Here is a 457462-nt window from a genome sequence, read left to right on the forward strand (position 1 = left end):
GGCCGTCCTGGGTGGGGCGGCCGCGGGGAGGGCAGGCAGGTTTCCCACGCGGCGGCAGCCAGGCCCGCTCTGCCTCGGAGCCAGCCTTCTCCCGGTGTGCCCTGCCTCTTCCCTCCCCATCCACCCGCTTCGCCTCCAAAGATATGTTTTTGGAAGTTCAACAGCAGCCCCTGGTGGAACTCTGCTGCCGGTTCAGCCTGAGCACAATTGTTCCAGAAACTCCAGCCAGCCGGCCGGTCGGTGAAGGAAAAGGGGTCCAGTGTGGAGGACCCATGGGGGCTGTCCCCCCAGGTCAGAGGGCAGGGCCAGCCGCACAGACAGATGCTGGGCGGGGCGGGGGGATCATTCTCGCCAGTCTCAGTGGCTGGAGGTTTTGTTGTTGTTCGTTTTTTGTATTTTATTGATTTCAGAAGCATCATTGATAGAGAGAATCATGGATTAGCCGCCTCCTGCACGCCCCCCACTGGGGATGGAGCCCACAACCTGGGCCTGTGCCCTGACAGGGAATCGAATCCTGACCTCCTGGTCCATGGGATGATGCTCAGTCAATTGAGCCACGCAGGCCGGGCTGTGTGTGTGTGTGTGTGTGTGTGTGTATACACAGAAATCATAAACCCCTGTCTCCAACGTCCCTTCGCTTTGTGCATGAAGACCCATCACAAACTGCTCGCGAGCAATGCTCACCAGGACCCACTGCGCCAAAACGCACGCGCCGCAGTCACCGATTCCATGCAGAGGGTAGCGCCTGCTGTCTGACCCCACGGAACCGGCAACAGCTTCGCCGGGAGGCCGCCCTCCTGTTCTCCCGTGAGCGTGGCTGGCCCCTCCCTGCGGGGTGCGCGGCCTCGGTGACCACTGGGAGGCCGTGTGGCCCTGCACCAGGCCGGGCAACTGCGAGGAGAAGCGGGAATCCGGCCCCATCCTGTGGCCTATGCCTGGGGATGGCCCCTTCTCCTAGCACCAGGCACAGGCCACAGGGAGGGAGTGGGGAGGGGTGGGGAGGGAGGGGGCACTGGGCATGGAGAACTGGGCGTGGCTGGGAAACACCAGGGGGCGGGGCGCAGAGCCTCGGGGGCAAGGCTGTTAAAAGAGCCCAAACCAACCCGGCCAGTGTGGCTCGCTGGCTAGAGCGTGGGCCTGTGCGCCGAAGGGTCTCAGGTTCGATTCCCAGTCAAGGGCATGTGCCTGGGTTGCAAAGTCCATCCCTGGCCCCGTCAGGGCAGGATGGGGAGGCAGCCGATTGCTGTGTCTCCTGTGTGTCCCTCTCTCCCCCTCCCTCCACTCTCTTTAAAATCAGTGGGAAAATGTCCTCTAGTGAGGATTTTTTTTAAATATTTTATTCTAAATTTAAAAAAAAATCTGCTTACAGTCTTTGCTTCTACGAAGTTGCGCCTCCTTCGCGGAGACAGAGCTGTCCCTCCTGTCGTTTAACTCTCGCTCCACGTCGACTAATTCCCCCGAAGACTTCACAGCAGGGACGTCTCAGAAGCCGGTGCCAGCGCCGCTGCTCAACCTGCGCCCGTGAGGGAGTCGGGGGGGGGGGGGGGGAGTCGCTGCCAAGCTGCCTCCTGGTCCGGGACAGCCAAGGGCGGTGTCACGCCTGCCGCCCTCTGTGCGGTCAGCCCGGCCCCGCACTGGCTCACAGGGTCCCGGCAGCGCCGCTGACACCCGGGGTCCGACTTGGGGGCGCGTTTGTGGGGCTCACTTCGCCGGCGGGCTTTTAGAAACCGATGACCCTGCTACACACACGTGCCCTGGAGAGATGGACACGGAGATCGGGGGCTACGGCGCGGGCCCCAGGCGCCCACTGGACGGTCTCGCACGGACAGCCGAGGCTGTGGAGGCTCACAGCATGAGCCGCCCCCTGTGGACGGCGGAGCCAGCCAGGCGACGACCAGTCCATCACCCGGCGGGACAGTGGCTCCTGGACCGTGTCTGTGGCATCGCTGGCCCCAGTGAAGCGGAAATCATCCCGAAGGACCAGCCGGGTGGCTCAGTGGGTGATGAACTCGGCGTCGACCTATGAACCAGAGGTCATGGTTCAATTCCGGTCCAGGGCACAGGCCTGGGTTTCGGGCTCCATCCCCAGGTGGGGCGTGCAGGAGGCAGCCGGTCCATGATTCTCTCTCATCATGGATGTTTCTATCTTTCTCTCCCTCTCCCTTCCTCTCTGAAATCAATAAACATATTTTTTTAAAAAAAGAAAAGAAAAGAGAAGACTGAGATGGCGCTAACAGCCCTGCTGCCGGGTGGCTGGGCGGCGCTGGCCGGTGGAGGAGTCAGGGAGGAAGGAGGCCCAGAGAGAGCAGCGCCTTTCTGTGCAGAGAACCCCAGGAAACCCGGACGTCGCCCCAATTCTACTCACGCCAACAACAGAGCTCCAAAGAAGAGCAAGCCAGGAAAGCAATGGTTTCCACTGATACCAACAGCAATCCGATGGAAACTAATAGGAAAAAATAGCCCACTCTTAATAGGATTAAAAAGAGGGGGAAGCGTGCAAAAGAAAAGTAGGCAAATAAGCAATTAAGAGAAATATGCAAATAGCCAATTAACATAGGAACAGATGTTCAAACTCAATAATAAACAGAAAACTATAAATTAAAACAAGAGGCCGTTTCCCCTTTCTGAGCCTGGAAATATAAAAACATGGAGTAACGTGTGCACACTGAGATAAAATAAAACGTAATGCCTTGCCCGGCCGGCGTGGCTCAGTGGCTGAGCTTTGACCTATGAACCAGGAGGTCACAGTTCGATTCCTGGTCAGGGCACATGCCCAGGTTGTGGGCTTGATCCCCAGTGTGGGGCGCACAAGAGGCAGCTGATCCATGATTCTCTCTCATCATGGATGTTTCTCTCTCTCTCTACCTCTCCCTTCCTCTCTGAAATCAATAAACACATATTTTTAAAAAGCATAACCTTCCACATTGCCACGTGTCTGTTACGCTGCCCTCCCCATGAGACAGGCCAGTGAGCCCGGACGAGTGGAACAGGGAAACTGAGGCAGAGAGCAGAACGAACTGGCAGAACAATTGACAGCCAACGCAGAGGTCCCCTCCTGGAGGGAATACCCAGGCCTCAGCTGCATGTCAGCTCCAGACGCAGAAAAGCAGCAAAACCAGGTGGGCGGCTCCAGGGCCGCTGCGATGACCGCCCTCTGCCCAACACTGACCCGTCGGTGGAGACCTGACCCTGGAGGCGCCCACCTGGAAACTGATGAGTATTCTGCGGGGACCCTCCCCCGAGGAACCCCCAAGATTCCCGCCTGCAAGAGGGAAACAAAAGCCTCAAGACAACGGACCTCTGGGGAGCGGCCCCGCCATTCCCTTCCCCCCACAGCCATGCAGCTCCTAACCTCTAAGGGACCCCACGAGACTGGCAACCTGGGGAGCAATGGGTGGCAGCAGCTCATCGCAGGCTCACCCCTGAACCTGACCCCAAGACCCCTCTTCTCTGACTCCCAGAGAGCGAGGGCGGCCCAGCCCGGCTCTCCTGTTGCTTCTTCTATGCGAGGACCTTTCTCGTTTTACGTCTCAGCTTTAATAAACGCTCCCCATGGTCACCTGGACTCGTGTTGTGAAATCTTTCCGCACGAAGTCAAGAACCCGCACACGCCCTGCCGGCCCCAGGCAGACCCGCCAGGCCAGGCCCCGTCCGGTGACACCAGCAGAGGCAAGGAAGCACATGGCGCCATGCTTCTCGCTGGGGTAAATGTCGTCGTAAGGCGCACAGTAGGCCAGCGACTCCTCCTGCTGAGTTGTTTTCTGTTCAGAATCAGCTCCGGGATCAGCCCTCCTGCCTTTCCATGAACGGTGGCATTGAGAGAGGAAGCGATTCTTAAGAGAAAGGCGGCCGGTAGCCTAGAACCCTGAGTGTGAGTCCCTGCCTGAGCGGGTGTCTCCATTCACTCACCAGCCGTGGGAAGAGAGGTGTACAAGGCAGTGCCCACGGGCCTGACTATCGATCGGGAAGCCGTCCGCCAGGCTCTGCCCGTGCTGGGGCGGATTATCTGCATGAAATTATCTTCAGGAAAACAAACAATAAAAGGAAAATGTAAAGCTTGTTGCATTATTAGCATAAAATTAAACTCCTTGAATGCATAACGTTCCATACCCAAAGCATGAACGGATTTTATCCTTAGAGTTCAAAGACCTCCTAATTAATATGCAAAACGGCCTCATTTTACAAGCAAGTGTGTTGGGGTTTTTTCTTCTCAGAAAGAGACAGTTCTTTGCTGCAAGAAAGTGCTATGAGGTTTAGAAACATGAACTCATCTATAATAATAAAAGGGTAATATGAATATGCTTATTAGACCGGACAGCCGGCTGTCCTTAAAGACGAAGCCGTGGTGGCGGAGGCCGAGGCAGAGGTGGTTGGGGTGATCAGGCAGGCAGGCAAGAATTTAGGGGCGATCAGACAGGCAGGCAGAATGGTTAGGGGTGATCAGGCACACAAGCAAGCGGTTAGGAGCCAGCGGTCCTGCATTGCGAGAGGGATTTCTGACTGCCAGTTTAGGCCCAATCCCCTAAACTGGCAGTCGGACATCCCCCAAAGGGTGAGAGGGACTCCCCCACCCCACCCCCGTGCATGAATTTCGTGCACCAGGCCTCTAGTATTGATGTAAAAGCCAACACGTCCACATAGCCCAAAACAATAATGAGTAGGCACTGTGAGAATGTGTCTGTTTCTTCAGGCTGTGTACAGCTACGAGCTGTATGTTTAGCCAAACAACACCTAGCTTAGGGAGGTTAAGTTTACAAAATGTAAAGAGAAAGCACGCACAGTCCTTCTCTAGAAAGGTTTACCTACTTGTATAATCATTTTTTTAACTATTAAAAGGAAAGAAAATCCAACAGGAAGAGAAACGCTGGACCTGGTCGTATAAATTTAAGCTGTATGCCTCCAAACTTAATTTTAAAAGCAGGCTCCTACCCAGCCGTGTCTCAGACCTATGAACCAGGAGGTCACGGTTCGATTCCCAGTCAAGGGCCTGGGTTGTGGGCTCGATCCCAGTAGGGGGCGTGCAGAAGGCAGCTGATCAGTGATTCCCTCTCATCGTTGATGTTTCTACCTCTCTCTGCCTCTCCCTTCCTCTCTGACATCAATACAAATGTATTTTTGAGAAAGATGTATCTAGTGCAGGTCCACCAACCCTTTCCATAATTCTAAAATCCGAACATTCTCAAAACCAAAATATGGGTGGCGGTTTTCGGGGTTTTTTTTTAATCACTTACTTGGAGACAAAGGCAATCTGATCTGAACTCATCTGGCATTAAAGTTTAATGTGAAAAATGAGAGACCATTTATACTCTTTATCTTAATGTGAATATTCATCCATTTCACAGCAAAATAATGATGTTTGATTACAGGATGCTGCCCCCCATGGGGGTGGGGGGAACTGTAGTATCACAGTGTTTTCTCTTTATTACCTTTCTGAAACTCTAAGAACTCAAAGAGAAACCCTCTAGGACACCTCTGGGCCCCGGAGTTTTAAATGAGAGAGTGTGACCCGCAGCCAAGTGTAGGGCGCGGCGGGGAACAGAGGCGAGAGACCCTCCGGGGCCTCCCAGGAGTCCTGGCCGGAAAGAATGAGGACTCGAGGAACAGCGGCCACACTGACGGCGGGGAAATGAGTGGAAGAATCGCCGGGAATTAGACGTGGCAGCTCCCCAGAGGCAGGAGGGGGGGGGGGGGGGGCGGAGGAAGGTCCACGGTGAGCCTGGGAGCACGGGGATGGTTCTGGTGACAGCGCGACAGCGGAACTGGGATGGATGGGAAAGGGCGGTGTCTGCTTAGTGGTGATGGAGTCTGCTCCACGGCACTGGCCACGGGGGCTGGCGGAACCCCTGGGCGTGGCCTCGGGTGGAGCATGAGAACAGGTTGAGTTGGGACCGGCCAGGACCGGAGCCGTAAGGCGAGGCCCAGTGACAGGCAGATCCGCGGCGGGGATGGCGGTGGGGCTGGGGGCGGGGATGGCGGCGGGGAAGCAGCAGCTCTTTGCAGCACCGACGGTCCAGCGCTGAGGCCAGCGGGTGGGCTGACACCTCCAAAAGCACAGCTGGGGTTCACCTCGGAGGGAGCCCCATTCCAGAACCCCCTCCTGGCCTCACTTCGGGGTGTCACTTGCCAACACTGAGCTGAGAAAACGCCAGCTTAGGGCTCTGGAAAGATGCCCCAAAGCAAGGGAGTTCACTTTAAAAAAAGTAAAAAATCAATATATGTCCTCGGGCCATGTTTACCCTCCTGCGCCAGCGGAACGTAACCTTCTAGCACGACCTATCGCTGCGGCCCGTCCGACTCGAGAGAAGCCGCGCGGGCCAGCGAACCGCCACTTGTCAAGCTGCTGAGTGTTCGGAAGCGGTGCTTTCTTCCGTTCCCGTGGCGTTTGCTGTTCTGCGGGCGGAGCCTGGGAGGACGGGCCCGGGGCTGCAGCAGCTGCGACCTGCCAGGCACACGCCTCATCCCTAACGGTGACCCTGCAGGCGGGACGTGTCCTGAGAGACGACGGCAACCTTTGTCCACTCCATCGGGCCACACGTGGTCTCCCGTCCTTCCGGATGCTCCCGGAGGGCGCGCGGGGGTGAGACGCACGTGTCAGCCAGTGGACTTGGAGGAAAGCAAATTGCCCTCCCCGTGGGGTGGGCCTCGTCCAATCAGGCGTGACCAGAACCAGAGGCCCATCTCCTGCAAACGAGAGCATTCTGCCAGCGCAGAGCCCTCCGGCCTCCCGGGCAGCCCCGTCCCCGTCCCCGTCTCCGTCTCCAGCCTCCTGCCCACTCTGAAGTCTGGGATGTGCCGGCCTCCATCACCACTAACGCCAGTTCCTTAGCGGGAATAAATGCACATCCTGTCGGCTGCTTCTCTGGGAAACCTAGGCTGCACCAGAGGGGGGAGGAGTAAAGCTACACCCCTTCAGTGACCTAAGGAGCTGAGACCTACGATCCTGATTGTTGGGGAAAAAGCAAAGGGCAAAACACTTTTTATCTCAAAGGACTATCTAGTCCAGTGATGGTGAACCTATGACACGCGTGTCAGAGGAGACACGCGAACTCATTTTTTTGGTTGATTTCTCTTTGTTAAATGGCATTTAAATATATAAAATAAATATCAAAAATATGTCTTTGTTTTACTATGGTTGCAAATATCAAAAAAAATTCTATATGTGACACGGCACCAGAGTTAAGTTAGGGTTTTTCAAAATGCTGACACGCCGAGCTCAGAAGGTTCGCCAGCACTGGTCTAGCCCTAGGTTGGCTAGCAAGTGCCGCGACGGTCTGGGCCCCACAGAAGCCACCGTAACTCAATCCCACGCGCTCTGGTTGGTGTTTAACCTCACGACGGAGGCAACGCAGCAAAGGAGTCCATGTGATGTGTCCTCACCGTGCACCTGGGAGCATCAGACGGAACGAGGTAAACGGGGGAAACCATGAGCAAATGCTGACAATGTGAACGTTCGAGAAGGAAGCGACGAAACACACTTATTTTCAAACATCGTTTCATCACAGGAACATTGCCGGCGGCAAACACACCCTCCCTGTGAGCTCAGGGCTCGTTTACATCGTCTGCTCATCGCCGTCTGGCAAAGAAGGTCCCATCCCCGAAACCCAGCCTTTACTGTCACAAATTAGCGCGCACAGCCCGGCCGGCGGGGCTCAGTGGTTGAGTGTCGACCGGTGAACCAGGAGGTCAGGGTTCGGTTCCCGGGCAGGGCACAGGCCGGGTTTGCGGGCTTGATCCCCAGTGAGGGGCGTGCAGGAGGCAGCCGATCGATGATTCTCTTTCATTGTGGATGTTTTTTTCTCTCTCTCTCTCCCTCTCTGAAACCAATGAAAACATTATTACAAAAAAAAAAACAAAAAAAACCCAGCAGCATGGGTGTGTTTACTGTGTAATATTCCACGAACAGAATCGGCTTTTGTTCCTGAAGACAGGATGGTACCTCCCATTTTGCCTCACAGACACTTTAAAACCATTCCTTTATGAGTTCTTCCAGTTGTCCACCCCCAAAATCCAATGCAAATCCAACAACAGAAATGAACAAACGCAGCTGTTTAACAACAAAAAAAACCCGTCTCCCGTTTCACTTCACCAGCCCGAGGACGCACTCGGGGAACAGCGCCTCCAGTCCCGCGGTTTCAAACTCCTTCCGCAGCTCGTCCAGCGATGAAAGCTCTTTGACTTCAAATGCCAGGAACCTGCGTGGCACGGGAGAAACCGGGGTAAGCCGGACGCCGGAGGGAAGCCCCGGCCGGTGGCGCGGGCGCCGCGATGGCGCTGCCATACCTGGCGTGTCCCGGCGGCGCCCTGGCCTCCCACAGCACGCTGGCCATCCTCTCTCGGCACTTCTTCCCACTCGAGTCCACGTCGACCTTGGAGGTTTTCTGAAGCACCAGGTACTCCTGAGGGGCAAGCAGGAAGTTATCCGCAGGCGTCCTGCGCTCTGGGTCCCAAATTTTCTTTTTTGTTTAAAAAATATAGAGGAAGAGAGAGAGATAGAAGCATCAGTGATCGGAGAGAACCATGGATCGGCTGCCTCCTGCACGCCCCCCACTGGGGATCAAGCCCGCCACCCGGGCCTGTGCCCTGACTGGGAACCGAACCGTGACCTCCTGGTTCATAGATCAACGCTCAACCCCTGAGCCCCGCCGGCCGGGCACCGGGCTCACGTCCGCAAGTAGCCAGGCACCTGCAGGCTCAGCTTCCTGCCTGTCTCCGTGGGAGTCGGGCGGTGGGAGAGTGCGCGTTTTTGCTCGCTGGGTGGTGTGACGGGCCGGCCGGGGACCAGAAGGTCAGAGGGAGGCCATCTTGGGCTTCATCCTGGCCTGGGCAGCCGGCCTGCGGGGCCCTGGGCTGGTTCCCCACGCCCTCTGGGCCTCAGGAGCAGCCCCTGCTGTACGGGGTGATCTCCGGGCTCAGTGAGTCCGCACAGGCCACGCGCTGACGGCAGGAGCCACGGGCGCTGCTGCTGCTGCTGCTCCAGCGTCTGCGTGGCGTCCCCGTGCACAGCGCCCACCTCTGCACGCGGGCGGCGTCTGTGATGAGCTGCACCCGCTCCGAGCTGGGTGACCAGCACCTGCGACGCTCAGTCCTCACCTGCGACCTGTGACGACCCAGCAGGCATGTTGACATTGGACGGCATTTCAGGGACAGGTGGTAAACAAGGAAGAACTCCTGCCCCGGCCGGTGTGGCTCAGGTCAAGGGCATGTCCCTCGGTTGCAGGTTCATCCCTGGCCGTTCGGGGCAGGTGCAGGAGACAACCAATCCATGTGCCTCTCTCACACTGGCCTCTCTCTCTCTCTCTCTCTCTCTCTCTCTCTCTCTCTCTTTCTCTCTATCTTGCTCGCTCTCAAAGTCAATGGGAAAAATACCCTCGGGTGAGGATTTTAAAAAAAGGAACTCCTTTAAAAGTGCAATTTATCTGCAGCAGCCAAGCTCCAGCCACATGAATAAACACTTGTTAATGAACTGATGGTCCCGTCTCACATCCGAAAAGCAGCCGCCTCCCCGGGCGCCGCGGCGCCTTCCGAAGCCGGAACCTCTGGGGAAGCACGAGCCAGGAGCGTGCCCTGCGTGCCTCCTGCCGCCGGGTCTGCCCGGAAGGCTCGGCATTCTCCATAAACCGCCTTCACGGCGTGTTCCTAGGTCAGACCCCAGTCCAGGGCCTGCATGAAACTGGAATGACTCGTCGTCGCTACGTGCTACGCCCTGGCACGGAGCTGGGTAACCAGACGCCAGACAAGCTTGGTGGCGAGAGCCCTCGTAGGAAAGGCTCGCAGTCAGTCCCCAGATCTTTAGGATGACAGGCTGCTCATTCGATTGCAATGAGCAACCCACCTGGACGCACAAAGCCTAACGGTGGCCTGCGGCTCCCCGGAGAGGTGAGCTGTGACAGGCACTTCCCTCGCCGGGTCCCATGGGAAACAGATCAGACGAGTCCAGGAAAGAGAACCTGAAAACTCGGAAGGCGGGAAGCTGACAGCCTAAGGCTCCCCCTACTCACAGGACCTCGAGGTTGGGAGGTCGGGCTCCTCCTTCCAGGTGCTACGGGAGCAAACCAAAGTGTGAGCTGGCCCGGCCCGCGTGGCTCGGTGGTTGAGCGTCCACCTATGAGCCAGGAGGTCCCGGTTGGATTCCCGGTCAGGGCACAGGCCCGGGTTGTGGGCTCCATCCCCAGTGGGGGGCGTGCAGGAGGCAGCCGGTCCATGATGCTCTCTCATCATGGATGTTTCTGTCTCCCTTCCTCTCTGAAATCATTAAAACTATAAATATATATTTTTTTAAAAAAACCACTGGTGGCACCTTGACGCGGTCCCTGTGCCCTTGCAGAAGGAGCAGGATGACTCTGCCCATGAACATGAGCCTCCCCGTCAGCCCGAGGGCGGAGGCCCACTGCCGCACCGTCCGCACGTATCTGGTCTTCGCTCTCATGTGGTCCAAGTGCAGGAGGGTCATCCACGGCCCCTCGGCCTCCGTGGCGCTCGCCGCAGGGCACGTGCCAGGGCCAGCTCCCGACCCCGGCGCGGCGAGGAGGTGCCGGAGGTTCTGCTGGACCCAGACGACCAGCTGGTGGACCATCGGTTCCGGCAGGAAGCCCTGTGCCTGCTCCAGCAGCTTGTCCCTCACGGCCGCGCACTGGGCCCTGGTCAGGCGCTCGGAGCTGACGGAGACGCCCGGCAGGCACGCGGGGTAGCCGGCCGGTAAGTGGAACACCAGCTCCAGGGGGGTGTCCGCCCCCGACGGGCCTTCGGCTTTGGTGAGGACTCTGCACATGGCGCCCTGGGTCCCTGGAAGGCACCGAAGACACCCGTTAGCCGCACGGCACCCATCGCAACGCAACACCGGCCGGGGAGCACCTGTTTCCCGTGTCGGTGCTTTTCAGGTGAAAACTGGGTTCTGTTCGGAGGAGACACATGGAAGTGGGGTCACACCCGTCTCTGTCCGTCCCCCTCTCCCTGCCCGGCCTCTTAGGGAGCGCAACGCAGGGCCCACACGCTTCGGAGCCGGCGGCCGCCTGTCCAGCTGAGCCCCCGTCATCTCCTCTGTAGGACGAAGCTTAGGGGCATCTAAAGTTTCGGGCACCCAGCAGGTGACCCCTGAAACCTGGCACCTGGGCGGCCTGGACGGCGACAGGAGGGCCGAGATCAGACTCAGTCTCCCTACAGACCGCCCGGTGCGCGCGGCTCACGTAACTGTGCCCAGGAGTGATGGTTACTAACCACGTACGCCGCCGCTGTAAAGAGGCCAAAATGCACGGACGCCCCCAGACATCCCCAGCACCAACCAGCCCGGCTGAGCTGATGCCAACCCTTGGGTGGCAGCCTGGGCCACCTCCTACCCGAAGGGCCCGCGTCACGGTGCCCTCCTGGCTCCGGGCAGCCAGGGGCCAGGAGGAACCGGTGGCGTCAGAATGTCCCAGCAGCCCCTGGCCAGGCTGCCGGGCCCATGGTGGCCAGCAGCCCAGCGGCAGTGAACGAGTCCTCACCTCACCCTCCGCCCCAGCTGGGACCACCCCACGGCCCCTTTCAATCCCTGGATTGTTCTCTTCTCCCAGCAACACAATGTCCTGAGCGGCTACACTGCATGCCTTTATAATTCAATTACCCACTGATGGGAGAACACAGAATTAAATTAATTAGGAGGCCTGGCTTCAGAGTCACGCTTAATTAAACAGCAGACAGAGGGCCACGGTGTTCCGGAAGTCAAGAAGCGGCGTCTCCTTCTACACTTACTTTCTCGGGTTTTCTCGGACCCCTCGGCCGAGGCTTTGGCTCAGCCAGGCAGTCACAACCAGCGCTGCCCCTGGGCCTGTTTCAGGGGTGGTTGAAATCACGGGTTCCCTTTTCCGTCATATTCCCAACTGAGCCAGAGGATCCCTGCCGGCCAGAAGGCAGGACCCGGGGAAATCCAATGGTCTCTGAGCCCGGCTGGCGTGCGCAGCGGTTGAGCATCCGACCCAGGAACTAAGGGGGTGGGTTCGAGTCCAGGTCAGGGCACGTACCTGGGCGCAGGCTCAATCCCCAGTGGGGGGTGTGCAGGAGGCAGCCGATCCATGATGTTTCTCTCTCATTGATGTTTCCATCTCTCTCTCCCTCTCCCTTCCTCTCGCTCTTAAGACCAATAAAAACATATTTAAAAAAAAGAAATGCTGATAGGCTGCCTCCGGTAAGTGACTGCCATGGAGACAGGGAGTGAGGATGAACTGGGGGTGCCGCCCATCAGAACAGGGGTGACCAGGACACACGGGAGGGACCAAGCCTTGCGTATGGACTGTAAACGACTGTGTGTGGAAGATGCAGGCAGGCTCGCTCTGCAGAGAAGCAGGTCTGTGACACCGACGGGTCCCCGTGCCTGGGACACGGGTGCCGGTGAGCCCGAGTGGTGGGGGACAAAGGAACCGTGAGAGGAGCCAAGCACAGGCCCCGTGGAGGCGGGAAGCGGCGGCTCCTCACCACCCGGCACATCCTGCATGGCCTTGGGGTCAGCCGTGTGCGGCCGGGAAGCCAACTGGCCTAGGAGCTGCCACAGAAAAGCAGGTCGAATCCACGGAAAACGTCCGCGATGCGTCTGCCAGTGCAGCGAGAACCGGCGTTCCTGCAGCCTGCTCCCTTTCCGCACCCTTTCCTGCCGCAGAGGCCGCGGGCGGGACCGAGGAAGTCTCGCTGCCACCACACCGGCCGCCAGAACTTTCTAGGCCGTAAGCTCAGAGGACGCGGTGTGTGCACCCAGGGAACCAACACGTGTGGGCTGAACAAGGCACGCGCCCCGGAGCCCACGACGGAGCCTACCTTTCCGGGGACTAGACAAAGCAATCAACTTGGAAACGTAACAGGGAGAGCTCAGGGCGAGCCCTGCCCGAATTCAAAAACTAAGCAAACAGCCCTGGCCGGGTGGCTCAGTGGATAGAGCGTCAGCCTGCGGACTGAAGGGTTCCGGGTTTGATTCCGGTCAAGGGCACGTACCTCATACCTCAGTTGCAGGCTCCTGCCCGGCCTGGGCCCTGGCCGGGGCGCATGCAGGAGGCAACCCATCGATGTGTTTCTCTCGGTCTTTCCCTCTCTCTTCCACTCTCCCTGAAAATCAATGGGAAAAATATTATCGGGTGAGAATTAACAAAGAAAAAGAAAATTAAGCAAACATTTATTGACCACCTACTGTGTGCAGGTGATTACAAAGCCAGAGTCCCTGCCCTCAAGCTCCGGGAGACGACCACACGCCATACAGAGCGCACGGGCAATGCGACTGGGGGCGCCGATTCAGACAAGGGCACGCGCCCCCAGCCCAGCCCCGCGGGGCGATGTGATGTTTAAGGGGGCAACTCGAGAATGAGTTATTCACCGCGAGTTTTTTGCGTTTCTGATGGTTCTAGGATGTAAATATATATTGTGACACATTTATGCATTTCAGCTCTCTATGGTATGTTTCGAAACTTTGTTATATTTTCATAGCACTTCCTATTATTACTTTTTTAACGAGTTCATGGCCCTCTAGGCTTCCTCCACGTGGACAGTTCACTTTCTGAATGAGAAGTCTGGGGGGAGGGGCAGCAGGCCGTTGCGAAGCTCAGCGGGGCGGGGCCGTGAAAGGCTGGGAGCCCGGGACCAGGGCTCAGGTCGGCCCCTTGGTAAGGCGGGAGCTGGAGTAAGTGCGGGGAGCGCCCTCCAGGAGGGACCCCTCGGCCCCGCGAGCACCGGGGCTGGGCGCTCCCCGAGTTTGGGGAGCAGAGCGGGCGCGTGAGACGCAGGTGGCCGGACCCGCCGGAGGGGGCGCCCGAGCCCGGCCTCCGATTCCCCACTCGCAGCCGGGGAGCGACCCTGGCCGCTCCGGCGTGACCCCCGCTCCCGCTGCCCCACGGCTCCCGTCCCCGGCGGGGCCCCCTCCGCGCGCGCGCAGTCACCTGAGCGGCTGAGCACCTCCCACTCGCCGGGGCCGCAGAAGATCGCCGCCAGCGCCTCCAGCTCCTCTTGCGCTGGCGCCGCCAACCCCTCCTCCGGCCCCGCCATCCCCTCCGCCAGCTCCTCCTGCGCCGGCCCCGCCCTCCCCCCGCCGGCCCCGCCCTCCCCTCCGCCGGCCCCGCCCTCCCCTCCGCCGACCCCGCCTTCCCCTCCGCCAGCTCCTCCTGCGCTGGCCCCGCCCTCCCCTCCGCCGGCCCCGCCTTCCCCTCCGCCGGCCCCGCCTTCCCCTCCGCCAGCTCCTCCTGCGCTGGCCCCGCCCTCCCCTCCGCCGGCCCCGCCCTCCCCTCCGCCGACCCCGCCCTCCCCTCCCTCCCCTCCGCCGGCCCCGCCCTCCCCTCCGCCGGCCCCGCCCTCCCCTCCGCCGGCCCCGCCTTCCCCTCCGCCGGCCCCGCCCTCCCCTCCGCCGGCCCCGCCTTCCCCTCCGCCGGCCCCGCCCTCCCCTCCGCCGGCCCCGCCTTCCCCTCCGCCGGCCCCGCCCTCCCCTCCGCCGGCCCCGCCTTCCCCTCCGCCGGCCCCGCCCTCCCCTCCACCGCCCCTTCCGCCCCGCCCCTTCCGCCCCGCGCAGCCAGCCCGTGACCACCGGGGGGCGCACGCCTTCGCCGCGTGGCGGGCGGGACGGGCCCGAGGTCCGCCCCACCCGCTCCTGCGCCCGGAGGCCGCGTCTGGTCTGGGCGGGACGTCCCTGGAGGCCCGGACCTTGCGCGCTCGCGGCCTCGGTGGGGCGGGGGCCCTGCGCGAGGGAACTCGGTCGCGAGGGGCGGGAGCGGGAGGTGCAGGCGGCGGCCGCGTGGGGCTCACTCGAGCTGCGCGTGGGGGGACGGGACCCCGCGTCCTCCCTCCCAGCCGCCGGGGCTGCAGCGGACCCTCCAGTGTCCCCGCGGAGGGCGGGCTGGGCCTCGGGCTGGCACCCGGGGGTCCCTGCGGCGCCCGGCCCATGGGCAGCTCCCCCTGGACAGCCCCCCCCGACCTCGCCCGGGGACCCCTCGGCCTTGGGGGGCATCACGGGTGTGAGCGCAGCCGCCGCCGGCCTCCCATCATCGACTGAAATCCAAGCGACGAGTCGGGGGCTGGGGTCAGGAAGGACGTGGACGTGGTGGTCCCGGAACCGGCGCTTCGAACTGGCGCTTCGGGTGGGGATGGGAGCGCCCCGACCCCCCCTCCAGCTCGGCCTCACGCAGGTTAGGGACCCGCCCTGGCGCCTCCCTCTGCCACCTGCTCGGCCAGGACCTTTGGTTTGTTTTTCGTTTGTTTCGTTGTAATTGATTTTTAGAGAAACTTCCGTGAGAGCCTGCCATCCGTCCTCCTCCTGCAGGCCCCCTGCCGCCCTGGGATGGAGCCCCCCACGACACACACAGACACACAGACAGACACAGACAGACACACACACAGACACAGACAGAGACACACACAGACAGACACACACACAGAGACACACACACAGACACACACACAGACACACACACAGACACAGAGACACACACAGACACACACAGACACACACAGACACACAGACAGACACAGACAGACACACACACAGACACACAGACAGACACAGAGACACAGACAGACACACACACAGACACACAGACACACACACAGACAGACACACAGACACACACACAGACACACAGACAGACACACACACAGACACACAGACAGACACAGAGACACACACACAGAGACACACACAGAGACACAGACAGACACACAGAGACACACACACAGACACACACACAGAGACACAGACACACACACAGAGACACAGACACACACACAGAGACACAGACACGCACCCACATACAGACACATACACAGACACACACAGAGACACAGACACACACACAGAGACACACACAGAGAGACACAGACACACACACAGAGACACAGACACGCACCCACATACAGACACATACACAGACACACACAGAGACACAGACACACACACACACACACATACAGACACACACAGACACGCGCGCACACAGACACGCACACACGCACGTGTCCTGACGGGAGTGGAATCAGCAAGCTTTTCAGGGGCCCAACCAACTGAGCCACACCTGCCCCGCAAAACCTTTTGGGTTTGTTTGTTTTGTTGTTTTAGAGTTTATTTTTTTTAAAAAAAGAAAACGTTTTGAGAGGTAAGCGGGGGAGTTTAGACGGCTGCACGGTCACCCTGTCACTGGCCCGCACAGGTCAGCACAGCGGCCGCTGTGAAGCTGAATCCGTGTTCCCGCCCTGAGAGGGACCGAGGGAGGGGGAGGCTGCGTCCAGAGCAGGGGGACTCGCCGGAGGCCTGGAGACGCCCCGGCCGCTGGGGCTTCCGCGACCGAGCCCCTGGGAGCCCCTGGGAGCCCCGGTGCCATCTTGGAGAGGTGTATTCACTCGCGGAGCCCTCTGGGGCCCTTGGTTTCTAAGCGCCTTTGAGTCATTTCCATCAGCAGCAGTGACGTGGGTTCGAATTAGCTGCTGAGGAGCCGGGTGAACAAAAGAATACGTTTTCCATTTAAGATATCACAAGGTGCCCTGGCTGGCATGGCTCCGTGGCTAAAGCGTCGGCCGCCCACCCAAGGGTCTCTGTTCGATTCCCCATCAGGGCACAGGCCCGGGTCGCGGGCTCGATCCCAGGGAGGGGCGAGCAGGTGGCAACTGATCCATGATTCTCGCTCATCATTGATGCCTCTCTCTCCCCCTCTCCCTTCCTCTCTGAAATCAATAAAAACATGTTGTTTTTTAAAAGAAGCATTATCCCCTGACCAGAACTGAACCCAGGACCCTCCAGTCCAGGGGCAGGTGCTCTATCCACTGAGCCACACTGGCCAGGGCAACTTTGTGCATGTTTCAGGGACCCCCTCGCAAGTGAGGGAACCACAGTGAGCTCTGGTGAGGACCAGGGGTGGGCTGAAGGTGAGGCATCGGGGAGACAGCGGGGTCTCTGGTTGGTTCACCTGTGCCCGCTCCCCGCGGCTGGGCTGCTATTTTAATTGAGGCTCAGCCTCTCCTTGCCAGGCCTCGCGCAGCTTCCCGTGTCCCCGGCGCGGTCTCCGCGTGACTCAGGCTCCCTGCTCTCCAAAGGGCAAGCCACTTCCCACTCTGCTTCGATCGCTGCTGCTCTCATCACTGGACGTTCTGGGACAGTCCGGCCGGGCGAGGACCAGGCCACCTGAGAAGCCAGGAGCCTCGGCCAAGCCTGGCAGACAGCACCCGAGACCACGTGAGGTCCAGGGCGAGGAGACGAAAGATGGGGCTGCCAAGGTTTTACTTAATCCGCCAGGCCTGTGACTAGAGAGCACCATTCCTCCTGATGGAGGGCTGAAGCGAGGCCGGTGCGGTGCCAGGCTGGGCTGAGGGGAGGGCAGGGGGGAGGAAAGGGGGAGGGGAGGGGAGGGCAGGAGGGAGAAAGGGGGAGGGGAGGGAAAGGGGGAGGGCAGGGGAGGGGAGGGCAGGGGGGAGGAAAGGGAGAGGGGAGGGAAGGGGGAGGGGAGGGGGAGGGGAGGGCAGGGGGGAGGGGAGGGGAGGGCAGGAGGCTGACAAGCTCTAAAGGACCTTGAAGGGTAAACACTGACTTTGGGATCAGGGACTAGGACATTACCTTGATTTGAGTAAAGTCGCTTTTACCCATCGTCTGTTTATTAAATGCTATTAAGATGTGCAGCCTGCAGACTCAGACTTTTGCCCTAAATAACTGACTTTTCTCCCACAAAATACAAAGCTTTGCACCATGTCCGCGCCCTAACACAGGAAACCCACAGCTTTCGTGGGGCGGGGGGAGGTGGGGGGGGGGGGCGGGTATGTCCTTCGTGAGAACATTAAGTGAATTCCCGGGCAGAGTCGTGCCCTCCGTGTAGCGGGCAGATTCCTGCTGGGAGCTCCCGGGCGCTTTCACGCGGCCCACGTCCCAGTAAAGACCACAAGCGTTTCAGACACCGAGGGGCCCAGAGACCTCGCCCATCCTCCGCGGCGAGCACCCGGGGCCCAGGACAGAGACCTGCACGCAGTCAGCGCTGACCCAGCGGGGTGACGCTGGCCTGTCAGCACCAGCTCACCGGTTCGAAAGGAAAGCACAGGTTCTGCTGGGATCGAGGAGAAGGCGTGGTCTCAAATGCTAGATTTATTCTGAAAGACTCCCAAACGCTTTCTGATCATTAAATATTAACGACACACATTCTCTGTGACTCTCGTCCTGGCTACTGCACTGACTGCGGTTTTCAAGTAGCTTTTGCAGATGAGATCTGCATCTGCAATCATGACAGTGCTCATTATTGCCCCAAATTTCATCTCATCCTCAACGAGAAGCCAGCTGAGCAGGGAATGAAAACACAGCACATCCTGTGCATGTCCTTAGGCTCCATTAACCACGACATAGCCAACCCTCCACGCACAGAAGGAATTACATAAACACAGAAAGATTGACAGGCAGGAGAGAGACGAGCTGCAGCCAGAGGTCCTGGAGCTGCGTCTCTGAGTCAGAAACACCCCTCGCTGGGTTTGGCCTTAAACGTGGAGCCTGGTGTGAAAACTGCCCTGTTCTCCACCACGATCCACAACACGTCCCGGCCCCGGGAGGGGTGGCTGCGGCCTGGCACGGACAGGACCGGCTCAGCTCCGCGGGCCTTGTACTCGGGGAAACCCCGGGTGAGCCATTTGCTGGCAAGTGTGTTTTGAAAAGAAATGGGGCGTCAGTAAGTTGGCAGATGAAAGAGCAGGGCTCCCCCAGGCTGCCGGGCACCCCCCCCCCCGCCCCCGCGACCACAGCCAGCTCACCCGGGTCCCAGGGAGACGCGCAGGAACGCCCACAGCGGCTCCCCCACCCCCTGAGCCGGGTCGGACGCTCTGATCGCTAAACCGGTTTAAGGACAAAGAGAAGCTACAGATGTGGCCCAATAAAACCACAACATGTGCTTTGCTTCGTGTTGTAAACGGGTGAGTAAATGCTACATGCCTTCCTACCGCCTCTTCACACAGTGCAGTTCGTCTGATCGCTGTTTAAACTTCTGCGATGCTTTCTTTTTTAAAAAAATGTTTTTATTGATCAAAGAGGAAGGGAGAGGGAGAGAAACATCAATGATGAGAGAATCACTGATAAGCTGACTCCTGCGCACCCCACACTGGGGATCGAGCCCCCAACCCGGGCCTGTGCCCTGACCGGGAATGGAACTGTGACCTCCTGGTTCCTAGGTCGACGCTCAACCACTGAGCCACACTGGCCGGGCTGAACATTTATTTTAATCGTGTCTTTTGGGACGTGTTTTTTTCCCTTAAAAAAGGAAACAACAAACATGAATAGTGCAACACCCGCACACACACACACCGATCTCCACGCAGACTGTTTCTGAGCGTGGGACGGGGAGGGCAGCATGGAGCGGAGGGGCGGTGGGCGAGAACTGCTCTCAGCAAGTGCACGGCTTCAGGCCGCCGTGGAAAGCAAACCCAACCGCACCCTCGAGGCAGGAGCTGAGGGTTCGGCACGGATACCCGACCCCGCACCGAGTTTGGAACAAATGCAAACGATACTGAGGTAGAAGCTTCGAGACACAAGAACGCAAACTCTGGAAACTCACGCTCACCATCACTACATTCTCCCCAAGAAGCCCGACCACCTCAGGCAGAGCGGACGCAGCCATGTGCTTTAGCTGATGTTCGTTCATGCTCAACGTTTTGTAAGAACTTTTCGTTTTTCTCGACGACCACACGTTCACAGAGCAGGCTGCGACGCATCGTGTTCCACAGAAATAGAGTTGCTTAAAAATGTGTGCCAAGCTGCTTTTTATTTTCTATAAACATTTTAACAGGAGTTAACTTCGAATGCCCAATAGAATCGTTGGAATTAATCCATGTTGTCAAAATACTTCACATGTAAAATTCTAGCAGGAAAGTCCGTCACTTCGGCCATGAAGCGCCCGTTTAGTCACTGTCGTGCTCTGTCTTTGTAGCTTCGGGGGTGGCGACCGTCGCCGCACAGCAAGGCCTGAAGCAGCAGCGAGCAGCGTCCCCTCCCTCCAGGCCTCCTGCCCGCAGACACCGCAGCGTCCGTGTCATCGGATGTGACTCCGGCGCTGTCACAGGCGGCGTCAGTAACCGCTGCCGAGAGGGGCTCCCAGAGAGTAGTTCGAAGCACTTACGTCCTAATGCGCCAGCCCTGGCGCTGCCCCGCGGGCGAACGGGGTTCTCAGCTGGAGAGAGCAGCTGGGGCGACGGGGCCGCCGGTGGAGACCTGCGCTTCGTGCGCCCGCCCGCGGGTGACAACCTGCGTCTGGAAACTGCAGGGACATTCAGAGTCAAAAATATGTATTTCAAGTTTTAGTTCTTTCTAAAGGAACTCATTTCCAACACAGTTCTCTCATATAAGTGTTTTCCTTAAAAAAAAAAAAAAAAAAAAGGCCAGTTTCCTTGCCAAAGAGCAAGAAAAGAATAAGAGAAACCGCTGTTTCCGCTCCCCCGTACTTACTGCCTGGGACTTGGTAACACGCATTCCTGTCACACGAGCAGCTTTAAAGACAAGCACCTAGAGTTCGCCTTCCTTTACGTCTTTCAAAAATAAGCCAGACAACCTCATGTTATCATGTGGTTATGACTGAGATTTCAATTACCTTCTTCAAACGTTCACACACTTGAGCCCAAGCCAGCCCAGCCCAGCCCAGCCCAACCCAACCCCAAGCCTCCCCCTCTCCAGCCGCCTCCCTCCGCCACAGACACATGAAAAGGAGGCCGATGGAGGAAGGGACTGGAGCTTTGGGTTTGGGTTCGATTAAATGCGAGTATTCGCCCCCGTGACGTTGAGTTTCTGCAGCTCTCAGGTAGGAACACGCGTGACAGGCAAGTCCTGGAGGAGAACCCAGAAAGGCCACGAGAGGGGCCATCGTCCTTCTATGTCTGGGCTGCCAGAACCAAAGCAAACTCATCCTGAGACAAACACGGCAGGAAGCCACGGCCCAGCCCTGGCCAGGCCTTGCCCGCTTGGTCAGGAGGGAGCGGGAGGAGCCTCTGGGTCCCTGCCCTCAGGAGAGGGGCGTCCAGGGCCCGCCCATTCCGTGCCCAGGCTGCATACGGACTTTTCATCACGTCGGTCACATCAGAACGAGGCCCGCTTTGGCGGGGGACACACGTCACCTCGGACATCGGCACGGCTGCTCTGGGGTTCTGAACGCTGGGCTCGTGCCAATAAAAACAGTCTGGTTTTCATAGAGACACACAGGGGAGCCGAGAGACAGCAGGGCGGGAGCTGCTTCTCGGGGTGCCTCCCGCGGGTTTCGGGGCGCCTGGCCGAGCATCTGGGAGGAGGCATTCACAGCAAAGGAGCTCGGTAAGACCTGCCTTACACCCACTGCGCAACGGAAAAGGCAGTGATTTGATAAAATGCTAAAGATAGAAATGAAGTGACGTCGAGGAACCTACACATGCAGAAGGGACTTCCCACGCCTGAACTCACCCACGGCCCGAAGGAGTAGACGGCTCCGTCGTGAGTCAGGGTCGCGTCCACAGGAAGCAGGAGGAACAGCCTCCAAAGGGGGACACGGCCGCTCAGGAACCGCCGCGCAGCCGCAGCGGGCAGGGCGCGGGCAAACGCTGAGCCGCACACGCTCACAGGCAGCTCCCCTCCCCCCGCAGGACCGTGACGGGAAAGCAAGCGGGTGGCGGCCGCCAGCCTCGCGGGGGAAATGCGAGGCAGGTCTCGGAGCCCTGGAAAGACCCACACTCTATGTGTAACCTTTTATTTAAACCTTCACGCTTCGTCCATGCTTAGGATGCACAAGAAAATCAAGAAAGAAATCTTGGGATTAAAAACAAAATTTTAGTTTCTCTTTCCTACAGGTAAAAATTTAGAGAGAGAGAGAGAGAGAGAGAGAGAGAGCGAGGCTGAAACCCTGGATAACGTGTGACTGATACGGAAGCGGGAGAGCATGCCAGGAGCGCACCCGCCGGCCCCGCTGTCCACCTCAGTCCAGCTTCCCGTTCCGAAGGCTGCTGCTGGCTTTCTCGCGCCTCATGAGCGCGATGACTTTGAGGCAGCCCTTGGAGATCTTGACCATCCATATGACGTTCATCACGTCCAGCACCACGCACGAGAGGGCCCAGGAGCACTGCGTCAGCAGCCCCAGCCGGGCGTAGGCCTCGGTGCCCACCACGGAGAGCATGAAGCTGTAGAAGGAAGGGATGGGCAGGATCCGCACCACGAAGAAGGCCAGCGTCATGAGGAGGCCGTTGAGGACGTTGGCCGTGGAAAACTTGGAATACTGCAAGGCTTCCAGGAACCACCTGGAAAACGTAAGAACATCACATTGTCCTGGATGGTGTGGCCCAGTGGACAGAGCGTCTGCCTGCGGACTGAAGGGTCCTGGGTTCGATTCCCAGGCAGGGCCCATGCCTCGGTTGTGGGCTCGATTCCCAGTGGGGGGCGTGCAGGAGGCAGCCAATCCATGATTCTCTCTCATCACTGATGTTTCTCCCTCTCCCTTCCTCTCTGAAATCAATAAAAATACATTAAAAAAAGAAAAAAAAGTAAGAAATGTCTTTTAAAAATAAAATGCATTGCTTTGCATCCCTGGGGAGTAACCGTTTTAATTTCAGTTCTTACGGTTCAGTGAACACACCCCTAAGATGTACATGAAGAGGCCAGGGCAGATGTAGAAACAATGACAGGTGCGTGTGCGTGCCCACGGGGTAGTACACGTCCAGCTGTCTGTGGGGAGGGTGCGGGACACAGCTGCCCGGCGGCCGTGAGCGCGCCCGGGCCTGGGCCATGGTCTCTAACTCCCTTCTCCCACGAAAGGGACCAGGGGGCCGGGGGAGTCGCTGGCCCTGGGGCTGGGACACAGAGCTCACAACACAACACGCCCTATAGATGTGCCGTCTTTTAACAAACGTGTCTTTTATCAAAAAACAAAAGGATGAGGTTGTGTCAAAGGGACATAAAGACCAACTAAAATCGCCCCCAAAGGCAGAAACGGTAACAATTCAACCGCCAGTAGATCGTGTCGCACTGGCTTGTTCCTGGGGCTCACTGTGGGGGGGCAGGCGTGCAGCTATTTACAAACGGAGAAACGCTTTGTGAGTGTTTTTGGCTTTTGTGTGTGTTTGTTTTTTTAATATATTTTTATTGATTCCAGAGAGGAAGGAGAGGGAGAGAGAGAGAAACATCCACGATGGGGGGAAAAATCACTGATTAGCTGCCTCCTGCCCGCCTCCCACTGGGAATGGAGCCCGCAACCCGGGCCTGTGCCCTGACTGGGAATCGAACTGTGTCAATCAATGTTCAACCCCTGAGCCGCCGGCCAGGCTCTGTGGGTTTCTTTAATTTTCCAGCCTAATTTGTTGGTATTAGCTCAGCGGTTCTCAACCTGTGGGTCGCGAGCCTTTGGCGGTCGAACGACCCTTTCACAGGGGTCGCCTAAGACCATCCTGCACATCAGATCTTTACATGACGATTCATAACAGTAGCAACATGACAGTTATGAAGGAGCAACGAAAATAATTTTATGGTTGGGCCACGACATGAGGAGCTGTATTTAAAGGGCCAGAAGGTTGAGAACCGCTGTATTAGCTGCTCTAATTCCCATTTGGGAAGGGGTGAGGCTCACTTGCAGGGAGAGAAAGAAGGAAAGTGAGGGACAAGGACCAAGGACGGGAGAGGAAACAGGCCCAGAGCTGGGGGCCTGGGGGCTGGGCGCCCCGGGCGGGGGCTGGCCAGGGGCTGTGGGCTGGACACTGTGAGCCGATGAGCCAATGAATGGGTGGGGAGAGCTGCACTGAGGGGGGAGGGGGGGAGAGCTGCACTGAGGGGCGGGGAGCAGCCCCTGTGAGCCGCCAATGGGTCGGGGGAGCCGCACCGAGGGGGGAGGGGGCGGCCGCTGTGAGCACAAGCGGGACCTTTGTTGGGACCCTGGAGAGCGTCCAGCAGGACTCTGAGGCTGGGCTGTGCCTGGGCCGGACCCAGAGGAGCATTAACACCGGCGGCGCGGGAGCGGGGCCTGCGCAGAACAGGTCTCCGCCAGCCGTGTTGGTTGAAACACAGACAAACAAGCACCAGAGCAAAGGAGACGAGCTGCAGGCGGAGACCCTCCGTCCGGCGGGGGGCGTGGGGGGGGTGCAGGCAGGGGGGGTGCCTGTCGCTCTGATGAGCAGGAAGAGGGGCCGAGCCCAGAAAGGCAGCCCCGCCCGGAGGGGCTGTCCTGGCGGGAACACCCAGGGCTGCGTCCTGAGCAATGAGCCAGGAGGCCCCCGGGCCGGGCCGGACGCGCTGGGTGAGAAGAGGCCTGGGAGGGAAGAAGTGGCAGAAGGAGAGGGCGGCGCTGCCCGCCCGGCTCTGTCCCGAGGCGCCCACGGGCTGTGCCTGAGCGCGGGAGCCGCGGGGGCTGAGCAGGCGCACGCATTAGTCTGTGTCCCGATGGCAGGGGGAAGAGAGAGGGAGGACCCACAGCCGGCGGGAGACGTGCTCCCATAGAGACCAGGCAGGAAGGCCGTGACGGGCTGGGAGGCTCGGGCTCTGTCCCCGACGGAGGCCGCGGGACTTCCCTGTGCCCACGGGACTTCCCTGTGAAAGTGGGCGGTGCGCGGCGATAATCACGCCCGTCCACACGCTCGTTTCACCCCGAGCTCTGGGGCCCGGGAAACGAATCCCCCGGCTGCAAATCCAAGCACAGCCTCACAACCACCGTGCGGTCAGTCACCTACCGCTGGTTCACGCAGGGGCTGGAGAGCTCGGCGAGCAGGCGGAAGTTGGCGATGTACTGCAGCGGGCCGTCTTTCTGGGTGAGGAACACGAGACGCGGTCAGGCGTGACGTTCTCGCAGTCTCCCGCACAGAGACGCACTGGCTAGCCCGCAGCGGACGTCACACCCACCTCCGCGCCGGGCCTGCTAACGGATTCTCTTCCTGATGGGCCTTAGCGGTCACCAGGGGCCGAAATATTGTAAAAGACAAAAGTGGCCCGGCCGACACGCCTCAGGGGTTGAGCGTTGACCTATGAACCAGGAGGTCACGGCTCGATTCCCGGTCAGGGCCCAGGCCCGGGTTGTGGGCTCCATCCCCAGTGTGGGGCGTGCAGGCAGCAGCCGATCCATGATTCTCTCTCATCACTGATGTGCCTCTCTCCCTCTCCCATCCTCTCTGACATCAGTAAGAATATAATCACATAAAGTCACGGCTCACTCTGGCCAACGTGGTGCAGCCACGTCCCTTTGAGAGCTCTGCGGAGGAGACTCCTAGTTGCCAGGGTGAGGGGTGGATTAACCTACATGCATCTAGGAAGATAGGCAAACACCAAGAGCTGCACAGTCCCGAAGGTTTTCAGTGAAAATTCAAGAAATTGGGGCCATCTGCCTTCCTCGGAATGTGTGAATCCACGCCCGTGCCCTGCAGACCCCGCGTGAAGGTGTGGCTTTGTGCACGGACGAGCTGACACATCGCGGGCAGGACCCCGAAGCGGCTGGCGTTGGTCTGCAGGGCCTGAGGGTCGGGGGTTTGCCTGGGTGCCCCCGGGCGCCTCCCGCCCGCCAGTGGCCAGGCAGCCTGCACTCACCAGCACTAAGAAGAAGGCGTACAGCGAGGCACAGTGGTGAATCAGGAAGTACTTGTCGCCGATCACGTCCCAGTGCAGAACGATGATCAGCAGGTCTGCGAGGAGGAGAGAAGGCGAAGGTCGCACAGGACAGCGCTGCCCAGTGCGTGTACAGGTCACGCCCGCGCACGGAGCCACACGCTCTGCTCCCGCCTCCGCGGCTCCCACACCGCTGTGCCCACACCTGGGGCTGCCCAGCATGAGGACCCCGAGTGTGCACACTGTTAAAGCCTGAGTGAGCCCTGGCCGGTGTGGCTCAGTGGGCAGAGCCTCGGCCTGTGGACTGAAGGGTCCCGGGTTCTCGTCCAGTCAGGGGCTTCGACGGCCAGGGCACGAGCCAGCTCCCGCTGGCCTCAGGGTCCGGGGCCACTCCAGCCCCGCCCGGCACAGGAAGTGGGACCAGGAAGATCCAGAAGGGAAGGAGCCAGGATCCTCCCTGGTGGCAGCGCTCGTAGCCCGACTTTTGCAAATGTTCCCCTCACCCCACACCACGGCCGAGGGCGCCCACTTCGGGCCCCGTGCAGGCGACTCGGAGGACAAAACTGCAGGAATTCTCTAACCCCACCCGGGAGCTCTGCAGGCCACAGAGGGACCCTGACTAACCCGACGCACCCAGGTCTCGGGGGGCCCCTCCCGCAGCTCTGCTCCCCTCGGGGCCGATAGGAAACGCTCTCCGCTGTGTGGGTCCTAAAGCTGCTTCTCAGATCAGCCATCGGCCCGAAGCACAGACCACAGACGCCGGGCACAGCCCCACGAGGAGCTCCTAAAGGACGGGAGGGACACGGCACGTACCAGAGACGAGGTAGCCGGAAGCAATAGCCACGTTCACCTTCGCCAGCAGCGAGTCGCCCCTAAGACAGTTTTGGAAGAAAGTTCCTTTTTAGCGCACGGGCTACAGACGACACGGCTTCTTCCTACTGGGACAGAAACACGATCAAGGTGCTCCCCACAGTCTCGACCGGTAACTTCCTCTGCACGGTGGTGTTAGCGTGATAACACCCGGCCTGCATGAGTAGTCATGATTTCTCCTACGATCAGCTCCGTTTCAGGAAAACAGTTTTACCAAAGACAGCTTTCATACGTGTGTCCTCGTGCGAGTTGTTTGAGAAAGGGTTCGAATGGGACTCGGACCCTGATTATGATGATGTTGGGTCCTTACTGTGAATCAGAGACTCAGACAGCCTCAGGAAATGGTCTCGCCCGCCGCCTGGAGGCAGCCCGTCAGCTCCCTCCCTGACAGCCATCAGCTCCTGGTGGGAACAGGACGGGGCCCTCCTCTTAGCGAGACCCTACGCGCCCCGTTAATGCTCCTCACTCCCATCAGCAAGCACCAGGGGCCAGTCCTCCGCCCTCTGGTTTGTAACGTGAATGGCGACATGCACACAGCGAAGTGAGGAACCGCGAAGCCAGCGTGGGAAAGACTGGGCAGCGCCGACGTCCGGCCGCACACAGGACCCAGGGAAGCCAGGCCGGGCGCATGGCAGCGAAGAAAACGCAGACACGCCAGCCGTTATGACGGCGGAAGTCTGATGAGGACAAAAGCTGGTCATGAATCGATTCTTTGTTATGAGATTCGCTTCCCAAAGGCCTGGTGCTGTGGACAAGCGTGTTTATAAAATAAAAAATATGAAAAGAAAAAGCACTGGACATTGTTGCGGCAGATTCCACGGGAACCTGGTCAGGGAACTGATTCACTGAACGGACTTGCTTCCGAGAACACCTTCCCAGGGAAAGTGTGGGTGGTGGGGTGACTCTGATGGGCGTCATTTCGTATCGATGAATTTTTTTAAAAGCCGAGCCCTGGCTGGTGCGCTCAGTGGTTAGAGTGCTGGGTGACCCGCACACCACAGGGTCCTGGGCACGGACCTGGTTGCAGGTTCAGTCCCGGGCCCTGGTCGGGGAGGTGCAGGAGGCAACCAATCCATGTGTCTCTCTCATTGATGTTTCCCACTCTCCCCCCTCTTCCCTTCCTTTCACTCTCTCTCAAATCAACGGGGAAAGACCCTCGGGTGAGGATTAACAAACATGAAAAACAAAACCCAGAGAGAGAGAAGTCGAAGGAGTTGCCCCGGTGGCCGCAGCCCGTGCAGTGCTCTCTCAGAACACGCCTGCGCCCTCACCCTGCGCGGGAGGGACGTGCATCTCCCAGGGGAGCCGCCTGCCAATGGCCGCCAGCGCCGGGCACGTCCCCATCAGGCGGCACAGCCTCGCTGTGGAACCGCCTCCCCGCAGGGACGGCCGGTCCTCCTGGCGCAGCTGTGGTGTCGGGTGAGGGGTCAGACGTCACTCTGAGGACTGTCCTGCCTCAGAGACGACTCGCGGCTGCTCAGCGCAGTGGCTCCGACGCGGCTCTGCTCCCTGGCGCAGACCGCACCGCGCACACGCTCCCCGCCCTCCGTGGGGAGAGCCCGGCGACGCACAGGCCAGCTCCCCTCTTGCTGAAGCCAGACCGAGCCCAGCCCCGAGGCGCTTTCCGTGTCAGTGTCAGCGACGCGGACTGACCGTCAACCCCGAACCACGGCACCGCGGCGGGAGGAGACTTACCAGAGTGGGTCCGCGATGGCAGCCTCGTCGAACAAGGACACGGACAGGCTCAGAGCCCCGACCACCAGGGAATGGCAGGTGGAGACCACCCTGAAACGAAAGGAACGGACCACGTGAGGAGCCGTCCCACGGCGGCAGCGGCGCGAGGCTGGCAGCACGTGGACGCGGGCGAAGAGGCGTCGGGACCAGCTGGGCCTGATTCACAGTTTCCTCCTGGACGTTCGCGAGTCACCTGCTGGAGAGGCTCTGACACAGGAGCGGAGCCGGGTGCCCCCAGTGCCAAGGGGGTGGTTCCCCGAGTGCCGATGGGGGGGTGCCTCCAATGCCGAGGGGGGGTGCCCCCAGTGCCGAGGGAGGTGCCCCCAGTGCCGAGGGGGGTGCCCCCAGTGCCGATGGGGGGGTGCCTCCAATGCCGAGGGGGGGTGCCCCCAGTGCCGAGGGAGGTGCCCCCAGTGCCGAGGGGGGTGCCCCCAGTGCCGAGGGGGGTGCCCCCAGTGCCGATGGGGGGGTGCCTCCAATGCCGAGGGGCGGTGCCCCCAGTGCCGAGGGGGGTGCCCCCAGTGCCAAGGGGGTGGTTCCCCCAGTGCCGATGGGCGGTGCCCCCAGTGCCGAGGGGGCGGTGCCCCCAGTGCTGATGGGGGGTGCCCCCAGGGCCGAGGGGGCCGCCCGCCCTGCGTGTCCGGGTTCCGGACTCCTTCCTGCCCCAATAGTTGGAATGACTCCAAGTCCACTGGCGACAACGCGGATCCTGAATCAGAATTCGCACGGCCCCAGGGGCACATCGGATTCCTGGGCCGTGTCTGTGGGAACCTGTCACCGATAGGAAAGCGCTTCTGGGCAGAAAACCGGCCCCGAGAACTTACACAGAAAACCTGTGTTTGAAGGAAACAAACACCCACGTGAGAGCTCACAGCTCCAGGTCTCCTTCGATGGAAGGAATCAGGTCTCGATGGAAAACTCAGTGTCCAGGAGCGAGTCTCGCTGAGAATGGAGCGACTCAACCCACAGCCACGCTCCAGGGCGTGCGAACAAGGAATGACGATTGTTTTATTCTCCGTCAGAATAAAGGGCGGAAGGAACAGCACAGTCTTCTCTTTCGAGGTTCACGGCGGGCAACGGCTTTCTCTCCACCCGGCCCCACATCCGTAAAGGTGAGTGAGACAGACCAGCCAACACACGCCTAGATGTTAGAAAAGACCATTGTAGCCTGAGAAACCAGTATACCAGACCTCGCAGAGAACGTGGTCCTGAACAGACACGTCACGCGGAACCCAATTGCGCGGCCAGTGCTCCAAGGGTCACACCCACGTAAGACAGCGACGAGGAAGCCTGCGTGAGAAATGCCAAAGGGGCATTCTGAAGCGAGATCCACCAGCCCCGCCCGTCTGGGGACTGGCGCCCTGCGCCCCGTATTCCCCGTGGACACAGCAGGATGAAAGGGCTAAGATGCTAACGTCCGAGAAGCCCTCGTCTAAACAAGCATCGTGCAGCCAAAACCAAAATAAAAAACAACCGCGCGGCCAGCTTTCTGCCGCCGTGTGAAAATTCTGTGAAGAGGAAAAAACGAACATCAAGAAAGTGTCTTTCAGACAAATTGTAACATTTTGTCCCCGAGGCCAGGCGGCGGGCCCGGCTCCGCTGAGCAGCCTGTGCGGGGGAGGAACTGGCAGGCACGTCCCGAGAAAGTTCAGCGTCGCCGGGCCGGTGCTCCCGCCGCGCAGGGCAGGGCCCGCGGACAGCCTGGGCCGCTGCGTGTGGGTCCACAGCCCGTGTGCGCAGACGCTGCTGCGGGTCAGACTTCACAGTTAACGCTTTAGGGCAAAGCAAGACGGAGGCTCCTCCGTGTCTACACAGAAACACCAAAATGCCGCCCGGTAAGACATTTCCATTTTCTCCGGAAGAGGGTAAAATGCGTGGCGTTGAGGAGACGGCGCTCTGCTTTCCAGGAGACAGTGACCGTGTTAGAACAGCAGCTGGCGCTCCTGCCGGGATCGCCCACCAGCCCTGTGGGTGCTGGAAGAACCCGTGCGGCTCAGACAGAAGGGCTCGGCCCTGCAGAAGCCGGTTACCATCAGGAGCACGGAACACAGGAGGCCTGTCTCCCCCAGGAGCCGCGTGGACGGACGAGGACAGACATGGCAGCTCTCGGCATGTTTTCAGAAAAAGCCACAACTGAGTACGGCCATGCCCCTTGCACTAATTAAACGCGCTCTCTCCGCGAGAATGGCCTGGCGTTTCTCCCGCCTGCCCCTCGGTGGACGGCCCAGACCCGGCTCCTCGGAGACTACCCCGATCTGCAGGGAGGGGCAGGGCGTGGTCACCGGTCTGCGTCCAGACAGGACGCTGGATGTCAGGACGTGCGTGTGTGCGCTTTACTCAAAACACAGCCATTTTTTCTCCTCCTCTGCACTCTCTGCCTCCCAGCGTTAAGCCGTGTAAACCCAGCTCAGGTGGGGACGGACTGACCGAGAGCGGGAGCAGGGGGCGCGCGGGAGCAGGGAGCACGGGAGCAGGGAGCGCGCACCTGAACAGCACGCTGAGCCGCGTCATTATCCCGACTCCTCTTTCCCGCAGAAACCGAGGGGCGGGCGGTGCCCAGAAGGGCCAGGGTCACGCTGACTAGAGAAGTGCTGTCAGTTGCGTCACATGTTCATCCATCTCTGCTCTCCTGGCCTGCGCCTCCCCTAGCTCTTGGGCTAGCAGCTCTCCAAGCTTCCTGGCCTGTGGCTCCTCTAACCGTGGAGAAAGGGAACGAAAACAGAAACACAGCCGCGCTCTCCCCGGTCCGTCTTCCTGTCAGTAGAGTTTGGAAACGGCTACTACCTCCTGGTTCCCGCCGCTGAACACATCCTCGCTGTCCTTCAGACAGTCAGTCATTTTTCCAAAAGCCCCCGGGGAAGAGTTCTCACCCGGGGGGGAGAGCTGCAGCATGTGGGAGCCAGACCACCTCTGTGTGTTTGTGCGATAACTACGGCCGTTTCAGAGACCTGCTGGCTGTTTTACAGTTAGCGTTCACGTCAACTGAACAACAACAGAAAGCGTCCGTCACACACACAACCTCCCAACTAATAAAACTGACACAACTTTCTATCTTCTTAGATGTCTGTTCACTTTCCACTTATTTTTGTTTAAAAAAAATACCTAAAAGCAGCTTTTACTTTAGAATTATATAACAACAGGGTAGATGCTGGAGGGCTCTGGGTCGCAACGAAGAGTTCACCGAGGGAGACAGCCTGTTCCCCGGCCGGCGGTCAGCTGCTACGGGCAGAGCGGCCAGGACTATATATAGGCTCCGTCGGCCGGCTCGTGTTTGCTGCTGCTCGCGTCTCGCTGCCAGGACTTGGGCTGGTTATCGTAAACATTTCAGAGAGGAATGCAAGACCGTCCTCTCCACCGCCAGCTGCCAGCGGCTCCCCCGCACGAACCCGGGAAGCTGATGCGTTTTCCTACCACCTTTCAGCGTCAGAAATGGTTCAATCTTCCTTGTATGAGAGCTAGCAACTTGTCTTCTCTCTTCGTCCTACAGTCACAATTTTGAGCTTAGATTTTCTTAGATCCGAAACGAAAGACTATTGTTTCATTGGTTTTCAGAGGGACAGGAAGGGAAAGGGAGAGAGAGAGAAAGAGAGAGACATCGATGGGAGAGAGAGAAACGCCGGTGGGCTGCCTCGCCCACACACCCCAACCAGGGATCAAACCTGCCACCTGGGCGTGTGCCCCGACTGGGAATCGAACTGGCGACCTGGTGGATGCATGGATGATGCTCAACCAACTGAGACCCACACAGGCCGGGGCTAAGTGAAAGGCTTTTTAGAAACATTTTAAATAATTTTATTTCACAAAACTAGCTTTCGGAAGAAAGCCCCTGACGGTTCGTAAGCGTTACCTTGAGTTCCATTCGATCTTCTTCTCGGAGCTGAGGCTGTTGAAGCCTGGAGACACCCTCCTGGAAAACCAGTAGCTGACGAAGTGGAAGAGGAGCTGGAAGGCGCACAGGCTGGTGAGGACGGTGCCCAGGACCAGCGCGTCGCCCGCGTCCATGGCTCCCCCGCCTGCGGAGGGAAGCGAGGGCTCTCAGTGGCTTTCGGCAGTTCACGGGGAACCTACATTAACGCTTTAATTTTAAAAGCGTGTGACTGCCCTTTTAGCCATTTATTTTAATTTGGCGCAAGTGTAGGGCTACAAAGAAACGGTAAGAATTTGAAGCTTTTGCCAGCGATCGGGCATATAACCTTATGCTTATATTTAAAATAAAAGAGGGGCAGCCCCGTGTTTCAAAGAACTCAACAATCCTTCCTACAATCTTTCCCTGTCAGGAGACAAATGTAACCTGGCGACATGAAAAAACATCCAAGTCTTGGAGTTTACCATTAAAAGGGCATTTCAAGGGCTATCACTACAGTATTCTTTTAGTGATATTTTCAATTCAACTTGGGACAAATCACCTGATTTCTCTACGCCTCAATTTCCTCGTTTATAAAATGAGAGTTGGTTAGATGATTTCTAAGAAACCATTAAACCCCCAAGAATCATAACTGAACCAACATTATCTACCACAGCAAAACAACAAAGTAACTGCATAATCAAAACTAATTTTACAGTAGGACAAACAACATTGAAAACAAAATATAAATCCTAAGAAGAAGACGACCATCTGGGAAATTAACCAGACCACTGCTGCTGCTTAAATTAGTATTGAACTTTAAAAAAAACAAAAGCCTGCAATCACACATATCCCCGGACCAAAAGCCCTCCGCGCACAGCTTTTCATCACTAAAATAAAGGGGTTTTCGTGAAAGAGCTTCGGGTTTTAAGGGGAGGGTTAGGGGAAAGAACGCAGGAAGCACTTTCAAAGTATGTTTTCTGTCTCATCGAGCTGACCTATTTTGGCTCCTAAAAATCTTAGGAACATTTAGACAAAAAAAAAAAAAAGGAGATGGGAGCATTTGCTCGCGTCCTGCAAACCAGCCCCCACCCCCACCCCCCACCCCCGGGAGAGAGGGCTGACCCAACAGTGAAAAGGGAATGAATCACCAGAAGCCAGCTCAGCCTCGCCTCGTCCCCTTCCAACCAGGGCGTCGGAGCAGCATCAGTCCCCCCCCCCCGCCCCCGGGTCCCTAATGAACCCCCTCCTCTCTCTAGTGTGCGCTCAGCAAAAGGCTGACACTACAATCCTCTCTGCAATTCACCGACGTGACTGCTCATCCACCTTTTTTAAAAAAATGTGTGTGTTGTGTATTAGAAGTTTCATTGGTGGTCTTTCAGTTGAATATTAACCCAATGGCACATAAAAGTAGGTTTTGTGGATACATCACACATCGCTATGATTGTCTCAGTGAGACAGAAAAGGGAGAATGTTTTTCTCAGATCCAAGCAAACAGGGGCCATGTGGGCAGGTAAGTGAAGAAATGACGCCAGGAACCGGGAGAGACTGCAACGTCCGGCTTCACCGTGATCCGATGAGTAACATGAATAACCTTAGACAGGAGGGAGGTCTGCCCGGGGGTCCGTGCCCTCCCGCTGGCCCTGGAGGGTGGCCGGGCACTGGCCACGCGGGCGCTTTGGTTACGATGCAGCGGGTACAAAGAGCATCCGTCTCACGCATGTTGGCGGTTATACCATAGAGCACGCCGGGAACCAGGCGGCAGATCCTCTTGGGGAGCTGTTCGCGCGCTGACCCGTCTTTCAAACACGCCATTAAGAAGTCATCGCTCCTTAAAAAGCTGCTTTGGATTAAGAGTGCGTCCTACTGGGCACTGGTGTTTCCCGCAGGCACTCCCGCTCACTGGGGGGTGGGTGTGTGTTGCGTCCCCTTTGCAAACATGCTTCATGGAAACGGACAGCGCCACAGCCACGCGCCGGCTGCCACGGAAGGCGGGACAGACACGGCGAACGAAACCCTCCTCCCAGCTTTGCCTCCGAGTTGGCAGCTGCCGGCTCCCCGGTGCTGCCGGCTGAGCACCCGCCCGGGAGGTTAGATTCCCCGGGAAAGCCAGGCTCCTTGGAGGACGCCATCGCCCTGTCCGTTCACTGAGTCGGGGGAACATCAAGAAACGTCAAGATGGATACAACCAGACGATGCTCATGACTCGGAGAGACGGAGGCCGTTGGGAGTTTGGTCGTTGTTAAGCCCCGGCGCGCACAGCAAAGGCAGGGAAGTGAGGCCGCATTCACACACCGTGGCTCACAGCACAGTTGCACATTTTATTTACTTGATAAACGTTGCTTCCTAGCTTCTCACCCCACAGAAAACTTGCATAAAAGCGTCTTTGTTTTCAAACCCTCTGAGCTCCAAGGACAGCCGCTGGGTGCCGGACAGACCGGGCGCCGGGAGCCGGGAGACCACAGCCACCGGAAGTCACACGCACAGAACCGGACGCGCTCATGGGGAAGGGGTCAGACGCCTGCAGGATCCGAGAGTCCATCGCTAAGAAAGTGAACATTTCAAACACAGCGCCTGCCCCGCGCCTCAGGAGGTGCCCTCCCTGCAAATGAGGGCCCTGGACTGAGGCCCAGTGGGACCCGGCGACCGGGCACCTGTCACCTGGGGGCCCGGGGAGGGAAGGGGTTCTGCGGCCACCCTCCCCAACGCCCGTGGCCCTGTCCTCGCTGGAGGGGCACAGAGGAGCCTCTTGGCTGGGACAGGCCTGGCTTCCCGCCAACACTGCAAAATCAAGGAAAACCTGGACAGGGCAAGGCTTTCCCAAATGTGTTTTGTTCTTTTTTTTAAGGAATCACTGGGACGCCTGCCAAGCAGCCCAGGAAGCCAGAACCTAAGGAGTCAGAGGCCTTCTCGCCTCCACACCGTCCGTCCGAGAAGCCCCAGGACGCAGGGACGTGTCTGAGGAACGCCCTGCCGGCCGCCTCTTCTCTCTCGTCTGCCTGCTCCCCACACGAACCAGAGGCAGTGGCAAGAGGGACCGAGGGACTGAGAACAACTGAGCACGTCTCTGTGTCCTGTCGACTTTGCAGGACAAATTCCACTCTGCTGGAGAGGGACCTGGAGTCAGATCCTGGTCCCAGGCCTCAGAGCGGCGTGGGCTCAGGAGGCCCACGTGCAGCTGGTCCCGTGATCAGTGAGATAGATGGTCAGGTGCCCCGGGCACAGCTGTCAGCGGCATAAATCTCAGAGCGGCCGTGAACGTCTGCAACAGGACAGCGCCCCTGCCACCACCTCAGGTGCGGTCCCAGGGGTCGGGGTGGCCCTGCGCCTGCTGATGGATAGTCCCCAGGAAGCGAGGCTGGGAGGGTTCTGGGCCCAGGTGGGCCCGAAAGACCTTCAGCACCTGCCTCTCGCTCCTGGGGCACTGCCCAGGAGACCGCCAACTGTCTGGTCTACCGGAGGACTCGAGGCCACACGGAGAGCCGGCTGCCCAGCTGACAGGTGACACTGCCAGCTCCCAGCGCTGCTGACAGGCCTCAGGACTGTCTGGCCAGCTGACTGGCCAGCTGGAGGCAGCTCGAGGGAGCCCAGGACCAGCTGAGCAACTGCCTGCCACCCACAGAGGCAGGAGGAAGAATTGGCCATTGTCCTGAGCCACTGGGTTTTGGGGGCGGTTTGTTATTGAGCAAGAGATCAAAACAGCCATCAGCAGAGGACAGCGCTTGCTATCACACCCTTTCCTCGCCGAGAAACGCGCCCCTCTCCAGGCAGCCAGTCTCGGACGGACGGACAGTCTGAGCCAGGGGACCGCTCCTCCCTGCCTGACCTGTGGCCTGAGGCCCGCAGCTCGCCTCCACCTGGGACCTGATGGGGAGTCGGCGGCTCTGACGTGGCTCCTCGCCTGACCTCCTCGCAGGCCGCAGCCACTGACTGCCCCACACTGTCTGCCTGCACAGGCACTGCCCAGGCGGGCTTCCGACCGCACGGTCTGCCCACGCACTTGGGACCCCTGCCCGATTCGGTGCCGGGCTGGACACCATCGCGGAGCCGGACACTCTAAACGCAGGCGTGCTCCCGGGAACCGCTGCGCAGACCTTCGAGGCGACGCGGCTCCAGTGCCCTCGCGCCTGGTGCCTGCTGTAGCCTCGTGCTCCAGCTCGGGGCAACGGCTCCGCAGGGCCTGAGCGTGGCCTCGGACGTGGCGACACGGGTCGGCCGGACCGTGTTCCCGAGGCAAGACACCGACAGATGCGATCACAGGCGCGCGGCCCCACATGGCTCGGTCTCCCCGGCTTCCTGACGTTGGGGCGAGCTGCCCAACTGGAAGGTCCCACGTCCTGCTCACACGTCTACCACCTATTAGCACGTCCGCTCTGACCTTCCACCTGGGACCCACGTGCGGCCAAGTCCCTGTTCTCTGCGTGGACCAAGGGCGAGGGCTTTCTGATTTTGTTTTTTCTTTATTCAAAAAAATATTTCTATTGATGTCAGAGAGGAAGGGAGAGGGAGAGAGAGACATCAATGATGAGAGGGGAACGTCCTAGATCAGCTGCCTCCTGCACGCCCCCTACTGATCGAGCCTGCAACCCGGGCCTGTGCCCCGACCGGGAATCGAACCGTGACCTCCTGGTTCATAGGTCGACGCTCAGCCCCTGAGCCAGGCCGGGCGGCAGGTTTCTGTTTGTAAAGGACAACATTCTGTCATTGTTATAGTTCTAACGCAGCAACACCCCTAAAGCACCCCCATGTCTCGGCGGGTGCACTGCGAGCCCAGGCTCACAGAGAGGCTCTGGAGGCACGTCCCCCCGCCCCCCACCCCCCGGAGGCATCAGGAACGGCACTGGGTGCTGCTGTCATCCGTCAGGCATCCCGTTAGGTCCTTGTGAAGCTATTTCTGGATTAAACCCGTGAACCTGATCCTCGGCCCAGTCCACTTTTCGCTGAGAGGCGGACACCTGGCCAGCACTGGGGAGCAGGTGGGAAGCGGCCGAAGAAGCAAGGGCACAGGTTCCCTGGCTCGACACAGGGTGGAGGTTGGGGGGGGAGATGCAGCCACTGCACAGGCAGTGCCTTCTTTTTTAAAAATATATTTTTATTGATTTCAGAGAGGGAGGGAGAGAGAAAAACATCAATGATGAGAGACAGTCATGGATCGGCTGCCTCCTGCACGCCCCATACTAGGGACCAAGCCCACAACCCGGGCCTGTGCCCTGACCAGGAATCAAACCCGGGACCCTTCAGTCCGCAGGCCGACGCTCTATCCACTGAGCCACACCAACTAGAGCTGGGCAGTGCCTTCTTGATGACAATCCAGGGGCAGTTCTCTCGCCTCCTAGAATCAGGACTGCGGCTTCTCCTCCTGGTCTCGGTCCCCTCGAGGCCCGTGTGGCCGCCGGCCTCCTCCCGCTGGGACGGGCAGGTTGTGGCCAGCGCGTCGGAGGCAGCGGCGCACACTAGCCGACCCCGCCGCCTCCTGCTTCCCTTGGACGCACCGTCCCCTTCCTCCCCTGCACTCCCTCCGGCCTCAGCCTCCCCTGCACACCGTCCCCTTCCTCCCCTGCACTCCCTCCGGCCTCAGCCTCCCCTGCACACCGTCCCCTTCCTCCCCTGCACTCACTCCGGCCTCAGCCTCCCCTGCACACCGTCCCCTTCCTCCCCTGCACTCACTCCGGCCTCAGCCTCCCCTGCACACCGTCCCCTTCCTCCCCTGCACTCCCTCCGGCCTCAGTCTCCCCTGCACACCGTCCCCTTCCTCCCCTGCACTCCCTCCGGCCTCAGCCTCCCCTGCACACCGTCCCCTTCCTCCCCTGCACTCCCTCCGGCCTCAGCCTCCTCTGCACACCGTCCCCTTCCTCCCCTGCACTCACTCCGGCCTCAGTCCCCTCTGCACACCGTCCCCTTCCTCCCCTGCACTCCCTCCGGCCTCAGCCTCCCCTGCACACCGTCCCCTTCCTCCCCTGCACTCCCTCCGGCCTCAGTCTCCCCTGCACACCGTCCCCTTCCTCCCCTGCACTCCCTCCGGCCTCAGTCTCCCCTGCACACCGTCCCGGGTTGGTTCTGGAGCAAGGCCGGGCGTGAGTCACCCTGAAGCCCCTGCTCCGGACGGGTCCCCGACACGAGCGGGGCTGCACGCGGCCCACGCTGACATCCCTCTGGTGCCTCGCGCTGTGCTTACAGCTGAATACACATTTGGGGAATTAAATGGCCAAAGATGCAAATGTTAATAGCGCTATGTTCCACCCTAAAACCGGTTTGGCTCAGTGGATAGAGCGTCGGCCTGCGGACTCAAGGGTCCCGGGTTCGATTCCAGTCAAGGGCATGTACCTTGGTTGCGGGCACATCTCCAGTAGGGGGTGTGCAGGAGGCAGCTGATCAATGTTTCTCTCTCATCGATGTTTCTAACTCTCTATCCCTCTCCCTTCCTCTCTGTAAAAAGTCAATAAAATATATTTTTTTAAAAAATAGCGCTATGTTCCCCGAACAGTAACACAAGCAGCCGCGCTTTTCTCTTTTACCCTCCAAGCAAGGATGCGTGGCCGGGGGCTCCTGTGGCTTCCGAGGAAGCGGTGACAAGGACGTGATCAAATATACGGGCACGGCCACCCTACCACAGGCATGAGGGCGTCGACATGCACAAGACCATACGGGAGAGGGCCCCTCGCTCCCGATACTGTCTGTGGGGGGAGGGGGGAGCAGGCAGCGAGATGCTAAATGTTTACAGCACCTCACGGGGCACGTCTTGGCGCCTAGAGAGAAAGATGGGAAGGGCTCTGCCCGCGAGGCTGGTGCCCCGTTGTGTCTGGTGCCCCGTTGTGTCTGGGGGTGAGAACTGGGGAGGAGGCCATGGGGCAGGAGCAGGCATGGACCCTCGGGCCGCGAGGACGGGCTGCTCGCAATGTGTCCCATAGTGAGCAAGTCTCCCCTTTGTGATTAAAAAAACACTAAAGGGAAGTTTGACAGACGTGAGGCTATCAAGCCTGTCAGGTCCTCAAACCACCTAAAGCCCTGCCTGCTCGGCCGCGGAGCTGGGACCCCCGATCACGCTGCCCGGACCGGGGCCCCCCAGCCTCCCTGCTCCCTGGTCCTCCTGGGGTCAGCAGACAGGGACTGCGGAGCAGATCCGCTCGCTACACGCGTGCGGGGTTTTAACACGTGAAGCGACCCGTCAGTCCCCGGTGCCTGACACCGCACTTTCCGTCCGGAAGACAAAACGGGCTGGGCGCTGAGCGTGTTAGCCACGGACCGGCCAGGGCTGCTCCGTCGGAGCACAGCTGTGTCTCTAAGTCCTCAGAATAGCATGTGACAAACGACAAGGCACCACGGTTCACGCTGTCTCACTGCCTCACACGGCTGAGAGCGAGACACACTGGCTGAGGGGACGGGTTCGGAGAACGGGGTCCCTAACGTGTAACACTTGGCAAAGACCATTGATTCATCATTTTTTTCTAAATTTTTCATCAAATGAAAAGTTCTTCTCCCTCCTATTCCACCAAGTAAATCCGTACCAAACAGGGAGATGTTTTCTGTGCCTTCAGATTATACTTTGTAAAGGTTTTTAAAGTCTATTTGGAGAAAGCAAATTAAATTAACTTGACAAGACAGTTCCTCCACGTCCAGCCGGCGTGGCTCAGTGGCTGAGCATCGACCTATGAACCAGGAGGAGGTCATGGTTCAATTCCCGGTCAGGGAACAGGCCCGGGTTGTGGGCTCCATCCCCAGTAGGGGGCGTGCAGGAGGCAGCCGATCCATGATTCTCTCTCACCATTGATGTTTCTATCTCTCTCCCTCTCCCGTCCTCTCTGAAATCAACAGAAACATATTTTAAATAAAAAAATAAAATTGAGATCAAACCCAGTGGGTAAACCCACCATGTCGTTACGTCCAGGGCGGCCAGAGCAGGACACAGTGGACACCACCGAGCCCGGCCAGGCACCAGGCCAGCCTCCCGAGGACTAGACAGGCGGGCACCGCACGTCCGGGGCTCAGGGCGACAGCAGAGAAGCGGCTGGAAGGATGAGACAGATCCCAGCCCCCGAGGAAGGCAAAGGTCAAACTCCGAAAACAGCAACTCAGCTGAGAAGTCGAGGCAGGGGGTCAGGGGAGGCGCCCACGAGGTCGCATGTGGGCAGGAGCCGGGGTAACCAAGCAACCAGTGGGCCTGGCACCTCTCTTCCTGCGGCTGCCCTGGCCCGCTGCTGAGCGGCTCCGCGGGAGCCGGGCTGACGGTGATAACGGGAAACCCGAAGCCTGCGGGGACGCGGCCATTGATCCGGTCCAGCTGCAGAGGCTGCGAGGCGCTCGCTCGGCAAGGCCGGCGCCGCCTCACCCGTTTCTCCAAAAAGCTTTTTTGGCAGCCCCGAAGCCAGGAGTGACGGCTCCATTTGCTGTCAGTCCTGGACGAGAGCCTGAGGCAGTCCGGTCGCCGCCCTCTCAGGAGCCGCGATGAGGACCTTCCCCAGTCCGGTGAGCCCGTAGCCAGCTTCCCACGCGTCTGGTCAGCGAAAGGCCTTTGGAAGCTGCACTCTGCCTCAGCTTCCCATGAACTCCTCCTAGCGAGACGGGGGCCTGGCCGCCCCCGCCCTGCTCCGGCCCGCGGTCCGGCCGACAGCCTCGCTCAGCGCCGGGTGGGCGGCTCTGCTGTCTGACCGGCTGCTCTGGGACCTGCTCTCCGGCGAGAGGTGCTCCCTGCACACGGCCCCTTGGCTTCGAAGTGGGGAGAACGGGCGGGAAGTCCCCTTTCCCATCCGCCTGGCCAGCGGCCTTTCAGGACTGTGAGTCCTGCCCCCCGACACAAGATGAGACCCACCGATGGGTGGGTACAGGCAGCTCCCCATGCTCCCCCGCGCCCCCAGCGGCTCCCCACAACCCCTGCTCCCATCTCCTGGGCACACGGCTTCGGAGACTGGGCTGTGACCGCCGGCCGGTGGTGAGCTTTTCCGAGCCCGGAACAGAAACGGACCAGGGTGCGACCGGAGGCAGGCGCGGCCTGTTCGCAGGCGCAGGCGCTGTGTGCGCCCTGGTCTCTGCATCGAAACGCACTGCGCTGTGTTGTTCTCCAAAGCCGCCTGCCCCGCTGGTCCCCTGCGCACAGCACACCCTTCCCCGCGGCCCGGGCTCCGACCCGCTCCAGCGTCACCCAGGCCTGGCCTCTCCCAGGGACTCAGAGCCGCCCCCACGGCCTGCTCCCAGCACAGACCAAGGCTCTGGGAACACGCTTGGGCCCCTCCCAGGTCCTGGAAGGGTGAGCACACCGCCCCCCAACCAGCACCTCGGGCAGGACCGGCCTCGTGGGAGCTGCCTTCGCCCCCGTCCAGAACAAACACGGCGAAGCCGCTCGGAAATGCCTCTGGCCTTACAAAACTCCCTCCGGATGCGACGCCCCCGGGGCCACACCTGGTGCCTGATGCCCCGGTGGCCACTCCTGGTCCACAGTCCTGTCTCCTCTCGCGGGGAGATGGGCAAGAGCGTGGGCACAGCCAGGTGGCCGGGCGCCGGCGGCCTCGCTCTCCCAGGGCCAGCACGGCTGTCCAGCACGGCTTCGCCCCCCGCCCCGCCCTCCCTTGTCCAATGCCACGGTCCCCACCCAGACCCCGAATGCATCCTCCGCCCGGACAGAAGGACGAGCGTTCCGCGTCCCCTGTAGCCTTCTCCACTGACTTTCCTCGGCGGCTGAGAGTCCAGTGAAATGAATCCCGTCTGGGGGGGGGGGGGGGGACAGTCATCTGAGAAGAGGGGGCGGAGACGCTGAGGTCTGAGGTTTCTTAGGGAGCCAGCTGCTCGGCTCCTGCCCTCCAGGGGAGGGGGTTTGGGGGTGCGGGTGGGGGGGCAACACTGGGCTCCTCTGGAGACTGAGCGGGGCAGGGGGGGCAGGGCTAGGGCTGCGGGGCAGCTGGGCGAGGCCTGAAGGGCAGGGCGCACAGGGTGCCAGCTCCACGCAGCCGGGGCTCCTGCCACCCGGCACCTGGTCACTGGGAGGCCGCCCTCCGTCCCCTCCCAGGTCCCGCTTGCTCCTCCCCACGCTTCGCTGGGCCCCCACGCTCTGGTCCAGTTCTGGGGCAGCCTGCTCCGAGGCCTCGGCTCACCTTGGGAACAGGGGGATCCCTCGCCGATGGAGATCCCAGAAACGAGGAGAGAGCAGTCAGCCCTCCATCCACACCCGGGGTCAGAGGCCCCGCTTCTCCGGAGTTTGCTATAAAGTCTCGGCCCCGTGACCACGGCCACTCCTGGGCAGCTGGCCGGCTTTTGTTAAAAAGAGCCACCATTCGGCCCTGGCCAGTTTGGCTCAGTGGACAGAGCATCAGACTGTGGACTGAAGGGTCCCGGGTTCGATTCCGGTCAAAGGCTTGGACTTCGGTTGCAGGCTCCTTCCTGGCCGGGGCCCTGCTCAGGGCGTGTGCAGGAGGCAACCAATAGATGTGCCTCTCACGTGGATGTTTCTCTCTCTTTCCCTCTCCTCCACTCTCTAAAAATATCCTCAGGTGAGGATTCAGAGAAAGAGCCCCACTGGCTGGGCGAGGACAGCAGCGGGGAGGAGGAGAAGCACCTGTGACTGACGAGCAGGGGGAGCCGCCTCCAGGCGGGGGAGCAGGGGGAGCAGGTGGCAGGGCAGGAGGGGCGCGGGGAGGAGAGGTGGCCGAGGGCTGCTGGGCGGAACCGGCACAGCACAGAGCGCCCCTGCGCCGCCCGGATGCCAACGCACTGGCCGCTCTGGTCTCTGAGGGACAGGCATACACTCCCCGTTGGCAGGAGGACAAGACAAACCGGGAGTTCTCTACTGGGCACAGCGCCCCTGAAGGAGAAGTGGGGTTCCCTCCTCCCAGCCAGCTGCTGGGGGGCGGGGAGCTCGCTCTGACCCTTGCCCGCTGCTGTGTCACTTACGCACGCCCAGGACCCAGGGTCCCAGCTCCGTGTGGGGCCGGGGAGCCGGTGAAGTGGCAGCGCCCCCCTCCCCAGCGCTCCGCACCCACACACTTCCACAGGCAAAGTGTGCCCATGGGCGCGGGTGTGCTCGGCCAGGACCACGGCGCACCCGACCCTTCCGTGAACTTGGGTGGTCCCGGTCCCTGGGCCGCGGGAAAGGCGGGTGTCCGATCCCATTTCCCAGCTGGGTAAACCGAGGCCCTCGCTCGGCGGAACCGACCTGCCCGGGGCGCAATGGCAGCGCAGTAAACAGAACCCAAACAGAACCCGTGTCAGCCCCTCTGCACCAGGCTCTTCAGACTCTAAACGGGACCCACCTCCGCGTCGCCAGAGTCCAAGCAGTTTCTTGTGTTATAATTGGGGGGCGGGGGGGGGGGCTGGAGGGGACACGCACCCACTTGACGCGCCTGCGCCAGCTCTCCCTGATGAGACCCAGAGCGCGAGCGGGACGCGGGGACGCGGGGGGGGGGGGGGGGCGGAGAGGGGGGACCCACCTGCGGGGCCCGCGGGCCACGATGCTGCGCACCTGCCGGACCCGCTGCCCCGCGCTCAGGACGCCCGGTCTCCGAAGCCCTGACCCCCCCCCCCCGTCCCCCCGCAAACTCGTCACCTGTGCCACGTCCGGAGCCCCTCCGAGTGCGCGCGGCCGCGCGAGGCGCCTGGTGCTCGGCCGGCCCGGAGGCTGGCCCCCGCCTGGGCCGAGAGACGCGGGCGGGCGGGGCGGGCGGGCGGGGCGGGAGTCCCGGGCAGCGGCCTGGAGTGCGGGTCGGGTTCCCGCAGCGCCGCTCCTTAAAGGCGCCGCGGCCGCGCGCCCCGCTCCTCGCGGCTCCGACCCGGCCCGAGTGGGCGGGGCCGACCTTCGCGGCTGGGACCCAGGCCGAGCGGGGCTGCGAGCCGCCGCACCCACGCGGGGAGGAGGACCGGGCGGGCGGCGCCAGGCTGTCCGAAGAGTCACCGACCCTGCCCGGGCCGCCTGCAGCGGGCAGTACCTGGGCGCCACGTCGCCAAAATCCCGCTCAGGTTAGGAGTTTACATTCGCCTTCAGTGCCCAGATTCTGCCCAGACGAAGCGCAGGGTTTCGTCATCACAAAGCAGAGAGCAGCCAGTCATTGATACAACTTGGGGCTCTGGCCTGGGGCCCAGGTGGTGTGGACCCGGCGGGGGGCGGGGGGCAGGGGCGCAGGCGCCACCCCCGCGGTCTCTCCTCGAGGCAGACACCCTGGAGCGCACTGTCCCCCAGTCCCGGGGGCGGTGGGCATTGGGGTGCCAGCTCGGAATTCCAAGCTGCCGGGGCAGGAAGTTTGCCATTCAAGTCGCTCTCCTGACCTGCGAAATGCGAAATGCGCGCTCAGACGCTCCAGCGTCTGGCTCAACAGATGGGGTTGCTCTGAATAAAGCAAAACAAGGAAGAGGCGCTCAGGCTGCGCCGGCACATTACAAACCCTGCTTTGCAGGAGGCTAGGTCTGCTGGTTAATGAACCGTCAACAGCGGCCGGAGCAGGACAGCGCGTCCTAGGAAATGTCTACGGATGCGGCTGATCGTTTTACCTCCACACAGACCTGCCCACAAACACACCCGCTTTCACTAACGGCCTCGCTGGGCCCAGGTTCTTCCTCTGTGAAGTGGGGGCGCGGATGCAGTTACTCTGCAGACCCAGGGAGATGGCCAGCGCGAGGCCCTGTTCTCCCGGAGCTTCTCGGGCGGCAGGGCACCGTGTCCTTGGACCAAGACCTGTCCCGGCCCTGGCCGGTTTGGGTCAGTGGATAAAGCATCTCTAGACTCTGAAATCAATAATAATTTTTTTTAAATTAAAAACACACACACACCTGTCCCATCAGAGGTGTTCACAGTGGTCTGGCCCGCACCTGCCTGAGGCGCTCGGGAAGCCGCTGCATCGCCCTCCGCCTGTGACCCGCACGGAGGGGTCAGCCCTGACCTCGGGACTCCGCCTCCTCCAGACTCGCCCTGCGCTTCTCCGGCGGGACAGCTGTTCTGCTCTCCCGGATTGCACCGTCCTTATCTGTGCTCTGCACATCCTCCCACACCCACCGCAGCGGGCAAGGCCAAACGCACCCACAGAAGCCCAGCCAGCTCTCCCCCCGCTCCGCCCCTCCGGCTGGGCCGCTGGAAACGCATCGCCGGGTCCTGCGATTACAGAGCACCGGCGTGCGTGCACCAAGGAACGGGGGCAGGCCTGCCAGGCCGGGAAGGAACTCGGGAAATAGGCGTTGAATCTTGAAACTTGTAAAGTCATCGGAACTCAATGACCTCAGGAAGTAGAAGAATATATCCACTGCCTTCCCCCTCGAGACTGTAAGGCAGCTTAGTTTCTTTCAAAGTATCCCTTTCAATATTCACGTTTTTACATCTTTAATTATTCTTAACTTCCTTCTTACCGATACTCCCCGATTTAAATGGGGATATCACAGTGAACTGCACTTGAAAAATGTGTTTTTGTTCTTGAAAACAGTTCAAAGAAACAGGTCACAGAAAATGAAATTACTCATCCACACTTAAAAAGAGGGGGAAAAAATACAAAAATTCTTTTGAGGCAAGTTCCTCTGATAAACGTGTGTTCCCACAAATTCCTGAACTTCTCAGCAGAGCCGGTGGTTGGGACCCAGAGACCCAGCGCCGCCTCTTCCTGGAACAGCAGGACAGTGAGAGCGGCCGTGCTCCGGGGCTGCCTCGGTTCTCGTCTTCGTGACGATGGCACCGAAATGGCCTGGGCGTGTTGGTAGGAAAGGGCAGTTTGGTAAAAAATGTGTAACCCCAAGCAGTAGCTTCAGTGTAGCAAGCATGTTTGAGTATTTAAAAGTACTGTCATTTGCTTTTCAGAGTTTTCCAAATAAGAAACTATATTAACAGTGGTTTATCTCTGGGCGGGTAAGATTCTATGTCTTTTGGGTTCTTTTTGCTTATCTTATGTGATTTTTTCCTATAATATATTATAAACTAGAGGCCCGGTGCACAAAATTCATGCACAGGGGTTGAGGGGGGGGGGTGGTGTCCCTCAGTCCAGCATGCGCCCTTTCCAATCCGAGACCTCTGGCTCCTAACCACTCATCTGCCTGCCTGCCTGATCGCCCCAAACCACCTCTGCCTGCCTGCCTGATGCCTCTAACTGCTCTCCCCTGCCAGCCTGGTCACCCCTAACCTCTCTACCTGCCTGCCTGATCGCCCCTAACCACTCCCCAGCTGGCCTGGTTGCCCCTAACAGCCTCTGCCTGCCTGCCTGCCTGGTCACCCCTAACTGCTCTCCCCTGCCAGCCCGGTCACCGCCTCTGCCTCAGCACCCACCACTGTGGCTTTGTCCGAAAGGGTGTCTGGTCTAATTAGCATATTACCCTCTTATTAGCATAGATTATTTAAAAGTTATGATTAATCTAAGTCATTATAAAGTAATGTAAATTATTAAAATATAGATGATTTTCATTTTTACACTTGACCTTAGCCAAAAGGCTGAGAAGCAATAAATTTTTAGTTTTAATTAAAAGAATACATATAAGTGAAAAATTCAAATGGGCATATGAACTATCCTAAAAATAGCTAAAAAGAAAAAAATAGATGGCATTTTTTTCATATACAAACATCTTATCTCCCTTCTATGTCCCAATCGAACTGGTCCCCCGAAGCCACTAGGCTATAGCCATGCAGTCGAGGTACTATCCTCACCTGCTGTGACGCCAGGCCCTCCGCTCGGCAGTGCCTGCCGCCCACTCTCTGGGAGGTGGGCCGCATCAAGAATGACACCTTTCTGTATACAGAAGACGCGCATGCTGCCTTCGGATCTCCCACCTGAAGCCCTAGTTGTTTGCACTTCAGTAAAAATAAAACATTTTTGACCCTGGCCGGTCTGGCTCAGTACGTACAGCGTCAAGCCTGCAGACTGAAGGGTCCCGGGTTGATTCCAGTCAAGGGCACATACTCCCGGTTGCAGGCTCCCGGCCCCAGTCAGGCGCATTTGAGAGGCTACCAATTGATCATCGATGTTTCTCTCTCTGTGTCTCTCCCGCTCCCTTCTACTCTCTCTAAAAATCAATGGGAAAAATATCCTTGGGTGAGGATTAAAAAATAAAAATAAAACATTTTTGCCCTCCAATAGGTAACAAGTTTTGAAAAATTACCATCTCTTTTCAAAATAATTGTTATATTTGGCAATATGCAATACACAGAAATGAACAATGCATACGTGACAAACAGCAGGCCATTCTGAGCGCCTGATGCAGCCCCGCCATGTCCAGCTCTGTGCCGCCCAGGGCCAGCATCGGCCCTTTTCCAGCGTCCCTGGTGGGCACTCCACCCGCCCGCCAGCCACAGTCCCAGTTATCAGATCGACTGCTCAGGTATTGCGGTGCCTGGGTTCAAGTGACCCCTCCCTTCTCCCCTCACGTAGGCTGTGCACCACCTCACACCGTCGCAAGAAGGGTGAGTCCAGAACCGTGAGGCATTTTGAAAGAGCGATCCCATTCCCATCACTTTCATTACGGCCTGTCATATTATTGTTATAACTGTTCTATCTTAGTATTATTGTTGTTGCTCTCCCACTGTGCCTAATTTATAAATTAAACTTTACCATACGCTTGTACATACAGGAAAACACATCGCATTTACAGGGTTCGGCACTATCTGTGGTTTCAGGTATCTGCTGGGGTTTAATATACCCCCGCCCTGGATAAAGGGGGGCTGCTATAGAACCAAAGTCCAAAACCAGGCCTCCTAAGTAATCCAGGGTGTCGTAGGTCTGCCCTTCTTTGGCGTGTAATGACCGTGACCACATTAAAACCAGGCTTTACATTGGGAAATCCACATAAAAATTCAGGAGTGAACTGACAGCCCTGTGATGGCGCCATCACCCTGAGCCCAGAACTCACCCTTCCACTACTTCCCAGAGGACAGCGATCTCCGAGAATTCCCCGCTTCCCCAACTTCGCCCGAGATGACAGAGTCCTGAGGAGCTGACTGGCTGCCCCCCCCAGCCCCCCTCGCTCTGCGTCCCCCTCGCCTCCCTCCACGGGGTGAGTCCCTGCTGCTTCCACTCCTGGAAGTGCCGCCGCCTGACCAGTTCTTTCAAGGAAACGCAGCTGGAGGCCTCGTCCCGCCCCGCCCCGCCCTCCGCCCCAGTTTCCCAGGGAGCTGTGTCTGGGATCCCTGCACCTGACCCGCGGGGGGTGCTCCGCTTTAACTCTGACCTCCACCTTGTGCAACTGGCCTGTGTTCCACCCACTCCAGCTGGCGGCCTCGCCCGTTTGCCGGGACTGAGCCTGCCCCCTTTCTCCAGCCCACGGAGGTGCAGCTGAGGTCAAGGCCACTTCCACTGGAACACTCTTTCTTGAGTTCCAATGCCGGAACCCGACCACTCCAGTGTGTTCCCAGGTTCCTGAAATGCAATCAGACTGAACTCACAGCCTCCGCGCACCCTCTTCCTCCCCTTCCTCCGTTATGGGGTCACCCAGCCCCCCACCCGGCAGCCTCCATCCCCTACACGCCTCCGGCCCCCTTCGCCCTCGGCGCCCAGTGGAGACGGAATCTTGCCGATCCCACTCCCAGAGGCCGTTCCTCCTCCCCCGCCCCGTTCACTCCCCGGTTCAGGCCCACGGACCTCCTTCAGCCTCCGAAGTCTCTCCAGCACATTCAGTCCTGACACACAACCTGCAGGATATAACCGCCTTCCACCTCCCCCGTCTCGGCACCGCGTGTCTCGCATGCCACCGCCCCGGTCAGCGGTCAGCACCCTGGTCAGCGCTCATCAGTCAGCGCTCATCAGCCACCGCCCTGGTCAGCGCTCATCGGCCAGCGCTCATCAGTCAGCGCTCATCGGTCAGCGCTCATCGGCCACCGCCCCGGTCAGCGCTCATCGGTCAGCGCCCATCGGCCACCGCCCCGGTCAGCGCCCATCGGCCAGCGCCCCGGTCAGCGCCCATCGGCCAGCGCCCATCGGCCAGCGCCCCGGTCAGCGCTCAGGAGAGGGTCTGAGGAGAGACTCCGAGGCCTGGGCCTCACGCTCCTCCTGGTCCCTGACGGCCTCCCTCCAGCCTCACGGTGCTGAGGGGCCTCCTAACCTGCGGCACCTGCCCCTCCTCCGCCGCCCGGCACATGGCACACGCATGCCTTCGGCTCAGACTCCCCTTCCCGCCGTTCCCACGCCCCCTCTCACACTCTGCTCTCCGGAGCCAGCTGGGCCCCGCCCCTCCCGCTCCTGCTCCAGCTGCTCCCAGCCCGGATGTCTTTTCCCGTCAAAAGGCCCCTAATGCCCTAACTGGTGTGGCTCAGTGGATAGAGCGTCGGCCTGCAGACTGAAGGGTCCCGGGTTCGATTCCGGTCAAGGGCATGCACCTGGGTTGCGGGCACATCCCCAGTAGGGGGTGTACAGGAGGCAGCTGATCGATGTTTGTTTCTAACTCTATCCCTCTCCCTTCTTCTCTGTAAAAAATCAATAAAATGTATTTAAAAAAAAAAAGCGCCCCTGGTTGTAAGGCCCCGTTCTCCCTATGAGTGACAGGTTTCTCTCCTTTGAAGCTGAGTTTGCAGCTTGCTTTGTGCAAGTCTTTTATTTCTCCTACTAAAAAGCTCGCATCAGGCCCTGGCCGGTGTGGTTCAGTGGATAGAGCATCGCCCGCGGACTCAACCCCGGTCAAGGGCACATGCCCAGGTTGTGGACTCGATCCCCAGTAGGGGGCGTGCAGGAGGTAGCCGATCCATGATTCTCTCTCATCATTGATGTTTCTATCTCTCTCTCCCTCGCCCTTCTTCTCTGAAATCAATAAAAATCTTTTAAAAATAAAATAAGAACGTAAGTAGCCACCATGATCTTATCTGAGGGAGAGGAGCGTCCCAGAGGCTTAGGGAAACCAACCAGCCCCCAAGCGACACACCAGCCAGGGGCTCAGCCGCGATGCGCCTTCCCAGCGTGGGGGGGGGGGCGTGGGGGGGCGTGGGGGGCGTGGGGGGGCGTGGGGAGCCCCCGGGAAAACCAACCAGCCCCCAAACGACACACCAGCCAGGGGCTCAGCCGCGATGCGCCTTCCCAGCGTAGGGGGGGCGTGGGGGGGCGTGGGGAGCGTGGGGGGCGTGGGGAGCGTGGGGAGCCCCCGGGAACCGGAAACACTCCGAACTCAATATGCATTTGTGGGAACAGGAACAGAAGTCGAGGCCACTGAGCAGGCAGGGATGTGAGAGCACATGGTGCCAAGGCAAACAGTGGCGCCTGCCCCGAGGCCGGAGAGGAGAATGAAGGGTTTGGCAAGAGAAGGAGATCAAAGGGTAGGAAGTGGTGGCGGGCCGGCCTCGCTGAGATCAAGAGCCGGAGTGAGGCGACCTGCCACTGCGCGGCCTGAGCCTTCTCGCGTGAAGCAGGGATGATGACCGGCCGCGAGGCTGCAGGGAGGGCCCAGCGGCCTGGGCGGCGTCCGGTACGGGTGGCGGCGTGAGCCATGCGCTGCGATGCCTGTTGTGACACAAACACACTGGGCCTGGCTGAGTCCCCCTGACGGAGGCCCTGGGCTCTCACCGGGGCTGCCAGTCCGACGCAGTAGATTGATCTGCATGAAAACAGCCAATCCCAGCCCCTAGCTGGTGCGGCTCAATGGACAGAGGGTCGGCCTGCGGACTGAAGGGTCCCGGGTTCAATTCCGGTCAAGGACACGGACCTTGGTTGCAGGCTCCTCCCCGGCCCAGGGCCCTCATCGGGGCGTGTACAGGAGGCAACCAATCGATGTGCTGCTCTCACGTGGGTGCTTCTCTGTCTCTCCCTCTCCCTCCCACTCTTTCTCTAAGAATCAGTGGGAAAAACCCTCGGGTGAGGATCAACAAAACAAGGAAAACAGCCAGTCCCCGGACCAGAGAAGCAGGTCTCGGACGGTGTGAGGTGAAGGGTTCCGTTGACCACACGTTTCTGTGTCCCCACTCTGCACTAACACTGTAGCACACGCCTAACCCTGCGGCACACGCCTAACCCTGTGGCACACGCCTGACCCTGCGGCACACGCCTGACCCTGCGGCACACGCCTGACCCTGCGGCACACGCCTGACCCTGCGGCACACGGCTGACCCTGCGGCACACGGCTGACTCTGCGGCACACACCCTGCGGCACACGCCTGACCCTGCGGCACACACCCTGCGGCACACGCCTGACCCTGCGGCACACACCCTGCGGCACACGCCTGACCCTGCGGCACACGCCAGACCCTACGGCACACGGCTGACCCTGCGGCACACGGCTGACTCTGCGGCACACACCCTGCGGCACACGCCTGACCCTGCGGCACACACCCTGCGGCACACGCCTGACCCTGCGGCACACACCCTGCGGCACACGCACATGCATGCCAGTCGCCGAGACACTCTCTCCTTTCCTGAGGACCTTCCTTATCTACACGCCTCCTCTCTCTGGAGCCTCACCCCCTCGGGCTGACGCTTGCCCTGCCCTGTGGACGTGACCGTGGTCCCCCCCCTCCCCTGCTCCCCCTGCCCTTGGACCACTTCCTTTCCTGGCCACTGCCTCTGGGGAACCCGATGATCCTTGTCTGATCCAAACTCACCCTCAGGACCCCACCCGGTTCCAGCACCCGCCTCCCGAAAGCCGGTTCTAGAACTCTCCTCGGAGGACAGAGCCTGCAGCGTTATGAGCAGACGGTGTGCCTGAGAGCAGGGTCGGCGAGAAACGGGCGGTGAGAGAGCCGGCTGCACATGAGCAGTTCTCCTGCAGGCGTTGGGGGGGGGGGGGGGGAGAGAGGAGAGAGGGAAGGGACAGGAGGCAGAGCACCTGGATAGCACACCTCCATACTGTTAAATTTATAAAATATTTTTATTGATTTCAGAGAGGAAGGGGGAGAGAGAGAGAAAGATCAATGATGAGAGAGGGTCATGGATCGGCTGCCTCCTGCACGCCCCACACTGGGGATGGAGCCCACAACCCGGGCCTGTGCCCTGACCGGGAATGACCTGTGACCTCCTGGATCAGAGGTCGACGCTCAGCCCCTGAGCCCCGCCAGGCAAGCCCTCCATACTGTTTAAATGGTACAGCTGCCCTCATGTCATCCAAAGCTTCAGCCAGCCTACTGCTCCCCAACCCTCCCACATACACCCCGAGGGTGAGGGTGAGGCTGTACATACGAGAGGAGGCCAGGGATCTGGAGTCGGGAAGATCAACCGGAAGTGGGGGGTCAGGCAGCAGAGGGGAGACAGCACCCCCGAACGAGGACGCAGCCAGAGCCCGAGCCCCCCGCGCAGCGCCCAGGAATGCCCAGCTCTGCTGCGACACCGGCGGGACCCTGAGGAGGCGGCCGTGGCTGCGGTTGTGAAATGGGGCTTGGGAAACAGACTCCTCTGGTTAAACACAAGCGCGTGATCCCACCCACACCTGCGTCACGGTGCTCCCGGCTCCTGCCTTCGACGGCACCAGCTCCCAAGGCGCTCACCTCGCCCGCGGCCACCTCTCCCCGCAGGCCCCCGGGGGCGCCTCGGCCCTGTGGGCCGGCGGCCGCTGCAGCCTGTCGGCGAGTGGAGGGGCCCGGCTGGGTCCCAGGAAAACTTCAGGCACAAACGCAGCGCTGGCCGCCCGCTGTCCACGCGACAGCCTCTGCCTGAACGCCTCTCCCTGTCTGAACACTGGAGCGGCTTCCACTGGCCCGGGACAACGTGAAATTCCTTAGCGAGAGGACAGGCTGCGCCCACAGCCTCCTCTCCAGCGTGTCTGGCTCCTCGCTCAGTTTTCAGCATCACTTCACTCCTTTAAGTTCCTGGTTCTCTCTTCCTCCCAGGCGTTCGCATGGGCCGGTGTGGCTCAGTGGTTGAGCATCGACCTCTGAACCAGGAGGTCAGGGTTCGATTCCGGGTCAGGGCACAGGCCCGGGCTGCGGGCTCGATCCCCAGGGTGGGGCGTGCAGGAGGCAGCCGGTCCATGATGCTCTCATCACTGATGTCTCTCTCTCCCTCCCCCTTCCTCTCAGAAATCAATAAAAGCCTCTGTCGGGAAGTCGCTCAACAGCGTTTCGCACGCTGCTGCTGCGGGCAGAGAAGAGGCAGGAAACGCAGGATGCCCAGACCTGCTCCTGCGCGTTCCCTCCGCCCTGGCTCCCGTCCTCCGCTCCCTGCCCGACTCTCGCACACGGTGCCCTTGGCCTTGGGCCGTCCTGCCCATAGGGGGTGTGCTCCAGGCTCCCGTGCCAGGCCGGGGACTTCCTCACCGGGTCGCCCTCACGCCTGCAGTGAGGTCAGGCAAGATGGCCCCTCCTTACTGACTCCCCCCCCCCCACCCCCGCCACGGCGGACGGAATTGAGACCGAAAGAGGTCGAGTGACTCGGAGGGAACAGCGAAGGGCGGGCTGGGACCAAAGTCTGACCTCAGAGCTCGGGGTCCCGTGTGGCTTCGGGACCCTGTCCCGTCTGCCTCTGCGCACGGTTCCGTCCAGGCCCACCCGGTCCTCCTGCCAGGCTCCTGGGCCTCCTGGCAGGCGGCCAAACCGAGGGGCCCTAACACCAGAGATGCTGAGCCCTCACCCTCTGGAGTCCGCCCCTAAGAGTGAAGGCTCACCGCTCAGGTGGGCGGAGGCACTGCCTACAGAGAGAGGGGAGGCCCAAGGTGGCACCTCCTGGGCGAGAGGCGGCTGAGTCCTTCTGCAGGGAGGAGCGAGGCCACCCCGGAAAGGCAGGAGGGCAGGAGGGGAGGGAGGGAGGGAGGGAGGAGGGACGGAGGGAGGAGGGACGGAGGAGGGACGGAGGGAGGGAGGAGGGAGGAGAATGGGGCAAGGGGCATCGGGCCCAGGGGAGGGTCTCCTACGAGGCCTGAGCCTGAAGGGCCCTCTGGTTGGCTTCTCGCGCCCTTGCAGATGGTTCTGGAGAGCCAGGCGGTGGTGGCTGCCGGGAAGGCTGCCTGCGGCGGAGGGGGAGGGGGGGAGCAGCCTCCCAGCCCCTGGAGCCGCAAGCTGTCAGGAAGGGTCTGCTTGCATTGGTAGGAACAATCCAGGCGGCAGGAACTCAGCCGCTCAGACACCCAGGCACCCTTGGGTGGCGTAGATAGGGGACCCAGTGTCTGCTGGACGGTGTCATCCTACGCACGGCCTGTGTCCCTCAGCCCCTGGCCCTGCAGGGCTGGGGCCACACCGCCTCCTGCACTGAGGGTCCCCCTGTGCCCGGCTGCAGGGTCAGGGCCGGGGGACCAGCCGTCAGCATCTGAGACGGAGCTTTGCTCTGCGCCCCAGAAGCCTTCGGTCCCACGAAGCAGCCGCTGGCATAGGGGCGGCCGGGCCAGGCGTGGAAGAGCACCCCGGCCCGGGAGGAAGGAGCGGCCAGGGCCGTGCTGAGCCGGCTGGGCGGGCGGGGGAGGTTTCATTGATCTCCTCTGACTTTAATGGGGAGCCTGGAGCTTTACGGGCTCGGGATAAAGACACGAGGAGAGTCGGCGGGGAACGCCTCAGGAAAGAGAGGCCACACTGGAGGGGGAGCTGACCACAGAAGGCCGTGTGGGTTCCCAGCACCTTTTCGGGCAGGGACGCTGCGATCCTCCCACGTGTCTGAGGCGGACGCCCATACGCCCGTTCCCTGGGAAAATGTGAACCCAGCGTTTCAAAGAGGTGCCTTTCCCAGGTCGGCCTTTGGCTCTCTCCCATTCGGTCGGGGTCAGCACAGGGCCCACGGGGGTCAGAGGCGGAGACGGGACTGCTAAGGGCGGCTGCGTCGCCTGAGACTTCTGGCAGAAATGTCTGTTGGGAAGTTAACAAATGGAGGAAGGAAGCCCGGCCGGCGGGGCTCCGTGGCTGAGCATCGACCTAGGAACCAGGAGGTCAGGGTTCGATTCCCGATCAGGGCACAGGCCCTGTTTGTGGGCCGATCCCCAGTGGGGGGCGTGCAGGAGGCAGCGGGTCCATGACTCTCTCTCATCCCTGACGTTTCTATCCCCCTCCCTCTCCCTTCCTCTCTGACATCAATAAGAATATATTTTAAAATAGAAACAAACCAACTGAGGACCACCGACGGACAGAGGGCACCCACGTTGGCGAAAGAGGAGCCGGGTGTTACGGAGACGCTGAGAGGACGGTCCGCTGCCCGAGGGCACCCACCTGCCCTTACACACGACTCCCCGGGGCGTCGACACTGACCTGGCAGGGGCACATCCGCGCGCTCCATCAGCCTCACCCCTCCTTCTCGCTGTGCTTTCCGCCCGAGGTACCTTCTTCCCTGAGTAACATCCCCGGGTCCTCGAAGCCACGTGAGGGCCGCAACGTCCACGGGGCGTCCGGTCACAGCGCCCGCGGGGCAGGGTCAGCGCGGCAGAGCCTGGGCCTCCTCACCTGCGGGGGGGGTGGGGGGGGCAGGAGAGGTCGCTGAGAAAGGGCACCGACGCCTCCCGGGAGGCGGGGGCTGCCGCGCACGTGGGTGCCACGGGTTTGCCGGGGGCTTGCGTCACACGAAGCCAAGGGGGATGTCTGGGCATCCTGTCCTGGCCACAATGTGTGCGCTTCTTTCTCTTTTTTTAATTACACTTTTATTGACTTCCTGGCTCTTAAGTCAGTGCCCAACCACTGAGCCACCAGCCAGGCCACAATCCGTGTGAGTCTGTGGAGGACAGGGAGCTCTGTGGCCGCAGGAGAGGATTTGAGAGCCAGAATGAAAAGGGGCAGAGGCGCCATGAGGAAGAAACGCGGACTGGACCGCGCTGCGGGCGGGGCTTGGGGGAGGGCGGGCTGCGGGAGCAGAAGTCAAGCCCACAGCTTCCCGAGCCGGGCCGTGCTGGGCAGACGTGGAACTGCTCCTGATGCGTTCTAGGGCAGCGATGGCGAACCCTTTGAGCTCGTCGTGTCAGCATTTTGAAAAACCCTAACTTAACTCTGGTGCTGTGTCACATAGAGAAATTTTTTTATATTTGCAACCATAGTAAAACAAAGACATATTTTTGATATTTATTTTATATATTTAAATGCCATTTAACAAAAAAAATCAACCAAAAAATGAGCTCACGTGTCACCTCTGAACCGCGTGTCACCTCTGAACCGCGTGTCACAGGTTCGCCATCACTGCTCTAGGTCTGAAGGGAAATGCAGCCACCGCCGTCACAGGGGCGGCCGCGGCGGGGCTGGCGTTAGGAACCAGGGTGACGGGGAATGGCATGTGCCACGATCGGCTGGGAATGTGCTTTAAGATGAGACTTTAACGTCTTGTCGAGTTCGAAGCTGATGAGGCAGGTGTGGCTCACAGGCCTGAGGCCAGGGCTTCGGGGACACGTCTGGAAGGGTGGGTCCGAGGCCACGGACACAGTGAGCAAGTTGGTGCCGGGCAATGTCCCCGTCGTTTATTGTGAGGAGGGCCTCAGTCAAGAGCAGCCGAGCCCTGGCCGGCGGCTCGGTTGGTGGGAGCACCGTCCCGTGCACCAAAAGGCTGCGGGCTCGAGTCCCCGTTGGGGCACATACCTAGGTTGTGGGCTCGATCCCTGTGTCCAGGAGGCAACCGACTGATGATGTGTGTGTGTCTCTCTCTCCTTCCCTCTCTCTAGAGTCGGTGCAGCATGTCCTTGGGTGAGGACAGAAAAAGAGCAGCATACATGTCTGTAGAGACACACAGACACATGGCTGCCTGTACATCTAATCTGGTGCCCTTGTCAAACGCACTTGGAGAAGAAGCCAGAAAACAGAAAAGCTTTCTTGACCGGCGTGTGAAAAAGCCACTTTTCCAAAACCCTTTTCCTCCCGCTTGGCTTTAGCTTCATAAGCAAGAAGTCAGCCCAGCGCCGCTCGCCCCGTCTCGCCCCTCCGACGGCGCAGGCAGGAGGGACAGGAGCCGGGCTGGGACCTGCCTCCCGTTCCTGGCCTGTGACACGCCCTCCCTGACCCCCCATGTCCTCGTTCACAGGGTGTGGTCTCTATGAGGCCGCCTCTCGGCTGCCGTCAGAACTGGGTCACGCACGGCTGTCCCAGGGGCCTGCGTAGAGCGAGCTCCCAGTAAACGCCGACGCAGCATCGAACAACCGCCTGGCCTGCGGGGTAGCGTCCCAGAGTCCCGGGAAGGGGCTCGCCCGGGAAAAGGCCGCGACTTAAACATCTACTAGCACATCTGACCAGAAGAGAAGTCTTGGCAGCCACTAGGGTGACCGTCTGTCCCCGCCTGCCCGGCCCTGCAGACCCCCAGGCAGCCAGCGGACCCAGGGCCGCGACCTCCCTCCCAGCTCGCCCCTACCGTGTCCTGGGCCAGCTCAGCGCCGATCACGGAGGCCTCCCTGGCGCTCAGAGAAGAGCCTGGGTCGTCTTCACCTGCCCCTGGCTGCCCTTGTGAAGATGGAAGGCGGCCGGGCTCCGGCGGGAAGGGGCCAGCGGCCAGGGTCCCCAGCGGCCCAGCCTCCGGGGCAGCCCATGCAGGCGGGTGGGTGCTTCCTCCAGGGGCCCTGCAGGAGCGTGCGGCTCCCACAGGCAGGCTCATTGTTAAGTCACTGCTGGGTGGTCGCTGTGGCTGCCTCGCCCTGCACCCAGGGCTGGCCCAGTGCGCCAGCCCAGGGTGCGCCAGGGGTGCCGGTGGGCCTGGGCGGAAACGGGTCGTCCCTATCACTTCAGTCCCCACGGACCTCCAGGTCGCCATTATCCTCCTGGTCCTGAGCTCTGTGGGTCCTTGTAAACCGCCCCCCATCTGACCCACTCCCAGCCCTCACCACCCTTCAAACCCTCTCACGGCACCCTCAGGACCTCCGTTCACCTCGCTCCTCCCTGCAGGCCTCCACTTTCTTGTCAGGAACACTGAACATTCTGCTCCAGCCTCAATCCACACAACCCAGGACTGCTCACAGGCCTGCTGCGCCACCCTGCTGCGTCTCTGCATCTACTGGCACCTCCTAGTGCCTGGTCACCCCCGTCATCCAGCTGCAAGCCGATTCCCCTACACAGGCAATGGCGGTGGCAAGGGGACGGGGCAATGGGGAGCGCAAGGCCTCAAGCCTAGTGATCTGTAACATGCCTGGCATGGGTACTGCCTGGGTTGGTTTACAAAGCCACCTCGCACACACGCCCTCCACAGCCATTCACACTCTCATCTGCCTACCCACCAGTCACCTCCCTCCCACCCTCCTCCAGCTTCCTCCTCTCCACGAGGATGCCCCTCTGCTCAGCACCCGCCCTCCAGCACAGGTCCAGGTAAGACAGGTGAGCGGTCTGTCATCCTCCACCCGACCCCAGCCAGCTCCAGGCCACAGTCCGTGACGCACGGGTGGTATCAGCAATGCCAGAAGGGCAGAAAGAAAGGCTGCTGTGGGGCTGCTGGGAAAGGTCTCCGCCCTTCAGAAGAGAACCAGTGACAAGACAACCCCCTTTTTGGCTCTGGAGACGGCCTTCTCTGGATGTAGTTTCTGAGGCCGCTAACATCTCCCTTGAAGGAAGAGGGGAGAGGGCTTCAGTTGGAGCCATTGCTGGGTGGGCAGATGGAAGAAAACTACATCCCGTGTAATATACTGTTATGTTGGTTTTCATCCTGTGCCAGGGGCCCTACCTCTGCGCTTCCAGCCATGTGTGTGTAAGCCCAGGGCAGTGGTCGGCAAACTGCGGCCCCTTGAGTGTGGCTCTTCCACAAAATGCCACATGCGGGCGCGCATGTACAGTGCGATTGAAACTTCGTGGCCACACTCAAGGGCCAAAGAGCCGAATGTGGCTCGAGAGCCGCAGTTTGCCGACCACTGGCCCAGGGGATTCTGATTCCATCAAAACCTAAGAGGCACTAGCTTGAAAGCCCACAACTATAAACGTTCTCCACCTCTAACTCATCTTAGGAAAATCATTTAAATGTTATAGAATCCACCTCTTTGTCTGTGAAGAGGGGAATGCTTGCCCAATGGCCTTATGGGAGGATGTAGGGGTGAGGATTAACGATGAAGACTGAATATGGGCGTTCCGGAAAACGATACTCCCTATCTCACCTCCAGGTTTATAGGAGACGAAGGGCCAGTGACACGTGGGGTGAAGGGGCTCCTGCAATCTCAGTCTTTTTCTATTGCTGCCTGTGGCTTAAGCACAGTGGGGTGGGGGAGGGGCCGGCTGGCTTCGTGTGAAGATTAACTGAATATTAATTGTAGGTCGATGCCTTCTCTCTCGGGCTACCGGGAGCCACTGAGCTTCCACTCGTCTCAGGATGGTGGCATTACTTGAATTGATTACCCTCAGTTACCATGGTCACATGGTTTGTTACCAAGTTAACGGTTACCAGGTTACCGGGTCACTGGTTACCGGCTACCAGATTACTGGTTACCAGTTACCTGGTTACCAGCTTGCCAGATTACTGGTTACCAGGTAACCTCATTACTGGTTACCAGATTACTGGTTACTTGATACCAAGTTTAACGGGTTTTAGCAGGTTACTGGTTACCAGTTACCTGGTTACTGGTTAACAGGTTAACGGTTACCATGTTACTGGTTACCGGGTTACCTCGTTACCTGTTACCAGATCACAGGTTACTAGTTACCTGTGGAAACGCCTAGAAAAGTTAAAAGCAATCGTGCTGAGAAAAACGAGATTTAGACTGCTGACCCTGAGAAGGCACAGAGCCATGCCAAGGACTCCTTGAGGTTCATTTGGGCCCAAATTCGACTTCAGAGTCTAGCGGCCACTGTTTGCAAAGGCCCCCACGCAGGATGCACACGGGAGGGGAAGCCGGACTGGGCGGCCAGCCTCTACACTGTGTCCTGCTGAGCCCACCTTCTGCAGGAGGGCCCGGAACCAGAACCGTGCTTCCACCAATGGGCTGAGACCTGCCCCAGCCCATCAGAGCCAAACAACTGTATCTGCATTTGCATCTTTACTGAGCAGACCAATCAGAGCAGCGCCATAACCACTATGATCCCAACGAATCGGGACAGTGCTAACTTGACTAATCACGCTGTACAAATGTGAGTTCCTCATTTGCATAAAGATGGACCAATCAGGAACCGGGGCAGCACTTTCTCTGTGAAAGGCGGCCTCCCCTTTGCCTCCGGGAGCACACTATGGTTGCCATTGGAGGCCGTTTCCGGTTTGCAAGCTGTTTACCTGCATAAGGTCTCTCCTTTTTACTGCACCCAGGCTGGGGCCTCCTGTTAGCACTGGGGTGGTGTCAGGATGAGAGCCCCGAGTCCTTTGTACCAAATGCCTTTCACTGGCGAACACTCCCAGGAAATGCCTGCGCGTGCAGCAGCAGCACTTCCCCTGGCATTTAGAAAAGAAAAACAGAAGCGCGTGTGCCACTGGGGCTCACGTGGTTCACTACGCTGGTACGGCTGGGAGTTCCCAGGCCTTCGGGCACGCAGGTGGCCTGACCTCACCACGGGCGGAAATGCAACTTCAGCGCTTAACTTCCGGAATGTGAGCTTCCGCTCCGGCGGTGGCCAGGCCGCAGCCACAGTCCAGAGGCCGGACTTCCGCCTCCGGCCCGGAACCCCGCCCAGCATGACGTTGCACAGGCCAGTTTGAGTCTCCTCAGCGCCCGTAGTTCCTGAACTTTGACCGCTCCTCTGGGCTGGCCGGAGGGCAGTACGCATGCGTAGTTCCGTTGAATGGGGTGCGTCCTTATCCTCGCGGCGGCCGCAGGAGCGGCGGCAGTGGTCCTGGCCCTGCGGCTGTGGCTCGTGCTTCATTCCCGGGTTGTTGTTCCCCGGGAATCTGTCAGTCTTATGGCGGTGGCCGGGTCCGGTAAGTACGGGGCGGGACCACAAAACCCAGAGTGCACTGCGACGCCGTCCCTGGGTCTCCTTCGCGCTTTGTGCGCACAGCATACTGGGAGTTGTAGTTTCGTTGCGTCACCGGAACCAGCTCCCAGCCAGGCAATAAGCAGCTGGGCTGACGCTTCCGCGCTGCGACTTTAATGACAAATGAGTACCTCGCACCGGTCAGTAATTAAGCCTCTCCGCAGCGTGTAGCCTTCTAATAAATAATTAGTGAACAGAGAGGACGCCGAAGCCTTTTGATGCTGACCTGCAATTTCCCTGAGGAATAAACTGCTGGTTTGCGTGATTAATCTAGGCATTTGGTGTTTCCATTAGGAATCATGATAGATGAGACGCGGTGAATTGTCATTTTTATAAACATACCAACCCCACGAGGAGGGAACAGTTGCGTAGCACCCGTGGGGCAGCCGTCACAGCCACCGGCCGTCCTGCCCGGGGACGCATGTAAATGGGCCCCGGCCCCGCCAGGCGCTGACGATTCTGAATGACAGCTCCGCAGAGAGGCACCTCACACACTGTGCATTTAGGAGTAGAATCTGCGAGAGCTGGTTTTATTTTCATACACTTGTTCTCCGCCCCGTGACAGTCGTATTCAGACCACAAAGGCTCCGGTTCCTGTTTCCAGTGGTTCCTCCTGCTATTGAGAGCGCCCAGGCTGTCACGTTAGTGTCCCACTGTCCAACGGGCGCGTCCCTCGCGGCCTCTCACCCCAAGGCCTCCCCCCTTTGCAGGCGGGCACACCACCGAGCTGCTGCGGCTGCTGGGGCACCTGTCGGCCGCTTACTCTCCCAGACACTACGTCATCGCCGACACGGACGAGATCAGCGCCCGGAAGATACATGCTTTTGAACTCGGTCGCGCCGATAGGGACCCCAGTGGCATGGTAAGTGATCAGGTCTCTTTCTAAGGCAGTTTCAAACGGCACATGGAGTTTAGTTTTTTAACAATCAGGGCACGGCAGTTACGGTGCAGGTGGGGGAGGAGGAGGAGGGGCAAAGGGTGACATGCCGACTCTCGCCTGAGCTGCCAGAATAATGGAGCTGCCCTCCTGTCCGTGCGGAGGGGCAGGACGGCCGCGACCACCCCTGCAGGACGGGGATCCAGGCCTGACGTTCAGGCGGGGAGCCCGGTCTGGGATGTGAATGTTGGAGCCGTCGGCGTGTATAAGACGGTCCTTAAAATGAGGAGGCGGGTGAGCTCACCCAGGGATCGAGTGTGAAAGCAGAAGAGCAGGCAGCCGGAGCCCCGGGCACTGCCTCTCCGGACGGGTGACCAACGGTCAGGTCAGCCGTCACCTCCGAGCCTGCAGGGCAGTGAGGCCCGCCGGTCGGCACCTCTTCTCCCCTGGCCTCCGGGCAGAGGCGGGCCCCTCCCTTCTCAGGTTCCTCCTGTCCGGGCCAGGAGGGCCTGGCCTCCCTTCTTCCCAGTTCAGACAAACACACACACGCGTGTTTCTTACAGCAGTTAGTCTGTCTGTGGCAGGAGGGTGTTCAGGTTTGTCTGTCACCAACCAAGACCAAAGTGGAAAGGTGGGATCCCCTGTCACCCCCAGCCCCGCTCCCTGACACACACGGCCTTGGAACTCAGCGCTGGGGATTCTGTGCGCGCATCACTGCATGGACGGGGAGGGCAGGTGGCCAGTGTCCAGGTCAGGGGTTTGGGGGGCTGGCTCCCGGGGGCGGCATGGGCCACCTGCCCTTTTAAACAGACCGTGGGTTGCTGTGTTGCAAGGAGGCTGGGGGACAAGGGGGAGACGGTGGGGGCCGTGGGAGCCCTCCCGGCAGAGCTAGCGCGGCCCCGTGGGGACGGCGCGGGGCAGTGGGCGGGTTTGCAAGGAGAGGAAATGGAATTTCCTACAGACAGACCGGGTGTGGGATGGGAAGGGGAGAGAGGGAGCAGAGCTCCCGGGCCTGTGGTCGGAGCGGCCGTGAGGACGGGGCGCCCCTGCACGCTCTCCCCATGTTCCGCGCCCCTCCCCACCGGAAAGGCCCTCGGCTCCGGGGATGCCCCCCCCCCCCCGCCCACCCCCAGGCCCTGCAGGTGAGGACCTCCCAGGGCTCTGCTCCCGGCCTCCCCGTCGTGGCCGGCATCCCCGCCGGCCGCCACCAGGGGGCGCGCGCAGCGAGCGGGAGGCCGGGCAGCCCTGGACGCGGGCGGCGTGGAGACCTCTGCGCACAGTAGGTTTACAGGTTCCGATGGAGAATGACACGGACATTAACAAACATGAAGGACACGCTCTGTTCCGTGTGCTCACCACTGAGACGCGCTTTGGCCACGTGCGCTTGCAGGCGGCCCTGGCGGGGAGGTGTGGGGCCGTCTCCACGCCTTTCCTTTCGGAGGCAGCCTGGTCCCTGCGGGGCTTCCTCTCCGGGCCGGAAAGGCTCCCTCTGCGGCCGGTCAGCTGGGAGAGGCGGGGCCCTCAGCCAGGGGCTCGGGAAGGGACAGGACCCGCCTCCACCGGCAGCACCCGCTGTCGCCACCGGGGGGCGCGCGGACCCCGCATATCGACCCGAGCGCAGGCACTTCCTCCCCCAGGCTCCTCCTCCCCCAGGCACCTCCCCACCCAGGAACCCCCTCCCCGAGGCATCCTCTCACCCAGGCACCCCTCCCCCAGGCACCCCTCACTCAGGCACCTCCCCACCCAGGCACCCCCTCCCTCAGGTACCCCTCCCCCAGGCCTCCTGTGCGGGGAGGAGTCCTGCAGGGGCTGCTGCGCTCAGGCTCCGGTTGCCTGAGGTCTGACAGAAGCACCTGGTGAGAGCGGACTGACGCGTGTCGCACTTTCCCTCTTGATAATGGAGCGCAGCACATTCAGCTTTTGGTCCAGGTAAAGCGACAACACAACCGAACAACCAGCCCGCCTCTGATCGGAAGCTCTTTCTCCTGCGTGAACATCTGAGTCAGAGCTTGGCGCCCGCGGCAGTGAGATCCTGGGGGGCGTTTCAGGGGAGCAGTGCCTCCGGCCGCCCAGTGTCCTCACGTCCCCACCTGAGCGCCCCCTCTCCCTCCAGAGGGGCAGGGGGTGAGGCTTCCCCCGGATCCGAATCCGAGTGGATGGAACCTAATGGCCGTGAATGCCCTGTCCTGCCCTTCTCACCAGGACGGTGGATGGTGGACAGACAGATGCTAGATGATGGATGGATGGATAGATAGATGGGGTGCTTCCCTGATATAGATGGATAGATGATAGAGTGCTTCATAGATAGATAGAGTGTTTCATAGATAGATGGATGGATAGATGGATGGATGGATAGATAGATAGATAGATAGGGTGCTTCACTGATATAGATGGATAGATAATTGATAGATAGATAGATAGATAGATAGATAGATAGATAGATGATAGAGTGCTTCATAGATAGATGGATGGATAGATGGATGGATGGATGGATAGATAGATAGATAGATGGGGTGCTTCACTGACATAGGTAAATAGATAGAGTGCTTCATAGATGGATGGATGGATGCATAGATGATAGATAGAACGGGTGCTTCACGGACTGTGTGGGAAGAGCAGGAATCTCTTGTGCACCCCCTGCCCCTCCTCTCTGTCCCTGGCTGTGGGGGAGCCTGGGGGAAGGCCTGGCGTGGAGGGAAGGGTGGGGAGTGACACTCACCCTCCTGCAGCGCAGCCTCCGCTGCTTCCAAATGCAAACACTCAGGCCGCGTGTGCCCTCACCATCTCCTCTCCAGGGGCAGGCTGCCCAAGGCTGAGGGAGGCATTCAACACGTACCCTTCACCCCCAGACCCGCCTGTGTGGGAGCCAGGCCCCCGCCAGGCCCAGGCCTCTCCTGCCACTCAGGCCCGCCCTCCGCCCGGGCCCTTCCGCTCAGGACAGGCTGGCCGTGAACAGCAGGACCTTGTGGAAATGGGAGTGACCTTGAGAGTGGTGCCGCCCTCTCGGGCCACCTGCTCCGGGCGGGATGGGAGCTGCTGTGTGACGAGAAGGGCGCCTGTGCGAGGGCCCAGGGCAGAGGGAGGCCTCCTGCCAACCCCGCGCACCGCCCTCCGGTCCCACCAGGAGGCCCCCCAGAGCGCCTGCGGGCCTCCTGTCTGCGCCCCAGGCCCGAGGGCCATGTCGGGAGCTGTCGCCCAGCAGAAGCTATCGAGCACCTGGAACCCTGACATGGGAAGGGGCGTTGGTTTCCCTGGTTACGGGCGTCATCATTCCCGTTTGCTGCAAATTTCAAACGTCGATATAGAGGGCGTCCCCCCAGGAATCGCACACACACTTTGGTGGTGGAGGCGGGCGTGCACTTGCGCTGCGTCTCCAGCGCCCACAGCCCTTGAGGGTGGCCTTCCCTGCGCAGAGCGTCGTCTGGCTGGGGAGAGAGTCACTGAGCGGATGTGGCCTGTGCTCCTCCTCAGGTGCCGCGGTACTTCCTCCACCGCATCCCCCGGAGCCGCGAGGTCCGGCAGTCCTGGCTGTCCACCGTGGCCACCACCCTGCACTCCGCCTGCCTCTCCTTGCCCCTCACCTACCGCGTGAGGCCGGACCTGGTACGTACGCTGCTCTCTCCCCCCGCCGTCCGCCTGCCCGCAAGGTGCTGGCCTGTGTGGGCACGGACCGCCGGAGGCAGGCAGGGCCCTCCGTGTCCAGCCGCCCGTGAACTCCACGTGTACCCTTCCCCCGGGTCCGTGGTGCTAGCGTGCGTGTCTCTAACAAGCCCAGGCCCCTGCCCGCCTGTGGCTCCCGGGCTGCGCCATGGGCTCGGCCGCCAGTGGAGAGCCAGGCTCTGTGCCTCTTCCACGGTCTGGTGTTTGCCGAGACGGTGGCCGAACGTGGTGTGCAGCCAGCAGGTCACACAGGCGAGTTCCCATGGGAACCGATGCGGAGAGCAGACATGGGCCGTGCAGTGAGGGCCTGTGCGCAGACCACCCGCCGGCCGGGGCAGGCCGGGCTCTGTGGTCTTCGGAGGAAGAGCCCTTCAGTGGGCAGCGCGGGGTAGGGGACAAGCCATCCCAGGAGAGGCAACTCCCGAGCATTCCCGTCCCGGTGCAGGCGGAGCCGCGCTGGTGCGGGAGCGGAGCCCTGCTTAGCAGAGGCAGGAGCTCTGAGCCGGCCTTGGGGTTTCCGTGCTGTCCGTTCCCTCGCCGCTGGACGGGCCCACCCCTCCCTGGGTGGGGGTCCTAGAGTCCGCGTGTAGGTTGACCGTAAACCTGGTCTCCGAGCCGTGAGACCCACAGGCCTCAGGTGGAGTCGGGTCCCATCCTGTGAAGGTACCGACGCTCCCGGCCCCCAGCGGCCGCTCCTGGTTTCCATCACCGCAGACTCCTGCTGCTTGTGTCTGTTTTTAAGTTTCACAGCGTAAGTTTATTTCTCAGCTCCAAACACATGGCCAGTGTGTGCAGCTCAGGTACTGCCCACAGCAGGGTGGGGAGCCTTCTGCCCCGGGCCAGCCAGAGGTTCACCCGTCACGCTCAGTCACACAGAACCACCGCATAGACACGAGCTGCTCTGCTTGTCAGGCGTGCAGTTAACTCACCGCAGTGCCTTGCGTGGTGGGCCCTGTGCGGCCCACAGGCCGACGGTCCCCACCCCGCCCGAAAGGATCAGTGTCGCCCTGAGAGGTTTAATGAGCTGATTTCTAAAACTCAAGAGACAAAATGAAAGGGAGCAAAAGGGTGTCCAGGTTTTAAGCTGGAAGTTTGGGGTTTATATTAGTAACTTCCCGGAGGCACAGCCCCTGTCCCCGGCAGGGCTGCGTGGAGCTCGCGACCGCAGGGCTCAGAGGGATGCGGCGACGTGAGGGCCGGTGTCTGCGGTGAACACACATCGCCTGACCTCTCGGCCCCGGGAGACTTGCAACCAGGGGAGCCTCGGGCAGCAGCAGCTCGTCCCGGGCTGACCCCCCTCGCCTGTCATCGAGGCCCCTTTCCTCTACGTTCCCAGGGAGCCTGGGCTCTCTGGTGCTTCCCCCATCGGAGCCCTTCCTGGTTTCACGGTCCCCGGCTTCCGTCAGCGTGTCCCCAAGTGAAACAACAACCACAAACAAAAGGACTGGCCTGGCTGTCGCCGCAGCCTCCTCGCGAGTCTAAAGTCTTACGAGCACCAAGGACTGTCTGTAACAAGGAGGGGTTTCTCTAAAGAAATAAGAGGGGACAGCGAGACCATGACACACTTTCATTTAAAATGAGTCAGATTAAAAAATCATCTCAAACCTGAACACGATCCCATCAGCAGCTCTGCCACTGCCGGCTTCACAGGACAGAGCCCCACCAGTGAATACAGCCCCGCCCACCGGAGTGAAGTCCACGGCCGAGGACCATCTGCTCCCGCCAGAACCAGGCCCCCACGGGGTGAAGTCCACGGCCGAGGACCATCTACTCCCGCCAGAACCGGGCCCTCCACGGGGTGAAGTCCACGGCCGAGGACCATCTACTCCCGCCAGAACCGGGCCCTCCACGGGGTGAAGTCCACGGCCGAGGACCATCTACTCCCGCCAGAACCGGGCCCTCCACGGGGTGAAGTCCACGGCCGAGGACCATCTGCTCCCACCAGAACCAAGCCCTCCACGGAGTGAAGCCCACGGCCGAGGACCATCTACTCCCGCCAGAACCAGGCCCCCACGGGGTGAAGTCCACGGCCGAGGACCATCTGCTCCCACCAGAACCAGGCCCTCCACGGGGTGAAGTCCACGGCCGAGGACCATCTGCTCCCGCCAGAACCAGGCCCCCACGGGGTGAAGTCCACGGTGAGGGCTCTGCTGACAGCAGCGGGAGACATGGATGCGTGTGAGCCCTCCGAAAACCATGTCTGCATCGTCCCACCGACCTTGCCCATCATCCTCTGTGCTTCATGGCTCACTGCTGTGCACTCAGAACCCAGCTCCCTCGCTGTGTCTGTAGTGTCTCCCGGAAGTAGGGTCTGGGCGAGGCTCTGAGTAGGCGGAGCTCACACTTTCTGGAAAATGCGCTCCCGGAGAACACTGTCCAGTTCAAGCAGGGCCGGTGCGTGGTGAGGCTGCGTCCCTGAGCCGCGCTCCGGGCTGCCGAGCTCTGGAGGAGGGAGGCCCTGTGTCTCGGTTCCCACGGGTTTTCCTAGAAAAGCGCCTCCCGCATGCCTGTGGGGTGACTTGAAAGTAAGTGAATGAACATGCGGTGAGTCACCACGAAACAAAGACGCCGCCGCCCACGGGGCTGGCCCTGCTGGGGGGGCGGGAGGGGGGCGGGGCGGGGGTGGACGGAAGAGCTGAAGAGCTGGCCAGGCCTCCCGGGCTGTGGGCGGGCGCCTGGCCGGGGCTGAGGGAACACTCAGCAGAGAGCTCTGCACACGAGAATGAAACTGACCTGATCTTCCCCCAAGTGAGAGGTGCACTCAGATGCGGCGGGTATAGCAGATGGGGGGGCGGGGGGCTCTGCCTGGGGGCCCGGCCGAGCCGGCCTCGGTGCCTCCGTCACATTCGGGCCTCGTGAAAGACGCCCATTATGTCACTGGCCCGTTCTCCACGTCTCCTTCCCAGGGTGAGCTGGGAAAGGGCCAAGTTCACGCAGTGGCCGGTCCACGTGGAGAGTGGTTACTGTCCGCACCTGGGAGACTGATTTTTTTAAATGTATTTTTATTGATTTCAGAGAGGAAGGGAGAGGGAGAGAGAGAGAGAAACATCAATGGTGAAAGAGAATCATGGACCGGCTGCCTCCTGCACGCCTCCCACTGGGGATCAATCCCGCAACCCGGGCCTGTGCCCTGATGGGGAATTGAACCGTGACCTCCTGGTTCAGAGGTCAACACTCAACCCCTGAGCCACGCCGGAAAAGGGCGTTTTCTGTGGTGAGCCACCAGCAAGCTAACCGGTTGCCCTATTTGCATAGTTCATCCCGTTTTTATCAGCCGGTTGATTGGCACGTGCTGGGAACATTAACGAGAGTCGATTAACTTCGGGGTGGTAAGCCAGAGCCCTGGTGGCACTCCCTCCGCCCGAGTTGGCGTGATGCTCTGGAGAATGGCCTGCATCTGGGGATCACCTCTGCCGCCTGCAGAGGACCCTCGGCGACGGAGAGCGGCCGCTGACCGGCGCCCACCAGCAGGCGCACCCGGTGGGGATGAGGGCCGAGCGAGGCAGCAGGAACAACTAGGCCACCGCCGCCCCGTGGCTCCAAGGAGGGCCCCCGCCTGGCGGCCATGGGCTTGCCGTGCACAGCCTGTGTGACCGGCCCTGCGCACCCAGGTCACGCCAGGATCGCGTCTCCCCGCGGGTCCCTGCGCACTCACACACTCGCCGTCCAGCAGCCTGCGTGAACGAGCGTGTCGCATATCCCATGAGATCAGTCCACGGGAGACACGGTTCTGTGCCAGTCCCACGTCCCTGGTTCCCCGCTGCCCTGACCCGGGGGACGCCCTCCATTCACACTGTGGCCCTGCTTCCCGCTCTCCGTGGCCTCCAAGCGCAGCCGAGCCGAGCTCAGGCTGTCTGCCCGGGGGGAGCGCTTTGAATGGCTTTTTGTTTCTCCACGTGGAGGACCCTCCCAAGCTTGCAAATGGATGATCCCCCCTCTCCCACTGGCGCCTCCTGGGAGGCCAGTGCGGCTCTGCCCTCAGCCCGTCTTTCGCTTTCCCTGCTGTGGCCGTGCCAGGTGGGCACGGGGCCTCTCCCTCCGGTGGTGTGGGAGGTGAGCGGGCGGAAGGGCGGCCTGCGAACAAGGCTGCTTTCAGAGGGCGGGCGTGTGGTCAGCAGGGAGCTGGGGAGGCGGCCCTGGGCGGGCGGCCGGGCTGAGGCAGAGCCGGAGAGAAGGGAAGCTTTGAGCGGCTCTGAAGTTCAAAGACCCAGCCGCCCAGGGCCGCCCAGCCTGAGGCTCGCGCCCAAGGCCCTGTAAGGGTCTGGCTCTGCTTTCACAGCCTCTGAAATCAATGCAGGGCGTTTTGTTGGCGTTTTTCAAGCCCCATTTGGTCTGAGGGTGGAAAGGAATGAAGGGGCTCCCACAGGGAGCTGGGGGGGTTCCCTGCGGCCAGAGGGATCGGGTGGCAGTGGCGTGGGAGCTCGGGAACCGGGGTGCCCGCCATGAGCCCGGGCCTCACCCTGCAGTCCTGGCACCGATGAGCGGATGAGAGCGCTGGGGCTGGGCACGGAGGGAGGTCCATGTGGGTGAGAGGTCGGGGAGCGGGGGGGGGGCGGGGGGCAGAGGCCGCCAGCTCCCAGGTGGCGGCTTTGAGGTGGTGGAAGGAACCCCCGAGGAAAGCAAGTTGTGCAACGGCCCGGTTACTTCTTTACCCCGACGGGCCCTGGGGTCCAGCTGGGGGCGCTGCTGGCGGCACGTTCTGAGTGAACACGTCTCGGCAGAGGTGACCTGTGTCTCCCTCCTGAGCAGGCGCCGTGGCCTGGTTTCTATGGAGACGAACTGACCTGTCGGCCAGCCCCCACCTGAGCCCGGGGCCCCAACACCGTTCTTTTCTACTTTATTTTAAAAAGGTTGCAGCGCAGTGTTTCCTAACAGCCTCTGGGGACCAAGCCGTCATCTTCATCGTCTGTCCATCTTTCCCGTCCCCCCAGCCTTGGGGAACGATCCTGTTTAGGCTGGGGGTCCTTTGGGGTCTGCCTTCGGGGCGTGTCTGCCCCGCCTCCTGCTGGGACTCCCCGCGGTCACGGTCACGGTCACGGTCACGGCTCCTTCTCAGTCAGCTGCAGGGAGGCGGCCCTTCTCTGCAGGGAGCACGGGGTGGGGGTCCCAGTGCCACCGGGACCCGCAGGCCGGTGGGCAAACTCCATGTCCTCCAAGACACGTGGCAAATCCTGCAAAACGACCCCCGCCCCCAGCCCCCGTGGTGACCAGGACGAGGGCGCATCTGCAGGCCACGCCGTGGCTCTCAGACCGGGGTCAGCGTCTCGCTTAGAGGGGAGGAGGTTCGGTGGGAAGCAGGTAAGAGCCTGGACTGTGTTGCCCACGTGCGAGGTAGCACACGCTCCCAGCTGCTAAGACCTCGGGACAGAGAGCCCGTGAGCCTGGGCCCGCAGCCGGACTCACCCTGAGGAAGGGGGGGGGGGGGGGCAAGGGCAGCCCAGGGCGGCCCGTCCCACTCGTTAGCAAATAGCATCCGCTCCTGGCCGCCCTGACGGCGCTCGCGGACGCCAGAACGGGCTCTGACGAAGCAGTTTTGAAGTGTTTACAGCTGACAGCCTGCGGAACAGGTTTGTTCTGTGGCCCAAGTGGGCATGTTCCCTGCAGCCAGGTGTCCAGGTGCTGTTTTCCTAAGGGTTTGCTGACCCGACAGGGATCTGCAGATGAGTCGTGTCAGCGGGGGTGGTGCCAGCTCGGGGCTCAGCCTGCTGCTGCTCCAGCCTCAGGCCATGCCCCTCGCTCAGCGGCCCTCGCTCAGAGAGCGCGAAGTCGGGAGACCTGGGCGGGCGGGCGGGTGCGGGAGCCGGGCGGCGAGGCTGTGCACACCCGTCCAGGCTTCCGGTTATGTGGTTTCACCAAGACCCCCCACACCCCCCCCCCGCCCGTTTTACATTTTTTCCTACAAGTTCCCCAGTGTTGTTCCCGTCTTTGCACCAGGCACTCGCTGTGGCGGCTGGGAGGTTGGCAGGTTGGATTTCTGAGAATGAGTCTGAGCACAAAGTGACGGAAGTTGGTGACAGTCAGCAAAACCATTGCCTCATCGTCGAGTTGCGTCATTGATGGGAGAATCTGAAAGTTAGCGATGCTGTTTGTTTAAGGAAAATGGCCTCAAGGCGACGCTACAGAAAAAGAGCACTCCTGGCTAAAGACATGGTGGGCAGCGTGTCTCCCCTGGGGACGCACGGGCAGCGTCCGCGGGAGCCTGTCCGTCCGACACTGGCGGGGACCCGGGAGGAGTGGTTCGTGCTCTCCGCGAGACTTGAGCAGACCTGGGGGCCGTGCGCTTGTTCTGGTTGCCGATGGGACACCGAGCAGAGGCGAGGAAGGGGCGTCCCTCCTGGGCGTCCTGTGGGGGCCCTGGCGTCTCCCGTCGGGGTGCCGTGAGCCGTGGGCTTGCAGATGGTCACCCAGGGGGAAGCGCCGGCCCAGCTCCCCGAGGCTGCCCTGGGGGCGCTGGCTTCTGCCCGTGCGTTTCTCCCTCGAGCGATGGGGTCGTGGGGTTTTCCTCCGATGCCGTGGATGTGGTGGCGACACTGATGGGTGTGTGAATGGGAACCGAAGGATACACACACTTCGTGAGAGTCTGGTTGTGTGTGTGAGACAGACAGACAGACAGGAAGAGAGACAGACCCGGAACAGAGGCCAGGAGACAGAATTCACCGAGTGCAGCTGCACTGAGGTGCCCTCCTGGTTGAGGACGGGGCCACCTGGTGCCCAGGGAGGGACCACGTGCTCAGGCACTCGCCTCGGAGCTGCTGCCCTTCACGCCCCCCCCCCCACTCCCCGGGACCCCAGCACTGCGCTCCCTCCCGTGGCCCCGGCGGAGGCAGGCCCTCCTGTCCAAGCCGCGTGCTGTCTAGGCCTCCTTGCCCTCGGCCTCCTGGGCTGTAGGATGTGCGGCCGCACTGACTCCCCCTCCTGTTACGGGAAAACAGGAGCCGGCTCTGACCACAGGAGAGAATCTGGTGGGTGTGACGTGGGCGAGGAAGCCCCACTGCCCCTGCCGCCTGGCGCAGAGGGCCCCCCTCCGTGGACTGGGGAACGCGGCTCCCTCCGCCCCTGCCGCCTAGTGCAGAGGGCCCCCCTCCGTGGACTGGGGGACGGGGCTCCCTCCACCCCTGCCGCCTAGTGCAGAGGGCCCCCCTCCGTGGACTGGGGGACGTGGCTCCCTCCGCCCCGGCCACCTGGCGCAGAGGGCCCCCCTCCGTGGACTGGGAGACGCGGCTCCCTCCGCCCCGGCCGCGCTCCTGGGCAGCAGACAGGCCCTCCGGAAGCTGGCACAGACCCCGTTGCATGGCCCGCAGGCCCCTCGCCTCTCTGTGTCTCCTCATCTCCGGGAGGGTGTCCACGGCCACTGGGAGGACAGTGCAGGGTGGGAGGGAGGTGGTTGTGCAAAACACCACCTTAGGTCTGTGCCTGGGGCGTAGCAGTGACCTGTCAAGGTCAGGTGCTTCCCTGGCAGCGGGCTGGAGGCTCCAAGACTGCACCTGCCCTGGGCCTGGGTCTGGGGTGGGGGCCTCAGCTTGGGCTCAGTGAGGGCTCGGCGTGGACTCGGGGGCTCAGCGTGGACTCAGGGGGGCTCGGCGTGGGCTCAGCATGGGCTCGGTGAGGGTTCGGGGGCTCGGGCTCAGGGGGGCCCAGGGGGGTTCAGCGTGGGCTTGGCAAGGACTCGGCTTGGGCTCAGGGGGACTCAGGGGGGGCTCAGCGAGGGCGAGCGCTGGGCACAGGACTCAGGCCTTCCTGAAGACGGTGCCAGGGTTGGAAGCACAATGGAAACGATGAAAGACCGAGAGGACAGGAAAAGGCACCTTGACCGTTTGCCCAGGACAGGAAAGCCAGAGTTCCGTCTCCTGCGAGCGCAGAAGCCGCAGCAGCGGGTCGGGAAGCGGAGGCCGCTGAGGGACCTTCCCGGGACGCGGGGCAGCGGCTGTGCCGCGCGGACAGAGTGAAGATGAAGCTCCGAGTCCGTCTCGTGTGACCTCCCACGGACAGCGCGGCGGCAGTCGTGATCTCCTCGCGTGCCTGGCACGGCGCCCACACGGACCCCGTGGCAGCAGCGGCCGCGGCCTGCAGGGAGCTGCGCCTGGTGTGGGGCCTGCTGGGTGTGTCCTGTCGTCTCCACGGGCAGCCCCTGCTGTTGCTGCTCGGTAGGCCCCTAACATCCCGTCCTCCTGCCACCCCCCCACAGCGCCCGACCCCACATGCCCTCCAACAGCGCTCCCTTCCTTGTGGCCTTGATCACCCAGACACTTCCCGTCCGGATCTCAGAGGCTCCGTCTCCACTCCCCCCGCCCCAGTCTCCCGGCTCCTGGTCCGCACAGGCTCCCCAGCTCCCCGGGGCTCCCACCTGCCCGAGGGCAGCCACACCCGTCCCGGACCAGGACCACTAGGACCCTCGGTAGCAAACCACCACAGCCGCTCCGCGTGCCGGACTCGGAAGGGAGGCCCGGAGGCTTCTGAGAGCGGAAGGCGAGGGGCTCAGCAGCAGGACCAGCAGGCGCGGAGGAGGGCCGGCGGTGGGCTGAGCAGCCAGAACAGGGCCCCTCCCTCCCGTGGCCGCACAGCTGGTGGGGGCAGGGCTGCCACCCCGCTGGACAGGGCCCGCTGCAGCTGGTGCTGCCCGTCCGGGCGCTGGGCTCTGCCAGGCCGGGCAGACCTGGGCCCAGCCGCACCGGCCCGGGGAAGGGGGCCCAGCGGGGTCCTCTGGGCTCGGCTGCTGCCGCACTCGCATGGGGGCATCACTCGGACCAGTTCCAGGCGGGGCGGAGGCAGCACAGCGACGTGGCCGTCCATGCGGGACAGTGAGTCTGTCAACTCCGCGGCCTCCTCGTCAGACAGAAGCACGTACAAGTCCCTCCTTCGGTGTCACCGCCTGTAACGCAAACGCCGCGCATAGAACAGCCGCTGGTCCTGGTGGGGTGCGTGGTTGGAGCGTCTGCCTGCTCACCAAAGGGTTCGATTTCTGGTCAAGGACACCTACCTGGGTTGTGGGGTCATCACCCTGTCGGGGTGCGTGCGGGAGGCAACCAGTCACCATGTCTCTCTCCCACCCTTGTCTCTCTCCCACCCACGCCCTTCCACGCGCCCCCTGTGTTCGCAGGTGCTGTGTAACGGGCCCGGGACCTGCGTGCCCATCTGCGCGGCGGCCGTCCTCCTGGGCGTGCTGGGCGTGAAGCGCGTGACCGTGGTCTACGTGGAGAGCCTCTGCCGGGTGGAGCACCTGTCGCTGACGGGGCGCATCCTGCGCCCTTTCGCCGACTACTTCCTGGTGCAGTGGCCCGCCCTGAAGAGGAAGTACCCCACGTCCGTGTACCTGGGGCGGATCGTGTGACAGGTGCCTGCTCCGGTTACACGCAGCCAACACGCTAACACGTGGGGGTGAGACTGTGCCTCTGTTATAGAGCAAGCATGTCAAACTCATGGCCCGCGGCCGCATGAGGCCCACAACCGATATAACGGTATGTAAGAAACATTTTAATAAAAATTCTTTAACTGGCCCTGGCCGGTTTGGCTCAGTGGATAGAGCGTCAGCCTGTGAACTGAAGGACCCCAGGTTCGATTCCGGTCAAGGACACGTGCCAGGGGTGGTGGGCACATCCCTAGTAGGGGGCGTGCAGGAGGCAGCCGATCAATGATTCTCTCTCATCATGAATGTTTCTCTCTCTCCCTCTTCCTTCCCCTCTGAAATCAATAAAAATATATTAAAAAAATATTCATAACTTAATTTTTATAATATCCTGTTATACATAATTATAACGAACTACAACGTTCGCTGATGACTGATGACTATCATTGTGTTGCCTTCATTTCCCTCACACGCCTTACGCGCAGGCGCACCATTTCTCCCCACTAATTCCAGCAGCGAATATTTTAGCAGCCGATAAAATATTAGCACGTCATTAGTCTTGGACTGACTTGTTTGGTGTGCACAACAGGAAATATTTTGCTTTCGGAGAACAAGAAAAATAGGTTTATTTGCGTGACGCTTATTAATTTGTGCAGCTATTCAGTGTCTGGTAAGTTAATGTTCAAGAAAAAATGTTAATTTCTATTAAAATGTTCTATTACTTTATGTTAACGGTGACTCATTTATTTCAGCCCATGTATTCAGCATGTCTCTATCGAAATAAACCTACGTTTCTATGACAGTTGAAGCTTTTGGTTTTTTGCAGCCACATCCACATAAACCTTGTTCATTTGGGCCGTGTGAGCCTGTGAGTCCGACGTGCTTGCTTTAGAGAGAAGACGTAGACGGTGCTGCTCCGCCCGCCCACTCCCGGCCTCGATCCCGTGGGGAGCCTCAGGCGGGGCTGCTTCCAGGCAGCCGATCGCGGCTCCAGCCTCAGCACAACCGGTGTCTGAGTTCAACTTCGCTTCCGGGGCACTTGGCCTCCAGCCTGAAGATCTTTTGAAATCTCTCCTGTAATTGGCGGCCTCCCGCACACCCCTACAGGGGATGGAGCCTGCAACCCGGGCCTGTGCCCTGACCTGGAATCGAACCCTGACCTCCTGGTTCCTAGGCCGGCGCTCAGCCACGGAGCCACGCGGCCGGGCTGGGTTTCTGTTGGACCAGGTGAAGAGCCTTTCCATTAAGCGTAGAAGTCAAAAGGCTCCAGGTTTGGGTGAAGTGGGGCCTTGGAGAGTCTCCCCTCTGACCCCGTCTCGCTGCTCGTGGGGACGAGCCTGCCGGTCGTGACCTCGTGTCCATCCGTGGAAACAGCCCCAGCGCCTCTCGGGGGCCTGGTGACCTGGACTGGTTCACTCAGGCTGCTGGTCTGCTCCGGGCGGCCCCAGCCCCACCGCCCGGGGATGTGACCGGTGCCTCCGCTGTCCTCGGGCCTGGGCGCCGGCCAGCTCCCTCTCAGCACAGCCGGGAGTCCCGGGGAGCCGCGCCTGGCGGGAGGGGGACCATGGGCAGGAGGGAGGGCGAACCCAGGCTGGAGGGGGACCCCGAGGAGCTCCACATGGGGCTGTCCTGCCCACGTGTGCCCCATGAGGGACGAACAGAAACGCCCTAAGCAGCCCCTCACCATCCTGCAGTGGGGCCATCCCCTGGCTTGGGGCTCCCAGACCCTGCGGCCAGCGAGCAGGGGGGGAGAGGTCTTCGGCCCCTGAAGAGACCTGGCCAGGCGCCTGGCTGGGCTGGGAGGAGAGAAACCCATCGGGGGCGGCAGCCTTCCTGTCCCCCCAGCCCAGGCTCGGCTGCAACAGGGAGACCCTCCCCGCTGCACCCCTGAATCTGACCACCGAGTCCACGCGCAGAGCCACACGCCCTTCCACCGCGTTCTGGGGAGTGTGTTACGAAGCAGCGGTGGTCCGGCCGCCACCTTCCCATGGAGTCGCCTGTGCAGCCCCGTTGGCTCAGTGTCAGGAGAGGCAGCGGCCCCTCCGCCGAGTGGCCGGAAGGAGAGATTCCGCCGGCAGCTCTGGCTCCTCCAGCCGCAGCCCCTCGTGAGAGCCGCTGGGCCCATCTCTCCCTGGGACCCGGCTTTTCCTCGGTAACGCGCGTCTGAACAGAGGCCAGGCTGACCCCAGGCGCTGGCAGGAGACGGGCGCCTTCTGTCTCACCGCCCATTCCCCCCCCCCCCCACCTCCAATCTATTCAGGGGGATAATCGGGAGTTCAATGGTCACAACAAGAACTGGGTAAGCTTTTGGCTGATCATACGAGGATCTGTCAGCAACGGGGAGGCCACCCTCCCACCCGGGGCCCTGGAGTCGCAGCCGCAGCTGCAGGGGCTGGCATAAGGCTCCTCCTCTCAACAGTGAAAAGGGAAAGACGTTTCCTTCTTCAGAGAGAAGGGGGAAAGCAGGGCTTCGTGGGGGCGCCGTCTCCACAGGCCAGGCGGCAGCAAGACGGGTCAGAGCCCCTCCAGCCGCCCCAGCCGCCGGGCCCTGGGCCTGTGGACAGTCAGTGCACCAGGCCTCCAGCCGCCCGGCCCAGTGCCTGGACGCCCCAAGCCAACAGCCGGGTCCAAACAGCCACATGCCGGCGGAGCCTAAACCGTCCTTCAAAATCTTATAGAAACTGCCTGGCTGTGTGGCTCAGTGGTTGAGCGACCCCATGCACCAGGAGGTCACGGTTCGGTTCCCGGTCAGGGCACATGCCCAGGTTGCGGGCTCCATCCCTAGTGTGGGGCGTGCAGGAGGCAGCTGATCGATGTCTCCCTCTCTCAAATCAATAAAAACATTTAAAAAATAAAACGTATAGAAGGTGTGAGGTTTGGTTCTGCTTGTACTGCTGGGGCGGGGGGGGGGGGGCAGGTGAGTCAGGACCGCTGTGGGGACCTCCGTGGGGACCTCTGTGAGGACCGCTGGGGACTGCGTGGGCTTGGGGACAGTGGGTGCTTGGGGAGCCTCACCCCAGCCCTGTCTCCCGCCCCTCCACCGCGCACGTGTGTCCGTCCCCACAGTTAGAAGCTTTAAACTGCCGGCGTGTGAGGCCCCTGCAGACGCTCACCAGCCAGAGAAGGTGAGGTCCCTCCTACAGGGAGGCCACCAGGCTTTCCCATGGGAACAAGGACAGGAACCGTGGCCACTTCTGCTCGTGTCTGACCCTGGAGAGCGGTGGGGGCTGCAGCCGGCTCCTGGCTGGGCACTTCCCGGGCTGAGCCCTCGCCCCCTCCAGCCCCACTGGCAGGTCCGAGTGTCGCCTTCCCCACGCAGCGCTGGGCTCCCGTCACTCGGTCAATATTTGAGGGGTCCAGCCTCACCCAGCCAAGAGCGTCACGGGCTCAAGGGCACTGCCTCCCCCAAGGGTACGCCCGCCCTCGGGTGCCGATAGCACAGGTCACGGGGGTGATGCGGACGGCGGTGCCACAGCTGAGGCTCCTGCAGCAGCCGGAGGCCTGTGCCCCCCTCATGGCACTGCCCTGCCCCCCAGCACAGCAGCAGGAGCAGAAACGGCAGAAACTGAGCAAAATGAAGAATTCCGCCCAGAACTGGCTGTGCTTCCTCTGCCGCATAAACACGCAGACCCGGGAGCCGGCGCGCCTCTCAGGGTGTCAGTCCTCCACCAGCGATGGCGGGGCGGGTGCTGGCCGTGCCCGGCCGCGGCATCTGGTGACCGTCCGCCTTGTGTCTTCTAGAACAAGCCTCCGTGTCAATGCCTTTGGCGTCTTTTCATGGAAAGAAACGAGCAGGCAGGGGAGAAAGCGGCCAGGTCTCTGGTGGGAGTTCCGTGCCCCCTCACTTCCCGTCGCCTCAGCTGCCGGCCCCGCAGTGACGACCCCCAGGGCCTGGCCCCCCCGGGACCTGCGAGCCCCTGGGAGCGTCCCTGCTTCACCTGATGGGCTGTCAACACTTCTCAGAGACGGTGGCAGGTCCCACCCCGGCCCGTCCGGCGGGTGCGGGAGGCCACCAGTCGCTGTGTCTCTCTGTGATGTTTTCCTCCCCACCCCCCTCATTCTCTCTAAAGAAAATCCACGGAAAAATGTCCCTGGGTGAGGATCAACACGAAGAAAACAGGGAGGAAAAACCCGGTGCTGAAGCCAGGAGTGGCTCTAGAAATGTCTCTAATGGACACCTTTCCGCTGAACTCTAAACACGGGGTGTGCACGTGGACGCCCCAATCAGGCTCTTATCCTCCGGCGGGATCTGAGTCCCGCCGCCAGGGCTCCGGCCTCCCGGCCCCGCGGCTACTGCGTGACCGAGCAGAAAGGTCGGCAAAGGGCAGCCCTCCAACCTGCATTCTTTGCATTCTGTTCCCAGCCTGGTTTTTCCCATCCCTTCCCCAGGCCAGGCTTGGGGAACGGCTGCTGGTGCCACGTGCGGGGAGGCAGTGTTGCACAGAGTCCGCCCTGCCCTCCCCGGTTTACATCCCAACTAGAAAAACGAGAACAATCCCGCTGGCTCCGCTCTCCGCTCACTGTGCTGACGCTGTCAGTCCTGCTGCAGGGAACGCCTGTCGGCCAGATGTGTCTTCGTTGCCAGTTCAAGAGAGAGGCGGCCGCTTTTCAGCACCATCTAGAGGTTCTGTCCTTCGTGGGGACAGGGCCGTGTGCTGAGAAAATGACTCCTCGGGCGAGAAAGTACCGCGTGTCCGTGGGGAGCTGGGCCTTGGCATTTCACAGGGAACCAGCCGCAAAGGAACTGGGCTGCGCCCGGATGACACCATCGTAAGTGTCCCAAGTCCCGGGTAAGCAGCAAAGTTGGAATGTGAGGCTGGAGTGCATCGTGGTGTCACCCCGCCCTCCCCGACAGCAGCCTTCACACCCCGTCCTTCCCCAGATCAAGGACCCGCGCGACTGTGGAGCCACAACTAAGCAGCCGGTGGCCGAGGGGACAGGCGGCGAGCCCGGACACTGCCTGCCCCTCTCTCCCCGAGCCTGGAGGAAGCAGTGGGACCCTCTCCCAAGGGGTGCCCAGCCCACGTCAACGTCCTGCGAAGGTCACGAACCCCATTGAGGCCTCTCCCCTCTTCCCAGCCACCCTCTCGGGACGGTTTCCCTTTAATATATATATATATTTACTGATGCCAGAGAGGAAGGGAGAGGGAGCGAGAGAGAGAAACATCAATGATGAGGGAGAATCACCGATCGGCTGCCTCCTACACGGCCCCTGCTGGGGATGGAGCCCACAATGACCAGGAATCGTTGATGCTCAACCACTGAGCCTCTCGGGCCTGTTTGTCTTGAACATGGTGAGTATGGTAGCAACCATCTCAGGTAGAAACTACAGTTTACCTTTAACCCTGCTGTTTGGCTTCTGTACTTATTTGCTTTGTTTAACAATAGACAGGTTATTTTGGTTTTCTGAATTATATAAATCACCCCATTCGATTGAATACCCTATTGATTATGTGAATATCCCCTGGGTTGTGGTCATACTGGCCTTAGAAAGCACATTTTCCCTTCCCTGGGAAGGACAGCACGGTTATCCCAAGGTCAGAGGGCTCCAGTTAACGTGTGCCTGTGGACTCAGTGTTCAGAGACCCAAAACAAAAACTGTGCTTTAGATAACAGGCTAAGTCTGACCAGGTTCCTCATGCCAGACCGGAGGGCTCTAGATAATGTGTTTCTGTCAATTCAGGGATCCAGAGACCCAAAACTGTAATTTAGACACAACATGCTGCTTCTGCTTCTGTAAACTGCTTTTTTGCAAACCAGGTTCCTCATTCCAAACCTGGGGATGTAATCAATACCTTTGTGATCTTTGCCTGTATCAGTCTTGTGTTGCGACCATCTTATTAGTATGAGATTTGGGAAAGCAGAATGGCCCCTCATAGTCCCGGATTGCAATCAATGTGACTCTTCAATTCGACTTCTGGAGGCGTCCTTCTGTGATTCGCGGGGTACATTACAACCATGGAACCTCAACTGTGGCAACTTCTTTGACCCTGAATGACAGCAGGTGAACCTCCTGGGGTGTCACTCTCTGCTTCCGGGAGGAGGGAGGCGATGGAGGGGGGAAGCAGAGACGAGGAGGAATGGAGGGTGGCGGCAGGAAGGCCAGGGTGAGAAGGGGAGACGGAGGCAGGAGGGGTGACAGGAGAGGAGGCCTCCCTTCCCAGTCCCTCCGCCCTGTGGCCCCTCCATCTGTTCCCTCCCAGCAGCCGGCCTCCGGTGCCTCCCTGGCCCCCCTCGCTGCACGGAGCGGGGTGCATTGTGCGGGGACGGCCCCACTATCTTTCCAGAACTTGTTCATCATCCAAAACTGAGGCCCTGGACCCATCGAACAATAACCCCCTGAAACCAGACTCCCGCTTTGTCTGTTGGCTTTTCATGACGAGACTGAATAGAACTCGAACATTCTAGAGGGATGACCTTTAAGTAGGTTAAGTCCGGGCGGGGCTGGAGCAGGGCTTCCAGGGGGGCAGTGAGAGGCCGGAAGCTCCTCCAGCCGCTGTTCCCACGGCCCGGGGGTCCCACGCGCCGGGGTGAGGCCGCGACACCCTCCGCAGGCGCCTGCGCACAGCGGGCCCTGCACGCGGGGCAGGAGGGAGGTAAGGATGCTGAGGTCCTGGCCGCGGGCAAAGCGCAAACTTCCTCCCTGCGCTCCGCCGCCCCTCCCGCCGCGGCGCACGGGGTCCTGGTGAGGCTGCCTCGCGTGGCTCCTCTGGCCTCACCTGGCTCCGTGGGCGCGTCCGGCCCCCAGACTCACTCCGGACCCGGGACCGACAGGCCCCAGCTGTGCGCGGGGCGGGGGCGCGGGCGGGGCGGGGGCCGGAGGCGCAGCTTTGGCGACGGGGCTCCGGCGCCCGATCGGTCCTGACCCGCTCCCTCAGCTGCACGAGGGGCAGAGTGGCTGGGGGCTGAGTACATGGGTGTCGGGGTGCACTGCAGTGCCCGCGCCCCGGGGAAACGGGGTTCTGGTCCCTCCAGATCAGAGGGGAGAGGGTGAGGGTGGCCGTGGGGGTGGAGGCGGCCGGCGAACGGGCGCCGTCTCCGTGCGAGGCGCTGCCGGGCCGCCCGGGGCCGGGTCTCCTCCATCCGGACCGAGGCGGGTCCGGAGGAGGACGCGCCCCCCGCGGGCTGTGCGGGCCCCGACCTTCAAGGCGACGGCGGGGAGTCAGACCCACGGGTGCGGGCGGGACGGGCGGGCGGGCGCGGAGGGGCCTTTCCCGGCGGCGCGGCTGCTCCCGGGCGTCCTGCCGCGGGAGGGGTCCTCGCTCCGGGGGCCTGGAGCGCGCCCTGGGGGCGGCCTGCCCGGCGCGGGGACTGGAATTCCAGGCTCGGCGGCCCGGTCGCTCCCGTTCCCCACCCCCAGCCCCCACCCCCCACACACCCTCCCGCCCCGCCGTCCTGCCCGGAGGAGGGGCGCCCGGCCGCGGTGGCGTGAGCGGGGCCGGGCCGGGGGAGCAGCGCCGCCCCTCGCCGGCGGGGCGGGAGCGGGCGGCCCATTGGTCGGCGGGCGGCGGCCCAGCCCTCGGGCGGGCGGAGGCGGGGGCCGGGCGTGCGGGGCTGCGGGCGGACGGGGCTCCGGGACCAGTCGGATCGCGCCGCCCAGGGAGCGAGCTCGGAGCGTGTGCGCGGCGGCCACTCCCGGGCCCGGAGCCGAGAGCCAGACCCGAGCAGCGCCCGCCATGACCCACTTCAACAAGGGCCCGTCCTACGGGCTCTCGGCCGAGGTCAAGAACAAGGTGCGCGGGCCGGCGGGTGGGGTCCCCGGGCCGGGCGGTGCCCCGCGCCCGGGCTTCGCGGAGCCGGACGTCGAGCGGCGGGAGTGACGGCGCCCCCTCCCGCCCCGGCGCCTCCGGGCTTTGTTCCCGCCGCGGCCGGACGGTCGGCGGGCGGGTCCGGGCCGCTGGATCCTGCGCGCGGGCCTGGGTCCCGGGCCCGCCCTCCAGCCGGGGTGCACCCCGCGCGGCCACCCGCCTGAGAGGGACCGGGGACAGCCCCCGCCGTGCGCCCCGGGCGCCGCCGACCCCGCGCCCTCCCCCCACCCCTCTGCTGAGCGCGCCGCGGGCCAAGTTGGGGGGTGCGCGGCCGCCGGGCCCTTTGTTCCCGGGGAGGGACCGCCGAGCGCCCCCCGCCCCCCCGACGCGGCCCCGGACGCGGACCGGCGGGACCTGGCTTCCCGGACCTCGCGCCTCGGGACAAAGCGCGCGCCGCTCTGCGCTGCCATCGGCGGGGACCTGAGGGCTTTTTGTGCCTTTTTCTCTTTCTTTCTTTTTTGATGAAAACTGAGAAGTTTGTGTCCCGGAGGCTGTAACGGTCTCGGGTTGCTCCGCGGCTGCTTTTGTTCGGGGCGGCCGGCGGGGTGCGCGCGCGGCGGCCGGGCGGTGGGCGCTGGCTTCGGCTCGGCCGGGCTGCGGCCTGGGGCCGGGATGGGGGCCCCCTCCCCAAATCCTCTCCTTCCTGCCGCCGCGCATTCCTGGCCCGTGACATCAGGGCTCGGGGCGCAGCCAATCGGCGCGGCGCTGCGCACAGACCGCTCATTGTCTGGCCGCGCCGCTGGCCGGAGCCACAAAGGGCCGCCGCCGGGCGGGGGCCGCCTCCGGAGCCGCGTCCGAGTGCCCGGCCGGCGGAGCGGGGCGCCCAGCGCGGGGCCGGCCCGGGGCGTCTCGTCTCCCCCGCCCGGCGGACCGAGGGGCTGGGCCGGCTCGCCCGCCGGTCCCCGCATCCGGTGGAGCTCAGCCGAGATCACGGCGGGGCCACGGCAGCCCTCGCTCTGACACAGCCTGTGCGTTGTTCCTGTTCGTGTTCCTGTGCGTCGCCCTCACTGGGAAAGTTTCCTGAACTTTTTAAAGAGCAGAAAAGTGAGGGCTTGGGTCTGACGGATCCCAATCCCCGCCCACGGCGGACCTTGCAGACAGCGCCCCGGGTTCAGGGGTGGGGGTGCACCCTGGGCCTGGGGGTGCAGTGGTTCTGGTTCTTGGCGGCAGGGGCCAGCCCGAACCCCCTCTTGTGAAGGGGAGCTGACACGCGGTCTGTGGTCTGTCCCGGGACGGCCTTTCTCCGGCGTTAACACCCAGCCCGTTTCTCTTTTGTGAAGATGAGCAGCTTCTCCTCACCCTGCAGGGAGGCTCCGCGCGGCCGCGGCTGTGCTGGTTGGTCAGACTCGGGGGTTCGGACACTGGACACTCAGTCGGGACCCGGCCTCTGCCAGCAGCCCTCCCCCACTCGCCCGAGCAGCCCGGGCTGGGTGGCCGTCGTCATCAAGACCAGGAGGGTGCGAGGCTGGGGGTTAAAGAAGAGCCACGCAGCTCAGCCGCTGAGCCTCAACCCTGAACCCCCGTGGCGGGCTCGGTCCCCAGTGTGGGGCGCGCAGGAGGCAGCCGATCCATGATCCTCTCACCATGGGTGTTTCTATCTCCCTCTCCCTTCCTCTCTGAAATCAACAAAGCATTATTTTTAAGGGTTCAAGAAGAAAGTTGGAACACGCTAAGCACCTTAACGCTAAGCAGGATTCTGAGGGCAGGCTGGGGTATTCTTCTCACCTGCTCCCCCCCCCCTCCCCGCTTTTTCTTCATGTGCTGCATAAGGTCTCTTCTCTGCGAGGGTTTTGCTTTTTCCTTAAAACCTCATTTAACTGAATGGAAAAAGCATAAGCCCCCTGGGGGGGGGGGGCGCGTGTGGACGGGCCTTGGGGTCCAGCCCACGGGATCCTCACGTGTGGACGGGCCTTGGGGTCCAGCCCACGGGGTCCTCGTCCGCTCCCTGCCACTTCTGCCTGGAGTGACGCCGGCAGGTGAGGTTGCTGATCCGAGAGGCTGAGATGGGGCTTGTAGTAAGTGCTCCATGTCTACGCCGCTCGTAAGAGAACATGCCTGTCGGGCTGTTTCTCAGACGCGTGAGCCGCCTCTGGAAGTTTCCCGGGTCTTTAAAGCCTTTGGTCTTTTCTATCGGACCTGTGAAAGCATCCGGACAGTCTTTGATCTCAGGTACTTTAAAACTTCAGGGCGAGGGGTAATCTGTAAACGTAAGATACTTGCTTGCCAAGATGATCCTACTTGGTAGAAGCCCAAAGTTACTCTTTTTTAAATAAATGGACAAGAAGATGTTTGAAAAACGGCCTAAAAGGTCGGATCTTTCAGCCTGGCTTATGATCAGTGTCTCTTTAGTAGCAGTTAAAGGGTCAATAACTAGCAATCCCCAGAGACCTGTCTAGAGCCAAGGATGGGGCAGTGTAGCAGCTGGGCAGGTAGTTCCAGGAGCCGTGGGATTAGCAAGGTCCCAGGTGGCTCACCCAGCCCTCCGGGGCGGCAGGAAGAGGGGGGCACCCTGTGTCTGAGAAGCGGGGCGAAGCCTGGAGGAAGCAGCCTTTCCTGACACGTGGCGTGAACGGGGCGTCGGTCCGGGGGTTCCTGGTGTGGCCGAGGCTGCCGGGACACAGTCTTAGCAAATGATATGGGGCACTTCTGGGGGGGGCGGTGGGAGGAGGCGCTCTGGGAGGAGCTGATGGGGATGTTCAGCCTGGAATCACAGGCACAGCCTCACAGCTCTGCCCCAGGGAATGTGGGATCGAGCTCACAGCATCTCCGTGGTTACAGCCGGGTACCCGTCCCTCAGCATCGAAAAGCCACAGGGAAGACTGCTGCCAGCCGGGAGGTCCCTGAGAAGTGGCAGAGCCCCCGGCGATGGCTCCGCAGGCCCCGGTCCCGGAGGCCCACCCGTGCCCGGGCACACGCGGTCACTCCAAGGGGGCCCTGGTTGGAGTGACCCCGCGACTCAGCGCTCAGTCACGCCCGGAGGAGTCTGCCCTGTTTTGCTGCCAGAGCCCCAGCTTCATGGTCAGATGCACCCACGGTTATCTACAGCTTCCCCCCACTTCCCGGCTCAGAAACAGGCTTCTCATTCAAGGCCTCTCCTGGTCTGTCTCCCCACCAGCCACAGGCTCTCTTGTTCGCGGACGAGGTCGTCCGTTAGGATCTGTGTTTTACACCAGAACTGGGCGCAGGCGGAAGCTCAGTGAGCATCGCTGGGTCTGATGAGCTGGCCCCTCAGGGATGGGGTTTGTCGCGCTGTGGGAGGCGTCTGCAGGGGGATGTTTTTGACGGCCGTCGTGGTTTTATAGCTTATTTTTCTTCAGCATGTTTATTAGTTAATATGACACTGAAAACGCATCACTGAGGTTCCTTCTTTCTCACTGGGGTTCTCTCTGAGGCCCCAAATGGGGGGGGGACAGCACCGCCACGTGGGGGCAGGCGGGTGAGGAAGGCGCATCGGCCCATGTGCAGAGCCCGCGGCCCTGAAGCTCAGTGGCCGGCTCGGGGCAGCCCGGACGCCCGGGACCTGCGAGGGGACTGTGTGCCTCTCCCCACTCCCTTAGGGGCCAGCAGTCGCCCCCTAGAGGCCTTGCTGGAACTGCCCCCTGCTGGGGGGGGGGGCAGGGAGGCCATTGACTTCCCAGCGTGTCCTGAGCCACCATGACAATGATCTGTGACAACAAAACAGATCACACCACTGGATGCTCTTGGGTCCCAGCCAGTCCTTCCCCTTCCCACCCAGGGAGCGGGCAGCTGCTTCTAGGGGGGGGAGAGGGGCGGGGCAGCGGACTAGGGGCTGAGGGGCAGGTGCCTGCGGCTCCAGGCCTGGCTCCAGGCTCTAGGCCCCGGCACTGGGTGTCCTCAGCCCTGGAGAAGCCCGGGCACTGACCGCTGCACCGTCAGCCTGAGCTCAGGGTGGAAACCCCGGGGCTGGTGGGCTGGGCAGGCTGACTGCGGGGCCGGAGCTGGACTTTGGGGCCGTCGTTACGCAGAAATACAAGCACATCTCTTGCATTTTCTAAAACCTGGCCCTGGGGACTCGGAGGCTGTCGGCGAGAAGGGGGAGCCTGGTGGCTGAGGATGGACCGTGGGGACTGACTGGGTCAGAACCTCGGTTCTAGCTCTGACTCTGGCCGAGGAACCTGTGTCTCACCTGTGACGTGTGTGTGTGGGGGGGTGTCACCTGCCTTCCCAGGGATGTGGGGAGACACAGGTGTGTCTGCAGGCAGCTGCCGCCTGGCACCCGGCCCGCTCTGACACGGCGCTGTCCTTCCCCTCCCCTCGCGGCGGGATGCGCGCTCCCCGGGCCCCTGTCCGGGCCCAGCCGTGGAAGCAGGTCCCTGAGCAGAGACTAACCCTGAGTCTCCCTCTGTGCGTGGGGGCATTTCTCCTGCGGGTTCTGCCCCCGCCCGGCCATGCGGGTGCGAGGGGCTGCAGAAGGCGCCCGGTGGACAGTGGACGGAGCGGGCCTGGTGCCCGACTTGGAAGAAAGTGGGGGACAATCAGTTCACACCCATGGCTCCGCTTTGGATGTGGGACTAACACCAACCGCCCCGCTTCCAACCCAGTGCAGGGCCGCGAGCCCGTCAGACGCCCACCGAGCCACCGCTGAGCTGGGACCCCCCCCCCCAGGGCACCCCTGCCCTGCCTGCCGGCCACTGCCTTCTCCTGTCTACAGAGGCCTGCGCGCTACATGTGCTGGCGCACCCCCCCCCGCCCCCCCCCCCCCCGGCCAGGCTTTGGGTTCTGAAACGTTCTCCCCCCTTCGGTGGGTTCTGCCACCTTCCAGCACTTTCTAAAGCTCAGGCGGGCGGCTGCCTCCTGGAGGGGGCGGAGCTTCTTGGTCTGAGGCGCATCGCCAGCCCCACGAGGGGCTCAGCCCAGACTAAGTGGTTCAGGGCATCTCTCTCGCTTACTGATCATCGAAACCCTTTCCTGCAAATGGAAAGTGCAGGCGGCAATGGCGCCATCTCAGCAGGGCAGCTGGGAAGCAGTCGAGGGGTCGGCTTTTGTGATGTCGGAAGGAAGAAGGAGGAAACCCTCCTGGGACTTGACCGGGGCTGGAGCTGCTAAGGCCCCGGCTCCTACACGGGACTGAGGCCAGCGCCTGGGGAGAGGGGAGGGCAGCCCGGGAGCTCCAGGCCACGGCCCTGTGCAGACCCGCCAACGGGAGGCCTGGACCGGCCCTGCCTCCGGCTGCCGCGGGCCAGGGGACCGCTGAGCGGGTCTCCGGGAGGCACCTTCCCAGGAGACTGGCAGGAAGGAGGAAGCGGCGATGCTTGTCTCCAGGTGGGAGAATGGGACAGTGTCTGAGCCGCAGGCTCCATCAAAGGTGCTCTTGTTCAGACAGGGGGTGCCCGCGCTGGGCCGGGTGCAGGGAAGGTGCTGGGGGGTGGGGGGGCCAGGGGAGGGGCAACCGGCCGAGGGAAGAGGCTCCCAGAGACAAGCTGGCAGGAGTGGGGGACCCATGGCTCAGCCCCTCTCCAGCCCCTCTCCGTGGCGAAGTGGTGCCGGATGGCGGAGGCGGGGCCGGGAGGAGCCTCGGGCTGGGGCTGCTCTGCCCTGGGCCTGGGCCGAGGCCTCTGGGGCCTGTGGCTCTGCTGGTGGCTGTCAGCAGCCCTCGCGGCCTCCCCTCTGGAGACCTGGCCCGGTGCTTCCACCCTCCGGGTCTGTGCCCAGGGAGCCCGCCAGCCAGGGCGACAGCAGCTCCGTGGGGAGAGGGAGGCCGGCCTGCCTGGCGAGTCCACCTCCCCATCTGTAAGGAGGGGCAGGGACAGTTGCCCAGGGTCTCCCAGCTCAGTCCCCACCCCTGTCTCGTTGAAGGGACCCCTCCTTGGCTCCTGAGGCTGCTGCAGTCAAACAAGATGCCCGGCCGGCCTGGCTCAGTGGTGAGCGTCGTCCTAGGAACCAGGAGGTCACAGTTCCATTCCCAGTCATTGGTCATTGCCGGCTTGGTCTCCAGGTGGGGCATGCAGGAGGCAGCTGATCCATGATTCTCTCTCTCTCTCTGAAATCAATACAAATATATTTTTTTAAAATAATGTTTTATAAAGACTCGCGCAGACCAAGGCAGCCTGGCTCTCTGGCTCACCGAGTGCGCGTGACCACTAGTTGCCCCTGAGGCTCCCGGGCAGGGTTTGCATGCACCTTGAATAACTTGTCATTAAGCCGGGATCTTTTGGACCCGGATTTTCTTAACTGCCCCACTTTCACCTTGAGGGCAGCACGTGTGCCACTCGCTTCCAAATCGTCAGCGACCAGAGAGAGCAGACCTGAATCTGAGTCGCCAGGTGCCCCTGGCTGACGTCCGGGCCCAGCGGGCGTGGCTGTCCCTCCCGGCGGCGGCAGCGGCGGCTCCGGTTACCCCTCCGCGGACTCCCGGAGCCGTGGACAGAGGGCCCTTTATCAGAAGCAAAACAAACCCGCGCCGGCTCCATCGGGGACGACTAGAGGGGAGATGAAGGCGATGGCTGCCCAGCGCACAGGCATCAGGTGCCGAGCCTCGTGACCAGGGACGCTCTGCGTCTGGCGTTTTCCTGGTCTGGTCTCACCTCCGGCGCAGGGAAACCACTCACTGGGTGCCCACCGCACCCGGCGTGGGCTCGGGCTGGGGGACGATACAGCCGGCCGCCCGCAGGAAGACACGGGCAGGTGGTCTCAGGGACGCAGGCCCGGCCCCCAGGGGCCCACACCTCCCAGGAGTCACTGGCCGGGCGGGGCTCTGAGCCTGCCGCGGGCCCTGGCGGGTGGGGGTGAGGACGGAGCGGGGTCCCTTGGGTTCCGCATGTGCCAAGGCCCCGCGCACCCACGGGCTGTGCAGTGCGTGAACCCTGAGTCGTTACCTCCTCTGGTTCTTCGGGAACAACCTGCCTGCTCCCTCCCTGTGTCAGTGTGAGCGTCACACCCCGGCAGCTGCTCTGAGCTCCGCCGTCCAGTCCGCACAGAGGGCAGGCCCCGAGGGCCGCGTCGTCCTGTCCCGCGTCAGTGACGCTGTCTGCGCGAGGCCTGGGTCCCGACCTCGAGCTGTGTAACGGCGTCTTTGCTTTCACGGTGGCCGCGCGCCGGCCTCAGGGCTTGGTGTCCATCGGTGCCCGTTTGGAGAGAGGAAGTGGTGCCCGGCCTGGTCCGAGGACGGCTGCACCTGAGGGGCGGCTGGCTGCCTGTCTCTCCGAGCAGAGACCCTGACCTCCGTCCTCAGGACCGATGCGCGTGGGTGACGGTCACCCCGCCCCCGCCGGGTCCTGGCGGAGCCGGGAACCAGATGAGCAGGAGACAGGTTCGCAGGAGCGTGACCAGACGTGTGCGTCTGTGCGGACCGGCCGCCACCAGAGCATGGGCCCCGGGACAGTCGGCCGGGAGGCTCAGGTGCCCCGTGAGCGGAGGACACGCGGGTGGGGCTCGGGCTTCGAAGGGGAGGAAGGCAGGTCACGTGGAGACAGCAGAGCAGCTGTTGGGTGCGTGAGTGCCGGGCGGGTGGACTTTGCTCACACAGGCCTCCCTGCCCCCCACCGGCCCCAGTGAACCGCAGTAGCCTTCTGGGAGGGGAGGCGGGGAGGGGGAGGCCAGAGGCTGAGGTTTTTTTTGGGGGGGGGGGGTTGGGGTATTTTTTTGGGGGGGTTAGACTTTTGTTTCTTACAAATAACCAGCTTAAAACAGTCACATCCCGGCAGCCCTGCCCCGGTGGCCCCGGGAGGACAGCGACTCCTGGGAGAACAGGCGGGTTAGGTTACTGCCTCAGGTCACACGTTAGAGTGTTTGACGTCTCCTTCAAGGCATGTGACCTGGCCGGTGGCATCCCTGTGGACGCGGGTGCGATGCAGGGGCTCCAGGGGGCAGGTCCCAGGTGGGGATGATGCTAGGCCTGACCCTCATCCTGTGCCAGGTCTCCAGGCAGCGAGGGGGGGGGGGCGGTGGCCAGTCCCTGTCTCTCTGGTCTCCCGTCATGTTTGACACGTGACTTCATTCTCTTTGGGGCAGATACCTCCCCACACCCACTTCCTCTTCGTCTCTCGCTTTCGGGGGGACTTCCTGCAGGGGCCTCCCGCAGGCTCCGTACAGGGGTGTCTGCCGGGGGGCGGGGGACAGGTGGGAGGCCCCGCTCCGGGCACCTGAGGACGGGGAAGCACCAGCAGGCAGCGTAAAGAAATGAGGCTGATGGAGGACTGGGAGGGGGCGGTGCTGACGGTCGGGCTGCAGTCGCCAGGCCTTTCACTCAGTGGGTTAGGCCGACAGCGCGTGGCCAGGAAGGACACGTGGCATCTCCCGCCGGACGCCTGGAAATGACAGCTTTTAGGTGGAAATGGTGGGTGAGCTCCACCGGCCGAAGCTTCCTTTCTACACGGACTTGCTCGAGGGCCGCGCCAGACCCCCGGAAGCCGCCTGGTGGGTGGTGGGTGAGTGCCCCGCCTGCCTGGCTGGCTGGCTGGCTCCGACCCGCTGCGCCCGGGAGGAGAGACCTCGTGAAATAGATTCCTTTTCCCAGATGGTCTCACGAGAATGTTCTTTTCATTTCCACCTTGTTTGTAAGAGAAGAGCACACGTTCCTAAATCGTGAATTCTCCGTAGCTGGCGTGGCTGCAGGAAGCTCACTTCTTTTCAAAGTATTAACAGTATTTGGGCGTAAAAGCCAAAACCCAGTCACGGGACGTGGGCGACACCTCGTGGTTCGCTCACCCGGCGTGGGCGCCTCCTGCTCCCAGCCCTGCCGATGGCGGGACCTCCGTCCTCCGTCCAGGCGCCCACGGGAGGCCCGGCTCTGCTGCCCCGGAGCCTGAGTGTCTCCGCGAGGCCAGCCTCCAGGCCGAGGCTGGGTCTGGGACACGTGGCGCCTTCGCTGACTCCGCGTGGAGTCTCTGTTCCGTGTCGTAAGGCCCTACGGGCCGTCTCTCCCTGCGTGTCGCGAGCGGGCGCGTGGGGTCGGGCGTGTTTTCCCCTCCTCGGTCCCAGCTCCTCCCCACGCTGCCCCGTTGCCCCGCTCACCCAGGGCAGTTTATCCGTCCTGAAGCGCCAGGGGTGCGCTGGGTCGGCCAGTGAGCGCGTGTCCCGCCGTGGTCCCCGCGGAGACCGGCAGCCGAGGGGTGTGAGGCCGGGGGACGGGGAGGCTCACGCCGGCCCTGTGTTCCAGATCGCGTCCAAGTACGACCCGCAGGCCGAGGAGGACCTGCGCGGCTGGATCGAGGAGGTGACCGGCATGAGCATCGGCACCAGCTTCCAGCTGGGCCTGAAGGACGGCATCATCCTCTGCGAGTGAGTCCGCCCCGGGCCGAGCCCCTGGGGGCCCACGCCTCCCCCACCCCCACCCCCACCCCGGCCAGGGCACCGCCCGGCCCCACTGCCCACCCCCACCCCGGCCAGGGCACCGCCCGGCCCCACTGGTGCCAGGGCCTACGCTGCCTACATGGGGGCTGTGGGGGCCCAGCCGCCACCTCCTGGGACCCGCAGCGAGCTGTCCTCTCCCCCCAGGCTCATCAACAAGCTCCAGCCGGGCTCCGTGAAGAAGGTCAACGAGTCCTCGCTGAACTGGCCGCAGGTAACACCCCCTCAGGGCAGGTAACACCCCCTCGGGGCAGGTAACACCCCCTCAGGGCAGGTAACACCCCCTCAGGGCAGGTAACACCCCCTCAGGGCAGGTAACACCCCCTCAGGGCAGGTAACACCCCCTCTCAGGGGTCATTTTTTTTTTTTTAAGATAAATCAAGTGGGGAGCTTGTAGGTGTTTCCTACTTTACAATTTCCTTTTTATATATTTTTTTATTCACTTCAGAGAAGAAGGGAGAGAGAGAGAGAGAAACATCAGTGATGAGAGAGAATCATGGATCAGCTGCCTCCTGCACGCCCCAACCTGGGCCTGTGCCCTGACCGGGAATCGAACCGTGACCTCCTGGTTCATAAGTTGATGTGCACCCACTGAGCCCCGCTGGCCAGGCCAGGTGGTCCCTCTTTAGGCAGCGAAACCTGATTACGTTTTCAAAATAGACATTTTAGCTGAAGTCTGTATGGTGGCTGTGTTTTGGTTTTTTGTACCATGTTGTTTTTAACGCTTCCGTGATTCCTTAGGGTTAGCTCTGTGATTATTAGATGTTTCGTCTAGAAGTTCCCTTATATTTAGTCTCTTCTCAGAGAAGACCTGACAAGTTTACACATAGCAATGCCACCTAGACTAGGGGAGAAACGGGAGGAGAGCGAGGAATTTAACGACTATCGGGCGACCACAGCACGAACTCTGTGACACACAGGAATGCGTGCGATTCAGTAAAACTGCACAGTTGAGTCTTCAGGGTGTGTTTTGATAGAGAAGAGAATAAGCATTTAGCAGCCACAGATTTATAGGTAAGTTAAAACCAAAACACGATGAATGGATTATGTGCCTTTTGACAAAGAGAACGTCAGCCCTGGAAAACACGGGCACAGAATTCTTAAAAGCACATAAGGAAGAGCATGGTTTTGCAAAACTAAAAGAAATATCCTTTAAAATTCCTAAAAAGGCCCGGCCGGTGGGCTCAGTGGTGAGCGTCGACCTGTGACCCGGGAGGTCAGGGTTCCATTCCCGGTCAGGGCACAGGCCCAGGGTGCGGGCCGGGTCCCAGGAAAAACCAGTGCATCTCCCCCTGGGAAGGGCTCTTCTGCACTCGCTCCTCTCCCGGGGGAGCCGTGCCCCGAGGGAGCGGCCAGAGCCTCGCCGAGCAGCGGCCACGAGGACGCAGAGGCCCCGGTGACAGGGTCCCTCTCGCTGCCGGTGCCATGTGACCCTCTCCTTCCAGTTGGAGAACATCGGCAACTTCATCAAAGCCATCCAGGCGTACGGCATGAAGCCCCACGACATCTTCGAGGCCAACGACCTGTTCGAGAACGGGAACATGACCCAGGTGCAGACGACGCTGGTGGCGCTGGCCGGCCTGGTACGTCCGTGCCGATGTGCAGCTTCCACTGCGCGGGGAACGGGGACGAGCTGCTTCTTCGCTCCCCCCGCCCCGGGGGTTCAGACGGGCAGGGAGGGCCTGTCCCCTCCGTAAGCCTTGGCTCTGTGGGAGGCTGCTGAGCCCGTCAGACGCTCACACGCCTGAGGTCCCAAGTGTGGGCAGCGCCGGAGCCCTTCGCCTGTGGGTAGACCTTCGGCCGAGCTCGGCCGGCGGGGCTCAGGGCCTGTGTGTGTGCTCCCGTCCAGGCTAAAACCAAAGGCTTCCACACCACCATCGACATCGGCGTGAAGTACGCCGAGAAGCAGACGCGGCGCTTCGACGAAGGGAAGCTGAAGGCCGGCCAGAGCGTCATTGGTCTGCAGGTGAGGTGGGGGGGGGGGCTTGGTCCCTGTTCAACCGCACGCACCCCCGCCAGCGAGGTGGCCACCGTCGCAGGAACACAGACCTCGTGCAGTTTGGGGGGGGCGGGTGTGGGTTACAGTCCGTGTCCACGTAAAGCCGCGAGATGCTGGTGACGGCTGAGAGGAGACCCCGGCACGTCATCCGACCACAGACGTGGCCGCGGGCGACGACCCTTCTCTACCTGCACTGCTTCTCTGAAGGGGGTGCACTTGATGAACTCCCAGGCACCATGGGCCCATGAGGCAGTCTCACCGGACCTCAAGGCCGAGACGTCTACCCGGGGCAAGCGCTTGGGGTGTCGGCTCCGCTCCTGGGGAACCCCCAGCCGGGGTGTCTTCCCTTCCGCGGGGCCCTGGAGGGTGTCTTGGGGACACCTGGCTTGGGGCCCGGGGTGGGCTTGGCCCCAGCACTGTCTGCCGCACGCCCCCTCCAGACGGTCGATGTGAGGTGGGCCCGTAGCTGCAGGCACACAGGGTACCCGGGGAGAGACTGGAAACCTGTTTCCCAGGAGTCAGCTGGTTACGTGATGGCAGGTCCATCGGAGACAGCGGTAATGTTAGCACGACAGGCGTCGGGGACGAGGCAAACACGTCTCTGGTCAGTTCATCCCTTTTTGTTAGGAGCTGCACGTGCGTGTTGGGGTGTTTCCACGCGTGTGGGTTCACAGACAGGCGCACGCCCCAGGGGGAGCTGGGAGGGGGCACCATGCTCACGGCAAACACCCGAGGGCGGGGTGTGACCGTCCCTTCCTCTCTGCTTATGCGCCTGTGTGTTTTCTGAATCTTTTCCAATGAGCAGGCTTCACTTTTGGTAAAAAAAATGTTTCCTTTAATCGGGTTTTTAAGGAAAAAAAGACCCAAGTGTAGAAACACGCCCATCCTGGCTGACTGTCGTCCCTTGGCCACGCGGCCCCCGCGGGGAAGGGAAGGGAAGTTTGTTCCTGCGGCTCTGACCTTGGCGGTGCCTGCCCTCCGGGCTCTGTCCCGTGGACGCGGGGGTGGCAGGACAGCCCTGCGGCTCTTTCCCCGTGAAAATGGGCCGTTGGGGGAAAGGTTGGAGCTGCGCTTGTTCCGCTGCAGAGAGGACCCCTGGCGGCTGCTGCCTGTTTTATGCCAAACACACCTGGGGCAAAAGCTGCTGCCCCTCCCATCCCGTCCCCGAGGCGGCCCCTGGCCTATGGGGAGGGAGGCGGCGGGGGGAGTTAATTTCTCATAATCCCGCCTCTGTGGCAGCTTTGTGTCCGTCCGTCTGTCCCTCCTGCTGCAGTTTCTGTGCAGTTAACGATGAGGCCTTTGTAGCCAGTGAGCTGTTGGAATCCTTCCTGTAAACACACCCTTCAGAGGGCGGAGGAGACTGCGCCCTGAAGGCTGCGGCGTCCGGGAACTGATGCCGTTTTATTTTGTAACTTAAAGATGGGGACCAACAAGTGCGCCAGCCAGGCGGGGATGACCGCCTACGGGACCAGGAGGCACCTGTACGACCCCAAAATGCAGACGGACAAGCCCTTTGACCAGACCACGATCAGCCTGCAGATGGGGACCAACAAAGGGGCCAGCCAGGTAAGGGGGCCGCGCCCCGCCGTCGGGCCCAGCGCAGAGCAGCCGCTGCGGGTGTGGGACACGGACAGGAGGTTCCTTCCAGGAGGAGGTTTTGCTGGGAAAGCACAAGAGTGACAGGACCCTTCTGCAGCCACACTGTACGCAGCTCCTGCTTGGTTGGCGGTTAGAACAGCCGGCCTTCCTCCCTTCCCGGGGGGAAGCTGAAAGGCTACCAACTCCAACTCCAAGCGCACTGCTCCTTCCAGAGCTCCGCCACGCACGTGTGTGTGTGTGTGTGTGTTGTTTTTTTCATTGATTTCAGAGAGAGGAAGGGGGGGAGAGAGAGAGAGGTAGAAGCATCAGTGATGAGAGAGAAGCCTACTGGGGATGGAGCCCGCACCCCGGGCCTGTGCCCTGAGCGGGAATCGAGCCGTGACCTCCGGGCTCAGAGGTTGACGCTCAGCCAGGAGCCCCGCCGGCCTGGCCCGGCCACTACTGTCCCTCCTGCCCCTGCCCATCACCTGTACCTGCTCCCGAGAGAGGGCAGCCCTAAGCCGCGGTAACGTCTGTCCTTGCCCGTCCCAGGCGGGGATGCTGGCGCCGGGCACCCGGAGAGACATCTACGACCAGAAGCTCACGCTGCAGCCCGTGGACAGCTCGACCATCTCCCTGCAGATGGGCACCAACAAGGTCGCCTCGCAGAAGGGCATGAGCGTGTACGGGCTCGGGCGGCAGGTCTACGACCCCAAGTACTGCGCCGCCCCCACCGAGCCCGTCATCCGCAACGGCAGCCAGGGCACGGGCACCAACGGCTCCGAGGTCAGCGACAGCGACTCCCAGGCCGAGTACCCCGACGAGTACCACGGCGGGTACCCCGACGACGACCCCCGCGAGTACCAGTACGGCGACCCCGGCCTCGGCCTCGATTACTAGGCGCGGAGCCGCCGCCCCGTCGCGGTCACTCGTGGGCGCCCGGCCAGCCTGGAGTGACGCTCCTCGCCCTCTGAACCCTAGTGCGCTTCCTGTCCCTGAAGGAGAGGCTGCCTCGCACCCCTCCTCCTCCGCCCGCTCTCCCTCCGCAGCTCCTTCCCGGCTGGGCAGGCCAGCCTGCAGCGACGGGACCCCTGGCGCTGGAGCGAAGGGAGCCCGAGGGGCGCGGGTTCCCCCCGACATCTCTGCATCCTCACACTCTTTACGGAACTGGTGTTCGCAAGCAATAGGAGGCTTTTCTCTTACATTAGTGTCTGGCTCCTCCGTGGGAGACTAAACCCGTGCTTAGCGCTCAGGCGCCCGCCAGCTAAACCGAGAAGACGCAGCGTGTCAGCCGCTCGCGACCGATGCCCGTGGTGTGGGTCGCGGATGGAAATGCAGGCGCGGCCCGCGCTCTGGGGACGCCCGAGTCGCTCCCACCTGCGCGGGGGTCTGACGGCGCGGGCCCTTCCTGTTGTGCCAACGTATCGGTGTAGACTTGCTCTGTTTCAACTGTATTTATTGCTGCATTTCTCAGCATAAACTTATCCCAGTGTATTTTTTATAAATAAATATTTTTTTTGAACATTCACATGAGCCAGCAGCTGGTTATGTTAAGGACCCCTCAGGGTCTGTGGTCAGTCGCTGCCTTAACATTTCTCTCCTCAACCTCCACCACGGCGCACTCGGCTTGGGAGGGGCCGGCAGGATGGGGGGGCCGGCAGGATGGGGGGCCAGCAGGATGGGGGCCTGGCAGGATGGGTGCCCGGCAGGATGGGGCGCCCAGCAGGATGGGGGCCCGGCAAGATGGGGGGCCCAGCAGGATGGGGGCCCGGCAGGATGGGGGACCTGCCATTGCACATGGGGACCCACAGCCAGGACTCAAACTGCTCCTGGGCCCCTGCTTAGTCTGGTGGCTCAGCTGCCCAATGTGCCTCACGTCCAGCTCTGGGTCATCTTAATCCTCAGGAACATGGTGGGGGTGGGGATGGGGTGGGATTCTACACTCATGCTCTCGGGTGGAGTCAAGATGACGGAGTAGATGCATAGCTCCCCTCCTCCCGCGACCACATCAGACTTACAAAAATGAGCCCCTGCCTGGGAGACCAGCCGAGCAGAATGCCTGGAACTCAGATAGAAAGAGGCCATGGGAGACCCCAGAGGGGCGGGGCCCACACCATGTGACAGCCATGTCTGGGCTGCAGGGGTCCGCCCCTTCCCGAGGAGCAGGGCTCCCAGAACAGGACACCAATTCCGGGAAGAGGAGGTCCACCCCTGGCTGGGAAGGCCCACCCCTGGCTGGGCCCCACTCTCAGGCCCAGCAAGGGGAGCGGCTGGAGCGGCACCAGGGACTCCAGCGGGGGAGCTCGGGTGCCCAAGTCCAGGGTGAGGGCTGGGACGAGGGCCGGGAACCTTCCCCAGGATGAAGCGCGGGCACCACTGCTCCTCTGTGCCACTCTCCTCCCCCGCTGCCCCGTGCAGGTGGACACAAACTCGAGCTCCCCCTTAGCCTGGCGACCACCTTTTGCCGGCCCCGGTGATTCCCTGAGGCCGCCCCATCCCTCTTGCACCCCGAGCCTCTGGCAGAAGCTCCCGCTGCAGGCTCCCTCAGAGGGAGGGCAGCAAGCCCCACACAGCGGCAGCCAGTCTTGGGGAGCACTGCAGCTCCCACCAGGCAGCCCCACCCACGCCGGGGCCCTCCCAGGACTCCAGACCCCACGCACCTGGAGGCTGGCTCAGGCCACACCAGATGCCCACCCAACCAGCCCTTCTGAAGGAACGACTCCGGGGGCCGGTCCCCACACAGTGCTCCTCTGCGACAGCTACAGCCCGCGCGGCCAGTCAGCCGGGGCGAGCCGCCACCTCAGTGCCTGCAGCGGCAAAGCCCAGCTCCAGCAGGAGGGCACGTGACACCCTACAAGGACACCCCTGGAGAACGGCCCGGGTGGCTAAGGGGGCTGCTCCACTGGCCCACAGGACACTTGTAAGACTGAGAGACACAGCACATCTGCCTACTACATGGAGGTCCACCCAAATGAGATCAGCTCATGTCCCAGATGAAGAACAGGACAAACCTCAAGGACAGAACCAAACAAAATGGAGACAAGCAACCTACCCGCTACAGAGCTCAAAACACTGGTTATGAGGCTCCTCGGTGAACATGGAAGGAGGAAGGAATTCTGAGAATTTCAACAAAGAGATGGGAAATATTAAAAAGAACCAACCAGAGCTAAAGAATGCAATAGCTGAGATGAAGAAAACACTGGAGGGAATCAACAGCAGATCAGCTGGAGCAGAGGATGGAATCAGTGACCCAGAAGACAGGGTAGCAGCTAACACCCAATCAGAGCAGCAAAGGAAAAGAGAATTTTTTTAAAGAACAGTTTGCCCTGGCCAAGTTGGCTCAGTGGATAGAGCATTGGCCTGCGGACCAAAGGGTCACAGGTTTGATTCCAGTCAAGAGCACATGCCCGGGTTGTGGGCTCAGTCCCCAGTAGGGGGCGTGCAGGAGGCAGCCGATCAATAATTCTCTCTCATCATTGATGTTTCTATCTCTCTCCCTTCCTCTCTGAAATCAATAAAAAAATATATTTTTAAAAAGGATAGTTTAAGGGACCTCTGGGACATCAAGCATAACAACGTTCACAACATAGGGGTCCCAGAGGAGAAGAGAGAGAGAAAAGGATTGAAAACCTATTTAAAAAAATAATGACTGAAACTTCCCTAACCTGGCAAAGAAAATAGACTTACAAGTCCAGGCAGCACAGAGAGTCCCAAACAACAGGAAACCAAAGAGGCTGCACCAAGACACAACGTATTTAAAATGCCGAAGGTTAGAGGCAGACAGAACCGTGAAGGGGAGCAAAAGCCAGCAGTCGGTTACCTGCGAGGGAGCTCCCATACCACTGTCAGCTGGTTTCTCCGCAGGGACTTTGCAGGCCAGAAGGGCCCGGCAGGTGGCATTCAGTGATGAACAGCAAGGCCCCACAGCCGAGGTTACCCATAAGGTCATCGTTTGGAATCGAAGGAGAGAGCATTTCCTAGATAGGAAAAAGCTAAGAGTTCATCACCACTAACAAGCATTACAAAAGATGTTAAAGGAGCTTGTTTAGGCAGAAAAAAAAAAGATCAAAATATATGAATAAGAAAATATAGGAGCGGGAAAAAAAACCTCATGACAAAGGCAAACACTTGGTAAGAGTAGGGAATCAAGCAATTAAAGCTAGTGCAAAGACTAAAGTAGAAAGATCCTGTATAAATACAATAAATAATAAGAAATAAAAAAGATCAATAAAACCAAGAGCTGGTTCTATGGAAAGATAAACAAAATTGATAAATGTTTAGCCAGACACATCAAGAAAAAAGAGACAGCCCCCACCCCCAACCCGCCGCTGAAAAATACAATCAGAAATGAAAGGAGAAGTGGCAGAAATACAAAGGATTATAAGAAACTATTACAAACAGGTATATGCCAACAAACTGGACAACCTAGAACAAATGGATCAGTTCCTAGAAATATACATACAATCTTCCAAGACTGACTCAAGAAGAAGCAGGAAACCTGAACAGACTACTAGTCATGAAACCAAATCGGTAATAAAAAACAAACCAGATGTCTTCACCGGTGAATTCCACCGAACGTTCGAGGAGCACTGTCCTCCAACTCTCCCAAAAAAAACGGAAGAGGAGGGAACGTCACAAGTTCATGTCACGAGGCCACCATCACCCTGACTCCCCAGCCAGACAGACTACACAGCAATAAAGCCACATGCCAACATCCCTGATGAACACAGATGCAAAACCCTCCACAAAATATCAGCAACCCAAATCCAGCAACACATTGATAGGATAATACACCGTGACCAAGCGGGGTTAATTCTCAAGATACAAGGTTGGTTCAATATTCAGATATCAATGAACGTGATACACCACGTAAATAAAATAAATGACGGATAAGCATTATGTGATCATTATCACTAGATGCGGAGAAAGCATGTGGCAAAACCCATCATCCATGATGATAAAAGCTCTCAGCACAGTGGGGGTAGAGGGAGCGTACGTCGCCATAATAAAGGCATCTATGACAAGCCCACATATGTGGGTCTGGTAATTTTTTATACGGGCAAAGACAACAAATGAAAACACACAAATGAGACTACCTCGAATTAAAAAGCTTTCGCATCACAAAGAAAACCATCACCGAAACAGAAGGCAACATACTGAATGGGAGGAGATATTTGCAAATGGTGTATCTGATAATGGGTCAATATCCAAGTTTATCCAGAACTCGCATAGCTCAACATAAAAACAAAAACAAACCCAAACAATGGAATTTAAAAAAGGGCCGAGGACCCGTGTAGACGCTCCTCCGAAGAGGACACACAGGTGGCCAACGGACGCGTGAAGGGACGCTCCAAGTCTGTAACCATCAGAGAGACTCCAGTCAAACCACACGCACCGCCTCACGCCTGTCAGACGGCTGCCGTCAGTAACCCGCAGACAAGTGCGGGCGAGGGCGTGGAGAACGGGACCCCACGGCTGCTGTGGGAGGCAGGCCGTGCAGCCGCGGTGGGAAACAGTGTGGAGATTCCTCAGAAAATTAAAAATAGAACTGCCATGTGACCCAGCCATTCCACTTCTGGGAATATGTCTGAAGAAAACCTAAACGCTGCTTTGAAAAGATATACGCACCCCTCTGTTCACTGTGCAAAATTCACAACAGCCGAGATACGGAGGCGACCTGGTGTCCGCGGGCAGGCGAGTGGCTACAACGGCGGAGGTGCGTGAACACGACGGATGCACTCACCGTGAAAGGAATGGAGTCTTGCCGTCCGTGACAACAGGGATGGGCCTAGAGCAGCGGTTCTCAACCTTCCTGACGCCGCGGCCCTTTCATACAGCTCCTCATGTGGTGACCCCCAACCATAAAATTATTTTCGTTGCTACTTCATCACTGTCATGTTGCTACTGTTATGAATGTCATGTAAATATCTGATATGCAGGATGGATTTAGGCGACCCCTGTGAAAGGGTCGTTCTACTGCCAAAGGGGTCGCAACCCACAGGTTAGAACCGCTGGCCTAGATGGTAACGTGAAGTGAAATAAGTCAGACACTGCACGATATCGCTTATATGCGGAATGTAAAAAGTAACATGAATGAACAAAACAGACACAAACTCAGACACAGAGAACAAGCTGTTAGTTGCACGATGGGAGGGAGCTGGGGGGGATGAGTGCAAAGGGAAGGGATTGAAAGTACAAATGGCGGTGGTGAGGCCAGTGGCTGGTGAGACCAGTGGCTGGTGAGGCCAGTGGCTGGTGAGACCAGTGGCTGGTGAGGCCAGTGGCTGGTGAGACCAGTGGCTGGTGAGGCCAGTGGCTGGTGAGGCCAGTGGCTGGTGAGACCAGTGGCTGGTGAGGCCAGTGGCTGGTGAGACCAGTGGCTGGTGAGACCAGTGGCTGGTGAGGCCAGTGGCGGATGTGAGCACAGCAGGGAGCACGGTGAGCGACCCCGCAGCAGCTGTGTGTGCCCGAGGTGCTGCGCTTACGGGGCGACCGCTTCGTAGTTACATAGGAGCCTGACCACATGCAGTACACCTGCCGCTGCGTGACACTGTACGTCACCTCTGCTTGAAAAGTAAATTCTGAGAAAGAATACGTTACCTAGGAATAAACCACACAAAACGTTCAGATGAGTACCTTTAAAATCACTTATAATGCTGTTACTTTAAGACAATCTATTCAGTTCTAATCTCTGGGTCAGGAACAGGACCTTTGATAGTAAACTGGGGTGTATGATATGAGGTGTCAGCAAATCCAGCCTTCACTCGAGACACACAGAGGGTCAAGGGGCTGAGAGGTTACGATGATGACAAAGTCCACTCGCTAACAGGCCCGGCGACACACACACTCTAACGTTTCCCGGCCACCTGCTTCCTCCCGAGGGACTGGCTCTGGGGCAGGGGCACCCGCTAGTGTTGGCTGAGGCGGGGGGGCGGGGGGGGAGGATGTGCCCGAGTGCCACGTGCCCACAAAAGCCCCGTCCACTTGCCTATCGGCACAGTGACTGTTTCCGGAACCCGCTCCGTGACCCCTTTGCAAATCCGACGGTGCATCTGCGCTGGCTGGGGAGCCCAGGGCCGCAGCCTCTGCCCCGCTCGCCCTGCGGGAGCCACCCAGTCCCTCGGGACGGTGGTACCTGCTCACCGCTCACCGAGCTGAGGGGAGGCGCCAGCGGCACGTGGAGCGTTGCACCCCGTTCGAAGCTTTCAGGGGGGAAAAGCGGCCCCACCCCCTCTGCCCTGGTCGCTGCCATGGCTCTGGGGCGGGGCTGGCCCCGACATTTGCTGGCTGTGAGCGGGGGGCTGGGCCCACCAGCCTCATCACATCTGGTGCCCCTGCCCGGCCCGCGTCACGGCGGCCGCCAAGGGAGAGGTGTGGCGCTGATGGTCACGGTCACGTGGGAGAACTGCACACGCAGCTGTGACAGCTGAGCCGCTCCAGGACGGCACATGGCGGGGCCCTGCTCTGGACGCGGCGGCAGCCTTTCCGCTGAGGTGCCGACTGCTGCCCGGAGCGCGAGTGTGACTGCGCCCCTGAGCGGGGCGTAAACGTGGTCCTAGAGGGTCTCGACCCAGCGAGTGTGAGAGGCCGGGAGGGGCGGCAAGGACCACGCGTGGAGGACAGGCTGCGAGGGGCGGCAAGGACCACGCGTGGAGGACGGGCTGGGAGGGGCCGGCGGCAAGGACCACGCGTGGAGGACGGGCTGGAGGGGCGGCAAGGACCACGCGTGGAGGACGGGCTGGGAGGGGCGGCAAGGACCACGCGTGGAGGACGGGCTGGGAGGGGCGGCAAGGACCACGCGTGGAGGACGGGCTGGGAGGGGCCGGCGGCAAGGACCACGCGTGGAGGACGGGCTGGGAGGGGCGGCAAGGACCACGCGTGGAGGACGGGCTGCGAGGGGCGGCAAGGACCACGCGTGGAGGACGGGCTGGGAGGGGCCGGCGGCAAGGACCACGCGTGGAGGACGGGCTGGGAGGGACGGCAAGGACCACGCGTGGAGGACGGGCTGGGAGGGGCGGCAAGGACCACGCGTGGAGGACGGGCTGCGAGGGGCGGCAAGGACCACGCGTGGAGGACGGGCTGGGAGGGGCCGGCGGCAAGGACCACGCGTGGAGGACGGGCTGGGAGGGGCGGCAAGGACCACGCGTGGAGGACGGGCTGCGAGGGGCGGCAAGGACCACGCGTGGAGGACGGGCTGGGAGGGGCCGGCGGCAAGGACCACGCGTGGAGGACGGGCTGGGAGGGGCGGCAAGGACCACGCGTGGAGGACGGGCTGGGAGGGGCCGGCAAGGACCACGCGTGAAGGACGGGCTGGGAGGGGCCGGCGGCAAGGACCACGCGTGGAGGACGGGCTGGAGGGGTGGCACGGACCACGCGTGGAGGACGGCTGGCCTGTGTGTTTATTGGGTGAAGGGCTGGGAGGAGGAGGCCCCTCCCGGTACCTAGCAGGTGGAGCGGACCACGGGCCGGAGTTCCGTTCCCTCTCGGTTCCTCGTGGAGCCCCCGGCGCCCTGCGGCCCCTCGCGGTGCCATCTGTTCATCCTCTTCACAAAACTCTGCAAGCAGGAGGGCGCGTGGCCAGGGTTGTGGCCTACATACGCTTGGCAGCCGTGTGCCTGGCCACATCACTTTGGGGAACTGAATCCTTAAAAAGTCCCCCCAGCCCTGGCCGGGTGGCTCAGTTGGTTGGGCATCGTCCCATGCGCTGAGGATCACAGGTTCACTCTCCTGTCGGGCACAGGCCTGGGACTGTGGGCTCGATCCCCGGGGGCGGCGGGCAGGGGCAGCCGATCGAAGTTCTGCTCTCACAGGGCGTTCCTCTCTCACATCAATGTCTCTCCCCCACTTCTTCCTGCCCTCCCTCTCCCTTCCTCTCTCTAAAAATCTTTTTTAAAAAGTGTCCCCTATTGAATTAAAATATTGGGGGGAGGGGGGTAGATTTCCAAGTGGATTTTAAGTCAGAAAAGTGGGAACCGGAACAAGAAGCGCTGCCCGCGTCCTGCCGCCTCCGGAGCACCTCCCGCGACTGCGGACACGTGACTCCGCGGCTCCGCGGGCGCCTCCTGTTTGCGTGGAGGCTGAGGACACGTCGTTACAGACGCGGAGGGGCCGCGCAGAGGGGCTGCGCCTGCTGCTCTTAGAAGCGAAGGGGCTTTAACGCCTACGTTTTATGGCGACAACGAACGAGGATTATCCGGACGCCACTGGCCCCGACAGCGGGGAGATGAGACGCCCAGCTGTCCAAAGGCCCGTCTGCAGGGATGAGCGGGGACAGCTGCCGGGGCTGCGGGTGAGCAGAGGGCCCGCGATGGCAGACCCGCCGCCACCCGGCCAGACGGAGCCTTCACTGTAGCGACGGCCCCTGACCGACTGTGGGGGTGGCGGGCGCGCGGGTGCCAAATGCTTTGGGAAAAGATCAACTGCTAAACCCCAAACGTCAGAGAGGCCAGACCGAGCCATGAGCGCCCACGGGGCTCAGGCATGAGGCGTCCCCCCTGCAGCCAGGGCCATGGGTCAGTGCTCACGTGCGGCCTCCCTCCTCTCCAGGGGTCTCAACTGGCCGGCCGAGTGGGAGCCCAGAGAACCCCCACTCCCCCCCCCCCCCCCCCCCCCCCCCCCGGCAGAGGAGACGCAGGCTGCCTGTCCCGGAGGAGGCCGAGGCTCCCCCGCCGGGAGCATGCAGGTCGCCGCAGGCGCGGTGTGTGCTCACCAATAGCTCGTGGTCCATGAAGTAGGGCTTTCCGGGCGAGCCGTCATTCGTGTGCAGGTCGGCAGCCAAGCACAGCAGCAGGGCGCCCAGCACGGTCTCGAACACGGACAGGAAACTGTGCGCCACCAGGTAGGCGAGGGCGGCGGCCAGGAGCAGCGGCACGGCCCACACCTGCAGCATGCGGTGGTAGTTGAAGGCCATCAGCCCTCCGAACACGGTCAGACACGCCACCAGCACCTGTCGGAGCAAGAGTGCGCTCACGTCCTCAGACGCCGTGGGAGCACGTCAGAAAATGTCTCAGTTACTGCAGTTTCACACGTGTGCGTGCGTGGGGGACTGTGTGCCGGGCTGTGTGTGGGAGGGGAGGCCGTGCGTGTGTGTGACTTTGTGTGTGTGACTGTGCGTGCGTGCGGGACTGCGTGTGTATGTGTGCGTGGGACTGCACGTGTGCATGTGTGACTGTGTATGTGTGTGTGTGGGGGGGGGGACTGCAGGTGCCCTGTGGCCAAGCACGCACGTCAGAACCGCTGGGACGATGAAAGGGGACGAGAACACGAAGCTGTGACAGGGAGCAGCCGTGGAGGAGGGGGAGGGGCTGTACTCCCATCCCATCGGCGCCTCGTCCGCATTTATCTGGGGCCCTGGGGCCTCACTCTCACCCCGCAGTGCGCCCCACGGTAAACTCTTCATAAGCGCCCCTTGCACGTGCGGCGACAGTCCCGACGGGCACTGCCCTTAGCACGCGGTCACTTGCGCCCGAGGACTGGGCGGAGGGCTCCCCGTGCAGCGGGGGGGGGGACGGGTCATCGGCTCTGTCCACAGGCAGAGGTTCCATCTCCCGGACGGGATGAGGCCAGGTGGCACCCAATTCTTCAACAGCCATAGCTCGGCCAGCTGGAGTCCGCGGGCCCTCGGCGCCCGCGAGGCGGACGTGACGTCGGAGCGGCACTTGGTTGAACACACACACGGTCACCGGTGTCCACGGGCGCGGGAGGCTCTGGGCAACTACGGGCTCATCATGGGAGACGAGGGAAACGGCTGCTCCCAAGTTAAATGAAAGGCACGTCTGTCTCAGAGGCGAAGCCTCGGCCCAGAGAGCGTCTGGGAACACGGTTATGAGAGAGCAGGCCGCCCGCCATCACGCCCGTTCGAGGGCCACCTCCGTCTCGGTGGCCGGCGGCTCTGAAGGCGGCACCGGCCACAGTGGTGCTTCTGCGGTGACCGCCACACGGAGCCTCTCGGCTGGCGGAGCCTAACGTATGTGCACGTCACACCCACCGGCTGGGCCCAGGCGTGTCATGGCATGTCGTAGCACGTCACTGACCACAGCTCACCAGGACAGCAATGTGGACAGACCAATGCTAGACCCTCGAACATCAGAGAGGCCAGACGGAGCCATCGGCGCCCACGGGGCCGGGCTCACACCAGGATGCGGCCCCCGCGCAGCCAGGGCCTGGGTCAGGGCTAATGTGCGGCCCCCCACGGAGGCGGACACGCTACGGGAGCAGCCACGGGCCCCACAAGGGAGCCGAGGCCTTGTTCAGTGTGGGCCCCGGGGCTGGGGATCCAACGCAAAGAGGAGGCAGGCGTCTGCCTTCGGGGGAGCCAGAGAGGCGCCCGCACGCCCAGCCCGCTGCAGGGCTGCGCGTCAGCCCCCACCCCGTGCCTGCTTATTATTCCGGGGACACGCCTCACCTTGCCTAGGAAGACGACGAAGTCCCCGAAGCAGCTAACCGACGTGAAATGACTCGAGTTCTCGGACAAGAGCCTGAGCGCGTCCTTCGCGGACGTACAGAACTCGGTCCCGTTGATGGCCGTGGCCGCGTACGCGTTCTGGAACGACAGGCGGCGGTCAGAAAGATGAGGCGCCGCGTGCCCGGTCTCAGGACAATGTGACGTCGGCTACGAGCGTCCCGAAGAAAACCAGTCACGAGGCGCCCGTAGCACATCCTGCCGCTGCGACGTCTCAGATTTCAGTTCTCACCGAGCGGCAGTCAACGGAGATACATAAGCACCTGGGGTCGGTAGGGTGGCTAGAGCATCGCACGACACGCACATCGGCCCAGCTAGTGTGGCTCGATGGTTGAGCGTCGACCTATGAACCAGGAGGTGAGGGTTGGATTCCCGCACAGGCCCGGGTTGCGGGCTCCATCCCCCGTGTGGGGCGTGCAGGAGGCAGCCGGTCCATGACTCTCTCATCACTGATGTTTCTCTCTCTCTCTCTCTCTCCCTCTCCCTTCCTCTCTGAAATCAATACAAATATATTTTTTAAAAGCATACGGGAACGAGGGCCAAGGAATGATGCTGTGACGCCCTGCAGAGTCTGAGGGCAGGAGAGGAAGTTGAGTGCCGGACACAAAGCAGCCCCCGGTGGCTGGTGAGCTGCCCCCAAGGCCGGTGGGCTGGAATCAGAGAGGCTGGGTCAGGGCGTCACCCCTTCCCGGGAGACCATGCCCCGGGAGGGAACTGAGCGCCCCGCAGACTCAGGAGTCACACCCATTCTAGTGGTCATTTTAATCTGCAATGAATGTAATTTCCATGGTGGGGGACTGGTACACATCATACTATTTCTAATATTTTGCTTTTATAAATAACTATGCAATGGACATCTTCACTTCCCGATTTTGGACCATTTGTTTAAGATAAACTTCCAGAAATGGGATCACTAAGTCAGAGAGAGAGAGAGAGAGAGAGAGAGAGAGAGAGAGAGAGAGAGAGAGAGTGCGTGTGCTGCATGTGTGCACATGTGTGTTGTGTACGTGTGCGCGTTCACGTGAGGAGGTTTCTTGGGTCATTTTTCCAGCACCTTCCCTTGTGACGACACGATCATTTCAAAAGCACCTGTTCCTACATCTCCCTTCAAACCTCCACCAGCACCGCGTGCGCGGCCGCTCCAGCGAGGGAGGAGCCGGTCGCTTTCCGGGGACCACACACGACCTGCGACACCGCGCTCTGGGCTTGGACGAAGGATGAGAGTTTCCTCTCCTGACACAGGAGCCCGTCACACGGCCCCTTAGCAACGTCCCCAGGAGGCCACCATGGGGTCCCCCACAGCCACTCAGCCCACAGCCTGCAGCCCGTGCGACGGTAACAGCGGTAACAGGTGAAGCCAGGGGCGGACCTGCCCCCCCCAGCGAACTCCCCCCTCAGCACAGCGGCGGGAGCCTGGCCCGCCCACCGGCACCTGCTGTCGGAGGGACGTTCTCAGTCAGACGGCCGGGGAGGCCCCAGGAAACACCCTCCTGGGCCGACGTAGAGGGAATCCATGCTTCGCTGGCCTGTGAAACCCCACTGGTGGCCGGTGGGAGCTGACCCGGGGGGGGGGGACCCACACCTGGCACAGGGAGGCCCAAACTCACTCGCTCGCCACTTAACGAAGCAGCTTCAATCACCCCCAGTTCCCAGAGCCTCTGACCGGGTCATCACTCCTGAGAACAGGTGTGTGTGTGGGGGGGGGGGGGGCTGCATAACCGTCCTTTTATGGACAGAAACCAGGATCAAGCACCTCCGCAGGCCCCCACCCCCACCCCCCCGTGAGCCCGAGCTCTCCCCCTGGACGTCACTGCCCATCTTCACCGGAACAGAGGCGTCTAAAGGCTGGTGGTTCCGGAGGCACCGGCTCCGCAGCCAGTCTCTGGGCTCAGATCCCAGCCCCGCAGCGGACCTGCTGGCTGCCTTGGGGGGGTGGGGGGACAATGATCTCACCCCTCAGACCTCAGCCCCCTCCCCGCAGGGAGTTACAGCACCTGCCGCCCAGGGAGCTGGGAGGATGAAAGCCGAGTCCCCATAAAACAGCCAGCAAAGCGCCCGGCGCCCAGTGTGGGAAGCGTGTCTCCGGGGGCGTCAGTCACAGACCTCGCAACACGACCTCACATACTGCTGGGAAAGGGGCAGCTCTGCCTGCACCCAGGACAGGAAGGCCCCAGTCCCCCCACAGGGCCAGGAGGGGCAGGGCTTGCTCCCAGGCCACCCCTGGCTAGCGGCCCTGGGCCAGAGCATGACCTGTGGGGAGGTGGCAGGCGGAGGGAGGCCCGTCCCCCGCGAGGAGGAGGGGTGCTAAGGCCGCTTGGGTAAGAGGCCGTAGGGCCCCTCCTGAGCCCTGACCCTGGGACCCCAGTGCCCAGCAGGTGGGAGCGGGCGCCCGAGGGGCTGCTGAGTGGCGGCAGGAAACACCCCCCCCCCCCCCCCCCAGTCTGGGGCCAGATAAGCAGGCGTCTCCATTCCTTTCTATCTAAAGCGGCAGCAGCACCTGCAGTGCGACAGCTGCTGTGGCCATTTGCCTGCCCAGGAACACGCCTCCACGCACACCATCCAGCAGCCCACGGCAAGCTTCCTTCTCAGACCCCCGCACGTGGGCGTCCCGGCTCTCGGCGCCGGCCATCCGCCGCCCGGCCAGAATAGCACTGGGGGGGGGGGGGGGGGGGACTGCGGACGCGGAGCCACTGCGTCCCCGAGAGGCGGCCGCACAGAGGCCCTGGGATGAGGCCACCGCTGTGGCACGTCCGCTACCAAAAGAGCGGTGTCCCCCTGAGCACGGTCACCCCCTTCCAGGACCCAGCCAGAGACGGCACCGCGGTCGCCTCTTCCCCTGGGAGGCCCCTGTGGCCTCGGGGAGCGGACAGGAGAGGAGCCGCTGGGACCGGCAGGTGGCGCGGGATGAGCCCAATCCTGGCACAGAGAACACCGAGCCTTTGCCACTGATGGGGGTGGGGGGGACCCCATGGGGGGCAGGGAGAGGCTTGAAGACAGATCCGCCTGAGGTGCAGCAAACAGCACGGCCCTGGAGGGTCAAATCACCCGGGTCCCCTCACACGCCCGCCCCTCGAGCCGCCTTTAGGCTCCCAGAGAACAGGGGTGGAGAGCGCAGGGCTCACGCGGTAGGAGCGGCAGCGTGAGGTGCAGGTGAGGGCAGCGCAGCCGCTGGCAGGGCCCAGGGCCCCCCCTGAGCCGGAGTGGAGTCGTCAGGACACGGAGGAAAACACCCGTGTGGAGTCCTGCATCGCCCTCTCCTGAGCTTGGTGACACCCTGAGCTTTACGGTGGGCCACAGCCTTCAGCCGCGGAGAGGACGTTCTAGGGGCTTCGGCCACTGCCTGAGAGCTGGGGAGGGCACCCTGGACCGTCCAGGCACCTTGGAGCCCCCAGGAAGTGTCCTGTGCACACCCCCCCTCGCCTCCCCCCCGCCTTCCACCGTGGGTTTCCGGCATCGGAGCGGACAGGGAGAATTCCCACGAGGCCTGGCCCTGCTCTGGAGTCCCTGCTGCTTGCATCCCCGCCCCCATCGCGCCCGAGTTCAAAGGCTGGACAGAGCATGACTAAGTGGCGGCTGGGTAGACAGATGTGTGAGGCGCACACCTATAATTTCTCCAGGGAGACACACATCTGGTATTTACGACGCAGACAGGAGTGGGGAGCGATGTAGGGTTGCACCCCCTCCTCCCCCCTGCAAGGGAATGACTGCCGGCCTCAGCCTGGGTGTCTCCAAAATGCAGCAGCTGCCGCGGCCTCCCTCCCAGGACCAGGGAGGGCAGGTGAGGCTTTAAAGCAGCGACCAGCTCCTCGATGTTCCCTCAAGAAGGCTGTCTGGGGCCCGGCTGTGTGGCTCCGTGGGGGAGCGTGGACCTGTGAGCCAGGAGGGCCCGGCCAGGGCACATGCCCCGTTTCGGCTCGATCCCCCGTCAGGGTGTGCAGGAGGCAGCCGGTCCATGTTGATGAGTTGATGTTTCTCTCTCTCAAGTCGATTGAAAAAGAAGAAGAAGAGTGCTGGGCTCTGGTGAGAAGTGGGTCTCTCTCCTTAGCACTGCCCGGTGCCTGCTGCACAAACAAGAAAAACAAAATGGGCCTCTGCTCTTTTCATCTGGTTTCCAGAGAAATCTTCCCCTAGCAACTCGCTCCAGTGCCAGGAAACTTTTCAAAAGGCCACATTCCTGGCCTCCCTTTCAGCTCACTTTCCTTCCCCACTGCCAAGCGAGGCGGACGCAGCGCTGACCACCATCACCCAGCACCGCCCGGGAGCCTGGTCTTCCTTCCGTCCTGCTTCCCAGCATTCATCCCCACTGCAGGTGCTCTCGCCGGCCATGTTCACGTCAGTTCTTTTCTTCTTCCTCCTCTGCTTTCCCAATCACTTAACCCTCAGGCTGCCCAGCTGTGCCCAATCAGAAGGCACAAACCTGACCAATCAGACTGTGCAAATTTGGATTCCTCATTTGCATAGAAATGGACCCATCAGGGACCAGGCAGGACCGTTCTCTACAAGAGCCCACCTCTCTCGTCTCCAGGTTTCCTACGGGCCTCGGTTCCCCCGTTTGCGCTGGGCCTCGGTTCCCCCGTTTGCGCTGGTCGCTGGCAGTGATGTTTTGTTGATGGCGAAGGCCTCCTGCCCCAGCACCACGATCAGACTCCAAGGCGGTGCCTGCTGGCAGCGCGGATGCTCTGCAGCTGGGTGGGCGAGCTGAGCGGCCTCCCCTTCACACAGGGAACAACGGGGTGGCCGACACTCAGCTACTTGGGATCTTGGACACCTTTGAACTCCCCAGGGGAACGGGCCTGGGTTGCTGTGAGGCGGTGAAGTGAAGGAACGCTGACAACACGGGACGGTGGGCAGAGACCCGAGCGTGGACGTGCCCGAGAGGGTGGCTTTCCAGCGTGTTTTGGCCGCAGAGCCCGCTTCAAAGGAAACCTTGGGTGGAACTCCACTCCCCACCCAGATGGGGGAGGGCTGCTGGGGGGGGGGGTGAGGGGGAGGCAGGGGAGGCTCGGGGCCAGGGCCACTCTCCTCGCTCCTCTCTCTCCCCCCACCGTCCACAGGGAGCCCTAGGCTTCCAGGGGCAGTTCCCACACTCGAGGGCAGAGGGTCATGGAGAGGCCCTGTGTTTACACACCACAGCCAGGGAGGGCCACTCCACGCAGGCCCACGAGCCACAGGCCAACGTACTTGTCTTTTTTGTTAAAAAATATATTTTTATTGATTTCAAGAGGAAGGGAGAGGGAGAGAGACACATCAGTGATGAGAGAGAATCATGGATCGGCTGCCTCCTGCACGCCCCACACTGGGGATTGAGCCCGCGACCCGGGCCTGTGCCCTGACCGGAATGGAACCTGGTTCATAGGCCGACGCACACCCACTGAGCCCGCCGGCTGGGCCATATTTGCCTACTGGTGGTCCCGCTACTGTTGTCTTTCTAGTCCGCCCCCGGCTTCTCAGCCTTGCTTTTCCTGCACGCATGTCCCTTATCCCGGTACGTTTTCGTAACACATCGCGGGTCTCTGTGGAGTAAGCGGTGTCTGGATGGTGCCCAGCTCAGAGGAGGGAGGCGGGCCTAGTCCACGGTGACAGGCAGCCCCAGGCCCGGCTCTGCCCACTCCTCTGAAAGGTGCTGGTGTCTCACTGAGTCTTATACATGCTGGCTCGCAGCAGCCCCAGTGGAAACGAAAGGCACTCCAGGTCCTTAGGAAGAGCCTTAAAGATAGGGCTTGAGCACAGGAAGACTCCCCTCTCCCCCAACAATGAGAGGCGCTGTCGTGCCACTTAGGAGCCGCAAGCACGGACGTCCAATCAGTGCTCACGTCTTTAGCGCAGGGGAGCTTGGCTAAGTGAGATTCCGTGGACGCTTAAATGAAAACAGCCTGCTCCCTCACAAAAACACAGCTTTGCACACACGTGGCAAAGGGCTATTAAAATCTCCTAGATTAGCGACAGAAACATAAAACATATGCAGATTTCCTCAGTTTGAGAGACTCCAGAGAGAAAAAAACATCAGAAATTCAAACCATCACAGTGTGCAGCTTTTCTGACTTTTACAGGAAATATTTACAGCTTGAGCGGGAAAGGCAGGGAAACATATAAAGTCAGGGAGGCAGCTCTTCCTGTTTCAGGGAAATGAGAGTCGCGGAGAAGACGCTGGAAACGAGCTGTCGCTGACAGACTGCACTCGCTGATCTCTGCCCCTTCCGCTTAGCTCTGAGAAGAGCAGCGCCTTTCTTTCCAAATTTGAAGAATGGCGCCAACGAGCTGTCCTCGTTAGGCCTGCGCGCCCAGCCCACGGCCGCCAGCAGCCCGTTCGCCCCCGCCGGAGGGAAGCCCACTCTTCACATGTTTTAAATGGTTGGGAAAACACAGATTTCTGGACACGGGAAGATTCTATGGAATTCAAACGTCAGTGCCCACAGGAACGCTTCCCTGAACACAAGCGGGCCGGCCACTTCCCTCCGTGCGTGGCTGCTCGCCCGCGACCACGGCAGAGCAGAGCAGGTGTGACCACGACTGCAGGGACCAGAAGCCGAAAACAGTTACACGACCCGGCGCTGACAGACCCTGACCTCCAGGACGACCCCTGACCGCCGAGACGAGCCCACCTGCAGCCCCGCTGCGCGTCCCGGGCCGCGTGGAGACCTACCTGGTGGAGATGGCGCAGGTGTGTGTCCAGGCAGCAGAGGCAGCAGGAGCAGCACCTGAGCAGGCACCTGGACCAGGCGCTCCGCTGCGGGACAGGAGCAGAAGCAAAGGACAGTCAGGACCCCGGAGGGGAGGCGAGGCGAGCGCAGGCTCTGCGACTGCTTCTCCCGGAGCTCACACTCCCAGGACGCCCTGCAGCGGCGCTCAGAGCGCGAGAGATCCCCTGCTGCACACGCCACGGCCACGAGTTGTTATTATTATTAGTAGTATTATTATTATTATTACTGACGACCGAGGTGTCTCCCTCGGGGGCTCACCTGTTACCCCGCTGTCGCCTTCAACGGGAAGGGAAGTGGGTTCGCTCATATGTGCTATCAAAGGTAACGCCTAGCCCAGACTTCGCGTAAAAGCCTCTCTCCCTTCACCTCCCTCCAGTGTCTTCAATGAGAGACTTTGCTTTTTCAAACCAGCTCAGCGTCATGACAAATCCACACCCCGAAGTCAGTAAAACGAAGTATGCTCTGCAGACACTAGTCCTGTGGTCGCACGAAAAAAAGATTCAAGTCTAACTTTTTTGGGAAACGAATCCGATAGTGAGACGTTCAGGGCTGCATTTTAAGAGAGAAGTTAGTCCTGTGAGATGTCTCCTGGACTTGTGTGCAAGGCGAGCGGGAATCATTACAGAATCGCCCCCGGGGCCTGACATGAGCCTGACACAGGCCTCTGGGAGGCCCAGGAGCTCCGGCCTTCGGTGGACGTGCTCTCCTCCTAACGGCGATTCACGGGCAGGAAACTTGGAGACCTCCCAGCCTGGCCGCTGTGGGTGTGCCACTCACCCAGCGAGGACCACGCAGGGCAGCCTGCAAGGCCGCGGAGCACGTCCTCCGGAGCCTGGGAAGGGACACGCTTCCCGCAGGCACATGGCTCAGAGGGGGTGCGGCCCTCGGTCCCGGGGCCTGGGGGGTGAGTGACCTTTCAGACCTCTGCCCGAGGGACCAGCCTGACTTTTTACAGTGAGGGACGGCTGCTGCCCCGGAGGGTAAGATGCTAGCAGCACAGGGAGGGGAGGCGAGGTGCCCGACCGCTCACTGACTCACGATTACACACACACACACACACGCACACACACACGCACACACAGGCACACGCACGCACGCGCACACACACACACTCGGCACAGGCCTCCCGGCACTGCCCCCCCCCCCCCCCCGGCATGTGAAATATTCGGAGCGGAAGGCAGGTGAGACCCTGTGGGCTCACAAGAAACACTTCCTCTCCCTTAAAGAATTTGGATGCGGGCCTTGTCCATAGAGCGGCCACCAGAAATAACAGTCTCCGGCCTATTTATACGGCAGGACAGACGGCCAATTACTGCACATCTGTTCCTCGCGCTGGCTGGCAGTGACCTCATCCCCCGCTCAGAGGTCCTCTCCCCTCACTTCCCTGTCTCTCTCTGAGCCTCGCATGTGCGTGGCGTTCCCATACACACACGTGGTTAAATGGGGCCATTTTCTCTTGTTAGTCTGTCTCATGTCTATTTTTTTTTAATTATTTTAGAATTTTTAAATATTTTTTATTGATTTCAGAGAGAAAGGGAGAGAGGGAGAAACATTAATGATGAGAGAGAATCACGGATCGGCTGCCTCCTGCAGGCCCCTCACTGGGGATGAGCCCACAACCCGGGCCTGTGCCCTGACCAGGAATCGAACCGTGACCTCCTGGCTCACAGATTGACGCTCAGCCACTGAGCCACCCGGCCAGGCTCTATTTTCATTATGAGATCAGCAGCAGATGGAAGAATGTTTCCTCCCCCATAAATACACATGGGGCTGCACATATATTCTGTTCAAGACTTCCTCCTCCAAGGCCCCTAAACTGAAGGATCAACTTCAAACGCAGGAGCCAGAGCCGCCAGATCCACCTGGAGGTGGAAACGCCCCTTTAATTCCAAAAATGGATGCATTCTTTCATCCCTCGAAATTCGGCCCTGAAAGTCTCACCATAGGATTTATTTCCCCTCAAAAAGGTTCAACATAACTTTTTTAACGCGGGCACATAACCAGTGCTCACAAAGCACCACTTCAACGGCGACACAAGGGGACACTGGCCAGGGCCGCGCCGCCCGCAGTTCCAGACCAGAGCCTGGGCCACCTGACCTGGAACTGCCCGACCCCTCACGGGCGCCGACCTCGGGTCGTGAGTGTGGACTTGACACACGGACAGGTCAGGTGGCTGCCTGGAAGGGCACAGAGGGTGACACTTCCCCACTCGGCCAGCACGGGTGCCCAGGCCCAGCGGCCGGAGTCAGGTTTGTGAACTCTGACCCTGGCGGAGGCTGCGGGGGGAGCAGAGCTGGGAAAGGCCCACCTGCCCTGCCTGTCGGCCAGGAACAGCCTGTGCACAGCTGTCCCCAGGAGCTTGGGTTCCACCGCCATTCACAGCCAACGGCACGGAAACGCAGCCGGGGCAGCCGCACAAAGGCCCACAGTTCTCCGCTCTGGAGCCAAGATGTGGGTCATCCTGCCCTTTTCTCTCTCTCTCTCTCTCTCTCTCTCTCTCTCTCTCTCTCTCTCTCTCACTCACACACACACACACACACACACACACACACACACCAGTGACTCCCCACGGCGCCCTTTAGGAAACGCAAAAGGCAAGAAATACTTTAGCATTAAAACACAAACAAATATTATTCTAATCTTGTAGATCTTGTAGCGTATTTTTTTCCCTTTTAAAAAAAGCATCTAAACGTCCTTTAAAAATGGTTTAAATTTTCCTCGGAAGAATTCCTCCCATTTGTTCAGCATTTAAACAAGAAGGGAAGCGCGCACTCAGAACTCCTCCCCCCCACCCCACCCCCGCCCCTGCCGTGTGGGTGGAAAAGCACAAACAGCGGATTGGGACAGTCCTCAGGGGGTGGGGTGGGGTGGGGGAGGGCCCTCCGGGCGGCCCAGTCGCCCTTGGCCTCACCTTGTCCTTCAGGGCCCTGGAAATGAACATGAGGGCGGCTCGTGGCACCCTCACCACGGTGATCAAAAGCGACCCTTTCGCCACTGTCCCTTGGTGGTAGCAGAAAAGGATGGAGAGAGACGACAGGATGGGGCGATGGGGAGGGTCCTGTTCATTCCTGGGGACAGGAGAAGAGGACAGTATTTTAAACCACTGCTGAGAGAACCACCAACTCTGGTTCAGATGGGCGATGGCACTAATGGTGCCCGGCCCGGAGTGGGTGCCCGGCCCGGAGTGGGTGCCCGGCCAGGATGCGGGTGGCCAGCAGCGATGCAGAGCATGTGGCGACGTGTCCCTACACGTCGGCTGCTGAGGGAAAAGCATTTCCTGGGCTAAGATAATTCCTGTTGGTGGCACTCAATGCCCTAAACCAGTGGTTCTCAACCTTCTGGCCCTTTAAATACAGTTCCTCATGTTGTGACCCAACCATAAAATTATTTTCGTTGCTACTTCATAACTGTAATGTTCTACTGTTATGAATCATAACGTAAGTATCTGATATGCAGGATGGTCTTAGGCAACTCCTGTGAAAAGGTCGTTCGACCGCCAAAGGGGTCGCGACCCACAGGTTGAGAACTGCTGCTAAACAAACGTAGACCAGAAAACTTTTTAAAACACTGGTGGGGCCCTGGCTAGTTTAGCTCAGTGGACAGAGCATTGGCCTGTGGACCAAAGGGTCCCAGGTTCGATTCCAGTCAAGGGCACATGCCTGGGTTGCGGGCTCCATCCCCAGTAGGGGACGTGCAGGAGGCAGCCGATCCATGATTCTCTCTCATCATTGATGTGTCTCTCTCTCTCCCTCTCCCTTCCTCTCTGCAGTCAATAAAAATACATTAAATAAATAAATAAAACACTGGTGGGTAAAAGAAACCAGGTTCCCTCTTTGCAGCAGCCACCCCTTCCACCCGCCCTTTAAGCTGCCTGGTAATCTCATCTTCACGTTCAGAAGTTCCACTGTAATCATCTGCCAGGTATAATCGCACAGGGAACGCTGCCCGCCTGGCTGGGTGGTTAGAATCACTCCGGAATCCGGGGACAGGGACCGTGGCCAGGGAGGGATGGGCACTCCCCTGGCCAGCCGGGAAGTCTGGCTTCCACACAGCCCCAGGCTCCTGACACCCAGCTGATCCGTCCCACTCCCAGGGCTCCCCGTGGAGTCATTTCCTGGACGGACTGGTCCTGACAGGGCTCCCAGCAGGCGGAGCCCAGCTGCACAGGCAGGGGAAGGAGAGCGGGGCAGAGCCGCCCCCAGCCCTGAGGGTGAGACCAAGGCCAGCGCTGGGCGGCCCTCCCTGACCCTCTGGATTCCGCCAGGCCGGTTCCCGAGCCCGAGGCCCTTCCCAGAAGCCGCTGCTCCGCCCGGGGAGGGGAGCCGCTGCCAGAGGCCTGCGGAGCCCAGGTTTTGAGGGCGCCTAGGCCTGTGAGAGGAAGGGGCGCGGCCGCGGTTTCCGGAGCTGGCAGAGGCGCGCTTTGCGGTCAGTCTTCCAGGAGGGAGAAGAGAGCGTGTTTAACTCCGCGTCCGGCCGGAGGAGGAAATGCCAGAGGGCGACAGCTGATGGGAGCGTGGGGATCTGACCAGAGAGCCAGGCCAGGGGAGTCTGACACATTGCTCCCTGTCCTCGTTTTTGTTTTTTTTAAAGAATGTTTATGTTCCCATTTAGGAGGTCTGTGTGCCTCCGGACTTCTCAGGAGGGGGCGCTGGGGGCAGAGGGCACCCCTGCTTCCCGGCCGGGAGGGGCCCGGGGCCCGGCCGCTGTGCGCAGGCTTCCTGCCATTTCCTGATCCTCAGCCATGGACGCCACGCCGAGAACGCCGCCCCGCCGTGAAATGCAGACTCAGCTCTCACAGGGCCTGATTCTCCCACGCCCTCCCGCTCAGCACAATCACACTGAAGCTTCCAGTCAGAGTCCTTTTCCAGCTTCAGTGAGATTTAACCGACGTGCAACCCTGTGGTTGAGCGTCAACCTATGGACCAGGAGGTCACGGTTGGATTCCCGGTCAGGGCACATGCCTGTGTTGCAGGCTCGATCCCCAGTGTGGGGCGTGCAGGAGGCAGCCGACCCATGATTCTCTCTCATCTCTGATGTTTCTATCTCTCTCACCCTCTCCCTTCCTTTTTGAAATCGTTAAAAAAAATTTTTAAAACAAACATACAAAACAAAAGAAACCCCAGCTACTCTTTGTGGGCAGGAAGGAGGTGCCTGCCCAGGACACGAGCCGTCCCCACTCCACTCTCCTCCCCCAGGAGCTCCCTGTTATCTGCTCGCGTGGTCTCGGAGATTAGAGGGGGCTGGCCCAGCGGGGACTGAGCTTCCTGTCAGCATCCTGGCCTGTGCCTGTCCTGGCCGGTCCTCTTTAGCCCGAGGTGTTACCATTGCCCCACGTGGAGAGTCGCCAGACAGGTCGGGTGAAGGTGCGTGGGTGTGCGCGTCCTCGGGCACCGTGAGGTCATGGGTGTGAACACTGCAGAGTCACGGGAAGCACAGGCAGGAAGCCATGCGCTCGCACACACGGGAACAGGAGCTTTAGGTCAGCCCTGCCTTCCAGCTCTCTCCCCTCCACGCAGCCTGTATTTCCCCGTCTGGCTTCCTGCGGGATTTTCTACCTTAAAGAGCTTGGACCTGTGGCGGACGGAAGGGACACCATTTCTTTTCCCACCAAATAAGCACCCAGAGTTTTAGCTTCATGTAGCTCTGGCCAGTCCCTTTGAAGGGGTCACATCCAAACTGCAAAATTCCTCTGAGTCGCACAATGTGACGACACAAGCCAGCCAGCGGGGGCAGTGGGGGCAGCGGGGGCAGCGGGGGCAGCGGGGCGGCTGGACCTACCTGTTGAAGTAGCAGGCGGCCACGGCCCCCGCCACCACCATCTGCTGGCAGGCGAGGATGAAGTCGCTGGTCCAGAGGAGGCCCAGGAGGTGGTACCCCCACAGGTAGCGGAGGCCAGAGAGAGGCTGGTACTCCACCCGTCCCCCTGCGGTGACCTGGGCCGCTCCTAAGGTTAGAGCACAGACATGCTCACGCCAGCGCCGTCCGAGCACCGACCCCCAGGCCCACCTCCGCCCCCCGCCCCCCGCCCCCGGCCTCTGGCATCCATGAAACACAAACGCCCCAGTAACGTGTCAAGTGCCCGCCCATCCTAATCTAAGAGCCCCACGGCAAAACGCAGCATTCCGATCACATTTAACTTACGGACACAGTGAACCATAATCGCAGTGGCAGGTGGTGGGCAATGAGCAGGACACACGGCGTCCACCTTCCTATTCACCCCACTTTGCGGGGGTGGACACGGGGAGGTTCGGAAGGGCCACAACCCTTTCGGACTCGAGATTAGCGGGAGGAGAACAGGAAGCCACGCCCACTGGGCGCTGAAACCCATCTTCCTCCAAACCGCCTTGTGAGACAACAGACCTCCTGTGGCCGAGCCCCCCCGAACCTGCGGGGGCCCCGGGAGAGAACCCCGAGTCACCAAAAATGTAGCCTTGGTAAAAGCGACGAGGTGCAGGCACGGAGACAGGCGGCAGTCGCTAACGGGACAAGCCGAGGCCCGCAGGCCCTCACACCCGGGCAGCCCCACGCCACCAGACGCCGCTGGATCTGAACGTCTGGGGAGCCGTCTCCGACTTGCTCTTCGCTCTGGTCACCCGGCGGCTCACAGCCTTTTCTCTAGGCCAGTGGTCGGCAAACTGCGGCTCGCGAGCCACATGCGGCTCTTTGGCCCCTTGAGTGTGGCTCTTCCTAAGCCTTAGGAGTACCCTAGTTAAATCAATAACAATGTACCTACCTATATAGTTTAAGTTTAAAAAATTTGGCTCTCAAAGGAAATTTCAATCGTTGTACTGTTGATATTTGGTTCTGTTGACTAGTGAGTTTGCCGACCACTGCTCCAGGCCGGCTTTCTCAGCTCTGCACGTACTAACGGGCACTGTGGACCATTTAACTCGTTGTTGGGGGTGGGGGCAGGCCTGTGCCTTGCAGGGTGTCCAGCAGGGTTCGAGGCCTCTACCCATCCGATGCCAGCAGCATCCTCCTGCCCCTACCCGAGTCCTGCCAGCCCCCAATGTCTCCAGACTGCCCAACGCCACCTGCGGGACAAAACCGGTGCCCGGGAACCAGGGCTGTAAGCGAACCCCGGGTTAGGGTTAGGGTTAGGCTCCTTCCCTGAAAGCCCAGGGAAGTCCCAGGCAGGCGGGCGGTCCCCAGCACGTGGCTGCCCTCTCCTGGGCGGCTGTGGCCCTGCAGTCAGGAGCCCCGCGAGCACAGGCTGTTTTGTTGCTGAGCTTTGTTACAACGTAGCAATAGAAAGTGTCGGGAAGTTCAGGGACCAGACCCAGGATGCGATGGGTCTTGGGGGACCTAAGAAAGGACTTGGCTCCAGGCTCAGCTTGGACACGTGTCAGAAGCCCCCGGGGGGCAGTGGCCACGGGCCTGGGCTGGACGGTCACCTCTCTGCCCTGAGCCTAAGGCCACCGCCCAACATCCTCTTTCTCACCCACTTGAAGGCATCTGCTTCCCAAGAATCTCGCACATCTTTCCAAGAATCTCCCGGGACCCTCCCTCCCCCTCTTCCCTGCCGTTTCTCTCGTGAAACAAAACCAGCTGCTCTCCAACCCACAGAGGAGAGAGCTTCCCGCCTCCCCAGGCCCAGCCCGGGCCCATCACCCTCACCAGGCACCTAGCTGCCGGGAGGCTCGGCCCCACAAACCGTCCCACCACACGGCACGGCCTTGACACGCGGCCCCGACACGGCACGGCCCCGACACGCGGCCCCGACACGCGGCCCCGACACGCAGCGGCCCCGACACGTGGCCCCGACACACGGCAGCCCCGACATACGGCCCCGACACGCGGCCCTGACACGCGGCGGTCCTGACACGTGGCCCTGACACACAGCGGCCCTGACACACGGCCCCGACATGCGGCGGTCCTGACACGTGGCCCTGACACGCGGCCCTGACACGCGGCGGCCCCGACACACGGCCCCGACACGCGGCCCCGACACACGGCGGCCCCGACACGCGGCCCCGACACGGCACGGCCCCGACACCCGGCCCCGACACGCGGCCCCGACACACGGCGGTCCTGACACGCAGCCCTGACACGCGGCAGCCCCGACACATGGCAGCCCCGACACGCGGCCCTGACACGGTGGCACCCACCTCACCTGCGGTGCCCAGGCTCAGCAGCACGGCCACCCAAAACGCCCAGAAGAGGAGGAGGACAGCGCACGTCCACAGCGGCTGGAGCAGCAGGAAGGGGCAGCGGCTGATGGCCTTGTTGGTGACCTGCAGAAGCTCGACTGCCAACTTCGTTCTCCTTCTCAGGATAAAAATCAGCACCAGCAGAACGGCCTGGTGAGAAAGGGGTTAAACTGTTCCAAGTGCCGCAGAGGGAGAGGCTGGGACACCCCACCCTTCCCCTGCCCCAGCCAGCAGCCCTGCTAGGACAGCTACTCCCGCTTTCGCTGTCCGGGACACGTTCTAAAAAGCGAACTGAGCACCTAGTGCGCGCTGGTCCCCGCGAGGCCCTGCCGCCCTGGCATGAGCAGGACACACTCCCGGCCCTGAGGAGCCTGTGGCCGGCTGGGGAGCAAGAGAGCATGAGAGTGAGGCCCTGGGCTGGGGACTGCCCCCCCCCCCCCCCGGCACCCGCAGCACGGAAGTAATGGGGAACACAAGGGCTGCGAAGGGCAGGGAACACGCGTGACGCAGACGGTCTAACTGCCGCAAAGCATCTCGCGCCTCCTCCGCCTTGCTCCCTGCACAGGAGCCTCACATAAGGACAGAGCCCCCTCCCCCCACACCCTGGCCCAGGGTGTCTCACAGCGGCTCTGAGCCCCTGCAGGTGGGTCTCGTGTGTGCGGGTCCCTGGTTACTTCCTCTCATGTCTGAGCGACAGACCAGCTGGGAGACCCTGAGGGGGAGGCCAGTGCCCCTCCCCGCGCAGGGAGCAGGGACGAAGCGGGCGGGGGGCAGGCGGTGGATTCCTGGGCTCTGCCATCCCCTGCTCCCCAGCAGCCCGCTCCCCAGCCTCGATCTCCCCATGACACTGGGGGCCCTGCAGGGAGGAGGGACGGCCACACCCCGACAGCCTGTCAGTGCTCCCATGTGACCAATGAGGCGACAGGCAGAGGGCACACCGTGTGGGCGGGGTCTTGAACTAGACCTGAGGCTGGTCCTGCACTTGCCGTGGGACACACTGTGTGTGTGGGGGGGGGAGGCGGGGGGTCATGCACAGCAGGCCCCGTGGATTCCCGCCCCTGGGGAGTGGCCCACACCCTCCGTGTCTGCCTGTTGCCACAGGGGGGTCTGGAAGAGGTGGCAGGTTCTCTGATGGCCAGGGCCAGAGCCCGGGGGAGGGAGCAGAGGGCGCTGCTGGGCGGCATGAGCATCGTCCTCACACGGGGAACAGTGTGCCCCGCAGCGTCCACCCTTCAGCCACCTGGAACTTGGCTCCACTGCGCTCAAGGCCAACGAAAGCACGGCAGCAGGGCGGCCTCGGAGAGGTGGCGGGAAAGGGGAGAGGGAAGACGCGTCCCTAGTGCCGGAAGGTCCGGGCGTGTCCCTGTGTGGGGACCGCAGATAAACACACAACCAGTGTCCTCTCTCACTAGGCGAAAACACAGAAGCTCTCCCTGTTCCGGCTAAAACCAGGCACTTGGATTCAGAGCTGCGGCCGGCTCACCCCCCACCACCACCTCCTGCGCCCCCCGCGCATTTCTTACCGTGAGAACCGTGGCCACCACAGCAAAGCCCAGCAAGCAGGTCACGTTGTCCCGTTCCGTGTCCAGCGCCACGCTGAGGTCAGCGCTGTAGTCGTAATACAGCCACCACAGGACGCCACAGACAACTGGGAGGCCAGGCACGGCTCAGCACCTGCCCCAGGTGCCCACGCACCTCCACCTGCACCCAGCTCGTGGGGCCACACGTCCCTGGGCTCCCTGAAGGGCTGGCAGGCCAGGGCCACCCAGACATGGCGTGGATGCGTGTCTTTGGGAGATGCAGGGGGTGAGCAGGGGAGAGACTGTGCCAACAGGACGGTGAGAGGAACAACATTCGACCCAAAGTCTAAAACCTCCCAGCGGGCTCTGCTGGTGACGAGGCCGCAGGAGCCGGGCACTGCAGACACTCTGCCACCTTCGCCACATCCACAGTGACAGGAAGGTCACAGTCCCTCTCCAGCCCTGGCGCGTGTCCCCCGGGGACCCACTGTGTACCTGGGCCGAGGGCGCCGCATGGCGGAGGGCACAGCGGTTCTCCCGGGAAGGACACTGGCTGCACCCGGGACTGGAAGCTCAGATCCCTGGACCCTGGGTGTGGCTGCTGCCCCGAGCCTCCTGCCCACCCTGCCTCTGGGGCCCCTCCCCCAGCCCAGCAATGAAGAGGGAAGCAGTGGGGCCCTTTTCCAGGATGGACACGAGATCATGACCAGCAGGCTCGTCCCCCACGTGCAGTGAGACGGGGTCAGAGGGGAGGCTCTCTAAGGCCCCACTTCACCCAAAACCTGGAGCCTTTTGACTTCTACGCTTAATGGAAAGGCTCTTCGCCTGGTCCAACAGAAACCCAGCCCGGCCGCGTGGCTCCGTGGCTGAGCGCCGGCCTCGGAACCAGGAGGTCAGGGTTCAGTTCCCGGTCAGGGCACAGGCCCGGGTTGTGGGCTCGATCCCCAGTAGGGGGCGTGCGGGAGGCAGCCGATGGATGAGTCTCCTCTTTGATGTTTCTATCTCACTCCCTCTTCCCTCTCCCTTCTTTTCTGAAATCAATTTAAAAAAATAACTTATTATTCTTTTTAAAGGAAAACCAAGTGGAAATACTCACACAGCAGCCCCACAATAACCAACGCGACCAAAGTGTGAACCAGAAGGCGGGTGGCGACGCGGAAGGTGAGCATCATGGCCAAAGACAAGGCTGGAAAGAGGCCAAACACGGAGTTCAGCGACCACCGCGGTGTGAGGGCCCAGAGGCTCCGCCCCCAGAGGGAGGGCGACACACAGAGCGAGGCTCTACATTTAATCAAGAGGCTGATTTTCATCGTCCGACACCCGTAAGTGGGAGGGACCCTGGCAGCCCCGCGCGGAGGGTCATGAGTGAAAGTGAAGACTACCGAGTGCAAGGACACACAGGCCCAGGATCGTGTTTCTTCCCGACATGATCCCGCCGAGCACGCGATGGAGGGCGTCCGCGTCGTTGATCAGGACAGATGCGAACAGGGAGTAGCACTCCGGCGTCTGGGGGACGCAGCGGCTAAACAGGGGGAAAGGCTTGCTAAAAATAAAAGGTGGGAAATGGTGGAAAGGTTTATTTAATTACTTGTCTTTTTTTTTTTTTAAGATGTTTAGAATCCTCAAACAGTGGTTCTCAACCTTCTGGCCCTTTAAATACAGTTCCTCATGTTGTGACCCAACCATGAAATTATTTTCGTTGCTCCTTCATAACTGTCATGTTGCTACTGTTATGAATCGTAATGTAAATCTCTGATATGCAGGATGGTCTTAGGCGACCCCTGTGAAAGGGTCGTTCGACCGCCAAAGGGGTCGCGACCCACAGGTTGAGAACCGCTGCTCAACAACCAAGGGAGCATAAGAGAGGCAGTAATAAGAAGAGCTTAGTACCCTGCGAGCAGAGGCCCTCAGAGAGCCTGCCGTCAATCCCTGTCGCCATGGTGACAGCTGATTGATGCCTCTGGATGGGGAATGACCAAGGGAACTCTGGGAAGCAGGCACCCAGAGATCATTGGGAAAGGCGGCCTTGCAAACTCAGAGACCTCAGTGACCCCAAAGGGTGGTCTGAACTGAAAGCATTTTAATTAAACGCCGTCCATTGTGGGTGGTCACGTCCGAGGCCAGCAGGTAACTGGTAACTTCCCTTTCCCCGGGCGCCTCAGGGCATAACCAGTGCAGCAGGCGGAGACCACAATCCCCTCCTTGTTGCTGTTATCACAGTCATTGCTGACTGTTAACCACCCTGCACCCACCCGTGTAAAGGAAGCCTGTGGCCATCGTTTAACTTTTTATCCAACCCCAGGGGTTCCACCCCTTTGCTGTCTCCCGCCCCCCTCATCATCACCAATGGGTTTCCTGTGCTGCACACGTCTCCTCCTTTGACTGCAACGTATAGAACAAGGGGAAAACGCCATTCTCCGCAGCACTGTCCCGATACACCGAGAGTCTGCTTCCCGGCAACTGCCCACAGTGTGGCTCAAATAAACTCACAAAAACTCTTTACAGGTTTGAATGCTTCTTATGTTAACAGAATTCATCCGAGCAAATGACATAGTGACTGGACGGGCACGGAGGAGGGAGACCGGACCAGAATTCACCGGAGGGAAACCTAAGCCTTTCAGATTTCAAAGGCACGCGGGACTCAAAGTCCTACATGACCTTGGACTCCAGAGGGGGAGGGCCTGCTGGGCAGGGACCGGCCCAGCCTTTTCTCACTGCTCCTGAGAGCTCTTACCTGGGCACCCACACCTTCCGGGCACCCAGCCACTGCTCTGAGAGGGCACCTGAGCCTCACGTGATCAGCGGGGGAGGAACAATGGTGGTCACAGGGAGGCAGTCAGGAAATGTGCTGTGGCCCCGCAGCCACGCTTCTCAGGTTGCCAGCCTTCACTCCTGGTGGGCTCTCCCAGGATAAACCCGACTGCCCCACCTCAGGACAGACACTGGCTTGTGCGGGAGGAGGAGATGGAGCCTCCATGTCCCCAACTCTGTCCGAGGAAAGCCCGCCAGTAGGGTTTGTCTTCACTTGGAAAGCTGGTATTGGAAGGGTCGCATTTGAGCGTGAAAGGGCTGGTCTGGTGACCCTAGGTCACATGGTACGCGCCCCCCTTCGGTGTGAGTCCAAGGGGGCCTCTGCCAGGCCACACTCCCAAGGAGCCCTGCCTCTCGCGTGGTCACAGAAACAGCGTGGGAGAGCTGAGCCTGATGGAGACGCCTGTTCACGTGGTTCTTAGGAGGACGGGGACGGGGCCGACACGGCTACAGAATGGAAAGGCTCGGGGCGAGGGGGGCCTGTGTGTACTCACTCCCTGCTATACTGTGTTCCCCGCTTTAGCCACCACGCTGGGCACAGGGCTCTTGCTTCGTAAACTGCTTTGAATGAGTAATGGGAGTATGAGGATTTCCCCACGTGGTTAAGGAGGAAACTAGAAGGTAGAGGTAGAGAATCTGTTCAAGATTACCTAAGTAGCTAAAAATAAAAACTCACACCCACACCGTGGCAGCCTGACACCAGGGCTCGGTATCCTAATAGGTTACAAATGCATCCAGGAGAGGCATGTGATGGTCAAGGGAAATAGGAAAAACATCTGTGTGACGGTGCAGAATATCACAGTGTGAATGAATATGCAAATTCTAAAAAAAACCCAGGAATGCCTGGTTGCAATAAAAAGGCAAAAGTCAGTGGATTCTACTTTGTGACAGAGGTGTTGCTCTCCAGGCGCACCCACGCTGCTGCAGAGGGTCAGCGTTCTTTCACGGCTGCGCAGGGTTGCGTGGTGTAGATGGACCACAGCTTTACCCTCTCATCTGATGATGGACTTTCCAGATCTCAGCTATTGTAAACTGAGCTGCTATGAACATGGGGGTGCATACACTTTTTCTGGTTTCTTAGGATATATTCCTAGAAGTGGGATCGCTGGGTCCCATGGGAGTTCCATTGGAAATTAAAACTCTTTAAATAAGAAAGCAGTCTATGGTGGGTAGTCATGTCCTAGGCCAGTGTCCTCCCTGACAAAGACCAACTTCCGTCTTTCCTGAGCCTGTTGTCCTTTTGCATCTAAGATAACACACCTCGGGAAAGTCAGGGTAACTAGTAACTTCCCTTTTCCCCACCCCTCAGGGCACAGCTGGTCACCAGGGCGGAGACCACAGGTTCCCTCACTGTGACTGTTAGCGTGTTAGTTGCTGACTGTAACTACCCTGCACCCACCTGTGTAGAGGCAGCCTGTGTCCATCATTTCACTTTTACCCAATCCCAGGGTTCCCCCCTTTGCCTTCTCCCGCCCCCTAATCCATCACCAATGGATTCAGTGCCCACTTGCGTCCCCTCCTTGGATTGTGATGTTTACAACAAGGTGAAACCCGCCACTCTCAGGGCACTGTCCCAATCCACTGAGATCCTGCTTCCTGGCCATTGTCAACAATTTGGCTCAAACTCACAAAAACTCTTTCCGGGTCTGAATGTTTCTTACGTTAACACGCGCATGCATCGCTCTTGCTGGCTCCAGGTGCCGTGTGAGGACCACATGCACCTTATTGCTGTTTCCTCCTGCTCGGCCTGGTTCCCACCCCGCTGTCCTTACAAACGCTACAAACAGCCCCACCTGGTTGGTCCCTGGCCTCTGGCCAACCTGCTCCCTGCAGACAGCTCCATGCTCTCTCCTTTGCCCCTCCCACAATGCCTAGAAGAGTGATAGACAGGGCCAGGCACCCAATCACCTTTGTTGACAGACAGGAGCCCTATGGGCTTTTACCTGGGAGGCACTGGGAGCCTGGGGCACAGTGAGGCTGCACCGGGATTCTGGGTGTAGTTGGCGGGACTCAAGCTGTACACACACAGGAAGGACCCTGGGAGCAGGAGATATGCAGACTGTAGGACCTGTCCCTGTCCCTGGGGGAGCCAGCACAGCAACCCGTCCTTGTACAAAACTGTGCGGAGACGGGATGAATCCCTGGGATCTAGAAAGGGCCTGTGGGGGACCTAGAGACAGAGCACAGGTGACCCCTAAGGTCAAGAGGGGCCCTCAGGGCAGGTTGTCTCTGGCAGGTGTACACAGGTGACCCCACCGCAGCCCCCCCCTGGGGCGGGGCCCGCCCTCGGGGCCCCTCGGCACCCACCAGTGTTGTTGGCGAAGAGCTGCACTTCTTCCAGGGTGTCGAGCTGCTCCTCGGGGCAGCTGGCCACGCAGAGGGCGGTGGAGCCGAGCTGGCCATCCTTGACGTCCAGGTGGCAGGAATCCATGAAGAACACATGTCTGGGAGACAGGAGACAGGAGGGGACCGCCTCAGAGCAGGTCTTCTCCTGGGGGTCAGCGTGGGCCTTAAAAAATAGCCACAAGCTACCAGATGCAGGTGTAAGGAGCAAAGCCTCACGACGAATGCCTCCGAGAAGTCAGTGCGCGCCACGCGCCACCCCCCCCCCACACACACACACACACACTCCCCCATCACAGCAGGAGCCACATTCAACTGTTAACTATCGGGCGGGGCTCAGTGGTTGAGCTGCAACCCACAAGCCGGGTCACCGGTTAGAGTCCCGGTCAGGGCCCATGCCTGGGTGGTGGGCTCGATCCCAGGTAGGGGTGCAGGAGGCAGCGATCGATGTCTCTCTTTCATCATTGATGTTTCTCTCTCTCCCTGTCCCTTCCTCTCTCTCTAAAATCAATAAAGACTTACTTTAAAAATAAATAATAATGAAGCTAGACTTGTCTCTACGGACTTTGCTAGTAGCATGCACAAATGTACATGAAACATTTTACCTAACATCCCTGTCCAGCTCCGCGTTTTCTGGGGGACAACAGCAGGAGCCGCCTGAGATGGGAAGGGGCCGCCTGGACCTCCCAGGGGGCTGGAGGCGGGCAGCGCACAGTCCGCTCTAGGAAACCCGCAGGAAGCACCTCTGCCCCGAGTCCATCTACTTCAGAGTAGCTGGACCCAGAGCCGCAGGAGGGGAGGCTGTGAACCTGAGGCCTGCCTCTCCCTGCGCCTCGGGCCACGGATGAGAGTGCAGACAGGGGCGGGGGAGGGACAGTCCCGGCGCTCCCAGTCGGGACGCGGGCGTTTCTCCATGGAAACAGCACTGGGGATGGTGTGCCCGTGCTCACATGCCACTGGACTGACACACGAGGAGGCGGAGGACGGCAACAACCAGCGTTCAGCGAGCCGTAGCTCGGGCAGTGTCTCGGGATCCTGGCCACAGCCTGGCAGGGGGGATAATGAACCAGGCTTCACCGGATGGAAACTCAGCTCAGAGAGGTGACGGGCTCTGCCCGAGGGCGCACAGCCGACAGGCAGCAGAGCCGAGTCTGATCCGAGGGCTGTTGATTCTGAAGCCGTGGCCTCAGAGTTTTAACGGGAAAACGGTCCCAGGCTCAGAATGACCAATGGACGCAAAGTGTGGCATGGAGCCCCCTGCAGGTTGGAGGCTCACGTGGACACTTACTTTTTTAGGGTCATGTCCTGCCCGGAAAGAGGGGCCCCCTCCACGGGGGAGTTCTTCCTGCCGCACACGTTGCCGAAGCTGTCGTGGCCGAAGAGGAGCCTCCCCGTGGCTCCGGCCGCCACCGCGGAGCCCGTGATGAACATCTGGGAAAGCCCAGGTGGCACATGAGAGCCTGGCCAGGGGCGCAGGGGCACCCCCCCCCCAGTGTTGACATGAATGAAACCAAACAAACTGGGGGGCATCAAGGTGCTCCCCTCACACGTTCCCCAGGTCACCCGGCTTTTATCCAAGGGCCAGGGCTCTGCCACTTCTTTCCCCGAGTTTTCAGACGTCTGTCCGTCCACCCGTCCAACCCTTCTTCTCTCCTCCCTTCCTACCTTTCCCAGGTTTCCTTCCTTCCTCCCCTCCCTTCCTCCTCTTCTCCTCGCCCCCTTTCTGCTCTTGTCTTACAAAAACTGGCCCTCAAGGGTTGAGGCGACACAGCTGATATACACCAACAATTCTGCCGGACGAGAACACCTGGCAGTTGATAGTCACTTTTATCCGATTTCACAGTGAATGTGGAATATTTGAAATTCCACCTCAAAAGTTCAGTCCCAGTGACAAGCACTGACAGGCCTAGCAGACTGTCAGATCTTCCGCGAACACAAACATGGGGCGTGGGTGTCCCAGCCGCGCACGCTGCACAGAGCACCACCCGGGACTCAGGACGCAGCGCGCCTCCGGGGACGTGCCCTGGGACACCATGCGCTTCCCACGCGCACTGTCCCAGCCAAATGCTGCAGGGGGTCCGCACCGCACTCGTTCACTTAGAAACCAGAGCAACAGCCTGCAGGGCCCAGGGTGGGCCAGGGACCGAGCCGGGGACAGAGAGGCCGCCCCGCAGAGGCAGGAGGAACAGGCCCCGTGCTGTTTTCCGTCTGCCCTTTAACAATGTGGCAGCAGCTACTAAAAGCCGGTCCGCTCAGGAAGGGCGCGGATCTGACGGAGGAAGGGCACGGGCACAGGGAAGCCTCCGGTTACTTGGCAAATGGCCTGCTCTGAGGGCCCCTCTCAGATGGCCCGTCACTGTGCAGGCTGTGCTGACCCAGCGGCCGCCGGGCCGGGAGCGCAGCGGTGCCGTCTAGGTTTGAACCACGCAGGGGCTGGGGAAGACCGTTAAGTAACACAGGAGCCCCAGGTCCAAGCTGCCCGGTGCCGGCGGGACAGGGGCCCCGGCAGAAACACCAGCCACCTGTGGGCAGCCCCAGGGCCGCGATACGGGCAACACAGACGCCCGGTTACACCTGTACGGCCCGGCCTGTCTATGTGGAACCAGTTGGGAAAGTCAACAACCAACGCTTTTCTAAGGAAAGAGGAATGGGGAAGAGGAACATGGCATCTTAGAATCTATTCCACTTCATCGCTTCTCAGCACAGGCACTCCTCGCTGGTGCTAACAGCGGGCTTTGTGGGTTAACCACCCGCCAGGCAGCAAATGCAGCCTCCATCGCCATGGACGGTTTCACCCGGCGGCCTGTGGGGGTGAGGGAGGCTCTCCCTGCTGCTCCCACAACTCTAAGGCAGTGCAGAGCCACAAGATCCCGCTTCCACGGGACACACCCAGGACCAAGCAGCACAGCCTGGGGAGGTCTGCCAGCAACCACATACCTGGAAACCGGAAAGAAACTGGGGGTGGGGGGTGGGGGGTGGGGGCAGTGATCAGCTACCGCACTAGCGGGTTCGTGGCACAGGCCTGCCTCCCTCGGCTAAGAGTCATCTATGTCCAGGCTCACCTTGGGCTGTCCTGTGTTAAAGGAACAGCAAACGCCTGAGGGACATTTTAACCTGGGGGCTGAGGTGGTACGAGCACCTCCACGAAGTGAGTGTGGAAGAGAGACGGCACGCGGGCTAAGAAACGATCCCATCTCCCCGCTCCCACCCCACAGCCTCTCCTCCTACCCCATGGCCTTGGCCCCTAACCAAGCCTTCTGTTCGGAAGCCCTGCAGGACCAGGCAGCTGTCCAGGTGAGCGACGCACCTGACCAGCGTTCCGGGATAGCGCTCATCCTGCCCTAGGCAGGTGCCTCCCATGGTGGCACCAGCTTTCACCTGGACCGACCCCCCCCCCCACACACACACACCTAGGCTCCCCCAGGAAAGGCCTAGCCGTGCGATTTACAGGTGGGGCACAGTTCTGTGGGGACCCACACACCGGTCTCCTCCCCGCCAGGCGGCCACGCTCACCAATCCCGCCCAGAAGAGGAAGAACAGGAGCAGCCAGGCCTTGTCGGTGCATTTCCTGTAAATCTGAGGCCGCCACTCTCTTCGCCGGGGGGTTCTCTCTGCAGAAACCTGCCAGGAAAAGAGGGGAGCGCGGAAGAAAGGGCGCGGTCACCTGTGGGTCCCACCTGGGGCGGCCCAAACTTGCTGGAGGACTGCGCTGAGGAATGTCCTTTGTGTGTGTGTTTGTTCTGGGAGCTCGCAAACACCTGCTCCTCGCCGCTAAGTCCCAACCTGGCGGTGCACCTGGGGGCCGCCCGAGGTCGCACCCCTAGGCCAGCCTCCCCCCGCCAGCGCCCCAGCAGAGTGGGGTCCGAGGAGCCCGCCAAGGGTCCCAGGGCTCGGCGTGCGCGCAGGGCTATATCGGTGCAGAGCGGGGCAGGTGCGCGCAGGTGGGACCCGAGTCCCCCCCTCCCCTCCCCTCCTCTCCCCTCCCCTCCCCTCCCCCGAGCGGCACTCACCGGGCTCTGGGCCCCGAGGCACCGCATCCTGCGCTCCAGGCGGGACTGGGGGCCACGCAGCGCCCGCAGCGGGCAAACCCGGGGCGAGCGGTGGGCAGAGGCGCAGCGCCCCCGGCGGCGGCCTCCGAGCGCGGGTGGCTCCACGGAACCGGCCCCTTCGGGAAGGAGAGGCGCCGCCCCCCGCCGCCCACCTGCCGCAGCGGGAAGCAGGAGGCTTTGGCCAGTCCGTCCGTCCGTCCGTCCGCCCGGAGGGCCCGGGCAGGTGCGGCGGGTCCCCCTCCGACAGGTGAGCAGCACTGGCCGGGCAGGTGCTGTGCGAACTGCTTCGCGGGCATCACAGAGCGCCCACGGCAGACAGACCGTCTCCCTGTCGGCAGTGAGGGGAGCCCAGGGGACGGAGCCGGCAAACTGGGGGGCGAGGGGCTGAACCCCGACACTCCAGGGACGCCCTCAAGGCGGGTGTCTGCGGACCCCACCAGGACCCCCACAGTCTGTCCTGAGAAACCGAAGCTACCAGTCAAACGCGGTGTAGGAAGTATGTGAAGAAGGAAACCCTGGGGTGCGGGGCTGAAGGAGGCCTCCAGGTGTGGGGGCGGGAGATGCTGGGGGCGCTGGAAGAATTCGGGGTCTGCGCCTCCCTCGCCTGGTCTGGGGACAGTCTTATCCCTCCCTTTACGACTGAGATGTTAGCGGAATTGAAGCAACAGCAGACCCCGGCTCCCGTCAGGGCACATGCTGGGGTGCGGCTCATCCCCAGAGGGGAGCGTGCAGGAGGCAGCCGATGGATGATTCTCTCTCATCATTGATGTTTCTCTCTCTCTCCCTCTCCCTTCCTGAAAGCAATAAAAGTACTTTTTATTGCTTTCAGAGAGGAAGGGGAAGGGAGAGAGAGAAACATCAATCATGAGAATCATCGATCAGCTGCCTCCTGCACGCTCCCCTCTGGGGATGAGCCGCACCCCAGCATGTGCCCTGACCGGAATCCAACCTGGAGCCCTGTAGTCCGCAGGCTGATGCTCTATCCACTGACCAAAACCAGTGAGGGCTAAAAAATATTTTTAAAATAAAAATGTTGTTGTTAATCCTCACCTGAGGATCCTTTTCCATTGATTTGTAGAGAGAGTGGAAGGGAGGGGGAGACAGAGACACATCGATTGGTTGCCTCCTGCAAGCGCCGCGGCCACTGTCCGGGATCAACCCTCAGCCAGGCACCTGCCTTGACCGGAATCGAACCCGGGACCCTGCAGTGGGCAGGCCAGCGCTCTATCCACGGAGCCACACCTGCGAGGCTCTAAAATGAATTTTTAACAAAGCATTGGCTAGTCCCAAATGGTTATTTTAAAAAAAAAGAGACCTGTCTTATACCAGACCCTAAAAAACCCCTAGAATATAAATACCCTGTTCTTGGAACACACCAAATATGTTTATATTAATAAACTCACAATCACATAGAAATAAAGCCTCATCGATTGATTGCCTTTAGAAGATTCTAGGGGCAAAGTCATTACTTCGGGAACTGGTAATAAATGAAAGGACAGGACGGAGCACAGGCCCCGCCTCCCCAGTGGACCGCACTCCTGGGAACCGCAGAACTGAGGGGGTCCCGGCGCAGCTGTGCGGAAGCAACGACAGGATTTAGGGTGTCACCGTCCTCCAAACACCACAAGGGGCACCCCGACATCAGCTCCTCCCAGTGCAGAGCACCTGCACCTGAGACCCCGGCCTGGCCGCCAGCTGAGCTACGCGGGGAGGAGACGGACAAGTCCAGTGACCCCCGGGCCGCCACCCGCGCAACCAAGCACGGAGCTCTCCCGCTAGTTCACGGAAACCAGCGGCGCCCGGGCCGCAGGGCCCCGCCTGGGCTCCTCCGCTCGCCTCGGGCAGGTAGCGCGCCCCACCTGGCCGAGCCCGCCCCTCCTCCCGCACCTGGGCGGGACGCGCGCGCTCCCACGGCCCCTTCCGAGCATGCGCAGGAAGTGAGGCGCTGGCGCAGCGCGCACGGCACTGGCGCGGCAGGCAGGGCCGTCCCGCGTGCGCGTGCGCGGCGGGGAGGGCGGGACCTCGGGAGCGTGCGCGTGCGCGGCGGGGAGGGCGGGACCTTGGGAGCGTGCGCGTGCGCGGCGGGGAGGGCGGGACCTTGGGCGCGTGCGCGGGCCGCAAAGTGCCGCTGACCCGCCAGCGACCGGCATGACGGGCTGGGCGCTCGCTGCCGCCCCCGCCTCGCTGCCGCGCCATGGAATGCCTGCGGGGCCTGCCCCGGCTCCTGCCGCGCGCGCTGCGGCTGCCCCCGCGCGTCCTGTGCGCTCCGGCCTGGGGCCTGACCCCCGCGCGCGCCGCCGGACCCCTTGGAGGGAGCTGGGCCGCGCTGTCCGGCGCACCGCGCGGGCCCCGCCTGGCAGGTACGGCCCCGCCCGCAGCCCCGGACTCCGCGGTGACCTCGGGCCCCTGGCCGGCCCTTCCTCTTCGCGGTCCCGGGGCAGAGCTCCCGCCCGAAGCGCCCGGGGCACCCGTCGTTTTTGAATCCAGCGTCGCCCTTACTCTTCGTGACAGCTGGGAAGTCAGGATCGGGCCCCGCCGCCTGAAATACTTGGATAGGTGTCCTCCTCGCGGGCGCCGTTCCGCTTGTCCCGGGAACGGGGTGGGTCGCCCTGGGGAGACTTGGGTAAGAACCGCACCGAGCAAGGGCGGACTGTGGTGTCAAGTGCGGCCGACCGCCGGCGGGTCGGTGCGGCCGGAGGAGGGACGGGAGCGGTGCGTCTTCGCCGGATGATGAAGCGCGACGATCGCCGGCATTTCCACCAACCGGAGCGCGCGGTGCTCATGTGGCCGAGCAGCCCGCGGCCTTGAAGCGCCCGGCTTCCCCATTCGCGCTGCCGGCAGTCGGCTGCGCTCCCAACGCAACCCGGCGCCTCCACCTCCTTCCCAGCCACGCTCCCCGGGTTCAGCCCGTCCGATGGTTTTTTTTTGTTATTGCTTATAATTTAATAGTCAGAGGTCTCTTTTTAAAAAATTCTCACCCTAGGACATTTTTTCCATTGATTTCTAGAGAGAGTGGCGGGGGCGGGCGGGGGGGGGGCATCGATTGGTTGCCTCTTGCTCGCACCCCTCCCAGGGCTGGGGAACCTACAGCTGGGGTCCCTCCTGCACTTGACTGGGACTTGAACCCCCGCTGCAGGCCCACCTCTGAGCACTGAGCCAAAGCAGCCAGGCCCGGCTGGTGTTTTAGGGCAAACACTGAGATGCAGAATCTCCGCCCTGGGAAATGCTGACCCTTAAAATGCGGTCTGCACTTTGCAAATGGGTAACAACAGGCCTGGGGGCTAAGAAAGGACAGCATCGTAGACTGTAGGGCGGGAGGCGGGGATCAGAGCTGAGTGTCTGCTTGGGAAGCATCGGATAATGGGAAGTGTTTTCCCACCTCCGCCCGCTCCCCTCGGGTTCATGGCTTTGAACAGTGCTTTTTGTTAGGTGCGGAATGGACCTGGTGATACCTCAGAGCTCCCGTCAGCGCAGTCCAGTCACGCGGTTTAAATTGATTTTCAAGTAGCGTTGCCTTCATTCCGGTTCCGTTGGTATTTTGCACGTAGCCACAGTAAAGTGTCTGTGGAAAAGAAGTTATTACAAGGAAGTCAAGTCCGTAGGTTCCCTAGTGCGTAGGTCAAGCAACCCACCTGATCCTGGAGTGTGGGGTCCGGGCACTTGGGACCTGCGTCCTAACATACGCCCCCCGACGCCGTGCGCATGAGGAGCCTTTTAAATTATGCAGAAAAGATGGGCCTTTCCTTTTCGTCTCAACACCGCGTTGAACATTTGTTCACCCAGCTCGGAGGTGATTAGGAAGGACGGTGGTGGGAACCCACCGTAATTCTGCCTCACCGAAGCCGTCTGAAAACCTTTCCCCGTTGAACCGAACATACGCACCTGCAAACTGCACACATGAGTGTTTTCTCCTCCAGGAAAAGATTTAAAAAATAGCAGAATAGTCTGCAGACCACGTTCCTGAGAGCTGTCTCTAGGCCACATGTGACAGCCAGTCGTGGACTGACGGAATTCTCTCATTCATTCTCCAGGTGAAACGCACCTGCTGAGAACGTCCGATGCCGCTCAGGCCACGCTCGCCAGCGTCGCCCCCGTGTTTACTGTGGTGAGTGCGTGCCAGGCGCCTGATAACTTAGAGACAGCACTTCTCCTGCGTCGTCTCATCCTGGGGTTGTGCTCAGCCAGTGGGACTTCACTGACAACTCCAGAGCCCCCGGTCAGCGTGTCCAGCAAAGGAAAAGGGAGTTTCAACCCTTCACTCAGAACCGACTTTAACCCAAACAAGGGCAGTGGGGTTTCCATGTGTATGTCAGTGTTTGTGGGATATAGTACCATATGGTGTGATACCAGAGAGTTTACTGATTTGGGAAAAAAATATTTTGTTTTTATTATCTCTCTTCAGACAAAATTTGACAAAGGAGGAAATGTGACGTCTTTTGGTGAGTATCTTCACGTTTCTTCTGCATCGTCTCTTTTTAATCACTGAATGCGTGAGTCTGACGGAAATCAAGGAATGGCAGGTGGTGCTGTGAACAGAGCACCCTTAGCGTGGATGGGTGCGTGCAGGGAGCGGTCTTTGTGCAGCGTGTCCGTCTGTCCTCATTGGGGCTGCGGTGCCTGGACTGTCCTCAGGGCCACTCGTGCTCTGCCCGGACGTTAAAGGCACAGGAACACTCTTCCCTCCGTCTCTTCTTCACTCCTGGTCCGCAGCCATGCCCCCCGTGTTCTGGGGGAGGCGGAGTCACGGGCCTCCACCAACAGTGGGGGACAGGAGACGAGGGGCCTCCACCAACAGTGGGGGACAGGAGACGAGGGGCCTCCACCAACAGTGGGGGACAGGAGACGAGGGGCCTCCACCGACAGTGGGGGACAGGAGACGAGGGGCCCCCACCGACAGTGGGGGACAGGAGACGAGGGGCCCCCACCGACAGTGGGTGACAGGAGACGAGGGGCCCCCACCGACAGTGGGGGACAGGAGACGAGGGGCCCCCACCGACAGTGGGGGACAGGAGACGAGGGGCCTCCACCGACAGTGGGGGACAGGAGACGAGGGGCCTCCACCGACAGTGGGGGACAGGAGACGAGGGGCCTCCACCGACAGTGGGGGCCAGGAGACGAGGGGCCTCCACCGACAGTGGGGGACAGGAGACGAGGGGCCTCCACCGACAGTGGGGGACAGGAGACGAGGGGCCTCCACCGACAGTGGGGGACAGGAGACGAGGGGCCTCCACTGACAGTGGGGGACAGGAGACGAGGGGCCTCCACCAACAGTGGGGGACAGGAGACGAGGGGCGGGTGGGCGCTGGGCTCTGCTGGTCACTGTTTCTAAAGTGTCACGATCCCTTCACGGTCTGACCTCGGAGGCAGGCTCGGGTCTCCCACGCACCCCTCCATGACCCCTCCTGCTGTTCCTGAGGTCCTCGGACACGTTTCGGTGTTTTTGTTCAGTAGCTCCTTCGAAGGCTGTTCTGCCTGGAGCGCTGCCACACCTGTGGTTCGACTGGACAGGTGCAGACAGTAGTGTCGCCAGTACCACCGCTTGGGACCTGCTTCCTCTTGGGGAATACATTGAGTTTTCAGGCCGAGAGTCTAGTCTGAGGACGGACTTTTTCTCGTTTTGTGTTAGTCCAAGAAGAAAGAAAATTGAACCTCTCTGTTCCCAGATTTAAAATATCGAAGGTGATAAGGGAGTGAGAAATAACAGAATGCAGGTCCTGTTAAAGGTGCCACACCCCTCTGCCAGGCGCGCGTGGTTCTATTTCCGCCCCGGGGAGCGCCTGCGCACAGAGAGGCTTCATAAAGCGGGGAAGGAGGAGGAAGAATACTAGAGTCAGACTAGCGTTAGCCTGAGTGTGTCCTTGAGGTAAAAACAGGCATTTAAAACACTCCTGCTATCTTTGGTTTCTGGTAATAACACACTATCTTGATTTGGGGGGGGGTGCTCTGATACGAAGACTAAGCTCTTTGCTGGATTAGACCAGCCACTTCTTTTTCTTGAAAACCTTTCTTTTTCAGAAAGGAAGAAAACGGACTTGTACCAAGAGTTAGGTCTTCAGGCCAGAGATCTGCGCTTCCAGCACCTCGTGAGCATCGCCACCAGAAACAACAGGATCATCCTGAGGATGGAGGTGAGCTCTCCCGGCGCCGTCAGCCCGGCTTAAAGTGACTCTGGAACAGACGCAGCTCTGAGGCGGGTAGGGAAGCATGCGGCAAAACAAAGCTAGCCGCCATTTCATTGTGTAGATGGCACGGACGTGGGTGTTCACTGTGTACTTTTTCTGTATAAACATTTTCATAATAAAATGTTGGAAAAGGTGTGAAGAAACCACCCTGTAGGCTTTATATCACTGACGCAGTGGCACAGGCTCCTTCCTGTGTTGCTCTTCTAGCACAACGGGCACCGTCCTTGTAGAACCCTCGCCTGTCACACCCTCTTTCCCCGCAGTACCTGAAAGCGGTGATCACCCCCGAGTGTCTCCTGATCCTGGATTATCGTCACTTAAACCTGGAGCAGTGGCTGTTCCGGGAGCTCCCCGCGCAGCTGGCCGGAGAGGGCCAGCTGGTCACGTACCCTCTGCCCTTTGAGTTCAGAGCCATGGAAGCACTCCTGCAGTACCGGGTAAGCCCGTCATGCAGCTGGCTGCATTGGTCCTGGTCCAAATGCTGCCGAGGAGGAAGACACGTTAGGCCAGGACAGCGCAGGCGAGGGCGAGGAGAGGAGCTGCCATGGGCGCAGCTGCCCGGCGGGAGGTGCATCTGCTGGAATGTGTGCCGTCGGTCTCACTGCGGTTCCCGCGGCAGGGGCGGGTCCCGGCGCCGTAGCCGCTGGCACGGCTGTCTCAGTGCGCACCCGCCGGGCGCCCCATGCCGCGGGCCTGGATAAGGAGCACTTCTGACTTCACACCGATTTATTTTTAAGTCAAGCTGTGTTTTAGTTTCCAAAGAGTTTTGTTCATAGGAGTTTGGACTGTACTCTGTTTACAAAGAGCAGATGCATTTACCAAATGGAAGTTCGAGTTGTAACCACGGAAGGGCGGATTTCCTTCCACTTAATCGATCCTCCCGCCTTTTGTGACAGGAGTTAGTCCCCCTCAGGGGCGAGCCTGGTAACAGCATGTGCCTGGTCCTCTGTCCCCAGCAGACGGGTGTTTGGGCCACCGGGACAGCCGTTCCTGTAGGTCGCACTCTGCAGCATTACCCACTGCCCCAGCTGTTCCAGACGGTGTCTGACCCCAGGGCTCACTGGCCCTGAGCGTTCTGAAAAGGTTGGCTTCTCACACGAGGTCATGTTGCTCTAGATCAGCAAGCTGCAGGGGAAGCTGCGCCTGCTGGAGCCCCGGATCCTCGACACGCTGGAGGCGTTAGTGGACCCCAAACACTCCTCTGTGGACAGAAGCAAACTGCACATCCTGCTGCAAAACGGCAAAAGGTGAGCAGGTGTCCGGCACTTCCCTGTCCTGGTTCTCAGTGACGTGTGTAGTGTCAGCCCAGACACACAATCCGTGGGGTCATCCTGGTCTTTAAAGTGCCAGCGAGTGCTGCTGATGGTGACTTCCTGTCAGGGCGCCGAGTGGAGGGAAGGGTGATGGGGCAGGAAGGCTGCGTCCGGCTCTGTCCAGGCCCTGCTTGGGGGCTCAGTTCTCGGTCTGCGTGTAGAAGGCAGAGCACCGCTGACACATCCCTGTGTGCGAGGGGGGGCACTGTCCTCATGGTGACACGGGTCCGTAGTCCATGGCGCCATCACGCCCATGCACCTGCCCTTCAGCCTGTCCGAGCTGGAGACGGACGTCCGGATGTTCAAGGAGGCGATCCTGGAGATCCTGGACGACGAGGAGCGGCTGGAGGAGCTCTGCCTCAGCAAGTGGAGCGACCCCGAGGTCTTGTGAGTGGCCTTCCTGCCCCGACTCCCAGGGCGAGCTCCTTCTTCTCGGGGCACTTAGCCTCCCTCGGGGGCCCTTAGCCATCCCCTCGCGGGCCCTTAGCCTTCCTCCGGGCACTGGTCCTCCCTCCGGGCACTGGGCCCTCCCTCAGGGCCCTCGGGCTCGGAGCTTGGGGCTCCTGCACTCGGTGTTCCACTGTTGTCTGTAGATCAGGGTCAGAAACTCTCACAGACGCTTTGTAATGTGCACAGAGGACGGTCTGCAGGTTTAAGCGTCACCTCTCTCCCATAAGGAAGCTGAGATGACAAGAGCTGGGCCCAGCAAGGACTAGCAGCAGAAACGGGGACATGCTGTCGCCCTTCGCTGTGTCCTGGGCGGGTCTCCTCTGCCAGGCGGCAGCGTGGCTGGTGGAGCTCGCCCCGCCTCCTGGGGGGGAAAAGCTGTGTCGCATCCTCATAACATCGCTCTGTTCGGGGCCAGGGCCTGGGGCAGGGAATCTCTGCCTTCGTCCTCGGCCTGTGGTTTTGGTTCACTGGTTTGTACTAACTTGTACCCGTCCGTCCGCGTCACACGTCTGGATGTCGCTGTCACGGGTAGTGGGGCTCCCTCCCTGTGCAGCAGGGGCCTGTGTGGGGACTTCCCTGTGTGGTGCTCGGGGTCAGGGGACGGCCCTCAGACGGCCGTGACAGACAGGGTAGGCGAGTGGGCTCGCTGGGAGCGAGCGTCATGTGCTCACGCGGGGGTTGGGTGTGTGGCGCGTGGGCGCTGCTTACGTGGCGCTTGTGATTGGAGTGAGCAGAGCAGCGCGGGCATCGACCACGCGGAGGAGATGGAGCTGCTGCTGGAGAACTGCCACCGGCTGGCCGAGGACCTGGCGCACGCGGCCCGCGAGCTGCGGGCGCTGATCGACGACTCACAGAGTGTCATCTTCCTCAACCTGGACAGGTGGGCGCGGCGGAGGGGCCGCTCAGGGAGAGGTGCGCCAGCCGCAGCCGGCCGGCCGGCCAGCGTGAGCCTGGCTCCTGGGGGCGGGCAGTGCCTGCAGGCCCCGGGGGCCCTGGCCGTGGGCCGGCTGACCCGACGCTGTCCCGCAGCCACCGCAACGTCATGATGCGGCTGAACCTGCAGCTGACCATGGGCACCTTCTCGCTCTCGCTCTTCGGCCTGATCGGAGTTGCCTTTGGAATGAATTTGGAATCGTCCCTTGAGGAGGTGAGGGTGTTGTTTCAGTGAGCCAGGGGTTGTTTTTTCATGTTTTGAAGGTCCGTTTTTAAAACAGACTTTAAAAAGGAGGTCTTCACTGTCCACTCCCCTCGGGACAGGAAATGTGCTCTCTGGCCCGTCCACAGCCAGGCAGGCTCCAGACCTTGTCTCCATGGCACAGACAGCAGGCTTCCTGCTTCTCAGACGGAGTCACGCTGGCTGTGCGGGAGGCAGGCAGCGCCCTGGCCAGTGGCACAGCGTGTGGCTCAGCCGTCACAGCTCTGAAAGTGGGCGTGATTGTTCCCACTTCACAGATGAGAACAGTGAGGCCCAGAAAACGTCAGTAACTTGTCCAGGGCAGAGCTTGAGCGTCACAGTCGCATTTGAACCCAGAGACCTGCAGTCCCTCTGCTCTGCACCTGGCATGGGAACGTGGCGTGGCGCTGGCCGGGCTCGGCTCGTCCCTGTCAGACTCCTAGGCATGAACCCGACCCTGTGCTCAGCACGCTCTGGCTCTGGTTGTGTGTCCTGGCGAGTCCAACGGGCCGTGTCTCTGGCTGCCAGCCTGCGCTGCCCATGGTCTCCATCGGGACCCCTGTTCACCTTGAAAAGTGGTCGTTAAGAGACATGAACCTGAGGCCACTCCGGCCTCCAGTGGTTCAGTAGCCCTGGATGCCCTCAAGGTCAGAACCAGACGAACCTCCCCCAGGGCCTCCGTGATCCACACGCACGCTGCTTTCTTCCAGGACCACAGGGTGTTCTGGCTGATCACCGGGATCATGTTCATGGGCAGTGGCCTGATCTGGAGGCGGCTGCTGTCCTTCCTCGGGCGGCAGCTAGAGGCTCCCGTGCCTCCGATGGTACGTAGTGCGGGTCCCAGCCGGAGGCCGAGCGGTCACAGCCATGGCTGTCACGCCACAGCCGGTGTGGGTCAGGCTGACTCCTGGACCCTGAGCAGTTATTTAATGCCTCAAAGCCACTCGGTTCCCCACCGCCAGTCACGTCAGCACCACCTGCCTCGCGGGGTTAGGGAAGCTGAGTAAGACAATGTGTGTGAAGCACTTAGGAGCTGCCCAGAACACGGAGGACTGCTTGCTGGGGGGAGGAGGGGGGACGGGGGGACGTGGGGACAAGCACCGCAGCCCAGGAGATGGCAGTGACCCTGCTGCGGCTTCATTACGAAACGGAAACGCAGGCGCCAGCGTTGTCACTGGGAGAAGAGAGGTTACTGCCCTTTCTCCCGTCCCACATGACACACTGGTCCGTGGGCGGGTCCCCTCAGCGGTGACGGGATGGCCTGCCTTGTAGGAAAGACACCACTAACACGCTGCTTCCTGCTCTGCTCAGGTGGCCTCCTTGCCTAGGAAGACACTGCGGGCAGACGGGCGGCTGGACACGAAGCCCAGCCTCAGGCCGGACGGGCTGGGGTCCAGCAGGAGCGTCCTCACGCCCCGGTGAGCGCGGCTTGCACGGCAGTCGCTGGTGAGACCGAGCCAAGCACAGAGCGACGTTGTCGTCCGAGGGAGGCCCGGCGAGCGACCGACCAGGACGTGACCGCGCTTTCCGGGCTCCGAGGAGACCAGGGGCTTCTTGGTCAGAGGCCAGGACTCTGCAGCCTGCAGAGCTGCCTTCACAGCCGGAGGCAGGCAGGGGCTGACTGAACCGCGGTGCGGCCTGGACCTGACTCCATGCGCATCGAGAAAAGGAGTGTCCAGCAGCCGCGGTGCGGAGACGGGCCCGTCCGCGAACAGCCTGCCCAGGCGGCGAGGGCTGGCCGCGCACACCAGCCTCACACTCCGCAGTCCGTGCTGGGGCCGCGGGCAGCGCCTTAGTGTCTTCCACTCGCTCCCTTCATGGCGGTGAATAAAAGGGCACGGTCCTCTCACGTCAGCTTTATGTGGATTCCAGTTCATCAAGATTTCAGCTTTCAACCCCAAACTGCTGTTTGCTTGGCTGCAACTATGCCTTTGGAAGTAGAGCTGAAAGAGTGTCCTCAGTTCCTGGCGGGGGGGGGAGGGCACCCCCAGGCTGCAGGAGGGGAGATGCCTAGCTCTGCCTTCCCCTTCGCTTTCAACCAGAGCTTGGGTCAGAGCAGTGGCTGATGGCTGTTCGCCTCAGAGCTGCCGTCCTTGACGCCCAACCTTTCCTGTTTCTGGAGGTTCAAGGCAGGGGTCCCCCTAGCCCTAACATTAGCCCTAGGCCTCGACGAACCCTACCCTACCCCTAGACTTAACCCTACCCTAACTCTAACCCTCTGCCCAGAGCTTAAGGCAGCCACCCACACACCTCTGTCTCCTCCCCCGACAGCCCAGCCTCGGGCTCACGAGGACAGAGAGGCTCCCTGGGCTCTAGGGACAGTCCGCCTCACCCCTCAGGTCCCACCTTCCCTTGGCCTGAGCCAACATTCACCCATATGCCAGCGCCCGGGGGGAGGCGACCTCGAGCCTCCCCCACCCGCTCCAGCCTTCCCAGGCCCCCATGTTTTCAGCGATTCCCGGGACCTGCTCCTCACCTACCTGGGTGGGTGTTTAAAACGCACTTCCTAGGGCACAACCCCCAATCTTCTGGGGGCCAGGGAGACCAGATCCCCAGGGCGGGCTCAGCTGACCCCTCCTGTGTCCCTCAAAACAGTCACAGGCTTCACCCTCTTCTCCACCAGCACCCCTGTGCCAGGCCGTCTCTGAGCCACTCAGCTCCTTGTGCCTTAACCATTCCCTTAACCCTCACCCCAGCCCTAAGCCTGACCATAGACTTGTCCTAGCCCTAACCATACCCCTTAACCCTAGCCCTGAGCTTAATCATAGCCTTGCCCTAGCCCTAACCATACCCCTTAACCCTAGCCCTGAGCCTAATCATAGCCTTGCCCTTGCCCTAACCATACCCCTTAACCCTAGCCCTGAGCCTAATCATAGCCTTGCCCTAGCCCTAACCATACCCCTTAACCCTAGCCCTGAGCCTAATCATAGCCTTGCCCTAGCCCTAACCATACCCCTTAACCCTAGCCCTGAGCCTAGTCATAGCCTTGCCCTAGCCCTAACCATACCCCTTAACCCTAGCCCTGAGCCTAATCATAGCCTTGCCCTAGCCCTAACCATACCCCTTAACCCTAGCCCTGAGCCTAGTCATAGCCTTGCCCTAGCCCTAACCATACCCCTTAACCCTAGCCCTGAGCCTAGTCATAGCCTTGCCCTAGCCCTAACCATACCCCTTAACCCTAGCCCTGAGCCTAATCATAGCCTTGCCCTAGCCCTAACCATACCCCTTAACCCTAGCCCTGAGCCTAGTCATAGCCTTGCCCTAGCCCTAACCATACCCCTTAACCCTAGCCCTGAGCCTAGTCATAGCCTTGCCCTAGCCCTAACCATACCCCTTAACCCTAGCCCTGAGCCTAATCATAGCCTTGCCCTAGCCCTAACCATACCCCTCATCCAAAGCAGCCCTGCAGGCAGCGCGGGCGGGCATCACAAAGGCACCCCGTGCTCTGGGCCCCGGCTCCAGAGGACACTGGGAGGCAGTGGCTCAGGCCCCTGTACGGGGCTTGGCGATCGGAATAAAGCTGCTATCCCCCGGCTGATGTGAAGAACACAGGTGAAGTTTCTTGCGCTCCACACTCTGCCGTGGCTGAAAGCCCTGTGGTCACCAGGGCCACATGCAGTCCCCGTGGGCAGAGGCTCCCTGTGCCAGGTTTGGTCCTGTTCTTGTAAAACGGGTCATAACCCTCAATTGTGACAGGAGGGTCGCCCAGAGAGCAGAGTTCCGTTTGACGGACCAGGCGTAGAATCGATTGGTGTTGCCTTCTGGTGTGCGCTTGTGGCTTTGGGGAGAGTCGTGTCCGCGGATAAAAGGGAAATAGTGCACCTACCTCGGCTGGTAAAGGGGCTTCCTGGTGGGCGATGAGCAGGGTCCGGGTGTCAGCCCAGCGCAGAGACAGCGGGGCCCCTTACACCGACATCTCCAGCGGGGACAGCCTGTGCCCACACGCACAGCGCTCAGCGGTTTTCAGGTTTGAGTTGAAATGGACTGAGCGCAAACGATTCTTTGGAAGTAGGCGCTACAGCACCAAATGCGCAGCAGCGTGAGGCAGTGAGCAAGCTGCGCCGCTCACCGAGCTCCCGTGCCAGGACCGCGGAGGCCGGCCTCTGAGGGAGCTCCACCCCCTCCCCCCGCTGCACAGGCCGCAGCCCCACAGAGCCCCCGAGAGGCTGTCCTGCTGAGGCCCCCAGAGCTGTGCAGCCTCGTTTGGGGAACTGCCATGTTTAAATCCCAGCTCAGTTTCGGGTTTACTTGTGTGACCCCGAGGAGGAGGTCTAATGGTGGAGCCCGCGTTCACCCCACTCTTCCCATCAGAGCTGGTCTGTTAGGCACCAAGCGTTCCCGCCCCTTCGCTCTGAAGAAAGTTGTCGCACAGACAAACGCTGCAAAAAACATGTAAACCAACAACTGCCAATATATGGGAATGTGTTCTGAGATCTTGAAATAAAGGTAATTTTGAGTTAAACTTATAAGTTCAGGTGTGTGTTAATGAGACCAGAACTCTAGACGGTATTTCCATTCAGAATCACGCCGTGAGCATTTAATGCGTCGGCCGCGGGTGTTAGTTTCCTGCGCGCCGGTGTCCACGTGCTGTCTTAGGGGTTAACTTAGGCAGGAGAGCGGCCGGTGCCCACGATGCCGCGTGCTTATGGCGCAGTCGGACGCACTGTTTCGTTTCCAGACAGTCTGGCTGCGCGTGTCTCCACTCCCAGGAGCCTCACCTCCTTCCATCAGGTTCTCCCGGTGTCCGCGGGGGCGGCGGGCACACGGGCAGGGCTCCAGTCTGAGTCCAGGCTGTAGACGTGAAGCGCCCCGGCCAGTCGGGCTCCCAGAGAGCTCCTTTCCGCAGCCACGACCACTTGGTTCTGGAGAGACAGAGCATTAGTCATCAGAGGACCTGGAGACATGGGCCGGGACCTCGGCTGTCTTGCCCACCTGGGGCCCAGAAGGCCCGCTCCTCACCCACGCCCGTACCCGTCCCAGCCCACCAGAGGGTCCGCTCCTCACCCACGCCCGTGCCCGTCCCAACCCACCAGAGGGCCCGCTCCTCACCCACGCCCGTGCCCATCCCAGCCCACCAGAGGGCCCGCTCCTCACCCACGCCCGTGCCTGTCCCAGCCCACCAGAGGGTCCGCTCCTCACCCACGCCCGTGCCCGTCCCAGCCCACCAGAGGCAGCAGAAACAGCTCAGGTGGGGCCTCGCCTGGTTCCGGCTCCCTGTCCTCAGTCCCGCGCTCCCCGGGCGCCGAAGGGACAGAGCTGTGAACCCACCTGTCCTCGAGGACCTCTCCCATGGGGTGTGTGTATGGTGAGGGGTGTTCCTCTCTTTCCCAAGTGAAAACAACCTGTCTGAATGAGGCCCCCCCCAAACCCCAGCCCGGGGACAGCATGCCGGAGCCCAGCCCTGGCCCCACCTTGTCCTGGGACGGCACGGTGACCAGGCCGCTCCCGAACCGCGAGCTCGCCTGCAGAGAGAGCGGTGACAGGCCCTGGGAGACGCGCCCCGCGGACAGCTCCCAGGAGGGGCAGGGCCCCCGCAGCCCCCCTCACTCCCGGTACTTACTTCCGGGGAAATCAGGACGTGCTGGGCCTGAAAGACACGGTGAGGGAGGGGGCTCAGTTCCTAGCCCACATGGGGTTTTTCGGCCAGTTCTCCCTGAGCCCCGCCTCCCCGTCTGCAGGAGCCTAAAGATGCACGTGCTCTCCGACACCAGGAATTCCCCTGAGAGGAATTCAGGCCAGAAAAAGCACATGTGGCCCAGCTGGCGTGATCGATGAACCAGGAGGGCAGGGTTCGATTCCCGGTCAGGGCACATGCCCGGGTTTCAGGCTTCATCCCCGGGGTGGGTGTGCAGAGGAGTCAGCCGATCCATGATTCTCTTTCTTCATTGATGTTTCTATCTCTCTCTCCCTCTCCCTCCCTCTCTGAAATCAATAAAAATATACTTAAAAAAAGAAAAATATGTGCGTAAAAGTGTCTATATGTGAATATTACATATAACAGTGGCTAAATGAACTACGGCTCACCTACAGATAAAATATGTGACAACCGCTAAACATAAATGAGATGCTGGGGAGGCACTGGAACATGTTGCACGTTGGCAGGTAAAGCAAACACGGGGCAGCGCTGTGTGTGGTGCGGAGCACAGTGTGGCCGGCGGGGGAGATGCGCGCAGTGTGGCCGGCGGGGGAGATGCGCACAGTGTGGCCAGCAAGGGAGATGCATGCAGTGTGGCCAGCAGGGGAGATGCATGCAGTGTGGCCAGTGGGTGGAGATGCACGCAGTGTGGCCAGCAAGGGAGATGCGCGCAGTGTGGCCAGCAAGGGAGATGCGCGCAGTGGGGCCAGCGGGTGGAGATGCGCGCAGTATGGCCGGCGGGGGAGATGCGCGCAGTGGGGCCAGCGGGTGGAGATGCGCGCAGTATGGCCGGCGGGGGAGATGCGCACAGTGTGGCCAGCAAGGGAGATGCACGCAGTGGGGCCAGCGGGTGGAGATGCGCGCAGTATGGCCGGCGGGGGAGATGCGCGCAGTGTGGCCAGCAAGGGAGATGCGCGCAGTGGGGCCAGCGGGTGGAGATGCGCGCAGTGTGGCCGGCGGGGGAGATGCGCACAGTGTGGCCAGCAAGGGAGATGCGCGCAGTATGGCCGGCGGGGGAGATGCGCACAGTGTGGCCAGCAAGGGAGATGCGCGCAGTGGGGCCAGCGGGTGGAGATGCGCGCAGTATGGCCGGCGGGGGAGATGCACGCAGTGTGGCCAGCAAGGGAGATGCGCGCAGTGGGGCCAGCGGGTGGAGATGCGCGCAGTGTGGCCGGCGGGGGAGATGCGCACAGTGTGGCCAGCAAGGGAGATGCGCGCAGTATGGCCGGCGGGGGAGATGCGCGCAGTGTGACCGGCGGGGGAGGGCTGTGCTCCTATCTGCTCTGGGCTCCCCGCAGGTGCCGGGAGCCTCCCTGCTCTCCTTTCTCCACATAAAGGGGCCTGACACCAACCCAATAGCTTTGATGCGGATTCGATGTATCATCAAGTTCTAGGGAAAAATCCTAGAAGGTTCGCAGGCCTTATCTCTGCAGAGTGGAATTCGAGGTAGATGGTCTTTCATTTTTCTTTGTACCATTTTGTGTAAATTTTTACAATAAACTTTCATTAACTTTTTCAAGTTAAAAAATAACTTTTAAATTGGAAAATAAGTGTGGCCAGGAGCTGTGGGCCCAGGAAACGAGGCGGGGGACCAGGACGCAGGGGGGGAATGGGCGCAGTGGGCGGAGCCAGAGCTCACGGGGCACCAGGTCCCAGTGGCGAGCTGCGGGGCAAGAACGAGGCGGCTGGGCCTTTAAAACGCAGCCGAGGGCTGTGTCCTGACCAGAACTCGGTTCCGATAAAGACGGTGTGTGCCAGAGTGGACGCGACCCCGCAAGGCCGCAGAGCCGCCTGGGACCCGGGTCGCGCTCTGCCCGAGAACCCTACCTTCTCCTCTGGACACGGGGACGTCCAGGACTTGCATTTGCCCGTCATGTCGCCGAAGAAGGTGTGCCTGCCGTTGTAGACATAGACACGGCCGTCCTCTCCCCCGATGAGCCCCGAGGTCATGTCCGCGATCCTCAGGGGGGCGGCCATGAGGACCTCGTCTGTGATGGTGAGACCAGCGGGAAGCGCCCACTCCCTGGCCCCCCCACTGCCCCTGCTCCTGGCCGACCGCCCGCCCGCCTCCCACAGGCGCCCAGGCCGCCTTCCCGCAGCCGAGACCCCGGCTTCCTGCTGATCATTCCACACTGACGTGTGGCTCTGACATCACCCGCCACCACCTTCACACGGGACAGCTCACTCTCACTGATGTCTCCCCCTCACCCTTCCTCTCTGGAATCAATAAAAATGCACACGTACATATAAAAAAGTACAGCTCAGCCCGGCCGGCGTGGCTCAGGGGTTGGGCATCGGCCTATGAACCAGGAGGTCAGCGTTCAGCTCCCGGTCAGGGCACAGGCCCAGGTTGTGGGTTCGATCCCCGGTGTGGGGCGTGCAGGCAGCCGATCAGTGATTCTGTCTCATCATTGGTGTTTCTATCTCTCTCTCTCCCTCTCCCTTCCTCTGAAATCAATACAAATATGTGTGTTTTTTTAAAGGGACACCTGCAGCTTTGCGCAGTGGCAGTATCGTAGCCACTGGTTTATCTGAGGCGCGATTATCGCTAATTGAAAAAGTGCAGCTCCCTCTCTCTGTACACCTGGTGCTGGTTGAACCTGACATGGCTGGGGCCGCCAGGGGTCAGGGGGGAGGGGCCGTGCTGGGAAGGAGGCTACCTAAGCCGTCACCGTCCAGGTCGCTCAAGTGCAGGGCGCCCCCGAAGCGGGAGAAGCGGCGGTCTCCGCTGAAGGTGCTGAGCAGGGCGGGCCGGGCGGCCGGGCTCAGCCGGTACATGCGGGCGACCCCGCCCTGGTGCAAGGTCATGGTCAGGAAGGCCACCTTCGACACGTCGTCTGGAACGAACCACACCGTCAGGGCCGGGCTCTCGACACGGCACAGGACGTCGAGCCCCGAGTGGACTCCTAGCCGGCGTCGGCTCCTGTCCGCGGGACCTACCGTGCGTGGGGGCGCCCACCAGCAGCACCGGCGTCCGCGCCCCGTTCACCATCACGTGGCCACTGGACAGGGAGGTGCCCAGCTTCCCCATGGCCTGTGGAGGGTCACGAGTCAAAGGCCGGCTGGGACAACGTTCCCCGCGGCGCCCGTCCTGGGGGAGGGCGCCCTACCTTGTCCCCCGAGATGGAGAACACGCTCTGGCGGCCGGGCGGGAAGTAGCCGTCCACCCGGCCCAGGCTCTGCTTCTCGTCCCGCGAGTGGAACAACTGGCCCAGACTGGAAGGGAGCACACGGGGCGCAGGGGCCCGGGGCGGGAGCTGGCCTGGTGCTCAGGTCCCCCGCCAGGTCCCCCCTGCGCACCGGGGTCCGTCTGGGTGGGAGGCCCGGTGTTGGGACCCTCCGATACCAGGCCCACCCTCTGCCCGGCTGACAGCAAGGACAGGGGTGCCCGCCAGTACGGGCTGACTTGTCCCGCAAATCCACAGCTGAAGCCCTGGCCCCCACCCCTCAGACTGTGATGGGATTTGGAGGCGGAGTCTTTAAGGAGAAGATTCAGTTAAAACGAGGCCGTCGGTGCCGGCTCCAGCCCCAGCCCTGGTCGGGGGCGTGCGGGAGGCACATGGATGTGTCTCTGCATTGCTGTCTCTCCCCCTCCCTTCCACTCTCTCTAAAAATCAGTGGGGAAATGTCCTCGGGTGAGGATGAGCAAAACAAATAAATGAGGTGGTCAGCGTGGGCGGGCCTAACGCCACGTGACTGGCGTCTGTGGGAGAGAAGGACAGCTGGACGGCAGGGAGGGAAGGCCAGGCCAGGGGCCTGTGATGGGGAGGGGGGCCTGGAGACACCAGCCCGGCAGTGCAACACCCAGAGCCGAGAGGACAAGTCCCGCGGAGCCCGGAAGCCATGGCCCTTCACAGGGGCAGCCCTGGCCCCGAGCACCACTTCTCATGGCTACGGAGAACCCGCGGCCTCGCCCAGCCTCCGCGTCTCCCCGGCTGAGCACTTAGCCGTCTCCCAAGCCCACGAGGGGAGGGGACGAGGGGCCCAGCAGCGCCCGCTCACCCGCTACTGTTCTTCCAGGTGGGGCTCCCGGCCAGCAGCAGCGTCCTGTTGTCCAGGCGGACGGCGTGGAGCGAGTAGCCCAGCCACGCGAAGTCCTCCTCGCCCCCCACCCGCCAGTCGGCCGCCTCCACCTTCAGCTGGTCTGCAAGACAGGCAGCCCCTGGCTTTACTCAGGAGGCCAAGAGGGAGGGAAGATGGGAGGGAAGGAGGCCTGGAGGGAGGGAGGCCTGGAGGGAGGGAGGCTGGGAGGGAGGGAGGCCGGGAGAGAGGGAGGCCGGGAGGGAGGAGGACAGGCGGCCCTCTGTAGGTAATGATGGACGGACGGGTTCCCCCCAGAGCTCTCGGACACCCCCACCCCTATCCCAGGCCCCAACGTTAGATGGACTCGCAGGTCCCGAAGGAAGTGCTTCTCGGGTGCCCGCAGTGTCCCTGCTCTGTCACTGGGGGACTCAGGCTAAGCCACTGGCCCTGGGGCCTGGGCCCAGAGGCCGGGCTCCCTGTCCTCGGGGACACCGCGTACCCTCCCCAAGCGCCTGTAAGGGGGCGGCTGCGGGACTGACGCGGGAGGACGTGGGGTGAGGAGGAGAGGCCCGGGACCGAGCAGGGACTACCTCCGTGGCGTCGGCCGGGGCCGGAGTAGAAGGTGGCCACCATGCCCCGCTGCTTCCCGCCGCCCGGCGCGAAGGGGGAGCCCAGCACCAGGTCGGGCGCGCCGTCTCCGTCCACGTCAGCCGCCAGGAGCCGCCAGCCCAGGTTGCAGTACGTGTCCTGGGGACGGAGGCCACGTGTCCTCACCTGGGCGGGGACGCCCAGCCCCAGGCCCCACCGGCCGAGGGGACGTACCTGGCAGGAGATGGTGACGTCGGGGGCCTGGGACAGTTTTCCTCTCTTGGAGCCGAAGTAGACGTACACCGCGCCCTGGCGAGGACAGGCCGGCCGGCAGTGAGGTCGGGAGAGTGGGAGGACCAGGCAGTCCCGTCCGTCCCACGGGCAGACTCCCGTGACGGACACGGGCCTGGGCCCCGCTGGTTCCCGGGGCGGGTGGGAGGACCGCCTGGCATTTCTCTGCCTCGAGGTTGTTGTAGCCCCAGAGCAGGCGTGGCCTTGGTTCTGCCGCCCCAGGGTCCCTCACGGGATGTGATGACCCTGCCCCCGTGTGCGAGGCCCAGCGGTTAGGACGGCAGCCTGGCCCGGCTGGGTCTGTGCCCGACGGAAGCCCCATGGCCTGGACTGTGTCACCTTCCTCCCCCCCCGCCCCCGCACCTCGGGGAGCAAAGCATTTGCTGGGGGCAGGAGGCAGGAGGCCAGGAGGCAGGAACAGGTGTGCCAGGGGCCGAGGCCTCATCAGGGACCGAAGGGGGCGCCCAGGTCACCCACCCAGACGCTGGGCCGGCTCGTCCGACCGTCTGCTGCTGCCAGCGGCTCGGCCCCCCTCCGCCCACCCCCTCCCCCACCCCCAGCCTGACCTTGTAGGTGAGCTGCTCGGAGCCCGCAGAGGGGGCGCCCACGGCCAGGTCGGGCAGCCCGTCCCTGTTGAAGTCCAGCACGGCCAGGGCGGAGCCGAAGCGGCCTGCGGGCTGGGGCAGCAAGTCCTGGGCTCAGCTCGGCTCAGGCAGCCCTGAGACAGCCGCGCGTCCCACGCACAACACGCAGCGCCCGTGACACAGGAAGATGGGGAGCCCGGGATGGAAAGGTCTGGAAACCCCGGGGCCCATGTGAACACCAACGAACCAAAAACCCACCCTTCACCCGGGACTTGCCCGAGGAGCGGGCGCCCCTGTGGGAACGCCGCCTCACCTGGGAGCCCTCCAGGACCCCGTGGGCCTCGGCCTCCAGGTCCAGGTCGATGGGGGGCAGCCCCAGGTCGTTGCCGTAAATGAGGTACACGCGCCCCACGTGCATGTGGCCGGGGCGGCTGTAGCCCGGGGCGCCCACCACCAGGTCGCCGTGCCCGTCCTGGTTGAGGTCGGCCGAGGTCATCGCCCTGTGGGGACGAGAGAGCCCGCCTGGTGTCTGCTAACAGCTACGCTGTTGCCCGGCCGGTGGGCTCAGCGATTGAGCGGCGACCTATGAACCAGGAGGTCAGGGTTTGATTCCCGGGCAGGGCACAGGCCCGGGGTGCAGGCTCGATCCCCAGTGGGGGGCGTGTAGGAGGCATCTGATCAATGATTCTCTCTCATCATGGATGTTTCTCTCTCCCTCTCCCTTCCTCTCTGAAATCATTAAAAATATATATTTTTTAAAAAATAAAAGCTACACTGTTCCCGTCACCACACCACTGTCTGCGCTTCTCCTTCTAATGCTGTCACTCCCCAAACCTGTGGCCACCTGTCCCCGCGCACAGGACCCCGGCAGCACCCGGTGCGCCCCAGCCCTGCAGGTGGGGCAACTCCGCGAGGTTGGTACACAGTCCTGACCGACGTGAAGGAGACATCTTAGCGTTACAGCCACGTAACCAAGGTAACGCTGATGATGACGAATGGACGGACAACAGGGGCCACTCACTCCATCGGTCAAACGACAGGGACAGGCACACAGAGCCAGACACACGCGCACCCACCAGCCCAGCCTCGCGTAGGGACAGGACAGGAAGTACGACGCCAGGGGGCTGGACACGTGCTTCCGCGGCCGCTGGGAGCTGCCCGTGAAGAGCGTCCGCAGGTTCCTCTCCAGGGTCTGGTACATGAAGGACATCGAGTCCTGGAACGAGAGTCGTGGCGATGGGGGAGGCCTTCTGTGAACCGGGCACAAGCAGCCCCCCCGTGGGAGGCCGACCGTCCCTGACGCGGGCCCTGCAGACACAGACGCAGACGGGAGAGGCCTGGAGTGACCAAGCGCTAGCCAGACCCTCGCGAGTTCGGGGACACAAGGGAGACCGAGGCCAAACGAGGGCCCAGGCAGCCCAGAGCAGCCGCTGGGGGCCTCTGTCCATTCCCCCTGAGCCAGCGGCCCTCCCGCGGCGGCTCGCCCTCCCGCGGCGGCTCTGGCACAGACCAGACTGGCGGCCGAGGGCCTGGGGCCTGGCACACGCGAGTGCCTCTCAGGGAGCGTCCGCCACACAGCCCGTGAGGCCGCGGGACAGGCCCGCAGGGGCCCTCTCCTCGCAGAGCGGACACCCCTCACCGAGGTCCAGGAGTCCACGCTGAAGACGGCGCCCCTCGCCGTGTAGTTTATGTTCTTCCCGGCGTCCTGGGGGAGGGAGGCAGTCAGGTTTCTGTGGGCGTCGCTTTTCTGCACTTGGGAGCTGGAGAGCGGGACAGACCAGAACCACCCTGAGCTGAAGCATGTCATCGCCTCAGTCACAGGTTCAGAGCCCATTTTGTGTTTGTTTTTTAATCCTCACCCGAGGATATTTTTCCATTGATTTGTAGGGAGAGGGGAAGACAGAAATATCAATGTGAGAGGGACACATCGATGGGTTGCCTCCTGCCCGAGGCCTGACCAGGGCCCGGGCCGGGGAGGAGCCTGCAACCAAGGTACGTGCCCTTGACCTGAATCAAACCCGGGACCCTTCTGTCCACAGGCCGACATGCTGTCCGCTAAGCCACACGGGCCATGGAGTCCCTGACAGTCCCCCCTCTCGTCCCCGTGCTGCACGAGTTTCTGCCTAAAGCTACACAGTTCCTTACAAGGCACCACCGTCCGTGTCGCGCTTCTCCGTCTCATGTCCTCGTTCCCCAAACGCACAACGATGTGGCCCCAGGAACACGGACCCTGACGAGCACCTGGGGCCCATGGTCCCACCCAACGAGGAGGAATGTGTCACCTGCACTATTCACTGCCCAGCCCTGAATGAAATGTGCAGCCTGGGCACCCAGTCCCACACCCGATCAGGCCCGGCCTCGTCCTCAGACACGGCCTCACTGGCCACTGCTCCTCAGGGTGAGGCCTGGGAGAAGGTTAAAGGTGAGGCCTGGGTCAAGGTTAAAGGTGAAGCCTGGGTCAAGGTTAAAGGTGAAGCCTGGGTCAAGGTTAAGAGTGAAGCCTGGGTCAAGGTTAAAGGTGAGGCCTGGGTCAAGGTTAAGAGTGAAGCCTGGGTCAAGGTTAAAGGTGAGGCCTGGGTCAAGGTTAAGAGTGAAGCCTGGGTCAAGGTTAAAGGTGAGGCCTGGGTCAAGGTTAAGAGTGAAGCCTGGGTCAAGGTTAAAGGTGAGGCCTGGGTCAAGGTTAAGAGTGAAGCCTGGGTCAAGGTTAAAGGTGAGGCCTGGGTCAAGGTTAAGGGTGAGGACAGCAGTAGCGGCATCACTAACACCACTCGCTCCCACGTGATGGTGACTGAGCAGCAGGCTGGCGTGTGCCTCGCTGAGCGCCTACTCGTGCCCAGCCCGTCCCGTGATTCCGCTCTGAACCCACCGGCTGGGAGGGCACACCCTCAGTGAGCATGTCGCTGGGAGCCAGGCTGGGACACTTACCCCTGGGGGCTGGTCCGCTGGCCGCCGCAGGCGATGAACAGCGGGTTCTCGGGCAGGCTGCAGTCCCTGCGGGGCAGCTCGGGGTCAGGCCTCCTCCAGGGGGAGGGGGAGCGACTGAGGAGCCTCCACAGCTACCCAGGCCCAGCCGCCCGCCCTGCCCCGCACCGCTGAGCTGCCCTGAGCCCAGGAACCCGCTCAGACCCCGTGAGGGCTAAGTCTGCTTTTTAAAATCTTTGTTGTTGTTGTGTTTCATTTCAGAGAGGAAGGGAGAGGGAGAGAGAAACATCAGTGATGAGAGAGAATCAGGGGCTGGCTGCCTCCTGCACACCCCACACTGGGGATGGAGCCCGCAACCCAGGCCTGTGCCCTGACCGGGAATCGAACTGTGACCTCCTGGGTCATAGGTCGATGCTCAGCCACGTGAGCCACGTGAACTTTATAAAACAGACACGTGCAGGCCATCCCCCTGTGGCCACATGTTCAAACCCCGCCCGTCACACTGAACTCCCTTCTGACAGCAGCAGCAGAGCCCAGGCAGGAGTGCGCACCAGGCGCCCGGCCACCAGGGCCACCTCCGCCCCTCCCTCCCAGCAGCCCCGGCGGGACCCTGCCTGCCATTCACGGAGGAGGAGGCGGAGCTCAGGGAGCGCAGGCGTGTGCTCACAGGAACCCGCGAGGGCTGTGGGACGCAGGGGCGGGGCGTGGGGGAGGACAGGCCGCTCACCGGGTCCCGTGGGCCAGCATGTGGCTGGTGAGGCGGTAGATGTTGGTGGACCAGAAGGCCATGTCGTCCAGGCCCCCGAGGAAGTAGTCCTGGAACTGCTCCACCAGGAACGGGGACTTCCGGGAGTAGGTGGGGTAGAGCTGGGGGGACATAGCGGGGAGACGGCATCGGGCGCTGCCCGGGCCCGCGGAGCCTCTCGCGGGGCGGTCCCGGGGAAGGAGGCTGTACCTTGGAGACAGCCAGCACCTCGCCGTACCTGCAACACACAGTGAGCGTGGCCGTGAGCTGTGGCCCCACAGAGAGCGAAGCAAATAACGAAGGAAGAGCTGCATCAACTATCGTGTAAGCACCCAGGGCCAGCTAAATCCACCCACCAACCCGCACTGAAGACACAGAGCCACCAGGACGGACACGGGGCCCCCCAGATGGACACAGGGTCACCAGGACGGACACAGGGCCCCCCAGACGGACACAGGGCCACCAAGACGGACACAGGGCCCCCCAGACGGACACAGAGCCACCAGGACAGACACAGGGTCACCAGGACGGACACAGGGCCCCCCAGACAGACACAGGGCCACCAGGACGGACACAGGGCCTCCCAGATGGACACAGGGTCCCCCAGACGGACACAGAGCCACCAGGATGGACACAGAGCCACCAGGATGGACACAGGGTCCCCCAGACGGACACAGAGCCACCAGGATGGACACAGAGCCACCAGGATGGACACAGGGCCCCCCAGACGGACACAGAGCCACCAGGATGGACACAGAGCCACCAGGATGGACACAGGGTCCCCCAGACGGACCCAGGCCCCCCCTGATGGACACAGGGCCCCCCAGACGGACACAGGACCATGCAGATGGACACAGCGCCCCCCAGACGGACACAGGGCCTCCAGGACAGACACAGAATCACCAAGACGTGGGCCAGGAGGCGGCGACACGCTCCTGTGTGATTCTCCGGCCGCACTTACATCTCCAAGAACTGAAGGTAGGTGCACTCGATGATGACGTGCTTGGTGATGACGTCCTTGCCGTAGAGCTTCCTGTAGATGCCCAGCAGGTCCTCGACGGGCACGTACCTGGGGGAGCGGCAGGATCAGGGCCGAGTGTGGACTCGGAAGGTGAAGGCGGTAGTAGAGGTGACGCCACCTGCGCGCCATCCCTCGCCTGCCGTGCGGGGCCACCAGAGGGCCTGCAGGGCGGTGCCTGGTCCCAGGCGCATGTCGGCGCCGCACCGGAGCCATCACCTAACACGTCTGAGCCACACCCCAGGAGGGAGGCTCCCGGGTGCACGGGTGTTTGGTTTTGTGGGTTCAGAGTCCCAGGAGCAGGGCAGCCTTTTTACTCTTTTCAGTTGAAATGGTCTCAAGATCATTGTTGTAAGACAATGGCTGCCACCCGACCCCCGGCTCCCCGGCCCGTGAGGAGGGGGGAGAACTGGGTCGGGTCACAGACACAAGCTGTTTCCCGGGGGGGACGGGCAGCGCCTCCGCTCTGTGCTGGGCGCCCCTCCGCTCCTCCCACCCCCCCGCCCCGCCCCCTGCTTTCTCCCCGAGGCCCTAGCTCTCCAGACGTCAGTGTCTGTGAGAAAGAATCTGTTGGGGCCCAGTTTCTATTTTTACAAGAACCCAGGATGGTCCTTCCAATAAAAATAGCCTAAAAGGCTAGGTTTTTGTTGAAAATAACAAAAATAATTTCTTATGTCAATCACCAGGCAAGCAAGAAAGTGAAAAATTTCCAAAGGCCCCAAACCAAGGGACACTGAGAGGCGGCAGCGCGGTGCGGACGCCCCCGTGTCCCCCCTCTCCCTGGGCGCCGCGGCCCGCGGGCCTCCGGTCACCTGAGTGACTCGCTGGTTCTGGGCGCCCTTAGTTCTGAGGCAGCTGGACCAGGGACAGGGTGGGCACTGCCGGGACATCTGCCCCACCTCCCCCCCCCCCCCCCCGCCCCGTGCCTCTTGTCTCTTTGGTCTGCAGGCGTCCTCCCCAGGCAGCCCTCCCCCCTCAGGGGCTGGGACTGGGGACAGACTCCGCCACCTCCGACAGCTTCGTAAACATTCAGAGAAAAAAGCCGTGTGACCGGGGCGTGGCTGCAGCGGCACCCGGTCAGGCCACGGGGGGGGGGGGGGGGGGCAACAGCGTTACGGGCGATGGAGGCCACGGCTTCGTGACCCAGGCTCCGCGTGCCAGGCAGGTGCCAGGCAGGGGCCAGGCAGGTGCCAGGTTTTGAAACCTGAATGCTCCTAACAACGTCCTTTCAAGCACGTGGACAGCAAAAGGGCAGGAGGAACGAAACCACCCACAGGGGATTCTAAGCCACCCCCTCGGGGACCGCGAGGCGGCCGGTTAAAAGGAAACGGTGGCTCCTTCCGGCCGCGGCACAGGGCGCCCTGCCACTCAGGGAAGGCGCCCTCTCTCCTCTTCACTGCGACCCTCAGACCCGGGAGGAGCCCGCTGTGCCGTCTGTGCCGTCTGTGCCGTCTGGTCTGCAGCTCTGCTGTCTGCGTCCACACAGCACAGGCCCGAGGCCGGTGAGCTCCGCCTCCCGGGGGACAGGGCCGCGCTCCGTAGACGCGTGTACACGGCGCCTGTCTGCCGCTCCCGCTCTCACCAGTGCCGCGCGAGGTAATTAAAGCTGAACTCGAACTGGCTCAGCACGTCTCCGCCTGCGGGAGCAAAACACGGCACGGGGGTCAGAGACCACAGGGGCAGCGCTGCCCACAGGCTCCCGCAACCCGAACTGTGAGCGCTCGACACTGTTACCCGCGTCCGCTCAGCTGTTACCCGCGTCCGCTCAGCTGTTACGCACGTCTGCTCAGCTGTTACACCGTCCGCTCAGCTGGTTACCCGCCGTCCGCTCAGCTGTTACCCGCGTCCGGCAGCTTGACCCCGTCCGCTCAGCTGTTACCCGCGTCCGCTCAGCTAGTTACCCGCGTCCGCCATCTGTTTACCCGCTCCGCTCATTTGTTACACGCGTCCGCTCAGCTGTTACCCCCGCGTTTCCCGCTCAGCTGTTACACGCGTTCCCGCTCAGCTGTTACACGCGTCCGCTTCACTGTACACACGTCTCTCGCTGTTACACGCGTCTGCTCAGCTGGTACACGCGCCGCTTCAGCTTTACACGCCTGCTCACTGTTACAACGCGTCTGCTCAGCTTTTTACCGCGTCTTCTCAGCTGTACACGCGTCGCGCTCATCTTTTACCCGCGTCCGCTCAGCTGGTCACCCGCGTCCGCTCAGCTGTTACACACGTCCGCTCAGCTGTTAACAGCCGCTCAGCTGTTACCCGCGTCCGCTCAGCTGTTACCCGCGGTCCGGCTCAGCTGTACCCGCGTCGGCTCAGCTGTTACCCGCGTCCGCGCTCAGCTGTTACCCGCGTCCCGCTCAGCTGTTACCCGCGTCCGACCTCAGCTGTTACCCGCGTTCGGCTCAGCTGTTACCCGCGTCCGCTCAGCGTTACACGCGTCCTGCCTCAGCTGTTACCCGCGTCCCGCTCAGCTGTTACCGCGTCCGCTCAGCTGTTACCCGCGTCGGCTCAGCTGTTACCCGCGTCAGCTAAGCTGTTACCCGCGTCCGCTCAGCTGTTACCGCTCCGCTAGCGTTACACACGTCCGCTCAGCTGTTACACGTCCGCTCAGCTGTTACCCGCGTCCGCTCAGCTGTTACCCGCGTCCGCTCAGCTGTTACCCGCGTCCGCTCAGCTGTTACCCGCGTCCGCTCAGCTGTTACCCGCGTCCGCTCAGCTGTTACCCGCGTCCGCTCAGCTGTTACACGCGTCCGCTCAGCTGTTACCCGCGTCCGCTCAGCTGTTACCCGCGTCCGCTCAGCTGTTACCCGCGTCCGCTCAGCTGTTACCCGCGTCCGCTCAGCTGTTACACGCGTCCGCTCAGCTGTTACACGCGTCCGCTCAGCTGTTACACGCGTCGCTCAGCTGTTACCAGCGTCCGCTCAGCTGTTACACGCGTCCGCTCAGCTGTTACCCGCGTCCGCTCAGCTGTTACCGCGTCCGCTCAGCTGTTACACGCGTCCGCTCAGCTGTTACACCGCGTCCGCCTCAGCTGTTACACGCGTCCGCTCAGCTGTTACACGCGTCCGCTCAGCTGTTACACGCGTCCGCTCAGCTGTTACACGCGTCCGCTCAGCTGTTACACGCGTCCGCCTCAGCTGTTACACGCGTCCGCTCAGCTGTTACACGCGTCCGCTCAGCTGTTACACGCGTCCGCTCAGCTGTTACACGCGTCCGCTCAGCTGTTACACGCGTCCGCTCAGCTGTTACACGCGTCCGCTCAGCTGTTACACGCGTCAGCTCAGCTGTACACGCGTCCGCTCAGCTGTTACACGCGTCCGCTCAGCTGTTACACACGTCTGCTCAGCTGTTACACGCGTCCACTCAGCTGTTACACACGTCTGCTCAGCTGTTACACGCGTCCTCTCAGCTGTTACACACGTCTGCTCAGCTGTTACACGCGTCTGCTCAGCTGTTATACGCGTCCACTCAGCTGTTACACACGTCTGCTCAGCTGTTACACGCGTCTGCTCAGCTGTTACACGCGTCCGCTCAGCTGTTACACGCGTCTGCTCAGCTGTTACACGCGTCCGCTCAGCTGTTACACGCGTCTGCTCAGCTGTTACACGCGTCCACTCAGCTGTTACACGCGTCTGCTCAGCTGTTACACGCGTCTGCTCAGCTGTTACACGCGTCTGCTCAGCTGTTACACGCGTCTGCTCAGCTGTTACACACGTCTGCTCAGCTGTTACACACGTCTGCTCAACTGTTACACACGTCTGCTCAGCTGTTACACACGTCTGCTCAGCTGTTACATGCTTTTGTTGTTTTAGGTGCAGGCATGTCTTTATGGAAGTTGATCTTTTATTTATTTATTTTTTTAAATATATATTTTATTTTTTTTACAGAGAGGAAGGGAGAGGGATAGTTAGAAATATCGATGAGAGAGAAACATCAATCAGCTGCTTCCTGCACACCCCCTACTGGGGATGTGTTCGCAACCAAGGTACATGCCCTTGACCGGAATCGAACCTGGGACCCTTCAGTCCGCAGGCTGACGCTCTATCTACTGAGCCAAACTGGTCAGGGCTATGGAAGTTGATCTTTTAAAATCTTAGCGAGTGAAGCATGAATTGAGGGGGAAAGTGACCCCGTAACCAAAGTGCTTTTCGCGCTAAGGAAAGACAGGCTGCGACGTTCCTTCAGACGCCTCCGCTCACCATCCCGGTTGGATATGTACAGGTGACTGCCTACAGAGAAGGGAGGCAGCTACCGACTAAGAGCTGGTGCGTTAGCAGACACGAGGTCATGAACGTCCATCTGATATAAAAGAAAAGTGTTTCTAAAAAAGGGGTGGGCAAACTTTTTGACTCGAGGGCCACAATGGGTTCTTAAACTGGACCGGAGGGCCGGAACTAATATAAATTCAAAGTGTTTGTGTGAACTAATATAAATTCAAAGTAAACATCATTACATAAAAGGGCACGGTCTTTTTTTTTTTTTTTTAGTTTTATTCATTTCAAACGGGCCGGATCCGGCCCGTGGGCCGTGGTTTGCCCATGGCTGTTCTAAAACTATAATGCAAGTCAATAAAATGTGATTTTTTTTTTTTTTTTCAAAAAATACACATGTACACAACTGCTCGGAAGTGCATGGCTGTTAAACGAGGTGTGCCCATGCGCTGGGTAAACCACAACATGAAAGCAGAAAGCAGTCAGTATGTGCTGCTGGCAAGATATGACAAAAACAACACACACGCACACACAGCCCGGCTGGCGTGGCTCAGTGGGTGGGCGTCCACCTATGAACCTGGAGGTCAGGGTTTTGATTCCCGGTCAGGGCACAGGCCCGGGCTGCGGGCTCCATCCCCAGTGGGGGGCGTGCAGGAGGCAGCCGATCCATGACTCTCTCTCATCATTGATGTTTCTCTCTCTTCCTCTCTGAAATCAATAAAAACGTATTTAAAAATACACTTTTAAATAGTGGCTTCATTACACATGAAATCTACCGCAGAAGAGACCTTGGCAAGTGAGAAAACTTACCAAAATCTCCAGCCGGGTGCGCCTCGGAGTAGGAGCCGTGAAAGTCCATCTGAGGAGCAGAGAACCACCGTCTCAGGCATCGCCGAGCGGCTGCTCCTTCCCCGCGGGCGGGCGGGCGGCCGCCGAGGGTGCGGGCGGGCGGCTCAGGGTCCAGGGAAGCCCTGGGCTTTCCTCCTTATTCCCATTGATCTGCTGGAGGAGTCACACTGGCCGCTGAGCTGCCAGATGAAGCTGCGGGGACGCGTGCGCCTGTACGGCAGCCACCTGTCTCCCCGAGTCCTCGCCGCCTCACAGAACCCTGTCCGCACTGACGGACGGGGCTCCGGAGGCTGAGGCCCCGGGTGAGACCACAGTGCCCCTGGGAAATGGCATTTCCACTCAGGAAGCTAAAAAGGAAAAAAAGCCCAAAATAACCGGCCGGCGAGGCTCAGGGGGTGAGCACCGACCTAGGGACCAGGAGGTCACGGTCTGATTCCCATCAGGGCACAGGCCCGGGTTGCGGGCTCATCCCCAGTGTGGGGCGTGCAGGAGGCAGCGATGCATGACTCTCTCTCATTGACGTCTCCCTCTCTCCCTCTCCCTTCCTCTCTGAAATCAGCACAAATACATTTTTTAAAAAGAGGAAACCTACTAACTGCGCTTTGGGCAGGAAGCCTATCCCGCGGTGTGAGCGCCGGACGTGTCCCTTTCCCTGGGGGGCCCCTCTGACCTCGGGCGGCGGGTCCCCGGGAAGGCTGACGGGCGGGCACTCACGGCGGCCATGGTCCTCAGGAAGCCCTGCTCGATGCCCAGGCTGTGCCAGCTGACGTCGGCCACCATGTGCGACGTGACGCCGAACAGGAAGGCCACCAGCTTCTCCGTGTCCTGCCCGCACACACACCGGCCTTGAGCCTGGGCACCTCCACGACGCCCCGTGGGGCGTCTCAGTAAGCGTGAGCTCAAGGGGGCCAATGGGGGGAGGGGGCATGTGTAATTCTTTCAACAATAAAGATTTAAATAGAAATAAAAATAAATGCGAGTTCATTTCCGTTACTGACGCTTAATGGAAAATCCATGTCTAGCCCTGGCCGGTGTGGCTCAGCGGATAGCGCACCGGCCCACAGACTGAAGGGTCCCGGGTTCGCTTCTGGTCGAGGGCACGTACCTTGGTTGCAGGTGCCCCGACTCTGGTCGGGGTGCGTGCAGGAGGCAACCGGTGATGTTTTAGTCTCTCCCTCTCCCTTCTACTCCCTAAAAACCAATGGAAAATATCCTCGGGTGAGGATTAACAACAAAAATCCGTGTCTAGTTACCAAAACCACGGAGGACCTGTGCCGTGTTTCAGGTGCTTCCCGATGAACTAGCGTCGGAGCAAAACGGCCCCGTGACCTGCCCCAAACTCGCAAAATAATTTCACGTGTGAACCAGCGCCTGCCGGTCCCGGGTGCTGTGCTTGGCGTTGAGGGCAGAGCGGGGTGGGGGCAAGGAGGCCAAGGACGAGGGCCCACCTTCTCCCAGGGCGGGGGGTAGCGCTCCCGGATGTAGTGGACGCTGGCGTTGAGGAAGGGGGTCCAGTGGGTGCTCTCGGACACCTCGTGAAAGCGCCCTGACAGACAGAGCCAGGGCTCAGGACCTGCCTGGAGAAGCAGGAGGCCCCCTCCCCCACCCCGCCCCCCGCACCGCCTCCCTCCACCTGCCCTCCAGGCCTGTGGGCGCTCCTGTGGGCCCCAAGGAAGAGGGGAAGGGCAAGGGACCCCAGCTCACGGGACCCCAGCTCACGGGAACGCAACTCTGAACTCAGCCCAGGGCAGGTGGGAGACGGGGGGGTGGGGCGGGGGGCCTCACCTCTCTGGCAGATGCCCGGGTAGAAGGCGTCGGGAAACACGGCCCCGGCCTGGTACGCGTCCCGGTGCTGGAGCAGCAGCTGAGGGCGAAGCAGAGGTCAGGGCAGGGTCCGCAGATGGAGGCGGGACCGGGTGGAGGGAAAATGAAATTCACGTGGAGGCCAGCGCGACTCCCCAGCCTGCAGAGCCCGGCTCTCGCCTGCGGACACAGCCTCACGGAGAGCCCATCCCCGAGGGAACGGCACCCCTCATCTCCATCCCCGCGGAGCGGCCTTGCCCCCGGCTCCCCGGGACTGGTGTGCAAGGCGCTCAGGCCGCAGTGACAGGCAGTGACGGAGAACAGCAGAGGGCCTGGCTGTCCGCCCGTGGCCTGCGCTGCAGAGGAAGGCTGTGCTGTGGCTGCGGGAGGGTTAACGACACCTGCTTCCCTAAAAAAAATATGTACTTTTTATTGATTTCAGAGAGGAAGGGAGAGGGAGAGAGAGAAACATCAGTGATGAGAGAGAATCCTGGACCGGCTGCCTCCTGCACGGCCCCCACTGGGGATCGAGCCCACAACCCGGGCCTGTGCCCTGACCAGGAATCGAACCCTGACCTCCTGGTTCACAGGTTGATACTCAACCACTGAGCCTCGCCAGGCGAATGGAAATTTAGGACTAAAAATGCAACCATGGCAACAAAAACGATTGCCCCAAATGGTGCACGTCAGCCCCGTGTGCCTGCCGATACGATGCAATGAGAAGAATCTAGCATCCCTTCGATGTGTTACCATGTTTCTGCCAAAATATACCTGCAGCAGAATCTAATGATAGGGAACCGGCAGGCAAAGCTGAAAGTTACTGGACTGCCCTTTTCCAAAGTCAAGGTCACTAACGACAAGGGTGGGCCTGTCCCCGGTTGGAGGGGGTCCCTGGGAACCCACACCTGAGCACAGACGGGGCCCGGGTCCTGGAACCCCGACGGGAGCCTGAGGCCCCGGAGGAGCCGGACGGAGGCCAGGGGCGCGGGCAGCAGTGTTACGTCAGCGTCGATTTCCTGAACGAGAGGATCACGCTGTGGTCACAGGACAATGGCCTCGTTTCCGGGAATCACACCACGAAGAGTTAAAGGGCAATCAGGACCACGTCGGAAAAATCAATGTGCAGAGGGAGGGCGAAAAGGCAACTACGACGTTGCCAACAACTGGGGACACCGGGCAAAGGGCACTCGGGAGTGACTTGTCTGTTCCAACTGCCACGGGTTTTACAACTTTCCAAAACGAAGAGTAAAGCAAGGAACTGGCTGAACACGTGCTGGTGCGCTCCGGGGAACAGGAGACATGTGACTCTTAAAACTTATTCTGAAGCCCTCCAGTGACATGGAAAGATGCCTGCCACCTTAAATGCAAAGAGCAAGTTATAAAATAATGTGGAGACTGTCGTCACTTTGGGGGGAAAAGTACTAATAAATGCAGGAACACGCCTGGAGACATAAAGCAAAATGTCAGCGTTGTCATCGGAGGGTTCCTTTGCTGCAGGGAGTTACCACTTTCACAATCGGGAGATGGAACCTGTTCTGGGCGGGCGGGTGGACAGCCATGAGGGAGGCGCAGTGGGCCTCACAGTCTCGCCAACGGGTGCCCGGTTTCTCCGCGTTAGGCATTGCTCCCAATTCATTTGGTCGGCACCAGTCTTTAAGGAGCAGGCGCCTCCGGATGTTTCACCAAAAGACAACCCAGAGCCAACCCAACACGGACCTGGAGCGCGCAGGCTGGCCGAGCTGTTGCAGCCCAGCCCGTGGGGATCCGCCCGTGTGCCAGCCAGCCAGCCCCCTGCCCACGCCCTCTGCAGCCTCGCACCAACTGGACCAGTGAGCCGCGTTCCACCCTCCCCCGAGAGCAGGCTGTGGGAAGGAGGAGAATCTGCAAGGGTCCACATTTGCAGATAAAAAACATAAATCAGCCCCCCGTGTTTGGAAGGGATCGGAGGGTGTCATTATAAAAGGCCTCTGTGAGTTAAAAGGGAGGGGCGAGCACGCGGGCACTCAGGGATTTCCAGTGACATGTCTGCGTGCGTTAGCACCAGTGCCGGGGGAATGTGCCTTTTAGCCCAAAATATTACTAATGGTTCATAAAGACATGAAAAGGCTCTGAAAGTTACTGGTTAAGTCTGCAAGGACCTTTGGCACCTGGAATCAGAGAAAAATCAGACGATACCTGTCTATAGTTGATGCTTCCATCCTGTAGGTGGAGAAATTCGAGAGCTCTGTGTCCTGAGAAAGAGACACACACATCGATCAAGTTCAACCACATGCTGAAAACAGATGCCCAGACTCATTTTAAAAGGCAAATATAACCCGACTGGTGTGGCTCAGTTGGTGAACGTCGGCCTATGAACCAGGAGGTCACAGTTGGATTCCCAGTCAGGGCACATGCCTGGGTTGTGGGCTTGATCCCCAGTAGGGGCTGTGCAGGAGGCAGCCGATCCATGATTCTCTCTCATCACTGATGTTTCTCTCTCCCTCTCCCTTCCTCTCTGAAATCAATAAAAACATATATTTAAAAAGAAACAGAAAACATAATTTTACTAGAGGCCCAGTGCACAGATTCGTGCACTGGTGGGGTCCCTCGGCCTGGCCTGAACCCTCTTGCAATCTGGGACCCCTCGAAGGATGTTGGACTGCCGGTTTTGGCCCAATCCCCACAGGCCAGGCTGAGGGACCCCACCAGTGCACGAATCCATGCACCGGGCCTCTAGTATGCATATAAGATCTTTGGTTAATCTCTTCCTGCCCTCCCCCGCTTCCCTCTCAGATTCATCAGTCTGTTCCATGTGTCCATGCCTGTGTGTTGAGCGTCTGCCCCCTGGTGGTCAGTGCGCATCATAGCTACCAGTCGAACGGTCGGACGGTCACTTAGGCTTTTATAGAGAGAGATGGTTGTAACTGTGAAGGTAGTGGGAAGTGAAAATGAAGTTTGTTCTCACTGGTCATTTTCAGCAGCCATAGTTACAGCCATGTACTGTTTATGTAATATAAGTTCATATAAATACCAGGGCAGTACCCCACGTCTGCATGATGATTTACGTTTCCTGCTCACCCACTCCACGCCCCGGGCTAAGCTAACCGCCGAGGCCTCAGCCCCTCCTGTGTGAAAGCAAGTGATGCCCACCTGCAGCCCATGGAGAGAGCGAGAGGAAACCAGTGCTGCGACGAGCGTGGCTGGCACCTGGCAGGAGCTCAGCAGACAGAAGTCAGCCCGTCCCAGAACCTACCTCGCCACACCCCCGAGCATAAGCCAGCGGGAGAGGCGATGCCGGCCCCACGGGGCTGAGCCGGAGGGAGCCCAGGTGTGTCCTTATCGCGGGACGACTTTACTCGGACAACCAGTCTCAGAGGCCGCCTGCACCACCCACACGCCCACAGGGGACACCACACCCGACCTCCTTAGAGTCAACATTCCTCCGAAGAGACGCTCGAGGGTGATTCATGCCTCATTTCTATTGGGAATCACCTCCAGTTTTTCTTTTTTGTTGTTGTTAATCCTCACCCGAGGATAATTTTCCATTGATTTTTAGGGAGAGTGGGAGAGGGAGGGAGAGACAGAGAGAAACATGGATGTGAGAGAAACACACCGATGGGTTGCCTCCTGAACGAGCCCCAACCAGGGCCCAGGCTGGGGAGGAGCCTGCAACTGAGGTTGGTGCCCTTGACTGGAATCGAACCCGGGACCCTTTGGTCTGCAGGCTGATGCTCTATCCACTGAGCCACACTGGCCAGGGCCACATCCAATTTTTAAATTCATACAAGAAAACAGCCACTGCTGTAGACATCGGTGCCGTAAGAGACTCGGCCGGGCACAGCCCACACAGGCAGCCGGGACCAGGACTCTGCGATTTACGGACTCAGACCCCTGGAAGAGGCGGACTCTGACGCACTGACTCACACCCATGTCCGCCCTCCACACAGCCCCTCTGTGAGGCGAGGGAACGTGAGCCGCCATCTTCATGACACCTTCCACCCTAGTCACTAAGTGAGGTTACAGCTTCCTCTTACGTAAAACATCTTCAACGTCACAGGCTAGGAGCTGCCTTCAGTTACGTCCACGTGAACATGTTTATACATACTTAACCTATCTCATGTTGTTAACGTGTATTCCCCTGTGAGGACCTTTGCTTGGCACCTGCTCGAGAAAGGCAAGCCAGGATCTGATTTTGTTGGCATTTTGGATTTCATCCATCTTGCTAATTGCTGAGCTCTGAGGATTAAAAACGTGAAAACTCCCATTGATGTTGGTTCCTCCTCGTCGGCGCACTTCCATAGTTTGAGCAATTTCACTTTCCTAGAACTGTACGATTCATTAAGGAGGCCAACTCCCTCCTGCTTTCATATAAAAATATATATTTAGTTGATTTCAGAGAGGAAGGGAGAGGGAGAGAGAGAAACGTCAACAAGGAGAGAGTCACTGACTGGCTGCCTCCCGCACGCCCCCTACTGGGGATTGAGCCTTCAACCCGGGCATGTTTCCTGACTGGGAATCGAACCCGTGACCTCCTGGTTCGTAGGTCGATGTTCAACCACTGAGCCACGCTGGCCGGGCCTGAAGCCGACCCCTTAAAGCCACCTGACCCCGGGACCCGCTCCCGTGGCCGCACACGTACCTTCCGTGGACTTGCCCGTGGGAAGCATTCCTCACACCCCGCACTGCACCCCCGCCCTCCCTCCTGGAGCCTCTGTCCCCCCAGCGCCTCACTCTCCCCGACAGGAGCTCCAGACCCCCTAGCTTCCTAGCTCTCCTCCAAGCCCACCCACAGCCCCCAAGCCTGGAGGCCTTGGCCCTGGCCTCTCGGCTCCCGGTGGGCGGCCAGCACAGCAGGACACCGTCCCCCACACAGGGCCGGACTGCCGGCCGCTCCACCTCCCTGACACACTCGGCGTCCCCCGCACCACGACCCGCCCTGCCGCACTCACCTATTTCTATGTGGGTCGAAAGGCCGCACGGCGAGCCTCCAGGACACAGGGCGCCCAGCGCGAGGAGCAGGCAGCACCAGACCCTGCAGGCAGACAGGCCCGCGGCTCAGGGCTCCCGGGGCTGGGACAGACCCCGCCCCGCCCCCCACCTGCCCCCAGTCCGGCCCGACCCTCCGCTCTCCCGTGAGCAAGTCGCTGGCACGGAAACCAAGCCTCGCTTCTAGAGAATATCCTTGGCCGGGAATTAGCTGTTTACTGTTAACTTCCCCCAACGGCAAGCACCTGCAGGGAGACCCACGTGCCCGCCCCGCCCGTGGGAGCAGCGGCTCCTGCGAGGCTCCCGGCTTCCCCTCTAACGCGGAGTTATATGGAGTCACGAGCAAAGCGGCCTCCAAGCATTTGCTTTCTCTCAAAAGCAGCCTCCCTGTCGCCCGGGGCGTCCCTGGCCCGGCCCCTCACCTTCCCAGGGCCGCCGGCCCGAGCATCCTGTCCCGGCCGAGGCTCCTCGGACTCCGCCGCCTGCGCTGGGACGGCCGGAGGACCAGCTGGGGTGGCTTCTCCCTCCGTGTTTGGCAACAGATACTGACACTCGTGTGGGTTACACAAGAGCAGCCAGTCCTGCTCTCTCCCCTGCGTTCCCAGAGCTCCCTGCTGTGGGGCCGGATTCCTGCAGCCCCAGCCAAGACGCCCGTCCCACGTGGGGCGGGGGCAGGGGACAGAGGCAGGACCCAGGCTCAGGGCTCCCAAAACCCTGGGCTCAGCACACACCTGCCCGGTGCTGTCCGGGCTGCAGCCCCTCATTGTGGGGACAGTTAGGTGAGTCTTCGTGGGGGTGACGCTGAGCTTAGAGCTGAGCAGGTTGCGCATTAAGAGCCAGAAGGGAGCCGGCCGGCCTGGCTCAGGGGTTCAGCATCGACCTATGAACCAGGAGGTCACGGTTCAGATCTGGTCAAGGGCACACACCCGGGTTGTGGGCTCCATCCCCAGTGTGGGGCGTGCAGGAGGCAGCTGATCTGTGAGTCTCTCATCATTGATGTTTCTCTCCTCTCCCCTCCGCTCTGAAATAAAAAAATATATATATAATAAATGAATGAATAAAATAAAAATTATTTTTTAAAAAGCCAGAAGGGAGACCCTCAGGGGGAGGAAAGGACGCCCGCCTCAGCGGGGCGGCTGGGAGAGGAGCCTGGAAGATGGGATATCTTCGCTCCTCAGCCGGCTGCCAAGTTTCCCTGTAACCTAACTCAGCCTCCCGGGCTCCTCCGGCCTCGGGCGCTGCTGGAGGCCGAGCCCATGGCTGGTTGTTTTGTTTGGCTGACAGGGTGTTTTACAAACATGGGCCAACTTTCTTGAAGTGGAAACATTCACATAGAAATTCAGATTTTTAGCTCTTTGGAAAAAACAAAACACACGAACAAGCACTGGCCTGGAAGGAAGGCCCCTGTGAAGGGGGGGTGGGCCGAAGCCACTCTGAGTCAGTGACAGAGGCCCCCACCCCAGCCCAGGGCCCCTCTGTTCCTTCATGCTCATTACGGTGCTGCTTCCGGCTGCCCCTGAGCTGGGGGCCAAGTCCCACCCATCACACCCCCTTGACTGGTTCTGGTTCTGGTTCTGGTTCTGACACGGGTCCTCATGACTGGTTGGGGACCTACCAGTCTAAGTGGCTAGACCCGGGCAGCCAGTATGACCTTGAATTCTGACCTGAATTTTACTTTATTTTTAATATATTTTTATTGATCTCACAGAGGAAGGGAGAGGGGGATAGAAACAGCAATGATGAGAGAGAGTGATCTCTACCCCCCTGCACGCCCCATCCTGGGGATCCAGCCTGCAACCGGGCATGTGCCCTGACCTGGATTCGAACCCGGGACCGTTCAGTCCGCAGGCCGCGGCCGCTCTATCCACTGAGCCACGCCACCCAGGGCTCGGCCCTGAATCTCCGGTGGTGGCGACGGTCACTGCTGTGAGTTCTCCCACAACCGGCCTCGGCCCCACGCCACACGCAGGGAGCCCCAGGTGAGCAACGTCCAAGGGCGCCCAGCCTGTCCGCCGGAGTCCGCGTTTGGATCCTGGCTGGTCTGTCGCCAAAGGCTGTTCCGTAACAAGGGCTGCTCCCCACCGAAGGGGCGAGCACCGGGCAGCCCGCCCCAGGCACGTCCCGGCGGCCCCGCAGCTCAGAGCCCGCGCGCGTCCCTGCGAACAGCGCGGCGGGGACCAAGGCGCGCGACGGCGGCCTGGCAGCTGGGCTCGCTCCGCGCATCCCTGGACCACGGAGATGCGGGCTGGGGACGGGAGACGGGAAACGGGAGACGGGAGGGGGAGACGGGAGGGGGAGACGGGCGACGGGAGGGGGAGACGGGAGGGGGAGACGAGAGACGGGAGGGGGAGACGGGAGGGGGAGACGGGAGACGGGAGGGGGAGACGGGAGGGGGAGACGGGCGACGGGAGGCGGGAGACGGGAGAGGCAGCGGCTCCCGGCAGCGGTCTGGGCGCCGGGGATGGTTAGGGGCACAGCACCGAGGGGAAGGGGGCGCGGCCCGCAGGGCACGCCCACCTGACCCTCCCCCGGCCGCGGGGAGGCGGCGGCGCGGCGCTCCGTCAGGTCCCGCCTGGAGCGCGAGGGGGCGCTGCTCCGCGTCCGCCACCCGCCTCCGCGCCCGGCTCTCCGCTCCGCTCCGCGCGCCCGGGCCATGGCGACCTGCGTGCGGCTGCCGCGCTGCGGGGCCCCGCGCCTCCGACCCGCGCTCCTCGGCCCCCGCGCCGGCGGCGGGGCGCCCGGGCCGGGCCCGCTCCGGACCTACGCGCCGGGCCTCCCCGCGGCGCTGCTGCGCACCGACTCCTTCGTGGGCGGCCGCTGGGTCCCCGCCGCCGCCGCCTTCCCCGTGCGCGACCCGGCCAGCGGCGCCGAGCTGGGCCGGGTGGCCGACTGCGGGGCGCCCGAGGCCCGCGCCGCCGTGCGCGCCGCCCACGACGCCTTCCGCGGCTGGAAGGGCGCCCTGGCCAAGGTGAGTGCGCCCGCACCCCGGCCTTCACCCTTCACGGGATGAGAACGCGGGGCTGCGCAGTCCGGTCCAGAGCCCGGGCCTCGCGCCGAGCCCGGTGCAGCCCGACGCCGCCGCGGGTGTCCGGGTCTCCGGGCCCTCGCAGCACCGGAGCCCGCCCCAGGCTGCGGGGAGACCCGCGGACGCCGCCCCCTGGCGTCGGGAGGGCGGGGGGAGCGCCCTGGGCGGGCCATGCCCTGGGGAAGGGGCCCAGGACCCTTTCCGCCTGAAGAGGGAAACACAGCTGAGAACTGACCTCTTAGAGTCGCTGGGGAAGTGGGGGTGCGGTGAGAGGGGAACTGGAGGAAGAAAACTGGGAGACGCATTTTCCTCCTCCTCCCCCTCCTCCTGCACCGAGTAGCACCTGCCCTTCGGCACCTGCCCTGCAGACCCCCACCGCACAGGGAGCGCAGCCCAGGTTCACCTGCCCTGAGCTGTTGAAAGACGGAGCTGTAGCCCGGCCGCGTGGCTCAGTGGTCGAGCGTGGACCTATGACCCTCCTAGGAGGTCACCGTTAGATTCCTGGCCAGGGTCGCGGGCTCGATCCCCATTGTGGGGCATGCAGTGCAGGAGGCAGCCGGTCCATGATTCTCTCTCATCACTGACATCTCTCTCGCTCGCTCTCCCTCTCCCTTCCTATCTGAAATCAATAAAAAAAATGTATTTTTTTAAAAAGGGGGCTGCACTGGAGGACGTATGCCAGGGAAACGGGCCACACAGGGCAAGTGCTGTGTGACTCCAGTGCCGGGGGCCCTGGAGTGGGACGTCACAGGGACAGAGAGGGGGCGCGGGGAGGGGCGGTGTTCAATGGGGTCAGAGCTCCTGCAGCCCCGAGGTGGGGTCTGTGCTGCTCCTCCCAGGACGGGCGCTGCGGCTCCCCAGGAAGGAGCCGTGGCTGAGGCTGTCAGAGCTGAAGATTGTCTGGTGTCTCTTACGCTTGGCGTTGCACTCTCTCTACCGTTTCATCTCTTTTCCAGGAACGGAGCGCGTTGCTTCGGAAATGGTATGACCTGATGATGCAACACAAGGACGACCTGGCCAGGATCATCACAGCCGAGAGCGTGAGTCCCAGCGGGTGCTGCCTGGGAGCTGGCGGACCCAACCTCCCCCGGGTGGCTGCACAAGGGGGTTCCCTGCCTGGTGATCAGATGTCAGCGAATCTCAGCGCCAGGCACAGACTGTTCCTCATTAAAGCCCAGCCCTGGTTTTCTGAGACGACGTGTGTGTGTGTGTGTGTGTGTGTGTGTGTGTGTGTGTGTTCTAACGTCCTCTTCAGTCGTGTGCGGGAGGTGGGTTTCGGGTGTAACTGTGAACGCTGCTGTTCCCGTCCCGTCTGTTCCGTGCGACTGTTTTGGTTGGTTTTCCTGTTGCGTCTGTGCATTTAAAGACGTACCACTGGCATCTCCGTAGCTGTCATCAGCTCCTTGCACCCCGGCCACCACTTAGAGGCGAGGTGCGAAGGAGAAAAAAAGTCAGCAGGTGCGGTTCTGTCTCTAACGTGGGAACACGCTGAAGGGCCGGTGCCGGCCGTGGCCGAGCGCACTCCGTCTCCGCCGGATCCTGCTTATTTCCCCCCCCCGCGGGGTTGGCGATGGGGCTTCCCCTGCTCGCAGCCTGGGGGAGGTCCGAGCACAGTCCTGCTGTTGTGACGCCAGGTGATGGGGTCCTTTTCTGCCCGGATTCAGGGGAAGCCGCTGAAGGAGGCGCAGGGGGAGGTTCTGTACTCCGCCCAGTTCCTGGAGTGGTTTTCGGAGGAAGCGCGCCGCATCTACGGGGACGTCATCAGCACCGCCTCCCGGGAGAAGCGGGCCCTGGTGCTCAAGCAGCCGGTCGGAGTGGCCGCCGTCATCACCCCGGTATGTGGGGGCATCGGCCCGGGGGGTCAGGTGCACACTGGGGCGGCACCCCCTCTAACGGCCTCGGCACCTCTGTCCCCAGTGGAACTTCCCCAGCGCCATGATCACCCGCAAGGTGGGGGCCGCCCTGGCCGCCGGCTGCACCGTCGTGGTCAAACCTGCCGAAGACACGCCCTTCTCAGCCCTGGCGCTGGCCGAGGTGAGCCTGCCCTGCCAACGAGGACGCTGGCCCCGGGACGAGGACGCAGGTGGGAGCCTCCGCTTGGCCCGCGCCTCTCGCTGGATGGCGTTGCTCGAACGTCTCCGCCATTCTCTTAAGTCAGATGTTGCCCTTTTTAGACAAAACAATGGTGAGGATTTCCTGACATCTGTGGGCTGCCCTAAAAATGCCATCTGCCATCGTTTTTATCAAAGGGGCAGACCTAGTCAGATGGCGACACCTGGGCGTTTGCTCCCGCCCCCTCCCTTCTCCAGGTCCGTCTGCGGCAGGTCAGGTCTGGTCATTCTGTGCGTGAAGCCCCCCGGCTTCTGTCACTCAGGGTAAAGCCCAAGCTTCCGGCAGTGCCCTCAGGCCCTGACAGATGCCACCTGCCCAGCTTCGCTCCGCCCCCCCCCCCCCCCCCCCGTCCCTCCAGAGCCCCTGACCCATCGGCCCCCGCCAATCCCCCCCCCCCCCCACGCCTCTTGGCTGAAAGGGCCTCCCGTGTTTAAAGCAGCGCCCGACTGCGGGCTGTAGCCACCCGTCCCTCAGCTCTCCTGCTGCTCCCACCAGGCCTGTCCCGGCGACTCCTCATTTTAAAGGAGTGACAACACGCATATCCCAGCGGCACCGATGAGGCGCCCGTTTCACTCCCAAATATATTCCGATCCTGTCCCCAAAGGCAGCTGAGTCTCCCCCGTTTCTTTTTAGAGGAAAACGTCAGTTTATTTCTCTTTTCTGTTTTCTCACTCGCTGCCCGTGCTTGCTGGTCCCTCCACAGCTCGCCAACCAGGCTGGGATCCCCCCCGGGGCCTACAACGTGGTGCCCTGCTCCCGGAGGAGGGCCCAGGAGGTGGGGGAGGCGCTTTGCACCGACCCGCTCGTGTCCAAGATTTCCTTCACCGGCTCCACGGCCACCGGGAAGGTACATCGTTCGTTCTCGTGTTTTCCCTTTACTACGTTTAACAATGGCCTGGCCGCCGCGTAGGAAGATGCCAGCAAGGCTCAGGCTCTCAGGCACAGGGCCTGCTTGTCTAGAACACATCCGGGTCTCAGTGCTGGAATGCAGGTTTCATTCATAACCTAGAACCAAGCTCCCAGAAACACACCGTGGGTGTTGAAATGCACGTCTCAGACTTGAATGAAAATTGTGTTTAGTATAAGGGTACTTACAGAAAATAAGGGGACTTTTTAAAAAATTGATTTCAGAGAGGAAGGGAGAGAAGAGAGAGAAACATCAATGATGAGAGAGAATCGTGGATCGGCTGCCTCCTGCACGCCCCTCAATGGGGATGGAGCCGCAACCTGGGCCTGTGCCCTGACGGGGAATCGAACCGGTGACCTCCTGGTTCATAGGTCGATGCTCAACCACTGAGCCACGCTGCTGGACACTTCCCCCCCTTTTTTTCCCTAAATATTTTTATTGATTTCAGAGAGGAAGGGAGGAGAGAGAAATAGAAACATCAGTGATGAGAGAGAATCATGGATCGGCTGCCTCCTGCACGCCCCTACTGAGGATCGAGCCTGCAACCCGGGCCTGTGCGGGACCCTTCAGTCCGCAGCCGACACTCAATCCACTGAGCCACGCCGCCGGGCACTCGCCCTTTTCTTGTGCGAAGTGTCATCACATCTCGCCCCACCCCCCCCCATCCCCGGGCGCCTGGCACCCTCGCTGTTGGGTCACTTGGAAAGGGCTGGCGGGTCCTGGTGGCGGAGGCCTCGCGCACCCACGGCCCCTTCCCCTCTGCCCCAGGCGCTGCTGCACCATGCGGCCAACTCCGTGAAGAGGGTGTCCATGGAGCTGGGCGGCCTCGCCCCGTTCATCGTGTTTGACAGCGCCAACGTGGACCAGGCCGTGGCGGGGGCCATGGCCTCGAAATTCAGGAACTCGGGACAGGTGAGTCCCGGGCGTGTCCCGGCTCTTGCGTGTCTGTGTTTTACGAAGGTCCTTCTACCTCCTGCGTCTCCTGGGAGGAAACTTGGGTTCCTTCCACGGTCCGTTCTTTCTTCTTTCACCTTCTCAGCAAACAGTAAGGCCCTCTCTTTACCAGGGGCCGGAGGCTGGGAGGCCCCGAGAGAAAGAAGGGGTCCCTGGCTTCACGGAAGTTCTTTTCATCAAACCGTCCTCTCTTCCCGCGGCGGGCACGGCGGCCGCGCGGGCCTGGTTCTGGGCTGGGTCAGCGGCCGCCGACACACAGTCCACCCGCTCGTTCTTCTCTCTCTAGACCTGTGTGTGCTCCAACCGGTTCCTGGTGCAGAGCGGGATCCACGACGCCTTCGTGAGCAAGCTGGCGGAGGCGATGCGGGCCAGCCTGCGTGTGGGGAACGGGTTTGAGGAAGGGACGACTCAAGGCCCGCTGATCAACGAGAAGGCGGTGGAAAAGGTAGCTCGTTGGTCGTCTGTTCAGTGTCCCGGTGTTGGCATCGGAAGGTTCCCCGGCAAAAGGCACTTGGATAAGGTGCCCGGCAAGTCTGTTTCGGAAACGGCAGAGACGTCGGGAAAAAACGGAATTCCTGCCAATGTGTGTGCGTCGTGGGGCGTCACCTGGCCACAGCCCTTCCGGCTGTCCTGGCGCCGCGTCCCTGTAGTCCTGCTGCGCTCCCTGCCTCTCCTCTGAGGGCGGTGGACTCCACCCCTGGCTGCCTCAGGGCCTCGCAACACAAAGTTCTTTAATTTTCCCAACCAACGCGTGAAAGGGAAGGAAGACGGGCTTTGCTGTTTTGTGGGTGTTTTTTTTTTAATATATTTTTATTGATTTCAGAGAGGAAGGGAGAGGGAGAGAGTGAACCATCAATGATGAGAGGGAATCATGGATTGGCTGCCTCCTGCATGCCCCCCCTTGCTGTGTGGGTCGATGCTCCACCGCTGAGCCACGCCATCGGATCTCAGAGGCCGGGGCCCACATGGAGTGAGGGCGGGGGAGGGACCGGGACCGGGCTGCGTGGGTTCCAGCTGAACTGAGAAATCGGGTCACAAAGCTCCACCCGCTCGAGGAGGGGTCTGTGGTGGCGAGGTGTCCTCACCAGCTCCCGGGTCTGGCCTCTCCTGTCCCAGGTGGAGACGCACGTGAGCGACGCACTGGCCAAAGGGGCCACCCTCGTGACCGGCGGGAAGCGGCACCAACTTGGGAACAACTTCTTTGAGCCCACGCTGCTCAGCAACGTCACGCGGGACATGCTCTGCGCGCGGGAGGAGACCTTCGGGCCCCTGGCCCCGGTCATCAAGTAAGACCCCCGCCCGCCAAGGTCGCGGGAAGGTCGGGAGGCCTGGCTGTGGGAGGGTGGAGGGAGGGTGCTGGGGTCCAACCTCAGCAGGTCCAGGGGTCCCCAAAGGTGTGGACGGAGTCGGTGAAGAAGGAATGACAGAGACAGCGTTCAGTTGATCAGCAGCCTAGCCAGGATCTCCAGCGAAGTTCTGGTTAGGATCTCCAGCCAGGTTCTGTGTCCATGTTCTCTTGCTAGGTTCTCCAGCCAGGTTCTCCAGGTTCTCCAGCCAGGTTCTGTAGCCATGTTCCCTCGCTAGGTTCTCCAGCCAGGTTCGGTCACCAGGTTCTAGTCAGGTTCTCTTGCCATGTTCTCTCGCTAGGTTCTGTCTCTTGGTTCTGTCTCCAGTTTCTGTCCAAGATCTTTTGCCATGTTCTCTCCAGGGAAGTTCTTCTGTCTCTAGGTTCTGTGTAGGTTCTGTGTCTAGGTTCTGTGTCCTGTTGTCTTGTTACATCTGTATTTATACCAATTGATTCCAATCCTATCAATCTCTATTCCAAAGGTTAGAGCGTTTCTTGTCTCCATTCCAGGGAGTAAAGATTATGTAGCTTAAGCATGATTGTTCGTAGTTAAAGTGATTAATTACCCACCTGGCACTTAGTTAAGGGGTTTTATTCCCTCCCTAAATTCAGGGGAAAATCCCTACCTGGGGAAACAACCTTTCTCAGAGAGGTGACCTTGGTTAAAACACATAGTGCCAAGAAGGTGAGCAAACATATTAAGAACAGTATGCCATATATGCCAGGTCCCTTGAAACAGCAAGGATGGATCGGCTCCCGGCAGGAGGGGCTCTGTTGGACACGTGGCACTGGTGGTCCTCGCAGCCGGGGTGCCTTCCCCTCTGCCCGCTCTGGGTCCCTGCAGACCTGTCTCTCTCGCCATCGCTGGGGAGATGAGTCGGGAGGAAGCCGGCGTTTCCTCCCTGAGCTCACACTCTGCTGCCCGCTCACCTGGCAGGTTCCACACGGAGGAGGAGGCGCTGGTGATCGCGAATGCGGCCGACGTGGGGTTAGCAGGTGGGTGTCTGTCCTGCCCTCAGGGCCGTGGGCGCGTCTCAAGCGGAGGCTGACGTTTCCCCCGAGACGCCAGCTGGGTCGGAGGACACTTGTCTGGTGCTCGCTGAGGGCGGGCGGGTGTGCACTCCCATCCTTCTGCCTCGCCGCGAGCTCGGGTGGGAGCGGGGGCAGGGGAGAGGCGGAACGGGTGGTTCCCGGTGGGGACTCACACACCATGAGTCCCTGTCCTCCGGGGCTGGCTGCCTGGAAATCCAAGTGCTGCTCCCGCCCCGCTGGGCCTGGGCTGAACGGAGAGGAAGTGCGGGCTGGGCAGAGGGCGTCATGACCATTTCCAAGTAAAAGGACAGTGGCCACACCGTCGCCAGGCAGGGACCGGGACCATGGGCCTGCCCTTGCACGGCCCGGAATGTGTGGGTCCCTGACTTTGCGGGGGAAGATTTCACACCCAAGGCCGGTGACTTGAGAGGACATTTATTAAGGACGGAAGGATGGGGACAGTGAGACAGGAGAAGGGCTTCAGATACATGAGGAGGGTCACAGAGTGAGCCTAGGGGAGGCTGCCTTGGTTCTTTTTAAAAACATACATTTTTGTTGATGTCAGAGAGGAAAGGAGAGGGGGAGAGAGAGAATCATGGATCGGCTGCCTCCTGCACGCCCCCTACTGGGGATTGAGCCCACAACCTGGGCCTGTGCCGATGGGAATCGAACTGTGACCTCCTGGTTCCTAGGTTGACGCTCAACCACTGAGCCACGCCAGCCGGGTAGGCCTTGGTCCTTTAGAAAGAACGTACAGGGTCTGAGAGGACGAATCGGACAGGCTCGGCTTAGGGTCTCCCTGGGAGCCGGGTGCTGCCAAGCCCGAGGGAGGAGGCTGGGTCAGTGCCCCTCAGTTTGGACAGGACGCCCCCGTGACGTCCTGCACGCTCCTTGTCCTTCCTCCCGCACAGGCTACTTCTACTCCCAGGACCCCGCCCAGATCTGGCGGGTGGCGGAGCAGCTGGAGGTGGGCATGGTGGGTGTCAACGAAGGGCTGCTCTCGGCCGTGGAGTGCCCGTTTGGTGGCGTGAAGCAGTCAGGCCTCGGACGCGAGGGCTCCAAGTACGGCATCGACGAGTACCTGGAGGTCAAGTACGTGTGCCTCGGCGGCTTGTAGGGTCCGTGTGCTTTAGGAAATAAAGGAGCTCGCCTGCGCCCGTGGCACACGCCACCTGTCAATGCACCCACAGGCGTCTGAACTACAGTAGCTTCTCTAGTCTCCTCACCCGAGGGTATTGTCCATTGAGTTTTAGAGAGTGGAAGGGGGAGAAACATTGATGTGAGAGAGACATTGATTGGTTGCCTCCCGCACGAGCCCTCACCTGGGCTGGGGATCAACCTGCAACCCAGGGGCAGGCCCTGGACCTAGAATCAAACCCTTGACCCTTTGGTCTGCTGGCGGGCACCTTAACCACCGAGCAGAACCCTAACCACTGAGCAGAACCCTAACTACCGAGCCAAACCCTAACCACTGAACCAAACCCTAACCACCGAGCCGAACCCGCTTTTAAAACTTTACCAAGTTTTTAAAGCTCATCCAGACCTCCTCATCTTAAACAGGTGGGACTCTGCCTCTCCCCTTACCTAACTAGGGACATCAGGTGCCACATGCCTGTGGCTACAGACTCCCCGCGACCCGCCACGGACTGTCTGCCTCTAGCAAAGGGCAGCAGGCAGCAAGCTGGCCCGGTGGCCCCTCCCAAGGCTGGTGACCTCTGGGCGTGACTCCGCCCCCCGCACGTGGCTCAGAGCTTAGACCAGAGGAGAGGGGCCCGGTGTTACCCGCCGTATGTGTGTGCGTGCATATGTACGTACGTGTTCACAGCCCAGCGCTAAGAACGGTTTTCATATTCCCAAATGGGGGAGGGAACAATACTGTTTCATGACACGAAAATTTTATGAAACTCAGACTTAGCGTCTGTAAATACAAGGTTATTGGAACACGGCCACAGCCCTGAACCTGCCAGAGGGGCTGTGGCTACTCTCCTGGCCGAGCCGAGTGCCTGTCACAGGGACAGTGCGGCCCCGAAGCCTGAGACACAAACTCTGGCTCTTAGAGAATGTCCTGCCCTGCCCTGGGCCCGGAGGGAGGGACTGTCCCAGCCCTGACCTCGACCCCGAGGGAGGGACTTTCCCAGCCCTGACCTAGACCCCAAGGGAGGGACCCAGCCCCTGACTGACCTCGACCCCGAGCGGGCGAGGGACTGACCTGCCTGCGATTGTCGGTTACTCGTGGCGAGCGCCCGCCTGTAACGGTATCCTCTGTGCTGTGCCCAGTGAGTTCTCCCGAGAACTCCCCGCAGTTATCACGTAACTCAAAGGAAAAGTAAACGGCAATACAAACGGCCCCAAATCCTTAAAAAAGCAGCATGTGTCTCCGACACGTAAGCCCTGCGGCTGGAGGCCTGCCCTCGTCCACTGTCCTCCTAAGAGGACGCCGGAGCCGGGCAAACGGTCTCCCACATTTGCGTATGAGGCCTTCGTGCGGTTGACGGGTGTTTCCGGAGCCCGGGATTGAAGGTAAATTATTTCCCACATTCCAGTGTCCACAAGGCCCTTATCCAGTGTGAATTCTCCGGTGTTTAATGCGGCTAGAGCTACGGCTAAAAGATTGCCTGTCTCCCCGGCCCCAGGGTCCTGTATAAATGTCGTTCGCAGGTTTACACATCCCTACAGTTCTCAGCCTTGAGGACGCACATTCCCCACTGAGCTCCCTCCCCCCTCCCCCCGCACCTCCATGCAGAGTCCTCACCTGGAGAGCTCAGCTGCTCCTTGATCCTCACCCCTGTGAGTGGCTTTTAACTACGAATTTGTGCCAAGTGTTCGTTCTCCTTCCCTGCCCACCTTTCCTGGTGGGGAGACCCGTGAGGGCAGAAGCACAGCAGCTCAGCCGGCCTCACTGGGAGCGCACTGTCCGTGCAGTAACCGGCCATCGTGGTAACGACGTGGTGCGCGTGGCCGGGGCAGCCTTTCACTGGCTCATGTCTGTGCTGCGACTTCCTCGTGCTCTGTGTTGTGGGATGAAACGGGAGTTCGTGGGAACTGTGCGGACGGTCTGTTTTTCAGCTCCTGTCTCCCGGTTTGTGCAGCTGTCATTAATAAATGTGAATTAACAACTTCCTGTTTCCGTGTTCAAGTTTGCGGTGATGGTTTTTCGTGCCAGTGCATCATCTGAGCGTGTTCTGACAGGTAGGGAGAGGACCAGAAGGTGGGGTGTTGGCATGAGGACCCCCGGGAGCTGGAGGAGGACAGTGACGAGCCACACAGGAAAGCTCTGCCTGAGGTTTTAGGGGATCAACACGTAACACCCCACTCTTCTCCCCCAGGAGCTGAGGAGGTGACAGGATTTATGCAGGTGGGACACGATGCTGGCTTTATCACCGAGAGAAACTAGATTAGGGGCTGCTGAGGAAGGTGAAGGGATTGAGAAAAAGCAAAACAAAAACAGACACAGACAACGTATGGCATCACCAGAGGGAGGGGGGAGGCAGGTGGTGGGGGCGGAAGGAGGCCCGGCTTGGGCGGCTGCGCCGGAGGCAGCGTGCAGATGTGTTGAGCTGTACACTGGAAACGTGTATCGTCTTATTAACCAATGTCACCCCAATATATTCAGTTACAAAATTAATGACTTCAGTTTTGAAATTCTTGTCAGAGATCCACGTAGAACGCAATCTAGTCCAGGTGTTGGCACACTGGCCTACAGGACAACTTGGGCTCGCTGCGTGTATTTAAAAATTTATTTTAATTAAATATAAGTAACAAAATTCACCATCCGAATCAAAATGAAAGGAGGAGAAGGAGGGGGCAGTAGCAGGTGCTATTGCTTTTTTGGTTTGTTAATACTTTTCCATGTATTTATTTACTTATATATTTTTTGTTAACCCTCAGCCGAGGGTATTTTCCATTATTTTGGAGAGAGGGAAAGAGAAATATGGATGTGAGAGAAACATCGATTGGTTGCCTCCTGCACGCGCCCCAGCCAGGGCGGAGCCTGCAACTGAGTACCTGCCTTTGAAGGACCCAGGACCCTTCAGTGGGCAGGTGGACACGCTACCCACTGGCCACTCCGGCCAGGGCAGCTGCTATTGCGTTGTAACAGCGGGATCGCCTGCGCCTGCGCACATGCCGCCCCTCCTCGCACCCACAGCCGTCCTGCAGGTCGTCCACCGGGAACTAAGATGCGTGTGCAGAGCTCACCACGCACCCGATGACCTGCATGTCTACGACATAAACCAGATGCCCCCCCCGCCCAGAACTCCCCATTTCTCCTTTAAAAGGGAGCAAGCAGGGCGCCCACAGGAAGGCCATGGACATTCAGGCTAAGAGGGAGGCCGGCTGACGGCCCGTGGGCGCGGCTCAGTGGTTGAGCATCAACCTATGAACCGAGAGGTCACGGTTCGAGTCCCGGTGCAGGCCGGGTTGTGGGCTCCATCCCCTTTCCCTCTTCCTTCCTCTTTAAAGTTAATAAAAAATTATATAAACATTTAAAAAATAAAAACAAGTTGGTGGTACAGATTCGAATCCTACCCAGCTTCCTCTAAACCACAGACCCGGCCCGCGCACTCGCAGCCGCCACCCTCGCCTCCTCCTCCTCAGGCTGCGGCTCTCAGTCTGGGGTCCCGTCACGCTCTCTGGGGTCCCGAGGACGCGTCCAGCCGGAGAGCGCGCGCCGGAGTCACAGCGCCTGTAGGGCGCTGCCGTTACCAGGGCAACGCGTGCGCACGCGCACCTGCACCTTCTGCGCACCTGCACCTGCGGGCCCAGCCGGTACCCAGCACCAGGCACTGGGCCGCGCGCTCCCTGGGGGCAAGGTCCCCCCCCCCCCCCCCCCCCCCCCCCCGCACTGTGGTAGTCCCGCTCCTCTAGCCGGAGCCTACAGACCGAGGATGGAAAGGATGCTGGGAGCAGCCCGGACCACAGCTCGCATCTCCACCGCAGAAACCCAGGAGCAAGGAGCCAGGCCGGCATTTATGCTGCTGCCTGCAATGGAGGTGCTAGAGCCCAGCTGGGGCAGAGGGCAGGGCAGGCCTCGGAGGAGTGCCGTCAGCCTGCGGGGCCCCTGCCCCAGGATAAAATGGAGATAACAGCACTCATATGGGAAGGCTGGGGGGCGGGGGGATGAAATGTCTCCTGGTACAGCTTTCCACACTTGGCTCTGGTTTATGTGGTTACTGAACTGCACAACCAAAGACAAGAAACTTCCGGTTTGAAGGTGGGAGGAACTGAGGTCTGGAAGGTCCAAGTGCACCCCATCCCGGCAAAAGGGCGCTTCAGCCGCTGAAATCAGATTCCCAGTTGCAACTCCACCAAGGAGGGAGGTCAAGTACCTGAAGCCACTGTCCTGGGAAAACTTGGGATTCAAAGTAAAAAACTCAAGGCATTGCACATTATAGGTTCTCAATTCTCGCACTGAGAACCACTGCCCATGAAAGCAGGTGTGGCTTCAGTGCCCCAGCCACTTCCTTATTTGTTGCTTAGGTTTGTCACCAACAACCCCCAAGCCTGCAGGGTTTTCTCCCACAAGCTGAAGTAGCAGGGATGCAGCCAGAAACAGGCGTTAAAATTCAATCCCCTCCCTAGCCCCCCCACACACAAAAACAAACTACAAGCAAGTACATTTCTTTATTTAAAGTATCTTTCTCTTATGGGAAAAAATGTTCCCTTAAAGCACATTTAAAGGTGCTCCTCATCTCTTGTAAAATAATTCCATTTAGCGTAGCAAAACTAAAAGGCTGTTTCTCTTTACACATTATTCTGCTCTCGAAAACCAGTCCAGAACTGCTGTAAACGGACTTTCATCCCCATCACGCCCAACTTGGCTCTCTTGGTTACACAACTACAGATATGGATTTAAAAGTTAAGGAATGTTAAGTCACGAGTTCAGGTCCAGCTCACCAGTGAGGCAAGGTCGGCTGACACAGGGCAGCTGTCGCCCGCTCCAACGCTGATGACCTGGTACCAAAGACCCAGTGCCAAGGACTCAGTGGCCTCCAGTTTGTTTCTCTTGAAGACTTACCTAAACATTCACTACTTTGGTTCCCGATTTCTACAATAAATCAACGCTAAAGGCTGGCCCAGAGGCAGTGCAATCTAGCCGCAGCTCTCAGCACTACTGACAGCTGACAGCCTTCATGTACTCTCACCAGGAGACCTCATATTCTGAACACAGATATTCCCTCGAAATAAACATTAATACTTTGTTCTGAAAACTAAGGACACAAAACACAAAATAGAATCAGTTTTTCCTTCTCTTCTGGTGGTCCAATATATTCCTTCCATACGAAACCTGACTTTCCAGATGGCAGGAATTCTATGTGCAAATCTCCAGCACAAAACTACTCAGAACATGTGACTTCTACTTGAAAAGCTCTTCACAATATGACGTCCAAGGTGCACAGAAGGCCCCAGTGATCGCTGGGAAACCGGCCACACTCCAGTTTCTCCAGCCCAAGGAGATCCAAACTCTGGGGAATGATGTGGCCGCCTCCCGCCGCCGCTCGGAAAAATATCCTATCAAAGCGATGCTTACAGGTGGCACGGATGCCAAGGTTAGAGTTCATCTGTGTATCCCACGTGTACTGGCAGTGCTTAGGTTTGCCCAAAAACTCCCAGACATCCGAGATGTTGCTGGGTAAACCACCGCATTTGGTAACCTGAAAAGACAGAAAACTCTGTAAGATTCCAGTGTTTTCCCCTAAATTAAAAAGGTGCCTTTGGAAATATTAAAAGTCTGCAAGTAACAGGATTGCTTCTATTATAGTCTAAAATATGTTTTTCTCTGGCTCTATTTTTGTTCATCAGTTTGTTTTTTATTATATATATAAATGTGGAAGATGCCATTTATATGATCCAATGATGTCAACTGCCTTCAGTTTTATTTGAAATTTACTAACAATATTAAGTCTTCCCTTTTTTCACTCACACTTGTTTTTTTACATTATTATAAATTATACGTAAAATATACCATTTAAAAATACACATTTATCAACGGCATTAAGTAAACCCACATAATTGTGCAGCCAGGCCTTTTTGGCTCATTTTTAATTAGGTTGTCTTTTTTGAAGAGTTTCTAACATTTTAATGCAGATCAGCATGTCCGGTTCATTCCAGCTTCAGAGCCAAACCTGGGACAGGCACTGCTTCAGCTTCTCCTTCTGCCGTGGCCAAGATAAAAGGTACCGGCTGCTTGGACTTTGGACTTCACACTATGCTTGTTTTTCTTGATCCTGACATATGTGGCACCCTTTGGCCTGGCTGTGGGCAGCAAATCCTTGATTTCCTCAATTTTGTGAAGCATGCAGCCAGCACAGTAAGTGGCAAGAAGCGAAGAGGATGAAAAAATAATAATCCGGTTCTTATTGTTGGCTTTTCCTTGTAAGAGTTCTTTATATATTCTGAATACGAACTGCTTGTGGGATATATGATTTGCAAGTATTCCCCCCCATTCCATAGGTCGCCTTTTCACTCCACTGATGCACACAGTTTATTTTCATGACATCCGCCTCCTCTGTTTGTTCTGTGTCGTCTGTGCTGTTGGTGCCATACCCAAGAAGTCACTGCCAATCCAGGGCCATGAAGCTTCCCTATGCTCTTGCTCTGATTTTAGGTCTTTGGTCCACGCTGAAGATCTGATATGGGACGTAAAGACCCAACTTCATATTCTTGCACGTGGTATCGGTTTCAAACACTACTTGTTGAAAAGCGGGGTTTAAAAGTCACTCAACCAGACACTCAGAAACCGCTGCCATAAACAAGTCAATCTGCGAGCAGCCGACAGAAAGGCCCGTTCTTACGGCTGTGCCCCTGCCGACACCGCGCCCAGGAGGCTGAGCCGCCTCCTTCCTGGGAAACTGCCTTCCCTGCTCAGTCGTCCTGCCCCTGGAGCTGTGGCAGGGACCTGAGCAGAACCTCTATCTCCATCCGCTCTCAGTCTGACGGGAGCTGGGCCACCGCGGCGAAGGCAGGTTCTGGGTCTATAAGGGCCCTGGAAACCTCACTGCGTCTCAACGGAACGAAGGAAAGAGAGCCATCGTTCAGACCTGGACACGTGGTGCCAGGAAAGGGGACAACCATGACGCTCCACTCTTTGTTCTCCTCACCTCGCAACTAGACCCACGATGAACGTGACTTTCCCGAGAGCCCTCGTTCCCCACTGCCCTGCGTGTCTCACACGCCCCGTCTCCCCGGCACACAGCAGGCCTCCTGGACAGGGCACGGCTGAGTCACTATTGCTGGGCTTTCACCGACAAGGGCAAGCACCCCTTTACCAGCGTTATCCACAAGGAACCGGAATCAGCTTCCACGCCAACAACCCGCCCGCAGCAGTGAACGGCTGTGTCACTCACCTCGTGATCCCTTAAATTTGTGTCCCCTGCAAATATGACGGTGGCCGACTCGGGAGCCTCCTGCATCTTCTTTAGAACCATTTTAAACTGATTCGCGCGTTCCTTCGCGTGCCCCCGGGTGCTCTCCAGGTGGGAAGTCATGAGGCACAGCTCGTTTCCCGACACGCTCGCCTGACACGGGACCAAGAGCACAGCTGGTAAGTCAGCCCCGATGCTGGCCTCTGACCCCAGAATCAGCAGATCAGCCCACTGACTGGCACACCCGCGGAAGCGAAGGGAATATTAACAAATTCTTAGGAAAGAATTCCTTTCACGTTCTTCGGAAAACATCTAACAAATCAAGGATTTTATTTTTACAAGCTTTTGTCTATGTTTGAAATTTATATAAAAACTTAACTCACAAAGTTCTTTAAGACTAATAGAAGAATCTCTAAGTGAGGAGCAAATTCTTTCTAAAGAAACAGTAAGAAGAAAAGAAAGGACAACACCATGGAACTATGAAGAAGAAACTATTCCATTTTTAAAAAGCCGTTGATTTTTAACAATTACTCACATGCACACACAAAAGGTTTCTCATCATTTGTGTATTTGGAAAAGGGATAATCTCTTGGCTTTTCAATTTCACTCTTGATTTCTTCAACATTATGGCTGTGAAATACCCGTCGTCATGACCTTCAAAAGTTTGTAGAAAAGAATTTCAGTTGAGAAGACAAGAGTGTAACAGGTTCCCCTACTGAAGATTTTATAGCAAACAAGTACAGACACTCAAATGGATCTCAATCTTAAAACTATTATTTCAAAATAGCTGAAGATGGCCAACCATGCCCCATGTTTACCTGCCCCCTCCCACAATGTCACAGAAGTACAGACGAAATATAAAAATAAACATGACTTCACATAGGTGCCAAAATAGTTAATGGTGCCAACAGGAAACAAATTTACTTCTCACTCGGAAGCCCCAGGGGAATTATGATAAATGAACAGAAAATACAGAAGGTGTAAAGCTGCAAGAAGAACAGAACAGAAGGGCAGGGAGGGAGGCTCCAACGGTTCAATAAAAACCACCAAGCAGATGGAGGAGTGGTAACTGGTTTATTGGAACAAAGGATCCAAAGAAGAAAAAGGAAGATAAGGAAGGAAAAAGGAGAAAAGAAGGAAAAGAGAATGGAAGGGAAGGAAGGGGTGGGAGGCTAGAGAGGTGGCAGGGGGGCCGGAGAGGGACAGAGAGAGGGACGAATTTTCCAGAACTGAAGGTCATAAACCTCCAGACTGAAAGTTCTTTCCAAGTGTTCAGAATGTATGAGAAAAAAACCAAAAAAACAAAAACCACCAAAGAACACCAGGATGGAAAAGAAGACCCTCAAAGCTTAGGGAGAGGGGAGGCCAGGAATTAGTATGGCTTCAAACTTATAATCAACAATGGAAACCGGGCAACACTGATCAATACCTTTCTACCCAGAAATCTATGTGTAGCCAAACAATCAACCAATTCTGGGGACGAATCACAGGGATTCAGAAACTCCCCTCCCCACACACTCTTTCTTAGAAAGTGATTTGAGAATCTGCACCAATAAAATGCGGAAGTACACCGGGGAGGAGGCAGGCACCGGTTCAGAAAACAAGAAATCCAATCCAGGAGCGAGAAAGAATCCCCAGAAGGCAGGAAAGCCGTCCCACAGACAGAGCAGGAAAGAGACGGCGGCCCAGCGGGAGCCCTCTCCTTAGCAAGTCTGGGCTAGACAGTAAGTCAGAAGCAAACCTCGTCCCGTGGACAAGGGAAAGGCAGCAGAGACAGGGGATTGAGCCAAAGTGGTAAACACAAAACAGGTGGAAAATAAAAGACCATCTTATTTAGAGTAAAAAGCTAGAAAAAAATACTTCTGAAAAAGCATAACCACGTGAAGCTAATATAGCATGTGAATTATAAGTGAAAAGTTAAGCATTTGGAAAAAAGCGTAACTACAATGCAATTATCACTTAAAATTTTTAATGACTTAATGTCCCCAAATAGCTACTCACTATCTCAAATTTTGACAATTTACATTTTCCTGAGATATCATTCATTTCAACCACTTTCTCACTTCAAAGCTTTATAAAATGTTCTCCTATAGTTCTCTCAGTATTTTGTGTCTGGCTTGTTTTGCTTAAACTTATTGTGTTTGTACTTTTTTTTTGCCTATGCTCCAATAGGCTAACTGTGATTTATTTCTTTCATTGACACATTTTTTGAAGAAAAAGACAAGGTAAATGACAGGAAAGCTGTTACCTGTAATAATCTCATAACTGCTTGCTCTCTTCTTTAGCAAGCTGTAATATGGGGGAATAACTTCCTGCAGAAATATCACATCTGGGCTGTACCTATTTAAAAACATCAGTTTATGGTGAACAGCAGGTCTGTACCATTTCATTTGCAGAACCTAGATTAGGAAATACCACAACATAAAAGCAATACAAAACTGACCATCGCAGACACCCAATATCCATGTTCATGCTGCTCTCTGGTAACTACAAAATGAGAGATCTGTGCTATTCCACACATAATACTGCAAAGACTAATTTTAAAAAACATATACGTGACACCACACGGGAAAATTAATGAGAATCATTGACAACAGGAAGCAGTAATCTGAGAGGCACCACAGTCCTGCACCCGCGGGACACTTCACGTGTGATCACCCCTTTCCGTCCTCGTCCTCTGGAAACAATGATCCCCCGGAGGGCGACGTGGCTCACCAGTGACCCCACGGGTGACGGCAGCGTGACAGACTCAGAGCTGTCTGGTAATTCTCGCAGCAGTGATTACATACATGGTCAGTAAGTCAAAGAGCACGAGAAGGCTTCTAACAAAAACCTGTGTTCCTGCCCGCCCCTCCCTCCACCCTGGGAGCGGGACCTGAATTCGTCTCAGACTTCAGCGGCTGCCTCCTGCCCCACGACCGCCCCCTCCCACAGGCGGGCGAGCACTCACAGCGCGAGGGAGGCACACACCCCTTGAGCCCGCTCCCACAGGTTGTTCAGATCCAGCCCGTCCACGTTCCAGGAGACGAGAGAGAACATGCTGCCGTCTTCCTGCTGGGGGGGTCCAGCTGAGCCGCTTCTAGAGCCGACGGGGTCAGGCGCTTCCTCATTGGTTAGGTCCACACTGGCAAGATCAGAGTGAAACACAACTTGGCAAATCGCCCACAAACAGCTGAATTTAAAAAGTGCTTCGTCACAGTTAAAGGCACTTTACAGACTCCAAAGTCCCTGCCAGCAGAGCAAAAGTCACGACTGAAGGGGTGACTTTTCCTGTCACAGACTCTTCCTGTTATCCGGACGCTTGCTCCTTACAGTTAAGAGTGAACGCAGGGCCCTTCCATGGCATGACTTTATAAACGAGGACCCCATGTCAGACCAAGACCTTTCCAAACGTATTTGGGTTCTTGTTTCTAAAAGTGCAGAACTGAGCCCTGGCCGGTGTGGCTCAGCGGGCTGGGCGTCGTGCCCTGCACCAAGGCTGCTGCTTCGACGCCAGGTCTCACACAGGTGTTTCTCTCTCCCCACCCCCTTCCTTTTTCTCTCTAAAAATCAATAAAAAATCTTTTCTCTTTTTTTTTAAAAATTAAAGGCCTATTCAGATTTTGCCAACGGTGCTACTAGATGCTACTCCAGGACCTGGCACGTTTCTCTTGGTCTCCTTTAACCCAGAATCGTCCTCCAGTCCTTGCCTCTCGTGACCTGGGCGTGGGGAAGCACACGGGCCCGGTATTTTATAGAATGTGCCTCCTTAGGGCCTGTCTGATGTTTTCGGAGGATCAGATTCGGATTATGCACTTTTTGGGAGGAACGACACGGAGGTGCTAGAGTGTCTTCCTCAGTGGGTTTCGTCCCCAGCACTGGCCATGCTGCCTCTGACCGCCTGGTCTTGGCTGGGGCGATGTCTACCCCACTGCTCCCTGCCCAGTGCCGACTCACCCCTGTGGGGAGCCTTTGGTGGGCAGGCCTTTGGGACTATGCCACCCCGTGTCTCTCCCCCACCACTGGTTTCAGCAGCCCTGGTGATTTCTGTCCGAAATCATTACCGCCCAGTGGTTCCCGCGTGTGCTTTTTTCTAAGCCCATCAGCCTCTCCATTCACATCTGCTCTAAGGGCAACCGCGCTTCCCCGATGCGTCTTTCATTCTGCAGGCGAGGCCTGGCGGTCAGAGTTCACAGGCAGGGGGTGTGTTTGGCAGAAAACCACTGGCTGCCGCGGAGAGTAAACCACAAAGAGCCCAGCGATGAGCATGGACCCAGGAACCAGAGGTCACCGGTTCACTGCGGGTCAGGGCGCAGGCCCGGGCGGTGCGCTTGACCCCCAGCGGCGTGCGGGAGGCAGCTGATCGAGGATGTTTCTCTCTCTTTGAAAATCAATAAAAACCATGAAGAACAAACTAAAAACAGTCAATACAGGCCGCAGGAGGACTTCCAAGTTACCATGTTTCCATGGAGGCGTTTGCCTCGGTCATTCGTTCGGAACCTCTCGCTGGCATGTTTCCTGAACTTGGAGTGAGGAACAGTCCAGAGGGGGCCTCCCGGACCCCCCTCCACCGGGGCTCCACCCAGCTCCGCCCGCCCCGCCGCCCACTCACCAGGACACCGGCGCTGGCGGGGGCGCGGGGCGGCGCGGGAGGGCGCCCTCCTCCGCTCGCGGCTCGAAGTAGGCGTTCAGCGCCCTCTGAAAAGACAGGCACAGGGTGGGCTCCTGCGCACGGCCCTGCACCCCCTCCCGGGCCCTGTCCCCCCCGCCCCGCGCCGCACCCTCTCCGGGCCCTGTATCCCCCCCCCCCGGCCCTGCACCCCGGGCCGGCGCGCACCTCCACTTCCCAAACCCTGTACCCCCAGGCCCTGTACCCCGCGGGTCCTGCACACACACACACACACACCCCGGGCCCTGCACCCCGGGCCGGCGCGCACCTCCACCTCCCAGGCCCTGTACCCCGCGGGTCCTGCACACACACACACACACACACACACACACACACACACACCGGGCCCTGCACCCCGGGCCGGCGCGCACCTCCACCTCCCAGGCGTTCTCCGCCAGGTAGCGCCGCGCCACATCGACATGGCAGCCGGCGACGGAGGCGAAGTCCGCACACAGCAGCCGCTTCTTTCCCGCGGGGTCCCCGTCCTCCGGCCCCGCCTCCGGGCCGGTCTCCGGGCTGCGCTTCTGCTCCATCGCCGCGGCTCCTCGCCGCCGCCCGCCGCCGCGCCCACCGCCCGGCGGGGGAAGGGGCGGCCCTCGGAGGCGGTCGGCGGCTGCGCAGTGGAGGCAGGAACGGCCGGCGCAGGGGAGGGCGTCACTGCGCATGCGCGCGCGGGCCAACGGGGCGCGGAACGTCAGTGCGCGAGCGCGGGAGGAGCCCCGCGGACGAATGGCGACCCGTGCGCGTCCTCTGCGTCCTTGTGCGTTTGCCAGCGCCTGGCTGCCCGGCGCCTCCAAGGTCCAGTGTTGCTCGGGGCCCGGAAGCCCGCGGACGTGTCACGATGAGCCTGACCCAGAACCTGCGGGAGGTGATGAAGGCCATCAGCGGGGTCCCCGGTTTTGACAAAGTTTTGGAAAAGGTATTGGAGGCGCAGCCGCGGGGGTGACGCCGGGAGAGGGGCACCGCGCTCATCTCGCCCGGTCCTGTCGCTGCGCCCGCAGCTCAGCGTAGCGATCGCGGTGCCTTAACGGAGCGCCGTTGGGCACCAGGTCAAGGGCGCAGGGGAGCTCATGTGATGGTTCGTGACTGAGTATGGTTGTCGTTCGTGGAGACCGCACTGCGCGGCTCCCGAGCCGGAAAGGACGGTTGCGCGACCCTTCCGGGCGGCCCGCGGCGCCGGAGGCGGTGGACAGCGCATTCCGGGCGCGCCCGCAGCCCGCGGGTATCGGTGCCAGGAGCTGCGGCGAGGCAGCAAACTCAGGTGCTAAGCGGAGGGTTTGCACCAAAAATGAGCTTATTGCATAACTTTATTAACTCTAGTAACTCCTTGAATTACGGAATTTCTTCGTTTGTTTTTAAAATTGTTTTAAACCATTGGTTACTAAGTAATTTTAAAAATGACCCTGTGCAAAATCTAGGGAACATCCAAATTAAACCTCTAGTGGACTAGCAGATCCCAGGGGCCAGCTGGCTTCGTTGGTGCAGAATTTCCCAGGAGACAGGAAGAGGTGCCAGGCCGCTGTGCATAACACGGAATGTTGATTTCTGAAACTAGCAAAGACTACTATTGTTTTTCCCTGTATGTTCCTTTTTCTTTAAAGTTTCCATAAGGGTTAACTTCTGTCCGAGAGAGATGGGTAAGATTGACTTTCTGAGTCGCCTTTTTTGGGGTGACTCGGGTTAGTCCAGGGCCACAGGGTGCTCACCATCCTTTCCTTCTGCATTCAGGTGACGCTGGTCTCGGCGGCTCCTGGGAAGGTGACCTGTGAGCTGAGAGTCCAGGAGGAGCACACCAACAAGCTGGGCACGCTCCACGGGGGGCTGACGGCCACCCTGGTGGACAGCATCTCCACCATGGCTCTGCTCTGCACGGAGAGGGCCCTGCCGGGCGTCAGCGTGGACATGAACATCACGTAGGTAGCCGCGCTGCACTGATTGGAGATTTGCCCAACAGTGTTCTCGGCCTTGAGTCTGGAAGTAAAGGAACTAATTTCCCGGTCCAGTGTGTACCAGTAGTAAAGGAAGGGACCTAAACATTTGAAAAAGCAGCCCTAGCAGGTTTGGCTCAGTGGAGAGAGTGTCGGACCACAGACTGAGGGGTTCTGGGTTCGATTCCTGTCTAGGGCATATACTGCCATTGCAGGCTCAATCCCTGGGCCGTGTGTGGGGGAGCCAATAGATGTGTCTCTCTCACATGGATGTTTCTCTCTGTCTCTCCCTCTCCCTTCCACTCTCTCTCTAAAAAAAGGAAAATACCCTCGGGTGAGATTAACAAGATTTTTGAAAAAGCGAACATTCGGCCCCTAACACAGATGCTGGTGGGAAAATCACCACAGACTCATGGCTTCTGTGTCAGTCCTGACGCGTGTTCAGGACACGTACAGGTTGAAGGGAAGGCAAAGGAAAAATGGAGAAACCTCGTGACAAGGTGACCACAGATAGGGTGTTTCCGAGGCGCACAGACAGGCTCTGCGGGTTTGCCTGCCCGGTGTGGGAGCAGCACCCCAAGGGCAGGCTGCCACTCCCTGGGGAGCGTGCCTGCAGGGGTCACACATTCCCAAATGTACCCCACTCAGCTCCAGCGCTAACCAGCAAGGCTGCCCCGTCCTGCCCAATGGAAGTGCGGGGCCAGGGGTGGAGTTTCCAGACAATTGCTTTTGCCTCCAAACTAACAGATGACTTTTTCCCCAGGGGACTGGCAAGGGTTAGTGTGGGAAAGCCAGTGTCACGGGACATGAGGGCGATGGAAATGCAGTTATTAGGCGTGTAAGCAATCCAAGTCTTTTTATCAGGCTAGCGCGGCGTTCCGTCCCTTTTCACTATGGAAAGACCCTAACGTGAGGGTGCAGTAAGCGGATCCAGGGTGAGAGGCACGTGTTCTTTTGAGATGAAGATTACGAGATGTTTGCCTCTCGTGCCAACGGCTCTGCCTTCAGAGTCCGGAGCAGAGGCCTGGTTCTGGGCACAACCTTCTACCGTAAGACAAGGCTGCTTTCACAGCCGTGGCGAGTTTCTGGTGAGACGGTCTTGGCCTTTCAGAGTCTATGTTGAGATAAGTTTTGGCCTGAGCTTCAAATACTGGTGACTTCCTGCCCCCCTGGCACAGCTCAGTGGTTGAGAGTCGACCTATGAACCCGGTTATGGTTCGGTTCACAGGCCTGGGTTGCAGGCTCGCTCCCCAGTGGGGGCAGTGCAGGAGGCAGCTGATCAATGATTCTCTAATCATTCACGTTTCTCTCCGTCTCCCTTCCTCTGAAATCAGCAAAAACATTTTTTTAAGGGAGTCCCTTGAACAGAAACTAGGACATAGTCTCGAAGATACACTATAGATATTTCAAAAATAAATGACAACTTGTGAGTACAGGTGGGTTAGAAGTGTCTCTTAAAATAATATGTACACACAATTCGTCACCAGGACTGTAAGGGCCTTGTATTAATTCTAGCCCTTATATAGTTATCTTAGAGTTGAGTAAATGCTTGACATCAGTATGACATGATATAGACACCAAGTGACACTTCACTTAGCAAGTTCTGCAGAAACCTTCCACCAGCTCCCAGTCCATTTGAAGTGGGAAACAATGAAAAAGAGGCGGTGGAGGCAAAGGCCCTTCCTCTCTTTATGGGAAAAGCAGCCAGTGTGGGTGAGGACCAGCCACTCACATTGAAGGACAGGCGGTTCTCTGGCACGGCTACTTTCCTCCTAGAAATAGTTCAGCACAGGCAGGCTCTTCTGCGTGCACACGGCTTTCCCTTTAAGAACTGCTGTTAACTGTATGTCAACTTGCTTCCTTTCAGGTACATGTCACCGGCGAAAATAGGCGAAGTGGTGGTGATCACAGCACAGATCCTGAAGCAAGGGAGGACGCTGGCCTTTGCCTCCGTGGACCTGACCAACAAGACGACCGGGAAGCTGGTAGCTCAGGGCAGACACACCAAGCACCTGGGGAGCTGAGGACGAAGGCCTCCCCACCCGGCGGGGGGAGTGGGACAGCTTCCTGTGCCTCCTAATAAATCAGCGCAACCAGCAGCAGCGAGAAATAGTGTTTTTAGGGGAAAGAGCAGAGACCATGTGGGATAGTGGGTGGCTCCTTTTTTTTTCTCTTAACTTATAAGCCTCTTCAGTGTTAGCTTCTAACCATATGTGTGCTACTGGGATGAAAAATTCTTAGCTCAGTGTTTTGAAAACGTAGGCAAAGAAATGAACAGGGCCACTTTGAGATAGGATTGCCTTAAAACTGACTTCTAATATTAATCTAGAGAAACAGAAATTAATGGTTAATCCTTAATGGTTAATCCTTCTCAGCTTTAAAATGCCATCTTACATTTCATTTTTTAATTTCAGTTTCAAGATTATGGAATTTCAGCCCTGGCCCGGTAGCTCATAGTTAGAGCATCGTTTCAACACGCCAAGGTTGTGGGTTCGATTCCGGTCAGGGCACATACAAGAATCAGCCAATGAATGCGTAAGTGAGTGGGACCAGTCAGTCTCTCCCTTCCTCTCTCTAAAAATAAAGATTATGGAACTTCAAAGCAGTTTGAGTGATGAGGCCTAGACTATCCCCAAGAAAGCTGGAGGCAAAGCACAGATGATACAGGAGCGTGGTGTGCTGCCCTTCCGATGGCGTGTCAGGGGGCTGGCTTATTTCCCATTGGGGACGGGCATCCGTTAGCCACTTTTCTGGTACCTAGAATAAAACCCTGCAGGTTTCCAATCTCCCAGACTGCACCGCCTCAAAAAGATCAAGTTCACAAACTGCTCAGTCCATCTTGTAGTCCCACTGCCTATGCCATGCTTAGCATTTTAGACTTAATGCTGAGACTGAGCCGAACGGCTTAGGCAGGTTACTGATCAGTAACCGGTGGGAGGGCTCTTCCTGGCCACAGAAGGCTGGCCCGTGTAGAGGGAGAAGATACGGAAATCACTCCCCACAGCCATGACGGTCAGGGCAGGTTATGGCAAAAGGCGCCCGCACCCTCCTGATGAGCAGAAACGGGACACCACCTCAGACCTCAGAACCCACATCAGCACAGCCAGCTGGCAGCCTCTGGGAAGGGTGTAAGGTCACTGGCCAGAATGCAAAAGCCACACCTCGCCAGGAAGAAACTTCACCAGATCAAAATGAGAAACTGTCCTTAAAAATTGGCCTGTACTCGCCTGGCCGGGTGGATTCCAGTCAGGGCACATGCCCTGGGGACGTGCAGAAGGCCGCCAATGATTTTCACGTCTCTCTCTCTCCCTCTCTGTCATCAATAAAAGAAAAATAAATTTTTAAAAAGTTGACCTGTATTCTTCAGCAATGCCAAGGTTGGTTACGGTTGAGGAACTGTCCCAGTCAAAGGTGACCAGAGACCTAATAGCCCAATGCAACGATCCTGGACGGCAGGGGGTTAAACACACCACCGAGGGCATCCTTAGGACAACGAGCCGAAGATGGCACATTCAGGTGTGTCACCTTCACACTCCCTGAGCTTCATCACTTTCCTGGGGGACCTATGCCTAAGCCCTGAGGAGGAAGAAACCAAGATGCACCATGAGGTGCCACCAGACTCAAAGGTTCAAGTACGTGTAAAGTTATGCAGAAAGACAACAAAAACAAATGTGGCGCCCTAACCGGTTTGGCTCAGGGGATAGAGCGTCGGCCTGCGGACTGAAGGGTCCCGGGTTCGATTCCGGTCAAGGGCATGTACCTTGGCTGCGGGCACATCCCCAGCGGGGAGTGTGCAGGAGGCAGCTGATCGGTGTTTCTCTCTCATTGTTTCTAACTCTCTATCCCTCTCCCTTCCTCTCTGTAAAAAATCAATAAAATATTTAAAAAAAAAAACCACACAAACAAATGTGGCAAATGTCAGACTACATGTGGGTAAAGGGCACACAGGAGCTTTCTGCATTACTCTTGTAACTTTTCACAATCTATTCTACATAATAAAAGCCTAATATGCAAACTGTCCCCTCGACTGACAGCTCCCTATGACATGACCGCTCCCTATGATGTGCGCTGACCACTAGGGGGCGGCACGGCGCTGGCAGTGGAGGGTGGGTGGCAATGGAGGCACTGCTGGCCCCAATGACGGCGGGACCAAGCAGGTGAGTGGGCAGCACCAGGCCACGGCCGGTGTGAGCGGGGCCGATTGCCACAGATGGCAAACCTCCCGGCTCCCAGGCCCTGAGGGAACCAGGCGGGGCCCAATGACTCAGGTAGTGGGGGCGCTCGGGGGCCCAGAGGTCAGCTGGGATCTGCCCTTCCACGCCAGACACTCGTGCTTTAACCTCGACCGCCAGCCAGGCCTAGGGACCGCACTCATGCACCGGGCCTCTAGTTCTGAAAAACTTAAAACCAATGGCTGCTGAAATGTAGAACTTGTTGAATATTAGCTAACAAGTGTAATTCATTAGAGTAAGACAGTTGGGAGCTTGGGCTTTCTGGAACCAGGCAGCTGGTTAAACCCTCCCTACTCACCATGTGAGCTTGGGCAAGCGTCCACTTGTCCACGCAGGGCTGTCAGAGACTTAAGGGCAAGAGCCTGGAACAGTGCCTGCCCATGGCAAACACTCACAGCGTTATTTCATGATTCCTATTCTTGCTGAAATTACAAACCCAGTGGCTGGCTTTCTTCTGAATTTGCTCTTTAGCTGGGGACTGTAACCCTCATGGTCATCAGTAATGCCTTCCCAGAGCCCAGGAAAAAAAGTTACCACTTCACGTGTTGTGTATTACCTGAATAGTCAGGGAACTTCACCTATTTTATTTAGGTTTTCATTTTTTCAAATTCCAACCCAAAGCTAAATACAATTGGAAACCAGTAAGCACTGTTTGTTCCAAAGGAGTAGGATCATTCAGATTTACTCCAGTAAAGTATGCAACCCTTAAGCAAAGCTTTTCTTCATTTAAAAGAAACAAAACAAAAACAAAACAAAAAGCTATACAGTAGTCTTTCCTTATGTTCATTGCACAAAATGAGTTCTGCTTCTGTAACTGACACTCAGTGGTGGCTTTTACAATTTAAGATTTCAACTTCAATAACTTTTTCCTACTCCCAAAAAACCCTTTGTAAGTTTTTCTTAAGGATGGCGTAGAAACCAGTATTTCTGCACAATTCACTGGAATTTTTTTTCTTTGTAATAAAAATCTCCTCTTTAAAACCAGAAAAGAAAACGAAAACCAAAAGGCAAGTCCTCTACCTATCCTGGCTTCTGTAGCTACGTGCGAACCGGGTTGACAGCTGCGTTAGCCACTCGAGGCTCCAGATCTGCTTTCCTGTGTCTGACTGTGTCCACACAGAACACTTTGTAACAGCAGCCTGGAAAGCGATCTGGAAATAAAACACATATTTATGAGTACCAGGAAACAAACATGGCCCAGTAAAATAGGAGGCAAGAATGCCTACAAGTGAGATGCTTTTTTCATTTAAGGTTTCTTTCCTGTGGTTGTGTTTTTTTTTAAACAACCACTTCTGGTTATTAGAATGAATCTGACAGTGCTCAGGATCAACGGTGATTAGAGCAAAGCTATGAAGTTTTTCAAATGTTATTTATACCTGTTACATTCCCTTCTCACCCTCTAAATACTGATGACAGATGCCAAAGAGGCAAAACCAGCACAAATGGAAGACCATCAACCATGGTATCACCTGGTGCTTTCAGACACATCGGCATTTCAGTGTACATAGTCCTTCACTTCACATTTTAAGATGCTGACGCAGTGCAGCAAAGATGCAAAGCATCCTCTCACACAGTCTGTGCAGAAGACATTGAATTTGTTAAGTTCTGAGATACAAATGATTAAAAAAAAAATCCAGGATGAACAAGTTTCAAAATGCATAGTGTTCTGTGCATGAGTCCATTTCCTTTAAACTCTAGAATAAAGTGGTAAGAAAACAAGAAAACATTGCCGCTGCATCTGATCGTCTCCACTTGCTGGTCAGCACTCTATTCGGGCAAGTAAGGGTGCAGGTGATCCTCTACGGTGCCAACCGCCCAGTGGGTGAGCTGTTCCTGTGGCAGGTAGAGGCAGATGCTGCATAACTTGAAGATTGTAGCTTTGTTTTTTGGAGTCTGAAAGGGAAAAGTTTTAATATTCTTAATAAATAAGACTTCAACATAAGTGCTCGATTGCCACATGAGGTCGATCTCCCCAGTTGATTAAGCACTTATGGACACGGCGACAAAGCACAGAGTGATGGTTCCTAGCCATAGACAGGGATCCTGGGAGTTCAGAGCTTTGCCACAGGAAATACAGGAAAACAGGACGTGTGACGACAAATGAACGTTGGAAGGATGTAGGCAGACTGAAAGAGAGATCAGCCATAGACTAGTTGCTGAAAGGAATCAGGGTTAAAGGCATTTTTCATGGAGACAGATTTGAAGAGAGCTTTGAGTCATGTTTGCATACAGAAAGACAGCAGACGTGGCGATAGTAGAAGCCAGGGGGGAACAGAAATGGTAAAAAATAAAAGATCTAAGAACTAGAAAAAAGCCAAAGTGTTACCAACCAGATCCATGAAACTCTAAGAACTACATTTAAAAAGTTGGATTTAACCATCTAACCTGGGGCAAGTGTGCTAGGTGCTGTCACACAGCCGCCAGATGAATCAACCAGACCTGCCTCAGAGCTCACCTTCTTGTCACTGTAGCTCCTCTACAGAGGGCAGGAGAAAACACAGGTGGCCTTCCTGATTCCTGGCGTCTGTATGTACATGAGGTTGATATTTAAAATGAAAAAATGTGCCAGGCCCTGGCTGGGTAGCTCAGTTGTCTAGAGTGTTGTCCTCATACACCAAGGTTGCGGGCACATACGAGAATCAACCAATGCAAGCATGAAGTGGGACACATAGATGTTTCCCCTCGCCCCCTCCTCTATCCCTCTCAAATCAATACACGAGAATTAAAAAAAAATAAATAAATAACTTTTTAAAAGCACCCCTGTCTGGCCTTTGCCAGGTAGCTCAGTTGGTTAGAGCATCATCCCAATACTCCCTGGTTGCAGGTTTGATCCCTGATCAGGGCACACACAGGAATCAATGAGTGCATAAGTGGAACAACAACAACAACAAAATCGTAGTTCACTTGCTCTCCCTTCCTCTTGCGCAAAAGCAATTAAAAACAAAACAAAAAACCCCACCCCAGCCAGTTCTAATATGCAGCCAAGTCTGGGGACCAATGTTCAGGGTGAGGCCCAGGAGATCGGCTTCTTGTTCTTTAAATAACTTCAAAAACAATGCAGTGATGAAGGGGCAAAACAGAATCAAGTCACTCGCACAGGAAGCAGTTTGATAATCAGCGAAGGGTTGGAAACAGCCCTGTTTGGTCCATGCTCACCTGCAAGTGCTGCCTGTCAATGAAGAGAAACACGGACTGGTTCGGATTGTTGACAACAATTCCAGTCTTGTCCTTGCGGCTCAGTACATGCAGAAACTGTTTTTCATAGTCACCGTGATGAAACTCAAATTTAGCCTAATTAAAAAGCACAAACACATGTATGTAACCATACCACAAACATGTTACACGACGTGACACAGACATACAGCTGTGCTATTGTACATGCTAGCTGACACGGCTGCTGAATTAAAACACAACTTGAAATCCAGCTCTTCAGTAACACTCGCCACACCCCACAAGCTCTCTGAGCACAGGCAGTGACCAGTCTCCCCCTCCCCCTCCCAGTGCTGGCACAGGACGGTCTGGCATCTACTGCTCAGGGGTGTGTGGTACCAACTGCATCCATGACCCCTCCTGAAGCCAACAGGCCAACCTTAACATTCAAGCCTTCCTCTGGCCATAATCGCAAACATACTGGGCAGCTGAGAACCACCTCATTCTCAAGAGACTTCACAATTCAGTGCTTTCTCAACATTCAAAGGGATGGAAGGGACTAAAAAAAAATTCATTACAAAGCATAGCCCCAAGAATTTCCTAAGTCAGACCCAGCCAGGAGTTTTCCTTCAGGTGCTCACCACACTTATTTCAGAGCAGAATACCTGAACAGGCCTAAAAGGCTCATCAGATCCCTTCCACCTGGAAAACAGGAGACAGACAATTTTTTCAATGTCGTTCCGAGGCCAAAGAATGAAATCCATCTCCTGAGTACAGCCAATCACGTCCTATCAGGTGACAGAAAGAAAAAAGGAAAAAGTCACTTTTATAGAAACATGGCTGTAAGGAGCAGAGTCACAAATTATGCGGCCCGACTATAGAAACACTGTGCAAAGGCCGACTATAGACACACTGTGCAAGGGCCGACGATAGACACACTGTGCAAAGGCCGACTATAGACACACTGTGCAAGGCCGACTACAGAAACACTGTGCAAGGGCCGACTATAGACACACTGTTCAAGGCCCGACGATAGACACACTGGACAGTGCTAGGTCCACTATATACGATTTCATTGAAGGGGCGGCAACAGGACCGAATTCTAATTCCTGTCCAGCCCAGTCCCTCAACCAGGTGCCTCCATCAAGACCTGAACTCACCAGAGCAGGTGCAGACTCCACCTACGGCTCACGTTCTTTGTCTTTTTTTTAAATCCCTGAATGTTTATTCCCACCCTTCAAAATCAGAACTACTCCCTAGCGGGTTTGGCTCAGTGGATAGAGCATCGGCCTGAAGACTGAAGGGTTCTGGGTTCGATTCTGGCCAAGGGCACATGCCCAAGTTGCGGGCTCGAGCCCCAGTAGGTGATGTGCAGGAGGCAGCCAATCAGTGATTCTCTCTCCCTCTCCCTTCCCCTCTGAAATCAATAAATATACATTAAAACAAACAAAAAAAAACACACAATCAGAACCATGTAAGCAAAGGCATCTTGGAAGATCTAATATGAAGTCATGCCTTCCTGTTACAACGGAAGGCTACTGTTGCCAGATGCTGATGGTCCTCTTGGCACAGGACAGCAGAGTCATGTCCAGAGGCCATCAACCTCTCCCAGACCAGCACACGGTCATCTCCAGTCTCCCCCGACCCTACCACTATAGGGTGGGGGTCAGGGGTCTCTTGTGCAAATACGAGGAGTAACATCCAATGAGTTGCAGAAGTTCAGAAGGTTGGCAGCAACAGCAGTATCTTCTACTTTAAGTTTCTTATTTATTAGAGACATGTTATTCCCCCGCAAAGGAAACCCAACAAATAGTAAAAACATTACAGCATAACGCACACCTTGATCAGCATAATCCCACATCAGCTTTTAAAGCGAATCATGGCCACAGTAACTACACATTCTTGGAGGTTTGGCGTGCAGTGCGCAAGGGGAACTCACTGTAACATATGAAACCCAGGCTGAAAGCCAAGCTCACCCTTCTCATAGACTGGTATCGAGGAGCATGGAGCTGGACCACGTCCTTCTGTAAAAGCTCCACGGAACTCTCCAAGGAATAGCTGCAATCCCGCACGCCTTTCAGGATATTTTCCTCATAATTATTTGTCATGACTGGTATAACCTCAGACACTTCAAAAAGTGCTGATTTTTTCTTCTAGAAGAAAAAAAAGATGTTATCAACCCACTGATAACACACTGCCTTTTAACACTCAGTCCATATTACAATGTCACATACCTTCATTCTAACTCAGCAAAATTCTTAAATGAATTTTTGTGCTGAAAATACTGATTATCCTTCCCAAACCCCCAACCCCAACCCATCAGAATGTTTAACCACATGGTTTTAGAGCATCATGTATCCACAGCAAGTATTTATTTTAGAAAATACTTTTTGCCGTCGTCAGTTTGTTTCAGTGGATAGAGCGTCGGCCTGCAGACTGAAGGGTCCCAGGTTCCATTCTGGTCAAGGACACAGGCCCAGGTTCTAGGCTCAATCCCCAGTGGGGGGCGTGCGGGAGGCAGCCAATCAATGATTCTCTCATTGATGTTTCTCTCTCTCTCCCCCCCCAACCTTCCTCTCTGAAATAAATAAAAATATATTTAAAAATAAATATTTCTTTTTTTAAAAAAAATATATTTTATTGATTTTTTACAGAGAGGAAGGGAGAGAGAAACATCGATCAGCTGCCTCCTGCACATCTCCCACTGGGGATATGCGCGAAACCCAGGCACATGCCCTTGACCGGAATCGAACCTGGGACCTTTCAGTCCGCAGGCCGACGCTCTATCCACTGAGCCAAACCGGTTTTGGCAATAAATATTTCTTAAATGCTGTGAGAAACAAACACTAGCATCCCTCAGGTTAAAAAAAAGTGATTTACTCTTGATATAACTTCATTTAACTGGTTCTATAAACAGCTAAATTAAAATCTCAGCAATTTAAAGACAAAGCTATTCAAAACAAATGAACTGTTTTACTCCTTAAAAAGCTCAATTTCCATTATTTCTTTAGGATATTACATAACTACAAGTGTCAATATTTGAAAGGGGAAAAACAGTCGACCAAATTGAGTTTCAAATTTCGTTTCAGATCCTCTCCATTCACAGGATAAAAACAGGTTTTCTCAGGTTTAAAGAGCCAGATGGTACAGTGGATTGAACATAAAGATCAAATCTACCCACTTACATCTTGAATTTGTTTCTAGTGAACCTGCATTACAATATCGTCAACTAAAATCTGATCTTATCTATTCTTTAGTCAACTTATTTACACACACAAGCAAGAGAGAGAATGGAGAAGTGACTCTTTGGGGCTACCCAGCCTGGAGCAATCACTCAAAGATGACCACTTCTGACGCCACCTGCACCCTGTATCCTGCAGCGAAGGGCTTTCCCACCATAACCTTCAGGAGTTAGGAGGGTAAAACCTCGGAACTTCCAAATATTAAATAGACATGTTAAGATTACACTTCTGGCCCTAGCTGGCTTGGCTCAGTGGATAGAGCGTCAGCCTGCGGACTGAAGGGTCCCAGGTTTGATTCCAGCCAAGGGCACATGCCTGGGTTGCGGGCTCGTGCCCCAGTAGGGGGCGTGCAAGAGGCAGCCGATCCATGATTCTCTCTCATCATTGATGTTTCTCTCTCTCCTCCCTTCCTCTCTGAAATCAATAAATATATTTGAAAAAAAAAGATTACACTTCTGATCTGAAATTAGCTCACAATTTAAGTGCAAAAACCCTACATTTCCTTATATTCATAAACTAATCTCATGTCAAATAAAGATTAAGAAACTGCCATTACTTTAAGCTGCAAAAAACTACTCATTATTTGCTATTTAAGTGTGGAATTCTGATTAAGGCCAAACATATTTAAACTTTCTATTTCATTTTTAATTTTAGTAAAATTCTTCACTTCTACGCAAATTAGCCACGAGTATGTAACTGCTCCTGAACTGAATGTGTATTCCATCCGCTTCATTGCAAGCGCCAGGAAAGGTACCTGCATCCTGGCCCCAGGAAGCAGCTGCTGGGAACATCTGATTCCAATTGACCACTCCCATCCCACCTCCTCATATCACGGGAGGCCATCTCCAGTCCAGGGTCCTCTCTGTGACCCCCCCTCCCCCCGCAATGTCCTCTGAGCATCCATGAGTTCTACAATGCTGCCCAGCCTGTGACCACTCTTTAGGCCAGGGGTCCTCAAACTACGGCCCGCGGGCCACATGCAAATGCAAATATTGTATTTGTTCCCGTTTTGTTTTTTTACTTCAAAATAAGATATGTGCAGTGTGCATAGGAATTTGTTCATTTTTTTTTTTAAACTATCGCCCGGCCCTCCAACGGTCTGAGGGACAGTGAACTGGCCCCCCCGTTTAAAAAGTTTGAGGACCCCCGCTTTAGGCTGACAGACCCAACACTGTCACAACCTACAAAACCACTGGCGCTACTTCACGTTAACAACTTTAAATTACCTTCTCCTTGAACACAAAGGCAATGTACATCTTGAAGTCAAACTGGTCAGCTAGAGATTCTTTTTTCTTCCTAAGCTGAGCGCGGAGTCTGTTCAGAGCTTGTTTCTTCCGGGAGTTCGGGTCCCCCATTTTGAAATACAGGGGGTACTAAAGCCTTTGGAAATTGTCGCTAAACTATGGGCACTTTTTCTTAAGACTCAAGTACAACAGAAACAAGTCATTTCCCCTGCTGATAGGATTGAATGGCTAAAGTCACAGCTGCAACCCCAAACGGCCCCTCTGGCAATATTAGCAGACTGTCATGCTACAGGGTCATGAGGCCAAAGGCGCTGCCCAGTCATGTTCGGACAATCTCGTTTGGGGCGGGATGGGAAGGAGGAAGCGGAGGAAGGAAGGAAAGAGAAAATACTTGAACTAATTTTTTGGAAAACACATCTGGCTTAAGGACCAAAATAGAGGCTTTCGGGGAGGGGGAGGGGGCGTGGAAAGCCTCTTCTCAAGATTTAGGTGTGCAATTAACACAGCCGGCACCAGTCCGATCCCAGCCCATCCAGACCTTCCCCTCTGGTTAGAAAAGGGATGATGAAAAGGTTCAGGGAGGGGGAAAGGGTGATCCTTGCTTTCCAAATACCAAAAATGAAAAAGAGGAAGAAGAAGAAAAAACCCACAAAAAACAAAACAAAACAAAAAAAACACCTTCCCCAAACACCAAAACAGGGAAGGCGAATGAAACTGAAATACCCAATCGGATTTTACCCAGCCCGGCCCATGGCTGCAGAACCTCTCAGTTCTTCGCTCTCTCAGGCTTCACTATTGCTACGGATCGAAGGTGCCGGCTAGTGATTACTCTTGGTGGTGAGCAAAGACAACAGTGCAAAATCGGTCGAGAAGGAGGGGGGGAGGCCCAGGGTGTCCCTGCGATCAACTACAGTGCATGCCGGGGGCGGGCAGCTGTCGCCCACAGGAGCCAGGAGCAGAAACCGCGGAGTCATGGCCAACTGCCCCATCACCCACCCCACCCGCGGGCGGCCGCGAACGCTGCTGCCCGGGACCATGATGGCAGGGGCGCGGGGTCGAGAACACGATGGAGGATCGCTCCGGCTCTGCGGTCGGACAGCACCCCGAGCCCTGCGAGGAGCCCTACATGCCCCGAGGGGAGCCTTGCCTAGGGCTTCGCCCCGACCCAGACCGTGGGCATCGCGGAGGCGAAGGGGGCGGGTGCTTCTCCCAAATCCAGGCCGCGCCGGGGGACCACCTGCCTGCCGCCCCCCAGGCCCGCTCCCCGCTCGGCCGTCAGCGGCGGCGACTCACTCGCACCGCGGGAGGCACCGGGTCGCTCGGGTCTTCGCTCATCGCCTCGGGGAGACCATTCCCGCCCGGGTCCAGGAGGCGGGGCGGGGCCAACGGGAAGGGTCAGCGGGGAAAAACGAAACAGTTGTGTTAATATTAATGACTTTTTGTCAGGACGCCCACCCCACCCCCCGAAAAATGAAATGGAGTTCCCGGATTCGCGCGCTCACGTTGAACAGACCATGTTTCCCGAGTTTGGATGGTGCAGGGCGGGGTCGCGGGCGGGCCCTTAGCCGCAGCCCGCGGGCGGAGCGGTGGCGGCGGCGGAAGAGGCGGCGGCGGGGGCGCTGCTCGCGGCTCGGGCGGGAGCCATGTCAAGAGAACACCAGCAGCCAACCGAGCCCCCCCATCCCCGCTGCGGCGCGCACTGGGGCCGGGCCGCCCGCGCTGCTGCCGCCACGCAGCCCCCACCTGGGACCCATAGTCTGGCTCGGCGCCCTGGGCGGAGGGAGGACGGGACGGCGGCGGGAGAGAGAAAGCGGGAGGGGAGGAGAGCGGCGGTCCCGGGAGGGGGCGGGAGGAGGGAGCCCTGCGCTAAGGTCCGTCGGCGAGTCAAGCCCAAGTAAAGTTATTTCAGTCCAAGCATCTGCTCCGAGTCCTCCTGGCCCCCGGCGGCGCCGGCTCGCGGGACAGCGGGTCGCGGAGAGCCGAGTAGAGGACGCGCGTCCGCGGCGGCACAGCCTCGTTCCCCGCCACCGGTGGCTGCGGAAACGGCGGCGGCCTCGGCGCCTCCCGGGTCCCGGCAGAGTCGCGTTTGAGCCGAGAAGCCAGAACAAACAACTTAAAATGGCAGCAACGCCGCTGCGTCACCCGCCCCCCAGCGGCACCGCCCCGAGCGCGCTGCGCCTGCGCGCCCCGCGGGCCTCACCACCCGCGCGGGAACAGAGGGGGGGAAGCGCCCGGGACGCGCGGGGCGTCGGAGTTACCCAGGAGGGAGGAGAGAGGAGCCCGAGTAAGGGTTAGGGAAAAGGCTTCACAAGGCGGATTCTTTGCTGTGAAACTGCTTAAGGCCATCCTTCCGCCTCCAACGGGAGTGTGAGGCTAGAGACCCCCCCTCTTGTCCAGAATGGAGCGTCCTTGGGGCGGGGACGCGGCCGCCCACTCCCTCCGGAAGTCCAGGGCCCCGGAGTTGGCCCCTCCCACCCTCTGTCGTCATAAAACCACGCCCCATGCCTTCCCTGGCCGAGCACCCGGATGGAACCGCTTTTCCGGGTTCTGGTGCGCCTCTTCTGCGCGCGCAGGGCGCGGGGCGGGGCTCGAGGGTCGAGAGGGGGCCGAGCGTAGGGGATGGGGCGGGGCGAGGGAGAGAGGGAAGTGTGTCCGGAGGGTGGAGGTCGATTCTCGTTTCCTTTCGTTACGCTGTTACTCCGAAGCCGCCGACGGGGAGTCCTTCGGGGTGTCTGTCTTGGGGTTCCCTGCAGCCCCCAGCCGGGAATGCATGTCCGATGTCTGCGCGGCGGGGTACGGGTCCCGCTGGCTCCGTCCCCGCCGCGCCACGTGCGCAGCAGCCGAGGCGGCCCTCCAGCTCTGAACAAGGTCAAGGATGCCTTGGAGCGCTGCTGCCGCGATTTGGGAGGAAAACAGCCCATCCCGCAGCGTGGGTCCCCCCTTCCCTTCAGAACAGTATTTCCATTAGGATCCCCCGGGCCGCTGGCCTAGGTCCTGGAAATGTGAGGAGGGTACTGTGGGGCTTTTGCCACCGGATCGCAGGTCCCTGGCACCAGAGAGCCTTCATTTCCTTTTTTTAGAGCTACAATGTGCTGCTGAAAACGCGGCTATGTTATTAGGAAATCAGCAAAAGCCAAAGCTGGACAAAAGCAAAGCCTAGAGTCTCCTCATGGGCTACCCTCTGATAACATTTTAGAAGTCTATTGGGTCCCCACCTACTGCTCTCCACTTGGTAAAATCAAAATAGATTACCTTTTCACCTTGATTCAAAAGAATAATTGGGACCCACCCCTCAATATCAATTGTCCAAAACTAACGTCCAAGGAGCTCATTAGGGTGGGCCTGAACCCAGCATGACGGTGTCCTTACAGGAAGAGGGAGAGACCAGGGATGTTGTGGATAGAGAAAAGAGTGCATCTTTTTAACTATTCATTCTTCTTTCCTTAATTATGTTAGCGAATTGATAAGGAAGAAGCCCCGTGAAGATTATTTTATTATTACAATATTCTGCTCAGGATCCTTTAGCTATTTGAAAGCCCTCAGTATGCAACATGGGATGGAAAATAAAAAGGACACCTGCTTTATTTTTAAAAGCCAACAAAGCAAAACCAACACATCTGCGACTTCCTAGTAACACCAGTTGTTTTACTTCTGTTAAATCTATAGTTTTACCATATTTAGGAAAAAAGGGAAACTATCTTGCTTTAGACTAATTCCTTTCTTTAAAATCTCTTTTCCAATAATAAACATACATTGCTTATTAATGCTAATCTTACATGCTAACATTTTCTGCATTTTGATTCAATGATCCAATTTTCTTACTTAATTTAAAAATGAACAAAAAACCAGGCCAGGCCAGGAGCTCAGTGGTTAGATTTCACCCTGCAGAAAACCTTAAATGTGTGTAAAGTTGGAAAGAGGAGTGTTACGGGAGAATTAAATTCCCCTCTCACTCGTAAGAGCAAGGTTCTTGCAATATCTTCAGAAAATGAGCTTTCTGGGAGTTGCACGGGGGGCGGGATGTGAAAGGCTTTATTTGCAAGGTCCCACTTCCCGAGGCCAGTCCTGAACGAGGGGCAGCTGGAGGTCAACAGAGCCAGAGGCAGGGCGCATGTCCTGAGCTTCCGTTGCAGCCACGTGTGGCTCCGCATTCAAGCTCATCAAAGTCCACTGTTCCCACTGTCCCGTGTCAATGCTCTTAACCCTCTCCTATTGGGCTTCAATCTTCTCTTTGTTAAAACTCCCCAGAGGACCAACCATTGCTTCACAGAGAAGATGAAGAAAACAAACTGGTTCTTTTTCTTGCCGGTTGTCACCTCTTCCCACTGGTTCTAACTCCAGGAAGCAGCAGAGCAGGCCGCTTCTCCAGCTTCGTTTTCAATTCAGAGGTTACTTTGAAAAGCCCTTTCCCCCAGGGCAGGGTGCGGGGACGGAAGGAAGTCCCTCTCAGCAGCCCCGGGTCCCCTCCCAGAGGAGGTGCCATTAATCCCCCTGGATCCTGAACTGAGAGGCAGAGCTCCCTGCAGGCGCTCTTCTCTCCAGTCCCTTCCTTGTGCCCTTGGGCAGGTCGGCACCTTTTTTCTCTGATCTGTCAACACGCACTGCACTCTCGGCGGTGCTGACTCCCGCTGCCCGAGCCTAAACTGTGTCCTGCAGAGGCAGAGGCGAGGCAGTGCCTGGTGTATGGCCTGTCAGTGGCTGTGTCCTGCGCGCCTGCCTAGAGAACTTCCCTGGGTGGGGCGGGGCCGGGCCTGCTTGGAGAATGTGCCTCCTAGTGTGGCTGGAAGGGCCTGGGCTGCTTTACTGCTCTGCTGTCACCATCTCGAAATTATTCACCATTTTTAAGACAAGACCCGCATTTTCCTTGTGCACGGGGTCCTGACCCCACCCTTAGACCTCACCAACTGCACCATCCCTCCTCCTGAGAGGGCCAGATGTCCCAGTCCTAGTTCCTCCCCTGTCCTCCGGTCACCTGAGGGCACGGCCGTGGCTCCCTCATAAGCCGGTTGCGTAGTTCTTGGCTTGCACACAGAACTCACTTCTCTTTGCCACTCAGGAAGAGAGAAAAATGATCCTTTCATGCACCCGTTTCAAGATTGTTTATCAAGTCTCTTACAAGAAAATAGCGTTTCTTGGAATGGGGAGAAGCAACTTAGATTGATCCCCTTTTCTCTTCAGCCTAAGAATGTCAACTATGGATAATAAAAAAGGGAAAAAAAAAGAATGTCAACTTTGTAGAATGAAGGTCAGCAAAAGATGGAGAGAGAGGCTAACAATGGCTCTTATAGTTTTAGGGGCTGTGAAAACAAACCCTATACAACCGGGAAAGCCTGACCTATCTACTCTCTGTCCCTCCACAGGAAGGCTCCCAGCCCTTGGTTTACAGAGCTGTTAACAGTGTGCCTCCCTCCCTCGCAGAAGTCACAACAGAGAAATGTCTGTGCGCGTGGCACAGGGACCCGCAGTCCTCAGTCTGCACTGTCCCGACCGGGATCCCTTCTGGCTCTTCTGCTCAAGGGCATTCCTTCCCCCAGCCCTGCTCTTGGCAAGCCCGGGCCCTCTGCGCAAGGCAGTCGCAAGCGCAACACTTTCCAGGAAAATGCTTGTGGTTGTGCCATTTGCCAGACATCAGGCTGCTGCCCAAGGCCAGAGGCGAAAAGAACCAGGGAAAGGGGGCGGGGACGGGACCTCCTCCCAGGTGGGCCTCCTCACAGTGAGTGTCAGCACCTGCCCCGGCAGATGCTCTGTTCTGAGGACAGGTGCTGAGGCGAACCCAGGGAAGAAGAGCCCTCAAAACCTCAGGCCAGCCCTAGCCGGTTGGCTCAGTGGATAGAGCATCGGCCTGCAGACCGAAGGGTCCCGGGTTCGATTCCGATCAAGAGTACGCACCTCGGTTGCAGGCCCTGGTCTGGGCTCCTGCAGGAGGCAACCAATCGATGTGTTTCTCTCACATCCATGTTTCTCTCTGTCATTCCCTCTCTCTAAAAATCAATGGGAAAATACCTTCCGGTTGTGGATGAAACAAAACACAACACACCTCAGGCGACTCGTCCACTCCTGCTCAATAGCCATGACGGGCTGGTGCCCCCACCTGGTTGGCGCAGGTACAGTCTGCATTCGGGTGCCACACATACCAGCTGGCCATGTAGCAGGAGAGCCGGAGGGACCTGACCTAAACTGGTGATAGGGTTGTCGCCGGCTCTGGGCCTTCACGATTTCCCCTAAACTAGGCATCATCTCCTTCCGGATGTTGAAATAAAAAAAGTCCAACACACCGACATGCATGAAGTCCCCACACCATTCCAAACGGACCACACGATGAGCAGGGACGGATGACGTCTGACCAAGTGGGCTCCATGACACCCCTGGAAAGTCGCCAGTGCTCCCCCAGCTCTGCGGGTTTTTAACTACAGTAACAGGTAGATTCTACCCTCCGCGTGCTCACCATTTTCACATTTTCTCTCCCAGCTTTTCAGTTCTGGAAACAAACATCACTATGAACTGTGCTTTATACGTTACCCAGCGCAGTGTACTTGAATGTAACTTTATATATATATATATATATATTTTAAATGATTTCAGAGAGGAAGGGAGGGAGAAAGAGAACCATCAATGATGAGAATCCTTGACCGGCTGCCTCCTGCGCGCCCCCTGCTGGGGATCCAGCCCGCAGCCGGGCCCGCGCCCTCCGGGTTCCTAGGTGGTGGCTCCCGAGCCGCCCGCAGGCCTCGCGGAACTTTGTGGACTGTGGACCTGCAGGCTCCCAGCCGGCCGTTCGGGGGCCTTTGAACCACGCGCTGACCGAAGACACGGGCAGTGAGTCAGAGGCCGCGGGTGTTTTAAAGCCAAGGGACACGTGCCTGTCCTTGTCACCATTCTCACTCCGAAAACCAAGTCTCCTGATGGTTTCCAGCGCGGGGGCTGAGTCCTTTACGCATTTAGACTTCATGTGCCACCGTCCCCTCAAACAGTCAGCGCCACCCGACTGTGCTTGGCACATTTCCAGCCGCCAGAGGTCCGGGGAGGGGGGAGGCGGCCGCGGGCGCCAGGGTCAGGGCGGTGCCGCGCGGAGGGAGCCCTTCCCTCGCTCTGAGGACAAGAGGCGTTGAGAGGCGGGACGCAGCTTCGGCGGCACCTGCAGCAGGCGGGCCCGGGCACCGCACCCACAAAGACCACGATGTGAGGACTTGGGGGGGCAATAAGGAAAGCTGGCCGCGCGCGGGGCTGAGGTCTCGTCGCCCCGAGTTGCAGGGCAGCGGGAACCCACGTGGGACCCGAGCGCCTCCTGAACCCTAAGGGTCAAAATGCAAAAATCCCGAATGTGAAGGCTCTGCCCACATCAGGGAGCCGCGGGGCCAGGGCCGCACAGACCACGAGGAGTCGTGCGCTGCACGTGCAGCTCGCCATCCTCCGGCGGTGGCGGCAGTGGAAGCGGTTCTTCCCGCTGCGAGCGGGGTCGGAGGTCAGGACGCGGGACTACGCCGCGACCGTCGCGCAGGCGCAGGCGCAGGCAGGGGCGGGGCCAAAGGCGGGCGGCGATTGGCTGGATTCGGGAAGCCACACCCCTCGGGCAGGTCACGTGGCCGTCGGGGCGGCGTTGGCGAGCTTTTGGAGCAGCGCGCGTCAGCTGCGGGGCGGAGGTGGGGCCGGCGCGGCGAGGCGGGTTCTGGGCGGGGCGGCGCGGCCAGGACCGAACAGTTCTTTCCAACGAGTGAGCGGAGGTGGCAGGAGGTTTACGCGGGGGCTGTCGCCCGCCGGCATCGGTCCTCCCGTGACTCCGCAGGGTCGCGGTAAGTGAGTTTTGGAACGGGGGCGGGCGGGGCAGTCGGTGAGCCGCCGGGCCGCCCCATTGGCTGGGCCGATTTTGGCGCGTTCCCTGTCCGCGCTCCCTATTGGCTGGCTGGCGTTCTCGGTTGGAGTGCTGCGCCCCCTGCTGGTCGGGGTGGGGAGGCGGAGTGGCTGGCGAGGTGCCTGATTCTGCCCCGCGCCTGGCGGGTGGGGAAGTGGGACGTCCGCCCCCGGAGCAGGGACTGGCGGTGTCCGGGCGAGGGGCGTGGGGGCCGCACCCCGGGCTCGAGGGGAAGGTCGCTGAATCCTGGCCCCTCGTTACGCCGCGGCATGGCGCTGGTGACACCGGTTCCCCGGAGTGTCAGCCTGTCATTTGGAGCCAGGCCCGGGCTGGTGTCTTCCGTTGAAAAGAACTGGAGCGCGAGTGCGGGGCGCCCGGCTGCAGACCGCGCGCAGGTGCAGGGCTGACCTTCCCGGAGCGGTGGCTGTCAGCATTTGTAATGCGACGCGGACGAAAGCACATGGTACATCGCCGCCGTCCAGCTCCATCACATTCCCGAAGCTGGGCCGGCTCCCCACGGGCCATGCACTCGCGCGTTTTCGCGTATTTTCAGTTCCGTTCCGATCACTTTTTTCCCTAAACGACGTTGGTGACTCCCTGGATGACTGCGGGGTCCCAGGGCGATGGGTCATACAGTCACAGTGGCGCCCCGGACGGAGTAGAGGCATGGCCGCAACTCGGCAGATGGTCCCCAGACACGTGCCTGGGGCCAAACATGGGTGTCAGTCCGACGCAGTGGGTGCTTAGCCTCTGCACTTACCCGCGTCTCAGCTCCTGATGGTGCGGAAACATGTCCCACAATGTGAGGGCGTCGTCCCAGCGGATGGATGTTAAGCCCCTCCCAGGTCACTGCCGGGTTTATCACAGCCCGTCCGCCTGGGAAAGGGCGAGGTTGGGGTGCTGTTCTCCAGCACTGAGGCGGGCACACCCCGGGATCTGCTGCGCCTTCCCTGTGGCCTTTCACAGATCTTTCCCCTGCCCCTCAGCCCGAACACCCCCCGCCCCTCAGCCAGGACACCCCCCGCCCCTCAGCCAGGACACCCCCCGCCCCTCAGCCAGGACACCCCCCGCCCCTCAGCCAGGACACCCCCCGTCCCTCAGCCAGGACACCCCCCGCCCCTCAGCCAGGACACCCCCGCCCCTCAGCCAGGACACCCCCCGCCCCTCAGCCAGGACACCCCCCGCCCCTCAGCCAGGACACCCCCGCCCCTCAGCCAGGACACCCCCGCCCCTCAGCCAGGACACCCCCCGCCCCTCAGCCAGGACACCGGCATGTTTTGTACATTGGTTAAGACTCTGCATTTATATTTTTCCATTTTTTTTTCTATATTTTTCCTTTTGCAACAAGCTTTTTCTAACCAGAATTGTTGGGTGTGTTTATATAAAGTACAGATGTCAAGGGTCACTGGCAGGGCTAAGACCCTCCCCCAGCCCCAGCGGAGGCGCAGGCCCCGCCCCGGCGGCCTCCCTCTGCTGTTGGTGACCGCTCCTCCTTCCCCAGGTGCACAATGAACCCCAGTATGAAGCAGAAGCAGGAAGGCACCCATGGGCGCGTGCAGGTAAGTGACGGGATCGCTTTCGTCTGGGTGGGTGGAGAGCAAGTGCGTGGAAGTGTTTTGACGTAATTCGGCCAAGTTTAACCCGGCTGTTGTTTCCATAAATCTTAAATTACTGAGTTTTGGCCAGAGGAAAAGTGACAGCAGAGAACCATTAAAGAATTAATTATGGCTGAATATTAAATTTTCTGATCTTCCCGTTTAGTTAAGTCTTTACTTTCTTTCAACAGTGCATTGTCGTTTCCCGAGTATTGAGTTTTACACGCCTTTCGTTGTTTTTTCCCTAAATATGTTATTTTTAATGTTGTTGTAGATGGAGTTGTTTCCTTAGGTAAATTTTCATGTACTCATTGTTCCCATAGAGAAATACTATTGATTTTTTTGTGCCTTGATCTTGAATCCCACAACCTTGCTGAACTTGTTCAGTTCTTATAGTTTCCACTAGATTCCTTAGGATTTTTTGTAAACAGGATGCTTATTATTGCTATTTCTACTATAGATTCCTTGGTAATTATATGCAAAATTTTGTGTGTGTGCTCTTGTGGGTGTGTGTGTTTTTAAAGAGGTTTACAGAGCCCTGGCTGGTGTGCTCAGTGGATAGAACATCGGCCTGTGGACTGAAGGGTCCTGGGTTGGATTCCAGCCAAGGCGGCAGGCCCAGGTTGTGGGCTGGATCCCCTGTAGGGGGCGTGCAGGAGGCAGCCGATCAGTGATTCTCTGCCATCGTTGATGTTTCTGTCTCTCCCTCTCCCTTCCTCTCTGAAATCAATAAAAAAGATTTTTTTAAAGAGGTTCACAGAATCTCAAGTTGTTCTCTAAAAAGACTAAGACCCATAATATACAAGAACCTTTTTGGCTGTAATGAGCCTATCATTCCAATGCATAATCCGTATAAAGGAAACGATAAGATGCTATAGAGCTTACATTATAAAAGTTAAGTCTTGGGAATTGCCTTTTTGTGTGACAGTAAATTGTGGCTTCTTTGGTCATTGTTAGTAGCAAGCACTTAAATAAACCCTCCTGTTATGCAGGTTCCGGAGTTGTGTTTGCTTCTCCTAGTATTTGGAGACTGGGCTAATCTAAATTATATCTGAAATGTTGGGGGGGTGTTTGTTCTCACCGTCGCTGGCATTGGTTCTTCAGTTCAATGGGGAGATAATCATCCGCAGGGAAACCTGACCGTGGGAAAGGTGAGCTCGCGCCTGCGGGCGCCCGTTCTCACGCTGCTCCGGTGTCCTCCACTGACCTTGTTTGAGTACCACCATTGTTTGCTATCCCGTGGTGGCAGAATAACTAATGATTTTTTGCAAAACTAGAGAGAGCTCTGGGATCAGGAAATGTACGGGAAGGTATTTACATATTACCAGGAAGGCCATATTTTCCCCAAACAACTGCTGGGCCCTTTGCAGTAATTACAGTGCCCCAGGCGCTGAATTTCAGCTGTCTCCTGATGGACGGGCTCCAGGCAGACTGCTCCCACAGGCAGGGCAGGGATCCTGTACATGCGTGTGGCTGTGTGTGAGGATGGTCCCACACTCTGTTCCTTTGGTGAGCACGTGGGGATGTTCGCGGACAGTCATGATGCCAAGGAAGCCCGAGACAAATCCTGTCGATTAGGGGGAGAAGTATTTTGCAGTGTGAACAATTACTCTTTTCCCCCCAATTTTCCTGTTTTCTGGGTTTCTACCATAAATGTGTTAAGTTTGGGTGATACGATGCATTCTTAGAATTTCTTCAAACTTTATTATAATTTTAGGGAAATAAGTTTACTAGTTGGTTAAGCCGATGTCTTGTTCATACCTAGCATTGCAAAATTACCTAGCAGACCAAATTCAGGGTGGGGCCAACGTAGGTTTACAGCTGTTCATATAGAAAATAATACAATACTCAGTCATGATAACACAAGAACAAACTGGGGTTCGCGTACTCACAGCTGTGACCCTGTTTCTGCCCATCCTGCCTGTGTTCCTGTGTTCCTTTTTGGTTAGCGTAGGAGGCTAAGGCAGTCACAGTCCCTGCAGCGCTCAGGACCCATAACGAATTCTCTTGACTCTAGAGCAGTCCTGTCCCGAGGAGGACCCTGAAGATGATCCAGCCGTCCACAGCCGGGCCCCTCGTGGGCAGAGAGAACGAGGTATGTGTTCCGGGGCCAGAACCTGTGCATGAAAACCATTTGCAAGGTTTCCTTGGTTAGAAATACCCAAGTCATTGAAATTGGGCAGGAGTTTAAGAATAACAATTGTGTACTCCCCACAGAAGTGGCTTTTGTTTTAAATGATCAATTGAGGAAGTTTGACGTTGGTATGAATAGGATGCTGGTATAATACTGGTAGAACTGAGATGATAGAACACGTCATCAGCTACAGGGGGAATGCCGCCTATTTTGAGAATAAAATGGTGGACCCTTCATTTACTTCTGTATGTAAATGATGAAATCATTGTTGAAAGTGTCTAGACTTTTGCAGGTAGAAAATACTACCTTTCTATGGAACTGAATTATTTAAACAATAAAAATAAATTTCAGTTTAGCCTTAGATCCAGCTCTAATTCCAAACAGTTGCTGCAAATAAAATTCCCAAAACAGACCTTTACATTTTGGGGGAGTTTTAAACTGTATGATTTTTTAAAGAAGATCCAAAGATGTCAGAAAGACACAAACAGATGCGGCTCCATTTTTAACACATAAATAAGACCACTGAGCTTTCAAAAAATTTCTTGGCAAATTTCATATTCTTCAGAAATTTCTACATATTTATATTGTGGTTCCATATCACCTTTGACTTGTTTCTTTCTTTTGATATCCTTAATTTCTTCTTTCGCCAGTGGCTCTTCCTCCTCCCTGCTTTCCCTCTTTTCTCGGGACCAGTGGTTCTCAACCTTCTGGCCCTTTAAATACAGCTCCTCATGTTGTGGTGACCCCCAACCATAACATTATTTTCGTTGCTACTTCATCACTGTAATGTTGCTACAGTTATGAATCGTCATGTAAATATCTGATATGCAGGATGGTCTTAGGTGACCCCTGTGAAAGGGCTGTTCGACCCCCAAAGGGGTCGCGACCCCCAGGCGGAGAACCGCTGCTCTGGACTCGAGCAGTGCATGGCTTACCCTGCGATTCTTCCTTCTTCTAAACACACACCTTCAGAAGCCGGGCCTGCGCTGGTTCCCAGGTGCACCCAGCTTTCTTGCTTCTTAGAGAAAAACAAATGAGATTGACGTGTGGATTTCCATGGCAGCTGGTTAAAGGCTCATTCAAACCGAAACATCGCAGTGACCAGTCGGCGTCTAAGACTTGCGGCTCTGGAGCCACTGCGGCCCCGGAGCACGGTGAGAGCAAGGAGCTCGGAGGAGTTACCCCGGAGGCACTGGACCTCATGGCTGCAGGTAGGAGGCAAGTGTGAGATGAGATAGCCTTTATCACAGACACTGTCCTTGGAGTACAGGTCACTGTTACCTCCTCCTGTTAGGGACTCTGCCCACGGCCTCTGGGCTGGCCACATACTAGTTCACTGTGATGCTCGACACCCTAACGTTCCTTATGGTTAAAAATACCGGCACCAAACGTGGACAAGTCTTGCTGTTTTGTAAGATCCAGATATGGATGGAATATTAAAGGGAAGGATAGTGGTTAACATGTCAGCTGGATATGGGATTGCCAAGGCAGATGTAGTCTTTTCGGGGAAAAAGTGTCTAGAGACTGAGTTTGAAGAAAGGAGTGTGAATGTGCCGGGAGGGAGCCCGCAGGAGCCTGGCAGAAGTCAAGGGAGTGAGGACGGGAGCCGCCGGGCGGGAATAAATGCAAGTTTGTGTGTGTGTGTGTGTGTGTGTGTGTTTTACAGAGAGGAAGGGAGAGGGATAGAGTTAGTAGAAACATTGATGAGAGAGAAACATCGATCAGCTGCCTCCTGCACACCCCTCATTGGGGATGTGCCCACAACCAAGGTACATGCCCTTGACCGGAATTGAACCTGGGACCCTTGAGTCCGCAGGCCGACGCTCTATCCACTGAGCCAAACCGGTCAGGGCTAAATGCAAGTTTTTAATGGAATAGCAGGCGGCACCGTAAGAGGAAGCTGGCAATGGTTTTTAAGCATCATGGAAGGTCATTGATGTTGTTATTGATGAAAAATTGGAGACTTAGAGAAGTTAATTGACTTACTCAAGGTCATGGAGTCCGTTGGGCTCATTCTGAGCTGCCGGAGGACAGCAAGGAAAGGGATCGTAGGCTGTAGGGTTTATCAGGCAAATCAGGAAAGGGTGGCTGCAGAGAAGTACAGCAGCCCTCTCTCCAGTCCTGTTGTGGGGTGAACTGTAGGGTTTGTGACACTCATGTCTGACGTGGCTGAGATTTGGTGGCAAAAACACTGCAGTCACATACAGAACCGACTGTGCCACATTGTAATGTCACCACAGAGATGACACATGCCAGTCGACGTCACCTGAGCACACAACTCTCTACAGACCCTCAGTGGGATGTGTGAGAATCCCTAAAATGTCGGGGAAATAAAATAGAACAAAGTTAACTGGGTTTTCTAACTTCAGATTTAGGAAAGGGGTATTGCCAAGTGATATGGTGGTACTAAGACTGCAAATTGCTTTTTAAATAGAAAGGAGGATGCTGGGGATGTCACCGCAGCCAGAACAGGAGTGGCTTTCCGAGTTTCATGTAAAACATTGGTTTTTTAGAAAACCCGTCCTCTCAGTACTGGAAGGAAGTGGCGGAGCAGCGGCGGAAGGCTCTCTATGAAGCGCTGAAGGAGAACGAGAAGGTGAGGCTGAGTAGAACTGGTGCCGTTGTGCATTTTAATATTCCCCTCACTGCTTAGCGCACTTGGCTGGAGCAGTGTAAACGGGCTTTCATTTGGGCCTAAGGAAAGTTTAATGCGGCGGCTGTTAGGATTATTTTACCCAAAGAAGCTTAAGTGGTGGGTGCCAGCGATGGCCCCTCTGCTGGGACTGTGCAGGTGTGCCAGTCACACCTGGGAGGCCTGCGGGGTGTGCGGCGGGAGGCGAGGAACGCTGAGCTGACCCACGCCACAGCTCCACAGAGAGATCGAGCAGAAGACGAGTGAGATCGCCCGCCTGCAGAGGGAGAACCGGGAGCTGGCGGAGGTGGCGGAGCACGTGCAGCACATGGCGGAGGTTCTGGAGGTGAGTGTCCCGCCGAGCCGAGCGCGAGGACCTATGGGCTCTGGACTCGGACTCCGGGGTCCTAGCTCCCCACCCGGGACGTGAAGGTTGTGAGTAAGCAGCGAATTGGTGCTGTGGGGTCTTCGCTGTCCTCAGCGATAAAGCGGGGTCACTGGCCCTGCTCTGTAGGTTGTTATGAGAACGAGTTTCAGTAGATGGACGCTGAGCGGTGTCTCCGCTGAGAAAGTAGGGAAAAGGCTTCTCTTTCACAGCCGACGCGTCTTAGACAGTTTACATTTAACGTTCGTGCCAGCGTGACCTTCCTGTGTTCGTAAAGCTGCTCCTTGTGCGCCGGGAAGGGTGGGGCTCATCTGACTTTGTTTAAAATTGGGAAGGAACGTGTTTGTAAGGATTGGCCTTGTGCCTGTTCCATTGCCAGGCTTAGCCGAAAACCCAAGTTTTACAACTTAATGTTGTTTACAAAAAGGCATCTTGCTGATGGGATGGAAGATTTCCAAGTGAAACCCTTTTTTGTACTGAATTGCTCGCATGTTCGGGCCCTGACAGACTTTAACGTTTGAGTTTCTCACCTGGCGATGCTGTCATGGCTGCCTTGGCTGCGGAGTGTGGTCCCCAGCGGGCTCCCCGCCTTAGAGGAGGGCTCGTCCGTTGAAGAGTCAGTGCCTTCCAAGGGAGCGGGTCAGTCAGCCACGTGACGTGGCTGCGTGTGATCAGCGCGGGGGAGACTGGCAGGCCCGGGTGTGAGCGGGTTCAGCGGAGACAGTCTGCAGCGACCTCGTTGCCACACCGAGGGCCACATACCGCCGCTGGATCAGGGGCTTGGGCTTTAAAGTTTTTATAACAAACACGGCTCATTCTTTAAAAGCGGCTGAAAGGAGACGCTCTGGAGAGCTTCGAATCGCCGGACAGCGAGGGATCTGACTCTGAGGAGGCGGCGGGCGAGGATCCGGAGGCGGCGGCCACGGCGTGGGCATGAGTGCAGGGCCGCCGCGTCTTCCTCCCCCGTGTGAGCTGTGCGCAGAGACTCAGAACAGACGTGCCCGTTACCGCCACGACGGTTCTTGGTGGCAGAGCAAATAGCTGTGATGCAGACGTCCTGTTTGAGCCCTGGGACCCTATCGTGTTAAAATACAAATACTGTATGTTTTAATCTATGGTGTTTTATGTAAATAACATTTTCTCAGATGTCAGACACAACTTGTGTACGTGATAAATAAACTTCGTTTCCTAGTGAGCATATGTGTTTCTTGGAGAAACGAAGTCTAAGGAGTAAAATTTGTCTATTTCTCTGGTTTTATATCATTTTCTTTCTACCCCTCTATTGTCTGGGAGGAAACGAGGAGAAAGTGAATTTGTCCCCCTTTAGAGGAAATGGCTGAGGTTTGACTCCCCAGCTGGTTGCCCCCAGCTCAGGGTCGGACTGTGGATTTCCAGGCCCCTCGACCCCCGCTCCTCCTGGGGGTTTTGGTAAAGGCCCTGAGGAGGTGGTGTCAGGAGCTCCTCGTGTGTCTGTCCCGCCGATGGCGATGGTGACCAGGTGCACGCCCAGTGACGAGATGCAGGAATAGCTGAGGGTTCTGAAGCTATGCACGTTACATTAGATACGGCACAGAGCACACGTATAGGCTTGGTCAGTGTGGCTCGGATTGAGCGTCAACCTATGAACCAGGAGGTCACAGTTGGGTTCCGGGTCAGGGCACGTGCCCGGGTTGCAGGCTCGATCCCCAGTGTGGGGCGTGCAGGAGGCAGCTGATCAGTGTTTCTCATGAATGTTTCCATCTCTGTCCCTCTCTCTCTAAAAAATCAATAAAAACATAGGTGTTTTTAAAAGCATACACTATGGAAGGCATAAGAAGTCAGAGCCAGGTGAAATGAATGAGGAGTTTCCCATGAGCCCGTTCTGCAGGAAGACAAGGACACGGGGGTACAGTGTGCGGAGTACACGGCCGTGGGACAACGTGTTCTGAGGCGCACGGCGCCTGCAAGGGGCAACGGAGCCATGTCGCACATCGAAGGGTCACTCAGGCAAGGTCTTTGTCACCTGGAAACTGGGTCGATCGAGAGAATTTGGAAGACTTTCCTTCAGATGATGAATCTAGTGTTCAGTTAGCTACCAAATGTCGCAGCGCCGTCTGATGTGCCAGAAGCTCATGGTCTGGCAGCCAGAGAACCACCTCAGCCCAGGGCACGGTGGCTGGAGGCCGGCACCGAAACAGAAGGGGTGGGGCGCCCGTGTCCAGCACCGTAGTGGGTCTGGCTTTTCTGGGCGCCTTGGCTTAGTATCTAACACCCCATGAATCCCACCAATGCCCCTGGCATCATCCCAAAATTCCCATTTTATTACCTTCATCTGCAGGAGGTCATTTTAAAATATATTCTTACTGATTTCAGAGAGAGGGGGAGAGAGAAACATCAATGATGAGAGATTCATGGACCGGCTGCCTCCTGCACGCCCCGTACTGGGGATCGAGCCCGCAACCCGGGCCTGTGCCCTGACCGGGAATCGAACCCCAGGACCCTTCAGTCCACAGGCTGGCGCTCTATCCACTGAGCCACACCTGCTAGGGCTCAATGGGAGTTTCCAACCACCTGAAAAAAGACGCCAGGAGGGACGTGTGGGCTTTGATCGTTTATTTCTGTTCCAGGAGGGAGAGGCGTCAGTGCCTGTGGAAACCGATGAGGAAGTAGAGCACCTCGGCGAAGTTCTCGGGCCAGCCCGCCCAGTCCTTCTGCGCCAGCGCCTGCAGTTGGTACTTGAACTTGTAGTGCTCCCTCAGCTCCTCCACGTAGGACACGTTGTTGCAGGTCATGACGGACAGGGTGTAGCACGCCCAGAACTTCACCAGGAGGCTGTTGTTGACGCCCGTCTTGCTGGACTCGGGGACCGTCTCAAAAATCGCCATGAGAATGGGGACGAGCTGCAGGAACTTGGCCCTCTTCTGGGTGATGGGGTTCAAGTAGCACCAGCAGGCCACGCTCTGGAGCAGCAGGATCCTCGCGTGGGGGGCTGCCTGGGCGTTCTGCAGCAAGTTCGCCACTTCTTTCATGTGCTCGGCCGCAAACTTCCCGGCCATGGGTCCTCCTGGAAGACAAGCACCTGGGTTCCAGGAGCACTCGGCAGGCCTGGTGGCCAGGGACGGGCGGGGCGGCTCAGCTGTGCCTGTTCTTGTTGCCACCTACGGACGCTCGGGCCGGGGAACGTGTGTGTTCGAGAACTTGGGCTCTGGGAGGTCCCTGCCTGCCGAGGTCCCCGTCCTCAGACACCCTGGAGGCCTGGGTTCTCGGGCATCTCCCTTGTGGTCTCCTTCCTGCTTCTCCGTCTTCAGTACTTGAAAAATCACCAGAGCGTTTGCCCCAGCCGGTTTGGCTCAGCGGAAAGAGCGTAGGCCTGGGGACTGAAGGGTCCCGGGTTCGATTCCAGTCAAGGGCATGTACCTAGGTTGTAGGCTTGATCCCCAGCCCTGGTTGGAGCATGTGCGAAGGCAACCCATCGATGTTTCTCTCTGTGTCTCCTCTCTCCCTTCCACTCTCTAAAAGCCAATGGAGAAAGGTCCTCAGATGAGGATTAAAAAAGAAAAAACACAAGAGCAGCAGAGCAGCAACGAGAACCCCAGAAGGCTGAGCTGCAAAGCCGGGGCTGGTGGTCGGAGAGGTTTCTCGCAAGCTAGCCGCTCTGCCCTTCCCTCCCGTTCCAACCCCTCCCACCCCAGCTCTTGCAGGCCTGGGACCAGCGAGGCCATCCTGGCTCTGCCCCCTGACCCCACCTGGTCCTGCACCACCTGGTCCTCCTCCTGACCCCCAGCTCTTCCTCGTTCCAGTCTCAAACGCCGAGAAGGGAGGAGCCTGTTAGAGGTGAGGCGTGAGGAGCAGCCTCATCACTGGCCCGATTCCAGCCTGGACTTCCCACCTGACTTGCATTTCTCTTACATGCTAAGAATGTTCTCGTCAATGTTCAAGTTTTAGCTGAGCCCGGCTGGCGTGGCTCAGTGGTTGAGCGGTGACCTATGAATCAGAAGGTCACAGTTCCATTCCCAGTCGGGGCACAGGCCTGGGTTGCAGGCTTGATCCCCAGAGTGGGGTGTACAGGAGGCAGTCGATCAATGATTCTCTCTCATCATTGATGTTTCTCTCTCTCTCTCTCTCTCTCTCCCCTTCTGAAATCAATAAAAATACATTTTTAAAAAAGAATCCTTTGTACCAAATAAATAAATAAAAAAACCCAGATCCTTAAGGAGAAAAATAAACAGTAATGTCTTTGGTGGTACAAAGACAGAAAACTGGTAACTTAGGCAAAGGAAGTGTTGCTGGGGTTTTAAGACGAGCCCTGTGAAGACCCTCACTTAGTGTAACCAGCAAACGGGGTGTGAAACGGACGTCAGCCCTGGAGGGTCGTACCTGTGAAGGCCAGCAGTCCGATCCTGTAGGCGGCCTGAGCCCTCTCCTCGATGGCCAGGGATTTGTTCTTCAATGTCTGGCCAAGTGCCATGATTTTTTCTTTATGAAAAATAGTCTGGCTTTGGGGTATATATTCTTTCTCCTCCTCAACGAAGAAGCCCATAATATAGACATTCCAGAACCTCCGGAGGCACCGGCCCAGCCGCACAACATACTGATAAACCCGAGACTCGTACTGCTCAGAAGGAACATGGGCCGTGGCCATTGTGTGGACAGGCCAGGGGCTCCCGGTCCACTGCGCGCCACTGGCCACAATAGTTCAGAACTCTGGAACGCATCACCTAGCAACGGAGTCTCCTGGACCACACGGGCTGGGGAGCAGAGGGTGCTGCCTGGGGTTTGGGCTGAGAACACAGATGAAGGATGATGCTTCTTATCCTCCAGGAGCTCAGAGTCTTTTTTTTCCAAGTAGCTTCATAAAATGCCCGAGGAGTGCTGGCCGGCGTGGCTCCATGGCTGCATGTTGGCCTGTGAACCACGAGTTCACAGTTGGATTCCTGGCTGGGCACAGGCCCAGGTTGCAGGCTTGATCCCCAGCGGGGGGCGTGCAGGAGGCAGCCAATCCATGATTCTCTCTCATCATTGATGTTTCTCTCTCTCACTCCCATTCCCTTCCTCTCTGAAATCAATAAACATATATTTAAAAGAAAATATCCAAGAAGCAAATATTACTATCCCTCATTATGGATGAAGGAATGTCAAGATCAGAACAAATTCCAATGGGGAGTGAGGTGTCGTGTATATGTACCGACTCGCGAGGGCGTGTGAAAAAATACAGTGGACTCTGGGCCTGAGACCAGAGATTCAAAAATAGTTTTTATTTGAACGTCCAGGATGGGAACAGTGATGGATACAAATGCCACAAAACAACGCACCCCTTCAACCAAAACAAAATGCAGACGTGAATATAAAAGACCTGGAGTCCGTTGCTCATGCAATATTCAAAATTCTTTTAAAAAACACACACCACAACCAACAAAACACTTGGTCACATTTGGGATTTGAGTTTTCTATAAAAAAAAAAAATCATCTCCACCATTTCACAGGGACTGCAGCTTATGCAGGCTATCCTAACTATAGACTGTACAAGGAACTTTTCAAAGGAAGGACATAGGCATATATATAATATTTATAAATATACAAATAGATATATATATACACACACACTGTAACTTCACAGTCCCAAGGACTCTTTGCCGGGAAACCCGGCAGACACTGTTTAAGTTGAACTAAGAGCTGCTGTAAAGGTCTGCTGACGTGTAGATATTTAAAATGACACCTCACTGGCATTTTATACAAACACATCTGGAGTACAGTTCAAGCTACACTCACACCTATTAGATAACTTGGCATATCCCGCCCCGTATACGCCTCGGAGGAAGCCCCGTTATGTACCAGGAGCTCCTGAGCAGGCGTGGACTTTAACTACTGGGTTTGCTCCCCTGGTGGGAGCGGTGAGGGCTGCTGCTGTTCTATTTGGCCAAGGGGTCCCAGCAGGGGGCAGTCACCCCCCCCCAGGGGGCAGTCTTCATCCTGACCTCCTGGGGTTGTCACGGAAACAAGGACCCCTTTTCAATGTCCCTCCAACTTGCGCGCGCCCGCGCCTCAGGGAGCGCCCAGCTTTTCTGAAGCCGTGGCTTTGGGTTTGGGTTGGTCTTAGCAGCCAAGTACCTCTATAGAAAAAGATCATAAAAAAATGGCTCTTGTTTGTTCAAAAATAAAAGCAGACGCAATGCGTGCCTTTGTGTTTAAGGAGTAGGGGGGTGATCTCCCAAGGTCGTCTGCTCCTGGTCACCTCCCCACCTCCTCACCACCGTGGAAACACGCTTTCGGAACTCTCAGGAGGAGGAAGAGGGACAGGAGGCACAGTGACACGTGACGTGTAAAAACATTACGCTCTTACAGTGTGGCGTTCTACCGTCGCGCAGGCAAACTTTTATTGGGAGCAATTCTTTTTTGTGCTTTTCATTGAAGGTAAAATTAGGTGGCTGGTGGGGGGTGGGGGGTGGGGACCCTCAACCCCGAGAACACGACGGACGGAGAGAACTGCAAGCTGTACGACATTTACCCGAGTCTCACAGGACGGCCTCAAGCTCACAGAACTTCTGGAAAAGTACAGAGATGGCTGTTTTGAAATCCCATACGTGTCAGAGACGGGGGCTCTGTTGACTCAGCGCTGCCCGCGGTCGGCGATGTGACTGACCTACGCTGCACACAGCCCTCCCGCAGCGGGCACAGCTCGCGCTGGGCGCTGGACCGGGTCGCGTTCTGTCTACACCGCGGGAGGTTTCCGGCTACATCGCGGCGCCTCCGGGACCCCAGGGCCGTCTGTGACGACAGCTGTTGGGTCATTAAAAGGCCGTGGCCACCTCGGTCCCGTGACGGCCTCCGACGTGGGCGCAGTCCCGGGGGAACTTGTCCAGCTGCTCGTAGGCCAGCCGCCCGTCTTCGCCTGGATGGGAACGCGAGAAACGGGTACCAGCGTCAGCTCAACGCTCCGCTGTCACCGTCAGGGAAGGAAAAGTCACCTCTCTTGTTAATGATGCCGTTTCTCTCTTTGGAGCCGAGGCCGGAGCCGGGCAGCGGGCAGGTGGGAGGCGAGAGGTCTGGGGCACGTGGTGTCCGTGAGTTCACTAAGCAGGTTTACCCCTGCCACGCCCGGGAGCCTGCTGCGGCGGGGCGCGGCCTCCACGCGCGGGTCCTGGCCCCTGGAGCGTGCAACGTCCGCACGGCTTTTACCTTTACACGTCTGTGCCGGCGCCTACACGGCCGTTCATAGAGTCACATTCAGGCTTCCAAACGCCAGCCAGAAGTGACCATGTCAACGTGGTGACGAGCCTACCGCCCACCACGGGCTCAGGCTGTCAGCAGGAGCGCCCTGAACGGCCAACGCGTGTCAATTACTTGACTATTTTGTTCCATTTTTCCTCATTTAAAAACTTTACCAGCAAGTGGGAGAGTGAGGGCGAGAAGCTTCCGTCCATTTAACACAGAGACTGAGGACAGAGTCAGCTGTGCTTGACCTGGGCCCGGCCGGCGAGCTCAGTGGCTGAGCGTCGACCTCTGAACCAGGAGGTCAGGGTTCGATTCCCGGTCAGGGCACAGGCCCGGGTTATGGGCTCGATCCCCAGTGAGGGGCGTGCAGGAGGCAGCAGCCCAGACCCCGGCTCGTGCCACGACGGTGTGACTTCCAGGTTCTTAGTCCAAAATCCTGCCCAGACTGAGGCGGCATCCCGGAGGCTCCCAGCCCTCACCCTCCACATCCAGGGGTCAGGACAGAAGCCGGAGAGACGTGGAGACGAGGATTCCTCATGCTGGGTGTGTATGAGTGTGTGTGTGTGTGTGCGCGCGTGCATTACGTGTGTGAGAGTATATGTGCGTGTGTTGTGAGTGTGAGTGTGTGTGTGAATATTGTGAACGTGTGTGTGTGAGCGTGTGAGCGTGTGTGTGAGCGTGTGTGTGAGCGTGTGTGTGAGCAGGCAGCCATGGGGGGGACTCGCTACATGGTGCACAGGGACCCTCCCCGACAGCTCTGTGTAAGACTCAAAAGCACGCAGCCCCATGCACACTCACCCAGAGACAGGAGGGTTTCGGAGGCCACGTTTCTGATCTCCTCCGCGTCCGACTGGCACAGGGTCACCAGCATCTTGATGCTCTCCGTGGCCTGCGGGGCGGGGCCATGCACAGCGTGAGCTGACATCTGTCCGGGGCCAGGCTGTCCTACCCGGGCCCCTCCAGCTGCATGTGGGGAGCTGGGTCCCGGCTCCTGGGCGCCACCCCACGGGCGGGGTGAACTCCCGGAGAGAGCCAGGTCCCCAGCAGCAGGAGCCCTGAGGGCTTCCCTGTATTTTATTGTGGTTTATTGTTTATATTAATAGACATTTGACTTGTCTTACGAGCACTGGGACCGCAGTGGAGGGCGGCTGGGCTGCCCTCTCGTCCTCCCCTCAGACTGACCAGTCTCGCTGTTTGTGACTACATCTTGGCGACTGGAAGGTGAGCCCGTTGGCGCTGGGGAGTCAGTGCTTTTCATCCCGTGTGGCTTCCAGGAGGCCGCCCCCACCCCGACCGGTGAAGGCCGAGCTGCCCCGGGAAAGCCGTCACGGGGCCGGGCTGGACCCACGGGCACCCTGAGGTGCAGTGCTGCGCACAGCGGACGGGGCCCTGCTGGTGTTTTGGACACAACGCACATTAGTGCGTCATCACAGCCTCTCTCTTTGGGGATCAGAGACACTTTTCCAGGACTGAGCCGGAAGGAACAGAGTAGGAGGGTCTGAAACATCACATTTTGTTATGTTGCAAGAAGAGAAAAAAGGACTCCAAGCAACAAACAGGGCAGAGGAGACCAGCAATGCCGCTAACGGGGCTTGCACACGCACACGCGCACATGCACACGCACACGCACACACGCACACGCGGCTCAGTCCTGCACCACAGACAGACAGACAGACACACACACACACACACACACACACACACACACACACACACACGGCAGGAAGCTGTCCCTGCTCAGGGCTCAGTCCCACGGGCCTCACCTGCAGGCTCTGAAGAGCCAGGCACGCCGCCTTCTGCAGCTGCAGGTCACGGGCAGTCAGGGCCTCACAGTAGTAGAGCAGGGCCTGGTGGGAGGAGGGCAGTGAACACCTGGTTTTAGGGGTTCCTATCCGTTACTGCCTGACACGGACTACAGCTAAACCATTCACTCTGCATTGCCTTCCGAGCCAAAAGCCCATGAAAACTCACGTTGCTAAAAGAGCCGTCTTTTTACATTTCCTATCCACTATGTGGATCCCGTATGCTGGGCCAGGCCAGCGGCTCTGGGAGGATGAAGCTGGAAGATGCACGGCCATGAGCCCAGTTTTCGGGGGACGTGGGGCCCCGCAGAGGCGCTCAGGCTAGTTAGAAGGAACCGTGCTATTTCACAGGAAAGCTACAGGGCGCTCACCAGAGGGTATGCTTATGCTTTGAGAGAGGAAGGGAGGGAAAGGGAGGAAGGGAGAGAGAGAGAGAAGCATCGATTGGTTGGGGTCCTATACGCACCCCAACTGGGAGTCAAACCAGAAACCTTTGGGTGTACAGGATGATGCTCCAACCAACTGAGCCACCGTCCAAGATACAGATTCTTGCCTGACCTGTGGCTCAGTGGTTGAGCGCCGACCTATGAACCACGAGGTCACAGTTCAATTCCTGGTCAGGGCACATGCCTGGATTGTGGGGTGTACAGGAGAATGTATCCATGATTCTCTCTCATCATTGATGTTTCTCTCTCTCCCTCTCCCTTCCTCTCTGAAATCAGTAACAAATACTTTTAAAGACGATACACATTCGTCCTAGAGAAGGAAACGGCACAACAGTCACAGCAGGTGACAGGAGGAAGCATCGTGGGGCTTGGCCAGGGCCCCGCAGCCTACCTTCTCCCTGAAAGGCTGGTTCCCGGCGGCCGCCTCCAGGTACAGCCTCACGGCCTGGCTGACGCCGCGGTCGGCCCCGGTTAAGAGCAGAGCCAGGGTCCGGAGCACCTCCTGCTGGGCCGGGAGGCTGCTGGGGGCCAGGCCGCTGACCGCCTGGCGCAGCTTCTCGTCCCGCAGCGACTGCAGGCTCCGCACCATGGAGACTGGGGAGGAAACGCAGAGGAGGGCGCTCAGCGAGCAGGCGCCACCCAGCAGCAGAGCCACGTCTGGGCAGACCAGGGCGTGACAGAGGGGGCTTCCGCTCCTCGAGGACAGGGCCCATCAGTGCTGTGACTCTGTCAAGGCCAATGAGGCGCTTGGGAGGAGAACGGCGTGGTCTCCAGCCCATAATGGCCACGAAATTAACTGTCGGATGAACTAAGCCGGCAAATGAAAAAGTACACAGTAGTCTGGCCGGCGGGCTCAGTGGTTGAGCGTTGACTTGTGAATCAGGAGGTCACGGTTTGATTGCCGGACAGGGCACAGGCCCGGGTTGCGGGCTCCATCCCCATGTGGCAGCCGATCCATGACTCTCATCATTGCAGTTTCTGTCTCTCTCTCCCTCTCCCTCCCTCTCTGAAAGCGATAATATAAAAAAGAAGGCCACTCCGTGTCCCTCCACCGCCCATGCCCCGCGAGCCGCCCACCTTGGCCCGCCAGCTGGCGCACATGGCCCTCCAGGCCGCCCATCCCGGGGCCGGAGAAGTAGCCGTGAAACTGGAAGACGGTGACCACCTCGGAGGCCAGGCTGGGGGGCAGCAGGGGCTCCGGCCGGTCCAGGATCTGGGCCACCAGCGTCCGAAACACTGTTGGGGAAGAGAAGACACAAGGCAGCCGTTAGGAGACGCATTCATTCATTCATTCATTCACTCGCTCGTTTTCTCACTGTGGAGCAGGACAGAGCGAAGCCCGCCAGTGGACTAACCCCAGGCACAGCGGGCGACCGGTGCCGTCTACACACCTGCCCAAGGGCCGTTTAGATCCAAGTGCAGGTCACAGCTGTGCCCCGTGAGGTCACTGTGAGCCCTTCCCCGCTTACAAGTCAGCACAGCCTGCGCCCCAACTTCAGGCAGCTGACTCCTTTCGCTCATCAAAAGAGCTGAGACTCATGCCAAACGGAGCCTGCACCCGTAACTCATTCTTCTTAAAATCGCCTCCCAGCCCCCGAGGGTGCGGACAGATGACAGCGTCTGGGCTCTGATTCAGGGGCATTTGAGCTGCTGCGAACTCCATGTGCACGTCCCTCCCTTGTGAGCGTGTATTTCTCTTGACCTCTTCCGGAGCGGGGTGCTGGCTCCCAGGGGAGGGGTTTACTGAGTGTGGGTAGAACTGCCCATTTCCCAAGGGGTCGCCACACCCGCCGACATCGGGGCTGGGAGGTGCCACCCAGCGACATGGGAAGGCAGGGCTTCCCCAGGTCCCTGCGCTGCTGAGTCAGCACGTGCTCCGTCTGGTTTCCTAGGTCTCCCTGGGGGAGGCCTGGCGTCCAGGGTGGCGGCGGGCGGAGGAGTGGGGACCCTGGGGCAGACCGCCCCCCCACGGTGCCCACCTGGGTCTGCCAGGCCTGGGTAGTCTGCGTTGACGGCGCCAGCGAAGCTGGCCTCCAGCTGCTGGACCACCCGGTCGGCCGAGCTGTGGTATACGCCCGCTGGGCCGCAGCACTCGGTCCAGAAGGACAGCAGGGACGGCTGCTGGTGGAACTCGGGGATGGCTGGAAGGAAGGAAGGACGCCGTGAGGCCGGGCGAGGGACCCGGCCGGGGGGGGGGGGGGGGGGGGCGAGGCGTGGCCACCACCCCCTTTTTAAAAAATTATTATTTTTAAAATTTATTGATTTCAGAGAGGAAGGGAGAGGGAGAGAGAGATGGAAACATCAGTGATGAGAGAGAACCATGGATCGGCTGCCTCCTGCACGCCGTCTACTGGGGATCAGCCCACACCCCGGGCCTGTGCCCTGACTGGAATCGAACCGTGACCTCCTGGTTCCTAGGTCCATGCTCACCACGGAGCCGCACCGGCTGGGCCCCCACCGGCCTGTTATTACTATTTCCTAAGGACCCTCGTCGGCTGATGGCCACAGGACGCAGCCGTCCTGCTGAGGGCCCCTGCAGCCGACAGGAAGCAGAGCCCTTTGCTTTCGGGGAGAGAAACCCAGTCCTCTCACCCCCCTCCCCTTCCCGCCCCCCCCTCCCTTCCACTCTCTCTAAAAATCAATGGAAAAAATATATTCCGTGTATGTGTGTGTGTGTGTGTGTGTGTGAGGCCACACACCTTCTAAGGCATCTTTCCCGGGTCAAGTTCCCCACCTAGAACTCTCTGACCCAGGGACCCTCACGAAGGCCTTAGGTTCTCCCTAAGGTTTGGCTCCCGGTAGGTTTGGGGGCATCTTGCATGTGACCCTGGGCCACGGTGGGGCTGTCTTAGCCAATTCAGTGTGAGGACAATCCGCATCTCACATCCCCACAGGGAGCCACGCTAGAGGTGACATGGTGCTGTCTGCACACCCGTGTCTGCACACCTGTGTCTGTCTGCACACCTGTGCCTGCACACCTGCATGTCTGTACACTCGTGCCTGCACACCCGTGTCTGTCTGCACACCTGTGTGCGCACACCCATATCTGTCTGTACACCCGTGTCTGCACCCAAGTGCCTGCCTATGAAGGAGGCCCCAGCAGAAGCCGGGTGCACTTTGACTCCGAAGGTGAAGGGGGCGCTAGTGAGACCCCACAGCTGTGGGGCAGCCCCTGCTCTGAATGCTCTGCTGCTGCCTGTCCAGACACAGAGGAGGAGGGGTAAAGAGCGGGGAAGGGAGGAGGGGTGAAGAGCGGGGAGGGGCAGAGGGGGGTCAGCGTGGACTCCCAGGCAGGGCCTCACCTTCCAGGACGGAACCGATGTTCCCTATGTGCTCGTCACTGAGGGCGGCGAGTTTCTCCATCACGCGGATTTGCTCGGAAAGCTTCTCCAGGAGATTTCTCGCCACGAAGGGGGTTTTGCTGGAGAAGACAATTTGCTGGGGAGGAAACGAGAGCATTGTCTCAGGCGTGGGGCCCAGCGCCCCTCCCGACCGCGCTTCCTGCGCCCGCTGGGGACGTGGCCGACTCCGTGGCGCCCTGCCCCGGGCGATGCTGCTCCTGGGTTCAGTGCTGAAACCAGACAGGCTCCCGTGGCTTTTTGCGTGCCCCCGCCTACACACATTCTGGAACTCTCTCAGGGGGGGCGGTGAGGCCACTGGAAATCAGTGAGCCCTCTCCATAGGGAGGCGCGTTCAGGCTGCCGTGGGTGTGTACGCCCCAAAAGACGCATTTTATAAGCGTGGTGGTTTTTCTCAGCCTGGATCTATTTCCTTGTTTTCAAGCTGAAATTAGCAGCATGGTGTCTAATAGTCATAATTATAACCAAGCTATCTCGCCCACCCGCGTGGCTCCGTGGCTGAGCATCGGCCTCTGAACCGGGAGGTCAGGGTTTGATTCCCCATCAGGGCACAGGCCCGGATGGTGGGCTCCATTCCCAGTGTGGGGACTGTCTCTCATCATTGATGTCTCTCTCTCTCTCTCTCTCCCTCTCCCTTCCTCTCTGAAATTAATAAAAATATATATTTTTTAAAAAAGCAGCAGCAGCGCTCCCTCTCTGGTCCACGAACCGCCTGGGCCTACCGCGACGCCGTCGGCCGTACCTGCACGAGCTGGGTGCACTGCTGGAGGTGCCTGACGATGGCGATGTCCAGGCTCTCGCTCCCCGTGGTCAGCGGGAGGGGGCTGCCGGCCACGCTGGTGCCCACGCCCGTGTCTTCCGTCAGCGCCTCGCTGAGGTGCGCCCTGGCCTCTGGGTGAACTGACCTGTAGCTGTTGAAGGAGGAAGGTAGCGACAGGGGAGCCATTTCTTTCCGTGTGGAAACCACAGGTCAACTCGACGTGGCTCCCCTCAGGTCCCCAAGAGCTCCTCCCACGGCCTGGAAAACCCAAGCTGCCTTTTTCTTCTTTTTTCAGTCCTCACCTGGGGATATGTTTCCATTGAATTTTTAGGGAGAGTGGAAGAAAGAGGGAAAGACAGAGAGAAACACTGATGTGAGAGACACACATCGACTGGTTGCCTCCTGCACGGCCCCAACGAGGGCATGGGAGGACCCTGCAACCGAGGTTTGTGCCCTTGACCAGAATCGAACCCGGGACCCTTGGGTTCGCAGGTCGATGCTCTATCCACTGAGAAAACCGGCCAGGGCTCGAGCTACCTTGCAACACATCTCAAGTCAGCCTGTCACCAATGTGCCTGATGTAAAAGGTCAGGCAGAAAAACTGCTTCCCGGCTCTCGGCACAGAGAACCGTTCGCCAGCAGCCTCACCGAGTCTCAGAAACCTGCCCAGGCGACACTCGCGACGGGGGACCCGCCCAGGGTCCTGGATTAAACCGTGTTTGTACTTGCCATTTCCCAGGAGTCCTGCTCAGAACGAACCTGCCCAGCCAGTTTCCTGACCTCGTCAGTCCCTACCTGAAGCAAAGGGGGCAGCAACTCTGCCAACCAGAGACCGGACCTCCACTCGGGACAAAAGCTAAGGGGCACTGGTCCCGCGGGGGGTACAGCCTCCTTCTGCCTCCCAGGCTTTGTTTGTGCCCCACGGCCCGGCCGGCGGGGCTCAGGGGCTGAGCGTCGACCTAGGAACCAGGAGGTCAGGGTTCAATTCCAGGTCAGGGCACAGGCCCAGGTTGCAGGCTCGATCCCCAGTGTGGGCGTGCAGGAGGCAGCCGATCCATGATTCTCTCTCATCATTGTTGTTTCCATCTCTATCTCCCTTTCCCTTCCTCTCTAAAAACCAATAGAAACATATTTAAACACAAAACAAAAAGCCCAAGGCAGAGCTGCCCACAGTGGCATGGTGATGGGCACTCCCACGGAAAAATAAGTCTGTCGCATCTGTTTTATTCCAGAATGAACCTGGGTGCCGGGCGGGGGGGCGGGGCAGGCCACAAGGACCAGCAGAGATGACAACCAGCGTCCCAGGCTCGCACACCTGGGCAGCGACAGCCCAGCTCCCGGCTTCCCGGCTCAGGCTCTCCGTCCCCGTGGTGTAAAAAGATGGGGCACCAGAGCTCACAGCTGTTGGGGTGCTGCTCTGGGCACTTTACCCCGAGGACAAAACACTCGGTTGGGCCCTGGGTGCCCGGCTGACGCCTGGCTGTGAGGCTGCACCGAGGAGCTTACTCCCGGGAGACCCCCAGGGCTGCAGGGGGCGGAGGCGGGAGGGACGAGGGGCTGCCGGGCTCAGCGCAGCAAGTGGGAGCGTCCACGCCAGCGAGGCTCACCCGTTCTTCTCCGTCTCCGTGTCTGAAAACACCGAGTCGGCACCTCCCACAGGGCCACCCTCGTCCACATCCTCATCCTCGTCAAAGTCGGAGGTGTTCAGGAAGTCGAAGCTCTCCAGGGCGCTCTCCACCGTCAGGCTCAGGCTGGAGGGCGTGCTGCGGCTTCCGGGCGGCTTACACTGCAAGGCAGGGGCACCGGCACATCAGCGTCCCCCACGACCCCGACAGGGGGGACACGGTCAAGGTCCTTGCGGGGCGGACACAGCCAGCGTCCCCGAGGGGATGGGACCCAGCACCCGCTCTGACCAATAGGAACAGGTGACACTGTCTTTGTTTCAAGCTTTTGTTTTATTGTATTTTATTGATATTAAAAACAAATGCATTTAACATATTCATATTTAAAAAAGAACAACCATGAATCAAATGGCACAGTCTCTGGGACTTGTTCCAAACTAATGCAGAGGGAAGCAAGCAGCTCGAAGACGAGACGAGGACATTGGCCAGGAGAGGAGCACGAGGAAGCTGGAGGGGGGTGGGGGGGACCCATTATCTATTTGCTCTACTACTGTTGGAAATGTTTATAATAAAAAGTTCAAAAACATCCCGGTGTGGCTCAGTAGTTGAGCGCTAACCTATGAGCCAGGAGGTCATGGTTCAATTCCTGGTTAGGACACATGCCCAGGGTTGCGAGCTCGATCCCCATTGTGGGGCACGCAGGAGGCAGCCAATCAATGATTCTCTCTCATCATTGATGTTACTCTCTCTCTCTGAAATCAGTAAAAATATATTTTAATACATTAAGTGCCAAGCCTGTTTTGTCTTCCTTTCCATTTAGCCCGCGATATCTGATTTCACCAATATGCTGGCGGCCGGAGACTGACGAGGTCCAAACGGAAAGTGTAGTGTCAGTCACCAGTGACTGACATGGTGCTTAACGTGTTAAAAGAAAGTTAAAAAACATCTATTACAACCTAAAATCTTGGGAATCAGAGTTGCCATGTCCCTCTGCCTGGAGCTCAACCCCAAGTAAAACATGACCCAGGAGACATGGAGAGAGAAGTGGGTTCAGTGTGGCACAGGAGCAGCCTCTAACTCCACAAGGCCTTGTCTTCCCAAGATGGGAGCTGCCAGCGAGGCCTCTGCTCTGAAGGATGAAGAGGACAGCCCCCAGAAACAGAGGGGGGCGCCCTTCACTAACCCACGTGTCCTGGGAAGGTGGCCTTAAAAGCTCATCTACATTCACAGCACATCATTTTCTTTTGCATCGAGGAGACATGAATGGTGGGCACCATGAGAGGCAGCGCTGCTTCCTCCCAGCTCTGCCTTGGAAGGACCTTGCTCCGTCACCTCCCTGACCCGGCCCATGGCCCGGAGTCACGGGGGGCAGACCTGTGGCCCAGAGAATCCTATGGCACTGGACAGACTCGCAGACATCACACACAGAATAACGCCCATTGCTACAGGCATGGAGGTGGAGAGAGGTACTTCCCAATAGTCAAGGGTTCGCTGGGGTGGGTGGAACGGGGCAAGTCCTGCAAGGTGGCAGAACTAAGGTCCTCGTGCCGACTTCGGGACACAGGCGGGAAGGGCCTGGTGGGGGCTGTCTCTACGCCCAGGAGGCCACCCAGCACAGGTGCTCATGCATCAGAGCTGCTCAGTCGCCCTCGGGATCTCCGTCCGAGGGGCGGCATCATTTAGTCTCTCATCCTCAAGGTGCTATGCATCCTGGGAACGTGAAGGGGAAAGAGAGAGAGCCACGTCCCGCCGCTGCCGGAATGCCGGCCAGCGGGCGCAAAGCCCTCGCCCCAGCCCTCACCTCAGAGGCACAACCTCCTGGTTCTCCTTTCCTACGCCTGGCATCCGCAGAGCGTGATCGTGTACAATACGGGTGTGTGTATTTATTTATTTTATTTTTTAATTACTTTTTAAAATCCTCACCTGAGGATATTTTTCCATTGATTTTTAGAGAGAGTGGAAGAGAGAGGGAAAGGCAGAGAGAAATGTCGATGTGAGAGAAGCACATCGATTGGTTGCCTCCTGCATAAGCCCTGACCAGGGCCTGGGCCATGGAGCCTGCAATCAAAGTACGTGCCCTTGACCAGAATCGAACCCAGGACCCTTCAGTCTGCAGGTCTATCCTCTGAGCCACACTGGCTAGGGCAGCATCATTGATGGTTCTATCTCTCTCTCCCTCTTCCTTCCTCTCTGAAATCAATAAAAATATATTTTAAAAAATAAAGAGCCATTGTGTACAGCTCTGTGATGGGACAGGATGGAAGATGAAGACACGCTGCTGTAGACAGAACGCCACTCAGCCCCCTCTCTCGCCCCCTGACCCGGGGTCCCTGCTCAGGCACTTACTTTGAGGACATTATCCAAGTGCATGACCTCCTGGCTCAGCTGCTGGAACTCCTGGTACTGCTCTTTGTGGGGCTCCAGCGCGAGGAACAGCCCGTGGAACGCGTCCTCCAGGCTCCCGTCCAGGAAGGACTGGCCGCCGTCCACCTCACCACTGACCACCGGCTCCTCGAACAGCAGCCTCTCCGTGGCGGCCGGCGCCTCGGCCGAGGTCAGCCTCTGCACCAGCTGCTTCGTGACGTTGCCCTCGAAGGCGTCCAGCTCCACCGGCTTCAGCTCTGAGGCCTCATCCGACTCCCGCAGCAGCGCCTCCGCCACAGCCCTCTCCAGGAACAGGCGCCCGGCCGGGGGCCCTGGGGGCGCCGGGCAGGCCTCGGTTCTCGGGAGCCCCTCCACGTCCTCCTCTGGGGTCGGCGTGGGCCCCGGGCCGCCTCCCGAGGAGCCTCTGGAGGACACGGAGCCCGAGTCCTCGGTGCTCTGGCCCCGGTGCAGCTCGGCGGGGGTGATGGTGATTTCGGGATGGGCCGGGCACGAGTTGGCGAGGGAGCCAGCTGGGCTGGCAGGGAGGGCGCAGTCCCCGTTGGGCAGGTCGTCGAAGCTGAGGGACAGCGGCCTCTTCTCTTCGGCAGCCTTGTCACTCTCGAAGGTGTCATCTGGGAGGTTCGACTGCGGGAGAGAGGCATCTCGTTAGCATTTAAATTTCTCTTTGTGTTATTTTTAAATACAGGTGAGGTGTCTGGTGTGGCTGATTTCCAAATAAGCTGTAACCCAATTAAAATAAAAAGCCAGCCCAGCTGGCGTGGCTCAGCAGTTGAGCGTCGACCTGTGAACCCGGAGGTCATGGTTAGATTCCAGGTCGGGGCACAGGCCCGGGTTGCGGGCTCGATCCCGTGTGGCACGTGCAGGAGGCAGCCGGTTCAGGATTCTCTCTCATTAGTGATGTTTCTCTCTCTCTCCCTCTCCCTCTCCCTTCCTCTCTGAAATCAATAAAGCTACTTTTTAAAAAATAAAATAAGTAAAAACCCAGATCTCTCATCATAGTAGCATTTTGTTTGTTGGTTTTGTGTGTGTGCGTGTCCAGCTACAGCAAACAGGCCTTTAAAAACCTCCCTTTCCGGGTGGAAGTTCACATTTTCCCGGGGGAAGGCTGGGTTCCCTCATCCCGGGACCTCACAGCTCCGCAGCCACACGTAGGGGTAACAGCGCCAACTTAAAACATGTGTGTGCCCCCGGCCTGTGAGTGAGACTGCACATTAACTACTGTACGGAGAGGGGCGCACAGGGAGATCCGGGACACGTGCACGTGAGAACAGCCGGACTCCGATGAGCACAAACTAAACGCCTTTGTAACAAAAACAAAACAAACAAACAAAAACCCTTTTTTTTTGGCATCTAGCTTGAAAGACATGCTATTTCATTGAAAAGATGCGATACTTTGTTCGGCTTTTATTTTATTTTTTAAATATATTTCTATTGATTTCAGAGAGGAAGGGAGAGGGAGACAGAAACACCAATGATGAGAGAATCACGGATCGGCCGCCTCCTGCACGCCCCCCTGGGGATCGAGCCCGCAACCCCGGGCATGTGCCCCGACCCGGAATCAAACCGTGACCCCCTGGTTCATAGGTTGACGCTCACCCACTGAGCCCCTCGGGCCGGGCTCTGTTCTGCTTTAATTAAGTTGGTACAAACACTACAGTGAATGAAGAACCTTTTTAAAGGAAACAGTGCTAGTCACGTGGGTTTAAGCCCGAGTTCCTCCCCAGCCTTTTCCCGGTGAGCACGGAGCATAAGGACTCGGGTACTTGGCATCAAGTCTCCCCGGGCCTCCGTGTCACTGAATCACTTTAAAGAGGGGAAGCTCGTTACCGTTACCGTTACCGTTACCGTTACCGTTACCGTGGGTGTCCTCACAGCAGCGGAGACAAACCACAGCACAGAAGCAGGGTCGTTAGACAAGACACAGGGCTCTCCCACCAACTGCATGCAGGACGAGTCCCCGCCAGGGAGCCGGACAGGACAAGCAAGACACAAGCAGAGCACGCAGCCCCCGCCCGCGGCCGCTGGGCCGCACTCACGTAGGACTCGAGCACGGCCTTGGGCCTCAGCCTGAGGGAGGGCAGGTCGCACACAGAGCGGCTACGGTGCAGCTTGGCCAGGAGCGTGTCCTGCAAGGCACTCAGGGCGGACAGCCGCCGGGGCTTGTCCGGGGAGGGCTGCAGCCAGCGCTTCCGGAGCGAGAGACGGGGACAGGGAGAGCAGGGACAGGTTAGGGTGAGCGTCTCGGCAAGCGTTTCAGGTTAGAACACACGCGGCTGCAAAATGCTGATCGTGCCCCAGCCGGTGTGGCTCAGTGGACAGAGCGTCGGCCTGCGGACCGAAGGGTCCCGGGTTCGATTCCCATCAAGGGCATGTACCTCGATTGCAGGCTCCTCCCGGCCCCGGCCTTGGTCGGGGCGCTTGCAGGAGGCAACCAATCAAAGTGTCTGTCTGTCTGTCTCTCTCTCTCTCTCCCACTCTCCCTAAAAATCAATGGAAAAGTATCCTCGGGCGAGAACAGAACAACAACAAAATGCTGCTGTTAGAGAAGGTTCCGGAGGAATCCGTGCTATTACCAAAGCGGCAGGGAGCGCGGGGGAGGGGCAGGAAGGCAGCGGGCCCGCCTGTGCGCGCAGCAGAGGCGGCTGGGGTGTCGCTGGGGGAGTAGGGGGTGAGCTTGAGAACCGCGTCGCTAGGAACGACGAGAGGCCCCAATGCTGGGTCAGGCCCTATCGCAGGGTGTCAGCGTTTGGGACACGAGGCCAGCACGGCCTCGGGCTCACGTCTCCAGCCCAGAATCACACTGAACTTACGAAGAAGGCGTGGTCTTTGAAGGTGGGCGTCTCGGGGGTGCCCTGGCTGTAAATGGACATCCTCCGCTGCAGGGCGGCCGCCTTGCTCCCGGTGCCGGCTGACGGGGTCACGTCCTCCACGTCGAAGGGGCTGGAAAACAGCAGGTCCCGGAGGTGAGCTGTCAGGCACCTGCGTGACCGACGGCAGGCTCCGGAAGCACCTGGTTTCACTCAAGGACATTCTAACCAGCGGGAGGGGTGGGGCGGGGCCCAGTGGTTTGTCAGAAAATCAGCCAAGATGAGAGGAAGCTGAGTGTAAGAACCACTCGAGGGACCAGCAGTCATCATCACGCACACATACCACCTGCCTGCACACGTACCACCTGCCTGCACACATGTCACCTGCCTGCACACGTACCACCTGCCTGCACACATACCACCTGCCTGTACATGTACCACCTGCCTGCACACATGTCACCTGCCTGCACACGTACCACCTGCCTGCACACGTACCACCTGCCTGCACACATGTCACCTGCCTGCACACGTACCACCTGCCTGCACACGTACCACCTGCCTGCACACATGTCACCTGCCTGCACACGTACCACCTGCCTGCACACGTACCACCTGCCTGCACACATGTCACCTGCCTGCACACATACCACCGGCCTACACACATACCACCGGCCTGCACACATACCACCTGCCTGCACACGTACCACCGGCCTGCACACATACCACCGGCCTGCACACCTCCAGTCTACCCGCACACCTACAGCTCTCCCACACACCTAGATATGCCTCTTTTTGGGCCCCGACACAGTGTCTGGAGGGGCCCACGTGTGGCTTCCAGAAGGAGCCCCTGTGGTCAGCACAGCCTGTCCACCTGTGTCTGAGGAAGCCGAAAAGGGCCACTTACTACCACGCGATTTCCAGGTTCAGCTTGATGGTGCCAAGGTCGTTGATGTCAACAGCCAGTACCTGAGGCCGGGCTGCAAACAGCTCTTTGGTCTCGCAGGTCACGCTGCCCACCAGGAGGTGGGTGGCCAGCCCTTTGACCTCTGTGACCTAGGAAGGAAGCGAAAGGGAAGGCGTTGGAGGACAGCGGAGCAGACAGGCAGGACACTGCGGTCATTTCTTTCTGAACCACAGCTGATGTCGGAGCTGATGTTGCCATGGACTGGGCAACAGGAGGAGCCTGGGGACTCAGCCGAGGCCCACCCAGCCTGGCCCACCCAGCCTGGCCCACCCAGCCTGGCCCCAGGAGACCACAGCCGGCCGGGAACACTGTACCTTGATGGAGATGAGTCCAGCGATCAGGGGCAGGAACACCGTTTCCTCTCCGTCCCAGCTCTGCCTGCCGTTGACTTCGATTTTGCCTTTCAGCTTCCACCGCTGGCGGCCGTACTTCATGAAAATCTGGGGAGACACCAACGGGCATGCGTCCTCACCTGCCTCCAGCCCCGAACACTGCCCTCCTTCCCCACCATCCTCCCTCCCAAACTCCCGGGCTCCGAGCGTGGAGCCGACGCTGAGTGGGGAGACCTTGGGAGGGGGGTTCTTGTCTGGAAGGCCCAGGGTGGGAGCTCTTTCTTTAGTAAAGATCGTCGCCCCTACCGTCTGCTCACAAGTCCTGCTTCTTTCCTAGGCCAGTCCTACTTCCATAGGACAGCCACGGACTGACTCCCAGTCCCAGCCCCGTACAGAGACAATGGGCATCTGCTAAAATCTACTCAGCGGTCAGAGCAAGAAATAAGATGTCCCTTGCCCAGACGGCGTGGCTCAGTGGTTGAGCATCGACCGAACCAGGTCAGGGTTCGATTCCCGGTCAGGACACATGCCTGGTTGCAGGCTCGATCCCCAGTGTGGGGCGTGCAGGAGGCAGCTGATCAATGATTCTCTCTCTTCCTTTCCCTTCCTCTCTGAAATCAATAAAAACATTTAAAATAAGCTGCAGAACGGCCACTCTCCAGAGCATCTCAACCATGAGGTCCTGCTTTGGCTCAATAAACTCCGATAAACTTTTCTGTGTGCACGTTCCTGTGTCGACAGGGTCTTAGGAGAAGGGAGGGGCGAAGGATCACGGTGTCTGCACGTCCCTCCCAAGAGCTCAGCAAAACAATAACAACGACGGTGACGGTAACAGTAATAACACAGCCATCGAGGCACCTGCTAAACTCTGAGTCCAGACAGAAGTTACACAAGGGCTTGAGTTCCTCTCCAAACGTTCCTGTTGGCTTCATCCCCCGCCCCCCGCCCCCCGCCCCCCCATAACAAGTGTAAAAATGAAACAGGGCATTTAAGGAGCGGAGCAGTGAAGACCGAGCCCTCTCCCTCAGGCCTCCACCCCGACACCGGCCACACACGGCACTTACTTCGTACTGGTCCCCGGGGCACAGGCGCGCGAAGCCGGCCAGACCTGCAAAGGGCAAGCAGTCGGGACGTGAGGTGCAGAACGCATTTCCCGCTTCACGACCCCGCGCACCGGCCCCTCGACACGCTCACGCGCAGGGTCGGACTTTTGGGAACTCGTGTAGTAATGCTCGGGGCCTCTGTGGGGGGAGCCACTGGGGTGGCGTTTCTGTATGACTCTAAATGTTTTGGTACGGTGTCCTGGGCGGTAGCTCAGTGGTTAGAGCGCGGGCCCATGCACCGAAGGGTCATGGGTTCGATTTCCAGTCAAGGACACGCCCCTGGGTTGCGGGCTCAATCCCCAGTAGGGGGCGTGCAGGAGGCAGCCGAGCCATGGTTCTCTCTCATCATTGATGTTTCTTTCTTTCTTTTTTTTTTTTAAATATATTTTTATTGATTTCAGAGAGGAGGGGAGAGGGAGAGAGAGAAATAGAAACATCAATGGTGAGAATCATTGATTGGCTGCTTCCTGCACATTCCCTACTGGGGATGGAGCCTGCAACTCGGGCATGTGTCCTTGACCGGGATCGAACCTGGGACCCTTCAGTCCGCAGGCCGACGCTCTATCCGCTGAGCCACACCAGCCAGGGCTCATCCTTGGTGTTTCTATCTCTCCCTCTCCCTTCCTCTCTAAAATAAAGATAAATAAATAAATAAATAAATAAATAAATAAATAATAAAAAATCATGAGACTGGGCGCACCAATAGGCATCGCCAAGGTTAAGGGAGGCCTAACAAAGCACCCGCCGTGGCCATGACCGGCCAATAGGTGGCAGCAGCCGCCAGCGTGCTAGGGCTGCCACCCTGACGTCTAGGGAGAACCAGGCATCAAGAACACATTCCCAGTCCTTTCTGAGCCCTGCCCTGTGGGGTGGGTGCTGTCCTGGGCTGTGCACCTGCCAGACGGGCCTCCCGATCTCACTCAGAGGTGACACTGGGGAGCCTGCCTCCTCCCAGGCCGGTGAGGGCACCCTTCCCACCCCCAGGCCTCCGGCGATCTGACCCCAGGCGGCTGGGCCAGCGGTCACTATTGCACCAAGCAGACGGCACTGGCTCAGCCACCGTCTCCTCCAGGAGGTTGTGGGGACTCAAGGCCAAGGGCCCGCCACCCAGATGCACGCAGCCTCGTGCGTGGCCAACAGCGGTAAGTTGGTTTTTGGGGTTATTTTCCCATAGGTTTTTAGAGAGAGTGGAAGGGAGAGAGGGAGAGACAGAGAGAAACATCGATGTGAGAGAAACACATCGACTGGCTGCCTCCTGCACGAACCCCGACCAGGGCTGGGGACCTGCAACTGAGGTCCATGCCCCTGACCAGAATCGAACCCGGGACCCTGCAGTCCGCAGGCCAATGCTCTATCCACTGAGCCAAACTGGCTCTTCACCCATCGTCTCATCTGCTGTCCCCCTGCCCCCTCCACAAGCCATCTGTGTTGGGGGGCAGGGGAAGTGTGCTGGGTGTGGCGGCGGAAGCGGCGGCCAGGCCTGCGTGTTGTGAAATAGCCCCGGTCGGCGTCGGTGGGCGTGGGGCGGCTCTTTTCCCAGAATGAACAACAGATAAGCAGGTCGCGCATGGCAACGCTGGGGGTTCCTGGAGCGGGAGGGCTGCCTTATCGAGGGGGGACCGTTTCCGTGGGGCGTCCCCAGGAAGCCTGGCCGGCTGCGCCTTGGGGTTTTGTGTGAGGTGAGGGAAGTGAGCCTCGATGAATCTACAATGAAAAAGGAGGAGCGGCCCCAGGCCTGAGGGACCCCCCGAGAGAAGCTAAGGAGAGAGGACAGCGGGACGGGACGGGGGTGCGGGTGTGGGGGCCACAGAGGGGTCTCCGTCCCCGACAGGCAGCCCACGGCGGCCGGGACGCTGCTGACAGGGTGGCCAGGTCCCCAGGGGAGGGAGGTCTGGCCCAGCACCCCCGGACCAGCAGCCCTGCAGCTGCAGACGGGGTGGGCGGGCCCCTGGGCTGCCACCCGCTCCCAGGTCCCCTCCTGGGAGCAACCGGGTGTCGTGCCCATCGCTGCCTCAGGACGGCCCTGACGCCACAGGCTGTGCGGGATGTCCTGGGAACCCAGGGCCTGGGACTCAGTTTCTTTGTTGTTGTTAATCCTCACTCGGGGATATTTTCCCATTGATGTTTAGGGAGAGAGGGAGGGAGAGGGAGAGACAGAGAGAAACATCGATGTGAGAGAAACACATCGATGGGTTGCCTCCTGCATGGCCCCGACCAGGGCCCGGGCCGGGGAGGAGCCTGCAGCCAAGGTACTTGCCCTTGACCAGAATTGAACCCGGGACCCTTCGGTCCACAGGCAGACGCTCTGTCCACTCAGCCGCACCGGCCAGGGCTAGGATTCGGTTTCAGTGAGCAGGCGGGAGGGCTGAGCGGGGATACAGGAATGGCGTGGCCGCGAGTACCTTTCATCCGGATGCAGAACTCGCCCAGCAGGCTCTCCAGCTCCACCTCGATGGTGCACATGTTCTGTGAGGGGACAGGGGCGGGGACGGCGCTGGTCAGGGCTGGGCAGCTTCCGGTCAGCCCAGAGCCCCTGGCGCTCGCACGGCCGGACCCAGGGCGCACCGACCCGTCCCCTCTGAGCCACTGCCGCCCGGGAGGGTTCCTCACAGCAAGCTCTACCCAGGCCCAGGCAAGCCTCCGCGTCCGGGACGTTGCGAGCACAGAACAAGTTAGAGTACATCCTGAACCAACGATCCCGAATGTGGGCGTGCTCTTTTATTTTCATAGATATTTTTATGGATATTTTCCCATTGATTCTTAGAGAGAGTGGAAAGGAGGGTGAGAGACAGAGAGGGAAACATCGATGTGAGAGAGACACATCGATGGGTTGCCTCCCGCATGTGCCCCAGCCAGGGCCGGGACCAAGCCTGTAACCCAGGTACGTGCCCTTGACTGAAACGAACCCGGGACCCTTCAGTCCGTGGGCTGCCGCTCTATCCACTGAGCCAAACCGGCCAGGGCTGGAATGCAGGGTACCCTATAAGAACCGGCCTGAATTCCACAAAAGGGCAATATCATAGGGGGATGGAGACGAAAGAGACGAAAGAGACAACCGGATGGAAGGTGTTCCATGGACCTGGGTTGTATCCTGACTTTAAAGACAAAGAAACTAAAACAAGATGCTATGGGGCCAGATAGGGGGAATGTGGAAACACCGGGGATCTGAGGGGATTCTGCAGCATGACTTACCTTTCTTAGCTGGGCTCACGGTGTGTATGTGCTTATGCGGGGGACACGCATGTTACAGAGGTTACCATTAAGAAATCCGTGTGAGCCCGACCGGCGTGGCTCAGTGGTTGAGCATCGACCTATGAACCAGGAGGTCACGGTTCGATTCCCGGTCAGGGCACGTGCCCAGGTCATGGGCTCGATCCCCAGTGAGGGGCGTGCAGGAGGCAGCCGGTCCATGTTTCTCTCTCATCACAGATGTTTTTCTCTCTCCCTTCCTCTCTGAAATCAATAAAAATATATTCAAAAACAAAAGCAAAACCCACAAAGTGACCCTGCGTGTCACCCAAGAGGTCCCCGCCGCCCGAGGCTGAGGCAGAGGCCCCTCTGGGGACTGTCCCTCAGACGCTCCCGGGCTGATGACGTCACCGGGAACTCTGACCTCTGAGCGAGGCCCAGGGACGGGAGAAGCACTGCCTTAATAGTTCAGCCATTTCATCAGGCGCACTGGTATCCGGTGACCCCGAGGGCACAGACCTCCCTGCATCATGTGCTCGGCCCAGGGGACAGGCAGAAACCAGGGCAGCGGGCCTCTTTGTCTCCTGCAGGGACAGGAGGGACATTGCCAGCCGCCAGCGACACGCAGGCAGGAGGGCTCGCCACAACCGACTGCGGGGTGACCTCCATCACGGCCTGCTCAGCTCTCGGGGTAACGCTCGGGGGGACCGCACACGGGAGACTTTGGAGGTGCGTGTAAATGGAAAAAAACAGGGCACGTAGTCCGGCCAGCGTGGCTCAGTGGTTGCGTGTCCACCTATAAACCAGGAGGTCATGGATCGATTCCCAATCAGGGCACATGCCCAGGTTGCGGGCTCGATCCCCAGTGTGGGGCGTGCAGGAGGCAGCCGGTCCATGATGCCCTCTCATCACTGATGTTTCTATCTCTCTGTTCCTCTCCTTCCCTCTCTGAAACCAATAAAAATATACATATTTAAAAAAAAGCAAGAGAGACAAAGAGTAAGACTCCTGTGTGAAGAGCAGAGTGAGATGGGCGCAGGGCGCCGTGCGTGCTCTGGGCGGTCCCCGCAGGTGGCCGCGGGCCGGTGCACCCACCTCCGTGTACTCCTTGTGGCTCCGGTGCACCTCGGCCAGGCTCTCCCGGGCGGCCTTGCTGTTGGGGGACGAGGCGAAGGCCTGCTTCATCTTGCTGGCGCCGTCCTGGAGGCGTCTCTGGATGCAGTAGGCTTCGTAGAGCTCGTCCACCTGCCGGGACCAAGCGGGAAAGCCAGGGCGCTGAGTCCTGATGGCGCTTGAGCCCGTGGTTCGGACAGGCTGGTCCTGAGCTCACGGGGGCTCTGCGCCGGGACAAGGGCAGCCTCTCAGAGGGAGGCCGTCGCTGTGAGGGCCCCTTTCCACGTCAAAACCGATGGTCCTCTGAGCCGCTCTCCCAAGCGCAGACGGTGAAAAGGAACGGCATGCGGGTGGCCCATGGGCGACAGGTGTGGGCCCTGTACACGCCACAGGTGTGGGCCCTGTACACGCCACAGTGTGGGCCCTGTACACGCGACAGGTGTGGGCCCTGTACACACCACAGGTGTGGGTTACTGTACACGCGACAGGTGTGGGCCCTGTACACGCCACAGGTGTGGGCCCTGTACACGGGACAGGTGTGGGCCCCTGTACATGCCACAGGTGTGGGCCCTGTACACGCCACAGGTGTGGGGCAATGAATGCTGGCGCCTCCTGTGCACACAGGAAGTAGGGGTGATTATAAGCTTCCCGCTGAGGTGAAGACTTTGTCGTTTTTTAAAAAATGTATATATATATTTTATTGATTTCAGAGAAGAAGGGAGAGGGAGAGAGAGAAACATCAATGATGAGAGAGAATCAAGGAGGGCTGCCTCCTGCACGCCCCTCACTGGGGATGGAGCCGCACCCGTGCCTGTGTCTTGGCCAGGAATGGAACAGTGACCTCCTGGTTCCTAGGTTGACGCTCAGCCCCTGAGCCCCTGAGCCCCGCGCCGGGCAAGGTGAAGACTTGTAGGTGCCATCGTCATTTTACTTTAAGCGAGCGTCACGGGTGACAGCCACACACCCAGGCTGAGCTTATTGTTGAAGGGGAACTCGGGGCTTCTTACTGCGAAGGGTGTTTGTGAATTCTTGGCTCCACAACCACCGGAGACGCTGCCCTCAGGCCAACAGCCACTGCGAAGAGGAGCTGCCCCACTCGGGGAGCAGACCGTCTCTCGCTCTGGGGGCCGATGGGTCGTGATTGGGGGGGCCTGGCCCTGGGGCGTGGCTCTGTGAGTTGGAGTGTCGTCCTGTGCACCAAAAGTTTGTGGGTTCGATCCCCGGTGAGGGCACATGCCCAGGTTGTGGGTTTGATCCCCAGTTGGGGCGCCTACAGGAGGCAGCCAATCGATGTCTCTCTCATCAATGTCTCTCCTTTTCTCTTTAGGGCAGCGGTTCTCAGCCTGTGGGTCACGACCCCTTTGGGGGTCGAACGACCCTTTCACAGGGGTCGCCTGAGACCATCGGAAAACACATATATAATTACATACTGTTTTTGTGATTAATCAGCATGCTTTCATTATGTTCAACGTGTAACAATGAAATTGGGGGTCCCCACAGCATGAAGAACTGTTAAAGGGTCGCGGCGTTAGGAAGGTTGAGAACCACTGCTTTAGAGTCAATGAAAAACACCCTCGGGTGGGGATTAAAACAAAAAGAAAGAGGGGGCAAGGCCTGGGGGCGGCCAGTCTGCTGTCGGCATCTCTGGGCTGGCGACTGGCATGGAGGGCGGTGGCCGCACTTTGAAACGGAGCGGAGACACCTGGTGAGCTGGGTGAATGCGGGAGCCCAGGCCCCGGCCTGCGGGTTCTGAGATGTGGGTTCACTGGGTCAGGGCTGGGCCGGGATCTGAACTTTCAAATGACTGGCCCGAGCGTTCTGACGCGGGACGTGCGCCATCAACATGCAGGAACACGCGCACGGCGCCGCCATCGCTGCCAGCTGGGCGCGTCCCCCTGCGTCTCCGGACACGCCCCTCGACCCTTGTCCCCACCGGTGTCTCTATGACCGTAACCCGCTCGCCTGGCCCCTGCGTTAGCCCGAGAGGCTCAGTCTGTTCCTTTGCATTTAGGGCCGTGGTTCTCAACCTTCTGGCCCTTTAAATACAGTTCCTCATGTTGTGGCCCAACCATACAATTATTTTCGTTGCTCCTTCATAACTGTCATGTTGCTACTGTGATGAATCGTCATGTAAATATCTGATCTGCAGGATGGTCTGAGGCGACCCCTGTGAAAGGGTCGTTCGACCGCCAAAGAGGTCGCGACCCACAGGTTGAGAACCGCTGATTTAGAGGGAAGTTTGTTCTCTGCTGTCGTTCCGTGTCAGCCTCTGAGCCAGACGGAGTCACGATCCAGGAGGAAGGTGGCTCTGCGTGCGTCTGGGAGCCAAGCGGTGCCTCAGCAGGTGAGCGGATTAGCTGCCTCACGCCGTGAGATGGGCCTGCTGGCAGCCTGCAGGGACCTGCCGCCCACAGCACTTCCGGCCCCCGAGACCGCGGGACCCACTGGACGGGCAGACGGAGAAACACCGCCTGCCTCGTCCGGAGCCGCCTTCTTGCTGTTTTTCAAACTAAACAGAGCAACCTGTCCGAGCTCGCCGGCCCCACCAACACCTCATGGGCGTCACTGTTCTACGGAGCGGACTTCGCAGAGGGGGAGCGTTCGGATCTGCCCGGTCGCGGGGTCATGAGTGGGAGCTGCAGGGGAGTGGCAGCCCCGTGTGAGCCCGTCACGGGCTGTGAAAGGAAAGGATGCTGGGACCAGCCGGCCGCGGGGCTCAGGGGCTGAGCGTCAACCTCTGAAGCAGGAGGTCACGGTTCGATTCCCGGGCAGGGCACGTGCCCAGGCTGTGGGCTGATCCCCAGTGCGGGGCGTGCAGGAGGCAGCCGATCCATGATTCTCACTCATCATGGATGTGTCTCTCTCTCCCTCTCCCTTCCTCTCTGAAATCAGTAATAATAACAACCACAACAGTAATAATAAAGAAATCCTCCCTGAACTACCGGCCACGCTCAGGCCAAAGGTGGGCTGACCAGGAACCGACAACCAGGCAAAGGCAGGGGCGGCAGTTACCTTGCTGATGTGAAACTCCAGGCGCCGCATGTACCGTTCGATCGTTTTAATTTGCTGGAAGGAAAGGGAGACGCGTGAGCGAGGACAGTCATCACAGCGCAGACGGTCCGGGCCTGCGACCGGCCACCCCTCCCCTCTCGTCCTCGGGAGGCCCGCGCAGTGCTCGCCGTCCTCCTCTCCTGTCTGCTAGCTTAGAGTCTCCAGCATGAATCTGCAGGGCATGTAAACGTCTACCCTGGATAAACACGCTGAGAAATGGGCTGCCCGGCCTCTGGACTCCGTGATTCGCGTCCGGGCGGCCATCAACGGCCTCACTGGGTTTCTGTGGGGACGGCAGCACCTTGGAACAGACCCGAGTGCCCCCAACAACGGGCACGTTTTATCAGCTCGGAGAGGGACGCCCTTCGCTCCCCACTCCGTGTCTCTGAACTTGAGGTGCGTCGTCGATCGCTACGCCTGTGCGTGTCAGACGGGGTCGCGCGGGTCACGGGCCGCCTCTCGTCCGTTACAGATACTATTGCGCGTGCTGCCTCTCACCACCCCTCAGATGTCCGCGAGCCGATCCCACCGGGATTCAGGCGAAGGGCGCCGCACACAGGCATGGAGAGAGCAGCGCGTGGACTAAAACGACCCACACTGAAAATGGGCGTCGAGGGGTCCTGTCACTGGGGGCAGAACACCAGCTCTCAGTGTCACAGCGCCACTTCGATCGCGGTTCTTTCTGGCGGAGCAGAAGGTAACGGTGCGTTTTCCGACCAGAGGCCTCTCTGATTTGGGGAGAGGTGGTGGCTGGTATTTATACCGAAGGCGGGGCAGGGCCTCCCAACGCTTGGGAACCTCTTAAACTTCTCAGCACTGAGACGCCCACAGCCAGTGGCGTTTCCATGAAAGTATCACTGGGTCTGGAGAGCGCGGCATCAAACTCAGAGGTAAAGGCACGGGTTTTCTGGGCTTAGAAAAGTCGCCGCTCTCTGGGCTCCTGCTGTCCCTCAGAGGGGACCTCGGGTTTATGTCCCCCCCAGCGCAGAACGGTCACTTACCTTGTCCAGGTCATACAGCACACCCTGAAATGAAAAATGAAAATAATTAAAACGTGCCTTCTGCAAGACTGCTACTGACATTAACAGAGGGATGGGTCTGCGTGCCTGCATTGTCAGGGAGACAATGACCAGCCGTAGGTTCTGTTGGGTTTTCTGACATTTGCTTTAAAAGAGGACAAATCTGGGTTATTTTAAAGACCAGCAAGAGTACTTTTTGTTTTTGTTAATCCTCACCCGAGGATACTTTTCCACTGATTGTTTTTAGAGAGAGCGGAAGGGAGGGGGCGAGACAGAGAGAGACACACCCATTGATTGCCTCCCGCACGTATCCCGACCGGAGCCTGCAACCGAGGTTCACGCCCTTGACCAGAATCGAACCCGTGACCCTTCAGTCTGCAGGCTGACGCTCTAACCACTGAGCCAACTGGCCAGGGTGGGTCCGCTTTTCTGGAAGGTTCTTCTTTGTATCCACCTCCATCCAGTAGGAGAAGACACTTAGCCAAAAACAAACAAACAAACAAACAAACAGGAAACAACAACAAACAAACCAACCCAAAAAACAACAAACCTGCAAAAAACACACAAACTAAAACAAACAAACACCCCGCGAGTCAGCACCCGGGACGCGGGCACCTACCAGGCGGGAGTTCCTCCTCATGTCCTTCAGCTGCGCCGTCAGCTTGTCCAGCTCCGACTGGTGGACCTCCAGGTACTCGCTGCGAACACAAGAGGACGCGCCGCTGTGAACTCGCGGCCGCCGCTGCGGACGGGCCGGGGCTGCTGGCCTCCCTCCGCGGGGCAGGGCCGGGGCTCGCTCTGCGGGCAGCGGGGGACGAGGGGCTGCAGCTCCCCAGTCGCTCAGGTGTGTTCTGGGCAAACGAGGCCGAGAATGTAGCCGGGAAGGTTCCAGAACCGTCTTCAGCAAGCGCTGAAACAGGCCTGCCTGTGCACAGTGCTACACGGAAGCCAGTACTCCCCGGGGCCAGTTAAACACGTGGCTACTGCACATTCCTCACTGTCATGGGCATCACCTCGAACCCAACAAATGTCCCACCTTTGGGATTAACCTAAGGCTTCCTCGATGACGGTGCAAGAATAAAATACGCCGGCCAGCGTGGCTCAGGGGTTGAGCGTTGACCTATGAACCAGGTTCAATTCCTAGTCAGAGCACAAGCCTGGGTTGCGGGCTCCATCCCCAGTGTGGGGTATGCAGGAGGCAGCTGATCCATGATTCTCTCTCATCACTGATGCTTCTCTCTCTCTCTCCCTCTCCCTTCCTCTCTGAAATCAGTAAAAATGTATTTTTTTCAAAAAGAAGAATAAGATATCTACTACAGAAACGGACATTTTAAAATGATCTCGCAAGACTCGTTTTTCCTCTGGCCCCCACCCCCCAGCCTTTAGGAACGAGAAAGGGCCGGCTCCCGGCGAGGCTGGCGCTCTTACTCGAGTCCGCCTTTCAGAGCCCGGTAGACCTCCTCCACCCTGGCGGGCTGCGGCTCCTTGGGGGGGCTGCTGTTCTTGTGCCCTAAGTTATGCATCTTCTTCAGTTTGGCTTGAGGCTTCTTGAGAGCAGAAGCATTCTCAATGAAGGAGTTACACCTGTGAAAGAAGAAAGGGCAGACATTGTGGCTCCGGCGCCCAAAAGAATCCCACGGAGAAAAGGCCTCTCAGTCATCTCGGGTCTGTGTCTGTGTCTGTGTCTGCGGGGGAAGGCACCGTTCCCGGTGGAAGGACACCGCTGAGCCAGCACACACTGCGTTTCTCGGTGGCAGATGTGACTGCTGAAATCTGGAAGCGTTGCTGGGCCGCGCTTTCCTCCGGTCAGGTGACAGCACTCCGAGTGACGATGTATGATGTTGCTGGGACCCCACAGGAAGCCAAGGACACATGCTCCCACGTGGAAATAAGAAACAGGCAGAAGGACACACACCGACTTAAAAAAAACAAAACGTGCATCAGCAACGTCAGGCATAAACATCTGCTAAATTAGACTAGGGTGTGAATGACTGCCTTTGTGATCAAGAGCCATAGGCAGGACAAATGGCTAATGCTGTGTAGTGTTAGAGCTCAGCACACAGGGCTGGACTGATGGGTTTTTCTTAAGCTCTGTTTTCACGGAGTGCGTTAGGTTTGGGTTTAACATAAAGTCCAACGTCTCTGTGAGTGGCAGGGAGGCAGCCAGGATCCAGCAATTTCCACATCTGGGTATTTCTCCAAAGGAAACAAAAACACTAACTCACAATGATTTACACACCCCGTGTTCCCTGCAGCCCACGATGTGGAAACAACCCAAGCGCCCACAGGTGAATGAATGAATGAAGACACTGTGATGGGCATGCAGACAACGGAAGGTTATTCAACCATAAAACAGAGTGGAATCTTGCCCTTTGCGACAATATGGATGGACCTAGAGAGTATAATGCTGAGAGAAGTCAGACAGGGAAAGACAAATGCCTATGATTTCACTTACATTGTGATTTACACACACACACACACACACACCACACACACACACTCACACACACACATACACACACCACACACACCACACACACCACACATACCACACACACACACCACACACACCACACACACCACACACACACACACTCACTCACACACTCACACACACCACACACACACACACCACACACACACACACACACACACACACACACACACACACACACACACACACACACACACACACACACACACACACACACCACACACACACACACCACACACACACACCACACACCGCACACACCGCACACACCGCACACACCACACACACACCACACACACACACACACCACACACACACCACACACACACACACACACACCACACACACACACACACCACACACACACCACACACACACCACACACACACACACACCAAGCTGAGAGAGACAGACAGCAGCTTGGTGGTTGCCCGAGGCGGCGGTGGGTGGAGAGCTCAGTAGGCGAAGGGGGTCAAAAAGGTGAAAAAGGAAAAAAAAGGGTAGCAAATCGAACTAGTGAGAAAGGACAACGTACGACGTTGCAGTGGATAAATTACAAGTCTTCTTGTTTTGTACGAAAACGTGCAAATATCCACCGCAAACAGGCACATGTATGACCTAGGTATTCCCCAAAGTAAATAAAAAAAAAAGGGAAGGAACCCTCATGAAAGGACATCAGCCCTCAGTGGGGATGACATAAAAACTGGAAGAGATCCTAGAAAATGCTCCGTAACGGCGAATGCCTGGGCAAAGGCGAATCTGTTGTCGCTCGGAGAGGACAAACAGGTTCAAACATTGGAAGCTCTTGAGTGATATTTCTCAAAAGACCTAAAAACGGGTGGGGTGGGAGTAGGGTGGGGTGGGGTGGAGAGCTATCCTTTTCCTACAGCTCACCACCCCGTCTGCAGGAGAAATGCTGAGTGATAGAAAAGAAACGTCACAGCCCGCTGGCGGGGCTCAGGGGCTGAGCGTCCACCTACGAACCGGGAGGTCACAGTTCGATTCCCGGTCGGGGCACACGCCCGGGTTTCGGGTTTCATCCCCAGTAGGGGACATGCAGGAGGCAGCAGATCCATGATTTTCACCATTGATATCTCTCTCTCTCTCTCCCTTCCTCTCTGAAATCAATTAAAAATATTTTTTTAAAAAGAAAAGAAACAACAGCGCTTCATCGGGGTGGCTGACATATTTTCCAAGGCAGAGATGAAAGTAAGACGTGTGTGCGTGTGTGTGTGTGTGTGTGTGTGTGTGTGTGTGTGCTCGCATGCACGCTGACGAGGCTGCGTGCACACAGATGCTCTGCACAGCACCGAAGCTCAGCTCCTCCTCAGCCGCATCCCAGGGGGAGCCCCGCGGACTTGCCTGGACCGCCGCTCCTGCAGGCCGCTGAACCCCGCGAACGACTGGCTCCGAATGATGCCATTGGGCCCTCCGGGCGAGAAGGACTGGGCTCCCACCAGCATGATCTCGGGGAGTCTGGCCGGCAGCCCTGGAAGGCGGGAGATGGCGGCTGTCAGGCAGGTTCAGACAGACAACCCTACGCGTGTCAGCAGCGAGGCAGGTGCCACGGGGTCAGGCCGTGAGTCAGGAGCCCTGGGGGCCGGGACCCCGCCTCCCCAGTTCGCCCTGAGCCAGAGGGTGGCTCTCAAGTGCGGAGACACAAAGCCGGCCTCCCGGGACAGCAGCAAAAACAAACGCCGCACAATCATCAGGGTAGGTCTCCGCAGGGAGATATATATTTTAAACAAGGTTCAACCACGCCTTCAAAATCAGCCTCCTTTACGGTTCCTTTCTCTACACCCCAGTAACTTCTTACTCTCCCCAAGGGAAAGCCGTAAGCTCTGTATTTTTTCACATCGGGTACATTTTTGGTTCTTATCCTTTTAATCCTTTTTTTAAAAAATTGAGTTATGCTGGTTGAGCATTGACCTATGAACCAGGAGATCACGGTTGGATTCCCGGTTGGGGCGCAGGCCGGGGTTGCGGGCTCGATGCCCAGTGTGGGGCGTGCAGGAGGCAGCCGATCCATGACTCTCTCTCCTCATGGATGTTTCCATCTCTCTCCCTCTCTCCCTTCCTCTCTGAAATCAATAAAATATGTGTATTTTTTTAAACTGAGTTATTCAGTCTGTCGGCTGTGTCAGCACGGGCAGGCAGTCCCATCACCCCGAACATTCCCATGCACCCCCTTGGAGGGACTCCTAGTCCCAGCCAACCACGGATGTTTTCTGACTCTTGTTTTTAAAGCTTATTTTTCAAAATAAATTTTAAATTACACACACACACACACACACACACAAAACCCACAAAAACTTCACGATGTTTACCTCCATCCAACAGCAGCAAAAACCCAGGAGGCCACGCCCGTGCTCAGCCCCATCCTGCCTCGCTTTCAAAACCCGAGGTCGCAGGGCCCAGCACCCGGGCCTTCAGAGAGGAGCGGGCTTACACACGGGCTCCCCTTCCTCCCGGGAGGGTCCTTGTTTTTTTACTATGTTTTTACTGATATTTAGAGCGAGAGGAGGGAGAGGGGGAGAGAGAGAAACATCCATGTGAGAGAGACATCATTGGTTGCCTCCTGCACACGCCTTGACCAGGGCCAGGGAACCTGCAACCGAGGTACATGCCCTTGACTGGAATCGAACCCAGAGCCCTTCAGACCGCGGGCCGACTCTCTACCCACCGAGCCACACCAGCTGTGGCTATGTTCTATTGTTGACAGTGTACAGATGCCCCCCACTCTCCTTCTCTTTGCACCCTTCCACCCAGCCCCCGCCCTCCAGGCCTTCACCGCACTATTGTCTGTGTCCATGGGCTACGCACATATGCATACAAGTTCCCTGGTCAATCCCTTCCTGTCCCTGCCCCCACCAGCTGGACTGGGGCCAACCGTCCGAGATAAGGCAGTAGCCAGCGGGGAGCTGGCAGGTTGCTGGGTGACACGTAGGCAAAAATGAAAAGCTCCACAGCCAGCCCCGGCCAGTGTGGCTCAGTGGTTGAGCGGCATCCTGTGCACCCAGAGGTCACAAGTTCGATTCCCGGTCAGGGCCCAGGCCCAGGATGCGGGCTTGATCCCCAGTGGAGGGCGTGCAGGACACAGCTGATCTATGATTACTGATGTTTCTATCTCTCTCCCTCTCCCTTCCTCTCTGACATCAACAAAAATGTATTTTTTTAAAAAGGGGCTGGCGGAGTCCCTGGAGGCCTTGAGAAGAGATATGAGTGGCGTCCACTCACTGGGACGGCCCACGTAGGAGCCGCCGGGTGATTGACACCCGCCCCGGCATTCGGTGGGTTAAACAAACGCAGGGCAGAGTGCGGCCTCGGGATGACTGGAGGGGAGGGGCCTCAGGACCCAAAACTCACTTCTGTCTAGCAAGGAGCCCAGCGTTTGAGTGACGCTGTCATGACTCATCTTAGACTGTGAAGTCGGAACACGCTTCGACCTCCCCGGGAACGACGTGCACACGGGAGCAGGACCAGCTGTCCCGGCTGCTCCGAGCCCCCTGCGCCCCCGCGGAGGTGGGTGCTGCGGGCAATAAGCCGACCTGCCCAGGGTCTGCATGCGTTTATGTGAAACCCCCCGAGCCCGTGAGCATCAGAGGGGAGCACTTCTTGGGAGCGTGGGCCTCACAGCTTCGCGGATGCTGCTGAGAGCAACCTGCGCCCACCACCACCCCCCTTGTCGGATGCCAGATTCAAAGCCAAGGCTCGGGTGTGGCGGGAACGGCCCGCCTGGCGCTCCCGATCCCCAGGCGTTCCCGCCGGCAGCTGTCCTCCCAAGCGTGGCGATGGCCGCCTCTTTGCTAACGAACAGCGTCAGCCGGGCACCGACATCTTCGCTGGGAGCCACCAGGCTGACGAGCTCAGATGTTTTTATTGTCGCCGTCGCCGTTAGAACTGAGCTCCATCTTTGGAAATCCTGGAGGCACCGAGAGGGTCTAGGAGGGTGTGATGTACTTGTTCCCTTGCCCGGCACGTGTGCCTGACACCGAGTTCGCTGACGGGCACGGGAGGCAGTAGAACAGGGAATCGGGACTTATCTATAAAGCCTCAGAGGGAGGAGAGGGCGTTATCTGAAAGCTATTCTGACACAGCCTCCCGATCGGATCGAACGAATACGTATTTCCTACGGTCGGCCCATTGATCCCTGGCCCCCCAAACAAGCAGGAAAATACAGCTCAGCCCGGCCTGCGTGGCTCAGTGGTTGAGCGTCGACCTCTGAACCAGGAGGTCAGGGTTTGATTCCTGGCCAGGGCACAGGCCCGGGTGGCGGGCTCGATCCCCAGTGGGGGGCGTGCAGGAGGCAGCTGATTAATCATTCTCATCATTGAGGTTTCTCTCTCTGAAATCAATAAAAAATATTTTAAAAAAGAAAATACAGCCCTAACTGGTTTGGCTCAGTGGATAGAGCGTCGGCCTGCGGACTGAAGGGTCCCAGGCTCGATTCCAGTCAAGGGCATGTACCTTGGTTGCGGGCACATCCCCATTAAGGGGTGTGCAGGAGGCAGCGGATGGATATTTCTAGCTCTCTATCCCTCTCCCTTCCTTTCTGTAAAAAAATCAATAAAATATATTTTTCTAAAAGAAAAGACAATACAGCCAGCACACGGACCGATGGCGTGCGTGGGGCCGGCCCTCGCTGGGCTGGGAGGTGCCGGAGGCCTGGCCCCGGGGAGGTAACGGCAGGCTGTTCTTTCCAACCCGAGTTACATTCGTCATTTCATCCCTGTTGTTATGACAACACTTGTTAAAGCAGCACTTGAAGCGCCCGGCATTCCGGCATCTCATTATCGCGCCGAGCACACACGGGCGGGTGGGAGGTGCGGGCGCTCAGGGCCGCGCTCAGGGGAGGCCCGGCCTCCTCTCCTCGGCCCTGGCCCCAGACTTGCTTTTTCTTTTCTTTTCTTTTTAAATATATTTTTGTTGATTTCAGAAAGGACGGGAGAGGGAGAGAGAGAGAGAGAGAAAAACATCAATGACAAGAGAGAATCGTGGATCGGCTGCCTCCTGCATGTCCCCTAGTGGGGATGGAGCCCGCCACCCCGGCAGGTGCCCTTGACCGGAATTGAACCTGGGACCCTTCCGTCCGCAGGCCGACGGCACTCCACCCACTGAGCCACACTGGCCAGAGCGGAGCAGGCATTTTTAAGCGCTGGTTTTCTCTGGCAGGATCTGTGAGCTATTCAGTGAGCGCCTGCCGACGACCAGCTGCTCGGAATGCCTGCATGCGAGCAAATGGGACGCGCAGAATTCGGAATGTGAGCTGGGCCACGTCTTTCGAGCAGGACAGGACTCCCAGGAGCGGGCATTGCGATCCGAGGAGGGAGCGGATTTTTTCCGGCACCAAAAATATTTCCCCGCCCCCTCCACCCCGCGGGGCAGATGCGCTCCAGCTGCCCCACCCGGGTATTCAGGCGACGAGAGACGGGGCGGCAGCATGGACAGGTGGCTGGACACAGCCAGTCACTGCGCCCCCACCCTCGGCCGCCCCCCGGGTGACGCCGTGCACAATTACTATTCGCGGCGAGAAAGGGCAGGGCCTGAACCCGCTACGCTCCTGCTGCCTCCCGAGTCAAAGCCAACGGTACGAGTGCGAGCATTTGCCGCCGTCAGCGAGAGCACGCTTCCGGTGGCCCCTGGATGGTCCCTGTCCCCCGAGACAATGTCACCCCTCCCAGCTCTAATGAATGGAGGCTCTCAAGTCACACAGTCTTAGAGATCGTCACAGCGTCTTTGTAAAAGGCAGAGAGCAGCCTGGCCCGTGTGCTCAGTGGTTAGGCGTGGGCCTGGGAACCAGGAGGTCAGGGTTCGGTTCCCAATCAGGGCACAGGCCCGGGCTGTGGGCTCCATCCTCAGTGGGGGGCGTGCAGGGGCAGCTGATCTAGGATGTTCCCCTCTCATGGATGCTTCTATCGATCCGTCTCCCTTCCTCTCTCTCAAAAGATCAATAAAAACATTTTTTAAAAAATCGCAATGGCTTCCCATGTGCCCAGAAGGCCTCGTCTCTGGACCCGCACAGGGAGTCACGTGGTTTAGGGAGAGGGGACAACCCGGGGACAGGCCTGTCCACCGGAGGCAGGGCCGACGTGCAGGCCTGGCTGGGTGGGTCGGTTAGACCGTGAAGAAGCGAGACCAGCTCTTCCACGGAAACCACCCGCCCTCACCCAGCCTTCCAGCGCCTGGCCGCCGGCTGTCAGCTCACAGCGGGGAGGCGGGAGCTGGGGTGCCGGTGGCCTCTCTGGCCTGGGCGGCTTTCTTCCCTCCGTGGGGACAGAGCCAAAAAAAAAAAAAAAAGACATCTGGAAAATATCTTAATGTGAAGAAACCCACTTTGAGGATCTAAAAAACCCAAAAACGCAAACGCAACCCTTGAAAAAGAAACACCACGTGTCACCTCTGCCCTAATTGGGCCAAAGGCCACTCTGACCAAGTCCCAAGGGCAGGCTGAGAGGGGAGGTCAGAGAGCCCAGCAGGGAGCAGGCCTGACCTTCCCACGTCGTCCCGGGCAGGTTTCCACTCGCAAAGCGCAGGCGCAAGGAGCGCCGAGAGGAAGCTGCCAGCTCAGGCTCCGGGGACCGCGGCCTCCAACAGGCCTGAGGGGGGGACGGAGGGGTGGGGGGCAGACCTCACCCGCCTGCTCCCCAGGATGGCAAGGGGCCCCTGCAGAGGCCACTCAGGGACACCCTGGGCGGAGGGCAGGTGGGGCCAGGACACCTCCGTGCCCGCCTCTCGCAGCCTCACACCGTGACCTTGGACAAGCCTCACACCGTGACCTTGACAAGACAGCCGACCTTTTCGCGTGTGTCCTAACTTGTGAAACCGGGACGCCGTGTCAGGCTGCCTCCACCACGGGCTGCTCTGTGGCTCACGGGGACGACGGGGATGATGGGGGTGCGCGCGGCTGAGCACTGCACAAACCCACGGAAACCGGGTGCCATCACGCAGACCAGGGCGGGGAACGTCCGGCCGAACCATTGGGTCGGGCCCTGAGGCATGCGGGGCGAGTTAATCAAACAGACAGGCTCATCGGTAAGTGGGTCGTTTTGTTCGGCCCGAGAATGATGTTCTAAATATCCAGATGGGTGCTCGCCTCGGCAGCACAGACACTAAAATTGGAAGGATACAGAGAAGATTAGCGTGGCCCCTGCGCAAGGATGACACGCAAATTCGTGAAGCGTTCCATATTTAAAAATAAATAAATGAATAAATATCCAGATGGCCCTTGGCAGGAAAAAGTTCCTCACCCCTGACTTATTTTTAAAAAAATATCTTTTTTTATTGATTTCAGAGAGGGAGGGAGAGGGAGCAACATCAATGATGAGAGAGAATCATGGATCGGCTGCCTCCGGCACGCCCCCTACTGGGGATGGAGCCCACAACCCGGACACGTGCCCTGACCAGGAATCGAACCCTGACCTCCTGGTTCCTAGGTCGATGCTCAACCCCTAAGCCAGGCCGGCCGGCTGTTCCCCATTGGCCGCCCAGTTTCACACGCGACTTTCCAAGTTGTTCTGGGAAATTGGAGCCGTCGTGTGTTTTCTCGGCCCTCCTGACCCAACCCTTCCGTGAGCCAGGCATGATATTCCCGTGTTGTCTGTGGCGGGGCCTGATGGTGTTCTCAGAGCTGCATCCCCACGTATCCCACGCCCCCCTTCCACTCCTTAACCCACACCGCATGAACCCGGGTGAGACCCTGGTTAGGCGCGGACCCCTTCAAGGTGGCTGACCTGCGGCCAATAACCGTACAGAGAAGTCGGGCCTTGCCATGCGGGGGCCCCGGGGTGGGGGGCCGTGTCCTGAAGTCCTTGCTCAGGGTCGTTCACCCGGAACTTTGGGGAGCAGCGGGGGGGCTGGTGTGAGTCACCCCCTGAGGAGGTGGGCACTCCAGGCGTCCCCTGCAGCACAAAGTGGGGACCCGGAGGCTGCACCAGGAGCGACCTCCTGGGGTGTTAGGGGCAGAAACAGGATGTTGGGGACCAGCTACAACTGTAAGAAATATCCATCGAGCTCTGATAGCGGTGACCGTGCTGTTCTGATGAAAGAAGGGGCTCCCTAACCTGGCGGGGAGCTCACCTGGGAATGCGGTCCCTCCTCCCCGTCGGGAGCTGCCTGTGACCCTGGAAAGATGAGCAACCTATTGCACAAACCAGAGCCGCCGGCCCTTGGAAGGCCCCCAGCCCTTGCCTGCCCGCAGGCCTTTGCAAGTCTCCAGCCGTATTACCTGTGAACTGCCCGTTTGGCGCCCTTTGCCTACTTCCCCATGTACTCTCTGTCCTTTTACCCAGTATAAGCAGCTGGCTTATGGGGGGAGGGGGGGCAGGTCTTTGTGGGTGACCCGTTCATTGTCCGGTTACAGGAGAAGCATGGGCTCCAGGAGACTGTCCCCGAGAACTGGCTCCTCCCCAGGGGAGGAGACACGCGTGCCCTTGGCGTCCATCTGTGCTGCTTTTGTGTTTGCAAGGGCCCTCCCCCTCCCGACAGCCTCCCTTCCCCACGTCCTCCTGTCCTCGGGGACAAGGACAGAGGAGACGCCCGAGAAGGGCGCCTTTGTTCCTCAGCTGCTTCCTGACCAGGTGCTGGAGGAGGAAGAGGTCACCTCGGACCCAGAGGTGAGGTGGCATCAAACCCCAGCGACGAGTGGCACAGACCGGCAGGCGCTAGGAGACAGGCTTCTCTGTGCGCAGTTGTGTGTGGCAGTGCCCTCGCCAGCCCTGTCTGGCCACCGTCACCGTTACTAACAGCCCGATGTCATCACGGGTCCCTGCAGACCTTCCTCACTGTCCCCAACGCGCCCCCCTTCAGCGTCAAACCGGAAGCTAGGCCACAGGCTGTGACCAGTCGATGCCCAGCCTGCTCTTTGCGGACACAGCGGAGGACAGCACAGGAAACCCTGTGCCCACAGGGGGTGCACGATCCTCCTGGTCTCCCGTGAGGAGAGCCCCCCTCTCCTTCCGTCTGCCCGCAGCCTCACACAGGCCCACAGGCGGAATGGAATCGTCGACCACCCACTCAGCCTCTTCCCTTCCTCTGACCTCCTCGAGCCCTCACTGCTGGGGTGACTGTCGTCAATGCATCATCGAAACAGGAACACTTCTGTGTGAAATGGGTGCTATTAATAATTAGCAGCCTGGCCGGCGTGGCTCAGCGGTTGAGCATCAACTTATGAACCGGGAGATCAGGGTTCGATGCCCGGTCAGGGCACAGGCCCGGGTTGCAGGCTCGATCCCCAGTGTGGGGCGTGCAGGAGGCGGCCGGTCCATGATTCTCTCTCATCATGGATGTTTCTCTCTCTCCCTTTCCCTCTCCCCTCCTCTCTGAAATCTATCAAAATGTATTAAAAAGTAACAGACAGAAGCGGTGTCCACACTGGGCCCCGGGGCCCATGGTCTGTCTAGAGCCCGAGAAAACCGCGGATAAAAACATCTGCTATTTCCAGGGCAGGCTTCCAACCAAGGCGGGATGAGAGTCTCTGACCCCAAAACCGAGGCCACTGGACCAGAGCGGCAGGACACGGGCTGTTCTGACTGAATTCATTCGAGACGCGCGTGTCCAGGGCTTCGGCTCGGCCGGGCGTCTCGCGGGCCCGCGGCCGTGGTGAGGTTGTCATTTTCAGGGGAAATGCCTCGAGAAGCTGCTGTGAGGACTCGAGTTTGAACGGGGAGAGGAATGAAAAGGAACAGCCGCGACACCGTCCCCCTTCGGCACTTTCTCCCGATCACGGTGAGGGGTCCCCTCACGTGACAGCTGCATGGGCCGAGCTCTTCTCTCCGCTCGCCTTGGGGAACCGGTGATGAGCTGCCGGCCTGTCTGTCCCTCCTCCCCCAGCCCCAGCCCCCAATTCCCTTGCCTCCTTGTCTGCCGTCAGCTGTATTCTTTTCCGGTTGAACGGCCACAAACACAAGCTGTCTATCTCCTCCCGCCCGAGGCGTTCGGCTCGGCAGATGGACAGAACCTTGGGGAGGGATCTGTCCTCCGCAGGGCCGCCTGGGCCAGGGAAGCCCCGGTGGAAAGTCAGGTCTGGCCCAGCCGGGGTGGCTCAGCGGTTGAGCCAGGCGGTCAGGGTTCGATTCCCGGTCAGGGCACATGCCCGGGTTGTGGGCTCGATCCCCAGTGTGGGGTGTGCAGGAGGCAGCCGGTCCATGATTCTCTCTCATCATTGATGATTCTCTCTCCCCCTCTCCCTTCCTCTCTGAAATCAATAAAAGACATTTTTTCTAAAAAAGCAAGGCAGGCCGGCCATTGCCCCGAGCACCATCGTGAACACGACAGCTCCCTTCCTCCACCACTTCCTGCGAGAAGAGCAGGAAACTGCTTTTAGACGTCTGGCTGCTTTTCAGAATGAAAACAAGACAGCTTTTACCCCCTCTCCCTCCCACACCCAGCGAATGCCCACACACACCCAGCGAATGCAGTGACAGCACAATGGAACGCTGGCTTTTAAACTCTTCAACCGAAGGGGCTGTTGGCTGCCGGAGCCGAGCATTTAACACATGTTCAGCGTATGCGTCACCCTCCTCAGCTACCTTTGTCCCCGACACAACGGGGGAGCCAAGAATCGAGAATTAAACCGAAGCATAAGACAGGCGGCTCGGCTGCACGGGGAACTGGGCGTCGCCTAGTGTCTGGTGGGGGGCGGCATGTTCCCATGGAGTGACCTGGGATTTAGAGGAGGCCGCCTGGCCGTCATGGGGGCAGGGTGGGGGTGGGGAGGAAGGTTCACGGCTCAAGAGAGGAATTTTGATGTGAGTTTAGATACCGAGATCGACGGACATAAAGGCTGCCTCCTTGCCCGCGCGGCGTGGCTCAGGGGCTGAGCGTCGACCTGTGAACCAGGAGGTCTCGGTTCAGTCCCGGTCAGGGCACAGGCCGGGTTGCAGGCTCGGTCCCTGGTGTGGGGCGTGCAGGAGGCAGCTGATGCATGACTCTCTCATCATTGATGTTTCTCTCTCTCTCCCTCTCCCTTCCTCTGGGGGGGAGGGGGGAGGAGGCTGTCTCCCTCCCAGCCTCGTGGCTCTCCAGGCACCCTGGAAAGCAGTGGGTCTTTTCGGCTGGAAATCACTGTACTTCGTTCGCATCGGGCGGGAGGAAGGAGAGCATGTCTGCAGTTTGTGTCCAAGGACTCAGAAGTCTGTGCCAGACCCTCGTGTGTGCCCTCAGCCGCCCCCCCCCCAACTTGCTGCTTCTTTGTATTTATGCTGAAGATAAAATATGCAAAGCAAAGCCTCAGGCTGGAGTGTCGCGAGCGGGAGAAGCCACAGCAACTGGGGGCTTTTGAAAACGACAAACAGCGTGTTTTCCCTGAACAGCCTCGGTGTTTAGGTTTTCAGATGTTGGGGAGCAGCAGACTTCCGGACAGACGGACACACGGCCTTCCTGGGGGACAGCCCTGACTTGGCAGGATCTGAGGGGAAGGGGCTGCCTGGGGAGGGGGCGGGGCTGGAGGAAGTGGGGGAGAGGGAGGCGTTTCCTGGGGCAGCTGTTTCCCCGGGGACACACCCCTGCAACTTATTCCGGCAGCAGGGCCCCCAGCTCCCGGCTGCTGACCAGCTAACCCTGGGAGCAGCCTCCTGCTGCCGGCCCATCGGGGTCCCGGCCGGCCGACATCCCCTGCCTGTGACAGCGGCCAGGCCCAGTGGGATGGAGACGCAATGGGGTGGGGGGGTGGGTGTTCTGGGGCGAACTCAGAGGCTGGCCCAAAAGGCTGGAGGGGAGCAGGTGGGGAGCTCAGTGAGGAGGATACGGGGTGGGGGCAGGAGGGGGTAGAGAGAGAGAGAGATGGAAAGAGAAAGGAAGAAATGATGGGGTGTCAGGTACCACAGGGGTGAATGCCACACCAGATGCCCAGCCCCACGGACAGCGCCGAGTACAATTTCTCTGGGAATGGGGCGACGATGGGCGGGTCCTAAACTTCAGCCTGTGCCCCGCCCCCCGTCCTCCCCACCCCCCCCATGAGGGCCAGGCGGCCTCCCCTAAAGCTGCATGGCTGGGAGCGGGAGGCGGATGCAGGGAGCAGGGAGCAGGGAGCAAAGCCGGCCGCGTTTTCTGAGACCATCCTCGTCACTCAGTCTCCCAGGCGCATAGGGATCTGCAGGGAGAGCCCAGCTGCCCATCTCCCCCTGCGCCCCACCCGTCACCGCTCATCAGCTGGTTCTCTCCGGTTTCCCCTCCCCCTCCTGCTCCCCAGGGAGCCCCCCCTCCATCCAGGACCTGCAAGGCTGCTGCCCCCTCCGCACCTGATGGCTCCCGCTGGTCTAACACCAGGCAGCGCCCTCTCCCTTCTAAAAGGAGGCGCTCCCCTGCCGGCCGCGGCTCAGTGGTTGAGCGTCGACCTATGAGCCCGGTGGTCAGGGTTCGATTGCCGGTCAGGGCACAGGCCCGGGTTGCGGGCTCATCCCCAGTAGGGGGCGTGCAGGAGGCGGCCGATCCATGATCCCCTCTCAGCATTGGTGTTTCTGTCTCCCTCTCCCTTCCTCTCTGACATCAATACAAATGTATAATAATAAAATGAGGCATGCTCCCTGCTCCCTGCCCCCCTCACCCCCAGGGACGGAGAGGGGGTGTGGTCTCGCAGTGACAGCTCCCTGACCCCTCCCAGCCCTGGGAATTGGGGGTGCTCTCACCCCGGACGCATCACCCCTCCCCCACCTTTCCAGACCCTGGTGGGCATCGGAGCGGCGCCTTCTCCTCGCCCCTCCTCCGAGGGGGCCCCCACCCCCACCCCCACCCCCACCGCCACTCTGGGTCCAGACACGCGGGGGAGAGGCACCGAGAGCCCTCCACCCCCGACCTCCACCCGGAGCCGGGCGCCAGGGCGCCTGCATCCCCTGCCCAGGGCGCAGAGCTGGGGTCCTGGGCGTCTTCCACCCGGAGCTGCCCCGGGCTCCTCACCAACGTGTCGCCGGTCCCCCCACTCCCTGGGGCACCGCAGGTCTCCCCATTCCCCCGGCACCTCAGGACGGTCAGCGCACCCCTTCCTGGCAGCAGCGTCGTGTCCCTGAGAAGGGTCGGACCCCGAGCCCCGCGGCGGGTGCGGGAGCCCCGGACGCCCAGGTCCCCACGGCTGTGAGCAAGTCCGGGAGCCAGAGCCCGCGGGGGAGGCGCACGTACCTAGAGAGGGCGACCCCTCCGCATGACAGGGACCCGCTCCGGCGACGGCAGGCGGCTCGGTCCCCCGCACAGCCCGCCCGGCTCGCAGACACGGCGCTCGTCCCGGGCGCGGGGACAGCGGTCCCTCCAGGGCGCCCGGCGCGGGCCGCGCGGTGCAGCTGCGCCCGGGGAAGGTGAGCGGCCGGCGGCGCGGAGCTGCCAGCGCGCGGGGCGGGAGCGCGGGGAGTGGGAGGCGGGAGCGCGGGGAGTGGGAGGCGGGAGCGCGCGGGGCGGGAGCGCGGGGAGTGGGAGGCGGGAGCGCGCGGGGCGGGAGCGCGGGGAGTGGGAGGCGGGAGCGCGCGGGGCGGGAGCGCGGAAAGGGGCGGGCGCGCGGGGGCGGAGCGTGGGGCGCGGGGCGCGCGGGGCGGGAGCCTGAGCGCGGGCAGCGGCGCCCCCGCGCGGGCGAGGCCTGGGGAGGTGAGCGCTGCCTGCGGCTCCGTGGGGCCGCTCCTGGCGCCCCGCTCGCTCCGAGGCTGCTGGGGCGCCTGGAATCTGGGGCGAGGCTGCGCCGGGTGAGTGGCGGCGAGGACCCCAGGGAGCGGAGGGAGACCCGCCCAGGACAGGCCCCCAGTGCAGGCGGCGGGGGCGGGGCCTGTGTGTGTGATTGTGAGTGTGAGTGTGTGTAAATGTGTGTGCGGTGCGCGTGGGGGACAGCCCAGAGCACCCACCTTGCCAAGGCCAGCACCCCGGGCAGGACGGGTGTTGGGAATCTCCTACAGGTCTCCCGGGGAAGGAAGGGGCCGGATGGCAGGAGGCCATGGACATGAGTCGAGGTGCTTCATGGACAACACCCCCTTTCGTATTCCTGTCCCCATTTCACAGATAGGAAAACTGATGCTCTGAGAGGCCAGGGAACTCGCCCCTGATCACCACGGTGAAGCTGTTATTCAGAGTCAGGGGAGATTTAAAAATGCAAGGCCCTTTTGTTGTGAATTCTCACCCGAGGATATGTTTCCATTGATTTTAGAGCGAGTGGAAGAGAGAGGGAAACATCCATTGGTTGCCCCCTGCACGGGCCAGGACCCGGGCCAGGGAGGAGCCTGCGACGGAGGTATGTGCCGTTGACCTGAACCGAACCCTTCAGTCCACAGGCCGTCCCCCTATCCACTGAGCCACACCAGCGAGGGCTCCATGCTCTTCTTACCACAGTATGTTCCACCCTCACCCCGTCTCCCCTGTGGGTGTCCAGTTGAGGCTTGGGGTGAATGTGGGGGGCAGGGTGGTACATACTGAGCCAGAGGCCAGGGGACCGAGGGAGCCGAAGCGGCTGGTGGCTCCCGCCTTCAGGTCTCCTCACTGGCACCCTGGATTTGGGACGGAAGCTCAGAGGGAAGGAGGGGGTACAGTCACCTCGATGCCCCTCGACCTGCCCCCTCAGGGAGGGAGTGGAGCAGGCGGGATACGGGCGGTGAAGGCCCAGAACAGGGCCGCTTCCCTCGTTGGACGGGAGGCTCCTGGCTGTGGGGTCTGCTGGTGACGGGGACCCCATGGTTCTAGCACTGACCCTCCCCAGAGGTCAGGTGCACGCCTGCGGGAGGGGCCAGCCAGCACAGCTCCACACAACCAGCACACACCACAGTCTCTCCCGATCGTCTGATCCAAACCCCAGAGAAGCGAAGTGGCGAACCCAAGGTCACAGAACCAAATGAGGGTCCGCTCCAGCCTGGCTGGCTGGCTCAGGGGTTGAGCGCTGACCTGTGAGCCAGGAGGTCACGGGTTCGATTCCCAGTTGGGCACAGGCCCGGGTTGCAGGCTCCAACCCCAGTGGGGAGCGTGCAGGAGGCAGCTGATCCATGATTCTCTCTCATCATTGATGTTTCTCTCCCTCTCCCTTCCTCTCTGAAACCAATAAATACACATTGGAAAAAAAAAAAAAAGAGTCTGCCCCAGGACTATCTTCGTTCAAATGTCTCCTCTCAATGGCCCTGTGTGTCCACAGAAGCCCCGGCTCCCGGCTCCCGGCTCCCGGCTCCCGGGTGGCTACCTCCTCCCCGGCTCCTCTCGGTTAGATGCCTGCCCTTCCCTCCTGGTCCCTCCTGTTGCCGAAACAGGCGCCTGCTCTTCCCGCCTCACTGATCAGCTCTCAGAGGCTGAGGCTGAGGCCTTGGACCCTCGTCCGTCCGACCCGGCAAATGACGCCGGAAGCTTGCGGGGCGCTGGGGTGGGGACCTTAGAGACCCCGCTGGGGGAGGCTTCACGGGGCTCCGACGCGCGGAGGGGAACGGGCCTCCCACAGGCACAGTGCGCACAGGTGGCGCCTCCCCCGCTGCCCGTGTCAGTGGGGATTGAAAACACGTGAGAGCCATTCAGTCAACAAGCTATTCTTTCAACTCAGGCGGCAGGAGAGCCGAGGCACACCCGCGGAGCCGGAGGCGAGGATGGCGCTGGACAAGAGGTGGGTGTCGTGGCAGAGGCCCGTGGGCGCTGCAGGGACGGTGATGGTTTCTGCGGCATGAACAGTGTTGGGGTGGGGAGCCGATGGGGCCCGCCCGCCGGTCAGTGCTAGTGAACGCCACCCCAATTCGTCCGAAGGGCGGCCGAGGGGCAGAGCTTCCTGTGGGTGTGGGGCCTCGTCCTGGCCGTAGCCAGGCCGTCTCTTTTCACGGCTCTGATGCTTAACTCCCGAGTGCACAGCAGCTCCACGCCCTGATGTGGAAACGCCTCCTCTACCCGGTGACCCTGCTCTGTGCGCCCCCGGCCCCCCAGAGGCGGGGCCGTTCTGAGACGCCAGTCCTGTCCCCGTGGGCGCTTCCGCCGTCCACCTGCTCACATCCCCTCATTCTCCGATTGCCGCGCCGACCAGCATCCTCCTCCCTTCATCCTTTTGGTTTTCTGATTTAGGATGTGGGTGACATCGCCCTGGAAGGAGTTAGACACCCAGCCTGCCCCCCCCGCCCCCCCCAGCACGGCGGTGAGGTTCCACAGAGCTGGGCTCCCGGCAAGGCCAGCCCTGAGCTGTCAGTCCTGTTCACGCCCAGCCTGGCTGCTGCAGGAGCGGAGGTGAGAGTGGGAATCTGACCCTGCCCACCGCTGGCTCAGCCCAGGCCTCAGCCCAGGCCTCTTCAGGAGCAGGCACCTGCCCGCCGCCTCCCCGCGGCCCCTGTCTGCTCACACTCTCCTCATCAGCTAGAGAGGGGCTGTGACCGGACCGGGCGCCATCACCCTCCGGAATCAGCCGCAGGCAGGGCGGCCGCGGGGTCACCACGCTGACAGTGAATACATTACTCCCCCTCCTCCCAAGCGTCATCTCCGGTCACGTCCAAAATAGGCGTTAGGGCCGAGGCCGCGGAGGCGGACGCTTCACAGCCACAGTGGCGAAGGCAAGGGCTTTGGTTTAAGCAAATCTCGAAAGAGAGCAGCCCCTTCCAGATCTTTCCCTGAATCCTGCCGCATTTCCTTAGCGGCAGCAGGAAGAGGCGGAGACAGGCCTGGGCAGATGGCGGTGGCTCTCCCTGACCCTCCAGGGGCTCCTGGAGGAAGATAAGCCGACCACCTCCTGGGAGCCCCCGGGGGGGGGGGGGGAACGGCGTGCGAGTCAGAATGGCGCTGTCCTCAAGGAGGGAGTCACGGTCAACAGCTGTGCCCCTGGTGTCCGCGTTTCAGATCCCAGTTCACAGACAGGCCGACCCTTCTCCGCGCACACTGGCCCCTTGTCAGCAAAGACTCACGTTCAACTCACGCGCCCGGGGGGTATGCAACTGTTGGGCTGTTTCAGGGTTTGCAGAGTGACTGGTGGGTGAATGTGTCCTTTCCATGGTTTTCGGGGACCCGAGAGACTCCCAGGAAGAGCCATCCCCCCCGCCACCCCTGGGATTAGAATGAAGGGAAGTGACTGAAGACGTCGTCGGGGGATTCGACTTAAAATGAGAGCAACGCGCCGGCTGCTACTTCTTGACTGGTGAGTGAACCTGTGACTGAGGGAGGCTGATGCGTCCCCTGGGGAAGGGAAAAGCGGAGGGAGTTTAGCAAAGGGATCGACACCCTGCCTGCCTTCTATGGGGCGGAGACACCAAAGGTTCTTCCGGCTGCGATCCCATGGCTGTACTTCCTGGGAGCAAAAGGGCGAGACCTGCGAGCAGGTTAACTCAGAGGGCACAGCGTCGCGTGCAGGAGGCCGGGTGTGGATGGGGAGCCGTGGACATGCCTCCTCCGGGAAGCCCGCCGGGGTTACCCAGCCCCCCTTCACTGCCCCTTCCGTGTTTGCGAGCAGTTTGCACTGCATTCTTGAACTCCCGGCTCCACGGACAGCCCGTGTAGGTTGTACAGCCCAGTCCCCGTGAGCTGGAGTTAAATCTGTGAATGGTTTTCACTTGGGTATATGCCGCTTTCACGTCACCATTTCACCAGACACTTCCTGAATGCGACTGCTCTGGGCACTTGGCAGGGGACCTCCTGGATCACCCACTATTTATAGCCGCACTGCGAGCTTCACTGTCCCCAGCTGGCCTCCCGAGGCCCCGGCGCCCCACTCCGCCCCACCCCCACGCCTGTCCCTGCAGCAGGCTCCAGTCAGTATCAGGCCTGTGAGTCCCACCACTCCCTCTGGACTATCCCAGCTGACTCCTCACTGGCCTCTCTGCTTTTTATTTTTTATTTTTATTGATTTCAGAGAGGAAGGGAGCGGGAGAGAGAGAAATATCAATGATGAGAATCATTGATCAGCTGCCTCCTGCACGCCCCCCACTGGGGATCGAGCCCGCAACCCGGGCCTGTGCCCTGACGGGAATTGAACTAGTGACCTCTTGGTTCCTGGGTCCTGGCTGGGCAGGACTCCCTCTCTTGCCTCTTATGCCTCCTCTTTATTTCCAAGGCAACAGTCAGAATGTTCTCTTTAAAAGCAAATCAAATCCTGTCACTCTGCTCCACACCCACCCGTGACGGCCACGGAGCAGAACCCAGATCCTTCCAGCCAGAACCTCTGGGCTCTCGGCTCCTCCCTCTCTGCGCGCTCACATCACACCGCAACCACGTAGGTTCCCTGGCCCTTTCTGGAACATTCTCCCCCGTGGCTCAGTGGTTGAGCATCAACTTAGGAACCAGGAGGTCAGGGTTCAATTCCCAGTTAGGGCACCTGCCTGGGTTGCATGCAGGAGGCAGCAGATGAATGATTCGCTCTCATCATTGATGTTTCTATCTCTCCCTCTCCCTTCCTCTCCAAAATCTATCTATCTATCTATCTATCTATCTATCCACACACACACACACACACACACACACATACATGCACATGCATGCCATGGAACTCAAAACAAAAACAAATACCACTAGAGGGGACATTGCCAAGGTTTCATTTAAAATCTTAATTATTAATTACTGTCCTAAATGCTGTAACATATATAACATTCAAATTTCAGTGGGAGTTATCTTAAAATGAGAAACATTTAAACAAGTAGAGATGGGCAGGCAGTAACTGCGGAGTGTTTACTGTCGGTAAATATTGACCCAGGAAGTAGGGTTCTGTGTTGTTACAGATCCAGTTAAAGTTCGAATTCTTCACCCCCAGCATTCCCGACCAAGGCCAGGGGACTCTCCAGAAGAAAACTGCCGTAGCCGGAATTACCCTTTAACTCAGAGAATTCTCAGGGGAGACAGACGGTGGGAACAGTGAGAAATGGGTGGGAAATCCCGTACTTTTTCTGTGCCAAGCGATGGGCTGTTCTGAGACCTGCCTGGGTCACACGGAGGAGATCAGGTGGCAGCCAGGCTTGTGAATTCATGGCCAGGCGCACCTCCGCGCTCTCAGGAGAGCGCTGCACGGAGCAGGCTCAGGAGCTCTGCTCTTGTCAGCCGTGTCTTTGTTAATCACAGGCCGGGAGTGGAAGAGGGAATTGTGCAGACACGGGAGGCTGGGACGCTGCGCACATCACCGTTAAGTAGTAACCGACACCTATATAGTCACCCCTTCATGGTTTCCACCATCTCATACATTCTCCCCTTTAACCTCATAGGGACTTGTCAGGGAGATGACCGTCACCACAGTCATCCTCTTCATCACATCACCGTCCTCTTCATCACCGTTATCATCATCACCATTATTATTATCACCATCATCACCATCATCATCATCACCATTATTATTATCACCATCATCATCACCATCATCATCATCACCATTATTATTATCACCATCATCATCACCATCATCATCATCACCATTATTATTATCACCATTATTATTATCACCATCATCACCATCATCATCACTATCACTACCACCATCACTGCTATCATCCTCATCACCATTGTCACCATCACCATCATCATCGTCTCGATCACCACCATCACCATCCTCACCATCACCACCACCATCACCATCACCATCATCACTGTTACCATCACCCCATCCTCATGCGCATTGTAACCATCACCTCCATGGGGCAGATGGAAAGTGAAGCTTCTGAAAGAACTACCAGCAAGTTGAACAAGGTCTTTTGAGTCCAAATATTTTTGCTTTTTGCTATGCCCCCCCCCCCGCCCCCGTTTGGAAGTCTGAGTGATGAACACCCAAGATTTACAGTAAAGACGGTGGTGGCTCTCGGACTTCTGTGACAAAGTACGTAGCCTAGCAGCCCAGCGGAAGCCGGCCTGGCCCTCGCTGGGAGCTGTCTGCAAAGCGAGCACCCCGTTTTCCCTCGGGCTGTGGAGTGCAGGCCATTCCAAATAGCACCTTCTGGAAAAGCGTTATATTGAGATTTGGATTTCTAATTTATTCTTTCATTTTTAGAGACGCTAATGGGATTAGCCCCACCCCACGGGCATCCTTGGCGCCCTCCAGCGTGACACCAGCTACTGAAGGAGAACAGTTTCCGACCTCCAGGCCTGTGATTTATCTGAGAGGTAGGAGCGCCTCCCCCAAGCCATAGCTGCATATCAGACTCCCTGACGCACGGCTCTTCAAATTCCTTCTATAAATAGGAAGCCCCCCCCCCCCCGAAAGTGCGTTCGGCTCTCCTCGCGCTCCGCGTCCTGAGTGGCGGTCTGCAGAGAACAAAATGTCCGTGCAGCTGCGCGTCCGGACGCAGTGTCTGACCCGAAAGTCACTTTCTCCTGCTTCCTGGCTCGTTACTGCTGACACTGAGCGGACAGTTTATGTTTTAAATGTATTTTTATTGATTCCAGAGAGGAAGGGAGAGGGAGAGAGGAACATCAGTGATGAGAGGGAATCATGGGTCGGCCGCCTCCTGCACGCCCCCCACTGGGCATCGAGCCTGCAACCCGGCCCTGTGCCCTTGACCGAAATCGAACCCGGGACCCTTGATTCGCAGGCCCATGTTCTATCCACTGAGCCAAGCCAGCTAGGGCTCCATTGATTTTTAGAGCGAGTGGAAGGAAAGTGGGGTTGGGGGGAAGGAAGAGAGAGAGAAACACATCGATTGGTTGCCTCCTGCACATGCCCCAACCAGGGCTGGGAATTGAGTCTGCAGCCCTGGCCCATGCCCTGGACTGGAATCCAGCCTGGGACCCTCAGTCCGAGGGCCGGTGCTCTACCCACTGACCCACACCTGCCAGGGCTCTGCTTGTCTTGTGGAACTTGAGACAGTCACTTCCGGCGGACTCAGCCAACAGCTTTTCCATCTTTAAATTCTCTTCTGAAATCACCTGGGTTGTAAAGATCTTTGCGGAACATCACAGCTGCTTGGCACACACCCACAGGCAGCATCTAGCCGCCCGACAACACGCGAGGAGGCGAGCCGCCCCCACCGGCGGAGACACCATTCCTCGCTGGTGGGGACGGTGCCTCGCGAGCGCCACGTGGCTCCCGTCGGAGGAGGGGCAGAGCGCCAGCGCGTCCCCCGTTTTAGCCATAACAGCGACGTGTCTCCTTCCTTAAGAAGGTGGTTTTGCCTCTTGCCGTGGGCAGGCACATGCTCCCACTTCCCGTCCCGTGGACCATGCGATCAGGGCCGCGTCCCGTCCCTAAAAAGACGGTGCTGGCTGCTCGTGGAGACCCGGATGAGCAGCGAAAAGGTTTTATTTGGGATGTGGGGGCCCGTTTGGCCCTGGCTGATCTCAACAGGTCACCGTGAGGTCACGGGTGGACGCGGCGCGGAGCCCGCGGAGCTGTGTGCCATGTGCTATTTTAGTTTGTGCGTCTGGAATGACACCGGCTCTTTGGCACCAGGCAGAGGAGGCCTAGACGCGTGGAAGGGACTGCTTTGCAGGAATCCCAGCCTGAATCCCAGCCCGAGGCCCTGAGGCAGGAATTGCTGCAGGGGGAGGCGAGGCGGGGGTGGAGGGGAGGGGGAGGGGCAGCGCCGTGTCTGCTCCCAGACCCCACGACAAAGAGCGCAGAGGGACGACTGCCAACCGCAGCTTTTGTCCAGGAATGTGGGGCGGGCCGGTTCCCAGGCACCTTGGCAAACGTGAAAGAAAGAGCAAGCAGCATCCCGCCCCCACTCCCGTCCGATACTTGGGTCCAGCCCAGCGACGGGCCTGGGAAGGGAGCGACACAGCTAAGCAGCCGTCATCGGAGGAAATAAACGCAGCCTGTGGCGCGCGGCCTGCCCCGGAGGCTGTGCCTAACCAGCCTGAACTGTCAGGACGTGTGGGTTTTGTACGTGATCTTAATTTAACCTGCTCTTCCTTCCTTCTCTCTTTAAAAAAGTATGTTTTTATTGGTTTCCGAGAAGAAGGGAGAGGGAGAAACACCGATGGTAATAGCATCATTGACTGGCTGGCGCTGTTTACTGGATGCCACTCGCCCTCGCCAGGCTGAGAGGGGAGAAGGAGGCCCTGGCCGGCGGCTCCGTGGTTGAGTGTCCACCTATGCACCGGGAGGTCACGGTTTGATTCCCGGTCCAGGGCACGGGCCCAGGTTGTGGGCTGGATCCCCAGGAGGGGGCGTGCAGGAGGCAGCCAGGCTATTCCTGCGCTGCGCCTGACACTGCTTTTTCCTCTGATGGTGATGATCACCATCGTTGTTGGTACAGTTGTCCCTGCTGTCATTATCCGCCCGCCAGGCGGCTGTCAGGACGGCACAGAGAGAAGCCAGATGACGGCCCTTGAACTGGCCGAGTTGGAAACCACAGCGAGAAAGGCTCCCCTGACTCCACTGGACTGGTCTCCCAGTTCCCTGGTGATCACAGCAAGTGCTCCCCCAGAAAGAGCGGTCCACCCAGCCCGCCAGCGCGGCTCAGCGGTTGAGTGTTGACCTAAGAACCGGGAGGTCACGGTGGGGTTCACGGTCAAGGGCACCTGCCCGAGTTGGGGGCTCGATCCCGGGGGGGGGGGGGGCGTGCAGGAGGCAGCCGATGATTCTCTCTCATCATTCAAGTTCCCTCTCCCTCTCCCTTCCTCTCTGAAATCAGTAGAAACAAATTAAATTCTTAAAAAGGAACAGTCTACCTGATAGTAACCATCTTCTAACCGGCTCGATGGTGCTGCTGTTTAGAAAGCAAACCTGTGTGTGTGTGTGTGTGTGTGTGAGTGTGTGAGAGAGAGAGAGAGAGAGAGAGAGAGAGTAAACACTGGGCTTCTGGGGGCAGGTGCATCACAGCTTCTCTCTAACCACAGGCACCTCCTCCCACACCAAGAGCAGAGCCACACCCACGGCCTCTCTGTTCTGTGTCCCTGAACATGTTCTTTAACCACAGAACACAGCAGGGGCACCGACAGGACCTTGGAGAGGCCGTTAAAAATAGGTATTTGTGAGCTCGACGCACTTGCCCCCTCCCCAGATCTTCACGTGGTTTGTACATGGGAATGAATTTGTTTTCACTTTGAACCAAACGGACCTGCATTCTCCATCCGAGTCCCTTCAGGGGGGGAGTCCTTTAAGACTGTGTCCACTCCAAGGACAAGGGTTGCCTTGGCAACAGGCTCCTGGGCATTTATCTTCCTTTGTGTGGAGGAAACTCTGTGCCCACAGCCTCTTATACTCCCAGGCGGCTCAGAGCCGCAGGCTGTGGGAGCTCACCTAGGCCCGTGGGAGCTCACCTAGACCAGCGGGAGCTCACCTAGACTGGCGGGAGCTCACCTAGGCCGGCGGGAGCTCACCTAGGCCCGTGGGAGCTCACCTAGGCCCGTGGGAGCTCACCTAGGCCGGCGGGAGCTCACCTAGGCCCGTGGGAGCTCACCTAGGCCCGTGGGAGCTCACCTAGGCCCGTGGGAGCTCACCTAGGCCCGTGGGAGCTCACCTAGGCCCGTGGGAGCTCACCTAGGCCAGTGGGAGCTCACCTAGGCCCGTGGGAGCTCACCTAGGCCCGTGGGAGCTCACCTAGGCCCGTGGGAGCTCACCTAGGCCCGTGGGAGCTCACCTAGGCCGGCAGAAGCTCACCTAGGCCGGCGGGAGCTCACCTAGGCCGGCGGGAGCTCACCTAGGCTGGCGGGAGCTCACCTAGGCTGGCGGGAGCTCACCTAGGCCCGTGGGAGCTCACCTAGGCCGGCAGAAGCTCACCTAGGCCGGCGGGAGCTCACCTAGGCCGGCGGGAGCTCACCTAGGCCGGCGGGAGCTCACCTAGGCCGGCGGGAGCTCACCTAGGCCGGCGGGAGCTCACCTAGGCCGGCGGGAGCTCACCTAGGCCGGCGGGAGCTCACCTAGGCCGGCGGGAGCTCACCTAGGCCGGCGGGAGCTCACCTAGGCCGGCGGGAGCTCACCTAGGCCGGCGGGAGCTCCTGGGAGGTGCAGTCCGATGTGGGAGGAGGACTCAGGAAGAGAAGGTGGAGTTAGCACAAGGTCTTAGAGGATCTGTCCTCAGCCCTGTGCTGTAGGTGAGGAATGAGGCCCCTGCCCGGCTGTGTGGTGCAGTGGATAGAGCGTCAGCCTGCGGACTGAAGGGTCCTGGCTTCGATTCCTGGTGAGGGCACGTGCCCGGGCTGCAGGCTCAGTCCCCTGTGTGGGGTGTGCAGGAGGCAGCCGATCCATGATTCTCATCATTGGTGTTTCTGTCTCTCTCCCTCCCTCTCCCTTCCTCTCTGCGGGGAGGACGGGTGGGAGGGCCCACGCCAGGCAGCAGCAGGTGCGGCGCTGGGACCCAGGCTCCTGACCCCCTCAGGACTGCTGGCACCCCAATCGCCTCTGAAAGGTGCCTCTAAACCCCAGTTCTGGAAACGAGTCCCGTCTGGAATAGGCTCGGTTACCCAGACATAAGAGAAAACTCTGCCGAATCCCTTTCTATGCCACTCCCGCCTGCTCTAGAAAGCCGTTGTGCATACATGATAGGAATTTGTATTTCTTCTAAAAACTATTTTTTATTGATTTCATAGAGGAAGTGAAAGAGATAGAGATAGATAGAGATAGACATCCATGATGAGAGAGAATCATGGATCAGCTGCCTCCTGCACGCCCCCCAGTGGGGATGGAGCCCACAACCTGGGCGTGTGCCCCAACCAGGAATGGAACTGTGACCTCCTGGTTCATAGGTCGACGCTCAACCCCTGAGCCGTGCCGGCCGGGCAGAATTCGCACTTTTTGAGTGCTTGCCGCGAGCGAGGCAAAGCACGTTCCCTGACACCGGCTGGGCGGCCTGCCTGTGAGGCTGTTTTCTGAGCGAGTAAACCGAGGCACAGGGAGGGTGAGGAACCTGCTGGGAGGCACAGAGCCAAGGAGGTGGCCGCGCCCAGGCAGTGCCCCCGCCGAGACCACCCTGCTCACCCCCCGGACAAGCTCCCACACAACCGGCGAAGGCGCGACGGGCTCTGGGAACCGAAAGCACAGGCGCCGGGTGTGGGCTTTGCAGGGATTCTCCTCGTCCTTGGAGGTGAGCTCAGCGAGAGCATGGCCTGGGCAGCAGGAAGTGCGGGCACAGGAGGGAGCAGCAGGGCCCTGGGAGGAGTCTGCTTGGAAAGCTCTCCACCCCCCAGTAGGGAACGGCTGTCCCGAGCCCATGGGGGACACTGAGGTTTGGCAAGTGAAATGCGAGGCTCAGGCTGCGTAGGTCCTGGGAGGCAGGAGAAATTGGATCTGAATCTTGTCTGATGCCCATGAACGCTCAGGCCGGGGGGGGGGGGGGGGGGGGGGGGGAGAGAGAGAGAGAGAGAGAGAGAGAGAGAGAGAGAGAGAGAGAGAACACTCCAGGCTCCCAGGGCTCCTTGCTGCCATCTGACCTCTGTGGGGCTGGGTGGGGCGCACACAGCCCGCAGTGCGCGCGTCCGTCTGTAGGTGGCGCCTGTTAGCGCTGTCGCTGGATGTAACCCCGAAACCCCTTTGGGGAAGGAAGTGCTCGACCTCGGCTTCGGTCCTGGTTGAGGGCCGTTTGGTTTTAGGCCCCGAAGGGGAAACACCTCCGAGGGGAACAACGGACCCTGAGGTCCGGCCGCAGGGAGACCGGTCGCCGGCGTCGCAGCAGGAGAGCCGGCCACAGCCGGAGGCGGGGGTGTTCCTGACTCGCTGACGCTCCCTGTGATCAGACCCACTCCGCGGATTCACGGATTTCTGAGGCCAGAACAGCACAACGGAAAGTCAGACGCCAAGCAAAGGCTGATCGTGGTGACACCCTGCACCACTCGGTGGCGAGAGGGTCTGAGACGCATTCAGGGGCCTGGACTCCCTGCGGGGACTGCCCAGAGGGGAGGACCCCAGGTGCTGGTGCTCCTGACAGAAGCCGTGATAGAGTTTCTGAAAAAGCACTAGACGTGGTTCTAGGGAAAAGCACCCGTGTGTGAAGTCCCTGAGCCTGAGCCTGAGCCCAGACAGCTCCACGGAGCCCGGCCTGGGCCCGCTGCCAGGCAGCATTTACAGCCCCCGGCTGTGATGACCAGTTAGCACTTAAAATCACCCCCAAGGGCCACACCCCGCTCCCCGGCGGCCTGAGGGGAGCAGGGACATAGGAAGGGAAGCCCGCGGTGCCGGCGGGCGGGTGGGTGGGTGGGTGGTGTTCCGGCCACAGATCCCGCCTGGGAGGGAGAGGGCGAGGCAGGGAGAGTTGGGGTCGGAGGAAGAGTGACAGAAAGATCAAAGGGGAGCGGCGGGCCTGCAGGTCAGAGTGGAGGGTTCCCTGGAGAACCCCCTGGTCCCCGTGTGCACCTGCCCCTGGCAGCCCTGCTGTGAGCTCCCACAGCGCAGAGGAGGAGGAGGGGAGAGAGAGTTCTATTTTCCGAGCTAAACTCAACACCGTGCAGTCATGACCCAAAGCAAAGTCCATGCAGAACCCTGCCCCTGCCCTGCCCCGACTCTGCCTCGCCTTCCTCAGGCGCCTGGACCGATCAGTGCCGCCACGCCACCCGCTGCCACGCCGCCGCCGTCCGTCCAGATGCACCCAGGTCCCAGGCCCCTGCCCAGCCCTGGCAGGAGTTCCAGCCGGTCAGATGGCTCCTGCCGGAAAGACGCGCTTACCTTCCCCGAAAACGTCCTCCTCCTCCTCGTCGCCCAGGAACTGCCCCGGGTCCGGAGACTGCATCCTGGAGGGTGGTCGCGCCCAGTGGCAGAGCCGGCAGCGGTGGCAGCTGCAGCCCTGGCGCCCCAGCTGCTGTGCCCTGCGCGGCTTCCTTCCCGTTGCCTAAGCCCCGGGGAGGGCAGCTTCCGCCTCCGAGGGGAGGGGCGGGGGGGGGGGCAGCCTCAGCGTGTGCAGGGCCCCCTGGGAGCCCTCGGGAGCCTGCATCCCAGGCGGGACCTTCCCAGCCCCCGAGAGGCGGGAACTTTCTGGAAGGGGGCTGCCCGGAGCCCGCTCCCTGTCGGAGCCACAGCTTTCACATCGTCCTAGAGAGGAAGGTGGCCGGCACCGCGTGGGGGTCGGGACCCAGTGGGCGGTGATGAGCGAGGGGCTCCCGTGTCCCCTGTCCTGGCGGCAGGGACGGTTTATCTGCCGAAGCCGCCGGCGCCCGGAGGGACCGGCTTCCCCCGCACGAGGCGACTGGGGCCCTTTTCCTGTGCCCACGTCTTTCCAGACTGTGCCACGCTGACACCAGGCTTCGCATGCAGCCAGGCTGTTCCTGGGGCAGGGAGACTGGTGGCCGGCACATACATAACTGGTTTGGGTCAAGCAACGTCCATGCCACAGCCCTGGCCCAGTCTGATGCTGCAGACTCTCCGGCTAAAGGAGACGATGGGACCCAACAGGCCGCTCCCCGCAGAGGAGCCGCCCCGAGTGTGGGGGGGAGCATGGGGGGAGCGTGGGGGGGGGAGCATGGGCAGTGGAACCGCCGTAGCCGACGCCCCAAGTGCCGAGTGCTGGGTGGCTGTTCAAGCCCAAATCTCCGAGGGGTCCTGCAGCTTCATCCGGGGGTTCCCAGGCCCTGTGTGGCGGGGACACCTCTCGGGGGGTCAGGAGCTCGGACAACGCGGATGGAGAGGGGGTGGGAGCTCCGGACCGAGGGGCTCACGTCTGGAGCTTCGTAGTTGCTGCGATGAGTGGGCGTATTTTCATAGACGTCCTTTTAGAGCAGGTTTAGGCTCAGCCGCATGGAGAGATCCCCAGGTGCCGCCTGCCCCGCACAGGGGCCTCCCCACGCCAGCACCCCCGTCGGGGGCACGTGGGCGATCACCGCGGGGCCCCCGGCACGCCTCACCTGGAGCCGTCGCTCAGCGTAGGGTTTGCTCCCGGTGGTGTAGGTTCTGTGGGTTGACAGTCGTGTGATGTCCTGTATCCACCATGATCGCATCAGGCAAAGTAGTTCTGTTGCCCTGAAAGCCGGTGCTCGGCCGTGTGTCTCCCCCAAGCCCTGGCCACCGCCGGCCTCGGCACCGTCTCCCCGCTCCGCCTTTCCCGGGCGCCGTGGAGCTGGAGCCGGTCGGTGCCGCCTGCGGGAGGGCCTCCTGCGCTTGGTAACGGGCGTCTGAGTCTCCTCCGTGTCGTCTCGGCTCCGTCCCTCCTCATGTTCCCTGTCCGGATGGGCACCGTGTATTGACCCATCCGCCCACGGAAGCACATCTGGTGGCTTCCGGCAATTGTGAACGAAGCTGCTGCCAACACCACGTGCCGGCTTCTGTGTGAACCTGAGAGTTCGGGTCCTTCGGGTCAGCACCGCGGAGCACGGTGGCTGGATCGTCGGGCGAGAGTGTGTGGTTTTGTAAGAACCTCGCCCTGTCCTCCAGCGTGGCTGCCCCCACACTGCGTGCGGGTTCCTGCTGCTCCCGTCCTCCCAGCGTGCGGCTGTCGTGTCCTGGGTTTTGGGCGTTCGGAGAGGGGCGTGGTGGCAGCTCCGTGCATCGAGTGCGTTTGAAGAGCCTCTCGGTGCTGAGAGAACCCGGGACCTCTCCCTCCATGAAGGTCAGCGGGGACGCTACCGCAGTCCTTTTTTTAAAATATATATTTATTGATTTCAGAGAGGGAGGGAGAGGGAGGGAGAGAGACATCAATGGTGAGAGAATCATCGATCAGCTGCCTCCTGCAGGCTCCCCACTGGGGATCGAGCCCACAACCCGGGCCTGTGCCCTGACGGGGAATTGAACCCTGACCTCCTGGTTCCGAGGCCACGCTCAGCCACTGAGCCACGCCGGCCGAGCAAACACAGTATTGAAACCTTCTGTGACGGCCGAATTGTTGAACTCCCAGGCCTGTGTGGAAGTCCGAACCCCAGGACCTCGGAACGTGACCTCGTTTGGAAATGCGGCCACTGCTGATGTGACTGGTGGAGATGAGGTCGTCCTTGGGCTGGGGGGGGCAGGGGCAGGAGGCTCCTAACCCAGTGTGACTCGTCCTTAAGCGAAGGGGAGATGTGGATGCAGGGACGAGGCCAGGACAAGATGAAGGCCCACCAAGGACGGCCCGCCACCAGCCGACACGGGGTGAGTCAGGGAACACGCCCCTTTCTCCACCCCAGAAGGAACCAGCCTGGCCCGCCCCGCCGGTGTGGCTCAGGGGTTGAGCATCGACCTAGGAACCAGGAGGTCAGGGTTCGATTCCCAGTCAGGGCACAGGCCCGGGTTGTGGGCTCAATCCCCTGTGGGGCGTGCAGGAGGCAGCCGATCCATGATTCTCTCTCCTCATGGATGTTTCTCTCTCACCCCCTCTCCCTTCTTCTCTGAAGTCCATGAAAATGTACTTAAGATAAATAGATAAGTCAGAAGGAGCCAGGCCTGCGGACACCCTGGCCTCGGCCGCCGGCCTGCAGGCCTGAAGGAACGAATGTCTGTTACTCGCGCCTCCTGGTTTGGGTGCTTTGTTAGGCGATTCTCCAGACGCGGACACAGAAAGTGGTGAAGCCGGTGCCCCGGGGATGACAGCTCACGGTGGCTCACATTTCCTCCTCCCAGCACTTCACAGATGGCAATTTTTTTACAAATATATTTTTATTGGTTTCAGAGAGGAAGGGAGAGGGGAAGAGAGAGAGAAACACCAGTGATGAGAGAGAATCGTGGATCAGTTGCCTCCTGCACGCCCCCACTGGGGATCGAGCCCACAACCCGGGCCTGTGCCCTGACCGGGAATCGCACCCGGGACCCTTCAGTCCACAGGCTGACACTCTATCCACTGAGCCATACCAGCTGGGCGGTAATTTTTTTTTTTTTAATAAACAGCAAACCATGCAGAAACGTTCACCACGAATAAATACGGAGCTGATCGCTGTCACCGAGTCCTCACATCAGGAGGTGACACACTGTTGGTTTTCACTGTTCCACACGACCCAGCCCCTGACGCAGCCGCTTCCATGCCCCCTGTGGCTGAAACAGGAGGCGTCCGTTACTGCTTCTCAGAAGGAAAAGAACGTGAAATAACTGGGGGTAAGAAAGGTCCAGCGCAGAAAGGAGAACCCAGTGGGAGAGAGGAATTGAAACCATGAGGAGTGGTTGGAATCAAGAAAGAAACAGAAGGCCCAAAACACCCCTCGCAGAACCAGAAATAATCTCATCTTCGGGTAACTCTGCCGGTGAAATACGCAAACGCCGCGACCCAGCTGCGGGGCCTGCGGGTCAGAATGTTTAATGGTGGCCCATCTCCACGTCGCAGAGAGGGGGTGCCACCTTGTGGGACAGCCCTCGTGCCCCCCGCCCCGGTTTAGGGGTCCCTCTTGGCTGTGGGAGCCACGCTCAGGGTCGCTTATGGCAGGTGCTGGGAGGCCTGCAGGACAGAATAGTCTCTTCTTTAAAAAAAAAACATTGTTTTTAATTGATTTCAGAGAGGAAGGGAGAGGGAGAGAGCGATAGAAACATCAGTGAGGAGAGAGAATCATTGACCGGCTGCCTCCTGCACGCCCCACACGGGGGATCGAGCCCGCAACCCGGGCCTGTGCCCTGACCGGGACTCGAACCCTGACCTCCTGGTTCACAGGTCGACGCTCAACCGCTGAGCCCCGCCGGCCAGGCATGGTGACTTCATTGGCATAAGAGGGACTGGTTCCGAGATTTGACAGAAGGAAGTTTACGTCCTGGCTTTTCGACTTCCCAGCTCTTGGACTGAAGTTTTTGAATCCGACTCAGAACCCGTGAAATGGAATCCTCACCGGGCGTCCCGCCCTCTGACCTCTCTGCTGCCGAATAAATTCCATCTTCACATTCGGGCGCCATGGACACAGCTTTACGCGCATCCCTTCATGCTGGGTCACTGAGGTAAGACGGGGGAATTGGAAGCACAGATACAGTCACGCTTCTGCATTCATGCCTTTGTATTTAGTTATGCAAGTGCCTTTGCCCATGATCTTTGTTTTTATGGCCTCACGTTACTGCCCAGGGCCCTCTCATTGCACCTGAAGGTCTCCCTGCGGCCCATTTCCAATGTCTGATGAGGCCCGTCTGCACGGTGTTTCTCCTCTGACATTCCTGCCCAGCGGCCCATTTCCAATGTCTGTCCCCCATCGTGTGGGCCGAGCTGCAGGGGGGTCAGGACACCGAGGGTCTGTGTTGAGGGCCAGGCCCCCTCCCCTCCCCTCGCCCTCCTCCTCCTCCCGCCCGTTTGTCTCTGAGTTCCCTCCGGCCCAGGGGCCCTGACAGCAACCTGTGGGTTCCCGTCGCTGCACACGCCCGCCAGCCCCGCCCGCTCACCTCTTCAAAACAAGCCCTTCTCTTCCTAGAGCTATATTGGGCGCGACAACAGGCTAAGGCCGCCCATCCTCTCTGAGACCACAGGCTCATAAACAAGGGCGTGGGCCCCGGGGGGGGGGGGGGGGGGGGGAGAAGCGAGAAGGAGAAGGCACGGGGCCTCAGGTGGGAGGTGAGCCGAGAGGAGCGGCCCTGCCAACACCGGACCAAACCCTGAACCTGAGCCTCACAAAACTACCCCGAGGTCGAAGGGTCTAAAGGTTGTTTCTAGCAGGTGTGGTTCAGTGGATAGAGCATCAGCCTGGGGACCGAAGGGTCCCGGGTTCGATTCCGATCAGGACACATGCCAGGGTTGTGGGCTCCATCCCCAGTGTGGGGCGTGCAGGAGGCAGCTGATCCATGATTCTCTCTCATCACTGATGTGTCTCTCTCTCCCTCTCCCTTCCTCTTTGAAATCAATAAAAAAAATACATTTTTTAAAAATATAAAAATATTTTTATTGATTTCAGAGAGGAAGGGAGAGGGAGAGATAAGAACATCAATGATGAGAAGATCATTGAGGGGCTGCCTCCTGCATGCCCCCCACTGGGAATCGAGCCCACAACCCAGGCCTGTGCCCTGATCTGAATCGAACCTGGGACCCTTCAGTCCATAGGCCTACGCTCTATCTACTGAGCCAAGTCGGCTAGGGCAAAAAACATATTTTTAAAAAATGTCCACTTCCCTCCATCTAATCCGTGGGTTTCCACCTTCCAATGCGATGGACACCCGTGGGGTGACGGGCAGGGCCTCCCTATCCCCAGGATGAGAAGCTGGGCAGCCAGAGGCCAGGAGGCGGGACTGCTGGGCTGGGGAAGGGGTGGCGGTGGAGGAATGTTAGGATGATGGGTGAATTCCGTTCTGAGGAAATTTCACCCAGTGTTTCAACCAAGGATGAAGGGGAGGCATTGGGTGTGGCGTGAGGGAGGGGTGAGGGAGTGGGGGAGGGGCAGGCCTACTCCCTCCCTAGCCCAGATGTGACCTCAGGCGAGACCTGCAGTGGCACCCAGCTGCCTGCCCCCCCTCCCCTCCCGCTGGGGTGCGGGTGTTCTCTGGGCAATGGTACAGGTGCCCTGGGCCATGGTTTGGGGCGGGTGCTGTGCGGGGCGCCCAGTGGAGTTTCGTTAACCTGGTGCTTTGGAGTGAGAGCTTCATGCAAAGCAGTGGGTGGCCAGGGAGACAGACACGACCTGACGGTCATCGTTCTGTCCCGGTGCTGCGTGGACCAGCGCAGCCTGCACGGGGAGGCCTGTCCCTAAAGCAAGGTCCCTCCCCCTCTCCCCTCCCCCACCCCTCCCCCCTCCCCCCTCCCCCCTCCCCAGCAGTCTGCCCTGCTCTCAGGAGAGCTTGGGCCCCAGGTTAGCTCTGCACAGCCCTGGGATCCCCTGGTCTCCTGGTGAGGCTGATGTGGATGCCAATAAGCCACGTTCCTCCTGGGACGGGGAGGCGTGCGTGTCGCTCCTGAGTCGTGTGAGGGAAGAAGGGGGTTCGGTGTGACGTCCCGCTGTATTGAAGGGGACGGGCGGGCGAGGCGGGCGGGCTGACTTCGCAGACCTTTTCTTTCCCGTGCTGCCTCCACGGTCTCCCAGAGCACAGCCCAGGCGTCGGACCTGAGGCTGCGGGCTCTGCGTAAAGCTGACCGGTTTTAGCTCTGAGCTGTGGCCCAGTCCTTGAGCATCCACCTAGGAACCAGGTCAGGGTGGATTCCCGGTCAGGGCACAGGCCCGGGTTGCGGGCTTGACCCCCAGTGTGGGGCGTTCTCATCATTGATGTTTCTCTCTCTTTCTCTCTCCCTTCCTCTCTGAAATCAATGAAAATATTTTTTAAAAAACCCACAACAAACAAACAAACAAAAACACATTGATTTTAGACTCACAGATCCCAGGGCAGCGGGAGGAACGGCCTTGCAGCCCGACGGGACCAGCGGCCCCCAGACCTTCGCTGAATGGATGAGGGGCGACTCCCAGCTTTTCTGGGGCGAGTCCCCTGGGTGCTGGGACGTCAGAAGGTGCCCACCCACGCGGAGCCCTGAGGGCGGGCGCGAGCTCTGCTCCACCTGAGCTTCATCCGCCGCCCCTCGCGGAAGAGCCGCCCGCCCTCACCGGCGGCCGATTCGGTTTCTAGGTTTGGAAGGACCGCGTTGCCCTCCAAGCACCGCAGACCCCGGCCCGGGGAGCGAGGCGCACACGACGTTGCTCAGGGGAACGCTCAGCCCGCCCAGGCCTGTGGCCCTGAGCCGGTGTCTGTCCTTGTTGTTGTGAATCCTCACCCGAGGGTGTCTCTCCACTGATGTTGAGGGAGTGGGAGGGAGAGGGGGAGACAGAGAGAAACATCCATGTGAGAGAAACACGGTAATTGATTGCTTCCTGCACGTGCCCTGACCACGGCCCCGGCTGGGGAGAAGCCTGCAACCGAAGTACGTGCCCTTGACCAGAATCGAACCCGGGACCCTGTGGTCTGCAGGCCGATGCCCTATCCACTGGGCCACACCGGCCAGGGCCAGCAGGGGTCTTTCCATGATGGATCGCCAACGACCGGAGCAGAAGTCACCCAGCTCCTTTGACGCGGAGGAGGCCTCTGGGAAAGGAGCCCCCGGGAAGCTGGGCAGGAAGGACCACACGGTGCCGTGCGGCGTGATGCTGCTCTCCGCCGGCTGCCGGCTGCCGCCCCGCCCCTGGCTGCCGCTCCTGGCTCCGCCTCTCGTTCATGCACTAAAGTGAAAACCGTGTAAAGACGCTGAATAGAGACGAGAAACGCGGGGATAGGGACATGTCATGGCGGGAACATTAGGAAAGTTGGGTTAAAAGGAACGTTCAGATCTTGCTTCTTGCATTTACGGGAGGAGATCTGTACTGTCCCTACGCCACAGGCTGCCCGGCCTCAGTGTCACGTCTAGTTCCCTTTTCTTGCTCCTGGCCGGGATAAGGTGGCGCTGGGAACGGAACTTGTGGTGGAGATAACTCCCCGCAGCGGCCCGCCCTCACCTTCCGCTGGGTCCAGAGATAACTCTGGTGAATGGTGAGCCCGCGGCATTGCCACACCCCTGCCTCCCGCGCGGCATTGCCACACCCCTGCCTCCCGCGGAATGAACGGATGCGAAGCCACGCCGCTTTTGAAATGCGATGAAGCAACAGAGGATGCAGAAATAGGATGACCACACGTTCTGTACTCGGTTGTACTGTTTTGCACAACATGTGAGAACACAACATGAGAAACCTACAGAAGGAGGGAACAAGTGAGGTGGTTGGCTGGGCAGGTGGCGAGGTGAAGGGCAGAGTAGTCAATGCTCCACCACCTGCCAGCCTGTCCGCACGGCTGTTATTTCTGTCTTCAACCCTCTGTCACTCTCCCCTCTTCTATTCTTCTTTCCATCCATCATACATGCATGCATGCATCCATCCATCCATCCCATTGATCCATCCATCATCCATCCATCCATCCCATTGAGCCATCCATCCATCCATCCATCCATCCATCCCATTGACCCATCCATCATCCATCCATCCATCCATCCCATTGATCCATCCATCATCCATCCATCCATCCATCCCATTGATCCATCCATCCATCCATCCATCCATCCCATTGATCCATCCATCCATCCATCCATCCATCCCATTGACCCATCCATCCATCCATCCATCCATCCTATTGTTCCATCCATCCATCCCACTGATCCATCCATCCATCCCATTGATCCATCCATCCATCCATCCATCCCATTGACCCATCCATCCATCCATCCATCCATCCATCCCATTGATCCATCCATCCATCCATCCATCCATCCCATTGACCCATCCATCCATCCTTCCATCCATCCCATTGACCCATCCATCCATCCTATTGTTCCATCCATCCATCCCACTGATCCATCCATCCATCCCATTGATCCATCCGTCCATCCATCCATCCCATTGACCCATCCATCCATCCATCCATCCATCCATCCATCCCATTGATCCATCCATCCATCCATCCATCCCATTGACCCATCCATCCATCCTTCCATCCATCCCATTGACCCATCCATCCATCCTATTGTTCCATCCATCCATCCCACTGATCCATCCATCCATCCCATTGATCCATCCATCATCCATCCATCCATCGCATTGACCCATCCATCCATCCTATTGCTCCATCCATCCATCCCACTGATCCATCCATCCCACTGATCCATCCATCCATCCCATTGATCCATCCATCCATCCATCCATCCATCCCTCCCATTGACCCATCCATCCATCCACCCATCCATTCCCCATACATCCACCCTTCCTTCCTTCCATCCATCCATCCATCCATCCACCCACCCAGCCAGCATTTATTGTGCACCCTGTCATGCAAGCAGCTGGGAATACACACCGTCAGTCGAATGCTCCGTACTCCCAAGCATTGCTGAGCCCAGAGCCTCTGAGAAGCTGCAGATAGTCCAATAGACACGGGATTTATTTAGAGTGACTCATCAGCTGCCAGATTCCGAAATGCGTAGAGGAAGTGGAGCACGTCCTCGTTTATCCTGAGGAGCCACAGGCGCTGAGCCATGGAAGCGGGCATCCTTCCCCAGACCTTACCCTCCCACGTGTCACCACGAGCGGGCACGAGCAGGACACCTGGGCGTCTTCAACGTGCCCGACAACATAACGTTCTGCAGAGATACGCATTTTTATTTATTTCATTTAAAAATACATTTTTATTGATTTCAGAGAGGAAGGGAGAGGTAGAGACATCAGTGCTGAGAAAGAACCATGGGTCGGCTGCTTCCTGCACGCCCCCTACTGGGGGTCGAGCCCCCCACCTGAGCCTGTGCCCTGACTGGGAATGGAACCCTGACCTCCTGGTTCACAGGCCGACCCCCACCCACTGAGCCACCCAGGCCCGGCACAGGTGCGCGTTTGTGTGTGTGCAGGTAGGACAGAGCTGAGTGCTCCTCTGAGGTGCGCACAGGGCCAAGCTGTGGCTTTTCTTTCGTTTCCTGCTGTTGGACTGCGGTGCCTCTGTGGGTTGTGAATTAGGGAAGCAGGCGGCCCTCACACCTGTAGGGTGAAGGGTGAAAGAGGGTGGTGGGCACAGAACGCTCCAGAACTCTCCGCCTGTCGGTGCCCACGGGCAGCACCGGTGGGCACGGGCGGGCTGCGGGCAGGGTGTCACGGAGCCAGGGCGGCTCCACGCTCGGGCTCCTGGGTCTGTTCCCCGGCCAGGTCCCTGTCCCCACACGGCAGAGGCGCCCCTGGCGCTGGAGCTGGGCTGGGGGGGGGCGGCCGGTGTGGGGGGGGCGGCTGTAGGTGGGAGCAGAGAGGCAGCCTGAGCTGCTGGGAGCCGGTCTCCGGCCCTGAGTGAGCGCATTCACTCGCTCTCTTCCCGGGGGACCCTCTCCCCACCTCGGTCTGAGACGCAGGCGCAGGGCGGGTCTGGAATGCTCGGGATTCCTCTCCCTGGGCCTGCGCTCTGCTCGCCACAGGGGACAAAGGGCGCAGCGTTCGCTGAGAACCGCAGGCTACAAAGAACTTGATCCCTGGAGAGGCTTTCCGGCTGCGTTCTGTGCCCGGGCTCCCAGCTGCCTCCCCGACAAGTATTTCCCGGGTCCCTCCCCGCGGGCCCCTGGGCTCCCCAGTGAAGAGGCAGCAGCGCACTGGCCGCCTCGGCTCAGGGCCCTCCGGTCCGTCGGCTCAGGGCCCTCCGGTCCGTCGGCTCAGGGCCCTCCCGGTCCGTCGGCTCAGGGCCCTCCCGGTCCGTCGGCTCAGGGCCCTCCCGGTCCGTCGGCTCAGTGGCCTCCCGGTCCGTCGGCTCAGGGCCCTCCCGGTCCGTCGGCTCAGTGGCCTCCCGGTCCGGTCCGTCGGCTCAGGGGCCTCCCAGTCCGGTCCGTCGGCTCAGTGGCCCTCCCGGTCCGTCGGCTCAGGGGCCCTCCCGGTCCGTCGGCTCAGTGGCCTCCCGGTCCGGTCCGTCGGCTCAGGGGCCTCCCAGTCCGGTCCGTCGGCTCAGGGGCCCTCCCGGTCCGTCGGCTCAGTGGCCTCCCGGTCCGTTGGCTCAGGGGGCCCTCCCGGCCCGTCGGCTCAGTGGCCTCCCGGTTCGTAGGCTCAGTGGCCTCCCGGTCCGTCGGCTCAGGGCCCTCCCAGTCCGGTCCGTCGGCTCAGGGGCCCTCCCGGTCCGTCGGCTCAGTGGCCCTCCCGGTCCGTCGGCTCAGGGGCCCTCCCGGTCCGTCGGCTCAGTGGCCTCCCGGTCCGGTCCGTCGGCTCAGGGGCCCTCCCGGTCCGTCGGCTCAGGGGCCCTCCCGGTCCGTCGGCTCAGTGGCCTCCCGGTCCGGTCCGTCGGCTCAGGGGCCTCCCAGTCCGGTCCGTCGGCTCAGTGGCCCTCCCGGTCCGTCGGCTCAGGGGCCCTCCCGGTCCGTCGGCTCAGGGGCCCTCCCGGTCCGTCGGCTCAGTGGCCTCCCGGTCCGGTCCGTCGGCTCAGGGGCCTCCCAGTCCGGTCCGTCGGCTCAGGGGCCCTCCCGGTCCGGTCCGTGGGCTCAGGGGCCTCCCCGTTCGTAGCCGGGGCTCAGCCACGGAGCACGCTGGCGCCTCATCCCTCAGCCCGAGGTCAGGGAGCGAGGCGGGGCCGCGTCCTGGTGTCGCTGAAGCAGAGTTGGGTGGAACTGGCTCTGGACGGCCCTGGGCCTCGGCCGTCGGGGTGTGATGGGAAGTGGCCCGAAGCCACAGTATTTGCCTGGGTGTCGCCCTCTCCGAGGTTAACGTGTCGGCAATTTCCAGCTCCTGACATCTTTCTTTCATAACGGAGGGCGGACACGTTCGCAGTGAACGTGTGTGTGACTCAGTGTAGGAAAGGCAAACCAGCGTCGCCCCTACGTGGCCCGTGCCCCAGGGCGGTGGGCGGTGGGCCGTGGGCCGTGGCCGGCGGTGCTCAGGGGCCAGGCCGCGCCGGGTGCCCGGGGGCGCGGCCCAGCAGCTCACCGTCCATGTGCCCGGCGCCCGTGTGGACAGGGCGGCGCGGGAACGGCCCGGTCCCCTCCTGCCGCTCAGGTTGCCTGGTTCCTGTGGCCCAGGGAGACTCACTCCCCAGGTGAGCGTGCCGCCTGCTCAGGCCACGGAGTATGCATTTTGCCAAAAAACAAACAAATAAAAGAACATTTTCCTTTTTTTTTGTTAATCCTCACCCGAGGATATTTTTCCATTGCTTTTTAGGGAGAGGGGAAAGGGAGAGAAAAACAGGGAAACCTGGATGTGAGAGCGACACATCGATTGGTTGCCTCCGACCAGGCTCTGGGCGGGGAGGACGAGGTAGGTGTCCTTGGCCGGAATTGAACCTGGTCCGCAGGCCGAGCTCTACCCACTGAGCCACACCAGCCAGGGCAGGAAGATCACGCCTTAGTGTCTCCATTTCTTAGACAGTAAAGAAGCTCATTGGGTCCCAGGGACTTGCTTACGTTGGGGGGGGGGGAGGGGACGCCCCAAGAATCCGAGTCGTTGGCTGATATCATGGTTTTTTACATGAAAATGGATGCTCTGTGTCAGTTTGTCAGACGGTCATATAAGGACCTAGTACATGGTAAATATCTTCACCCCAAACGAGTTAAAATGCTGTATTTTTGAAAATGGCTGATTACTCACAATGTTCTAGTCCAGGGGCCCTCAAACTTTTTAAACAGGGGGCCAGCTCACTGTCCCTCAGACTGTTGGAGGGCCGGACTGTAGTTTAAAAAAGAACTAGTCGGCTGCTAAGCAACAGGCAGCGGCGGCAAAAACACCGGCGGGCCGGATAAATGTTTTCGGAGGCGCATGTGGCCCGCGGGCCGCAGTTTGAGGACCCCTGTTCTGGTCCGTAAGACGTGAGTAATGTTATAATGATTCCCGTCTTATGCAGAGCGCAGACTGACGGTTGCCAGAAGGGGCGGGGGTGGGTTTGGGGGGTTGGGCGAAAAGGTGAAGGGATTAAGAAGTACCAATTGGACCCAGACAGTGTGGCCCAGTGGTTTGAGCATCGACCTATGAACCGGGAGGTCACGGTTTCATCCCCGGTCAGGGCACAGGCCCTGTTTGTGGGCGCGATCCCCAGTAGGAGAGCGTGAAGGAGGCAGCCGATCCATGATTCTCTCTCATCACTGATGTTTCTGTCTCTCTCGCCCTCCCTCTTCTCTGAAATCAGTAAACATATTTAAAAATTAATAAAGCTTCAGTTATTGTTAGGATTTATATAAACGAATCCATGACTTAGCAGATAAAATCAGCTTTGTAGAAATAGAGGGAAGAGGGCTTGGCAGCTGCCCCTTCACCCGGTGCCCGGTATCCTGTGCGTGGAGAATGTTCTAGAATCTAGACTATAACAGGCTTCCTGGGAAGTCTCAAATCAGAGGTCACGGATGGGGAGGCTCCTGGACCCAAGGAAAGGGCTCACATCACCGGGGGTTAAATCGCCGGAGACACAGAGACGCCAAGGGACCTGGATGGTCCCGCCCGGTGCTGGCAGCTGGGTGCCCGGGGCGGAGGGACCACACGATGCGCAGCTTGGGGTGTGCAGTTCATGAAACAGAGACCGACACCAACCCGTCCACAGGCTGCCTGGCCTGGCCCCGGTGCACACGCCCCGTCACTTGGGGGCCAGTGTCCTCATGGTCAGAGCGTCAGCCTTGGGACAGAGGGTCCTGCCCCCATCGGTGACACCGATTCATCTGATGAGCCCACCACGGAGCTTCCGCCGTCCACAAGGGCCTCAGCCAAGCCCGGTCCAGCTCAGCGTGTCCCTGGGCCAGATGACAAATCGATGATTACACCCAACTCCCTGCTCACCCAGGGGGTGTCCCTGGGTGCCTGCCTGCGTAGGGCTTCATTGACTCACGTAATTTTTTTGTTGTTAATATATTTTTATCGATTTCAGAGAGGAAGGGAGAAGGAGAGAGAGAAACATCCATGATGAGAGAGAATCACTGATCGGCTGCCTCCTGCACGCCCCACACTGGGGGTCGAGCCCGCAACCTGGGCCTGTGCCCTGACCAGGAATGGAACCGTGACCTCCTGGTTCATAGGTCGACGCTCAGCCACTGAGCCACGCCGGCCGGGCTGATATTTCTTTGAGGAACAAACTGCGTTTGTCTGTTGACCTTAAAGTGTCGTCTCCCTTTCAAACCTCTCCCGCTGTCTGGCCCCCTCTGCCAGCCAGTGAGCCACGGTCACAGTTCATGACAAGGTGTCCTGGACCCCTGTCCTCCCAGGGCCCGGGAGTCCCCAGCGTGGAGGCAGCCGCCCAGCGGCCCTGAAAGGTTCTGACAGCACCTACACGAGTGCCGGTTCCGGTTCCGAGAGTTCTCCCGCAGGAGGGGCGGCGTTTGGAGCCTGGAGTCTGGTGGAGCTGCGGAAGGAGCCCAGCTGTCCAGGAGCTGGCTGAGCAAGAGGGGCCTCACCCTCCCCTCGGGCTGCTTTGGGGAAAGCAAACACATCGTCCCTGGCTTCAGCCGCAGGGGCTGCGGGAGGTCCGGGCTGGAAGCCGCGAGGGGCTGGGTGGTCCCGGGACAGAGGCTGGGGGCCCGGCTCCAGGTCCTGAGGGGCCTTGCTCAGCAGGGGGCAGGGGGCTCCGTGCTGAGAGCTTGGGCAGTCATTGGCCTCCCATCACCCAGGTTCCCCCTCGGCGTTGGCGTGGAGACAAGGACTTTTTTAATGTGCCCCATCGTCCCCACCCCGCCCCACCCCGCCCCGTGGGTGTGGGGGTGTAGACGCTCCACTTCCTGGCCAGGGCCACCCAGGACTCCAGACCACCCCGGAGCACACGGTCCCAGGGGGGAGAGGAGAGAGGACGGGCTCTCCTGGCTCCGCCCTCCGTGCGGGGAGCTGTGCAGGCCCCTCCCTGGAGGCTGCTCCGCGGGTCCCTGGAGCCTCCCTTTCTTCTCCCCTTGGTTCTGAGAGGCGAGACCTGCACACGCGCTCGCACAGGCGAGGTGCCCGCCAGCATAACGGACGTAGCACCCACCTACCGAGAGCCGTCACCGCGCTCAGACCGCTTTTCTCTTAAAAAAAAAAAAAAAAATCAGCCCGGCCGGTGGGCTCAGGGGCTGAGCATCGACCTGAACCAGGAGGTCAGGGTTCGATTCCCGGTCAGGGCACAGGCCCAGGTTGCGGGCTCCATCCCCAGTGTGGGGCACGCAGGAGGCAGCCGGTCCATGATGCTCTCATCACTGATGTCTCCCTCCCTCTCCCTGCCTCTGACATCAATAGGAATATATTTTAAAGAATAGTAGCTGCACGCTGCAGCCTGGCACACCCTCCTATGCACCGGCTCCCTGTGGTCCTAGGGACAAGGGAGGGCAGGGCCCAGCCGGGGTGTGGAGGGGCCTCTGGGATCAGGCCCCGGGCTTGGGGGTTGTCCCCCCGCTTTGCGCCCACCCCTGAATGTGACAGCCGCCGCAGGAACCGAACTCAGGCCTGATCTTCTGAAACGCAGGGGGAGCTGAGTCACAGAAGTCAGCAAACGCTTGGTTCCTGTCAAGGACTTTCTCTGCGTTGATCCTGGGCCCCCGCTCGTGAGGGACGCGTGGCTGCCCCCCAAGGACTGGAATGACCGATGGGACAGGGACGACCTCATCAGGGCATCCGACCTGCCGGGTCGTGTGGCCCCTGCCAAGCCCCAGCCTGTCCCTCCTCCAAACGCCCTCGCCGACCTCCTGAGCCTTCTGGTGGCCCCGCCCACGAGGGGAAACTGACGGATCCTGACAAGCAGCTCAGCACCAGCACTTTGGTGCCAAGTGCTGCTGGGTCGCCATGGCAACAGACACACCGTGTACACAGCTTCTGCAAGGAGCTGGAGATCCCGAAACCTTCCCCTGGGGTGGGGGCTCAGAGGGGCTCCAGCGACGTCCTGGCTGGATTGGGTGGGCAATCCAGGGGGTGCCCCTCCCTGCACCCGCAAACTTCCGGGCGACCCCGCCGGTCCCTTTCACCCAGGTCTCGTTTCTTTCCCACCCGCGGACGGACGGATGCCAGACCCTGACCAGTGATGGGAGGAGGTGCCTCTCTGGCTGACTTCTCCCGGGAAATGCATTTCGCCAGTTTTCCACGGATGTGGCGGTGCCGGGGGGGGAGGGCAGGGGGCGGGGCCGTTCCCACCCCGGGCGGGGGGAGGGGGGGGGAAGCCGCCGGCGGAGGGAGCTGCTTCCTGGTTTGAAATGGAAACGCATTTCCACGAAGAAACGCTGCTAGCTCTTCCCTGCGGTCTTCCCGAGGCCAGGCCTGGGCCGCACGTGGGCAGAGTGACGTCCACCCCGATGGGGACCATTCCCGCGGGCGGGCGGGTGGGCGATGGCGCGGCGCCCGGCAGGTGCCCCTCCCGCCCTCGGTCCCTGCGGGTCCCCTTCGGGGCAGGCGCCTTTACAGCGAGCGCCCACAGCGAGACCGAATGGCCGCGAGCCTCGCAGAGGGAGCGGAGGGAGGAGGAGAGGGTGCCGCGAGGGCAGAGCGCCCGGCTGGGGCACGGGCTCCCCGGGGGCGGTGGGGCGGCCGCGCAGCCACGGGCGCTCCGGGTCGAGGACGGTCCTGTGGAAGCGCCGCCCAGCGGCCGCTGTTGGCGGACAGTGAGGGGCCGCGGCTTCCGCTGTGCTGCTCGCGGTGGAAGCCGTGGACCGCTCCGTCGGGGTTAGAAACGCCGCGAGGTGCTGCCACCTGCTGGCCACGACCCCAAGTGCTGAGCATGTCAAACGCTGCGACCCTGACTCCGAGAGGCCTCCTGGTTGAGGCTTCGCATTGACGTAGCGATCGGACGCCCGGCCGCGTGGCTCGGACCCTGAGCATCACAGCCTGTGAACCGGGAGGTCAGGGTTCGATTCCCGGTCCAGGGCACATGCCCGCGTTGTGGGCGTGAGGGAGGCAGCCGGTCCATGATTCTCTCTCATCACTGATGCTCCTCTCCCTCCCTCCCTTCCTCTCTGAAGTCAGTAAATATATATATATGTGTATGTTTTTAAAGCAGCAAAGGGATATGAGTTCCCAGGAAATCAGAAGCTTAGCGCTCCACGGAAGCCAACTCCGTGATGTCCAGGATAATCCGCCACCAGAAAAGAGAGTGTGTGATAGTCGCTGGGTAACGTTGGATTTCCGTTATGTAATAAGTAAGGATTTATTTTTTCTGTTATTATTTCTTCTTTTTTTAAAGAGAAAAGCAGGGGTTCTTCTACCTGGAACTCCCTCCGCCAGTTGTTCGACTGCGTCGCACCTCCCAGCGTCTCCGCGACAGACACTGCTGCTTGCGGGAATCCATCCTGTGGAGGCCCCCATGCGGGGCTGGGCTGGCGGCCCCCTCGGCTGTTGCCTGACCTGTTCCTTGTCTTTCCCAGCAACTGGCCGTGAGCCTGGAGGAGGTCTCGTGGGGTCCGGGCCAGTTTTCCTGGTCGGACGGCGCTCGCGGGGCCGCTGTCCGCTTCCTGGTCACCAGGTCGCGAGGCTGGGCGGCCGGGTGTCCCGTGGGAGCAGGTGACGACCACGGCGGGCTCAGGGGTGTCAGCTGCACCTCGGTAGCTCCTCCCTGAGAGCTTGCACGTCCACTGCCGGTCACCGTCTTTACTCGCTGTTTCATGAGGACGGCGCGATGGAGATTGTATACCTTCTGTAAATTCCGGCTACATTTTAAAAAAGGTTTTTTCTTGATTTTTAGAGAGAGAGGAAGTGGGGGGGGGGAGAGAAACATCAATGATAAGAGAGAATCATGAATCGGCTGCCTCCTGCACGCCCCACACTGGGGATGGAGCCCGCAACCGGGGCCTGTGCCCTGACCGGGAATCGAACCTGCAACCTTTCCGTGCACAGGACGATGCCCAACCAGCCGAGTCCCACTGGCAGGGTGTAAATCATATTTTTAAAATAAAGAAAAGAGCTAGATCGGCCAGGCTGAGCAGAGGTGTGTGTGGTTGGGGCGGGCGGACATTTCTGCGTGCATCCCTGGCCCGTGCCCACGCTGTGGGGGGCGTGGGGGGCGTGTGCCACAGGCCCATGTTCCTCCGCAGGCAGGCAGGTCCCCGGTTCTCCATGATCCGGAGGAAGGGCTGGGCTCACACTGTGGGTTGGATTCAGGCTCACATATTTGTCGACGCTTTCCCTCCACTAAGACCCTCCTTCCCCACAACTTCATGTACCAGCTTAATGCCGCCGAGAAAATGGGCTATTTCAGTCATTTTCTGCTTCCTACCAGAGCCCGAGTTGCTGCTTATTTTTTAAAATATATTTTTATTGACTTCAGAGAGGAAGGGAGAGGGAGAGATAGAAACATCCAGGATGAGAGCGTCATTGATCAGCTGCCTCCTGCACACCCCCTATTGGGGATGGAGCCCGAAACCCGGGCCTGTGCCCTGACCGGGAATCGAACCATGACCTCCTGGTTCACAGGTTAAGCTCTGAGCCACACCGGCCGGGCCCAAGTTGTTACTTAGATGAACTTCTGGGCTCTGGGTCTGCCTACGAGCAAGCAACCCGTCTGACCACAGAGGCCTCAGGCTCCGTCCGCGCTCCCGGCCCCACCCCTCCACCCTTTTGCTTTCCTTGCCGCCGTGTTTCTCCTTCTTCCTCCCCTCCCCTCCCCTCCCCATCCCTCCCTTCCCCTCCCCTCCCCTCCTCGGCCCCCCCTACCCCTCCCCACCCCCCCGCCCCCCTCTTCTTTGTCCGTCCTTGGTCCTCGGCCGGAGCGGCTGACATATCTGTCCAGATCAGCGTGCGGACAAAGGAGCGCTTTCCCGCCCCACGGAGCCCCCTGAATTATTCAGAGCTTCTCTCGGGTTTCCATCCCCTTTCCCTGACGGTGACGGTGGGAGCTGGGAGCTGGAACTCGGCCTGTGGCAACGCGCCTGCGGCTGCACGTCCAGGCAGGAGGGCGGGTCCGGCTGCCCTCCTCGGTGATGAGAAAGCAGGGGATGCTGTGTGAAGGCGTAAGTCATCCTTATGCCGGTGTCCCCGCTCGGGTCCCCAACACGGAACGGTCACGTTCTCTGTGGTTGGTGGGGTGGTGGTCAGCACGGAGGAGCCGGGAGAAACAGGCCCGGGGTGGCTGCCTGCCCTCTGGGCCGAGGCTGCGGGGACCATGGTAGCAGGTGGCTGGTCCGGCCCCGGCCCCGGCCCATCTCGGACCCTGGATGGAAGCGCATGTCCTCAGAGGCTCTGTTCTTTGTCCTTTATGCCTCTCGCTCACCCCCCCACCCCCCGCAAATCTCTAAAAATATATTATTTTATGGATGTCAGAGAGGAAGGGAGAGGGGGGGAGAGAGAAACATCAACGATGAGAGAGAACCATGGACCGGCTGCCTCCTGCTCGCCCCCCACTGGGGATGGAGCCCGCAACCCGGGCCTGAGCCCTGACCGAATCGAACGTGACCTCCTGGTTCACAGGTTGGTGCTCAACCACTGAGCCACACCGGCCGGCGCTCCTGGCAAACCTCTATGCTTATGGCTTTAAAGGAGACACGCACCCAGAGAGGGTTTCGCGGGTGTGGATGGAACGGAAAAGCCCGGCCCGGGACAGCGAGCGACTTTGGCCCAAGGAGTCCGACATCCGGGAGCAAGTCTGGAGAAGGCAGGACACGGCCCCCACAGCCGGCTGGGACAGGCAGCCCCGCGAGTGGGCTCCGGCCTGGGACGCCCGGGTCCGTGTTCCTGCAGCCGGAGCCCCATCCCGGAGAGAGGAGCCGGGAAACGCGAGTCGCCCAGGCCGCCGCCCACCCGGTAGCCGGACGCCGGGCGGAAAGCCGAGAGGCGCCGGCTGCGCTGTAAGCCGATGCCGCCCCACGGCAGGGCCATCTGCGGAGTGGCGGCCACGTGGACGTGGCTGCTGGCCGGGCCCGCACACGCCCTCCCACGGGACCTCGGTCCCCCGCCCTCAGCGTCTCCAGACCCAGGGGTTTTAGAAGAGACGCCGGAGCCTCCTGTGAACCAGAGGGGCCACGAGGGCACATGGGGCCGGAGGACCCGCTGGCCTCACCTCGTTCCCGGTCAGTCCCGGTCGGCCATAGACAGAGCCCGCACCCCCCCCCCCCCGCACCCACCCCAGCAGGCCCGACTGCAGGCCCCGCTGTGGCGCTGACCCCGCCTACAGGTCACTCAGGCCCGCATGGGAGGGAGTCGGGATGGGCGGGCCTCCAGGAGAAGCGAGGAGCGTGGTTGGTGGGTGAGGTCCCAGGGCCCTGGCCCAGCCCGTGAACCTGGGCCTCCTGGGCCTCCGCTGCCTCCAGGTCCTCGAGTGTCTTGGAGGGAGAGGGTCGTTGACTCATCGTCCTCAGGGAGGGCTCAGCCAGCAGGCGCAGCGACGCTTGGTTCTGAGCCAGAGCAACGCTGCCCTGTGGGAGACACCTCGGAGAGGGCACGGGAGCCCGGCCACCTGCCTCCGTGGCTGAGCGTGAACCAGGAGGTCCCGGGTTCGACTCCTGGTCAGGGCTCAGGCCCGGGTTTCGGGCTCCATCCCCAGTGCGGGGCGTGCGGGAGGCAGCCGATCCATGATTCTCTCTCCTCATTGATGTTTCTCTCTCTCTTCCTCTCTGAAATCATCAATAACATATATATATGTTGGTGTTTTTTTTTTTTTTTTTTTTTTTTTTTTTTAAAGAAAGGGGTCAGGAAAAGCGACTAAGGACAGAGGTCAGCCGCTGCGAAGTGCGTCCCGGCGGCCACAGGCCGTGTTCACAGCACGGGCCTGTCCCCTCCCGCCTCCTGCCTTCTCTTCCCCGTCCCCCGGCCTCTGCTCTCCGCCCTCAGACACACGCACCGGCGTCCCCTGAGCTGGGCCAGTCAACCCGCAGCCACGTCCCGGTTCCAGCTGATCTCTGAGGCCCACGCAGCCGGCGCCGCCCCCTCCGACTGTCCGCTCCGTGTGAGGCTTGGAGTAAACGCACAGGAACACGCATGATGAGGCGGAAAGCACATCCCAGCCCCTGGATGGCAGCCTCGTCACGGGAGTGAAATTTCTCTAAAGAACCAGGCCTTTCCCCTCCCCGGCCCCGAGTCCTTGGTCAGAGGCCTCGCCCTAAATCCGTGCGACTCCCACGGACGCGGGTGAGGTGCCGCACTGGGTCTCGCTGCGGGCAGGCTCAGTGGGGGAGGCCGGTGGGTGGGCCAGCGAAGCCTGCGGGGAGGGCGCCTGGCTTCTCCCGTTATTCTCGGGAAGGGGTTTGGGGGAGCAGTTCCTGCTGTGCGGGGAGCGGGGAGATGGGGGTCCTTTGGAACCCCGGGGGCAGCAGGGCCTCCTGAGCGCTGGACCGTGACCGTGGCTGCACCTGTGGGCCTCCCTCCTCGTTCACCTGCCTCCGCAGGGCGTTTAACATGGAGGGAGGCGGCCGGCCTGTAGCGGCGGGAGTCACCCCGCGGACCGGCCCTAGGAGCGCAGCGCTGGCACCGTACCCGCCGTGCGTCGGGGAGCACGATGGGTCATCGTGACGTTTAAAATGCAAGCCGTGCACTGCCAGGGTGGGGACCTGAGGGCTTTCACTCAGAAATCAGCATGTTTTCCCTCTTCTGGAAAAGCTGGGAAAGCTGGTAGCTGCTCACACCCATCCCGCTCGAGAACAAGGCCATGGCACGGGCAGCGGCGCCCTCCGGTGGCGGGACAGGGCTGTCCCCTGCGCCACAGCCTCCCAGACCCAGGCCACAGGCAGCGGCCACGGATCGCCATGGTTTCCTGTTGTTGTTCTCAGGACAGAGAGCAGGAGCTGGTCCTCAGGCCTGGACACAGCCCCTCAGGCCCCTTCACGCACGTGCTCAGCCGCCTACCCCGCTCGCCCGTCGAATTTGCTGACACCTGAGAGCAACAAACCGGCCCTCCAGGCCCACACCCCGGCTCCCTGTGGGCAGCCTGGCCAGGCCTGGGGGAGGGGGGGCTTCCGTCTCAGGGTCCTTCCACCCTGAAACCTCCCCCGTCCCCCCAAGGGCGCCCTCGTGTGCGTCGGATACTTCACAAGACATAGGACAGGGCTCTTTAAAGGGAAGGAGACTGCCCTAGCTGGTGTGGCTCAGTGGATAGCGCGTTGGCCTGTGGACTGTGTCCCAGGTTTGATCCTGGGGTTGCAGGCTCCTCCCCGGCCCGGGCCCTGGTCGGGGCCACACAGGAGGCAACCAATCGATGTGTTTCTCTCACATCAGTATTTCTCTCTTTCCCTCTCTCTTCTACTCTTTCTGAAACTGTGGTTCTCAACCTTCTGGGCCTTTAAACACAGTTCCTCATGTTGTGGCCCAACCATAAAATTATGTTCGTTGCTTCTTCATAACTGTCATGCTGCTACTGTTATGAATCGTCATGTAAATATCTGATATGCAGGATGGTCTTAGGCGACCCCTGTGAAAGGGTCGTTCGACTGCCAAAGGGGTCGCGACCCACAGGTTGAGAACCACTGTCCTGAAAGATCAATGGAAAAATATCCTCTCCCTTAATAAAAAATAAAAGTGAATTGAAAAGGGAAGGGGACCCACTGTCCCCAGAGCGCCACCGGTTCTAGCTGCCGCATCGATCCCCGTGGCTCAGACCTCACGTACCCGGTCATAGCACACGCCCAGCTCACGGCCCCCCTGCCTGTCCACACCGGTCACAGCACACCCCCAGCTCACGGCCCCCCTGCCTGTCCACACCGGTCACAGCACACCCCCAGCTCACGGCCCCCCTGCCTGTCCACACCGGTCATAGCACACCCCCAGCTCACGGCCCTCCTGCCTGTCCACACCGGTCATAGCACACCCCCAGCTCACGGCCGGCCCCCTGCCTGTCCACACCGGTCACAGCACACCCCCAGCTCACGGCCCTCCTGCCTGTCCACACCGGTCATAGCACACCCCCAGCTCACGGCCCCCCTGCCTGTCTACGGCGACCAGCTCCCACCTGCACAGGAGCCCCAGCCACTCCTCTCACAGAGTATTCGGTTCCCTCCGACCAGGGGCGGCGGGCGGGAGCCAGGGAGCGAGGGGAGTGAGAAGAAGAGACCATTGTGGGGACACAGGAGGGCAGGGCCAGGGGCGGCGTGGGGGGGGCGTGGGGGCTGCTGGAGGCGGGCGGGCGGCGGCCACCCCGGGACACTCACGGTTGAGCTGCCTCCTCCGGATCCGGTCCCTCCATGGCCTGTTTCGGACCCAGTGTAGCCGTGAGGGTAGCACCATGGTCCCGGCGCCTACGGCCTTCTCATGGCAGGTGAGCAGCCGGCGGCCACACAGCCAGCGAGGCCGGACGGACACGAATTAAAAAGAAAACGAGACCCTCTCCTGCTTCATGTCCGAGGCACCGGCCTCTGCTCTCCTTCCCGGCTCCGGCCGGCCCAGGGCAGCTGCGGGCGGGCGGCCGGTGCCATGTTTTATGCATGAAGACGCCGGGTGGTAATTTATCCCGTGGCCGCCCCACGTCACAGGAGCCGCCGTGCGCAGGGCTGGGGGAGGGCAGGTGCGTCTGCGGGGGGCAGGCCTGAAAGGGGAGCCTCCCGGCTCCCGGGGAGGACGCCCGGCTGCCAGGCCCAGGGCGGGGAGCCCGGCGGCTCTCCTGCGGGTCCGGCGCCCAGGACGGGCGGGGCACGGGTGGCGATGAAGGGATGGCTCCATGGACCTTCCCTGCTCCGGTCGCTGTCGGCAGAGGCGCTCACTTCAACCTTCTCGCCCTTCCTCCGCCCACACTCCCCCCCACCGTCCCTGCCTCACTGTCCCGTCCGTCCCGGCACCTCCACGGGGCTCATTGGTTAGAGCTGTGCTTTGTTTGCTGGTCTGTTTTTGGTCTTGTTTTTCCAGAAAGGAAGGGAGAGGGAGAGAGAAATAGAAACATCAATGATGAGAGAGAATCATCAATCCGCTGCCTCCTGCAAGCTCTACCAGGAGGTCACGGTTCGATTCCTGGTCAGGGCACAGGCCCAGTTGCGGGCTCGATCCCCAGTAGGGGGCGTGCAGGAGGCAGCCGATCCATGATTCTCCCTCATTATTGATGTATCTATCTCCGGCTCCCTTCCTCTCTGAAATCAATAAAATATATTTAACAAATAAAACAAGGAGGGCAGGACTTTTCCTGAAAGAGGAAGGTCGGTCTGAAAGGGGACCGGACGTTGCCGCCCCTCCCCTGCGGGCGGGGAGGGCGGTTTAACTTTCAGGAGGACGCCTCTGCCTGCCAAGTCGGGCTGCGGGTCTGAAGGCGGAGGCGGGACTCACGGTGGCGGTTCTAGGACAAGCCGCCGCCTCCGCTGCTTCTCGGGCCGCCTCTCTCATTGCGGGGCGCCCCGCGGGGCGTGAGGGCCGGCACATGGGCTGAGGTCAGCGAGGATGCTCCGTGGACGGGCCACACGGGGCTGCCTCCGGCCCACGGCCCGTGTCAGTGACCCGAGAGGCGTCGGTCACAGGGGAGTGGGGTCGGAGTGTCCCGTCCGCAGCCCAGGTCAGCAGGTCGCAGCCGCCCCGGCGTGACGGAGGACGGACATCCCAGCACCGACGCAGTCCGGGCTGGAAACGTCACGGTCCTCGGATGTGACCCTTCCGGAGCCAGAGCCCGTGTTCCTGCCGCGGTGCACCAGGGCTCGGGGTGCGCGTGCCGGGCGTGCCGAGGCGGCCTGCGGGACAGGCTTCGTGGGCCTGGGGGCAGGGCGGACGGCTCGGGCCAGCGACCGGGGCCAGAAGCAGCAGTCCGAGATCCGCTTCCGTCCATCAGCTTCGGGTGCAGGCTGCGTGCTCAGCGGTCCCGGCCGCGCCCAAGACAGGCAAGCCCCGCCTGCATCCCAGCCCAAATCCCAGGGCTGCTTCTCATTGGCCAACTTGGGTCATGTGGTCTCCAGCAACCAATCACTGTGACCCGGTTGATGAGGCTTAGACAGGCGTCAATGGTGGGAGTCAGAACAGGGAGGGGTGGGGGCCAGAGAGCACAAGTTGGGGGGGCAGGAGGGGGAATTGGAGTCCTAGCAGGTGTGGCTCAGTGGATAGGGCGTCAGCCTGTGAGCTGAAGGATCCCGGGTTCGATTTGGGTCAGGGCACAGGCCCGGGTCGCAGGCTCCATCCCAGTGTGGGGCGTGCAGGAGGCAGCCGATCCATGATGCTCTCTCATCACTGATGTTTCTCTCTCTCTCCCTTCCTCTCTGAAATCACAAACATGTATTTAAAATTGTTTTCCAGCCTTGGCCAGCGGCTCAATGGTTAGAGCATGGCGCCCTCTCCTCCCCCAATGAAGGTTGCAGGGGGCCACGTGCCTGGGCTGCAGGTTCCATCCCTTCCTCACATCAGTGTTCCTCTCTCTCTCTTTCCCTGCCCCTCCCCTCTCCCCTCTCCCCTCTCCCCTCTCCCCTCTCCCCTCTCCCCTCTCCCATCTCCTCTCTCCCCTCTCCCCTCTCTATTCTCCCCTCTCCCCTCTCCCCTCTCCCCTCTCCCCTCTCCCTCTCCCCTCTCCCTTCTCCCCTCTCCCCTCTCCCCTCTCTATTCTCCCCTCTCCCCTCTCCCCTCTCCCCTCTCCCCTCTCCCCTCTCCCCTCTCCCCTCTCCCCTCTCCCCTCTCCCCTCTCCCTTCTCCCCTCTCCCCTCTCCCCTCTCCCCTCTCCCTTCTCCCTTCTCCCCTCTCCCCTCTCCTCTCTCCCCTCTCCCCTCTCTCCTCTCCCCCCTCCCCTCCCTCCCACTCTCTGAAAATCAATGGAAAGAAAATATCCCTGGGTCAAGTTCGGCCCCAAAACTAAGTTTGAACCTCCTGCTCTGCAGGTTCCAGGAGTGCACAGCGCTTCCCAGGAACCCCTGGGGGCTGGGTGACGCCCCTCTCTGCTTAGATACCCGGGCACGTGGGGCGTTGGACGCACCTCCGGGAAAGAGGTGCAGGAAGGGCGGGGCCCAGGAGCGAGCGTGGGTGTGGTCTCCCGCGCCACCTGCCGACCACACGGGCGCATTGCAGTTCTCACAGCCGCCCGTGCAGCGACCAGCTCAGGAGAACCGATCCCGGAAAATTAAACTCTTCAAGGCGCGTTCAAACGACCATTTTTCTGGCTTTTCCTGTCTCCAGAGCGGGACCCCGAGATGCGAGACGACAGCAAAGCCCAGCACCCCGGCACCCCTGACTGCAAACCGCCGCCCCATCGGCGGTTTCCCAACGCCCCCTGCGCGGCTTTAAGGCAAGTGTCGGGCATTGGGCTTTGGGGACTGGGACTTGGCCGATCCTTGTCCGCAGCGTGAGGATAAAGGCAGGTTCCCTAAGGCCAGGCTGCGCTCCCTTGTCCTGGTCTCGGTAGCCTGGCGTCACAGAGTGGCTGTACTCGGGGTGTCTGTTGAAGGTGGGGGTGCAGGACTGGGTGCGAGAGCAAGTTGTACGAAAGATGACGTCATAGCTTTGGGTTGAGGTCATGGAAATTATGGAGAGCGGCTACGGCGTTTGGACAGGTTCAAGCCTGGGGCTGCTGAGCGGGCACGATCCTCTCCTGGCAAAGCCACGTGCCAGTCCCAGCACAATTACAGCCAAAGGCTATCGTTGTGAGCTTGACCTAAAAGGTCCGAACCTGTGGCGCCCCGTGGCTGAGTGATGTGGGCTGCGGGAGGTGCAGCAAGTAAACAAAGCTTGATCAGGTGCATGTAACTGAGTAGATTCGAAACCGCCAGAACCTTGTAAACATCTTGACACGCATAAAGACTCGGCTCGCAGGCCGTGGCGCTGTCTCTCCATCCGGGAGCAGCGTCCCACCCAGCCCCAGCTGTATTCTCTTGTCTGTCTTTCCTAATCCTTCCCCGCCCCCTCTCAGGCTCACCCATGGCTGAGCGGCTGGCCGCAGGAAATGGCATGAGGTTGGAGAGAGGGCAAGTGCGCAGGTGTGTGGGGGGCACGCAGGTAGGAAAGAACCACCTGAGTGAGAAGTGAGGCCTCGCAGGTGAGAGCAGAGAATTGCTGGGTCTCAGAAGGAGGACAAAGGTAGGTCTGGGGGCTCGGGGGTTGAGCGTCCACCTAGGAACCAGGAGGTTGTGGTTTGACACCTGGTCAGGGCACACGCCCAGGTTGCAGCTCCATCCCCAGTGTGGGCCGTGCAGGAGGCAGCTGATCCATGATTCTCTCTCATCATGGATGTTTCTATCTCTCTCTCTCTCTCTCTCCCTTTCTTCTGAAATCAATATATATATAAATCCCTGGGCAAAGTAAAGAACAAATTGTCTCCCCGAAGTCTCGGAGCAGTGGGAGTGCTCGCTGGATTCTAGGTCCCGGGCTTACCTTGGCTTCTGTGCTCATAAAGAAGTTACGGCCTCCCATCACTGGCAGAGCACACCACGGTACAATATTTATTTTGGAATATCGGCTTCCTGTCTGGCTGGGAGTTGGAATTCAGAAATCTTCTAAAAATATTTCAGAACCGCAAAGTGCAGTACGGTTTGAATTAGGAATTCGTCAGGCTTTTCTCTTCTCGACTGTTTGCTCCGTTTTTTTAAAGAGCGAAAATGAAAAAAACAACAACGACCTGCCACACAGAACACGCTGACCTCTTAGTCTCGAACGACTGTGCTGGGTGCTGCTGCCCAGAGCCGGGGCTGGGCCGCCCTTCCAGCCCAGGAATCCCTCTTCTGTGTCCAGGGAGCTTGAACTCCGGGAACTTGCCACCACGGCTCCACCCAGCCCCTTCCTGGGCTCCATACATTTTCTTCACACTTCAGTGTTCCTTTTGTTCTCACAGACGGGCCTGCCAGCCCCCATGGCCCCCGCCCCCCGGCGATGTTTCTCCCTGTGCAGTGACGGACTAAGCAGCAGAGGGCCACATGCAGTGGTGCCTGTGCGGTCACAGGCGTGGGACGAGCTCAGAACAGTGGCCACAGTGTTCAAGCCGTGGCTAAAGCCTGGTGGCACATGACTCTACCGGAGATACATTCTCCAACGCGGAAGCCTTCAGGTGCCGAAGGGCCCGCCCTCCTTCATTCAGAACCGTCCACGGGACAGGTGAACGCAGCCCCGTCACATGGTTACATTATCCAGGCTCTTCCTGTCACTAAACTAAAGCCACAGCGTTTCGTGGCGCTGGGACACGGTCCTCATCTTCCTTCTAGCGCTGTGGCTCCCACACACTCTGAATGACGTGTATTCATTTGTTCGGTTACGCTCTCCATTGCTGCTGGTGGTGTGTGCATGCGTGTGTGTGTGTGTGTGCTTGTGTGTGTGTGCGCGTGTGTGTTGAGCACTATATGGTCACCTGTTGGTTGACCTTCAGTTTCCGTTTAACCTTTGCCAAGAGCCCCCACTCTGCTTCCACTGGAGACCCGCTGCCACCCCTCCTGCCACTCTCCCACTGCAGGGGCGGGACCACGGACATGCATTGGGCCGAAGAGGGCACTCGACCGCAGTGGCTGTGGTGCCCAGGTCGCAGCGGGCCTGTGTCTAAGCCAGCAGTGAATCTCAGGACTTTTTTTTTTAAATGTATTTATTGATTTCAGAGAGGAAGGGAGAGGGAGAGAGAGATAGAAACATCAGTGACGAGAGAGAATCATGCATCGGCTGCCTCCTGGCATGCCCCCCAACTGGGGATCGAGCCCACAACCCCGGCATGTGCTCTTGACCGGAATTGAACCCTGACCTGGTTCATAGGTCGACGCTCAACCACGGAGCCACGCCGGCCGGGCTGATCTCAGGACTTTTGCAGGCACTTCTGGAACACGGTTCTCACTTCTGCGTAGTGTGGGTGGAGGGTCAGACCCGTCTCGGCTCCTTCCTGCCCTGTTGGATGCGAGCCTGGGAAGGAATCCACCAAAGAAGGGGAAACAAGGACGCCGAAGGGAAGTTTAACCCTGACTGAGCCGCACCCGCGCCACACGCAGGAGCAGGTCCCTTGGCTGGGGATGCGGCTGGAACTAAGCTTTACCTGTGACTGAAATGCCCTAATTCATTCTTTTTTCTAATCCTTGCCCAAGGGCACGGTTTTTATTGGTGTTTAGAGTGGGCGGGAGGGAGAGGGAGTGAGAAACATCAATTGGCTGCCTCTTTTAGGAGCCCCGCCTGACCGGGGATCGGCCTGCAGGCTTTTGGGGTACCTGACGATGCTCCGGCCACCGCACCACTCAGCCAGGCCCCCGACACTCATTTTTAAAAGCGGCTGTGGCCTTCCTCAGGAACCACATCTGCCCGAACCCGCTGGCTACGCAGATTAGGGGCAAGGGTGGAGAGAGGAGCCCTCATCCCCACTGTGAAGGTGGATTCTTGGGGACACCCTGATGCCTAAGTGCCAGGCGCTGTTGTAGACCCTCGGGGACAGATGGCGCTACTGTGCGTCAGAATCCTTCACACTCAGTGCGACCCAACCAGGAGCGGGTCAGCTCTGCTGGCCACCAGCAGAGGGCAGTAGGAACCTTTTTTTTTTTTTTTTTAAGCAGCATATTGGATTTGGGGATAAATAGAAATACCACACCTCTTGAACCCAGACCTTCTCTGTGGTGTTGCTGTGAGGCCTACCTAAATAACGGAGATAACAGAAGCACCAACATCACACGTCTTGAGAACTAAACGAGAAAAGACATTGAAAGCGCTCAGCGTGTTTGAAACCATTCTCATGCCGTTGGACGGAAAGCATCCACTTTAACTAGGCGTTAAACCAGGTGGCTCGAGGTAGTCCTTCTGCAGAGAGCAATAACAATAGTGACAACAGAGCAAAAGCCCTAAGTGACTGAAACGGTAACAGAGGATGCAACGCAACCTCACAGTCATCATTGGAGAGAAAGCCAGGAAGTGGGCAGCGTTTAAAAGTACTTTCCCCCAGGTCACCTTTGGGGAATCCCGGTGGTGTGCTTATCCCTAGTCACACTCACCCAGACTCGATGTGGCTTGTTTGTAGATTTCCTGTTCGTCAGAGGGGTTGTTGGCTGGCTAAGGGGGTTCCTAGCTAGACAGCCTGGGGTACCAGGGGCTCTCAGAAAGCGAGCCCATTGTCTCTTGGAGAGAGGAGACAATTGTTTCAAGACTTCTGGACCCCCGGAGCCACTCGGTTAGAATGAGCCAGAATTCAGAATTCAAAAGCCTCTGAGTCCGCCTACCTCACGTCTAGAAACATTCGGGGAGCAAAGCTGGGGAATGGAGTGGGGTTCAGGGGCGGGTGGGAGGACCAGCATCCTTTTACATGCCTCTGAGAACGGCCTGACCGTGCCCGGCCGGCGTGGCTCAGTGGTTGAGCGTTGACCTATGAACCAGGAGGTCACCGTTCAATTCCCGGTCAGGGCACATGTCCGGGTTGTGGGCTCCATCCTGGCCCTGGTCATTTCTCTCTCTCTCTCTCTGTCTCTCCCCCTCCCTTCCCTCTCTCTCTAAAAAGAAACAAACACCCGTTAGATGTTTCTCGCTTAAAAAAGATAAGTTTTCTTTCGATCCCCATGCTCTTAGTTCCTCGTCAGGTTGGTTTGTTCCGGTCCCTAGCTTTTTAGGATGGAGTTTTCTCACCTGTCAGTGTTTCTGAGGTGTCCATGTTTCCCAGCTGACCCATGGTTGGGGCTCATTCAGGGTGTGGTCTGGCTTTGTCACGGGCAAATCCCCGCAGGCCCATGGCCACAGGTGTTGTTCTAGGGACAGTCAGCGACTCAGAGGGAAGTTCTCCAATCCGGTGCCGGAAAGCAGCGACCTGCCTGTGTGCTGGGCTCTGGGGAGCCACGCGGGGAGGCGAGTGTGGGCTTTCTATGGAGAGAGATTTTCTCTCAGTCCCCTCTTCTCACTGCGTGTGACTTCTCCCTCACACCCTCTGCCCTCCGGAGAGTAGGTCCTGGTTTGGTTCAGTGTCGCCCAAGGGTAAGCCTCGGGCCTGGGGCAGCTGTGCTGGGTGGGGAGCTGAGGGGCTGGCGCCGTGGAGAAAGGGCTGCGGAGTGACTCCCTTCACGCCTTCCCCTGTGCCTCCCGTCTCTGTTCTCCTGGCGTTTTGCGCGTCTGCATTCAGGGACCCTTTGTGTCTAGTTCCCGAGCTTTGTGGCGGGTTCTGCCGCAGACATCAGCTCGCTGTTTTCTTGCTTTCTCCCCTCTGGCTCAGACGTTGTCTCCCCTGGTCTGTTAAGTCAGTTACCATTCCTCCACGGGCTCTCCTAGTTTCCCATATGTGGGCTTTAAAAGTAGATTTTCTTATTAACTTCAGAGAAGAAGGGAGAGGGAGAGAGGGATAGAAACATCAATGATGAGACAGAATCACTGATCCGCTGCCTCCTGCACGCCCCCTACTGGGATCAAGCCTGCAACCCGGGCATGTGCCCTGATGAGAATCGAACCGTGACCTCCTGGTTCCTAGGTAGATGCTCAACCACTGAGCCACGCCGGCTGGGCCCATGTGCTAACTTTTCTTGTGTGCTACTGTCTCCTATCTTCCTCCTTGTGCGTGAATTCATGTTTAATATGAAGTAACGCTATTTTAGGGCAGGTTTGGACTTACAGAGAAACGGAGCAGAAGGGACAGTTTCCATGTACAGTCACGCACCATTTCGCGACGGGGACACGTTCTCAGACAACGTGTCATTGCGTGGTTTTGTCGTGTGGGAACCTCACGGAGGCAGTCACACAGGCTTAGGTGGTCTAGCCCGCTGCACACCAAGGCCGTGTCCTCTAGCCCCGTGGTCGGCAAAGTGCGGCTCGCGAGCCACATGCGGCTCTTTGGCCCCTTGAGTGTGGCTCTTCCTAAGCCTTAGGAGGACCCTAATTAAGTTAATAACAATGTACCTACCTATATAGTTTAAGTTTAAAAATTTGGCTCTCAAAGGAAATTTCAATCGTTGTACTGTTGATATTTGGCTCTGTTGACTAATGAGTTTGCCGACCACTGTTCTAGCCTGTTACTCCTGAGCTATTGCTCCTGGGCTGTTGCTCCTGGGTTATTGCTCCTGGCCTATTGCTCCTGGCCTATTGCTCCTGGGTTATTGCTCCTGGCCTGTTGTCCTGGCTACAAGCCTGTGCAGCATGTTACTATACAAAACAGCATGAGATTAAATCAAGCAATAGAGAGTAACATGGCTGCTGTTTACAGCAAACTTTAGAAAGAATACATTGACTGTCATGATCAAATTGTAGTACAGGAAATACTTAAACCAGTGACACGTCACGTATTACCAAGTCCTGTACACGGTCGGGTCTGAACACTTTACCTGGTGGGCAGCGCAGTGGGCTGGTTTACACCATCACCACAAACCCATGAGTAACGCGTTGGCGCCATCGGGACAGTGACAGTGTCACTAGGTGATGGGAATTTTTAGCTCCATTGTGTTAATATAAAAACCATTGAAACCTGTAAACAATTTTTGTGAGTTCATTTGAGCCAAACTGTCGACATATGCCAGGAAGCAGAACCTCAAGGAATTGAGATAATGCTCCGGAGAATGGCGGGTTACATCTGTATTTATACATTGAAATCAGAGGAGGGACGTAGGTGGGTTACATGAAATCCATTGGCGACAGATTAAGGAGGAGGGAGAAAGCAAAGCAGGAAACCCCTGGGATTGGATAAAAAGTAAAATGATGGACACATGCTTAGGTGGGTGCAGGATCAATTAACATGATAATGAAGGAATTTGTGGCATCTGTCCTGGTGCCCAGCACATTTGGCTATGCCCCAGGGGCTCCAGAAAAAAAGGGAAGTTACAAGTTACCCAGACATTTCAAGGGTATGTTATCATAGATGCAAAAAGACAGGCTCAGTTAAGGTAAAGGTTGATCTTGTCAGTGAAGATACCAGCCTAGGATGTAACTGCCCACCATCACTGCTTTTAAAGTTTAATTTCAGACCATCCTTTGTGGCGACTTTAGGTCTCTGAGTTTGCAAGACGGCCATGCAGGCCTCCCCTGAGCTGGTCAGGTCGGCATGTGGCCCCTTCCGTCCACAATTGTAATCTTAGGGACCACAGTCGTGTGTGTGGTCTGCCATTGACCCAAAGGCTGTTATGGCTGCATATAGATATGAACGTGTGCCCAGGAACCAGAACGGAGAGCCCCTGGCTCATTTTCCAAAATCACTTTCTCCGTCTATGTTACATTTGTTGCGAATGTGTTTACCATTTTAGAAGTTCAGGTGCGGCCCTAGCTGGTTTGGCTCAGCGGATAGAGTGCGGCCTGCAGACTGAAGGGTCTGGGGTTCGATTCCCCGTCAGGGCACAGGCCCGGGTTGCGGGCTCCATCCCCAGTAGGGGGCGTGCAGGGGGCGGCCGATGGACAGTTCTCTCATTGATCTTATCCTCTCTGAAATCATTAAAACTGTTTTAAAAACAAACACAAAAACCGCAAGCCGCCAGGAGATAAGGCAGCCGGGAAGGCGCCCCCAGTTGTGAGCGGCCCAACTGCTGGTGGAACCAGGAACCTCGGAGGGAGGATGGGCCCCCACCCGCGGGGTGATTCCGGCCTCTGTGAGTGTCGCTCGCTGCCTACATGGTCTGGGGTGACGGAGGTCCCCCGAGGGACGGGCCCTGTCTCCTGCGCCTGCGATCGCGCGTGGCAGCCGTCGCCATGTGGTTGGTGTCTCGCTCCTGCTCGCCAGACAGGAAATTAACCAGGCGGGTGGGATGGCACGACCCAGGGCGCAGGGAGGCTGAACCGGGAGGGCGCGGAGCCCCGGACAGGCCGGGTTTCGTGCGGGCGCGTCTGCCGGACCCGCGGTCTCCAGCGCCTGGAGCTCGGCCGTCCCGCCCGCAGCCAGCAGAGGGCTCCCGGGCCCGCGCGCGCCCTCGCCAGACGCCAGGCTTCGGGGTTGGGGAGCGAGGCTGGGACCCGGGGCCGAGACGCCACCTCCGAGGTTCCGGCTGGGTCCGCCCGGGCGCGCCCCCCACGGGGAACCGGCGCCGGGGCGCCCCGGCCCCCGGGACGGCGCAGGGCCGCTCTGGCGAAGTGGGAGGAGACCCGAGAGGAGAGAAGAGGGGAGGAGAGGGGAGGAGGAGAAAAGGAGGAGAGAAGGAGAAGGAGGAGGAGACGCAGGAGGAGGAGGGAAGGCGGGCCGCGCTGCCCCCGCCCAGCGGAGCCGCGGGAGCGCCGGGAGCCCCAGCCCCGCCGCTCTCCCCGCCCTCCCACGCCTTCCGCCCGCACCTTGGGCCGTAGGTGCGCGATCGGCCGCAGCCGCCTGGCCACAGCGGGCGCCGCGGGCTCCGCGTCCATCAGTCCCTCCGTCGCCGCGGGAGCTGCTAGGAGGCGTCATGTAGCCGCAGCCGCGAGCCCCCCGCGGATCGGCAACTATTTATTTATATTTATTTTTTTGGGGGGTGTCGGGGGCGCGGCCACACCGTCTCCCCGGCCCGCCTCCCGTCTGCGCGCCGCACCCGCCTCTCCAAGCCGAGGGGTCGGGCGAGGGCGGCGGCGGATCCCCGCGCAGGAGCCATGGCCGAGGAGGGCGCCGAGGTACCCCGCGAGCTGACAGGTAAGGGGCCCCCCGCCTCCGATCCTCGCCGCCGCGCGCTGCGCACTGCGGCCGAGTGCGGCGCCCGGGGCCGGGGATCCCCGAGAAGTTCGCTCGCGTCGGGCCGCCCAAGAACCGAGTCCAGAGAGGCCGGCGGGGGGCGATCGGGCGCCCGGCACCGCCTCCGGCCACCGCTAGGGGGTGCAGGCCGGCGGAGGGCGGGGGCCGCCCGGGTCTCGGGAGTTGCGGCGGCGACGGGACCCCTCACAGCGCCCGCCCGCGGCCCCACTCGGGATGTGCGGGGCAGCCCAGCGGGGGGCGCGGGCGGGCGAGCGCGCTGGAGGGGTCGCCGGCAGGGTCCCCCCCACCGCCCCTCAAAGTCCCAGCCGGGAGGTGCCCGCCAACCTGCGGATCCGGGGAAGGGGCGCCGGGCTGGGGTCGGGACTCCGCCGGGAAGGCGTGGCCTCGGCGCGGCGCCGGGAGCGAAGGGGTCACCAGCTGACGCGGCCGCGGCCGGAAAGCAGGGCTGAGGGCACAGCCCGGTTCTGACAATAATTAACCCACCTGGGCTCCCGCCCCGGCTCCGGAGCCTGCGGCACCTGGTGCCAGCGACCCCGCGTCGGAGCGCCCGGGGTTACGTTTGGGGAGCGGTGGGGGCTCCATGTTATGCCTTGGGGTCAACAAGTTTTGTGGGGGCTGGAGACGGGAGCGCTAGAATGCGGTGGGGACGGCTCTGAAAACCAGGGGTTCCGTGTGTGTGTGTGTGTGTGTGTGTGTGTGTGTGTGTGTGTGTGTGATGCATCGAGTGTGTGATGTGCGTGTGATGTTGTAGTGTGTGTGCATGTGTGTGTGATGTACTGAGTGTGTGTGGTGCGTGTACGCGCCTGTGTGATGTTACATTGTGGGTGCATGTGTGATGTTGTATCCAGTGTGTGTGTGTGTGTGCGCGTGTGCATGCGCGCGCTCTGAGCCCCAGGGACCTGAACCTCTTGGGGTCCCATCCTTGGCGCCCCAGGCCTGCAGCGGGGTGTGGAGCCACGCAGCCCGCAGCGGTGTCCTTCCGGCTCCCTGCGGAGGAGGGATTCGCCCCCCTCCTCCCCACCCCCCTTAGCCCAGCACTTGGGGGAGTTGGCGCTGGCAGGTGAGCCTGGCCGGAAGGGCTGTCGCCAGGTGGGTGTGGGCTCTGCTTGTGCGCGGATTTCGGGTCTGGAGTTGCTCGCTCCGCCTCGCTCCCGCCTCCTCCTTCTGTCCGGCTGCGGCGTCAGCTCCGCTGATAGGCATCAGCTCCCCGGGCTCCGTGGAGCGAGCGGTCTGTCCGGTTCTGGAGGCCCTGGAGCCGGCACCTTCCCCACACCCCGCCCCCAAGAGGAAGCGCGGGCCCCCAGCTGTAGGTGGAGGTCCCGGTCCCGGGAAGAGGGGACCAGGGCCGCTAAGGGGGGGCGACTTCTCAATCAGCTGCGGAGCCTGCAGTGAGTGTGTCACTCGGACCCCAGAGAGGAGGCGATGAGGACCTGGGGGGATCGGATGAATCCAGGATAAACCCTGGTTGTGTCACCCGCTGCGTTCAGCCTCATCTGGACGGACGTGGGGTTTTGTGTGTATCCAGTTGCTTGTCTCACATCCTTGGCACCAGGACACATGCTTTGGGGCCGTGCCCACCGTGGTCTCTGGGCCATGAAGTGGCCATTAGGCTGGGGGAGGGCAACACCTGCGCTAGGGTTTCCCTAACTCCAGGTGCTCACAGAGTCCCTCTGTGATCATTCAGGATGGCAGCAGGCAGCCCTGGCCAGGTGCTCAGTGGGTGAGAGCATCGGCCTGCTGTGCCAAGGGTGCAAGTCTGATATCCGGTCAGGCACATACATGAAACAACCAATGAATGTATAAGAGTAACAACAAATCAGTTTCTCTCTCTACAAAAGCAATCAATACATTTAAAAAAGGAAAAGAAAAGAGAAAGAAAGCAAACTCGTGAAAACCTCAGTATAAGGGATTTTAAAATATGCTGTGAACCTTTCTGATTATGAAAGTAATACAGGGTATTGATTTTTAAATTAAGTGCAGAAAAGAATGAGAAGGCCCGGCCGGTGTGGCTCAGTGGTTGAGCGTCGACCTATGAACCGTTCGATTCCTGGTCAGGGCACAGCCCTGGTTGCGGGCTCCATCCCCAGTGGGGGGTGTGCAGGAGGCAGCCGATCGAGCCATGATTCTCTCTCATTACTGATGTTTCTATCTCCCTTACTCTCTGAAATCAATAAAAATACATTAAAAAAAAAGAATGAGAAGAACATGTCATACCCATTGCCACTCAGAAAGCTAACACTTCTGGTAGATAGCTGTCTCTCTCCCTGTGCTTATAGTCCCAAGTCTGTTTCGGCAGGAGCGGAGGAGCGCAGGGAGAGAATTACCTAACAGTGCCGGGTGCCGGGATGGCGGTGGCGGCATCGCCAGGTGTGCAGACCGGAGGCTGAGAGCAGGTGACATTGAGTGGCAGCTGCAAGGTTTGGGCTCATCCCCAAAGGAGTGCCACGCCCAGACCAGGGTGAAGGGCCTAAGGAAGGGCCACTCTGCTCAGGGAGGGGCGGGCCTGAGAGGTCGGAGGTCAGGGACTTGGTCTTGATGAGAGGTTCTGAGGCCTGGACGAGGATCAAGGCCAGGGGTCAGGAGGTGTTGAGGGGAGAGTTTGGGGAGAGGGTGACTGGCTGCCTGTCTGAGAGAGACTTGGAGACCGGGTCCAGAGGAGGAGGAGGAAGACGCTGTCTCGCGTGGCCCTGTCCAGAGCGGGTGCTCATGGGGGTCCCAGGGAGACCTTCCTGCCCCCGTCCACATGGTCAGGCCTCCCTTTCTCTCTCAAGCCTCCAGGTCTGTTGCCTTTTTTTTTTTTTTTTAAGTCCTCACTCGAGTATATATTTCCATTGATTTTTAGAGAGAGTGGGAGGGAGAGGGAGAGACAGAGAGAAACGTTGACGTGAGAGAGACACGTCCATTGGTTGCCTCCTGCATGAGTCCTGACCAGAGTCCGGGGATACTTGCAACCAGTGGTTCTCACCCTTGGCGGCACGTTAGAATCACCTGGGAACCTTTTTAAAATCCTGATTTCTGAGGCCCAGAAATCAAGAACCACTGCTTGCAACCAAGGCACGTGCCCTTGACCCCAGGACCCCAGAATTGATCCCGGGACCCTTCAGCCCGCAGGCCGACGCTCTGTCCACTGAGCCACACCAGCCAGGGCATGAAATCAATAAAAATATATAAAAAAAACAACAAGCAAATACCTTACAAAAGGCAAACAACAACAAAACACCCCAAAATCCTCCTCCAAATGCTCCCCCGCCCCCAGCTCTGTTCTTGTTGCTAAAAGGTGGTGACGAATCTGTCCCTTCTCGCAGAGAGCATCAAGGACGTCCTTGGCAGGAAGGTCAGGATCGGCCTCAAGAAGAAGGTCAAGTTGGAAGGGAAAGGGGACAAGCTTGAAAACAAGGTGCTGGTAAGTGCTGGCTGTCCTTCGGGAAAGCCTTTAGCAGCGGAAGCGAGTACCCCCCCTCCTCCCCCTGCTCCCGTCTGACCGCCTCGTTGCCCCCTCCCGACCGCCTCGTTGCCATGCAGCCCTGGTCCTGTTTCATGTTTGGCTCACAAGTTCCCAGGACTGTGCTGGCCTAGATTCCCTGGAGTGTTTGTGCGCGGAAAGTTCAAGTGGAAGGATTCCAGACGGTGGAGTTCTCACAGCGTGCTTCTCCGGTGGGGTTGTGGGCGTCGCCATGTTTAGGCCCCTGAGCCTGCTCTCCTGTTCGTCGGTGTTTGATGTTCGGTGGGCCTCACGGATCATCGCTGTGGTGGCTGATGTGTGATCTGATTGGTGAGGATGTAGGGAGATGTTTCAACAAAAAATGGCCTTGGGTCGGCTTCGTGATTGAATGAACTTTTCTCAGAGGCTGTGCCCGCATCCGTCTCATGGGTGAGGAGTGAGAACGTGGAGAAGAAGTTGGTCCTTTGCCGTTGTTTTCTGGTGTCTTGGCGGGAGGGGCCTGCTGGAGGCGGTGTCTGGGGGCTGAGATGGACCTTGGGGTTCTGTGCACATTGCTGGGGGCTGAGGGGTGGGACTCGCTGGGCACAGCTGGTCGGGCAGCTGTCCGAGGCGCAGTGGCCCCTCGGAGCGGGGAGGAGCGTTCGGTGGGACCTCAGTGGCTGAGATGGGGGTGAACCCAGATCGCAGCTGCCGCGAACGCCCTGTGTGTGTTGTTGGTGGGAGAATGTTCTGTGTATCTTGTCGGGAATTCCCACTCACACCTGGGGGAGCAGCGCGGCTGAGCCCCGTGAGCTCTCTTCAGCCTCCGCCTTTCCAGCCGGTTTGCCGGTTTTCGCCAACACTGTTGTGTCTGCTTCTCCACGGGGGGTTGGTGTTTATCTTCTGGAGGATTTTAAAACGAATTCCAAGTGTATGTCATTGAAAAAGGATACGTATATTTAAAGTATATGTTTATTGATTTTAGGGAAGAAGGGAGAGGGGGAGAGAGAGAGAGAGACATCCCCGGGCATGTGCCCTGACTGGGAATCGAACCGTGACCTCCTGGTTCATAGGTGGGCGCTCAACCACCGAGCCACCGGCCGGGCTGGTAGCATCGGTCCCGAGAGTCTTTAAAGGACCCTCTGCCTCCCTGTGGACGCAGGGGCTTCTCTGCGATGGATGAGCTCCCTCGGGGCTCCGGGCTCCGGGCTCCGGGCTCCAGCCAGAGGAACTGAGGTGGGAAAACCTGAGTGACTGTTGGAACACAGTGGGTTCGCGTGGACCACATGGCTAGGGCCACCCCAGCAGAAATGAGCCGTTTTTCTGTTCCATTCGACTTTAATAAAAAGTTAAAGTTTCCTTAAAGCGTGTTTATTATTTCTGTCTTGATTTTGAGAGAGAGAGGCAGGGAAAGAGAGAAACCTCGATTTGTGGTTCCATTTATTGATGCTCTCATTGGTCGCTTCTTGGATGTGCCCTGACCGGGGATCAAACCCACCACCTCGGGGTCTCGGCCGACGCTCCAGCCGCTGAGCTCGGCCAGGGCCTCCTGGGCATGTGTTTTACTTTATGCTGTCCAACCTCAGGGCTGCAGGCCTTCGGGAGGGCTGTGCAGAAAGAGGAGATTGTGTTGCCCCCGTTTTTGGTTTGACATGTTTGAGGTCAATCCTCATACAAACTTCCCGGTCAGCGTTTCTCACGACTGTCTGACGGGGTAGGTGCTGCTACTCTGAGTGGACGCTGCTCACGGCCCGAAGAATAAACCTAAGTCCCGAGTGCAACTCACAAAGTGAAACTTTCAAAGACAAATGTACACGGTCACTGCTCTAGCCGGCGTGGCTCAGTGGGTAGAGTGTCGGCCTGTGGACTGAAGGGACCCGGGTTTGATTCTGGTCAAGGGCACAGGCCCGGGTTGTGGGCTCGATCCCCAGTGTAGGGTGTGCAGGAGGCAGCCGATCAATGATTCTCTTTCATCATTGATTTTTCCATCTCTTTCTCCCTCTCCTTTCCTCTCTGAAATCAATAAAAATATATTTTTTTAAAAGAAAAAAATTTAAATGGTCACTGTAGTGAAGTTAGCACCATTTAAAATAGTTATGATTAGTTCTCCATGTCAAGCTTTTGCGGGGGGCGGGGGAGGGAATGGGGCCCCTCTTGACCTTGGCTGGCTCCGGTGAAGCTGTAAGGAAACTGCACCCAGCGCTGGGATGTGAGGGTTGGGCTCCCAGAGTCCCCGCCCAGCGTGTCCCGGCCGCGCTGCCCTTGCACGGGCAGGAAGCGATATAGAAATAGCCCAGGTCCCACAGCTTCAAGTCTGAGCACGACGGTCTACGAATTAGCTGCCTTTAAGTTGTGGGTTTTGGAGTCTCTGAATTTTGAGAAAGCCAGTTACTCAGTTGCTTAAATGAAGACATTGGGGACCGCCTAAAATGGGCATTTCTGACTTTCTGTTGGCCCTTCGGTCACGAATGAGTTGGCCTGGTACTTTCCAGGTATCTTTCCCGAGCCTGTGTCTGTCCCTCTCCCCGCCCCCTCCCTCCCGCAGGGTGGTCCTCGCACAGCCAGGAGGGTGTGACATTGTTACTTGCTTCCTGTTCTCCCACTGGGAGATTTTATACCTTTTCCAGCTTATCTTTTGTTCAGGGTTTATCTTCTCCTTCCTTCTCCTCAGGGCCATCGGCCATCGAAGCTAATATGTATTGAACATTGACCGATGGTGAGGCTGTGGGCGGATCCCTTAATTATGCATTTCCTTGTTCCATCCCAGCAGCCCTCTGGGGCCCCCGCACTGCGTACTTCTCCACTGGAACGACCGGAGAGCCGAGGGACCTTGCTTCTGGTCACCCAGCTAGTTAACTAGTTAAGGACTAGTTAATAACAGAATCAGCTGTGCCTCACGCAGAGCCTGCCTGCTTCGCCAGCCATGTGCTCAGAGTAGAAAGAATGTGGCCGGTCCTTCCGCGGCGGCAGATTTTCAGCCCATGATCAGGGGGACTTGGCTCTTAGACGGATCGGCGCTCCTGTTTATTTGATTTGATTTCCTTGATTCAGGTATTAACTTGTTCCGGACTCTGAGCACCTACTGTGTGGCGGACACCTCGTGTGTGCAAAGTGCACGTAGATTCTGCCTTCATGGGACTCAGAGCTCAGTCTAGTCCAGGGGTGGGCAAACTTTTTGACTCGAGGGCCACAATGGGTTCTTAAACTGGACTGGAGGGCATGGATGGAGTGTTTGTGTGAACTAATATAAATTCAAAGTAAACATCATTACATAAAAGGGTACGGTCTTTTTTTTTTTTTAGTTTTATTCATTTCAAACGGGCCGGATCCGTAGTTTGCCCACGGCTGGCTGGCTAGTCACTAGACTCTAGTGCAGCGGTTCTCAACCTGTGGGTCCCGACCCCTCTGGCGGTGGAACGACCCTTTCACAGGGGTCGCCTAAGACCATCCTGCATATCAGATATTTACATGACGATTCATAACAGTAGCAACATGACAGTTATGAAGTAGCAACGAAAATAATGTTATGGTTGGGGGTCACCACAACATGAGGCACTGTATTTAAAGGGCCAGAAGGTTGAGAACCACTGCTCTAGTGGACGGCACACACGCCAACAGGCAGCACTGGGACAAGTGCTCCGAACTCGGGGACCGCTGCACATCGGAGGGGCCCTAACTCAAGCCGGAGGTTCGGGGGCGACTCCCAGAAAAGGGGATGGAAGGCCACACTGATGGATGGGTCAGCCGGCCAAGGGTAGACACATGTCCAGGACAAAGGGAACGCACGGGCCTGGAGGCTGGGGAAGCTCCCAGCATTAGGGACCTGGGTGGAGGGCTCCCGCTTCTCCTGGCGGCTGAAACGCAGGTGAAAGTTGGGACAGGTTAGACAGGTCTCTTCTCCACACCTGTGTCTAATGACATCCACGTGCACGTCACCCTCCCTTCTCCGGGGAGGAAGTGGGCCCAGTGGTAAAGGACTTGGAGCCAGACCTGCTCTCCCTGAGCCCAGCCGCTTGCAACAATGTTGACCCTCAGTTTGCAACGATGTTGACCCTCAGTCCCGCTCTCTCTAGAAACAGCCTTGTGTCTGTATCCATTCGTAAGCCCTGGATTTGGAGATTAACTGGGACACAGTTAATTCTGCTGAGTGCAGTGCTGAGCGCAGGATAAACTCCGGGCAGAGAAAGCCCAGAGAACCGGGGTCTCTGCCTCGGTTCCGTTTTCTCGCCTCCACGGAGGGGGGGCGCCCATTCTCCCCGAGGCCAGGAAGGCCTCGTAGCAGCCTGGACGCCCCGAACAGACCCAGAATCCCCGCGCTGAGCTTTGGGCAAAGAAACCAGGTGCCCAGGGCCCCGGGATCAACTGCGCTTGTCCATCTGGGTGTTCAGGATAAACCGGTGGCTGCTGCGTGGTGCTCCCGGCCGTGAACACGCCATGTGCCTTGTAGGTTTCCAGGGATGAGGGAGAGGATGCTGTCTTCCCCAGACGGTGCTGATTTGTCCAGAGCCCGTGGCGGTGGGTGGGGCGGCCCTGCCCGCTGGCGTGGCTCCCCCCTGAGGATGCCGTCGGTCCGGAGCGGCCCTCGGCCCTGGCCCGTGTTTCTGAGACGCGTATTCCCTTCTGCCGTCAGCTACTTGGACCTTCACCCACTTTGGCAGGACCCGGACTTTTAAATGCGCCTTTTAATGGATGCATTCTTTTACGATGGAACTTTCTAGTTTTCTGTAGTTGTAGGTTACATGCGGCTGTAAGAACGAACCAGAGGGAGCCTTTGCACCCTTGTCCCATATCCGCTACCTTGGGCAGCTGTAACAGAATGTCACAACCCGGGTGCTGACGCTGTCCCCATGGGCAGCGCCGTCCCTGTCCACGCGCCCCTCCCCACGTGCCCCTGTCCACGCTCCCCTCACCACGTGCCCCTGTCCACGCGCCCCTCACCATGCGCCCCTCACCACGCGCCCCTGTCCACGTGCCCCTGTCTACGCGCCCCTCACCATGCACCCCTCACCACCACGCGCCCCTGTCCACCCGCCCCTGTCTACGCGCCCCTCACCATGCACCCCTCACCACCACGCGCCCCTGTCCACCCGCCCCTGTCTATGCGCCCCTCACCATGCACCCCTCACCACCACGCGCCCCTGTCCACCCGCCCCTGTCTACGCGCCCCTCACCATGCGCCCCTGTCCATGTGCCCCTCACCATGCGCCCCGGTGCCTTTCACAGCCCCACGCACACACCCATCACTCCTCAGCCCCATCGCCACTCATCTGTTCTCCATTTCTATAATTATTAAAAAATATGTATTTCTATTGATTTCAAGGGAGGAAGGGAGAGGGAGAGAGAGAGATCATCAATGATGAGAGAGAATCATGACCGGCTGCCCCCTGCACATCCCACACTGGGGATCAAGCCTGAAACCTGTGCCTGTGTCCTGACCGGGAATCGAAACCGTGACCTCCTGGTTCATAGGTCGACGCCCACCCACTGAGCCACGCCGCCCGGCTCATCCTTGATGTTTCTATCTCTCTTTCTCCCTCCCTTCCTCTCTGAAATCAATATTTTTAAAAAATCAAATAAATACATAACTCTCCACGGAGCTCATGAAGCAGTGACAGTCTCAGAGTCTACGTGTGTTTCGCAAGTTTATTGTTGAAGTCAAAGTGGCACGAACCCCGTCGGCGATTCCCGGGGCCACTGGATGAGCGGCGTGAGGCCCTGGACCTGGTCGGGGCTGCGCGGGATGGAGGCGCTCGGTCCCGGCGGGCGGGCGTGTGAGAGGCCGCTCCTCCGCCACCGCAGGGCGCCCTCCGCAGCGGCCGCCGTTTTCGTCCCACCGACGTGGGCTCGCTCCCTGCTGACTCCCGTGCGCCCCCGGCGCCCCCCAGCGGGTCACCCTCGGGCGTGCGTTGGACCCCGGCAGTGAGGGGCGCTGCTGGAGCGGGTGACCTTCACGCCGGCACCTGCGGGTTGCGTGGCCCCCGAGGAGGCTGCTGGGGAGCCGTGGTCGCGCCTCCCCCTGCCCCCTGCGGCGCCCCGGCCCCGGCGGGGGGTAACTTGAACGGGGCGCTCTGTGGTACCACAGGAGCCTCGGCTTTTCGGGATCGCTTACGACCCGGCGCGGAGGTAACTTTCAGAGCCCGGGTGAGGTTACAGGCTGAGAAAACCGAGCTCAGGAAGCAGGACAAGCCGAACCGATCTTCAGGAGCGCCCCTTGCTGCCGGGGGTCCTGGCGAACGTCCTGGGAAGTTCAAAACCCGTCCATCCAGTGCCTCAGAATGTACCCCCTCAGGACCCGGGTCTGCTCCCACGGGTGCTGGTGGCGGCGAGGCGGCCTGGGCTGCAGCTCGGCCTCCGGCCACCGGCCAGGCCCCCGTGAACCTGTCACCCGAGCTCAGGACGCCCTCCTCTCTCTTCTCCAACTGCCCTAGTTTCTGCGTCAGGATGGGCGGGTCGGATGACCTTGTTGAACCTGTACCAGCCCTGGTGTAGCTTTTCCTTGTTCTTGAAAAGATACTGTCCCCAGCCTCTGGGATTTAGTCCTCCTGGGACGTGGGTGGGGGTGGGGGGTTGAGGGCCTTGAGGAGCCCCGAGATCTAATCAGAACATGGAACAAACAGGGAGGAACTTTGTTTTTGAAGTTACAAAGCAGTTAAACAGTTACGCAGAGAACAACACAAAGGCCGCATTAAGGTTACTGTAGTGCCTTTATGCTCCCCTTCATTGGAAACACTGTTAATAGTTATTGTGAAAGTCGATTGAAAAGGGGGCCTATTGTCTAAATCTTGGTTCACTTTCCCCAACTCTTTTTGAAAAGGAGGGGAATGAGTGATACTTGGGGGGGGGGGGAGTGAGTGTGTGAATGAAACTGTTCACTTTCATAATTTTATTATCCAGTGTCACCCAGTACATTCAATAAAAAAGAAGAAGAAAAAAGAAAATTTAAAACCTAGAGAAAAACACACAGGCTCGCGTTAGGGGATGCATTCTCCACCTGGCTGGTATGCGGGGAGTCCGCGTGGAGAATGGCCCCACCTCATCACCTTCACTATCCGTTCAACAACCTCCTTAGCAGAACGGCTTGTTCCCGCTGTTGTAAGCCAGGCTCCTGGCACCCGGCTCCCAGGCACGCTTTGGTCTTGCAGGTTAGGAGAAGGCAGGGATGGCGCCCCCCTGCGGCCCAGGTGCCCCCCGGGGTCCTGTCACAGCTCCTGCCTGTCACCAGGCCTCGGCTGACTCAGCCTGACTCAGCGGTTCCGGGGCCCTGGCAGGCGTGAGGCTGTGTGAGGCCATCCTGGTCTTTGTCCTGGTGGCACTTTCTAAGCCGGGACCCGCGGGGAGCAGGTTTGCAAACGGTCAGGCTGCGGTGCTCTCCTTGGACACCGGGTAGCGAAGAGGACCCCTCGGGAGTCAGCAGGAGCAGCGAGTCCTGTCTTAGGAGAGAGCTGAGTGTCCGCAGGAAAGAGAGGGGCTGCGTCCCAGGCAGCTCACCTGTGCAGCTGCCAGAACTCTCTTAGTCCAGGACCTTCCTTCTGTTCCTGCTCCCCATCCCGCCTCCTCAGCCTTCCCCCGGGGCGTGTCCAGGTGCAGGGCTGGGGCTGTGCTCCCAGAGCCCCTGGTCCAGGCCAGTGCCCCCGGCTCCTGGGCTCCTGGCCGGCAGGGGCGGCTCCTCTGGGGCTGTGTTAGGTTCTGGGAGCAAATCCTACGTCACAGCTGGGTGGTGCCTGCGCCCTGGGGCTCTGGTGTCCGGCGGGGAGGCTGAATAGTAGAGAAGGACGGCGGGGACTCGGGGGAAGCACGCAGACGAGCACTTGACGGTCCGGGTCCTTCCCAAACTCCTCTCACAGGAAGCGGAGGAGTGAACACACGCAGGCCCCACAGACGGGAGGACCAGAGAGGTTATCAGATCAGGGCACTGACCTGTCAATCACCAGCCCCTCCCCCCCCACACACACCTGGGAGGGGAGACACACCCGCAGGAAACAGTGGCTGCACCTGAATGCCTGGGGGGGGAGGGGAGGCGGAGAGACCCTGAGGGTTTCCAGTTTGAAAAACCTCGGCGATTTGGGGGACACTCTCCTCCCCGCCCACTCGGCTTTCTAGCCTCTGGTTTTATTTTGATTTTTTGAAAATATTTTTCATTCTTGACTTCAGAGAGGAGGGGAGAGGGAGAGAGAAGCATCAATGGCCAGAGAGGATCACGGATCGCTGCCTCCTGCACCAGCCCCTGAGTTTATTGCAGCCCCTGAGCCACCTGTGGAACCACCCACCCGGCCTGTTTCCTCGCGGCCCATGGTGTCGCTCAGACGTCCGTGGTGTGTGGGCCAGGGCCGTGTCTCTCTTGGGGACACACGCAGCTAACATTGTCCCCGTCCAGACTAAGTCGTGCACTTTAACTGGAGGAGGCATTTGTCCAGGTGAAGGGTGAGGACCCTTCCCTCAGGCCTGCGTCCACTCCTCCCGCCTCCTTTGGGGCGTGGCCGGCGCACCTGCACCGCCCAGGTGGGGAGTGTAGCGGCCTGGCCTCGGCTCCTCGCGGGTCAGACCGCTTGTCTCGGCGTCTGTACCCCACCCCCCAGGCCAGGGAGCTGACTTCTACGCTGCAGGCGTCCTTTCTCTTATTCCACCGGAATTTTTCTTTTTCTCCTGGGAACGTAGCCAGGAGGATTGCAACACATAAGCTTAAAAAAAAAAAAAAAAAAAAGGAAACTTCGTGAATGCAGGAATGTAAACGGAGCCGCACCCAGAATGAATGGACTTTAATTCCCAACACATTCTTTTCTGGAATGTGTGAGAAGCCTCACTGCGGAGACGGGCTTGCTTGGGAGGTGACTCTTCGGATGCGGAAACGCTTCTTGGAGTTTATATCTTTTCTCGGGGCGGGGGTCACGCAGCCTTCCGATGGGGACGGTTTTGGGAATTCCCATCCCCCCAGACCACGTGGTCACCCCCTACACCCCCAGCACTGACTGAAGCCGGTGTTTGAACCCCTGCCAGGCTGCCTGAGGTTTGCGTTTTTTCAGGAAGCAGCTGGCAGCCCAGCCCTGCCCACCTCCCCGTGCCAGGGCCCGGAACTTCCTCCTGGGGCCGCGCTCCAAGGCCCCGGGAGGGTGAGTGGGCGGGGGAAGGAGAGACCTTTGTGGCCCTTTCTGAGCTGCGAAGGGCTCTTTGGAAAGTTCTCCTTGGATTCGACTGGTTTCCCATGGCGATGGCCCTTGTGATCGGCTGGGAGCAGCGGCCTCCCCGCCCAGCCCCGCCCAGCCCCGCCCAGCCCCCAGCGCCCCGGCCCCGCCCCCAACGTCCCGGCCCCGCCCCCCGCGCCCTGGCCCCGCCCCCCGCGCTCCGGCCCCGCCCCGCCCGCGTGGACTCCGCAGACGCCCGCGGGCCGGGCCTGCCGCCCACGTTTCAGTCTGCAGATCATTTGCCTGCTTGGCTTGGTGAACACAGGGGTCTCCCGAGGGTGGGGACGATGCTGTCCTTAGCTTTGCCAAATGGGCGACCTGAGTGTTTGTGCGCCGAGAGGGCGGGGCCCTTTCCTCCCCACCCTTCCTGCCCGCAGCCTGGCCTGGGCACAGGATCGCCCACTGGCCTGGTCCCCGGGCGCGGGGAGTGGCTGGTTTCCCTGGTCAAGTTGCTTCCCTCATCGCTTTGTTTATTATTTATTTTAAATATGTTTTTTCGTTAAATTGATTTCGGAGAGAGGAAGGAAGAAGAAGAGAGAGACAGAAACATCAGTGATGAGAGGGAATCATCGATCCACTGCCTCCTGCACGCCCCACATGGGGATGGAGCCGGCAACCCCGGCCTGTGCCCTGGCCCGGGATGGTTCCTGGGTCGATGCTGAGCCACTGGCGCGAGGGCCCCAGCTCCCCGGTTAGCAGTCAGTTCGCGTGTTCACAGGGCTGCATTTCTAAGGTGGTTAGAGCTTTGCCTGGAAGAACAGTTGTTTCTTTAAAAGGTGACTCTGTAGAAACCAGAAGTGGGACATTTAAGAAAAAATAGCTGCGTGTCCAGGGCTCAGTTTCCTGGAGGCCGGCCAGGCCTCGCCGTCAACGACGCCTTTCACTTCGCGGGCCTTTCACTTCGCGGGCCGGGCTACAGGAGAAAGCAAAGGATGTGAAACACGGCAGGGAGACCGGCCAGTGAGATGTGGAAGTCACGGGTCCGTTCTTTTTCTGGTTCCAGTGAGTCAGACATTCGAATGCGGGAAAACTACACTGGGTCAAAGGGCATGAGACTCCCGGAGGAACCTCCAGTGTTGGGCCTTTTTCTGCCTGAGTTTGAAAGCCAGCTTACTTTTTTCTTTTTAAATATGTTTTTATTGATTTTTTTTAGAGAGAGGGGAAGGGAGAGTGATAGGAGATAGAAACATCGATGAGAAAGAACATCATCAATCAGCTGCCTCCTGCCCGCCCCCTGCTGGGGAGCCAGCCCATATCCCCGGTTGATGCTCGGCCACTGAGCCACACCGCTGGGTCAGCTTTTTTTTTCTAATGGGCACACACACAATTATAGTCAACTAGGTTTGCTTCCCCTCCCTGGCGCCCGGCCAGCGTGGCTCAGTGGTGGAGCATCAGCCTAGGAACCAGGATGTCAGGGACCGATTCCCAGTCAGGGCACAGGCCTGGGTTGCAGGCTCGATCCCCAGTGGGGGGTGTGCAGGAGGGAGCCGGCCTATGATTCTCCCTCATCATTGATGTTTCTCTCTCTCCCTCTTCCTTCTTCTCTGAGATCAGTACAAATACATTTAAAAAATATTTGTGGAATGAGCAGGAGCAGCCCTTTCTCAGGGATCAGTCAGACACCCTTTCGGGAGCTGGGGTGCAGGTTTCATGAGCTTGGTGCTCACTTGTCCGAATTGTTGCCGTGTGTCGCTGGGGCCCAGTTCCCGGGGCCGCGCTGTGAGAGGGGTCCCCACCATCGTGTGCGGGAGAATGACTGGGAACGTGACTGTTTGTCACGCGTGAGGCTAGCGTGTCTGTTCTGTGAAAGAGCTGACGGGCTGTCAGAGACAGGAGCTGTTGAGTCTGGAGGCATCTGTGAAACTGTCGGCTGGCCTGCAGGCTGCTAGTTAATGATCTTAAAAAAGAGACTGGAAAAGACAGCTGGCCCCAGGCTTCAGGGTCCTGTTTGTGTGGAAATGAGTTGTGCTCAGCTGCATTTTTTTCCCTCTCTATCGCAGCTTTCAGATGGCGTTGTTGTGACTTGTTTGGAAGATAATTTACTTCTTAAAAGAGACTGATTTCACCATCTGGGTGGTTGGATGGATTATAGTCGCTAGCGATGTGGAGGCATCTCCTTCTCCTGTTGCAGGATTCCCTACTTACTTATTCGTTTGTCGCTCCACGTATACGACAGAAATCTACCGTCTTTAAAAAAAAAAAAAAAAAAATATATATATATATATATATATACACACACACACATATATATTGATTTTAGAGAGGAAGGGAGAGGGAGAGGAGAAACATCAATGATGAGAGAGAACCATGGATCGGCTGCCTCCTGCAGGCCCCACACTGGGGATGGAGCCTGCAACCCGGGCCTGTGCCCTGACCTGGAATCAAACCCTGACCTCCTGGTTCATAGGTCAGTGCTCAACCATGGAGCCACGCCCACCGCCGGGCAAGTGTGCATGTTTAATTTATTTACCTTTTCTCTTCTCGAAAGCGATGAGGCCTTGTTTCTGTTCTGTCGAAGTTGTGTGTCCCCGAGTGCAGATGTTACACCCTCCTGGCTCCTCCCCTCTCAGGTCCACTAGGAACCCGGCATCGTTATCGCTTTCTCTCCCAGAGTTGTCTCGGGTCCCGTGCGCTTTGGGCCCTTTCTCGGAGCCTCCGCTTGCCTCCCTCTGCCCCCTGGTCCTCGGGGAAATGGTGGTTGAGTTAATTAAGCTGAAAAGGGCGAGAACACTTTCTGGGATGTTGAGCTAAGGACCAACCTCGGTCGGTCAGCGGGGACATGTCAGTCCAGCTGTTCTTGACTGCGGGGCGGCGCGTCGTGGCCCCACAGTCGGTGCCAGGCTCAGGAAGGTCAAGTGTGTTACCAGCCACAAAAGGTCCTTTAGTCACGGAGACGAGTCCAGGAGAACCAGTGGGCCACTTAAACGACAATGGGTTGCTTAGACCCCAGGCAGATGTCCCGGCTGGAGGCCGGCAGCCTGTGCAGCGCCCCTAAGTGCAGGGAATCCCTCCCTCCCTCCAGTTGGTCCCGCAGGACTCAGGGCCTCGTGTTTCTGTAGGAACCCTTCTCACGGCAGTGTCTCCCATCGGCCTGTGAGCAGCTCAGTGTAACTTTAAAAAATATATATATATTGTTACTGATTTCCTAGAGGAAGGGAGAGGGAGAGAGAGACACACATCAATGATGAGAGAGAATCATGGACCGGCTGCCTCCTGCACGCCCCCCCAGGGGGATCAAGCCTGTGCCCTGACCGGGAATTGATCCCTGACCTCCTGGTTCATAGGTCAGCGCTCAACCACTGAGCCACCGCAGCCGGGCCAACTCAGTGTGACTTGGTGGTAAGGAGTGTGGGCTGTGGTCCCAGGCTGCGTGGCTTCAAGCCGTGCTCTCTCAGCTCCATGCTGCGTGATGGTGGACAAGTGAAGTGACTTAGTCTCTCTGTGCTTCAGCTCTCTTCTGTAAAGTGGGATTAATTATATTGTTAATCTCCTGGGGTTATTGTTAGGATAAAAAGAGTTAGTGCCTGTAAGCCACTCATGAAAGCACCACTTAAGTGTTATTAATTACTAGAGGCCCGGTGCACGAATTCGTGCACGGGTGGGGTGTCTTGGCCTGGCTGGCGATCAGGGCCCATTGGGACTGCGGGAGGTTGGCCAGTGGAGGGAGGGACCTCAAGAAGTTGGCCTGCTGCCACCAGAGGTTGGCTGTGGGAGCGCACTGACCGCCAGGGGGCAGCTCCTGCATTGAGCATCTGCCCCCTGCTGATCAGTGCGCGTCATAGCGACAGGTCAACCGGTCGTTCTGTTGCTTAGGCCTTTATAGACTATTGTTTTAATCTATTATTATTAGCTTCTTAAATTTTAAGATTTTTTTCAATTTTTTATTGATTTTTGAAAGAGGGAGAGAGAGGGGGAGAGAGAGAGAATCATTGATGTGAGGGAAACATCGATTGGCTGCCTCCTGCACGCCCCCCACCAGGGATCAAGTCCGGGAATTGAACCGCAGCCTTTCGGTGCACGGGATGGCACCCAACCATCGGAGCCACATGGGCCGGGCATCACTGTGTTATCGTGATTAACCGTCACTAAGGGCGGAGGACTGTCCTTGCTTGTTGTTCTGCCCTCAGGCCCCTCTGTGAGGCCAGGTTGTGGCTCTCAGTCGGTGTAGCTCCCTGTGTGAGGGACGGAGTCCGTACACAATCCACGAACAGAGCGCTGGTGTGAGTGTCCGGCCAGTTGTGCCCTGTGTTATTCCAGAAAGGAATCGGTTTCAGCCACTGTTTCAGGTGTGGCCTTTCAAACGATGTGTCTGCATCAGCCTTGATGTCGCCCTGGCCGGTGTGGCTCAGTGGATAGAGCGTCGGCCTGAGGCCTGAAGGGTCCGGGTTCGATTCCAGTGAAGGGCACATGCTGGGTTGCGGGCTCAGTCCCCAGTAGGGGGCGTGCAGGAGGCAGCTGATACATGATTCTCATCATGAATGTTTCTCTCTCTCCCCCTTCCTCTCTGAAATCAATAAAAATATATTAAAAAAACAACAAAAAACAAACAAAATGAAAAACAACCCCCCAAAAAGCCGTGCTGTCTGTGCCCCCTCACTCTCAGGAGCCGTTGGCGTTTCGCTCTGTTCCTTCGCGGGCAGATCCGCCGTCTCGGCTGCGCTGCCCGTTAGGGACCCTGTCGAGATGGACCATGGAAACACCTGTGTGGCTGAGCCCGCGCCTGCCCAGCAGCGAGGGGCCTCCCCGCGGGGCGGTCAGAGTCGGCTGTGACTCACAGGGTGGGAGGAAGCCGGCGCGGATCGCTATCTGTGCTTTAGGGACACGGGGAGCCGCCCGCCCGCGTTCCTCCCTTCCTCACGGCCCGCTCCCCTCCTGAGTTAACGGGTGACCGGGCACCGGGCGGCTGCTCAGACTCAGGCGGCGGCGGCTCCGCTTCCAGCGTTTGCTCCAGTCTCTGCTCCTGGGGTCGTTTCTCACCGACTGTTTAACACCCATGTGACATTCACAAGCGCGAATAGACTTTCTTGACTTTGAGTGTCTGTGTCCTCCGTCTGTGTCCTCCGTGTGTCGTAGGCCTGGGGCACATCCCTTCTTACCCCTCGGGTACGGAGGCTGCAAGGAAGCGGAGATCTAGGCTGACTCTAGAAAGTTGAATGTTGAGCCCGGCCAGTGTTGCTCAGTGGTTGAGCATTGACCTAGGAACCAGGAGGTCAGGGTTCGATTCCCGGTCAGGGCACACGTCCTGGTTGCAGGCTCGGTCCTCAGTGTGGGGCGTGCAGGAGGCAGCCGATCCATGATTCTCTCTCATGATTGATTTTTTTTTTTTCATCATTGATGTTTCTATCTCCCCCTCTCCCTTCCTCTCTGAAATCAATGCAAATACATTTTTAAAAAGTTAAATGTCAGGGGTCTCGTCCCGCAAGTGTAACCAGCCAGCCCCTCCGAGAGACGCCGCGTCTGTGCCGGCCGCGTGGCCGGGAACTGCGTGGCGTTCTCTGAAAGCTGCCGCAGCGGGAACAGTGGGGGCGAGGGGGGCTCCTGGGGGAGCTAAGGAGGCGGGCGGGCGAGGACGGCCCAGTGAATGCCTCTTTGTTGCCTGTGAAATAAAACACTGGGAGATGCACTTAGAACGAGAAGGCTGTTCGGCCGGAGTGGACGTGATGTGGTGGAGAGTTTTGGAAAACTTTTCATTTAGTGACTAATATTTTGACTCAGTATAGAGACAAAAGCCCGGCCGGCCTGGCTCAGGGGTTGAGCTTTGACCTATGAACCGGAGGTCAGGGTTCAATTCCCGATCAGGGCACACGCCTGGGTTGCGGGCGTGACCCCCAGTACTGGGTGTGCAGGAGGCAGCCGATCCATGATTCTCATCTTTGATGCTCCTCTCTCTCTCTCTCTCCCTCTCCTTTTCTCTCTCTGGAATCAGTAAAAACATATTTTAAAAAAATGATATAAAAAATATTCAATCCAAGGGCGTAGTGCGTAAGGCCACGCAGCTCTGAGCGCTCAGGGGTGCTGAGCGTGACCGGACGGCACTGCGCCCTTTGCTGGGACTGTACGCTGAGCTCTGCCCCGGAGCCCGTGTCCCTGGTGACCCGTCAGATCACAGTCCTTCTTTTCTTTTTCTTTTTATCTTATTGATTTCAGAGGAAGGGAGAGGGAGAGGGAGAGGGAGAGAGAAACATCAATGAGGGAAGAGAATCACTGATCGGCTGCCTCCTCCATGCGCCCCCCTGGGGATGGAGCCCACAACCCGGGCCTGTGCCCTGACCAGGAATGGAACCGTGACCTCCTGGCTCACAGGTCGACGCTCAACCCCTGAGCCCCGCCGGCGGGCCTCTTTAGGGGTGTTTACACCCCTTGGTGCTGCTTGGTCCCGCAGGTTCCCAAGGGGCAGCCACAGGCCGAGCACAGTCGCTTAGTCCTGGCCGAGGCCCTGATCTTACTCGGAAGGAATCGCCTGTGGACGCCCTTTCCCACGTCCTGTGAGTCCAGCCTCGCGCAGGTTTCCTGTGCTGTCGTCAAACCCAAGGAGACTGGCAAGGTCATTATCTGTGTTTCCTTATGGCTCTCCCCATGAGGAGAGAGCATCCCGGACCGGCTGCCTCCTGCACGCTCCCCACTGGGGATCGAGCCACAACCCGGGCCTGTGCCCTGACCGGGAATCAAACCCTGACCTCCTGGTTCACAGGTCGACGCTCAACCACCGAGCCACGCCGGCCCGGCCATGACTTAGAATTTAAGGTGTTTTCTTCAGCCTTGTCAGGCAGAGGCCATTTCTACATGGAACTGACATGGGAATGTGATTGCAGGCCTGACTCTGACCCTCTCCCCAGGGGAGGGCGGGCTGGCGGGCAGAGTTCCGGGTGAGTGTCGCTGAGCTTTTCAAGCTGCACGAGGAAGCAGCCCAGGGTTCCCCGGACTCCTCACCTCAGTTTCCATCAACGTGGTCAGGGTCTGCGTGTAGCTATTTTTGCACCAGTGCCGGCCACACCGTTCTGAGTGTGGACTCTTCATTACCTGCCACCGCCTCCCCGTCGGACTTCCCAGTGACTGACGAAGAGCCGTTAAAAGGTATTGCTTTTGGCTCGAGGCCAAGAGTATCGGCTCCTTCGTCCAGGATTTGATACTGGAAGAGGCCAAAGACCAGCGGCCGCACTCCCAGCGAGGCCAGTCCATGGGGCTTCGTTCCGCAGGTTCAGGTTGAACCTCGAACCCCTGCATGTGTGTTTACAGTGCAGGTCGCTGGCCACGGGGGGCACTGGTCCCCCTGGTCCGAGGAGGGTGCAGGACGGTGGGCCATCAGAAGAACCCCCAGAGCAAATGCTGATGAAGACGGTCCAGGAAGCTGTGGTTTTAGAAAATGCTGCTAAGGCCTGGCCGGCCGGCGGGGCTCAGGGGTTGAGCGTCGACCTGTAGACCAGGAGGGCCTGGTTCAAGCCCCGGTCAGGGCATAGGCCTGGGTTGTGGGGCTGCAGGAGGCAGCTGATCAGTGATTCTCTCTCCTCACTGATGTTTCTCTCTCTCTTTCCCTCTCCCTTCCTCTCTGAAATCAACCAATCAACCAACCAATCAATCAATCAACCAATCAATCAATCAACCAGTCTTGGCTAAGGGACAGATCAGAGTTCAGAAGTCAGGAAAACTAGGGACTCTCAACCACTTGCGTTCTGGCCACGTTATTTGTGAACGATTCCCGTGGAGGAGATAAGGGGAAAGTCCCCACAGAAAGTACCAACATGTGATGGTCCCGCGTGACCTCTGAGACCCCGAGGGGAAGTCAGGAGAGAGAGGGCGGCGGTCACGGTGCCACAGGAGCTGACGTCCGCGTGCTGCGTGCGGGCGCGGTCCCTTGCTCTCGTTCGACCTCCCTGGAGCTGTATGGATGGGCGCGATTATCGCCGTTTTACAGACGGGCAAATGGAGGCGCCGAGGCTTTCGGCGAGGCTGTGGGTCTCGCAGGGAGTGAAGTGGTGACCGGGGCTGTGAATCGGGGCCGTCGGGTGAGGAGAGGGCTGAGGCTTGCCCAAGGTGCGCCGGACATAAACCGGCTGTAAAAAGGGGTGTCCAGAGCCGGACACAAAGACCACAGCGACGTGAACAGGCCTCATGGAGGTGTGGGCAGTAATAGAGCAGCCCCTGCAGCGCCCGCCTGTCCACGTGTCCCTTATCGACGTGTTAAAGCCTCCAGGACATTAAACATGTTGGGGAAGTAGCAAGGGAGAGCTAGGTTTTCTTTTTCCTTTTTAAAAAATATTTTTATTGCCCTAACTGGTCTGGCTCAGTGGATGGAGCGTCGGCCTGCGGACTGAAGGGTCCCAGGTTCGATTCCGGTCAAGGGCATGTACCTGGGTTGCGGGAACACCCAGTAGGGGGCGTGCAGGAGGCAGCTGATCCATGTTTCTCTCTCATCGATGTTTCTGACTCTATCCCTCTCCCTCTCTGTAAAAAAAAGTCAATACAATGTATTTAAAAATATATTTTTATTGATTTCAGAGAGAGGAAGGGAGAGGGGGAGAGAGGAACTTCAGTGATGAGCGAGAATCATGGACGGGCTGCCTCCTGGTCTGGGGGTGAGAGGAACACCTCGGGCCCCTGGCGGGACCTTCCCGACTCCCAGGCAGTTCTTAAGCCGATGAGAGTTTAAAAGGCCTCGTTTGAGAAAAGTGTCGATTCCGATGCAGGTGTAAGAAATAACAAAACCCCTGTGTTCCTCTCGGTGATAACATGTTGCACAGCGATGCCACAAAGTCACAATCCCGCGCTAGCACTGATACAATCGTCTGGCTCAGGATCTGCCGTGTTCCCTGCACTGGGTGGGGTGGGGTGGGGTGTGTGTGTGCGTGTGTTTAATTCTATGCAGTTTCATTGCATGTGAAAAGCCCCGTGACTGCCACAGTCCCCTCACAGTGCTCTGTCCTCCTCTGTAATTCCGTCGTTTCGTGCTGCTCTGTAATGGATTCACACGGCTGTAACCTTTTAAAAAAAAAAAAAAAAATCTATCTTTATTGTGGAAAGTATTACAGATGTTCCCTTCCCCACCCTTGACCCCCTTCTCCCAGGCCTGCCCCGCCCAGGCCTGCCCCACCCTGTAGCCTTGTCCGTGGGTGATGCATCTATGCAGACGTCGTCTTTGGCTGATCTCTTCCCACCCCCACCTGGCTCCCGCCTGAGACTCCTCAGCCTGTTCCCCGTCTCTGGATCCGTTTTCGTTGTCAGTTCACAGACAGCCCTCGGGTTACGTCGGACTCGACGTACGTCGTTTCGTGGTTACGTCGCCATCTCCCTGTTCACTCGGCCTTTACAAGCCGGGCCCCGAGTGCTTCCTACAGCCGTCACCGTGGCGATGACGATTCTCTCCACGGACCAGGAGGCGAGGCCAAGGCCGAGGCCGTGGGCCAGGCAGGGAGCCCGGAGGCGCCCGCCTCCCTCTCGGGGCCTTTGACGCTGCCGTGACCTTCCAGCCGGGCCTGGGACGCACAGCCTGTTCTTGTCTGTGCTCAGTTCTCCTTTTCTCAAAGCAGGGACTGTGAGGACTGTGTGCTCAAAGCCCGGTCTCTTACGCGTTTCCTTCTTTAAAGAAACGTGCAGCTTCGAAGCGAGGAGATGGGGTCGCCCTGGATTTGGGAGGCAGGGACGGCGTGTTCTCCCTCCAGCTCTGTTCTGGGCTCGTGCCCGGGCGGAGCGTTCTGTGCTGAGCTCTCAGCACCTGGACACCAAGCGGCCCCATGCTCAGGGGGGCACAGGGGGGGTCCAGGCAGCGGTCCCCGCCCACCGCTGCTACGTCCACACATCGAATCTTCATTTATTTGTTTTATTATTTTAAAAAATATATTTTTATTGATTTCAGAAAGGGAGGAAAGGAAAGGAGAGGGAGAGAGAGAGAAACATCAATGATGAGAATCATTGATTGGCTGCCTCCTGCACGCCCCCCACTGGGGACGGAGCCCACAACCCAGGCCTGTGTCCTTGACCGGAAATGAACCCGGGACCCTCCAGTCCACAGGCCAACGCTCTATCCACTGAGCCACACCAGCTAGGGCTATTTTTATTTTTAGATTAATTTCAGAGAGAGGAAGGGAGAGGGAGAGGACTGCCAACGCTCTATCCACTGAGCCACACCAGCTAGGGCTATTTTTATTTTTAGATTAATTTCAGAGAGAGGAAGGGAGAGGGAGAGAGGGAAACATCCATGATGAAAGAGAATCACTGATTGGCTGCCTCCTGTACGCCCCCCCCACTGGGGGATCGAGCCCACAACCCGGGCCTGTGCCCTGACCTGGGGTGGGGAACCTTTTTTCCTTCCAAGGGCATCTGGATATTTATAACATTCGAGGACCGTACACAATTATCAGCTTAAAAGTAGCTGCCACCACTGGTCAAACACTGAGTTAATGCCCACCCTCATGCCTCGGCAGGGCTGGGCCAGATGATTCTTTGGCCGGACATTCCCCACCCCTGGTCTAGACAGATGCTGTCCTTCCTGCCCTCGTGGACCCCGCGGCTTTTCCGTGGAAAATGACCGACTTCACGGAGCTCTTCCGGACGTAAGGACCGTGAGCTGGCAGGTCTGGGTAATGGAACCTTGCCAGTGACCCTAGAAATGTTTACCTTTGCCAGCCGGAGCCTGAGCTCAGGGTTTGCCCAGTGTCCCCGAACGTGTTGGCTGAGCAACACTCTTCATTTTTGCAATGAAAAAAATATATATATATTTAAATACATTTTTATTGATTTGAGAGAGGGAGAGAGAGAAACATCAATGATGAGAATCATCGATCGACTGTCTCCTGCACGCCCCACACTGAGGATCAAGCCCGAAACCTGGGCATGTGCCCTGACCAGGAACTGAACCCTGACCTCCTGGCTCATAGGTTGATGCTCAACCACTGAGCCAGGCCGCTGGGCAAGATCCATGTTTTCAAATGACCACGAGGGTGGGCAGTCAGTTTGGGGACAAAACAGGCCTGAACGGAGCATCCCTCAGAGCAGTGGGCACCGTGGCGCCCCGTGACTCAGAACCCGAGAGCCTGCTGAGCTGGGCTCCCTCCGCGTCTCCCATGGCTTCCCCGGAAACGCGGCCGCGTGCACATGCGGAACTACTGAGGCTGCACGTCTGCCACTTACGTCACACTCATGTCACGGTCCCTTGTCCCACCCACGTTTTACGACCACAGTTTCGAATCGGTCAGAATACTGACCGGGGGTCTGGCACGGCTCGGTGCGGTGCAGGAGGCGTGTGGGGGGCGGTGCTGTTAGGCTTGTGTTGTTGCCGCGGCAGCAGGAACGGTTCCCACGGTCCAGGCGGCAGCGCCTCTGTGGACCGAGCCTGGGCCTGAGCGGATCGCACAGCCGTTCTGCTTCGCTGTCACCGGGAGCGCCAGTAACCGCGGTTCTCTGGGTTCAGGAGTCTCTTCTCAGGCTCAGACCGAGGCCCACGTCTGTGCAGGGCCTTGGGTGAAGGCTGCGTTTAAATGCTGGGGGAGCCTGGCTGGTGTGGCTCAGTGATTGAACATCGACCTATGAACCAGGAGGTCAGGGTTCGATTCCTGGTCAGGGCTCATGCCCGGGTTGCGGGCTTGATCCCCAGAGTGGGGCGTGCAGGAGGCAGCTGATGGACGATTCTCTGTCATCATTGATGTTTTAATCTCTCTCATCCTCTCCCTTCCTCCTGAAATCAATTAAAAATATATAAAAAGATGACATGAGTGTAATCATGTAATTGAAAAAAAAGGAAACAGTTGTAAAGTGTCTGCAGGGTCTGCAGGCCCCGGGAGTGAGAGGCTGGGGCGGGTAGGGGTTGTTCTGTGTGTCGAGCGGCGGGTGCCTGTGTCTGGAGCCTTCCTGGCAGGGAGTGGAAGGACAGGGCGCCGAGGGTGGAACCCAGCTCTGTGCAGTTCCCGTTCACCAGGCGGTTTCACTGAGCCCCTTGGGGGAGGTCGTGCGCACCTGGAACCAGGCAGACCTGGTGGGAGCCCTGGCTCAGCCTGTCCCAGCTGCGTGGCCTCCAGCAAAGGTCACGTTTTCTAGTCTCAGCTTCTGAGGAAGGCGGTGGTGGCTGCCCTGAGGGGTGTTTTGGGAATCAGATAAGATAACCGGACAAAGCAGTTAGCAGGGGCCTGACCCTTGACCCCTGTTGGTGGTGCCACCGTTGACCTCTGTGGGAGGGACATGGTGTGTGTTTTCTGCGGGCTAGAAGCTCATGGCCCAGGGCGCCACAGACACAGGTACCGATCCAGGAGAGGGATGCAGCCCCTGGCACCTGGGTGGGCAGACCACAGGGAGGGGCGGGCCTGGGGTCACAGGGGGGGCAGCCCCAGGGAGCGTCCCTGACACCATGGGCTCTGTGCTCGGGCCCCTGTGAGCGGCCAGGCCCCCGTGTGGGATTTGGGGGGGACCGGGAGGGGGCGTGGAGTCTGGGGAGATGGAGAGAAGAGCGTGGGCTGGGCAGGAAGACACCAGGTCTTTCTGAGGAAGGTGAGGCCTCCCGGCGACAGGAGAGCCTGGGCCCTGAGGAGGCAGCTGTGGGCAGGTGGCTGGCTTGGCTTCCTCCCAAGGCCTGAAGCTGGAGGGGCTGGTGTGACAGGTGCAGGTGTGGCAGGGTGGGTGTGACAGGGCAGGTGTGGCTGGGCAGGTGTGACAGGGCAGGTGTGACAGGGGCAGGTGTGACAGGGCGGGCGTGGCAGGGCGGGCGTGGCAGGGCAGGTGTGACAGGGGCAGGTGTGACAGGGCGGGCGTGGCAGGGCGGGTGTAGCAGGGTGGGTGTGACAGGGCGGGTGTGGCAGGGTGGGTGTGACAGGGCAGGTGTGGCAGGGTGGGCGTGGCAGGGCAGGTGTGGCAGGGTGGGCGTGACAGGTGCAGGCCTCCGTTCTCGCTCTCTGTCTTTCCTGCGTCCCCTGCGGGAAGGGCTGGATGGCTGGTTTTCCAGAGCACTTCCTGGGACGGCCTCCCCGTGGGGCACAGCGAACGCAGCCTCAGGGCTCTCCCTGCTCAGCCCCCGTGTGGCCGGCGTGTCACTCCGTGCTCAGCCCCAGTGTGGCCGGCGTGTCACTCCGTGCTCAGCCCCGGTGTGGCCGGCGTGTTACTCTGTGCTCAGCCCCGGTGTGGCCGGCGTGTTGCTCCGTGCTCAGACCCGGTGTGGCCGGCGTGTCACTCCGTGCTCAGCCCCGGTGTGGCCGGCGTGTCGCTCCGTGCTCAGACCCGGTGTGGCCGGCGTGTTACTCTGTGCTCAGCCCCGGTGTGGCCGGCGTGTTACTCTGTGCTCAGCCCCGGTGTGGCCGGCGTGTTACTCTGTGCTCAGCCCCGGTGTGGCCGGCGTGTTACTCTGTGCTCAGCCCCCGTGTGGCCGGCGTGTTACTCTGTGCTCAGCCCCCGTGTGGCCGGCGTGTTACTCCGTGCTCAGCCCCCGTGTGGCCGGCGTGTTACTCCGTGCTCAGCCCCCGTGTGGCCGGCGTGTTACTCTGTGCTCAGCCCCCGTGTGGCTGGTGTGTTACTCTGTGCTCAGACCCGGTGTGGCCGGCGTGTTACTCTGTGCTCAGCCCCGGTGTGGCCGGCGTGTTACTCTGTGCTCAGCCCCGGTGTGGCCGGCGTGTTACTCTGTGCTCAGCCCCCGTGTGGCCGGCGTGTTGCTCCGTGCTCAGACCCGGTGTGGCCGGTGTGTCACTCCGTGCTCAGCCCCGGTGTGGCCGGCGTGTTGCTCCGTGCTCAGACCCGGTGTGGCCGGTGTGTCACTCCGTGCTCAGCCCCGGTGTGGCCGGCGTGTTACTCCGTGCTCAGCCCCCATGTGGCCGGTGTGTTACTCCGTGCTCAGCCCCGGTGTGGCCGGCGTGTTACTCCGTGCTCAGCCCCCGTGTGGCCGGCGTGTTCCTCTGCGTTAGAGACCAGGCGCTGTGGGGGCCGACGCCGGGCTCCAGGTCACAGAGCCTTCGGTTTCTTTTCACCCTCCTTAGGCACATTTTTCTTTTCTTTGACTTTTTTCTCACATCCATGGAGTTCGTCTGCTCCTTAAGGGCTCTCATGGACGTGAAGTATGTCATGGCCTGAATTAGAGCCAGAAAATGTCTCCTTATCATTAGGTTTCCTTTTCCTTTTTTTTTTTCTCGAGGCATGTTTTTGGTAGATTTCAATTTGGAGGCTATAAATAAAACCGTAATAACCAGAAGCAAGCAGCACATTCGATTAACTTCTGCCGGGACCAGGAAGTCCCCCTCCCCCTCCCCCGTGCTGGCGCTGGACGGACAGTACACTCGACACGAGACGGGTTAACAGGAGAAAAGCCAGGTAACTGTCTGCGCGGGGATCAAACATGGGTGCTCAGAGAGTGACCGGCCGGCGGGGCTCAGCAGTTGAGCGTTGACCTAGGACCCAGGAGGTCACCGTTTGATTCCTGGTCGGGGCACAGGCCCGGGCTGCGGGCTCCATCCCCAGTCGGGGGCGTGCAGGAGGCAGCCGGTCCATGATTCTCTCTCATCATTATGTTTCTCTCTCTCTTCTCTGAAATCAATAAAAACATATTTAAAAAAAGAAAGTGACTCCAAAGCAGGCACTGTGCCTTTTTACAGGAAGAAACAAGACATTTGTGAGGATTTGCGAGAAGAAAGAGACTTACTAGTAGTTTTGGGTGCTCATCACTGAGGCGTCTAAGCAGAGTTGGGGCTTGGGTAGTAAATGAAAGAAAGAGCAGGTCTGTGTACACACCTGTCGGCCCCGAACCCCCTGACTCTGCTGGTTAGGACTCTGTCCCCGGGGAGGTTCGCCTCTGGGCTTGGGGGACACAGACAGAGGCCCCAGTGTTCTTGCAGGAGCAGCTGCTTAAGTAACTGTAGTTCAAAGGGATCAACATGCCCCAGAGTGGCGTCTTCGGGGTGGCCTGCCCTGGCCCGACACTTGCAAATGCCTTCAGCTGCGTAAGTCTTCCGCCTTATTTATCAGACATGTTCTATGGGACAGTCGGTAGGGGAAGTCTTCCACGTTAATTATCAGACATGTTCTCTGGGACAGTCGCTGGGGTAAGTCTTCCGCCTTATTTATCAGACATGTTCTCTGGGACAGTCGGTAGGGGAAGTCTTCCACGTTAATTATCAGACATGTTCTCTGGGACAGTCGCTGGGGTAAGTCTTCCGCCTTATTTATCAGACATGTTCTCTGGGACAGTCGGTAGGGGAAGTCTTCCACGTTAATTATCAGACATGTTCTCTGGGACAGTCGCTGGGGTAAGTCTTCCGCCTTATTTATCAGACATGTTCTCTGGGACAGTCGGTAGGGGAAGTCTTCCACGTTAATTGTAAGACATGTTCTCTGGGACAGTCGGTAGGGTGTGGGCAGACCCTCCTGTAAAAGGCCGGGTAGCAAGTGTGTGAGGCCCACAGGCCGGGTCTCTGCGCCCTCGACTCCACCTCTGAGTGGGAGCCGCTGCGGACAGTATGACAATGAATGGACGTGGCTGTTTTGCAATAAAACTTTATTACAATATATTTTTATTGATTTTAGAGAGGAAGGGAGAGAGAGAGAGAAACATCAACGATGACAGAGGATCATGGATCGGCTGCCTCCTACACCCCCCGATACTGGGGCTCAAACCTGCATTCTGGGCATGTGCCCTTGACTGGAAACGAACCCAGGACCCTTCAGTCCACAGGCTGGTGCTCTATCCATTGAGCCAAACTGGCTAGGACCATGTTTTCATTTTTGTGTGTATAGAGTCTATACTATAGGCTGACTTGCTGTGGAAGGTGAGTTTGTTGGCCCAGCCACACGGGCACAAACAGGAAGTCCTGAAGCCTTTCTGTGCGGCTAGTAAATGTCAGCCCTGGCCTCTCCCTAGGGCTCCCCCTCCCCCTGGCTGCCCCATCCCACCGCCAGGACCAACCCAGCCCCCATCTCCCCAGACCCAGAGCTACAGGGGGACGCTGGTCCCATCTCCCAGGTGCCTTCACTTCCCCACAAGCAGCTTAGCTTCCATCTGTTTTACATAATGGCCTCAGATAAGGCGCTGTTTGCAGAAAGTACTCAGGGGGAAACCATTGGAAAACCCCTGCTCAAGGTCAGCCCTCAGGCCTGGCAAGCTCCCACAGTCCGGGATTTCCTAGGATGGAGGCCTTTCCCCCAAACACACCAGCTCCTTATGAAGCCAATGCCCTCTGCCTCCTGGTGTCATGACCCCGCATCCTAATGGGCAGCAGACACGGGCCTGCGGGTGTGGACACGACCCCCGCGCCGGCTCCAAATCAGATGAGGCAGAAGGTGCTGGAGTCCAGGCTCAGGTGGAGGCGGCTGGAAGGGAGTGGGCCCAGCCCTGTCCCAACTCTGTCTTGAGTCAAGAAGCCGTGTGTTTTCCTGCCCTTTTTTCGCTTTGACTCACCTGAATTCACACTTTCCGAATTTCTGTCAGTTCTCCCTAAGAAATTATAGACCAGCCGTGCCAGGCTGCGGAGGGCAGCGTTCTCATCGTGTAGAAATACGCAGCATAAAAACTCTCCTATGTCCAGGCGTGTTTCCAGCTGTTCTTGGGACGGAGCCATCGGGCCTTGCAGACGGGGTGGGGTTGCTGGGCAGAGGGTGGGAGGGGGTGTGAGGGAGAGAGCTCTGAGGTCTCCATGGACAGTGGACCCCGGGGGTGGGCCTGTCAGGCACTGCTGGGCGAAGGCCTGGCACGGACTGGCCCGTTTTTTCTTAGCACTCCCTGAAAATCATTTCTATTTGCTTTTTTTAAAAATATTTTTTATTGATTTCAGAGACGAAGGGAGAGAGTGTGAGAGAGAAACTTCAATGATGAGAGAGAACCACTGATTGGCTGCCTCCTGCAGGCCCCACACTGGGGATCGAGCCTGCAACTCGGGCCTGTGCCCTGACCAGGAATCGAACCCTGACCTCCCGGTTCATAGGTCGATGCTCAGCCCCTGAGCCACGCCCACGGGGCTGAAAGTCATTTCTATTTTTAGATTTGCTCTCTGCCGGTTACCTCTGGAGCAGAGAAGCCCACACCTGCCGGTTCCTAGGGTTTTCCCGACCTCGTTGCCCTGGGAGGTTAAGCGAAGCCCAGCAGGGCCGCCCTCTGTGGCAGGTGTCCCCTCCGCCGTCGCCGCTGCTCACGGGAGGATCTTGTCACGCAGCCCGTCGGTGCTTACTTTTCTCGGGCAAGTCTGCTGTGATCATCTTGAAAAGCGGGGCTGCCCCGCCCGGTGGCTCAGTGGGTTGGAGTGTCGTCTCATACACCAAAGGGTTGTGAGTTTGATTCCCGCTTCTCTCTCTCCCTCTCCCCCTCCTTTTCTCTCTCAAATCAATAAACACATCCTCGGCGAGGCTGCCTGTTATTTTTTTGAGTGGATGTAATTGTTTCATCTTGTCATCCATCCATCCATCCATCCATCCACCCCCCAGTGTTCCTACACCTGCTGTGGCGAGCGCTTTGCTCCGTGTGGGGGACGCAGTGATGACTAAGACCATCTTCCTGTAAAGAAGTCATCGTCTGGGGGCCGCTGGACACCAACATAGTTATTAACGGAGAGCTGAGCTCCGTGATGGGCGGGCGTGGCCTTTCGGGAACACGCAGTCACCGAGGCCCCTGGGATTTCACTGGGGGTGCCACCCGGCCGACAGCGAGGACGGGCTGGGACTCCGGCTTGCTGGTGCGGTGAGGACGTCAGTAATGGGGTCAGGTAGTTGAGCGACACAGGTGCATTAATGTTCCGGAAGCTTCCCTCGGTGACGCTGCGGTGTGGTCCTCGGGGGCCAGGACTGGGCACAGGGAGAGTGAGTAGGAAATGCCGAGTCCCCTCCTGGTCACCCACCTGCTTCCTTCGTCCGTGCTGGCTGGCACCCCCTGGGTGCCCACCTCTCCCAGGCCCTGGGATCGTAGGTTCGCCCAGGAGAACGGCAGAGGGACAGGGTGGTGGGAACATTTTGGGGGTTCTTGCTGGTGGGGAGCATGACAGCCTCTGCGGGCTGGCTTGACGGAGGAGTGAACGACGGGATGTTTCACCTTGGCGTTTGGGGCAAGCGGCGCGGACAGAACCGCCCTTCTGGGGTGCAGACGGCCAAGTCTTAACAAGCCGGCCTTTGCGGTTTCACCGTGATTCGTCTCGGATCCTCGGGCCGCAGACTCATTTTCCTGCTCGTTAGCACGTCTAGTGGGGAGCAGGGAGGCGGGAAACCTCAGGCCACTTGCCGCTCGCTAGCAGATTTGGTAAAGGAGGTGGTGAAATTACTATTTCATTTTTAAACAATATTTTTGTTGATTTCAGAGAAGAGGGGAGAGAGAGAAACATCGGGGATGAGAGAATCGTGGATGGGCTGCCCCCTGCCGGCCTCCTGGGGATCGAACCCGCAACCCACGTTCTGCTCCTCAGCGGGCTCGGAAGCGCCTCTGCAAATGCGGAACTTAGAGTTCCTCCCTGGGGGCACTGCTTCCGATCGCAGCCCCTGGAGGAGGGGTGTGGGGGGAGGAGGGAGGTGTTGGGGCTCAGGGACTTCCCACCCGACCCTGCAGTGAACAGTTCTCAGCAGTGAGGGGTCCCCCCCCCATGAGGGGTCCCCGGGCTGGGCCCCTTCCTGGTGGGCGGCGGCTGCCTGGCCCCCGGCTGAGATGGCCAGGCCTGTCATGCGGCGTGTTCTGGAGGATGGAAAGCAAACAGCCAGGAGGGAAGCGGGTCACAAGGGAAATTAAAAATAAAAAGTAGCCCTCGCCGGTGTTGCTCAGTGGTTAGAGCGTCCGCCCCCGGACTGGAGGGTCCTGGGTTCGAGTCCGCTCAAGGGCACGGACCTCGGTGCAGGCTCCTCCCCGCCCGGCCCTGGTCGGGTCCACGTCTCTCCGTCTCCCTAAAACTCAATGGGAAACTATCCCGGGGACCATTCACAAAAATTGTCCTGCCTCAGAGGTGAGCCCCGGGAGCACCCGCTCCTGTCCCCCCCCCCCCCCACATACACACCTGGCAGGTCCCGCTGCCGGCAGGGACGCGGCCTCGGGGTCTGGGGGGGACCCCGCCGTGGCTCTCACTGGAAGGTGAGACTGGGCCGCGGCCTGGCGCCGGGAGGGGCGGGGAGGGGAGGATGTGTCTGCGGGGCCAGCGGGGACTGGGGTTCACGTTTTGTTCGCGTCTCTGTCGGACGCTGGGAGCGGAGTCCCCTCCAGGAGGCCGTGCTCCTCCTGCGATGCCGTCTCTGTTGCAAACGGCGTAAGGGACGCAAACGGCGTAAGGGACGCAAACGGCGTAAGGGACGCAAACGGCGTAAGGGACGCAAAGGGCGTGCAGCTGTCACGTGGGGCACAGAGGATGCTGGGAAACGGGCCGGCGCGGAGAGAAGGGCGAGGTGGGAACACGGAGGGACGAGGAGCAGGTGGAGGACCAGGACAGGCAGCGGGGAAAGGCCGACGGACAGACAGCGGGCCCAGGAGGGCGGGCCTGGTTCTGGTCCCGCGCCCTGACCCGCTCCGGTGCCGCAGCCCGGACTGACGCTCTCTCCGCCGCAGGTGCTGACGTCCTGCCGGGCCTTCCTGCTCGCAGCGCGGATCCCCTCCAAGGTGAGTGCCGGCGCCGAGGTTCCTCCTGCCAACGCACGCACACACGCACCATGCACACACGTGCACACACGCACACGGCACATGCACACACACACCACGCGCATGTGCACACATGCACTACACACACGCACACCAGCAAATGCACCGCACACACAAACATATGCACCATGCGCACACATGCACACATGCATCATGCACAACACGTGCACACACTCAAATGCGCGCACACACCATGCACACACTCTAGCAAATGCACCGCAAACACCACACACATGCACGCCTCACAACACGTGCACACATCAAGAAACACACGTCCCATGTGTACCATACATGGGGCGGTACAGCTCACCCCCGAGTATCCATGTGCGCACGTACACACGCACCACACGTATGATAGTACCACCCACTCGAGGGAGCAGAGCAGAGGGTCCCGGGTTTGGGTCCTGCTTGGTCCCGTTACATTTCTAGGTGGAAGGAGAGGACAGACCAAAGGCCCCGACTCCATCCATTGTCTGCAGGAGCGTGAGAGGCTGGAGCCAGGGAGGTCGGTGGCCACTGTCCAGGAAAAAGGCAGGGAGGGGAGACTGGGCCTACTGTTTCTTTAAATCCTCACTGAGGCTGATTCCATTGATTTTAGAGAGAGAGGAAGGGAGTGAGAGAGAGACATCGATTGCTGTCTCCCCTACCCGCCCTGACCGTGGATCGAACCCACAACCTTTTGGCCTACGGGACGATGCTCCAACCTGAGCCACCGGCCAGGGCTGGGCCTATTTTGAAGAAAATAAGTGCTGATCCCAGGAGGAGAGTGGAAGGGACCCTTATTGCTAAAATAAGAAGGAAATAAATTATTTCCCTACCAGCAGGGGGAGAGAGGGCTTTTATTTATGTGTTTCACTTAAGCCTGGTTTAAAACTCCTAAATACCGTGTTTCTCTAAATCCATTCAAAATGTGAATCTTCTGGGAGACGGCAGGAGGAATGACGGCTCCCTGAGTGGTCCGTGTCCCCGGAGAGGTCAGGGTTCAGAAAGGAGGACAGTGGACGCGACGTCATCCGGCGGTGACTCTGAAGCAAACATTGAAATAAAAGGAAAAATGGGCTTAGATGCCTCACTGCACACTTCATTTCTAAATGAATGAAAAACCAGAGTAGAAATGCCAGCACTTCCCAGTGGGTTTGTCCCAGGATGAAACTTACGAAGTCGCACGTGCACCTTCTGGGGGAGCATGCAGTGCTCTTTCTGAAATACGGTCCATCGAGGGCCCATCTCGGTGATGACGGAGACACGCTAGCCCACCTCTGGCTGCTGGTGCGTCGCTGCCTGCAGCGTTTTCACCCTGAACTGTGCTCTGAGCCCTGATCACAGGTCTGTGTCCCCCACCCCCTCTTTGCAGCTCGAGCTGACCTTCAGCTACTTGGACATTCAGGGCGTCACCTGCAGCAAGCCCGCGCAGGTGAGTGCGCCACGGAGACCGTGGGCGGGACCGCGGGGCATCCCCTCCCCTGAGGGTCGGACACTGTGAAACATCCTCTGGTTGGTCTCACTGTTGAACGTTTCTCGAGAGAATGTGGAAAAGCAAGATGAGGGACCGGGAGGCTCGGAAGAGAAGCTGAAGGGGCCTGTGGGCAGGGCCGGGCTGGTTCCCGTGAGGAAAACCTTCTCAGTAACTGCGGGAGCAGCTGGTTACCACACTGGCGCGGAGCAGGGCTGGGTGCCAACCTGTGAACCAGGAGGTCACGGTTGGATTCCCGGTCAGGGCACAGGCCCGGGCTGCGGGCTTGATCCCCAGTGTGGGTCGTGCAGGAGGCAGCCGGTCCATGATTCTCTCATCATTGATGTTTCTATCTCTTTCTTCCTTTCTGAAATCAATCAAAGTGTGTGTGTGTGTGTGTGTGTGTGTGTGTGTGTGTGCGCGCGCGCATATATATATTAAAGAAACGTGAATTCCTATCGTGTGTGCACAACAACGGGTTTCTAGGGCAGGTGGGAGTGACAGCAGAGTTTTCTCTTACGTCTGGGTGACCGAGCCTATTCCAGACGGGACTCGTTTCCAGAACTGGGGTTTAGAGGCAGCTTTCGGGGGCCACTGGGGCCAGCAGCCCTGAGGGGGTCAGGAGCCTGGGTCCCAGCGCCGCACCTGCTGCTGCCTGGCGTGGGCCCTCCCACCCGTCCTCCCCGCAGAGAGGAAGGGAGAGGGAGGGAGAGAGACAGAAACACCAATGATGAGAATCATGGACCGGCTGCCTCCTGCATGCCCCTCACTGGGGATCAGCCCACAGCCCGGCACGTGCCCTGACCGGGAATGGAACCGTGACCTCCTGGTTCCTAGGTCGATGGTGAACCACTGAGCCCCCTGGGCCGGGCAGGGCATTCTTTTCTGTCACATACGGTCACACAGGCGAGGGACGGGTTGTGATGACGCAGTCCCCGCGCTTCCCCCTGCAGATGGCCGTGGAAACCGAGAAGTACAGCTTGTCCCTGAGGATGGCGGCGCCCGAGGACGTGAGCGAGGTGCTGGCGCACCTGGGCTCCTGCCTGCGGAGGATCTTTCCCAGCCTGTCTCCCCTGTGAGTCCCAGGGGGCGGGTGAGGGCTGGCCTCCTCCCACTCGGCCCCTGCTCCACGGCTGAGGTTTTCTGTGTGGCTCTGCCCGCCTGGGGTGAGGTTTTCGCTCTGGGATCCTCCCGTGGGACCTCTGCGCCCAGCGCTCTGTGGGTGCCCGGGACCAAGGCTTGGTGTGCGGGCGTCACTTGCGGGTTAATGAGGACAGAACGCCATTCCTTTATGTTTTATTTTCTGATCAGTAAGAGGAAATCTAAAAAAAACCCCCCAAAACGAACGTAAACATAATGATTAGCCTCTTTCCTTTTTCTCTCGGTTTTCTGAAATACACCTTAAGATATCAGTTCATGTTTATGTCTGCCTGTTAAGCATGTAAGCTCGGGATTTGGAGGGACAGGTTTGTACTTGGGGAGCACGTCCTAGGGTGGGTGTGGATGTTTTTGTGTTTTTTTCCCCAAAGACACAGGTTTAATATTCCTTCTGTACGAAAATGTGCTCACAGTACAGCCACACACACAAACTTAGTTGCTTCACTGTTGTGTCCCAACACATCACACGACACTGGGGCCCCTGTCTTCCAGTTAGACAACTGCTTGGGGTTCGTTCCACCTTTTTAAACGAGATGCTCACCCGATGTTTGAAGGAGACGCCGTGTGGGAATAATGCATGAGTGAACCCAGTCTCTCTCGCAGGGGACTCTGGTGCTGTGGGCCAGTACAGTAGCCTGTTCACACGTGGAGGGTCACAGAGTGCCGGCACCTGGGACACACCACGCTGTGCTCACATCTGAGTCAGCCACACGCTCGCTTGATTGAGCCGCTTTGCCCCACAGGGTCCTGGCCTGTCTCCCTTGCCCCTGAGGCCAGAGCGCCTCCTTGGGTGGGTGTTTTTGTGGGTAAACCCCGACCACCTGCGTCAGGAACGCTGAGCTTGACCTGCAGGACGTCTTGGTGGGGACGTCAGGGTCTGTGAGATGGGGGGGCTGGAGCTTGGAGGGAAGGGCCAGGCTGCAGGCCCAGCAGGTGTGAGGGTCATGGTGTCACCGTGGGTGAGGCCTGGCTGTGACTAGGGCCCTGGACAGGGCAAGGTGGGTGAGACTCCCGGTGAGCCCAGAGCCAGAGGGCTTGGCGCAGTGACACTGGGTATCGGGCACGCTCGGGGCAGAGGCTGTCCACAGTGGATCAGCATCAGGTACGCTCTGGGCAGAGCTGTCTGGTGGGTTGGCACCGTGAGGGCACAGGCGACCTTGACCTGCGTGGTGCCAGGTTTGGGAGGGAGAGGCGGATGCCTGGCTGTGAAGTGATGATGTGGACATGGTTTGTGCAGAAAACTCCGACAAGTGTGGCACCCTGGCTGGTTTGGCTCAGTGGATAGAGCGTCAGCCTGCGGACTGAAGGGTCCCAGGTTCGATTCCCGTCAGGGGCACATGCCCCGGTTGTAGGGTCGATCCCCAGTAGGGGGTGTGCCGATGGATGATTCTCTCTCATCATTGACATTTCTCTCTCTCTTTCCCTTCCTCTCTGAAATCAATGACAATATATTTAAAAAAATAAAATAATGGCCTCTCACAAAATAGATTTCTGTGTGCAGTCTGAAACACTTGATTTCTGACGCTCCTCGTTGTGTGGTCCTGCAGGAAAATCATGAAGAAGGTGTCCATGGAGCCGCCGGAGCGGCTGGCCAGCCTGCAGGCCGAGTGGGACAGCCAGCCGGCGGCCGAGCAGGGCCCCTGTGGTGAGCACACTCCCCGGCTCTCAGGCTGCGTGGGGCCCGCCAGGCCGTGAGGTCTAGCCCAGTGCGCGTGGCGGCTGCAGTCCGTGGGAAGCTGTAATCAGCAGGCGGGGAGGGGGCTGTACTTAAGCTCTACACATCCCACGCCCGCCCGCCCGCCTGCACGGGGGCGTCCCGGTTCCCAAGCAGAGAAGGAGCCCGCCCAGCGCCGGGCGTGGGAGCTTTTAAGTTTCAGCTTCACAGTCGCTTCCCCGAAAACCTGTCCCGTTTCCGCTTATGTTCCAGGTGGGTTCTCTCAGATGTACGCCTGTGTCTGCGACTGGCTGGGGTTCCCGTACAGGGAGGAAGTGCAGTGGGTGAGTGTGCCTGTGTGCAGTGTGCACACTCACAGACACAGATGCACAGCACACACCTGCTCACACTTATATAATCACTCACACACAACACCCTAATACACACACACACAACCCAATACACAACATACTCATACACACTCACATGCACACCCAGACACAGATGCACAACACACAGATGCACAACACACACCTGCTCACACTTATACAATCACTCACACACACAACCCAATACACAACATACACTCATACACACTCACATGCACACACAGACACAGATGCACAACACACACCTGCTCACACTTATACAATCACTCACACACAACACCCTCATACACACACACACAACCCAATACACAACATACACTCATACACACTCACATGCACACACAGACACAGATGCACAACACACAGATGCACAACACACTCCCGTTCACACTTATACAATCACTCACACACAACACACTCACAGACACACACACACTCCAGTACATACACACTCACACACACATACAACATACACTCATACACACTCACATGCACAGACACAGATGTACAACACACACCTGTTCACGCTTACACAATCACTCACAAACACATACACACTCACAGACACACGCTCACACAAACATACCACACACATTCATAAACACACAGAGACTCTTTCAGGGTCTGCCTGGCTTGTTTCTCTGTTTCCCACCCTTCGTTGTTGCTCACAGTCTTCCTTGCTCAGATCACGTCCGAATCCGCCCGTGTCGTTGTCTTGCTCCCCCCCCCCCGCGGACTGTTCACATGACTGCGCTGTTTCCAACAGGATGTGGACACAATCTATCTGACCCAGGACACCCGCGAGCTGAACCTGCAGGACTTCAGTCACCTGGACCACAGGTGAGGGCCCCCCCCCCCCCCCAGCTCGGAGCCCGCGGGGCGCCGACGGCGTGGATCTTGGCTGTTGTAAGAGCGCGGGCTTCGTTGTTTCTGCTTCCAGGGACCTGATCCCCATCATCGCTGCCCTGGAGTACAACCAGTGGTTCTCCAAGCTGTCCTCCAAGGACCTCAGGCTGGTGAGCGGGGGACGAGGCGCCTGGCGCGCGGGGAGGCTGGGTTTGAAACACCTGCCGATGGTCAGAAAAGTGGATTTGTTTTCCTGCCGAGCTGGCGCGCTGCCTACATGTGTATTTCTTGGGGAGCTTTTCCCCCAAAAGTGTTCTGTGTAACATTTTCTTATGGGGCGCGGCTACAGTGTTTTGGCCAGGTTCAAACCTCGGACTAATGAAAGGACGGGGTCCTCTCATTGCCACGTGCAAGTCCCAGCTGGAGGGCAGGACCCTCCCAGCACAATTAAGCTTGAACCTATGGTCCGAACACGTGGCCCCACGTGCCTTGTGATGAGTTCAGGTGCATGTAGTTGAGTGAGGTTGAAACCCAGGAGAACGCTGTGAACAACGTGATCACGCCCCTACTTTGCCTCGTGGCATCTGCTATAAAATAAAGACACGGCTTGTGGGCGCCGGCGCTGTCTCCTCATCAGGGAGCAGCGTCCCACCAAGACCCGGCTTTCATTCTCTTGTCTGTCTTTCCTTAATCCTTTCACCCCCCCCACCCCCCCACTCAGTTTACCTTTTGGCCGCAACATTTTCTAGTCTGTGAGCTGCTTTAGACAAGCACTGCCTCGCGTTTTCAGCTGCTTCGGGCGATTTGGACGATTCAGGCAGGAAAAACGCAGCGAGTGTGGCCTTGAGTGCCCACTCCTTCTGTTGGCAAAAACGACTCGGGCTTCGCCTGCACGGAGAGCAGACGTACGGTTCTGTCGCCTCCACGAAGCGCCCCTCCTGGGGACTTAGGGAGCTGTTACACCTGGGGGAGTCGTGAGAAGCAGCATGGATGGTCCAGATGACTTGAGGGGCACCTGTGTGTGTGAGCGGAATGAAAGCAAAGGGGACTCGTTAGTTCTCATAGGGCCCGGGGAGCCACTGCTTGTCTGTTTCCACAGGGCGGGTAGGTGCTCTGTGAGGCTGGTCTCTTCCAGGTGCCCGGCAGCCACGGGGCAGGGGCTCCTCCGAGAGCTGGCTGCCTGCTGCTTGCTCCATAGGCAGGAGATAACGCAGGTCTGTTAATGGCGCCTCTTTCATTCCAGCCTCCGACTCTCAGAAGTCAGAGGAACTTGTGGTTTAAGATTTCCATAGAGCCCTGGCCGGTGTTGCTCAGTGGATAGAGTGCCGGCCTGTGGACCAAAGGGTCGTGGATTTGATTCTGGTCAAGGGCAGGTACCTCGGTTGCAGGCTCCTCCCTGGCCGGGGCCCTGGTCGGAGCTTGTGCAGGAGGAAACCAATCGATGTGTTTCTCTCACATCGATGTTTCTCCCTGTCTTTCCCTCTCTCTTAGACTCTCTCTAAAAAGTCAATGGAAAAATATCCTTGGGTTAGGGTAAAAAAAAAAAAAAAAAAAAAATTTTCACAGTAGGGTTTGGATTGAGATGTACATCTGAGGAAAGTGGAGGTTGGACATCTGCGAGTGGACAGGCCACTGGGTCTGTGGATTGGCCTGGGGGTGAGTGACCTAAGGCGATATCAGTAGGAACATGGGCTGTGAACTATGGGGCCCTTTAGAGGCAGTGGGTGTGAGAAAAGAGACACAGACCCGGTTTTCAGAGTCTGACTCTTAGTACAAGGCCCTGTGACCTTAGATATGTTACTTGACCTTCGGGGCCTCAGCTTCCTGTGTACCTGTTGTCGGGAGCGAGTTGGAGCTCAGACCTTATGCATTGCTACCCAGTGCCGTTAGAGTGTGTGGCTCATAATAGCTACTCATTCAAATGGGTTTCATAAATGGGTGTTGAATGAATGAGTGTGCATATCAGTAAACTACTTGGCAGGTTACTGAGAGGCGTTTAGAAATTCAAACACAGTCACACATTACCATCACCACCATCATCACCACCATCACCATCATCACCACCATTATCACCATCACCACCACCAGCATCATCACCATCACCACCATCACCATCACCACCATCACCACCACCAGCATCACCACCATCACCACCAGCATCACCACCATCACCACCAGCATCACCACCACCACCACCAGCATCACCACCATCACCACCACCACCACCAGCATCACCACCACCAGCATCACCACCACCACCACCAGCATCACCACCATCACCATCACCACCACCAGCATCACCACCACCAGCATCACCACCACCACCACCACCACCAGCATCACCACCATCACCACCACCACCATCACCACCACCACCAGCATCACCACCACCAGCATCACCACCAGCATCACCACCACCAGCATCACCACCATCACCACCACCACCATCATCACCACCACCACCACCACCACCATCATCACCACCACCACCAGCATCACCACCACCATCACCACCACCACCATCACCACCATCACCACCATCACCACCATCACCACCACTATCACCACCATTCACCACCATCATCACTGCCCTTTAGTTTTTATTCTCCCTTTTGCATGTCATTTTCTTTGGGAATTCCTTTTTGTTTTCCCAAGACTGGGTGAACGTACCTCTGTGTGCCCAGACCGTGACCAAAAAGGCCTGTTTATTGTTCTGCCATAACTGTGTTCTCTTGTCCGACTCCCCTGCTGATGGCACAGTCTTGACGGTGGGGACTTTGTCCTTTATGCCACTGTCTCCCAGGACCTTCCTCGTGATGGGGCTCAGTTAGGTTTTCAGAATGAACGGACGTGTGCACGAACGGCTGACGTCATCACAGTGTGGCGCAGGCTGTGACAGTGACACGGGCGTGGTGGCAGGTGTGCGGTGCGGCTAACGCGTGGTTCTGTTGCAGTCCTCCGATGTCTGTGAGCAGATCCTGAGGGTGGTGAGCAGGTCCGGGCGGCTGGAGGAGCTGGTGTTGGAAAACGCTGGACTGAGAACGTGAGTATTTCCCTGCACGGGGGACTCCGGCTTTAGAACGTCTTGTCATTTCCTCTAAAGTTAAGATACAGTTAAGACGAAAAGGTGGGCTCCTCACATAGAGAACATCCTGTTTCCCTTCTTAAAAAAGCTCCCAGCGTCCCTCACATCGGCACCATGGCCACGGATTTCATAACCTCACTTGCCGTTGTGTCATGGGGCGTGTTTGGTGGTGCCTGGTGTGTGGGCCCTTGAGCCAGACACCTTGTGGCCTTGGGCAGTTTGGGCTCTCTGTGCCTCAGTCTCTGCGTCTTTGAAACGGACTTAATATTAGCACCTTCCTTATAAAATTACAGCTCAGGGTCAATGAGGTAGTTTATGGAAAGTGCTTAGGAAGCATCTTTCATGTTCTGGGTGCCGGTAGTGATCCGTGTCACTGACGGTAGTTGTAGTGACAGCCTACTGCAGGTTATTTTACCACTTTGCTTTGATCTGTTTGGCCATTGGCCTCCCTGTTCCGATTCACACTTACCTCGCCTGCACCTCGTGGTTCCGACATCCAGCCCCAAGCCTGTGTGGGGCGTGTGGGAGCGGGAATCTGCTGGAAAGAGGGCTCCACTGCTAAGTGGGGAGGGGTGGCAGTTTCATAACCACAGCCCTCAGTGCGTTATTTTAAGTGAAACACATCGGAAATAGCGATTTTAATTTTCATTAAAATATGGTGCTGGCAATTGCAGCCTTTAAACTCCACAATTAGAGCAGCTGGGTCTGCATTTGTGGGTGCTGCTCCACGTTATGGAGGGGCCGACGCATACTATCAACAGCGTCCTGAATGTGTCCATTTTTTACATGTATACCAGAGACCCGGTGCACGAAATTGGTGCATGGTAGGGTCCCTAGGCCTGGCCAGCGATCAGGGCTGACCGGGGCCTTCCTTCATTCCTCGCTGCCCCTGGTGGTCAGCGCACGTCATAGTGAGCGATCAAACTCCCAAGGGGACACTGCGTATTAGCCTTTTATATATAGAGAAAATACTTTTGTTGATTTCAGAAAGGAAGGAAGAAGGAGAGACAGAAACATCAATGATGAGAGAATCATTGACCCAGCACGCCCCACACTGGGGATTGAGCCCACAACCTGACAATGTGCCCTGACCGGGAATCAAGCTGTGATCTCCTGGTCCCTAGGTTGATGCTCAGCCACTGACCCACACAGGCCAGGCCTGAAATGTGTCTTTAATGGGGCAATGACAAGATTTTCTCTCTGCTTCGGAGTGAGGCGCTGGCCATCGGAATGAACCATGTTTGGGTGTGACTGCAGATTTTCTGATGAGGATTCATACCCTCATGTGGGGAATGGATTGGGTGCTAAGAAATATGCGACACCCGGTTCTGCTGGGAAGAAAGCGTCTCTGTCGCTTTGCCTCCAGCTGTTCCAGCTGTTCCAGCTGTGAGGGTGTGAGCCGTTCTGCACCTCGTGGTCCTTCCTCTCACTGTTGTGTTTGTCTGCAGAGATTTTGCACAGAAACTGGCCAGTGCGCTCGCACATAGCCCCGGCTCAGGACTGCACACCATCAACCTCGCTGGCAACGCGCTGGAGGACCGAGGTACCTGGCGTCTCGGGCCCGCGCTGCCGGCCGTGAGCGGGCGGGAGGTCACTGCAGCCAGGCCCGGGGAGGGGAGCAGACTGGCTGAGCTGTGATTACGGTCTTTCTTTCTTTTTTTAAAGTATATTTTTGTTGATTTCAGAGAGGAAGGGAGAGGGAGAGAGCAATAGGAACATCAGTGAGGAGAGAGAATCATTGTTCAGCTGCCCCCTGCACGCCCCACACTGGGGATCGAGCCCGGGACCTGGGCATGTACCCTGACCAGGAGTCAAACCCATGCCTCTTGGTTATAGGTCGATGCTCAACCCCTGAGCTGTGCCGGCCGGGCTGTGTTACGTTCTAAGGGCTGCTTTCGCTCTCGTCGGCTCCTGGCTCTCACCCCCCTTGGTGGGAATGCTCACCGTTGGCCGCCCCCGAGCGGGTGGCTGGGAATCCACAGGGCATCCAACGGAGCGGAAAATACTTATAGAAATCTCCATCGAGGGGAGCGCTGCTACGGATTTATTGAAGAACTCAGAAGCAGATTTGCACCAACATGAAAATTCTCATAATCCCCTTTTCTTCTTTCCTTTCTCAGGTGTGTCCTCGTTAAGTGTTCAATTTGCCAAACTCCCAAAGGGATTAAAACATTTAAATTTATCTAAAACCTCATTGTCACCTAAAGGTACTGTATATCTTATTAACTTTATGTCTGTGATGTTCTCTACCTTAAATAGTTAGAATCATTACTCAGTCCTATGTCTGCATTTAAATATACGTGTTACCGCCTGGCCGGGGGCTTGGTTGGAGCGCGTCCCGTACACCACAGGTTGCAGGTTCAGTTCCCAGTCAGGGCACATATACCTGGGTTTTGGGTCCAGTCTCTGGTTGGGGCACATATGGGAGGCAACCAATCCATGTTTCTTTCTCTCTCTCTTTCTCTGTCTCTCTCTCTCCCCTTCCTTCCTCGCTCTCTAAAAATCAATGAAAACATATCCTCGGGTGAGGATTAAAAGACTAATAAAATAAAGTAAAATACAGGGTGTCCCCCGAGATGTGTACACACTGACTAATTACAGAGGCAGTGTTTGTGGCACACATCGCATTTTCACAATCGGGACCAGAGGTTGATGTGCGTGTGCACTTTTCCTACTTCCCTTTGTTTCCTGAGTGACTCGGACCACTTCTCCAGCGCTCAGCACGGCTGCCGTATCAGCAGCAACCTCCCTGCTTACATATTTTTAAAGATAGTTTTTTATTGATTTCAGAGAGGAAGGGAGAGGGAGAGAGGGATAGAAACATCAGCAACGAGAGAGAATCATGGATCAGCTGCCTCGTGCATGCCCCCTTCTGGGGATCGAGCCCACAACCCGGGCCTGTGACCTGAGCAGGAATCGAACCGTGACCTCCTGGTTCATAGGTAGACGCTCAACCACTGAGTCACGCCTGCCGGACAAAACAGTTTTTAAAAGCGTTCCTTGTTCTTACAGCTTCCAAATAACTCGGATGAAGGGGTCCTTGTAAGCTTTTTGTGCAATTTGCCCGGCATTTGTATTTCAGTTCCGGGAAAGATGGATAGGCACAGCCCCTAATTCGAGAGAGATTGTTGCTTCACCTCCCCACGCCGCCCCTCTGAAGTTGGCGGGAGGACGGTTCACAGGCTCCTGGGGCCTGTCCTGTCGGCTGCCAGGCCTGGGCGCGGGCCATCTGCCGCCCTCGCTCCAGCTGCACAGCCTCCAGCGCTAACGCACACACCCATGCGGCGCGGCGCTCTGCGCTCAGTGGGGCTGGGAGCGGCCTGGCTCCGTCCATCCTGTGTTTGGATTTCCTGCTGCTCCTGTGCCCATGAGCCCGGCCTCCCGTGGAGGGGCCTCGGGAGGGGCGGGGAGCCTTGTCCTGCCAGCGACATGACACTGGGCGCGAGGCTCCCGGAGTCGGGCAGATGTTGGCCGCCCGCCAAGCGCCGGCGCCTGCCAAGGGGGCGTTGTGCTGTGGAGACCAATCCAACCTGTTCCTTTTTGGAATTTATTTGTTAAGGTTGTCAGACCTCACTGAGGACATGGTTTTGCATGATTTTCTTGATGAGAGTGGTGTTCTCTGTATGTTTTGGACTCAGTTGTTCCGTTACGGAACATATATGAACAGTCCCAGCAGCAGGGTGGCTGCAGGAGGCTGGCCATTCACAGGCATGGGAACCTTCTGTCTGCCGGGGGCCATGTGGATATTTATATTTATATTTTTATTTTATTTTTATTGATTTCAGAGAGGAAGGGAGAGGGAGAGAGAAATAGAAACATCAGTGATGAGAGAGAATCACGGATCAGCTGCCTCCTACACTCCCCACACTGGGGATCGAGCCTGCAACCTGGGCATGTGCGCCGACCGGGAATCGAACCGTGACCTCCTGGTTTATAGGTTGACACTCAACCTCTGAGCCAAGCCAGCCAGGCCCATTTGGATATTTATAACATTCGTGGGCCATACAAAATGATCAACTTAAAAATTACCTGCTCTGTTTGGTCAAATTATGTAATTAACTCACCCCTGGGCAGAGCGAGGCCAAATGATTTCTCGCGACTTCTACGGCCCGCGGGCTGGACGTTCCCCACCGGTTTAAACATCACAGGTGTTGCCTCCAGACAGCAAGCTCTCCTCGGCCTTTGCAGGTTCCTGATCTGACAAACTAGTCAGATCCGTGCCTCTCAGGGCCAGAGCCTCTCTGCTCTCACTGCCTCTCGCTGGCCCAGCTGCGGGAGGCTGACAAATGGCTGGGGTCCCGGAGCCCATGCTGTCCTGGGGGAGGGGGGTGCTGTCCTTCAGGATCTGAGGGTCTGTCGCAGTGAACCCTCAAGAAGCTCTGACCTCCTCCTGGACTTGAGCTTCCGGGACTGTCTGGGCACCGGATGGGCTGTTACATGACCCGACCCCAGCTTGTATAAACATTTCGTGCGCACTTCATGAGCGCGGGGCGGATGGCCGCGACGTTCCTCCCTGAACCTCAGTGAAGTGTTCCTCTGCCCCCGTCTCCTCTGCGCGCCGAGGGCGGACTCGCGCTGAGCAGTGGCTGCGGGACTTTTTCGACACACCCCGGCGTCGCTTGCTTGTAACTCTCAGTCTTCGCTCCGAGCGAGTGGAGCGAGCGTCTCCGGGCTCCGGCGGGCCTGGCCCTGCCCTTGTCCTGGCCGAGGCAAAGGATAAAGCCCCCTTTCGTTTCTCTTCAGGGGCAGCCTGGGATAGCCAAGAATTTACTGCAAAATTAGAAGCAACATCATCTGTAAAAGTATATTCCATTTAGCCCAGCAGGCATGGCTCAGCGGTTGAGTGTTGACCTATGAACCACGAGGTCACGGTTCGATTCCTGGTCAGGGCTCAGGCCCGGGTTGCCGGCTCCATCCCCAGTCCCTGGGCCTGATCCCCAGTGTGGGGTGTGCAGAAGGCAGCCGGTCAAATAAATGTATTTTGAAAAGTATACTCAATTTAGAAATAGCCGTATTTCCAAATTACACAGTGAGAACCTTGGAGTTTTAGTAAAAACACAAAACGCTTCGTAATAGCCCATGTCCTGTGATCTGAAGAATGATTACGATTCTCTGACCTCTACTGACCCCAGCGAGTGAGCAGAATGTTCTGGGCTCCCCATTGGTGACCCCGCCCAGACCCTGAGCCGTGATAAGGAGGGCAGGTTAAGCCCCTGCCCCCGCCCCTGCCCAGCTCGCAGGCCTGCCTCCCAAGGGCTCTCCCCTCACGTGGCTCTCTGCCCCCTGGGGCCCCTCTTGGTTTCCTTGTCTTTGATTTCAGAGAGGAAGGGGGCGGAGAGAGAGACGTCAGTGATGAGAGAGGGTCACTGATCGGCTGCCTCCTGCACACCCCCCGCTGGGGAAGGAGCCTCCAACCCGGGCCTGTGCCCTGCCTGGGACTCGAACCCTGACCTCCTGGTTCATAAGTCAATACTCAACCACTGAACCACATCGGCTGGGCCTAGGTCTCATTTTGTTTCCTGGACATTGAGCCGAATCTTCTCGCTGTTTCAGGGGTGAACTGCCTTTCTCAGTCACTCAGTGCCAACCCGCTGACCGCCACCACCCTCACGCACCTGGACCTCTCAGGGAACGCCCTTCGCGGAGACGACCTCTCGGTGGGTGCCCGCCGTGGCCAGCGCTGCACCCTGTGAGCCTGGGGAGTGTCTGACGGGCTTTCTAGCCCGTGGCCCCCGTCTCCTTGAGCGGGGCGCCCTCGCCTCGTTTCATCCTGAGCTCGGGAAGTGTTTATAGGAAGTTTCAGAGCCTTCCTTAATTAAAGTCGCGCAGGGGTGAGGGGAGGCGTTAGGCCTTGCGACCCCCCAAGACCCGGCGTGTCTTAGCTGCACAGGACCTTCAGAACGAGAACGTGAACAGGACTGTCGAGGGCTCTCGTTGGATTGGGCGGTCACCAGGGATGGGAAGGTCATTGCGTTGGACAGAGAGGGGAGCCCGGGGGGAGCCCGAGACCTCCTGTGGTTCAGGGTCACATTCGCGGTCCTTACTCCGCTCCCTGTTCACCGCGACGGCCACCAGGCGGCTGCGTCTCCCGCGGAAGGTCGTCCGCTCCGGAATGACGACACGGAGCCAACCAGGCAGCTGGGTCACGTGCGGCAGCGGGAGCTGCAGCCGAGTTTCCATCGGCCTTGTTTTTGCTGACGCATAATTTAACTCTTTGGATTTTTATTTATTTACTTATTTGTCTCCCAAGGAAGACAATATAATGACATATGAAATTCTGCTAATTCTCTTGGGAAAACTGGAGGAGGATTCTGGGAGATTTGGGCAAATCGATGTTGAGTATTAACTTGCAGAGTGTGTGTGTGTTTCTAGATCCTAACGTGTTTGCTGCTTGTTTTTGATTTCAAGCCCATGTACAGTTTTCTGGCCCAGCCCAACGCCCTTACTCACCTGGATTTATCCAGCACCGAGTGCGCCCTGGACATGGTAATGGCTTTCCTTGCTGGGGGAGGTTTGAGGGCTTTCTCACTGATGCGCCCCTCGGCCCCGGCCCCTGAGACACCCTGCCCTCGCCCCGCAGGTCTGCGCGGCTCTGCTCCGAGGCTGCCTGCAGCACCTGGCCGTGCTCAACCTCTCCCGCACCGTCTTCTCTCACCGGTAGGGCCGCGTGCTGCGGGCGCTCTCTTTCAGGGAAGCGTGTTGTGCTGTGGCCACGGCGTGATAACGGGCGATGCTTCTCGGGAAGGAAGGCGCCTGAGGTCACTGTTCTCAGAGCACCAGGCCCGGAGGGTCAGGTGTCCGGTCTCCCCCGAGTGGGATGCTCTTGTCCGTGAGGCCGGCCGCCGTGAACTGAGCGAGGAGGGGTGTCTCACCTGGGGCAGGCGCTGTGGCCCAGGGAGGGCTTCCCACGGCTCAGCTTCTCGGACAACCTTCCTCTAACTTAATCAGCTTACGGACATTTTGTTTCTTTTTAAAAAATAGTTTCTTTATTGATTTCAGAAAGAAAGGGAGAGGGAGGGAGAGAGAAATATCAGTGGTGAGAGAGGATCTTGGATCGGCTGCCTCCTGCACGCCCCACAATGGGGATTCAGCCTGCAACCTGGGCCTGTGCCCTGACAGGGAATCGAACCCTGACCTTGTGGTTCATAGATCAACTCAACCACTGAGCCACACTGGCCGGGTCATTTTTTTCTTCTTCTTTATTTTATCTTTAAATTTCTACTGAAAAGATCGCTGATTTGTGGGTTATTTCAGAGTCTGTGAACACGTGCTTGGCCTTTTGGGAGTCGGGTGCTGACTTGCAGGGGTGACCCCAGGTGACCTGTGTCTGTCTTTCAGGAAAGGGAAGGAGGTGCCGCCCTCCTTCAGGCAGTTTTTCAGCAGTTCCCTGGCGCTGACGCACATCAACCTCTCGGGCACCAAGCTGGCGCCCGAGCCCTTAAAGTGAGTGGTTTGCGCGTTTTCTCCGCAGCTGTTCCAGTCCCGCTGGTGGGTGTCAGCGTGTGGGGAGGGGCAGACGCAGATCCCCAAGGCCCACGAGCCCGACGGGTGTCTTTTCACTTTGGGGCACAGAAGGAAATGATTCATTTTTAAAAAATGCATCTTGATTTCAGAGAGGAAGGGAGAGGGAGAGAGAGAGAAACATCAATGATGAGAGAGAATCATGGATGGGCTGCCTCCTGCACACCCCCTACTGGGGGTGGAGCCTGCAACCCGGCCATGTGCCCCAATGGGTAATCGAACCCGGGACCTCCTCGTTCATAGGTCAACGCTCAACCACTGAACCACACCAGCTGGGCACATTGAGTGGAAGGGAGGAAGAGAGGGAGTGAGGAAGAGAGAGAGAGAGAGAGAGAGATTGGACATCGATCTGTTGCCTCCCTTACGTGCCCCGACCAGGGATTGAACCTGCAACCTGGGTGTGTGCCCAGGGAATCGGACCCACCACCTTTGGGAGTGTAGGGGGACCCTCCAACCAACCGAGCCGCCGGCCGGGGCAGCAGTGTCATTGTCAACCGGGAGGTGGTGCTTGGGCTGGCCGGGCCCCAGCGTCCTCCGGGCTCCATTCGGGGTGCATCTGGGCTCCATTCGGGGGCCCCCGACCTGCCCAGTGACGTGTGGCCTGGCCTGTCCCTCCGCAGGGCGCTGCTGCTCAGCCTGACCAGCAACCGCAGCCTGAAGGCCGTCTCCCTCGACCTCAGCAGCTGCGAGGTAAGGGCGCCGGGGCTGCCCTGTTCGCCTTCTTCCTGGGAAGAGCTCAGGCTGTGGCTCCAGCATCACCAAAGCAGAGACACGCGTCAGGGAAGGTCTGGGTTCCGCTCTGTGGGTTTGATCCAAACACCACGGGCCCCATCACAGAGCATCCATGTGGGCTTTTCATGATTAAAAAAAATCCCCACTTTCTGCCCAGCGGCTTCCGTCTTCTAGGAGACACAGTGAACACGGCCTTCCCTGCAGGCGACCACGGGGCACCACGCGCTTGAACCCAGAGCGCGGAAGGAGAAGGGCACGTGCACTTCAAGGGCTTCCGTCCGTTCGCAGCCCTGGGAGAGCTGCAGCCGGGGGGACCTTCGGCCCCAGATAACCGGGGCGTGTAGCCCACGGTCCTGGCACCTGGAGAGCCGTGGCTTTCCTAGTCACGTGTCTGAGTTTTGTCTCGGGAGCACACTTTAGTTGGAAGTCTTTTTCTGACTCTTCGAGTTTAAATTGTGTATCGATAGAGACGTGAGCTTCTTGATTCTCAGCGACTCACAGCCGGTAACAGGTTTGTTTTCTCTCCCTGGCTTCCGGCAGCTGGGCCTCTGTGTAAGTACCCGGCGGGCCGCTCACTAGCCTGCGCCGACAGGAGTCCGTTTGACAGTTGGAAAATGTGACTTTTATGGGGAAAGGCCACGGGTGGTATCTTGTTAAGAGTTTTTATAAAATAGATGGCGTCGAGCGCTCACATGTCACCTGGAGTTCCCATATTTGTAAATGAAACGTTTTCACTGCACTTTATAGAAAGTAGAGGTTTTCCTGTAAAAAATTCACTTCCCAACAGAGGAGTCACCAACAGCAAGTAATAGAATTGTAAAGACTCGGGCACCTTTGTTAGATTCTCGGACACACAGTTCTTTTTCATGCTCTGAAAATCAAGTTACGTTTCTTTGATGTGTTTGCCTAAGTTATTTCTTGTTTTAACTGTGACATCGTCTGTGCACACATTAACGCGAGTGTTACCGAGCTGGGACCTGGAGCCGTGCTCCTCAGAGCTGTGGGTTGTGAAGAACCTGTTGTTGATTTTTAGCTTCCAGTCTAGTGTAAATCGGCGTTTTTGCAAAAATTTAAAAGGACCCTAGGAAGTACTTTATTTTTAATTTTTATATGTAACTTTGATTTCAGGGAGGAAGGGAGAGGGAGAGCGAGAGAGAAACACCAGTGATGAGAGAGAACCGTTGGTCCACTGCCTCCTGCACCCCCCCTGGGATCGAGGCCGCCACCGGGCACAGGGCTGGAATCAGACCCAGGACCCTCCAGTCCGCAGCCGACGCTCTGTCCACTGAGCCAACCGGCCAGGGCTGCTTTGCTGCTTTTCTAAAGGTTGTGGTTGATGTGAAGTGGGAGACGGCAGCAGTGACGAGTGTCGCTCTTCACCACCCGTGATCGCGTCTGTGACGTTTCTAAGTTGGTGCCGAGTTTAAGACGCGGCGCCTGTGTCTGAGGTTTTGGCTACGCCTCCCGGGTGACTGTACCTTGTGTCCATCTGTCTGTCCAGCTGAGGTCAGGAGGCGCACAGGTGTTGGAGGGCTGCATCGCCGAGATCCACAACATCACCAGCTTGGACATCTCCGACAACGGTGAGCGGCCGCGGGGAGGGGGTGGATGGCGGGTTCTCGGAAGCAGGTGAGTGACGGGGACGCACCTTCCAGCCCGAACTGGGCGGCATCCGTCTGTGGAGATGTGGCCCGCCTGGTCTGCTGGGCCTCTTACATCTGACATTGGAGTTTACTTATGGGACAAACCTGTGCCCCGGTCTCACTGAGCTGATCCTGGAGCCCACAGTGCAAGGTCTGGGCGGGAAAGGAAAAAGCTCAGCCCTGGTCGGTGTTGCTCTGTGGGTAGAGCGCCTGCTCTCGGACTGAGGGTCCCGGGTTCGATTCCAATCAAGGGCACGTACCTGGGTACTTGGGTGGCAGATGATCCCTGGCCCTGGTGAGGCGCTTACAGGAGGCAACCAATCGACAGTCTTTCTCACATCAATGTCCCCTCTCCGTCTCTCTCCTCCCACCCATTCTCTCTAAAAATCAATGGAAAGATGTCCTTGGGGAAGGATTAACAACATCAAGGCACACACAGAACAGACAAAAGCCAGTTACAGTCTCGGGCCCAAGATGAAGAGCTCAGCCTCTGGGCTCTTGGTGGAGGGAGATCAGGTTGAGCCCTGGCGGGTGTGTCCGGAGCGTGTTCCCGGCGTGTTCCCGCGGATGCTCGCGGCCTGAGCAGTTTGCACAGACACCGCACTCACTGGTGGGGAGCGCTGAGTCTCACCAGGATGGGAGCTTGGGAGCCACCTGCCGTTCTCCACTCCCAACCCCACTGACCTCATCCCCCACGGGCTGTGCAAGGGACTATGGAGGAGGATTTTTTTTTTTTTTTAATTTTTATTGTTGAAAGTATTACAGACCTCCTTTCCCCCCGCATTGGCCCCTCCAGCCCAGCCATGCCCCAGGCCCTCACTGCCCCCACCCATTGTCTGTGTCCATGTTTTTATTGATTTCAGAGAGGAAGGGAGAGGGAGAGAGAGAGAAACATCAATGATGAGAATCACTGATCGGCTGCCTCCTGCACGCCCCACACTGGGGACCGAGCCCGCAACCCAGGACTGTGGCCCAACCGGGAATCGAACCGGGACCTCCTGGTTCATAGTCCATTGCTCAGCCACTGAGCCCCGCTGGCCGGGCTGGAGAATGAGTGTAGGGGTTTATCCCTGGGAAATAAGAGGGTAGAGGGGGAGCACAGCGTTCCCTTGCGGAGACGAGGACCCAGGCCCTCGGGGAGCCGCCCTTGCGGGATTGCGTTCCACTGAGCATCGTCTGCCGCGTCCTGACCCTCGCCCCTCTCCCAGGCTTGGAGTCCGACCTCTCCACCTTGATCGTGTGGCTCAGCAGGAACAGGTCCGTACGGCACCTGGCCTTGGGCAAGAACTTCAACAACATGAAACCCAAGTAAGAGTTCTGGGCTGTTGCTGTGATGGGGACGGACGCAGCCTCCTGGACCCGTGGGCTGATCTCTGCCACCTCTTGGTCTCTTTAGAAACCTGACCCCCGTGCTGGACAGCTTAGTGCAGATGATTCAGGACGAAGAGTCGGTGAGGGTTCCTCTAAAACGCCCGCCTCGGGTCTGCTGCCGTTCTCATTATTTCCTCTGGGTTAATGGTCAGAGGCTTCCAGGTCATTTATTCTGGGCACACGTTTTCTATCATTTGAAAAAAAATGGAATAAATTGTTAGGCTTTGGCATGGCGATAGGAGACATTTAAAGTTTACTTGCTCTTCCCTTGATTCCACTCATGACAAATTAAAGGAAGATTGTAACGAACAGAGATGGACTCCTAAGCTCATCTCTTTAAAAAAAAAATGATTGATTTCAGAGCGGAAGGGAAAGGAAGAGAGAGACGTCAATGATGAGAGAGAAACATTGATTGGCTGCCTCCTGCGCACCCCACACTGGGGATGGAGCCCGCCACCTGGGCCTGTGCCCCAACCTCGAATTGAACTGACCTGGTTCACAGGTCGATGCTCAACCACGGAGCCCCTCGTGGGGCTGAGCCCATCTTTAATGTGCTAAGACAGTGGTCGGCAAACTCATTAGTCAACGGAGCCAAATATCAGCAGTACAACGATGGAAATTTCTTTTGAGAGCCAAATTTTTAAACTTAAACTATATACGTAGGTACATTGTTATTAACTAGGGTACTCCTAAGGCTTAGGAAGAGCCACACTCAAGGGGCCAAAGAGCCGTATGTGGCTCGCGAGCCGCAGTTTGCCGACCACAGTGCTCAGATGTTGTGTAGCCTCTTCGTTATGTCATCCTTTCAGAGTTGGCACCGGCCTCTCTCGGTGTCGCCCCGGCTTTCCTTCAAGGGGAGGTGCCCGTCCGTGTTCCCAGCGTCTCGTGGCCGAGTTTACAGAGGAGGCCTCCGCACAGCGGGTCCTCCCAGTGGTTCTCCGTCCGAGACGAGCCGTGTGCTGTCCCCCCGTAGCCTCTGCAGTCCTTGTCCCTGGCCGACTCCAAACTCAAGACCGAGGTCACCATCATCATCAACGCCCTGGGCAGCAACACGTCCCTGACCAAAGTGGACATCAGCGGGAATGCCATGGGCGACATGGGCGCCAAGATGCTGGCCAAAGCGCTGCAGATCAACACCAAGCTCAGGTGCCCGCCAGGGTGACTGGGGGTGGGGGGCGGGCAGGAGGGGGGGGACAGTTTTTATCTTTTGTCAAAATACCGAGAGGGTGTTCCCAGATTTATTTATTTTTTAAAATATATTTGTATTGATTTCAGAGAGGAAGGGAGAGAGAGAAACATCCACGATGAGAGAGTATCATGTACCAGCCGTGTCCTTCACGCCCCCCACTGGGGATGGAGCCCACAACCCGGGCCTGTGCCCTGACCTGGAATCGAACCGTGGCCTCCTGGTTCATAGGTTGCTGCTCAACCGCTGAGCTGTGCCGGCTGGGCTTGCTCCCAGATGTGGACAGTGATTCCTCCCAGCCTTTGTGGGAGAGGTTTCTGCTGGAGGGGGCACCTGCCGAGAGCTGTGGGGGCTCCTTTCACGTCCGTGCTGATGTGACCGAGTGGGGCGGGCAGTGAACGCTGGTGGGCAGGGCCCGGCGAGCAGAGCCGGGGAGGCGGCAGGAGTGACGGGGCTCCCGCTCAGGTGTGAGCCCAGCCTCCTGGCCTCCCCTCCCCGGACCTGCCACTGAGGAGAAGCCAGCCAGGGGCCGGGTCCACGGCTCAGAGCGAGGACCATTCCCCTCGGTCACGTGACGCGTCGTCCGAAAGCACCCAGACGGGCCCACAGAGCTTCCTCGTCATGGGAGGCCTGGTCCCTCCCCTCCGAGTGTCTCATTATCTATGTGGTTCCTTTCCAAACAGGACGGTGATCTGGGACAAGAACAACATCTCTGCTCAAGGCTTTCAGGACATAGCCGTGGCCATGGAGAAGTGAGCGCTCGGGGATTCCTCCTGGGAGACAGTCACACCAGGTCCCCGAGCCCGGGGTGTCCCTGAGCCCTGAGGTGTCCCTGAGCCCGGGGTGTCCCTGAGCCCGGGGTGTCCCTGAGCCCGGGGTGTCCCTGAGCCCCGGGTATCCCTGAGCCCGGGGTGTCCCTGAGCCCGGGGTGTCCCTGAGCCCGGGGTATCCCTGAGCCCCGGGTATCCCTGAGCCCGGGGTGTCCCTGAGCCCCGGGGTGTCCCTGAGCCCCGGGTATCCCTGAGCCCGGGGTGTCCCCGAGCCCGGGGTGTCCCTGAGCCCCGGGGTGTCCCTGAGCCCCGGGTATCCCTGAGCCCCGGGGTATCCCTGAGCCCCACGGTGTCCCTGAGCCCGGGGTGTCCCTGAGCCCCACGGTGTCCCTGAGCCCCACGGTGTCCCTGAGCCCGGGGTGTCCCTGAGCCCGGGGTGTCCCTGAGCCCCACGGTGTCCCTGAGCCCCGGGTGTCCCCGAGCCCGGGGTGTCCCCGAGCCCGGGGTGTCCCCGAGCCCGGGGTGTCGCCGAGCCCGGGGTATCCCTGAGCCCCGGGTATCCCTGAGCCCCGGGGTGTCCCTGAGCCCGGGGTATCCCTGAGCCCCACGGTGTCCCTGAGCCCGGGGTGTCCCTGAGCCCGGGGTATCCCTGAGCCCCACGGTGTCCCTGAGCCCCACGGTGTCCCTGAGCCCGGGGTGTCCCTGAGCCCGGGGTGTCCCTGAGCCCCACGGTGTCCCTGAGCCCCACGGTGTCCCTGAGGCCTGGGGTGTCCCTGAGCCCCACGGTGTCCCTGAGCCCGGGGTGTCCCCGAGCCCCGGGTGTCGCCGAGCCCGGGGTATCCCTGAGCCCCGGGGTGTCCCTGAGCCCCGGGGTGTCCCCGAGCCCCGGGTGTCGCCGAGCCCGGGGTATCCCTGAGCCCCGGGGTGTCCCCGAGCCCCGGGTGTCGCCGAGCCCGGGGTATCCCCGAGCCCCGGGGTGTCCCCGAGCCCCGGGTGTCGCCGAGCCCGGGGTATCCCTGAGCCCCGGGGTGTCCCTGAGCCTCGGGGTGTCCCTGAGCCCCGGGGTGTCCCTGAGCCCCGGGTGTCGCCGAGCCCCGGGTGTCGCCGAGCCCGGGGTATCCCTGAGCCCCGGGTATCCCTGAGCCCCGGGTATCCCTGAGCCCCGGGGTGTCCCTGAGCCTCAGGGTGTCCCTGGGTTCCAGGGTGTCCCTGAGCCCCACGGTGTCCCTGAGCCCCACGGTGTCCCTGAGCCCTGGGGTGTCCCTGAGCCCTGGGGTGTGGTGGGCATAGCTGTGGCTGGGACTCGCAGGCAGGGCCGAGCTGGTCTCACGCGTGGCCTGGTGTGAGTCTGTATGTGGGCGCATGCCCAATGCTGCTTCCTCCTCCCGCGGCCTCACAGTCTGTCTCCACGGTGCTGCCTTCTGTCCCGTGAAGGCAGCTCTGCACCCAGGGGGAGAGGAAGCTGATACCTGGAGGGACGATGCCGTGGGCGGACAGCAGGCCTGTGGCTCTCAGGGCGACGGGAGGCGGGGAAGGAAGCCACTCCAACCGCTTTCCTTTTCTGAAAATTAAATATGTATTTGTTGATTTCAGAGACAAAGGGAGAGAGAGGGAGAGAAACGTCAGTGGTGAGAGAGAATCTTGGGTCGGCGGCCTCCACACCGGGGGTCGAGCCCACAACCCAGGCCTGGGCCCTGATAGGAATTGAACTGTAACCTGGTTCCTAGGTCGACGCTCAGCCACTGAGCCCTGCCGGCCTGGCAGGAAGTTATTTTTAAATAAACATGACGCTCCTTTTCGTAGGAACTACACGCTGCGATTCATGCCAATCCCCATGTACGACGCCGCCCAAGCCCTCAAGACGAACCCCGAGAAAACGGAGGAGGCTCTGCAGAAGGTACAAGGAGCCGGCAGCCGGGTTACTGTGAACGCACATTCGCTCGGAATCGCATTCATACGTCCGACATACGAGCAGCTCTTGTCCTTACAAAGCGCTGTTCACATGGGCCTGTGTTCTCAGGACCCCGGCGGGCACAGTGCCTGATGGGGGAGGGAGCGGCATCAGCTCCTGAGCCGTGACAGTGACTCTGGTTCCTACGAGTTCCATTCCTCCCTCAGTCCAGCCGGCGTGGCTCAGGGGCTGAGCATCGACCTGTGAACCAGGAGGTCACGGTTCCTTTTCTAGTCGGGGCACAGGCCCGGGTTGTGGGCTCCATCCCCAGTGGGGGGCGTGCAGGAGGCAGCCGATCCATGACTCTCTCATCATGGATGTTCCTCTCCCTCTCCCTCTCCCTTCCTCTCTGAAATCAATAAAAATATATTTTTAAAAAAGAGCAGTGCTTCACGGTGAGGCAGGCACCGCTCCCAGTCCTGGGGTCGGGGCGCTGGGGGGCGTGGAGCTCGTGCTCTGGTTCCGTGTCGCCTGACTGGGTCGCGCTGTGACCCTGAGAGGCACGTGCTTTGTTTCCAGATAGAAAACTACCTGCTCCGGAACCACGAGACCAGGAAGTACCAGCAGGAGCAGGCCTACCGCCTGCAGCAGGGCATCGTCACCAGCACCACCCAGCAGGTGGGCCCAGTGCCGCCCGAGGGCTCCCTGCCAGGCGCTCCGGGGGGGGGGGGGGGGGCGGGGAGACCGGGCTGAGGCTCCTACCCAGCAGATGCGGTGCCGACGCCGCGAGCCGCCTCCTCACTGTGCTGTGTTTCCTCCCGCCGGCCCGCGGCGTCCTTCCCCCGTGCGGGCAGATGATCGACAGGATGTGCGTGAAGGTCCAAGATCACCTCAACTCCCTGCGCAGCTGTGGGGGGGATGCCGTCCAGGAGGACATGAGGTCGGCCGAGCGGCTCATGCGGGACGCCAAGAACTCCAAGACGGTGAGTTTCAGCTCGGGCTGCGCAGGCGTCTTAGGCGCTAAAATGGTGTGTTAAACGTCAGGGTTGGAAAATAGTTCCAGCTTCCTTTTTAAAAAATATATATTCTTATTGATTTCAGAGAGGAAGGGAGAGAGAGAGAAACATCAGAGATGCGAGAGAATCATGGATCGGCTGCCTCCTGCACGCCCCCGACGGGGGATGGAGCCCCCAGCCTGGGCATTTCCCTGACCAGGAATCGAACCCTGACCTCCTGGTTCATAGATGGTGCTCACCCACTGAGCCGGCCGCTGGGAGCACGGCCCCCGTCAGCCCTCAGGGAGGATCTAGTCCCGGCTCTGCTGAGTCCCCCCACAGTGACTGCTCCGAGCGGGAGGGACCCTGGGGCTCAGGCAGGTCCCCTCAGGCCCGTGAGGACCCGGCGCGAGGGAGGCGGTCCCTGCGGCTCCAGCTGGGCCTCCGTTGGCATCTGTGCGAAGGGCCATCGATCGGCACGGCCACCCCTTCCCGCCCCCTCGTACTCGCCCCCGGACGCTGGTGCTCAGGCCGTGTCCCCTCGCTGTGGACGGCCTCTCCCTTCCTTCCAGCTGCTGCCGAACTTGTACCACGTGGGCAGTGCGTCCTGGGCAGGAGCCGGCGGCCTGCTGTCCAGCCCCGTGCAGGAGACGCTGGAGTCCATGGCCGGGGAGGTCACAAGGGTTGTCGACGAGCAACTAAAGGTTCGTGCCTCCTGCCCCTTTGGAGAACGACGTGGTCACGGCTGCCTGTGTATGGGCCGTGTGTGTGCGTGTGTGTGTGTGTTCACCTATCCACCCACATGCATAGGCCGTGTGTGTGTGTGCGTGTATGTGTGTGTTCACCTATCCACCCACACGCATAGGCCGTGTGTGTGTGTGTATGTGTGTGTTCACCTATCCACCCACACACATAGGCCGTGTGTGTGTGTGTATGCGTGTTCACCTATCCACCCACACGCGTAGGTCGTGTGTGTGTGTGTGTATGTGTGTGTTCACCTATCCACCCACACGCATAGGCCGTGTGTGTGTGTGTATGCATGTGTTCACCTATCCACCCACACGCATAGGCCGTGTGTGTGTGTGTGTGTGTGTGTGTGTGTGTTCACCTATCCACCCACACGCATAGGCCGTGTGTGTGTGTGTGTGTTATGCGTGTGTTCACCTATCTACCCACACACATGGGTGGCAAACATGGACGACTGTGCCTTTTCAGCTTCCTTGATACGTTTTGGAATGACTCCTTATAGGATGAGATTGAGAAAACCTATCAATTCCTTTTTGTTTTTTTTAATCCTCACCCGAGGATATTTTCCCATTGATTTTAGGGAGAGCGGAAGAGAGAGGGAAAGACAGAGAGAAACATTGATGTGAGAGAAACACATCGATTGGTTGCCTCCTGCAGGCGCCCTGACCAGGGCCCGGGCCAGGGAGAAGTCTGCAACCGAGGTACATGCCCTCGACTAGAGTCGAACCCGGGACCCTGCATTCTGCAGGCTGACGCTCTACCCACGGAGACACACCGGCCAGGGCTCCATTTTGGTTTTTTGTGTGTTTTTTAATGTGGACTAATGATTTATTCAAATGAGAAGTGCTGTTTTGTACTTTAACTAAAGTACACCAAAGTTTCCTAGTTCACTGCCCAAAACTCAACATATATATTTTTTATCTTTAATTTCTTTATTGGTTAAGGTATTATCCATTTTGTTTTTGATGGGACATTTCCACATGACCATGACCTAGGACGGATCCCACTGATGAGGGAATGATCCGTGTCTGGTGCGAGGCAGAGAGTGGGGGTCGGCTTTCGGAAAACCTGTCGTCTGTGGTTGCACGCGACGGAGAGCGCGGGAGGCTGAGCGCGGGAGGTGACAGGTGCCCCGTGTCGCCTCGCCCTCACTGCGCTGCGTTGCAGGCCCTGCTGGGGTCCATGGTGGACGCGGCCGAGAGCCTGTGCCCCCACGTGATGAGGAAGGCCCACATCCGGCAGGACCTGATCCGCGCCGGCTCCGAGAAGCTCTCCGTGCCCCGCACCTTCGTGAAGAACGTCCTGCTGGAGCAGTCGGGCGTGGACATCCTCAACAAGATCAGGTGAGCGCCGCGGCCTGTGGACCCGGGCAGGGGGCGGGTCACAGTTCCATTCCCGGTCGGGGCACAGGCCGGGCTGCGGGCTCCATCCCCAGTGGGGGGCGTGCAGGAGGCAGCCGGTCCATGATTCTCTCTCATCATGGATGTTTCTATCTCCCTCTCCCTTCTCGGAAATCAATGCAAGTATATATTAAAAACATATGTCAATATTTTAAAAAAGATGTGACATTGAGAAGGTGCGGTCAGCAAGGCCCTGTCCTGGATTTTTGCGCTGAGACTGCAGCGATCGGGAGCCTCACAGGGAAGCTGAGCTCAGTCTCACTCCGTTTCTCACTTGGAGACTCAGGATCAGGAACCGACTTCAGAAACACGTGACTTTTCATTTTAACCGTTTCTGAATCTTGATGAGAACATTGAGGGGCCGCAGACGCCAGCTTTTTCCTGAAAAGCTGGGCGTTGAGCTAACATAGCGATGTCGCTAAGTGAGAGCCGGCCAGAAAAATGAGGGAAAAACAAAATAAGCCCCAAGTCAAGTCGTCGCCGTGGAGAACCCAAGGCCGCCCTCCAGGGTGGACGTCGGGACCGAGGGCCGGGTCCTGCAGCAGCGGCTCGGGCTTGGGTCTGGGACGCAGCGTCCTCTGTGTGTTAAATGAGGAGAAGAAAACGGTTTCCGCGCCTGCTCCGCTGAGGGGACGCGAGAGATTGGAAAGGACGTTGCGAGGGTTCAGGCCCACAGACCAGCGCGTTTATGACCTGCAGCCCTTCAGGGCGTGTGCCCGTTTCCATAAACGAGTTTCAGGTTTTCTGTCGAAGCCCCATCAGCACTAAGGAGAGGAAATTCCCTGCCCTCCATTCGACAGCGATTGAGCTGCTGGCAGGTCCTACCTGGGGCTTCACAGAGTCCAAGCAAACTCCCTAACACGCCACTTCCCTGGGGATGGCCGGCTCTGAAAGATGGAGCGGGTGGAGGTCCCGGCGTCAGGGGCATCAGATGGCACTGGGTCCTCGCTGGGCTCTTCAGCGTGCACGGTACTGAGTACAGGATGCAAGTGCACACACGCAAACATGCACATGTGCAAACAAACAAACATGCATGCACATGTGTGTGCACATGCATACGCACATACTGTGCACACCTGCACACACTCGCGTGTCCATGTGCACGTGCAGGTTAAGTCGAACCATTTCCGTGACTGTTGTGCGAAATGGAAGTTCCGTTGGGAAGCGAGTGCAGTCCCAGTGGCCACACGATAGCGCGACCTGAGGCATTAAAACGCAGCTAGGCTCCTTTTCGGAGCCGTCATTCGAAATAGAGAAACCACCCTCCTCGCCTGAGACAGAAGGAGGGAGGGAGGAGAGCGACAACGGGCTCTGCAGCTTTAGGAGGGAGTGAGAGCCCCAAACGCACTTCGGGAGGATCAGGGGAGGGACTGTTAGCGCTGGGTCCCCAGGCCCTGCGGCTTGGGGTGGGACGCGGAAGGTGTTTTTACTGAGGGACCGAGTGAGTCTTACAGTGACTCCTCTGTGGGGTAATGAAGTGTCAGGTAAAGGAAATCGCTGCTGAGAGGCCTCGTTCGAGGAATTAGGAAACCTCCCTTTGTCAGCCCAGGGCCGTGGTCGGCAAACGGCGGCTCTTTGGCCCCTTGAGTGTGGCTCTTCCTAAGCCTTAGGAGTACCCTAATTAAGTTAATAACAATGTACCTACCTATATAGTTTAAGTTTAAAAAATGTGGCTCTCAAAAGAAATTTCAGTCGTTGTACTGTTGATATTTGGCTCTGTTGACGAATGAGTTTGCTGACCGCTGGCCCAGGGAAATCGCTAACGTCGGCATCGAAGAATCAGCGCCTTCATTGTCCTGCCGGCGTGGACACCTTCCTGGGCAGAGACGCGTGCAGGGGTGGCCTTCAGCGTAGGGAGCGTCCCTGCTCTCCCACCCGTCCAGGCTCAGTCTCACAGTGAAACGCCTCTTTCACCCCTCCCCTGCCCTGACCCCTCGGCACTGCTGACTTCCGAGCAGCCGTGAGCGCAGGAGACACCGCTGGATGTGGGACAGGGCTCTCCAGCACCTGCTCCTTTAACTGCGCTGCACTACACGCGTGTGCGCTTGTGCAGGGTGTTCAGGCGGGAGACACGCGTGGGGTTTGAATCCTGGGGGCAGCGAGGAGCGACAGTGTCACTCAGATGCAGCTCTCTGGCCGAAACCTCAGTGGCTCGGTCATTTATTAGTGACAACTGCCAGCCACATCCTGTTGTCGGGGCACCTTTAAAAAGTTTTTATTGATTTTTAGAGAGAGAGGAAGGGAGAGAGAGAAACATCGACTGGATGCCTCCTGCACACCCCCTCCTGGAGATGGAACCCACAGCCTGGGGCTGTGCCCTGACCGGGAATCGAACCTGACCTCCTGGTTCACAGGTGGACGCTCACCACTGAGCCACGCCGGCCGGGAGGGCACTTCTCTAAGGTCAGGCAGGAGACACGAACAGTGAACATCTTGTGACGTTTGTTCATAAAAGGCAGCACAGCCGTGAAAGTGCGACTGTTCTCGAAATAAGATGGCGAGTCAGGGCGGCAGCCGTGTCGTAGGCCCGTGTGGTGCGTGGAAAGGTTTCTCAGGGGCGAGGGGTAGGCGTCCAGAGTCATAACTGCGGCTCAACAATCAGACCGGACTTCCCTCATACGCCATGGCCAGGCTGTTTCCATTTCTGTCAGTGGGTGGCTTGTTCCTGGCCACGCAGTCCACGCGGCTCCCGTCACGTGGTCCCTGTGGCTCCCCTCACAGTGTCCACGTGGCTCCCGTCACGGTCCACGTGGCTCCCGTCATGTGGTCCCTGTGGCTCCCCTCACAGTGTCCATGTGGCTCCCATCACGGTCCACGTGGCTCCCGTCACGTGGTCCCTGTGGCTCCCCTCACGGTGTCCATGTGGCTCCCGTCACGTGGTCCCTGTGGCTCCCGTCACGGTCCACGTGGCTCCCCTCACGCGGTCCCTGTGGCTCCCGTCACGTCGGTTGGCCTTTATGCAGATGCTCTCGTTTCTGCCTCTGAGTCTGAGGGCTGCGGTGGCAGGGCAGGTTGAAATGGTGAAGGACGCCGATGGCCTGTGTGTTTACGGCTTCTTGTTGGCAGCTGGGGCCCTGTGCACACATCCTTTCCTTCCGTCGCGCAGAGCGGGCGCCGACCGGTGGCTGATGAACGCGGCGTCGGGTGGGTGATTCCCCTTTTCCTACATTAAACACTGCCGTGCTCTCTGGCTCCGCCCACAGCGAGGTGAAGCTGACCGTGGCCTCCTTCCTGTCCGACCGGATCGTGGACGAGCTCCTGGACGCCCTGTCGCTCTGCCATCACAGACTGGTGAGCGCCGGCCTCGCGGGCGGCCTCCGGTCTCTGTCTTTGCGGCTTCGCGGTGCAGATCCCAGCCCCCCTCCCCTCCGAGTCCCTTCGGCCCATCAGGGGCTCCCTGGGCCCTCTCCCAGGGGGTGCGGGGAGAAGCCCAGGTGATGGCGTCCACGGGGCAGGTCAGCATCTGGGAGGAGGTGATGTGGAGGCTGAGATCCAAAGTTAAGATTTAAAAAAATTTTAAATTTATTTTTATTTTTTTAATCCTCACCCGAGGATATTTTTCTATTGATTTTTAGAGAAGGTGGGAGGGAGGGGGAGAGACAGAGAGAAACATTGATATGAGAGACACAGATCAATTGGTTGCCTCCTGCACGAGCCCTGACCAGGGCCGGGGATTGAACCTGCAACAGAGGTGCGTGCCCTTGACCGGAATTGAACCCGGGACCCTTCAGCCGGGCCGACGGTCTGTCCACTGAGCCACACTGGCCAGGGCTCTCATCATTGATGTTTCTTTCTCTCTCCCTCCCCCTTCCTCTCTGAGATCCATGTCCACATAGTCCTCGGGCGCCTCTTCGGGCCCAGCCCCCGCTGCCCGTGTCTGTGGTTGATTTGTCCTGTGTTACCCTCCAGTCCGACCACTTCAGCCGACGGGGCCGGACCCTTCCCGCCCCCGAGGCCGTGGATGTGGAGCCCGTGGACGAGAGGCCGGCCCGGCGCCCGGTCCTCGCGGTGGAGGAGCTCACGGAGCTGGAGCGCCTGGAGGAGCAGGACACGTGTTTGGTAAGATGCGCTGCGGCGACTCCTTCGTCGAACTCCTCGGCTTGGCTGTTGGTTTTTATAAAAAATCTCACCTTCACAAACCAGACCAATAAAACTCCCCCCAGAGACGATCTTTCAGAAACGTGTTGCTGTGCAGAGGCTGTCCGTGAGGCTGATAGAACTTAAGTTTCAGTCCTGGCCGGGGTTGCTCAGTGGATAGAGCGCCGGCCCATGGACCGAAGGGTCCCAGGTGGATTCCGGTCAAGGGCACATACCTCGGTTGCAGGTTCTCTGGCTCTGGTCAGGTGCGTGCAGGAGGCAACCAATCAATGTGTCTCTTTCACATCGATGTGTCTGTCTTTCCCCCTCCCTTCCACTCTCTAAAAATCAATGGAAAAACATCCTTGGATGAGGATTAACAAAAAAGAACAAAATACTCGGTTTCTTAATAAACAAAAATTTTTTTCAAAAAAAGATGAATATGTGCCCAGAAGCACAAGTGAAAGGTGTGTGCTGTCCCCCCCGTGACGCAGGCCTGTGTCGGTGCCACGGGGGAACGGCCGAGTCAAACCCATGACACGCCCGGTGTCACGCAGCTGTCTGCCACACCTGGCTCACCCGGACCGTGCCTCTCGGGGCCGTGGGGCTGGTGACGGTGACGATGAGCCGCCCTCATCCCCTCGGCACACGGGCCTCTGTCAGGACGCAGGTGTGTTAACCAGGAGCTGATCAATGATTCTCTCTCATCGTTGATGTTTCTGTCTCTCTTTCTCTCCCTCTCTCTCTGAAATCAATAAAATATTTTTTTAAGAAATTGGAAATTACTTCTTATGGCTCAGAATGCGTTTTTAGAAACAAACCGATTCTGTCTAGGCCTGAAGCCGTGGTTGGCGGGCTTAGCCACGAATTGGTCTGTGAAGTATCGGGTGCTGACCCCTCGGGGCCGGACACAGGCACGGTGCGATTTCACACGAGGCATGGACAGACAGACAGACAGACAGACGTCGGGGAAGGCGAGAGGGACTGAGAGGGTGAGGCTCAGGCTGAGGAAATTCACCCCGTGGAGGGAGACGACGCCTGCCTCGGCTCGGCTGCTCATGACCCAGCCGACACCGCCTGGAGAAGTGCCCTTGGGGCGCTTGCCGTGGTTTGGGCTTTGGTCTCAGGTCTGGAAGGAGGACCAGCAGGATCAAAGCTGACTTTGTGGGAAGCGAGGGCAGATGCGGACACTGAATCCCAGCTCGTCTGTGCCCCCAGGCGGAGGGGGGGCGCGGCCCGGGTTCGCGCGGCCAGTGCTGATGCCGACGTTGTGGCTGTGGAACGCCGTGCAGCACTGACCTCACAGTCTTTCTGTCCAGTGGGACGCCCTCGGGCAGCTCGGAGCTCAATGCCGTGTCACCAGGATGTGCCTTGGGGGGGCGGGGAGGCGGGGGCTGCAGCCTTGGAGAAGACGACGCGTTTGGAAACCGTGGGCCCTGCCGCCCCCGTCAGCCGTCCGGCGGCTCCAGCGTCCTCCAAGGACTGAGCCGATGCTGAGCCGAGACCGCGGGTCCCAGATGCCCCAGGGGTTCCGGACGTTTGAAGGGCAGGTTTGGGGGACGCCTGGCTCAGGGCTTCCTGTTTCGTTGCTAGATGACCCCCAAGTCCAAGAGGAAGACGATCCACAGCCGGATGCTGCGGCCGGTGTCCAGGGCCTTCGGTGAGTGTCCGCCCCGCCCCCCACCCTCCGCCGACCCGCACCTGCTGCAGGGCCGCCCGACGGGCAGGCGTCGAGAGAGTCGGTGTCGGCGACTGGCTGCTCGCCGTCCATGAGCCTCGCGTCACGTCGGGAACTGTGGCCTGATGTGCGGTGAGTGGGGTCTGGCTTTGCTTCCTGCAGAAATGGAGTTTGACCTGGACAAGGCCCTGGAGGAGGTGCCCATTCACGTGGAGGACCCGCCCCGCCCTGCGGAGAAGCGGAGCTCGGGCCTCATCCCTGAGCTGCCCTCGGAGGAGGGCCGGAAGCTGGAGCACTTCACCAAGCTGCGGCCCCGGCGCAACAAGAGGCAGCAGCCCACGCAGGCGGCGGTGCGTGGGGGGTGCTGCGGGGAGCCCTGCTGGGGGGGGGGCCCTGCTTGGGGGGAGCCCTGCTGGAGGGGGGGCCCTGCTGGGGGGGGCCCTGCTGGAGGGGGGTCCCTGCTGGAGGGGGGCCCTGCTGGGCGGGGGGAGCCCTGCTGGGGGGGGAGCCCTGCTGGGGGGGGAGCCCTGCTGGGGGCCTTGGTTAAGGGGAGCAGAGCCTGGGCATGGACATTTGTGTAGAATCTCCCCCTGGCGCTCACGGTTAGGAAAAGGCTGCTGCGCTGGCTGTGGGGCTGCTTGGCCATCCCTGAAAAACGCAGCCGCGTGGGGAGGAGAGCAGGCCGGCCCCGTGCAGCTTTATAGCGTCACCACCCACAGGCACACACATGGACCTGGTCCTGAACGCCAGCTCCCGCCCCCAGCCCTGGCTGCCCCTTGGGCCTTCCTCAGAGCCGCAGCCTTTTTCTCTCCCCCAGCATGCACACACACATGCACACGCATGCACATGCGCACACGCACATAAGTGCACACATGGGTTTACATGGAGACGTGCACATACATGCCCACATGCGGATGCACATGCGTTTGCACACACATGTGTGCACGCACACACGCATGCACACCCCAGAGCTGGTATCTACTCACCTCTCAGATCTCCCCTGAGACCCGCTCCCTGCAGGAAGCCCACCCCGCCTCCCTGGGCGGCTGCAGGACCCGGGGACGACGCTGTCCCCGACGTGTGTGCGAGTGCACAGCCTGGGCCGCCTCCCGGGCCCCGCCCCATGCCGGGTGCTTGCTGGCTCCAGCCCTGGGCCGGCCAGGCCTCGGAGGCCCATGGTGGGTTCTGTGGTCTGTGCCCAGCGCTCAGCACTGGCTGTGTGATGAGGGGGCCCTGGAAGCCGCCTGTCCTGCGGAGACGGGGGCTGGGGGGGCCCTGCGCCTCGGGAGACACGGATGCTCTTGTCCCCAGAGCACGGATGCTCACTGTCGGTCTTTGGTTTTTATTTTTAATATATACATATATTTTATTTCAGAGAGGAAGGGTGAGGGAGAGAGAGAGAAACATCAATGATGAGAGAGTCATTGATCGGCTGCCTCCTGCACACCCACACGGGGTGGGGTCCACAACCCGGGCCTGTGGCCTGACAGGAATCGAACCCTGACCTCCCGGTTCATAGGTCGACCCTGAGCCCCGCCGGCCGGGCGGCCTGTAGACACTGGGCTCTTCCACGGGCTTTGCAGCGGCAGCGACTCGCCGCCAGGCCTGGGTGCACCTGTTCCTCCCCTTCCTTCCTGCCCCGGTCACACTGGAACCGTGACTTCTGTCCCAGTGGACGGTCTGTGGTCCCAGGGCCTTGACCGTAACCACAGTGTCTGCGACCTCATGACCGTCGGTCACTGTGGTGCCGTCTGGTTGGCAGGTCAGCGTTGCGACCGTGGGCCCCCAGGACGGCGAGCGGAACGGCCTCATGGGGAGAGTGGACGAGGGCGTGGACGAGTTCTTCACCAAGAAGGTGACCAGGCGGTGAGTCCAGAGCGTGACCGAGACCGTGGTTCCACCCGCATGGGAGTCACGGCAGCCGCCTCACACGCGTGTGGAGGTTTTCCCAACGGGCTTCACGATACTGAGGGTTTGCAGACGTGACCTGCAGGCCAGCACCACGGTGGTCAGCTGGGAACGTGTCAGAGCCGCAGACTCCCGGCCTCACCCCAGGCCTCCTGGCGGGGAGCGTCCGTGGTGAACGGCGCCCTTCTTTTCTTTTGCTTTTTAAACGAGTTCGTGTCAATGTCAGAGCGGAAGGAGAGGGAGAGAGATGGAAGCACCAATGAGGAGAGAGTCACTGATCAGCTGCCTCCTGCGCGCCCCACACTGGGGGTGGAGCCCACAACCTGGGCCTGTGCCCCGACCGGGAGTCGAACCTTGACCTCCCGGTTCATAGGTGGACGCTCAGCCCCTGAGCCCAGCCCGCCGGGCTCCCGTCTGTGTTCTGACGGTTCCTGCTGGAACCGGGATTACAGTGTAGCCAGCAGGGTTCCTTCTTCTCTGTCCCAGGAGATCATCGGCCAGAGGCCCCGAGGCCCAGGACCCCGGCGACGGGGGCGATGAGAAGAAGAAGAGAGAATCTCGCAGGAGCGGCTTCCTCAACCTGATCAAGCCCCGGTCCAAGCCCGAGCGGCCACCCACGGTCTTGATGGCGGACGAGCCGTCCTCGCCCAAAGGGGCGGGCAGAGGTCCAGCTGTGGACACGCCCCGGCGGGATGTGAGGCCGGCCGAGCACAACGACAGCTCTGAGCGGACAGAGGAGATGCTGACGCCCGAGCCCCCCGAGGACGGGGAGGACGGGGGGCGGCCGGAGCCCGGCGATGGCAGGGGCAGCCCCCAGGGCAGCCGGCGGTATGGCGTCCAGGTGATGGGCAGCGGCCTGCTGGCTGAGATGAAAGCCAAGCAGGGGCGGCGAGTGGCCGGTGTACACAAGGTGAGGCCCGCGGACTTGCCGTCTTTGGGTTTTGTCCCCGCGGGTGAGAGCTGCAGCTGTTGGTGGTCACTGTCGCGGCTGACGCTCCATCCTCGCGGCCAAGGCGGCGGGCGGAGACCAGCTTCTAATTGTGGAAATGCAGCTCTCGGTTTCACTTAGGTCCTGATTCATTCCCTTTCCCAGACCAGAGCATTCCTGGGGAGATTCCAGCTTTAAAAGTCAAAGGAAAGAAAGCCAGGTGTCCTGTTAGAATCAGTAGAATATCGACCACTGTGGTCGGACGCGGTGAAGAAAACGTCCGTCATGGTGTAAACATTGCTGAGGCCCCCCCCCCCCATCAGCCTCGATGTGTCGTTCACTCTCCAGCCTCTGGCTGACGTACAGGCAGGGGTGTCCCCTCCCCCGACTGCCTGTTTCCTCCGGCTCCCGAAGGGCTGGACCCTCGTTGTGGCCCCGGAGCCACAGGCCACGGGCCACAGGCCACGGGCCACGTTAACCCGGCCGTGGCTCCTGTGGGTTTCCCTGGGCGCTTCGGAGTTTGTGGAACGGGGTTCTCCAAAGTCAGGGAGGTTGCACCCCTCCTTTCTGGGAGGAGGAGACTACGTCCGCTCACCCCAAGGAGCCTTGTTTCCAGGAAGGAAACGGTGGACTTTCTGTGCAGGGTGGGGGCTGCTTAGGGGACTCTATACACCCAGGCGTGTTTTCTTTTTTTAAAAAAATATTTTTAATGACTTCAGAGAGGAAGGGAGAGGGGGAGAGAGAGAAACATCAGTGATGAGAGAGAATCATCGATCGGCTGCCGCCTGCACGGCCCCCACTGGGGATTGAGCCCACAACCCGGGCGTGTGCCCCGACCGGGAATTGAATCCGGGACCTCCTGGCTCATAGGTCGACGCTCAGCCACTGAGCCACGCCGGCCGGCCATCGCCGCTCAGTCATGTGTTCATCCAGTCCTGCCTCCCACGTGGTTTCACAGGTGTTGATGGGCACCTTGGTTACCTGACAGTTTCCTGGTTACAGCCCCTCCTGCCTCACTCGTCCTTCGGATGTGCGTTTCATGGCCTCATAGGCCGGCCTGCTTGGACGGGGAGCAGGCTGTGTGCACCAGGCGCTGCTGGGTGGCGGCTCCCGCTGGAGAGCAGCTGCCTGTGGTGGGAGGCTGTGCTGCAGGCCTTTCTCCCGGTGCTTTGGGTTTGGGATGTAAACAGGCTCCAGGGGTCAGAATTCTGGGTTAGTGGCAGTTCTGCTAGTTCATGCCCGTGGTCTCCTAGCGCCACCTCGTGTCCATTTACTATAACAACAAGCTCCAGCCGGTGGCTCAATGGGTTGTGTGTAGGACTGCGGACCCAAGGGTCCCAGGTTCGATTCCTGGTCAGGACACATGCCTGGGTTTCAGGCCCAAGCCCCAGAGTGGGGCGTGCAGGAGGCAATCAGTGATTCTCTCATCATCGATGTTTCTATCTCTCCCTCCCTTTCTCTCTGAAATCAATAAAAACATGTTGAAAAAAATATATGTAAAACAATGATAATAAAAATCCGTAGTATTAAAAATTTGAACAAGTCAGGGGTATTCCCTCTATGACAGCGGTTTTCACTCCGTGGGCCGCAAGAATTTCTACAACATGCAATACCTGACTCGTCAGGGGCACCGCCCTCTCTTCCCTGAGATGGTTACATAGAAGCATGACAACAGCTAACACAATAGTAACCGCCTGGTGTGAATGAATAAGATTTATACCTATTTCTTTTTCTGGTCAGACCGGCAAAAAATAACATTTTTTGGTTTGCCGCAGAAGTTTAGTAATTAGTGGATGTGTGCCATGCGATGAAGAAGGTTGCGCATCGCTGCTCTATTAGAACAATAAAGTAAGAGAAGGCTTTCCCAGCTGGCTTTCCAGTATTGTCCCCTAAAACTCCAGACTGCGCTTTAGTCAGCAACATCCGCGTCAGTGGGGAGCGTTCTGTTGACAAAATGCTATCGATTCATGTGTGTGTCGTCTTCGCGTTCCTCTGGAGCCATGCTCTTCGCACCGTTCACTTTAGGGTGTGGACTTAGCGAGAAAGCTGTGAGGTGAGGGCGCGGCATCTGTCGCCGAGGAAGGTGGAGGGCGACCGGAGCTGAGTGCTCAGCGGCCTGGCCTCTCCTGGGCCCCCTGGTGGCTGCGTGCCCGCGGTGCCAACTGGCTGGCACAGGGGCTGCCGGGGCAGCGGCGTTTCCCCTTCCCCGTCCTTGCCGCCAGACGCCGTCCACATAAAGTCTGAGGGGTTTTGTGTTTGTTGTTGTTAATCTCACCCGAGGATATGTTCCATTGATTTTTAGAGAGAGAGGAAGGAAGGGGGAGAGAAGAGAGAGAGAAACAATGACTTGAGAGAGACACAGGGATGGAGCCTGCAACTGAGGCACATGCCCTTGACTGGAACCGAACCCGGGGCCCTTCAGTCCGCAAGCTGACGCTCTACCCACTGAGCCACGCCAGCCGGGCCCAGGGTTCGTCTTTAATGCATTCCCGCCGGCTTACCTGTGTCTGCCGCTGACGCACCACACCTGTGTCCTTGGTGCTGCCCCTCTTTGGGGCGTTCCCGTGGGAGAGGTTCCGACCCCCCTTGGAGTGGGTCCTGCCCGTGTGCAGGGTCAGGGCCCAGGCGGGAGTGAGGGCGGCAGATTCACACAGCAGCTCAGCCAGGGAGGAGCTGAAGAGCCGCGCTCGCCCTGGCCGGTTCGGCTCAGTGGACAGAGCGTCGGCCTGCGGATCGCAGCGTCCCGGGTTCGATTTCGGGCAAGGGCGGTACTTGGGTTGCAGGCTCCTCCCGGGCCCTGGTCAGGGCTCTTGCAGGAGGCAACCAGTCGATGTGTCTCTCTCACATCGAGTCTCTCTCTCCTACTCTCTCTAAACATCCATGGAAAGCGCCCTCGGGGGAGGATTGACAGCAAAGCGCCATCTTGTCGCGCTGTCTGCTCTGTGCCTCTCACGCTTTAAATGAACACGCACTTTGGGGGGTGCTGGGTGTTTTAGAAGCTCGGGAACGACGCCGCCTCCCCGGACCCACCCAACCCGGCAGCGAGCGAGGAGCAGCCGGATGGAGGCGGGGCAGGTGAGTCAGGAGGCGCAGGCCCCCCCCCCCCCCCCAACACCTGCCGGTTCCAGAGTCACAGATGATTGACAGGAGGGAAACAGTGGGGGCGGGGCAAAGCAGCCTCTCTGTTTCCTGTCCTCAGCCTTCCCTCCTCCTCCTGCCAGCGCACCTGGGGCCCGGCCCCACCCGTGGCCTGTCCCAAACAGGGTGCCTTTTCCCCTCCCCAAAGGGGAGACATTCCATTGAGAAGAACTTACAAACTATGGACTTGTGGGGGGGGGGGGCAGTTGGGGACATGCTGATGTTATTTTTAGAAATATTTTTATTCCTTTCAGAGAGAAGAAGGGAGAGAGACATCAATGATGAGAGAGAATCATGGGTCGACTGCCTCCTGCCCGCCCTCTACTGGGGGTCGAGCCCGCGACCCGGGCCTGTGCCCCAACCAGAAAAGGAACCGTGACCTCCTGGTTCCTAGGTCAGCGCTCACACCAGCCGGGCTCTCTGAGTTTTAAAGTTGCCTTTTGTCCCCATTTTCATTTCAGTGCCTAGACTGCACCCCGCGCTCCCGGGGACCCCAGAGAAGAGCGCCAAAGCGGACCCCCGAGTGGACGCGGGCTTCCGGGGCCGGAGCGCCTCCAACGCCAGGCCCGCCCTGCAGTCGCCCAGGCCCAGCCCGGCCGCGCGGCCCACCCTCCCGCAGAAGCCCAGGACGCCCTCCCGGGCAGGTGAGGGCTCGGGCCAGGATGGACACCAGGTGGTCTCCGGGGTCGGTGACCGTGGCTCGGGGTCCCGCCGGGGCCGTGGGAACGGCTGAGGCCGGGAAAGGGACGAGCAGGCGGGGCCCCTGGTCAGCACGCCAGCCTCTGGGACTCCTGGCGTTCGGGGCGGCAGGCACAGGAGGGACTGAGGAGGCGTCCGTACCGGCCTCCAGGTCAGAGCCCGCGAGGCGGAGGATGAGGGGGGGCCCCTGTGCTGTGACGTATTGGGGTTCGGGCGGGGTGTGGCGAACCTGGGCCTGTTTTTTTAAATGTATTATTGACTTCAGAGAGGAAGGGAGAGGGAGAGAAAGATAGAAGCATCAATGATGAGAGAGACTCATGGATCGGCTGCCTTCTGCACACCCCACACGGGATCGAGCCTCTGACCTGACATGTGCCCTGACCGGGAATCAAACCATGACCCGCTCATAGGTCGGTGCTCAACCACTGAGCCGTGCCGGCCACGCTGCCGGTCTGTAAGTGTCCCCGCGCAGCCCCACCAGGGAGCCGCTGTCGGGCGGCTTGGAGTCGGGCAGAGGGGACTCGTGGCCAGAAAAGTCCGTGATGCTGTTTGAGGAGTTTGGGCGTCTGTGGAAAGAAACCGCTGCTCCCGTGGGAGGCACGGCTGCGGAGCCGCGTGACCCGTGCTGTGTCTCCACAGAGGACGCCCCGGACTCCCCGCCCGGCCTCGGCTCCCCCAGGGTCGCTCTGCTCCCTCCCGTCCTGCAGAAGGTGCCTGTGGACAAGGAGCGGGAAGGCCAGGGCAGCCCCCAGCCCAGCCCCAGGACCTTCTCCCAGGAAGGTAGGGACGCCCGTCCCCGCCCAGCTCTCCCCAGGGGACTTGCTCAGGAGAAGGGGTGCCCCCGGGACGGGCTTGTCGCTTCCAGTGACGTCAGCATCCCTTGGGTTACACGCTGGGACCCGTGCCCTTTCTGGGTGCAGAACCTCGAGTCCGCGTTATTGACGGCACGGGGTCGGGCTGAAGGTTGTGGGGTCGGGCTGGAGGTTGTGGGGTCGGGATGGAGGTCGTGGGGTCGGGATGGAGGTCGCGGGGTCGGGATGGAGGTCGCGGGGTCGGGATGGAGGTCGCGGGGTCGGGATGGAGGTCGCGGGGTCGGGATGGAGGTCGCGGGGTCGGGATGGAGGTCGCGGGGTCGGGATGGAGGTCGCGGGGTCGGGATGGAGGTCGCGGGGTCGGGATGGAGGTCGCGGGGTCGGGATGGAGGTCGCGGGGTCGGGATGGAGGTCGCGGGGTCGGGTTGGAGGTCGCGGGGTCGGGGTGGAGGTCGTGGGGTCGGGGTGGAGGCTGTGGGGTCAGGATGGAGGTTGTGGGGTCAGAATGGAGGTCGCGGGGTCAGGATGGAGGTCGTGCACATAGAGAGAGACCCCCTCTCCCTACCCCCCACTGAGTGCAGCCCAGAGGCCTCAGATCTGGGCTCCTGCCCTGGGCCTCTCACCTGCGGGGCCGTAGACGTTGTCTGGTGCGTCCTGTGGGGTTCCAGGCCCCCTGTTTCCAGCACAAGCTTCCCTGTCGTCAGTGACGTTGCTGTGGCTCAGGGCGCCCGCCAGGTCTGCGTGGCCTCAGGGCTCCCTCTGTCACGGGGTCGGGCTCGTTCCCAGCAGAGTGGCCGCGGAGGGACGCTCTCGGCCGGCCCCTCCCCATGTGCTCCCTCTAACGCAGGGGGTGGGCAGGGCAGGACAGTCCTAGGGGCACACGCTGCCTCCCGGACTCGGACCAGGGGCGGCGGTGGGGGCCCTGTCGGGCCTCGGCACCCCACTGTCTCGCTCCCATTCTGCTGGACGCACAGTGCCTCTGGGGTGCTGTCCTTTGAGGATATTTTTCCATTGATTTTCAGAAAGAGTGGAAGAGAGAGGGAAAGACATGGAATACCGTGTGAGAGAAACACAGCCATTGGTTGCCTCAAGCACATGCTCCATCTGGAAGGAGCCTGCAACCAAGGTCCATGTCCTTGACCAGAATCGAACCCGGGACCCTGGGGTCCACAGGCCAACGCTCTATCCACTGCGCAAAACTGGCCAGGGCTTAAATATATTTTTATTGATTTCAGAGAGGAAGGCAGAGGGAGAGAGGGGTAGAAACATCAATGATGAGAGAGAATCATGGATCGGTGCCTCCTGCACACCCCCCTCTGGGATGATGCCTGCAGCCTGGACACATGCCCTGACCGTTTTGACCAGGAATCGTACTGTGACCTCCTGGTTCATGGGTCAATGCTCAGCCACTGGGCCACGCCGGCCAGGCTGCCGTGTGATTGAAACGAGGCCTCGAGTTAGTGGGCGGCTCCGTGAGTGAGTGTGGACCCCGGAGCCTCTCTGCTGACCAGTGCCCTTAGCTGCTTGGACCGAGTCATTCTTCCCCCGAGAGGTTGAGATGCAATAGCTGCTCGTCACCCCTTCGCGGGTCTCGTGGGCGGATGTTGGGTTCTCCTCCCTCCCCCTAAGTGAGCGTGAGGACAGGTCCCGCCTCCCCTCCCAGGGAGATGGCGGGGACAGCGCCACGGGGACCGGCACTCCCCTGTGGATCCAGAGTGAGTGGGTCCGGAATCGTCACCACGGTAGCCCTTAGGGTCGGCGTCGGACTGCAGACAGGCGTGAGGCCGGAGGACAGTGTGGCCCGTCGGGTGCTGGGCGGGTCTTGACCTCGTCCGTCGCTCGAGCCGGCCCAGGACAGGGGGCCTCGCTGTGTCTTCCTTTCCTCTGAAAAGTGTTGCTCCTTCCTGGTTTCTGGTGCGTTATTCATGCTGGTCCCCGTCTCCTTGCTCTCTGCCTCCCTCCGGACTAGCGCGTCCCCGTCATTTCTGACGCAGGTAAACGGCCGCGGTTCTTCGGGTCCTTCCATTGTGAATGTGACTTTCATTCATTCATCCTGGGGTCAGATGGTAACGTTTGGGGGCAGACTTGGAGCTTGCCTCACTGTGCACGGGGCTCACCACTTCCATCATGTTGGCTGTTGGATTCTGTAGGTAACGGCACATCTGACCAGAACCGACTCGTAGGTTCCTTGAGTCCTCAGGGGGCGGTGAGCCTGCTGTTCCATTTTGAATGTTCGTACGCTTTGCCGGTTTGGGGTCGCCACGCTGACGTGTGTGCGATGATCAAGGTGAAATGCCTCCCTTTTCCTCAGTGGTGAAAAGAGGCGATGGTGACAAAAGGCCCTCAGATCAGGACAGTGGCAAGCCTTCCGGTGGAGGGGACAGACCTGCGAAACGCGGCCCTGTCCTGGCGGAGGAGGCGACGAAGGCAGCTGGGCACCGGAAGCCACAGCCAACAACTGGTTAGAGCCCTCGGTTGTCACCCCTTTTGGCCCCGACGCTATGAACTGGCACTAACCCACACGGACTGGAATTGGGTCCCTTCTGTCAGGGGACCCCGATGATTCGTGCAGCTGATTTTTTATTTTATTCTAAATGGCAACAGGTTGGTCCTTCCATCTGGGGCAAAAGGGTTGACTTACAAAACCTAAGAATCATTGATCGGCTGCCTCCTGCTGGGGATCGAGCCCGCAACCCGGGCGTGTGGCCTTGACCAGAATCGAACCTGGGACCCTACAGTCCACAGGCTGATGTTCTATCCACTGAGCAACACCAGCCAGGGCGAGGCAGAGCTTTTTTGAGAGTATATGAAATCGGAAGCTCGGTCTCTCTATTGTCCCTTTTTTGATAAGGACACCCGAGGTCCCAGATGTTTCCAGATTTTGGAAATTTGCATTTGAACTGGGATCAGTCGCCGAATGTCACTTTATTAGCAAAGCTCCTTTGATTCAATGCGGTGTTCCTTCTTCAGTCGGCCACTAAATGCACCTCAGACAACACACAGACCCAGACCCCCCCCCCACCCCCTCCCCCCTTGCCACGCTGGTCATCCCTGGACTTGGAATGGAAAGAGGAGGAAGGCAGAGAGAAGCCAGCCCTCAGGCAGGCAGGGAGCTCTGTCTGTCTCAGGTTTTTCCCGTGACCTCTCTGGTTTAAAATTCTCAATTTGGTGGGATTAAATGGGACCATCTTGTATTTGCTTTCTGCCTCAATTTCTTGAAACACTGGCAGGAACAACAAAAAGTGATTTTTGCAGGGGCTTCCGTTAGAGTGGCTTTACGTATAATGTTTTAACGTTGTTTTGTTGGTGCCAGTTCCTAGCACTCGGCTGCGTGTGCCCTGGAGCGCTGCCTGCGGTCTGCTTTCGGAATGGTGTCTGGTTTAACCAGTCGCGGTCGGCAGAGCAATTCTGTCGGCTGTTGTGCATCCTTCCCTTTAAGTCTTCGAAAAGCAGCTCTGTTTACGCTGAAACAGATTTCTCCTTTCCTCCGCCTCGTGACCACGAGACAGACAGAGGCTGTGGTTCTGAAAGCACGCTGCCTGCTGCATCGCGTTACTGTTTCACTGTGTGGCCGTCTGGACGTCGCTGGGCGGGTGAAACGCCGGCTTTCTTTACTGGGACATCTGTGGCTGCGTCTTTTGAATTTCCTATGGTGTCCCCTCTTCCTTTCGCTGGGCACCGTGGTGTTTGGTCAGAGTGCGCCCTGTTTTCTTGAGGAAAATGCTGGCTTGGCTTTGGCCGGCCTGTGATGGTGGCACGGGCCGCCTGACTCAGAGTGCATTTATGTATTTATTTTAACACATTGCGGACGGAATTCCCGCTTCGTATTACACGGTGTTTTACCAAGTCTCTTACTTTAAAAAGGTATTAGCTTGTAAGAACATGTAATAAATAACTTTAAAAACGCAGTGGGTATTTAATTTTAAAGCGTGCCTTTAAATCTATGTAAAACGTTTTTTGTACTCGTTCAATAGAAACTTATGGGTAAAGCTGGCAATAAAACTACTGGCCCGCAATGTGTTAAGTTAGGGCATTTTTAAAACTTAATTTTTTAATTTTTTTTTTATTTCAGAGAGGAAGGGAGAGGGAGAGAGAGAGAAACAGCAACGATGAGAGAATCACCGATCAGCTGCCTCCCGCACGCCCCACACAGGATCAAGCCCATAACCCAGGCCTGTGCCCTGACCTCCTGGGTCAACACTCAACCAGTGACCCTGCCCAGCTGGGCCAATTTGTACTTCTTAATCCCTCCCCCCTTTTCTTTTTAAAAATTATTTTATTTAAAAAAAAAATTCTTGACACCGTTGCAGATGTCCGCCGGGGCAAATAGGAGCCCTTTTTTGGGTTTGCGTTTTGAGCATTCGTTTTCCGGAGCTTCCACTTTCTGAAGCGCTTGCTCGTTTGTGGGCCAAACATTTAAGTAGCCAGTTCCTGCTGAGATGGGCGTCGTGGCATCGCAGTGACATGGGCGTGGTCAGCGGGTCCGAGGGTTTGTCCGTGGCCGTGGCCCTGGCTGGCTGTGGACCCGTGAGGCGTGAGGCAGCTGCTCACAGCGTGTGGGTGTGGCATCCGCCCAAGTGGTCTGCACATCGGCTTGTGAGTCATAGTTAACGCCTGTCCCGGCCACACCCGAGGGCCCCCTGAGCCTTTCCCAGGGACAGCCCAGGCAGCCCTGACCGAGTGGGGAAGAAGTGGCCTGGGAGAGAGTGGCCCTGAGGTCCTGGTCCCCGGTCTCACAAAGCCTGCCTTCAGGTGGCCGTGAGGAGCAGCGATGAAACTTGGGGGGGGGGGGGGGGAGGTGACGGTGGCTCCAGGCTCCGTCTCCATCATCGCTCTGCCAGGCCCCAGTGACCCTTCCCGTCTGCGAGGAATCATGGCAGTTCTCGTAGCTGAGGCTGTCGCCCGGTCCCTCTGCTGTGTGGGGACACCTGTGGCAGGTGTGACATGGTCACCTGGCACCGGGCACTGCGGCTTCAGAGCGCCCTCCTTCCAGGCACCCCCTTTCCCTCCCGCCGTCCTCGCCCTGTGGGCCTCTCCCCCCCTGATTCTCCACCACAGCCCTGGGACTCCCCCCTCACAGGCTGGGGTTGTGTATGTTTTCGTGCTGCGACCTGTCTTTTGCTGGTTTGTCTTTCATTTCTGTCTGAGTCTCTAGATGTGATTGCTGCGGGTCTGAGGAACCCCGTGCCCCCCGACGGGCCGGTCTCACCCCGTTGCTGGGCGGCCGGCGTTGTTGGTTAATCAGCGTGACGACCTCCCTCTGCTTCCGTTTCAGTTTGGAGGAAAAGCTGGGGCCAGCAGCCCCAGGAGTTCCAGGACCAGAAGCCGTGGTCCCCCAGCAAGGACGGCCGGCAGGGCAGCAAGTCCAGCGACTCCGGGGAGGAGGCCGAAAAGGAGTTCATCTTCGTGTGAAGGTCACGGCCCCAGACGTCCCGGCAGGTGCCTGGCGGTCACCAGAGAGGCACCAGGGCTGCCCCGCCTCCTCGGCCTCGTCTCTCGGTGCTGCTTCCCTTGCTTTTTCCTTCTATTGAAACCAGAAACACAGCCATTTCTTGGTAATCAGAGCACATTTGCTTGGGCTTCTCTCGGCCCTGGCGTTCCTGCCTATACCTTCAGCCGGTGCCAGCGGTGCCAGCGGCCACACTTGAATTTCTCCTTGGCAGCTGCTGCTGCTGCCCTGCGGGAGGAGCGTGGGGAGGCGCCCGGGTTACTGGGCACTCACGCGCACAGGGAACCGTCCGGGCGGCCGTGGGTCCTGCCGCCCGTGCCTGCGTCAGATGGGCACCGGCCCACGGAGCGGTTTGCTCTCGCTGGGAGCGGTTTGCAGCTGCACCTTGTAATTACGGCCGAGCACACGAATAAGCCCTTTGTATACATTATATTTGCTGGGTCTCGGGGTGGTGTCTCCATTCTCCCGGGGCAGCCCTTCCTTCCCAAGGGGGATGGTGCGTCCCCATGCGGGCGGCGGCCTGGGCCTTCCCACCGGCAGGCGCGGGGGGACTGGGCGAGAGGCCCCGCTGCTGCCCCCACGTGTCCGGGTTGAGTGCACAGCGGACTGGAATGAGGGTTTACGGATATATGTTTGTTTTTAAATGTCTTTAATTTGTCTGCATATTAGCTTTGAAGGTGTAATTTTAAGAGAGAATTTAAGAGACCTGTAAACAAATAAAAAATACTACTCTTTTTACGACATGTCACAAACAGTCACTTCCCAGACAGGCTGGAGGTATTCTACGCGTATGTGTATTTATACCAATAAATGATTTTACAAGTGGAATCCAACCCGCTGCCATGGCATTTTGACGTTTGGCTTGTGGTGACGAACGTTGCTTTGGGTCCAAGATCCAGGAGCACCCGGTTCCCAGGGACTCACACCCGGCGACGTCAGCGTCCACGAAGCTGCTGCTCCTGCCACCTGCTTGCACCCCGGGAAGGAGCCAGGTCACGCGGGACGCGAGTGTGAACCAGGGCGTGACCTGAGAGGTGTTTACCTGTTAAGGGAAGGGAGTCAGCGTGTGATCCCGTGTTGGTGCCTGTAACGCCCCTGGAGGACGTAACCAGAGTTACTGCCCTCCGTTGTCTGGGTCAGACTACGGGGGAGTCTTTCTTCTCTCATTTTCTGAGCTACATGATTTAAGTGATCTTTTGTATTCATGTGATTACAAAAGAAACAAAAGGTATATATATTATATGTAATATATATATATTAAAGCATTTGCTCTAGTTCCAGTATTTTTTTTTATGACAAACACTGTCCAATTTCTTTTCGTCTACTTCCTCCGTCCTTGGGAACTGGGTGGTGTTCAAGTGAGGCAACCCCCTAATTCTAAGGGGCACTATACGGTCTGTGAGGGGGTCCCCATGTTTGAATGCTTGGTAGCTACTGGGGGGTGCTGCCAAAAGAAGCCTTGTGTGCAGTCCCAGCCGGAAACACCATTCTGACTTTGTAAAAAGATGCAGATATTCTAATTGTTTTTCTGTTTGGTTCTCTGAGTTTTTCCAACATCCTGTCTTCTAACTCACGGATCCGCCCCTCAGCTTCCCCTAATCTGCTGCGTGCTTCCCCCAGTGCGTCCTTTATCTGTGCCGTGTCATTCTTTCTGTTTTCACAGTTACCACATCTTTTCTCGTGCTGTTGAGCGTCTTTACCATCATTACTCTGAATAAGCTTCTTATCTCTGCTTCACTTATCCCCTCTTCCGGAGAATTCTCTCGTTCTCTCGTTTGGGCGTTGTTTCTTTGCCTCCCCATTTTGGCTGCCTGTGTGGGTTTGCTCTAACTCGGAGTTCGGTGCGTGCGTCAGGGTTAATTAGTGCTGCGCGTGCCGGCCACGGCCGTGTCTGGGGCCAGGGGCCTCGTTAGCCGAGCTAATGAGGGGACAGGAAGTCACTGCGGGGGGAAATGAAATCAGCCGCGAAAACAAGAACCACTGTGCGCCACCCTGAGCTTCAGCCGGCCGCTGTGAAACCACCAGAGTCACGTACACATTCCAACCTCCTTTTGAAAGTGAGAGGAATTGATGGAAAGTCGTACGAATCCCCCCAAAGTCTCTTCCTTCTCCTTCAGAGAAGCCACACCCTAGTGATGAAGAGACCAGGATGGCAGCAGCGGGACCCGGGAGGAAGCCGGGAGGCAGTGGTTCCACTGTCACCCAGGGAAGCGTGTAGAAACAGCGGCGCAGAGTCCGGCTCCCGGCCGTGCCCGGCAGGGTCTCCGTGGACGGGGCCACGTGGACCGTTCATCTCGGGTCGACTTCGGCCGCGTTGTTTGCTTTACTCCGAGTTTTTGGTTGGTCGCCCCCCCACCCCCCGGCCCAGCACCCCCTTCCCGGCTGGGAGAGCCTCCCACCTCCTGGGGGCTCCCCCTCTTGCTGATCCTGTCTCTTTAAACGCCTTCCGGTGGCTCTGTCTCGGTCCAGGGTTCGGATGGTTTTCCCAGAGGGAAATCTCTGTATGAGAGAATGCAAGGCACCGAACCTGACCCCCCCAGTCCCATGACAGATGTGGGTACCCCTCTCTGCTTCACCCCCCCCCCCACACACACACACATACATCATTTCTAGATCAGGTCCAGGGGCCCTAACCGGCCACCTCCTCAACCCTTTAACCGGGAGCTCCCTCTAGGAAACACCTTGAGCCCGGCCGGTGTGGCTCAGTGGTTGAAGGTCGACCTAGGAACCAGGAGGTCAGGGTTCGATTCCCGGTCAGGGCACAGGCCCGGGTTGTGGGCTCGGTCCCCAGTGTGGGCCGTGCAGGGGGCAGCCGACCCACGATTCTCTCCATCGCTGATGTTCCTCTCTCCCTCTCCCTTCCTCTCTGAAATCCATAAAAACATATTAAAAACAAAACAAACAAAACCCTTGAGACACAGTTTGGAGGTGAGTCGGATGGAAGGGGGATGTTTCCTGTGCGTTTGAGAAGTTCTAAGGGTGAAGGCGGACCATGGACGCTGCCTACCCCGCAGCCCCGGCCCCAGAGGGAGAGGACCGGGAGGGGGGGACCGGGGAGCGGGGGTGACAGGGAAGAGAGGGCGGGGCCCAGGGCGGCGGGCTCCAGGCAGCTGTCCTCCCGGTCGCGCGGGCGGCGGGGCTTGGGGACCCCTGGGCGCCAGCCGCAGACTCGGAGACGCGGTGCCCAGAGCCTCAGAGAAGGTCCGCGAGGGAAGGAGCCGGCGGGGAGGAGGCGGCCGGCCGGCCGGCCGGGAGTCGGTCCTGACCCAGGTTCCCAGGTTCCCGCCGCTCCGGAGGCGGTGCCGCTCGCGGTCAGCACCATGGACAGCGCGCCCCCGGCGGAGGAGCAGCTGGGGCGCCGCCGGCTTCCGGAGGGTCTGGCAGCCCCTGGACCCCGAAGGTGAGCAGGGGTGTCGCCGGGCTCACCCGCGAGGGAGAAAGGAAAGGTGGCCGGACACAGGCCGCCTGGGGTGGGGGGTGGCTTACCTGGGTCGCACCTGGGGGTGCGGGGGTTCAGGGGGGGAGGGGCTTGGCCCCACTTTCCCAATGTGTGTGTGTGTGTGTGTGTGTGTGTGTGTGTGTGTGAGAGAGAGAGAGGAGAGGGACCGTGTGTATATGCGATCACAGCGTCATGTGTACCTGAGGCAGGGGCTCCCCTCCATGTGCTCAGTGTTGCTGACTGCCTGGCTGGAACCCCCGCTCTCAAAGGAGGAGGAACCTGATTGACTTTCAAAAAGACGCTGTCCCCTCCCCCCTCCCCCCAGAACTACGGAGAAGAACATGGGGCTCCCTGACACCTGCTTTGTCTTTGTTAATAATTAACCACAAACACGCCCTCGGAAATGCTGCTCTGACCCTGCAAGATGGGACTCGGTGCTCACATCTCTCTCATCATGGCTGTTTCTCTCTCTCTCCCTCTCCCTTCTTCTCTTAAATAAATAAAAAATATATTTTTAAAAGCTCAGTTGAATGGGGCTCTCGGTTAGAATCAAACCTCCTGTGATGAGAGTGTCTGAGGTCACCCACGCACGAGCTGCAGCAAGCGTGCGGCTGTCGGGCTGTTGCTGCTGATTTTATGTTCGGGGGACGAGGGTGCCAAGCGTGTGAGCCTCGGGGCAGAGAGGCGAGCCCGCCAGTGGCTGCCAGAGTGAGTGTCCCTGACTCATGCCCTCACCACCGTGTCCCCTCTGCTCCAGGTGAAGCTCTTCGACAAAAACAAAGACGGCCGGTTGGATCTCAGTGACCTGGCCAGGTGAGCAGCTGGCGGCCATGTCGTCTGTCCAGGTTCAGCGTCCGAGGGGGGGGGTGGGGACCGCACACCCTTCTTGGTGGGAGGCAGAGGTCAGGTCTCCCCGAAGCCCTTCTCTTCGCGAAGATCCCGCAAGCTCTTCTCCCCAGACCACAATGCACGACCTTCTCATACAACGTTTAAGCCTTTGGTTAATTTCCAGAGTTTTGAAAAAGTTTATTTTTTTTTGCTAGTTTTCTTGTTGCCTTCATGGAGGAGAGAATTTTCATAACCTGGTATTGTGCCATTTTCCACCAAAATAAATTTTTTAAAAATATTTTTTTATTTATTTCAGAGAGGAAAGGAGAGGGAGAGAGAGACAGAAACATCAATGCTGAGAGAGAACTATTGACCGGCAGCCTCCTGCACACCCTACGCTGGGGATGGAGCCTGCAACCCGGCCTGTGCCCTGCCCGGGAATCAAACCTGGGACGCTTCCGTCTGCAGGCCGACGCTCTATCCACTGAGCCATGCAGGCTGGGTCACCAAGATAAATTTTTAAAAGTGTCTCTCTGATGCCTCCTAATCTCTATGAAAGTCTTTCCCAAGCAATGCCTGTCTGTGTTTGTATAGCCTCTAAATTCTTATTTTCCAAGCACCCATCCACCTGCAGAAGAATCTGGAAGTTGCCTGCCCCTTCCTCGCATCCGGGTTATGAATTTGCTTTAACTGAGCGTTGATCGATCCTCATGTCAATTACCTTTTTTTTTTTTTTTTTTTTTTTTCCATTTAGGATTCTGGCTCTTCAGGAGAACTTTCTTCTCCAGTTTAAAATGGACGTGAGTAGGGACATTTCTCTGGACGGGTTTCTGGCACATGTGGTTCTCGGGCGATTTGAGAGGGAGGAGGGAGAAAGGAAGGCATCGTCTTGTCTTAAACGTATCTGGAGGCCGACAAGGCTGAGTGAGAATCAAGGGCGGCGGTTCTCAACCTGTGGGTCGCGACCCCTTTGGCGGTCGAACGACCCTTTCACAGTTCCCTGATCCGTATAACCAGGGGGACGAGGCTCGCAATGCCTGCCCCTTGGGCCGTTATGAGAATCACTGAACCCGTGTGGACGAGGCTCTGAGAAACGTGCCTGGCATAACCGCTGGGTGAGTGCTTGGTCAATACCCCCAGGGAACAGATGTGTGTTAAATGTGACGTTAAAGATTCAGGATAAAGGAACTTTGAAAAGATTAGGTGCGTTGTCATAACTGGAACTTTAGCGAAGAAACGGAACTATTTCAATGTATGTCGCATTTTATAGACGTCCTCATAAATCGAAAAGTCTCGTGTACAGACCACATAATAATCCCAGCATGCTCACTCCATCGAATTCCTCTTGATTTAAAAGATATGTTTGCGTAATGACCAAGTCATTGGCCAATCACAGAGCGGACCTAACATGCCCGCCTGGCTCCCAAAGGGTTCACACGGCGCCCAAGTAACGCCTGTTCCCGGAAGCCTGTTTGCAAAGCCAGGCGGGAAGCGTTTGTCACGTTAATGGTGTTGGCAGGAGCCAAGAGCTCAGAGCTGCTGCTTCCCATGTTGTCACAGGGGAGGCGGGAGGCGGGAGGCGGGGTAATTTACAATGACTTCTTTTAATTTCCGTGGAGCATTCACACCCTCAGAGAACATAAGCTGGAGCACGCCATTTCTTTCTTTCTTTCTTTTATTTTTTTAGATATATTTTTATTGATTTCAGAGAGGAAGGGAGAGGGAGAGAGAGATAGAAACATCAATGATGAGACTGATTCACGGATCGGCTGCCTCCTGCACGCCCCACACTGGGGATGGAGCCCACAACCGGGGCCTGTGCCCTGACCGGGAATTGAACTGTGACCTCCTGGTTCATAGGTTGACGCTCAACCACTGAGCCACACGGGCCAGACAGGAACATGCCATTTCTGAGCCTGTGTGCAGTCCCCAGAGCACGCTGAGGCGGTCTAGTTGCCTGATTTGTTCTTCCGCTTTTCGCTGGAAGGAAATGATACTTCGTGATGGAATCTCTTCTCTTTCAGAGTAAAACGGGAGCGCTGGAAGGCCCTGAGGTGGACGCGTTTGTGAAAGACATGATGGAGCTTGTGCAGGTGACCTCGCAGCCGTGGGCCCATCATGCACTGGGGCTGCCGTCTGGCCCCTCCGTTGTTTGTGTTGGGGAACCGGGGCTGGGAGATGAGGCTGAAGGGACGTCTAGGACGTGGCCTATTCAGCAGCCTCTGAGCCCCTGTGGGACCCACAGTCTCCTTCTCTCAAGGCCAGTGGTGGTTTCAGTTAAGCGGAGACCCGTAGGTCGCTGCCTCATTTAGGAGTCGTCGATTTCACCGAAGGAGCACAGTGCCACGCATTTGTGACAGCTGCATTTATTTATTTTTAAATATATTTTTACTGACTTCAGAGAGGAAGGGAGAGGGAGAGGGAGAAACATCCATGATGAGAGAACCATGGATCGGCTGCCTCCTGCACGCCCCACACTGGGGATGGAGCCTGCAGCCGACCGGGAATCACACCGTGTCCTCCTGGTTCCTAGGTTGACGCTCAACCACTGAACCACAGGGGCGGGCAAAGGCAGGCTTTCTGTGAGCACTGCCCTGGGGACAGAGTCCTTGGCCTTTAGGGACCTGCTGAGGGAGGGGCGGCCCTCGGCCACCCTGGTGGGATGAGGAGGGGCGTTGCTCCCCGGGGGGGCCTCTCAGGAGCAGGGGGTCCCCGAGCTGGTGAGCCGCAGGGAGGGGGCCTCCAAGGGCAGCCACTGTCTTGCCTGTGGACGGGTCCTTTCTGTCCTCAGCCCAGTGTCCGCGGGGCCGACCTGGAGAGGCTTGGGGAGAGCCTTCTGCGTCACTGCGACGCAAACCGGGACGGGAAGATCCAGAAGGCGGAGCTGGGTCTGTGTCTCGGGCTGAGGAGCAGCCCCTGACCCGCAGGCAGCTCTGCTCTGCGCTTGGCGTGGGGCCTGGTATCTGTGCTTCGCTGTCGGGGGCACCGCGAGTGAACTCTGTAGCAGACGGTGTGGGATTTGTCGTGAAAGATGTGGCCCCTGTTTCTAATAACTCGGTGATTTTCAAACCTCCCTCCCCCTTCGAGGATCCCCCCCCCAAGCCTCTGTGAACCCTGTCATCCCCCCACAGTGATGGGGCAGGGGCAGCGCACCCACCCTGTGCTCTGTGCCCTCCCGTGACCTTCTGCCGCGTCTGCCCGCTGTGCCCGCTGTGCCCGCTGTGCTGTCTGCAACTCAACTCTGACCTGGAAATAAACCTGCAGCTGCAAACGTACATGCGCTGCTGACTGCGTTTGTGTTGTGACCCTTGCAGTGCCTGTGATGGTTTGACAGCCCCACTGCTCCTCTACCTGGAGGGGGAAGGGCAAGGCCCTGGTGGGAGCACCCCGGCCGACCTTCCTATTCTCAGGTGCCCTGAGTGTGGCAGGAGGAGGGACTTCAGGCCCAGCCAGCCTGGCTCGGTGGTTGAGCGTCAACCCATGCGCCAGGAGGTCACGGTTGGATTCCCGGTCAGGGCACAGGCCTGGGTTGCAGGCTCGATCCCCAGTGTGGGCCGTGCAGGAGGCATCCCATCTATGATTCTCTCTTATCATGGATGTTTCTCTCTCTCCCTCTCCCTTCCTCTCTGAAATCAGTAAAAATATACTTAAAAAAAAAGAGGGACTTTATTCAGGTCGACTGTTCACAAGACCAGGAGCCGCACCACAGCCCCGGCCGGCAGCATCCGCCTGAGTAAGCCGGGTTCTCCCGTTGGTCCTGCCATGCCAGGAGCTGTGCGACTTAACTTCTCCACACTTTGTGCAAAGTCGGAATAAAGAAGGAGCTCGTCAGACACTCGGGGAGACTGTGTGGAAACAACCTCCTGGGCCGGCAGTCCTACTGGTTTAGGGGCCAGTGAGAAGCTTCTTCACTCCCCACCTTCTCCTTTTCTGTGACAGCTCCTCTCCTTGGTCCTCCATACTGGCCTGGGGGTCGCATGTTTTGCTTGTTCAGAATTGCAGTTCCTCTGCTATTCCCAAAGAAACTCAGTCGCTGTGCAATAACTTTTGTTGTTTAACTTAAAAAAATGTTTTTATTTTTTTAGGGAAGGAGGGAGAGGGAGAGAGAAACATCCATTGGCTGCCTCCTGTGCGCCCCCTCTGGGCAACCGGGGCATGTGTGTTCTTACCAGAACCGAACCAGTCACCTCAGTGTAGGGGACAAGGGCGCTCCACCCACTGAGCCACGCCAGCCAGAGCTGGTTTCACTTTCAAGCCTGAACCTGTTAACAGGTGTGTTCCAGGTTTCTCATTGTGAAGTCACGCCCTCTCTCCCCTGTCCACACTCTGTGCTTCGGCAAGTCTGGGAGTTAAGCTACCTTGCTTGATGGGGAGCATCTAGATGACATTTTTGAAATTCTTGTTTAGGAAAATTTTCACATATCCCTACTCGCACAGCCATTTATATCATTATTCTGATTTTTAAAATGTCACAGTTTAAAGTTATTGGCAATGTTCTAAACATCTAATTCGTTCCAATATCTGTGCAAGTTTTATCTTCTAAATTTTTCCTTCCTTTGTGCCTCCCCCAATTGTATGCCTTAATACTTATGTACATTAATTCAAGAGATAATTTCATACTTGATTGTCCCTAATTAACATATTATGTAGTTTATTCTCTTTAACTTTATAGGACTTTAAATCTTCTTCACACCTGCTTCTATACATGTCTGTGTGGAGTGTCCAGCAATATGTTTTTTTAGCTAACCAATTAGATTCTTTTTCTTGGAGATCAGCTAAACTTGAATTCTGTACAGTAATTTTGTATTTGACAGCCTAAGTGTTCATTTACTTTCCAATTTGACTTGGTATTTGCAGTGGAAACAAACTAAAAATGTCTCTTCTTTGTAGTTAAAACTTCTGAAAAGGACCAAAATTCCCTAATAATTTCAAAAGTTATGATGGAAGAACATGCCACATTCCAGCCTCTGAGGATGACTAGATTCTCTCCATCACATGTGGCATCAAGCTCATTTTTGAGATACATTTTGCTTTACATCTTAAGAAAATTCCATTTACTAAGCATGTGTGTGAAGTCAGTTATCAAATACACTGACCCCGTTACCACATGGTGAGACTGACTTGCTGACTCCTGGTTACTGCTGTCTAAAGACCTCATAGGAACGGTACTAGCAGGTTTGGAGGGACGCAGCCTTGTCCGATTGACTTTCGTCCTGTAGACTGCCACAAGCTAACCTGGAAGCTACGACAGTTTATTCTAACCCATCACTTAGCTCTATTTACCTGAGCCTTAATGTAAGGCTTCTGCTCACATCAGCTCAGGAACGGGGTGTTAGAGCGCTAGAGGACGTTTGTTCCTTCTCCCAAGGGCTCCAGTAGCTAAGCTGGCGGCTGCCAGGGCCCAGGAACCTCTGCTTTCCAGCCTTAATGTTAAAGGACCCGCTATTAGACCAAAGGTCGTCTCCAGGTGCCGTGTTTCCTAAGAAGCTCGCCAGAGAACCACACAAGCCCAGCTTTCTGCGCTGTGACAGCCTTTACTGAGGATCTGAGTGGCTCTGAAAAGAGCCTTTGGTTTCTTTCTCTCTAGATGTTCAGGGTCCTCACTTGCCCTTGGCCTTGTGGTGGCTCTCGGTCTTCTTGGGCAACAACACGGGTTGGATGTTGGGCAGCACGCCGCCCTGCGCGATGGTCACACCGCCCAGTAGCCTGTTGAGCTCCTCGTCGTTGCGGATGGCCAGCTGCAGGTGGCGCGGGATGATGCGGGTCTTCTTGTTGTCGCGGGATGCGTTTCCTGCTAATTCTAAGATCTCGGCCGTCAGGTACTCCAGCACCGCCGCCAGGTACACGGGCGCGCCCGCCCCAATGCGCTCGGCGTAGTGGCCCTTGCGGAGCAGCCGATGAATTCGGCCCACGGGGAACTGCAGCTGGGCTCTAAAGGAGCGAGATCTGGCTTTGGCGCGGGCCTTGCCGCCCTGCTTGCCGCGCCCGGACATAACTTGAGATGGTGGTAGCAATAACAGAAAATCTAACCAAAACACGCCACAGAGGGCCTATTTATAGTCTGCCGTAGGTTGTGACTGGCCATCTGATTGGCTGACTGGCGGATGCTTATCCAATCAGAAAGCAGTACTGAAATCACCTCATTTGCATACACGTCACTGCCATTATCCAATCAGATGGGGCTGCCCAGCGGTCAGTTGAAGGCCACCCTATAAATACCAGGCTTTGGGCCACCAGCTGCTGTTCACTGACCTGTGTCAGTTGGAGTGTGGGGCTGAGCACGCACCATGCCGGAGCTGGCTTCGAAGGGCGCCACTATTTCCAAGAAGGGCTTTAAGAAGGCCGTGACCAAGACCCAGAAGAAAGAGGGCAAGAAGCGCAAGAGGTGCCGCAAGGAGAGCTACTCGATTTATATCTACAAGGTGCTCAAGCAGGTGCACCCCGACACCGGCATCTCGTCCAAGGCAATGAGCATCATGAACTCATTTGTCAATGACATCTTCGAGCGCCTCTCTGCTGAGGCGTCGCGCCTGGCGCATTACAATAAGCGCTCGACTATCACCTCTCGCGAGATCCAGACGGCCGTGCGCCTGCTGCTGCCCGGCGAGCTGGCCAAACACGCCGTGTCCGAGGGCACCAAGGCCGTCACCAAGTACACCAGCTCCAAGTGAGGCGCGAGCACGTGGCCTGACTCCTGAACCCAAAGGCTCTTTTCAGAGCCACTTACACTTTCTAAAGGGCTGTAAGGTTTTTAGTTGTGCACCATTCAATGGCTAGTTTAGCTGGTAAGAAATTGCTGTATTTGTGGTTCACATTTGGGGAACATCTTACGTCAATGGCCAGAAAACCAATATGTTCAGCGAGGTAGCAAGACAGCTCTTTTTCAGGAAATATAGGTGGCTCTTAAAAGAGCCTTTGAGTTAAAAGGTCACCTGGTGGCCGAATCCTTTTATTTGGAGCTGGTGTACTTGGTGACGGCCTTGGTGCCCTCGGACACGGCGTGCTTGGCCAGCTCCCCGGGCAGCAGCAGGCGCACGCCCGTCTGGATCTCCCGGGACGTGATGGTTGAACGTTTATTGTAATGCGCCAGGCGCGATGCCTCACCCGCGATGCGTTCAAAAATGTCATTAACAAACGAGTTCATGATGCTCATTGCCTTGGACGAGATGCCGGTGTCGGGATGCACCTGCTTGAGCACCTTGTAGATGTAAATCGAGTAGCTCTCCTTGCGGCACCTCTTGCGCTTCTTGCCCTCTTTCTTCTGGGTCTTGGTCACGGCCTTCTTAAAGCCCTTCTTGGAAATAGTGGCGCCCTTCGAAGCCAGCTCCGGCATGGTGCGTGCTCAGCCCCACACTCCAACTGACACAGGTCAGTGAACAGCGGCTGGTGGCCCAAAGCCTGGTATTTATAGGGTGGCCTTCAACTGACCGCTGGGCAGCCCCATCTGATTGGATAATGGCAGTGACGTGTATGCAAATGAGGTGATTTCAGTACTGCTTTCTGATTGGATAAGCATCCGCCAGTCAGCCAATCAGATGGCCAGTCACAACCTACGGCAGACTATAAATTGGCCCTGCATTTGCCCTGAGGGTGTCTTTTCCATAGCGCGGGACATATCCAGCATCATGACTGGGTCGGGAAAGCAGGACGGCAAGTTTCGCGCTAAGGCTGTATCTCGCTCTTTCCGGGCTCAGCTGCAGTTCCCCGTGAGCCGCGTGCATCGCCTGCTGCATAACGGCAACTACGCGGAGCGCATCGGCACCGGCGCATCAGTGTACCTGGCGGCGGTGCTGGAGTACCTGGCGGCCGAGATCCTGGAGCTGGCGGCCAACGCGGCGCGCCACAACAAGAAGACCCGCATCGCCCCGCGCCACCTGCAGCTGGCCGTCCGCAACGACGAGGAGCTCAGCAAGCTGCTGGGCAAGGTGACCATCGCGCAGGGCGGCGTGCTGCCCAACATCCAGGCCGTGCTGCTGCCCAAGAAGACCGAGAGCCACTACCAGAAAGGCCAGCGGAAGTGACCGGCATCCCGGGAGAGGAAAAGCTCAGAAACCAAAGGCTCTTTTCAGAGCCACTCACAAGGTCAGAAGGAGCTGAGGCGAGACAGTGACTGACAAGCCCTGGCCGGTCTGGCTCTGGGTAGAGCGTCGGCCGCAGACTGAAGGGTCCCAGGTTTGATTCCGGGTCAAGGGCACGTGCCCGGGTTGCGGACTCGGTCCCTGGTGGGGGTGTGTGTGCAGGAGGCCGATGATAATGATTCTTGTCATTGATGTTTGTCTCCCTTTTCCTTTCTCTCTGAAATCAATAAAAAACATTTTTAAAAACTGACTGAAGAGTGGAATTGACCCCAACTAACCCAGCAGGACGCTGGAACTAGCCTGGCTGGGACAACGAGCCTCAGGCCGTCCGCTCTGGTGTGCGAGACACTGGGCGGTGGGGCGCACGGTCCCGGAGCCGCTCTTCAACGCTAGACGGCAGTCCTGGCGGCAGGAAGGCCTTTCCCACGGACAGACTGACCCGGGACAGCTGTCAGCAGGGAGTGCGGGGTGTCTGTCCGATAAGAAGGGACCTTGATCTCCTGGGCGTGAAGCAGGAGGGAGCTTTAATGAGCTTGGTCGACTTGTTAATTAGCCGAAAGCAGCAAAGTCAAACATTAAGCCTCAGAGCCAGTCAAATCTGCCCATTTCGCAACCGAAGGGCTAAAGGTTTGGGATAATCATTTACTTCTTGGGGAGTCAGAAAAGTGCGAAGCTGAGAGACACTCATTTGAAAGGAATGAGGACCCTGCACTCTACCTCCCGCAGGTCAGCCTTGGGTCTTTTGCCCTTAACTGCTCTGCCTTTGCGTTCGGGGACTGGGTCTTGCCCCAGGAGCAGCTTACCTTGCTGGTCAGGGATAGAGATGGTGCGGGTGGGGAACAGAGCTCATCTCTCCTGAGATAATTCCAGAAAGTGAGAGAGGAGGCGGCCTTTTCCTGAAAGAAGGGAGAGCCCCAGGACTCCAGGGAAAAATCTGCCGGAACAACCCTCTGGTCATTTTCAGAGGAAACCCCCACCGGCTATCGTCAGCCTCCAGATAACCTCATGTTAGAGCCAACAGCACCCCAGGCTTTCCCAGCGCCCACCAGCTGACGCCTCTCACGCTCCGTGACATCCGTGGGGAAATCTCCAGGGCAAAGGGCTTAAGAGCACCGTGTCTTCTATTTGACTCAGGAAGTCTAGACACTGAAAACAGTGTTTCAGGTCATTTAACCCACTGGACTCTTCTGGGTGAAATTTCGCCGAAGATGGTCAAGCCCTGGACGATGTGGTTCAGTGGGTTGGACGTTGTCCGGTGCACAGAGAGGTCTCTGGTTTGATTCCGGGTCCGGACACATGCCTGGGTTGTGGGCTGATCCCCACCACGGGGCCTGAGAAGGCAGTGATTGATGTTTCTGTCTCCCTCTCTATCCCTAAAATCAATAAAAACATTTAAAAAAATAAGATTGTTAAGTTTTAACATCCAGTGCTTACTGATATCAATTGAGAGACTAGGAGACCCTGAATGGGAAGAAAATTACAACCCTTCAGGCACTCCAGGCCAGAGCCCTCATTCCAGACGCAGAAACTGGGACCCCAGGCCTTGACCTTCCCACGCACACCAGGTCTCCTGAACCCTAACCTGGCATTTTCCCACCAAACATTTCCTCTAAATTCTTAGGAGAACCAGGGCAGTGTCCTGTACACTATAGGATGCTTCTTTCTATTTGCTCGTGTGTCCTTTCATTCCCGCAGGTGAACCTCAGGCCCCGGGAGAGGAGGGACACCATGTCCACTAGAGCAGAAACCACGGCCACCACGGGGGAGCCGTCCAGCAGCGGTGACGGAATCACGGCCCCAGTGCCAGCCTCCAGCAAAGGTAAGGGCGTGCGCTGGTTGTGGATAAAACCGGGACCCGGTGACCTCGGCTCCTTTCTGGGGGTCTGTAGCATCTCCTCGCTCCCACCAATTGCCACGAATTCTGTAAGCTATAAAGAATGTTTACTGAGAATTATTTCATGTCGTGCAATAAACTTGAAGGTCATAAAGCAGGTCTCCAGGCGTGATTTGTCACCAAGGCAGGAAGTCAGAGCAGATACCAAATAGAAGATCTGGAATCAACCTTAGCGTCTCTGATTCTAAGTCCAGGAGGCATGGCCGTAGGTCTCTGCTCAACCCAGACCTGCCTCAGCATTCCCTTCCCCTTTGGTCTGGGTTCTGAGGGGATGTGACCCCTCCCCTCCCGGGGGACAGGTGTCTGCCGGACACAGCCACGTCTGCTCTCCCTGTGCTGCTGCTCACAGACCGACTGCCATCGCCTCCCCCTTCCAGACGTAGGAGAGGGGGCGCAGAAACGGACCACGGTGACAAGGCCTTCTGTGCCCTCTCGTCGCAGGCATGTGCTCGGTCCGACACGGGCTGGCCCTCCTCTTGCATCTCTGTAACTTTGCGATTTCCACCCAACAAATGAACTTGAGCATTGCCCTCCCAGCGATGGTGAACGGCACGGCCCCGCCCAGCCCGCCCAACGCCTCTTCCTCTGTAGCCCTGGGCGACAGGAACGGAACTCTGATGGGACTTAAGGTGCTGGTATGTTTAAGGAGACGCGACCCTTTCTGTGGCTTCAATGGCTTGATCTAAAGCAGCGGTTCTCAACCTGTGGGTCGCGACCCCTTTGGGTCGCCTAAGACCATCGGAAAACACATATATAATTACATACTGTTTTGTGATTAATCACTATGCTTTAATTATGTTCAATTTGTAACAATGAAAATACATCCTGCATATCAGATATTTACATTATGATTCATAACAGTAGCAAAATTAGTTATAAAGTAGCAATGAAAATAATTTTATGTTTGGGGGTCACCACAACACGAGGAATTGTATTAAAGGGTCATGACATTAGGAAGGTTGAGGACCACTGATCTAAAGGGTTATTTATTGAGTTCGGCCGGCATGGCTCAGTGGTTGAGCATTGACCTATATACCAGAAATCATGGTTCCATTCCCGGTCAGGGCACATGCCTGGTTGCGGGCTGGATCCCCAGTGGGGGGCGTGCAGGAGGCAGCCCATCCATGATTCTCTCTCATCATGGATGTTTTTCTCTCTCTCTCTCTCCCTTCCTCTCTGAAATCAATAAAAATATATTTAAAGAAATATTTAGCTCTCTCGCCAAAGAATAAACAGCAAGGTTCTCCTTGTCACCCAGGCGCCCGTGTATGCCTGGAGCCCGGAGATCCAGGGGGTCCTCCTCAGCTCCCTCAGCTACGGCTCCTTCGTGGCCTCGATCCCCAGTGGCTATGTGGCCGGGCTAGTCCGACCCCGGCACCTAATCGGCGCCGCCCTGTTGACCGTCTCCGCCCTGAGCCTCTTCATCCCGCTGGCGGCGGAGGCAGGTGTGGCCCTGCTCATCGTCCTCCGGACCGTCCAAGGCGTGGCCCAGGTACCGCGAGGCCATCTCAGTCTGAGTGGAATATGATTCTAGAATGTCTCAGAAGCCCTGGCTGGTTTGGCTGGGTGGATAGAGCGTCGGCCTGCAAACCAAAGGGTGTCGGGTTCAATTCCAGCCAAGGGCACACTCCTGGGCTGTGGGCTCAATTCCCAGTAGGGGGTGTGCAGGAGGCAGCTGGTCAATGATTCTCTCTCATCAGTGATGTTTCTTTCCCTCTCCCTTCCTCTCTGAAATCAATAAAAATATATTAAAAAAATAAAATGTTTCAGATGACCAAGAGTGGAACGTCCCCCTGTCCCCACAGGTGATGATACAAACCAGCCAGTATTTAATTTGGGTGAAATGGGCTCCCCCCTTGGAGAGGAACCAGCTCATCACCATTTCCATCTCAGGTAGGTGATGCCTCAGGGGCACCTGACAGGCACTGTCCAGAGCACCAGGCAAGGGCCTGGCGCCAGAAGCCAGCCACACCTTCTCCCATCTCCTCTGCCTCCTTGCTTGAAAGCACTGCCCTACTCTTTTTCTTTCTTTTTCAAAAAAATATTTTTCTTGATTTCAGAGAGGGAGAGGGAAAGAGAGTTAGAAACATCAATGATGAAAGAATCATTGATCAGCTGCCTCCTGCATGCCCTCTACTGGGGATGGAGTCCACAACCCGGGCCTGTGCCCTGACCGGGAATCGAACCGTGGCCTCCTGGTTCACAGGTCGACCCTCAACCGCACCGGCCAGGGCTATACTATCTTTCTTGGTTATAACTGCGCACTTACTGGGCAGAAAAACCCTTGCAAGTGCTTTGCGCTTGTTACTTTATCTTAAAACACGTTATTTCCATTTTGCACGCAAAGCCCAATGAGGCACAAACAGACGAGTAACTTGGCCAGGGTCACGTGGCTCCTGAGCGAAGAGGCAGGAGTTGCCCCCATGGCGTCCAGCCTGTGCCTCTGGCGTTGGGACCAGGTCAGTCTGTAGGAGGCACGCAGAGTCCGAGCCTGACCTCTCACCCGGACATCGCCGCCGCTTGTGTTTAGGGCTCATGCTGGGCTCCTTGACCGTCCTCCTTGCCGGTGGCTTCCTCTGCGAGACCCTGGGGCGGCCGTACGTCTTCTACATCTTCGGTGAGTTCGCGCGTCTCTCCCACCTCACACGTTTCTTTTCTTTTCTTTTTTTATTCTTATTGTTGTTTTATTGCTTACAGTCTTACAAAGGGTATCACACGTGTCCTTCCCCCGCCCTTGACAGTCCCCTGGCCTCCCCTACCCCCCCCCGTGTCTTATGTCCATTGGTTATGCTCATATGCATGCATCCAAGTCCTTCGGTTGATCTCTTACCCCCCTCCCTCCTGCCCCCCACCCTCCCCGGCCTTCCCGCTGCAGTTTGACAGTCTGTTTGAGGCAGCTCTGCCTCTGTAGAAGTTTATTTTCTGACGGTGGGGGCTGGGCGCGGTGTCTGTGATACTAGTCCCCTGTGCTTAACCAAACCCTCACAGAAGTGGATGTTTATAACAGAGAGGACCGTGTTCAGGGCTAATTATGTGGTGACTTTGCACGAGGACACGTGAGGCTTAGCTGGAACACCCGGTGACATTCCCTCCTGTTTCCAGGGGAACCGCAAAGGGTGCCAGAGGAATTTCTTTTGTAAGATCTTGAAAACGCTGTCTTGGTTCAATTATATTTTTATTTTTTAAAATATATTTTTATTGATTTCAGAGAGGGAGAGAAACATCAATGATGAGAGAGAGCCCAGCTGGTGTGGCTCAGTGGTTGAGCATCGGCCATGCACCAAGAGGTCGCTAGTTCCGTTCCAGTGAAGGCACACGCCCAGGGCTGCGGGCTGGATCCCCCATAAGAGGAGTGTAGGAGGCAGCCTGTCGATGTTTCTCTCTCATTGATGTTTCTATCTCTTTCTCCCTCTAAAATCAATAAAAACATTTTTTAAAAAATGATGAGAAACACACACAAATAAAAAAGTAGAAAATAAAACGATGAGAGAGAAACATCAGCTGCCTCCTGCGTGTCCCCTCCTGGGATCAAGCCTACAACCCGGCACGTGCCCTTGACTGGAATCGAACCAGCGACCTCTCCGTGCGCAAGGGCCAACCCACTGAGCCCCACTGGCCGGGCCCTGAGGAAAGAACCTTTGCAGAAGCCTGACTAGCAGGGGGCATGCTGACCGGCAGTCCAACCGGGAGGGCCTTCTCAAGCTCACGGGGCGGACACTGGGCTCCCAACTGCCCCACGCCATCGGCAGCAGCAAGGAAGACGGCCCGGGCCGCGGCCCAGGGGTGGGGACGTGGCCGCCACCGACGATGGGGCCCCCCGGGGCGCAGACCTGGGAGGAGCGCTGGGCCAGCCTCGGCCCACCCCTCCGGGCAGGGTCCCGCGGGAAGAGCGGGTCCGGCCTAACCGTCGCCTTGCAGGTGCGACTGGCTGCGCCTGTTCCTGCCTCTGGTTCGCCCTCGCCTACGACGACCCCGCGGCGCACCCGTTCATCAGCGCCGGGGAGCGGGACCTCATCGCGCGCGCGCTGGCTCAGGAGGTGCCTGCCCGGGGGGCCTGGGCGGCGGCTGGTCGCGGGGCGGGGGGGACCGTGTCTCCACGGGGGGCCCACGGCACCGACTTTCTTCCAGGACTGCGAACCCGACGGGTCTCTCCCTGTCAAGGCCATGGCCAAGTCCCTGCCGCTCTGGAGCGCCTTGCTGTCCCAGTTCAGCGAGCACTGGTTCTTCTACGTCTTGATGGCGTACCTGCCCACCTACCTCCACTCCGTCCTCCACGTGGACCTCCGCGCGGTGAGTGCGAGCGCGCATGCGCCTCTGCTGTTGCAAGGCCTCGTCACGTGACCTCGGCCTCCCCCGGGGTCACCAGGCTCGGGGCCCGGGACCTTCCGGTAGGAGATGCAACCTCTTGAATTCTGATTCATCTCAAGGGGGCCTCCCGCTTTGGGGGGCCAGAACGGTATGGTTCTAGGTCAGCGTGACATTCAAAGGATGCCATGTTTTTAAAAAATACATATTTTATTGATTTCAGAGAGGAAGGGAGAGAGAGATAGAAACATCAACAATGAGAGAGAGTCATGGATCGGCTGCCTCCTGCACGCCCCCCACTGGGGATGGAGGTGCAGCCCGGGCCTGTGTCCTGAGCGGGGATCGAACCGCTGAGCCACGCCGGCCTGGCAGGATGTCACCTTTTTTAAGGGATTTATGAGAAAATTCTGTGTTCAACCCAATCGACATCTGCAAACAGGACACTCTGCTGACGGCAGAAAGGATGAAGCAAAACAAAGTGCGCCTTTCTGGAGGCTGTGACAGACTCGCAGGCAACAGGCCCTAAAAACAGGGCGTTATTAATAGGATTTACACCAAAAACCTAAACCCTTTTGTTCAAGCCCGATGGGTACGGGGAGACAGGTGCCCCGAGGCGCCAGTGCGCCGTCTTCCCACAATGCACCGGTGCTCTGACTGGCTGATGGAGCCTCTCGGGTCCCAGCAGGCGGGTGTCGTAAGCCAGGCGGGTGTCGTAAAAGGTGATGAGCTCATCAGATGTCACAGGTGACGGCGCACAGGGTCACTGAATTCTTGCTACGGTCCCACCGTTTGTGCTCAAAAAGCCGTGTGCTCATGGAGCTGGGCTCCTATGGTGACCACATGCTAAGTGGCCAGCAAACAGCGACCTTAGCAGAGATCAAGTCTGGACACACGTTCACATGGGCAGTGGGTGCTGGGATCAGGAAATCCAAGGGCGAGGTGGCTGTGGGCCTTCCCTGAGGAGGAGGAGGGGGGAGGGAGGAGAGAGAGGGAGGAGGAGGAGGGAGAGAAGGAAGAAGGGGAGGAGAGGGAGAGGAGGGGAGGGGGCGGGAGAGGGAGGGGGGAAAGGGGGAGTGAGGGCAGAAGCAGGTGATGGAACCAGAACCACAGGCCCGGGATCAGAATGAGTGTGGGGCGAGGCCGGGTGGGTCCCCACCCCCAGAGGCCGGGTGAGGGGGAGGCGGCGGGAGAAAGCCTGGAGAGAGACTTGAGGCCCAGACCCGGGTCCCCATGGATCTCAGGGTGTTTTCTCTCGACGACACGTCACCGTGGTGGCCTTTGGTTTACTCGTCGGTAAAATAAACAGCTTGGCCCACGTGCCTGTTAAATCCGTCCCATTGGTCTCCTTTTCCTTTTAAGAAAATAAAATATTTTTATTGATTTCAGAGAGAGAGAGAGAGACATCAATGATGAGAGGGAATCATGGATCAGCTGCCAATGCTCCAACCGGTGACCCCCCAGCCCGGGCTGGTTCTTTAAGCCCCTGTTTCCCAGCGACTTTCTATATGGAGAGAGCACGCATCCTGTGTTCAAACTACACGCACATTTCCCCTCAGAAGTGACGTGGGCTCATTGCAGTGGCGCGGGGTGCGTGATGACGGTGATGGGCATCGAAAGAGCAGCCGGGTGTGGACAGCACCCAGGGGACGAGCCGGCCCTGTGGGGGTGGGCGTGCACCTGCACTGACTCCCTTCTGGCCCGCAGAGTGGCTTCCTGTCTGCCCTGCTGCTTGGCGTGGCCTTTATCAGCATCATCCTGGGGGGCCTGCTGGCGGACTTCCTCCTCTCCAGACACATCCTCTCACTCCTTGTCGTCAGGAGGCTCTTCACCTCCATAGGTAAGGACGCAGGTGGCCGGGTGGGGGGTGGGGGAGCTCGGGCAGCTTCCCAGCTCTCCGTCTGCCTCCTGCCAGGGGTGCTCTTCCCCAGCCTGTTCTCCGTGCTCCTGCCCTGGGTCAGCTTCAGCCTGGGCGTCACCATGGCCTTCTTGGTCCTGAGTTTGGCCACCAGCAGCCTCTGCCAATCTGGGGCCCTTGTCAACTTCATAGACATTGCTCCCAGGTAAGGACCCGGGGCCTCCTCCTCCCCCACGGCAGCTCAGTCTCGGTCCGGGGGCCTGGTCCTCCGTGACCGTGGGTCAGCGTGTGAGTGACATGTGGGATGGGGCCTGGGAAATGTCGGCCCCAGCCCTGCGTCCAGATGCTGTCCGGAAGGAGCCATCATTCCCCGAGGGGGACGCCGCTGTCACACGGCCTCGGGCCACGGGGCTTGCTCACGTGGGGCAAGATAAGGCTAAAGGGCAGGCGCACAAGGGGCATCGCCTCCAGGACAGCTGGGTATCAGAGACCACAGAGACTCATAGTCCTCGGGACACTCTCCTTCAGACGTGGGCCAGCAGGACACGCGGGAGACACGTGTCATCCAGTGAGGGGTCTTGTGTCCCCCAAAGGAAGGCTGCCAGGGTGGACTTCATAGCAGAAGCCAAGGGGCGATATAAACGAGGTCAAACACCATCTGTCTGTTTTGTGCGAACAACACTGACCCGTTAGCACAGCTACCCCGTGGGGGTCGCAGGCCCTGCACAGGGTGGCAGCCATCGCGGTCAGTACGTTTTGCTCAGGGTTCTGTTTTTTAAAAACATGTTTTTATGGACTACAGAGAGGAAGGGAGAGAGAGGTGGAGACACCCAGGACGAGAGAGAATCATGGATCGGCTGCTGCCTACACAGCCCCACTGGGTATGGAGCCTGAAATCTGGGCGTGTGCCCTGACTGGGAATTGAACCCTGACCTCCTGGTTCATAGGTTGACGCTCAACCCCTGAGCCCCGCTGGCCGGGCTGTTTCTATCAGGTTTGACGAAGGGTCAACACAAGCCCAGGCCCCCCCAGAGCTGAGCGCAGGACGGCAGCAGAGCAGCTGAGATGCCCTTTGCTGACTCTCTCGTTCTCTCTCAGGTACACTGGCTTTATCAAGGGCTTATCCTTGGTCTTTGTTCAGCTCTCAGGAGTCATCGCTCCCACGGTTTCTGGATTTTTCCTCAGTCAGGTGAGGTCAAAGGTCCTGGTGACAATATTCCCGAGCGGAACCTCCAGGCCCCCCCAAGTCAGACTCGGGGCGTTTGCGTGGCTCGGCTGGCAGCTCGGCACCCCCGCAGCCCCCGCGTTCGTTCGGGTGGAGGGAGGAGAATGCTCGACTCCCTGCCGTGATGCCTCACGAGGTCTGAGGAGATGAGCTTCCGCTGTCATCAGATCTGGCGGCCACGCTGCAGACGTTCCGGAACAGCAGAGAGTGGCCGGCCGCCGCGGGCCGCTCGGGAGGGCAGGGCTTCCCGGGACGTTCAATCCTCACACCTTGAAAGTCCCCCGCGACCGGGAAAGAGCCGGTCACCCACGTGGGAACCCAGCACACACAGACAGAGCGAGCGAGAGGCCGGGCGAAGGACAGGGGGGAGCCGCGGCGCCCAGCAGCCTCCATCCCGGGAGACGCGTCCAAGCTCCCAGGACGGACAGCTTCCGCGGACGCCTGAGCGTGTCCTCGGAATCCGTGGGCAAAGGCGATGTGCATGGCATCCGCATGCGTGTCATTCTTTTTCTTTTTTAATATATATTTTATTGACTTCAGAGAGGAAGGGAGAGGGGGAGAGAGATAGAAGCATCAGTGATGAGAGAGGATCATGGATTGGCTGCCTCCTGCACGCCCCCCACTGGGGATCGAGCCCGGACTGGGAATCGAACCATGACCTCCTGGTTCACAGGTCGACGCTCAGCCACTGAGCCACGCCTGCCGGGCCACGTGAGTATCATTTTTTCAGTTTGCTGTGATTTCCCACAAGGAAGTCAGGAAAATGGAGACTAAGGAGGAAGGTGTGTCCTGTCTGCCATCACGTCCTTTGTCCCTTGAAGCTTCAGTTCCCTTTCAGTCACTAACATTCGTCAGGAAACGGTCGTTTAAAATGGACATCCTCACGCTGACAGGGTCTCCCTGTCATTCATTCATTCATTCATTCATTCATTCATTCCGCAAACATGCATGGACCCTGGGCAGGCGCCACGCAAGGCACTACGGGACGACGTGGAAGTGCCTGCCGCTGGGAAGCCTTTATTCTGGAAAAGGAACCGATAGGCAATGAATACGAGGGCTGGATTTCCATTTTAAATAGGGCGGTCGAGGAAGGACTCACGGAAAAAATGATATTTAAGCCGAGGGCTGGAAGCAAGCAGGGGAGAGAGACAATGCTCTCGGGGGTCTTGGGGGGGTGCGTCGGGGGGGGGGTGTCGGGGGGACACGTCTCTGCAGAGGGAAAGGCTGGCCTCCCTGCGTGTCCCAGGCTCGGCCCGGGTCCCCCACAGTCCGGGGCTGAGCTGGGGGGTGGCAGGGGAGGCTGCAGCCACCGGCCGCTGAGCGGGAGGGACGCGCTTGGGGCCGTGGTGACCCGTGGCTTGTCTCCAGGACGCCGAGCGGGGATGGAGAAACGTCTTCCTGCTGTCCGCGGCCGTGGACGTCTCGGGCCTGGCCTTCTTCCTCGTGTTCAGCCGAGCGGAGGTGCAGGACTGGGCCCGCGCGCAGACCCTCACCCGCCTGTGAGCCGTGGCCGAGCGTGGCCCTGCGGTGCTTTCGTTGAACCGACTTCGCTTCCGGTCTCTTCTCGGACCCTGAAGGCTCCGCCTGGAGGTTTATTGGGGTTCGGGGAGGAGGAGGCGGCCGTGATTGAAGTGTGAGCTCCTGCAAGCTTGGGTGTGTCTGCATTTCTTTTCAAGAAAATATATTTTTGTTGGTTTCAGAGAGGAAGGGAGAGGGAGATAGAAACATCAATGATGAGAGAGAATCACTGATTGGCTGCCTCCTGCCCACCTGGGGATCCGGCCCGCAGCCAGGGCTTGTGCCCTGACTGGGAATCGAACCCAGGACCCTTCAGTCCACAGGCCGGCGCTCTACCCACTGAGCAAAGTCGGCCAGGGCTGTGTTTGGATCTGTATGTGTTGCTCACTCTTCCCACTGTTGCTGGGACATGATCACGTGTAGCCCTCGTGGGGTCCTGAGTGGCGGGAAAATGGGAGCCTCGTTTGTTACCCTGTTTGGTCTGAGTCCCTCGTTGGTGTCACACGAGCTGCTAAGACCCTTAGACTTTCTGGGGCGATGAGTGTCTTTGTGGTTCAAGGTGAGGGGACTGCGGCTGGGGCCCCGCGAGCCTTGGGGTGGGGGCCGCTGCCGGGGGCCAGCCTCTAGGAGAGGGAGGGCTGGAGCCGGGGGTGTTCATCGGTGGCCCATGCCTGAACCCTCACGCCTGCGCAGTGAGATTTCTATAAGAACCCCACGTGACGGGCTCTGAGAACTTCCGGGTGGGTGACTCCACAGAGGTGTGGGGAGGGGGTGCCCCCGGGGAGGGCACGGAGCCCCTGCGTGTCTCCCCACCCCCACCCTGTGTACCTTCCCATTGGGCCGTTTCCGAGTTACAGCCTTTATAATAAACGATGCTGGTGAGTCGTCTGTCTCCTATGTTCTGTGAGTCACTCTAGCAAATTGTCAAACCGAGGAGCGGGTCGTGGTAGCAACAGAAGCGTGGGGACCTTGGGCACCGCCACTCCAGTCTGTGTCTGATGTCAGGGCCGTCTGGGGGACCCAGCCCTGAACCGTGGGGTCTGGATGACCTCTGGGTAGTCGGTGTCTGAGTGACATCGGAGGACACCCCGCTGGCGTCTGCAGAACTGCTCGGTGGAAACCCCACGCGAGTGGTTCCAGGCATGTTGTGGACACGGGAACCAATCACCTCCCGTTGTCCCAGTGAGAGCATCGGGGGCCGGAGGACAACTGCTCACCCGGGAGAGAGAGGAAGCCAGGACCGCGGGAGGGGGGCTGAGAGCCCCCGCGAGATCGTGTCCAAACGCCCAGCAGACGGCGGGCGCAGCTGCCACAAAAGAAACGCCCGGAACAGCCAGAGCCACGTGGTCACAGCCCAGAGCCCCGCACCCAGTGCCCGCAGGACCGGGTAGCCGCCCGCTCACACCCCGCCCACCACCCACCCTGTGTCCTCAGAGCCGGGTGAGCTGCTTCTCCTGGGCCCAGGCCTGCACGTCGGCCGCGGCGAAGACCAGGTAGAAGAGGAGGCTGCTCACGTTGACGGCCGCCACCAGGAAGAAGATGGCAGACCAGGCGGCCTCCGGGTCCTGCGGGATGAAAGTGCAAATAGAGACGCGTGGTCGGGTGCGTCGCCGTGTCTGCGGCATTTAAAACATTAACACGAGGACGGGCTCCACGCTGGACACGGCGGAGGGAGGAGCGGGAGGCCAGCACTCCACCCAGACAGACTCCCGGGTCTGCCCCTCGGCTCTGGGAGGCGGACACCGCACTCGTTCTCTGTTTGGCCGTATTTCGTCTGAATTCCTAACTTCAGTGTGACATTTTAATGGCCAGAGCTGATCTTTGTATATTTTTGGGTCAAATCTCATGTTTATGTCTGTAGTTTCGATTCTTTTATGTCTTTAAACCTCAGGTGCGTGTCCGGTGTCTCTGAGCATCTGGTCCTGAGGGTCCGGTGGCTCTGAGCCGTCCTGACTCCTCACAGGACCCTGTTTCTGTGAGCGGCTTGTGAGTGTGGTTAACGCGGAGCCACCGGCCAGGCTGTACCCATCTCCCGGGCGGCACGACCCGTTTCTTACCTGATTGAGGATTATCCCAGCCAGAGTGGACGAAATGAGCCCCCCCGTCATTCCGATGAGAACCGTGACTCCTTTCAGAAACCCGTAATATCTGCACAAAGAGGATGGCGACACACGGCTGTATTTTTAAAGCTTGAACCTCACTTGGTTCAAGATGAGGCTGAAGAACGATAGCTGTTGGTTTCCCGGATTTCCCATCCTCCTCCTCAAACGCCATTGAGGCGTCAGACAGAGGCCCGGCCACCGTGGCTCAGTGGCTGAGTGTCGACCTGTGAACCAGACTTATGAACTAGGAGATTACAGGTTCGATTCCCGGCCCGGGCTGTGGGCTTGATCCCCGGTGTGGGGCGTGCAGGAGGCAGCCATTCAATGGTTCTCTCTCATCATTGATGTTTCTCTCTCTCTCTTTCTCTCTCTCTCCTCTCTCTCTCCCCCTTCACCTTAAAAAAATGCATATTTTTAAAAAGATCAGACGGAGATGGTGGTTATGAGTAACTTTCCGGTTACACTGCAGGGAGGACGTGGGCCTCAGCAGTAAATGATGTTATGATGCTGAGACAATGAGACCGTGTTGGCCTGGAAGCCACGTGAGTTAGGAGGTCGGCACACACAGCGGAGGAACTCAGAGGTGATGGGTGTTGGTCATGGGAGTGGTTTAGGCTTCATCAACATGGAAGGACTGTTCACCTGGTCAGCCCCACAGCCCCAGAGCGACTGGCCCCGGGGCCGCCCCCAGGCAGCGGGGTCGCCGGTCCTGGCTGGAGCGTCAGACGCGGGCTCACCGCTGTGACGTGAGGGCGACAGGCCTCTACTCCCTGGTCCCGCGGCAGGTTTTCCTCTTTGCTGTGCTCCTCACAGGGTTTTGCTCGGGGTTTTGCCCCTTGCCCCCGCGAACTTCAGAATCCAACAAACATCTTAGGGAGAAAAGCTGACCTTGTGTTTAAGTGCCCTTAATGTTTAACTTTGTCGCTGCAGCCCTGAGCAACCACCGGGTGCTGGGCAGTTTCTCTCCAGGACAGAGCCTTCGGCCAGGGCCCAACCCGGGACACCAGCCTTTGCCACGTCCCAGAACCGGCAAAGGGTAACCGAGAGCGCGGTGGGCGCTGCCAGCACGCCTCGCCCAGGTGCGTGCTCTGCTCTCCGTGGCCTCCCTGACCTCGTGGCTTTGGTGACCACGTGTGGTCTTTACTGGCCTCCTCAGGCCTTTCCCAGCGGAGATGTCAGTCATCCTTTCCCTGCGCAATCCTACGCGGAATTGAACCGCGTTCTCAAATCCTGCTTCACTAGGATGCACAGAGCTTTAGAACATTGCATCTCCAGTGGATGAAAAGACCCAGATGGCAGCTGCTCATCATTTCCTTTGCCTCTTTGTGTACAGATGCTCAACGCGGCTTGTTTTTCACAGCATGTGGCTCCGTTGGCTTGTGCTTCTGTGTAAAAGACCCCTTTTATGTCCTCAGACAATTCCACAGAACCGGACGCTGCGGGCAGTTCTGGGGAGGGTCTTGGAACTGAGTCAATGCAGTGGACACGCGTCCTCAGGACTGTGCGCTCACCCCACGGAGCTGACGGCGAGATTCTCCAGGCTGCGGCAGAGGGCGCCACGCCCGCCCGAGCTTGCCTCTCCACCTGCCTCTGCTCCACACAGCTCTGGGGAGCCCGGGTCTGTGTTCTCCGAGGAGCGCTGGCACCATTAAGAACAACGTGGCCTGGCCAGCCTGGCTCAGGGGCTGAGCATCGACCTAGGAACCAGGAGGTCACCCTTCCATTCCCGGTCAGGGCACAGGCCCAGGTTGCGGGCTGGATCCCCAGTGGGGGGCGTGCAGGGGGCAGCCAATCAGTGATTCTCCCTCATCACTGATGTTTCTCTCTCTCCCTCTTCCTTCCTTTCTGAAATCAATAAAAAATATACATATATATAAAAAACCCTGGGTACGATCCCAAACCGGCGGTAAGCTCTTAGGCCAGCAAGGAAGTGCCTGAACCTCGGCCTCCTTAGTGAGCAGGTAAATACTCCTCACTTGCCAGGAGGGTTCAGGACACACAGACGTGCACACAACAGCAGCCACGGAGCAGCCAAACCTCGCACAGAGCCGGCCTTTTGGCAAGCTGTCCGCGAACTCCAGGACCGCCGCAATCTTAAACACCCTCGGGAGCCGGGACGCAGCCAAGAAGGAGAAAGTGACCGCTACCTGGGGGCGATGTCCAGGGGGTTGATCACCATCCCGGCGACGCAGAAGCCCAGTGTGGCGCTGGCCAGCGTGAGGCACGCGACGGTGCCGTGGAAGCCGGGACCCAGGTAGAGCAGGCCCACCACGAAGACGGCGGGCAGGAGGAGTCCTGGGCGGTCGGGGGGCACGGTCAGGTGCGTCCTGGACGTGGGGGGGGCCCCGCGGGAGCTGGACCGGGCAGGGCCGTCACTTACCCAGCGCGGTGAAGAGCTTCCGGACGGCGAGCAAGCTGAGCATCTTCCTGGACAGGAAGCCGTCGGACACGTGCCCCGCGAGGATGCCCAAGAGCCAGCAGCACAGATGGGGGAGGGCGGACAGCAGCCCGTTCTGGGGAGGACACGCTATCGTGAGAGCCTGCGCACAGGGGACTCGCCACCCACCGACAGTCAGCGTCTGCATAGCTCAGATCCGGAAGCAGCCCAGGGGCCCATCGGCAGGTGAGCGGATAAAAGCTGGTGCGTTTGCACCAGGGAATACGATGCGGCTGTGAACAGAACAGCCTCTTTTACTGGAGCACATTGTGCTGAGTGAAACAAGCCCGTCAGAGAAAGACAAATTCCGTAAGGGCTCACTCTTCTGTGGAATCTAAGCAACAAAATAAACTGGTGAACGGAGTGGAGCCAGAGACACGGAACATGGAACAGAGTGCAGAACCTTGGAGGGAAGGCGGGGGAGGGTGGGTGGGAGATGATCAACCAAGGACCTAGTGTGCATCTGTGCTTGGTCCATGGACACGGACAACGGACCTGGGGCGGGGGGCGGGCTAGAGCGGGTCAATGGGGGACAGGGGGACATATGCAATATTTTCAACAAAAAAGAATTATTTAAAAAAAAAGAAAAGAAATTCAGTATCTGAAATTGGCGCCGTCATCTGTGAAGCCATCAGCACCCAAGGCCCCCGTGAGTGCTGGGGCCACACGCCCCAAAGAGAGGACAATCGTTTGGAGGTCGGAGCCCTCGTCACCATCTGTCTGTTTTATTTTTATTTTTATTTTTAGTGTCACAGGACCTGACATGACTGGGCAGGTAGTAAGAGGAAGACTGCGCCGAGAGTGGGACATGCTGGCCCTGTAACGTGATAGAGATGAGAACAATCGGAAACAGCCAGCCCGGCTGGTACGGCTCAGTGGTTGAGCCTCGACCTATGAACCAGGAGGTCGGGGTTTGATTCTGGTCAGGGCAGCAGGCAGCCGATCCATGATTCTCTCTCACCACTGATGTCTCTCTCTCTCTCCCTCCCTCCCCCTTCCTCTCTGAAGTCAATATATATCTACACAAAGAAACGAGAACGGAGGCGATACTGACCTCTCTCACGTTAACGTGGAGCTTGGAGCTGATGAAAGTCGGCAAGTACAAAAACATGACGTGATTTGTCCAGGAAAAAGCAAAACAGCCAAGGGAAATGGCCCAGACCGGCCGAGACTTGAGCACGGCCCGGATGGGCACGGATTTCCCCGCGGAGCCGGCCTGGGAGGAAGCCACCATCCGTGGTTAGCACGTGGGGGCCAGCAGGGGCGCGCTCCCCTGGCTCGGGATCTGGGAGGCGAGGCGGCGGCGCTTACCTGCTCCACGAGGGAGGACGCGAGGAACTCCTTCTCCGCGGGGCTGATGCACGGGTGGCCCTCGGGGTCGTCGTAAAACAGAAGGAACCAGCAGAGGCTCAGGGCGCAGCCGCCGGCCCCTGTGGAGGCAGCGCCGTGAGAGCCGGATGCTGCTCTCCGCGGCGCGTCTCTGCCAGTGGCCCTGCTCGGCGCGGCAGGGAAGCCCGGGCCTCCGCTTTCGCTTCTGAGACTTGGCAACAGGCTGACACTTTATTTTTTAATCCTCACCCGAGGATATTTTTCTCATCAATTTTTAGAGAGAGTGGAGGGTGTGTGTGTGGGGGGGGGGGGGAGAGATGAGAGAGAGAGAGAGAGAGAGAGAGAGAGAGAGGAGAGAGCCCGGCTGGTGTGGCTCAGTGGTTGAGCATTGACCTATGAACCAGGAGGTCACAGTTCGATTCTCGGTTGGGGCACATGCTGGGGTTGCGGGCTCTATCCCCATTGGGAGGCGTGCAGGAGGCAGCCGATCAAGGATTCTCTCTCATCCTTGATGTTTCTATCTCTCCCTTCTTCTCTGAAATCAATAAAAATAAATTAAAAAAAAAAGAAATCAGTGAATGTTGACATCTCTCTTTCCTTCATGAAATGCATCGTTTTTAACCTCATTAATTTCATGTAAGTTATATTTATTCAGTTCTTATTTTTATGTTAATTAATTGATTTATTAAACGGATTGGGGTGACTTGGGTCAACATGAACATATAAGTTTCACGTGTGGGTTTCCATGTTACAGATCTGTGTCTTGCACCGTGTGCCCACCACCCAAAACCACATCTTCTCCCGTTCTTCTTCTTAATTTTGTCTTAAAGGCTGAATAAGGACAGGGTTTCACAGGAGACTCACCGAAGATGTAGAAGACCATGGGCCAGCCCAGGGACTGGCAGATGAGCCCCGTCACACACAGGGCCACGGAGGGTCCCAGCATCTGCCCTAACCGGGGCACAGAGAACAGGCCTCGTGAGCGCCAGCGTCGGGACGTCGAGACAAGAGGCTCCTGGGAGTGGCTACCACTCTCCGTGGAGTCCCTCTGCACAGCACAACCCTGATCAGAAGTGAAGGAGAGCCCAGGGCATGGCTCCGGGGTTGAGCGTTGACCCAGGAGGTCAGGGTTCGATTCCCGGTCAGAGCGCAGGCCCGGGATCTGGGCTCAATCATCAGTAGGGGGCACACAGGAGGCAGCCAATCCATGATTCTCTCTCATCATTGATGTTTCTCTCTCTCTCTCTCTCTCTCTCTCACAGTAAGGACGCCAGGAGACAACCATGGGATGCGAGCATCCGGGCGGGAGCTGTTACCTGATAGACTCAGGGAGGTCAGTCGCCCTCGTTCCAGCGGAGGCGCCCACTTGGTCCAGACCGTGTGCTGAGCCACCAGCACCGTCCCCTGCAACGAGAAGCAGAGGCGGGTCCTCGCCGACACTCTGCGTGCACTGGGGGCTGCTCAGGCTCCGCATCCTCACGTACCTGGCTGAGCCCCTGGGCCACGCGGCAGGCGATGACCGCGGACTCCCCGACCCCGGCCGCCAGCGGCGTGAGCAGGCTGAGCAGGGAGCTGAGGAGCAAGGCAGAGCCGACCATGTTCTTCACGGGGTAGATTCCGGACAGATACCCCACGGGCACTTGGGTGATGAGCATCCCGTAGGTGACGGAGCTTAAGATGATGCCCTGGGTTTGGGGGCTCCAGTTGTACACGGGGTTCTGAAAGGGAGGAGGAGGTGCCGTCTCACTCCGCAAATCCGGTGCCAGGCCCAGGGATGGGCAGCCCCCGCCCCGGACACGGTTCCATAGGTGAGAACCGGCGATGATGTCGCACGGATCTCAGTAGCGTCCACTCTGTACACAGATGGTGAGCGAGGCCGGGCTGTCAACGCGTGAGTGTGGACGACATTCCTACGTACCTTGACGTCGTCCAGGGGCTCTGGGGTGGACATGTTGGGTGAGCCCTGGGGGCCCGAGCCGTTCACCATGGCGACCATGGTGAGGCTGAGACAGGCGCGCTGGGACATCATGGAGACGTTGCAGAAATGCAGGAGGAGGGCCAGCCCCCAGCGGAGGGAACAGAAGCTGGGGACTGGGAAGGAGAGCAGGACACACCCACGTGAACACAGCTGAGGCCCCCCCACACACACACCCCCAACACACACACCCCCACACACACATACACACACACACACACACACACACACACACACACACACACACACACGCTTCTCACTGTAGGCAGGGCCCCTCGGAAATCGGGGCCCCCAGGTGTTAATTTGAAATTGTATTGAGCCTGGTGGCCCCATAGGAAGGTGTGTGACTGATGTCATGACCCCACAGCCCCTAAGACATAATCCCATCTAGAATGTCCCGGAGAATTAAGTCCTCCAAGGACTTCGGCTCAGGTATATTTTACTTTTAAAAAATATATACTTTTATTGATTTCAGAGAGGAGGGAAAGGTAGAGATGGAAACATCCATGATGAGAGAGGATCATGGATCAGCTGCCTCCTGCACGCCCCAGCGGGGGATGGAGCGCCCTGACCGGACATCGAACCGTGACCTCCTGGTTCATGGGTCGACGCTCAACCACTGAGCCGCGCCGTGGAGCTAAGACCCGTCACATGCTCTTACGGAAGCTTCCTCTCGCCTGGACCCTGGGGTGCGTGCCTAAGAAGGAGAAGGCCCGCGGGAGGGGTCAGGGAGCACGTCTACCTCTCCTGGACGGGGACCCGTCGTCCATCTGCTTCATGGTGGTCCGGCTCTTGCTCCTCTCGCCGAAGGGTCTGCTCTCCGTCCTCTGCAAGTTCAAGACGCACTGACGTCAGCAGGACCCGGGAGGAGCCGACCCCACCCCTCCGGCTCCCCTCTGATCTAAACGACGCGTCAAAGGAAACAGGCTGTCACCGGTGCTGCCTCTGACGTTGTATTTCGGAGGTTTTGTCGTCGCTGTTGTTGATTACAGGAAACCTGAACACTGTAGACGGCAAACTGAAAGCCCTGCTAATCCTTGGTTTTATATCTGGTGAGAGTAACCCTCAAAAGTGAGAGACGTAAAGACCTTGTCCGACAGCGGAAGCAAGGCCCCCACTGCCCACAGGGAGCCCCAGGGCGTTCTAGGCAGAGGCTGCGGCTGAGGCCAGGAGCGTGGAGGCACCGGAGGAAGGAGGAACGTCGGAAGAGAAATGCCTTTCTTCCCTTAGGTGTTGGCAGAGCTGCAAGCTCTCCTTGTGGGCGTCACCGCACCAGGCGAGCACCCGCTCTGCACCCCGACCCCGGACAGAGTGGCCGCTGGCCCAGGTCTGCATTCGCTGACACACGCACACACATAACACACACACACTCCCCCCCACACACACAAATACACCCCCCCATACACACACACACACACACACATAGACACACAAACTCCACACACTTACACTCCACACATACAAATACATCTCAGTACCACACACAGCACATCCATGCAACTAGCTGTACCCACCACACATCCCAGTCACACACACCCCCCACCCCCCACGGACACACTGATCCATACCCTCGCCAGCACACCGCTCAGCCACAAGCACCACACCCCCACCACACACTCTCTTTCCGAGTCTAGCCACACAGCCGCACTGCACACTCGTCCCTGATGCGTGTTCTTCCCTCTTTCCCTTGTGAAAACCTGTGAAAATAGATTTCCCAGCAAACCGTCCCCAGATGGGTTGGAAGCACCTTCTGGGACCGTGACGGGGAGGCCCTCCGGCCGGTTGCTTGGCTCACTGCATGGGCGGCAGGAGCGGAAGACGGGCCTGGCTCCGGACAGAAGGCCTCCTCCCTCCCGTGAGGCTTCCTCCCAACTCCACGCCCTGCAAAGCCTTCACCCAATCCTTTGACCTCATGATGTCAAAGTTAAAAACTTAATTTTTAACTTCACGTTCACCTTTGCCTTGAATCTTCAGGGGAGGCATGTGGGCCTTAAAACCACCCATGGTGCGTGCGGCCGGCGTGGCTCCTGGTTGACTGAGCACTGACCTAGGAACCGGGAGGTCACAGTTCGATTCCCGGTCAGAACACAAGCCGGGCCCAGGCTCCATCCCCAGGAGGGGGCGTGCAGGAGGCAGCCGCCCCGTGATTCTCTCTCATCACGGATGCTTCTCTCTCTCCCCCCCTTCTTCTCTGTAATCAATAAAAATATATTTAGAAATAAGGTGTGAGCAGGACCTCGGAGGCGGCCAGCTGACTGCCCGGGAGGCTCCCCAGGCTTCCTGGGGGCGGGAGTGTGAGCGCCGGAGTCTCCAGGGGGAGACAGAGCGCCCGGCAGTCAGGGCCTGGGCCCTGTGGCCTGCGGGGAGTCCCAGGCGGGGGAGTGAAGGCTGAGATGAGAGGACGACCAGCGAGGGAGGTACACGTCTGGGGAGGGGGGGGGTTCACGGGGAGCCAGCAGAACCCAGGGCAGCGGGAAATGTGAAATCCGAGTGGGTGGGGAGGGGCCGCGGACGGTGACCCCGAACTGCTGAGCCAGCGGCAGGCACGCGGCGCCCAGACTGATCCTGGAAAGCACGTCAGCGAGAGGAGGCGGGAGGCCAGGCCCAGAGCAGGGAGTTTCCATGGTAACGTCAGCAGGAGGACCCGCCTTAGCAGGGGGACAGGGTCCCGTCCGCCACCTGGACTCCGGGGACCCCGGAGGCCTGGCCATGGGGGTCCAGGTGCAGAGTCCGGGCACCTCCGGGAAGGCGGGGGCCCCTGCGCATGGAGGGCGGGCCCTGCCCCGTCGCTGCTGCGATTAAGCAGAGCCTTGATCAGCTCATCAGCGATTTTAGGGGAGAAGTGGGGCTGTCTGCAGGATAGTGGGCGGTGAGCTCAGACCCTCCCGCAATCCTCCGCACACCTGGGGGCGCCGCAGCTCTGGGTGTTTTGTGGCCCGTTGTGGGTTTTTTTGTTGCTGTTGTTTTTAAATATATTTTTATTTATTTCAGAGAGGAGGGGAGAGGGAGAGAGAGATAGAAACATCCATGATGAGTGAGAATCACTGATCAGCTGCTTCCTGCACGCCTCCCGCTAGGGATTAAGCCCGCAACCCGGGCCTGTGCCCTGACTGGGAATCGAACCCGGGACCCTTCAGTCCACAGGCCGACGCTCTATCCACTGAGCCACACCAGCGCGGGCCCCCGTTGTGTTCTGAAAGCGTTTCGTTAATTAGGCTCCGAACCCTCATCTGAAGTCCGAGGCCAAGTGACCCCCGCGCTGTAACCGGAGGAAGGCCGGCGTTGGGGTGAGGTGTCCCCCGGCTGTCGGCTGTTTCTCTGCGAGGCCTCTGCACTCGGGGGGCCACTCCGAGGGCCCGCGGCCCCTGCATGGGCTCGAAAATCAAAAGCCAGCGGCTTCCACAGTGGTTTCCGCTAGGCCTTCCTCAGACCCTCGCTGACTCCATTCCTGAAAGACCCGTTTCACCTCCTTCCTGCTCGCAGGCGCCCGCTTTCCGGTCCCGCCCTCTCTCTCCGCGGACGTCCGCTCACCTCGGCCGGGCCGTCTTCTCCTGGCCGTGTCCTGGCCGAGACTCCTGGGATGCAGCCAGGAGGACCAACACCTGTGTCGCCTGAGGGGAGCATCCCAAATAACTGGAACAGGGGCTCTTTCATTTTAGCGTCCGAGTTTTAATAGACGGGAACCCCATGAAGAAACACGCAGGTTTCACAATCTATGGCCCGACAGGCCTGCTCCTGCTGGGGCGACGGTTTCACGCGCTGCCCTGGGTGCGGCTCTGTGACATGGGCACAGGTCCCGGCAGGTCTCACCCCGGGAAGAACCAACCAGTCTTTATTCCCACAGGGAGTCTTATTCACCAGCACTGTCCACAGAGGGAAAGTCAAAGGCAACGAGAATTGCCCGGCCCGCGGCTCCGTGGTTGAATGTAGACCTATGAACCAGGAGGTCAGGGTTCGATTCCCCATCAGGGCACAGGCCCGGGTTTTGGGCTTGATCCCTGTGTGGGGCGTGCAGGAGGCAGCCGATCCATGATTCTCTCTCATCGATGATGTTTCCATCTCCCTCTCCCTCTCCCTTCCTCTCTGAAATCAATACAAATACATTTAAAAAAACCAAAACAGAAAACAAAGGCAGGGGAATTGGTGTTACAAGCGTGTCCAGCTGTTGCCGGCCTGGCTGGGTGAGAGCCCCGGGGAGTGTCTAAGACTCACTGATGTCGGGGCGCTCCCCAGACCCATGCGCTCGGGCTCTCGGAGCGGCGCCCACACGTCCGCCTGTTTCAGAGGCTCCCCAGGAAAGTCTGACTCTCACTCGGAGGTGTGACCTGCGGAGCCGGCCGCGAAGAGAAGAACGTGAAGAGTGAAGACGAGTAAGAAAACGCTGAGAAGCGGGCGGCCCGCGTCCCACATCGACGTCTGCGCTGGGGCCCTCAGAGGCGCGTGAGGGTCCTCTCTTTGGCCCAGTCCTGGAGCTCCGCCCGCCCGAACGTGAGGTAGAACACCAGGCCGAACAGGTTGACGGCGGCAGCCAGGAAGAAGACGTGCCTCCACCCGGACGCGGAGTCCTGGGGAGAAAGCCAGGGTCATTGTGCTCGGGGTCCCTTCCCCACCAGGGCCGGAAGCCCTCCGTGCTGGGGTGACACGCTGACCCCAGAGAACACAGGGCATGCCCTGCCACGGCCACGTGTCTTGGGTTATCGGAGAAGGTTTCATGAACCTTGGGAGGAAAACGACTCTGTTTTTCTTTAAACCAGAACTAATTCACCTACGCGAATGTTTTTCTGGATTTGGGATCTCAGTAGTCATGAACACACCCTACTCCTCATAGAAAATTATGCTTAAAAGGACATCACTAAGATTTCATCCTCATGTCCGGCCGGCGTGGCTCAGGGGTTGAGCATCGACCTATGAGCCAGGAGGTCACGGTTGGATTCCCGGTCAGGGCACAGGCCCGGGTTGCGGGCTTGATCCCTAGTGCAGGAGACAGCCGGTCCATGATTCTCTCTCATCACTGATGTTTCTTTCTCTCCCTCCCTCTCCCTTCCTCTCTGACATCCATAAAAATATATTTTTTTTAAAAAGAAAATGTTTGTGTACGTTGACTCTCGTCCTCCCATCCAGGCCGGGTTCCGCCCACGTCCTGTGGAGCCAGCCTCCTGCCACGCCCCCTGCGTGTCCGCCAGGACGAACCTCTTTAAACCGGCCTTTCTGAGCGGCCTCTTCATCACCTGCCCTCGCCCGTCTTCCTCTCCTACCTTGAAATCTGCCCTTCATGCCCTAGCTGGTGTGGTTTAGTGGATAGAGCCTCGGCCTGAGGACTGAAAGGTCCCGGGTTCGGTTCCAGTCAAGGGCACATATCTCAGTTGCAGGCTCCGGGCCCTGGTCAGGGGCGTGTGGGAGGCAACCAATCAAGTGTCTCCCACATCGGGGTGTCTCCCCCCTTGCCCCCCACTCTCTCAGAAAACCAACAGGAACAATGTCCTCGGTTGAGGGTTGAAAAAGAAAAAGAAACCTGCCCTTCACTCTGGCGTCACCGAGAGCCTCCGCCTGCGTCTGCGTCTCTAGAAACTCACCCCGAGCCGCTTTTCTCTGCCCGAACCGCTCGTTTCCATCAACTTGGTGTCGTTCATTTTTAGAAATTTGTGTCTTACTCTTCCCCCCCCCGCCCCCCGGAACCTGAGCTCTCGGAGCCCATGGACGGTCCTGCTCGGAGCAGAGCAGCGTGTCAGCATCCGTGCCCGCCTTGCCCTCAGACCACACAGTCCCGGAGCGCAGAGGCCCTACTGTGCGCCCCCCGGGCCCAAAACAGCACCTGCCGCTCGCACACACTCAGCGCCGCCCACCTGGCTGATGAGGAAGCCGGTGGCCGTGGAGGAGATGATGCCCGCGAGGAGCCCGAATCCCCGGGAGATGCCCATGAGGAAGCTGGCGTACCTGCGGGGAGGAGGGCACGGGCTCGCCGCCAGCGCTCTTGGCGGCCTTTCCTCGGGCGGAAAGACGGCTTTCCCGCCACTCAGCTCCGGGCGGGCCGTGTCTCCCTCGCCCCAAGACATTTGGGGCCACATACACCTGTGCCGGCCCTGACGCCACCAGAACCAGAACCAGGGAGCCACGCTGTCCCCGGGGCCCAGGTGCCCGCCTGGCGGTGTGCGGAGGGGACAGGACAACCGGCTCCGGACAGAACGCCTGGGTTCAGACCTGGCTCTGCCTTGGTGTGGCCTCAGGCGCGTCACCTGACCTTCTTGCCCCAAGGGGCCCGCCTGCCTCGTGGGGCTGTGAGGACTGGGCGTGGGGGTACATGAGGAGCACCCAGGCCCGGCCGGCGCGGCTCAGGGCTGAGCTTCGACCTATGAACCAGGAGGTCACAGTTCGATTCCTGGCCAAAACGGTCAGGGCACAGGCCCAAGTTTCGGCTCGATCCCCAGTGTGGGGGGTGCAGGAGGCAGCCGGTCAATGATTCTCTCTCATCTTTAATGTTTCTCTCTCTCCCTCCCTCTCCCTTCCTCTCTGAAATCAATAAAAATATAAAAATAAAACTGCCTCTGGCCGGCCAGCCGGCGTGGCTCAGTGGTTGAGCATCCAACTATGAACCAGGGGGTGAGGGCTCGATTCCCGGTCAGGGCGCATGCCCAGGTTTCGGGCTGGATCCCTGATAGGGGTCAGGCAGGAGGCGGCCAATCAGTGATGTTCCTCTCTCGTCAATGTTTCTTTCTCTCTCTCCCTCTCTCCTCCTCTCTCTCTAAAAAATAATCAATAAAAACATAGTTTAAAAAAAAAACCCAACTCATGACAGGATGGAGGCCTGGCGCCCCTGCAGCAAGTGGCTTGGAGGCGGAACCAGCATTTAAGGTCTCACCTGGGGGCGATGTCCAAGGTGTTGATGATGAACCCCGAGTCGCACAGGTTGCTGGTCCCGGGAATGAGGATCAGCAAAACCACGGTGGTCATGTAACTGGAAGCCACGAAGGGCAGGGCCACGGCGCAGAGCGACGGGAGCAGGAGGCCTGGGCGGGGCGGACGGTCAGGACCCGCTCGGACCAGACGCGGAGCGGGGTGGGTCCCCCGAGCCCGGGGCCTGTCCTTACCCAGGGCCGAGAAGAGCTTCCGGACGGTGAGGAGCCCCAGGAGGTCCCGGGACAGAAGGAAGTCGGCCAGCTGGCCCCCCAGGACCGTGCAGGTGGAGGCAGCCACGAAGGGCAGGGCGGACAGGACCCCGCTCTGCGGGCAGGAAGCCAACGGGTGAGACCGCGTCCCACGGACGGCAGCCCCTCCGGACACTTAGCCGTTTTAGGGGAACTAGTGTCACCGTCTCAGGTGAGAGGCCGGGCACCTGCCTCACCTGGGGATAATTTTCCACTGATTTTTAGGGAGAGAGGGAGAGAGAGGGAGAGGCAGAGAGAGACATTGATGTGAGAGAGACACATCGATGGGTTGCCTCCTGCACGTGCCCCGACCAGGGCCTGGGCTGGGGAAGAGCCTGCAACCGAGGTATGTGCCCTTGACGTGGTTCGAACCCGGAACCCTGTGGTCCGCAGGCCGACGCTCTGAGACAAACCGGTGAGGGCAAACAGTATAAATCCCTGAGAGAACTTGAAGAATTAAGAATGAGGTGTGAGAGAAAAACAAAATAAACAAAACAAAAATAAAACAAACAACCCCTCCCCCCAGAAGAATGAAGTGTGGTCGGGTAGCCTGGCGGTTAGGGGCACAGACCGCAGCACCCTGTCCCTGAGCAGCCCTGTGATCCGGGGCGTCCTCTCACCTCTACGTGTCCCGTCCCCACGCCCGTCCCCTGGGGGTCCTTAGGGTGCCCCTCAAGGTCGCCTCCAGGGTTGGCGGGTGCGTGCAAAGCCAGGCGGACAGGGAGCAGGGAGCCAGCCCTCCCGCCCCCCTCGCTCCCGGCGGGCAGCGCACCTCCCTGATGCTGACGTGCAGCACGGAGCTGACGTAGGTGGGCAGGTACGTGACGATGACGGTGCAGAGCCAGAAGTGGCTGAAGAACCCCGAGAAGATGGCCCACAGGGGCAGGCAGCGGGCCATGGCCTTGAGGGGGACGGAGCGTCGAGGGGACGTGGGCTGAGAGGACACAGCGCATCCACGTGGGTATTCGGACGTCAGAGGGCCCCTCCTGGGAGCACCCACCCACCTCTGCGGGGGCCCCGGGGGAGGGGTGCAGGTGCTGGGAGCCCCACTCACCTCTGCAGGGCGGGGGCGGGGGGGAGGGGGTGCAGGTGCTGGGAGCCCCGCCCATCACCTCTGCGGGTCCCGCGGGGAGGGGCGCAGGTACCTGCTGAGCCAGCGAGGACACGATGTGCTCCTGCTCGCGGAGGCTTATGCACGGGTGACCCATGGGGTCGTCGTAAATGACGGTGAACCACAGCAGACAGCACACGCAGCCCAGGCCACCTGGGGAGCCGGACGCAGTTAGTTCTCAGGGGATTTGTGGGCTGCGGGAGGGAGTTTGTCTGACGTGGTATTGCCTCCCCCCAAACACACACATGCACATGCGCGCGCACACACACCTGCACACACACACGAGTGCACACATGCATACATGCACACACACTTGCACACACGCCAATTCATGGTTATTCCATCTCAAGGACCTCAACGTTCCCACCTCATGTCAATTTTTAAAAATATTTTAAAATTGATTTTAGAGAGAGGAAGGGAGGAGAGAGAAACATCCTTGAGAGAAGCATCCATCAGCTGCCTCCTGCACACCCTCAACTGGGGATGTGCCTGCAACCAAGGCCCATGCCCTTGACTGGAATCAAACCCGGGACCCTTCGGTCCGCGGGCCAGTGCTCTATCCACTGAGCCAAACTGGCTATGGCTCTATCAATTCTTGTACAAATCTCCTTTTTTAAATTAATTAATTTTTTTATAAATATATTTTTATTGATTTTAGAAAGAGAGAGAGGGAGAGAGGAATAGAAGCATCAATGATGAGAGAGAATCACGGGCGGCTGCCTCCCGCACGCCCCCCACTGGGGATCGAGCCCTCAACCGGGGCCTGTGCTCCGATGGGGAATCCAACCATGACCTCCTGGTTCATAGGTTGATGCTCAACCCCTGAGCCACGCCGGCCGGGCTCTACAAATCTCCTTTTAGCTCTCCAGTTACCCTCCCTCCAGTAGCGACGGCCATCGGTCACCCTCTGCAGACACCTGAGCACGGCCCCCTCCTGGACTAGACGAAGCCACTCCCGTTCCCGCCACCTTCCAGGTAACGGAGGACCAGGACTGTCCCGCGGGAGGAAGGTGGCCGGACGCCGGGATGTGGTGGCGTTGAGGGTGAGAGACGCGACTCACTCACCGAAGATGTAGAAGATGAAGGGCCAGCCCAGGGCCTGTGAGATGAGCCCCCCGACGCAGAGGATGAGGGAGGACCCCAGCGCGGCCCCTGAGGAGAAGGCGGAGGGAGACACGTGTGAACCCGGGGGGCCGAGGCCCCTGGCCGCCCTGGACGTCGCCCCAGCAGTGAGGTGGCCAACTCGGAGTGGCTGGGTGAGGAGAGATCTGCCCAGTGAAGTCACGGGAAGGAACGAGGATCCATCTTCATCAAAACAATAACCCCCGTGGCACCAGCCTGGCCAAATCCACAGCCCACCCCCTTTCCTGTTTTTTGTTATTTCAATATATTTGTATTGACTTTAGAGAGGAAGGGAGAGGGAGAGAGAAAGAAACACCAATGGTGAGCGAGAGTCATGGATCGGCTGTGTCCTGCACACCCCACACTGGGGACCGAGCCCACAACCCGGGCCTGTGCCCCGACTGGGAATCAAACCGTGACCTCCTGGTTCCCAAGTTGATGCTCAACCACTGAGCCACGCCTGCCGGGCTCACCTTCTTTCCTTATAACCAGAGGTGCCAGCTGGCAGGGAGCACCAGGAGGTTGGGGACAGAAGAGGGAAGACGGACACGGACCCTGCTCCCCGGACTGCGCGGCCCGGGGGGGGGGGGGTGCCATGGCCGTTCCACGTCCAGCCTCTCTCTCCTCTCCACCCCCAGTTCCCGCAGGCGGCTCCCGCATGTCTATCTGTGCTAAGCCGTGTCTACACTGGTCCCCCCCTACCCCCCGCCCCCTCAAACCCCCAGGTGCTCTTGTCGCTCACGGTGGACTTTTCTGAGCCGAGCCTCATGCGTTTCTTGTCTACGTAACCGTCTCCCAGTATTGGATTTGGGAGAATTTGTTTTTTAAAAGTTTTTTTAAATATATTTTATTGATTTTTTACAGAGAGGAAGGGAGAAGGATAGAGAGTTAGAAACATCAATGAGAGAGAAACATCGATCAGCTGCCTCCTGCACACTCCCTACTGGGGATGTGCCCGCAACCAAGGTACATGCCCTTGACCGGAATCGAACCTGGGGCCCTTGAGTCCGCAGGCCGACGCTCTATCCACTGAGCCAAACCGGTTAGGACTTGTTTTTTTTGTTGTGTTTTTTTTTTAACAGGAGAAAAACAAATTTGATTTTGTACGTACAAGAGCCCATGAAACTATGAGACTCAAAGAAGTGACCACAGCAGGAGGCCTTTCCACTTTTAGAAAAGAAACAATACATTCAGCCCGGCCCCCGCGCCTCGGTGGCTGAGCACCAACCTACAAACCAGGGTGTCACGGTTCGATTCCCGGCCAGGGCCCGGGCCCGGGTGGCGGCTCCATCCCCGGTGTGGGGGGTGCAGGAGGCAGCCGACTGGTGACTCTCTATCATTATTGGTGGGTTATCGATGGGAGAACTGCAATCCCTCTCCCCCAAACCGTCCGATCCCGCCAAGGGAAGGCGGGGGAGGGGGAGGCCGGTCACAGGGCTGCGACCCGCATGGGAACCCTTACCGGAGCCCGCGATGCTGGTGAGCTTGCTGCGCTCCAGCGGGGGCGCCCACTTCGCCCAGATGGTGAACTGACCTGTCCATGCCATTCCCTGAAATGAAAACCGTTCAGACCTTCACTCGCCAGCAGGACTCCGGAGTCCGTCCCCCGCCCCCCGGGGGAGAGCGCCTCCGCCTCCGGTACCTGGGCCATGCCCTGGGCGACGCGAATCACCATCACCAAGCTCACGCCCAGGTCAGCGGCCAGCGGCGTGCAGAGGCTGAGCAGGGAGGAGGCCAGCAGCCCCGCCCCCAGCATGTGCTTGGCACCAAATATCCCCGCCAGGTATCCGCTGGGGATCAGAGTCAGCAAAATCCCGTAGCTGATGGAGCTGAAGAGGATGCCCTGGGTCTCGGGGCTCCATGCGTAGACGGAGGACTGGAAAGGAGGAGAAAAGGGAAATTCATGGCTGAGAATGGGGCTTCCCAACCAGAGCGGCTGTGGTTGGTGGGGCCTCCCATGAAAGGTCATATTTGGTTTCTCTCTCTTTTTTCTTTTTTAAAGTCTAGCTTAAATATCCCACCGTTTCCAAAAAAACTAATTATATGCCTAATTACTTTTAATATATTTTTATTGATTTCAGAGAAGAAGGGAGAGGGAGAGAGAGAGACATTAATGATGAGAGAGAATTGTTGATCGGCTGCCTCCTGCACGTTCCCTACTGGGGATCGAGCCAGCAACCCGGGCACGTGCCTTTGACGGGAATCGAACCTGGGACCCTTCAGTCCGCAGGTCAACGCTCTCTCCCCTGAGCCAACCGGTTAGAACCCTCCTTTGCTCCTCTCGGAGGAAGGAAAGGCAGAGGGTACGAAGGAGAAAAGCGATGAAGAAAGGGTTGCACGAATGGGCGGCCGGAGGGCTCAGCGAAGGAGACGGCGAGAGAGATTCCGCCGGCAGAAGAGCTCCCTTGCACTATTTGCTTCTGGTCAAAGTTGGGTGGCACGCGGACCCTCATTCCAAAGGGTAAGGGAGACCAGCGTTCCTGGCCCATCCACTCAGCCCCTAACATCAGGTCAGGGGCGATGGCCGCCTGTGCAGAACCGGCTTCCTAGACCAGGAGCGCGGCCACCTTCCTCTCCCGAGGCGGCACGATAAATGGCTGGTGGTGGCCGCTGGACAGGACACATCCTGGTGTACATGGAGGCACAAACCGTGACTACAGAATACTGTCCACTTAACGTAACTAATGGCCCGGGTTCTCTCTCTCCCTCCCTCCCTTCCTCTCTCTGAAATCAATAAAAGTATATTTTAAAAATAAAATAAAACGAAATCCATGCTTCTCCATCCACAGAATTGAGATCGAAGCCTTCCCTTCACACTGGGGATGCCCGCCCAACAAAGGGCTGCTCCCCGTCCCACTCACCCCTGCGTGGAATTCCCCGATGGGCCCGCTGGGGTCCTGGAGGGGGCGGTCCGCGGAGGCGTTGGCCGGGGCGGGCTGCTGGGTGCCGTTGACCATGGCGATGATGGCGATGCTGAGGCTGACGCGCTGGGTGATCATGCTGAGGTTGGAGAGGTGCATGACCACGGCCAGCCCGTAGCGCAAGGAGCAGACATCCGGGCCTGGGAAGGACGGGGGGAAAGTGGGGGCTCCTGGCGGCGATTGCTCCTCCCAGTGAAAAACACGCCGCGGGCCCGGCCGGCGGGGCTCAGCGGTTGAGCATCGACCTATGAACTAGGAGGTCGGGGTTCGATTCCCTGTCGGGCCCCCTGCCTGTGTTTCGGGCTCGATCCCCAGTGTGGGGAGTGCAGGAGGCAGGCGATCCATGATTCTCCCTCATCATTGATGTTTCTCTCTCTCTCTCTCCCTCTTCCTTCCTCCGTGAAATCAATAAAAATATATTTAAAAAACAACAACAAAAACACCACAGTCCCCCTCTCTCTTTTCACTAAAACGCAACCCTCCTCGGTCCTTCCCTTTAGTCGGCTTCAGGCCCTGAATCTGGGATCCCATCACCAAGCAAAGCCACGATGGGAAGCAGATGATAAACATAGAACGAGCTACATGATGGCACTGACGCCCATTGTTCCCAAACGAAGTGAGCGGGGAGAGGGCGGCAGAGCCTCCCACAACACCTCCCCCAGGTGCCCGTCAGCCCCCATCTGGTCTGCATATTCATTTACCAAAAAAATCTTGGAAGTTTCGACTAGACAGCCGGCTGCCTTCGAATGAAGCTAGTCACACACCCAGGGTCTTCTTTTTGGGCATTTTTTTAATTTGTTTGTAGAGAGAGGGGAACACCGGTTTGCCGTGACCCTTATGGGTGCGCTCAGAGGCCGGCTCTTGCATGGGCCCTGAAGGGGACCGAACCGGCCACCGTGGGGTATCAGGCCGATGCTCTACCCAACCCAGCGTCTTCACGCACCTGAGCGTAAATATTTTTGCATATTTGGAGAATTTGGACTAAAGAGAAACAAGAGAGAACCTGGGAGGAAATAGAGGAGAACACAGGGTGTCCCCCCAAAAATGTCTACGCACTTTGAATATGTTAGCGTGTGTGTGCATTTTGGGGGGACACCCTGCGTTGTGGAAGAAATCCTCATTCATGGCCAGGTGGCTCAGGGATTGGATGGGCCGCCTGGAAAAGAATTATTTCCTTATTCCTGGAGATTCCCAGCTCAGGGGACACACACAGCCAGCTCCCTGGCAAGGATACCATCGCAGGAATTCATGCACGCATTGAGGGTTTCTATAAAATGACTTTTTCAGACCCATTCCATTCCTTATGTCCTAGGACTCGCTGATCGCTGGGCTTAATTTCTGGCCCATAACTCAGTGGGGCTCCCTGAGGAAGAAGCAACAACAGGCGACAGGGTGAGGGGCTGGAGTGGGTCCCACTGTCCGCGGAGGCGCGATGGGAGGAGGAGGGGAGCAGAGCAAGGAGGTGCCGGGGACGCGGGACACCCGTCCGCCCTTCCACGCGGCAGCAGCCAGCCCGGCGGGTGGCGTTACCTCTCCTGGCGGACGGCTTCTCGTCCATGGGGCTCCTCCGGGAGGCGGCTCCGCACGTGGGGGCAGAGGCGCCCCTGCCCTGAGTCTCTTTCGCCGCGACAGGCTCTGATCTAGGGGAGGACAAGCCAACGCAGGACCCACAATCACTTCTCGCGTTTCCGCTGCCTGCTCTCGGCATCAGCAAACCCTTTGTTTTGTTGTTGTTATTTTAAAATATGTTTTTATTGATTTCAGAGAGGAAGGGAGAGAGAGACAGAAACACCAATGATGAGAGAGAATCATGGATGGGCTGCCTCCTGCACGCCCCCCACTGGGGATGTAGCCCGCAACCCAGGCCTGTGCCCTGCCCGGGAATCCAACCGTGAGCTCCTGGCTCATAGGTCGACGCTCAGCCACTGAGACACGCGGGCGGCCCAGCCCATTTCCTATCACCTGTTGTTATTGCCCTCAGGGCTCCCCTAACATGCAGCCGCCTTGCGTCACCCTGCTGGCGAGCCTCCTTGTTTGCTCAGGGTAAATGTCCACGTGGCTGAAGGAGCAGGAACCTGCAGGTCGAAGGGCGCGGGGACCAGTCCCGGCCGTTCTGGGAACAAGGTTGGACAAAGCCAGAGCAGTTCCCCGGGCTCCCTGAGCCTTTTCACTCGTTTCGTTGGAAGCAGGGGCCAGCGCGTGGGAACGGGGGTCTGAGATGCGCCTCCTCACCCAGGACAGCTCACGGCGTCGCGTGCGATCCATGCTCACGGCGGCAGGGAGGACAGACAGTCCCAAGCTTGGCACCCGGTCTGTCGGGTGACTGCATGGAGGCTCGAAGCGGACACACGTTACTATAAACATGCTTTTGATGGTTCAATTGGCCTGAAACTTTTCACTTTAAACTTTTCCTTTTCTTTATTTTTTAAAAAAATATATTTTATTGGTTTGTTACAGAGAGGAAGGGAGAGGGATAGAGAGTTAGAAACATCGACCAGCTGCCTCCTGCACACCCCCTACTGGGGATGTGCCTGCAACCAAGGTACATGCCCTTGACCGGAATCGAACCTGGGACCCTTGAGTCCGCAGGCGGACGCTCTGTCCACTGAGCCACACCGGTCAGGGCTTCCTTTTCTTTCTTTCTTTCCCTCAAATGGTGGGTGAGCAAGGGATGCCACTCGACACAAACTTCAGGGAATAAGTGGAAACGTGACTGTTTCTGGGTTCGTGCCACTGCCCACCTTTCAGAAGACGGGTGGTTCTAAATAAAACTGGTTATCCCAGCAGGTGATTCCTATGATGCCACTAGTTCCTGTAGCAATTTAACCCTGAAGAATAAAGTCTGTGGGCAACGCTGGAAGGGTTGTCACGAGAGCACGCACTTCGGTTACAGGCTCCTCCCGGGCCGTGCCCTGGTCGGGGCTCGTGCAGGAGGCAACCAATCGATGTGTTTCTCTCTGTCTCTCCCGCTCTCTCCCACTCTCCCTAAAAATCAATGGAAAAATGGTCTCAGGTGAGGATTAACCACAACAACAGGTGCAACTGGACCCAGCCGGGGAGATGGGCAGGAGCCCAGGCACTTCTCCCGAGTGGCAGCCTGGGCCCCGTCTTCCAGGCCAATGTGAGCCCAACCGTGCTGTCCTCCAGGTCCCTTCCCTGCGTCTCTTCCCCCCTCCCCCCGCCCCCTCCCCCCTTCTTTCCCGTCGAGCAGCCACGGTCTCTCCGGTTGGGGTCCAGCGCTTTATTCCACAGCGTAAGCCGGCCACATGCCACGGCCCCCAGTTAGCACTCAGGCTCCTCGGAGGAGCCGCCCTCGCCCAGTGTCCCCTGGGCCTGGTGGCCCCCAAGCCCTGCTCTAGGGTCTTGATCGAATCGATCACCTTTTTCAGTTTTCTAAAATCGTTTGGATAATCCTCTCCCCAGGATATTTTTCCATTGATTTTTTTAGAGAGAGTGGAAGGGAGAGGGAGACAGAGAGAGACATCAATGTGAGAGAGACCCATTGATGGGTTGCCTCCTGCACGCCCAGGTACATGCATGCCCTTGACTGGAATCAACCCCAGGACCCTTCTGTCCGGGGACCGACGCTCTGTCCACTGAGCACACTGGCCAGGGCTCTTCAGAAAGTCTCTTCTTGATTTTGCAACCAGAAACCATCCCCGGAGGGAGGCCCTGAGGCTGCCGTTCAGGGTCTTTCTCCGACCTCCCCTCACCCACTCCCTGCCTCCGACGGGCCTCTGGTGCGTGACTGATTATCACCCACCCAGAGCGCAGAGACGCGCTTACCTTCACCATTAACCCGTCTGCTAAGCCCTCACCGCAGGCGGCCGTGCAGTCGCTTCTGTCCCCTCTCCCCTTCCCAACGTCCTGCCGTTTTACAAAGACAAACACCAGCCACGTGGGAGGCCCACGGCAGCAGGCGGGGAGCCTGGGTCTGGCTTTGCAGCTTAATTTTTAACTTCACGTCCACGTTCTCACTGGCAGGGGGTGCATCTCAGAAGATGGCACCATGTTTTTCTGTTTTGAACGGTGCCCAGAGCCGAAAACATCAACAAGACTTTTCCTGAAGGGAAGGCGGCCTGGGGCTGGGCGAGGGGAGGCCAAGCCCACCTTCTAGTGTTTTCTGTGGCCTCGGGCGCGTCACGGAGCCTCTTTGGGCCGATTTCTATGTCAGTGAAGACGGGTTATCATGCTCAGCTGAGGTCAGTGAGCAAATCAAATGAGATACACGTGCTCATGGAAGTGGGTCGTCAAGAAGTGAGAAGTTGCCCGGCTGGCGGGGCTCAGTGGCTGAGCATCGACCTATGAACCAGGAGGTCAGGGTTCGATTCCCGGTCAGGGCACAGGCCTGGGTTGCGGGCTCCATCCCCGGTGTGGGGCGTGCAGGAGGCAGCCGGTCCATGATTCTCTCTCATCATTGATGTTTCTGTCTCTCTCTCCCTCTCCCTTCCTCTCTGAAATCAATAAAAATATATTTAAAATAAAACAAACAAACAGGTGTCTGTAATTTATAAATATCAAGAGTGATTTAGCAGAAAAGATGAGCAAGTCTCTTAAAAACTAGATCTCGCTGGCCCGGTTTAAGCAGCTGTTTCCAATCGGAGCAGGGCCATTCCCCTCTTTTCTTCTTTATAGAATTTACTGTGCTCCAGGCAGGGAGCTGGCTTCTGAGAGTAGCAATGTGTTTAATCGCTGACCTTTTACTCTACAGAGTTCAGAGTCCACGGCATGAGGCAGGACATATAGACACACTGGGGTGGGAAGTCATGGAAACAAACAATTCAGTAGGGACCTGCCAAGCACAGGGGTCAGCGGAGGCCTTCCCGTAGGAGGCGGCATGAATGAGTCAGTAACGCGGGAAGGGAATGAGTCAGTAACCTGGGAAGGGCCTTCAGGAAGCAGCCGGGTGTGGGAATGAGGACTGTTCAACACGCCTGGGGATTAGAGTGAAAGTTGTGAGGGGAATTTGGTGAACTGGCTGGAAACAAGATAAACAGTTATTTTAAAAAATCAGTTGCTTTTTCCAAAAGTAGAAGGATTTAGTCAGGAACAGAGAGAGAAAGGAGTTTTTATCCATCCCTAGCAACACTTGGGCACCTATGAAGGTGGTAAAAATAAAAAAAAAATTATAAAACTGCCCTAGCTGGTTTGGCTCAGTGGATAGATCATCAGCCTATAGACTGAAGGGTCCCGGGTTCAACTCCAGTCAAGGGAAATGTCCAGGTTATGGGCTTGATCCCCAGGAGGGGGTTTGCAAGAGGCAGCCAATCCATGATTCTCTCATTGCTGATGTTTCTCTCTCTCTCTCTCCCTCTCCCTTCCCCTCTGAAGTTAATAAAAAATATATTTAAAAAATAAAAATTTAAAAAAGTATAAAACTAAATAAAAAGATAACTACAAAAAGCCCAACACGTATAGCCTATACATGTAGAATTATGTGTGTGAATATACACATGTACATTTACCTATGGTGCCTGTGTAGACATGTAGATATATGTATGTATATGTACAAACACACACACACACACAGAAATGTGAGAGCCTGGCCCACCCTGACCCGCGGGCACACTCAGCACTGGGATCAGTTTCACACGCGGATTCATTAAGAAGCGCTGTCAGGGAAGTGGAAGAAAATTGTGAGAGAGAATCCCTGACCAGCTGCCTCCTGCAGGCCCCGCCCTGGGGATCCACCCACAACCCGGGCCTGTAGGTAGGTGGGTGCTCAACCACGGAGACACACGGGCTGGGCCATGCAGTCCTGTTGCTCTAAGTGCCAACCCCACTGTTACAGAATTTGCCAGGCGACTGAAGAATACACAGGAGTCCTTGGAGACACAGGAAGAAAACCTTTATTTTCAGACGTTTCACATGCGCTAGTACAGGAATCAGGGGAGACTGCTTCTCTCCAAATCCTGAGCAAACCAATATGGAGGACGCTCTCCCTTTATACCCTTTGGTTTCTTTGTCCTCCAAATATGGATGGGACATCTGGACCTTTCACAGGCTTGGCCAAAAGCCCGGTCTGTTGGGATGGGGGCCAGGAGACCTCATCCAAAGGCCTGGCCTGGCGCCAGAGCTGATAGCCCCTCCGGGGGTTGTATATGGTTCATGGTTTGTGCGTGTTTAGGTAAACTGGTCTTGTCTTGAAAGACCAGGTTGTGGAGAAAGGGGCACTGGTTTAATCTTAGGCTATTGAGAACGTACGTTGGGTTACTGGCACAGACTCAGATTGCTCGCTCCCCAAGAATGTCTTATTTTCCCCATCACTACGGTGGCTGGGGCCTCCCGTGGCTCCCGGCTCCCAGCTGGGTGCTGACTGGTGGTGATGCTGACCAGTGTCTGACCCTGCAGAGCAACACTGAGGGGGAGAATGAGGACGGAGCTCACCAGCCCTTTCCACCGCCCCCTTCAGAGCAGTGATGAGAGAATAGGGACTTAAAAAATAGCAAAAAAATAAAATAACATCCACCCAGAAGCTGAAGGTCCCTGAGGGGGTTGGTCGGTGGCCACGGCAGGAAGAGCTGCAGTCGGGCCTGTGGGCGGTGCCCCTCCCCGACCTCAGACGCTCCTGCTGGCCCAGAGCCCAGGCCCCGTGAGGACTTGTCCCCTTTCCTGTGGCTGTAGAAGAAGGACTTCTTCCCACCTCTCCCCGCCCTGCCAGGCCCAGCCCAGTCACCTGTAAACCCTTAGGGCCATTTCCTGGCCCTAATCCAAATCCAACAGCGCCCCGCCCCTCACGACAGGCAGTTTCATTTCTATGTGAGTCCCGCTCAGGACCTGGGAAGTGGATGCTCCAAGGGACTCCCTCCAGCCCAGCGAGTGTGTGGCATCGGTGGTGGCCCAGGTACTGGGGAGGGTCCGGGCGGGTCTCCCAGGGAGGGAGATGACACCCGGTGTGAGGACAGGAAGGGGTGCGGTGGGGGGCCCGGGCTGTAGGGAGGGGCGTGTTTCAGACACCAGGGCCTCTGGTCTCTGTCCCTCCAGGCCCCCGCCCCACAGACCTTCCCCGAAGCCACTTTCGCTTCCACCAAAGTCCAAGCTGTTCCAACCTCAGGAGATCTGGGTGCGAGGTGGGGAGAGTGGAGGCCGGGACAGGCCCCCAGGGCCCCTGGAAGGCAGGTCCTGTCCTGGGGACACAGCCCAGCCACAGAGGACCCCAGTGTGTTTCCTCCGGGAAATCACCCGCCCAGGAAGGGACTCTGAGCAGAAACTCTCTGTGGTTCCGGAGGCTGCCCTGGCTCTAGAGGAAGAGGGGTCCAGTGGTTTCTGGGAATTCCTGGTTGTGTTCCCTCCATTGTCAGTTCCCAGTGTTAACGTAAAAAAAAACATTGAAACCTGTAAAGAATTTTTGTGAGTTTATTTGAGCCAAACTGTCGACATACGCCGGGAAGCAGAACCTCAACGAATTGAGATAGTGCTCCAGAGAATGGCGGGTTACATCTGTATTTATACATTGAAATCAGAGGAGGGACATAGGTGAGTTACATGAAATCCATTGGTGATAGATTAAGGAGGAGGGATAAAGCAAAGCAGGAAACCCCTGGGATTGGATAAAAAGTAAAATGATGGACACATACTTAGGTGGGTGCAGGAACAATTAACATGATAATGAAGGAATTTGTAGTATCTGTCCTGGTGCCCAGCACATTTGGCTGTGCCCCAGGGGCTCCAGAAAAAGGGAAGTTACAGGTTACCCAGACATTTCAAGGGTATGTTATCATAGATGCAAAAAGACAGACAGGCTAAGTTACAGTAAAGGTTGACCTTGTCAGTGAAGATATCGGCTTAGGACGTAGCTGCCCACCATCACTGCTTTTAGTTAAAGTTTAATTTCAGACCATCCTTTGTGGTTATTTTAGGTCTCTGAGTCTGCTAGGCTGCCACACAGGCCTTCCCTGAGCTTGACAGGTCAGCGTGTGGCCCCTTTCGTCCACACCAGGAAGGTTGATCTGCAACCTGCCCGCCTCCCTCAGCCCCCAGGAGGGCAGGCCTGGCTCTCCAGGAGCTGCAGCCCTTGGCCAGGGTCCCAGGGTCCCTCCTTCGCTCTCTGGTTCCTGGGTCCTCCCTGGAGGACCTTGGGGTCTTGTCTTCCCATTTGTTCCCCCGCCCCTCGTCCCCCAGGGTTCCAGGTGCCTGGAACTTCTCCTGGGAGACAGTCCTGGCTGAAGGAGAGAGGTCACCTGACTTGGCCTCCAGGACCCGCCCTCTCTGCCCAGCCCAGGTCTTTCTTTTTTAAAAAAAATATTTGTATTGATTTCAGAGAGGAAGGGAGAGGGAGAAAGAGAAACATCCATGATGTTTCCCCTGCACGCCCGCCACTGGGGTTCGAGCCCACAAGCCAGGTATGTGTCCTGACCAGGAATGGAACTGTTGCAGAAGACCAGAGAAAAACCAAGCAACGCTTTTAGAGAAAAGGAGTGGCACTGTTTATTTACGCCGCGGACTCAGGGAATAACTTTCCCATCTGAGTACAGTAACATGTAGTGGGCTTCTCTTTTATATCTCTCTGGGGTCTTTGTCCCCCAAATATGGATTATGCTTCTGGTCCTTTTCCACAGGCTTTCCAAGAAGGCCCCCAGGTGTTTGGACTCTCCGGGCCATGTCTGGTGGTCTGGCCTGGCACCAGCATTAATAACCCCTCCTCCCCCGCTCTGGGGAAGGTGCTGTTCACAGTTTTATGGCCTCTGTATTTAGATAACCGGTTCTGCAACACCAGTTTCTAGGAAAGAGATAGTGACTTATCAAGAATATACACTGTGCTTGCTGGCACAGATTCAGATTGCTAGCTCCTCAACACCACCCCTAATATCAGGGTTACATTGGAATTAGCCCTTTTTAGCCTTCTCAGAACCCTGACCTCCTGGTCCATAGGCTGACGCTAAACCACTGAGCCAGCCGGCCGGGCGCCTCTCAGGGGAGGGAGGCGTGGAAGGACTCACTGGGTCTCAGGTGCCTTGTTTACTTCGGGGCCATCCTGGGTGGGTTTCCCTGGAGGAGATTTTTTCTATTGTTTCTTCCAGAGAAAGGAAGGGAGGGCGGCAGGAGAGGGGTGGGGAGAGAGAGAGAGAGAGAGAGAGCGCGCGCGAGAGAGAGAGACCTTGGGAATGGAACCCATGACATGTCAGTGTGCAGTGGATGCTCTAACTACTGAGCCCACTGCCCAGCCTTTGTTCTCTGTGGGGGGCCGTCGGGGAGAAAGGCTGGGGGTGCAGAGGCTCAGCTGGTCCACAGTCTCTGCTTCAGTGGAATCTTCCTGAACCACCCAGTTCCTTAAGTTGCAAAGAAACGGTCCTGGAACCAGTTATTCCGATTATTCCTCATGTTCCTCAGGTGGGAGAGTCCCCCGGACCCTCACTGGGTCCCTGGGGGCATCCTGCCTTGCCCTCGCCCTCCCTGTGTCTGGGCTCCAACACCAGCTTCCTCCTGATGGATGGTCTCTATTGGGGCTTCCTGCAGCCCCCGGTGGCCATGAAGCAATGGAAATGTAACCAGTCCTGCCCGGTGCGGCTCAGTGGAGAGAGCATTGGCCTGCGGACTGAAGGGTCCTGGGTTGGATTGCGCTCAAGGGCACGTACCTGGGTGCGGGTTCCATCTCTGGCCCTGGTCGGAGTGCATGTGGGAGGCAACCAATGGATGTGTGTCTCCTTCTGTCTCCCCCGTCCCTACCACTCTCTCTAAAAATCAATGGAAAAACATCCTCAGGTGAGGCTGCATCTGCATGTTAAATTCTGTTTCTTTTTAGTCAATGGAATTGGGGTCCCCACCCTCGTCCACAGCACAGCTGCACTCTCTGCAGCGTTCACATTGCAGACCTTTCTTTCCTCCAGATAAGACCTCCAGGCCCGTGGGGCCTGGCAGCCGGGCGCCCACAGGAAGCCGGGGTGGGTGTGCTGCCTCTGCTGTGGAGCCTCTGGGTCCGGCATTGCAGCTTCCGGCAGAGGCATGGCGTCGGCCTCCGTCAGCAAGAAGATGCAGGAGGAGGCCACCTGCTCCATCTGCCTGCACCTGATGGCTGAGCCCGTGAGCATCAGCTGTGGCCACAGCTACTGCCAGGCCTGCCTCCTGCAGGTCATGGGCCTGAGCTCCTCCTCACAGAGCCAGCAACACAGGGAGACCTTCCCCTGCCCCCAGTGCCGGGCTCCCTTCCAGAGAGACAGCCTGCGGCCCATCAAGCAGCTGGGCAGCCTCATCGCCGCCCTCCAGGAGCAGGAGCAGGAGCTGTCCTGCCAGGAGCACGGGGAGCGGCTGCACCTCTTCTGCGAGAACGAGGGCCAGCTCATCTGCTGGCGCTGCGAGCGCGATGGGCGGCACAAGGGCCACAACACGGCGCTTGTGGAGGACGCAGGACCCAGCTACAGAGTGAGTGACCCCTCGTGCGCCCGAGACCCCCTCATCCAGCCCAGTGACCTCTCGGGTGCCAATACCCCCATCATCCAGCCTGGAGGCCAAGGTTGGGACCCTGAATTCTAGCTTTCCTCGTGTGGTCCTTTCTTCCAGCGGGGAGGTAGGGTGGGGGTGGGGGGGTAAGGGGGGGGCGGGAAGGTTGAGGGTGGGTCCTCCCTTTGTCAAGTCCTGGTTGTCCAGCTCCACCTTCCCCGGACGGTCAGACTCATCCAGGTCCCGGCTGCGTGATGAACTGGTCCCAGCTCCAGCGCCCCATGCGCTCAAATGCACACGAGTGGTGTGTTGTTTTGTTTGATAATCCTCACCTGAGGATATTTCCCCACTGATTTTTAGAGAGAGTGGAAGGGAGGGGGATAGAGAGAGAACATTGATCTCAGAGAGACATGGATTGGTTGCCTCCTGCAGGCGCCGCAACCAGGGCCAGGAAACAGCAGCCGAGGTTCATGCCTTTGACCGGAATCAACCCGGGTCCCATTAGGCCTCAGGCTGAGCCTCTAGCCACTGAGCCCAACCAGCCAGGGCCGCACCTGCACGTTTTGTTGCCTCTCGGGTCAATGTAATGAGATGGTGCGTGTGCAGGGGCGCCTGGGGGAGTGAAAGCACAGGGACCAGGACGCCACCTCATGGGCAGCCTCCTGTCCAGTACGGAAGATGCACCAGGGGAAGGACTGCCCGGCCTCCATGGCCTGGGGAGTGGGAAGGGGGACCCCGGGTGTGGGTGGTCCTGGGGAGCCCTCCCAGAAGTGAGTCCTGAAGGAGCCTAAACACTAACCATGCATCCCGGCCAGCGTGGCTCAGTGGTTGAGCATCGTCCTATGAACCTGGAGGTTCCTGTTGGATTCTCGGTCGGGCACACGTCCAGGTTGTGGCTCGCTCCCTAGTAAAGGGTGATCAGGAGGCAGCTGATCCATGATTCTCTCTCATCAATGATGTTTCTCTCTCTCCCTCTCTGAAAATAATAACAATATATGCATACTAGAGGCCCAGTGCACAAAATCTATGCATTGGGAATGGGGTTTCTCTCAGCCGTGCCTGCATCCTCTCTAATCTGGGAACCCTTAAGGGATGTCTGACTGCTCCAGGGATGGGGCCTAAACGGGCAGTCACATTCCTCTCACAATCCAGGACTGCTGGCTCCCAACCACTCGCCTGCCTGGCGGCCTGATCACCCCCTAACCACTTCTCTGCCAGCCAGATTGATGCCTAAGTGTTCCCCTGCCGGCCCAGTCACCCCCAATTACCCTCCCCTGCTGGCCCGATTGCCCCAAATGGCCTTCCCCTGCAGACCTGGTTGCCCCCAGTTGCCCTTCCCTGCAGGCCTGATCGCCCCCAATTGCCCTCCCCTGCAGGCCATCTAGTGTGTAGGAGGGATGGTCAATTTGCATACTGGTCACGACCAATTTGCATATCAAGGCTAATTAGCATATCATCTCTTATTATTGTGTTGGCGAGATGGTCAATTTGCATACTGTTTGGGACTAGTTAGCATATCAGGTCACAACTCATTAGCATATCCAGTCATGACTCTGGCATTGTGACCAATTTGCATATTACCCTTTTATTAGTATAGATTTTTAAAAATAAAAAAAATTAACGGTATGTACGAGTGCTGAGAAAAGAGAGGGCTCTCCTGTGAGAGGGCCAGTGGCAAACGCACAGCCAGGGGGCGGGGGCATGTGGGGAAAGGCAGGTGTCGCCGAGCCTTCCATCAGCTCAGTCTAGGTTCCCGCACAGGGCATCCTGGCCATTAGCCGAGAGGAGGGTCAGGGTGACAGGGACAGAGAGAGCCCCGGGCACTGACATCCAGGTTCTTCCCTTCAGAGGGAGAAGGGAGATGTGGTCAGCAAGGGTCACTCCATTTCTTCCTCCAGGAAAAGCTCCAGGAAGCGGTGAGGAAAATGAGGAAACTGAAAGAGGAATGCACGAACCAGAAAGCATTCACAGCGAAGCAGATAGCCCAGTGGAAGGTGAGAATGGGGGGCTCTCGCCTTGGCCGCTGGAGGGCACCCCCCTGGGCTCAGGTGCAGTCTCCACCCAGTCGGGCGTGAGCAGGTGGCAATAGTGCATGTCTCTCTCACATTGATGTTCCTCTCTCTCTCTCTCCCCTCCCTACTTTCTGCCACTCCCTTCTCTCTAACAATCAATGGAAAGAATATTCTGGGCTGAGGATTAACGACAACAACAGAAAAAGAACAGGGATTTCTTGGTGTCAAGCTCTGTCTGTCCTGGTGCTTAGACAAAGGGTCTGATCGGGCGAAGCACAGTGATGGTGCCACTGAACCAGAGCAGCAGGTGGAACCCGGAGAAAAAGCCATTACCCTCCTTGTCCACATCGATGAGAACTCATCCCCTCCCCCCCTCCTTCCAGCAGGAAATGGCCAGGAGGCCAGTGCCTGTCGGAGCCGCAGAATAACATGCCTGTTTACCCAGAGCCATCCCCACTGGGTTTCCAACTTTCTTTACTTTATTTTATATTTGTATTTATGTCAGAGAGGAAGGGAGAGATAGAAACATCCAAGAGGAGAGAGAATCATGGATCGGCTGCCTCCTGCACGCCCCCCACTGGGGATGGAGCCTGAAACCCGGGCCTGTGTCCTGACCGGGATCCAATGTGACCTCCTGGGTCACAGGTGGACGCTCAACCACTGAGCCCCGCCGGCCGGGCTGAGCGTCCTCTCTTGACTGTAGGAGAAGATAGAGGCTCAGAGACAGAAAATCCAGGCGGGCTTCCAGAACCTGCACAGGTTCCTGCGGAAGGAGGAGAGGTCGTACCTGCGGAGACTGGAGAGCGAGGAACAGCGCACTCTGCAGAGACTGAGGGTCAGTGAGGCCGACCTGGACCAGCAGAGCCGCCAGCTCGAGAGCCACATCCGGGAGCTGGAGGAGCGATGCCAGGCCTCCGCCCACAAGGTGCTGCAGGTGAGGCTCTGCCCTGGGGGGACGCCAAGGGGGAGGGTCCTGAGCTGCTCTGGGGGGGGGGGCGGGGCGTGGGAACAGAGGACCGCCTGCCTGTCTCAGCGGTGGCACATCAGTGTGGGGGATTCAAAGGGAGATTTATTCTTATTTAGTCATTTTGTTAATCCTCATTCGAGGATATTGTTATTTGGTTTCAGAGAAAGTGAAAGGGAGAGGGAGAGACAGAGAGAAACATTGATGGGAGAGGGACAATTGATTGGTTGCCTCCACAGGTGCCCCAGCCCTGGGCCAGGGATCAAGGCTGCAACCAAGGCGTGTGCCCTTGACCTGAATTGAACTTGGGACCCTTCAGCCCACAGGCCGACACTCTATCCACTGAGCCAAACGGGCTAAGGCAGTGGTTGGCAAACTGCGGCTCGTGAGCCACATGCGGCTCTTTGGCCCCTTGAGTGTGGCTCTTCCACAAAATATCGACTTCTGGTCATGAGCCACGAAGTTTCCATCGCACTGGTCACGCGCGCCCAGCACGTGGTATTTTGTGGAAGAGCCACACACAAGGGGCCAAAGAGCCACATGTGGCTCACGAGCTGCAGTTTACCGACCACTGGGCTAGGGAATAAAGACATATTTCTTTTATTTTTAATACTTATCATTTTTTAACTGTTTTTTTAAAATTTGATTTGAGAGAGGATGGGAGAGGGAGAGAGAGATAGAAACATCAATGATGAGAGAGAATTATTGATGAGAGAGAATAATTGATCAGGCCTGCAACCTGGACATGTGCTCTGACGGGATCAAACCCTGACCTCCTGGTTCATAGGTTGATGCTCAAGTACTGAGCCACACCAGCTGGGCCAAGCCTATTCCTTTTAGAATATTGAACAGATAAAATGCACAAGATGGCTCCATGGTCTACAGGGCTCTATATATAAATCAGAAAATTGTGATTTGGCTCAAAACTCCAGTGTGGCTCAGTGGATAGAGCATCAGCCTGAGGACCGAAGGGTCCCGGGTTCCATTCTGGTCAAGGGCACGTACCTCAGTTGCAGGCTCCTTCCTGGCCCAGGCTGTGTTCAGGGCTTGTGCAGGAGGAAACCAGTCAGTGTGTTTCTCTCACATTGATGTTTCTCTCTGTCTCTCCCTCTCTCTACCACTCTCTCTAAAAATCAACGGAAAATTATCCTCGGGTGAGGATCAAGAAAAATTAAATCCCCCCTGTAGGTAGAGGGGGTTTGTTCGGAGGCCGAACAGGCTCAGGGAATGGTTTCCGCTCCCACGTGCCTGTGTCCAGGGGCACAGGATCCTGAAGGTCAGGCGATGGCGGGGACCAAGTGGGACCTCCCCATGAGTGATGGTGAGCCTGGGCTGATGGGCCCTCCTTCTGTTTATGGTAAATCATCGAATGAAGACAAGAGACCTTAATGAGCCAATTAACTAGGAGTCGTTTACCGTGTGGGGCCCAGAGGGAGGTGTCTCTTTCCAAATCTCTGAGCAACTCATTCAGGAAGTTTCCCGTCTTTATACCTTTTGAGCCTCTTTGTTTGCAGATATTACAAAGGGCTCTCTGTGAGTTAATGTTACAGACAGTTGTAACCTTGAATACATAATGAGTTTGTGCACGGCACAATTCTTACCAGGATTAGTCTATTTTAGGCTATTCCATTGGGTGGCTAGTTGGCAAGGTCAGACAGTTAAGTTGATCTTTTTCTATTATTTGAACTAAAAACAAGTTGTTTTACAGAATAACAGACTGTCTTAAAGTGACTGAGTTTATAATGACAGAGCTTACAGAACAAGGGATTATCTCACAGCAGCAGAGAATTTTAACAGCAGTTTTCTATACGAGATGGAGGCTACTATGCTTCACTTCCAGCCTCAGGAAGGTGAACCTCCCTGGCCGCTGCTGGTCCCAGGTCCGGCGGGTGGAAGTGGAGGGCGCCCCTCAGGGTGACCATGTCTCATGGCTGCTCCGCCCCCGGGTCACTGTGGCGGCCACCTCAGGGCCCAGTCTGGGTGCCGTGCACCCACCCATCGCCGAGAGGCTTTGTGACAGGGGGCCTCTGTCAGGTGCGCTCTGAGGGAGGTGAGGCCAGAGGGAGCGTGGGCAGCTCCCCACGCCCCTAAGCAGCCGCAGGGTCCCCAGCACCTCAGCACTGAGGGCGCCAGGTCAGAGGCTGAGAGGTGTCCTGCTGTGCTGATCGCCCAGAGGCCAGAGTAGGGATCGCTGCCCGGGGTGTCCATCTCTTACCCGGAAACCCCGGAGTGGGCTCGGGCTGCCTGTCGCTGTGTCCAGTCACGAAGGCAGGGATGAGTCCTATAAGGCGTTTACTGAGAAGGGGCCCACCCAGCAGGCAGGGCGCTTACAAGCATCGAGTCCTGTCTCCCACCAGGTGCAGGGACAGGACTACAAAGAGAAGGGGCTGGGTGCTGTGTGCAGCCCTGGGGGCCTCAGCCGTCAGCTCTTGTCCTCAGTCCCCAGCCGATGAGATGCTGTTGGTCAGATGGTGTTTTGGCTCCTGGTGGGTGGGCCTGACCCTGCTCATGGGTTCTGCTGGCTGGACTCACAGCTCAGTCACCTCCGCAGTCACTTCGCACAGGGCTTGGGAAGGAAACTTAACGAAAACACAACCCCTGTTCACATGTAAGAAACGCACCCCCTGTTCCCATAAGTGTGTGTGTCCTAAGATTTAAAAGAACAGGATGGCTTTTCAGAGTCATCCAGGTGCTCTGCCGACCAGGGTATAAGCCCCATCCCATCCGAACCCAAGGCCGGGCCTGCCCTGCGCCTCTGGGAGGGAGCAGCAGCCCCATCAGCATGGTGTTCCCACACTCACCTGTGCCTTTGTTTCCCGCAGGACGTGGAGGGCGCCCTGAGCAGGTGAGTGCTGAAGAATGCACGAGGGGAGTGGGGTGCGGAGCCGAGGGGTGCCCCCTGAGCAGCTCTGACCTCTGCTCCCCCAGGAGCCAGGCTGTGAGGATGGAGACGCCAGAGGCCCTGTCCTTGGAGATTGAGACTGAGTGTGAGATCCCCGACGTCTGCTTTGAGCTGAGGAATAGGTTGAAGAGCCATCAAGGTAGGTGAGGGCGTTGCTAAGCGCTTCGGGGACCGAGCTCAGTGCAGCCTCCACCCCACGGGTCACGGGGACAAATGGGAGGGTTTCTATTTATGGTCACAGCCCTGAGCTCCCATCGCTGGTCGGAAACAAGGCTGAGACTCCAGAGCACAGGCTGGTCTTCTCTAAAGACACTGTGTTGGGAGCAGAGCCCGCCTCCAGCCGCCCCTTCCCCACCCTCCAAGGGGACATTCTTGAAACAAACCAGACCCCAGGACGCTGACAGCCAGCGCCCTGAATTCTACCCTTGAGGTTCTTCTAATTTCCAGGTCCCTGCGAGGATGGTCTCCCTCTGTCCGTATTCGTTTGGGATTTCTTTAACCGTCTGACAGAGCAGCCTGGCAGTTGTGAAACTGACATGGAGCAGTTTGCAGAGACCCTGAGTGGCCGGGTCACCACGGACGAGGCTTTGGAAGAACTGGTGGACCTCATCTACCAACAGGCCACGTCCGAGCCGAAGTTCTGCTGCCTGGGAGCTCGCCTGTGTAATTACCTGTCCCGTCACCTGACCATTCGCTCACAGAGGGGCAGATTCTTCCCCGTGCTCCTTCAAAGATTGAAGACTGATTATGAGCCTTTAGGTCAAGCTGGCACGAGAGATGAAGCAGCTTGGAAACGTTTCCGTAAGTTGGTGCTCTTTATGGGAGAATTTTATCTTCCGCTGGAGATCGAAGGGGCACATGGAAAGGCTCAAACACCTTTTCTTTGGTGGTTGTTGGAAGTCCTCCTTTCTCACCCTGTGGACGATAACCTAATTTGTGCAGTACAATTCCTGAAAGTGACAGGGCCCGCCTTGGAAGATGCCTGGAAGGCACAAGGAAGGACGGACATGGACGAGGTTATCCAGAGGATTGGAAACATCGTCCTGGACGCGCCCTGCAGTGAAGGCGTGAGGCACATGCTCTTGACGCTTGTAGAGCTCCGGTCAAGTAACTGGGGGAGAGGCCCTGTCACCTCAGCATCCGAGAGAAGCAGCACCTGAGAATGATCCCGACTGTTTTGTGACGGAACCGCCATTGGGTCCAGTGGATGGTGCTCCTCTCCCTGCAGCTGATCCCGACGACCAGGATTCAATCAGGAGTGACCTGAGGGCGGGGGGTGGGGGGGGGGGGAGGGGGGAAGGACACATGTGATACTTTCAACGATAACAATTTATTAAAACAAAAAAGAGTGACTTGAAAGAAAGGACTCTTTTTCCAGATTGTGAAGAAAATGGAGCAGGTGTGTCCGGGGTGGTGACCGTTCTTGGATGATACTGACGATGAGGTGGACCCAGAAGCTTATGCACAGTTTTGTTTGGAACCAGAGCGTCAGCAGAAGCCGTCGGGTTAAACGTCCACGGGTCAGAGGGAGGAAGCCGTGCAGGTGATGGTGGGAACCGGACGCAGGTGGGAACCTGCCACACTTGTTCCCGATGGAGGACGCAGAGTGATGTCACTAATGTCCGCACCTCCAGTCGTGTGTGGCACGCTCTGCCACAATAAACTCTATTCGCTAGAACCTAAAAAATAAAATGGTAAAGTAAACTGTCACCCAGCCGGTTTGGCTCGGTGGAGAGAGGGTCGGCCTGTGGACGGAAGGTCCCAGGTTCCATTCCAAAGGCACGTCCCTCTACAAATCGATGTGTGTGTCTCTCTGTCTCTCCCCCTCCCTTCCTCTCTCTAAAGATCACTGGAAGCCTGGCTGGTGTGGCTCAGTGGTTGAGCATCGACCTATGAACAGGAGGTCGGGGTTTGATTCCAGGTCAGGGCACATGGCTGGGTTGCGGGCTTGATCCCCAGTGTAGGGCCCTGTAGGAGGCAGCAGATCAATGATTCTCTCTCATCATTAATGTTTCTATCTCTCTCCCCCTCTTCCTTCCTCTCTGAAGTCAATAAAAATATATTTTAGAAAATAAACAAGAAATTAAAAAAATTATAAAACTAAACAAAAGGTAAATATAAAAAACCCAACAAATAGCCTATGCATGTAGAACTATCTCTGTGTGAATATACACATGTACATTTACCTATGGTGCATGTGTACACATGTACATATGTGTATGTATATGTACAAACACGCACACACACACACACACACACACACAGAAATGTGAGAGCCTGGCCCACCCTGACCCGCGGGCACACTCAGCACTGGGATCAGTTTCATACACGTGATTCATTAAGAAGTGCTGTCAGGGAAGTGGAAGAAAATTGTGAGAGAGAATCCCTGACCAGCTGCCTCCTGCAGGCCCCACCCTGGGGATCCACCCACAACCTGGGCCTGTGCCCTGACCGGGAATCAAACCCTGACCTCCTGGTTCCTAGGTCACTGCTCAGCCACTGAGCCACACCAGCTGGCTCCCAGCTCACATCTCTGTCTGCCTCCTCACTGCCTCTTCTGGGTGTGCCAGCCGGCATGTCCATAGTCTCTCTTTTTTCCCTTTAAAAATTCATGCAATTTGTGCCTCTGACTGAGTTTGCTTAGGACGAATCAGAACAATTTGTCCCATCAAATTGCCAGAAGAAAGTGCTGTGTGTAGCTGCGGCCTCGGCACAGGGCACCCTGTCTGTGCGTCCACATCCGTGTGCTGAGTCAGCACGGGCCCCACCGATACAGGTCACGCTCGGGGTGTCACATAAGCAGCCGGGTGACCTGGCCCTGTGACCCCGCACCCAGGTCGCCGCTGTTCCGGGCCTGGGAGGGGGCTGTCACCTGGACCCCCGGCAGCTGCCACCCCCATGGGCACGGGGTCACCAGGCGGCCTCGGGCCCTGGCTCCAGGGCGGGAAAGGGGGCGTCTAACCCTCGGGTGAGCGGGGCTGGGTGAACCCATGTAATCGTCCCCGTCTGCCTTCTCTCCCGCCCCGTCTGCCAGGGACCCGCACCCAGAGCTCTCAGGGGCGAACCTTCACCTCATGGTGGGGACTGTGGCCTCAGGGTGAGGTCCAGGCCCTCTGCTCTGTGGTCCGGGAAGAAGGCAGCAGAGTCAGTGGAGCCCCAGCTTCCCTCCTCCTCTCAGGGGTGCTCACAAGAGAGCCCAAGGCCTGGAAGGGGCCGGGGAGCCCTGTGGGGGGAGGAGCCGGGGAGCCCTGTGGGGGGAGGATCCGGGGAGCAGCCAGGAGGCTGCGGATTCACTGCTGGGCTCAGCCCTGGGCACCTCCCTGTGGCCTGACCTTCCCAGCAGGTCACAGGGCTGAGCAGTGAGCCTGCCCGACCACCAGGGGGCACCCGCGAGGCAGAGAGGAGAAGCCTGGGGAGGAGCTGCCCCACAGGGAACTGAAGCGGTCACAGCCTGGGGGGGGGATGGCTCAGTGGACAGAGCCCGGCCTGTGGACCTCAGGGCCTCGGGTGTGATTCCCGGTCAAGGCCACGACCTCGGTCAATGTGTCTCTCACATGGACGTTTCTCCCTCTCCCCCCTCGCCTCCCTCCTTCCTTCCTCTCTCTCTAAAAAATCGATGGAAAATCATCCTCAAGTGAGGATTGGAAAAAAAAAGAGTAAGTCTAGGTGGGGCGGACAGTCCTTTTTAAAAAATATGTTCTTTTAAATAATTTCAGAGAGGAAGGGAGAGAGAGAAACATCAATGATGAGAAAGAATCATCCCTTGGCTGCCCCTGCACGCCCCCCATGGGGATTAAGCCCGCAACCTGGGCATGTGATGGGGAATGGAACTGTGAGCTCTTCGCTTGTAGTTGTAAGGTACCCCGCGAATCACAGAAGGACGCCTCCAGAAGTCGAATTGAAGAGTCACATTGATTGCAATCCGGGACTATGAGGGGCCATTCTGCTTTCCCAAATCTCATACTAATAAGATGGTCGCAACACCAGACTGATACAGGCAAAGATCACAAAGGTATTGATTACATCCCCAGGTTTGGAATGAGGAACCTGGTTTGCAAAAAAGCAGTTTACAGAAGCAGAAGCGGAAGCAGCATGTTGTGTCTAAATTACAGTTTTGGGTCTCTGGATCCCTGAATTGACAGAAACACATTACCTAGAGCCCTCGGGTCTGGCATGAGGAACCTGGTCAGACTTAGCCTGTTATCTAAAGCACAGTTTTTGTTTTGGGTCTCCGGAACACTGAGTCCACAGGCACACGTTAACTGGAGCCCTCTGACCTTGGGATAACCGTGCTGTCCTTCCCAGGGAAGGGAAAATGTGCTTTCTAAGGCCAGTATGACCACAACCCAGGGGATATTCACATAATCAATAGGGTATTCAATCGAATGGGGTGATTTATATAATTCAGAAAACCAAAATAACCAGGTACATAAGCCAAACAGCAGGGTTAAAGGTAAACTGTAGTTTCTACCTGACATGATTGCTACCATAACTCAGTAGGTAGGTCCACGCTCAACCCCTGACTGGCTGGCACCTGCAGTCCTTTTGCTCTAAGTGCCGCCCCCACGGTGGCTGGGGCCTCCCATGGCTCCTGGCTCCCAGCTGGGTGCTGACTGTTGGTGATGCTGACAAGTGTCTGAACCCTGCAGAGCGACTCTGAGGAGGAGAATGAGGGCGGAGGTCACCAGCCCTTTCCACCGCCCCCTTCAGAGCAGTGATGAGAGAATAGGGACCATGCTGTGGCCGGTTTGGCTCAGTGGATAGAGCGTCAGCCTGTGGACTGAAGGGTCCCGGGTTCGATTCCCGTCAGGTGCCTTGGTTGTGGGCACATCCCCAGTGGGGGGTATGCAGGAGGCGGTTGATCAATGTGTCAATGAAAAAAACCATTGAAACCTATAAAGAATTTTTGTGAGCTCATTTGAGCCAAACTGTTGACATATGCTGGGAAGCAGAACCTCAACGAATTGAGATAGTGCTCCGGAGAATGGCAGGGTTACATCCATATTTATACATGAAATCCATTGGTGACAGATTTAAGGAGGAGGGATAAAGCAAAGCGGGGAAACCTCTGTGATAGGATAAAAAGTAAAATGATGGACACATACTTAGGTGGGTGCAGGATCCATTCACATGATAAATGAAAGAATCTGCTGCATCCTTCCTGGGCCCAGCACACCTGGCTGTGACCCAGGGTCTCCAGATACAGGAAAGTCACAAGTTACCCAGACATCCCAAGGACATGTTATCATAGATGCAAAAAGACAGACAGGCTCAGTTACAGTAAAGGTTGACCTTGTCAGTGAAGATACCGGCCCAGGACGTAGCTGCCCACCATCACTGCTTTTAGTTAAGGTTTAATTTCAGACCATCCTTTGTGGTGACTTTAGGTCTGCAAAACTGCCATGCAGGCCTCTCCTGAGCTGGTCAGGTCAGCATGTGTCCACAGATGTTTCTCTCTCATTGATGTTTCTGACTCTCTATCCCTCTCCCTTCCTCTCTGTAAAAAAAATCAATAAAATATATTTTTTAAAAAAATACGGACCTAAAAAATAGCAAAAAAATACAATAACATCCACCCAGAAGCTGACGGTCCCCGAGGGGGTTGGTCGCGGCAGGAAGACCTGCAGTCGGGCCTGTGGGCTGAGCCCCTCCCCAACCTCAGACGCTCCTGCTGGCCCAGAGCCCAGGTCCCATGAGGACTTGTCCCCTTTCCTGTGGCTGTAGAAGAAGGACTTCTTCCCACCTCTCCATGCCCTGCGGGGGCCAAGCCCACCCACCTGCAAACCCTTAGGGCCATTTCCTGGTTTCCTCCCCAAACCCAGCAGGGCCCCGCCCCCACCACAGGCAGTTTCATTTCTCCTTGAGTCCCGCCCAGGACCTGGGAAGTGGCTGCTCCAGGCGACTCCCTCCAGCCCAGCCAGTGTGTGGTGTTGGTGGTGGCCCAGGTACTGGGGAGGGTCCGGGCGGGTCTCCCAGGCAGGGTGATTACACCCGGTGTGAGGACGGGAGGGGGTGCGGTGGGGGGCCGGGCGGCAGGGAGGGGCCTGTGTCAGACACCAGGGCCTCTGGTCCCTGTCCCTCCAGGCCCTGTCCCACAGCCCTTCCCCGAGGCCGCTTTTGCTTCCACCAAACTCCAAGCTGATCCAACCTCAGGAGATCTGGGTGCGAGGCAGGGGGGAGTGGAGGCGGGGACAGGCCCCCGGGGCCCCTGGAGGGCAGGTCCTATCCTGGGGACACAGCCCAGCCACAGAGGACCCCAGTGTGTCCCCCGGAAATCACCCCCCCAGGAAGGGACTCTGAGCAGAAACTCTCTGTGGCTCCGGGGGCTGCCCTGGCTACAGAGGAAGAGGGGTCCAGTGGTCTCAGGGATTCCTGGTTGTGTTCCCTCCATTGTCAGGTCCCAGGAAGGTCACTTGGATCTGCAACTGGCCCGCCTCCCTCTGCTCCCAGGAGGGCAGGCCTGGCTCTCCAGGAGCTGCAGCCCCGGGCCAGGGTCCCAGGGTCCCTCCTTCGCTCTCTGGTTCCTGGGTCCTCCCTGGAGGACCTTGAGGTCTTGTCTTCCCA

The 457462-nt window shown here is 58.7% G+C and overlaps 23 protein-coding genes, 1 long non-coding RNA gene and 1 other non-coding gene across 70 annotated transcripts; 13 read left to right on the top strand and 12 right to left on the bottom strand.

Annotated features, from left to right (window-relative positions):
- Nucleotides 1–7475: 7475 nt before the first annotated feature.
- RWDD3 (RWD domain containing 3) lies at nucleotides 7476–14021 on the bottom strand. 5 transcript variants are annotated; one of them, XM_036344546.1, is made up of 4 exons: nucleotides 13893–14021; nucleotides 10397–10782; nucleotides 8281–8396; nucleotides 7476–8192 (listed from the first exon to the last, which is right to left on the bottom strand). In XM_036344546.1, exons 1-4 carry the CDS (start codon nucleotides 13996–13998, stop codon nucleotides 8078–8080), a joined length of 723 nt encoding a protein of 240 aa, XP_036200439.1. In that variant the 5' UTR covers nucleotides 13999–14021; the 3' UTR covers nucleotides 7476–8077. The 5 variants fall into 5 exon arrangements, with proteins under 5 accessions (XP_036200439.1, XP_036200436.1, XP_036200435.1 ...); XM_036344543.1 differs by having other exon boundaries at nucleotides 8281–8453; XM_036344542.1 differs by having other exon boundaries at nucleotides 10298–10782.
- A 7625-nt stretch (nucleotides 14022–21646) lies between these two features.
- On the bottom strand, nucleotides 21647–62911 carry LOC118673072 (TLC domain-containing protein 4-like). Of its 6 annotated transcripts, none has more exons than XM_036343501.1 (8): nucleotides 62780–62911; nucleotides 54955–55146; nucleotides 31938–32103; nucleotides 28052–28141; nucleotides 26300–26358; nucleotides 25469–25563; nucleotides 24622–24695; nucleotides 21647–22206 (listed from the first exon to the last, which is right to left on the bottom strand). In XM_036343501.1, the coding sequence occupies exons 2-8, from the start codon at nucleotides 54980–54982 to the stop codon at nucleotides 21888–21890; spliced, it is 831 nt and encodes a 276-aa protein (XP_036199394.1). In that variant the 5' UTR covers nucleotides 54983–55146; nucleotides 62780–62911; the 3' UTR covers nucleotides 21647–21887. The 6 variants fall into 6 exon arrangements, with proteins under 6 accessions (XP_036199394.1, XP_036199395.1, XP_036199397.1 ...); XM_036343502.1 differs by lacking the exon at nucleotides 62780–62911 and adding an exon at nucleotides 59852–60039; XM_036343504.1 differs by lacking the exons at nucleotides 54955–55146; nucleotides 62780–62911 and adding an exon at nucleotides 51971–52168.
- On the top strand, nucleotides 60164–74577 carry ALG14 (ALG14 UDP-N-acetylglucosaminyltransferase subunit). Its single transcript, XM_036343507.1, has 4 exons — nucleotides 60164–60490; nucleotides 61257–61408; nucleotides 64895–65026; nucleotides 74181–74577. Exons 1-4 carry the CDS (start codon nucleotides 60355–60357, stop codon nucleotides 74409–74411), a joined length of 651 nt encoding a protein of 216 aa, XP_036199400.1. The 5' UTR covers nucleotides 60164–60354; the 3' UTR covers nucleotides 74412–74577.
- Nucleotides 74578–78929: 4352 nt separating this feature from the next.
- On the top strand, nucleotides 78930–81054 carry LOC118673147. Its single transcript, XR_004973317.1, has 3 exons — nucleotides 78930–79216; nucleotides 79309–79720; nucleotides 80246–81054. It is a non-coding gene; the product is annotated as an uncharacterized LOC118673147 (long non-coding RNA).
- Nucleotides 81055–81986: 932 nt separating this feature from the next.
- Nucleotides 81987–96648, top strand: CNN3 (calponin 3). The gene is made up of 7 exons (XM_036343331.1): nucleotides 81987–82159; nucleotides 91353–91474; nucleotides 91691–91757; nucleotides 92989–93126; nucleotides 93393–93509; nucleotides 94962–95108; nucleotides 95673–96648. The coding sequence occupies exons 1-7, from the start codon at nucleotides 82103–82105 to the stop codon at nucleotides 96018–96020; spliced, it is 996 nt and encodes a 331-aa protein (XP_036199224.1). The 5' UTR covers nucleotides 81987–82102; the 3' UTR covers nucleotides 96021–96648.
- A 6853-nt stretch (nucleotides 96649–103501) lies between these two features.
- Nucleotides 103502–138171, bottom strand: SLC44A3 (solute carrier family 44 member 3). Of its 5 annotated transcripts, none has more exons than XM_036342430.1 (15): nucleotides 132117–132826; nucleotides 131620–131727; nucleotides 129395–129537; nucleotides 128071–128207; nucleotides 127707–127800; nucleotides 124335–124495; nucleotides 124049–124138; nucleotides 122956–123080; nucleotides 121396–121582; nucleotides 119061–119226; nucleotides 116194–116350; nucleotides 113225–113308; nucleotides 106525–106662; nucleotides 104830–105066; nucleotides 103502–103675 (listed from the first exon to the last, which is right to left on the bottom strand). In XM_036342430.1, the coding sequence occupies exons 1-15, from the start codon at nucleotides 132141–132143 to the stop codon at nucleotides 103562–103564; spliced, it is 1968 nt and encodes a 655-aa protein (XP_036198323.1). In that variant the 5' UTR covers nucleotides 132144–132826; the 3' UTR covers nucleotides 103502–103561. The 5 variants fall into 5 exon arrangements, with proteins under 5 accessions (XP_036198323.1, XP_036198321.1, XP_036198325.1 ...); XM_036342428.1 differs by lacking the exon at nucleotides 103502–103675 and adding an exon at nucleotides 103682–104522; XM_036342432.1 differs by lacking the exons at nucleotides 103502–103675; nucleotides 127707–127800; nucleotides 132117–132826 and adding exons at nucleotides 103682–104522; nucleotides 135608–138171.
- On the top strand, nucleotides 134249–143129 carry MRS2 (magnesium transporter MRS2). 2 transcript variants are annotated; one of them, XM_036342434.1, is made up of 11 exons: nucleotides 134251–134515; nucleotides 136187–136260; nucleotides 136558–136594; nucleotides 138171–138283; nucleotides 138601–138774; nucleotides 139454–139584; nucleotides 139921–140037; nucleotides 140828–140980; nucleotides 141130–141247; nucleotides 141985–142098; nucleotides 142586–143129. In XM_036342434.1, exons 1-11 carry the CDS (start codon nucleotides 134350–134352, stop codon nucleotides 142694–142696), a joined length of 1308 nt encoding a protein of 435 aa, XP_036198327.1. In that variant the 5' UTR covers nucleotides 134251–134349; the 3' UTR covers nucleotides 142697–143129. The 2 variants fall into 2 exon arrangements, with proteins under 2 accessions (XP_036198328.1, XP_036198327.1); XM_036342435.1 differs by lacking the exons at nucleotides 141985–142098; nucleotides 142586–143129 and adding an exon at nucleotides 141553–141691 and having other exon boundaries at nucleotides 134249–134515.
- A 2654-nt stretch (nucleotides 143130–145783) lies between these two features.
- On the bottom strand, nucleotides 145784–169508 carry GPLD1 (glycosylphosphatidylinositol specific phospholipase D1). 2 transcript variants are annotated; one of them, XM_036342426.1, is made up of 26 exons: nucleotides 169328–169507; nucleotides 168869–168951; nucleotides 166116–166171; nucleotides 163923–164001; nucleotides 163586–163683; nucleotides 162852–162962; nucleotides 162099–162147; nucleotides 158663–158717; nucleotides 157024–157131; nucleotides 156273–156300; nucleotides 156045–156184; nucleotides 155321–155386; nucleotides 154035–154155; nucleotides 153472–153611; nucleotides 152709–152895; nucleotides 152378–152488; nucleotides 151755–151829; nucleotides 151523–151679; nucleotides 150912–151053; nucleotides 150020–150125; nucleotides 149850–149943; nucleotides 149570–149746; nucleotides 148737–148897; nucleotides 146835–146861; nucleotides 146686–146736; nucleotides 145784–146136 (listed from the first exon to the last, which is right to left on the bottom strand). In XM_036342426.1, exons 1-26 carry the CDS (start codon nucleotides 169351–169353, stop codon nucleotides 146002–146004), a joined length of 2583 nt encoding a protein of 860 aa, XP_036198319.1. In that variant the 5' UTR covers nucleotides 169354–169507; the 3' UTR covers nucleotides 145784–146001. The 2 variants fall into 2 exon arrangements, with proteins under 2 accessions (XP_036198319.1, XP_036198320.1); XM_036342427.1 differs by lacking the exon at nucleotides 146686–146736 and having other exon boundaries at nucleotides 169328–169508.
- Nucleotides 169509–171350: 1842 nt separating this feature from the next.
- ALDH5A1 (aldehyde dehydrogenase 5 family member A1) lies at nucleotides 171351–181887 on the top strand. 2 transcript variants are annotated; one of them, XM_036343979.1, is made up of 12 exons: nucleotides 171351–171873; nucleotides 172887–172970; nucleotides 173595–173765; nucleotides 173848–173964; nucleotides 174746–174889; nucleotides 175718–175861; nucleotides 176190–176348; nucleotides 177020–177189; nucleotides 178186–178244; nucleotides 179192–179372; nucleotides 181347–181469; nucleotides 181607–181887. In XM_036343979.1, the coding sequence occupies exons 1-11, from the start codon at nucleotides 171559–171561 to the stop codon at nucleotides 181453–181455; spliced, it is 1653 nt and encodes a 550-aa protein (XP_036199872.1). In that variant the 5' UTR covers nucleotides 171351–171558; the 3' UTR covers nucleotides 181456–181469; nucleotides 181607–181887. The 2 variants fall into 2 exon arrangements, with proteins under 2 accessions (XP_036199872.1, XP_036199873.1); XM_036343980.1 differs by lacking the exon at nucleotides 181607–181887 and having other exon boundaries at nucleotides 171491–171873; nucleotides 179192–181398.
- Nucleotides 181888–183883: 1996 nt separating this feature from the next.
- Nucleotides 183884–191982, bottom strand: TDP2 (tyrosyl-DNA phosphodiesterase 2). 5 transcript variants are annotated; one of them, XM_036344758.1, is made up of 8 exons: nucleotides 191663–191982; nucleotides 191235–191320; nucleotides 189614–189767; nucleotides 189087–189130; nucleotides 188892–188983; nucleotides 187179–187297; nucleotides 186626–186796; nucleotides 183884–184933 (listed from the first exon to the last, which is right to left on the bottom strand). In XM_036344758.1, the coding sequence occupies exons 1-8, from the start codon at nucleotides 191954–191956 to the stop codon at nucleotides 184652–184654; spliced, it is 1242 nt and encodes a 413-aa protein (XP_036200651.1). In that variant the 5' UTR covers nucleotides 191957–191982; the 3' UTR covers nucleotides 183884–184651. The 5 variants fall into 5 exon arrangements, with proteins under 5 accessions (XP_036200651.1, XP_036200653.1, XP_036200652.1 ...); XM_036344761.1 differs by lacking the exon at nucleotides 183884–184933 and adding an exon at nucleotides 185295–185908; XM_036344763.1 differs by lacking the exon at nucleotides 183884–184933 and adding an exon at nucleotides 185295–185967.
- A 95-nt stretch (nucleotides 191983–192077) lies between these two features.
- Nucleotides 192078–195318, top strand: ACOT13 (acyl-CoA thioesterase 13). Its single transcript, XM_036344765.1, has 3 exons — nucleotides 192078–192210; nucleotides 193020–193204; nucleotides 195087–195318. The coding sequence occupies exons 1-3, from the start codon at nucleotides 192133–192135 to the stop codon at nucleotides 195241–195243; spliced, it is 420 nt and encodes a 139-aa protein (XP_036200658.1). The 5' UTR covers nucleotides 192078–192132; the 3' UTR covers nucleotides 195244–195318.
- A 2678-nt stretch (nucleotides 195319–197996) lies between these two features.
- On the bottom strand, nucleotides 197997–206822 carry CUNH6orf62 (chromosome unknown C6orf62 homolog). Of its 2 annotated transcripts, XR_004973435.1 has the most exons (6): nucleotides 205070–206822; nucleotides 202578–202754; nucleotides 201267–201389; nucleotides 200608–200742; nucleotides 198921–199344; nucleotides 197997–198602 (listed from the first exon to the last, which is right to left on the bottom strand). XR_004973435.1 is itself a non-coding variant. In XM_036344764.1 (5 exons), the coding sequence occupies exons 1-5, from the start codon at nucleotides 205196–205198 to the stop codon at nucleotides 199219–199221; spliced, it is 690 nt and encodes a 229-aa protein (XP_036200657.1). In that variant the 5' UTR covers nucleotides 205199–206822; the 3' UTR covers nucleotides 197997–199218. The 2 variants fall into 2 exon arrangements, 1 of the variants encoding a protein (XP_036200657.1); XM_036344764.1 differs by having other exon boundaries at nucleotides 197997–199344.
- Nucleotides 206823–212740: 5918 nt separating this feature from the next.
- On the top strand, nucleotides 212741–220903 carry GMNN (geminin DNA replication inhibitor). Of its 7 annotated transcripts, none has more exons than XM_036344119.1 (7): nucleotides 212741–212877; nucleotides 214438–214495; nucleotides 216554–216626; nucleotides 217729–217876; nucleotides 219179–219261; nucleotides 219533–219643; nucleotides 220509–220903. In XM_036344119.1, the coding sequence occupies exons 2-7, from the start codon at nucleotides 214482–214484 to the stop codon at nucleotides 220617–220619; spliced, it is 540 nt and encodes a 179-aa protein (XP_036200012.1). In that variant the 5' UTR covers nucleotides 212741–212877; nucleotides 214438–214481; the 3' UTR covers nucleotides 220620–220903. The 7 variants fall into 7 exon arrangements, 6 of the variants coding, with proteins under 6 accessions (XP_036200012.1, XP_036200015.1, XP_036200017.1 ...); XR_004973360.1 differs by having other exon boundaries at nucleotides 212747–212877; nucleotides 216549–216626; nucleotides 219457–219643; XM_036344122.1 differs by having other exon boundaries at nucleotides 212747–212877; nucleotides 216549–216626.
- Nucleotides 220904–222144: 1241 nt separating this feature from the next.
- ARMH2 (armadillo like helical domain containing 2) lies at nucleotides 222145–224641 on the bottom strand. Its single transcript, XM_036344057.1, has 2 exons — nucleotides 224039–224641; nucleotides 222145–222725 (listed from the first exon to the last, which is right to left on the bottom strand). The coding sequence occupies exons 1-2, from the start codon at nucleotides 224301–224303 to the stop codon at nucleotides 222301–222303; spliced, it is 690 nt and encodes a 229-aa protein (XP_036199950.1). The 5' UTR covers nucleotides 224304–224641; the 3' UTR covers nucleotides 222145–222300.
- Nucleotides 224642–224888: 247 nt separating this feature from the next.
- RIPOR2 (RHO family interacting cell polarization regulator 2) lies at nucleotides 224889–302594 on the bottom strand. 5 transcript variants are annotated; one of them, XM_036343036.1, is made up of 23 exons: nucleotides 302381–302594; nucleotides 254682–254808; nucleotides 252254–252409; nucleotides 251445–251523; nucleotides 250808–250831; nucleotides 249768–249821; nucleotides 246738–246887; nucleotides 244856–244919; nucleotides 242415–242458; nucleotides 241333–241458; nucleotides 240959–241107; nucleotides 240058–240187; nucleotides 239284–239433; nucleotides 237209–237871; nucleotides 234848–235026; nucleotides 233223–233391; nucleotides 232424–232559; nucleotides 231101–231262; nucleotides 230199–230357; nucleotides 229513–229715; nucleotides 228637–228720; nucleotides 227672–227762; nucleotides 224889–226550 (listed from the first exon to the last, which is right to left on the bottom strand). In XM_036343036.1, the coding sequence occupies exons 1-23, from the start codon at nucleotides 302454–302456 to the stop codon at nucleotides 226450–226452; spliced, it is 3276 nt and encodes a 1091-aa protein (XP_036198929.1). In that variant the 5' UTR covers nucleotides 302457–302594; the 3' UTR covers nucleotides 224889–226449. The 5 variants fall into 5 exon arrangements, with proteins under 5 accessions (XP_036198929.1, XP_036198930.1, XP_036198932.1 ...); XM_036343037.1 differs by lacking the exon at nucleotides 302381–302594 and adding an exon at nucleotides 279742–279891; XM_036343039.1 differs by lacking the exon at nucleotides 302381–302594 and adding an exon at nucleotides 266430–266650.
- LOC118673875 lies at nucleotides 260405–260511 on the top strand. Its single transcript, XR_004973528.1, has one exon. It is a non-coding gene; the product is annotated as a U6 spliceosomal RNA (small nuclear RNA).
- Nucleotides 302595–313215: 10621 nt separating the features above from the next.
- Nucleotides 313216–392645, top strand: CARMIL1 (capping protein regulator and myosin 1 linker 1). 7 transcript variants are annotated; one of them, XM_036342867.1, is made up of 38 exons: nucleotides 313578–313617; nucleotides 316983–317080; nucleotides 345743–345793; nucleotides 347187–347246; nucleotides 348239–348360; nucleotides 349991–350088; nucleotides 350371–350441; nucleotides 351253–351326; nucleotides 351427–351502; nucleotides 354287–354375; nucleotides 355866–355960; nucleotides 356538–356624; nucleotides 359971–360074; nucleotides 360826–360903; nucleotides 360998–361074; nucleotides 361756–361860; nucleotides 362559–362628; nucleotides 364172–364253; nucleotides 365522–365621; nucleotides 365710–365764; nucleotides 366658–366830; nucleotides 367554–367622; nucleotides 369444–369537; nucleotides 370111–370209; nucleotides 370386–370514; nucleotides 371099–371230; nucleotides 372441–372616; nucleotides 375877–375964; nucleotides 376583–376732; nucleotides 378344–378410; nucleotides 378591–378778; nucleotides 380191–380294; nucleotides 380823–381246; nucleotides 384261–384339; nucleotides 384864–385046; nucleotides 385741–385881; nucleotides 388225–388374; nucleotides 391189–391470. In XM_036342867.1, exons 1-38 carry the CDS (start codon nucleotides 313578–313580, stop codon nucleotides 391323–391325), a joined length of 4215 nt encoding a protein of 1404 aa, XP_036198760.1. In that variant the 3' UTR covers nucleotides 391326–391470. The 7 variants fall into 7 exon arrangements, with proteins under 7 accessions (XP_036198757.1, XP_036198759.1, XP_036198760.1 ...); XM_036342866.1 differs by lacking the exons at nucleotides 384261–384339; nucleotides 388225–388374 and adding an exon at nucleotides 315974–316070 and having other exon boundaries at nucleotides 313217–313617; nucleotides 391189–392645; XM_036342868.1 differs by lacking the exon at nucleotides 388225–388374 and having other exon boundaries at nucleotides 391189–391325.
- Nucleotides 392646–397590: 4945 nt separating this feature from the next.
- LOC118673030 (histone H2AX-like) lies at nucleotides 397591–401622 on the bottom strand. Its single transcript, XM_036343404.1, has 2 exons — nucleotides 401261–401622; nucleotides 397591–397773 (listed from the first exon to the last, which is right to left on the bottom strand). Exons 1-2 carry the CDS (start codon nucleotides 401620–401622, stop codon nucleotides 397746–397748), a joined length of 390 nt encoding a protein of 129 aa, XP_036199297.1. The 3' UTR covers nucleotides 397591–397745.
- A 294-nt stretch (nucleotides 401623–401916) lies between these two features.
- Nucleotides 401917–402347, top strand: LOC118673140 (histone H2B type 1-A). The gene has a single exon (XM_036343649.1). The coding sequence runs from the start codon at nucleotides 401917–401919 to the stop codon at nucleotides 402298–402300; it is 384 nt and encodes a 127-aa protein (XP_036199542.1). The 3' UTR covers nucleotides 402301–402347.
- A 231-nt stretch (nucleotides 402348–402578) lies between these two features.
- LOC118673428 (histone H2B type 1-A-like) lies at nucleotides 402579–402962 on the bottom strand. The gene has a single exon (XM_036344178.1). The coding sequence runs from the start codon at nucleotides 402960–402962 to the stop codon at nucleotides 402579–402581; it is 384 nt and encodes a 127-aa protein (XP_036200071.1).
- Nucleotides 402963–403243: 281 nt separating this feature from the next.
- LOC118673427 (histone H2A.J-like) lies at nucleotides 403244–403842 on the top strand. Its single transcript, XM_036344177.1, has one exon. It carries the CDS (start codon nucleotides 403255–403257, stop codon nucleotides 403648–403650), a length of 396 nt encoding a protein of 131 aa, XP_036200070.1. The 5' UTR covers nucleotides 403244–403254; the 3' UTR covers nucleotides 403651–403842.
- A 1566-nt stretch (nucleotides 403843–405408) lies between these two features.
- On the top strand, nucleotides 405409–414489 carry SLC17A4 (solute carrier family 17 member 4). Its single transcript, XM_036344179.1, has 11 exons — nucleotides 405409–405526; nucleotides 406043–406236; nucleotides 406860–407093; nucleotides 407407–407494; nucleotides 408132–408218; nucleotides 409520–409638; nucleotides 409730–409891; nucleotides 411611–411743; nucleotides 411819–411966; nucleotides 412860–412950; nucleotides 414355–414489. Exons 1-11 carry the CDS (start codon nucleotides 405436–405438, stop codon nucleotides 414487–414489), a joined length of 1482 nt encoding a protein of 493 aa, XP_036200072.1. The 5' UTR covers nucleotides 405409–405435.
- Nucleotides 414490–414540: 51 nt separating this feature from the next.
- LOC118673425 (sodium-dependent phosphate transport protein 1-like) lies at nucleotides 414541–425326 on the bottom strand. 4 transcript variants are annotated; one of them, XM_036344173.1, is made up of 13 exons: nucleotides 424095–425324; nucleotides 423090–423174; nucleotides 422291–422463; nucleotides 421857–422090; nucleotides 421689–421776; nucleotides 421237–421323; nucleotides 420355–420473; nucleotides 420098–420259; nucleotides 418987–419119; nucleotides 418754–418901; nucleotides 416562–416652; nucleotides 415926–416069; nucleotides 414541–414653 (listed from the first exon to the last, which is right to left on the bottom strand). In XM_036344173.1, exons 2-12 carry the CDS (start codon nucleotides 423124–423126, stop codon nucleotides 415935–415937), a joined length of 1407 nt encoding a protein of 468 aa, XP_036200066.1. In that variant the 5' UTR covers nucleotides 423127–423174; nucleotides 424095–425324; the 3' UTR covers nucleotides 414541–414653; nucleotides 415926–415934. The 4 variants fall into 4 exon arrangements, with proteins under 4 accessions (XP_036200066.1, XP_036200067.1, XP_036200068.1 ...); XM_036344174.1 differs by having other exon boundaries at nucleotides 424045–425324; XM_036344175.1 differs by lacking the exon at nucleotides 424095–425324 and adding an exon at nucleotides 423282–423603.
- Nucleotides 425327–426380: 1054 nt separating this feature from the next.
- Nucleotides 426381–438547, bottom strand: SLC17A2 (solute carrier family 17 member 2). 6 transcript variants are annotated; one of them, XM_036344662.1, is made up of 12 exons: nucleotides 438430–438509; nucleotides 436174–436360; nucleotides 435345–436006; nucleotides 434584–434783; nucleotides 433365–433598; nucleotides 433185–433272; nucleotides 431666–431752; nucleotides 430635–430753; nucleotides 430262–430423; nucleotides 429433–429565; nucleotides 429204–429351; nucleotides 426381–426912 (listed from the first exon to the last, which is right to left on the bottom strand). In XM_036344662.1, the coding sequence occupies exons 4-12, from the start codon at nucleotides 434740–434742 to the stop codon at nucleotides 426549–426551; spliced, it is 1494 nt and encodes a 497-aa protein (XP_036200555.1). In that variant the 5' UTR covers nucleotides 434743–434783; nucleotides 435345–436006; nucleotides 436174–436360; nucleotides 438430–438509; the 3' UTR covers nucleotides 426381–426548. The 6 variants fall into 6 exon arrangements, with proteins under 6 accessions (XP_036200555.1, XP_036200554.1, XP_036200551.1 ...); XM_036344659.1 differs by lacking the exon at nucleotides 435345–436006 and adding an exon at nucleotides 428191–428281 and having other exon boundaries at nucleotides 426655–426912; nucleotides 438430–438506; XM_036344661.1 differs by lacking the exon at nucleotides 435345–436006 and having other exon boundaries at nucleotides 436174–436283; nucleotides 438430–438547.
- Nucleotides 438548–441368: 2821 nt separating this feature from the next.
- On the top strand, nucleotides 441369–452166 carry LOC118673011 (E3 ubiquitin-protein ligase TRIM38-like). The gene is made up of 7 exons (XM_036343357.1): nucleotides 441369–441487; nucleotides 444471–445002; nucleotides 446919–447014; nucleotides 447736–447966; nucleotides 450819–450841; nucleotides 450925–451037; nucleotides 451346–452166. Exons 2-7 carry the CDS (start codon nucleotides 444586–444588, stop codon nucleotides 452056–452058), a joined length of 1593 nt encoding a protein of 530 aa, XP_036199250.1. The 5' UTR covers nucleotides 441369–441487; nucleotides 444471–444585; the 3' UTR covers nucleotides 452059–452166.
- Nucleotides 452167–457462: the final 5296 nt, after the last annotated feature.

This window comes from Myotis myotis, unplaced genomic scaffold, assembly GCF_014108235.1.
Source record: "Myotis myotis isolate mMyoMyo1 unplaced genomic scaffold, mMyoMyo1.p scaffold_m19_p_18, whole genome shotgun sequence".
NCBI lineage: Eukaryota > Metazoa > Chordata > Mammalia > Chiroptera > Vespertilionidae > Myotis > Myotis myotis.

What these genes read in the sequence shown, in the direction of transcription:
- RWDD3 (XM_036344541.1), bottom strand. Translation starts at nt 13,998, where the DNA reads ATGGCGGGGCCGGAGGAGGGGTTGGCGGCGCCAGCGCAAGAGGAGCTG. An exon ending in GGCACAGGGACCGCGTCAAG is followed by an intron (nt 8,454 to 10,297) that starts GTGCCACCAGTG and finishes TAAACAAAAAAG; the next exon opens with AAAATTTGGGACCCAGAGCG. An exon ending in GCGCCGCCGGGACACGCCAG is followed by an intron (nt 8,193 to 8,280) that starts GTATGGCAGCGC and finishes CGTGCCACGCAG; the next exon opens with GTTCCTGGCATTTGAAGTCA.
- LOC118673072 (XM_036343501.1), bottom strand. Translation starts at nt 54,982, where the DNA reads ATGGAGCGCGCGGATGTGCCCCTGCCAG. An exon ending in GCCATCGCGGACCCACTCTG is followed by an intron (nt 26,359 to 28,051) that starts GTAAGTCTCCTC and finishes AAACTGTCTTAG; the next exon opens with GGGCGACTCGCTGCTGGCGA. An exon ending in AGCCCCTGCGTGAACCAGCG is followed by an intron (nt 22,207 to 24,621) that starts GTAGGTGACTGA and finishes TACGTTTTCCAG; the next exon opens with GTGGTTCCTGGAAGCCTTGC.
- ALG14 (XM_036343507.1), top strand. Translation starts at nt 60,355, where the DNA reads ATGGGGTGCGTCCTTATCCTCGCGGCGGCCGCAGGAGCGGCGGCAGTG. An exon ending in TATGGCGGTGGCCGGGTCCG is followed by an intron (nt 60,491 to 61,256) that starts GTAAGTACGGGG and finishes CCCCCTTTGCAG; the next exon opens with GCGGGCACACCACCGAGCTG. An exon ending in ACCGCGTGAGGCCGGACCTG is followed by an intron (nt 65,027 to 74,180) that starts GTACGTACGCTG and finishes CTGTGTTCGCAG; the next exon opens with GTGCTGTGTAACGGGCCCGG.
- CNN3 (XM_036343331.1), top strand. Translation starts at nt 82,103, where the DNA reads ATGACCCACTTCAACAAGGGCCCGTCCTACGGGCTCTCGGCCGAGGTC. An exon ending in GACGGCATCATCCTCTGCGA is followed by an intron (nt 91,475 to 91,690) that starts GTGAGTCCGCCC and finishes CTCTCCCCCCAG; the next exon opens with GCTCATCAACAAGCTCCAGC. An exon ending in AGAGCGTCATTGGTCTGCAG is followed by an intron (nt 93,510 to 94,961) that starts GTGAGGTGGGGG and finishes TGTAACTTAAAG; the next exon opens with ATGGGGACCAACAAGTGCGC.
- SLC44A3 (XM_036342428.1), bottom strand. Translation starts at nt 132,143, where the DNA reads ATGCGGTGCCTCGGGGCCCAGAGCCCG. An exon ending in GGTTATTGTGGGGCTGCTGT is followed by an intron (nt 123,081 to 124,048) that starts GTGAGTATTTCC and finishes CTGGCCTCCCAG; the next exon opens with TTGTCTGTGGCGTCCTGTGG. An exon ending in GCTGAGCCTGGGCACCGCAG is followed by an intron (nt 119,227 to 121,395) that starts GTGAGGTGGGTG and finishes CTCTAACCTTAG; the next exon opens with GAGCGGCCCAGGTCACCGCA.
- MRS2 (XM_036342434.1), top strand. Translation starts at nt 134,350, where the DNA reads ATGGAATGCCTGCGGGGCCTGCCCCGGCTCCTGCCGCGCGCGCTGCGG. An exon ending in AAGCACTCCTGCAGTACCGG is followed by an intron (nt 138,775 to 139,453) that starts GTAAGCCCGTCA and finishes ATGTTGCTCTAG; the next exon opens with ATCAGCAAGCTGCAGGGGAA. An exon ending in CTGCTGCAAAACGGCAAAAG is followed by an intron (nt 139,585 to 139,920) that starts GTGAGCAGGTGT and finishes CCTGCCCTTCAG; the next exon opens with CCTGTCCGAGCTGGAGACGG.
- GPLD1 (XM_036342426.1), bottom strand. Translation starts at nt 169,353, where the DNA reads ATGCTCGGGCCGGCGGCCCTGGGAAG. An exon ending in TCCTGAGGACCATGGCCGCC is followed by an intron (nt 162,148 to 162,851) that starts GTGAGTGCCCGC and finishes TCTGCTCCTCAG; the next exon opens with ATGGACTTTCACGGCTCCTA. An exon ending in CCTGGACGGTGACGGCTTAG is followed by an intron (nt 148,898 to 149,569) that starts GTAGCCTCCTTC and finishes TCACCATCACAG; the next exon opens with ACGAGGTCCTCATGGCCGCC.
- ALDH5A1 (XM_036343979.1), top strand. Translation starts at nt 171,559, where the DNA reads ATGGCGACCTGCGTGCGGCTGCCGCGCTGCGGGGCCCCGCGCCTCCGA. An exon ending in CAGCCCTGGCGCTGGCCGAG is followed by an intron (nt 173,965 to 174,745) that starts GTGAGCCTGCCC and finishes GTCCCTCCACAG; the next exon opens with CTCGCCAACCAGGCTGGGAT. An exon ending in GGCCGACGTGGGGTTAGCAG is followed by an intron (nt 178,245 to 179,191) that starts GTGGGTGTCTGT and finishes CCTCCCGCACAG; the next exon opens with GCTACTTCTACTCCCAGGAC.
- TDP2 (XM_036344758.1), bottom strand. Translation starts at nt 191,956, where the DNA reads ATGCGCAGTGACGCCCTCCCCTGCGCCGGCCGTTCCTGCCTCCACTGC. An exon ending in GAAACCTTTTGTGTGTGCAT is followed by an intron (nt 186,797 to 187,178) that starts GTGAGTAATTGT and finishes GTCCCGTGTCAG; the next exon opens with GCGAGCGTGTCGGGAAACGA. An exon ending in CAAATTTAAGGGATCACGAG is followed by an intron (nt 184,934 to 186,625) that starts GTGAGTGACACA and finishes CTGTCTTTTCAG; the next exon opens with GTTACCAAATGCGGTGGTTT.
- ACOT13 (XM_036344765.1), top strand. Translation starts at nt 192,133, where the DNA reads ATGAGCCTGACCCAGAACCTGCGGGAGGTGATGAAGGCCATCAGCGGG. An exon ending in TTGACAAAGTTTTGGAAAAG is followed by an intron (nt 192,211 to 193,019) that starts GTATTGGAGGCG and finishes TTCTGCATTCAG; the next exon opens with GTGACGCTGGTCTCGGCGGC. An exon ending in AGCGTGGACATGAACATCAC is followed by an intron (nt 193,205 to 195,086) that starts GTAGGTAGCCGC and finishes GCTTCCTTTCAG; the next exon opens with GTACATGTCACCGGCGAAAA.
- CUNH6orf62 (XM_036344764.1), bottom strand. Translation starts at nt 205,198, where the DNA reads ATGGGGGACCCGAACTCCCGGAAGAAACAAGCTCTGAACAGACTCCGC. An exon ending in GATACCAGTCTATGAGAAGG is followed by an intron (nt 201,390 to 202,577) that starts GTGAGCTTGGCT and finishes GTCACCTGATAG; the next exon opens with GACGTGATTGGCTGTACTCA. An exon ending in TTGACAGGCAGCACTTGCAG is followed by an intron (nt 199,345 to 200,607) that starts GTGAGCATGGAC and finishes TTTCCCTTTCAG; the next exon opens with ACTCCAAAAAACAAAGCTAC.
- GMNN (XM_036344122.1), top strand. Translation starts at nt 214,445, where the DNA reads ATGAACCCCAGTATGAAGCAGAAGCAGGAAGGCACCCATGGGCGCGTG. An exon ending in GCACCCATGGGCGCGTGCAG is followed by an intron (nt 214,496 to 216,548) that starts GTAAGTGACGGG and finishes TCTTGACTCTAG; the next exon opens with AGCAGTCCTGTCCCGAGGAG. An exon ending in ACTGGACCTCATGGCTGCAG is followed by an intron (nt 217,877 to 219,178) that starts GTAGGAGGCAAG and finishes TTGGTTTTTTAG; the next exon opens with AAAACCCGTCCTCTCAGTAC.
- ARMH2 (XM_036344057.1), bottom strand. Translation starts at nt 224,303, where the DNA reads ATGGCCACGGCCCATGTTCCTTCTGAGCAGTACGAGTCTCGGGTTTAT. An exon ending in CGGACTGCTGGCCTTCACAG is followed by an intron (nt 222,726 to 224,038) that starts GTACGACCCTCC and finishes CTTGTCTTCCAG; the next exon opens with GAGGACCCATGGCCGGGAAG.
- RIPOR2 (XM_036343036.1), bottom strand. Translation starts at nt 302,456, where the DNA reads ATGGTGCTACCCTCACGGCTACACTGGGTCCGAAACAGGCCATGGAGG. An exon ending in TGAGGAGGAACTCCCGCCTG is followed by an intron (nt 250,832 to 251,444) that starts GTAGGTGCCCGC and finishes TTTTCATTTCAG; the next exon opens with GGTGTGCTGTATGACCTGGA. An exon ending in TCAAAGACCACGCCTTCTTC is followed by an intron (nt 239,434 to 240,057) that starts GTAAGTTCAGTG and finishes TCGCTCCGGAAG; the next exon opens with CGCTGGCTGCAGCCCTCCCC.
- CARMIL1 (XM_036342864.1), top strand. Translation starts at nt 313,578, where the DNA reads ATGGCCGAGGAGGGCGCCGAGGTACCCCGCGAGCTGACAG. An exon ending in TCGACCTCAGCAGCTGCGAG is followed by an intron (nt 362,629 to 364,171) that starts GTAAGGGCGCCG and finishes CTGTCTGTCCAG; the next exon opens with CTGAGGTCAGGAGGCGCACA. An exon ending in CAGGACCTTCTCCCAGGAAG is followed by an intron (nt 385,882 to 391,188) that starts GTAGGGACGCCC and finishes CTTCCGTTTCAG; the next exon opens with TTTGGAGGAAAAGCTGGGGC.
- LOC118673030 (XM_036343404.1), bottom strand. Translation starts at nt 401,622, where the DNA reads ATGTCCGGGCGCGGCAAGCAGGGCGGCAAGGCCCGCGCCAAAGCCAGA. An exon ending in GTGTTGTTGCCCAAGAAGAC is followed by an intron (nt 397,774 to 401,260) that starts CGAGAGCCACCA and finishes ACAAACAACGGA; the next exon opens with GGGGCCAGACGGCAGCCCCA.
- LOC118673140 (XM_036343649.1), top strand. Translation starts at nt 401,917, where the DNA reads ATGCCGGAGCTGGCTTCGAAGGGCGCCACTATTTCCAAGAAGGGCTTT.
- LOC118673428 (XM_036344178.1), bottom strand. Translation starts at nt 402,962, where the DNA reads ATGCCGGAGCTGGCTTCGAAGGGCGCCACTATTTCCAAGAAGGGCTTT.
- LOC118673427 (XM_036344177.1), top strand. Translation starts at nt 403,255, where the DNA reads ATGACTGGGTCGGGAAAGCAGGACGGCAAGTTTCGCGCTAAGGCTGTA.
- SLC17A4 (XM_036344179.1), top strand. Translation starts at nt 405,436, where the DNA reads ATGTCCACTAGAGCAGAAACCACGGCCACCACGGGGGAGCCGTCCAGC. An exon ending in CCGTCCAAGGCGTGGCCCAG is followed by an intron (nt 407,094 to 407,406) that starts GTACCGCGAGGC and finishes CTGTCCCCACAG; the next exon opens with GTGATGATACAAACCAGCCA. An exon ending in CATCACCATTTCCATCTCAG is followed by an intron (nt 407,495 to 408,131) that starts GTAGGTGATGCC and finishes GCTTGTGTTTAG; the next exon opens with GGCTCATGCTGGGCTCCTTG.
- LOC118673425 (XM_036344173.1), bottom strand. Translation starts at nt 423,126, where the DNA reads ATGAAGCAGATGGACGACGGGTCCCCGTCCAGGAGAG. An exon ending in CGGGTCCCCGTCCAGGAGAG is followed by an intron (nt 422,464 to 423,089) that starts GTAGACGTGCTC and finishes TCTCCTTCCCAG; the next exon opens with TCCCCAGCTTCTGTTCCCTC. An exon ending in CGTCCTCCCTCGTGGAGCAG is followed by an intron (nt 420,260 to 420,354) that starts GTAAGCGCCGCC and finishes GCTTCCTCCCAG; the next exon opens with GCCGGCTCCGCGGGGAAATC.
- SLC17A2 (XM_036344657.1), bottom strand. An exon ending in GAAGCCGTCCGCCAGGAGAG is followed by an intron (nt 434,784 to 436,173) that starts GTAACGCCACCC and finishes CGTCCTTCCCAG; the next exon opens with GCCCGGATGTCTGCTCCTTG. An exon ending in TGTCCTCGCTGGCTCAGCAG is followed by an intron (nt 430,424 to 430,634) that starts GTACCTGCGCCC and finishes GTGTCCTCTCAG; the next exon opens with CCCACGTCCCCTCGACGCTC.
- LOC118673011 (XM_036343357.1), top strand. Translation starts at nt 444,586, where the DNA reads ATGGCGTCGGCCTCCGTCAGCAAGAAGATGCAGGAGGAGGCCACCTGC. An exon ending in AGCAGATAGCCCAGTGGAAG is followed by an intron (nt 447,015 to 447,735) that starts GTGAGAATGGGG and finishes TCTTGACTGTAG; the next exon opens with GAGAAGATAGAGGCTCAGAG. An exon ending in TAGGTTGAAGAGCCATCAAG is followed by an intron (nt 451,038 to 451,345) that starts GTAGGTGAGGGC and finishes TCTAATTTCCAG; the next exon opens with GTCCCTGCGAGGATGGTCTC.